General features: G+C 46.5%; 1 protein-coding gene across 2 annotated transcripts; it reads right to left on the bottom strand.

The window, feature by feature from the left end:
* Positions 1-277,779: 277,779 nt before the first annotated feature.
* RIMOC1 (RAB7A interacting MON1-CCZ1 complex subunit 1) lies at positions 277,780-516,292 on the bottom strand. Of its 2 annotated transcripts, XM_069221454.1 has the most exons (6): positions 516,120-516,291; positions 457,081-457,187; positions 367,989-368,132; positions 353,701-353,832; positions 311,206-311,320; positions 277,780-279,752 (listed from the first exon to the last, which is right to left on the bottom strand). In XM_069221454.1, the coding sequence occupies exons 1-6, from the start codon at positions 516,208-516,210 to the stop codon at positions 279,463-279,465; spliced, it is 879 nt and encodes a 292-aa protein (XP_069077555.1). In that variant the 5' UTR covers positions 516,211-516,291; the 3' UTR covers positions 277,780-279,462. The 2 variants fall into 2 exon arrangements, with proteins under 2 accessions (XP_069077555.1, XP_069077558.1); XM_069221457.1 differs by lacking the exon at positions 353,701-353,832 and having other exon boundaries at positions 516,120-516,292.
* Positions 516,293-573,884: the final 57,592 nt, after the last annotated feature.

The raw sequence follows: 573,884 nt of genomic DNA, 5'->3' as shown, positions 1-573,884 counted from the left end.
AATCCCAGGACTGCATTCTCTATAAATGTCACTGACTCTAAAGTACTTCCTCTTTCTTTGCACCAACTTGAAACTTGATCTCCACACACTGGATCTGGCAACTTCTCAATGGAGAACTCAACTGCCAACAGCGGCCAAACGAACATCACGTTCTACGATAACAGCAGCTGTTCAAACGCCCTTATTAATGGAACCTATGAATGAATGAGATGGCTAATAATAGCTTGAAATGAACATGAAAAAACAAGGGAGGGAACAATTAACATAACATATCATCACATGTAAGAATATCCCTTAAACAAATAATTACACAATAAAGTATCATATAAAATCACACAGGTAACCATACCCCTCCGTGTCTTTAATAGAATTGAAAATTGTTGAGTTAGCTAGAATTTTTTTTATTCTATGAGCAGGACCGGAGGCTTTGAATAATGCTAGTTCAAAGCTGATCTACCACAGCAGATGCTACATCAACAATAGGCTTATGATAAAAAACCTTAAACGTATTACCAGAAGACCAATCTGCAGCCGCCATGATATCTTCTAGACGAGAGCCAACTCCAAACAACCTGGATGCCATGGCACCTCAAACTGAATGTGCTCCAAATGTGGTAGTGTCTATGCCAGCTTCCCCTATTAGCCATCTAACCCATATAGCCAAAGTAGCTGATGACACTAGATTGAATGGCTTTTGCAATGAAATTAACAATTGTCCTCCCACATCTTTGTGATTCTCTCAAGTACAGCTTTCATAAGCTTTCAAACATTGTACCACACATAAGTTTTGACTGTGGGGAAAGGACGGATAGGAAATACACCTGGTTGAGGTTTTAGTACGTCTAGAAACCATGAATGAAACTCCAGTCGGAGTAAATAGTCTCTCTGTCGAATCCAGAGCTCCCACATCCTAAACGTGTCTACAAGATATGAGACATAAGAGTACAGTAAGCTTGGCCGATAGTGGTTTACGAGAAAGGTCCTCATTACATGGCCAGGATCTGAGAAAACGCAAAACAATATCTACATCCCATAAAGTGGAATACCTGGGTTTAGGGGGTTTGGTCATCCTAATACCTTGTAAGAGTTTAGATATCAAATGGTACTATCCAACTGGTCTACCCTCAAAATGAGGGTGTCCTTCCAAAATGGCTGATCTGAAGTTATTCAATCAATCAATCAATCATTAAATTTATAAAGCGCGCTATGTACCCGTAAGAGTTTCAAGGCGCTGAGGGGGGGGCAGCTGCTATTGGTCGAAGAGCCAGGTCTTGAGGCGTCTCCTTAAGGTGAGGAGGTCCTGGGTCTGGCGCAGGGGGGTCAGGAGGGAGTTCCAGGTCTTGGCGGCGAGGTAGGAGAAGGATCTGCCGCCGGATGTCTTGCGTTGGAATCGGGGCACAATGGCGAGGAAGAGGTTGGCAGAGCAGAGTTGGCGGGAGGGGACGTAGAAGTTGAGTCTGTTGTTCAGGTAGGAGGGTCCGGCGTTGTGTAGTGCTTTGTGCGCGTGGGTGAGGAGTTTAAAGATGATCCTTTTGTCCACGGGGAGCCAGTGGAGGTCCTTCAGGTGGTGGGAGATGTGGCATCGGCAGGGTATGTCGAGGATCAGGCGGGCGGATGCGTTCTGGATGCGTTGGAGTCGTTGGATGTCTTTTGCTGGGATGCCTGTGTAGAGTGCGTTGCCGTAGTCAAGTCTGCTACTGACGAGGACCTGGGTCACTGTTTTTCTGGTTTCCGTCGGGATCCACTTGTAGATTCTACGGAGCATGCGGAGGGTGTTGAAGCAGGAGGAGGAGACTGCGTTGACCTGTTTGGACATGGTGAGGGCGGAGTTGAGGATGAAGCCGAGGTTGCGTGCTTGGTTGGCTGGAGTAGGGGGGCCACCAGGAGTCGTCCCAGGCCGAGGGGGTGCGTCTGAGGATGAGGACTTCCGTCTTGTTGGAGTTTAATTTCAGGCGGCTGTTTCTCATCCACTCGGCGATGGATTTCAATCCCTCGTGGAGGTTGGCTTTGGCGGTGTGTGGGTCATTGGTGAGGGAGAGGATGAGCTGTGTGTCGTCGGCGTAGGAGAGGATGCTGAGGTTGTGCTGACGGGCCAGTTGTGCGAGGGGGGCCATGTAGACGTTGAACAGTGTTGGGCTTAACGAGAAGCCTTGAGTGATGTCGCAGATGAGGTTGGTGGCTTCGGAGCGGAAGGGTGAGAGTCGGACTCTCTGGGTTCTGCCGGAGAGAAATGAGGAGATCCAGTTGAGGGCTTTGTCTTGTATTCCGGCTTCGTGGAGACGAGTTAGTAGGGTGCGGTGGCAGACCGTATCGAAGGCAGCGGAGAGGTCTAGGAGGATGAGGGCTGAAGTTTCGCCGTTGTCCATTTGCTGTCTGATGTCATCTGTGGCGGCGAGGAGTGCAGTCTCGGTGCTGTGATTGCGTCTGAATCCGGATTGTGAGGGGTCTAGGATGGAGTTGTCTTCGAGGTAGTGGGTGAGCTGGGCATTGACGATCTTCTCGATGACCTTCACTGGGAAGGGGAGGAGGGAGATCGGGCGGAAGTTTTTGAGGTAGTTGAGGTCAGCCTTGGGTTTCTTGAGGAGGGCTTGGATATCGGCGTGCTTCCAGCTGTCCGGGAAGGTCGCAGTATCGAAGGATAGGTTGATGATCTTACGAAGTTGGGGGGCGATGATGGACTCGGCTTTGTTGTAGACGTGGTGTGGGCAGGGGTCTGAGGGGGATCCTGAGTGGATGGAGTTCATGGTCTTTCGGGTTTCGGCGTCATTTACGCGGGTCCAGGCTGTGAGGTGGTCGGCGTAGGAGGAGTTGTCGGGGGTGGGGTCTGGCGGAGGTGTGGTGTTGAGGCTGTCGTGGATGGCGGCGATTTTCTGGTAAAAGAAGGTGGAGAGTGCGTCGCAGAGTTTCTGGGATGGTGGGACGTCGTTGACGTTGGCGCTGGGGTTGGAGAGCTCCTTCACGATGCAGAAGAGCTCCTTGCTGTCGTGTGCGTTGTTGTTTAGGCGTTCTGTGAGGTGGGAGCGTTTGGCGAATCGGATTAGTTGGTGGTGCTTGCGTGTGGTTTCCTTGTGGGTTGCCAGGCCGTCGGGTGTGCGCTCGAGAAGCCATTTTTTCTTGAGTTTCTGGCAGGTGCGTTTGGATGTGATCAGTTCGTCTGTGAACCAGGCTGCTTTTTTATTTTCTTGGTTGACGGTGGGCCTCTTGAGTGGTGCAAGGGTGTTGGCGCAGTTGAGGATCCACTGTTGGAGGTTGATGGCGGCGGAGTCCGTGGCGGTAGGGTCGGTCGGTGGGTTCTTGACGAGGGTGCTGGTTAGTTGGTCCTCAGTGACTTTGCCCCAGCGGCGGTGCGGCGGTAGTGGGGTGCGGTGGTGTCCGGTGTTTTTCTTGAATGTGAAGTGGATGCAGTGGTGGTCGGTCCAGTGGAGTTTGGTGGTGTGGCTGAAGGAGATGTGGTTGCTTGCAGTGAAGAGTGGGTCTAGGGTGTGACCGGCGATGTGGGTGGGTGTGTTGACCAGTTGTCTGAGTCCGAGGTTGGAGAGGTTGGTGGTCAGTGATGCGGTGTTGGCGTCGTCGTTGTTCTCCAGGTGGAAGTTGAGGTCTCCAAGAAGGATGTAGTCCATTGAGGCGAGGGTGTGGGTGCTTGCGAGGTCGGAGATGGTGTCACTGAAGGGGGCTCTTGGTCCTGGAGGTCGGTATATGAGAGTTCCTCTGAGGGTAGTGTTGGGGTCCGTGTGGATCTGGAAGTGAAGGTGTTCAGCTGTCTTGAGGGTGTCGTCCGTGTGGGTGTGGATCTTGAGGGTGGATTTGTGGATGATGGCTATTCCTCCACCGATTCCATTGGTGCGATCTCTTCTGGTGATCTTGTAGCTGTCAGGGATGGCGGTGGCGATGTCTGGGGCCGAGGAGTCGTTCCGCCAGGTTTCGGTCAGGAAGGCTACGTCTGGGGCGGTGGTGTCGAGCAGGTCCCAGAGCTCGATGGCGTGCTTTCGTGCGGAGCGTGTGTTGATGAGGATGTGGTGGAGGTGGTTGGTGTTGGTAGTTGCAGGCTTCCTTGTTCTGTTGCAGGTGAAGTTGTATGTGCGGCAGGAGAAGGGTCCTTTGGTGTGCTTCGGAGTGGCCTGGAAGCAGGCTGTGGGGGAGCCAGGGTTAAGGGCGAGGAGTTCGCTGGCCGAGTAGTTATTAATGGTCCTGTATGCTAGACCTTGAGACGCCAACTCTGACAAAAAATTCGCAATCATGGTAATTTGGGCCCCCATGGGATCAAAATCTCGGTCACTGCACCAACCCACCCATCGCTTCCAGGAAGCCTCAGATTGTTTATGGGTGGAGAGAGCCCACGATTGGGAAAGGATGAACATAGCGTCTTCCGAAACTTTCGGCATTTACCAACGTTTCCGGAAAGTCTCCATGCCATGAGAATTAACTGCCCCTGAACTACCAGGTGATGAGGAAGACCCGACAGGTCCAGGAGTAATGAAGGAAACCATGGAATTTGAACCGGGGGGGCACACAACAGTGACAAAGCTACTGGAAACCACGACTGAGCTTTCCAGAGCTCACTGCTAGAGGATCCGGTCTCCAATTGAAAAACCCTGGAAGTTGGGAGTTGAGGCGTGATGCAAACAGATCTATCAAGCATGAGCCCCTCTGATTGATCCGACTGTGAAAAACTGACTGATGCAGCTTCCAATTGCTGCCATCCTTCAGAAACCAAGAGTTCCAGTCCGCTACCACATTGGAGCGACCCGGAATATACTCCGCTATCACTCAGATTTGATGATGGAGACAAAAATGCCAAAACTCCTTGGTGCCTCCCCAGAAGGTGAGACCTGGTCCGGCCCAGGCGATTTATATACCTTACTGCTAAAATGTTGTCCATCCGCAAAAGAATACAGCAGCTGTAGCTTGTGGAGGTGCATAATTTTCAGACGTTGGAGGGCTCGGTAATGCAAAGGTCCTGGAAATATTGCCTGGATATAAGAAGCAAGAAGTCCTACCAGGCGAGCTAAAGTCCTTAATGATATAGTCTGAGAGGCAAGGGCGCTCCATAACTCTCTCTTGATCAAGATATGTTTCGTCAGAGGTAACTTCAATTGCGCCTGAATGGAATCCACCTGAAAGCCTAAGAACTCTATACGTTGCGAGGAGAGAATTATAGACTTTTCACTGTTGATCAAGAACCCGAGATCTTGTAGAATCTGGATTGTCCAACCTAGATGATTCAGAACCAGATCCCTGGACTGGGCTATGATTAGAATATTGTTGAGATAAATAATGAGATGGATGCTTTGTTCTCGAAGAAACTGTGCTAAAGGGCGCAGCAATTTGGTGAAAAACCAGGGGACCGAAGACAGACTGAATGGAAGGACATTGAATTCGTACCATTGGTCTCTCCAACAAAACTGAAGAAATCGTCGATGCAGAGAAAAAATCGGCACTGTTAGAAAGGCATCTTTGAGGTCCAGACACACTAATCAATCTCCTTCTTGTAAGAGGTCTCGTAATTGATGGGTACCCTCCATCTTGAAGTGACTGTACAGTATCCATTAATTGAAGTCCTTTAGATTTAGTGGCAGTCGAAAGCCTCCACCTTTTTTCTGAACCAAAATTATTATACTGACAAAGCTTGTCGGATGGGGTTGGGATTCGATTATCGCTTGCTTGCGCAGAAGCGCAACTATTTCCGCCTCTATGAAAGAGCTGTTTGGGAAAAATAGAGAGGAAGGGGGGGCAGACTTTGTTTGGGAGTGGAGTAAAACTCTAGTCTGTAATCCTGCACTGTTTGCAGAATCCAAGGGTCTTGGAATAAGCACACCCAAGCGTGGAAATGATACTTTAACCTCCTCTCAAGAACTATGTCTGCAAAAGGGATCAACCTTACTTGAAGCTGAGGTGTCTGAGGTGTTGTCAGCACCTCGTCCCCCACCTCTGTAGCCACAGCCACAGCCTCTTCTGGATCTGGATGGATAGAATCCTGAGGTGGCTTGATAGGAACCTCTGCCTCTCTGGCGTATGTGGGAGAGGTCTGATAACATCCTCGGCCTGACGCCCCACCTCGATAGCTAAACCACTAAACATTCTCCTCATCGAGGTTTGAGCCTTATTCAATGCTGAAAAAGTGGATACATATTTGCCCAGGTCCTTAACAAACTTGTCCCCAAAAAGCAGACCATTAGCCAAAGATCCCGGTTCTGTAGGGGCAAGTTCAGCCAGTTTAGGGTCTATACACATCAAAAATGACTTCCGTCGTTCTGTGGACATGACACAGCTAGCGTTTCCTAAAAGGTAAATTGCTCTCTGAGCCCATTCCAGAATAGTCTCCAGGTCCAAAGGCGTGCTGGCTTCTTAGGCTTGAACTGCTAGTTCCAAGATTTTCATAACGGGTCCCGACAGGTCAAGAAGTTTGTCCTGGCAACCCTTCCAGGCTCGATCTAGGCCCTTCTTAGGGTCCTTCGCAATTTGTTTCAGATATGTAGCAACACTGTCTAGTTCCTATTTCGGGGGTATCAGCCACTTTACCCAAAAATGAGGGTCGAGGGCATTTAGAACGCAGAGTCCTGCGCACGTCTTTATCAAATCCTTTGCACAATCTTTCTTGGACATAATGTGCTACTTCAATACATGGAACCCACTCAGTAGACCTAGGATGAATAATGTTTTCGGGTTAAAAAATAAATAATCTTTTGTACTACTACCTCCTTTGCGGCGTGATGGGACTTGCGCTTACGTTTGCCCAACGGTTTGGGCTCTGCTAGAGCGTGATCTGACTCAGAAGAATGTGAAGCAGGTGAGTGGGACTCCTCTGAGTGAGGTACTAGCGGAATTGGAAAAGATTCAGCATCCATCGCGGGCCCATGCCCATATTCGTGGTCCTGAAGGACCCCAGTTGCCATTTGGGAAAATAGCTCAACAGAGGAATAAGAATTCAAAGGAGCTCATTGGTTTGAAGAACTCTATTCAATGACTCAGAGGACAGACGTCCCATCTGCCCAAATCTGACCAAAAGGCTGTGTAAAAAGTTTTAAGGCTTTAATCAGGGCCTGATTTACTGAGTCATGTACATGATCGCTAAGGGCCTGTACCAATCTGTCCTCCTTCTGATGTTCGAAGGGCACCCCTGCCTCTTCCTGAAAATAGTCATCCTCTTTTGCAAAATACGCCATATTGCCAGAGGGAAAGAAGGAGTTCAAACAAGGAGGGGGGGGGACAACCCCAGCAGGCAGAAAATGGAGAAAAACTCCTATTTAGTCTCAGAGACACAGTCTCTCAAGGTCCAGATATCAAATGTGGAGGGGGCACCTGCTTCAAATCCTCTACGGCCAAGCCCTAAACCGTTTTTGAACACCATCGGTCATTCTGGGGACACAACTGGCAATTATTAGGCTCACACAGCACAAACGCCGATCTTTGATACATAAATCTCGGAAATTGCCATTCTCGCATGTGCGACCATTGAAATAAAGAGAGGACAGAGTCCTCTGTAGAGCTCTCTTCAGGCTGCCTTCGGTGCCCCCGATAAACACCAAAAATAGGCTTGACGTGTTCACCAGAGATCGGTGCGTAAAGAGAACACGCTCCGATGCTGAGGGAAACGCAAGGAAAAATGCCACCAGACCCACAACGGGAACGGATCAAGCACGAAAGCTCCTGGGCCAGTTATTGGAAATAAAAGGAAATCCCTTTAAAAGAGTGCCACTCAGCCCCCCTCCCGCTCCACAGGCCTAATGAATAAACACACTGAAAACAGCTTAATATCAATCTATGCAGTTGTGAGTACTTATCTTTGGCTGCACAGCAGCAAAGACAGAGGAAGGACTTTAGAGTCAGTGACATTTATAGAGAATGCAGGCCTGGGATTGGGCATGCTAGGACTACTAGTGCTGATGGGATATGTGGTTTTTGTTTTTGCTAAAGTTTATTAGCTGCTGTAGAAAATTCAGTAAAGAAAGAGAAGCATAATGCGAAGCCTCTGGTCCTGACATAGAATCAGAGGAAGTGTTAATAGAAAATGCTAAATAGAACGGTAGGCATAGAGATCTCATAAACTAAATAAAAGGCATCCACTGTACAGATGAGGCAATAAGAAAAGACTGTAACTCCCGCATTCGAATCACTGCTGTCCCCTTCCTGACACTTACTATTGCAATATAATAAATACACCAAAACATATTGAAATTGTGGGAAAAAAGACTGCAATTTTTTATTTACATGCGCGATCACCAGATCAACCATTGATTGTCACAAATCACGGAGGTGTCATAAATCAGTCATAAATCATTGCCAACGGTCATAAATCAATCATGAATGATAGGCAATCATAAATCATGAATTGCTGTTAGGTAATAAATCAGGGGTGACATATCTCAGTCCAGTCCTGTCCTCTGCTTGGCCTGTTTTCTGGCACTTTCATTGATAGGCAATCATACATGCCGATTTTGGGGTCCTCTGAATATTGTTGGTTTACCATGTTTGTGAGGGGGGTAGCCTCTTGTTTTAGCTTAGGCCCAATTTGCCACCATGTATGTTTTTGTGCCCTGCCAACCGTCTGGCGGGTCTGGGCTGCGATTGCTGTAGTCCGCTTACTCCCCTTGTCGGCCCCATTCCCCCTGCCGAAAGGCATCCCCAGGTGAATGGCCTTTCCTTGGCACACCGCCTTACTAGGTGAGTCACCTTACTAACAATTGTCCCCCTTTCCTACCGCCACGCCACCTGTGAGGCTTACGTTTCCAGGCAGCTCCCCCATGTGATATTGCTGGGTGTCCTTTCTCATGTGCATCCTACCTGGACCACGGCCGCCCACAGATTTGCCAAGAACACCTCCATATCGTCCTTGGATAGGTGCACCCCATCGGGGGCATATAACTCTGGGCGTCTTGCAATGTTTGCTGACTGCAGTATTCAGCTTTCTCCTGGAGTTGTCCACTGCACTATTAGACAGTGCCCCACTCCACGTGATCCTGGGGATAATTTGGGGCAAAATTATACTGGTGTTGTCAAATGCTCTCGCCGTTTCTGTTAAACCCAGCCAGATGTCGTTAAGTAGATCCCTCCTGCCCAATTGAGGCAGATCGTTGCCCCCCATGTGTATGATCAACAAGCGCTTCTGGGTGTTTGCTGGCCATTGCACACAGCCTGTGGAGAGCTACCCACATCTCATGCCACAATAGACCTACCATTTGATGTCTATAGCCTTCAGGCCCCCTTTTCGTCTGATTTAAAGGTGGTGCCTTGGGGTCCCTTGAAGTGTTGAGGTCGCAAGTGGTGATGGACCTTTGGGGCACTGCTGGTTCTTTGTTGCAGGGTACAGGGCGACCAGATGCAGAGCGAATCGGTGAGCCAGATGCTGTGGGCAAAGGACCCCTTTGGATCTGGAGGTAAGTCTCTTTGAAGGTCTGGTGAGAAAGTAAAATTTTACAGGACAACGGGGGCACTCTGGCTGGAGCTCCGGGTTGTTCCTGGAGTCCCTCAACTAGGGCTTCCTCCTGGTCCTTTTTCTAGGTGAGCTGGTATTCCTGGTGTCCACAGCTGACCAGTACCCAGGGCATTGGCACAATTTGGCCACTGGGGGGGTGCAGGGCCACTGAACTTGCATACTTGTGGGGTTTGTCCATTTGGTCGTAGGTGTCTCGTCGGGTCCAGTTGCGATTTCTGGTTCAGGAGATATCGGCCGGTCAGTGAAGTGGCTTTCACTAAGTTGCTATTCTCTTTGTTGTTGCAGAGTGGTACCTCCACTCTGGAGGGAGTTCTTGGGCGACTGGTGAAGCTTGGAGGTCCTCTGGGTTTCTTCAGGTCCAGTGTCCAGCTTCTCCGCAGCAGCAATTGTTGGGTCCTCGGTGCAGCAGTCAGGGCTTGGTGCCTTTTCTTTGTGCAGCAGGTCCACAGTTCTCTTGCCTTGGATCTTGTTTTTGCTGATCTTCTTTATGTCCTTTGAATCTGATTTGTTGGTCCAGGGATATCCGCTAAATACTTAATTTAGTGAGCATTTTAGGGTGAACCTGGTAGTGTCCAATGGAACACTTACCTTTGGGTGGCTATACCCACTATAGTGACCACTTCCTGTGGGAAGGGTCACTTCCTTAAACCTAACTGGCTATTTTCCTTACATCAAAGATGGAGGAAAATGAAGTGGAGTGTCCACCTCGCAGGCAACACCTTAGGGGTGGTGCATGCCAGGTGGGGCCACTCCAACCCTTTGTGTGGTTTCCCGCCAAAAGTAGGGGTTTGCAAAAGGGGAGGCTGTCTGCTGCTAGCAGCAGGCCAGGGGGTCGAGTTTCAGGAGTGGTAAACCCTTTAAGTTCACCGCCAGGGCAGTGCACATTCCGGGGGAGGGGGTGTTAGCTCCTCCACCCAGGAAGGGCATTGTTTTATAAAGCAGAGAGACAGGGCATTCCCCAAGATTTGTATATTGGCTGTCTGGAGGTGTTAGGCAGGATACAACCATTCAGCAACCATGCCAGGATAGTTCGCTTTTGTAGGGGGCACCTCTAAGGTGACCTCTGGGTACATTTAGGGAGAAGTCCAATAGTAGTACCAGTTTGGATTTTTCATTCTGAGTTGTTTGATACCAAACAACCCAGGATTCAGAGTGGCCATCATAAAATGACTGCTCTGTTCACTCACTATGTCCCAGGTTTGGTAAGGACACAGTGGAGGCATAATGCTCATGCAGCTATTCCCTCACATATAATGTGGAGCACCCTGCCTTAGGGGTGCCTTAACCATAGTAAATGCAGTGTATGGTGAACAGGGCACACAGTCAGTGTGCCATGCCCAGTGTGTGTTTTAGGTGTGCACCAGGACACTCAGCCAGCAATGACAGTGTTGGGTGCATCTGGGTGCATGGCCCTAGAGGGTGGCACAATCAATGCTGCTGCCCTCAGGGGCCTAGCCATAGTACCCTATGCCCTGGGTACCTAGGTACCTATTTACTGGGGACTTATGGGGGTAGGTAAGGGTGTATCCAAAAGTGCCAATCCGTCACAATAGTTGTAGGGAAATAGCTTTGGCCCAGGGAACCTAGTTAGCAGGGGCCCGGGGCACTACAACATCTAGGCTACATCAAATATCAGGCAAAAAAGTAGGGGGTAACCATGTCAAAAAGAGGCATTTTCTCACAGGAAGCCCCACCAGGGAAGAGTTCTGTGCAGCGCAGAAAGCATGCCCCACCCTTGAGGGTCTCCGGAAACAGGCCGAGGCCCAAGCACCTGGTAACACCTCTGGAACGCACCTGATTTACTGGGAGAATGATCTCCTGTATAGTGAGCCTGAGGTTACTGAGCCTGGGGCAGCCTGTGTGCTGCTGGTACCCCAGTGTTTCAGAGCCTTCCAAATGGGCCTGGCTCATGATGTGCCACTGGCAGGTCATTTGGGGCACGGCAAAACATTTGACAGGCTTGTCACCCACTTTTATTGGCACCAAATGAGGAAGAACTCAGATGCATTCTGTAGAACTGTCAGACCTGCCAGGCAAGTGGCAAATCTGGGAAGACGTGCAAGGATCCTCTTCAACCCTTGTTTGTTGTGAGCACCCCTTTTGAGTGGGAGGGCATTAACATTGTGGGGCATCTGGATCCCAAAACAGCCATGGGCAACAGGTTTATCCTGGTCTTGGTGGACCATGACACCAGGTACCCAAAAGTTATCCCCATGAGGACAGTAACTGCCGCCACATTGGAAAAGCACTGATGGGGATCTTTACCCGTAGGGGTTTTCCCAACGGTGTGGTATTTGACCGGGATACTAATTTCATGTCGCTGTATATGAGGGCCATGTGGAAGGCGTGTAGGTTAACATACAAGCTCACCATGCCTTACCACCCCCAAAGCAATGGGTTGGTTGAGAGATTCAACTGTACCCTGGAGGGCATGATTATGGGTCTCTCTGAACCCATGAAGCGTACATTGGACATCTTGTTACCATGCCAGTTGTTTGGTTACAGGGAGGTACCACAGAAGGGTTTGCTTCAGCCCTTTTGAATGTCTGTATGGCACTCTGTGAGAGGGCCTGCCAGTTTGGTGAAGGAGGGCTAGCAAGCTCCCCAGAAGCCCCCCTCTGGATGTATTCAGTTACATAATGGCCTTCAGGAACCAGACAGCCCACTTCCTGAAACCCGACCAAGAGAATCTGGAGGCTAGCCAGGAAGATATGAAACGCTGGTTTGACCAGAATACTACTCTCGTTGAGTTTCATCCTGGCCAGAGAGTGAGGGTGATGGCGCCAGTAGAGCCCCGTGCACTCCAAGATATGGTTTGGGCCATTTGGGGTTGAAGGAGCACAAAAGTAACCTAGGGGGTCATTACAACCCTGGCAGACGGTGTTAAAGGTGCGGTAATACCGCAAACAGGCCGGCGGACAAAAAAAAGGGAATTATGACGTGGCGGAAACCGCCAAAATAGACAGCCACTTTAACACTCCGACCGCCACGGCGGTACAGACAAGCAGCGCAGCTGTCACCGCCAACAGACAGGCAGAAGACAATTTACCCCCCACAAGTATTACAACACACCAATCCACCACCTTTTCCGGGGCGGATTCACCGTGGATAAAAACACGGCGGAAACAGTTTCTGCAATGGGAAAACGCTCACCTTAACACATCCCACGAGGAAGGAGGACACCATGGAGCAGGAATTACAAATCCTACCTGCCCTTCTCTTCCTACTCACCTATGAAGACCAGCGCCGCCGGCGGCGAAGACAACGGTGAGCACTGCACCTATGACATAGGGGAGGGGGGAGGCAAAAGTCAGGGGGACACACATGCAACACCCCCACCCCCACCCTTGCATATTACAACACACACACCAATGAATTTACAAACATCACAGTAACAACCCACAACCACCCCGGAAGAATGCAAGGACAAAACAAAATCAGTTCAAACATTGTAATGTATCAAAATACAGTTACCAAATATATATAGATATATATAAACTCATACAAAGGTATATACAGTACGAGAAGTAGTGCAGATATGCACATCTCAATGTCCGTGCACCACTAGGCCAAAAATGCATGGGCGAGGCCCACACAAGATACCTGTCCACAAACGAAGAGAACACTGCCGGGGCATCAGAGAGAAAAACAACAGGCACCTCAGGGGGAAGGGAAGGGAGGGGCACCTCAGCCGGATTACAGCACCACGCCACATCCACGACGGGGCTCCATGCCCATTTATGTATCCTGGGGAGTGCAAAGCCACAGTCTCTCAAGTCTCTACAGTGGGTGGTTTGCCCACTGTTCCATCCTGGGGAGTGCAAAGCCACAGTCTCACAAGTCTCTACAGTGGGTGGGTTGCCCACTGTTCCATCCTGGGGAGTGCAAAGCCAGAGTCTCACAAGTCTCTACAGTGGGTGGGTTGCCCACTGTTCCATCCTGGGGAGTGCAAAGCCACAGTCTCACAAGTACATAACAGCCTCCACTGGTTCTGGAGGAGGACTGGTGCCCAGAGTGTTTTATCCTGTGAAGGACAGAGGTAGTGGATGGATCTCTCCACTGGTTCTGGAGAGGGAATGGTGCCCCGACTTGATTAGTCTCCCCGTGACAGTTCCTGTCCCGTCACAGTCCCAGCTGCACATGGGATAACGATGCCTGATGTGGCGGTCTTTTTCCTTCTTCTGCGGTGCTTGCCCTGTTCAGCGGTGCATGCCCTGTTCAGCGGTGCTTTGCCATGGCGGTCTCTGGACTTTTCAGCGGTGCTTTGCCATGGCGGTCTCTGGACTGTTCAGCGGTGCTTTGCCATGGCGGTCTCTGGACTGTTCAGCAGTGCTCTGCCATGGCGGGCTCTGGACTGTTCAAAGGTGCTTTGCCATGGCGGGCTCTGGACTGTTCAGCAGTGCTTTGCCATGGCTGGCTCTGGACTGTTCAGTGGTGCTTTGCCATGGCGGGCTCTGGACTGTTCAGTGGTCCTTTGCCATGGCGGGCTCTGGACTTTTCAGCTGTGCTTTGCCATGGCGGTCTCTGGACTGTTCAGCAGTGCTTTGCCATGGCGGTCTCTGGACTGTTCAGCGGTGCTCTGCCATGGCGGTCTCTGGACTGTTCAGCGGTGCTTTGCCATGGCGGGCTCTAGACTGTTCAGCAGTGCTTTGCCATGGCGGGCTCTGGACTGTTCAGCGGTGCTTTGCCATGGCGGTCTCTGGACTGTTCAGCGGTGCTTTGCCATGGCAGGCTCTGGACTTTTCAGCGGTGCTTTGCCATGGCGGGCTCTGGACTGTTTAGAGGTGCTTTGCCATGGCGGTCTCTGGACTGGCCATTGGTGTGTGGCATGATGGTCCCTCATTGCTCAGCGGGGCTGTGGCTGCCGGGGCCCTCCTGGGCAATGACTCTGGCGGTGGTCTCCTGACCAGTGACGATACTTGGGCCCTCCTGGGCAATGACTGTGGCGGTAGTCTCCTGACCAGTGACGATACTTGGGCCCTCCTGGGCAATGACTCTGGCGGTGGTCTCCTGACCAGTGATGATACTTGGGCTCTCCTGGGCAATGACTCTGGCTGTGGTCTCCTGACCAATGACGATACTTGGGCCCTCCTGGGCAAGGACTCTGGCGGTGGTCTCCAGACCAGTGACGATACTTGAGCCCTCCTGGGCAATGACTCTGGCGGTGGTTTCCTGACCAGTGACAATACTTGTGCCCTCCTGGGCAATGACTCTGGCAGTGGTCTCCTGACCAGTGACGACGGTGCTGGCGGTGGCGTCCCGGCCGCCGGTAAGGATGCCGCCCTTCTCCGCCGTGATGCTCACACCAGGCTGTGCAGACTTCTTCTGGCCCTTCCACACCTTTGGAGGAGTCACATCTGACTCTGAAATCCCCCTGGGACCCCTGTGAGTTGTTTTACCTCCAGGAGTCTTCAGCCGGTCCCGTCGGCCACTTTCCAACTTCAGAGCCTTTACAGGGGGGGGACTGGCAGTGCCTTGGCTCCGTGTCACACTGCCTGCCCTGGTGGCCGGTGCACTCCACACACCTTGAACATGCACCACTGGTACTGGAGGCTTTTTGGCTGAGGCGCTACGACAGGACTGATGAATTGGAGGGGGGGGGCAAAAAGGTCAACTTTGCAGAGGGACAGTTTCTGACGGACACTGGGATGGGTAGCTGGAGGGGGTTTGGGAGTGGAGGAAGAGGAGGTGGTTGTAGGAGGTGTCACTTTAGGTGTTTTGGGTGCAGGTGCAGGTACTGGAGGCTGTCGTGAGGTGGATGGATGTTGGCTGTGTGGGTGCCCGCGTTTGTGTACTTTGGGAGGGGGCGTCACAGACACACTGGGAGAGGACACAGGGACACAGGGAGGGGACATGTAAATGGGAGTGGGGGTGGTGAGTGCAGGTGAGCGGGGTGTGGTGCTGGGTGTTCTGGTGCAAGTCCTAGTGCCTGTAGATGTAGTGCATGCAGGTGAGAGTGTAGACGACACTGGGAGGGAGGAGGGAGACGATGAGGAGGGGGACACAGTGGAGGCAGTGGATGTTGCTGTGTCTGTATGTGGGTGATGCTTGTGTGAGTGCCTGTGGGATGTGTGGTGCCTATGTTTGCCAGAGCCACTTTTGTGTGTTGAGGTGTGTGCATGCTGGTCTGATGGTGTGCTTGGGATGGGCTGGGGTACAGGGGATTGGGTCTGGGTGGAGGAAGTTGGAGGGGGAGGCTAGACACAGGGACAATGGCTGCCATCAGTGCTGAGGCCAGAGATTGCAGGGTTCGCTGAAGGGCAGCATGACCAGAATGAATGCCCTCCAGGAATGCATTACCGTGTTGCAACTGCCTTTCTACACCCTGGATGGCATTCACAATGGTAGACTGCCCAACAGTGAGTGACCTGAGGAGGTCAATGGCCTCCTCACTGAGGGCAGCAGGGGTGACTGGGGCAGGGCCTGTGGTGCCTGGGGCGAAGGTGATGCCCACCCTCCTGGGTGAGCGGGCACAGGGCGAAGGCTGAGGGGCTGCTGGGAGGGCGGTGCTGGTAGGGGAGGTGGCGGCTGTACCTGTAGAAGTGGGGGGCACAGATGGTGCCACCACCACAAGGGAGCTCCCATCGGCAGACGAGTCCGTGTCGCTGGTTGGTGATCCGGTGGCCGACGTGAAGCTCCCCTCGCCCTCCGTCCCACTGGTGCATTCTGAGTCCGTGGTGTGGCCCTCCATGGCCATGCGGGATGCAGCTCCCTCGTGCTCCGGTGCCACTGTACCTCCGCCTGATGATGCTGATGCACAAAAGAACAGGGAGAGCACAAAAAGGGGGGGGACGACAGAAGAAAGACAGGTTGAGTGCATGGCATACCGCTACCGTTGGCGGACAATACAGACACAGCAGCCCCCTGCACTACGCCGTGCTCCTGCCCTCTACAGATGCAATTCCTGGGATCTGGACTACATGGCTATGGTGGACATCTGCACACATGGATGCCACAGGGGCATCTATACCTGTACTTGGCACTCTACTGTGGTGGGGTGGAGTGCCACATGGCCTGTATTACGGAGGGGCCTAGCCTATGGAAGTCGCCCTGGCCTAGGGAAACCCACAGCCCTCCTCCCACACCTAGACCCCTCAACTGCGCGCAAAGTCCCCAGAATGAGAGTGTACTCACCCCCTTGTGTCTGCTGTGATGCCCTCAAGCGCCCATCCAACTCAGGGTAGGCCACCTCCAGCATCCTTAACATCAGGGGGGTCATGGTGCGACGGGCACCCCTCCCACGTTGGGAGGCCATCCCCAGCTGAGCCTCTGCCGTCTTCTTGCTACAGCGGCGAATGTCCTCCCATCTTTTCCGGCAGTGGGTGCCCCGTCTCTGGTGGGCCCCCAGGGTCCGGACTTCCTTGGCGATGGCACCCAAATGTCCTTCTTCTGGTGGGCGCTGACCTACATGACATGCACAAGGGAAGAAGAGAAGTAATTACCAACTGCACCGTCGATATAAGTGTCCCCCCTCCCTACCCTTGCCATGTGGCACATGCATTCACATGCATTCATGTTCCCTGAACTCTGCCCCCTTCCCTCTTACAGCCAGCCCTCTCCACCCAGGCCTAGCCCATACAACGTGCTCCCTGTGTACTTGCCTGTTGGTCTGGAGGACCGTAGAGTAGCGTGTACTGGGGAGGACCCCGTCTACTAGTTTCTCCAACTCCTGAGCAGTGAAGGCAGGGGCCCTATCCCCAGACGCAGCAGCCATCGTCGCTTCCAGACCGAGGTCACAGCAGTACTTGCAGTGTAGGTCCTCTCCTGTCGAAGGTCAGGTATCGAGTGATTGAATAGTTAGAAAATGGTGGTGACGTCCGCGGCAGTGACGTCCGCGGCGGTGCATATCATCAATGCCGGCGCACTAGTTCATTGGCTCCTGGGACCCATAGGGTCCAATGTTAACCAATGCTGCATTGCGCCGCGGTCTACCACCGCCTACCTCGACGGTGTGCAACGCCAGCGCAGTTACCTCACAATACCTTTGTCCCAGTTTAGAGGTCAGGCAGCTGCCATTTCAGGGGCCCACATGGCTTCATTTACTTCTGCGTCACACATAGCTAGGCCTACACTCAACACACATACAGAAATGGTTTTGTGTTTGGTGTCGTGTTCTGTGTATCTGTGGGTACATACCTGGAAATTTGTTGCCTCTGTGGTCGCTGTTGTCCTTCCTAGGCACCGTCAGCTGGGACAATTGAGAAGATGGCGGAATCCTCCGGTGTACCGACCGCTGGTGGACCTGTTGACAATGGAGGAGCGACATTTAATCATCACCTACAGGTTTGACCGTACCACTATCCAGGAACTATGTACCCAGTTGGAGCCAGACCTGATGTCACCAATCCGCCATCCCACTGGTATCCCCCCTGACGTTCAGGTGCTGTCAGTGCTCCATTTCCTTGCAAGTGGGTCTTTTCAGACAACAGTGGCCATGGCATCAGGGATGTCCCAGCCTATGTTTTCCAACATGTTGTACAGAGTGTTGGCTGTCCTGCTGAAACACGTAAGGAGATACATCATTTTCCCTTAGGTGGAGGATTTGGCTACAGTGAAAGGTGACTTCTATGCCCTTGGACATATGCCCAACATCATAGGTGCCATTGATGGGACCCATGTGGCTCTGGTCCCCCCCCCCCCACAGGAGTGAACAGGTGTACAGGAACCGGAAGAGTTATCATTCGATGAATGTACAGATGGTATGTTTGGCAGACCAGTACATCTCCCAGGTAAATGCTATGTTCCTTGGCTCAGTGCATGACGTCTACATCCTGCGGAATAGCAGCGTCCCTTATATGATGGGTCAACTCCAGAGGCACCGTGTGTGGCTATTAGGGGACTCTGGTTGCCCCAACCTGTCCTGGCTACTGACCCCAGTGAGGAATCCCAGGACCAGGGCAGAGGAATGCTACAATGAGGCCCATGGGCGGACTAGGAGGGTGATCGAACGCACCTTCGCCCTCCTGAAGGCCAGGTTCAGGTGCCTCCATATGACAGGTGGTTCCCTATTCTACTCACCGAAGAAGGTGTGCCAGATCATCATCGCCTGCTCGATGCTTCACAATCTTGCTTTGCGACGCCAGGTGCCTTTTCTGCAGGAGGATGGACCAGATGACGGTGTTGTGGCAGCTGTGGAGCCTGTGCAGCCTGTGGACAGTGACGAGGTGGAAGCTGAGGAAGAAGACAACGACAACAGGAAGTCAGTCATACAGCAATATTTCCAGTGACACACAGGTGAGAACATTTTAATTTTTACCATTACATTCACTGTCACACGTCTTCCTCTAGCCTGTGTGTAATTTAATTGCATTATTTGGTAATTGAGTTCTACCTTTCCATTACGGTTTCACAGGTGTGGTTTCCAACGTGTGTTATCTGCTTGCATCCTTCAAGGACTTGTGATATGTGACATAGGTATGTTGGCTTTACAACTAGAAACACATTTTGACACTGTCATTGATAATACATTTTAACAAATCACAGGCTGACTCCAGATTGTTTTTGTGGTTCAAGGGTGTTTATTGAAGGGCTCAAAAATGATGGGGTGTTGTACTATGGTGATGGGGGACGGTGGAGGAATGTCCATGGCAAAGTCCAGTCCATTGGTCACACAGGTGCACTGGCCATATGGGCAAAGGAAGTGGAGCTGGGCCAGTTAAAGTATGGACAGGGTAACAAAGTGGGACAGTGGGAGGACAGTCAGGGTGGTCTCATTTCCTGGGGGGGGTCTTGCCATCTTGCTCTGTCCTGTTCCTGGATCTCAGGGACCGCTTGCGTGGTGGTTGTCCGTCTGCAGGGGGTGGGGTGCTGGTGTGGTGGTCCTGTGGCGGGGCTTCCTGTCTACTAACGCCGGCAGAGGTGGTGGGCAGTTCATCGTCCATGCTAGTGTCAGGGGCCCCTTGGAGTGCCACGGTGTCCCTCAAGGTCTGCTGTATGTCCTTCAGCACCCCTACCATGGTGCCCAGGGCGGAGCTGATGGTCCTGAGCTCCTCCCTGAACCCCAAATACTGTTCGTCCTGCAGGCGCTGGGTCTCCTGAAACTTGGCCAGGACCGTCACCATCGTCTCCTGGGAGTGGTGTTATGCTCCCATGATGGAGGATAGGGCCTCGTGGAGAGTGGGTTCCCTTGGCCTGTCCGCCCCCTGTCGCACAGCAGCCCTCCCAGTTCCCCTGTGTTCCTGGGCCTCCGTCCCCTGGACCGTGTGCCCACTACCACTGCCCCCAGGTCCCTGTTGTTGTTGGGGTGGTGGGTTATCCTGGGTTCCATGTAGTGGTGGACACACAGCTGATTGACGTATCCTGGGTAGGGAGGTATGGGCCCGCTGGGTGGGTGCTGTGCTGGTGTTACCAGAAGGTGGAAGGTCAGTGTTGGGCTGTGCCTGTGCGAGGGGAACCGACTGTCTGTGGGTGGAGTGGAGTTGTCTGGACCCTCCGGTGTGGTGACGGTCCTTCGTGATCCTCCAGGGGCATAAGTGCATGATTATTGCATGTGTGTGTGTCATCGTGTGCAATGGGTGGCTCACCGTGTACACCAGTGCAAGCATTCCTGTGGGGGGGCTTGTGTGATGATGGTTGGGGGGGTGTACTGGGTATGTGCAGTGAGCATGCTTTGGTGATGGGTGTCCATGCTTTGTTATGTCATGCAGGGCTTGGTGTAGGGATGTGTGGTTTGTGTTATTAGTACATTAGTGAAGAGTTGGAGTGATAGGGGAGGGGGTGAGGGTGGGGGTGTGTGATGCCATGCAGGTAGGGTGGGGGATATGATAGTTAAGATTTGACTTACCAGTGTCCATTCCTCCACCGACTCCTCTGAGGCCCTCTGGATGCATGATGGAGACTTGCTCCTCCCATGTTGTTAGTTGTGGGGGAGGAGGTGGGGGTCCGCCGCCAGTCCGCTGTACCGCGATGTTGTGCCTGGAGACTGCTGAACGCACCTTCCCCCGTAGGTCGTTCCACCTCTTCCTGATGTCCTCCCGATTTCTTGGATGCTGTCCCACAGCGTTGACCCTGTCGACGATTCTGCGCCATAGCTCCATCTTCCTGGCTATGGATGTGTGCTGCACCTGTGAGCCAAATAGCTGTGGCTCTACCCGTAGGATTTCCTCCACCATGACCCTGAGCTCCTCCTCGGAAAACCGGGGGTGTCTTTGGCGTGACATGGGGTGGTGTAGGTGATGTGTGGGGTGGTGTATGTGTTGATGAGTGTGGTGATGTGTAGTGGTGTGTGGTGTTTTGTGCGTGGATGTTGTGTGGGTGAGGGTGTTGTGTGCCTCTGTGTGGTGGGGTTGTCTATTCTGTGCTCTCTCTCTTCGTCTCTATTTTTTGGTCGTAGGGGTTTGTGGGTGATGTAGGTGTGTGTTTTATATTGTGTTGGGTGTGTGGGAGTGGTGTTTGTATGTGTGTCAGGTGTGTGTATTTTGAATTGTCCAATGTGGCGGTGTTTTGGAGATGTGTGTGTATTTTGAGCGCAGCGGTGTGTACCGCCAATGGAATACCACGGCTGAAAGACCGCCGCGTGGATTCGTGGGTCGTACTAGTATGGGTGTGTTTCTGTTGGCGTGGAGGTGGAGGTTTTGTTTTCGCCAGTTTAACACTGACCTTTGTTGTGGCGGACTTGTGTGGGTGTCTGAATTTCGGCGGATTCCGAGATGTGGGTCATAATAGCTGTGGCGGGATTCCGCCGTCGCCGCGGTGTGTTGGCGGTCTTCTGCACGGCGGTAAGCGCCTTTTACCGCCAATGTTGTAATGACCACCCTAGTGTCTTAGTGGACATGAAGACTCCTAGAAACCCTTTAAGGGTGTTACACGTGAACTGCCTCAAACCCCACTTTGAAAGGTGTGAGTTGACCATGCTCTTGGTTACAGATGATGGGGTTGAAGAGGAGGGCGAACCTTTCCCCGACCTCCTGTCTGCCAAAGAGCAGGATGGGTCAGCTGAGGGTATAAACCTCTCCCCTACTCTGACCCTAGAGCAGCAAAGGGACTGTCTCTAGTTGCTGGGAAAATTTCCCTCCCTCTTCTCACTTACCCTTGGGGCCACCCACTGGTGCACCCATGACATTGATACTGAGGACAGTCTGCTTGTTAAGCACAAGACTTACAGGTTGTAGGAGGCTGGCCTGGCTTGTAGTGGGTACCAAGGGGTACTTACACTCTGTACCAGGTCCAGTTATCCCTTATTAGTGTAGAAGAGGTGTTTCTAGCAGCTTAGGCTGATAGAAGGTAGCTATAGCAGAGCAGCTTAGGCTGAACTAGGAGACATGCAAAGCTCCTACTATACCACTGGTGTCATATGCACAATATCATAAGAAAACACAATACACAGATATACTAAAAATAAAAGTACTTTATTTTTATGACAATATGCCAAAAGTATCTCAGGGAGTACCCTCAGTATGAGGATGCCAAATATACACAAGATATATGTACACAATACCAAAAATATGCAGTAGTAGCAAAAGGAAGTAATGCAAGCAGTGTAAAGTTACAATAGATTGCAATAGGAGCACATAGGTATAGGGGCAACACAAACCATTTACTCCAAAAGTGGAATGCGAACCACGAATGGACCCCAAACCTATGTGAGCTTGTAGAGGGTCGCTGGGACTGTAAGAAAACAGTGAGGGCTAGAAAAATAGCCCACCCCAAGACCCTGAAAAGTAGATGTAAAGTGCACCTATAAACCCCAGAAAGCACAGAAGTCGTGATAGGGGGTTTCTGCAAGAAAGACCAACACCAGCAAAGCAACAACAGTGGATTTACGGACCTGAGTACCTGTAAAACAAGGGGACCAAGTCCAAGAGTCGCGACAATGTAGAGAGTGGGCAGATGCCCAGGAAATGCCAGCTGAGGGTGCAAAGAAGCTGCCACCGGCTGGAAGAAGCTTTGGTTTCTGCAAGAACGAAGAGGACTAGGAACTTCTCCTTTGGAGGATGGATGTCCCACGTCGTGAAGAAGCTTGCAGAGGTGTTCCCACGCAGAAAGACCGCAAACAAGCCTTGCTAGCTGCAAGGGTCGCGGTTAGGGTTTTTGGGTGCTGCTGTGGCCCAGGAGGGACCAGGATGTCGCCACTTGGATGAGGAGACAGAGGGGGGCCCAGCAAGTCAGGGAGCCCTCACAGAAGCAGGCAGCACCCGCAGAAGTACCGGATCAGGCACTTAGAAGAGGAGTGAACCGGAGTCCACCTGAAGTCACAAAAGGGAGTCCCACGACGCCGGAGGACAACTCAGAAGGTTGTGCACTGCAGGTTAGAGTGTCAGGGACCCAGGCTTGGCTGTGCACAAAGGAAATCCTGGAAGAGTGCACAGGAGCCGGAGCAGCTGCAAATCACACGGTACCCAGCAATGCAGTCTAGCGTGGGGAGGCAAGGACTTACCTCCACCAAACTTGGACTGAAGAGTCACTGGACTGTGGGAGTCACTGAGTTCCAGGGACCACGCTCGTCGTGCTGAGAGGGGACCCAGAGGACCGGTGATGCAGTCTTTTGTTGCCTGCGGTTGCAGGGGGAAGATTCCGTCGACCCACAGGAGATTTCTTCAGAGCTCCTGGTGCAGAAAGGAGGCAGGCTACCCCCAGAGCATGCACCACCAGGAAACAGTCGGGAAGGCGGCAGGATGAGGGATACAAGGTTGCAGTAGTCGTCTTTGCTACTTTGTTGCAGTTTTGCAGGCGTCCTGAGCAGTCAGCGGTCGATCATTTGGCAGAAGGTGAAGAGAGAGATGCAGAGGAACTCTGGTGAGCTCTTGCATTCGGTATCTGAAGAATTCCCCAAAGCAGAGACCCTAAATAGCCAGAAAAGAAGTTTTGGCTACCTAGGAAGGAGGATAGGTTAGTAACACAGGTAAGAGCCTATCAGAAGGAGTCTCTGACGTCACCTGCTGGCCCTGGCCACTCAGAGCAGTCCAGTGTGCCAGCACACCTCTGAATCAAAGATGGCAGAGGTCTGGGGCACGCTGGAGGAGCTCTGGGCACCTCCCCTGGGAGATGCAGGCTAGGGGAGTTGTCACTCCCCTTTCCTTTGTCCAGTTTCGCGCCAGAGCAGGGCTGGGGGATTCCCTGAACCGGTGTAGACTGGCTTATGCAGAGATGGGCACCATCTGTGCCCATCAAAGCATTTCCAGAGGCTGGGGGAGGCTACTCCTCCCCAGCCCTGACACCTTATTCCAAAGAGAGAGGGTGTAACACCCTCTCTCTGAGGAAGTCCTTTGTTCTGCCTTCCTGGGCCAAGCCTGGCTGGACCCCAGGAGGGCAGAAACCTGTCTGAGGGGTTGGCAGCAGCAGCAGCTGCAGTGAAACCCCGGGAAAGGCAGTTTGGCAGTACCCGGGTCTGTGCTAGAGACTCGGGGGATCATGGAATTGTCACCCCAATGCCATTCTGGCATTGGGGTGACAATTCCATGATCTTAGACATGTTAAATGTCCATGTTCGGAGTTACCATTGTGACGCTATACATAGGTAGTGACCTATGTATAGTGCACGCGTGAAATGGTGTCCCCGCACTCACAAAGTCCGGGGAATTTGTCCTGAACAATGTGGGGGCACCTTGGCTAGTGCCAGGGTGCCCACACACTAATTAACTTAGCACCCAACCTTCACCAGCTGATGGTTAGACATATAGGTGACTTATAAGTTACTTACGTGCAGTGGTAAATGGCTGTGAAATAACGTGGACGTTATTTCACTCAGGCTGCAGTGGCAGGCCTGTGTAAGAATTGTCAGAGTTCGCTATGGGTGTCAAAAGAAATGCTGCAGCCCATAGGGATCTCCTAGAACCCCAATACCCTGGGTACCTCAGTACCATATACTAGGGAATTATAAGGGTGTTCCAGTATGCCAATGTGAATTGGTGAAATTGGTCACTAGCCTGTTAGTGACAATTTAGAAAGCAGAGAGAGCATAACCACTGAGGTTCTGGTTAGCAGAGCCTCAGTGAGACAGTTAGTCATCACACAGGGAACACATACAGGGCACACTTATGAGCAGTGGGGCCCTGGCTGGCAGGGTCCCAGTGACACATACACTAAAACAACATATATACAGTGAAATATGGGGGTAACATGCCAGGCAAGATGGTACTTTCCTACACAGGTTAACTGACAAAGTGAGAAACAAACAGCATCAAGGAGGAAGTCTACAAGATGCTGGAGTTAGGCAACAGCACTTGGTCCAGGTCTGTGGTTTGGTCCCCAAGGCTGCTCCACCTGGTGTCAACCTTGAGCTTAGGTTCTCTGTAGACTACCGGGGGCTCAATGCCGTCACCAGGACTGACGCCCACAACATCACCCGAGCTGATGAGTTCATTGACCAGTTGGGAACTGGCAAGTTCCTCAGCACGTTTGATCTGATCTCTGGGTATTGGCAGATTGCCTTAATCGAGGTGGCAAAAGAGAGGCCTGCGTTCTCAACACCAGTGGGGCATCCACAGTTTTGTGTCATGCTCATTGGTTGATGAACGCCCCTGCCACATTCCAGAAGCTGGTCAACCAGGTCCTGGCTGGGTTGGAGAACTTCACTGCCACCTACCTAGATGACATTGCTGTCTTCAGCGCCAGCTGGGAGGACCACTTGCACCACCTCCAGGAAGTGTTGAAGGCCCTGCAGAAAGGAGGCCTCACTATTAAGGCCAGCAAGTACCAAATAAGGCACTTGCTGGCCTTAGGGCACCAGGTAGGGAGCGGGCAGGCGGCACCCCTATAGGCAAAAATGTATACCATTCTGGCTTGTGCACCCCCCAAGACCCAGACTGAGGTGAGGGCCTTCTTAGGATTCACTAGATATTACAGGAGATTTGTCAAGGGGTATGGCACCATTATTGCTCTCTTGACAGAGCTGACTTCCAAGAAGCAGCTGCGTCAGGTGATCTGGACAGAGGTGTACCAGACTTCTTTTGACACCCTGAAGAAGGCCATGTACAACGCGCTTGTGCTCAAGGCTCCTGACTTTTCCAAATAATTTGTGGTGCGCTTGTGCTCAAGGCTCCTGACTTTTCCAAATAATTTGTGGTACAGACAGATGCTTCAGAGTATGGTGTGGGAGCTTTGCTCTCACAGCTGAACAAAGAGGGCCTAGATTAACCTGTAGCCTTCATCTGTAGAAGGTTACTTCCCAGGGAACAGAAGTGGAGCGCAGTAGAAAGGGAAGCTTTTGCTGTGGTCTGGGTGCTGAAGAAGCAAAGACCCTACTTGTTTGGGACTCACTTCTGAGTCCAGTCAGATCACAGGCCCCTCAGATGGCTAATGCAGTGAGGGGTGAGAATCCTAAACTGTTGAGGTGCTCCATCTTCCTACAGGGAATGGACTTTACGGCGGAGCACCGCCCTGGATCAGAGCACACCAATGCTGATGGTCTTTCCAGTTTTTTCGCCTTAGTGATGAGAATTCCTAAGGGGTTGGGTAGTTCTTCCCATTTTCGGCTGGAAGGGAAATGTGTTAGACCTGGCAGCTTTTGGCGTGGTTTCCATGTACCTTGCTTCTAACCCACTGTTTTTGGACCCTGTGCTGTAATTCGTTTTTACTGGTTTTGATACTCTGGCCCTTTACCACTGCTAACCAGTGCTAAAGTGCAAGTGCTCTCTGTCTAAAAGATATTGGTAACTGGTTTTCCATGATTGGCACATTTTATTTACTGGTAAGTCCCTAGTAAAGTGAACTATGGGTATCCAGGGTCTGTAAATCAAATGCTACTAGTGGGCCTGCAGCACTGAATGTGCCACCCACATGAGTAGCACTGTAAGCATGTCTCAGACCTGCCACTGCGGTGTCTGTGTGTGCAGTTTTGCACTGCCAATTTGGCCTGGCAAGTGTACCCACTTGCCAGGCCCAAACCTTTCCTTTTACTTCATGTAAGTCACCCCTAAGGTAGGCCCTAGGTAGCCCCATGGGCAAGATGCAGTGTGTTTAAAAGGTAGGACATGTACTGGTGCGTTTTACATGTTCTAATAGTAAAAAAATGCCATATTTGTTTTTCACTATTGAAAGGACTATCTGCCTTTAAATATCTTTTAAGTGCAGTTTCTATTGGAAGCAGATGGATATATGGAGTTTTGGGTCTCTGAACTCACAACTTAAAAATACATCTTTTGGTAGAATTGGTTTTAAGATTGTTTGAAAATGCCACTTTCAGGCAGTGGGCATTTTCTTGCTTACCCATTCTGTGCCTCTGCCTGCCAGTGGAATCCACATCTGGGTCAGACTGACATTTGTGCTGTTTGCGAATTCCCTCTTGACAGTGGCACAAAGGGGATCTGGAGAATGTCCTTCATATCCTGAAGAGTTTCTTGGGCTAGAGTTGGGAGAGAGGAGCTGACACACCTGAAAGGATTGTGCCTGCCCTCACACAATGCAGACACTGACTCCCTTAAGTGTGTCTGGGGCTAGGCCTGGGCAAGGCAGGATCTTGTGAACAACAGAGACTTTCCTTTGAAGTGTGCCTACTTCAAAGACAGAAATGAGTATAAGTAGTGGACTCAAAACCCCAGACTTTCAGATTACTTCTGGATAAAGAGGAACCTCTGCCAAGGAGAAGATCTCAATGCCTGAAGAGGACCTGCCACTCTGCCTGTTGCTTTGCTGCGCTGTCCTGCTGCTTCTGCCTTAATAGGGAAAAGACTGGCCTTTGCTTTATGAAATCGTGATTATGAAGTTTCTCCAAGGGATTGGACTGAGCTTGCCTCTGTTAAGAAGTTTCAGGGACATCAAAGGCTTCACCTGCCAGCACCTGGCTACTCCTGCTGAGGACCCTTACTTGCCAAGTGGTAGCATTCCAGTTCCTGGGCCCTTGGAAGTGAGTTCTGGTGAGAAAAGAAGAAGATCCAGGCACACTGACTCCGAACAACCACAGTACAGGCGCTGCCTGCAACACGGAGCCCTGATCCCCGCTCGAGTGCAACGACCCCGAGTGACATCGTAGGCACGATGCTGCTGCAGCCCCACTGATTTCCCGTGACTTTGTGAGTCCTGAGTGCTGTGTAACCGTTGTCTGTGAAACCAGACTCCGCCGCAGCACCTGTAGCCCTCTGGTGTGACCGCTACCCTGTGAGGTCACCCAACACATTTTGGCCCGCTGGATTAATCGACCCCGACAGGTCATCAGGAACCAACTCCTCACACCGACGCCGCATCACCTCGCCTGCTCTGCAATAGGGAAACACCATCGCACCAGCTCCAACGACGACTCACCTCCCTGACTCCATGGACCGGTTTGTTTCCTCATTTACCAAAGGTACTATACCTGGGGCTCAGTGTGACTCCTTGACTGGCGCCGCCCACCTTGCAAGTGGCATCGGATTGTTGGGAACAACCCCATCAACGACGTTGCAATAGCCCAAGTTGGAGCTATTGTATTTCTAAGTGCTATATTGAAGTTTCATCTTTGAAAATTCGTATCTTTGCTTGTGTATATTGGATTTTTGTTGTTTTGGTCTTGTTTTACTCAGATAAATATTGGCTATGTTTCTAAACTGGCTTTGAGTGCTTTTGTGGTGTTTTCACTGTGTTAATGTGTGTGTTTGTACAAGTACTATATACATTAGCTCTGAGATAAGCCTGACTGCTTGTGCCAAGCTACCAAGGGGGCAAGCAGGGGCTATCTGAGCTGCGTATCTTCCTTACCCTGACTAGAGTGAGGGTCCCTACTTGGACAGGGTGTAAACTGACTGCCAACTAGGGACCCAGTTTCTAACAATCTGTCTGGAACCACAGAAGTCACACCATCCTGGACACTCCTGGGTGTCTAGATTTCAGAAATGACTGGTTATGGTAGGTTTTCTTGGGTAGTGGCAGAGTTAGGTCCCAAAATCTACAGCTACCTACCTTGTAAAAAGACATGGATTCTGCTGCATAAAAAAATGATTCTTCAAGGTTGTGTTTTAGGGTGTATCATGTTAGAGACGCTAGGCCCAGGCACACAAATGGAATACCATTTTTATTGGGATATGGATGGGACTGGAATAGTATCACATTTGTTATTACCAATAGAATTCCTTTGAATTTGTGCCTTCCAAGTGTAAGCCAGTGTGTAGGAAAGAAGACATTTTGCAAAATGCCCTCTGAATCACATGCTAGTATCGGTACCCACACATTCAGAGATGTACAGTAACCACTTCTCAACTTAGCATTTTGTGTATAGTTTAGAAATACATAGCTTTCCTTCATTCCCATTTCTCACACTTTATATTTTACCATTTCAATTGCTCTATACTTGGTACACAATGAAAAACCATTGTAAGATGAAGCTCTGTTGTTGTGTACCTCAGGTTGTGGGGACCTACAAACTATGGCCCTCATTACAATCCTGGCGATCAGTGTTAAAGCAGCGGTAATACCGCCAACAGCCTGGCGGAAAAAAAATTTGAATTAAGATCATGGTGGAAACTGCCAACACAGACAGCCATTTTAACACTCTGACCGCCATGGCGGTAGAAAAAAACACCGCAGCGGTAACCGCCAACAGACAGGCGGAGGACAATGTACCGCCCACTGTATTACAAGGCACCAATCCGCCACCTTTACCGGGGGGTACCAACGCCATCAAAAGCACTGTGAAAACAATACAAAGAAGGGAAACCACTCAACTCTCAACACCCTACAAGGAACCAGGAAGCAATGGAGCCCGAGTTACAGGTCCTGCCCATGCTGGTTTACATCCTCTTCTACCAGGACCAGCAAAGACCGCGACGACGACCACAGTGAGTACTGCACCTAGCACCCAGGGTAGGGGGGGGAAAGAGAGTGACACACACACGCAACACCCCCACCCCTACCCTCACCCACAACACCATACACACAAATACATGCAGCAACATTACATTTACACCCCATAACCCTCTGGAAGAATGCAAGGACAAAAGGAAATGATTGTAACGAGTGTAATCATCGAAAATTCAGATATGGAAAAAGGTCCGTAACAGATCATTATATACAAATATGTACAGCAACTACACAAGTCCGGATAGTGTTTCAATCATTCTCCGTGGACCAGTGGTCCCAAAATGCGTGGGCGAGCCCCACACATGATGCCTGCCTCTAAACGGAGAGAACACTGCTTGGGCATCAGTTTGAAAATAAACAGGCACCTCAGGGGGAAGGGGAGGAGGGGCACCTTAGCCGGATGATGGGACGACGCCACTGCTCCACGAGGGGGCTCCATGCCCACAGATTGCTCCTGGGGAGTGCAAAGCCACAGTCTCACAAGCCCCTCAAGTGGGTGGTTTGCCCACTGAATTATCCTGGGGAGTGCAAAGCCACAGTCTCTCAAGTGGGTGGTTTGCCCACTGAATTATCCTGGGGTAGTCTCTCGAGTGGATGCCGTTCTCCACTGGTTCTGGAGGGGGCTTGGTGTCCAGAGTGCTTCATCCTGCCAAGGACTGGGGTGGTGGATGCTGTTCTCCACCGGTTCTGGAGGGGGCTGAGTGTCCAGAGTGCTTCATCCTGTCAAGGACTGGGGTAGTGGATGCTGTTCTCCACTGGTTCTGGAGGGGGCTTAGTGCCCAGAGTGCTTCATCCTGCCAAGGACTGGGGTAGTGGTTGCTGTACTCCACTGGTTCTGGAGGGGGCTTAGTGCCAAGAGTGCTTCATCCTGCCAAGGACTGGGGTAGTGGATGTATCTCTCTACTGGTTCTAAAGGGGGCTTGGTGCCCAGAGTGCTTCATCCTGCCAAGGACTTGGGTAGTGGATGTATCTCTCCACTGGTTCTGGAGGGAGCTTGGTGCCCAGAGTGCTTCACATGGTGTGTGGCAGTTCCAGTTCACGCACATGGGTGTCGGAGTCACAAGATTTCCTGGGATCAGGTAGCATGATACTCCATGGAGTCAGAGACACACTCCACCCTGCTGCGACTTTGCCTGCCAACTGCTGATAGTAACAGTGCTGGTTATGGTGCCTCATGTACTCTGTGCAGGGTCCAGGACGTCTCGCCCACTGGGAATGTTGTCCATGTCGGCTGTGGTGGCACTGTCTGTGCACGTCGCGGGGCAGTGGTTGCGGAGGTGTCTGTGGCGGAGATGCTGCCGGTGGTGCATGTGCCAGCACCTGTGGAGGGAGACAGCAGGACATCTCCTGCAGCCTCGGACGGCTGCCCACTGGGGATGATGCTGGGGACTGTTGCTGAGGCTGCAGACGTGCAGGTGGCGGTGCAGGTGGCGGTGCATGTGACGGTGTTTGCGGCGGTGTCCACCGCCGTACAGGTTGCTGTCCTGTTTGGCAGAAGGGGTGACACCAGTCCCTCAGCCGGAGGCTCCGTGCCCTGAGCTAACTTCCCTTTAGCCTTATGTCCCTTCCCCACCTTGGAAGTTGCTGCAGGGAATTTGACACTGTCCCCTTTTGTCTTGGAGGAGGCCTTGCTGGGTGATTGGTGTGGCTTTTTCCTACAGCATGTGGGCCCCCTCTTCACCTTGGCAGGTGGTGGAATAGGGTGATCCTTGGCCTCGCTCGGTGGCACACTGGCAGCCCTGATGGGTGCTGTGCGCGATGTTAGCGGACTTGCAGGGACCACAGTGCTGGAGAATTTGGTGGCTGAGGTGCTGGGCAGGGATCTGGACATCCTGGCCCTAGGGGAAGGACGGGGGGAGGTGTAGGGAAGAGGTCAATGTTAGCCAGGAAACTTTTTTAGACACACTCGGATGGGAAGATAGAGGGGGTTTGGGAGTGGAGGAAGAGATAGTGGTTGTAGGAGGTGTACGCCTGCTGAGTTTGGGTGAAGTTGCATGGGCTGGAGGCTGTTGTGAGGTGGATGGCTGTTGAGTGGGTGTGTGCCTGCGTTTGTGTACTTTGGGAGGAGGGCTCACAGACACACTGGGAGAGGACACAGGGGACGTGTGCATGGTAGTGGGGGTGGTGATAGCACGTGCGCGGTGTGGTGATGGGAGTGCTGGTGATGGAGGTAGTGGCTGAGGATGTAGTACATGCAGGTGTGAGTTGAGACTGGGAGGGAGGAGGAGAACATGGAGGAGGGGGACACAGTGGAGGCAGTGGATGTTGGCGTGTCTGCATGGGCATGGTGCTTGTGTGAGTGTCTGTGGGATGTGTGGTGCTTATGTTTGCCATGTCCACTCTTGTGTGGTGATGAGTGTGCATGTTGGTCTGATGGTGTGCTTGGGATAGGCTGAGGTAGAGGGGATTGGGTCTGGGTAGTGGATGTTGGAGGGGGAGGCTGGATACAGGGACAATGGCTGCCATCAATGCTGAGGCCAGAACCTGAAATGCTCTCTGTTGGTCTGCCGCACCAGAATGAATCCCCCCCAGGAATGCATTTGTTTGTGGCAAATGCCTCTCGACACCCTGGATGGCATTCAAAATGTTTGATTGCCCAACAGTGAGGGATCTCAGGAGACCAATAGCCTCCTCACTGAGGGCAGCAGGGCTGACTGGGGCAGGGCCTGAGGTGACTTGGGCAAAGGAGATGCCCACCCTCCTGGGTGAGCGGGCACAGGAAACACGCTGACGGGCTGCTGGGAGGGAGGTGCTAGTAGGGGGGGTGGTGGCTGTACCTGTTGATGCGGTGGGCAGGGAGCTCCCATCAGAGGAGGAGTCGCTGTCGCTGGTGTTTCCTCCTGTCCCCCTCGTGGAGCTCCCCTCGGCCTCCGTCCCACTGATGCCTTCAGACTCCGTACATTCACTCTCCTGGGCCATGTGGTTTGCGGCTCCCTCCTGCTCTAGTGCCAATGCTCCTCCACCAGATGATGCTAATGCACACAAGGACAGGGTGACAAAACAAAAACGGGAGGAAAGGCCTAAGAGACACCTGGTCAATGCCTGCAACAACACTACTATTGGCCAACACAGCACACAGGGAGCAGCCCTGTGCACTAGCCTATGCACTAACAGTTCAGGGCAAAAGCACATGCCCATGGGGGACTCTGTCTAGACCCATTTGATGCACAGCTGGAACCCACAGGGGCCTGACTAGGTGTAGATGGCCACTACCACTTTTGGGTTTGGAGTGCCACTGAGCCTGCCAAACAATGGATCTACCTTGGCGCGTTTGCCTTGGCCTAGGGGAACCCACAGCCCACGTCCCACACCCAGAAACCTCATAATGCACGCAGAGTCAGCTGAATGTGACTGTACTCACCTCCTTGCGGCTGCTGTGATGCCCTCAAGCACCCATCCAACTCAGGATATGCCACCACCAGGATCCAGTACATCAGGGGGGTCATGGTTCAACGGGCATCCCTTCCACGTTGGGAGGCCATCCCCAGCTGGGCCTCCACCGTCTTCTTTCTCCAGCGGTGCAGGTCCTCCCATCTTTTGCAGCAGTGGGTGCTCCGTCTATGGTAGACCCCCACAGTCCGCACTTCCTTGGTGTTAGTACGCCAAATACCCTTCTTCTGGTGGGCGCTGACCTGGAGGAAAAGTGAAGTAACAATGGATGTTGCTCCCCCATCCGGTTCTTCTTACTCATTGGCCCAAACTTCCCACCCTGGCCCTGGAAAACATACACTGACCATCCTCACATGCTGGCCTCTGCCCTCCCTGTATCTTCCATCCACACCACTCCATTCATTCATGTGCCATGCATCATGCTCACAGTGTACTCACCTGTTTGTCTGGAGAACCGTAGAATAGCGTGTACTGGGGGAGGACCCCATCCACCAGCTTGTGCAACTCCTCCGTGGTGAAGGCAGGGGCCCTTTCCCCAGACACTGTAGCCATTGTCGCTTCCAGACTCAGGTCACAGCAGCATTGCAGTGTAGGTCCTCTCCTGTTGAAGGTCAGGTATCAAGTGAGTGAACAGATAGAAAATGGTGGTCACATCCGCGACGGTGGGTACTGTCACCGCCGGCGCACATCGTCATTGGCTCCTGGAACCCATAGGGCCCAATGATAACCAATGCTGATTTGCACCGCGGTCTTCAACTGCCTACCGCGACGCTGCACATCATCAGCGCAGTTACCTCATTCCCCCTTGTCCCTCCTTACAAGTCAGGCAGCTGCCATTTCAGGGGGGCACATGGCAGGGCAACTAACCAGCACCAGCACTTTTGGGCAGGAATACGGACAGACAACGCAACACAACTATGACATCACATTTGTTCTAAAAACCCTTGTGAAACCTATGTGGTGTATGACCCTCTGCTCACCCTTCTCCTCCAAGGGGCACTTCCGCTGGGGCAGGTGATGAGATAGCGTCATCCTCCGGTATACAGACCCCTGTGGACCTGTCGACAATGGAAGACAGACACATCATTATCACCTACAGACGTGATGGTGCCACAATCCAAGAACTGTGTGCCCAATTGGAGCCTGACCTGATGTCAGCTACAGGAATCCCACCTCTAGTGCAGGTCCTGTTGGGTACTCGATTTCCTGGCTAGTGGGTCCTTTCAAACAACAGTGGCATCAGGAATGTCACAGCCAATGTTCTCTAACATGTTGTCCAGAGTGTTGTCTGCCCTGCTGAAACACATGCGCAGCTATATCGTTTTCCCTCAGGAGGATGATTTGCCCACAGTGAAAGGTGACTTCTACGCCCTGGGACATATCCCTGACATCTTTGGTGCCATTGATGGTACACATGTGGCATTTGTCCCCCCCCGTAGGAATGAACAGGTGTACAGAAACCGAAAAGGCTACCATTCTATAAATGTGCAGATGGTGTGTTTGGCAGACCAGTACATCTCCCATGTGAATGCCACGTATTCTGGCTCAGTGCATGATGCTTACATTTTGAGGAATAGCAGCATCCCTTATGTGATGGGGCAACTCCAGAGGCACCATGTGTGGCTAATAGGTGAGCCCAAGGTCCCAACACAGTTGACATAGGTGTCTGGGAATGGGAGAGTCCCTAAGGGTTGGAGTATGTCTAACAGTTGTCCCTCGATATTTGCAGGTGACTCTGGTTACCCCAACCTGTCATGGCTACTGACCCCAGTGAGGAATCCCAGGACAAGGGCAGAGGAACTGCTCCTCTTATATCATACTACTGTTGGACATTGTCTGAATCTGCCTTTTGAGCTCTGTGTATGGACCCTGACATGTCACTTTGGCTTTCCATTTCACAGATCTGGGTACTACTTTCTGACTTCTGCTATGTTTACTGATGCCCAACAACTGTCGAACATTGGTATGTGGACATGAACATTGACATTGCTATATTTCTGAGAGGTTGCAATTACACATTTGTGAAAGTACAGACTGACTCCAGATTGTTTTGTGATTCAAAGGTGTTTTTTTCTGTGCTAATAAGTGGAGGGGGCTGTGCAATGGGCTGGGGTGATGGTGGAGGAATTTCCATGGTAGAGTCCAGCCTCTTGGTATCACAGGTGCATTGTCCAAGGGGGCATGGGAAGTGGAGTAATGGCAGTTCAAAGTTGTCAGGGTGACAAAGTGGGACAAAAGGGTGACAATTAGGAGAGTGTAATTTTCTGGCGGGGTCTTGGCAATGTTCTCTGTCTTGTTCCTGGATCTCAGGGACAGTTTGCGGGGTGGTTCTCCTTCTGCAGGGGGTGGGGTGCTGGTGGCCTGTTGGTCCTCTGGCGGGACCTCCTGTCCACTAGCGCCGGCGGAGGTGGAGGGCTGTTCATCGTTCAGGCTAGTGTCAGGGGCCCGTTTGTCTGCCACTGTGTCCCTCATGGTGTTGGCCCTGTCCACCAGCACCCCTGCAATGGTGACCAGGGTGTTGTTAATGGACTTCAAGTCCTCCCTGATTCCCAGGTAGTGTTCCTCCTGCAGCCGCTGGGTCTCCTGAAACTTGGCCAGTACCGTGCCCATGGTCTCCTGGGAATGATGCTATGCTCCCATGATGTTGGAGAGTGCCTTGTGGGGAGTGGGTTCCCTGGGCCTGTCCTTTCCCTGTCGCACAGCAGTCCTCCCAGTTTCACTGTTGTCCTGTGCCTCTGTCCCCTGAACCGTGTGCCCACTGCCACTGACCCCAGGTCCCTGATTGTCTTGGGTTGGTGGGTTTGCCTGGGGTCCCTGTAGTGGTGGACACACTGCTGATTGACATGTCCTGTGGACAGAGGGATGGGCCCACAGGGTGGGTGCTGTGGTGGTGTTTCTTGAGGGGGGAGGTTCAGTGGTGGTTTGTGACATTGGCAGGGGAACCGACTGTCCCGAGGTCCTTGATAGGCCGGGCTAGTCATCTTGATCCAGGCGTGCAGACCTGCTGTCATCACTGTGGGGCTCTTCTGTGGGGGGACTGGATGTCTGGCACCTCCTGTCCGGTGAAGTTGGGTAGGGATCCTGTTGGGGTGTAAATGCATAGTTATTGTATCTGTGTGTGCCATCTTGTGCAATGGGTGAGTTACCCTCTACTCCTGTGCTTGCATTATTGTGTTTGTCCTTGTGTGATTAGTGGTTTTGGGGTCTGGGTGAGTGTCTGTACTAGACATGCTTTGGTGATGGAGGGCCATACATAGGTGTTGAATGCAGGGCTTGGTATTGGGATGGGTGGGGGTAAGTAATGGGGGTGAGGATGGGGGTATATGATGACATGCAGGTAGGGTAGGGGACAAGGTAGTAAAGATTGGCCTTACCAGAGTCCAGTCCTCCTGCTACTCCTGCGAGGCCCTCGGGATGCATTATTGCCAAGACTTGCTCCTCCCATGTTTTTAGTTGTGGGGGAGGACGTGGGGGTCCACCGCCAGTCCTCTGTACTGCTACCTGGTGTCTGGATACCACGGAACGCACCTTACCCCGTGATGTCATCCGTGTTCTTGGGTGCTGTCCCACTGCGTTTAGCCTGTTGACAATTCTCCGCCATAGCTCCATCTTCCTTGCAATGGAGGTCTGCTGCACCTGTGATCCGAAAAGCTGTGGCTCTACCCGGATGAGTTCCTCCAACATGAACCTGAGCTCCTTCTCCGAAAACCTGGGGTGTCTTTGGGGTGCCATAATGTGGTGTGGGTGATGTGTGAGGTGCTGTTTGTTGTGCTGTGTGATGTGTTGTGTTGGTTGGTGTGTATTCTTTGAGGTGCGTGGATGTTGTATGAGTGATAGTGTTGTGTGCCAATGGATGCTGGTGGTGTGTTTGCTATTCTCTCTCACTGTGCGTCTTCAAAAAACTGTTGTTGTAAGGAGTTGTGGGTAATGTGGGTGTGTGTTTTATAGTGGTGTGAGTGTGTGGGTGTGGTGTGTGTATGTGTATCAGGTGTGTGTATTTGGAATTGTCCATTGTGGTTGTGTTTTGTAAATGTGTGTGTATTTTGAGCGCAGTGGTGTGTACCGCCAATGGATTACCGCGGTTGGAAGACCGCCGCGTTGATTCATGGGTCGTGATAATGTCGGTGTAGTTTTGTTGGTGTGACGGTGTAGGTTTTGGCATCGCCTGTTTATCACTGACCTTTGGTGTGGCGGACTTGTGTGGGTGTCTGTATTGTGGCAGATTACGAGATGTGGGTCGTAATACCTGTAGCGGATTTCCGCCGTGGCCACGGTATGTTGGCGGCCTTCAGCACGGCGGTAAGCGTGATTTACCGCCAGGGTTGTAATGAGGGCCTATGTATCAGAGGCGGCTGGTGAATTTTTAAATGCAAGCACATTAGTCCCAAAGAAGGGATATACCTGCACGGCCTACTTAAGTTAAAAACATTCTAGCATTGTCAGTGCTTTTCCTTACTTTCCACTTCTCAATACACTATCTCCAAAAACATTTCCTCTAAGAGTGCATCTGGAGACAGCTAGTACCTCAAACAAACCGTTAAGGTTTGCAATCTAAACACAGCATGTTACATATCTGACCCCCGGCCTGTGGTTCAATTTGTGTTAGTGACGAACTGGGATTTGTTGGCTTCCATAAAATAAATAAAGTACAACAACCTGCACTTCCTTGTGGTCCTGCTCCACAGCTTGCTTCTCTCTTGATTCAGTGGCTATAGCAAAGATTTTAATGTACACCACATGCATGCAGAGTGTATTAAAACCTCATGGAGATCAACTGCTGCACAGGCTTGATACAACATAACTAGCCTGTTGCAGTCCCTATCCAACCCTTTCAAAGCTCATCATGGTGGTGGGGTCAGTGAGACTTTCTCACCCCACCAAACCCTGTTACGAGCTGTGAAAGGGTAGGGTGCCATTGAGAGTGTTTGATTGACACTTATACATCGGTGCTACAGGGATGCAGACTAGAGCGACTGGGGTTTAGTTTACTTCTTTGTTAGGAACAAGAGGTTCCTAACGTTATACACTATGGGCATTATGAATTTGGCAGTCTTTTTGGAAGACAGCCGCGGTGGCAGCTGCCAAGAGACCACCATGCTGGTGCTAATCTGACTGCCGCATTACGACTCACACCGTGAAGGCTCGCCCAAAAAACAGCCCCAAATATGACACTGCCAGGAGACAGGAGGGTGGTAAAGAGGCAGTTCCACAACCAGCACCGCCACACCAACACATTTTCACCAACCAGATCACGAGCCACAAATCAGCACAACGGTTCCTTTACGGCAGAAAACCATTGGTGGTGAGAAATGCGCACGCTCAGAATCCACTACAGTAAGAGCACAAGACCACATTGGATAGTTTGAACATCCCACACCTGACATACATACACATGCCAGACACACCTACTCACAGCACTATATAACACCCCCCACACAACCCACAATCCTTTGCTACAAAATGTAATTACACATACACAGAGTGTAGGCAAATACACCCACAGAGCACTGTTACACCACAGGCGCAGATACACATCCCAACCAGCACACACAACACAACTGCACTACCAACACAAAACACCCATAATGACCACACACACACACCACATGTCCATCACCTATTAGGCACCACCCACACCCCATCAGTCACCCTACACTGCACCCTTTCACACACAACAACCCCCTCCCACCTACAACACAACCACTACCATGTTCTCACAAAAGCACCCACGGTCCACAGACAAGGTGTTCATGGTTATGGTGGATGAAATCATCAGGGTAGAGCCACAACTGTTTGCAGCACTGGTCCAGCAAGCCTCGATTGCTAGGAAAATTGAGTTGTGGCAGAGAATAGTCGACAGAGTCAACTCAGTAGGCAACCATTCACGCACATGGGAGGACATCAGGAAGAGGTAGAATGACCTACGGGGGAAAATATGTTCCATGGCATCACCGTGCACAAGACTGCCGGTGGGCCACCATCCCCTCCCCCACAGTTCACATCTTGAGAGGAGAAAGTCATGAACATCCTGCATCCTGAGGGTCTGACTGGAATACTAGGCGCACTGGAATCTGGTAAGTTCACACAAGCTCCATGTCACACAATTGTCTTGTAATGCATGCTTCCTCACCACCCAAATATTCCCCAAAGTACTGCATTTCTCAATACACATCCCACCTATCCACCTAGTGCTCCACTCCTGCATGCCACACCTCCACCCAGCCCAACTGCCCACACAGCCCTTGGCAAAGGCATGCCTAGCATGGGCTAATACTAACACTATGGCTCCCACAATGCCCAAGCCCAGATACCTGAATACCTAGAATGCGCACATTACATCACATCCGTTGCATGTATGACTATTGGGCTACCTATACCAACTAGATGTTATGAGTGAGGACCACAACATAGCAGCAATGCAATGGTATAGCACAATGCCAAAGAACCCTAAACACAGTTGCAGCACTGTGAGTAATCCAATTGGCCACCAATCAGGATCTACAACACTGAAAGTCACCCACCATGGTATGGTATGTCATATGGCAGACCCCATGCACAGCATGCACAGACAGTAAAATTAACCTTGCATACTTCTATACCCTCCACCCACTGGGACACCATGCTGCTATGCCCTGACTTATATGACTCACAACTATCAAGCCTGAATAGTCACTAGCTAACAGTGCAGAACAGTAATGTGAACTATCAGTCTGTACTAGGATCCATCCACACATCCAGATGAACTAAACCTGAATGACACCAACCTAAATGGAGTATGGTACACATGTCACAGACCACTACCTAACACCAATGATATGCTGTGCAGCATCTGTCACTGTCATTGGTGGGAATCCTGTCAAGCCACTGTATGCATATGATAAAGAGTTAAACCAAACACATCTTCAATATCTAAATCCATCTCTCATTAAATCCACAGGTACCCCTGCCAGGGCCATTATGGAGAGGATACCAGAAACTGCCAGCTCACCACAGTATGAAGGCCCCAGTGAGGACAACACGCCTGGATGTCTGGACACTGACGACCTACCTGGCCCATCTGGGATACCTGGTTAGTCTACCACTCCCTGCCTCACCCTTCCCACATCAATCCCCCCCAAATTCTGTGGCCTCAACATCACAGCCTACCCTTCGTTCCCAAACCTATGTCCCAAGGACAGATCAAACTATTGTGTGCCTCACAGTACAGGGACCTGAGTCGACCCCTCACACCCAGACAATGAAGGTCCTGCGAACACACTGTGCCAGGGGCACAGACACTTGGGGGAAGGGGGCGTGGAAGGGAAGCTGTGGGCCAGAGGATGGGCCCCCAAGGGACTCTACTGATCAGGCTATCTTCTCCTAAATCCTGGGAGCATACCAACAATCACAGGACAGGATGGGCCAGATCATAACCATGTTGGGGGGAACCAAAGGCTGTAGAGGGAATACCACCAGAAGGCTACACAGCAGTGGCTGGCCCACAATGCCATCATGGCCTCTATTGCAGGGGTTATGATGGATATCAACACCACCCTGCATGCTTCCTCCATTCACCAGCAGGCCCCTCATGCTAGCACATAACATCAGACCCATCCACATCAGCGGTAACCAGCATAATGGAGGCCCTACCAGGGGAGCCACAGCCTTCAGACATCCCTCCCTCTGTAGGTGAAGAACCCCCCGCCAACGTGGATATCCATCCAGACATCCAGCAGGAGCAGATGCTAAGACCACACCTACTGCCAGGAAATGACCTTCACCTGATTTATCTCCCTTGTGTGCCACTGAGACACCCTGTTGACTGTTCAATGACATAACTCCATCTCCCATAGGCAATTGGACACTGGACCTGAGCAACCAACATCTGTACCACCTACTCTGATGATTCCATCTACCATTATCCCACTCATCAAATCTTGGACAATGTTTACACCATATGTTTGTTACACTATCAATATGTGCACAATAAACCCCAATGGAACACAACTAATGTATATGCCTCTTCATTACAACATCAACAAAAGTCATGATTGCTATATGTGAGATGACTATGTACACCTACATCCAACAGGCTGCATAATGGACAGGAGAGGGAGGGAGACATCCTCAGCAGGGGATACAGTACAACAGATATGTTCTAGGTCAGACAGTCTAAAATCCTGACCCACACAAGTTTATAGTCAGCATGCAAACCTGCAAAAAGACAATGACAGAGAATACTATCAGGATGGAAGGCATAGAGGCATACAAAGCACATATGCAGCACACAGAGTTCGACCCAAGTGTAGATTACCCCCTAACCAGGGCCCCCCAGTGATTACCTATACAACACCAGTCACAGGAAAATCATCATTAAGCACTGTAGCTGCTGTCTGTCATTTACAACTCTCAGTTCCCAAATTATACTGCAATGGCTTGTGACTATAAACACCTCAAGCCAATAGGTAGCAGAGCCACATGTTTTCTTACCACAGGCAGTAGATGGAATGACATGATTACAGGAGAGTGCAGCACACATTGCCCATTACCGGTCTGTACATTGGAGATTTGATTCAAGGAAACTTCAGTGTGTACACTTGTTAGATATGAGACGTTTTCACTGTGCACATGACATACAAGCAGTCTGCTTCCCCAACATACACATAAGGATAGGACCAAACCACACCACCACTGATAAGTCAAATCCGGAGGACATTTGTCAGCAAATTATGTAGATATACAACACTTGCCAACCCACAATCATCATACCTGTACATCACTGGAAGTACTGACTGATGAGCTCAATCCTAAAGTCAGCTGCAGCTTCCTCCTCTGCCTCCTCATCACTTGCCATGTCAGCATTACCAGCCACTGGTCCAGCTACCTCACCCTCATCAGCTAGCAATAATATCTTACGTCTCAGGGCTAGACTGTGGATCATGCAGCAGGCTACTACTATCTGGCACAGCTTTTGGGTTGAGTAGAGGAGGGCACCTCAGATAGATCCAGGCACCTGAATCTGGTTTTCAGGAGGCCAAATATCCTTTTGATTATATGCCGCATCCTCCCATGGGCCTCATTGAAACAGACTTCCTCATCCATGACTGGGCACCTTACTGGTTTCAACAGCCAGGGAAGGTCAGGATATCCAGAGTCACTAGTGTGAATAAATGTAGGACCAGTGACATAACAGGTAGAGCAACAGGGAAGATTATGATGACAGATGCAACAACAGTGAGCCACATTCAAATGTATACATACCAAGGAGCCAGTACCTCTCTGTGTGTAGTCATGCCTTTATGTGTGGGACATTGCTGTTCCTCAAAATGAAGGAGTTCTGGGCAGATCCAGGAAACGTGGCTGTGACCTGTGAGATGTACTGGTCTGCCAGACACACCAGCTGAACATTAATGGAGTGGTAGTTCTTCCTGTTCCTATACACCTGTTCATTTGCACTGGGAGGCACCAGGGCTATATCGGTGCCATCATTGGCCCCTATTACATGAGGGATATGTCCCATATCATAAAAGTCTGCCTTCATATAGGCAAAATCTGTACGGTGGGGAAAACTGAAGTAGGTGTCCAGGTGTTTCACCAATGCACACAGTACATCCTTCAACACTAGAGTGAACATTGGCTGTGACATCCCTGTGCCAAGCTCAGTGTATTTTGAAAGAAGCCTGTGGCAAGGAAGTGTATTACTGACAGGACTGTGGGAGGGATGGAATAGGGATTGGGTATGACTGGTAACAGATCTGGCTTCAATTGTGTACATAGATCAATGATGGTCTGGCGATTCAGACCATAGGTTTGTATGATATGCCTGTCCTCCAGTGTTGCAAGGTCAGCAGCACAATGCCGCAGCACAATGCTGAAACTATAAGTCGTTTAGGACACGTCACATATGTCAGCACTACTATGATGGCACAACACGGGGTTACTCCCCAATTCGTCCAAATATGTAGATGGCACACTTAAATTGGCGCATCAATGCATGTAATGTGCAGAAAATGGCAGATGCCTGTCCTGCAGCACTGGACAGATGGAAGTGATCGCCAGCGTTTGTGGTCATAGCGGTAGGCGGTCACTACCGCTGTGCCACTTGTCATTGGTTAACATTGCTGCCTATGGGGGATTGGGGCCAATGGCAATGACGTGGCAGCCATGACCGCAAATTTCTGCAGCCTTGCTCACTTGACTCCTGACACTGTTGCAAGCAAGACCTCCACAACCTGGGCTTCTGTGTACTGTCTCTCGGAGCCACCATGCCACATCCTGCAGGTGATAGGGCCCAAGCCTTCATACCAGAAGAGCTGGAGAAGCTTGTGGACGGGGTCCTACCCATGTATGGACAGCAATATGGGGCACCAGAGGAACAAGTGAGCACAATCCCATGGTCATGTGTGATATGGGTGAGTGTGATGGTGAATGGGGTAAGCGTACCAGTGAGCGATGCATGAAGAGGGCATGAAGTGAAGCTGTGTGGGCAGAGAGGATGAGTATATGTGGGCACTTAGTGAGTCTGATGTGTATAGGCCTCTCCTGTTCCAGTGTACATGACTTTCTCCTTTTGTTTATTGTCATCCATGCAGTTGAACTCCCATCAGAAGAAACGGATCTGGGGTGCCATCACCAAGGAAGTGCGGTGATCCATAGCTGGCAGAGCACCCATTGTCACAATCAATGGAAGAACCTGAAACGCTGGGCCCGGAAGACTGCGGAGGCCCAGCTATGGATGTCCTCCCAATGAGGGAGGGGTGCCCATCGGACCCTGACCCCCCAATGGCCTGCATTTTGGCAGTGGCCTACCCTGAGGTGGATGGGTGTTTGAGGGCAGCACAGCAGCCAGAAGGGGGTGAGTACTGACTGTATCCTGGGATTTGGCTTGGGTTGCGTGGGATTAGCTGCCTCACTGTAGCTTATGTGAAAATGTAGTCAATGCAACATGCATGTAATGTAGACTTAGGGGGAATGTGTATTAACCACACGGTCTGAGAATTAGCTGTAGATGTGTCTTGATGGTGTAGTGTAGGCATTTTTAGTGCCATTTTAGTGTAGCGTTATGCACGTTAGGTTTTCATATTATGCCTCTGTGCACTTTATCCTAGACATGTTTTTATTTCGTCTCGCACTGTTATTTTATAATCATAACCAATTTTACAGTCTTGTTTTATTCTTTCTATCACACTGTTTAGCCTAGTTCAGCTCTGTGTTCGCTAACATTGCATTCTTTCTCACTCTGTGCTTCAGTCAAGGCTACAGTCTGGTACATTGCCGGTACACGTGGTAGAAGTTTAGTCTCTGGTGTTCGTAGATGATACACATCCTTACGTAGGGACCTCTTCTTAGAACATCTGCATGTTAGTTATAAAACCACTTTCTGGTCCTAGTAGAGGCAGAGGGAGATTCCGACCAGGAACCTACAACTAGATGCTGACTGCCCCGTTGCAGATGCTGATGCAGCTTACAGGCCTTTGCTCAGGTATGAGGGTTGATGTCCTCCCGGGGAAACCTGAAATGCATGCTTAGAGCTTCCCATGCTGTGCTCATAATATAACGTAGAGAGAGCTTAATATAGTTGCACTATGATAGCCTTATTCTTGTGCTTCACTCTCACCATTACTATTTTAATCCTACTGTGTTGTTTTGTTCTGGTTATCGCAGCTCATGCCATACTATATAAACTGCAGTCGTTTTATTAAACCAATCTTTAAAACTTAAACTGCCTTTGTAATTTTTATATGAGACCGTACTATGTATGAGAGCACCGGTTGAGACCTGAGTGACCACGACTTCCCTGGGAAGTAATAAGATGTCATGCGCTCTGCTGCCCAATTGTCCCTTCCCTTCAGGAGAGATAAGGCACTGCTAGTTAGCCAGAGCATAACCAGGATTTGGGGTGACAAGGGTCCTTCACTGTGGGTCAGACTTAGTTCCTCACACTGTGAAAGGATCTTGCCGCCCAAAAATCCAGTAGTCTCATTAGGATAATGAGAGCCTACGCGACATGGCGGCGCCAACGATTGGTCAGGGTCTAATTTTCAGGTCCACCGGTATATCTCGGTCTCATATAATATAATGATCCCTCAGTTCCGTATACGGAGACGTCCGTGGTACTGACGAATTCCACCACCGTTGCATAGGTAACCCTATTTTCAGCAGATTGTTGTTCAAGCTTGAACGTTAGAAAGGAAATAAACGATTCCCCTTTTGGTGTGCCTTCTTTGAGTTCATGGTGCTTTGCTGATGGCGAATCCCCAGGTAATACAAATTGCTCTTAACATGAGACAACCGCTCACGGCACATTTGCTAGCACACGGCCTTACGGCCCAGGGTGGTCCAGTCACGTTTGTGGTGGATACCCACGCAGCCTATAGAACAGAACTTTTGTACTCTTGGGTCACATTTCCAGCAGTTGATGGGAACACACATGCATTCCATACATATACAGTAGCGAACGCGCCTGGACAATACAGGGCGTACGCATATTTAGAGATACCTCTATCTTATCAAGACCATAATAATTGGCTTGATGGCGCCCTACCCCATACATTGTTACCAGTAAGGTTAGGTCCCCTGAGCAATGACGGTCCGACCTGGCCTTTATTGGCCACATATACACCGCATCCTGCGGCTGCAAATATGGCGGTGGTTGAGGTTCGACGCTTATATACTGACTTAACAGCAATATATAGACGTTTAGTACAGTTTGTGATGCAGACACTAAATACAAACCCAGCGCATGCTGCTCCAGCGCAACCACATGCAGTGGTGGCGGGTATTAATCCGGTGACTGTACATTCCATTATGGGTAAGGCCCCAGCCAAACTAGAGGAGACTCCGTTTTGGCTGGCACAGAAAATTAATACACTGGAGGCAGTATTTCCCCATACGGGACCTCAGGACAAACATAGGATATTAACTATGTGTTTACCCTTTGGGATGGTTCCCACAGTGGAACTTTGTAATACATGGGGCACGGTGTCTGCCGCGCTGTATACCACGGCACACGTTACGCCTACATTGGCTAACTTGCCTGAAGTGTTTAAACATATTCAAGATGAATACAGGGCCTGCCCCGGCCTTAGATTTAGGTATGCAACTGATGGGCAATGTTGCCACGGTTTCTTCAATGATCCTAAGCAATCTTAAAGGGGAAGCAGTTGCGCTTGCAGTTCGCATGCGTCTTCGTGCCGTTCCGCAACAAGATCAGGAGCGGGAACTGTCCAAAATAATAGCGGAAACATATTCCAGTATTGGTCGAGATAGCCTGGAGGCTAGACCACAAAAACCTCAGTTTCAGGGGAAACTTACTAAAGATAGTACGAAACAGCAACCTGAGGGTACTAAGAAGCACTGGGAGAAAAAACAACAAACACCTAAAAAGGAAAGGGGAGAATCTCCGCATACGGAGACCCCACAGAATAGATATCATCTCAGAAATAGAGATAATATTAAGACGCCTGAGAGATATCAGTATACTGATACGCGCCAATCTCGTTCCTTTCAGGACTCATCGGGAAAAAAAAATGAGAGAGGTGGGCGGTCAGAGCGGAGACAAGAGTACGTGAAACCGAGACAGGACTCACAACACTCTTCTGAGGTTTCTGTCAAGAAGGAAGAGAAACTGGTACAACAAAAACAACAGTTTAAAAAGAAAAAGGTGGCAGCTGTCGCAGTTAGACATGCCCCTCAGGAAGAGGGTTCTCTTGAAGAACAAGACGTGGGCTCTAGCTCTGCTAGACAGCGCGGCAGAGGTCACAATAGTTCGCTGGAGTCTTCTAGAGCATCTGGAGGCAAAAGCAATTGATGACTTCATCCAGGTAGAAACAGCGGACATGCGGGTCTCCGAACCCAATAGGGTGTATACTGTGACTTTACAGTTGGAGGGAGACATTGAACGCACTATTCACGCAATCTTTTGGGATCGTGTAGTTAAGATATATGACATTTTGTTGACAGAACAGGATTGGTTGCCAGATTTGTCCGCACCTGCCCTGCTGGGGAGGGTGTTATTAGACCTTCCTTCTCGCCCCTTGTTCCGGAGGAACTCGCTGAGTACTATTCTATGAAATTGGCTCTTGCACAGGCACCTGCGTTATATAGAAATCACGTTGGGTGGGATAGGGATTCTCCATGTCATGAAATTCCTATTAAAGGTGAGCCTCAACCACAACCGCAGTATCCCATAAAACATGAAGCAAGGGCACCGGTGAGAGAAATACTTACACAATTAGAATACCAGGGGGTAATTGAACCCTGTGTCTCACCGATGAATAATCCCTTATTCCCTGTAGCTAAACCGGACCATTCATATAGAATAGTCTTAGACTACAGACATCTGAATGGACATACACGTACATATGCTATACAAAATTCACATAGCACTGCACTAATGAGCAACATTGTGCGGAAGAAATATAAAACAACCTTGGATATCTCAAATGGATTCTTCTGCCAGAATATAGCCCCTGAAAGCAGGGATTTAACCAGCTTTAGCGCACTAGGGGCCACATGTAGCAAACTCCTATATTGCGACTCGGAAATTGCGAGTCTGTCCGACTCGCAATTTCCGAGTCAAAATATCGGATGTAGAATGGTGTCTCAGACGCCGTCTGCGACTCGCTATGGGGTCGCAAAGACCCACCTCGAGGTGGGTCGCATTTTGCGACCCCATAGCGAGTCCCTGCACTCACAGGGATGGTGGCCTGCTGAAGTCAGCAGACCTCCATGTCTGTGACTGCTTTTTAAATAATGCAGTTTTTTTTTTCATTTTGCAGCCCGTTTTCCTTAAAGGAAAACAAGTTGCAAAATGAAAAAACTTCCGAAACCATTTGGTTTCGTTTTTTCAGAGTAGGCAGTGGTCCATAGGACCACTGCTTGCTCTGAAAAAATATTTTTGGCGACATTCACAAAGGGGAAGGGGTCCCCTGGGGACCCCTTCCCTTTTGCGAATGAGTTACCACCAGTGTGACACTGGTGGTAACTGCGAGTTGCTTTGCGACCGCATTCGCGGTCTCAAAGCAATTCTGAATTGCGATGCGAGTCGCAAATAGGAAGGGAATACCCCTTCCTATTTGCGAGTCGCATTCACAAATTGTGAGTCGGTAGCGACTCGCAATTTGTGAATGAGCATCGCGTTAGGCCGTTTGCATGGCGCAAGCTGCGATTTTCTTCCTACATCTGGCCCTAGGCTCCCAGAAAAAAATTCTGTTGTTTGCCTCAGGGGTATAAAAACAGCCCAGGACTGTTTACAGCTCATGTGACTGAAATTTTGCATGAGCTCGACTCTGAAGCATTGTCATATGTGGATGATATATATCTCACGAATGACTTAAGACGGGTAGCCCGCATTGTTGTAGGATTTGCCGAAATCGGTTACAAATTTAACTTCAAAAAATCCGAAATTGACTTCCTCAGCGTCATATTCCTGGGATATGAGCTGTCGAGTGAGGGTAAGTCACAGGCGCGGCTAAAGGCAGGTTTTCCGCTGGACTGGGGAGACTAAATAATAATACCTCCTTGGTTGAGGCTAGCGCGTTCCTAGGAAGCTCAGTCTCGAATATGGGATGGGCGACTAATTGACCAACTGACATTGACAACTTGTCTTCAGTTTGTAAGTGACATTCCAGCACTTCATTTTTTTAATAGGAGAAGTAGTTTTCTGGGTCCTGACGAAACATCACGGGATCAGTTATTGACCATAAAAAGACGCGAAACATGTTGACCACAAATTGACAGGATTAGGCATACTACCTTTTCTTCTTTATAGAGTATAGCAGGACATTATTCCCGCTAACACTCTGGATGATTTTTAATCTTGGCCTGAACCTTTCCCCTGATTCATTAAAGTGATGTTTTAGGCTCAGAGCTCATTTTAATCTACTTATACTCTCCTTCACTCTTACACCCTTTTCTATCCTCTCAGTCAGTATTCGTTTCAGACCTCTACCTGGCAAATTGCCTTCGGTTTAGCACCATCCCAATTGCTGGGGTGGTCCGCCAGACATTGGAGCACCGGTTTGACGAGGAGATAGCCCAATGATGAAACTTGTCACCCTATTGGGTGTTTGAGGGCTCTCCTGATATCAATGATATCCCTGACACTCTTCGTCCCTGTATTCCATATATAAAAAAAAAATTGTCTTTGGAACAGTGTACCTTTCTATATAACGAGTGAGGGTAAGAGCCTAGCGCCACAATTTTTTGAAACATTTGCACAATTGCAACCACCAAATACGATTAAGAAACTCCAATCATTGTTGGGCTTTCTAAATTTGGCAGAACATACATTCCTGATTATGCTACACGCATAAAACCTTTATATGAATTAATACGTCCTGATTTTTCAAGTAAATTCTGGACAATTTAACATACACATACTCTTCAAGAGTTACAAACAGATATGCTAGCAGAAAAACATCTACACACACGGGACAATAGGACACATTTGGTCATCAGGGTAATAGCTGGGGCCATTGGGTTTACTTATGTCACATTTAATGAAGGAGAGACAGTCCTCATATCATACAAGTCACACTTGTATTCAGCTGCCTTGCAACGATTTGCACCCACAGAAAAAATTCTCACTGCGGTACAGATGGCTGTTCTAAAAGAAAGACCTCTGGTCCAGGGAAAACGCATTATTGTTGTTTCTCCTATTCCGGCCCTTGAGGCTGTTACAAAAGCTAGCGTCCCAAATGCAAAAGCACTCCACCCACGATGGATACAATGGGCCATGTCCTTGACAGCCACTGATGTAGACTATGTTTTTGACCCAAAGTTACAGACTCAGGAGTTTCTACAATATGAAGTTGAATAACCAGTTCCAGCTGACACATTGCCTATTGCCCAATATCAGGTAGTCATGTACACTGATGGCTCGGCGCAACCAGCGATAGGAACAAAACATCAATATTCTGCTGCTTGTGCAGTAGTGAGCGGCTATATGGAGGGGAAGAAATTCTGCCCCAACATACTTATACCCAGACCTTAGGGGATTGTACTGCGCAATTGGCTGAGCTAAAGCTCTACTGATGGCACAGGAACATACAGATCCGACTCAGTACACACTGATTGTTCATGATTCGTATTATTGTGTCCAGTCTTTTAACGAATACTTACATAACTGGCGTTTGAATGGGTTCAGAGACTCGAAAGGCAACACCATTAAACACAGGCAACTGTGGGGGAAGGCAGCAGACCTGAAAGAGACGCTACCCAAAGTCCATGTTGTGCATACACTTGGATACCAGCACGTTGGAATACACGTTGCTGGTAATACTTTGGCTGATGAAGCCGCAAAGTCAGCAGTGGCAGTTGCCACTGTAGCTGCAGTGACTCATTCTAGTACCAAACCAGACACAGAGATCATGGCTGCCATAAGAGCTACGTTTGATGGTAAGCCTTACCTGAAAGGATTTCCGAATAAATATCAATATTTTATGTGAAGTATGCTGAACGCTGAAGTTAAAATTCCTGGCGTGGGCGTTCGTGACATCCCCAATAAAGATGTAAGACCACGATTGTTTAAAGCAGCGCATAAGGGGGTAGCATCTGCACATGCAGGCGTGGCAGCTACAATTTCACTATTGCAGGCCCGCTACTGGTGGCCTGGTCTCTATAGAGAGGCCAAACAGTATGTCCTTTGTTGTGACATCTGTCAACTAATTAAAGTTTCAATGGCTAAGCGCCCGCCGCAGACACCCCTCTTAATCTCAAAAAGACCATTACAATGTGTGTACTTGGATCATTGTGGTCTGTTAAAACCGGATAGTGTATACAAATATATCCTAGTCGCTGTTGATTCTTGCTCCAGATTTGTGTGGGTGTGGCCACAACGCTCGGCTGACGCTTGGACTGTTATTAAAGATTTGCGAGTCTTTGTCTGTATATATGCAGTTGCGGCATTCCATTCGGACCAGGGCCCTGCTTTCGCCTCAAGGGCATTCAGGGACACCATGGCTTCGTTGGGGGTCCAGCTCCAGTACACGTCTTCATTTCATCCCAAGGGAAATTCTGTTGTGGATCGATTAAACCGCAATTTAAAGCAATCCTTAACAGCCAGAGTCTTAAGTATGGGTCGTAGTTGGCTAGCCCACCTGTATGGAGTTCAGAGAGCACTAAATAACTTGCCTAGAAGGTCCCTGGGAGGTCGTACTTCATATGAGTGCCTGTTCGGAACACAAATGTTTGTTCCGGATCTTGATGGTTCTGGTGTGGAGGCGGCGGAGACACCTTTTGACAAAAATGATCATGTCACTGTTTTACAGGAATTACAGCAGTTCCGTGATGACAACTCTTCTGAAAGTGCTGCCTCCACGGGAATTAAGGATGTGCCAGTAACACCTACTGGCTGGATTCCCAGGGTTGGGGATCTTGTGCGTGAAAAGGTCGCAGTAAAAAAAGAATTTGGCCCTTCTTATTGTGCACCAGTCCCTGTGTTGGGGATACAGGGTACGAGAACTGTGATTCTGTCACCGTTGCCAGGTGCCAAAGAAAATCGATTTTTTCCATTGACAATGTCAAGTTACAACATGTGGCCAGATCTACACAGCCGACCAAGAGGAACTTCCAGTAGTTCCCGAATCCCTCTCACTACTGGAGAAGACGTTCCCCTTCAAGATCAGCTGTTGAGCAGGTGGAAGAGGTGTTGAAACCACATTTCTCATCACATAAGGTTCGAAGAGACTTGTCCTTTGTGAACATTTCTGCAGTGCCAATTCCAGATGGGATTGTGTGGGATAAAGTAATGTTATGTATATATACGGTCCCACTGAATTAATTCAAATACCATATGTGCTAAAGTTATCTATGAATTATATAGTCATACCAGGCATTGTATCTGATGATTGGGATGTGAAAACAGTTGACTCAATGATGACAGAATTGCAATATTACACTGTCTATGAAAACGAAGATGTTTACCAGTTTAGAGACAATTATGGTGACATGTTTTGCTATAATTATTATGGGCACCATTTCATACATAGAGCAAGTATTCCCAAGACGATATTTGACTATACGCAATGGGAACATTGCCCAACTCCCCCGTATGGGAGTTCCAAAACGTACTTTGATAAATTTACGTATTTTTCTGGGCACCATCAAAAGAATGCTGAGTCGTAATACTTCAAATTGACTCCAAATAAAGATAAACAAATGTTATTGACCGACACAAAATTTATATATTCGGATTCCTTTGTTTCCCAGTTGTCAATTGAAAGTTATGAATATTGGTCAGAAAATGTTGAGTGGAAAAGTGTTTGGGGAAAAAAGAATTGGCAAACTAAGGGTAGAGAAACACTGTTTAGAGCATGTCTCGTTCCCGTTCAAATTATTTTTTTTAAATGAAACTGTACAGCAGACCAGCTGCTTGGGTTTAGCTGCAATCAGAGAATTAAACATGCCCAGTATACCTGTTCCTGCAAAATTTAGTAACTAGCAAAAATATACTAATGCAACTTTTAGTGAGCTTAGTGAATGGGTCTGAAATGGTACATTTAACACTTCACTGACACGTCCAGGCGGGTGGGTATTGTGGTCAATAGATACCAACGGGTGTCATCAACGTTTTGTCACTACCTCAGGAGGTTTCCGAACGAGTAGGTCAGACCCTCGCTATATATCACCAGAACATGCTGAAATAGTTCCGACATATAGTGTGGGAAAATTATGCCAGCAATAGCTGAAATCATACACGCTAGATGCAGTTAAGACACATCTCACTCTCCTATCTAATGACACTGACTTACAAGATTTTTTGTCAGGCCCGAAGGTGCTACGTAGGAAGCGTTTCTTGTATGAAGTATACCATGAAATTTGGAAACTTTCACAACAAGAAGCTGCAGCCCGGTTACAGCAGATAGATCAGGATAATCTGGAAAAAAGCATTAGCTGTTGTGGATAATGGTATGCACACCTTGTCCAACCAGATTTATACAATTAACAACATTGTTTCTTCTGCTATAGACATTATACAATCTGATATGTCTTCTTTATATCATGGACAGAGTCAGACCAGGTCCATTATGCAGTTGGGTTGGACGCTTCAGACATTGAAGGCGGGTCGTGTTCCGTGGCAGCACATCAGTGCCAGGGAAATATTTTCTAATGGCTAAGAAAGAGGCGACTTATGTCATGCTTCACATTGAAAAGTTAGAAAGATTGCTTTTTACCGTGGCCGAGATTCCCTCTGCAGAATGGTTGATACACGGGGTTATTAACCTGCCTATTTCTACATTACAATTCACTTCTTGTTTGAAACATGTTCCGGTAGGCAGATATTAGAAGCTAGGAGATAGTCACATCCATGAGGTGTGGGAGCTTCCCTTCTTGTACAAATGCCTCAATGACATGAAAGAGGTCTTTCTTAGCGGTAGTGAATGTGAGACTTCAGTCAGCCATTCGATGATTTGTGAGCAGCTGTCCTTGCATGGGGCGTTTAATGCCTCAGTTGCGAATTTGGCTTGGTATCTGAAGGGAGTTACTGTCCCCTTGATTAAACGCACGTTCCAGGCGCTTTCAAACGGCAGCTACGTCCTCCTCAATAGTGAAGCCTGTTGTGGTATGCGAGCCGGAATAGTTTACGTTGTTTCGGTCTCTAAGGTCGCTACCTGCTGCGGGAACGTGTTGTTTCCCCCCCACTAGAATTAGGGAGGTAGCGGATATTTGGCCTCACATTGCTACTTCCAAGGTGAATTTTGCCAAGTTAAGCAGACTGAAAGCTTTGTTGTTTCAGAAGCATGTGGCCCTTACATCTGCACGCGAGACCTACGCACTTCAAGTGGCAAGGTCATCGGCGGAAATACAGTCCCTGTTAAATACCAACTTTCCGAGCCACTTTGGTGAACTCGTGGGACGTATCTGTAATGCGTCCAGCACAGCTGGACTAGCACATTTTTTCAAAGCCGTTGGTGTTGGTTTAGTTCATACCTTCTCTTCCATATTCGGTTTGATACCTTCGGCTATTCAGTCAATTTTCAGGAGCATTTTTGGAGGATTTCCGATAACTTTGGCTATATTGGCTATATCAGAGGATGTACATCTCCCATATCCAGTATTTTACATGTCTGCACTGTGGAGATGGTCAAATTATATTGGGACATGCGTTCCTCCATCCTGTCTTTACTATGGATGTGAGCTTGTGTACCACCCTACCCATTTATTATGACCTGCTTCATCCCCCTGCATTTGTGGCTCTAAGGTGTCAGTCCACTCACATCTGTATGGCACACCTGTATATGCAACTGTGTAACTCTGCTTTTATCATTAGGACAATAGAAATCAGGTACTGGTAATGGTGTTGACTCCATGTGAGTCAGCCATTACATTTCCACCACAGATATGGCTTGTGTATGACTGGACTAATGGCTTGATAGTTGTACCCCCATATATTGGTAATCTGCTATCTATTGAATTTGTGAAGGTTGGTCAAGTAGGGTCCTTTGAAATGTAGCTTTAAAATGGTCTGACTGCAAACATCATGCAATGTTAAGTGCTAGACTTGTGGGGATGAAAGTTTGAACTCAGTGGGCTAGTATTAGAGGTGGTAAGTGCCTAGACAGACCACGTCATTCACAATGTGTAATGTTAATGCCATGCATGCCAATGCCCTAGCAATTACAGGGCTACATAGCTTATTGGCTGCCTACATCATGTCCCAATTGTTACCTGGGGGCACATCTGATGAAGTGTGAACATGTCAGCTACCCTTAGCCTAGCTGAATTGGGTGATTAGGACAGGACTGGGTATTGGATGCCTAATGATATGTTGATGTGAAATTAATGTTGTATTTCCTCTACTGAGGCAGCCCTATGTAGTAGTGTGATGTGTTGTCAGTGCCAAGGCGGTGGTGTTGGGCCATGTATGCATATTGCATACATGTATTGACTGTCAGAGATGTGTGTTGTCAGGACTCAGGTACAGGTATTATCAAATCTGGAATGGTGTTATCGAGGGTGGTGTCATGATGTTGGGAAGTCCTACTGGTGAAAATTAATGTGTGGTGGTTTTGATGTAGACCATGATGTCATATGTGTATTCCTGATGTTCATCAGTTGTGACACTGCACTCAGTGATTGCGTATGGATGTGTAAAATGTGCAATATGGGCCATTGTAGATGCACTCAGATGTATGATTGCTTGTGATACATATGTGTTTGATGTCTGCAGATCTTCCTCTGTGATTGGGTTAGACTGATTACATGCTTGTACCCATTACTTGTATTGTGCACATCAGATGTCACCTGTATGGCTGTCTAACTTGTAGTGGCTTAATCTGTATTGTATTTGGCGCCTTTGGTTTGTTTGTGTATGACTTGTGTGTGTATTGTGTGTAGGATATGTTTGTGTTTGGTACATGCATGTATGTGGATTAATTGTGTTTTTTTTTTGTTGAGATGTGTAATGGTGGGGTGGTGTGCCCTTGTGTGGTTGTTGTGTGTGCGTACGTGTGTGTGGTGATGGATATGTCAGATCCGTTGTGTGTTGTGTTAGCGTGGTATGACATATGTTTCTTTGTATGGCTGTGTGATTGTGTATCTTGGTTGTCAGGTGTTGTTACGTGTTGTACTATGTATGTGGTGTCATTTGAAGGTGTGTACTGAAATTGCTTGACAAAGCATTTGTGTAGTTACGGTGTTGTTGTGCACTGTTGTGTTCAACTGTGCTGGTGCTGTGTATCTGCGAGTTGCTGTGTGTATTGCACATGTTTGTTGGCTGTGGCATGTGAGGTATGGGTGTGGGGGTGCGTGTTTGTATGAAGGTGTGTATATATGTGCATATGGGTGTGTGGTTACGTGTGTGTGTTGCTGTGTCACCTGCCACCCTGGAAATGTATGTTGTGTGTGCATGTGTACTTTGGGTTTTCCCTACAGTGATAGGTAGGTGTGCGTACTCATTGCTGTTGTCTTCGTAGCTGGTTCCGGAGACTTTGTGCAAACCAGAGCAGTGGAAGAACTTCCAGTTTGGGTTCCATGGTGCTTCCAGACTGGTATGTGCTCCAGAAGGTGAGTGTTTCCTTTTATAGTGTTGGTTTCTGTCAGGGTTTTTTTGTGGTGGCGCGACCACGGCAGAAACCTTGGCGGAGTGCAGCCTCGTAATGTGTCCGGCTGGAACATGGTCTCCCCCAGCCTGAAGGTAGCTACCACCGTCTGTGGCAGCATGTTCACACTTGCAGTACTGGCGGTTGTTTGGATGTCTTCTTTTGGGAAGACCGTCATGGCCATAATTTGGCAGTCTTCTCCGCTGGCCTGTTGGCGGTACGACCGTCGACATGGCAGTCCTGGTACCACCAAACTCGTAGTGACCCCCTATGTCTTTGCTAGGCTCATGACATTACAGGCCTCAGGGCTGTGAGTTCAGCAGCCCAGTAAATGTAAATTGAAAGTAAACTGCAATGTCTTTTCACATGCATTAAAGCATTTAAAAAGGCGGGAATGTGAATTGCAGTGAGTGCCTTTGCACGGCCTGCCTAGAGACTTTTTTAATTTTTAATATAAACAAATCAACATTTTCCAATTTAAAAAAAGGAAAAAAGCTATTTGGCTGAAAAATTAAAGGGGGCCAAGCCCTGGTGCTCTTATCAACGAGCCACAGCTGCTATATATTATCTCAACCAGGTGGATCTAGTTGAATTACTGGTGCACTGCTTTGGTAAATCAGCCATCAAGAATTTACAAATGAAAAGACTGTCACAAATGGCTGTTTTTTCTTGTGTATTTTTCATATTTGGGTTAACAGTTTTGTCTATTTTCCAGAAATGTATTGCTTTCCAGCAGCATCCATGGGTATTTTCACCTGTTTAGACCACAAAACTGGAAACAGAGTTATGGCACAAAAACTAGGAAAAGGGGCCATCTCTTAGAAATGTGCCAAAACTGTGGTAAAAAGAAAAATGTTTTTAATACAGCTGTACTTGCCTCTGAAAGCTGGGAAGAAGGTGATTTAAGCAGAAAAAAACCTTTGTTGATGATGTTTTTAGGACAAAAAACAGACACTTTCTTGTGCAGAACTCATTTCACCATTTTTCCCAAGAAAATAATAAATGTTGCAACATTTTGACTATTTTCTCGGTCTCCTCCAGGGGAATATATAAACCCAGGGTAGCTTTAGAATCCCCATGATGATGGGAAGAAAAACACAAATTTGGAGTAGGTACCTAATGTGGAAAACAATGTATGGAGTCCTGCAAATAGCAAAATGAAAAAATGGGCTCAGCAATGAAGGTGGGAAAGCATCAGCAGCTAAGGGGTTAATAGGATACATTTTCTCATCTGACATCCAAACGTGTGTTTATAAATAATGTTGGGGCAACAGACACAGTTACCACACTTATAAAAAACATATACATAAACAATAGTTGTGTCTTTGGTCGCATTTTAACAAATATTTGATAGTATGACTAGGGCACAAGATATGTTTTAAGGTTATACCTCTTATAAAAGATGAAAGGTAGTTCTAAATGTAATGTACTAAACATTGACTAATATCCTCCTGCATAGGTATATTGGACTTCTACTTGTCTTTAAGAATTGAGGGCCGGATTTAGAACTCTACAGACAGGTTATTCCGTCACAATGGTGACAGAAATCCCGTCGATCGAAATCTCATTCTATGGGGTTTGTCAACTGCCCGACACCTAATCAGTGACCTGCATTAAGTAGTCCTCTAGATCCAAAACAGATCAGTTTATGGGGCAAGGGATGGCATACATAACATTTGCTGTGTTACAGTTGATAAATGTAGCTTATTTGACAGTATGATAATTGTTTGTGAATTAATTAAGAAGTGTGTTTTGTAAACTCACATAGTGAACAATCTTCACAATTCTAATATCCATTGAGGGATGGTAGGCCTCCCATGTGAATGGACATAATATTTTTCTGTTTGGCATATAGACTCTGATTATCTTATGTTGTAAATCATTACCTTGGTTAACAAAAAAAATTACAGCTATCCAATCCAAGTACACGTTTTACATTATTCACAATTTTCCACCTTTGTTTAATGTTTTTTTTTTACATGGTTTGATTTTGGTTTAACACTACTTACAGATAAGCAGGTTGGTTTTCTCATTTGTTTTTCTTTGTTGAGGCAGTAAGGGCCAGATGTAGGTAGAAATTTTCTGCTCGCAAACGGCCCAATTCGCAGAATCAGCAGTTTGCGACCAGAAAATAGCAATTTGTACCAATGCTATTTTGCGATTCATAGGCTATTTTGTGCCTATTTACAGAATCGCAAAACAGGTCTGCAAGTCACTATTTAGAAGGGGCGTGCCAAGGGCATCCCTTCCAAATAGCGACTTGCAATGTCATGTGTGACTGTTTGGCGACCGGGAATGCTGTTGCAAAACAATCGCACTTACGACCAACTTTAAGTTGGTGGTAACCCATTCGCAAATGCGAAGGAGTCACCAAGGGACCCCTTACCCTTTGTTAATGGGGGCTCCAACATTTTTTTTTAGAGCAGGCAGTGGTCCCACGGATCACTGCTGACTGAAAAAAATGAAAAGGAAACTTTTCATTTTTAGGGTCGAGCCTGCGTTGCATGCGCTTGTGCATGCGTATCGCAGCAAGACTCTTTTGTATTTACAAAAGGGCTCGGAGCCCTGTCAACTTCACGTCAGTGTTTTTTATTGGTTCGTGGGCTTCCCTAATAAAATCTGCTTGCTTTCATTAGTCGAAGGCAGGCATAACTAGTTCCTTTTCCGGTGGATAGCCCTCCTCGAGCGCAGCAACCAAGTACAGAAAACATGCGAGGCTCGCTGTTTTCCATCGGGCTCGTGGACTTCTTTTTCTTTAATTTACGAGCGCGATCTCGCTCGGCAGAAGTCGAGCGCTTTACATAGTTAATTTCACTTTTTCGGGTTATGTACATAAATGCACTTTAGCCCGATAGGTGAAAAGTCGGGTTAGGAGTTTACAACGCGATCAGCTCTAACATGAGCAAACGCGAGACCCTTTGCATTGTAAATGTACTACATGATTCAGTATTACCAGGACCCCGTTTTAACTGGTCTGCTTTAGTGTTGATGCTTTAATGCTGATGGCCTGTTAAGATAATGTGTGCCTGATTTTATAATTGCGCAGACAGTACCCAGTTAATTTTACAACTTGCGCCGGATGAGCAATATCACCCGGTCTCATGTGTAAGAGGTGATTTATTATAGAAGGGCATCCTGGCAGGAACTGCCTAAGAAATAGGATTTCTTAATTTGGAGTCAACAGGCAATTAGAGAACAACAGCTGACGCCCTGCGGCCTTTGCTTGAGACTCTACCGGCATTTGGTGAACGTACAGGTCTGTCTCTTTCTAGAGATGTCTCTTCGGAACAGGGGACAGACACCTCTTGATGCTCATAGATTCCTGTTAGCACTTTCAGTAAATCACCCATGGAGGTGTCATTCAGGCCTCGTGCCCATTCATTCCATGGCTTCTCCGCAGGGAGCTCCGAGAAATGAGCGGAGATTGAGAGTTCATTTCCCGTACTTGTTTTGCCTTAATCTCTCCTCCCCTTGGTAAGGGACCTTTCTTCTTGCTCATGATCCCCCAGAGCTGACCAACAGCTACCACGCAGTCCCACGTCTCCCACCTTCAAGCAGTCATGGCCTTTTAGGGAACAACATTTTTCATGCTGGGATTTGTAGGTCAATATCTAATGATATGTTTAAGGAACAGTATAGGAGCACAAAGACATTGAGGCCATATTGCGCATTCATCCCTTTTTCAATATGGACGCTGGGCTCCACTTCCTTTGAGGGGTCAGGACAGTAGGCAAGACTTGGCAAAGGGCTATCTTGGGCACTCAAATGTGGGTACACCATGGCACCAGAAGCAGACAACAAACCTATAGTGGGGGTTTACCGGATACAGTTTCTGTTAGTAAGCTATGTCCCCTTCATTACCACACTCATAAAACACTTCGTCTAAAATGAAACTACAGTTTAAGATACAAATTACTGCTGGATAAAAAGCAAGGTCCGTCTGAAAATGTCCACCTAACATGGGACCTCTGTTTTGAAGAACCTGCCAGCACTTTGTAGGCCTGGCATCAGCCAAGACATTTTGATTTTACTAAAACTGTATATATAATATATTCACTTACAGGGGCTTCTAGCCAGCCCTCCTCATCCATTAGTCTCTTGTTGTGTCATCCACACTTCCTTCTGCCCCTTACGGTGTACAGCATGGGGCAGTGAGGCTGCCCACTCCAGCCATTGTCCAGCTTCCCTGTGAGTGCTAGCATTTCTGCTCTTTTGCTAGCAGCTCATCTGCTTGCAAAATAGTTTGCTTCAGTGCCGAGGACTACTAGGGCAATAGGTGCTTTTTCAAGACCAACAAATATCTTTGCTCCTATCCATTTTTAATATATTAAAGGGAGCCAGACAGTTGCTACCAGTGCTTAATTTGTAAATAAAAACGCGTCAGTGCTCAAAGTCCTCCTCTTAAACATGCAGCTGCTGCAATTAAATTTGTGAGCAGGGTATAGTGAGGCAGCGTAATCCTGAAACCATCGCTGGCCTCTTTAATCCACTTACAGCCACTCCCTGCCCCTTCAGCTCACTCTGGCAGCTTTCTGCTTTCCGCCCATTGCAACGCTTTTTCATTTTCCCTTCCTCCGTCTTTCTTATGTGTGTCTTTTGCTCGCAGTAAATGGTTGAGGCAGAAAAATAAGTGCCGGCCCTCAAAAATAAGTGCCGGTTCTCCGCACCGGAAACAACAATCACACATTAAGCACTGGTTGCCACACCAATAAGGTTTTACAAAAACGAAGTCAAAGCAAAACAAAAAAAAGCCTTTGGCAATGCCAATAAGTTAGCTGACAACGTTCAAGCAATTGACTTTGCCAGTGCTTGTTTCTGGTTGTTCGATCCCTATCTTGCTTAGAGCCGCATGATACTCTATCGTCCACCTTTTTAGGGTCAAACCTGCGTTGCATGCACTCGCGCATGCGTATCGCAGCAAGACGCTTTTTGTATTTAGAAAAGGGCTCGGAGCCCTGTCAACTTCACGTCAGTGTTTTTTATTGGTTTGTGGGCTTGCCTAATAAAATCTGCTTGCTTTCATTAGTCGAAGGCAAGCATACGTCATGCCTTTTCTGGTGGCTAGCCCTCCTTGAGCACATCGACCAAGTACAGAAAACATGCGAGGCTCGCTGTTTTCCATCGGGCTCGTGGACTTCTTTTTCTCTAATTTACGAGGGCGATCTCGCTTGGCAGAAGTCGAGCGCTTTACATAGTTAATTTCACTTTTTCAGGTTGGGTGCACAAATGCACTTTTGCCCGATAGGTGAAAAGTCGGGTTAGGAGTTTACAACGCGATCAGCTCTAACATGAGCAAACGCGAGACCCGTTGCATTGTAAATGCTTGTTTTGTTTGTAATGCATCGGACTGAATTACCAAAAAAAACAGCTTGATTTAAAAACCAGTAACAGACATGGTGATCTGCTGTCCCCAGCAGGCCACCATCCCTGTTATTGCGGCCATTCTCAATGGGGTCGCAAATCGCGACCTACCTCATCAATATTAATGAGGTAGGTCATTTGCAACCCCATTAGGAATCGCTAAATGTGTCTGAGATACATTTGTATATTTAATTAAGCAAGTCTCTAAATGCGATTAACAATGAATGGCAATTAGAGACTCACAAAATGAACGAGTTGTACATCTGGCCCTAAATCTCTTGGTATGTACAACACTGTTTTTTTATTGGCACTCCAGTTTTCTTGGATATCACTGTTGAGATAACATCGAGCAAAGAGTTTCAGAATTCTTGAAATAATCCTTTCCCTTGGTACAGTTCATGTGTATTTGAAAGAACAATCCAAATGGGAAGTTTCAATGGAGGTTGGGAGGATGATTACTACTGAAATGTTGAGGGGTAATGTTTAATTTATAAATCAGTACGTCTGAAAAGGAAATCATATGACCATCAAAGTTCAGTGTAAACTTTAAATAAAGGGAAAATTTATTACATCATAAGTGGAGCTTCTCTAAAGAGTCAGTGGGTCCATTCTGGACACAAAAAATCTCATCTACATTATGGACCCAATTTAAACAAGCATTTGCAATGCGATAGGTCTCACATTTGTGAGAGTTAGAGCTATTGGCATTGTAAATGACAAAGGTCCTCATTATGACGTTTGCAGTAAAAACTGAATACCACCGTGCTGCCTGCCGCCAACATTCCGCAGCGGAGGCGGACCTCCATCTGCCACATTATGACATATACATCCAAAACTGACAGAAAACAGCCACAACCACAAATCCGTCAGACCCACTGAACGTGATAAACTGTTGGTACTACCACCCATGCTATTACATCACCAAAACTACGCCTTCCAAATAATGACCCACCAGTCAGCACAGCGGACATTCAATGGCGGTAAACCATTGGCGGTGAACACCGCCGAAGCGGATAAGGCCACCCAAAGACAAAACAAGACAACATTGGCCAGAGCTAAAAACCCACACCTGACACAAATACACACACACCACACACACCCACCAACAGCACTATAAAACACACACCCACATTGCCCGCAATCCTTTGCCAACACGACAAGACTACAATAGCTAGCCACTCAAATCACAGAGACAACTTTATACACACACACCACAACCACTCATTCATCCGTCACGCACCACACACCCCACCACACTACTCTAAACCCTCTGCACAACACACACCACACAACACCCATGTCCCCACAAAGACACCCCCGTTTCACTGATGAGGAGTTGCGGGTCATGGTTGAGGAAGTAGTCAGGGTACAGCCACAGCTGTTTGGAGCACAGATCCAGCAGATCTCCATTGCTAGGAAGATGGAGCTATGGCGGAGTATCGTGGACCAGATGAACGCTGTGGGACAGCATCCACGAACAAGGGATGACATCAGGAAGAGGTGGAACGACCTACGGGGGAAGGTATGTTCCATAGCAGCAAGGCACCAGCACGCCATCCAGAGGACTGGCGGTTGATCCCCACCTCCTCCCCCACAGCTGGCAGCAAGTCTTGACAATCCTGCACCCTGAGGGATTCACTGGAGTAGCCGCAGGACTAGACACAGTTGAGTAAATCTGACTACCTATCACTTCCCCATACCTGCATGCCATCACCACCCCTCACACTGAAATACATCACTCCGCTCCATCTTGCACAGTTCACTACCACAATTAACTAACCCAAATGCTAAGCCCTGCATGCCATACCCACTGCATGCACATTCCTTCAAGCCCTGCATGTACACCCACCACCAGTGCTTGCACATCATGGAGACAATCCCACAATACATCAACATACACAAACAAAGGTGGCAAGGCTAGAGCAATGATATAGGGGAAGCTAGGGATGCAGAATGTAGAATGTGTCACAGACATATAACATAATACACCACTTACATCCCCACACGTGCCAGCAGCGAGGAGGTGCCATGGCTACCCAGGCCCCCATCAGAAGATGCCCCCAGTGATGACAGCAACTCTGGACTTCTGGATCCGGATGAACTCCCTGGCCCATCAGGGACCACTGGTCAGTCGGATACCCCAGCTCACACCCATTCCACTACAGAGCCCCCCCCCCTCAGTATCCAACACCACAGCAGCCACCCAGCGTCCCCAGACCTCTGTCCCCAGGACACGTCAATCAGCAGTGTGCCCACCTTTACAGGGACCCCAGTCCACACCTCACAGGCAAGACAATGAGGGTCCTGGGGTCAGTGGCTGTGGGCACACCATTCAGGGGACACAGGCACAGGGGGCCAGGGACACTTGGAGGACAGCTGTGCACCAGGGGGAGGACAGACCTAGGGAACTGGAGGCACTCACCAATGTCTTGGGGGCTTACCAACAATCCCAGGACAAGATGGGTCAGGTGATAGACATCATGCAGGAGAACCAGCGGCTGCCGGAGGAACACCACCAGGGGATCAGGAAAGAACTGCAGACCCTTATTACCACCATGGTCTTCATAGCAGGGGTGCCGGGTGATATGGTCAACATCATGAGGGAGTACATCTCACACCAACAGGCCCCTTCCACTAGCCAGTCAACTGACCTGCCCTCCATATCTGCTGCAGCTAGTGGACAGGAGGCCTTGCCACAGGACCCACAGGCCACCAGCACCCCTCCCCTCTGCAGAAGGTGAACCACTCCGCAAATGCTCCCTGTGATCCAGACAGTCACCAGAGACACTTGCCAAGACAAAGACCACCACCAGGAAATGAGACCCTCCTGCATGTCCCCCTTGTGTTCCACTGTGAATTTCCATTGCTCCCCTTCCTATGGCCCCTTGGACACTGGACCTGTGCTACAAAACAGACTAGACCAATACCCTGGACTATTCCCAACCATCACCCCACTCGATTGCAATTCTCATTGTAGAACTATTTTCAATAAACATCCTTGGACACAAATTGTGTAATAGTGCTTTATCTACAGGTCATGTACAATGTAACGAACTGTAATGAACTGCATGACCTTGTGTCAATGTCCAGTAACATGCTATCCCATCCAACAAATGTGTCTCACAGGTCTGTACACATCACAGCAGTACACTGTTGTAACAACACCAACATCTACAATAAGGGAAGATATAGGTGACAGCCAGGTGAGATGCAAAGGGAATGACTGGCATCATGCTGCAGTCACTCATTACAACACTAAAATGTACTCTTGCTTAGTTCAACAGTCTTACCTGAGTGTCATTGTAAGTACTGCTGGATCAAATGTGACCTGTTGTCCACATCCTCCTCCTCTTCCTCCTCCTCACTGTCCCCAGTGTCCACTGCTGCCACAGCTGCATTGTCACGCCCCTCCTCCTGCAGATAGGGTACATGCCGTCTGAGGGCCAAATTGTGCAACATGCAGCACACAACAACAATTCTGCAGACCTTCTCAGGGGAGTAGCATAGGGCTCCACCTGACAGATGGAGGCACCTGAACCTAGCCTAGAGGAGACCGAAGGTCCTTTCGACAATCCTGCTGGTACTCCCATGGGCATCATTATACCTATTTTTAGCCCCTGTTTTTGGATTCCTCACAAGGGTCATGAGCCAGGACAGGTTTGGGTAGCTGCAATCACCTGCAAGAAGTGAGAGACACACATTAGCCTTGCACATTGGAAGGGGTGATTACTCCTGGGGCATACACTGACATACATTGGGTGGGGACTCGGGGTCACCTATAAGCCACACTCTGTGGGGCTCTGTAGGTGTGCCATCAGCTGTGGGACACTGCTATTCCTTAGGACAAAGGCATCATGCACCGACCCTGGATACTTGGCAGTGACGTGGGAGATGTACTAGTCAGCCAGGCATACCATCTGGACATTGAGTGGGTGGAAACTCTTCCTATTCCTATATACCTGTTCATTGGCCCGGTGGGGGACTAAGGCAATATGGGTCCCGTTGATGGCCCCAATAACATGAGGTATATGTCCCATTGCATAGAATCCAGCCTTCACAGTGGGAAAGTCATCTACCTGGGGGAATGCGCTGTAGCTGCACATGTGTTTGAGCAAGGCAGACAAAACCCTTGCAAGCGCAATGGAGAACATTGGCTGTGACATCTCTGCAGCCAAACCCACTGTCACCTGGAAGGAGCCTGTTGCCAGGAAATGGAGCACTAAGAGTACCTGCACTAGAGGGAGGACTGCTGTGGCTCTACGGATAGCAGGTAGCAGTTCAGGCTCCAATTGTGCACACAGCTCTGTGATTGTGGCCCTGTAAAGATGATAGGTGAGTATGATGTGCTGGTCCTCCAGTGTAGCCATGTCCACAAGGGGTCTGTACACCAGTGTTTGCCTCCTTCTATTCCTCCATAGTGGTCGTACCTAAGGCACCCAAATGTAGAAAAGGAGTGTCAGCAGGAACCGTGACCACACTACAGCAGTGTACACAGACCATGTTTGTATTTTGGACACTGGAACAATGTAGGTGAGTACATTCAACTACAATTACGCACTTATTAATCTGTAGCCTCAAAACCTGGCTTTTCGAGCTGCAGTAACCCCCTCTTCCCCCTAACGCCTTGAGACCCACACGGGTGAGTAGCGCGCTTTATAAATGTTAATGATTTGATTTGATTTGATTTGTAGAGGTGTACCAGCATTAGAAAATGGCACCCACCATTCCTGTATTCAGGGACAGGTGGAGGTGACCTCACACCGCTGGTGTTGGAGTCATGGCGGAAGGCGGTCCGCACCGCCATGGAATTCCTCATTGATTAACATGGCCCTTCAAGGAGTATGGGAACCAATGATGATCAACACTGCCGATGACGGTGTTCACTGCCGTGGACGTGACTGCTATTTCCTTTCTACCACTTCACTTGAATCCTGACTTTCCACAGAATGACATTTCCACTGCGTGTGCTGCTGTGACCTGTGTCTAGAACCTGCCATGGCTTGTGCTACAGGGGAAAGGGCCCAAATGTTCACATCGGAGGAGTTGGAGTGCCTCATGGACACGGTCCTACCCCAGTAAGGCCAGTTGTATGGGCCTACAGATCAACAGGTGAGTACACCATGGGTATGTTGCATGCGACATGACTGCATGGAGATGTGTGCATGTGCTGGCAGTTTGCCAGGTTGGGAGGAATGGCTGGTGGCAGCGTCTATGCAGTGGAATGGGTCATGTGTGTGCCTGATGAGGGGAAGTGCTTTTTGTGGGCCATATGTGTGACAGGCTGCATTGTCAAGTTCATGGTGTCCTGCCTTTTGTGTTTCCTCTGCAGGTCAGCGCCCATCTGAAGTAGGGATTGTTGCGTGCCATCGCCAAGGACGTGCAGACCCTGCGGGTCTATAGCAGGCGGAGCATCCACTGCAGGAAACGGTGGGAGGACCTGAGACGCTGGGCACGGAAGACTGCGGCGACACAGCTGGGGATGGCCTCCCAACGCGGGAGGGGTGCCCATCGGAACCTGACCCCCCCTGATGGACCACATACTGAAGGTGGCCTACCCTCCAGAACCAGTGGGCAGCCAACCCCCTCCTCATCCTGTGGGCAGCCAGACCCCTCCTCCTCCTGTGGGCAGCCAGCCCCCTCCAGAACCAGTGGCCAGCCAGCCTCCTCCTCATCCTGTAGGCAACCAGCCCTCCCGAGAACCAGTGGGCAGCCAGCCCCCTCCTCATCCTGTGGGCAGCCGGTCCCCTCCAGAACCAGTGGGCTAGGAGCCCCCTCGCAATGAGTTACAATCCCCACCAACCCCACCCGTGCCCCCTAAGGTGCCCATTTCCAACAAGATGCCCCTGAACAGTGGAGTCTTGATGTTGTCAGTAGTCAAGTTGGGGCTTGGACTTTGACCAATAGGAATTAGTGACTTTGGGCTGGCCTTTCGGCCTGCTTTATTTATTTCTGCAGTTGTGCATGTTTTTGAATTTTCCAAATTCATACTAAAGGAATACAGTGGGTGGAACTGTGTATGTGCCCTGCTTTTATTTAATCCAGGGTTCTGCTGCTGTTTATTTCTGTGCATGTGTTACTGGGTGTGTGATGTGTGTATGGTATGTGTTGGGTGTGTGTGTGTCACTCTCCCCCCTCTCTCCCACCCTTATGTGCTAGGCGGCTGTACTCATGTTGTCATCTTCGTTGGCGTTGGTGCTCCAGGACGGCCATGGCGTGTTACAGCATTGTGAATACTTACAGTTCAGGTTCCATGGCGGACGCGGACTCCTGTATGTCCCTGGAGGTGAGTGTCTCCTTTCAGATGATCTGTTTTGTGGCGGTGTGCTATGTCATAATATGGTGGGAGGATTCTTGTCTTCCGCTTGCCTGTAGGTGGCTATCGCCGTGTTTGGTGTTCGTACCGCTCTGGCTGGCTGTCTATGGGAGGGATCACCCCCATCGTCACAACTTTGCATTCATTACCGCCAGCCTGTTGGCAGTGATACCGCCAAATTAACCCTGGCAGTCAGAAGACCGCCAGGGTCATAATGACCACCAATGTCTTTTATCTATGTGTTTTGGTTTGGAGTGTAGTTGATATATGCCAGATGCACAGCAACCCTCCCAGGCCTATTGCTGCAGGATAGAGGACACAACAAGGCTGCCATCTTGGAAGTGTTTTTGCCTCATTCCTACGGATTGACTGTGATACTCTAGAGATGCAACCCTTTCTAGTGTGTTTACCTAACCTTTTGTAGCACCAAACAAGCCACAACGAGGCACCTCTGTGGCATTTAACCTGGAGAATGAAGGGTCAAAAGAGTTAGCAGCAAAGAAAAAGGGGCACCCACATATTTCTGTGTGTTAAACTTTTAAAGGAATTATTCCTCTACAATGGCAATACCATCCTAACTTTTAAAAACATTGACTGTGTACAAAGAGAATAATAGAAGATGCAGCTTAACTGAACAGGAGGCTTCAAATGTGTACAGATTGATGAAACAGAGCTTCAGTGGTAGGTGGGTCGACAGGATAGGTTCCAGAGGTGCGACATCTGTGACCTTGGGTCAGTGTTTTAAATGGAAATACAGAAGGGATGGTACTCTGTATTCATTTAAAGCACTGCCTTGGGTTCATAATCTTATGACAGCCCTCGACTGTAGAACAGATACGTTTACCTGAATCTCCTGGGCCTTAACTGTGCCTTTTTTGTACATACATTTGTGCACAGGCAGATGGCTTTGAAGTCAGAATTATCTCTGTTGGGGTGGCTACTCAAAATTCAAAGTCTTAGCCTTGCCATCTGGACCTCTCAGAGTAAAGCAGGAAGCCCATGTTTGGACGATAAGAGTATTTTTTCGCCTACACCAGTGGTGCTCAGTGAGGCTTCTACAGGACTGCTTCATTGGCAAGGTAGGTCCAGACCCATGTGAGAGTTTCTTGATACCCACATAAGATATATTATGTAAAAAATATTTATATGGAACTTATTAACATACGGGTTACCCTGCAAGCCTGGCATGAATCCTGCCTGTTTGTTGTCTTACACAAAAAAAGACTTCAGTCACAACAACACATTTGGGTTAGATAAGTACAAGCAGTGGCTGGTCCTGGTGGCCACTGTCTGTGAAACAACAGTTCTCCGGTTTAAAACATCTCCTGCCAATGGAGTCTTTACTGTCCAGGATTGACTTTGAGATGTAGTCCTTGGGGTGTGTACCCATATAAACAAACACACATATATTCCTAAAGACACTGGGAAGCGTGGTGAAGCACTGAGAGGCACACCTGGAGAAGCAGGAGTGAGAAAAGGGTCAGAAAGATATTTTACTGGTATTGATTTTCCATGTACTTGATAACCATGGCAATCAGAAATAACGCACAAAGTTAACATCAAATGAAGCTTCGGAATGTAATGGAGTGGTGACAGGAAGCCTGGGATTGGAAGAGAGGAGAGCAGGTTAAACATTACTGGATTGTGACAGGCGATGCATGGATCATTATACACAGTAGTCCAGAGGGTGATGGGAAAGGGCTTTGCGTCTGTGATAGCGACTGTGTGGAGTATTCAAATTGTTGTCTCTTCAAACAGGAAGCAGTGCTATTCTAGCGCTGTTTTAGGTAGCGCTTCTGAAAGTGGCATCTGCAAGATCACAGTATTCAATTCAATTCATACTTACAATGCACAGTACAGTAATCACTTCAATAAATACATAATGATATAAAACATGCTATCACCAGACATAGTCAAGTATCATTATCAATAAAAACATTAAAAAATGTAAAGTTCGATAAAAAGACCTATGAGTCAGACAATGCTAAAAACGTTTGTCGTTTAAACCAGACACTTAATAAAAATCTAATTGCAAATACAATAAATGAAGAGGTGTCAGTTTTCAGAATCCTGAAGGCTGGTATATATCTTGATACCCCTAAATTCAAGCAAATTAGGCAGATCCATTTTCTGTGTATGCCCAGATACTCTGGGTAGAAGAACAGTACATGAGCCTCAGACTCAACATCCACTCCACATACAGGGCACTTGCATACTTCACCCATTTCCGTTGGAATGAGCCAAGCCTGCAACATATATATAAACTTTTAGCTATATGGGGGGGTTTACATCAAAATATTTCTCAAAACGTGAATGGAGTTTGTTAAGTGTCCATTATCCTTGCTGATCTCACTGTAGCTCTAAGGGGACTGTCATCAAAGCCATGACACCAGTGAATTCTGAGAGGAGAAAGTGATGGTGATTGCTCCAATTTTGTGCCTTGTGATATGCTGCTCCTCTCGCTGTGGCACCCTTGTGTTAGCTTCTTTGCGCTACAGAGTTAGGAAAATGGCTGACTATGCTAACTGAACTCTATTTGAAGAGGCCCAATTTACATCCGAAGGCTAGATATCTTTTGCTATCAAGCTTGAGGCCGTGGAGTGCTTCGGTCTGGAGATACAACTCCTTTTCTACCATTTTGGAGACAACATCTTTCGCCATCTTCTTGCCTAGAATAAACCTATGTGCTTGGTTGGTGATCCTCTGGAGGTTATCAAGAGCATGTGCTACCACCTTGTGCTAAGCTCTACTCAAGTCAGTTGGTTAATGCACCCACTGCATTAGATGTTTCTTTTGCTAAGTGTGTTATTCTCTTTGCTTAAGTGTATTTCACCAACAAACTGTTTTAACATATAAAGGGTCTTCCAATCAACACTCTTTCACCATTGGTCTGTGAACATGTCACTCAAATTATACTTCCTCCCACACTAGAAGAAAATATAAATCAACAGATCAGCCCACTCCAGTCATTGGATGCCTTCACCAGGAGTGACTGCATTTTTCCCTTGCACATGTGCACATACAACTAAAAAATAGTTCCCCAAAAATATAAATTGTTAGACACTTGCACTTCCCAATGAGTCTTTATGTATAGTAGGGTTACATCAACTATTTTCCTAACAAGACATGGATTGTAAATTACAATGTTACCACTGAAAACTAGGGTTTGTATATTCATTTATACTGCTGAATTGAGCATGTAATTCGAGTAGCTAAAGAGTTTATGCAGATTTTTAGGTTGAAACCGCACCCCCACAGGTTTTCACATTTCAGCCACTTGAGAGAGCCCTCTGTAGTACCTACTTGTAGAACTACATCACCACTATTGTTTTACCAAGACTGTCAGTATACAGCATCCACTTCTCTCAGCTCATGTACAAAGCTTGCATCCATCGAAACTTATATAGCCAAAATAGTCTATCTAAATGTACTAGTGTTTACCAGTGATTAAAACTTCTCATAAATAGTAGCGTGTCATCACAAACGTTTTAGAAATGTATTAGAACATTGGAATGCTGGGGGCTCCATTGAAAACAATGGAGTGCTGCGGGCTTTTACTGGCCGGTAAAAGCCCGCAGCGCCAACATTCCAATGTTCGCTTTGTTCACAGCAGCAGCTGTGAACAAAGCCTCACGGAGCCCGAGGGGATTTAAATCCCCTCGGGCTCCGTGAACATTTTTTTTTTTAATAGAACATTCTGCCCTGTGTGGCAGAATGTTCTAATAGCCTTAGAACCCGCCGTAGCAGGCTCTACCGGCTATTAAAGTCCCTCTCCCTTGTTAAATGCCCTCGCCTTCGGCTCGGGCATTTAACACGGGGAGCGGGCCTTTAATAGCCGGTAGAGCCCGCTACGGCGGGTTCTAAGGCTATATTGAAATCAGTAATTTTGACTCATTCATAAGAACCAGCTTTGGCAAATAATTAATCCTATGGAAAACAAGCACAAATTATTAAAACAGCAAAAGTGTATAAGCAAAACTTCATATGGTAGCCACACCCCCTCAGCTTGGTGCAGGTCATTTGAAACAGTTTCTTCTGATTTGAGGTGGACCTCTATTAATAACAAATAGAAGTGCAACCTCAGGTAAGTATTTCAACGTGTTTGCATTTGATTTATGAGGGACGCCTACTAACAAATTGTAGAACTGCACCTTCATGAAAGAAGTGTAATTCTTTTGCATTCAACTTTTGACGGACAACTAGTGATGACAAGTGGGGACTGCGGCTTGATATAAGAATTGTAATGCTTTTGCTTTTGACTAACAGTGACAAGTGGAACTGTGACTTGATGCAAGAATTTCAATGCTTTTGCATTTGACTTGGGAGGGACACCTACTAATTACCTGAGGAACTGAACCTTCACAAAAAAATATTTATGCATTTGACTTGTGATGGTGTGATGCTATTGTGTTTGACCAATGACTTTGTGTTTCACCACTGCGCATATTAGTTGCTCAATGTTCATTAGTAGCACATTACATGTTGTGTTCAGTTTAGCTGCCTATTGGCTTTGACATGGCATTAGCCATTACATTCTGTATTCAGTTTAGCTGCCTATTGGCTTTGACATGGCTTTAGCCATTACATTCTGTATTCAGTTTAGCTGCCTATTGGCTTTGACATGGCATTATCCATTACATTCTGTATTCATTTTAGCTGCCTATTGGCTATGACATGACATTAGACATTACATTTGCTATTTAGGTTAGCTGCCTATTGGCTTTAACGTGGTGTTAGACATTGCAGTTGAGACATTGCAGATGAGCTGTGTTTTTCCAAGCTGTGTTTTTCCACAAGATGGACCAAGCTGCTTTCTTCACACCAGACCTTAGCTGATAAGAGCACGTAGATTTTGTGTGTACCTCGCAATCCAGTCTGAGAGCGAGGAGCTCAGGGGAATTGGCCACTCTCCAGGTTTCTTCGGTTCTGACACTGAGTTTGCTTTTAAGGATGACTCTGGGCTACAGGAGGGGTAGATGGAATCTGCTTTGACTTCAGACAGGAGCTAGACATCAGTTGCCTGTCTCCCGTTTGGGTAGAAAATTTCTTTCTCGCAGTTGACCGGATTCATCAACTTGCAGACCCCAGAAAGATGAAGCTGAATATAGGCCCTACAGCCTTGCCCATACTGTGATGAATTTGGACTTTTATGCTTTGCTTTGAAGTTTTGCTATAATATAATCACATATATTTCCTGTGTACATTGCAACTGAGAAGTACTTTGATATACTTTGCTTTCATTGCTGCAAATACTTTTGAACGTGTGATTCCAATCCACTAATTTCGTCTCTCAGGAACCTCGTGGTGGAGAATTGATAACAATAAATGTCTTCTTTACACTCAGAAGTGCATTCCAGAGAGGTTCTGTAAGCTTGGTTATGAGATAAGAGGGAAAGCAGAACAGATGGACACCTAGTAATGACTTGTGGAACTGCACCTTCAATAAATAATATAAATGCGTTTGAAGCTCTGGGTATGAATTTCGAAGACTTAGCATTTCAATTGAGAGCGTAACAGCTTCAGAAATTGCAATACCAGCACTAGTGGATAATTTGTACACTTCATCCATCCCAAAGCCAACCTTATCTTGGATTATTAATTCATTATATGCAGTATCTGGACAGTTTAATGACTGTAGTGGCTGATTGGTCTCAAACCCAGACACCTTTCTACCTAATCGTTTTTTGTATTTAAAATCAGATCATCTTTAAACTGTCCATAGTTATTCATTACACTGTTTCCTAATATTTTGTCCAGGTTACCTATTCAAAAGATTGTATTAGGATTTCCCTAAATCCTCATCCCTAGAGAAAAAAGAAAATACTATTATCAAGTCTTTTATGTCCTAATGCATCAATGCACTGCAAGTGAACTGTAAAGGATAAGACAAAGGGTGGCTAGGGGTCATACAAAGTGTACAAATTAGCTATTAGCGCTGTTATAATATCATTATAACAATACATTGTTTTATCCATTCTAACTTCGATTCACAAGATTTGCGTGTATTCTCCTCCTCTTTGGTGACGGTGAGTAACGTGCAGTTTTAATTACCATTTACATTGTTATGTAAATTGTAACCAGGATGCAAGGAAATGTATATGATATAATAATTCTCTGTCATTATGTTTGTATTTTGGTTTATTTGCATGCTCTACACTTTGAGTCTGTCTTCACTTTTGTTTGCTTTTTTGTATATATGACACTTATTGGTGTAAGTTGGACCATGTGAATGATGAGATTGAAACGTGCCATGACCATCTGAATGAGGTGTTTTTGAAATAAATGAACTTGCAACCTAAGAAGTGGCCTTCTTCTGTTCTGATTAAGATGGGAACTTTGGTGGTGGAGATATAGCGGGTTACCGTCAATCCCGCATGTGGGTTGCTGCCTTTAGCTGGGATTTCATCAGGAAATGGTGTTTCGCCATGGTGACTTTTTATATTTCGAAACGGGATAGTCCGTCCCCGTTGCGAAGCTGCCCTGCAGGGTTGGAGGCCCCTGAGATGGAGAAAGTGTGTGGATATATATATATTCACTGAACACTGAAAAACAAAGCCAAATGTTAAAGTGACGTCAAGGGATGAATATGTCAGTGACAACATTAATATTTGGAACTGAGAAAAACACAGGAATTCACCAGTTATAGTGACCAGAGCTAACTATAACTTACACCTTGTCATGCACTGCTTATGACCTTACATATTACATCATTCATGACGTGTTCTATGGCATCATTTATGACATCACCAAAGACATCTCAAATGACATCACCGATGACATCACTCAATGAGTGTGTTAGTTTGATTTATAGTTTACATAGTGGCGGGTAGCTACCATATTACATTTCTACCTAAATTTGTATGTGTGTCCAGCTAATGGGTGTAAGTGTTTAGAAAATGCATGTGCTTCTAATGCATCATAGGTGTGTAGAAGTATTGAACATGTTATAAATCTATGTTCCAGATAGGTTTTTTGGTTCTGCAGAAAACATTTTCAACAGTGCAAAGATTCTACGTAGTAGATATTAAGTATTGTAAGCTCCTTAAGTTATTAGACCAAATGATCTCAGCATGACAATTTCTACATAACGTAAAAGTCTGTGTGCACCAGGTACTAATTTATGTGCATATGCTATGCCCAGAAGCTGGGCTATCTGTAAAGTTTTCACCAAAGTATAATGTTTAGCACCTTCAGACCTTGGTTATTTTAAGCGAACAGCATCTTTTTTGACAAGTGTTGCATAGAGTGTACACTATTCTTACTATTTTTAATATTCTGTAGTGTATTTCTCATCAGAGTTTCACTGGCCCCAAACAGTGCAGTCCACTGTAAAGTCTCTCAATAGAATAAACACTATTTACAGTACCCATTTTTCTACGCATATCAACTTTATTGCTCAATTTAGGTTTGGTAACTGTGAGGGGTTTGATACAGATAAAAGCTGCCCATAGTAGGGCATTCATTTTGAAACATACGTTAAATACCTTGAGGAACTTGGCTTTCTCTGAACAGTTGTATACAGATTGAAAACTGTGTGCCATGAGGGTTTCGCATATAACCGTGGTTGAGTGTTAATGTGAACTAGACTACTTGTGAAGTGTATGGTATAGGGTCAAGGTTGCACATAATACATGCTTACTAAACCTGCAACAGTTGTACCTGTATTGGCATTAAATGATACTTCATATTATTCTGAGCAATTTGGTACTTACTTTCAGGCCTCTAATGCCAAAGAAGGATATAGAGCAATGTGTGCTAAAGAAGCTTGGATGATGTCATCAATGATGTCTTTTGAGATGTCATCAGTGATTTATAAATGTTGCCATAGAACATACCATGAGTGATGTAATATGTGAGGTCAAAGGCAGTGCATGGTGGGGGCACAAGTTATAGTTAAGTTTGCTAACTTTAATTAGTGAATTTATGTATTTTTTTCAGTTCAAAACATAATTGTTGTCACTGACATATTCATCTAACTTACTTTAACTTTTGTTTTTTTAGTGAATGTTAGAAATGTGGTCTTCGGTTGGCAGTCAGGTTACCCCCTGTCCAAGCGAGGACCCTCGCTCTAGTCAGGGTAAAGGAGAATCACCCTCAGCTCACCCCTGCTCACCCCCTTGGTAGCTTGGCACGAGCAGGCAAGCTTAACTTCAGAGTCTAGGTGCAAAGTATTTGTACCAACACACACAGTACCTCAGTGAAAACACTACAAAATTACACAGTTTTAGAAAAATAGAAAATATTTATTTAAACGAAACAAGACCAAACCGACAAAAATCCAACATACCCAAGTCAAGTTATTAACAAGCAAATATAAGCAAAAGAGTCTTAAATCCTTGAGAAAACATTAAAAACACCGTTAGTGATGAAAAGTACCTGGGTCGCGTCAAAATAACCCGCACAAGCAAGTGTGCGTCGAAAAAGGTAAGCAGTGGGTCAATTTCTCACCCGCAAGCAAGACCGTGCGACATTTGTCCTTCTCCGGTCGGGTCGGCGTGCGCTGTTTTTCCTCCCCGTAGGGGAACGATGTGGCAATCCGGGCAGCACTCGGGTCCTGACAGGCATTGTGTTGTTTTTACGCGCCCAGCAAGGTTTGCGTCAAAAATCCTGCCACACGGTATCAACAAACCTGCGCAATGTGAGTTGTGACTTTATCAGCCTCCGCCAGCGGGTGTTGTGCAACGTATCCTCCAGCTACATGTGTCGATTTTCTAGCCGCAATGCTGGTGGAGCGTCGATTTCTGCCACGAAGCCAGTGGCGAGTCGTTTTTCAGCCGCGTCTTGGAAGGTGCGTCGATATTTCCCCCGCACGGCAGTCTGTGCGTGGATTTTCAGTCTTGGTCTGCCAGCTTCACTGTCCAAGGCCCCAGGAACTGGATAGGGCACCACTTGGCAGGGCCGGAGTCTCAGCAGAGAGTCCAGGTGCTGGCAGGAAAAGTCTTTGATGGCCCTGAAACTTCAACAACAGGAGGCAAGCTCAGGACAAGCCTTTGGAGATTTCTTCACAAGCAGGAATGCACACAAAGTCCAGTCTTTGTCCTCTTCCACAGGCAGAAGCAGCAACTGCAGGATAGCTCCACAAAGCACAGTCTCAGGCAGGGCAGCACTTCTCCTCAGCTCTTCTCCAGGCAGAGGTTGCCCTTGATGTCCAGAAGTGATCTAAAGTCTGATGCTTTGGGTGCCCTTCTTATATCTATTTTGGACTTTGAAGTAGGCTTACTTCAAAGGAAAGTCCTTCTTGTTTGTGAAATCGTGCCTCGCCCAGGCCAGGCCCCAGACACACATCAGGGGGTTGGAGTCTGCATTGTGTGAGGGCAGGCACAGCCCTTTCAGGTGTAAGTGACCACTCCTCCTCTCCCTCCTAGCACAGATGGCTCATCAGGATATGCAAGCTACACCCAGCTCCCTTTGTGTCACTGTCTAGCAAGAGGTGCAAACACCCCAACTGTCAAACTGACCCAGACGGGGAACCCACAAGCAGGCAGAGTCACAGAATGGTTTAAGCAAGAAAATGCTCACTTTCTAAAAGTGGCATTTTCAAACACTCAGGGGGTCATTACGACCCTGGCGGACGGTGTAAAAGGTGCGGTAATACCGCAAAGAGGCCGACGGACAAAAAAAGGGAATTATGACCCTGGTGGAAACCGCCAACAAAGACAGCCACTTTAACACACCGCCCGCCACGGCGGTACAGACAAGCAGCGCGGCGGTCACCGCCAACAGACAGACGCCCACACTATTACAACCCGCCAATCCGCCACCTTTTCCGGGGCGGATTCACCGTGGATAAAAACACGGCAGAAACAGCTTTTGCTATGGGAAAACGCTCACCTTAACATATCCCACGAGGAACGACGACTCCATGGACCCCAAACTCCAAATACTACCAGCCCTTGTCTTTCTGCTCCTTTACGACCAACAGCAAAGTAGGCGCAGAAGATACCGGTGAGTACTACACCTATGACACGGGGGAGGGGGGAGGCAAAAGTTAGGGGGACACCCACCAAACACCCCCACCCTTGCATATTACAACATACACACCAATGCAGTCAAAAATATCACATTAACAACCCACAATCCCCCCGGAAGAATCCAAAGACAAAGCGAATTTCGGTCAAACACTGTAATGTGCCAATATACATGTCATACAAAAATATACAGATATATATGTCTAAATCACTCATAATTATATATACAATACAAGAAGTAGTGCAGATATGTACACAACAATGTCCGTGCACCAACAGTCCAAAAATGCATGGGCGAGGCCCACAATAGATACCTGACCAAAATCGGAGAGAACACTGCCAGGGCATCAGATAGAAATAAAACAGGCACCTCAGGGGGAAGGGAAGGGGGGGCACCTCAGCCAGATGAATGCGAAGCCAGATCCACGACGGGGCTCCATGCCCATTGATGTATCCTGGGGAGTGCAAAGCCACAGTCTCTCAAGTCTCTACAGTGGGTGGCTTGCCCACTGTGCCATGCTGGGGAGTGCAAAGCCACAGTCTCTCAAGTCTCTACAGTGGGTGGGTTGCCCACTCTGCCATCCTGGGGAGTGCAAAGCCACAGTCTCTCAAGTCTCTACAGTGGGTGGGTTGCCCACTCGGCCATCCTGGGGAGTGCAAAGCCACAGTCTCTCAAGTCTCTACAGTGGGTGGGTTGCCCACTCGGCCATTCTGGGGAGTGCAAAGCCACAGTCTCTCAAGTCTCTACAGTGGGTGGGTTGCCCACTCGGCCATCCTGGGGAGTGTAAAGCCACAGTCTCTCAAGTAGATGCAGGTCTCCACTTGTTCTGGAGGGGGACTGGTGCCCAGACTGGATGCGTCTCCCCGTGAAAGTTCCTGTCCTGTCACTGTCCCAGCTGCACATGGGATAAGGATGCCTAATGTGGCGGTCCATTCATTCCTACACGGTCCATGCCCTGTTCAGCGGTGCTTTGCCATTGAGGTTCATGACTGTTCAGCGGTGCTTTACCATGGCGGTCTTTGCCCTGTTCAGCGGTGCTTTGCCATTGAGGTTCATGACTGTTCAGCGGTGCCTTGCCATGGCGGTCTTTGCCCTGTTCAGCGGTGCTTTACCATGGCGGTCTTTGCCCTGTTCAGTGGTGCTTTGCCATTGAGGTTCATGACTGTTCAGCGGTGCCTTGCCATGGTGGTCTTTGCCCTGTTCAGTGGTGCTTTACCATGGCGGTCTTTGCCCTGTTCAGCGGTGCTTTGCCATTGAGGTTCATGACTGTTCAGCGGTGCCTTGCCATGTCGGTCTTTGCCCTGTTCAGCGGTGCTTTACCATGGCAGTCTTTGCCCTGTTCAGCAGTGCTTTACCATGGCGGTCTTTGCCCTGTTCAGCGGTGCTTTGCCATTGAGGTTCATGACTGTTCAGCGGTGCTTTGCCATGGCGGTCCTGATACTGACATTGGTGTGTGGCATGACGATCTCTACACTGGGCATTGGTGTGTGTCATGACGATCTTCACACTGGACATTGGTGTGTGGCATGACGTTCCATCATTGGCCAGCGGGGCTGTGACATCCTGTCCCCTCCTGTGCTGTGACTCTGGCGGTGGTCTCTGGACCAGTGACGATAGTGGTGCCCTCCTGTGCTGTGACTCTGGCGGTGGCCTCTGGACCAGTGACGATAGTGGTGCCCTCCTGGGCTGTGACTCTGGCGGTGGTCTCTGGACCAGTGACGATACTTGGGCCCTCCTGGGCTGTGACTCTGGCGGTGGTCTCTGGACCAGTGACGATAGTGGTGCCCTCCTGGGCTGTGACTCTGGCGGTGGTCTCTGGACCAGTGACGATACTTGGGCCCTCCTGGGCTGTGACTCTGGCGGTGGTCTCTGGACCAGTGACAATACTTGGGCCCTCCTGGGCTGTGACTCTGGCGGTGGTCTCTGGACCAGTGACGACGGTGCTGGCGGTTGTGTCTGGACCGCCGGAAAAGATGGCGCACTTCTCCGCCGTGACAATCACAACAGGCTGGGCATACTTCCTCTGGACCTTCCCCACCTTTTTTGGAGTTACAGCTGACTCACCAATCGCCTTCGATCCCATTTCACTTGTTGTCCCACCAGGAGTCTTGACACGGTCCCATCGTCCACTCTCCAATTTTGGAGCCTTTACAGGGGGTGGGCTGCCTTGGCTCCGGGTCCTACTGCCTGCCCTGGTGGACGGTGCACTCCAAAAACCTGGAACACGCACCACTGGTACTGGAGGCTTTTTGGCTGAGGCGCTACAATGGGACTGATGAATTGGAGAGGGTGGTGGGGGCAAAAAGGTCAATTTGACAGAGGGACAGTTTCTGACGAACACTGGGATGGGTAGCTGGAGGGGGTCTGGGAGTGGAGGAAGAGGAAGTGGTTGTAGGAGGTATCACTTTAGCTGTTTTGGGTGCAGGTGCAGGTACTGGAGGCTGTCGTGAGGTGGATGGATCTTGGGTGAGTGATTGCCGGCGTTTGGGTACTTTGGGAGGGGGCGTTACAGACACACTGGGAGAGGACACAGGGGACGTGTAAATGGCAGTGGAGGTGATGAGTGCAGAAGAGCGGCTTGTGGTGCTGGGTGTCCTGGTGCGAGTCCTTGTGCCTGTAGATGTGGTGCATGCAGGTGTGTGTGTAGACGAGACTGAGAGGGAGGAGGGAGAAGAAGAGGAGGGGGACACAGTGGAGACAGTGGATGTTGCTGTATCCGTATGTGTGTGATGCTTGTGTGAGTGCCTGTGGTGTGTGTGGTGCCTATGTTTGCTTGAGCTACTTGTGTGTGTTGACTTGTGTGCATGCTGGTCTGTAGGTGTGCTTGGGATGGGCTGGGGTACAGGGGATTGGGTCTGGGTGGAGGAAGTTGGAGGGGGGAGGCTAGACACAGGGACAATGGCTGCCATCAGTGCTGAGGCCAGAGATTGCAGGGTTCGCTGAAGGACAGCCTGACCAGAATGAATGCCCTCCAGGAATGCATTACCGTGTTGCAACTCTCGTTCTACACCCTGGATGGCATTCACAATGGTAGACTGCCCAACAGTGAGTGACCTGAGGAGGTCAATGGCCTCCTCACTGAGGGCAGCAGGGGTGACTGGGGCAGGGCCTGAGGTGCCTGGGGCGAAGGTGATGCCCACTCTCCTGGGTGAGCGGGCACGGGGTGAACGCTGAGGGGCTGCTGGGAGGGCGGTGCTGGTAGGGGAGGTGGCGGCTATACCTGTAGAAGTGGGGGGCACAGATGGTGCCGCCACCACAAGGGAGCTCCCATCGTCGGACGAGTCCATGTCGCTGGTTGCTGATCCGGTGGCCGACGTGAAGCTCCCCTCGCCCTCCGTCCCACTGGTGCATTCAGAGTCTGTGGTGTGGCCCTCCATGGCCATGTGGGATGCAGCTCCCTCGTGCTCCGGTGCCACTGTACCTCCGCCTGATGATGCTGATGTACAAAAGGACAGGGAGAGCAGAAAAAGGGGGGGAGACAGAAGTAAGAGAGTTTTAGTGCATGGCATACCGCTACCGTTGGCAGACTAGACAGACGCAGCAGCCCCATGCATTACGCCGTGCTCCTGGCCTCTGCACATGCAATTTCTGGGATATGGCCTACATGGCAATGGTGGACATCTGCGCACATGGATGCCACAGGGGCAACTATACCTCAACTTGGCACTCTTCTGAGGTGGGGTAGAGTGCCACATGGCCTACATTACGGAGGGGCCTTGCCTACCGATTTTGCCCTGGCCTAGGGACACCCACAGCCCACCTCCCCCACCCAGACACCTCCACTGCACGCAAAGTCCACAGAATGAGGTTGTACTCACCCCCTTGTTTCTGCTGTGATGTCCTCAAGCGCCCATCCAACTCCGGGTAGGCCACCGCCAGGATCCGGAACATCAGGGGGGTCATGTTGCGACGGGCACCGCTCCCACATTGGGAGGCCATCCCCAGCTGAGCCTCCGCCGTCTTCTTGCTGCAGCGGCGAATGTCCTCCCATCTCTTCCGGCAGTGGGTGCCCCTTCTCTGGTGGGCCCCCAGGGTCCGGACCTCCTTGGCGATGGCACGCCAAATGTCCCTCTTCTGGTGGGCGCTGACCTACATGACATGCACAAGGGAAGAGGAACAGTCATTACCAACTGCACCATCAATGTGAGTGGCCCCCTCCCTACTCTGATCATGTGGCCCATTTATTCCCATTCTTTACTGTAGTATGAACTATGCCCCCTTCACTCTTCCCCCCCAGCCCTGTCCACCCAGGCCTAGCCCATACAACGTGCTCCCTGTGTACTAACCTGTTGGTCTGGAGGACCGTAGAGTAGCGTGTACTGGGGGAGGACCCCATCCACAAGTTTCTCCAACTCCTGTGCAGTGAAGGCAGGGGCCCTTTCCCCAGACGCAGCAGCCATCGTCGCTTCCAGACCGAGGTCACAGCAGCACTAGCAGTGTAGGTCCTCTCCTGTCGAAGGTCAGGTATCTAGTGATTTAACAGATAGAAAATGGCGGTGACGTCCGCGGCGGTGTGCATCATCACCGCTGGCGCACCTGTCCATTGGCTCCTGGGACCCATAGGGTCCTATGTTAACCAATGCAGCATTGCGCCGCGGTCTACGACCGCCTACCGCAACGGTGTGCAACGCCAGCGCTGTTACCCCACAATCCCATTGCCCCAGTTTAGAGGTCAGGCATCCGCCATTTCAGGGGCCTACATGGATTCATTTTCAACTGCGTCACACATACCGAGGCCTACACTCAACACACATACAGGAAGGGTTCATCGTCTGGTGTAGTCTTGTGTGTGACTGTGGGTACATACCTGGAGGAATATCGACTGGTTATTCGCTGTTGTCCTTCGTAGGCACCGTCAGCTGGGACATGTGAGAAGATGGCGGAATCCTCCAGTGTACTTACCGCTGGTCGACCTGTTGACATTGGAAGAGAGACATTTAATCGTCACCTACAGGTTTGACTGTGCCACAATCCAGGAACTATGTACCCAGTTGGAGCCAGACCTGATGTCACCAATCCGCCATCCGACTGGAATCCCCCCTGACGTGCAGGTGCTGTCAGTGCTCCATTTCCTTGCAAGTGGGTCTTTTCAGACTACAGTGGCCATGGCATCAGGGATGTCCCAGCCTATGTTTTCAAACGTGTGGTCCAGAGTGTTGTCTGCCCTGCTGAAACACGTAAGGAGATACATCATTTTTCCTGAAGTGGAGGATTTGCCTACAGTGAAAGGTGACTTCTATGCCATTGGACATATCCCGAACGTCATAGGTGCCATTGATGGGACCCATGTAGCTCTGGTCCCCCCCGCAGGAGTGAACAGGTGTACAGGAACCGGAAGAGTTATCATTCGATGAATGTCCAGATGGTCTGTTTGGCAGACCAGTACATATCGCAGGTAAATGCTATGTTCCCTGGCTCTGTGCATGACACCTATATCCTGCTCAATAGCAGCATCCCTGATATGATGGGTCAACTCCAGAGGCACTGTGTATGGCTATTGGGGGACTCTGGTTACCCCAACCTTTCGTGGCTATTGACCCCAGTGAGGAATCCCAGGACCAGGGCAGAGGAACGCTACAATGATGCCCATGGGCGGACTAGGAGGGTTATCGAACGCACCTTCGGCCTTCTTAAGGCCAGGTTCAGGTGCCTCCATATGACAGGTGGGTCCCTATTCTACTCACCGAAGAAGGTGTGCGACATCATTATCGCCTGCTCCATACTCCATAATTTAGCATTGTGACGCCAGGTGCCTTTTCTGCAGGAGGATGATCCAGATGACGGTGTTGTTGCAGCTGTGGAGTATGTGGAGCATGTGGACAGTGATGAGGATGAAGCCGAGGAAGAAGAAAACGACAACAGGGAGTCAGTCATACAGCAATATTTCCAGTGAAACTCAGGTGAGTACATTTTCCGGTGTAACATTACATTAACTTTCACACGTCTACCTCTATCCTGTACCTACATTTCACTCACTATTTGTTAACTGAGTTGTCCCCTTCCATTTCAGTTTCACAAATGTGGTAACCTATGTGTCAACTGCTTGCATCCTTGAAGGGCTTGTGATGTGTGACATTGGTATGTTAGCCCTCCAACGGGTAACCCATTATGACACTGTCATTGATAATAGAAAAATACAAATCATAGACTGACTCCAGTTTTGTTAGTGTTTCAAGGGTGTTTATTTAGGTGCTAAAAATGAAGGGGGGTTGTAAAATGGTGACGGGTGATGGTGGAGGAATGTCAATGGCAGAGTCCAGTCTATTAGTCTCACAGGTACATTGCACATCTGCCCATTGGAAGTGGAGCTGGGGCAGTTCCGAATTGGACAGGGTAACAAAGTGGGACAGTGGGTGGACAATCAGGGTGGTCTTATTTCCTGGCGGGGTCTTGCCATCTTGCTCTGTCCTGTTCCTGGATCTCAGGGACCGCTTGCGTGGTGGTTGTCTGTCTGTAGGGGGTGGGGTGCTGGTGTGGTGGTCCTGTGGCGGGGCGTACTGTCCACTAGCGCCAGCGGAGGTGGTAGGCAGTTCATCGTCGTGGCTAGTGTCAGGGGCCCCTTGGAGTGCCACGGTGTCCCTCAAGGTCTTTTGAATGGTCGTCAGCACCCCTATGATGGTGCCCAGGGTCGGAGCCGATGGTCCTGAGCTCCTCCCTGAATCCCAAATACTGCTCCTCCTGCAGACGCAGGGTCTCCTGCAACTTGTCCAGGACCGTGGCCATCGTCTCCTGGGAGTGGTGGTATGCTCCCATGATGGAGGATAGGGCCTCGTGGAGAGTTGGTTCCCTTGGCCTGTCCTCCCTCTGTCGCACAGCAGCCCTGCCAGTTCCACTGTGTTCCTGTGCCTCCGTCCCCTGGACCGTGTGCCCACTACCACTGCCCCCAGGTCCCTGTTGTTGTTGGGGTGGTGGGTTACCCTGGGTGCCCTGTAGTGGTGGACACACCGCTGATTGACCTGTCCTGGGTAGGGAGGTTTGGGCCCGCTGGGTGGGTGCTGTGCTGGTGTTACCAGAGGGTGGAAGGTCAGTGTTGGGCTGTGCCTGTGCGAGGGGAACCAACTGTCCTGAGGCCCACGATGGTCCGGGCTGGTAATCAAGATACAGTAGGGCAGAGCTGCTGTCGTCACTGTGTGCCTCTTCTGGGGGTGGAGTGGTGTTGTCTGGACCCTCTGGTGTGGTGACGTTCCTTCGGGTTACTGCGGGGGTATAAGTACATGATTATTGCTTGTGTGTGTGTAATGGTGTACAATGGTTGGGTGTGTGTGAACCCCAGTGCAGGCATTCCTGTGTGTGGGGTTGTGTGCTGATGGTTGGTGGGCATGCTTTAGTGATGAGTTTCCATGGTTAGTTGTGTCATGCAGGTCTTGGGGTTGGGATGTGTTCTTAGTACATTAGTGAGGAGTTTGGGTGATAGGGGAGGGTGTGAGGGTGGGGGTGTGTGATAGCATGCAGGTAGGGTGGGGGATGTGATAGTTAAGATTTGACTTACCAGTGTCCGTTCCTCCGACGACTCCTCCGAGGCCCTCAGGATGCAAGATGGTCAAGACTTGCTCCTCCCATGTTGTTAGTTGAGGGGAGGAGGTGGGGGTCCGCCGCCAGTCCGCTGTAACGCGATGTGGTGCCTGGATACCGTTGAACGCACCTTCCCCCGTAGGTCGTTCCACCTCTTCCTGATGTCCTTCCTATTTCTTGGTAGCTGTCCCACTGCGTTGACCCTGTCCACTATTCTTTGCCATAGCTCCATCTTCCTTGCAATTGATGTGTGCTGTACCTGTGAGCCAAATAGCAGTGGCTCTACCCATAGGATTTCCTCCACCATGACCCTGAGCTCCTCCTCGGAGAAGCGGGGGTGTCTTTGGCGTGACATGGGGTGTTGTGTGTGATGTGTGGGGTGGTGTATGTGTTGATGAGTGTGGTGAGTGTAGTGGTATGTGGTGTTTTTGCTTGGATGTTGTGTGGGTGATGGTGTTGTGTGCCTCTGTGTGATGGGGTTGTCTATTCTGTGCTCTCTCTCTCGCCTTCTCTCAGAATTTCTGGTTGTAGGGGTTTGCGGGTGATGTGGGTGTGTGTTTTATATTGTATTGGGTGTGTGGGAGTGGTGTGTGTATGTGTCTCAAGTGTGTGTATTTCGAAATGTCCAATGTGGCGGTGTTTTGGAGATGTGTGTGTATTTTAAGCGCGGCGGTGTGTACCGCCAATGGAATACCACGGTTGAAAGACCGCCGCGTGGATTCGTGGGTCGTAATAGCATGGGCGTGGAGGTGGAGGATGTGTTTCCGCCAGTTTATCGCTGACCTTTGGTGTGGCGGTATTGTGTGGGTGTCTGAATTTCGGCGAATTCCGTGATGTGTGTCATAATAGCTGTGGCGGTCTACCGCCGCCGCCGCGGTGTATTGGCGGTCTTCTGCACGGCGGTAAGCTCCTTATACCGCCAGGGTCGTAATGACCCCCTCAATTTTAAAATCAACTTTACTAAAAGATGTATTTTTAAATTGTGAGCTCAGAGACCCCAAACTCCACATGTCTATCTGCTCCCAAAGGGAATCTGCGCTTTAATAATTTTTAAAGGAAGCCCCCATGTTAACCTATGAGAGAGATAGGCCTTGCAACAATGAAAAACGAATTTGGCAGTACTTCACTGTCAGGACATATAAATCACATTAGTATATGTTCTACCTTAAAAATACACTGCACCCTGCCCATGGGGCTACTGAGGGCCTACCTTAGGGGTGTCTTACATGTAAGAAAAGGAAAGGTTTAGGCCTGGCATGTGGGTACACTTTCCAAGTCGAATTGACAGTTTAAAACTGCGCACACAGACACCGCAGTGGCAGGTCTGAGACAAGTTTACAGGGCTACTAATGTGGGTGGCACAACCAGTGCTGCAGGCCCACTAGTAGCATTTGATTTACAGGCCCTGAGCACCTCTAGTGCACTGTACTAGGGACTTACCAGTAAATCAAATATGCCAATCATGGAAAGCCAATTACATACACATTTTATACAGGAGCACTTGCACTTTAGCACTGGATAGCAGTGGTAAAGTGCCCAGAGTAACAAAAACAGAGTCCAGCACGCATCAACAACCTGGGAAACAGAGGCAAAAGGTTAGGGGAGACCACACCAAGGATGAAAAGTCTAACAGTGAATTTCTAAGATGTTTTTTAAACAAAAAACTGATCTTTTTATCACAGCTTTTTAAACACACTTAACTTTAACCTTTGATTTTTTAGTGAATTTCTAGTTTTTTTTTACATAAAGTAACATTTTATTACCATATGTAAAGCCAACCCTTTGGTCCTGCATGGTGGGGGGCTGCCTGTGGCTAACCCACCCAGAGGCAGCCAACCTCCCCGCTGGTAGCCAACCCCACGCTATGCATGGCCTTTCCTTACATGTGGTGTGGGGTTGGCAGCAGGACCTGGCTTACAGCCAGTCCCTGCATTCAACTCCCTGCAGGCAGCCACCCAAAGGCAGCTAATCCCACACGTCGCACAGCCTTTGGTCATTTGTGGTGTGGGATTAGTCTTGCAGCGATGCCCTGCTTCCAACTCCTCATAGGTAGCCGATCCCGTGCTGATTACACAGACTCTGGCCATGCGCAGTGTAGGGTTGGCTACGGGGCTTGGCCTGCCACCAGGTCCTGTGGCCAAAGCCCTAGCAGGCTGCCAACCACACGCCACGCAGTCTTTGGCATGCTCAGAGTAGAGTTGGCCTTCAGGTCCCAGAAACCCAATACCCTGGGGCCAAAAGAAATATATTAAGGTGAGGGGTTGCAGGCCTCTCCCCAACTATGTTTGGTTCCGGGGACCCCATCCTCCAGTCGCAGGGCCCAGGCCCAGTTGCAATTAAAAGGGAGGGGGGGCATGTGCCCCCACCCCTGCCAAGCCTTAAATGGCCCCAGGAACCTTATCCCCCGGGCCATAGACATTTAAACAGGAGAGGAAGGTGTGAAGTCCCCCTCCTTAAGCCTTAGCAGGCCCCTGACACCACAACCCCCGGGGCCCAATACAGTAAAAAAGGGAAGGGGGCTGCACAGCTCCACTGCCCAGCTTTTCTTGGCCCCAGAGACCCCATCCCCACTGCCAAAATCTTAGGGGAGGCCCCCATCCCCAAGCCTTCACAGGCCCTTTGGACACCATTCCCCGGGTGTCCATTTTCTTTAAAGGGAGGGGGATGCACGCCCCCATGTCTTATCAGGCTCCAATGACCCCATCCCCTGGGGCCAAAGCCAATTAAAAATGGACAGAGACATACACCTCTTCCCCCCAAGCCTTCTTGGGCCACATCCCCCATGGTCAAGTAGATAATTAATGGAGTGGGGCACGTAGGTCCTCTCCGTAAGTCTAATTGGGCCAGAGGACCCCAGGAAAAAAATGTAAATAAAAGGGGAAGCGGTGAGTGGCCCTCCTCCACGAGCCTTTTTTGGCTACGAGGATCCCATGCCCTGGGCCCAAAATTAATTTAAAAAGGGGAGGAGTGGGCCCTCCTTCTGAGATCTATTAGGCCCAGTTAGTCCATCACCCAGGACCAAAATTGAAATAAAAAGGGTACCCAACTGGAGTACTTACTACTGGTTAATTAGGGAGTGCTATCTCATTGGGGAATGTATACCACATACTCTACCTTACACCTGCATACAGGACTATAAGGTAATGTCTTCAGTAACCTTGTGTACATGTAGTTTGGCAATGTGATTGTTCCTCGAGCATCTTCATACAGAAATCAGGGACAAAATGAATCCTCGTGTAGAGAAGAAAAAACTACCAACAAAGGGCCTGATTTAGATCTCGGAGGAGGGAATATTCCATCACAAACGTGACAGATATCCCATCTGCTGTATTACAATCTCAATAGGATATATTGGGATCGTAATACAATTGATGAGATATCCATCACATTGTGACAGAGTATTCCCTTCTGCTAAGATTTAAATCGGGCCCTTAGACTTGAATCTCCAACAAACAAGAGTACTTCCTCTTCATTATATGGAATAAGTTCTTCTTTGTTTGGTGGAGATGTCCTCATAGTCCTTTGCATCAAGAATTTTCTATCAAAATCGGTGGGAAACTTGCTACGATCACTTTGGTAAATTGGGCTGTCCATCAGCCTGGAAAATGGCAGGAACAGCATTGCATACTACTAACATAAAAAGGACAGGGCCAAACACAGAGCTAGTAGGTGATTTTGCCCATTTGCATGCTCAGCAGTAATTAAAAGGGAGAACCATGGACGCTTTTCTCAGACCAGGAGATGATAAGAAAGAACTCACTTGTTTTGAACAGTCACTACAGAAGAGATTGTGCTCCAATAAATAAATGATGCATTCACTTCCATCAAGGACTTCAAATCCTTTTTCAACAAGGAATTATAGAGAAAACACACCTGCTAGCCTTTTTTAAAAGGTGAAAAGAACCGGGGGACACCATCGCCTCGGCCTGAATCATTTAATCGTGGGTGCCCACCAAGCAAATGTTGGGGAGGAGCCCCAGGGTCCCTGCAGCCCCTGCAGGATTCCTGCATGCTGCAGGAGATGGCCTTGCTCCCACCTGGGAGGAGCAGCTATTTATGCTACTCCCTTCGGGCGGAAGCAATCTATTGTTCTGTTCCCTGCCTCCATCATTGCATGCAGAGGAACAGCATACAATCTGCTCCCAGCCGGTGAGACCATTTTTAAGGCTCCTGCCCACTGGGGGCAGATTTTATGTTTGTTCCCGTTTGGCAGCAGATTTGAAAATGCTCTTGCCAGATGGGAACAGACACGCTTCCCTGCCTGTGCTGGTGCAGGCAGGGAAACCACTGTGTCCCAGGTGTGAGCTCCCCAGATACAGTAAGTGAGCTACCCTGAGGGATGGGATCCCTGGGGTCATTAAAGGCTCAGGGAGAGGGCACCGGTGGCCACTTCCCCTTACAAAAATACTTTGGGTTCCGGGAGATGAGATCCTAGGTGCCGAATACAGCTCTGGAGGGGGGGCATGCGCTCCTTCCTCATAATATTTAAATGAGGCCTCGGAGGACTGGGTCCCCAGGGTCGAAAATGGCTCGGGGAGGGGAAGCTGTGGGAACAAGATGGTCCAAGTGGAAAAAGGATCCCCGGGACAATCAAATGCTCTATTTTTAAATTGGTGCTCCCACAAGAATTTTGCGATCCTCTTACTGACCCAACCACCTACATATGCAACTATTTTCGATACACAAAGCCATAGAAATTCAGCAGTTATAGATATAGTTGTCTCAAGTAACTATAACTCATGCCCTGAGGTAATTATAACTCGCGCCCCTGCCATGCACAGTGTTCTCACTAATAATTTCACTGTGAATGTTGCAACGATATTATCAATGATGTCATAGAAGATTTCATGAGTGATGTAATATGTGGGGTAATTAGCAGTCCAAGGCGAGGGCGCAAGTTATATTTTATCTTAGGGTACAAGTTATAGTTACTTGGGATAACTATTACTGCTGAACGTCCTTGGTTTTGTGTGTGTAAAATCTGAACCTAACTATAATGTACCTGTAACCTTTGTGTTTTTTCAGTGAATTTCAACTTTTTTTTAATGCTATTTCCTAACAAAAAGGTCACTGTAACTTGGGTATATAAATGGGTGTGTGAGTGGTTGTGTAGGTGTGAAAGTGGGGGGTGTAGGGAGTACGTGAGTGTGTGTGTGACTGGCTTTGTGAGTCTGTGACTGGGGTGGGCACAGTTTTGTTGGTCTGTGAGTGGGTATGTGAGTGGCTGTATGGGTGTGAGAGGTTGTGTAAGTGGATGCGTGAGTGAGTGTGTGAGAGGCTGCGTGGGTCTCTGAGTGGGTGTGTGAGTGACCGTATGCATATGTGAGTGGGTTTGTGATTGGTTGTCTGAGTGCTGTGTAGGTCTGTGAATGGTTTTGTGGGAGTGCGAGTGTGTGTGTGAGTGGCAGTATGGGTGTGTGAGTGGTTGTGTGTGTGTGTAAGTGTGTGTGTGTGTGTGTTTGAGTAAGTAGGTGTGTGAGTATGTGTGTGTGTGTATGTGCGTTTTTTTTTATTGGAGGCTGGATCCACCTGAATCCGGGAGGGTCAGCGGATCTGTGCCCACTCTAATAAAAAACAAAAATGTTTTTGGACAATTTCTTGCCCACAAGGGTTCCCTCGCAGACCCATCCATCAGTCCCATGGGGTCACAGTACCTCTATTCTGGCCTGTCTATTACTTTTAAGCTTTATTTTTCCCACTGCTGTTGCTCATGGATCTATAAATCCACCCAGATCCATGAAGGATCTGCGTCTCTAGATATTCATAAATATTTTTACTTAAATAACTCCAAAACTACTGAAAAGATTCATACCAAATTACAAACAGCTCTCCTTGTGGACCAAGATCTAGCTTTCTGCCAAATTTGGAGTAATTCCATTCAGTGGTTCGGGGTGTAGTCGTGTGTAAAATCCCTATAGGAAACTGCATGGGGAAACCGCATTTTGCCCCCCCCCCCCTTTTACTCAGCCCCACTTGACAGATCACCCCGAAAGTTTACAGACAGCAGTTGAAGTGACTGGCACCCACCCTCTTCCTTTTATATATAAATAACTGTATTAAATATTTAACCAAATGTAATAATTATTCGCCCAAGTTGGCAGGCAAGAAAATTCCAGGTCTGCTCTATGCGGATGACACCATCCTACTCGTCAAAACTCCCATGGGATTGCAAAGTCTTCCTAACCAATTCTGTTTGTTCTGTAAAGATATCGGTTTGGAAGTTAACGTTAACAAAACCAATCTTACGATATGTTGCTCCAGGAGAAGAAAAGCTAAAGCAACCATTATAATGAATTCCACCTTTGTAAAGGGTCACTGAGTATGATTACTTTGGGATCAGATTAATGGATTCGGGCAGTTGGGTCGCAGCTATCAGAAAAGGGGCTCATATAATATGCCGAAGAGGGGGGGCCCTAGGATGTAAAGCTAGGACTGTAGCCAGTCCGTCCTTGAAGCCTATCCTTGAAATATATAAAGTTCAAATCCGAGGTGCTGCACTGTATTGGGAAGAGCTATGGGGTTCTCAAAGGCAGTTGGATGTTCTCCAAATTAAGGAGAACTATTTTCTCAGGTATATAACCAGGTTGGGGAAAGGTACACCGATGATCCCTCTCAGACTTGATATCGGAGCAAATAGCATTAAAGATGTAGCGGGTCTGAGACCTCTCTTATATTGGATCCGCATATGGTAAATCGAAGAACTGGAATCTTTTCGAGAGGCAATAAAAGATCTCATAAAGACCCAGATTAGCTGGAAAAAGGTCAGCTGGCTGAGGGAGATGAAACTGGCCTGGGACGAATTGGCCTTCCTCCATTTTTGGGAGAAACCCGAGTCGATCCCCACTAATGCTATTACATTAGTTAAACAGAGATACTGGGAAAGGGCCAATGCGGAGATCCTTCATAGTAATGGGGTGGGCTGATTAACTTTTGAGTTCCTGCTTGTAAAACAAGAACCATGGCCGGAACAATTTCTTGACCTTCCAATACCTGCTTATGCTTGTGCTCTATTCCTCCAGTTTATATATGGAACTTTACCAATCAACAGTTTCACTGCTCGATGGTCGAAGAACAGTTCCGGGGCAAATAAATGCTCAAAATGTAATACATTGGAGGAATCAATCGAACATGTCCTGTTTTGTTGTCCCCTATATAAGAGTCCTAGGGAGAAATGGATCATTCCATTGTGTAAAGCTTTGCTATTATATGACCAAGCTAGTGCCTATAGAATTTGTAAATATGACTCATCGTCATTAGTTGTAAGCACGGTCACTAAATTCTTGACAGCAGCTTGGTCTATGCGTTATAGGGCCACTTTCAGAGTTTGACTTCCAATGTTGAGCTTTATAGCAGGTATAGTGGGGAACAACAGATGGTTATGATTTTTGGATGGTTTATCCCCTTTTTCCTGTTTCTATTTAATGGTTTTAGAGATTACATTTTCTCATCAAATTTTATTTTAACTTATAGTGACAATATTATGATAACAACAGCATTTGTTTTTACTATTTTTAGTTTTCATGGTCATTGGCTGAGGTAAAGCACTTATCTGTCAATCTATTTACTGTATTATAGCACACTGCACTTTAGATTGTCATGATCAAAACAGTTTTTATGACTTACGGCTGAGATATCACATCTATTTATAAATCTATTTACCGTATGATAGTACATTGCATTTTAGACTGTACTGAACCTTATATTAGTAGTCTTGAAATTAATTTTATACTGAAGTCTTGATTCTATGTATTTACACATGTATTAATGGTTAAAAGCACATTTCATTTCAAATAGCTGTGAATAGGAATCTAATATCCTCTAGCAGGAGCTTGCTAAAATGTGCTGACAATCGTTTTTTAAGTAGGCAAGGAGGTTTCCTGTTATTTATTCCTCTTAGATTATGAATAATCTAAAAGGTAGTTCCTGTTTTTAGTATTTATTAAGAGCTTTTTTATTATTTTTTTTCTTGTTTTTCTCTTTTTTTATGTATTGATGTATGGTTGATTGTACTCTAATGGTCTAAATTTTAACCGAATAAAGAGAATTGAATTGAATTGACTGGCACATTCGTTTTGAAATATTTGTGAAGATTTTTCAAACGGCGCCAAAGTTGTTTGCAAAACAAAAAAAACTTTTCCTATGGAAACCCGGTCCTAACTATGATAGATAGATAGATAGATAGATAAATAGATAGATAGATATTTATTCACTGAAAAACCAAATGTTATGGGAACGTTATAGTTAGGTTCATAGTAAACACACAAAACCATAGAAATTCAACTGTTAGACGTATGCTTATCTCAGGAAACTATAACTCGTGTCCTAAGGTAACTATAACTCGCGGCACCCGCCATGCACAGTTCGTCATCTCTAATTTTATTGGAAATGTTGCAGTTATATTAATAATAATGTCATACAAGATGTCATTACTGATGTACTATGTGGGGGGTAAGTAGCAGTGTATGGCAAGGGAGTGAGTTGTAGTTACCTTAGAGCACAAGTGATTCCTGAGATAACTATAACTGTTAAAATTTTAACCTAACTTTTAGTGAATTTCTAAGGCTTTAATAATTCTGTTTCCTAACTACAAGGCCCCTATAACCCTTGTGTTTTTTCATTGTGTGTGTTTGCCCCAAGCTTTTGCTGTGAGCAAAAGACACATATGGGAAAGACGGAGAAAAAGGAAAAAGTGTCACAATGGGAGAAAGAAGAAAGCTGCAAAAGTGATGGATTGAAGAGGCCCGAGATGGCTTTAGGATTACGCTGCCTCAGTATTCCGTGTTCCCACACTTAATTTCAGCAGCCGTGTGTTTAAGAGGAGGGCTATGAGCACCGGCACGTTTTTAGTTACAAATTAAGCACTGCCTCAGCATACCTCACTGAAAGCACCTGCGCCCAACTATTTATCACAAATACACCCCTCACTTTCCCACCGAAACAGAACCCGTGACAGTGAATTGTATGCAAACACTGCACTCTGGAGGAGGGGCTGTGCTGAAGACTCATTAAATTACACAGGTTTTATCTCCTGCAAACAGCTTAGGCTGCTAATGGGAAATTCAGGGAAAGTTACTGCTAACAGCTCTCTGATGTCGAACGGTTTAGGAACAGAGAACAATCGTGAGGGTGCTAAAGTAACCCAGGATACTGCTCACGCCTCTTCCTTCTTTTATGGGTTCTAGCTTTAAAGGTTGCATAACTTTTAAAGTGCATGTTAGTGTTACTGAAGCAGATACTTAGGCTCCCATTGCATTTACCAGGTAGATCATGCTGTATTTTACAGGGTCTGAGATCACAAGCTACCAGCTAATATATTTAGGGTGTTTTGTCTCTTGCTCTGCTGGAAGAGTTCTTTTATTTATTTAGAGGGTAATCCAGTTGCCTCTACTTCCTTAAGCCCTGCGGTAAGTAGCATCCTAAGAGGTGCTCTATCAACACCTGCACGATCCAGCCACAGGCTGGCAACCTCCATATTGAAACGTAGTGCCCTGATGACACTGAACTTTAGGAACTCCTATAGGGACAAGTGCAACCATCAGAATCAAGCACAGATCAGATCTCCAAAAGAACTTGGAGTCCGATCCGAGTGCTGAGAATAGACCCCAAGGTCACCGCTGCTGCTCCCTGGTAGAGTACATCATAGGTAAGGTCAAATTTGTTACACAAATGACCAGAAATTAGTCCCACTAGTCTTTCACAAGCCTACTGGAGCCCGGGTCTTCCTGCTGTCAAGTATCCATTCAGGTGATAGACTGGACTGTTCCCCATAGGCATCCAATACTCTGATGTGTGCAAAGGCAGTAGCCACTCCCCGATGCCCTTCCTCATTCTTCATCATTGGACAATGCCCAGACCAATAAATACAAGAAAACATAAACTGCAGTTTATCAGGCAATCAACCCTCCTGTCCAGATTCAACAGCCACAAGCATTTCTGGAAAAATTCCGTAAATGAATGAACAGTTGAATGACTGTAGTTATATGGAAGCACCATTACATTAGGGCAGTACTCCAGCTTACTTTCACATGCAGAGGTGATGGTTTGCTGATGTAGCGCCCATTCACTGCCACAACGGTGCAGTGCTTCACAAACACAGCTTACAACATCACCCACTCATGATCAGTGGTGAAAATTGTGTCTTCTTCTGATTTTTGAGTACTAGTCCGTCCTCTGGCCTCCCAACTTATCAAGGGTACATACAGCCTATGAAACAATTCACCACCCTCAGTGCCCAGCACCCTCCACACTGCTTCCTACCTGAGCAGGCCGTGTGACACCGGCTTTTGGAGCCCAGCACCCTGGAGTGTGAAGGCAACTCTCCATATTGCATGTCCCCGGGACTTGGCCCACCCAGGGGCTGAGTTTTAAACAAGCACGGGAGAGCATGCTTTTTTAAAACTTTTTGCTGAGATTTGTGGATCCTCCATGATTTTCACTATAACAAAATAAAAATAAAAATACTTTTTGGCCCCGGAAGGGTGCCTGAAGAACCCCACCACCAGGCCTAAGGTTCAAGGTAGTACTACCCTACCCGCTTCTCTTTTATTTTTATCTTTCTTTTGGGGCTCTGCTGAGTCCAAGTCCCACATTGGCGGCCAACACTTCCTGGTTGAAGTGTTGGCAGGCAATCAGATATCAGCATGGGTCTGTTGGATCCGTGGCGGTTTAGTGTACCTAGATATCTATATTTTTTCTTAAAATATCTCAAAAACTACTGAACAGATTTACACCAAATAACAAAAAGATATCTTTCTGGACCAAGATCTACCTTTCTGCCAAATATATATATATATATATATATATTTTTGTAAGCAAGAGATAAATGCCACGCACTCCGTTCAGCTCCTCAAAAAAACCAGGAAGAAGACTGTAAAGTCGAAACGCATTGGGTTTCTCTTTTTGCATCGAATAAACTTGATTTATTTTTTGAGGAGCTGAACGGAGTGCGTGGCATTTATCTCTTGCTTACTAAATTAATTGAGGGTTCAGCCACCCTCTTTGCCTCGCACCAGCTGAGTGCGCGTCGTTTTTTCTCTTGGCGTGCTTTGTTTTGAAAATATATATATATATCGGAAAGAGAGTCCCGAAATACTGAGGCTCAAAACACGCGGCGGTCCGACCATGGGTTCGGGAATAACCATCAAATAAATGAAAACATATTCCTGTAGCCACAAGAAAGGTCAGGACACTTCCAGATAAATGTAGAAAAGTTTACTAACACACAGATTCTTCCTCCCAACACGTTTCAGCCGTAGCCTTCTGTTTCAGCCATAGCCTTGTTCACAGATGGGGGAAGTGAGCACATTAGCGTACAAATACCAAAATCTAACAAAACTAATGACAGACAAATAAAGCAAAGCAAAACAACTAGCTCTGCAAAGGCAGTGGCCATATTGGACTGGTATATGATATACAAGGTATCATGGATTTGATCTTCATCGTTGATGATCCCATCAAGCCCATTAGATCTTTAGTTCATATACTCAATACTTATATTAAAACATGAATCTATATAATTAATAAACAAAATCAATATCAAAATCCTACTGTACCTATTAGTCTACATTATGACATACTTACTAACAAAATAGGTATATGTTACTTTCATATCGATTGTTTCAAATCACTTTTTCACATATCACTACAATACTCCAACCTCTTATTGTTAACATATGCCACAAAAATGCTCAAGCCCATCTCCACTGCATTATAGTCTATAGTTCTATGTGCCCATGAAAACCGCACAATCCATAATCAAAAACCCTGTGCAGAATTATAATAATAATATTGTTAAATACACAAACCTATAAACAAAAGTACTCAAATATTACTCAAACGTTATACCCAGAAATGTCTATCCAAGATGACTACTCATCTACTCTCTGGAATTCAAACCCCCAGGGGAGAGAGTAATGAATCTGATAATGTATTTGGATTCCAAAGTACGTAAGGCTTTTTGTCTGTCACCACCCCGAATATTAGACTTAACATGATCACACACCAAGTAACTTAATAATTTCTCGTCACCACAGTGTTCCTCTTGAAAATGTCTCGCTACCAGGTAGTTACGGTCATTATTTTCCGGATTGCTCTTATATGTTCAAGGATTCTCTTCTTGGCCTTGTGAATAGTACTTCCCACATATAATTTGTTACATGGGCATCTCAAACAATACATGCAAAATTCGGTATTGCAATTGTGGTGGCCTGTGATCCTGTACTTGTTCTGTCCATTACCCCAGATGACATCCGAGCAATTGACACTATGGGGGTCATTCTGACCTCGGCAGTAAAAGCCGTTTACCGCCGGTCAGAAGGCCGCCACAATACCGCCGCAGCCGCGGTTAGCCGCTACGGACATTCTGACCCACAACTGCAAAACCTCCAAAAATCCGACCTCCACTGCAGTCCGCCACATCAGCGGGCAGTGGTAAACTGGAGATGACCAAACCTCCACCGCCACGCCAACAGAAATACGCCCATGCCATTACGACCCGCAAATCCATGCGGCGGTCTTTCAAACGCGGTAGCCCATTGGCGGTACACACCGCTGCGGTCAAAATACACACACCTTTACAAAACTCTACCACATTGGACAATGTGAAAGGCACACACCTGAAACACATACACACACCGCACCCACACACCCAATACAATATAAAACACACACCCACATCACCCACAAACCCCTACTAACAAAAATCAGAGACGAAGGAGAGAGAGAAACATCACAGAATAGAGAGCTACATCACACAGAGGCACACTACACCATCACACACACCACATAGAAGCACAAAGCACCACACACCAACACACACATCACCACATACAACACCCCACACCTCATACACACCACCCCATGGCACCCCAAAGGCACCCACGCTTTTCGGACCAAGAACTCCGGGTCATGGTGGAGGAAATTATAAGAGTTGAACCGCAGCTCTTCGGCTCACAGGTGCAGCACACCACCGTAGCCAGGAAGGCGGAGCTATGGCAGCGGATCGTGGACAGGGTCAACGCGGTGGGACAGCATCCCAGAAATAGGGACGACATCCGCCAACGCTGGAACGACCTACGGGGGAAGGTGCGCTCGATGGTCTCGCGACACAACATCGCAGTGCAGAAGACTGGCGGAGGACCACCACCCACACCACCCGAATTCACAGCATGGGAGCAAGAGGTACTAAACATCCTGCATCCTGATGGCCTCGCTGGAGTATCCGGAGGAATGGACTCTGGTAAGTACAAGCTCAACTACTTCACCCCCCCCAGCATGCTAACCACCACCCCCACCCTCACCCCCAACCCCCCATCACACATCCTCCCTGAGAATGTCTCTCCAGCACAACCCACCCAACACCAACCCCTGCATGCCACCACAAACTATGGACACCCATCACCTAAGCATGACCACTGCACATACCTATCCCCCCCCCACAAAACACCCTCACAACACCTCCCCCAAGGGAATGCCAGCACTGGGGGACAAGGGCACCCATAAATCGCACGCAATTGCACACACAGAAACAATAACCATACTCTCTTACCCCATGCAGGACCCGAACGACAACACACCGGTCAGGAGGGACCAGAAATGTCCATCCCACCCCCGGAAGAGGCCCCTAGTGATGACAGCAGCTCTGTCGACCTGGACCCTGATGACCAGCCCGGACCATCGGGGACCTCTGGACAGTCGGTTCCCCTCAGGCAGCCACAGGCCACTGCAGACCCAACCCCCTCTGGGAACAACAGCACAGCTCCCACCCAGCGGGCCCATGCCTCTGTCTCTAGGACAGGTCAATCAGCGGTGTGTCTGCCACTACACGGCACCCAGGGTAACCCACCACCCACCACCCCAACAACAACAGGGACCTGGGGGCAGTGGTAGTGGGCACACCGTCCAGGGGACAGAGGCCGGGGGAAACCGGGCAACTCGGAGGGCTGCTGTGCAACAGGGGGGGGAGGAGAGGCCCAGGGAACCCACTCTCCAAGAGGCCCTCACCACCATCATGGCAGCCTACCACCACTCACAAGAGACGATGGCGACGGTACTGGCCAGGTTCCAGGAGATCCAGGCACAGCAGGAGGAACGCTACATGGGGTTCAGCGACCAACTAACCAACATCTCTACCGCTATGGGGAGCATAGTACAGGCCCTCAACCGTATAGAGGACACGTTTCGGGACCATGTGGCATCACACAGGGCCCCTGTCACTAGCCCGGAACAGGAACAGCCTACCACCTCCGCCGGCGCTAGTGGACAGGAGGCCCCACCACAACGACAGGCCACCAGAACCCCACCTCCTGCTGAACAACAACCACCCCGCAAGAGGAGCCTGAGTTCCAAAAAATCGACAGAGTAGGATGTCAAGACCCCCGCCAGCATCAGATACCCCCTGAAGTCCCCCCACTGTCCCACATTGCCACCCTGTCAAACCTTGAACTGCCCCTGCTCCATCCTTCCACAGGCATATGGACAATGCACCTGTGAGATTGAGAACTGGACTCTGCAATGGACATTACTCCACCCCACCCATCACCGTTTGACTAGAATGTACCATCATCTTGCACTAAAAATAAATCACTCATTGCACTGAAATCAATCAGGACTCAGCCTGTATTATTTACAAATGTATAACACATTACATATCAATTACGTTCTGTTAACTTTGTGCTGAACACATACCGAGGTCACTTAGCATTAGTCCATGGGCTAACCAAGCAGAAGTCACGCAGTGGGTCATACAGCACTGAAAAGGGAACGGAAAATCAAACATCAGTTTTAAAGTTCTGGGGGGAAATAGACAAAGTTGAGATGCAGGAGGCTTTCAGGAAATGTAAAATGGCATGGGTGATTCTTACCTGTGTGCTACTGAAAATACTGTTCTATTACTCTGTCCCTGTTGTCTGTGTCGTCTTCTGAGTCTTCCTCCTCTTCACTCTCCGCAGGCTCCACAGCTGCTTCAACACCACCATCTGCACCATCCTCCTGCAGGAAAGGAACCTGACGTCGCAATGCCAGATTGTGAAGCATACAGCAGGCCACGATGATATGGCACACCTTCTTTGGTGAGTACATCAGGGATCCCCCTGTCATATGCAGGCACCTAAACCTGGCCTTCAGGAGGCCAAAGGTCCTTTCTATGATCCTCCTAGTTCGCCCATGGGCCTCATTGTACCCTTCCTCTGCCCTTGTCCGGGGATTCCTCACTGGGGTCAGTAGCCAAGGCAGGTTGGGGTAACCAGAGTCACCTATTAGCCACACACGTTGTCTCTGTAGCTGCTCCATCACATAGGGGATGCTGCTATTTCGCATAACATACGCGTCATGGACTGACCCAGGGAACTTGGCATTTATATGGGATATGTACTGGTCAGCCAAACAGACCACCTGGACATTCATCGAATGGTAATTTTTCCTGTTTCTGTACACCTGCTCATCGTCTTTTGGGGGCACCAAAGCCACATGGGTCCCATCAATGGCACCAATGATGTTGGGGATATGTCCAAGGGCATAGAAATCACCCTTCACTGTAGGCAAATCACCCTCCTCTGGGAAAATGATGTAGCTCCGCATGAGTTTCATCAGGGCAGACAACACTCTGGACAAAATCTTGGAAAACATAGGCTGAGACATTCCAGATGACATGGCCACTGTTGTCTGGAATGACCCACTTGCCAAAAAATGGAGGACTGACAGAACCTGCACCAGAGGGGGAATGCCTGTGGGTTGGAGGATGGGGGACATCAGGGCTGGCTCCAGCTGGGCACACAGTTCATGTATAGTGGCACGGTCAAGTCTGTAGCGTAGTATTATATGGCGTTCTTCCATTGTCGACAGGTCCACCAGCGGACGGTACACGCGAGGATTCATCCTTCTCCTCGGAAGTCCCAGCGGACTGTGCCTAGGAAGGACAACATGGAGCACCGAGTCAGGCAAACCACAGGTACGTTCACACAGCTTGCACAGTTAAAGAATCGCAATGCATTGAAAGGCGTGTATGTGTGGCAATGCAAGGCCTAGGCCTGTGTGACGCAGTCAAATTTAAGCCATGTGGGCCCTTGAAATGGCGGCTGCCTGACCTGTGAAGTGGGACAATGGGATGTGAGGTCAATGCGCTGGCGTGGCACACCGTGGCGGTAGGCGGTCGAAGACCGCTGTACGAAGTCGTATTGGTTAACATTGAACCCTATGGGATTCAGGAGCCAATGACGATGTGCGCCGGCGGTCGCGGTACGCACCGCCGCGGTACGCACCACCGCGGGCGTGACCGCCATTTTCTATCTGATTAATCACTCGAGACCTGATCATCCACAGGAGAGGACCTATACTGCAAGTGCTGCTGTGAACTCGGTCTGGAAGTGACAATGGCTGCTGCGACTGGGGAAAGGGCCCCTGCCTTCACGTCTGAAGAGTTGGAGAAACTTGTGGATGGGGTCCTCCCCCAGTATGCGCTATTCTACGGTCCTCCAGACCAACAGGTGAGTACACTGAGTGCTCCTTGAATGGTCTATGCCTGTTTGGAGTGGGGTGGCTGTCAGTTGGTGGGGTGGGGAGAAAATGAGGAGTGCAACGCACGACAGATGTGAGAATGGGCCACATGGCAAGGTTGGGGAGGGGGGGGCATTTACTCCATACATGCAGAAATGTGACGTTTTCTCTTTCCCACCCTGTACATGTCAAACAGGTGAGCGCCCATCAGAAAATCGATATTTGGCGTGCCATCGCCAAGGAAGTCCGGGCCCTGGGGGTCTACACCAGACGGGGCACCCACTGTCGGAAGAGGTGGGAGGACATCCGCCGCGGAACCCGTAAGACCGCAGAGACACTGCTGGGGATGGCCTCCCGACCTAGGAGGGGTGCCAGTCGTACCCTGACCCCCCTGATGTCCCGGATCCTGGCGGTGGCCTACCCTGAGTTGGATGGGCGCTTGAGGACAGCACAGCAGACACAAGGGGGTGAGTATCAGCACATTCTGCTATCCTTACGCGCGGTTGAGGCGTCTGGGTGGGGGAGGAGGCCTGTGTGTGACAGTAGGCCAGGGCGCTTTCCGTAGTGTAGTCCCCTCCCTTAGACATGGCCCTGTGCCCCCGCCCCCCACCTCTGTAGGGTGCCAAGTGCAGCTATCCATGGTCCTCCATCACCCATGTGCGCGTCTGTTGTCCCTAGACCTGTTGGCCTAGTTAGAAGTACTGAGTAGTATACCCCAAGTTCGCGGCTTAGTGCACGAGGCACCTGTGTCTGTCCTCTCCGCCAAGGGTATCGACAAGGCATACACTCAACGTTGTTTTATTTCTCCCCCCACCCTTATTCTTTGTTTTCTTGTGCATTAGCATCATCAGGCGGAGGAGAATTGGCGTCGGAGCACGAGGGAGCTGCAGGTCACCAGGCCCCGGTGGGCACTGACAGAGACACCGAGGGCACCAGTGATCCGGAGGGCGAGGGGAGCACCACAACGGGGGCCGGTGGAGACACCAGCGACACGGACACGTCCTCGTTTGGGAGCTCCCTAGCGGGGGCGGCAACATCTGTGCCCCCCGCAACAACAGGTACAGCCGCCACCCAGCGCACCAGCACCGCCCTCCCAGCATCCCCTCAGTCTTCGCTCCGTGCCCGTTCGCCCAGGAAGGCGCGCGTCTCCTTCACCCCAGGCACCTCAGCCCCTGCCTCTGTTACCCCTGCTGCCCTCAGTGCGGAGCTCATTGACCTGGTGAGGACGCTCATTGTTGGGCAGACTACCCTTTTGAATGCCATCCAGGGGGTGCAAAGGGAAGTGCAACAGAGCAATGCCTACCTGGAGGGCATTCATTCGGGTCAGGCTGCCCATCAACGAGCGTTCACTTCTCTGGCCTCAGCACTGACGGCAGCCCTGTCTCCAGTCTCCCTCTTCTAACTGCCTCCACCCTTTCTCTGTCTCCTGTTCCTCAGCCTATCCCATCCACACCATCAGACCAGCCTGCACACACCTCAACACCCAAGGCCAGCTCATCCAAACATAAGCACCACAGAACACACAAGCATTCACCCAAGCAACACCCAGATGCAGACATACCAACATTCACTACCACCTCTGTGTCCCCCACCTCCTCGTCTCCCTCCTCCCTCCCTGTGACGTCTACACTCACACCTGCGTGCACACTAACATCAGCCAGTTCTTCCATCACCAGCACACCCTCCACTACAGTCCTCACACGTGCAGTCACCACCCCCACTGCCATCTACACGTCCCCTGTGTCCTCTCCCACTGTGTCTGTCACCCCCTCTTCCAAGACACATAAACGCAGGCAGCCACCCAAGCAACAGCCAACCACCTCACGACAGCCTACGTCCCAGTCACCTGCACCCAAGGACAGCACACCTGACTCTCCTACAACCACATCCTCTTCCTCCACTTCTATCACCACTACTCCTACCCTTTACCTTGGTCCAAAGAAATATTACCTCTCCAATCTTAACCTCTTTCCCTCCCCTGACCCACCCCCTCCATCTGGGAAAAGTCCCAAAGGCACCTCAGCCAGCACCAGCCCAGCTGCTAAGGTACAAGTGGTGAATGGATTATGGAGCCCACCCTTTGGCGGCAGTGACACTTCACTGAGCAGCAAGGGGACTGCCAGCCCCCCCCCCAGGCAAGAGGACCCGGAAAGTGAAGGGCCGCCGTGAGCGGACTGAGACGGCTGCCCCCAAGGAGGTAACTCCGGCCACTTCACCTGCCACAACAGCCAGGGGAGGCAAGGGCCCGAGAGCCCCATCTAAGGAGCGGAAGGGCAGCAGGGCGGAGAGGCCAGCTAGCAGGAGCACGGAGCAGGAGGGCCCCACACGCCCCATCCCGCCTGCAAGGGACGACACCAAAGGGCCCAGGACTCCGTCTCCGAAGGGGCCTGACACTGCACGTTCGGAGGGCGAGTGAGCAGGTTGTCAAGGCCAGGTCTGACTCCCTACACTGACTGGAAGAGCACCGCTGAACAGGGCCCCGCCATGAAGACAAGCACCGCTGAACAGGGCCCCGCCGTGCAGAAGAGCACCGCTGAACAGGGCCCCGCCGTGCAGAAGAGCACCGCTGAACAGGGCCCCGCCGTGCAGAAGAGCACCGCTGAACAGGGCCCCGCCATGCAGAAGAGCACCGCTGAACAGGGCCCCGCCGTGCAGAAGAGCACCGCTGAACAGGGCCCCGCCGTGCAGAAGAGCACCGCTGAACAGGGCCCCGCCATGAAGACAAGCACCGCTGAACAGGGCCCCGCCGTGCAGAAGAGCACCGCTGAACAGGGCCCCGCCGTCTCAAGCACCGCTCCGCTGGGCCCTTCCTGTCAAGCACTGCTCCGCTGGGCCCCGCCGCCTCACGCACCGCTCCGCTGGGCCCTTCCTGTCAAGCACCGCTCCGCTGGGCCCTTCCTGTCAAGCACCGCTCCGCTGGGCCCCGCCGTCTCAAGCACTGCTCCGCTGGGCCCTTCCTGTCAAGCACCGCTCCGCTGGGCCCCGCCGTCTCAAACACTGCTCCGCTGGGCCCTTCCTGTCAAGCACCGCTCCGCTGGGCCCCGCCGTCTCAAGCACCGCTCCGCTGGGCCCTTCCTGTCAAGCACCGCTCCGCTGGGCCCCGCCGTCTCACGCACCGCTCCGCTGGGCCCTTCCTGTCAAGCACCGCTCCGCTGGGCCCCGCCGTCTCAAGCACCGCTCCGCTGGGCCCTTCCTGTCAAGCACCACTCCGCTGGGCCCCGCCGTCTCACGCACCGCTCCGCTGGGCCCTTCCTGTCAAGCACCGCTCCGCTGGGCCCTTCCTGTCAAGCACTGTTCACGGTTCACTGTGCCCACCATGCATCCTCCATGACCAGTGGACTCTGTTATCCACCTGATGGACTGTGGCTTTGCACTCCCCAGGATGGCACAGTGGGCAAGCCACCCACTGTAGAGACTTTGAGAGACTGTGGCTTTGCACTCCCCAGGATATGTCAGTGGGCATGGTGGGCCCTTCGTGGATCTGGCGTCGTGGACTCATGTGGCTGTGGTGCCCCCCCCTTCCCTTCCCCCTGAGGTGCCTGTAGTTTTGTCACCAGATGCCCCTGCAGTGTTCTCTCCAAAGGACTCAGGTCTCCTGTGTGGGCTTTGCCCTTGTTTCGCTACACTTTGGCCCACGGACATGATGAATTCGTAAGATGTGCAGGACTACTTGCTTCAGTTATCCACTGCTGTGCAAATACTTTTTTTTAATGAAATATTTTTTGATGGTTGAATAAGACTTTTCTGAAGCTATTTTGTACATAAATATTTATTCTCAATTTGGTTATGTCATTGTATTTTTTACGGGTGTTTGGGTGGTGTCACTGTGAGTTGTTGCTCTGCATTGGTGTGTACATCTTGGGGGGGGTGAGGGTCGCATATGTGTGTGCCCGTAACCTTTCCTCCTCCCCCCTCCCGTGTGTCGTAGGTGCAGTACTCACCGTTGTCGTCTGCGCCGGACTTCGTACTCGTGGTAGATGAGAAGGTAGACGAGAGCAGGTAGGATGTTTAATTCGGGTTCCATGCTGTCCTCCGTACTCGTGGAGTGCGTAGAGGTGAGCGTTTTCCCGTTCGTAGTCTGTTTCCACCGTGTTTTTATCGGCGGTGCTCCCGCCCCGGAAAAGGTGGCAGATTGGTGAGTTGTGATAGTGTGGGCGGTACATTGTCTGCCGCCTGGCTGTTGGCGGTGACCGCCGCGCTGTTTGTCGGTCCCGCCGTGGCGGTCGGAGTGTTAAAGTGGCGGGCTGTGTTGGCGGTTCCCGCCAGGGTCAGAATTCCATTTTTTGGACCGCCGGCCTGTTGGCGGTTTGGCCGCCGCTTTATCACCGACCGCCAGGGTTAGAATCACCCCCTATATCTACAAGCCTTACACTGTTGGCAACAATAGAATCCTGTAATAGAAGAACCAGTCTGCTTGTCATTATTAGAACTAATCACCATATTGTGTCTCAAATCATCGCGTATAGTTCTCCCTCTACGGAAAGTAATAGATGGCAAATCCTGAACAAATGATCAGATGAGGATCTGTTTGCAAGATATGCCAACTCTTTCTCAAGATTTGTCTCAACTTAAATGCTTGGTTTGAGAAGGTCGTGATGAATCTTATTTTTTGTTTACTATCATTCATTTTAGATGAAGGGTAGAGAAGATCCAATCTGGTTCTACAATCCACCTTCTCCAAAGCTGTCCTGATAATTTTATCACTATTCCCTCTTTCTGCAAGTCGTTGGCACATTACATTGCATTCTTGTTGGTAACTGTCATTGGTACTGCAAATTCTTTTGGCGCGTAATAACTCACCATACGGAATACTTCTAATGAGATTAAGAGGATGAGCACTGCTGGCATTTAACAGGCTGTTGCCAGCTGTTGCTTTTCTATATAGTTTAGTTTGCACCCGATCCTTGTCAATACTCACTTCAACATCCAGGAACTGGATTGATGTCTTGCTATGTTGCTCACTTAGTTGCAAATTGTACTCATTTGTATTTAGAATAGTTACAAATTCCATAGCTGACTTCTCATCACTCTTCCATATTACAAAGATGTCGTCAATATACCGACACCACAGTACCACTTTGTCCTCATAATCCATACTATCAAGGGATACTTGCTCCTCCCACCAGCCCCTGAACAGATTCGCATAGCTGGGAGCGAAGCAAGTACCCATTGCTGTCCCTTGTAGTTGTTTATATATTTCATTATCAAAAAGAAAGAAATTATTCGTAAGACAGTACCAGATCATATCACAGATCATCATCAAATGTGAAATAGATCTTGCTCTCATGTAATGCCTGACAGCCTTAAGACCCAACTCATGTTGAATACATGTATACAAACTAGTGACATCCATGATTAGTAGCAAAAAGTAATCTTCCCAATGTAAACCATCCATCAATTTAAGAAACTGTGTACAGAAATAATCAATATATCTAGATGTATTCTCTAATAATGAGCCCATCGCTGACACAATAGGTCTACCTGGGGGATTGAGGCTGTCCTTGTGAAGCTTTGGTAATAAATACAGAACTGGTGTATTGGGATGATCACACTTAAGGAACTAATATTCCTCCCATTCAATCAGACCTGTCTCTCTCCATTCTGTCAACATATCATGATATTTCACAATGGACAACTTCAAATCTGATTGCTCAGCTTTAACATAGCAATCTGTCACACTCAATTGTCTAACTCCTTCTTGTAAGTAGCGATTCTTATCAAGCACCACTACAATACCACCTTTGTCTGATTCGCATATAACAATATTAGAGTCCTTTGCTAATGTAACCAGTGCTGTTCGTGGATCTAATTTGGGGCCACATGCCCAGCATAGTATCACTGCGCGCCCCGACTCGGTTTTATTCAAACTGGTCGTAAAGTTAACCTTTGGCGCACTTTTCCCTCAAATATTATCACCTTTTTTAACCGTTCGAGCATTCGCTTTGTACTTTTTATACATGCCGACTTCACAAGGGCTTCACTCCATATTCGATTCACATTCACGTTAGCATTCCGTTTTCCCCATTACCTTCTCTTTTATAGTTATCTCCATTTCTAGTCTTCTGGTGCCATACATCCTGCCCTTTTATTTTACTCTACTTTTTCTTCCCTGCTAATATTTTAGGTCATTTTTCAGGCTTATCAGGGCCTTTCCAATCTTCATTACCAAACAAGCCTTTTACCTACGCACCTGTAGCTGCTTGGCGCAGCCATTCTAACTACAGCTCTGTACCATCCAACTCAGGTATGTTCTCACTAACCATTTCAATTTCATATCTATTTATATAGTTTTTTCTTTTCTCTCCAATCTAACCTTTCTCATCATTTTCGTCCTCCGGACTTGCTTAGTTTTACTTTCCATTTTTTCTTTTTTCTACGCTTTTGTCCAACTGTCCTGTTACACACTATTACGTATCCCCTCCGTCTATTCCATTACTTTTTCTCTCTTTGTCTTATCACTTTTACTTTTTTACAGTCCAATTTAGTGATTACAGAGATACTTCGCCACTATACGCCACCACTTACTCACTGAAACCAGCAGCCCCAGGTAATTACTTTACCCTTCAATTATGCCCTTCGAGACACACCTACCTCATTACTCCTTCCAGCTTTTTCATGCACCTAGCCGTATCTCCCCCTTTTTGTTGTTTCTACTTACTTTATCTCCCTGCTTTCTCTTATTCCTTGCAATATTCTCCCATTGTGCATACCTATTGCGTGCTGTTATCACTACAGAGTGCTTACAATTTTAATTTTCCAAAACATATGTCTTTTAGACAATTTTCACTTGACCACTGGGTTTTACCTAGTAATTTCATGTTGCCTAATTGGGTTCCCACCACTACTCACCTTTATAGCCATGTTTATCTATTGCTCACCTACACAAACTCGCACCTAATAGTTACGTTCTCTGGTCTTTACACCAGAGTACAATACACAGATATGCATCCAATATTTGTTGTCATTACTGTATTACAGCCTTGATGAAGTCACCTGCGTGACGAAACACGTGTTGTCTGTATCTCCATGATGATCTAATGCTTTCTAAGCATCTACAAATAAAGACACCATCTACAAACCGGATTTGAGACTCATTTCAACCCAATTCTTCTCCCAACCTACGGAACCACACCAGCATTATCTTTGCTTGTTTCATTGTTGGACATTACTCTCTGTGTGCTGTGGCCATTTTGTCCCATTTTGTTCTAGGGTACTCCTAGTACCCACTTGGTGCCTACCGGGCAGTAAGGCACCTGGCCGATTTGCACCGGACTATACTCATATTCAATTTATTTAACTATCTGTTTACTGCCTAGAAGTGCGGCGCCTCTCACCCTTACTGCCCTTATTTCTCTTCTCCTTGTTATGTTCTTTCTGAACAGGGTGAGCCGCACTCTAGCCACACGCACTTTCTAAACTATATTATCTGTGTTTCTTTGGATCGAAAGGGACACCCTTTCTCTAGGTTACTCCACATGGCTTCCTTTGACGATAACCGGGACACCCTGGCTGCAGAGCTTTTTTCCAAAAAAAACCTAGCTCCCCGCGCCACAGATCCCACACCTTCCACAGAAGGACTCAGACAGAAATTAATTAGACTAGAGAGGCTAAGAAAACAGGAACTAGCCCGTTGGTGGGACATTACCACCCTTAAACGTTATCTGGAAATAAAACAAGTACCCAGAGGCCTACGAGTGATTATATTCCCAACATTTGAAGATCTTGACGCTGACTTACTTGGGGAATGGGAACACCTTATCTCCTCCACCTCTTTCAGTATGATTAACATACTAATCAAACATTCGGACAGGAAGCGTACCAAACTACTTCTAGACATCACATCCCTGGAGGATGAGATTAAAAATCTCAACCTCCCAGAAGCAACTGACAAGAACTACACTATTATGAGGGAGATACTCACTGGTTACCAGCTATACATAAAAGATAAGAAAATGCAAAAACTTATCAGAGTTGACAATGATTACAACAATGGCAGGATCTACACTTTTGCACGAAAATTCGATCAGGTTAACAAGGATGCCAGCACTAGACCCACCAATACCTATAAGCCTGCTGTGTCTACTACGGGCAGTCTATCAGACATTTCTAATATATCCAGTGACTGCTCAGACCCACCTAGGGAAGGGTCCTCTACCAATTTGACCCCACAGAACACAACCCAACAGTCTAATTCTTTTTTAGAGGAGCTTGGCCGATACAGGAAGGGACTTCGACAGAATTACATCAGATCAGGCACAAACACAGATCCACCCGCAGGGGGGGCAGGAAACACCACAACAAACACCAGGGAGGGTATGACAACACGTTCCACCACGAAAACTCTGAGACCATGAGTGATCCCACCTCGCAACTTACCCCCAATATTTTGGAAGAAACAGTTCAGGTTATGAATCTTTCCAGTCTAGAACTTTCTATGCATGAAATAAATGTCTTAAAGAAGGGTCTGGGCTTCTGTCCTTCTTCTAAACCTGACTACACTAACATACACGTAGATCTCTTCAAATTCATACGTAACCTCAAACTGAAAAAATTCTTCCACAACAAACCTGACACCCACAAAACTACTCACACGACACTACCCACTTGCAATCAAACCATTGGGGACCTTCAGGATATCCACATGGTTCTCTCTCTAGATAACACATCTTTACCACCACCCAGTTTTGATGAGCTATTGGTTGAACTCAATATTATACCCAACTTAGATGTCAACAGTGGGCTCAGACCTAACTCCATGTTTGTCCCTACGTTACCTCCAGACAATCACATTGACGTCTTCTACCAAGCCGTCAGTACGGAACTCTACAACTTAGAGGACAAAAAGCGCATGAGTACCCACAGACCTTCCAATAATCTCAACTCTGATGAACTCCGTGAGCTACATAAACTCTCCATGTGTCCGGATATAGTTATCAGGGAAGCTGACAAAGGGGGCAATGTTGTTGTCATGAACAGGAGTGACTATGTTGCAGAGATAGACAGACAACTCAATGACACCCAGGCCTACTCTCTACTACCGAGTAATCCTCTTCCCAACATTACCAACATGATCAGAAAGAAATTGGCATTTTGGAAAAATCATTGTCTCCTGACTGATTTAGAACACAGATTTTTGTACATCGAGGCGCCCCGGGCTCCGTGTATATACATCTTACCAAAAGTTCACAAACCAGGGGGTTTTCCTCCTGGCAGACCCATTATCTCAGGAATTGGCTTACCTACAGAACACATCTCTGAGTACATTGATTCCTTTCTCCAACCCTTGGTACACAACCTTCCGTCTTACATACAAGACACCCGTGATCTGTTGTGCCAATTGGAAGACATCGATTGGTCAGAAGCCTTTATGTTTGTATGCCTCGACGTCAGTTCCCTCTACACATCCATCCCCCTGGAAAGGGGACTAGAAATGCTCCAACGTACACTTAGCACCCGAGATGCCACATTACATGATCACACACGCATGCTACTTGACCTCACACGGTTAGTACTTGAGAACAATGTATTCTTACATGACGGCAGATGGTTTCGACAGTGTCAGGGTGTAGCCATGGGAGCTAAGTTCTCCCCCTCTTATGCCAATCTCTACATGGGCCAATTCGAAAAAATACACTTATGGTCCAACTGCCTGTCACACCTCACTGAACACATCCTGTACTGGGGTAGATATATCGATGATATTCTGGCTATCTGGACTGGCAACGCTTCGGACCTCAATATACTCTTTGAGCACCTTAACACTAACGATTTCAACTTAGTTTTCACTCACAAAGTAGACACTATTAAAATTGAGTTCCTAGATTTACTTCTGTACATCACCAACAACAAGATCATGTCAAGACTGTACAGGAAACCTACTGCCTGTAACTCTGTCTTACATGCTCATAGCGCCCATCCCCTCTCACAGATTAGAGCCATCCCATACGGTGAAATGGTCAGAATTCGACGCAACTGCACTGACAATGATGTTTTCAAACAGGAGCTCAAAAACCTGACTTATCGCTTTCAAGCTAGAGGGTATACCAACAGACTCATCTCGGTTGCCAGTAAACGCATACTAAACAAAAACCAACACGATTTACTGATCAAGAGGCGCAGAGAACCAGTGACCAAGGGTATTTCTAATATCAGACCGGTCTCCTTCATTACTCAATACGGCCCTGCAAGTAAGGATGTGCTACGTATTCTCAAGAAACACTGGCATCTGTTAATGTTGGACACATGCCTCAAAGACTCAATAGGCGTGTCTCCAACCATCGTACATAGCAGGGGGCGGACCCTTAGGAACATTCTGTGCCCTAGCTTTCTCTGTCCCTCACCTCTGACATCATCTACAGGGTGGATGCCTGCAAAACCAAATGGTTTTTACAAATGTGGCTGTTGCATTTCCTGCCAACTAGCTCTTAATAAAACCATTTCCTTTTCCTACAACACCGTTACCACGCACCACATCAAGACTTTCATGAATTGCAACACTAAGTTTACTGTCTACTGCCTGATATGTGTATGTGGTCTGATCTATGTTGGCAGCTCGATACGCCCACTTAAGGAACGCATTCAGGAACATGTCAGGGCCATCAGGAACGCTAACACCAACTATCCTATGGCTGTCCATTTCAACACCTCACATGGGGAACAGGATCTCCTGAGCCTTAAGTTCCATGGCATCACTCAGGTCCCTAATTCACCGAGATGGGGAGACAGAACCAGAGATCTACGTAGATGTGAATCCAAATGGATCATTAAACTGCGCGCAGTAGAACTAGGCCTGAACACGGACCGTGAACTGCACTTCTTTCTCGCATGAGTCGCCATTCCCCCTGTCTGCAACATTGTACATACTATTATTTTCTAACCTCAATAAGACTGTGAACCATTGTTTATCCCAGTAATGCACGTTTACCTGTATACTAATGTATTAATGTTTGCACCTAACCCAATGTTGCCTAATTCTATTAATACTGTGAACTACTGTATATCCCACTCATGCGCTTATGTTCATTTACAAATGTGTTAACTGTCGCTCTTTTTACTGTACTTCACGGTCTTCACCTGTATATGTTTTACTTGCCATCACTATGGTATAGTGCACCCATACATATTGCGTTGTTTGTTGTATCCTCTCAATGTAACACATGCTAATGGCTCATACATATCTCTTCTTACGACTCCTGCTTTCCCTGTTCTGCAATATCTGTGGACACCCTTACGCTTTCACGTTCCATAGTCTTGATTCTACCCTTCCTACTGGCTATCTAGGCACCCTCTCGGTACCTAGCACCAACCGAGCCTTTGTGGCATCATTACTCATTACTCTACTGCATTTGCTTTTTCCCATTAACATCATTGCATGTCATCTCGGAGCCACACTCAAGATGGCCGCTGTTTTAACCTTCATAGCCCTGCTACACCCATGTTGGTCGCCGTCTTAGCCTTTTTAGACTAGTCCCTTTTTCATATCCATTACACGACCACCCTCTACTTAACCAGGTAGCTACTCTTCTCGCAGAACAATACACGTTTGTGCGAGTACCGGACTGCTCACCGCTACGCTTCTTACTGGTAAGTTTTCAACTCGCCCCACTTCCTATCTCGCTGCGTTGGCTTCACCGCCAACATTCCATCTATTATGCATTATGACTGTTCTGAATCAATACTCGCCTCTTTAAGTGTTTACATAGCGGTTTTCACACCGCAATTACCATCTCGTACGGTCTTTTTCTTTACCATTATTCAATTTTTGATCCCTTAACTGCCGTCCACCACGATTCGGACTATCTTTATCCCTCTCAACTTGATGGATCTAATTTGGGGCCACATGCCCAGCATAGTATCACCGCGCTCCCCGACTCGGTTTTATTCAAACTGGTCGTAAAGTTAACCTTTGGCGCACTTTTCCCTCAAATATTATCACCTTTTTTAACCGTTCGAGCATTCGCTTTGTACTTTTTATACATGCCGACTTCACAAGGGCTTCACTCCATATTCGATTCACATTCACGTTAGCATTCCGTTTTCCCCATTACCTTCTCTTTTATAGTTATCTCCATTTCTAGTCTTCCGGTGCCATACATCCTGCCCTTTTATTTTACTCTACTTTTTCTTCCCTGCTAATATTTTAGGTCATTTTTCAGGCTTATCAGGGCCTTTCCAATCTTCATTACCAAACAAGCCTTTTACCTACGCACGTGTAGCTGCTTGGCGCAGCCATTCTAACTACAGCTCTGTACCATCCAACTCAGGTATGTTCTCACTAACCATTTCAATTTCATATCTATTTATATAGTTTTTTCTTTTCTCTCCAATCTAACCTTTCTCATCATTTTCGTCCTCCGGACTTGCTTAGTTTTACTTTCCATTTTTTCTTTTTTCTACGCTTTTGTCCAACTGTCCTGTTACACACTATTACGTATCCCCTCCGTCTATTCCATTACTTTTTCTCTCTTTGTCTTATCACTTTTACTTTTTTACAGTCCAATTTAGTGATTACAGAGATACTTCGCCACTATACGCCACCACTTACTCACTGAAACCAGCGGCCCCAGGTAATTACTTTACCCTTCAATTATGCCCTTCGAGACACACCTACCTCATTACTCCTTCCAGCTTTTTCATGCACCTAGCCGTATCTCCCCCTTTTTGTTGTTTCTACTTACTTTATCTCCCTGCTTTCTCTTATTCCTTGCAATATTCTCCCATTGTGCATACCTATTGCGTGCTGTTATCACTACAGAGTGCTTACAATTTTAATTTTCCAAAACATATGTCTTTTAGACAATTTTCACTTGACCACGGGGTTTTACCTAGTAATTTCATGTTGCCTAATTGGGTTCCCACCACTACTCACCTTTATAGCCATGTTTATCTATTGCTCACCTACACAAACTCGCACCTAATAGTTACGTTCTCTGGTCTTTACACCAGAGTACAATACACAGATATGCATCCAATATTTGTTGTCATTACTGTATTACAGCCTTGATGAAGTCACCTGCGTGACGAAACACGTGTTGGCTGTATCTCCATGATGATCTAATGCTTTCTAAGCATCTACAAATAAAGACACCATCTACAAACCGGATTTGAGACTCATTTCAACACAATTCTTCTCCCAACCTACGGAACCACACCAGCATTATCTTTGCTTGTTTCATTGTTGGACATTACTCTCTGTGTGCTGTGGCCATTTTGTCCCATTTTGTTCTAGGGTACTCCTAGTACCCACTTGGTGCCTACCGGGCAGTAAGGCACCTGGCCGATTTGCACCGGACTATACTCATATTCAATTTATTTAACTATCTGTTTACTGCCTAGAAGTGCGGCGCCTCTCACCCTTACTGCCCTTATTTCTCTTCTCCTTGTTATGTTCTTTCTGAACAGGGTGAGCCGCACTCTAGCCACACGCACTTTCTAAACTATATTATCTGTGTTTCTTTGGATCGAAAGGGACACCCTTTCTCTAGGTTACTCCACATGGCTTCCTTTGACGATAACCGGGACACCCTGGCTGCAGAGCTTTTTTCCAAAAAAACCCTAGCTCCCCGCGCCACAGATCCCACACCTTCCACAGAAGGACTCAGACAGAAATTCATTAGACTAGAGAGGCTAAGAAAACAGGAACTAGCCCGTTGGTGGGACATTACCACCCTTAAACGTTATCTGGAAATAAAACAAGTACCCAGAGGCCTACGAGTGATTATATTCCTAACATTTGAAGATCTTGACCCTGACTTACTTGGGGAATGGGAACACCTTATCTCCTCCACCTCTTTCAGTATGATTAACATACTAATCAAACATTCGGACAGGAAGCGTACCAAACTACTTCTAGACATCACATCCCTGGAGGATGAGATTAAAAATCTCAACCTCCCAGAAGCAACTGACAAGAAATACACTATTATGAGGGAGATACTCACTGGTTACCAGCTATACATAAAAGATAAGAAAATGCGAAAACTTATCAGAGATGACAATGATTACAACAATGGCAGGATCTACACTTTTGCACGAAAATTCGATCAGGTTAACAAGGATGCCCCTCACAGCCCTGACGAGGAAGCCATAACTGTGTGATTATAATTCTTCAATCAACAAAAACACTGGAAATGGGCATATCCAAGCGCATATACTTTACAGCTATTGTAGCCCACTCCACACTGCAAGTAGCTGGTGTTAACGTATTGTAGGATAATTGCTATAATGGTTCAGTTTATATCAAAGTGTAATTTAAATATCTTACTCACACTGGCAATAAGGGAAACATCATTGTCCTCAAACCCTTATATACTTGTAACTCGAGAGTCACTTGTCATTGGAATAGGAGATCCCACCCATCAGACAAAGCAGCCAGCCTATTTTGTCATATGTGTAAACTCCCACATTCAATGTTACATTAGGAAGTGATGAATGCCGAAGACCATATATATCAAAAAGAGCGGTCCACAAAATACCAGAACCTTACACACTGTCACATAATTGGCTCGGCACATTCCAATCAACATGAAGCAAAATTCCGACACCATTCAACTACAAAACCGCGCTTTGTCCAAACATTACGGCGAGTATCTGCTTGCTGGTATCGAGCTTACATTCACAATGGCAGTCGGATTACAGACTGCGATAGCGTATTGTTTTAATCATCCGCGTACCGCTTACTTCATTGATCCGTGGGTTGCCTCAAATTAATCTGTAGACGTTCCTTATGCACACAAAACCGAGCAGCGAAATAGTCTGTATTTTTCTCTGTTGCTCTTGTGTTCGTGCTAAGCGTGCTCCGTATCCTTTTCCTCCCATATGGCGGGCGCCATATTATGCGCATGATTTCTTACTTCCCCAACCATCTTAGAGGAATCAAAATCACTCAACGGTAGCGGGTTAATTTAAAACACCAAAATGCCGCTTACCGTAGTCCATGAAGTGCCTGAGATCACACCGAAGGTGTTCCTTCCGTGTTTCCTGGGGTCAGCAATACCTCGCTCTCTGTTGCTCCGGCGTTTGTGTTGACGCTCACCGCACTACGCATCCGTTGCTTACAGAATGGCAGGCGTCATGTTACAGATAATTTCTTGCTTCCCCATCCACATTTTACGAATCATATAGATTTATCCAACAAAATAATATCCACCAGCAAAATCACCTCACAGGAGCCTCAAGTATACATAAAATTGATCCGAAAGAGAGTCCAGAAATGGGGTTTTCATGGGCACATAGAACTATAGACTGTAATGCAGTGGAGATGGGCTTGAGTATTTTTGTGGCATATGTTAACAATAAGAGGTTGAAGTATTGTAATGATATGTGAAAAAGTGATTTGAAACAATATATATGAAAGTAACATATACCTATTTTGTTAGTAAGTATGTCATACATGTAGACTAATAGGTACAGTAGGATTTTGATATTGATTTTGTTTATTAATTATATAGATTCATGTTTTAATATAATTATTGAGTATATGAACTAAAGATCTAATGGACTTGATGGGATCATCAATGATGAAGATCAAATCCATGATACCTTGTATATCATATACCAGTCCAATATGGCCACTGCCTTTGCAGAGCTAGTTGTTTTGCTTTGCTTTATTTGTCTGTCATTAGTTTTGTTAGATTTTGGTATTTGTACGCTAGTGTGCTCACTTCCCCCAACTGTGAACAAGGCTACGGCTGAAACGCGTTGGAAGGAAGAATCTGTGTGATAGTAAACTTTTCTACATTTATCTGGAAGTGTCCTGACCTTTCTTGTGGCTACAAGAATATGTTTTGATATATATATTTATATATATATATATATATATATATATATATATATATATATATATATATATATATATATATATATATATGGAGAGAGAGAGCGAGAGAGAGAGAGATAAATATACAGGTAAAATACAAGCAAATAGAAAAATATATTTGGTGAAGGGAGATATATATACATATCTCCCTTCACCAAATATCTTTAGCTATTTGATTGTATTTTGCTTGTTCCTACCACAGCCCATAGCATAAGGCAGTGGGCATTCCACTGGGACATAAATATAGGGCCACTCAAATAAACAGTTTTCCAACAATACAGTAGAAGGCACTTGATTCAACCAGTGATTGCCAGTACCGATATATACTAGGTTGTCCTTACAAGTGTTCCATAGTAATCAAGCCATTTCTTGAAAGTTGTGATCTTGATTCATCAGCATATACCAGCATTAGCATATTTACTTATCCTACTGAAACCAAGAACAATCTATTAGAATAGCAAAAGTGGATATACACATTTTTATGTTTAGGCCACACCCCTCAAAGTTGTGGAGGTCATTTGAAGCATTCGCATCTTACTCAAAGTATATTTCTTTGTGACAGACCTGTTAGGCAGTTGCTTCTGACTTGAGAGGAACATCTAGTAAAGTTCTGAAGGGCGTATTTCTTATTAGAGACTTCATAATGTTTCTTCTGACTCGAAAAGGACTTCTAATAATTACTTGAGTTACTGTAGCAAAAAGAAAGGCCAGACCGAATGGCTTTGCCAATGCTTGTTTTGTGCATGTCAGGGCGCTCTCTTTAAGACCTCTAAATCACCCACAGGGACCTGTTATGCTCCAGGGGGAAATAGGGAGGGGAAGCAGCCGAGACTAACCAAAGTTCCATGGGTTCGCTGTGTAACAGCTCTGTGTCACACGGATGACCGATGACCGTAGAGGCTTCACGCCCATCAGTAGAGAAAAAAAACCTCTTGGATCCTCTTCCTGATGGCGTTATGGAAGCAGGTCAGTGTCGAGATTTATTTTTGTTTATGTGGCACAATTTAATGCTGCTTCTTTGAGGCGAATATTCAGGTAATGAGTTAGGTTCCAGGCAAACAAGCATTCTTAGCAAAGGGGCAAATGCTCAGCATTGAAAAATAAACAGCTATTTACTGCCACGCGTAATTAAATCGAATCAAAATATGAATTGCAAGACCGAGAGAAAGCGCACTCCCATTGTCATAAACAAAGTTTTGTTCTTAATCATCCATTAACATTACCTGTTTGAGAAATGTATTCATATTTTGGTTACTCAAAATTGTTTCGCTCTTGGCAATGGTGATGGGGCTTTTCAGAGAAAAACTATGTTTTATTCATTTTGAATTTGACTCAGGTTGCAAGAAAACTTCCCACTCTGCAAGTCATCCCACTATAGCTGCCATGTAATTCTAAGGGTAAAGACATATTGTAAACCTTCTAGAGGCAAACAGCTCATGGCTCCTGCTTCCCACCCACCCCATGTCCCAATATTAAAAGTAGAGCATTATACCTATGATGTCAAGTGGGAGGGAGAATGAAATAATCTAGTGGCTGGAGTGTGACACCTGAAAAAACTGTTAACAATCCTGGCCTGAGCTCTGACCAAATTGTGTGGTCCTATACAATTATTTTATTTTGCCATGCCTCCTTATTGTGCATCATCACATATGAGAGCATCTTCAAATGCATGAATTTTGGGTGTGTGCTGTAGAAGAAGCTATCTTTTCTTTCAAAGACCTTAATGTTGCACCATGTATAATGAAAATGTATGCCACATTTAGGGCTCGCATGACAAATGACTTGCCTTTTAGTTGACTACTGGCTTGATCACTGGTGAAGAGGGGTTGTATGAACATTTCTAAGTGCATTTTTAAACATTATCACTTCTACTAAATGACTCTTAATGTACCGATATAATCGTATCTACTAAGGTGTTAGTACTTTTACTAAATGCCTCCCAATGTACTGTTATAATCTAATGTAATAAGATTAAACAATTCAGTGTGTTAAAGAAATACACCTTTTTGTACTTTGGAGAGACTACCATATTTTACATGTTGTTTCTTCCACAATTTAAATGTCAAACGGTTTCATGGCTCATGCACACGTTATTGCATTGGCTCAGCTCTATCACAGCTCTCACTTTTAATTTGTTGACTCACCCATCTTTACCTAATAGTTCTGAAAAGTAAGTGTTCTCATTTGATGACTTTTGCCGCAATGCAATGCAATGTAAGTCATGTGCAAAGATGGTAGTGGTACATGGATAATCTTTAAAAAATCTAACACATAGGAAAACTGCTGAAAACACATTCTTATGCCACCGCTGTTTGGAAGGCCCCTCAAGGATGCTGTACTACAAACAGTCCTAAGGAAGCTAGGGCTTTCCTGTCACACCATAAAAGTACTGTAGTATTTCACTAGTGTCTCTTCAGAAACTCTGTTTTTTAAAACAGTTTGTCTGGAAATTATCCCTTTTACAGCCATATTATCTAAAAAGTATAGTCTGGAGAGAAAGTTGTGTTTGCTTGCTTTGCTCAATCTGTTCAACTTGAGGGAGGCACTTAATGCCCCACAACTTTTGAAGTTCACCACCCACCACTGGCACATGCATTCAACTAAGACCCTTAAACTGTACTTTTTGTGGCTAGATAACAAGTGCAAGGCTTGTAGCACATAAAAGAATTACAGTTAGGACACAAGACTGTTCTTAAAGATGGTGCCACATTTTCAATGCATGTCATCCTTGATACTGGACATGTGAGTAGGCCAACCTAAACAGGATTAGTCCTAGGGTCATTTAAATTTAATAAGGCTACTCAAGACTTGGAAATAATCTAAAAGATATAGGGTAAAAATATCCTGTTTTCATGTCCTGAGAGATTTGTTCCATTACTTCAGGCACAGTTCAGCTTCTAAGAACACTTCAAGGATTTTACTGACGTAAAGTCCTAAGGTCTGACTACATTTTTAAGTAGACCCCAGAATCCATTTTGGGGAATGGACGTTGCCATCTTCTCAATTTAAGTAACAGGAGACACCATTTTCCTCAATTAATGCAGAATCACCGTCATGTGCACCATTGATGCAGATATCCTCTGACCTTATCATGCTACGAATTGTGAAAGTGTCAAATCCTTTGGCTAATGCCATGGATGTAACACCTAATGCGACATCTGTCTGGAACAAGTGAATTCTTAGCACCATGTCAAGGTCAAATAAGACAAATACAGAAATATAACCAAAACAGTATAGTCTGAATTGAAGTACTTTCACCTTAAATGTTTTATAAGGAAATGCCTGGAACACACATCTTGATGCACATAATCCATATCAGACATTCCTAAATGTATGATAATAAAAAAAGGTACACTGTTCCAAAAGACATAACAAACAATCCCAGAGACAACTAGAATGGGATTGCTACAGAAGCGGAGGCCCTCTCAGAAGCAGGGGCCCTGAGGTTTCATCATTAGGCTTGCTCCACGCCAGACTGGCACTGCAATGTCTGACGGGACCCTCAAGGGGGTCACTAAGCCAACTTCTGAGTTAACTTGAACAAACCATGGGAGAGAAATGGAAAAATTTACAAAAAATGCGTGGAATTAAAAATGACTCAACTCTCCTCAAAAAGTTATTTTACTTGGTGATGGGGGATGTTGGTCAACATTAAAAACAACACACAGAGTTTAAGGGGAATAATGGCCCTTTACTCTTTCAAAAGTATGTGGTTGGGAGTGCTGATTCTGTCACTACCAAAAAAGTCCTCAGTTGTTATGAGTAGGGAGGTCGTACACTGGACCAATCAACCTCCCAGCCCCCCCCCCCCTTTTTTTGTGAATTCCTAAATGTATGTCAGAAATCCCAATCTCCGATAAGATTTAATAAATAAGGGCTGGCACTTGCCAGGAAGGTTGTTTGCCCAGCTTATCGCATGAGATTCTCACATACTTCAAAGATGCTACATGTCACCTGCTGCTGATTAAGCTGAGTCCCAGAGAAAGGCCACTACCACAGCACGTTTGCAGTTCACAGGGAATACTGCTTTAATGCCTCTGCTGATACCAACAGCTCCTTCTCCTAAAGAAACTTTAGATTGCAAGTTGCTCTACTTTCCATGCTCTCAATGTAGCACACAGAAGTAGGTTTTAGGGAGTTAATTTTTACATGACATTTTAACCATGTTAGAAATGTTCATTCTTTTCTAGTTACTTCCAACATGCCTTCTTGCAGTTTTTATGATATCCTGTGTATTTATTTTACAAGTACTGAGAAACAGATTCATCCGGGTGTAATAAATGCTTTTAAGTTAAAAGTGTCTATTCTTCTTAGTGCAGTGTTTGATATTGTGAATAACAAATTTGGTTGGTTTCTGGGATTTATACGAACCCAAAAGCATTAACTGCACTTCAACAGTGCATTGGGTGGGGTTCTGCAGGGCTACAACAACCTGTATTTTACATTCAGCGCTGATGCACTGAAGTAAGTTCACCTGTGTCATCTGTAGGTGCAAAAGCAAACCCTGTAGAATTATGCCAAAGTCGCAACATTACCACTTTGCAAGGTGCAACACAGGGGGCTTGCTGTATGTCCAATGGTAGGAGTTTGGTCAAATGATTCATGGGTTGTATGTTAAATAGCCATCAAAGATAAAAAGATATGTACCAAAGCATTTTCCCATTGACACAGAATGGGTAAATCCCTTTGTTGCATCTGGCCCTTTGTGTTTAGAAGGTTTAACTTTAGGAAGTTAGGACCTAATTTACAGCCTGCTGGACAATGCACTAGAGTAGCGCAGGCCGTGGCCATTGTCACAGTGTTAGAGGGCTGTCCACACTGTTTAGACATCCCCCATCTGCCTGCCAGGGATCTTATTCTGTGAAAGGAGCCACACCGGTGCCTTGGTGGCTCCTTTAATAACAGTCAAACTTTACCAAGCAAGGCAATGTTTAAAATACCCACACCAAAAACATTTTTTGTTTAGAGAAAAACTCCCATACAGTGTCTGTTTTCCTCACCCCCCCCCCCCACAAAAAAACAAAACATACAAAGAATGTGTTACTTATCTGTTACTCCAGTTCTCCATTATTGGTATCTTTCATAGATTCACATGCTTGAATCATTCCCCATCTTCAAAGTGGAAGTCCTGCGTTATCATAGTAAGGAGTATATTTCAGTATGTTAGGCTGCAAAGGGAATACAAAGTTCAGCTTAATAGCCTATCTATGTCCAAAGGGCAAAAGTTGAACAATGACCAGTCAGTTGTCACAACCCTTTAGAACCCTCCCAACAGAGGCATCTCCCCTCTGATTTTCAGAGCACTAGTGGGATAAACTTCACTGGTCAAGAAGAGGAGTCTCTAAGGGGAGGAAGAAAGATACCAATACTGGAGAATGGGAGTTACAGGTAAGGAACACATTCTTCTCCAGTACTGGGGGATCTTTCATAGACTCACATGCTTGAATCAGAATAGTGAGCTGTGCAATATATTAGCAATCAAATACACATGCATATGATAGTGGATGGTGGGTACAGCATTATACATTATATTGTAAAAGGCTCACCTTATTGGAAAAGATGCTGAAGTACTGCTTGACCAGCAGCTGTATCAGTGGTCCGTGCTGAATCCAGGCAGTAGTGCTGGGTGGAAGTGTGCCTGCTCTTCCATGTTGCAGCATGGCATATATTTTCAATGGAAACTCCAGCAAACAAGGCCTCTGTTGTAGAAACTGCTCTCGTAGAGTGTGCTGTAGTCTTTTGTCTTAAAGGCGTGCCTGCCTTAAAGTAGCAGAACTGGTTGGACAATTAACTCCATCTTGCTATGGTGGATTTGGAGACTGGTCCACATTTATTGCTGTTACAATAGACCACAAGAGTTGATCAGTAGTATGAATATGCCTTGTTCGATGTAAGTAGAATTTTAAACATCTCTTGCGATAAAGAGTATGAAGACTTTGTTCCGTTAGTTTTTGAGGATTGGGAAAGAAAGTCTTAAGCATAACCGGTTGATTTAGATGAAAACCAGATGGAATCTTTGATAGGAACTTGGGATTAGTTCATAAGATTACCATGGTATCTTTGAATTTCAAGAAAGGTGCTTTCATAGTAAACACTTCTAGTTTGCTTACTCATCTGGCCGAGGTGAGGGCAAGTAACAAAGCCACCTTCCAGGTAAGGAACTTTAATTCAGCCCTGTGAACCAGTTCAAATGGACTATTCATCAATTGAGATAATACAGTGTTAAGTTGGCAAGCAGGAGGCAGTGACTTTATTGGAGGATAGCCTCTGAAAAACCCTTTAAGGAACTGGATGATTAATCTGTGTGACCACAGGAGAGGAGATCCCAAAGTTTGCATGTACCTTGAAAATAGCAGCCAAATGCACTTTGGTCAAATCTGGTCTGGTACATTCTTCTGTCAGAGATAGCAGATATGGTAACACCTGTTCGGGAGGAAATGTAATAGGATGCACAATGGATTTCTCACACTAAAGACAACATTGTTTCCATTTGAAGCAATGTGTTTTGTTGGTGGAATCAGGTCTAGCCTTTGCAAGAATATATCACTAGTCTTTCGGAATATCTAAGTGCTGTAGCTCATTGTGCTCAGGAGCCAGGCTGATAAATGTAGAGAAATTGGCTCTGGGTGAAGGACCTGCTGATTGTTCATCGACAATAAGTCTACTTGGGGCTTGAGTTGAATGTGTTTGCCCCATTTGTGAAATATGGTATCCAGGACCAGCTGTTTCAACTCCCTTTCGTGACAATTTTTTGTTGTTCTGCTTAAGGTGTCTGCTAGAGATTTGTGTACTCCTGGGAGATGTTCTGCCCTTATGGTCACTTAATTAGTTACTTCCCACTGCCAGATAGTTTGAGCTTCCTGAGACAGAATGTTGGATCTTGTACCTCCCTGTTTGTTGAGGTAATGCATGCTCATTGTATTGTCTGTTCTTATCAACATGGAGGAATCTTGAATTCTAGGTAGGAAAGCTTGAAGAGCTAGGAAGAGTGCTCTGAGCTTGAGAAAACTGATATGCAGTTTCGACTGGTCTGGGGTCCACTTGCCTTGAAACTGCAGATTTTGCAAATTAGCTTCCCATCCTTCTAGAGAAGTGTCTGTGGTAATGACGTATTCTGAAATGGGAGGTAGGAATGTTAGACCAGCAGAGAGATTGTTGGACGGTTATCCACCAGAGAAAGGCTGCTTGAATGACAGGTGTAATCTTTTCAATGTCGTCAAATTGTCCTTCCGACTGGAGCCATTGTGCGTCCAGTTGTTCCTGGAAGGGTCGTATTTTGAGACGATCATGAGGTATTAAGAGAATGGCTGAGGACATCATGTCGAATAGAGATTAGATCAGGCAAACTGAAGTGCACTTTATTTTTTAAAGTAAGCGGGCCAGGGAAGAACATTTCTGTTGCCTTCTTTGGACAAGAATGCCTTGTCAAATACAGTGTCTAGAGTTGCTTCCAGAAAAGTTATCCTTGTTGAAGGAAAAAGAAGAGACTTTTGGAAATTGACTGTGAGCCCCAGGTTCTGAAAGAGGTGAAGACACCTGATAGTATCCCTCAATGCCTGTTGGGAACATGGAACCTTAATCAATCAGTCATTGAGGTAATGGAAAACTAGAATGCCTTGTTGTCACAAGTACGCTGACATTGGAGCAAGACATATCGTAAATATTGGGGGAGCAGATCAGAGACTGAAAGTCAGAACTTTGAACTGGTAATGTGTACCGGCTATTGTGTATCTCAGGAATCTGTGATGGTTGGCATGGATGGGAATGTTAAAATATGTATCCGGGAGATCGAGGATGTAAGAACAATCCCCATGGTTGAGAATTTCCTGGAAGGAAACCATAAGAAATTATTACTTCTTTAGGTACTTGTTGAGTTTCATGAGGTCACGAATGGAATGCCACTCACCTGACCTTTTCCGCACAAGGAAAGAACTGGAGTAAATCCCTTTCATTTTTGGGGAAATTGAGCCAGTTCTATGGCCCGATTGGACAACATGGTAAAAACTTCCTCCTGAAGTAGATGAAGGTGAGAAGGGAGGAATTTTATTGGTAGAGTCCGAGGTGGAACTTGAGTAAACTCCAAGATGTGGCCATGCTTGATGAGATCCAGGACCCATTTGCCCGTAGTTAGCTTGGTCCAGTGAATAAAGTACTGGGAAATTCTGGCACCCACTGGAGAAAAAGTAGGGGTTGTTGCAAGCACATTTGGTTGTCATTGTTTTCTAGCGAGGTCTCTGGCAGAAGAAGCCTGTCTCCTTCTTGGCTGTTGTTCAGAATAGGCTGCTGTATATGGCTGATGTTGTTGGTAAGCGGGCCAAAAGGGCTGCTAGTAGGACTGTGGTTGGTATCTCTAATTTCCTCCTTGGTATATTCAATAAATATTGGTATTCATCTTTATCCAGTAATTTCGATTCGTACCAATCCTTCAATTTCTTCTGTATACAGTTGATCAATCCCGGAATTGGGTTATATGTAAGTTTCTCATAACAACATTTATCCTGTAATTGAGAAGCAATTTCCGTCTCATAGTCATTTATATTCATTATCACTACATTGCCCCCTTTATCCGCTGGTCTGATGATAATTTCTTTATTCTGTCGTAAATCATTCAGGGCCATTTTTTCACCATGACTCAGGTTCGAACCTGAGAAATGTGGCTTAGCTTTATCCAAATCTCTACACACTAAATCAAAGAACATGTCTAACTTATTATTACCAATAAGCTTAGGAACCCATTTGGACTTACTTTTATGACCACTACTTATACTGATATTATGTGTGATGTCAAGATCATTTACCACCTGAGAGAAAATAATTGGAAATTCCTCATGTTCAGAGATAGACAGTAATGTTGCTGTGTCTTGAATATCTTTAATTGAAAATTCATTTAAATCTAAACTCTGAATTACATTGTCTTGATTCTGTATATCAGATTGATAAAGCAAGAAATGTTTCTTCAGTTTAAGTTTGCGAACAAATTTAAATAAATCTATTTTCAACTTATTTACATCTCCTCGATCAGTGGGGCAAAAATTAAGGCCCTTTTCCAACAATGTCCTCATATCAGATGTGAGAGTCAAACTGGATAGGTTAACAACATTTATAGAGTCAGTTGTGCTTTGGTTTATACCCTCTTGTCCCAGGATCTTGTTTTCATGCCATTTTTTTCCCTTATGTTTCCCCCCTCGTCTACCCCTTCTGGTCCTCCTGAATATTGTTTCTTCATGTTCAGATCGCGATCGCTTTGCTTTATTCTCATAAGTTCTCGTAAAAAAACACCACTACCAGGCTGTTTACTTTGTGGTACACTTCCCCCACCACCTTCAATGTCGCTGTCACTGGAAATCTGAGCACTAATGGATGTGGAACCTGAGTTAATAGAAGACTGTGATACTTGCCTAGTTAGATTCGATTGTACCAAATGATCATATTTTCGAGCAAAAGTAAATACTCTTCCTGATTCGTAATCCCTTTCATCCCTTCTTAATTTTCTTGCCTTTTGCTGAGTAATTTCTTGTTGAAATGAGGAGAGAATCTCCTCTAGGATTTTGTAATTTTTCTCTGTAGCCTCGGGAAGGTTAAGCTCCTTAATTTCTATCTCGAGTGTGGCAATTTCTTTTTGTAATTTAGAAAACTTCCTTTCGGAATTAGTAATAAGAATATCCATAAATTTTAATGAACTAGAGGTTATTTCTTTGTCCCAGAGAGTCAGTAAATCTGGGTCCAAGTCATCATATGTAGGAAAAATTTGGAGCGTAATCCCCTTGGGATACGATTGAGCTTGACATATTGTTTTAATGTTGCCCCATCCCATCATTTTGAGAGTTCGTTCTTTCTTAATTTTTCCAATTTAATAAATTTACTCCTTAAGCCCTCCTTACGCGAGTGATTAGAACTTATATTCAGATTAAATAATGTATTCCCTTGTGCAACATTATTAAATAGTTCTTCTGCTAGTTTCACTCTATCCATCTTGTTTAACCTCACCCTGGCGGCCATTACCCAATTGTCTCATACTCTAATTACGTGTGGGTGTATTGTACTGGGAGAAAACTAGGCGCTCTGGGTAGCGAGGTGAATATCAACGAAGAATGACGAATCTCGAAATGGTGCACTCTTGAAAGACCACACCCAAAAGTTCTTGATAGATGCTAAAAGCACTATTGCAAATATAAAGTACAAGAGGCACTTATTATAACATGAAAAATAATAGTACTCATGAGTCAGTATACATAGGCAATGTTTTGTCATATATTTCTGAAAATTAATAGGATTATTTCCAACATAATCCCCAATTACAGTATCACTGTCCAAATCCAAATAGTAGAATTAATTGATCTGTTGTTCCAAGATTGCTATGATCCAAAGTCCAAGTCCAGATTTCTCTAATCAAAGTTCAATCATATTCTTCAAAAGATGATATAGCTTATTATTTAAACTTTAGCAGCCACATCCAAATTGATAGCCAGTCCAGATTTTCTCAAATCAAGGTTCAATCATATTCTTCAAAGGATGATATAGCTTATTATTTAAATTTTAGCAGCTGCATCCAAATTGATAGCCAACACGTGTTTCGTCCGGGAGTTTCCCAATGACTTCATCAGGGCTGTAAATTATATAGGTACCTATTATTATATGTGTATCCATATTTCCTAATTAAAAAGGAGAGACCTCCACCAGTGTATGGACATGAAAAAATATATTAGAAAATGTAAAAAAAGGGGTGAAGAAAATATATGAAAGGAATATAAAAATTAATGGAAAAGTTGTGGAATAAAATGTGAACACAATGGTGGGATGCAGACATATGTTAGTTCTCAGTGCACCTTAATTCCCAAAATGTGAGAATATCATACCCTTAGGTATCAAACATCATATATTATTATTAGATACTATGTCACCCATTCTTGAGTGAAAGGTGAACATGGTGTTAGGATATAAGAATTAGTGAATAAGTATCAAAAAAATTAAACTTACTTAAATCGCTCTTATTTACTGAATATGAGCTGACCCCGTACCCTAGTGATGTCCCTTGCTACTAAAAAACACGTGCAAATGAGCCATGCTCTTACCTAAACATATATGTAGATGCGTCCTATATCATAAGTATTCCTTACAAGGGAATCCCAGAATAATTCTGTTAAGCAACTTATCTGCTATGTAAAAAAAATTAAATATAACTATCAAACATGTCCAACCAAACCAATATCAAGAAACAAATCAGAACCATAGTGAACCCTAAAATCCCATCTTTATCTAATCAGAGTTCTTATCAAAATTAACATGCCCTATTAAATACATTCCTCCAATATAAATAAAATAGGCCAAGTATATAAGTATATCGTAATCATATCTCTCTCCTAAGTCCCTTTTTAAAAAAAAAAAAAAAACATTACTACTATGTCCTATCCTGAAATCTTGAATAAACTTATACCTAAAGCATGTAGCTTACCTGATATCAGTTATATCAATCCACCTTCCAATGAGTCAAAATGTGAAGCGCGAGTACGCGTGTGTATCAATGAAGTATCAAAACTCGAGTGTTCATGTCTGGGTTCCTTATATGAGACCACAGACGAAATAAAAATAAAAGAAGGACCAAGAGTTATGGCGGCCATCTTTAGAGTGAATCACATCTTCCAAACAGAAATGTAAAAAGTAACCATAAAGAAAGGACTACAATATTGGCGGCCATCTTGGAGGGATAAAGTATCAAAACTGAAATAAAAATAAAAGAAGGACCAAGAGTTATGGCGGTCATCTTTAGAGTGAATCACATCTTCCAGACAGGAATGTAAAAAGTAACCATGAAGAAAGGACTACAATACTGTTGGCCATCTTGGAGGGAGTCTCACAAAGACCTATAACAATGGTAAAAATAAAAGAAGGACCAAGAGTTATGGCGGCCATCTTTAGAGTGAATCACATCTTCCAGACAGGAATGTAAAAAGTAACCTTAAAGAAAGGACTACAATACTGGCGGCCATCTTGGAGGGAGTCTCACAAAGACCTATAACAATGGTCAAAAAAAGAGAGGAACTATCTTATATACCGACTATCTTCAAATGATTATATCTTCAATAGTAAACTATTAAATAAAGAGCTGGAGAGAGCACTGTAATATATACCCTAATAGGAATGCTCATATTAAAATGAGATGTCGTTAATAAAATTCAGATACCAACCGAAATTAGAATTTTATGTGTTATTAGCAATGAGTGTAAAACAACAAACCATCTACAGTGAAGATTAGTAAATAGTTTTAAAGAAAATCAGTAATATATAAGGAAAGTGCAGTCAATATATTAGTAATATTTGAATAATATATCCCCAGAGATTATATATCTAAACTTCATAATGTAATTGGTTGCAAAGGTTGTTACATTGCATCATTTCGTTAATAATCCTACCAAATACAAAGCATGGATCACAAAATTGGATGTACACTACTTTGACAGAAAATCAAATTTCATCACCAGTACGTGCTATCATTGAGCAGTAGATACATTAGTTAAGGTGAATTACATTTCACATTAGACCAGAATCTCAATATACCCAAATGATGTCAGTTTACAAGATTTATATGAACTTATATTAATGACAACATTTAGTCAAATATCATATTGACAATATTGAGATAAGTTACCACTGCTGAATACTGTTAAGATGTAAAATATGTTTTCCCTAGTCACCAAGAAAGTATTCAAGTTCCCTATCCGTATTTAAACCTGTCTCAACTGCCTTCAATCGTAATATCCACATGGCCTCTTTCCTCCTTAGTATCAACTCTCTATTACCTCCTCTAGGATCAATTCCTACATGCTAAATACCAAAAAACTCAGATATGGACAGATACCTGACCACCAGAGCATTAAACAGGCCAATTCCAAACTTAACAACAAAACCGCCATACTCTTCAATGGAGGGCTCCTGATGCTGAAGATACAGAAGATGAAGATGCTAAGGATGCCGTAGGTGTTGTGCAATCGACAAGAGTGCCTTTGCTGTGACAGTCTCCTGTCTAGCTTGCCCGCAGCCACTGTATGCCTCCTTTGTTTGTGTCACACTTCTGCTCTTTTTTCCCCTCTCTTCTGCTCATTTTTCTGCTCCTTTTTCCCATCTCTTCTGCTAACTTTTCTGCTCCTTCTTCTCTCTTCTGTTAATTATTCCCCTTTTTATGCTCATCTTCCTGCTCCTTTCTCTCTTCTGCTTGTTTTCCTGATCCCTCTCCTCTTTTCCTGCCATTTCCCTCCTCCTGCCATTTCCCACCTCCTACCACCCAGTACCCCGCCCTCCCCATAGGACCTACTTAATGGAGGGTGCTGCACGACCCCATTGAGCAGGTTCCCATGCTAGCTCCCCCATTTACAGTCACCCTCTACTGCCTGGGTTTGTGCTGCTCTTCTGAACCTTTTTAGCTCTCTTCTGCACGTTTTTTTGCCCCTTTTTCCGTGTCTTCTGCTAATTTTTCTGCTCCTTTTTCTTTCTGTTTTCTGCTCATGTTTCTGCTTTTTCTCTCTCTTCTGCTCATTCTTCTCCTCCTTTTTCTCTCTTCTGCTAGTTTTCCTGCTCCTTCCTCCACTCTCTGCTTGTTTTTCTGCTCTTTTCTTTCTTCCTTCTGCTCCTTTTATTCTCTCTTATGCTCGTTCTTCTCCTTTTTCTCTTTTCTGCTCATTTTTCTACTCTTTCTCTCTCGTCTACTCATTTTAGTGATCCTTCTTCTCTCTTAATGCCATTTCCCTCCTTCCGCCGTTTCCTCCTCCCGCCACCCAGCACCTCCCTTTCCCCCAAGGGCCTACTAAATGGAGGCCACAGCGCGACCCCATTGAGCAGGTCCTTGTGCGAGCTTCCCCTGTGACAGTCTCCTGTGCAGTTTGCCCAAAGCCACCCAAAGCTGCTTTGAGGTGTGTCAATCTTCTGCTCTTTTCCCCTTTCTTCTGCTGGTTTCTTTTCTTCTTTGCCCCTTACTTCTGCTTGTTTTTGTACTCTTTTTACTCTCTTCAGCTCTTTTTTCTGCTCCCATTTCTCTCTTCTCTGTTCATTTTTCTGCTCCTTTTTCTCTCTCTTCTGCTTGTTTTTCTGCTCCTGTTTCTCAGTCAGTTGCTCATTTTTCCTGTTCCTTCTCCTGTCTTCCCAACGTTTCCCTCCTCTCGCCATTTCTCACCTCCCACCACCCAGCATCCTGTCCTGCCCCCAGGACATACTTAATGGAGAACGTAGTGCTTCCCCATTGAGTAGGTCCTTGTGCTATCTCCCCCGTGACAGTCTCCTGTCCAGCTTGCCCACAGCCACCCTCTACTTCTTAGGTTGGTACTGCTCTTATGCTCCTTTTTCCCTCTCTTCCGCTAGTTTTTCTGCAATTGTTTTCCTCTCTTATGCTCATTTTCTGCTCCTTTCTCCCTCGCTTCTGCTCATTATTCTCTCTCTCTTCTGCTCCTTTTTCTCCCTCTTCTGCTCTGTCTTTTTATCCTTTTTCTCCCTTCTGCTTGTTTTTCTGTTCCCTTTTCTCTCTCTTATGCTCGTTTCTCTGCTTCTTTTTCTCTCTCTTCTGATTGTTTTTCTGCTCCTATTTCTCTCTCTTCTGCTCCTTTTTCAGCTGCTTTTCTTTTCCTCCCACCATTCCCCTCCTCCCACTATTCCCCACCTCATGCCACCCAGTTCACCACCCTCCTCCCAGGGCCTACTTAAAGTAGGCCGTAGTGCAACACCATTGTGGAGGTCCTTCTGCCCGTTCTCCTGTGAAAGTCTCCTATGCAGTTTGCCCGCAGCCACCCTCTGCTGCCTTGGGTTGTGCCAATGTTGTGCCCCTTTTTCCCCCTCTTCTGCTCGTTTTTCTGCTCCTTTGTCCCTCTCTTCTGCTCGTTTTTCTGCTCCTTTTTTCACACTTCTGCTTGTTTTTCTGTTCCTTTCTCTCTCTCCTGCTTGTTTGCTGCTCCTTATCCTCCTTCCTGCCATTTCCCTCCTCCCACCGTTTCCAGCCTCCCACTACACAGTGCCTCGCCCTCCCCAAGGAACTATGTAATGGAAACCATAGTACAACCCCACTGAGCAGGTCCACGTGCCAGCTCTCCCCGTGACAGTCTCTGTCCAGATTGCCTGCAGCCACCCTCTACTACGTAGGTTTGTGCTGCTCTTTTTTCCCTCTCTGCTGATAGCTTTTCTGCTTGTTTTGCCCTCTCCCCTGCTTGTTTTTCTGCTTGTTTTTTCTCACTTCTCCTTTTTCTGCTCCTTTTCCCTCGCTTTGGCTCATATTCCTGATCCCTTTTCTCTCTCTCATCCTCCTTTTTTTCTCTTCTGCTTGTTTTTCTGCTCCTCTTTCTCTCTCTTCTGCTCGTTTTACTTATCCTTCTATTTTTTCCTCGTCACTTCCCTCCTTCTGCTGTTTCCCGCCTCCCAGCTCGTCACCCTGCCCCAGGTTCTACGTAATGGAGACCGCAGCGTGACCCCATTGAGCAGGTCCTCATGCCAGCTCCCCGTGACAGTCTCCTGTCCAATTTGCCCGCAGACACCCTCTGCTGCCTTGACTCTTCTGCCCCTTTTTCCCTCTCTTCTGCTCCTTTGTCTGCTCCTTGTATTCTCTTCTGCTCTTCTTTCTGCTCCCTTTTCTCTCTCTTCCATTTGTTTTTCCACTCCTTTTTGTCTCTTCTGCTTGTTTTTCTGCTCCTTCTCCTTTCTTCCCGCCGTTTCCCTCCGCCTGCAATTTCCAGTCTCCATCCACCCAGTGCCACGCTCTCCCCCAAAATCTACCTAATGGAGGCTATAGTGCTAACTTCTTGTGCCAGCTCACCCTGTGACAGTCTCCCACCCTCTAATACCTAGGTTTGTGCTGCTCTTCTACTCCTTCTTCCATCTCTTCAGCTAGTTTTTCTGCTCCTATTCCCTCTCTTCCGCTTGTTTTTCTGCTTATTTTTCTCACTTCTCCATTTTTTTGCTCCCTTTTCCTCTCTTATGCTCCTTTTTCTCTCTACTGCTTGCTTTTCTGCTCCTTTCTCTCCCTCTCTTTTGCTTGTTTTCCTGCTTTTTCTCTCTTGTGCTCATTCTTCTCCTTTTTCTCTCTTATGCTCATTTTCCTGCTCCTCTACTTGTTTTACTGAACCTTCTCCTCTCTTCCCGTCATTTCCCTCCTCTTGCCGTTTGTTGCCTCCCGCCACTCAGTGCCTCCACCTCCCTCTAGGGCCTACTTAATGGAGGCCACAGCTCAACACCATTGAGCAGGTCCTCAAGCCAGCTCCCCCTGTGACATTCTCCTGTCCAGCTTGCCGCAGCCACCCTCTGCTGCTTTGGTTTGTGCCACTTTTTTGCTGTTTTTTTCTCCCTTCTGCTTGTTTTTTTGCTCATTTTTCTCTCTCTTCTGTTCATTTTTCTGCTTGTTTTTCTCTCTATTCTGCTTGTTTTTCTGCTCCTCTTTGTCTCTCTTCTGCTCATTGTTCTGCTCCTTTTCCTCTTTTCCTGCTATTTCCCTCCTCCTGCCATTTTTAGCCTCCCGCCACCCAGTGCCCCGCCCTCCCCCTAGGGCCTACTTAGTGTAGGCTGTAGTGTGACACCATTGAGCAGATCCTTGTGCCAGCTTCACCTGTGCCAGTCTCCTGTGCAGCTTTCCAGCAGCCACCCTCTGCTGCCTTGGGTTGTACTAAACCTTGCTTGTTTTTCTGCTCTTTTGTCCCTCTCTTCTGCTCGTTTTTGTCTTCCTTATACTCTCTTCTGCTCCTTTTTGTGCTCCTTTTTCCCTCTCTTCTGCTCGTTGTTCTGCTCCTTTTTTTCCTCATCCTTCTGCTCCTCTTTCTCTCTCATCTGCTCGTTTTTCTGCTCCTTCACCTCTCTTCCTGCTGTTTACCTCCTCCCACAGTTTCCAGCATCCAGCCAACCAGCCCCCCCCCCACCCTCTCCCCAGGACCTACTTAATGGAGGCCGTAGTGTGACCCCATTGAGCAGGTATTCGTGCCAGCTCCCTCTGTGACAGTCTCCTTTTCAGCTTGCCCGCAGCTACCCTCTACTGCCTTGGTTTGTGCTGCGCTCCTGCTCCTTTTTACCTCTCTATTGATAGCTTTTCTGCTCCTTTTTCTGTCTCTCTTCTGCTTGTTTTTCTGTTTCTTTTTCTCTCTCTTCTGCTCATTTTTCTGCTACTTTTTCTCACTTCTCTTTAGTGCCTCTTTTCTGCCTGTTTTTCTGCTCCTTTTTCTCTCTCTTCTGCTCGTTTTTCTGCTCCTTATCCTCTCTTCCTGCCATTTCCTGCCTCCTGACACCCAGCGTCCCCCAGGGAACTACATAATGGAGGCCCTAGTGCAACCCTGTTGAGCAGGTCCTCGTGTCAGCTCCCCGGTGGCTGTCTCCTGTCCAGGTTGCCCACAGCCACCCACTGCTACCTTGGTTAGTGCCTCTCTTCTGCTTCTTTTTCTGCTCCTTTTCTCTCTCTTCTGTTCGTTTTTCTGCTTTCTCTCTCTCTCTTCTTCTCATGTTTCTGCTCCTCTTTCTGTCTCTTCTGCTCATTATTCTGCTCCTTCTCCTTTCTTTCCAACATTTCCCTCCTCACACCGTTTCCTGCCTCCTGCAACCCAGTGCCCCAGCCAGGACTTACTTAATAGAAGCTGCAGCACCAAAGACAAGCCCATCTGCACTTGTCCACACCTGTACTGTGGCCAGCGCCAGGACCTTGGGCCCTCCCGCCATCTGCCAAGGAGCTCCTGGCCCTGGACCTCGGTCACCCAAAGAACTGCTGCCACATGTCCTCCCTGCAGTCAACAAAAGGACTGTTTACCTGCCACTACTTCCACTTCTCATGCAACACAGGTCCACCAGCCAGCACAGGACCCAGCGCCCCTTCCGCCCACAAGACTACAAACAACCGCGAACCACTCCAATGCATCCTGCTCAAAGCTCAATCCCTCTGCAAGCACACCACAGAAATCTGGGACACCATCACCACCCTCTCCCCTGACATTGCCTTTACCACCAAAACCTGGCTCAACCCCTCCTCGGATCCTGACGTCGCCACTGCAACTCTCGACCGCTACAAGATGACACACAGAGACCACCCCAACAAACTTGGTGGGGCATTGCCATCATCTTCAAATAAATCATCCAATGCACTGTCAACTTCCACCTACAGACTGACACCAAGACCACAATAAGAGGCACCCTCACATACATACCTCAGGGACCCTGACCAGCTTTCTGTGACATCATCTCTAACCTCATCGCACCTCTAGGCATCAGCTCCAACCACTGATTCCTACACAGCGACCTTGGTTTCCACAACAATGCCAACTCCACCACCGTCCTCAAGAACCTGAACAACACTAGCCTCACTCAATTAGTAACTGAACCTACACACAAAGCCTTTCACAGTCTCAACGCAATCTTTACGCCAGTGACAGAATCAAAATCAGCCAGGTCATAGAACTCACCTAGTTCAACCACATCATTGTCCACTTCACGATCTCCGATGCTCAGCGTGCCATCTTTAAGCATCACAGTTCTCTTACCACAGCTGGAGCAGGGTAACTGAGACACACTGAACACAGACCCCAGCATCATGAGACCTTGACCACGCCATCCAGAACTTCTCCACGAGTCAACAACTGCGCCAACAGAGTCGCCCCATTGACATCAGCAAAAAACAGCAAAACCTCAAAACACTGCAGTTGGTACACCCCAGAGCTCAGAACTATCATGTGCAACTGTTACTGTAGTGAATCCTGGTTGTTTTAGCGGGATAACAGGAGTTAGCTTAGCCGTAGGCTTGTAAAACTCGTGCCCCCGTCACCCAGTGACTTTTAACCTACTTAGCTTGCTCTGTCTTAGTCCATTTAATTATTTATTTCCTTTAAAATGGCGGGCTTGTTAATAGTTAGGCCACTTGTTATGGGTTCTATTATCAGTGTCACTGCGCCAAGGCGTCAAGATCAAGCACGAAAGACAAACATACAGTAGGCATTCACACTTAGGGATTTTCCCTCTCTATACTTTCGAGGGATTGTTGATATTAATTGCCGTCCCAAGCATGCCTGTTATCTATTGTTATGAATAACACTTATGTCAGGGGACCTTGTAAATCTGTATAAATACAACACACTTTTAGACAGATAATCAGAGGGATTCCGACCAGAGGGCATCGCCACCATCGCTGATACCGATGCTGCAGTCATCTTGACGCTGACCCAGTCTTCGTGTCCCTGCGGAGTCTGAGATAGAGACCTCATTCCAAGGTAACGAGGGTTGGGGGCTCCTCTCATGGACACAGCTTTGGCAGATTAGGTTTAACGAACCCAGCTCTCCTTTTATAGGTAGGAGGTTAGACTTACTCTCCTTAGGGTATTAGGGCTTATTCCATTTTTTACATATACATATATTTCTTTTATATATTGCATAATGGTGGGGGTCTTTATAACAATGACTCTCCTCTTCACAATACTGTTGCTTGGTATATTCATTATCCTAATCATTGCAGTTCATGCAACTTATCGCAAATTGCAGTTATGTTGAATAAAAACTATTATAACTTCACTGCATCTGTGTTATTGCCTTTGTTTGTATGAGACATAATAAGTCTGTGAGAAAAGGGTAATTTCCGTTTAACCACGACAACCCTGAGAGATCTTACTTTGAGTCCATGCGTAAGCGACTGCTACAAATCACCTTTTATTATTATGTTTCGGGTGAGGTACTGCTGGTAAGCCGGTAAGGTTTAGACAACAGTTACAACTAGTTGTAGGAAGGAACTTAGTCACCTACAAATGAAAGTACTGTCATCCTGAGACCAGCAGTCTTACTCAGAGCAAGAGTCCAAACTACGACATGGCGCCACCAACGATGGTGTTTAGGCACTAATTTACGGATACCCTGACTATCACTGTCTCACAGACAACAGGTACCCTCAGTACCATTATACGGAGACGTCCGTGGTCTTTGGGAGAATCCTCCTCAGCCGAACAGGTAACCCCTAATTAGGCTGTAGGTTGTTCGAGCTCGAACTCACAAGTTCCGTTTCTCTAAAACAACTATGGCTAATACCATAGACATTCCTGCAAATGCTAGACATGCACTTACACAACATTTATTAGCGCATGGCCTTACAGAAGAGGGCGGGGAGGTTACTTTGATTATAGAAGCAACTGAAGCATACCAAACTGAAACATTTTACTGTTGGGTTGCCTTTCCTGGGGCTGACCAACGAACGCACACATTTCACACATATGACATTGCGGACTTACCAGTGCGATACGAAGCATACCAGTATCATGAAATATCGCTCACATATCAAGAGCATCAGAATTGGTTTGAAGGCGCCCTACCACATGTACTACGATGAGTGAGGCTAGGTCCTTTAAGTAATGAAGGGCCTACATGGCCCATGTTTGCCACATATACACCTCACCCGGGCATACAGAATATGCCGGTTGTAGATTTAAGAATATTATATAATGAATTAGTGGCATTGTATAGACGACTAGTTCAGTTCGTAATGTGAACATTGAACACTACACCAGCGCGTCCAGCACCGACAGTGGCTGGTGGATATCAATTGGCTACTGGGATTAATCCACAAACAGTACATACCATTATGGGTAAAGTGCCCGCGGAACGAGAAAAAATACCGTTCTAGATTGCTCAGAAAACAAATCAGCTGGAAGCTGTGTTCCCCCATACGGGGCCACAGGAAAAACATAGATTGCTCACCATGTGCTTGCCATTTGGGATGGTTCCCTCGGTGGATGATAGTGCCACTTGGGGTACAGTCTTCGCTGCAGTTTATACTACCACACATGGTACCCCTACACTTGCCAATTTACCGGAAGTGTTAAAACAAATACAAAATGAGCATGGGGCTGCACCGGCCCTAGATCTGGGGATGAAATTGATGCGTAACTTTGACGCCGTCTCCTCGATAATATTAAGTAATATTAAAGGGGAGGCAGTGGCACTGGCGATACGCCAACGTCTCCGAGAAACTCCACATCTGGAACAGGAGAGACAGCTACCGAAAATAATATCAGATACCTATACTAGCATAGGACGGGATGGGCTGGGAGCCAAACCTAAAAAATTGGACGTACAAAATACCACCCATAAGGAAGGTACAAAGCAGGCACAAGAGGGCTCTAAGAAGCGCTGGGACAAACAAAAAGATTTAAAAGACAGAAGAAATAAAAGAGCTGATTCTCCACATCCGGAGTACTCCGAAAGGAGATATAATCTCAGGAATAGGGATAACATTAGAACTCCAGACAGATATACTGATTCACGTCCTTCTCGTTCCTTTCAGGACGCACCGGATAGACGTAGCGAGAGAGGGGGCCGTCAAGATCGACGTCCGGAATACGTGAAAGAAAAGAAAGACTCGCCGCAGTCTACCATTAAAAAAGAAGAAAAGACTGCTCAGCAAAAGCCACAGTTTAAAAAGAAGAAAGCACTGACTATTAAAAATGCCAGTAGTATTGAGAACGCTGTTGAGGAACAAGAGGTGGGCAGTGACTCTGTTGGACAGCGCGGCAGAGGTCACGATATGTCGCCAGAGTCTGAAAGATCATCTGGATGCGACAGCAACTAGCGATTACATCGCAGTTGAAACAGCGGATGGCCGCGTTCTCCCACCTGATCTGGTTTATGAATTAACGATTCAGATAGAGGGAGACGTGGAACGCATTATTAGTGTAATATTCTGGGATGAACTTACTAGTGATATCCTGTTGGCCGAGAGAGATTGGCCACCGGAACATATCCACAAGCTCCCGCATGGGGAAGATGTCATTTTGCCTTCTTTCTCAGATCTTGTTCCAGAGGCAGACAAAAAAGCTTATGCTGCTGAGTGGGCTTTAGCGCAGGCACCTGCATTATACCGTAATCATGTAGGTTGGGACAAGGACTCTCCTTGTCATGTTATTCCCGTTCGGTCTACACCACGCCCGCAGCCACAATACCCTGTTAAACATGAAGCGAAAGCTCCAGTGACGGAGATACTTTCACAACTTGAATACCAGGGAGTGATTGAGCCATGTGCGTCGGCAATGAATAATCCGCTATTTCCCGTTGCGAAACCTGATCATTCATATAGAATAGTGGTTGATTATAGACACTTGAATAGTCATACACGAACATATGCTATACAAAATTCTCACAGCACAGCGCTGATTAATAATATAGTGCGTAAAAAATACAAAACTACATTGGATATCTCGAATGGATTTTTCTGCCAGAATTTAGCACATGAAAGTAGGGACCTAAGTGCATTTTCCTTTGGCTCTCAGAAACGCTTTTGTCGTTTACCACAAGGCTATAAAAACAGCCCAGGGCTGTTTTCGGCCCGTGTAACATCAATATTGCATGAGCTAGATCCCGAAGCATTATCATATGTGGATGATATCTATCTCACTGATGACACCCTTGACATTCATCTTGCAAGGGTCGATCGGATAATTGTGGGATTTGCTGCCTTCGGATATAAATTTAATTTTAAGAAAAGCAAGATAGCTTATCTTAGTGTATTGTTCCTGGGATATGAGCTATCAAATGAGGGGAAGAGCCTGGCCCCGCACTTCCTAGAAAAATGTGCTCAGCTACAGCCTCCGAACACGCTTAAGAAATTACAGTCATTACTGGGTTTCTTTAATTTTGGCAGAACCTACATTCCAGATTATGCTGAACGCATCAAAACACTATGGCCCTCATTCTGACCCTGGTGGTCGGTGATAAAGCGGCGGCCAACCCGCCAACAGGCCGGCGGTCCAAAATATGCAATTCTGACCCTGGCGGGAACCGCCAACACAGCCCGCCGCATTAACACTCCGACCGCCACGGCGGAACAAACAAACAGCACGGCGGTCACCGCCAACAGCCAGGCGGCAGACAATGTACCGCCCACCCTATCACGACCCACCAATCCGCCACCTTTTCCGGGGCGGGAGCACCGCAGATAAAAACACGGCGGAAACAGACTACGAACGGGAAAACGCTCACCTCCACATACTCCACGCGAGATTCCGGCAGTATGGAACCCGAGTTACAGGTCATCCCCGCACTCCTATACCTGCTCCTGTACCAGGAGCACGCCCGGCGGCGCGGAAGACATCGGTGAGTACTGCACCTACGACACAGGGGAGGGAAAAGATTACCGGCACACACCCACCCACCCACACCCACTACAACACACACATCAATGCATTCCCACAGATCACTGTCACAACCCACAAACCCCCCCCTCCGAAATAATGCAAAGACCAAAAGAAGAGATCTTAAACGGGCAGATATATTGAAAAATGGACAGCAGTAATCCAAATAAATAAATAAACTATGTACAAAATATATACATCTACTATATGTAGTCCAACCACTGTCCGTGGACCACAGGGGTCCTGAGCAAAGGGGCAAGGCCCAGTCCCACGACAAGAACTCCACGGAGAGAACACTGCAGGGGCATCAGAAAGAAAAAAGGACAGGCACCTCAGGGGGAAGGGAAGGGGGGGCACCTCAGCCACTTGAGTACACGACGCCAGATCCACGAGGGGACTCCATGACCACTGGCCCATCCTGGGGAGTGCAAAGCCACAGTCCATACAGTCCATACAGTGGGTGGCCTGCCCACTGGGCCATCCTGGGGAGAGCAAAGCCACAGTCCATACAGTCCATACAGTGGGTGGCCTGCCCACTGGGCCATCCTGGGGAGTGCAAAGCCACAGTCCATACAGTCCATACAGTGGGTGGCCTGCCCACTGGGCCATCCTGGGGAGAGCAAAGCCACAGTCCATACAGTCCATACAGTGGGTGGCCTGCCCACTGGGCCATCCTGGGGAGAGCAAAGCCACAGTCCATACAGTCCATACAGTGGGTGGCCTGCCCACTGGGCCATCCTGGGGAGAGCAAAGCCACAGTCCATACAGTCCATACAGTGGGTGGCCTGCCCACTGGGCCATCCTGGGGAGAGCAAAGCCACAGTCCATACAGTCCATACAGTGGGTGGCCTGCCCACTGGGCCATCCTGGGGAGTGCAAAGCCACAGTCCATACAGTCCATACCGTGGGTGGCCTGCCCACTGGGCCATCCTGGGGAGTGCAAAGCCACAGTCCATACAGTCCATACAGTGGGTGGCCTGCCCACTGGCCCATCCTGGGGAGTGCAAAGCCACAGTCCATACAGTCCATAACAGACTCCACTGCCACTGGAGGAGGCATGTTGGCCAGAGGACATCCTGCAGCCCTGCCCGAGACAGATCCTGCCCTGCCACGTCTGCCAAAGGGCCAGCGGTTCTTGCCTGGAAGGGCCCAGTTCAGCGGTTCTTGAGACGGCGGTCCCCAGCGGAGCGGTGCTGGAGACGGCGGGGCCCAGTTCAGCGGTTCTTGCCTTGAAGGGCCCAGTTCAGCGGTTCTTGAGACGCGGTCCCCAGCGGAGCGGTGCTGGAGACGGCGGGGCCCAGTTCAGCGGTTCTTGCCTTGAAGGGCCCAGTTCAGCGGTTCTTGAGACGGCGGTCCCCAGCGGAGCGGTGCTGGAGACAGCGGGGCCCAGTTCAGCGGTTCTTGCCTTGAAGGGCCCAGTTCAGCGGTTCTTGAGACGGCGGTCCCCAGCGGAGCGGTACTGAAGACGGCGGGGCCCAGTTCAGCGGTTCTTGCCTTGAAGGGCCCAGTTCAGCGGTTCTTGCCTGGAAGAGCCCAGTTCAGCGGTTCTTGCCTTGAAGGGCCCAGTTCAGCGGTTCTTGCCTTGAAGGGCCCAGTTCAGCGGTTCTTGCCTTGAAGGGCCCAGTTCAGCGGTTCTTGCCTTGAAGGGCCCAGTTCAGCGGTTCTTGCCTTGAAGGGCCCAGTTCAGCGGTTCTTACCTTGAAGGGCCCAGTTCAGCGGTTCTTGCCTTGAAGGGCCCAGTTCAGCGGTTCCTGCCTTGAAGGGCCCAGTTCAGCGGTTCTTGCCTTGAAGGGCCCAGTTCAGCGGTTCCTGCCTTGAAGGGCCCAGTTCAGCGGTTCTTGCCTTGAAGGGCCCAGTTCAGCGGTTCCTGCCTTGAAGGGCCCAGTTCAGCGGTTCTTGCCTTGAAGGGCCCAGTTCAGCGGTTCTTGCCTTGAAGGGCCCAGTTCAGCGGTTCTTGAGACGGAGGTCCCCAGCGGAGCGGTGCTGGAGACGGCGGGGCCCAGTTCAGCGGTTCTTGCCTTGAAGGGCCCAGTTCAGCGGATCTTGAGACGGCGGTCCCCAGCGGAGCGGTGCTGGAGACGGCGGCCATTCTATGGCCAACTGCTCATTGCCTGGTGGTGCCCTCCTGGGCAGCGGGGATGGTGCTCCTTCAATGCCCACCTGGGCTGTGGGTGGTGGGGCCCTCCTGGCCAGCTGGGCTGGGTCCTCCCTGGGCAGCGGCTATGGGGGTGGTGGGCTCCTCCTGGGCAGCTGTGACGGGTCCTCCATGGGCAGCGGCTATGGGGGTTGCGGGCTCCTCCTGGGCAGCTGTGACGGGTCCTCCATGGGCAGCAGGCCTGCTGCCTGACTTCTCCGCCTTGCTGCCCTTGCCCTCCTTAGTCGGGAGTCTGTGGCCCTTTCCTCCCTTTGGAGCTGTGGCTGTTGACGGTGGCTGGCTAGTGTCCTGGGGGGATATAGAACCCAGGCTCCTGCGGCGGCCCTTCCGCCTTCTGCTCCTCTTCCCAGGGGGTGGGCTGGCTGTCCCCTTGCTGCTGGGCGAAGATCCAGACCTGCGGGCTGGTGGGCTCCAATACCCCTGCACCCTTGTCAAGGGGGCTGCAGGGCTGGTGGTGGCTGAGGTGCTCTTCTTACCCCGACGAGAAGGAGGGGGGGGGCTCAGGGTCAGGAAAGAAGGTAGCAGTAGAGAGATAGATTTTCTTGGGACAATGGATAGTGGTAGGTACAGTGGGTATGGGAGTGGAGGGAGAGGATGTGGTTGTAGGCGAGACAAGTTTGCTGTCTTTGGGTGCAGGTGCAGGAGCGGGAGGCTGTCGTGAAGTGGATGGCTGTTGGGTGGGTGGGTGGCTGCGTTTGTGTGGTGTGGAAGAGGGGGTGACAGACACAGTGGGAGAGGACACAGGGGACGTGTAAATGGCAGTGGGGGTGGTGACTGCACGTGTGCGGACTGTACTGGAGGGTGTGCTGGTGATGGAAACACTGGCTGATGGTGAGGTGAATGAAGGTGTGAGTGTAGACGTCACAGGGAGGGAGGAGGGAGACGAGGAGGTGGGGGTCACAGAGGTGGTAGTGACTGTTGGCATGTCTGCATCGGAATGTTGCTTGTGTGAATGTCTGCGTGATCTGTGGTGCTTATGTTTGGATGAGCTGCTCTTGGGTGTTGAGGTGTGTGCAGGCTGGTCTGATGGTGTGGGTGGGACAGGCAGAGGAACAGGAGACTGGGAGGAGGGAGTTAGTAGAGGGAGGCAGGAGACAGGGACAATGGCTGCCGTCAGTGCTGAGGCCAGAGCCTGGAACGATCGCTGATGGGCAGCCTGACCCGAATGAATGCCCTCCAGGTACGCATTGCTGCGATGAACCTCCCTCTCCACCCCCTGGATGGCATTCAAAAGGGTAGTCTGCCCAACAATGAGCGTTCGGAGGAGGTCAATGACCTCCTCACTGAGGGCAGCGGGGTAACAGGGGCAGGGCCTGAGGTGCCTGGGGCGAAGGAGATGCCCGGCTTCCTGGCAGAGCGGGCACGGGGCGAACGCTGAGGGGCTGCTGGGAGGGCGGAGATGGTGCGCTGGGTGGCGGCTGTACCTGTAATGGCGGGGGGCACGGATGGTGCCACCCCCGCAAGGGAGCTCCCTTCCGAGGACGTGTCCGTGTCGCTGCAGGGTCCAGTCATCCCCGTTGTGGAGCTCCCCTCGCCCTCCGTCTCACTGGTCCAGTCAGACTCTGTGGCATGGCCCTCCTGGGCCATGTGAGATGCAGCTCCCTCCTGCCCCGATGCCACTTCTCCTCCGCCTGATGATGCTGATGCACACAAGCACAGAAAGACAAACAAAAAGGGGGGGGGAGAGAGAAATAAAGAGATTTTGAGTACATGGATCACCGGTACAGTTAGCGGACATGACAGACACAGATGCCCCCTGCACTAAGTTGCGCACTTGGGGTCCGCTACGCATTCCGTGGAACATGCCCTACACGCCTAGAGTTGACAACTGCACCCATGGATGACACTGCCCAGGGATGGCTGTACTGGCACACTACTGAGGGTGGTGGCTGGGGACACAGGGGCTTACGGGGGTACCCAGCCTACAGATATCGCCCTGGCCTAGGGGAACCCACAGCCCTCCTCCCCCACCCAGACACCTCCACTGCGCGACAACAGAGTAGATTATGCTTGTACTCACCCCCTTGTGTCTGCTGTGCTGCCCTCACGCGCCCATCCAAATCAGGGTAGGCCACCGCCAGGATCCGGAACATCAGGGGGGTCAGTTGACGGCAGGCACCCCGCCTACGTTGGGAGGCCATCCCCAGCAGAGACTCGGCGGTCTTCTTGGTCCCGCGGCGGATGTCCTCCCACCTCTTGCGGCAGTGGGTGCCCCGTCGATGGTGGACCCCCAGGGTCCGGACTTCCTTGGCGATGGCACGCCAAATCCCGATCTTCTCATGGGCGCGGACCTATGTGACACGTACAGGGAGGGAGAAATACCACGTTCAAGTTTGTCTGCATTTTCGTTGCCAGTGGCCCAACGCCCCCCATCCCCGCCAGGCCCCCCGCCATGCCCCCCGCCAGGCCCAACATGCCCCCCATCCCCGCCAGGCCCCCCGCCAGGCCCAACATGCCCCCCATCCCCGCCAGGCCCCCCGCCAGGCCCCCTGCCAGGCCCAACATGCCCCCCATCCCCGCCAGGCCCCCCGCCAGGCCCCCCGCCAGGCCCCCCGCCAGGCCCAACATGCCCCCCATCCCCGCCAGGCCCCCCGCCAGGCCCCCCGCCAGGCCCAACATGCCACCCATCCCCGCCAGGCCCCCCGCCAGGCCCCCCGCCAGGCCCAACATGCCCCCCATCCCCGCCAGGCCCCCCGCCAGGCCCCCAAGCCAGCCAGTGGCCCCAAATCCATATTGAATTAAACTCACTTGTTGGTCTGGAGGACCGTAGAGTAGCGCATACTGGGGGAGGACCCCATCCACAAGTTTCTCCAACTCTTCTCCAGTGAAGGCAGGGGCCCTTTCCCCAGGCGCAGCAGCCATTGTCCCTTCCAGACCGAGGTCACAGCAACACTTGCAGTATAGGTCCTCTCCTGTGAAAGTTCAAGTCGCGAGTGAATAAGTAGATAGAAAATGGCGGTCACGCCCGCGGCGGTGCGTACCGCGGCGGTGCGTACCGCCACCGCCGGCGCCCTTCGCCATTGGCTCCTGAAACCCATAGGCTTCAATGTTAACCAATGCGGCTTCGCGCCGCGGTCTTCGACCGCCGACCGCCGCGGTGTGCCACGCCAGCGCATTGACCTCACATCCCATTGTCACACTTCACAGGTCAGGCAGCCGCCATTTCGAGGGTCCACATGGCTCAATTTCAACTGCGTCACACAGGCCTAGGCCTTGCATAGCCACTCAGACACGCTATTCACTGCATAGAGAATCGTTTACTGTGCAAGCTGTGAGTACGTACCTGTGGGTTGCTTGACTGTGTGCTCCATGTTGTCCTTCCTAGGCACCGTCCGCTGGGTTTGGCGAGGAGACGGATGAATCCTCCCGTGTACAGGCCGCTGGTGGACCTGTCGACAATGGAAGCACGCCACATTATCCTGACCTACCGGCTTGACCGTGCCACTATACATGAACTGTGTGCCCAGCTGGAGCCCGACCTGATGTCCCCCATCCGCCAACCCACAGGGATTCCCCCTCTGGTGCAGGTCCTGTCAGTACTCCATTTCTTGGCAAGTGGGTCATTTCAGACAACAGTGGGAATTGCTTCTGGGATGTCTCAGCCCATGTTTTCGAAGGTGTTATCCAGAGTGTTGTCTGCCCTGATGAAATACATGAGGAGCTACATCCTTTTCCCTGAGGTGGGCGAATTGGCTACAGTGAAGGGTGATTTCTATGCCCTTGGACATATTCCCAACGTCATTGGTGCCATTGATGGGACCCATGTGGCTTTGGTTCCCCCAAGAGACAGGGAGCAGGTGTACAGGAACAGAAAAAGTTACCATTCCATGAACATCCAGGTGGTGTGTTTGGCTGACCAGTACATCTCGCATGTAAATGCCAAATTCCCTGGGTCAGTGCATGACGCCTACATCCTAAGGAATAGCAGCATCCCTTACGTGATGGAACAGCTAGAGAGACACCGTGTATGGCTATTGGGGGACTCTGGATACCCCAACCTGTCGTGGCTACTGACCCCAGTAAGGAATCCCCGGACCAGGGCAGAGGAACGGTACAATGAGGCCCATGGGCGTACTAGGAGGGTGATCGAACGCACCTTCGGCCTCCTAAAGGCCAGGTTTTGGTGCCTGCATATGACAGGTGGATCCCTAATGTACTCACCTAAGAAGGTGTGTCACATCATCGTGGCCTGCTGCATGCTTCACAACCTTGCTTTGCGCCGCCAGGTGCCTTTCCTGCAGGAGGATGGTCCAGATGGTGGTGTTGTAGCAGCTGTGGAACCTGTGGAGAGTGAAGAGGAGGAAGACGACGGGGATGAAACAGACAACAGGGACAGAATCATTGCACAGTACTTCCAATAGGACACAGGTAACAATTCAAACATAATTTAGTAAATGTAAAATACTCTCCTGCATCTCTGCTGCCTGTCTATTTGCCCCAGTGTATGATGACTGAGTTGTGGCTTTTCCCTCCCTATTTCAGATCTGGGGTCCCCACTACGAGTCCTGTGCTTCGTTTCCCCATGGACTACAGCTTTGGGGCAGCTGTTTGTTGACTTCACTATGTACAAGGACATATTTGCACTGTCATGTCAATTACAATATTTTGAAATCACAGCCAGACTCCAGATAGTTTTGTGCAAAATAGGTGTTTATTTCAGTGCTCAAAATGGGATGGGTGGTTTCAAGTGGGTGAGGGCTATGGTGAAGGAATGTCCATGGCAGAGTCCAGAGTAACAGTCACACAGGTGCATTGTCCATAGGCCTGTGGAGAGATGGAGCATGGGCAGTTAAAGGATGGACAGGGTGACAATGTGGGACAGTGGGATGACATCAGGTGGTATCCTTTGCTGGCGGGGGTCTTGACATCCTACTCTGTCTTCTTGCGAGATCTCAGGGCCCTCTTGCGGGGTGGTTCTTCTCCTGCAGGAGGTGGGGGTTTGGTGGGCTGCTGTTGTGCGGGGGCCTCCTGTCCACTAGCGCCGGCGGAGGTGGTTGGCTGTTCTTGGTCCAGGCTAGTGGCAGGGGCCCTTTGTTGTTGTTGAGTGTCCGTACTGGTGTTGATGAGTTCCTGCAGCAGCCCTACCATGGTAACCAGGGTGGAGGTGAGGGCTCTGATGTCCTCCCTGTACCCCCGATAGTGTTCCTCCTGCAGTACCTGGATCTCCTGGAACCTGGCCAGTACCGTCGCCATCGTCTCCTGGGAGCGGTTGTATGCTCCCATGATGGTGGTGAGGGCCTCGTGGAGAGTGGGTTCCCTGGGCCCGTCCCCCCCCTGTCGCACAGCTGCCCTCCGAGTTGCCCTATTTCCCTGGGCCTCTGCCCCCTGGCCGGTGTGCCCACTACCACTGCCCCCAGGTCCCTGTTGTTGTTGGGGTGGTGGGTTATCCTGGGTGCCCTGTAGTGGTAGACACACCGCAGATTGACGCGCCCTGGAGACAGAGGCATGGACCCGCTGGGTGGGAGCTGTGCTGGTGTTCCCAGAGGGGTTTGGGTCTGTAGTGGCCTGTGCCTGTGTGAGGGGAACCGACTGTCCAGAGGTCCCCGATGGTCCGGGCTGGTCATCAGTGTCCAGGTCGACAGAGCTGCTGTCATCGCTGACGGCCTCTTGGGTGGGGGGTGTGGAGAATTCTGGGCCCTCCGTGGCGGTGTGTTGGCGGTCGGGTCCTGCAGGGGTATAGAGGTATGGTTATAGTTTCAATGTGTGCCATATGGGTGTATCTGTGGGTTCCCGTGTCCCCAAGTGCTGGCATTCGTGTGTGGGGGCTTTGGTGAGGGTGGCTTGTGGGGGGGATGTGTATATGCATTGGGCATGCTTTGGTGATGGGTGTCCATGCTTAGTGGACGCATGCAGGCCTAGGTTTTGGGATGTGTGGGTTGTGATGGTGAGACATTGGCAGGGAATAGGTGTGCTGGGGGTGGGGGTGAGGATGGTGGTGGGGGTGAGGATGGTTGTGGGGGTGAGGATGGTGGTGGGGGTGAGGGTGGGGTTCGAGGATGGGGGTGAGGGTTGGGGTATGATTTGGCATGCAGGTGGGGGGGAAGCAGTATTGAAGCTTCAACTTACCAGAATCCATTCCTCCGCCGACTCCTGCGAGGCCGTCAGGATGCAGGATGTTCAAGACTTCCTCCTCCCATGTTGTAAATTGTGGGGGTTGAGGTGGGGGTCCTCCGCCAGTCTTCTGCACGGCGATGTTGTGCCTGGATACCATGGAACGCACCTTCCCCCGTAGGTCGTTCCATCGCTTCATGATGTCTTCCCGATTTCTGGGGTGCTGTCCCACAGCGTTGACCCTGTCGACAATCCTCTGCCATAGCTCCGTCCTCCGGGCAATGCTGGTGTATTGGACCTGTGTGCCGAAGAGCTGGGGCTCTACCCGAACGATTTCCTCCACCATGACCCTGAGTTCTTCGTCTGAGAAGCGGGGGTGTCTTTGGGGTGCCATGGAGTGGTTTGTATGATGTGTGGGGTGGAGTATGTGTAGTTAAGTGTGTTGAGTGTGGTGGTGTGTGTTGTTTTGTGTGTGGATTTTGTGTGGGTGATGGTGTAGTGTGCCTCTGTGTGATGGTGTTCTGTGATCGCTGCTGTGTCTCTCAGTGCTTCTTTTTGGATTTTGGTCGAAGGGGTTTGTGGGTGATGTGGGTGTGTGTTTTATATTGTATTGTGTGTGTGGGAGTGGTGTGTGTATGTGTATCAGGTGTGTGGAATTCAAATCGTCCAATGTGGCTGAGTTTTGTTCGTTTGTGTGTATTCTGACAGCGGCGGTGTGTACCGCCAATGGAAAACCGCGTTTGAAAGACCGCCGCGTGGATTCGTGGGTCGTAATGGCATGGGCGTATTTCTGTTGACGTGACGGTGGAGGTTTGGTCACCTCCACTTTTCCGCCGACCGCTGGTCTGGCGGTCTGTGTCGGATTTTCGGAGGTTTGGCTGCTGCGGGTCAGAATGACCATGGCGGATTACCACGACGGCGGCGGAATTATGGAGGATTTCTGACCGGCGGTAGGCGCCTTTTACCGCCGAGGTCAGAATGACCACCTATATGACTTAATACAGTCCAATTTTTCTAGCAGGCGATGGACAATTGAACACACACACATCCTTAGGGATATACAGCGTGACATGCTGGAAGCTAGACACTTGTACACACGTGATAACAAAACGAACTTGGTCATCAGAATAATAGCTGGTGCCCTTGGGTTTACATATGTCACCTTTAATGAGGGTGACACAGTGCCTATAGCATACAAATCACATTTGTACTCCAATGCAGAGAAACGTTTTGCTCCTACTGAAAAAATTCTGACAGCAGTTCAGATGGCCGTCATAAAGGAGAGACCACTTGCCCAGGGGAAGCGCATAATTGTTGTCTCCCCGAAAGCGGAGTGGTCCTGGGTGGTCCTGAGGCTGGTGGGGAGGGAGTTCCAGGTCCTGGCCACCAGGAAGGAGAAAGATCTCCCACCCGCCGTGGAGCGGCGGATGCTAGGGACGGAAGCGAGTGCGAGGCCAGAGGAACGGAGGAGGCGGTGGGGACGTAGAAGCGGAGGCGTCGGTTGAGGTATTCCGGTCCCTTGTCGTGGAGGGCTTTGTGTGCGTGGGTGAGAATTCGAAAGGTGATCCTTTTGCTGACTGGGAGCCAATGCAGGTGTCTCAGGTGTGCGGAGATGTGGCTGTTGCGGGGTACGTCGAGGATGAGGCGGGCCGAGGCGTTTTGAATGCGTTGCAGGCGATTTTGGAGTTTGGCTGTGGTCCCAGCTTAGAGGGTGTTGCCGTAGTCCAGGCGGCTCGTGACGAGGGCGTGGGTCACGGTTTTTCTAGTGTCGGCGGGGATCCAGAGGAAGATCTTGCGGAGCATGCGGAGGGTGAGGAAGCAGGCGGAGGACACGGCGTTGAGTTGCTTGGTCATGGTGAGAAGAGGGTCCAAGATGAAGCCGAGGTTGCAGGCGTGGTCTGCGGGGGCCGGTGCGGTGCCGAGGGCCGTGGGCCACCAGGAGTCGTCCCAGGCGGACGGGGTGTTGCCGAGGATGAGGACTTCCGTTTTTTCAGAGTTCAGCTTTAGGCGGCTGAGCCTCATCCAATCTGCGACGTCCTTCATACCCTCTTGTAGGTTGGTCTTGGCGCTGGCGGGGTCCTTAGTGAGGGAGAGTATAAGTTGGGTGTTGTCGGCGTAGGAGGTGATGATGATGTCGTGCTTGCGTACGATGTTGGCGAGGGGGCTCATGTAGACATTGAAGAGTGTCGGGCTGAGTGATGAGCCTTGAGGTACGCCGCAGATGATCTCGGTGGGTACTGAGCGAAACGGTGGGAGGTAAACTCTTTGGGAACGGTTTGAGAGGAAGGAGGCGATCCAGTCCAGGGCCTGGCCTTGGATCCCGGTGGAGCGGAGGCGGGTGATTAGGGTGCGGTGACAGACAGTGTCGAAGGCAGCCGAAAGGTCGAGGAGAATGAGGGCGACTGTTTCACCGTTGTCCATCAGGGTTCTGATGTCGTCTGTGACTGAGATGAGGGCGGTTTCCGTGCTGTGGTTGGTTCGGAATCCGGTTTGTGAAGGGTCGAGCAGGTTGTTGTTTTCCAGGAAGGTGGTCAGCTGTTTGTTGACGGTCTTCTCTATTACCTTGGCTGGGAAAGGCAGGAGAGAGATGGGGCGGAAGTTTTTCAGGTCGCTCGGGTCAGCCGTAGGTTTCTTTAGTAGGGCGTTGACTTCGGCGTGTTTCCAGCATTCGGGGAAGGTAGCAGAAGAGAAAGAAGAGTTGATGACGGCCTGGAGGTGCGGGGCGATGATGTCGTCGGCTTTGTTAAAGATGAAGTGAGGGCAGGGGTCCGAAGGGGCGCCGGAGTGGATAGAGTTCATGGTGGATTTGGTTTCTTCAGTGTTGATGTGGGTCCAGTTGTTGAGGGTGATGGTCGGGGGTGCGGGTTCGGTGGTGTTTGGTTGGGTCTGGTGTCCGAAGCTGTCGTGGAGGTAGCTGATCTTGCGGTGGAAGAAGGTGGCGAGGGATTCGCACAAATCCTGTGAGGGCGTGACGGCGTTGGCATTGGGGTTGGAGAACTCCTTGACGATGCTGAAGAGTTCTCTGCTGTTGTGGCTGTTTTTGTCCAGTCTGTCGGTGAAAAAGTTCCTTTTAGCAGCGCGGATCAGGTGGTGGTGTTCGCGGGTAGCGTTCTTGAGGGCGGTCATGTTGTCAGCGGTGTGGTCCTTGCGCCAGGCCTTCTCGAGAGCACGACAAGTTTTCTTTGATTCTTTGAGGGTGTCAGAGAACCAGAGAGGTTTTTTGGTGTTGGTCTGTCGATGTGTGCGTTTGAGGGGAGCAAGGTTGTCTGCGCAGTTGGAGATCCAGTTTGTGAGGCTGAGGGCTGCGTCGTTGGGGTCGGTGGTGAGGGTGGGTTGGTTGGCGGCGAGTGCGGAGAAGAGTTGCTCTTCGGGGATCTTGTTCCACTGTCGACGAGGGATGGGTTGAGTGCGGAGGTGGCGGGTCTCGCGTCGGAATGTGAAGTGGACACAGCTGTGGTCGGTCCAGTGTAGAGCGGAGGTGTGGTTGAAGAAGATGTGTTTGCTGGCGGAGAAGATAGGGTCGAGCATGTGTCCGGCGATGTGGGTGGCGGTGTTCACCAGTTGTTTGAGGCCGAGGTTGGCGAGGTTGTCGAGCAGGGTGGTGGTGTTGGGGTTGTTTTTTTGTTCCAGATGAAAGTTGAGGTCGCCTAGGAGGATGTAGTCCGGTGAGGCGAGGGCGTGCGGGGAGATGAAGTTGGCGATGGCGTCGCTGAATGGGGCGCGCGGTCCGGGAGGACGGTAGACGAGGGATCTTCTGAGGGTGGTCCTCGGGTCGGTGCGAATCTGAAAATGCAGGTGTTCAGCGGCGAGAGGGGTGTCTTCGGTGGAGGTGGTGACGCTGATGGAGTCTTTGAAGACTATGGCGATACCTCCTCCTACTTGGTTGGTGCGGTCTTTTCTGGAGATCTTGTAGCCTTCGGGGATGGCGGTGGCGATGCCTGGAGCAGAGGAGGCGTTCATCCAGGTCTCCGTGATGAAGGCGACGTCCGGGGCTCTGGAGTCCAGGAGGTCCCAGAGTTCAACGGCGTGCTTGTGGACGGAACGAGCGTTGACCAGGATGCACTTGAGGTGGTTGATGGCGCGTGGGCTTGTGGTCGTGGTAGTTGCGTGGTGGAAGATGCGTTTGCAGGAGTTGCAGGCGAAGGGTCCATGGGTGCGTTTGGGGTGAGCTTGGAAGCAGGTGTTGGAGCGTCCTGGGTTGAGGGCGTGGAGGGTGGTGGGGTCGTAGCGGATCAGCGGGGCTTGGGAGAGGTGGGGACCAGGGGTCGTGGCGCTGGGCGCGGGCCAGGCGCGGACGGGCGCAGCCGGGTTTGCCTCTGGCGCGCCCGCTGCGCGCGCCTGCTGCACAGTCGCGCATCGGCCGCCATATGAGGTAGGAGGGGGGGAGGGGTCAGCTGGGGGCGAATGGGAGCTGGGGGGTGGGGGCGTGCAGGAGGTCGTGGTGGCAAAGCGCGAGGGAGAGGGTGACAGGTAGAGTGAGAAGAGCTGGGGAAGGGGGGTTTAAGGGTGGAGGGGGGTGAGTGTTAGGAGGTTTAGGAGAATAGGGAGAAAGATAGGAGTAGGGTTGTGAAGATGGGGGGATGTAGAGGTGGGTGAGGGTGAGAGGTAGAGGGAGAGGATAGGAAGATAGGTGATAGAGGGGGTGGCAAGAAGGGGGGGAGAGATAGAGAAATAGATAGAGAAAATAGATAGATAGAGAAATCGATAGATAGAGAAATAGATAGAGAGATAGGTAGATAGGAGGGGGTGGAGAGTGAGGGAGTTAGATAGTGGGATAGAGAGATAGAGAGATAGGTAGATAGGAGGAGTGAGGGAGGTAGACAGCGAAGGGGTTAGATAGGGGTGATAGAGAGGAGGGAGGCGAGTGAGGGAGGGGGATGAGGCAGGAGCAGGAGGGCAGGCGCAGGGAGAAGAAGACGGAGGAGGCAGAAGAGCCGAAGGCAGAAGATAGAAGACAGAAGAGCAGAAGACCGGAAGAACAGAAGAGCAGGAGACCAGAAGAACAGAAGAACAGAAGAACACAGAAGAACACAGAAGAAAACAGAAGAAGATACAGAAAACGAAGAACAGAAGGCAGAAGACCACAGAAGAAGATGAGGAAGAAGAGAAGAAGAGAGAAGACGGGGAAAAGAAGAGTACAGCAGAAGATTACAGACGAGGAGCGAGGAGGAAGAACAGAGAAGAAGAAAAGAAGAAAAGAAGCAGGAGCAGGAGAGAGGGTGAGTAGCGCGAGGCACAGCGAGGGGCTGGGAGGTGGGGGGTACTTACTGTGAGGTGGGTCTTGGGAACTCAGGAACCTGGAGGAGCTGCAGCGGCAGGGGGAGCGACCTACCCTTGGGTCAAGGGTTGCTACCACTGTCATGCAGCGGCCGCCATATGAGGTAGGAGGGGAGGGAGGGGTCAGCTGGGGGCGAATGGGAGCTGGGGGGCGGGGGCGTGCAGGAGGTCGCGGCGGGAAAGCGCGAGGGACGGGGGGACAGGTAGAGTGAGAAGAGCTGGGGGAGGGGGGTTTAAGGGTGGAGAGGGGTGAGTGTTAGGAGGTTTAGGAGATTAGGGAGAAAGATAGGAGTAGGGTTGTGAAGATAGGGGGGGTGTAGAGGTGGGTGAGGGTGAGAGGTAGAGTGAGAGGATAGGAAGATAGGTGATAGGAGGAGTGAGGGAGGTAGATAGCGAACGGGTTATATAGGGGTGATAGAGAGGGGGAGGTGAGTGAGGGAGGGGGATGAGGCAGGCGCAGGGAAAAGAAGACGGAGGAGGCAGAAGAGCCGAAGGCAGAAGATAGAAGACAGAAGAGCAGAAGACCCGAAGAACAGAAGACCGGAAGAACAGAAGAACAGAAGACCGGAAGAACAGAAGAAAGGAAGACCGGAAGAACAGAAGAGCAGGAGACCAGAAGAACAGAAGAACACAGAAGAACACAGAAGAACACAGAAGAAGATACAGAAAACGAAGAACAGAAGGCAGAAGCCCACAGAAGAAGATGAGGAAGAAGAGAAGAAGAGAGATGTTTGATCCAAGACTTCAGACACAAGAATTTCTCCAGTATGAACAGGAGTACCCCGCTCCCTTACACATATTGCCAATAGACAGTTATGATACCATCATTTATACTGACGGCTCGGCACAACCGGCTGTGGGTACTAAACATCAATACTCGCCGGCTTGCGCAGCCGTGTGCGGGATAATGGAAGACAGCGTTTTCCATCCTCATAATACCTACACTCAGACCTTAGGGGACTGCACAGCCCAGTTGGCCGAGCTTAAGGCTCTTCTTCTAGCGCTCGAACATTCAGAGCCAGGAACACTGACTTTGATTGTCTGTGATTCATATTACTGCGTCCAGTCATACAATGAATACCTCAATCATTGGAAACTGAACAGGTTTAGAGATTCTAAAGGGAACACCATTAAACACAAAATGTTGTGGGGAAGGGTGGCTGATCTTAAGGATAAGCTGCCATGTGTCCATGTAGTTCATACATTGGGGCACCAACGTGTAGGAATACATGTTGCCGGTAATACATTGGCTGATGAGGCGGCCAAAGCATCAGTAGCTACGGCTTCTGTAGCTGCAGTGACTCGTTCTCGGACGAGGTTGGATAATGAAATACTGCTTGCCGTTAAAGCCTCGGCTGCAGGCAAGACCCTTCCAAAAGGATACCCTACGAACTATACCTATCATATCAGTGCACAGAATGTTGCTTTTGCAACAATTCCTGATGTTGGTGATCGAGTGATCCCAAATGAAGACCAAAGATTGGAGCTGATTACAGCTGCATATGAGGGTGTCGCTTCTGCACATGCTGGTATACAGGCCACTATCACCATTTTACAACAACGATACTGGTAGCCTGGTCTATGCAGACGGACTAAACAGTATGTCCTTTGCTGTGACATTTGTCAGCAAATTAAGGGCTCCAATATCAAACGCCCTCCGCTGACATCTCTCTTAGTGTCAGACAAGCCACTACATTGTGTGTACCTGGATCATTGTGGTCCCTTACAACCTGATGGTGCATACAAATACATTTTAGTGGCTGTAGATTCCTGTTCTTGATTCCTGTGGGTATGGCCACAGCGGTCGGCTGACGCCCGGACTGTTATAAAAGATTTGCTGATCTTTATCGGTACATATGCGGTTGCAGCATTCCATTCGGACCAGGGCCCTGCATTTGCCTCTAAGGCTTTCAGGGGCACCATGAGGACGATGGGTGTTGAACTCCATTACTCCTCACCATACCATCTGTTCTGCTTTCCTTCTTAACTCGTATCAGAGCTTACAGAACATATCAAGAATGCACTTCTGAGTTCAAAGAAGACTTTTATTGTTGTTAATTCTTCCCCACCCACAAGTTCGTGAGAGACGAATTAATAGATTTCAAGCACACGTCAATGAAAACAAAATATATTTGCAATGTACACAGCAGGTTATATATATAAGATATTGATAAGATATTGAATGCAAAGCAAAACAAATACTTCACCGTGTGAGAAACTGTTTACAGCTTCATCTTTCTGGGGTCTGCAAGTTGATGACTCCAGTCAATTGCGAGAAAGAGATTATCTACCCACACGGGAGACTGGCAACTGGTGCCAAGTTCCAGTCTGAAGTCAGGCAGAAAAGAATCTAATTCTCTGAAGCCCTGAGCCACCCTTAGAAAAGCGTTCCCCCTCCTCTCAGACCCGGGAAAACTACACAAGCCTTTGGAGACTGGCCAGATCTCCTAGACTGCTCCTCTTCCCAAGCTTGAGCAGGAAGGAAAAACACCCAATGTACCCTCTCTTATAGGCAGCAGAGCTGAATACAAAATGCAATGTCTAATATCATGTCAAAGCCAATAGGTAGCTAAACTGAATACAAAATGCAATGTCTAATATCATGTCAAAGCCAATAGGCAGCTAAACTGAATACAGCATGTCAAAGCCAATAGGCAGAATACAGAATGTAATGGCTAATGCAATGTCAAAGCCAATAGGCAGCTAAATTGAATACCGAAAGTAATGGCTAATGCCATGTCAAAGCCAATAGGCGGCTCAACTGAACATACAATGTGCTACTGGTGAACATTGAGCAACTAATATGCGCAGTGGTGAAACACAAAGTCATTGGTCAAACAAAATTAATCGCATCACACCATCCAGAGGGAAATTCGGTTGTGGAGAGGCGGAATCGTGATCTAAAGCAGTCCTTAACAGCTCGAGTATTAGGTTCAGGCCGCAGTTGGTTACATCACCTATATTGGGTCCAGAGAGCACTGAATAATCTGCCAAGACGGTCCTTGGGGGAAGGTCTCCATATGAGGTTCTCTTTGGGACACCTATGTATGTCCCCGATCTTGATGCCCCTGGTATGGTGGCAGCAGAAACACCATTTGACATAAAAGAACGTCTCGCTGTTTTACAGGAGCTTCAACAATTCCGTGATGATAAATCACCTGCGAGTGCTGCCACCTTGGGAATAAGGGACTTGGCGAAAACTTCGACTGGCTGGATTCCTAACGTTGGGGATCTGGTTCGTGAGAAGATCGCTGTGAAAAAAGAGTTTGGTCCATCATACAGAGCACCTGTACCAGTCTTAGGAATAAAAGGCACCAGGACTGTCATCCTTCCACCTTTGTCTGATTCCAAATCAAACAGGTTCATCTCCATTGATGACATCAAATTACACCATGTGGCCGATTCTTCCCAGTAGACCAGGAGGTCCCTTGGGTAGTTCCCGATCCCCTCTCACTACCCAACAGGACATCCCTCTACATAGTAGGATGACTATCGCTACTACTGACTATGCAACTATGTCAGCTGCTGTTCCAGACACTTCCTCAACCATGGGGAGGGTGGAAAATGAACTTTTGTTGGTTCCAGTAACATCTTCGGAGAGCGCCCCGCTACAGGATTTAGCTGTATTTTACACGAACACTTCCACGACTGGTAACGTGGTCTATCAAGAACTTCCACGACCAGTGGATGAGAATTCGATAGGTCCTGTGTTTGTGGAAAATTCCTCTGGCTATTTTGTAGACATTGATGATTTTTCTTCAGATTCATCCTCAACTGAGACTGACAAACTTTCCAGAGGTAGCAACTTCTATCGATGGCTTAAGAAGAACTATTTGATATATCCATGGAACTATCTCTGGTTCTGTTTGACATTTATTGCATTGTTTTTATGGATTGGTTTTGTGACTGTCTTCTTTTTACTAATTAATGGTCACTATATCGCTGATCGCTCCTCAGTGGAGCCTGTTGATGTAATTTTAACACCACATCGTTCGTCACATAAGGTCCGACGTGATTTGTCCCCCGTCAATATTACAGCTATTCCAATTCCTGGTGGGATTGTATGGGACAAAGTTCCGTTCGATATATACGGGCCTACAGAGATAATTGAAATACCATGCGTGTTCAAAATTTCAATGTCTGATGTTATTACACCTAATGTTGTCTCTGATGATTGGGATGTCCAAACAGTTGATTCAATGCTGACTGAAATGAAGGACTACTCCGCTTTTGGAAGTGATGATGTATATGATTATACAATGAATTATGGGGAAATGTTCTGCTATAACAATTGGGGACATCACTACCTGCACCGTGCAACTAGATATAGGTCTCTCTTTAACTACACACAATGGGAACACTGTTCAACACCGCAGGTGGGGAGTCCAAAGTTTTACAGTGACAAATTCACATACTTTTCTGGGCATGATACAAAGAAAGCTGAATCTTATTATTTTAAATTACCTCCAGCGCAATTTAGAAAACTTTTGCTAACAGATACAAAACTGATTTATTCAGATCCCTTTGTTTCCCGACTATCGATTGAGGGTTACGAATATTGGAAGAACACTATCGATTTGAAGAGTGTATGGGGAACACAAGATTGGCAAATACAGGGTAGGGAGGCTTTGTTTCGCGCTTGCTTAATTCCTGTGCAAATGATTTTTTTAAATGATTCTGTTGAGCAGACATCATGTCTGGGGTTAGCGAAAATTAAAGATCTAAACACGCCCAGTATCCCTACTCCGACAAAATTTAGAGATTGGCAACACTTTCTTAATATTTCAGAGGATAGGCTAGATACATTGGTTAAGGCTGGTGCTTATAATTCTTCACTTTCCCGTCCCGGGGGATGGTTGGTATGGCCCACCGACACTGATGAGTGTCAGAAGTGTTTTTTGAACTCGTCAGGGGGTTTTTCCATTCATAGGCCAGACCCTCGCTTTCTAACGGGTCAACATGGTGGTATAATAACAACATACAGTGTGGGTAAGCTGTGCCAGCAATGGGTGCAGACAAACACTTTAACAGCGGTGAAACAACACTTGAACACTCTTTCAGACAGCATAGATCTACAAGATTTCCTATTAGGTCCTAAGAAACAACGTTCGAAACGGTTTTTATATGCTATGTATAATGAAATTTGGAAACTTTCTCAAATTGAGACTGCTGCACGTTTAAGGCAACTTGATAAAGAGAATTTGGAGAAAACATTGGCTGTTGTCGACAATGGCATGAACACGCTATCCAACCGGATTTATTCACTGTCGAATATAGTGTCATCTGCTATTGATATCACTCAGACTGATTTGTCCCGGTTATATCATGGGCAAACACAGCTACGTTCCATCATGCAGCTGGGTTGGGCATTGCAGACGCTGAGAAGTGGCCACATCCCATGGAATTATATTAATGGAAGTGAACTGTTCGCTGCTTTTAATTTTTCCAGGGAACAAGAGACAATGGCTAAAAGGGAGGCTCGTTTCACCTTGCTTCACGTAGAGAAATTAGATAAGTTGCCCTTCACGGTAGCAGAAAGTCCTTCAACTATTTGGCTCTTACACGGCATAATTAATTTACCGTTTTCTACCTTTCGTTTCTCGAGCTGCCTGAAACATCTTGCAGTGGGACGATATGAGCGGCTAGGAGATAGCTTTATTAAGGAAGAGTGGGAGTTGCCCTTTGAGTATCGATGTCTGAACGGCGAGCAGGAGGTCTTTCTTAGCGGAAGTGAATGTGAGACTACTGTTCGTCATTCCATGATATGCAAACAGGTGTCTCTTCACAGTCTTTGCAATGTGGGGGTCGCGAATTTGGCCTGTTTTCTGAAGGGTACTCCTGTCCCTTTGATTCGTTCAGTGTTTCATGTACTCTCTAATGGGAGTTATGTTCTACTGAGAGATGACAGCTGTTGTGGCTTGCGACCTGGAATTGCCTATGCGATCTCAGTCACGAAGGTCGTTACGTGTTGTGGCCATGTTTTGTTTCCCCCCACACGAGAGATACAAGTATCAGAAATGTGGCTCTACATTGATACTATTAATGTGAACTATGACAAGTTGAGCAGACTGAAGGCGCTATTGTTTCAAAAACAGGTCGCCTTGACATCCGCAAAAGAGACGTATGCTCTCCAGATTGCAAGATCATCAGCCGAGATACAATCCCTTTTAAATACCGATTTCCCCAAACACTTTGGAGAGTTGGTATCCAGAATATTCAATGCTTCGAGCACTACTGGGATTGTTCATTTCTTTAAGGCTGTCGGGTCTGGTTTTGTGTCCATCTTCCAGACTGTCTTCGGAGTCATCCCATCAGCCATCCATTCTCTCTTTTCCAGTGTGTTTGGTGGCTTTCCAATTATTTTGGCTTTAATTGGCAGACTACTACTGATATTTTTTCTGATTCGCGGTGGTTGTTTTTTTCCAGCGACACAGAGCAATGGAGCCACTCCCGTCAACACCGCAGTGCCGTGAACGCATGGTTCGGATCTTCGGTACACCTTTGCTGGTGGAACTGGAATTTGACTGGTCATTGTCAATTCGGCCTCTGCTATGGTGTGTACAACCGGTGTTCCGCTGCATATGGTGTATCTTTGAACATCTGCCTATGGTCTGTCTTGCTGTTGCACCTACATCTCCTGTGGACCACGAATTGCTGATGTCCCCGATGAGGGTTCATACACGGTCATGCCCCTTGAGACTACGGTTGCTCCGCAAGGCCACCTATGAGCCTTCTGTTATACAATCTAACATGGATGAGGACGCTGCAGCGAGTGTCGATACACCGATGAATGTGGCTCACTTCTGCTCTGTGGATCCATTTGTCCGTCCAGCTCTCAATTTCACATCAGACGATGTTGACTCTTTTTTAAGATCCTTGAATGGTGACTTCGATGACATTCTTCAAGATCCTGCGTATAGCACATAATTTGATCAAATTTGCTTACCAGTTCCCGGTTCCAAAATATGCAATTATATTAAACGTTTGATTTACTTGTCATGGTTGATATTAAAATATCTGTTTGTTTTTTGGACAATTTTTTTTTGGCTTTTTAGTTCAGTAGCAGCTTTTTTAGCATTTTGGGTTTCTTTCCCTTCATCATACCTGTTACGGCAATGGGGAGGGTGTAGTGAATCCTGGTTGTTTTAGCGGGATAACAGGAGGTAGCTTAGCCGTAGGCTTGTAAAACTCGTGCCCCCGTCACCCAGTGACTTTTAACCTACTTAGCTTGCTCTGTCTTAGTTCATTTAATTATTTATTTCCTTTAAAATGGCGGGCTTGTTTATAGTTAGGCCACTTGTTATGGGTTCTATTATCAGTGTCACTGCGCCAAGGCGTCAAGATCAAGCACGAAAGACAAACATACAGTAGGCATTCACACTTAGGGATTTTCCCTCTCTATACTTTCGAGGGATTGTTGATATTAATTGCCGTCCCAAGCATGCCTGTTATCTATTGTTATGAATAACACTTATGTCAGGGGACCTTGTAAATCTGTATAAATACAACACACTTTTAGACAGATAATCAGAGGGATTCCGACCAGAGGGCATCGCCACCATTGCTGATACCGATGCTGCAGTCATCTTGACGCTGACCCAGTCTTCGTATCCCTGCGGAGTCTGAGATAGAGACCTCATTCCAAGGTAACGAGGGTTGGGGGCTCCTCTCATGGACACAGCTTTGGCAGATTAGGTTTAACTAACCCAGCTCTCCTTTTATAGGTAGGAGGTTAGACTTACTCTCCTTAGGGTATTAGGGCTTATTCCATTTTTTACATATACATATATTTCTTTTATATATTGCATAATGGTGGGGGTCTTTATACCAATGACTCTCCTCTTCACAATACTGTTGCTTGGTATATTCATTATCCTAATCATTGCAGTTCATGCAACTTATCGCAAATTGCAGTTATGTTGAATAAAAACTATTATAACTTCACTGCATCTGTGTTATTGCCTTTGTTTGTATGAGACATAATAAATCTGTGAGAAAAGGGTAATGTCCGTTTAACCACAACAACCCTGAGAGATCTTACTTTGAGTCCATGCGTAAGCGACTGCTACAAATCACCTTTTACTATTATGTTTCGGGTGAGGTACTGCTAGTAAGCCAGTAAGATTTGGACAACAGTTACAACTAGTTGTAGGAAGGAACTTAGTCACCTGAGACCAGCAGTCTTGCTCAGAGCAAGAGTCCAAACTACGACACTACCATCTTGAGAAATGAAGGCGCCGCCCATAACTACAACCTGGGCATCAAGGAAGCCAAGAAAGCAGCCATCATACTCCGCATCGACATGGCGGCCAGCCACATGAAGGAGTGCTTCAAAATAGTCAAGGAATTCTCCAACCCGACAGCCACAGAGAACACTATCCATCCCTCCCAAGAATTCTGTGACTCCCTCTCAGAATCATCTCACACCAAATTTACCTCCATCTACAGCAATTTTGCCTCCCAACCCATGTCTCTTAACCTCAACCAACCAACACACACCAGCTGAATTATCACCACCATGGCCATCATGTCTTTCGTCCACCCCAGCGCGCCCACCCACCGCTGCCCCCACTTATTCTTCAACCTCAGGACCATTTCAATCAGCACCAAACTCACCAGCATCATCAACACCACCATCTCCATGGCAGCTTTCCCGGACAGATGGAAACAGGTAGAGGTCAGACACATCCTAAAGAAACCCTCCTCCGACCCCATCGATCTCCAAAAACAACCTATTTCCCAGCTCACCACACCCAAGTACTTGAGAAAGCCATCAACCAACAACTCACCAAACACCTGCAACTAAAACACGTGCCTGATCTCTCTTTGACCGCAGAAAAGCTGTGGCCCTGATCCTCCTCAACCTCTCTGCTGCATTCAACACCGTCCCCCACCACACCCTCATTGACAGACTCTACAACATCGGCACACAGCAAAACGCCCTCAAGTGGATTGTATCCTCCCCTCTGAATGTAAGGGCTCCATATGCAGCATACCCCAAGGATCTTCTATCAGCCCCAGCCTGTTCAAAATCTACATGACCCCCCTTGCAGATGTCGTCCGATCTTTTAGACTCAACATAATCTGCTACATTGTCATCACTCAACTAATCCTATCACTCACAGAGGACCCCTCCAACGCCAAAGACCAAAGTAGCCAACTAGATGAGAGACAATTGCTTCAAATTCAACTTTGACAAGACAGAAGTACTGATCTTCAGGAAGAGCACCTCCACTTGGGACCACAGCTGAAGGCCAGCAGAACTCGAAAGAACACCCACACCCATAAACCATGCCTGCAAACTAGGCCTCACCCTTGACAACTGACCATGAAACAACAAGTCAAGGCAGTTGCCTCCTCGTGCATCCACACCCTTTGCATGCTCCACAGAATCTACAGATGGATCTACAAATGGATCCCAGTCAACACCAGCAGGCCCTCGTCACCAGCTGCCTCGACTATGGCATCGCTCTCTATGCAGGCATCTCCTCCCTGCTCCTCAAAATAATCCAGACCATACAGAATGCAGCAGTCAGACTTATCCTAGACCTCCCGAAATGGATCCACATCATCCTCCACTGGCTCCCCATCCAGAAGAGATGCCAGTTCAAGATCTTCATGCAAGCCTACAAAGCTCTACACGATCAAGGACCGGCCTACATCAATCATCAACTGAACTTCCATCTACCCTCAAGACACCTGCGCTCCATCTATCTTGCCCTTCTGAACCCCACCCCTCACATTCGTATTAGCCACAGCGGGCTGCATCTTCTTTTACATCGCTGCCAAGACCTGAAACGACCAGCCCCCCCAACGCCGAACAGCACCCTCTTTGGCAGACTTCAGAAAGAAACTCAAGACCAGGCTGTTGGATGAAGACTTGGCACCCTCAGAGCCCAGATACCCCTAAGGGTGACAGTGCTGCCCTTTACAAATGCTGATTGATTGATTCCTTGGTCCACGGGTCAGGTAGAGCAAGTTTGTGATCCCTCAAAGTCCTCTTTGAGCCAGCACACAGCAGTCCCAGTGGTATCCTTTGGTGGAGGCTAGTGTCCCTCCTGGGCGACCAATCTAGACTCAGACAACACTCCCGGGTCTGGCTGGCTTGGGTGCAACTTTTGGTCATCAACGATCGGTCTCTTGGGGTGTCCAAAGGCAGTCAGTGGAAATTCTTCCAAAGTGGTTACTGACTTGCTGATTTGGCTACTTCAGCTTTGGTGACCCTAGTGTTGGTTCCAGGGGGGTCAGCCGACTGACCCTTGGAGTCACTTTTCTGGCCTGGGGCTGGAGCATGACTTTTTCCATGAGCCAGGAGCCACAGGCACAGTCCTTTCTTCGCTAGCCCAAGGTGCAGTCCAGCAGACGGTGCAAACCCTTTTGCGCAGTACAGGAGTCACGAGGGCAGTCCTTCTTCGGTCCTTGTTCCAGTTCTGACATGACCTGAGGTTCAGGGTGCCATATTTATTCCAAGAACGTGCTGTGGGGGGATGGTACAGTCACTACCCAATGGGCCACCAGATCCCCTCCCTCTTGGTGATGACTTTCCGGCTATGTGTGGCATCTGACAATCCCAAAGTGACTATGCTGCCCACTCCGAAGGTGAAGAGCCTCCTACTGTAGCCACAAAATGTCTAAATTGCTGGTGGAATTGCTTTGTAGGAACAGACAGGTCAAATGAAAATGCTGTGGCTCTGCTCTCTTTAAAGCATTTCATGGCAGAGTCCACTTTAGCCCCAGAAAGGCCAGATCTATATGAGGGCATATATGAGGGCTTGTCCATTAAAGACGCCTGGACATCCCCAGAGAAACTTGTGGACCTCATCCATGCCTGCCGGTGGAGAGACACATTGGTGCCATGACAAGTTCTAGACAATCAGTCACTCCAAGTCCTCAGCATATCACAAACTTTACTGCATCATGGTCATCCTCAGTACTGTGCATTAGTGATGCTAAAGGTCGTACAGAACCAGTAAATCCTTAGCAACCATATCCTAAAGGGCATAGGAATAGTGGCCAAGGGGCCAGCAGGCATTGATCTATCTTAGAGCAAGGCTTGTGGAGGAGAAAAAATATTTTGCCAAAAGACTCTGTTTATGTGGACTTGTGATCAAGAGGAGTGGTATGGAAAGCATTCGTATTGACCGTGCTGGTGCTTATCCACCTCTAAAAAGAGCATGGAAACTGGAGTTTGGCAGAGTGGGAACACTACCAATTTATGGCAGGCAGGGCAGGAGCACTGCACATTTACACCACCAAACTCTAAAGAAAGACTTAAATGTCAATCTACTCATTAATGGCTATTACACAATTGGTACTTTTCAGGTTTATGATAATTTGTGTTATCATCTGCAAATGTATAAAAGAAAACAATAGATCAAATTAGGCCCGTCTGAGGACTAAGATAAGAATTGCCAAACAAGGGCAACATTACAGAAGCATACAGCACTTCTACCTGCAGCTTCCTCATCTTCTAAACAGATTACCAAGCAATACACAATTCAGCGGAAAATCTTGAATGAAGTAAGTATTCTTCTTTTTGGAGGGAGATGGTGTGCTGGTGACCTTCATGGTGATCTGTTTATTTCCGATAGAGATAAGGTCGCACAGCAGGATGTTTTGCTCAGCAGTGTGAAAGACTGCAGACAGATCAATTAAGGTCAACATTGTAAGATTATCATCATCTTCAAAATGCCTTAAATCTTCAAAAATCATGCCTTCTCTAGAGCCTGCCTTCTGTATGTCGAGATGGTTGTGTTACTCAGCATAGCCCTGCGGCTGGTATAGGGTGCCACTCATCCTATAGACAAATGAACATTGTCATCCTGTGATATTTTTCTAAAAGCAATGCATCTATGTTAAAGTGCTCTTGGTTCATGCAGACAGTGCAGAATCCTTCAACCATTTATGACTATCAATGAGCTCCTACAAATCAGAACTACCACCTATTCCAAATTCTTCTTATGATAACTTGATAGTCTTTTTTTATAGAATGAAGACTGCTTTAGAAGAGGGTAAGTCCTGAGGATTTTTTTATCAATTATGGTTTGATCTATTAGAACTATTCTTTGTTCAAGGGCGAGAGGAAACAGGCATTTGAGTTCAACAGTTTCGGGTGTGGGGTGGCCTAAATATGTCAAAAACATCCTTATACTGCAGAAGCTTTTCTCTGACATCTTAATACTTTACAATTGCATGTATTTATTTTTAAATGTCTGCTGAAGGTTTCCCTTTATTTTTATTCCCAATGTCATGCCCAAGTAGCTTTTGGTACTGGTCGTGGCTCCCATTAAAAATGAGGTCAATTCAGCAAGTATTTTGCGCTGGTGGTTGCCGTTGGGCACTACTCGCACATGTTTGGTCTGGGTCTCTTTTCAGTTCTTCTAACACTGTTCTTGTCCAGTACTTAGCAAAGGGGTTTGTGGGTTGTGCCAGGTGCTTTCCTCTGTGCCTGACAAGGACCAAGCACTGTGTGCTAATAAAGTCATTATGCCAGTGAGATGGGACAGCTCAGATGGGTAGGACAGTCCATGCATTTGAGCACTACCCCACTAACTTTTCACTTCAGCCTACATGTGGCTTCTTATTTGCTTGGTCACGGTGCTGGTGCTTCTGTGCAGCTAAGAAGCAGGCATGTCCGCTCTGCTTTGTTTCTTAGCTTGCAGCATAGCTAGGAGTCCGGCCCCACGCCTTCACAACCTCAAGTGAGATCTGAAGCCCTCTTGGTGCTATTTTGAACAGCAAGGCAGAGTCATTGGCGAGCGATGTTGGGACTTTGGGAACCAGCACTTATGTTTTTTTACGAGTTAGGCACTGAATAGACTGAGACAAAACGTTATGAAGGGATGGCGTTACCAGCCTTATTGGCCTCGGCCTTCACACTGTATGGAACAAAAACTAGACTCATAGTATAGACATAAGAGTGTGACTCATCGTCACTTTTAAGTAATGTAGATGATAAATTGCAGGAAGTATTCTTGGTTAGTGGCCGCAGTAGCCGTTAATAAAGGACAGCGCCAGGATACTCTCACGGGTGATAGTGCGCTTGTCAAGTGTGCTTGTCAAATACACATACATAACAGGGTTCATATATCTAGAATCAGGGGTGGTGATATCATTGACATTCCCGGCTTTAATGTTAACACACAATGGTAGGACATCATGCTATGGTAAAATCAAGCATTGTATTATTTTGCAAACGTGTAACAGGCGTTAATTTTTTAAAAGTAATACAAAGTAAAAATAGGTGGCATATATATGTTTTAATAAAGTAAAAACTGACGCACTGGAAAAATAAATAAAAGAAAACATGAAATGATGGCATAAATTGGCTGCTCTGCCTTTTATACAGATGTGCACCTGTGATTTTTTGCGCAAGCAGAATGCAGTCATTCATGTTGAAGAGAGAAAAGGTCTTGGGCTAACCCACTCCCCCTTGCTTTGTATTGTATGCTGTGTAGGGTGGAAAGAACACATGAAAGGCACTTGAAAAGACCATTGAGGAAGAGCGGTGTCTGAAAGCCCTTATGTATTTATTTATGTTTTTTTTTCTCATGATTTCTTTTAAGGACACTCGTGAAACAGCTAGAGGTGTCTCTAAGCCAGATCTAAAATGAGTAAAATCAGGCATTTGTCAGAGGGTAACTTGCTTGTCCTCTCATTGCTTGCCAGTCCTACATCAATTGCTCCCATTTTCAATACATTTGTGATAAATGTATTGAGTATATTTAGGGCCAACCTAGGTAAACCTAGGGATTACAGAGACTATCAATCTGGATAGTTGGAGGAAGCTGGCCTGGTGTGTGGTGGGCACCTAAGGTACTTACACCTTATACCAGGTCCAGGTACCCCCTCATAGTGAAGTGTAGGCAGTGTCTAGAAGTCAGACCTTCTAGAGGTAGCTGTGGATGAGCAGCCAGGGCTTATCTAGGAGACATGCAAAGCTCATGCAATATCACTGTAGTCACACAGCACTTAGGAACATGAAAGAAAACACTCAGTTGCACAAAACTAAAGGTATTTTGTTTTGGCTCAAATCATCACAAATTTCTAGACAGGTAACCCACACTTGAGAGGTAAGTAATACACTAAATATATACACTAGTAATGAGAAACAGGCATAGAAAATGTTAGAAAACAGTGCAAACAGTGTCCTTAGGGGAGCACAACACATATACTAAAAAAAATGGAATGTGAATAAGGTACCCCCGCCTAGGTAAGTAAGATGTGTAGAGGGAAGCTGGGAAACACAGTGCAAGAGATGCAGTGCACAGGGTACTGTCCTGCGTGGGAAGGAAGGGTTTACCTTCACCAAAGTTGGACAGCTGGCAGAGACGACCAAGAGGACTACTCCAGACCACCACCCGTGATGCAGGATTCACACAGCTCAAGATGAGAGGGGTTCCACGCAGCCTGTATCACTTGTTGTAGGTGCCTGCAGTTGCATGGAAGTTACTCCTTCACTCCAAGGGAGATTCCTTCTTCTTCTTGTGCAGGCTGAAAAGTTGCAGTCTTCTGAGGATGCACAGGTGGGGAAATGTTGCAAAGCTGGCAGGAGACGTGGAAACAAAGTTGCAGACAAGTCTTCTTTATTATAGCAGCATCTGTCAGTTCCTGGAGGGTCCAGTCGCGGTTACAGTGGCCATAAGTCACAGTGGAGGATGCAGAGGAGTCCTTCTGGAATCTTGCAAGCCGAATCTGAGGACCCACCCAAGAGAGAGACCCTAAATGGCCCTGATAGGAGGATTGCTCACCTAACCAGGTAAGAACCTATTAGGAGGGGGCTCTGACATCACCTGCCTGGCATGGCCACTCAGATGCTCTCAGAGTTCCCTGCCAACCTTGGAAACAAGATGGCAGAACACAGGGACCCTCTGGAGGAGCTCTGGGCACCACCCCTGGGGTGGTAATGGACAGGGAAATGGTCACTCCACTTTCCAATGTCCAGTTTCACGCCAGAGCAGGGACTGGAGGTCCCGGTGTGAACTGGTTTATGCATGGAGGGCACCGAATGTGCCCTGCAAAGCAAACCAGTGGCTTCTGGAGGCTACCCCTCCCAAGCCAGTCACACCTATTTCCAAAGGTAGAGGGTGTTACTTCCCTCTCCCAAAGGAAATCCTTTGTTCTGTCTTCCTGGGCTTGGTCAGATCAAGCAGCAGAAGGGCAGAAACCTGTCTGAGGGATGGCAGCATCTGGGCTGCCCGGAAAACCCTGTAAGACTGGTGGTAGCAATGTGGGGGTCCTCTAAAGAGTCCCCAGAGTGCATGGAATCATACTTCCAATACTTGCAACAGTATTGGGGTATGATTCCGACATGTTTGATACCAAACATGCCCAGGTGAGGAGTTACTATTATGTAGCTGGACATAGGTAGTGACCTATGTCCAGTACACGCGTAAAATGGCATCCCTGCACTCACAAAGTCCAGGAAAATTGATCTGGAGTTTGTGGGGGCACCTCTGCTAGTGCAGGGGTGCCCTCACACACACAGGTACCTGCACCCTGCCCTCTGGGCTGAGAGGGCCTACCATAGGGGTGACTTATAGTGACCTGGTGCAGTGACCTGTAGTGAAAACGGGTGCATGCACTCGTTACACGCAGGCTGCAGTGGCAGGCCTGCAGAACCCTTTGCATGGGCTCCCCATGGGTGGCAGAATAACCCCTGTACCTAGGTCCCAAATACTAGGAACTTACTGGGAGGGACCAGTATACCAATTGTGGGAAGAAAAAGTTACCAGCAACCAAATTTAGAGGAGAGAGCACAGTCACTGGGGTCCTGGTTAGCAGGATCCCAGTGAACACAGTCAAACAAACTTGCCAAACAGGCAAAAAGTGGGGGTAACCAATCTAGAAAGAGGCTACTTTCCTACAATAGTGACTTCTTTGATGCACCCAGACCTGTTCACAAGGCACCACAGTTCATAAATAATTGGTTAGATTTATTTATATCCTTTGTTTTACCGAAATATAATGCACATACTCTCCTGACATCTTATGTGTTGAGAGATCTCTCTGCTGGAGAAGAGGGATAATTAATGAATGTCAGCAATGTAGTACTGTGATTTACAAGGAAATCCAAAATCAACTTAGAAAGAAGCTTCGGATAGATCAGCAGTACCATTTTGTCTTTATAAAATACTGTGTATACTTCATGGGAGTACAATGCCAGAATCTCGCTAACCTTGAATGCAGATGTTCTAGCTACAAGGAAAGCCATTTTTCATGAAAGGTGATGTAGGCAAGTTTGTGAATATGTCTAAATCGTTAACACTTGAGTCTTGAAAGGACAATATTCCATTCCCACGCAAGAGAAGGCCTTCTTACCACAGGAAATACTTTTTCCCCCCAAAGGAAGTCCTTAACCACTAAGATCAATATCTGTCAAGGAAATTTTTTTGTAGCCAGTGATAGAAGGGAACTGCAAGGTTGACCTGGCCAAATGAAGTAGGTATGGTAACAGTGCTTCTTCTGGACAGGTAGCAAGGTTCAAGTAGTGTTGCAAACACCGGGTGCAGAATCTCTTCCACATGAAAGAGTGTGATGTTCTTGTGGATAGCCACTTAAGTTATTCAGGTATGTCTATGCCCTCCTTCAGTAGGTTTAAATGTCCATATTTTAAGAGTTCAGGAGCCAGGCTGCCAAACTCAAAGAAAATAGGTTGAGGAGTTATATCAAGCCCCGAAACCTGTAAAGGTAATACAAACTGCAAGGCAGCACCCTTGTGGTTGCTCCAGCTGATGAAGACCACCACAGTCCGAGCCACTCCAGAGCGCTCAAAATCTTTATGGCCAATGATCATGTTAGTTTGATGATGACTGCTGGTACAAGGGGAACTGATGGAAAAGCCTAAAGAATTTTCCTGCTCATTTAATTCCAAGGCATTCACCTTCATTCGTGGTTGTTAAAATCTTAAGCCAAAGTCTGGGCCCTTTTTGTTCTCTGTGCTTGCAAAGAGATCAAACGTAAATCAAACCTCCAGTGCCAGAAAATGTTCTAAAGGACAGAATCGTTTAGAACCCATTTGTGATTCTCCTGAAATGTCCTGGTCAGAGTCTGCTTGAGCACTATGGATGCCTGGAAGGTGAACTGCAGCGATTCACATGTTCCAGGCTATTAATCACTTACATTTAATTTGATTTTCTGAATCTCATTTCTTTTACTTCCTCCGGTAATGACTATTGTCCAGCTGAACAAGTAGAGAATCAGCCTTGAAAGTGGGAAGAAAAGCTTTAATTACAGGGTTACAGTCCTCAATTCTAGCAGACTGATATGGTATGGCACTTCCTTCGAAGGCCAGGCCCCTTGAAACTGCAGACAAGCCATGTAAGTACCCCAAATGGAAAACAAATCCCATGGAATTATATTAATGGAAGTGAACTGTTCGCTGCTTTTAATTTTTCCAGGGAACAAGAGACAATGGCTAAAAGGGAGGCTCGTTTCACCTTGCTTCAAGTAGAGAAATTAGATAAGTTGCCCTTCACGGTAGCAGAAAGTCCTTCAACTATTTGGCTCTTACACAGCATAATTAATTTACCGTTTTCGACCTTTTGTTTCTCGAGCTGCCTGAAACATCTTGCAGTGGGACGATATGAGCGGCTAGGAGATAGCTTTATTAAGGAAGAGTGGGAGTTGCCCTTTGAGTATCAATGTCTGAACGGCGAGCAGGAGGTCTTTCTTAGCGGAAGTGAATGTGAGACTACTGTTCGTCATTCCATGATATGCAAACAGGTGTCTCTTCACAGTCTTTGCAATGCGGGGGTCGCGAATTTGGCCTGTTTTCTGAAGGGTACTCCTGTCCCTTTGATTCGTTCAGTGTTTCATGTACTCTCTAATGGGAGTTATGTTCTACTGAGTGATGACAGCTGTTGCGGCTAGCGACCTGGAATTGCCTACGCGATCTCAGTCACGAAGGTCGTTACGTGTTGTGGCCATGTTTTGTTTCCCCCCACACAAGAGATACAAGTATCAGAAATGTGGCTCCACATTGATACTATTAATGTGAACTATGACAAGTTGAGCAGACTGAAGGCGCTATTGTTTCAAAAACAGGTCGCCTTGACATCCGCAAAAGAGACGTATGCTCTCCAGATTGCGAGATCATCAGCCGAGATACAATCCCTTTTAAATACCGATTTCCCCAAACACTTTGGAGAGTTGGTATCCAGAATATTCAATGCTTCGAGCACTACTGGGATTGTTCATTTCTTTAAGGCTGTCGGGTCTGGTTTTGTGTCCATCTTCCAGACTGTCTTCGGAGTCATCCCATCAGCCATCCATTCTCTCTTTTCCAGTGTGTTTGGTGGCTTTCCAATTATTTTGGCTTTAATTGGCGGACTACTACTGCTATTTTTTCTGATTCGCGGTGGTTGTTTTTTTCCAGCGACACAGAGCAATGGAGCCACTCCCGTCAACACCGCTGTGCCGTGAACGCATGGTTCGGATCTTCGGTACACCTTTGCTGGTCGAACTGGAATTTGACTGGTCATTGTCAATTCGGCCTCTGCTATGGTGTGTACAACCGGTGTTCCGCTGCATATGGTGTATCTTTGAACATCTGCCTATGGTCTGTCTTGCTGTTGCACCTACATCTCCTGTTGACCACGAACTGCTGATGTCCCCGATGAGGGTTCATACACGGTCATGCCCCTTGAGACAACGGTTGCTCCGCGAGGCCACCTATGAGCCTTCTGTTATACAATCTAACATGGATGAGGACGCTGCAGCGAGTGTCGATACACCGATGAATGTGGCTCACTTCTGCTCTGTGGATCCATTTGTCCGTCCAGCTCTCAATTTCACATCAGACGATGTTGACTCTTTTTTAAGATCCTTGAATGGTGACTTCGATGACATTCTTCAAGATCCTGCGTATAGCACATAATTTGATCAAATTTGCTTACCAGTTCCCGGTTCCAAAATATGCAATTATATTAAACGTTTGATTTACTTGTCATGGTTGATATTAAAATATCTGTTTGTTTTATGGACATTTTTTTTTTGGCTTTTTAGTTCAGTAGCAGCTTTTTTAGCATTTTGGGTTTCTTTCCCTTCATCATACCTGTTACGGCAATGGGGAGGGTGTAGTGAATCCTGGTTGTTTTAGCGGGATAACAGGAGTTAGCTTAGCCGTAGGCTTGTAAAACTCGTGCCCCCGTCACCCAGTGACTTTTAACCTACTTAGCTTGCTCTGTCTTAGTCCATTTAATTATTTATTTCCTTTAAAATGGCGGGCTTGTTTATAGTTAGGCCACTTGTTATGGGTTCTATTATCAGTGTCACTGTGCCAAGGCGTCAAGATCAAGCACGAAAGACAAACATACAGTAGGCATTCACACTTAGGGATTTTCCCTCTCTATACTTTCGAGGGATTGTTGATATTAATTGCCGTCCCAAGCATGCCTGTTATCTATTGTTATGAATAACACTTATGTCAGGGGACCTTGTAAATCTGTATAAATACAACACACTTTTAGACAGATAATCAGAGGGATTCCGACCAGAGGGCATCGCCACCATCGCTGATACCGATGCTGCAGTCATCTTGACGCTGACCCAGTCTTCGTGTCCCTGCGGAGTCTGAGATAGAGACCTCATTCCAAGGTAACGAGGGTTGGGGGCTCCTCTCATGGACACAGCTTTGGCAGATTAGGTTTAACTAACCCAGCTCTCCTTTTATAGGTAGGAGGTTAGACTTACTCTCCTTAGGGTATTAGGGCTTATTCCATTTTTTACATATACATATATTTCTTTTATATATTGCATAATGGTGGGGGTCTTTATAACAATGACTCTCCTCTTCACAATACTGTTGCTTGGTATATTCATTATCCTAATCATTGCAGTTCATGCAACTTATCGCAAATTGCAGTTATGTTGAATAAAAACTATTATAACTTCACTGCATCTGTGTTATTGCCTTTGTTTGTATGAGACATAATAAATCTGTGAGAAAAGGGTAATGTCCGTTTAACCACAACAACCCTGAGAGATCTTACTTTGAGTCCATGCGTAAGCGACTGCTACAAATCACCTTTTACTATTATGTTTCGGGTGAGGTACTGCTAGTAAGCCGGTAAGATTTGGACAACAGTTACAACTAGTTGTAGGAAGGAACTTAGTCACCTGAGACCAGCAGTCTTGCTCAGAGCAAGAGTCCAAACTACGACACTACCATCTTGAGAAATGAAGGCGCCGCCCATAACTACAACCTGGGCATCAAGGAAGCCAAGAAAGCAGCCATCATACTCCGCATCGACATGGCGGCCAGCCACATGAAGGAGTGCTTCAAAATAGTCAAGGAATTCTCCAACCCGACAGCCACAGAGAACACTATCCATCCCTCCCAAGAATTCTGTGACTCCCTCTCAGAATCATCTCACACCAAATTTACCTCCATCTACAGCAATTTTGCCTCCCAACCCATGTCTCTTAACCTCAACCAACCAACACACACCAGCTGAATTCTCACCACCATGGCCATCATGTCTTTCGTCCACCCCAGCGCGCCCACCCACCGCTGCCCCCACTGATTCTTCAACCTCAGGACCATTTCAATCAGCACCAAACTCACCAGCATCATCAACACCACCATCTCCATGGCAGCTTTCCCGGACAGATGGAAACAGGTAGAGGTCAGACACATCCTAAAGAAACCCTCCTCCGACCCCATCGATCTCCAAAAACAACCTATTTCCCTGCTCACCACACCCAAGTACTTGAGAAAGCCATCAACCAACAACTCACCAAACACCTGCAACTAAAACACGTGCCTGATCTCTCTTTGACCGCAGAAAAGCTGTGGCCCTGATCCTCCTCAACCTCTCTGCTGCATTCAACACCGTCCCCCACCACACCCTCATTGACAGACTCTACAACATCGGCACACAGCAAAACGCCCTCAAGTGGATTGTATCCTCCCCTCTGAATGTAAGGGCTCCATATGCAGCATACCCCAAGGATCTTCTATCAGCCCCAGCCTGTTCAAAATCTACATGACCCCCCTTGCAGATGTCGTCCGATCTTTTGGACTCAACATAATCTGCTACATTGTCATCACTCAACTAATCCTATCACTCACAGAGGACCCCTCCAACGCCAAAGACCAACATAGCCAACTAGATGAGAGACAATTGCTTCAAATTCAACTTTGACAAGACAGAAGTACTGATCTTCAGGAAGAGCACCTCCACTTGGGACCACAGCTGAAGGCCAGCAGAACTCGAAAGAACACCCACACCCATAAACCATGCCTGCAAACTAGGCCTCACCCTTGACAACTGACCATGAAACAAGAAGTCAAGGCAGTTGCCTCCTCGTGCATCCACACCCTTTGCATGCTCCACAGAATCTACAGATGGATCTACAAATGGATCCCAGTCAACACCAGCAGGCCCTCGTCACCAGCTGCCTCGACTATGGCATCGCTCTCTATGCAGGCATCTCCTCCCTGCTCCTCAAAATAATCCAGACCATACAGAATGCAGCAGTCAGACTTATCCTAGACCTCCCGAAATGGATCCACATCATCCTCCACTGGCTCCCCATCCAGAAGAGATGCCAGTTCAAGATCTTCATGCAAGCCTACAAAGCTCTACACGATCAAGGACCGGCCTACATCAATCATCAACGGAACTTCCATCTACCCTCAAGACACCTGCGCTCCATCTATCTTGCCCTTCTGAACCCCACCCCTCACATTCGTATTAGCCACAGCGGGCTGCATCTTCTTTTACATCGCTGCCAAGACCTGAAACGACCTGCCCCCCCAACGCCGAACAGCACCCTCTTTGGCAGACTTCAGAAAGAAACTCAAGACCAGGCTGTTGGATGAAGACTTGGCACCCTCAGAGCCCAGATATCCCTAAGGGTGACAGTGCTGCCCTTTACAAATGCTGATTGATTGATTCCTTGGTCCACGGGTCAGGTAGAGCAAGTTTGTGATCCCTCAAAGTCCTCTTTGAGCCAGCACACAGCAGTCCCAGTGGTATCCTTTGGTGGAGGCTAGTGTCCCTCCTCAGCGACCAATCTAGACTCAGACAACACTCCCGGGTCTGGCTGGCTTGGGTGCAACTTTTGGTCATCAACGATCGGTCTCTTGGGGTGTCCAAAGGCAGTCAGTGGAAATTCTTCCAAAGTGGTTACTGACTTGCTGATTTGGCTACTTCAGCTTTGGTGACCCTAGTGTTGGTTCCAGGGGGGTCAGCCGACTGACCCTTGGAGTCACTTTTCTGGCCTGGGGCTGGAGCATGACTTTTTCCATGAGCCAGGAGCCACAGGCACAGTCCTTTCTTCGCTAGCCCAAGGTGCAGTCCAGCAGACGGTGCAGCCCCTTTTGCGCAGTACAGGAGTCACGAGGGCAGTCCTTCTTCGGTCCTTGTTCCAGTTCTGACATGACCTGAGGTTCAGGGTGCCATATTTATTCCAAGAACGTGCTGTGGGGGGATGGTACAGTCACTACCCAATGGGCCACCAGATCCCCTCCCTCTTGGTGATGACTTTCCGGCTATGTGTGGCATCTGACAATCCCAAAGTGACTATGCTGCCCACTCCGAAGATGAAGAGCCTCCTACTGTAGCCACAAAATGTCTAAATTGCTGGTGGAATTGCTTTGTAGGAACAGACAGGTCAAATGAACATGCTGTGGCTCTGCTCTCTTTAAAGCATTTCATGGCAGAGTCCACTTTAGCCCCAGAAAGGCCAGATCTATATGAGGGCATATATGAGGGCTTGTCCATTAAAGACGCCTGGACATCCCCAGAGAAACTTGTGGACCTCATCCATGCCTGTTGGTGGAGAGACACATTGGTGCCCATGACAAGTTCTAGACAATCAGTCACTCCAAGTCCTCAGCATATCACAAACTTTACTGCATCATGGTCATCCTCAGTACTGTGCATTAGTGATGCTAAAGGTCGTACAGAACCAGTAAATCCTTAGCAACCATATCCTAAAGGGCATAGGAATAGTGGCCAAGGGGCCAGCAGGCATTGATCTATCTTAGAGCAAGGCTTGTGGAGGAGAAAAAATATTTTGCCAAAAGACTCTGTTTATGTGGACTTGTGATCAAGAGGAGTGGTATGGAAAGCATTCGTATTGACCGTGCTGGTGCTTATCCACCTCTAAAAAGAGCATGGAAACTGGAGTTTGGCAGAGTGGGAACACTACCAATTTATGGCAGGCAGGGCAGGAGCACTGCACATTTACACCACCAAACTCTAAAGAAAGACTTAAATATCAATCTACTCATTAATGGCTATTACACAATTGGTACTTTTCAGGTTTATGATAATTTGTGTTATCATCTGCAAATGTATAAAAGAAAACAATAGATCAAATTAGGCCCGTCTGAGGACTAAGATAAGAATTACCAAACAAGGGCAACATTACAGAGCCGTACAGCACTTCTACCTTCTACCTGCAGGTTCCTCATCTTCTAAACAGATTACCAAGCGATACCCAATTCAGCGGAAAATCTTGAATGAAGTAAGTATTCATCTTTTTGGAGGGAGATGGTGTGCTGGTGACCTTCATGGTGATCTGTTTATTTCCGATAGAGATAAGGTCGCACAGCAGGATGTTTTGCTCAGCAGTGTGAAAGACTGCAGACAGATCAATTAAGGTCAACATTGTAAGATTATCATCATCTTCAAAATGCCTTAAATCTTCAAAAATCATGCCTTCTCTAGAGCCTGCCTTCTGTATGTCGAGATGGTTGTGTTACTCAGCATAGCCCTGCGGCTGGTATAGGGTGCCACTCATCCTATAGACAAATGAACATTGTCATCCTGTGATATTTTTCTAAAAGCAATGCATCTATGTTAAAGTGCTCTTGGTTCATGCAGACAGTGCAGAATCCTTCAACCATTTATGACTATCAATGAGCTCCTACAATGCAGAACTACCACCTATTCCAAATTATTCTTATGATAACTTGATAGTCTTTTTTTATAGAATGAAGACTGCTTTAGAAGAGGGTAAGTCCTGAGGATTTTTTTTATCAATTATGGTTTGATCTATTAGAACTATTCTTTGTTCAAGGGCGAGAGGAAACAGGCATTTGAGTTCAACAGTTTCGGGTGTGGGGTGGCCTAAATATGTCAAAAACATCCTTATACTGCAGAAGCTTTTCTCTGACATCTTAATACTTTCCAATTGCATGTATTTATTTTTAAATGTCTGCTGAAGGTTTCCCTTTATTTTTATTCCCAATGTCATGCCCAAGTAGCTTTTGGTACTGGTCGTGGCTCCCATTAAAAATGAGGTCAATTCAGCAAGTATTTTGCGCTGGTGGTTGCCGTTGGGCACTACTCGCACATGTTTGGTCTGGGTCTCTTTTCAGTTCTTCTAACACTGTTCTTGTCCAGTACTTAGCAAAAGGGTTTGTGGGTTGTGCCAGGTGCTTTCCTCTGTGCCTGACAAGGACCAAGCACTGTGTGCTAATAAAGTCATTATGCCAGTGAGATGGGACAGCTCAGATGGGTAGGACAGACCATGCATTTGAGCACTACCCCACTAACTTTTCACATCAGCCTACATGTGGCTTCTTATTTGCTTGGTCACGGTGCTGGTGCTTCTGTGCAGCTAAGAAGCAGGCATGTCCGCTCTGCTTTGTTTCTTAGCTTGCAGCATAGCTAGGAGTCCGGCCCCACGCCTTCACAACCTCAAGTGAGATCTGAAGCCCTCTTGGTGCTATTTTGAACAGCAAGGCAGAGTCATTGGCGAGCGATGTTGGGACTTTGGGAACCAGCACTTATGTTTTTTTACGAGTTAGGCACTGAGTAGACTGAGACAAAACGTTATGAAGGGATGTCGTTACCAGCCTTATTTGCCTCGGCCTTCACACTGTATGGAACAAAAACTAGACTCATAGTATAGACATAAGAGTGTGACTCGTCGTCACTTTTAAGTAATGTAGATGATAAATTGCAGGAAGTATTCTTGGTTAGTGGCCGCAGTAGCCGTTAATAAAGGACAGCGCCAGGATACTCTCACGGGTGATAGTGCGCTTGTCAAGTGTGCTTGTCAAATACACATACATAACAGGGTTCATATATCTAGAATCAGGGGTGGTGATATCATTGACATTCCCGGCTTTAATGTTAACACACAATGGTAGGACATCATGCTATGGTAAAATCAAGCATTGTATTATTTTGCAAACGTGTAACAGGCGTTAATTTTTTAAAAGTAATACAAAGTAAAAATAGGTGGCATATATATGTTTTAATAAAGTAAAAACTGACGCACTGGAAAAATAAATAAAAGAAAACATGAAATGATGGCATAAATTGGCTGCTCTGCCTTTTATGCAGATGTGCACCTGTGATTTTTTGCGCAAGCAGAATGCAGTCATTCATGTTGAAGAGAGAAAAGGTCTTGGGCTAACCCACTCCCCCTTGCTTTGTATTGTATGCTGTGTAGGGTGGAAAGAACACATGAAAGGCACTTAAAAAGACCATTGAGGAAGAGCGGTGTCTGAAAGCCCTTATGTATTTATTTATGTTTTTTTTTCTCATGATTTCTTTTAAGGACACTCGTGAAACAGCTAGAGGTGTCTCTAAGCCAGATCTAAAATGAGTAAAATCAGGCATTTGTCAGAGGGTAACTTGCTTGTCCTCTCATTGCTTGCCAGTCCTACATCAATTGCTCCCATTTTCAATACATTTGTGATAAATGTATTGAGTATATTTAGGGCCAACCTAGGTAAACCTAGGGATTACAGAGACTATCAATCTGGATAGTTGGAGGAAGCTGGCCTGGTGTGTGGTGGGCACCTAAGGTACTTACACCTTATACCAGGTCCAGGTACCCCCTCATAGTGAAGTGTAGGCAGTGTCTAGAAGTCAGACCTTCTAGAGGTAGCTGTGGATGAGCAGCCAGGGCTTATCTAGGAGACATGCAAAGCTCATGCAATATCACTGTAGTCACACAGCACTTAGGAACATGAAAGAAAACACTCATTTGCACAAAACTAAAGGTATTTTGTTTTGGCTCAAATCATCACAAATTTCTAGACAGGTAACCCACACTTGAGAGGTAAGTAATACACTAAATATATACACTAGTAATGAGAAACAGGCATAGAAAATGTTAGAAAACAGTGCAAACAGTGTCCCTAGGGGAGCACAACAAATATACTAAAAAAATGGAATGTGAATAAGGTACCCCCGCCTAGGTAAGTAAGATGTGTAGAGGGAAGCTGGGAAACACAGTGCAAGAGATGCAGTGCACAGGGTACTGTCCTGCGTGGGAAGGAAGGGTTTACCTTCACCAAAGTTGGACAGCTGGCAGAGACGACCAAGAGGACTACTCCAGACCACCACCCGTGATGCAGGATTCACACAGCTCAAGATGAGAGGGGTTCCACGCAGCCTGTATCACTTGTTGTAGGTGCCTGCAGTTGCATGGAAGTGACTCCTTCACTCCAAGGGAGATTCCTTCTTCTTCTTGTGCAGGCTGAAAAATTGCAGTCTTCTGAGGATGCACAGGTGGGGAAATGTTGCAAAGCTGGCAGGAGACGTGGAAACAAAGTTGCAGACAAGTCTTCTTTGTTATAGCAGCATCTGTCAGTTCCTGGAGGGTCCAGTCGCGGTTACAGTGGCCATAAGTCACAGTGGAGGATGCAGAGGAGTCCTTCTGGAATCTTGCAAGCCGAATCTGAGGACCCACCCAAGAGAGAGACCCTAAATCGCCCTGATAGGAGGATTGCTCACCTAACCAGGTAAGAACCTATTAGGAGGGGGCTCTGACATCACCTGCCTGGCATGGCCACTCAGATGCTCTCAGAGTTCCCTGCCAACCTTGGAAACAAGATGGCAGAACACAGGGACCCTCTGGAGGAGCTCTGGGCACCACCCCTGGGGTGGTAATGGACAGGGAAATGGTCACTCCACTTTCCAATGTCCAGTTTCACGCCAGAGCAGGGACTGGAGGTCCCGGTGTGAACTGGTTTATGCATGGAAGGCACCGAATGTGCCCTGCAAAGCAAACCAGTGGCTTCTGGAGGCTACCCCTCCCAAGCCAGTCACACCTATTTCCAAAGGTAGAGGGTGTTACTTCCCTCTCCCAAAGGAAATCCTTTGTTCTGTCTTCCTGGGCTTGGTCAGATCAAGCAGCAGAAGGGCAGAAACCTGTCTGAGGGATGGCAGCATCTGGGCTGCCCGGAAAACCCTGAAAGACTGGTGGTAGCAATGTGGGGGTCCTCTAAAGAGTACTATTATGTAGCTGGACATAGGTAGTGACCTATGTCCAGTACACACGTAAAATGGCATCCCTGCACTCACAAAGTCCAGGAAAATTGATCTGGAGTTTGTGGGGGCACCTCTGCTAGTGCAGGGGGGCCCTCACACACACAGGTACCTGCACCCTGCCCTCTGGGCTGAGAGGGCCTACCATAGGGGTGACTTATAGTGACCTGGTGCAGTGACCTGTAGTGAAAACGGGTGCATGCACTCGTTACACGCAGGCTGCAGTGGCAGGCCTGCAGAACCCTTTGCATGGGCTCCCCATGGGTGGCAGAATAACTGCTGCAGCCCATAGGGGTCCCCTGGAACCCCAATGCCCTGGGTACCTAGGTCCCAAATACTAGGAACTTACTGGGAGGGACCAGTATACCAATTGTGGGAAGAAAAAGTTACCAGCAACCAAATTTAGAGGAGAGAGCACAGTCACTGGGGTCCTGGTTAGCAGGATCCCAGTGAACACAGTCAAACAAACTTGCCAAACAGGCAAAAAGTGGGGGTAACCAATCTAGAAAGAGGCTACTTTCCTACAATAGAGACTTCTTTGATGCACCCAGACCTGTTCACAAGGCACCACAGTTCATAAATAATTGGTTAGATTTATTTATATCCTTTGTTTTACCTAAATATAATGCACATACTCTCCTGACATCTTATGTGTTGAGAGATCTCTCTGCTGGAGAAGAGGGATAATTAATGAATGTCAGCAATGTAGTACTGTGATTTACAAGGAAATCCAAAATCAACTTAGAAAGAAGCTTCGGATAGATCAGCAGTACCATTTTGTCTTTATAAAATACTGTGTATACTTCATGGGAGTACAATGCCAGAATCTCCCTAACCTTGAATGCAGATGTTCTAGCTACAAGGAAAGCCATTTTTCATGAAAGGTGATGTAGGCAAGTTTGTGAATATGTCTAAATCGTTAACACTTGAGTCTTGAAAGGACAATATTCCATTCCCACGCAAGAGAAGGCCTTCTTACCACAGGAAATACTTTTCCCCCCAAAGGAAGTCCTTAACCACTAAGATCAATATCTGTCAAGGACATTTTTTTGTAGCCAGTGATAGAAGGGAACTGCAAGGTTGACCTGGCCAAATGAAGTAGGTATGGTAACAGTGCTTCTTCTGGACAGGTAGCAAGGTTCAAGTAGTGTTGCAAACACCGGGTGCAGAATCTCTTCCACATGAAAGAGTGTGATGTTCTTGTGGATAGCCACTTAAGTTATTCAGGTATGTCTATGCCCTCCTTCAGTAGGTTTAAATGTCCATATTTTAAGAGTTCAGGAGCCAGGCTGCCAAACTCAAAGAAAATAGGTTGAGGAGTCATATCAAGCCCCCAAACCTGTAAAGGTAATACAAACTGCAAGGCAGCACCCTTGTGGTTGCTCCAGCTGATGAAGACCACCACAGTCCGAGCCACTCCAGAGCGCTCAAAATCTTTATGGCCAATGATCATGTTAGTTTGATGATGACTGCTGGTACAAGGGGAACTGATGGAAAAGCCTAAAGAATTTTCCTGCTCATTTAATTCCAAGGCATTCACCTTCATTCGTGGTTGTTAAAATCTTAAGCCAAAGTCTGGGCCCTTTTTGTTCTCTGTGCTTGCAAAGAGATCAAACGTAAATCAAACCTCCAGTGCCAGAAAATGTTCTAAAGGACAGAATCGTTTAGAACCCATTTGTGATTCTCCTGAAATGTCCTGGTCAGAGTCTGCTTGAGCACTATGGATGCCTGGAAGGTGAACTGCAGTGATTCACATGTTCCAGGCTATTAATCACTTACATTTAATTTGATTTTCTGAATCTCATTTCTTTTACTTCCTCCGGTAATGACTATTGTCCAGCTGAACAAGTAGAGAATCAGCCTTGAAAGTGGGAAGAAAAGCTTTAATTACAGGGTTACAGTCCTCAATTCTAGCAGACTGATATGGTATGGCACTTCCTTCGAAGGCCAGGCCCCTTGAAACTGCAGACGAGCCATGTAAGTACCCCAAATGGAAAACAAAGCATTAGTCACCAGAGACTGGATGATTCAGTGGAAATTCATCCCTTGAACCACCACAACAAATTATTGGGAGATAGCAGAAAAAGTTACTTACCTTTGGAAACACTCCTTTTGGTGGATATTCTATCTCAATGCAGGTTCCTAACCTTATGAATAGCTTAGGTGCGGACCAAAATAGGAAACTTTTTCAATAGGTCTTCCACACTGGTACAGAGCACTGGCTCCGTGTCAGAGTCGGAAACACCAGTGTAATGTAACGGAAGTTGTAAAGTTCCTGCATCTTTAAGCCAGTTTCCCATCCAATCATTTTATGCCTTGAGGACAATTTGAATGAGAATGACGTTATTGTCAAGGTGTAATGCAACAACTAACTTGGAACCTTATTAGGAGGATTAACCCATGATCAGTGCTCATGATGCGGGAAGTGGAAGGAACCGGTGAGGAATCTGCAGGTAGAGTATCCACCAGAAATAGTTACTGAAGGTACGTAACTTCTGATGGATGCCTCTACCTTTAGTATCCTCATCTTCTAAATAAGAATCCCAAGCAACACCCAATTCAGTGAAAAGTCTTGAATGCTGGTATACAAGGAAATCCTGGAGGACAGAATGGACAAAATGTCCATTTCCTTTCACCCCTCAATCTAAGCAAATGCTTTGCCAAGGTGTGAAGAAATGTCCATGTTGCCGCTTTGTAGATCTCAGCTATAGGAACTCCCCTAACCAGGGTTGAATTTGAGGAGTTGCCCAGGGGCTACTCCTGTATACAGGCACAAGTGCTGCAACCCACCTCTTTTTATGGCTTCCTAATATAAACACTTTCCTAATCCAAAATTAAAGTGAAGTTCACAAAGCTAGGCATGTTTGCAAGGCCTGCCCCTTTGTGAGCACATGCCTGATTCAGCGCTGGTAGGGCTTACCCCTGCACAGCCCTGGACTTTCCTCAAAGCTACTTGACATCACTTTCATTTCTCCGTCTTCATCTAGCAGAGCAATTAAAGACAGCCTAGGATGTTTTGCTTTCAAGTTTGGGATGTACACGTTTGCATGCCACTCAGCAACAGTTACCCCACTCTTCAACTTCTCACTGGGTGAGGTGGGGTCAGCATCTTCACTGACCACATCCCAGCCTGTGAGAGGTGGAAAAGGGTGTGCAGTGTGAGGTCACATTTTATTGAGTGCATTCAGTCAGGAAGAGCCCACTCATACTCAGCAGAGAACATATATGAAGCTTAGATCCAATCCTGATGAGTGTGACCTAACATGACATTTCCCATCAAGATGGCCAGATAAGGGGACCTAAAACAAAATAATAGCTGTAATAGTAACTTGAGAGAAAAAAAAGTAAAAATCTTTTCACCCTCCTCTTCTTTTCTTTCACTTTCTATCTGTACTGTTGTCTCCTCTACAGCACCAATGGGGTCAGTTCAAAACTCTTCACTGTAATTTTTGTATCTCGCTTTTAGATTATGTATGATTATTGTTGTGACACCTAGATGTAATCTGCAGGGAGAATAAAACAAGCACTAAGAAAGCCACAAAGTGTAGCGTTTTATTAATGCAACTGCTGGTTACTCAATGAGTAATGTTTGGTGTGTTTGAGTTAATGAGCGAGTCATTGAATGTGGGGGTTGAATGACTAGATAAGTAAATATGATGACTGTTTATATGAATAAGGTGAAGCATGATGTGGATGGGTGAATATGAGTGGGTAGTTGAAGAATGTTAGCTGGATGAAAGTGAATGAATTGTTAAATGTGGGCAGGGAGATAGGTGAATGACCTTAAATGAGTGGCTGAGTGAGGAACTGAGTAGGTGACTTTGGGAATGATGAACAAGATACTTACCTTTGGTAATGCCTTATCTCATAGAGACTATGGGGGTCATTCTTACTTTGGCGGGCGGCGGAGGCCGCCCGCCAAAGTAACCCCGTCAGAACACCGCACCGCGGTCGAAAGACCGCTGCGGTGATTCTGAGATTTGCCCTGGGCTGGCGGGCGGCCGCCAAAAGGCCGCCCGCCAGCCCAGGGCAAATCAACCTTCCCACGAGGACGCCGGCTCAGAATTGAGCCGGCGTAGTGGGAAGGTGCGACGGGTGCAGTGGCACCCGTCGCGTATTTCAGTGTCTGCATAGCAGACACTGAAATACTTTGCGGGGCCCTCTTACGGGGGCCCCTGCAGTGCCCATGCCTTTGGCATGGGCACTGCAGGGGCCCCCAGGGGCCCCGCGGCACCCCCTACCGCCATCCTGTTCATGGCGGGTTTCCCGCCATGAACAGGATGGCGGTAGGGGGTGTCTGAATCCCCATGGCGGCAGAGCGCGCTCCGCCGCCATGGAGGATTCAGAAGGGCAGCGGTAAACCGGCGGGTGACCGCCGGTTTACCCTTTCTGACCGCGGCTGAACCGCCGCGGTCAGAATGCCCTTCGGAGCACCGCCAGCCTGTCGGCGGTGCTCCCGTGGCCGGTGACCCTGGCGGTCACCGGCCGCCAGGGTCGGAATGAGGCCCTATGGCCCTCATTACGACCCTGGCGGTCGGTGATAAAGTGCCGGTAATTCCGCCAAGAAGCTGGCGGTAAGTACTTCCAAATTATGACCCTGGATGTTAGATCTCCAAAAGACAGCCAATGTACCACACCGACTGCCAGGGCGGAAACAACAGTCACCACGGCGGTAGCTGTCTACAGCCAGACGGAAGACAAAGTTCCGCCCACCATATTATGACAACAGAATCTGCCACCTTTTCCGGGGCAGTACCTAAGCCACCAAAAGTCTGTCAGAAGCACATTACAGAAGTGAAAGGACTCACCATTGGAGACACAGGGAAGAACAACGTCACCATGGAACCAGAACTGCAAGTATTTCCGATGATCTTCTACGTTATGCTCCACCACAAACACCAACGCCGGCCAAGTGAGTACAGCCGCCTAGCACACAAGGGAGGGGGGGGGGAAAACAAGAGTGACACACATACATGCACAACACACACCCCATACACACAACCAGCTGCACAAGAAAACAATTTATCCCCTTAAATCGGCGGAATAATGCAAGGACAACAGGAATTGACTAAAGTGATTGTAATAAGATCAACACAAAATTAATAATACGATTTGCCAATGCAACAGATATGTACAAATGTACAAAAATAGAGACACTGCCCAGTCCTCAGTTCACAAGATCCACATGGACACAGGGCAAAGTCCAAGGCCCCACTCGTTACCTGCACCAATACTGAGAGAACAATGCGGGGGCATCAGTTGGCAAATAGGCAGGCACCTCAGGGGGAGGTGGGGCACCTCAGCCGGATGTGGAAACAAGACCACTGGTTCTGGAGGGGGCAACATGCCCTGTGCTTAGTCCTGGGGAGTGCAAGGCCACATTTTCTCAAGTGGGTGTCTCCCACACTGGTTCTGGTGGGGGCAACATGCCATGTGCTAGGTCCTGGGGAGTTCAAGACCACAGTCTCTCAGGTGGGTGACTTGCCCACTGGTTATGGAGGAGGCAACATGCCCTGTGCTTGGTCCTGGGGGGTACACGGCTACAGTCTCTGGAGTGGGTGACTTGCCCACTGGTTCTGGAGGAGGAAACATGCCCTGTGCTTGGTCCTGGGGCGTGCAAGGCCACAGTCTCTCAAGTGGGTGAATACCCCACTGGTTCTGGAGGGGACAGCAGCCATGGAGGCTTGATCACGTGGTGTCTGCCGGCTGTGACGGCTGCACTGTAATGGTGGTGGTAGTGGAAGGCTCCTGCTCAGCCCCTGAACCCTGTGATTGCTGCACTGTGGTGGTGGTGGTAGTGGGATGCTCCTGCTCAGCTCCTGCACCCCGCGATTGCTGCATTGTGGTGGTGGTGGTAGTTTGAGGCTCCTGCTCAGCCCCTGCACCCTGCGATGGCTGCACTGTGGTGGTTGTGGTAGTGGGAGGCTCCTGCTCAGCCCCTGCACTCACTGATGGCTGCACAACCACAGCTGGCGCAAGCTCCTTGCCCTTTGTGCTTGCTGGTGCAGGCACCTTCCCCTTTCTGCTGGGTGGTGCAGGCTCCTTCCCCTTCTTGCTGGCTGGTGTAGGCTCCTTCCCCTTTTTGCTGGCTGGTGCACCACGAGTATGTGCTGATGGAACTGGGCCCATGGACCGTTTGACTGAGGTGCTTGGCTGGGTTCTTGATACCCTGGCCATACATGCAGGACCGGGGGGAGAGGTAGGGAAGAGGTCAATGGTGGAAAGGAAAAGCTTTTTAGGGACATTGTGGCGGGAAGAGGGAGGAGTAATGGGAGTGGAGGATGAGGGAGTGATTGTTGGAGGTGTTTGTCTGCTGGATTTGGGTGCAGGTGCATGGGTTGTATGCGGTTGTGAGGTGGATGGCTGTTCGGTGTCTGAGTGCTTGAGTTTGTGTACCTTTGGGGGGGGGGGATAGACACGGTGGAAGAGGACACGGGGGACGTGTGCATGGATGTTGTGGAGGTGTCTGCCAGTGAGGTGTGTGTTCTGCTTGATGTGGTGATGGTGCAGGTAGTGGATGATGATTTAGTGCATGCAGGTGTGAGTGTGGACGTAACTGGGTGGGAGGTAGGGGAGGAGGGGGAGACAGTGGAAATAGTGGATGTTGTCGTGTGTGCAACTGGATGGTGTTTGTGTGAGTGCCTGTGGGATGAAGTGTGGTGCTTGTGTTTGCCTGTGACACTCTTGGGTGATGTCCTGTGTGCATGCTCTTCTGGCTTTGTGCTTGGGATGGGTTGGGGTTGAGGAGAATGGGAGTAGGAAGTGGAAGATGGAGAGGGGGACGGTAGAAACAGGGAGAATGGCTGTCATTAGAGAGGAGGCCAGAGCCTGAATCTATCTCTGTTTGGCCGCCAGTCCAGTGTGAATGCCCTCCAGGAGTGCATTAGATTGTTGCATCTGGGCTGCCAGCCCCTGGATGGCATTCGCAATGGTTGATTGCCCTACAGAGTTGGATCTCAGGAGGTCAATAGCCTCCTCACTCAGGGCAGCAGGGCTCACAGGGCCTGTGGTGCCTGGGCCAAAGGAGATGCCTACCCTCCTGGCTGAGCGGGCACAAGCAACTCGCTAAGGGGCTCCTGGGGGGGGCGGTGCTGGTACGGGGGCTGTACCTGTAGCTAGGGTGGTCACAAGGGTGTCCGCCACCACCAGGGAGCTCCCATCCGAGGAGGTATCAGAGGCTGTATTGTCTCCGCTGTGGTGCTCCCCTCGCCCTCCGCCCCACTGGTGCCCTCAGTGTCGGTGAACTCTGCCTCCAGGGTCCTGTGGGATGCAGCTCCCTCCGTCGCCGGTGCCTCTGCTCCTCTGCCAGATGATGCTAATGCACATAAGGACAGGATGACAAAACAAGAAAGGGGGAGTGAGAGAGACAAAGGATACACTAGGTCAATGACTGCACCAACACCACCATTGGTGTACACAGCACCTTCACACATGGGGTGCAGGCCTACGCACTAAGCATTGCACTACCAGTGATATTGCTAGCCACCAAGGCATGAGGAGGAGCACACACTGACAACTGCAGCACACCTGGGACCCACGCAGCCTTGGCCAGTGGTGGATGCTAACAAGCAAGGTAGGCAGTATTTACCCTTCAGACCCTTAGCCACCAGAGGACCTATGATGCTATGTCTGGCCTGGCCTATGGGCAACCACTGATACACACCCACCACCCGGATACCAGCCCACCAGGCATAAGTTGTAATGATAGCCACTGTACTCACCCCCTTGTGGCTGCTGTGTTGCCCTCAAGGGCCCATCCAACTCTGGATAGGCCACCGCCAGTATGGGGCCATCAGGGGGGGTCAGGGTTCAACGGGCACCCCCTTCCTCGTTGGGAGGCCATCCCCAGCTGGGCCTCTGTGGTCTTCCGTGCCCAGCGTCTCAGGTCCTCCCACCGTTTGTGACAATGAGTGCCCCGCCTGCCATAGACCCCCAGGGTACGCACCTCCTTGGCAATGGCACACCATATACCCTTCTTTTGATGGGCGCTGACCGGCAGAGGCAATACAGACAGGAGAACACCATTAGACAAACAGTCCAGCCAGTTACAAAAATGGCCCACCATACCTGTTTACAGCACTATGGCCACACACATAGCCCAGCACTCAATATGTACCCAGCCAGGAGGACATCCCTCCCCCCTTACACGATGCCTTCACACACCTCCATGCATGCATACCACATGCATCGTGCCCACAGTGTACTCACCTGTTGGTCTGGAGGCCCATACAACAGTCTGTACTGGGGTAGGACCCCATCCACCAGTCTCTCCAACTCCTCTGAAGTGAAGGGAGGGGACCTTTCCCTGGTCACACGGGCCATGGTAGGTTCCAGACACAGGTCGTCACACCAGCACATGCTGTGTAGGTCCTCTCCTATGGTAGGTCAGGAAACAAGTGAGGAATATGATAGAAAATGACGGTCACGCCCGCAGCGGTAAATACCGTCACCGCCAGTGAAGCTCACCATTGGCCACTGTACCCCGTAGGGCCCAATATTAACCAATGAGGAATTGCATGCCAGTTCTCGACTGCCTCCCGCCATGGTGCACGTCAGTGGCATTACCTCACTTCCACCTGTCTCTCCACACAGGACAGGCGAACGCCATTTCAAGGGGGGGGGGGGAACAGGCCCATGGAATAATGCTGCGTCACAGGAGAAATAGGCACATACTGGCATCACACTGACCCATTTCATGTATACAGATTGCAAACTACTGTTGTGGCTCCATTGTTCAGTTTGTGACAGGCTCCTCACTCTTTTGTCCCTTAGATTCCTACCACTGAGGATGAATAGGAGATGTACAGACCCCTGGTGGACTTGGCTACACTGGACGACAGGCACATAATACTTACCTATAGACTGGACAGGGCCACACTCACAGAGCTGTGTGTCCAATTGGAGCTTAACCTGATATCTGCTATCCATCACCCCACTGGGCTCCCCCTTCTTGTGCAAGTTCTGTCTATGCTCCATTTCCTGGCAACTGGTTCTTTCCAAGTGACAGTGGGTTTGGCAGCAGGAATGTCACAGCCAATGTTCTCAATAGTGCTAACAAGAGTATTCTCTGCCCTGATAAAACACATGTGCAGCTACATTGCATTACCCCAGGTTGAGGATTTGGTCACTGTGATACCCGAGTTTTATGCAATGGGAGACATCCCCGATATAACTGGGGTGATTGACGGAGCACATATTGCATTTGTACCCCCGCCGCCAGAATGAACAGGTGTTCAGGAATCGTAAGAGTTTCCACTCCATGAATGTGCAGATGGTGTGCTTGGCGGACCAGTACATCTCCCACGTCAATGTTAAGTATCCTGGGTCAGTGCATGATGCCTTTGTCCTGAGGAATAGCAGCATCCCAAATGTGATGGCCCAACTACAGAGGCACAGCGTGTGGCTAATAGGTGAGCCCTGGTTCCCACCCAGTTTATGTTGGTGTATGGGTTGGCCATATAGGATAGTGTGCAGCTAAATGTTGTCCCTCAATATTTGCAGGTGACTCTGGTTACCCCAACTTATCATGGCTGCTCACCCCTGTGAGGAATGCCAAGACAAGAGCAGAAGAACATTATAATGAGGCACATGGGCGAACCAGAAGGATAATTGAGAGAACCTTTGGCCTCCTGAAGGCCAGGTTCCGGTGCCTGCATCTAACAGGTGGATCCCTGTGCTACTCACCCAAGAAGGTAGGCCAGATAGTAGTGGCATGCTGCATGTTGCACAACCTGGCCCTCAGAAGTCATGTCCCTTTTCTACAGGAGGAAGAGACTGGAGATGCCCGTGTGGCAGCAGTTGACCCTGTGGACAGTGAGGATGAGGAGGCAGAGGATGAGGACAGCAGAGCAACTGTAATCCATCAGTACTTCCAATGACACACAGGTGAGACAGTGTAACTTTACATTTCAATGCCTTTGGTTGTATTCTCTGTGGCATTGGCATGCTGGTATTTCCCAATTCTATGCCCACTTTCTGTTCCCTCTGGCTATTCATTTTGCAGATGTTGGTGATATGACAAATACTCCTGGCGTGATCACAACAGCCAGCTACAGGTCAGTAATTCTATGCTCATTCTATGTACAGTTCATTTGCACTGGTTGTACCTGTTTCAATCAATACATATTTGAAATACATGACATAATTGAAATACATTTTTTATCAAAGGGTGTTTATTGAAGTACTAACATATGGGGGAAAGTGCAATGGGATGGGTTGATGATGGAGGAAAATCCAGGGTATTGTACCAGTCTGTTTGTAGCACAGGTGCATTGTCCAAGGGGACATAGGAAGGGGAGCAATGGCAGTTCAAGGTGGACAGGGTGTCTGTGTGGGACACAAGGGGGACAATCAGAAGAGTCAAATTTCCTGGCAGGGGTCTTGGCAAGTGTCTCTGGCTTCTGTCTGGATGACAGGGAACGTTTGCGGGGTGGTTCACCTTCTGCAGGAGGAGGGGTGCTGGTGGCCTGTGAGTCCTGTGGCGGGGCCTCCTGGCCACTAGCGCAGCAGAAGTGGAAGGCTGTTCAGATGACTGGCTAGTGACAGGGGCCCTCTGGTGTGAGACTGCCTCCCTCATAATGTTGGCCATGTCAGCTAGCACCGCTGCTATAGAGATCACAGTGTTGTTGATGGCATGCAAGTCCTCCCTGGTCCCCTGGTACTGTCCCTCCTGCAGCCGCCTGTTCTCCTGCACGTTGTCCAGGATCTGGCCCATTGTGTCTTGGGAATGTTGTTAGGCTCCCAGGATCTCGGAGAGTGCCTCCTGGAGAGTCGGTTCCCTGGGCCTGTCCTTCCCCTGGTGCACAGCAGTCCTCCCAGTGCCCTGGTGGCCTGTGCCTCTGTCCCCTGAACCGTGTGCCCACTGCCACTGACCACATTGTCTTGGGGGCAAAGTGTAGCCTGGGGTCCCTGTACAGTTGGGCACACTGCTGATTGACGTGTCCTGGAGACGGAGGTTTGGGGACGCTGGGTGGGTGCTGTGGTGTTGTTTCCCGATGGGGGAGGCTCTGCGCTGGTCTGTGACTGGGCTTGGGTAAGCACTGTTCAGTGGTCCCTGATAGGCCAGGTAGATCGTCCAGACCCTGAAGACCAAAGTTACTGTCATCACTGTGGTCCTCTTCTGTTGGAGGACAGAATAGTGCTGGCACCTCTTCTCCGATGACATTGGCTGGGGTACCTGTGGGGGTGTAAATGATGTGTTATGGTTAATGTGTATGACATATTGTACATCCCTGGTTTCTCCTCTTTTACTTGTGTATGTTGGTGTATGGTGGGATTGTTAGTTCTCTCTGCCATGCATGCTTTAGTGATGAGTTTCCATGCAGGGCTGTAAGGGGTGTCCATGCATTGGTACAGCATGCAGGGCTTGGCATTGGGATTGAAGAGATGTGACGGTGGAGTGTGTGTGTGATGGTGGAGGGTGTGGGATAGAGTGGAGGGATGGGAGTGAGGGTGAGGGTATGTGTTGGCATGCAGGTATGGGGGGAATATTGTTAAAAGTTGACTTACCAGTGTCCAGTCCTCCTCCGACTCCAGCCAGTCCCTCAGGATGCAGTATTGCCAAGACTTGTTCCTCCCATGCTGTGAGTTGCGGGGGAGGAGGTGGGGATCCACAGCCAGTCCTCTATGCAGAGATAGCAGAAAGATAACCTTAAAGAGTGCCCAGAGCACAGCCCTGCTGGCCAGGAGAGAGAATGAGTAGAAGAACCTGAGAAAGAGGAGCAGAAAGGGGATCAACATTTCTGTAGCAACACCAAGTCACAAATTTCTTCCAATGGCAGGCATGTATCGTCTTGGTGAATGCCATGATAACATCACAGACTTCAGGAGGAAAGTCAAAGGCTGTCAACTGCTCATTCTCCATGCAAGAAGGCAGACACTGGACACGTTTGGGTGCAGAACCCTCCCCTGCTGCTGCGACAGAAGATCCTGCTGAAGGCGCAGCCTGATCAGAAGATTGTTGCCATGCTCAATAGCTCGAGATACCAGACTCTCCATGCCCAATCTGGTGCCACAAGGATGACTTGGGCCTAGTTATTCTTGATCTTCTTGAGAACTCTGGGCAGGTGTGGTATGGGTGGAAAGGATTACAGGAGGCCTGAGCTCCACTCTAGACTAAAAGCGTAGCTGAGCGAGATCTGCCTTGGAAACTCCAGCGCACCCATTGGAACCTCAGGCCCCCCTGCAGAGCCTGCATATGCCAGAGTGCATTTGTCACCAGCAGGATGAGGAGGCCATAAGTCCCAGCACCTTCACAGTCTGTTTCCCGGAAATCCAGGATAGAGACTGAAACATCAGTATCATAGCTTGAATATCCTGGACTCACCGCTCTGGAGGAGAAGCCCGAAACTACACTGTGTCCAGAACAGCTCTGATAAAAGGAAGCATCTGAGAGGAAGTGGGGTGTGACTTTGCCATGTTTATAGTGAACCCAGCGATTGCAGGAGGTTCACCGTAGTCTTGAGGTGGAAGACGACAGCCTGGGGCAAGCCCTTTAACAGCCAGTCACCATGATAGAAGAAGACTGACATCCGTGATCCCCGCAGATAAGCTGCAACCACTGCCATCACCTTGGTCAACACCTGAGGGGCGCTGGTCAGGCCAAAAGGGAGGCAAACTGAAAATGCTTGTGGCCGACCGCGAACCGCAGGTAACGTCTGTGGGCAGGCAGGACGGGGATATGAAAAAATGCGTCCTGCAAGTCCAATGTTATCATCCAGTCTCCTGGGTTTAGGTCAGACAGAACCTGAGCCAAGGTGAGTATTTTGAATTTTCCTTCTTGAGGAAGTAGTTGAGGGGCTGTAGGTCTAGGATAGGCCGAAGGCCTTTGTCCTTCTTTTGCACCAGAAAGTAGCAGGAGTAGCAACCACGACCTGCTTCTGGTATTGAGGCCCTCTCTGGCTCCTTTGGCCAAGAGAGCTGCAGATTTCTTGCAGAGAAGGGAAAGATGATCCTTCATCAGCCTTGAGATAGTGGGATGGGGAGTAAGGAAGGGAGGGAGTAGCCTCTCGTACCACCTGTAACTGATGCTGTGGACTGCCAGTGGGGCAGGTAATGGCGAATTCTGCCACCAACTGGGTGCCTGCGATGGTGTAAGGGCAGATTAGGAGGGTTTGGAGGCTGCAGCTGCAGGAGGTGTGGTGCACTGACCTGACCTCTGGCTGCCTGATCCACATGTCTTGTGGATATTGCACCCTTGGCCGCTGGGGTGAATGCATGGCACGGAGGATGGGTGGGGACTGGTGTGGCTGGTAGCCCCTTCCATAGCCACGAAAGGGGAGAAAAGGAGACTGGGGATAGTGCAGGCACAAGATAACCTCAAGGACGAGCCATAGCCTGACTGTCCTTTATCTGCTCAAGCGCCAAGTCCGTTTTGTCTCCCAAGAGATGGAAGCCAGCAAAGGCCAAGTTCATCAAAGAAGATGTGACAACCGCAAAAAGCTGGTAGGACACATGTAGGCATAGCGCCTAAAGGCCACCATCAGCAAAAACACTTTGACTAATGAGTCGGTTGTGCTGTTTGGGAACCTTACTGCATTTCTCCTGTCTGCTACTGCGTGTGAGGGCACGGCCCGGGCTTCCTCCGGGACTATTAGTAGCACTTGTGCCCCACAGAGTGTGGCAGTAGCGGCCCAAAAGGCATGCGGTGTTCACAGACTGCAATGGTAGGCTGGTGGAAGAAAACATCTTCTTCCAAAGTGTTTCCAGCCTCTTGGATTCCCCATCTGGAGAAGTGATATGAAACACGCCAGGATTGACATAAGAGGTGGAAGCCTGGACCACCAACCTCTCAGGGGTGGGGTGTTGGGTGAGGAAGCTCGGGTCTCCCGGGGTGGGGTGGTGGTGACCGGCAATTGTCCTGCTCACAGGAGCCTGTGTTGTTTGGATGAGGTATTCGAAAGCACATCTTTGAGGACTTCATTAAATGGGAGGAGTGGTTCTGATCGGGAGACTCTCGTCTGAAGCACTTCTGTTAAGACATTAGTCTTGACTGCCACCAAGAGCAACTGAAGGTGGAGGAACTCAGCAGCCCTCCGCACCACCATCGCGAAAGATGCTCCCTCCTGTGTAGCTATGATAGGGGGAGAAAGCATGCCAACATCTGATGAAGTATACAGGCCACTGGCTTCATCCAGTCCCTCACACCAGTCGATAGCCTTTTCATAAGGCTAGATTTCAGGGTCCAGTGACCCCCCATTTCTGCCTGAGGCCAAGCACATGGGAATAGTGCTCAGGATCTGATCTGGAAGGCAAAGCTCCAGGTGGCGTCTGATAGGGTGTCAGGCTCCATATCAGGGTCTGGGATTAAAATGGGGATGGCACCACCAGTGGGCGCCAGCATCTGGACTGGCGCAGGAAAAAGTAGAGACAGGCAAGGGAAGTGGATTCTTGGGGCCCCACTGATGCTGAAGCCAGAGCCACCGCTGAATCTGGTGGGGCCTCTGCCTACCCCGCAGAGCCTGAAAGGGTGCCAGAGGGGCCAGGCCGCTCAAATAAGGCACACATGGTGCAATACAACTCCTTGAGTTGGGTGGGGGGGGGTCAGTCAGCTCTTGGAAACTCTGGGAAATGTTGAGTTTGTCCAGGCTAAACCACTGAGCTAGGTCTTGAATGCAGACGTTACGACATCTCTTCGGATGATGGACGCTTCGACTTGTTCTTTCTGTGTTTTGACTTACCCGAATGTCCTGAAGATTTAGAATAGGACGATGACCTTGGACTCTGTGACCGACATCTCTCTCTCTCTCTCTCTCTTGACTGGGACCTCGACTGGCATGGAGTTTCCCAACTGGCCGCTGTGAACTTTAGGGAGCGCTCCCTCAAGGCCTTCAGGTTCATCGCACAGCAGTCAGAGCATGACTTCTGGTCATGGTCTTGCATGAGGCACCACAGGCAAACAAGATGCAGGCCCATTACTGACATCATCCAATGACAGGTGCCGCAGGTCTTGAAGCTGGCCTTCCTAGCCAGACCTCAAAAAGTCCCGACAATATGTTGAAAAAGGCACCATAAAAAAAGACTAAAGGGGTAGCTCTTCCCAGATCGGCGCTGGCTGGTGTGGAATGAAAAGAACTGATGTCAGCACACCTGGGTGGCACCTATATAGGTGCAGCAGACTTCACTTCTAGTGCGGACGACGTACAACGCTACCTACCAGCGTGCAGGGGCATTGCTCACGAAAAATCATCTGGATCCAGTCTGATGCCTGAGATAATGCTGAGGCAAGGAAGCTGCAACTAGAAGTCTCTATCAGATAAGGTGGGTAGCTGAAAGCTCCTTAATACATGTTAAAACACCATGGGGGTCATTACAACCCTGGTGGTACAGGACCGCCAGGGCTGAAATGACTGAAGCACTGCCAACAGGCTGGCGGTGCTCCCCTGGTCATTACGACCGTGGCGGAGGCGCCACAGTCGCACCGCGGGGGCCGGCGGTTTCCCGCCACAATGGCCCCGGCGGTAGTAATCTGCCAGGGCAGCGCTGCTAGCAGCGTTGCCCAGGGGATTACGAGTCCCCTACCGCCAGCCTTTTCCTGGCGGTTTGAAACACCAGGAAAAGGCTGGCGGTACGGGTGTCACGGGGCCCCTGGGGGCCCCTGCACTGCCCATGCCACTGGCATGGGCAGTGCAGTGGCCCCCTGACAGGGCCCCATGTGGCTTTTCACTGTCTGCTCTGCAGACAGTGATAGCGTGACGGGTGCAACTGCACCCGTCGCACGGCCGCAACACCGCCGGCTCCATTTGGATTGCGGCCCACATCCTCGCTGGGCCGGCGGGCGGAAACTCAATTTCCGCCCGCCGGCCCAGCGGGGATGTCATAATGGGCACCGCGGGAGTGCGGCTGCATTGGCGGCCGCACGGCGGTTACAACCGCCGCCCGCCAATGTTGAAATGACCCCCCATGTATTGACTGAAATGCAACATGGTGCCTTCAATAACATTTTAATAAATTAAAATTCAACATTGAGGGGGTGAGGCAATGTGAATTAGGTGAGTGACTGGGAGGGTAGTTAGATGAGAATGTATGACTGAAAGTGTGAATGAGTGCGTGTGAGTTGGTGAATAACATAATGGATGAGTGTGTAGATGGAAGTCAGGGAATGAGACTATGGGTGGATGGATGAATGTGAGTTGATGAGAAATTGTTCTAAACCTATGCTGGTAACACTGGTGAAGCTTTGAAAGGAATCAGGTCAGTCACAGACTTCTTGCCTCTTTTTTGGGACTATTGCTGATTGGTCTAATGCATCCACTAAGCCTTCCAACCAAGCTGATCTGCAATTGACCTCATGATTTGAACTGCAGCGCTCTACTCAACATTTAATTCTCTCGCTCAATAAAAAGAAAACTACTGAGTTGGGTTAAAAGTAAAATCGGCGTTCATCCCCTCTCCACAGCCAATCCCTCCTTGAGAAGATCAGGCATCAGGTTTGCCTGCTATGCTCACTTTCAAATGTAATTCTGTGTATGGAATTCTGCTCCACCAGTTTTTGCAATCACAAGCTACCGGTTGAGTTTACCCTGGTGGAATAAGATTTTATGCTCTCTTGAGGCATTTGGAGTGCAAGGGCAGAATACATCTTGGCAGACAAGATGGCCCACCGTGAAAGTGCCCTCTGTTGTACCCGTATGCCCTTCCTGTTGCCTGTATATCCTAGAAAGAGCTGGTCATCACTTCAGATGTCCTTGGTTTGGTCAATATAAAAACTGACCACCATCCTGGGATTCTGCCAGTGGAGCCTTTCCTCCCTAATAATGGGATGTGGTATGAAAGATAGACTGACCTAAATGAAAAGAGTTAACAACCATGGGCATAAAAGCTTTTCTGGTTCGAAGAATCAACTAGTCAAAACAGAAACAAGAAAAATGGGGTGGACACTCAATGCTTGCAACTCACTGACACGCCTCACCAGTGTTACTGCAATCAGAAAAACTTTAAAAGTGAGTAACTTTAACTGACATCTGTGCAGAGGTTCGAAAGAGAACCCTATCAAAAAAGATCCAACTGGGGCCTAACAAACAGGGTGAGAGGACACATGCACATTAGTCCCTTCAGAAACCTTATAATATAAATATCAGACGGGCAACCTTTTAAGAGATCCACATTGCTCCTGGCACAGCATGTGGCAAACCTATTCCACCTTCCAGAATATGACATATTCATACTCTCTTCTTACTGATAGAAAAACATCTACCATTTCTGGAGGAAACTGGAATGCATTCAGGTGTCCCCACTCAATCTCCAGGCATGTAGAGGGGAAGCTCTGGAGTTTGGGTTGAAGAGTTTGTCCCACTGACTGGGAGAGGTCTACCCTGAGAGGTAGACGAAGCAAAAAGTAGCATGATGTCAGAAATACTTCACACTGATCGGCCCAGTTCAGGTCCAGTCTTGGCAAATCTTCCAGAGAACCTAAGGAATCAATGGTATGAGAGGAAGCGCATAATAAAGAGGAACATCACACTTAAACCAAAACACTTACTCAAAAGCTCCGTGCAACAAACAAAGGCATGGAACTGTGGGAAATAAGAGTGTCTGTCGAACAGGTCCACCTGAGGTGTACATTAGAGGGAAAGGATTTACTATACTACCTTCTGGTGGAGACTCCCCTTGTGGTCAGCAAGATAACACTGACTCAGACTGTCAGCTCTGGTGTTCAGAGAGCCCATCAGATGTTTGGTGTACATCTGAACACCATGTTAGTGCTCCCAAGAATCTCATTGATTGTTGACAGAGAAAATGAGAACCCACTCGTCCCTGCATATTAACTTACAATATTTCAATCATGTTGTCTGTCAAGAACTGGACTAGCCACAATGGGAAGGAGAAAAAGTCTACGTCGCCATATGAATCCCCTCAGTTTCAGCAGGGTGATGATCAGAACCTGCTTCTCTGGAAACCAGAGGCCTCTGATCTCCAGATGTGATACCCATCCCCAGGGTGGAGGCACCCGTAACAACCGTGACCACAGCTAGTGGAGAGCGGAAGGAACATTCCGAGTGCTGGACTCTCCTCGCCAGCCACCTGAAGTACTGTTAACAATCCCCATGGGTTCAAATGTGGAAGGACACCACTTTTTAAAGGTTCTCCTCCACTACCCACCACATTAAATCTGTTGCAGCATTCTGGGAGATCAGAACAGTGCCCAATAAATCTCCCCCATAAAGGTGTCATTGGAGAGCCCTCATTTGCCAGCAAACATGTGTGACCAGAAGAGTGGAGGAAACCAACAGACTTGGCAGGCACAAGAGCATCAGGCCTCGAAAGTTGTGCTCCACTCAGTAACATAACTATAACCTAAATGTCCCAAATCCTCTGTGGTGGAGATAGGGCTCCAAGCAATGCTGTATCCATTACTGCCCCTATGAAAAGGAAGCACTGTGAAGGCACGTTGGGAGGTAAGATTAAAAAGCCAGCATCAAACAGCAAGGATACTGCTGCCTGCAGATGGATTGACGCCACCTCTGCAGACATTAAACTGGGCAAGCAGTCTTCCAGGTACAGGAGCACCGGGCACACAAATGCCTGAGATGAACCTCTACCACTGCCGTCACCTTTGTGAAGACTCGAGGTGCTGATCTCAAACCGAATGAGAGGACCGGAAATGGTAAAGAGTGGACTCTAACATGAAATGCAGGTGAGACTGCAGAATCTGAAAGTGAAAGTATGTTCTGCAAGTTGAAGGACACTATCCAGTCTTCCACTTCCAGCACCAACAAAACCGGAGTCACGGAAGGCATCTTGACCTTTTCCTTACGCAGGAATACATTCAAGACTCTTGGGTATAAGATCAGACAAAAAACACCATTCCTTGGTTAGGCCAGGAAACAAACTTCCTAATTTAATACTGTGGCATTAACTCCATTGGTCCTTTTTGTAGCATCTACCTTCTCTACCAGGGTGCAAAGCTGGCTTTCTGGAGGGAGGGACCTGGGAGGAGCGATGGGGATGGATCTTTTGGAAGAGTAGGGTGTACTTACTATCTGTAATTAGAAGGAGTCACTAGTCTGAAATGATGGCCTTCTAGGCCTGTAGAAAGAAGGACACGTGGCCTCCCGCCATTTCCCCCTGACTAGGCAAACAGAGATTAGAGTGGGATTGTGGCGACAGTAGCTATCTAAACTTGAAGCACCTAGCAATGCCTTGACACTAAAAAACGCTGAATGCCAAGCAAGCTAACTGTAGCTCTACTTTCCTTGAAACATTTGAGTTCAGAGGCAGACATCCTTAAATAGCTTGGAATCATCAAAAAGAATGTCCATCAAGGTATATTGGACAGAGAAACCTAATGAAATAACCAATCAAGTCTTTTGACAAGACATGAGCTCATGGCTCTTGCCACCTAATTTACTGTATCTAAGCCAGACTGACTTGGTGAGCCGCTGCTTGTCCATCTTTGACCAGGTCTGCAGATGAGCAGGCAAATCAGGGGTTACTAATCAGTCCATGTCCCATAGTGCATGTGTTTAATGACCCAAAGGTCAAGCCGTGTTCACAGATTACAGGGTTAGAGTGCCAGAATTTATTGTTTTTCCCAAAAGGTTTAACTTTGTTAATTCTCTGCCTACAGGATTAGATGGAAATTCCCCAAGATTACGATGGATGAGCATCAAGCCTGGACTACCAAGCTCTCTGATGATTGATGAGCCAATAGTAAGGATGGGTCACCGGGAGCAGGTCTATAGTGACTACCCACATTTCTGTTCACTTTAGGGGAAGTAGTCAACTTCTCTCAGGCAGCTAATGCCAAGTCTAGCATCACTGAAGGGTCAAAGAAGCAGTGGTGGCTGGTGAATTTTAAAGGTGGTGGGGGGTAAGACCAACCCTGCAAGCTGCACCCAATCTTAGATGGATCAAAATAGCAATAAGTGAAATTTATCACATACTTTAAATTCTCTACCGAGGCGTATCAGTTTTCAAGTGCCTTAATTAGTCCCTCCTCCAGGCACTCCTAATCGAGGCATAAGGTAGCCTCACTAGTATATAAACATGTGACAGGCAGGTGGATGCAGCACACTAAGCAACACTTAATTTTGTATTCAGCCCTTGTGTTCAGGCTCTAATTTGTTTGAAATCTGAGTGAGTGTGCTCTGGAACATCCTAGGCTGTTTTTTAAACAACTTTTCTTTATTTACTATTTTGAAAATAAGTGTGACTCTGGATTATATGGTTGATTGAAATGTTTGCACAATTACAACAGTCTCATCAAAACATTTATCACAAAACTGTGCATTAAGCATGTTGTGTCTATAAATAAATCTTCCCTGGGAGGGTGAGCAGTTGGACTGGGACTGCGCTCTTTCACATTAACACTTGTCGACACGCTCGCCTCACCCATGCCACTGAGGGAAAAAGGACTGCCATTCTGTTGCTCCAATACTGTGTGCAAGTACTGGAAGAGCAATTAGTCTGAACCCCTTTATGATAGCGACTGGCATTGTGATACATTCCCATGCATTTCAGCTCTAACTATAGCACTCTCAATTGTACCCTGCAGTATGCAGAATAAAAGACTTGTGTGTTGGATGCAAGTCAAGGCCAGAGAAACAAATCTGATGAAATTAAATACTTGGAGTATACAGGGACATATATACACCATATCACATGAAGTGTAAAGTGTGATATGAAAAAGAATGCACAACACATCATCCTCCAGATGACAGTCCTAGTCTAATTGTTCAGCACAATGGAAATTAAAAAAAAGCTTTATATTCATTGAGGCACATAACAGCAGGCTCCATAAGAAGGTATGAGATTGTCAGAAGGGAAGCAATTGGAGTTGGAGAAGGGTGAGCAACTGAAAGCTGGAGCCAGGTGCGAGCCAGGGGGCTAGCTTTGGCTCAGTTAGAAGTCATTTTAGAACTTCCAACCTAAAACCAGATGAGCCTTTCACGGGAGGTGCTTGAACCTAATGGTTACAGTTGTTGACCATATAACATGGGAACCCAGGTTCAAATCCTTGTCTCACTTTAGCATTATAGCATTATGTGAATCATGACAAGTCTCTGTGCCAGAAAAATAACATGCAACATAGCCTGCATCTGTTGTGGAGCATTCTTATTGCCTCAAGGAAGGTCTGTGCTGCTATTTAACATTGCCAACAATAAAATGTCTGCTTGTCACCCCACGCTCCAATCACATCCTTTAACCCCTTCGCTGCCAGGCCTTTTCCCCCTCCTGTGCCGAGCCTTTTTTTGGCTATTTGGAGCAGTTCGCGCTTAGGCCCTCATAACTTTTTGTTCACATAAGCTACCCACGCCAAATTTGCGTCCTTTTTTTCCAACATCCTAGGGATTCTAGAGGTACCCAGACCTTGTGGGTTCCCCAGAAGGAGGCCAAGAAATTAGCCAAAAAACAGTGAAAATTTCGTTTTTTTAAAAAAAAATGGGAAAAATCGGCTGCAGAAGAAGGCTTGTGGTTTTTCCCCTGAAAAGGGCATCAACAAAGGGTTTGCGGTGCTAAAATCACCAGCTTCCCAGCTTTCAGGAACAGGCAGACTTGAATCAGAAAACCCAATTTTTCAACACAATTTTGGCATTTTACTGGGACATACCCCATTTTTACGATTTTTTGTGCTTTCAGCCTCCTTCCAGTCAGTGACAGAAATGGGCATGAAACCAACGCTGGATCCCAGAAACCGCAACATTTCTGAAAAGTAGACAAAATTCTGAATTCAGCAAGGGGTAATTTGTGTAGATCCTACAAGGGTTTCCTACAGAAAATAACAACTGAAAAAGAAAAATATTGAAATTGAGGTGAAAAAAACATCACTTTTTCTCTATGTTTTACTCTGTAACTTTTACCTGCAATGTCAGATTTTTGAAAGCAATATACCGTTACGTCTGCTGGACTCTTCTGGTTGCGGGGACATATAGGGCTTGTAGGTTCATCAAGAACTCTAGGTACCCAGAGCCAATAAATGACCTGCACCCTGCAGTTGGTTTTCATTCTATGCCGGGTATACAGCAATTCATTTGCTGAAATACAAAGAGTAAAAAATAGCTATCAAGAAAACCTTTGTATTTCCAAAATGGGCACAAGATAAGGTGTTGAGAAGCAGTGGTTATTTGCACATCTCTGAATTCCAGGTTGCCCATACTAGCATGTGAATTACAGGGCATTTCTCAAATAGACGTCTTTTTTACACACTGTCTTACATTTGGAAGGGAAAAATGTAGAGAAAGACAAGGGGCAATAACACTTGTTTTGCTATTCTATGTTCCCCCAAGTCTCCCGATAAAAATGATACCTCACTTGTGTGGGTAGGCCTAGCGCCCGCGACAGGATATGCCCCAAAATACAACGTGGACACATCACAGAAAACAGAGCTGTTTTTAGCAAAGTGACTACCTGTAGATTTTGGCCTCTAGCTCAGCCGCCACCTAGGGAAACCTACCAAACCTGTGCATTTCTGAAAACTAGAGACCTAGGGGAATCCAAGATGGGGTGACTTGTGTGGCTCGGACCAGGTTCTGTTACCCAGAATCCTTTGCAAACCTCAAAATTTGGCAAAAAAAACTCATGTTCCTCACATTTCTGTGGTAGAACGTTCTGGAATCTGAGAGGAGCCACGAATTTCCTTCCACCCAGCGTTCCCCCACGTCTCACGATAAAAATGATACCTCACATGTGTGGGTAGGCCTAGCGCCCGTGACAGGAAACGCCCCAAAGCGCAACGTGGACACAGCCAAATTGGTGAAGGAAAACAGAGGTGTTTTATGCAAAGTGCCTACCTGTAGCTTTTGGCCTGTAGCTCAGCCGCCACCTAGGGAAACCTACCAAACCTGTGCATTTCTGAAAACTAGAGACCTAGGGGAATCCAAGGAGGGGTGACTTGTGTGGCTCGGACCAGGTTCTGTTACCCAGAATCCTTTGCAAACCTCAAAATCTGGCTAAAAAAACACATGTTCCTCACATTTCTGTGGCAGAAAGTTCTGGAATCTGAGAGGAGCCACGAATTTCCTTCCACCCAGCGTTCCCCCTCGTCTCCCGATAAAAATGATACCTCACTTGTGTGGGTAGGCCTAGCGCTCGCGACAGGAAATGGCCCAAAACACAACGTGGACACATCACATTTTTTCATAGAAAACAGTGCCTACCTGTGGAAACAAAAAACAAAAACACAAAAAAAAAAATTGCCCTGGCGCCTAATACCAATAGGCCGATCTGCCCCCCGGGGGGGCAGAGATGGCCTAAAATAATTTTGCCCCCCCTACCTCCTCCCCCCCCCCCCAGGGAGCGACCCTTGCCTACAAGGTCGCTCCCCTTGCATGACGGCGCAAAAAAAAGATCCCTGGTGCCTAGTGGTTTCTGCCCCCCTTTGGGGCAGATTGACCTAAAATTGGCCGATCTGCCCCCAAAGCAGACAGAAATGACCTAAATACATTTTGCCCCTCCAGGGGAGCGACCCTTGTCCAAGGGGTCGCTCCCCATCTGTAAAACAAAAAAACAAAAAAATCCCAGGGGGGAAAGAAAAGGCCTTCCCAAAAAAATGCCCCCCCTGGGAGCGACCCTTGCCCAAGGGGTCGCTCCCGTTGCGTGAAATTCGCGCGCAAAAAAAAACTCCCTGGTGTCTAATGGTTTCTGCCCCCCTTGGGGGCAGATTGGCCTCATCAAAATAGGCCAATCTGCCCCCAAGGGGGGCAGAAATGGCCTAAATATAATTTGCCCCCCAGGGGAGCGACCCTTGCCTAAGGGGTCGCTCCCCACCTACAAAAAAAGAAAACATCACCAAAAAAAAAAAAAAAAAAAAAAGTCCCTGGTGCCTAGAGGTTTCTGCCCCCCCTGGGGGCAGATCGGCCTAATAATAGGCCAATCTGCCCCCAGGGGGGGCAGAAAAGGCCTTCCTAAAAAAATGCCCCCCTGGGAGCGACCCTTGCCCAAGGGGTCGCTCCCGTTTGCCAATTTCATTGAGAAAAAAAAAAATCCCTGGTGTCTAGTGGGGTTTCAAAAGCCGGATTGCAAGCAATCCGGCTTTTGAAACCTGTGAGAGACTTCAAAGGGAAGGAAATACATTTCCTTCCCTTTTGAAGCCTCTCGGGGCCTCCCCCAGTGAGTGAAAGAGAAATGCAAAAGCATTTCTTTTTCAATCGCGCTGGAAGCTCTGCTTCCAGCGCGATGGGGGAGACCCTGTGACTAATCAGCGCGCGCTCGCACGCTGACGTCACAGTGGGGGTTGGGGGGGGTCGGGGGTGGAAGGGGAAGGGCTTCCCCTTCCATCCCCGACTTTGGGGGGTGGGAGGGAAGCACACAGAGGGAGCGAGAGCGCTCCCTCTGGGCTGTGTGCCGAGGACGTAGTGGTTACGTCCTCGGCACAGCAGCACTGTGCCGCGGGACGTAACCACTACGTCGGCGGCACAGAAGGGGTTAAAAGTTGAGGAAAATAATCTTAAATGTCAGAGAGAGATGCACTCAAGTGGGTGTACTGCACAGAATGAAACTGGAAAATCTGGGATCAATCCTGGTTACCCTGCTAGATGAAAGTGTGTGATCCAAAGCAAACACATTCTTTCACCGAGCCCGTGTTCAATGTCACATAGTAGTGCACTTTGAAATACTTGTGTTCATGATGTGGACTCCTAGTTCGCTAACAGCTTGATCAACTGGGCCAGGGTGGAATATTTCTCCCTTCACATCTAAAATCTCTCACTTTTAAATAACATTTCTCAATAGAGCTATAATCTTTTATACTAGGGTGAAAAGCTTTCAGTTTTAAAGAAATACACGTTTTGAGTTTTGAAGGCATCTCATCAGCCTCATTAAAACATTGACCACCGAGCAGATCATTAAGCATGTTGCTAGACTAGAGTTCATTGTTAGTTGGCAAGTTTAGTGCATGATATACATGCCAAATATTGCCAAAGCTCAGCTTGTGCACGGACTGTAAGCGCCAAAGAAGTACCTTCGCTTTCCCTGTTGATTTTTAGGCTTGCCCACTTCTAATTGGATCCTTTGGATTGGCAAGGCAGAAGAGAGGTCGTGAAGAGAAGGAATTAAAACAAAAAAAAATGATAACCATTTCCTTACCTAGAGAAAAACACACAGAAGTTGCACCGGCCCTGAGAGAGCCACCGGGAGCTGCTGAAAAAGTAATTGGACATTGCCAAACCACCCTGCCTAAGGGCCGAAAAGTATTCATCTTATCTTTAGCACCTCTCTTGATAGTCCTGCGCGATGTCTGGTGAGGTGTGAACAGCAACACTTCATGGGGATGGTCTGCAGAAAGGAGAGTGACTGCTCTGTGCTGACATTAGTGAGGCAATCTCACAGACAGTACTTTATGAAATAACCCAATATGGCAGCATCCACAGCATGCATGTTTCTATAAAACTGAAAAGTGCGTACTGTGTCTCTTTACTGCATGTGACCTGGTGTCTCTGATGATGCCTGTCACGTGCATCTCCTCCAGTCCTGTAATCCCATTCCCACATTGTCACAGAGTGGGGGGGGATCAGTCAGGTTTGCTGATCCTCCCTTGTTGGGACGAGTTAGAAAAGGTGGAACCCTCGCTGACTGACACACTGTCGTGGGAAGCACAGGCTGCCGTCTAATGTGCCCACGTACAATCAGTCAGAGAGGGTGGTGTTCGTCAGTGAGGAGGAGGGGGCCTAAGCTCCTTCAGGTCACAGAATCAAGGGCTTAAATCAAGCAAGCCCTGAAAAACCTGCGACATTGCACGTGCGCAGTAAGTGCATGTGCCTGTCAGTGCTGTGACTGCCTGACCCTCGCGCAGTGAGAGAGTCAGAAGCTATGCTGAGCAATCAACACTTACTGCAGATAGCATTTATGAATAATTTAAAAAACTGAAAGAGACAAGAAATATAGGGGGTGTAGCCCCCACGCTCTTTTAAAGAAACTGCCACTGCAAAGAAGCTCAGAAGTTTGAGTCGGTGGGTGAAGGAATTGAGTGGTGAGTATGGTGGTGTTATGTCTACTGAAGGTACAGATAATTCTAAAATCTCTGTGGCCTTTCTAATGACACAATGGGAAGAAGTGACTTCTGGTAGAGGAGGACCAAAGGAGACTTCAAGCTCTAACTGGACATGCTGGTTTCATCTGAACCCCTTAGTCTTTGAACGTCTGGGTCTCAAGGGCTGTCTTGCACTTCACCACTGTTAGTGTCTTGCCACAAGTACTAATGAATCCGAATCATTGCCAAAAACATTATAGATTCTTTCTCTATTCTGCTATTCCTACAGACTGTGTGTATCCATACGTGACTTGTATACCGGAACCACTGAATTCAATAAATTATAAGGGATCGTCATTGGCATGGTAAGTAAAGCAAAGCCAGGGTTGAGGAGTAATGGTACTGTCTGTAGCATTAAGAATGGGGCAAACAGCACTCAGAGAAGTCCTACAGATAAGTGACAGTAAGGCAGTCCCTAGATTTCCTGTAGGGTCTGATGACTCAGAAAAAGAAGGACCAACATATATTCGTATATCACGTAACCAAAATCGTATAATGTAGTGTGATTTTAGTAAAGAAAATAATGTACGTGGGAAATTGTGCCCGCGGAGTAGTTCGCCATTATTATAAACAAGCTTAATTAATCATGAAGAATTGAAAAATGTAGTAATCCGTCATAATTGCAAATGTGTTTTATGATTTTCTTGTTGAAACTGTTTGATGCTTAGCTTAAATTTAGTAGAGGCTTTGGCCTAGTCGCCTGGTCTCAAATTTAACTGCGTGGTTTTCACTTTGATTAACAAAAATACATTATTCTGTATTTTTCCAGTAGAGATGACTAATACACTTATCTCCAAGGTTTCGTGCTAGGCCGGTTTCATCCCCTTTGATACAAGGTCAGCTCCTGCAGGTGCGGACAATAAACGCTTTAAGATCAAATTAATTGGCAAACTTTGTTGCAACTTGTGTTCCAAGGCTCCAAGGACAATGTATGCAAAAATGAGTACTAGGAGAAAGACACTATTCATAGGTCAAATTGAAGCCACCCTATGAATCCTCCAATGGAAGACCCTGAAGTATTTGGAATGTTTCTTACTTAAACCCACTGGACAAAGAGAAGTCAGCCATTTTCCTTGATTCCATCTTTGAAGCCAAATGCCAGACGCCATCTTGGACGACATCTTGATGCCCTTTTCTCTATTCCAGAGAAAGAGACTTTAAGAATTCTCACCCTAGAGACTTCAACTATAAATTGTCCTGTCTTGCCCATGTAGTAACTTTGCCCCATTCTCCTTGCTGCCGCAAGGAAACTTGCCCTTAACTCTGCCCCTTTGAAAGCTGCCCCATGCTGATCGAACCGGTACCTGAAGGACGAACATTTTCCTTGTATGCTGATTGTATTTGGTAATTATGAAAGGATAATTGTATTATGCATTGTGTTTTTTTCCTTTTAGGTACCAACTTCTATTTTGATAGGGCCCAAGCTAGAGGTTTTCCAAATTTGTGTTGACTAAATCGTTTTGCATGAAGCCCCACATGCCAATGCTAATTAGAGGTTAGTCGAGGTATTCACTTGACGCACCATGTTGAATTGAAATCTTGTTATGCTGACCGATGTATGTAATTAGTCAAATTCAGTTACTCATATTAGTGATTTGCATTGCTATAACCGAGTGTATTATAATTCAGATTTTGCGTAGATTGCGTTTCTTCCGCCGTTATGGACAGCTAGTAATGTTCGTATACATATATCATTTGATTTTGAGACTCATATATATTGTTTTAGCTTTGTTAATATAGGGAAATAAACTCATGAACTTTTAATAAACTGGTGTGGTTATTCATGACTGAAAGGTCATGTTGCGTTGAAATACCAACTGTTATTTGATTCCTAACGTGTTATTTTGATCTAGTAATAGAGTACTGGGTCTCGATTACAATAGTTATTGATTATAGATTTAAGTGATCCGACTATTCTAGGATGAGGAGAGCCCAACTCGGCTAAAAGGTTCACCGACCTCCAACGTGTCCAGCTACAAGTAATTTATAAGGACTGGACGCGTTATCAGTAGATGGTAGCAGAGGATGGTTTCGCCCTTTGGGACACCATCCGAACAATAGACGGAGTCAAGTTAGAATTTTCTTTGATAAAACAAGTTGGAGAGACGATGATGCCCTAAATCCCCAATGACTTTCCCGGAATCTCAGAGCTTGCGAATGGAGGAAATGGAGGTGTGCGAATGTTTCTGGCGTTTCTAGTGACGGTATGAGTGAAGTTAGGGTTATGCGCTTGCATAGCTTATGCCGCAGATGAATTGTGAAGTTTGTGAGGATTATAGGGGGTTGCAAACTCCAAGGAAAATTTTAGAGGAGTGATACTCCAAAGTGTGAGAGTAGGGAAGTCGTTGAACTTCATATATGTGTAGCGCTTTGTGCAGGAAAAATTGTCCACGTGGTTGTTGATGTTGAGACGGGCCCTGCGAGGTCAAAAGACTCCAGAGTATGTTGAAAAGTGTATGAGACACTTGATTGATGTTGTAATCTGTTCGGTTTAATAGGTTGATCGGGCGTGGTCAACGAGTCAGTATGAATATTGAGGAATGAAAGAACATTTTCGACTTTGAGATTTGACGAATTCTAAGGTGCACTAGAATAGTTCATTGATCAGTTGAGAGTAAAGTTTGCGGGTCAAATTTTGCTTGCGAAAGTGGGAAACCGAGAAAGATGGAATAACTGCTGAGGCTAGTGAAAAATCCCTAAGGTTTCTGAAGCGATCGTATTACCCTTCCTGTAGTAAACCAACAGATTTGTTTTTCTTCTTTTGGTTAGTGCTCGCAATATATTGCGGAAATAAGTTTTGAGTGAAGTTGAATGAAAGAGGACAAGCCGCGGGACTTTGTCAGCCGCAGTGTGTGGGTGTGACGTCACTAGGAGCCGCGCTGGGATAGGTTGGTTGGCGAGAAGGGTCGCGCACGGATTGGACACAGTGCGTGAAGCGCAATTGGTGGGGAAAGGCAAGCGAAGAGTATTCCGGGAATTAAAGTCATTTATTGATTACATATTTTAGAAAAATAAAAGACGGAAAAGATGAAATTTTTCAAAGCATTAAAGAGTGCCTTGAGGGGAGACATATATATTAAAGCAAATGTAGGAGAAGAAACACCGCCTGAGGGTACACCAGCTTATATTGTGATTGAAGAAAAGGGTGTCACACCATGTCTTTGGTTAAAGCAATGGTGTAAATTAACAGAAAAGCATGGAAGTGTAGCGTTCCCTATCCATGGGTCGTTTAATCTAAGGGTTTTGAAGAATCTAAGATTCACGCTATACGACATGAAAGTACCTCCAAGACCAGCACAGTTTGAGGCATTAGCAATTTGGGAGCTAATAGCTAGAAACCAACAACAAAATAAATTTGAGACAAGAGTGAGAAAAGTAGAAAAGACACTAGCGGATGCTAGATGGGATAGCACACAAAAGGTTTGGAGATCAGATGTATTGAAGGGAATCTAATTGTTTCCAGCAATTACTGATGAAGCTACCTATAAAACAAACAGGAGTCAGTCCAGAGAAAACAACAGAAATTCGAAAAGATCAGACGAGTCAGACGATTAGGAGTTCATTATACAATTGCTAAATGATCGCCCGCCACCATATGTGGAAAACGAAAAAGGCTCAAGCACTAATACTAGTAGTATTCAAGCTGAATCAACACAAATTTTGATGCCTCAAAAGCAGGTACAAGAAGTGCCTAGGTACACTCGAGTAACAGAGAGCCAGTTAGGTATGCCAGCAATGATGAACCATAATGTGGGGATTAACATGCCACAGAATTCGGGGAACAGACAGAATCCAGATGCAATATCTCTGCCTATCACTGTAGGTCCACCAGTGCCATTGTATATACAGGCAAACCCAAACGTATGCGATGAAGGGGTAGTGACACAAAGTGAGACAGGGAGAAGATGCATAGAAAACACTCCAGAAACGACTCCGGAAGGAACACTGCCAAATGGATCTGGGTCTTTGTCAGAATTTAGTCCAATTCCAATTTGTGCTCCGTCAACTGTGGTAAGGTCAAATCCACCACTAATAGTACCGCTAACTTCAAAAACTGAAGTGTTACAGCAACCATCGGTAGCAGTTGATGTAAGTGCTACATTGATGGGACTGAATGCACAACAGTTAACACAATGGTTCAACAGTCTGAACTCCCCACAGAGTACACCCAGCGGAAAGGAAGAAGAATACCTGAATAAAATAAGATTGGGCATGGAAGCAGATGAACTAGTAGAGGGAACGATAGGTCTGAACAGGTTAGAATCATACACAAAAGAAGAGCTGAGATCATGTGCCCTAGGATTACAAGAGAAGTAAGCAGGGTACCTAAGAAGTTACAAGAAATTGCAGATAGAAACGAGATTGATATAGGTAAGACTAAACACTTGAGCAGAAGTTACAGGCTAGACTTTGAGACAAAAGACTTTGAACACATAAGATCTGCAGGGATGAAAACACACCTTAAGGAGATACTGCAGAGCGCGCAGGTCTGGAGATGTTTAGACAAGTGGGAAAGTAGATTGGTTAAGAAAAAGGACAAAAAGAAAGAAAGTACCCCAGATCGGAATGAGAAAGCACAACAGAATGACGACCTGATAACCATGTTGCCAATGAGAGAAACAGCAGGGGGAAAACTTGTACATGTACCATGGCACGGGTGCGATATTCAATCCTTTACGGATGATTTCCCTAAGTTAAGAGAGAAACCGATTGAATGGTATCAACAAACAGATAGATTTGTGAAACTTGCAAAATGTCTTTGGGAAGACCTGAACACCTTATTCGAAATTGTGGTTCCGGCAGATTTGTGGGAAGATTGTAAGAGGGCTGTAGGTTGGCCGACAAGTGAACCAGAAAGAGATAGGGACACAGGTGCACCATCGCCTACGGTAATGAGTTTATACCATAAGGTGATTGAGCACTTGAAAACAAAGATTGCGTCGAAAAATGTGGATTGGCAGAGGATTGACAGAACAGCACAAAAGGTTAAAGAGTCGATACATGCATACTATGAGAGATTGTTGAAAGTGTTTAAAAATTACAGTGGTACGGAAACGATTGAGGCAAAGGACATGCTCCATTTTGTGTTCAGATTTGTGGAAGGGGTGAGACCCGAGATCAGTCAGATGATTAAAATGCATTTGATTTGTTGGCAGTCAAAATCGATCGACGAAATGTTGAACTATGCAAAGTACTGCAGTGATGAGATTGAGACAAAGCAGAAAAGGTTAAAAGAAAAAGTGATGGTGATGCAGCTTAGAGCAGCTCAGACAGGTTTGCAAGGTTTACAAGGTTTTCAACAACAGTTGCCGCAGCAGCAACAGCAGGGAAGTGCTATGTTTCAGCCACAAATGAGAGGCAGAGGCCGAGGAGGTTTTGTGAATAATGGTCCTGATTTAAATACTGTTATGATTCCAAATGGTATACAGGCAATGAAGAAGGTGATGCCATGTCACACGTGCGGAATCGTAGGGCATTGGAAACGGGAGTGCCCAATGATGGTGCAGGAAGGTGTAGGTCAGCAAAACAATGATGTCAATGCATTTCAGAATATGAGAGGACCGAAATTGAGAGCTCCAAATCCAAATTTTCAAAATAATGTAAATCAGATGCAGGGTTTACAACACATACAACCGCAGCAGGTGCAAATGCCCGTGCACAAATGGCACAGTTGCAGCCAATGCAACAGCAGTTTCCTATGGTACCTAATCAGCAAATGCAAATACCCTTAGCACCAATGAATCAGCAACTAGTAATGCTTCCTCAACAGATCGCGGGTCAAGGGATGAACCAAAATGACACAGTACACCAATTCCCGTTACACAGTGAGAATGGAATAAACGATGTGTTGGAGAGTGAAAGTTCAGATGAGGAGGGAAATTGTATGCTTGTAGCATCCTTGGAAGTTGATCAAAAGGGTCCGTATGTGGAAGGAAGACTTATGGGTCACCGAGTTTCGTTCTTGGTTGACATCGGAGCTACACGTTCTACAGTTAGAAGCATCGAAGTACCAAATGTGCCACTTTCAGGGAGAACAGTTCAAGTAGTGGGAGTAGCAAATAGGTACCTGACAAACCCAATCACAGATCCAGTGCAAGTCAGAAATGGTAACTATCAAGGGTCACATAAATTTGTGGTGTGTGACTCAAGCCCGATATCACTATTAGGGAGAGATTTATTGTGTAAATTGGGATGCTCGATTATGTGTTCAAATGATAGAATTAAAATTCAGACAAACAGTGATGGGGAAGAAGAGGACAGTTTAGGAGGAGACGAAGTGGAAATTGTCGATGAAGAGTATCCCCTGATTACTCTTTATCCAATGCTCACTGAAGCAGATATTCCTGCTAAGTTACAGGAAACAGTTGAAAAGGAAGTGTGGGATATGACAGGGAAAGAAGTAGGATTGGTCAAAGGAGTAGAACCAGTGAAAGTGACCGTAAAACCCAATGTAAATTTTCCCCAGACACCACAACACCATATGCCGCAAGACACCCTCATGAAAGTCGCCCAACTCATTGACAAGTTTGTGAAACAGGGAGTACTGAAAGAAGTGTTAAATAGTCCATGTAATTCACCAATCATGGGACTAATAAAACCGAGTGGAAAGGTTCGGATTGTTCAGGATTTGAGGAAAATAAATGACATAATAGTCAAATGTTGTCCCGTAGTACCAAATCCAGCTGTGATAATGTTTCAAATTCCCTGTGATGCTGAGTGGTTCTCAGTCATCGACTTGTCACAAGCATTCTTGTCTGTGCCTCTTCATGAGGACAGCCAATTTCTCTTTTGTTTCAAATTTTTGGACAGAGTCTACAGTTGGTGTCGAATTCCTCAAGGATTTTCGGAGTCACCATCAATTTTCAATCAGATTCTAAAGAAAGATTTGGAATCATTGGAATTACCATTTGAATCAACCTTGGTACAGTATATTGACGATTTGCTGATCGCGTCCAAGACAGAAAATGACTGCACAGCTGACACCATTGCCCTATTGATCCATTTGGGAAGGAACGGACACAAAGGGGGTGATTCCAACCCTGGCGGTCGGTGATAAAGCGGCGGCCAACCCGCCAACAGGCAGGCGGTCAAAAAATTGGAATTCTGACCCTGGCGGGAACCGCCAACACAGACCACCACTTTAACACTCCGACCGCCACGGCGGGACAAACAAACAGCGCGGCGGTCACCGCCAACAGGCAGGCGGCAGACAATGTACCGCCCACCCTATCACAACTCACCAATCCGCCACCTTTTCCGGGGCGGGAGCCCCGCCGATAAAAACACGGCGGAAACAGACTACGAACGGGAAAACGCTCACCTCTATACACTCCACGAGGACGGTGGACAGCATGGAACCCGAATTGAACATCCTACCTGCTCATCTACCACGAGTACGAACTCCGGCGCAGACGACAACGGTGAGTACTGCACCTACGACACAGGGGAGGGGGGAGGAGAAAGGGTTACGGGCACACACATACGCAACACACCCACCCCCCAACTATCTACACACCAATGCAGAGCACCAAGTCACAGTGACACCACCCAAACCCCCCGGAATAATGAAAAGACATAATTAAATTGAGAAACAAAATTTATGTATAAAATAGGTTCATTGAAGTCATGGTAAAATAGCAAAATCAAGTAAAAACATTGCGTAACCGATAAACAGAGGCAATAAGTCCTGCACAGTCACTGAACTTTCAACTGTCCGTGGGCCAAAGTGTATCAACACATGGGCAAAGCCCACACAGGAGATCTGAGTCCGTTGGAGAGAACACTGCAGGGGCATCAGATGATAAAACTACAGGCACCTCAGGGGGAAGGGAAGGGGGGGCACCACAGCCACATGAGTCCACGACGCCAGATCCACGAAGGGGCCACCATGCCCGCTGTGCCATCCTGGGGAGTGCAAAGCCACAGTCTCTCAAGTCTCTACAGTGGGTGGGTTGCCCACTGTTACATCCTGGGGAGTGCAAAGCCACAGTCTCTCAACTCTCTACAGTGGGTGGGTTGCCCACTGTTACATCCTGGGGAGTGCAAAGCCACAGTCTCTCAAGTCTCTACAGTGGGTGGGTTGCCCACTGTACCATCCTGAGGAGTGCAAAGCCACAGTCTCACAAGTAGATAACAGTCTCCACAGGTAATGGAGGAGGCAGGGTGGCCCGAGTGAAGCGTGAACAGTAGCTCGACACAGAACCGGCACTGTCATTGGGTCAGCGGTGCTTGAGACGGCGGGGCCCAGCGGAGCGGTGCTTGAGACGGCGGGCCCAGCGGAGCGGTGCTTGACAGGAAGGGCCCAGCGGAGCTGTGCTTGACAGGAAGGGCCCAGCGGAGCGGTGCTTGAGACGGCGGGGCCCAGCGGAGCGGTGCTTGACAGGAAGGGCCCAGCGGAGCGGTGCTTGACAGGAAGGGCCCAGCGGAGCGGTGGCTGTCTTGGCGGGGCCCTCGTCAGCGGTGCCTTCCTGGACGGCGGGGCCCTGTTCAGCGGTGCCTTTCTGCACGGCGGGGCCCTGTTCAGCGGTGCCTTTCTGCACGGCGGGGCCCTGTTCAGCGGTGCCTTCCTGGACGGCGGGGCCCTGTTCAGCGGTGCCTTTCTGCACGGCGGGGCCTTGTTCAGCGGTGCCTTCCTGGACGGCGGGGCCCTGTTCAGCGGTGCCTTTCTGCACGGCGGGGCCCTGTGCAGCGGTGCCTTCCTGGACGGCGGGGCCCTGTTCAGCGGTGCCTTTCTGCACGGCGGGGCCCTGTTCAGCGGTGCCTTCCTGGACGGCGGGGCCCTATTCAGCGGTGCCTTCCTGGACGGCGGGGCCCTGTTCAGCGGTGCCTTTCTGCACGGCGGGGCCCTGTTCAGCGGTGCCTTCCTGGACGGCGGGGCCCTGTTCAGCGGTGCCTTCGTGGACGGCGGGGCCCTGTGCAGCGGTGCCTTCCTGGACGGCGGGGCCCTGTTCAGCGGTGCCTTTCTGCACGGCGGGGCCCTGTTCAGCGGTGCCTTCCTGGATGGCGGGGCCCTGTTCAGCAGTGCCTTTCTGCACGGCGTGGCCCTGTTCAGCTGTGCCTTTCTGCACGGCGGGGCCCTGTTCAGCGGTGCCTTTCTGCACGGCGTGGCCCTGTTCAGCGGTGCCTTTCTGGACGGCGGGGCCCTGTTCAGCGGTGCCTTTCTGCACGGCGGGGCCCTGTTCAGCGGTGCCTTTCTGCACGGCGGGGCCCTGTTCAGCGGTGCCTTTCTGCACGGCGGGGCCCTGTTCAGCGGTGCCTTCCTGGACGGCGGGGCCCTGTTCAGCGGTGCCTTCCTGGACGGCGGGGCCCTGTTCAGCGGTGCCTTCCTGCACGGTGGGGCCCTGTTCAGCGGTGCTTGTCCAGTCATTCAAGGGAGTCAGACCTGGCCAGGACTCCCTGCTCAGTCGCCCTCCGACCGTGCAGTTGCTGGACCCTTCGGTGACGGTGTCCTGGGCCCTTGGGTGTCCTCCCTCACACCCGGGATGGGGCTTGTGGGGCCTTCCTGGTCCGCGCTCCTGCTGGCTGACTTCTCCGCCCTGCTGCCCTTGCCCTCCTTAGATGTGGCTCTCTGGGCCTTGCCTCCCCTGGATGTTGTCGCAGGTGAAGTGGCCGAACTTTGGTCCTTGGGGGCAGCCGTGTCAGTCCTCTCGCGGCGGCCCCTTACTTTACGGGTCCTCTTTCCAGGGGGGGGGGCTGGCTGTCCCCTTGCTGCTGACCGATGTATCACTGCTGGCAAAGGGTGGACTCCAAAATCCATGCACTACGGTGACATTTGAAGCCGGGCTGGTGGTGGCTGAGGTGCTCTTGGGACTCTTAGCAGATGGAGGGGGTGGGTCAGGTGAGGCAAAGAGGTTAAGATTGGAGAGGTAAACTTTTTTAGGACCAAGGTAAAGGGTAGGTGTAGTGGTTATGGGAGTGGAGGAAGAGGATGTGGTTGTAGGAGAGTCAGGTGTGCTGTCCTTGGGTGAAGGTGCATGGGCTGGAGGCTGTCGTGAGGTGGTTGGCTGTTGGGTGGGTGGCTGCCTGCGTTTGTGTGTCTTGGAAGAGGGGGTGACGGACACAGTGGGAGAGGACACGGGGGACGTGTGAATGGCAGTGGGGGTGGTGACTGCACGTGTGCGGACTGTACTGGAGGGTGTGCTGGTGATGGAAGAACTGGCTGATGGTGGTGTGCATGCAGGTGTGAGTGGAGACGTCACAGGGAGGGAGGAGGGAAACGAGGAGGAGGGGGACACAGAGGTGGTAGTGGCTGTTGGCATGTCTGCATCTGGGTGTTGCTTGGGTGAATGCTTGTGGGATCTGTGGTGCTTATGTCTGGATGAGCTGCCCTTGGGTGTTGAGGTGTGTGCAGGCTGGTCTGATGGTGTGGATGGGATAGGCTGAGGAACAGGAGACAGAGACAGGGTGGAGGCAGTTAGAAGAGGGAGGCTGGAAACAGGGACAATGGCTGCCGTCAGTGCTGAGGCCAGAGAATTGAACGATTGTTGATGGGCAGCCTGACCCGAATGAATGCCCTCCAGGTATGCATTGCTACGATGCACCTCCCTCTCTACCCCCTGGATGGCATTCAAAAGGGTAGACTGCCCAACAATGATGGTCTGTAGGAGGTCAATGACCTCCTCACTGAGGGCAGCAGGGGTAACAGGGGCAGGGCCTGAGGTGCCTGGGGCGAAGGAGATGCCCGCCTTCTTGGGCGAGCGGGCACGGAGCGAAGGCTGAGGGGCTGCTGGGAGGGCGGAGCTGGTGCGCTGTACCTGTAGAGGCGGGGGGCCCGGATGTTGCCGCCACCGCTAGGGAGCTCCCATCCGAGGACGTGTCGGTGTTGCTGGTGTCACCACGGGTCCCCGTTGCGGTGCTCCCCTCGCCCTCCGTATCACTGGTGCCCTCGGTGTCTGTGCCATGGCCCACCGGGGCCTTGTGAGTTGCAGCTCCCTCGTGCTCCGGTGCCAATTCTCCTCCGCCTGATGATGCTAATGCACACATGCAAAAGTAGATAAAGAAAAAGGGTGGGGGGAAAAATAAAAACAGGTTGAGTGCATGCATTGTCAACACCGTTGGCGGAGAGGACAGATACAGGAGCCTCATACACTAAGCCGCGCAATCGGGGTACACTACTCAGTACTTGGGACTAGGCCAACAGGTCTAGGGACAACAAATGCGCACATGGGTGATGCAGGCCATGGATAGCTGTACTTGTCACCCTACAGAGGTGGGGGGCGGGGGCACAGGGCCATGGCTAAAGGAGAGGACTACACTACAGAAAGCGCCCTGGCCTAATGTCACCCACAGCCCTCCTCCCCCACCCAGGCACCTCCACTGCGCGTAAAGATAGCTGAATGTGCTGGTACTCACCCCCTTGTGTCTGCTGTGATGTCCTCAAGCGCCCATCCAAATCGGGGTAGGCCACCACCAGGATCCGGGACATCAGGGGGGTCAGGGTACGACTGGCACCCCTCCTAGGTTGGGAGGCCATCCCCAGCAGTGACTCGGCGGTCTTCCTGGTCCCGCGGCGGATGTCCTCCCACCTCTTTCGGCAGTGGGTGCCCCGTCTGTTGTGGACCCCCAGGGCCCGGACTTCCTTGGCGATGGCACGCCAAATGTCGACTTTCTGATGGGCGCTGACCTATTTGACACGTACAGGGTGGAATAGGAAATATCATCATTTTTCCGCATGTTAGATGTGATTGGCCCCCCTCCCCAACCTTGCCATGTGGCACATGCTCTCATCTGTCGTGCCTTGCACTCGTCATTCTATCCCCACCCCACCATCTTATATCCACCCCACACAACACAGGCATAGCCCATTCAACGTGCACCCTGTGTACTAACCTGTTGGTCTGGAGGACTGTAGAGTAGCGCATACTGGGGGAGGACCCCATCCACTAGTTTCTCCAACTCTTCAGAAGTGAAGGCAGGGGCCCTTTCCCCAGTCGCAGCAGCCATTGTCTCTTCCAGACCGAGGTCACAGCAGCACTTGCAGTATAGGTCCTCTCCTGTGGATGATCAGGTCTCGAGTGATTAAGCAGTTAGAAAATGGCGGTCACGCCCGCGGCGGTGCGTACCGCGGCGGTGCGTACCGCGACCGCCGGCGCACCTCGTCATTGGCTCCTGAAACCAATAGGGTTCAATGTTAACCAATGCGGCTTCGCACAGCGGTCTTCGACCGCCTACTGCCACGGTGTGCCACGCCAGCGCATTGACCTCACATCCCATTGTCACACTTCACAGGTCAGGCAGCCGCCATTTCAAGGGCCAACATGGCTTAATTTCTACTGCGTCACACAGGCCTAGGCCTTGCATTGCCAATCATACAAGCCTTTCAATGTCTAGCGATTCTTGTACTGTGCAAGCTGTGGTTACGTACCTGTGGGTTTCTTGACTCTATACTCCATGTTGTCCTTCCTAGGCACCGTCCGCTGGGACTTGCGAGGAGAAGGATGAATCCTCCCGTGTATCGCCCGCTGGTGGACCTGTCGACAATGGAAGAACGACATATTATACTCCGATACCGACTTGACCGAGCCACTATACATGAACTGTGTGCCCAGCTGGAGCCAGCCCTGATGTCCCCCATCCGCCAACCCACAGGAATTCCCCCTCTAGTGCAGGTTCTGTCAGTACTCCATTTTTTAGCAAGTGGGTCTTTTCAGACAACAGTGGCCATGTCATCAGGGATGTCTCAGTCTATGTTTTCTAAGGTTTTGTCCAGACTGTTGTCTGCCCTGATGAAATACATGCGGAGCTACATTGTTTTCCCTGAGGAGGGTGATTTGGCCACTGTGAAGGGTGATTTCTATGCCCTTGGACATATCCCCAACATCATTGGTGCCATTAATGGGACCCATGTGGCTTTAGTACCCCCAAAAGACAATGAGCAGGTGTACAGAAATCGGAAAAATTACCATTCGATGAATGTCCAGGTGGTCTGTTTGGCTGACCAGTACATCTCCCATGTAAATGCCAAGTTCCCTGGGTCAGTGCATGACGCGTATGTCATGCGAAATAGCAGCATCCCCTATGTGATGGAACAGCTACAGAGACAACGTGTGTGGCTAATAGGTGACTCTGGTTACCCCAACTTGCCTTGGCTATTGACCCCAGTGAGGAATCCCCGGACCAGGGCAGAGGAACGGTACAATGAGGCCCATGGGCGAACTAGGAGGATCATAGAAAGGACCTTCGGGGTCCTGAAGGCCAGGTTTAGGTGCCTGCATATGACAGGTGGATCCCTCATGTACTCACCAAAGAAGGTATGCCAGATCATCGTGGCCTGCTGTATGCTTCACAATCTGGCATTGCGACGCCAGGTGCCTTTCCTGCAGGAGGATGGTCCAGATGGTGGTGTTGTAGCAGCTGTGGAGCCTGTGGAGAGTGAAGAGGAGGAAGACGACGGGGACGACACAGACAACAGGGACACAGTTATACAACAGTATTTTCAGTAGCACACAGGTAAGAATCACCCACGCTATTTTACATTTACTTAAGGCCTCCTGCATCTCTACTTTCTGTGTTTCCCACCAGTTCCTTTTCAGTGATTTGTGACTTTCCCTTCCCTTTTCAGAGCTGTATGACCCACTGCGTGACTTCTGCTTTGTTTGCCCATGGACTGAAGCTTATTGACATTGGTATGTTGTCATCACAATTTACCAGAACATAATTGAACCGTTGTGTGTAATACATTTGTTAAGAATACAAGCTGACTCCAGAATATTTTCAGTGCAAATAGTGATTTATTGTTAGTGCTACATATAGGTCCATGATAGTAAAACGGTGATGGGAGGGGGTGGAGTAATGTCCATGGCAGAGTCCAGTTCTCAGTTTCACAGGTGCATTGTCCATATGCCTGTGGAAGGATGGAGCAGGGGCAGTTTAAGGTTGGACAGGGTGACAATGTGGGACAGTGGGATGACATCAGGGGGTATCTTATGCTGGCGGGGGTCTTGGCATCCTACTCTGTCTTCTTTTGTGATCTCAGGTTCCGCTTGCGGGGTGGTTGTTCTTCAGCAGGAGGTGGGGTTCTGGTGGCCTGTCGTTGTGTGGGGGCCTCCTGTCCACTAGCGCCGGCGGAGGTGGTAGGCTGTTCCTGGTCCTGGCTAGTGACAGGGGCCCTGTGTGGTGCCACATGGTCCCGCAATGTGGTTTCTATCCGGTTGAGGGCCACGACGATGGTCCCCATTGCGGACCCGATGTTCCTGAGTTCGTCTCTGAACCCCATGTACCGTTCCTCCTGCTGTGCCTGGATCTCCTGGAACCTGGCCAGTACCGTCGCCATCGTCTCTTGGGAGTGGTGGTATGCTCCCATGATGGTGGTGAGGGCCTCTTGGAGGGTGGGTTACCTGGGCCTGTCCTCCCCCCCCTGTCGCACAGAAGCCCTCCCAGTTCCCCTGTTTCCCCGGGCCTCTGTCCCCTGGACGGTGTGCCCACTACCACTGCCCCCAGGTCCCTGTTGTTGTTGGGGTGGTGGGTCAGCCTGGGTGCCCTGTTGTGGCGGACACACCGCTGATTGATGCGTCCTGGAGACAGAGGCATGGGCCCGCTGGGTGGGAGCTGTGCTGGTATTCCCAGAGGGGGTTGGGTCTGCTGTGGCCTGTGTCTGTGTGTGGGGAACCGACTGTCCAGAGGTCCCCGATGGTCCGGGCTGGTCATCAGGTTCTAGGTCGACAGAGCTGCTGTCATCACTGGGGGCCTGTTGTGGGGGTGGGATGGACAAATCTGAACCCTCCTGGCCGGTGTGTTGGCGTTCGGGCCCTGCAGGGGTAAAAGAGTATGGTTATTGCTTTTGTGTGTGCCATGTCGTGCGATTTGTGGGTGCCCTTGTCCCCCAGTGCTGGCATTCCCTTGTGGGAGGAGATGTGAGGGTGGTTTGGGGGGGTGGATGGGTATGTGCAGTGGTCATGCATAGGTGATGGGTGTCTATGGTTTGTGTTGGCATTCAGGGATTGGTGTTGGGTTGGGTGGGTTGTGCTGGTGAGACATTGGCAGGGAGGATGTGTGCTGGGGGGTTGGGGGTGAGGGTGGGGGTGTGGGTTGGCATGCTGGTGGTTGGGGGGCGGGGTGAAGTAGTTGAGATTCGACTTACCAGAGTCCATTCCTCCGGCTACTCCAGCGAGGCCGTCAGGATGCAGGGTGTTAAAGACCTCTTGCTCCCATGCTGTGAAATCGGGTGGAGTGGGTGGGGGTCCGCCGCCAGTCTTCTGCACAGCGATGTTGTGTCTTGACACCATCGAGCTCACCTTCCCCCGTAGGTCGTTCCAGCGCTTTCGGATGTCTTCCCGATTTCTGGGATGCTGTCCCACAGCGTTGACCCTGTCGACGATCCTTTGCCATAGCTCCGCCTTCCTGGCTATTGTGGTGTGCTGCACCTGTGTGCCGAAGAGCTGGGGCTCTACCCTTATTATTTCCTCCACCATGACCCTGAGTTCTTGGTCTGAGAACCTGGGGTGTCTTTGGGGTGCCATGGGGTGGTGTGGATGAGGTGTGGGGTGGTGTTTGTGGTGATGTGAGTGGTGGTGTGTGGTGATGTGTGCGTAGATGTATTGTGGGTGATGGAGTTGGGTTCCTGTGTGTGTTGTGGTTTGCGTTCCCTGTGCTCTCTCTCTGTGTATTGGGCCTTGTCTCTGATTTTCGATTTATGGGGGTTTGTGAGTGATGTGGGTGTGTGTTTTATATTGTATTGAGTGTGTGGGAGTGGTGTGTGTATGTGTATCAGGTGTGTGTATTTCAAATTGTCCAATGTGGCTGTGTTTTGTAAGGGTATGTGTATTTTGACCGCGGCGGTGTGTACCGCCAATGGAATACCGCGGTTGAAAGACCGCCGCGTGGATTTGTGGGTCGTAATGGCATGGGCGTGTTTGTGTTGGCGTGACGGTGGAGGTTTAGTCATCTCCAGTTTATCGCTGCCCGCTGATGAGGCGGCCTTCTGTGGATGTCGGGTTTTTGGCGGTTTGCCAGTTGGAGGTCAGAATGACCGTGGCGGTTTACCGCGGCGGTATAATGGCGGACTTCTGACCGGCGGTAAGGGCCTTTTACCGCCCAGGTTAGAATCACCCCCAAAGTGTCCCCTTCAAGATTACAGTTCTGCCAGAAGAAAGTGAAATATTTCGGTCACCAAATAGAGAAAGGGTCAAGAAGAATTACGAAAGAGAGAATAACAAGTGTACAAATGAGTCCACCAAAGACGAGAAGAGAGGTGAGAAAGTTTTTGGGAATGGTGAGCTACTGTCGCCAATGGATTCCCAATTTCTCAACTCTAGCAAAACCTTTACTGAAACTGACCCAGAAAGATGCGCTGGATGAAATAGTGCTGAAAAGAGATGAGATGGATGCTTTTATTGAATTAAAGGAATGCATGTGCAGGGCTCCAGCTTTAGGTATGCCTGATTACACAAAGCCTTTTACATTGTTTTGTCATGAACGTGATGCATGTTCCTTGTCTGTCTTGACTCAACCCCATGGTGGCGTAAACAGACCAGTAGCATATTTTTCAGCTACTTTGGATCCGGTCGCTGCAGCACTGCCAGGGTGCTTGCGTGCCGTAGCAGCAGTTGGTATCAGCCTAAATCAGAGTGAAGGAATATTAATGGGACATCCTTTAACAGTCATGGTCCCTCACTCAGTCGAGATACTTTTGACACGTTCCCGAACACATCATATGACTGGTGCTAGGCTTACAAGGTACGAGACAATAATTTTGGGTTCACCTAATGTGCAGCTGAAAAGGTGCACTACGTTGAATCCAGCAACCTTGTTTCCCAGTGAAAATGTCGAAATTGAGGACGCTGAAGACATCGAGCACGACTGTCTTCAGGTGACTGAATTTTGTACAAAACCAAGACCTGACATCAAAGGCACCCGATTGGAAGAAAACGATCAAGTTATTTCTGTTGATGGTTCATGTTTAAGAGATGCACTAGGAATATTGAAAGCAGGATATGCTGTATGTACAATAACAGGTGTTCTGGAAGCATCTTGGCTTCAAGGAGTTTACTCTGCACAAGTAGCGGAACTGGAAGCACTTACTAGAGCGTGCCAACTTTCCGCATTAATGAAAGTCACCATTTACACTGACAGTCAGTACGAATTTGGAATAGTGCATGACTTTGGACAGTTGTGGTCACAAAGAGGCTTCATGACCTCTTCAGGATCACCAGTGAAAAATGGCAAAAGAATAAGGGAATTGTTACATGCCATCCAGTTACCAGGAGAAGTAGCAGTGGTAAAATGCAGTGCACACTCAAAATCACAAGACTATGAGGGTCATTTTGACCTTGGCGGGCGGATTCTGCCGCCCGCCAGGCGGAAACCGCCATGCGGCCGCCAATGCAGCCGCACTCCGCGGCCCCCATTCCAACATTCCCGCTGGGCCGGCGGGCGCTAACCAAGTTAGCGCCCGCCGGCCCAGTGGGAATGAGGCCGCAACACAGAAGCCGGCTCTGAATGGAGCCGGCGGTGTTGCGGCCGTGCGACGGGTGCAGTTGCACCAGCCGCGCTTTTCAGTGTCTGCTAGGCAGACAGTGAAAAGCTGGCCGGGGCCCTGTTAGGGGGCCCCTGCACTGCCCATGCCAGTGGCATGGGCAGTGCAGGGGCCCCCAGGGGTCCCAAGACACCCCTTACCGCCAGCCTCTTCCTGGCGGTGAAAACCGCCAGAAACAGGCTGGTGGTAAGGGGGTCATAATCCCCAGGGCAGCGCTGCCCTGGCGGATTATAGCTGCCGGGGCAGAAATGGCGGAAAACCGCCGGCCCCGGCGGTCCGACCGCGGGTTTACCGCCGCGGTCGGAATGGGGAACAAAAGCACCGCCAGCCTGTTAGCGGTGCTTTGGTCTTTTTCACCCTGGCGGTCAGAATGACCCCCTATGTCTCTTTGGGAAATGGGTATGCAGATCAAGTCGCAAGGTTTTGCGCATTAAACTGTATATTTCTCAGAGACAAAGGGAACTTGATAAATGAGCCAGAACTTGAACCAAGTTAAGCTTTTGCTCTAAAGGTTGTAGATACAATCGATGAATTGAAATCCCTACAGAACGATGTTAGTGAAGATGAGAAACTCTCATGGAGCAAATTACAATGCGTAAAGAAACCAGATGATTTGTGGGTTTCAAGTGAAGGGAGATTGGTTCTACCAAACAGTCTTTTGACGCAGTTGGCCAGACTGTATCATGGACAAGCCCATCTTGGAAGGGATGCCATGGTTAGGCTATTCAAAATTTATTGGTTTAATCCCAAATTCCGTCAAGTTGCTGAAGCAGTTTACCATTTTTGCGTCATTTGCCAACAAATGAACGCAGGGAAGGGAACAGTAGTAAATTTGAGCCACATTGGAAGAGCAGGTGGTGCATTCAGCAGGATGCAAATGGATTTTATTGAGATGCCTGTGCATGGAGGCTTGAAATATGTGTTGGTGATTGTGTGCATTTTTAGTCACTGGATTGAAGCATACCCCACACGTAGAAATGACAGCCTTACAGTTGCAAAACTACTCTTGAGAGAACTAATACCACATTTCGGATTCTCGATCTCCTTAGAATCAGATAGGGGAAGTCACTTCAATAACGAAGTAAAAAAATTACTGTGTGCAGCGCTGAACATTGAGCAAAAATTGCATTGTAGCTACCGCCCTGAAGCATCAGGACTAGTGGAGCAAATGAATGGCACTTTGAAATCGAGGATGGCGAAAATATGTGCATCAACAAACTTGAAATGGCCTGACGCATTGCCCTTGGTGTTAATGTCAATGAGAAACACCCCTGATAGAAAGACTGGACTGTCCCCGCATGAGATCCTCATGGGCAGAGCCATGAGGCTTCCAGCAGTTCCTGTAAATGCTCTTTTGAATATTACAGATGATATGGTGTTGGACTACTGCAAAGGTCTAGCTGATGTGGTGCGCTCTTTTTCTCACCAGGTGGAGGCAACCACCTTGCCACCGATCCAAGGTCCAGGACACGCCCTGAAAGCAGGTGACTGGGTCATGATAAAGAAGCACGTGAGGAAGTCATGTTTGGAACCCCGTTGGAAAGGACCTTTCCAAGTGATTCTGACAACTACCACCACTGTGAAGTGTGCGGGAGTTCCCAACTGGATTCACGCCAGTCACACGAAAAGGGTGACGTGCCCCACAGAAGAGGAAGTTGAAGTGCTGAAATCGCCAGTGACTGACAAGAAAGCACCAGGCACCGAGACAGGTCAAAGAGAACCAGGAGGCGAACAAGCAGAAATAGAGGAAGGAGAGATATTTTCTGAGGAAGAAACAACTGATTCATTTGAGGAGGACCAAGGAGAAGCCTCAGGAAGTGACGAAGGTCCTGAAGGTGACAAAGAGCCTGAGACAGGTGAAGGAGCAGGAGAGTCTGATCAGAGGAGGGCTTTCCCAGAAGCAGACGATACAGGAAAAGAAAAGGAGAACCTAATTGACCTCCTAGAGGGGGAAGACAAGACAGGACAAGGTGAAACTGTTCAAACTCTTCCAGGACTGGTTGCAGGTCCATCAAGTGAAAACAGTGTGAAACGGAGGCAAAGCATATCACCAGTGAAATTAAGGACTAGAGAAATATTAAACGAAAGTGAAGGGCCAAAGTTGAAAGAGAAAAGAAAAGAAGTGTCTGTCGCAATAACAATACCAAGTGAAGAGAAAGACCCAGCCAAGGAAGAAAGTACTAGCGAGAGAGAATCAAAAGGAGAGGCAAAATTGAAAAGGAAAAGAATACCGAGCAGAAGATATTCTGGTCCGGAGTGGGCGTACATAGCCACTAACTATTGGTCAGACGAATTCCTATCTCTCAGTCTTGAGAACGAAGAAGCAGAACAACACTTTGGTACCTGACAAGTGAAATTACATGAACATTACCGAATAAGACATTGATAACCTGATTGACTTTTGAACCGGATAAGACATTGCTAACTTGATTGACTTCGAAACCGATCTTGAGACAAAGCTGCTAATCCGATAAGAGACTAATGCTGCTAAAAAGAATCGTGTGAACATTGAACTTGTTCAGCTTTACATATATCTGCAAATCTGATTTGATAAAGTGTCTTCAACTTTCTGATTCTATATAGATCATAACAGGCTACACTACACAGTGTTGTAAATACATGTGTATAGGTCTAATAACTGCATGTGTACTAACGGTTATAGCAATAGTTTTTGGAATGCATGGAAAGAATGAGAGAGACGCGAATGATGCTTCTACTTCTAAACCTATTACTGAACTAACTCCTGTGAAGAAACTCGAACAAGACGAAAGACATTTGCATGATAAGAAGGAACTTTCGTCCAACGTTTTCTATCGCTTGTTGAGTGAGTATGTTGAGACAATGGATGCGAAAGATTGTTATGTATGCACACAAATACCTACCTCAGTAATGGAAGGGGTGACATATCATAGCATGCCTCTTACGTATGGAATTTCATGTAGTTTAATAATGACCAGATTTTATGGTTAGAAGTATATTCATTACTTTTATTCCAATCAGGATGTTGTATTTGCATATATCCCCATAATAGAGCACCTGAGTAAAATAGCAAGAGATTATTATATAAAGATAATGAGGGGTTTCTTTGAGCCATTGTCACCTTTTCACACAGCTTACGCACACAGAGAGAACCTTACATGCTTGCTCTTACCGATGGAGAAAAGCTTTTTAGATCACACTGACGATAGGAGGAAAGCGGGGAAGGAGAAATTAGAAAGGGAATTACACAAAAGGACATCTGTAGATAATTATGCTTTTGCCGCGATAAAGACACAAGGGAAAATAGCTTTAGATGCATTACACGTAGGGAGGTTCTGTGTACATAGACATAAATCATATTATGACACAGTCTTTGTGGGAACGAGTGAATGTAAACATACGTTTTTGTTTCAAGCTAAGTGGACGTTCATGCTGAATGGACAAGACCCAGTTATTCCAGGGGTATATTATATTTGTGGACTTAACGTCTATTATCGTCTTCCTAAAGGATGGTATGGGAGATGTTATTTGGGAATAGTGTTCCCAAAGGTTTATCAATTGGACGACTTAAAGAAATTCCCAAGGCTGTCTGAATCACATCATGTTCAGAAAAGGGAGACAGCTTCTGGTGTGGTAGGAGATATATTTGGAGCAATGATTCCTTCAGTGGGAGTCATACTGAATTCAATTAAAATACGAAAGTTGTCTACTATTGTGGATAACATGCTGACAAAATTCTCAGGAGCTATAATCCTGATGGATGCTGAACTTCCTGCAGAAAGAGCTATGACTCTTCAAAATCATCTTGCTTTAGACATTCTTTTAGCAAAGGATGGCGGCGTTTGCAAAATGCTTGGTACACGTCACTGTTGTTCTTATATTCCAGACAACAGCGGCCAAATTATAAAAATGCCTACAAATTTAACTAACGAAAGTACAGATTTGAAAAAATTGAATGAACCAGGAATATGGGAAAAGGTTGGAAAATGATTTGCTTCTGTGGGAAATTGGCTCAGCAACATTTGGAATGGATTATTACTGAAAATAGTAAAAGGAATATTAATAGTATTCATTTGTTTATTAGGTATTTGGGGAATATGGAAAGCTATTAAAATATTGAAAACAAGAAACAAAAGGAAAACAGAAGAGAAAGAACAAAATAAAATGATAGAAATATACAGAGAAAAATCAAAGGGAACCAAAAGAAAGAGGGAATAGACTGAAGTGCCAAATTACTAAAACATAATTTTAATGGAATAAAATTTGTGGGAAAATTTGATGTGATGTCATAATTAGTAATAAGAGGAGGGATTGATGACGCAGAAAAAGAAGGACCAACATATATTCATATATCACGTAACCAAAATCGTATAATGTAGTGTGATTTTAGTAAAGAAAATAATGTACGTGGGAAATTGTGCCCATGGAGTAGTTCGCCATTATTATAAACGAGCTTAATTAATCATGAAGAATTGAAAAATGTAGTAATCCGTCATAATTGCAAATGTGTTTTATGATTTTCTTGTTGAAACTCTTTGACGCTTAGCTTAAATTTAGTAGAGGCTTTGGCCTAGTCGCCTGGTCTCAAATTTAACTGCGTGGTTTTCACTTTGATTAACAAAAAGACATTATTCTGTATTTTTCCAGTAGAGATGACTAATACACTTATCTCAAAAGTTTTCATGCTAGGCCGGTTTCATCCCCTTTGATGCAAGGTCAGCTCCTGCAGGTGCGGACAATAAAGGCTTTAAGATAAAAATTAATTGGCAAACTTTGTTGCAACTTGTGTTCCAAGGCTCCAAGGACAATGTATGCAAAAATTAGTACTAGGAGAAAGACACTATTCATTGGTCAAATTAAAGCCACCCTATGAATCCTCCAATGGAAGACCCTGAAGTATTTGGAATGTTTCTTACTTAAACCCACCGGACAAAGAGAAGTCAGCCATTTTCCTTGATGCCATCTTTGAAGCCAAATGCCAGACACCATCTTGGACGACATCTTGATGCCCTTTTCTCTATTCCAGAGAAAGAGACTTTAAGAATTCTCACCCTAGAGACTTCAACTATAAATTGCCCCGTCTTGCCCATGTAGTAACTTTGCCCCATTCTCCTTGCTGCCGCAAGGAAACTTGCCCTAAACTCTGCCCCTTTGAAAGCTGCCCCATGCTGATCGAACCGGTACCTGAAGGACGATGTCTTTCCTTGTATGCTGATTGTATTTGGTAATTATGAAAGGATAATTGTATTATGCATTGTGTTTTTTTCCTTTTAGGTACCAACTGCTATTTTGATAGGGCTCAAGCTAGAAGTTTTCCAAATTTGTGTTGACTAAATTTGTTTTGCATGAAGCCCCACATGCCAATGCTAATTAGAGGTTAGTCGAGGTATTCACTTGACACACCATGTTGAATTGAAATCTTGTTATGCTGACCGATGTAAGTAATTAGTCAAATTCAGTTACTCATATTAGTGATTTGCATTGCTATAACCGAGTGTATTATAATTCAGATTTTGCGTAGATAGCGTTTCTTCCACCGTTATGGACAGCTAGTAATGTTCGTATACATATATCATTTGATTGTGAGACTCATATATATTATTTTAGCTTTGTTAATATAGGGAAATAAACTCATTAACTTTTAATAAACTGGTGTGGTTATTCATGACTGAAAGGTCATGTTGCGTCGAAATACCAACTGTTATTTGATTCCTATCGTGTTATTTTGATTTAGTAATAGAGTATTGGGTCTCGATTACAATAGTTATTAATTATAGATTTAAGTGATCTGACTATTCTAGGATGAGGAAAGCCCAACTCGGCTAAAAGGTTCACCGACCTCCAACGTGCCCAGGTACAAGTAATTTATAAGGACTGGAGGCGTTATCAGTTCCAGAGGCCCTCCATGGGGGACCGTGGCCCTCTGAAAAACACTAACCATCATGTTAATTAGGCTTGCTCCCGGAGCCAGCAAGGCCTGGGGCCTCTGAGGTGGTTGCTGAGGCATCAGAGTCAGAGCTGGGTTTGTCAGAGTCACAGGTAACGGGTCTTCATCAGAATAATGACTAATCCAGGTTCTGAAGATGTATGTATTGGAGGGTAAGATTGCATAGAAGGCACCCTTAAAAAAGTGGCGTTTTGAGGATTTGACATGCTTTATTTTCTTTCTGTGATTTTTGCTTTTTCTTTGACTTGATGATAACTCTGGCTACTTTGACCCTGGTTTAGATATGTTTCTGGCTCAACAGTTCTCAGAGACTTTGGTCATAAAGGGCTTAACTTCCTGTCTTCGATTGCCTTAGGGTGCATGCTTACACATAACTCGTATAACTGTGCTCAGACTCGAAACACATTAGTCCATCACAATCCCTGTAGGGTTTAAAACCTGATCTCTTGTGAGTTGAGATTCTGTCACTGCACATAGGAAAATGTAATTAAAGATTTATCTCAGAGAATTTCTGTGAGAGCGAGCTCCGGATTCAGATCGTAAGTGCGAAAAAAGAGAACTAACTTAAGGTTGCTGGTTCGGGTGCTTTATGGTTCCTGTGACGTAGCACAGTTTTCAGCTTTGAAATTGAGCTAGTGCCCTCTACTGGCAATGAAGAGCTGTTAGGAAAGTCTCTGAATCTAGTCTGTGCCTGGACTATTTAGAAGGTGAGGAATCTGCAGGTAGCAGCATCCATCAAAATGAGTTGTTCTTCCCATTTGTCTGAAAGATGACACCACTAGTTTTCCAAATTATGCTGTAATGGCCTTAGGTGGAGACAAGGGTTCAGTACCAGCAAAATGTATGATGCTACCCAACCCTGAAGAAATGCCATCTGTTTTGCATTCGGATGTATTATTTTCAGAACATTGTGAGGCTTCAGATGGATACATAGTCTCTCCTCGGAAGGGTACTCTTTTGCCTCTAAGATATCTAGAACTGTTACCAGATAGTGTAGTTAATGTCTGGGTTGATGTTGAATTTTCTTCTTGGCATGAAGTCCTAGTCAATTGAGAGTAGTGACTGATAAGCCTGTTGTGGTTTTGAGGCGTTGATCAGCTAGTCACCTAGATACAGTCAGATGAAGATGTAAAACTTACACACCTGTACTCCTAGTTCTCTTTCAGGACAATCCTCCTTAAAGTCAAAAGCACTAAATCATCCTGCCCATGCGTGGGGAAACCCAGTGCAAGTTAAAAAAATAAATAAATATATCCTTACATACATGTCTACGGCTTAAAGAAAGTACTGGGTTGATGTTAATTTTTCTCTGTTGACATGGAGCCCTAGTCAATGGAGAGTAGAGACTGATAGACCTGTTGAGAGTTTGAGGCCTTGATCAGCTAGTCACCTAGATACAGACAGTCGAACATGTAGAGGTAATTCACCTGTAATCCTAGTTCTCTTTCAGGACAATCTTTATTGAAGTCATAAGCACTCAATGCTCTTGCTCATGCGTGGAGATCCCAGCGCATTTAAAAAAAATACTATCTATGTATAACAAATTTTGTACACAGTACCTTACATATGTGTCTGCAGCCTAAAGAAGGATAACAAAGTCCAGATTACATTAAATTCTCATTTAAAAAAGAGAAAACTATTTCATAGATTAAAAAAATTTCCATAGAAAAACAGACTGTTTTTAAAAAGGAAATAAGACGCATTGTTAGCCAAAAAAGCTGTAATTTTAATGATACTAGAGAAAAATAGCACTGTGCCTCTAAGAACCTCTAACAGTACATTATGCCACCCAGGTGACAATTAGGACAGGTGATTTTTACAGAAATTAGGATTTCTGGGTGAGGGAATTGTTGAAAGCTGTAGTAGTTCCTGTCTGGGAAGGTGGGACGGTAGAAAGGTATGGTTTTGATGAGGATTCCCATAAAGTACAGGGGATTACAGGTGAGTAACCTATTCTTCTCTTCCAGGGGATCCTGGTCCTGATCAATAGTCATAAGCACTGAATAGAAGAGAAAGCTCATCCCACAAGAAGTAGACATGAAATAAAACAGCTCCAACAATCACCCGAAAACGTTCTTCAAAGACGCCTGTCTTACTTGAGTATCTGCTGTGGTGTCTGAATCTAGACAATAGTGTCCAGTAAAGGTATGTACAGCTCTCCAAGTAGCAGCTATAAATATTTCTGAAATGGGAACATTTCTAAGAAGAGCTGTAGTTGCAGCCTTTCCCCTTGTGGAACGTTCTTTAGGTCTACCAGGTTGGGGCTTCTTGGCGAGTTGGTATCAAAGATGTACACGGGAAGCTATTCATACAGAAATGGTTTGTTTTGATGATGGAAAGCCTGTTCCTACTGGGCCATAATCACTAAAGAGACAATCTGATTTTCTTATATCTTTGGTTCTGTGTGGATAAAATTTAGGAACTCTTAATCTCAAGAGAGTATAAAGACCTTTCGGCTGGAGTCAATGGATTGGGAAAAAAGGTAGGTAATGAGATGGTTTGATTAATATGAAATTCTGAAACAACCTGAGTTCTCATCACAACTCTATTACCATGAAATAATGTGTATAGTTCTAAAGGACATAATGACTGAACATCATTCACTCTATGTGCTGATGTAATGGATACTAGGGAAGCCACTTTCTATGTAAGATGTTGTAAAGAGGCTTTATGAATGGGCTCAAATGAAGGTCCCAGTAAGTTCCCAAGGACGATACAGTGTCTTAACTGGAGGAAATACCTTCTTAAGCACTTGTTAGAAGTTTTTGATTACGGGTATTCTAGAGAAAGATGTTTGTGACTGAGCTTTTCTATGCACTGTTATAGCCACAAAATGTACTTTAATATAAGAAAATATAAACCAGAACTTGGCAAACAACAACAATGGATTGTAGCTGTTTTGGATGCATAAGCACAAGCAAAATCTCTTACACTTAAAGGCATACAATTCTATATGTGAGGTCCTTTAGTCTCTCGTAATATGTCCATGCAGTGTTGTGGAAGGCTTAAATGACCATATTGGAGAATTTCAGCAGCCAAGCCATGAAATTCAGTGATGGAAGGTTGGGGTGCAGTATCTGTCCCCTGAACTTGTACAAGAGATCCTTTCTGCACAACAATCTCATGTGTGGTCTCTTTGACAGATGAAGAAGATCTGACCACATATGATGCCATTCCGGTGCTATCATTGTCATTCTGGTGTTGAACTTGTAGAATGTGATGACAAGTGTCAGTATGACAAGGTTTGGGGGAAAATGCGTACAGAAATTTCTCAGACCAGTCTATCAAAAGGGCATTCCCTTTAGACCCTGGCTGGAAGAATCAGATTGCGTAGTCTTTGCATTTTTTGCTGTCTACGTCCGCAAACAAATCCATTTGCACAGAGCCCCATTCTTGGAAAAAGTCTTTTAAGACCTCATCCTTTATCTCAGCCATGATATTCCTGAACCACTTGGCTGAGTGAATCTTCCTGTATGTTCTAAACCCCTGAGAGATGACTAGCCATTATTGTTAAACTCCTGGCTATTAACCATTTCCATCTGGCTTGAGCTTTGAGAGAAAGGGGCTGAGAGCGAATTCCTCATACTTGTTCAGGTAATGCACTGTTGTTGTATTGTCGGTCTACACAAGAAGGGATTTCTTTGTTATTGATGGTAGACACAATTTCATGGCCAGATGCACAGCTCTCGATTTCAGACTGATATGTCTTTTCTGTCCGACCAAATCCCTTGGGTTTGTAAGTGTACCATATAAGCACCCCATCCCTAGAGAGAGGCCACTGTGATCTTTGAGATCCTGATGTAATGGTATTTCTACTAACAGGTTGTTCAGTTGTTTCCACCATAGAAGAGACTGAATTGCAACCTGTAAGAGGGTCAGTTTATTGTCCCAATAGTCCAAGATCTGATTTCACCAATCTTCTAGATATTGTTGCGAGGGCCTCAGGTGAAGTCTGCAAGTGGAACTAGAATGATGCAAGAGGCCATCAAAGCCAATAGGGATGCAATCTGTCTTGCCTTTGGATGACGAGTATGTAAGAGAAATTGATTGATAATAAACTCTCCTCCGAATGACACACTTTTGCAGACTGGGTATCCAGTAATGCCTCAAGGTATTGTATATTTTGGACTGGGTAGGTTGTAGAGTTTGTGAGGTTCACTTGCAGACCCAGAATGGTTAGTATCGTGAGACACGACTGGTAATGTTTCTTTCTCTCCATTGGTGATATGCCTTTTATTAACTAGTCATCCAGGTAAGGATAGACTAAGATCTTTTGTTGCCTTAGATATGCTTCAACGACGGCCATCCATTTTGCAAAGGTTTGTGGTGCTGATTTTACTTTCAAATGTGAGATTTTTGTACTGGAAATGTTGAGATCCTACGATGTTTTGCTGATATGGGAATGTGAAAGTAGGCACCTTAGAGGTCTACTGAAGTCATCCAGTCTACTTGGTGTATGTAGTTGAGGATAGATCTGGTGTAATACCAACATTCTGAATTTTTCTTTCTTTATGTATTCGTTTATTACTCGAAGATAGAGAATGGGTCTGAATTCTATTTTTGGTCCTTTTTCCCACACAAAAAATATTGGGAATACATTCCCAGTCCTCTCTGATGACGAGGAACCTCCTCCACAGCATGCTTCTGCAACTTACTGTTGACTTCTTTTTGCAGTAGGTATTTTGATATGCCAATGTTTTGGATGGTGGAATTGAAGGAGGAAGGGACCTGAATTGAAGAGGATATCTATTCCAAACATATTCAAGACTCATTTGTCTGTTGTTATTAAACACCACTCTTCTAGATGTTTTACAATAACCCCCCCCACCCAAAAGAGTGACAAATGGAGAAGGGGAAAATAATGGCTCCTTGTTTAGCCGGAGGTTTTCCTGTGTATGCTAACTGCTGCTGGGAGGTAATAGGATAATCTTGGCTGGTGCTGTTGGCGAGACCAGTGAGGGCTTTAAACCCTCTGAGGGAAATATCTCATCATACGGTCTGGTACCTCCTACAGTATTCTTTCCACTTCTAGAGACCAACAGCCTTCAAGCTGTTCATCGCTGTTTTCATTCAGTACATTTCATCATTCACATGAGGCCCTAAGAGAGTGTTTACTGAAAATGGTAAATTCAGAATCTGATTTTGTGCTTCTGGTTTGAGCCCAGTTAGTCTGAAACAAGATGATCTACATGCACAGATACCATGGCAATATATTCATGAGCCACTGGATCCGAAGTGTCAGCTGTTGCTCTAATTATCTGGTTTGCCACAAGGCCACATTCCTTTAAGATCTCTTGAAAGTCTTGCCTGTCTTCTTTTGGAATTTTCCCTGTAAACCTGTTTAACAAATCCCACAGAGATCTATCACACCTTCCCAACAAGGTGGAAACACTGACATCCTTCATTGTAGCTGTGGATGCTCCACACATCTTTTTCCCAAGAGCATCTATTTATTTCATTCATTTCCTTTATTTCGGTTCATATGAGCCATAAAAGGTGCATACATATATTCATATTAAACAATAAAAAAGCATAAAATACATAAGTAAAAATTACATACAATTTAATGGGACATAAAATCATTAAAAATATAACTTTCTAAAAACATTATGCAATCATAGACTTGCAATATTAGCAAATCTAGCCCCATATTGAACAAACAATCCTCTTCTCTTAACCAAGAATCTTCTTGGACCTAACATACCATATAGCTGATAGAAATGTAGCTATTGAAAATGCAACTGGACCACTGGTACTCGTTCTGCAAATCCTAAGCATAGTTTGGTAATCTCTGAAACCCATCAATTTGAAAACTATTTATTTACTTTCTTTGTTTGGTGGTATGGAAGAAGAAGGAGCAACAGTATAGGATTTTTTTCTGCTGCAACATTGACCGAATCTGGAGGAGGGTCTGATCGAAGGAACAGTGGGTCCTGGTCATGTGGTTTATATTTTTTAAGAAATCGAGATGGAGCAGATTTGACAGATGCAGGCGTAAGGAATAATTGCACTGAAGGTTCTAATAGGTCAGGAGCCAGGGGAAGAAATGGCCTTGCTGCTGTTCTCTGATGTAACGTCTCAAAAATAACAGAAGATGACATAGTAGCGTTGGGATATGAATATTCAGTTTTGTAAAACTCTTATTAAAACGTTGTTAAAGGTAAGAAGGTCATCTACTGGAGACACTCTTGTCGGCAGTGTCTCTGTCGGAGTAGGTGAGAAACCTCTGACTGATGAGCAAGTAGTGGTAGTCCAAGATGGAAATCATTTTCTTCTGTGTCTAGATCTGGATCATCTGCTTGATCTTCTAGACTGTCTGGATGTAGATCTGGTCTTAGATGTTATTTTTGATCTGAAACAGCAATGTTGTGGACTCCTAGATCTTTGTGGAAAGTTATGTGTTAAAGTTGTAATATGTGGGTTTCTTTTGGGGCCTGCGGGAGTTGTAGGAGCACAGCTGTTAATCCTGGATAAAAATGAGGCAATGCAGACCCTCTAGTTGATGGAATACATGAGATCTGGTTCTCAAGTGTAACCTTTAATGAAGAATAAGTATGAGAAGTCCAATGTAGGTGTCACAGGTCTATGTTGTAAACTTTGAGGCCAGTGTGGAACACAATTCAGAGTCGATTGTGATCTGGCCCCTGATGTGGAACAAAGCCTAGATTTAGTAGTGGGTGGAGAATTTGTTGAAAAAGACTGTGTCTTGTGCTTCGATGCTGAATGCTTTTTCTTTCGGCGTCAATGGTGGCTTGTTGCTGGTTTCAATGTAGATACCTGCTTCGAAGCCGATGGGCAATTGACTGCCGATGTCGACAGCTTCAGCAGCAAATAACGAGGAGGCTTTGACAGAGTGGTGGCTGAATGGATTCTTCAATGACGTTTTTAACAGCCTACATGTCGATGGTGAACGGACCTGGTAGATGTTCTGTCCTCAACGTAATTCTTCTTGACATCGATCAGGAACGTATTTTCTTGTGATGATGATGTCTCCCCATCGATCTCCCTCTGTAAAAGTCCTTGGAGTGGGAAGAGGGTGCTTTGGAAGAAGACCGACCTTCCCAAAGTCCTCTTGATGAGCAAGCTGCTGTGGATTGCCTTCTTTATTGGATGCCATGTAGACTGATCTTTTTTCTGTCCTTTAGAGTTCACTTGGAAAACTTCAGACAGTGACCACAAGTCTCAGGATGATGAGTGAAAATCTTTCAAAGTCTTCTTTTCACAGGAAGGACACGTCCCAAAATGTGAAGGCATTTTTAACAGGAAAATGAGTTATTTTCTGAAAAAAAAAAAAATCTCTCTGCACTTTAGGCTCTAAAAATCTCGAATGACTGTCCAAAATAAAAGGTTTTGAAAAGATTTTTGAGTGCTTTTGCCAAAAAGGCAGAGCTCAGTGCCCAGGATCCAGTCTCCCACAGCTGAATAAATGAACTGACCCAAATGTCACCTGTGAGACATGAAGGTAAACAAGGGCTATGCCAGGAGCGTACTCACCTTACTCCCTTGTTATAGAGGCGGTGCCGTGTAGGTAGCATTCGGTTCTCCACCCCGCAAACTTGCTAAGACTCAGAGGATCTGACAGCACCCCAGAGACACCCTCCATATGCATCAACGACGCTCTCTATCCTCAGTCTCCCTAGTTTCTCTCTTTTCTATGTGCAATTATATTCTGCACTCAATCTCAGAGCACCGTCTTGTAGGCCACCCAGAGTACTATAGAGGAATCAACAGACTCCTTGTTTTCAGCAGAGTTCAGTATCTAAATGCAGCTTCTGTGAGACAGCCTCATTCCATAGCTCTCATGCATTCAAATTCCATCCCGTTTGGTGGTGGTTCATCTGCCCAGGGAAAGCCATAGCGGGGAGTGATCAGACAGACCTCTTAGATAGGTATTCATCTTTTTCAGTCCTGCCTATCTCACCCACAGGGGAAAAAATATAATCCAGTCTAGAGAACACTTTCAGTCCCGAAGAAATGAGTATGCTTTATCCTCCGGGCGGTGACGGCACCAAAGATCGAAGAGTCCCAACATGTTCGAAGATCAGGCTAGTGGCATCTCCCTGTGCATGTCCAGGCTGAAGCCCAACTGGTCCATCGTGGGGGCCATGACATCATTAAAGCCATCCCACTATGTAAGGGGAGGATTCCCTTCTAGCAGTATGGTCATTATTTTGTCAAGGGTGGGTTGCTGCAGACACAGAGGCGCAAAAACACTGATTGAAGTGACATTTGTCCTCCCCCCAGAGAGCCTGTACAGCAGCATATGTCCCATTGGGATCTATCCAGGTCTTCTGTACCTGGAAGGGAGGCATCTTCCAGATCAAAACTGCTACGTCCGAGAGCCTGAGGTAAATCCTGCATGAGCCAGTGTGGTGTATGCTCCTCGACTTAGGAAGCAGCCTTAGGTCCCCATTAAGTGGATCTCCTGTAGGAGGATCACATCAGGTTTTAAGCGCCTAATAAAAGAAGCAATCAGACCTCGCTTGACTTTATTGCCCAATCCATTAACATTCTAGGTTATAATGGAACGACCAGCAGACTTCAACATATTAGCCTGTGCTGTGACATATCAATCCGCTCCCAGGTGTACGTGTAGCCAATGCACCCCATTTGCGACCCACTAAGAAACAATACCAACAAAACTCCCTATATCCCCATCCCCTGCAAGTGTTAACCCTCATTTAAAAAAAAGATAACTGCTTCACAGGTCAGGCCTGAGAGGTCAGTAGCACAACCCACACCACACACCTCAACAACTAACACAAAATTTAAACACAAATAAACATCACACCATGCACTCCTTCACTCAAACTAGTGTCTCGGGGCAGAAGACAAAGAGGGGAAAATTCTACCAGCCAGTCATGCGTTCCAAAATCTCTCCTCTTACACACCCGATACTCCCTGCATACACCCCACGCAAACCTCACTCTAAAACAGAAGGGGAGGAAGAAGGGAAAGGTCTGCTCTCACTGGCCACATCCACACCCCAAATGTAACAAGCCCGAAGGGCCAAAAACTCCCACTCCCAAAGCCTTCTCCGGCACCATCACACTCAATCAGGTTTCAGAGGAACCAGGCTCATCAGGGTTAATGTGCATCAGTTCAGGACTTGATGTGGATCTGTCCAAGCCACAGCTCAGGTCATCCTACGTCGTCAGTCGATGTGCCTCATCATCTCCAATAGCCTTGGATTGTTGGCTCCCCTGCCACAGTAATCCTCCGACTGAGTACAAGGATCCATCTCGAGCCACTCTGTCCCCAGCCATCCTTTCCAGGAATTTGTCTCCACCTCTCCCGGCTGGGCCCTTTACTTGCATTTTGAGGACCAGAGTTTGGGCCTGGCCCCCAGTCCACCTCACCCAACTGACTCAGTCGATGGCCCCTGTAAAGATCGAAGCCGGGGCCGAACCTCAAGCCAACTCCAAGCCTCTTCCAATGATGTGAAAAAGGGTGTTTTGTCCTTAAATATCACCTTTCACTTGGTGTGGAAGAGCAACATATTTTGATGTTGCATGGATCGGAGCTTCTCTATTTCAGATTTGTATTTGAGCTCACCTAATTGCCTTGCCTCCCTAAGTATCTCGAAAGTTTAAAAAGCGTGCAGTTTTCCATCCCTCATGAGGCTCCCAGAAACGGCTGAGCAGCAAGCGTCCTGTGAGCTTGTTTAATAATGAAACAGGTGGAAAGGATTTCAACATGAAGGTAGAGTGGAGCCACTGTCCCAAAAAGTCTGCCATGTTAGATCCCTTGACTCCCTCACGGAAGCCCACCAGTCTCAGGTTATTGCACCTCATTTGGTTCTATGCATCATGAACTCTCAACAGCAAGTTTTAGTGATTGCCTTCACCTCTGTCAGATCCTTACCCAGGGAGTGCGTGGTGTCCTCCACCTTGGACACCCTGTTTTCTGCGGCTGTTAACTTTCCGGAAGTCCTGCCTCAATAGCGACACATCCAAGCAAACTTCACCAATCCTGGATCCAGGGCTGTTCTAGACTGTTGGATAGCAGTCAAGAAGGCCACCTTATCCGGCAGTGGGGGCGCCATGTCCACATGTAGTGGGATCTCCACTGTCTTAGTGTATTTTTTAATTTTCCCCAGGTAGGGTGGTTTCAAATTTTGTCTTTCGTCATCTTGGGGAGGTGGCTCAGACTCAGCAAATACAGTGCCAAGCTCACATTAGCTGCACAGGGCACGGTGATTCCAAGCAATCAAGCAACAGGATTGGGGGAAGTAAATGATTGCCCTTTACCCTGCACAGATCCTAGGTATAGGATACATAACTATGTCAGAGTCCAGAAGGTCCAGAATGGGTTTGGGACTCCTCAAACATGTCAACGGAAGGGTACGTAAAGCTGTTCACACTCTGCCGGACATCCAAGCCACTCTGCAATCTCTGAGGCAATGTCTGTCAAAATAAAGAAGGGGAGGGGCAGGTCAGGCAGGCCTCCCTCACTCCCATCTATCTCACTGCTCCGGAAGAGGGACTTTGGGGCCGACAACTGTCACCATAGTCCAATTTTCAAGGGGGCCCTTCTCAGCCCATTCATAGAGCTCTCTATCTGCCCCTATAGCATCCTCAGGCCCAGCACTACTCTGTCTCTCAATTTGGCTGATCGACTCACCACATCGGAAGGGTGCCAGCCAGCGTGCAGCTCTCGCAGACTTTCTGTATCCCCAAGGACTCTGCTTCAGTCATGCTTACCGGAGCACTCCCCACTTCGCTTGTCGGTACCAGGCAGCATCAGCTCCTTTAATATCAACAATAGGGTTGCAAAACTCCCTCCAGCGTTGGTCATCAAGCTCACCACGGGCACCCCAGCCAGGTGGCAGTCATTGTGGTCGGGCCAACCCCTCCCTGCTACTCCTTTTCTGTGAGCCCGCCTGCGACTGTCGGGCCCAAAGCCCCTCCCGCACCTTACCCACCGGGAGCTCCCTGGCACCGCTTAGACACCTATGTGCGTCTCAATCAGCAGTCAGGGCAGAGGCACAATAGGCACAGAAAAAGTCTGCCGGGATCAGGCACCCCTACCCCTTGCCCTCCGGGAGCCTGGGGATGGCCTGAAGACGCTGCACATTCTTCTCCCTCAGCGGCGACAAGAGGCAGCCACCATTTTGCCAGGCAGAGCTCGTTATTGCAATGGTGTCTCCACTTAGTCTGGGAACGTTGGGGCCAACAAAAGAACACTGTAATGATGATGAAATTCACAAAGACAGCAAATTCCTTTTCTAATAGAAGTTTACTAGCAAGTGCAAGAGACCACACAGTTGTCTCCACACCCTGTGATTTCCAGCCACAGCTGATTAGCAGCAGTATTTGGAACCCATAGTACAAGTAAGGACCCACAGACTATAAAGCAAAGGAGGAAAACAATTCTGCAACTCGCAGTACTTCTGCAGTTGGACCAGCACAAGTCATTATATTCAATAACAACAATTCCATTACTTTTAATATAATAATAAAAAAAAGGATGCAAACAGCATTACCCTCTTGTTCCCCTTAACGAAAGAACAAGAAAATGTGTACACATACCTAATGAAGGAAAAAGTCTTTGTACTTTGCAAGCATAGAGATACTGCATGAGGAACAAGTTACTTACCTTTGGTAACGATTTATCTGGTGGAGACATATTCTAGTTGCAGATTCCATACCTTAGAATAGATACCCAAGCAATGCCGTCCTCGGAGGTGGAAACCAAAATCATACTAAAATGTCCTGCAGGACCGAAAAACCAAAGTTGCCGTCTCTGTGAACCTGACTGTCCAGGCAGTAATGTTTAGTAAATGTGTGCAATGATGCCTACGTTGCTAGCTGGCAGGACAGGAAAACCGCGTGCTAAAGCTGTGGTAGTAGCAGTTGCTCTGATTGAATGAGCACACAAACCCTCTTGAGGTTGCTTCTTCGCCAAAGCGTAGCATTTTGATGCAGAGAAGCACCCATCGAGAGATAGTACGCTTCTGTGCCACCTTCCCTTTCTTTGCACCCACATACCCAACAAAGAGTTGATCGTCCACCCAGAAATCTTTAGTGCGGTTAAGAAACGTTCTTTTTGGATCCAGATGGTGAAGTCTCTCCTCTTCATGAGAAGCATGTGGGGGTGCGTAAAAAGTAGGTAAAGGGATGGATTGGCCTACATGAAAAGGTCTGACAACCTTGGGAAGAAAGAAGGCCCTTGTGTGTAGCACTACCTTGTCAGGGTGTACAGACAAGAATGGTGGCTTGGAAGAAAGAGCCTGAAGCTCACTCACTCTGCCAGCAGAAGTGATAGCCACCAGGAAGACAGTCTTGAGGGTAAGGAGCTGCAAGGGGCAATTGTGTAACGGCTTAAAGGGAGCACACATCAAGTAGGTGAGGACAAGATTGAGATACCACTGAGGCATGATAAATGGAGTGGGAGGATACAAGCAGGTTAGACCTTTAAGAAATCTACCTACAATGTGGGATTTGAAAAGAGAAGGTTGATCTGGCAACCTAAGAAAAGCCAAGATAGCTGATAAGTAGCCTTTAAGAATGCCCAAAGCACAAACCTAAGGGGTTAGTGAAACAATGAACAAGAGAACCTCAGAAAGAGGAGCAGAGAGAGGATCAACTGATTTGTCTGTGCACCATGCCACAAATGTGTGGCAATAACAGGTGTATATCGTTTTGGTGGAGGGACGCCTGGCTGCCAAGATAACATTGCAGACTTCAGGCAGAAGGTCAAAAGCTGTCAACTGCCACCGCTCAATCTCCACGGAAAAAGGCAGAGACTGGACAACTTCAGGAACCGTCCCCTGCTGCTGTGACAGAAGATTGTCCCAAAGAGGCAGTCTGATTTGAGGATACGTGGCCAAGCTCAGTAGCTCTGGGTACCAAACTCTTTGTGCCCAGTCCGGAGCCACAAGAATGAGTTTTGCCCAGTCATTCTTGAACTTCTTGAGAACTTTGGGCAGAAGTGGTATCGGCGGACAGGCGTACAGGAGGCCTGATCTCCATTCAAGACGAAAGGTGTCGACGAGCAAGAAACATCTTGGAAACTCCAACGCACAAAACTGAAGACATTGCACATTGTCTGAGGAGGCGAACAGATCCAACCAAGGCTCTCCCCACTGTTGAGAGACCTTGCACCACCTCTGGATGGAGATGCCATTTGTGATCCACAATGCATCGACGACTGAGTTTGTCTGCTCTGGCATGTGGAGAGCCCGCCTAATGTTAAACCATCAGGGAAATGCCCTGATGCTGCAGCCATATCCAGAACAGAGGCCTCTGATCTCCACCTCTCCCATGTGGCTGCCCCATCCCAGAAGTGACGCATCTGTCATGACTGTGCAATCTGGTTGGGGAAGGGAGAGGGATCTGCCTTGACCATATCCAGATTCGAAAGCCACCACTGCAGATCTTTTGCAGTCCCCTCCGAGGTCTGGACCATGTCGGAGAGATTGCCTGATGCTGCGCCCACTGGAATTTCAGGTCTCACTGCAGATCCTGCATATGCCATCTGACATGAGTTGCCAGCAGGATGAAGGGGGCCATGAGGCCCAGCAGCCTCAGAGTCATTCTCACCGAAACCCAGGACAGAGGCTGAACATCTGTATCATAGTCTGAATATCCTGGACTCCACTGCTTGGGAGGATAGACCCAAAACTGCTCTGTGTCCAGAACAACTCCGATGAAAGGGAGCATCTGAGAGGCAGACAGGTGTGACTTTGGTATGTTTATAGTGAACCCCACCGAATGTGGGAGATTTGCCGTAGTCTGGAGGTGGGAGATGACAACCTGGGGCAAGCCTGCCTTCAACAGCCAGTTGTAGTGGTAGGCGAAGACTGAAATTCTTGCGCAGCGCAGATGAGCTGCAACCACTGCCATCACTTTTGTGAACACCTGAGGGACGCTGGTAAGGCCAAAGGGAAGTACGGTGAACTGAAAGTGCTCATGACCTACCACGAACCGCATTTAACGTCTGTGGGCAGGCAGGACAGGAATGTGAAAGTAGGCATCCTGCAAGCCCAACCCTACCATTCAGTCTCCAGGGCAGGTAGGACCTGAGCCAGAGTCAGCATTTTGAACTTATTTTTCCTAAGGAAGAGATTGAGGGCCTGGAGGTCTAGGATAGGGCAGAGGCCCTTGTCCTTTTTGGGCACCAGAAATTAGTGGGAATAACAACCACAAACTACTTCTGGCACAGGGACCTTCTCTATGGCTCCCTTGGCCAACAGAGACGGAACTTCCTCGAGGAGAAGTGCAAGTGATCCTCCATCATTCGATTGTAGAATGGTGGCATGGCTGGAGGGGTAGTCTCCAAGGGGAGGGAGTACTCCCTTTGGACAATTTGCAAAGCCCACCTGTCCATCGTGATGGATTCCCAGTGGGGCAGGTGATGGCGAAATCTGCCTCCAACGGGTCCGTGATGGAGCCACAAACTAGGAAGGTTTGGAAGCTGCAGTTTGGGGGGGTGCTCAGGGCAGGAGGGCAGGGCCAACCGCCGGCTCCCTGATTCACGGGAATGTTGGATCCCACGTTCTTGTCCACACAGAGGCTTGGTAGCATGCACGGCACGTTGGCTGGAGGGAAATAGATGCGGTTAGATACCCCTTCTGTACCCACAAAATGGGCAAAAAGCAGACTCAGGGGGGTGAGGAGCAGCTGCGAGGCCAACGGAGTCTACTTTGCCTCTGAAGAGAGACAAGTGCCATCAAAGGGCATGCCCATAAGAGATTGCTGGACATCCCCCGAAAATCCAGATGTCCTCAACCAAGCGTGGCGTCATAGGGCCACTGTTGATGCAACCGATCTGCCCAGTGAGTCGGCTGTGTCCAGCCCATGACAAATTATTAACTTGGCTGCATCCCCCCTGTCAGCAACAGCTTGGGAAAGAATGGCCTGGGCCTCCTCCGGGACCTGTGGCAGCACCTGCGTAACCGAATCCCATAAAGTATGGGAGTAGCTTCCCAAAAGAATGCGGTGTTCACAGACCGCAATGCCAGACTGGAGTCAAATAAAATTTCTTCCCAAGTTGGTCCAGTCATTTTGATTCCCTATCCGCAGGTGTGGAAGGGAATGCGCCGGAAGAAGCCCGGATGACCAAGCTCTCAGGCATAGGATGTTGGTTCAGGAATTTAGGGTTGTTAGGTGCAGGTATATGGCTGGGTGTGGGTGGGGGGGGGGATTGTCCTGTTGATGGGAGCCCCTGTAATGGGTTTAGACCACATCCCCAGCAGGACATCAGTGAGGGCTTCATTGAAGGACAAAAGGGGTTCAGACGTGGAAGCCCCGGGCTGAAGCACCTCTGACAGGAAGTTAGTCCTGACAGGCACGGAAGGCAACTCGAGGCCCAGAGCTTCAACCACACTTCTCACCACCATTGATTATGAGGCTCCCTCCTCTGTAGCCACAGTAGGGGGACAACGCATGCCAGTGTCAAGGGAGGTGTCAAGACAGCTGGGGTGTCACCCAATTCCTGAGCCAAGTCTACATCAGTGTCATCTAGATGGTATTCCAAAGGGTCCAGAAACCCCTCCATACTGCCACTGGACCCGTACCCATAGGCATAAGGGTTAGGATCCAACCTGGGGAAGGAGATGCCTGAAGTCGGAACCAGATCGGTGTCTGGCGACGTTGTTCCGGCTCCTGGTTGGAGTCGGGAATCAGTATGGGGATGTCTGGAGCGTTGACTTCTGTACCGGTGTCCGTGAAGGTTGCAATGGCATGACAGGCGTTGGCTCGGATCTGTTAACAGACCCTGGGGTGCCCTTCAGAGTTGAAGCGCCAGCAAGGAACCCGAGGGGGTCCCTGCTGACCTAACTGGGCCCAAAGGCACCACAGGAGGGTCGGACTGCCTAAGAATGAGGAACATGGCCTCATAAAACTCCCTGTATTGGGCTGGGGTAGCTCCGGCTCCTGGAAACTCAGGGAGTCGCAGAGTTGACCCAAAAGCAGGCTTCGAGGACAGAGGCCTAGAATGATGTTGCTCCTCCTGCATTGCACTGTCTGAGTGATGGAGTGAAGTCAAAGACCGTTTGTGCTTCTTCAACCTCTTCTTCCAGCTACCCGAATGTCCTGATGATTTGTAGTGGACGCGGATGAGTGGTGATGGCTCCACGAGCGGTCTTGTGACCTTCCTCTCTAGCAAGACCGGGACTAATGCAGAGGCAAGCGCCGCACTGCCATGAGCTTTAGGGGCCACTCCCTCACAGCCTTTGGGTTCATGGCCTGGAACTCAGAGCACGAATTTGGGTCATAGTCGCGCTCCAGACACCACAAGTTCATAAGGTGCGGATCTGTCACCGACATCCTGCGGTGACGAGAGTCACACAGCTTGAATCTGGTCTTCCGGGATCACATGTTGACGCATCAGGTGGTCAAAATAGTTTGACAAAACATTGAAAAGTCAGTCAAAACCGACTGAAGGTAGCTCTTCTCCAGATCTGTGTGCAGGTTGACGCAGAAAGAAAAGAAATGACGTCAGTGCACCGGGGTGGCACCTATAAACACCTATAACCTCATCACGGCAGCCATGACGGACTCGGAGTCAACCGATGCTACCTAAAGGCTGCTCAAAGAAAAATATCCAGATCCAGTCTGACGCCGGGGGGGGAATTCTAAAGTAAGGTATCTGCAACTAGAAGTCTCTTTCAGATATACATTTTTTTAGTGAATGTTGTTGGGAGATGGTGTGTACCATCTTCCTTTTCTCACAACTGGACTTGGAATTCAATGTTTTCATCGCATCCAGCCACGCATTGGAGCTGGGATCCTTTTTGTAAAACAAACGAAATGGAGAGATTCCTGTGGATGAATGTGGAGTTATCGAACAAGACTTTAATTTCCTTCTAAAAAAATCTTTCACAGGATTATTCATGGCCAAAGGTGTTTGTATGCCCTGCTTCAAAAACCTTTTCATCCATTCCACAAGACTATTGAAAGATGGAGAATAAAATTATTTTCTGAGATGTTTGATGTGATGGGACAAAAAAAATTATTCATATGTCCAATTCTTTGGGAGTGCATTCAATGCTTAAGATTCTGTTCAGAAATGGTATGTCTGCCAATGTGATGGGTGCTGAAGTGAATTCAAAATAAACCCATTTTAAATATAAATCAGTTACTACAATGAGATATTTTTTTGCTATAAGAGATCAAAGAGCCCAGCAAGCTCTAATGCAAATTTACACCAAGCATCATTTGATGTGGGCACAACATGCAACACTGAGTGAATGGTTTTCCAGTGTTTGTCAGAAATTAGGCAGGTATTACACCTGTCTAACCAGTATGTAACCGAATTATCCATCGAAGGTCACCAACGGTGTTGTTTTAAATTTCTGAAAGTTCCACCTACTCTTGAGTGGCCTTCATGAGCAGCTTCAATTGCTTGTCAGGAAAACTCAGTGGTGGAATGCTAACATCAGCAAGCATGAGGATTCCTTTCATAATGGATAGTTCAATAGCCACCTGTGAGTATGGCTTAAGTGGTGATGGTAAAGACTTCTCCTTGGGCCAACCTTTCCTTGCCAACTTCATGGCTGTAAGTAAAATGTCAATCTTTTGTGTAACATCCAACCAATCCTTATATTGCACAACACCATATGACCCCATGTCTTCTATTGTGGCTACCACACATTCTATATCATCTTGACCTTCATCCTGTGAATCAAGTAGTAGTGGAATTCTAGAAGACAGTTCACTCGGACATTGCATCCACCAAAAATGTATTTAATAACAACATTAAATTCTTGCAACTGTGATAACCAATCTCGCAGAGGTCTTGCCTGTTCAAATGATGTTAAGCACATGTAAAAGTGGTTTGTGATCTGTAAAGAAATGCCCCCTTGGCATGGTTACCCCCTGACTTTTTGCCTTTGCTGATGCCAAGTTATGACTTGAAAGTGTGCTGGGACCCTGCTAACTAGGCCCCAGCACCAGTGTTCTTTCCCTAAACTGTACCTTTGTCTCCACAATTGGCACAGCCCTGGCACTCAGATAAGTCCCTTGTAACTGGTACCCCTGGTATCAAGGGCCCTGATGCCAGGGAAGGTCTCTAAGGGCTGCTTATGCCACCTTAGGGACCCCTCACTCAGCCCTTGCACACTGTCTCACAGCTTGTGTGTGCTGATGGGGAGAAAAGAACAAGTTACTTACCTTCGGTAACGAAGTATCTGGTAGAGACTCTATCTAGCTGCAGATTCCTTACGTTAGAAATCCCTGGCGTCAGCTACGAATCCGGAGTTTTTTGTGAGCAGTACCCTGCGCGCGCGCCGACGGACGGAGTCGTTCGGATCCGAGTGCGTCAACCAGCTCCGCGTGCGTCGTCAGCGTCGTTGGAGTCGTCTATGACGTCGCAGTTGTCTATAGCACAGATGTGCCAGAAGCACAGAGTCATGGAAGAACCGATTAATACACTGTTAACCTCTTTGACTGTTTGGAGAAAAACACTTTCATGCCTTTAAGAAAGGCAAAAGGTTGCCAAAATGAAACATATATATATATATATATATATATATATATATAAATATACATATATACATATATATACACATATGTACATGAGAAAAATTTTCCCCAGAGCGGGGAGGCTTGGGCAAGTGTAAGGAATCTGCAGCTAGATAGAGTCTCTACCAGATACTTCGTTACCAAAGGTAAGTAACTTGTTCATCTGATAGAGACTTCTAGCTGCAGCTTCCTTACCTTAGAATAGATACCCAAGCTATAACCCATGGCGGTGGGTCTAAAGGAGATTTTTTTTTAATACAAGGAAGTCCTGCAAGACAGAACGGGCAAAATGCCCCTCTCTCCTCACCTGGCTATCCAGGCAGTAGTGCTTCGCAAACGTGTGTAAAGAAGCCCACGTTGCGGCCTGACATATATCCACCACCGGTACGCCACGTGCCAACGCAGTGGTAGCAGCTTTACCCCTAGTGGAATGAGCTCTCAAGCCCTCAGGAGGCTGCTTCTTCGCCAAAGCGTAGTATATTTTTATACAGAGAACGACCCAGCGTGAAATGCATCGCTTCTGTACTGCCCGACCCTTCTTTGCACCAACGTACCCCACAAAGAGTTGGTCATCCACCTGGAACTCTTTAGTGCGGTCAAGGTAGAACGATAACGCTCTTTTTGGGTCCAGTCGATGGAGACGCTCCTCTTCCTTAGAGGGATGCGGTGGTGCAAAGAAGGTGGGCAGGGTGATATTTTGACCCAGATGGAAAGGGGGTCACCACCTTGGGGAGGAAAGAGGCACGAGTTCTTAACACCACCTTGTCAGGATATATCATGAGATAAGGAGGTTTAGAAGATAAAGCCTGCAGCTCACTCACTCTCCTGGCAGATGTAATTGACACCAAAAAGGCTGTCTCAATAGTGAGCAGCCGGAGAGGACAGTTATGCAAGGGCTCGAAAGGAGCACACATAAGGAAGGTAAGAACCAAATTAAGATTCCACTGGGGCATAACGAAAGGCACAGGTGGGAACAGATGTACAAGCCCTTTCAAAAACCTCTGTACTATAGGTGATTTAAACAGAGGTGGTTGATCAGGCAACTGAAGAAAAGCCAATAAGGCTGCAAGATAGCCCTTAAGAGTCCCCAAGAAGGAACTCTGCTGGGCGAGAGACAAAATAAACGAAAGGATGTTAGACAGAGAAGAAGAAAGAGGATCAATAGACCTCTCTGAACAATAAGAAACAAAACGTTTCCAACGGCAGGCGTAGATCGACTTAGTAGAGGGACGTCTGGCTGCCAAAATGACATCACAGACCTCGGGAGGGAGGTCATAAACCATCAACTGCCGCAGCTCAATCTCCACGCATGAAGGCGCAGAGTTGGCAGGTTCGGGTGGAGAACCTTCCCCTGCTGCTGCGACAGAAGATCCTCCCGAAGAGGCAGCCTGATTGGAGGACCAATGCTCATTTTGAGAAGCTCTGGATACCAAACTCTCCGTGCCCAATCCAGATCCACAAGGATTACTTGGGCCCGGTCGTTCTTGATTTTCTTGAGAACTCTGGGCAGAAGTGGTATAGGCAGAAAGGCGTACAGGAGGCCTGAACTCCACTCACGACGAAAAGCGTCGCCTAGCGATAGCCCCCTTGGAAACTCCAACGCACAAAACTGCTGACATTGCGCATTCTCTGCGGAGGTGAACAGATCTAACCAAGGCTCTCCCCACTGCTGAAAGAGTCCTTGCGCCACTTCCGGATGGAGACACCATTCGTGATCCTCTAAGCATTTTCGGCTGAGTTCGTCTGCTCTGGTGTTCAGAGAACCTGCCAGGTGTTGAACCACCAGGTTCATGCCCTGCTGTTCTAGCCATGTCCAGAGGCGTAAAGCCTCTTGACAAAGGGTACACGACCCCACACCGCCCTGCTTGTTGCAGTACCACATTGCGGTAGTGTTGTCCGTGAACACCTGCACCACCTTCCCTTTCACAACAGGAAGAAATGCTTTTAATGCTAGCCGGATCGGCCGAAGCTCCAACAAGTTGATGTGGAGCTCGTATTCCGCCGGAGACCAGTGACCTCTGATCTCCACCTCCCCCAAATGGCCGCCCCATCCCAGAAGTGACGCATCTGTCACTACCGTTAGATCTGGTTGGGGAAGGGAGAGGGGTCTGCCCCTGACCCACTCGCAGTTCACTAGCCACCACTGCAGATATTCCGCAGTCCTCTCTGAGATCTGAACTACGTCAGTAAGATTTCCCTGATGATGTGCCCATTGGAACTTCAAGTCCCAATGCAGAGCCCTCATGCGCCATCTGGCATGCTTGACCAACAGGATGCAGGAAGCCATGAGTCCCAGCAGCCTCAGAGTCTGTCTCACCAAGATCCAGGATAGAGGCCGAAACATCGGAATCATAACCTGAATATCCTGAACCCGCTGATCGGGAGGATAAGCCCGATACTGCACTGTGTCCAGAACAGCTCCAATGAAAGAGAGCTTCTGAGAGGGAGTCAGGTGTGACCTCGGCACATTGATAGTGAACCCCAGCGAATGCAGGAGGTCCGCCGTCGTCTGGAGATGGGTGACGAGAGCCTGGGGCGTAGGAGCCTTCAACAGCCAATCGTCCAGGTAGGGGAAGACTGAAATCCCTGACCTGCGCAAATGAGCAGCCACCACCGCCATCACCTTTGTGAACACCCGAGGGGCACTGGTGAGACCGAAAGGAAGCACGGTAAACTGAAAGTGCTCGTGGCCCACCTTGAACCGCAGGTAACGTCTGTGGCTTGGCAGGATAGGAATATGGAAATACACATCCTGCAAATCCAACGCTACCATCCAGTCTCCTTGGTCTAGGGCAGACAAAACCTGAGCAAGAGTGAGCATCTTGAATTTCTCCTTCTTGAGGAAGAGATTGACGTCCCTTAAATCCAAAATAGGGCGAAGGCCTTTTTTCTTTTTGGGAATCAGAAAGTAGTGGGAATCACAACCACTGTCTACTTCTGATATCGGGACTCTTTCTATGGCTCCCTTGTCCAGAAGAGCCGAAACTTCCTCGCAGAGCAAAGCTAAATGGTCCTCCATCAGCCATTCCTTTGTCGGAGGGATAGAAGGAGGGAAAGACTGGAAGGGAAGGGAAGGGAAGGGAGTAGCCCTACCGTATGATCTGCAGGTCCCACTTGTCCGTGGTGAGCCAGTGAGGGAGATGAAAACAAATCCTCCCTCCAACTGGACGGACGTGATCCGCAGAACAACACTAGGAGGGCTTGGGCGCAGTGGAGGGGGGCTTTGTGGCGGTCGACCTCTGGCCAGACCCTCTGGGTCTGATGGTACCACGACCACGTCCTCTTCCGGGTTGCTGTGAAGCCTGAGGACGGTGGCTAAATTGTGGCTGGCGTGGCACCACACCCCTCCGAAGCCTCGGAAGGGGCGAAAAACAGACTGCTGTTGTGCCGGCGTTGAAAGGCCCAAGGATCTGGCCGTGGCTCGAGAATCCTTGAACCTCTCAAGCGCAGAGTCTGCCTTTTCGCCAAAAAGGCGAGAGCCATCAAACGGCATGTCCATCAAGTTGGACTGGATATCCCCTGAAAAACCAGTGGAACGTAGCCAGGCGTGGCGACGAAGGGCCACGGACGATGAAATCACACTGCCCAGCGAGTAGGTCGTATCCAAGCCACACCGGATTGTAAACTTGGCTGCATCTCTCCCATCCTTTACAGCCTGGGTGAGAGTGTCCCGCACGCCCTCCGAGACCTGGGTCAGCACTTGCGCCACCGTATCCCATAAAGTATGGGAATAACGGCCCAGTAGGCAAGAGGTGTTTACAGACCTCAATGCCAGGCTGGAGGAAGAAAACATCTTCTTCCCAAGCTGATCCAGCCTCTTGGATTCCCTATCCGGGGGAGCAGAAGGGAAGGCACCACGTGAAGTAGAGGCTTGGACAACCAAGCTCTCAGGAGTAGGGTGTTGTGTTAGGAAACTAGGGTCGCTGGGAGCGGGTCTATGGCGGCGGCCGACCGTCCTATTCACAGGAGCCCCTGTGCTGGGTTTGGCCCACGTACCCAGAAGGACGTCTGTAAGAGCCTCATTGAAGGGCAACAACGGTTCCGATGTTGACACCCCTGGCTGAAGCACTTCTGTCAGGATATTTGTCCTGACTGGCACCGTAGGCAAATCTAGGTCCAAGACCTCAGCTACCCTAAGCACCACCATAGCGAAAGAAGCCCCCTCCTCCGTAGCTACATTAGGAGGAGAGAGCATACCAGTATCTGGAGATGTGTCCAGTCCACTGGCCTCCTCTAGATCCACATACCAGTCCTGTTGCAGTCCTGATTCTAAAGGTCCTCAGACCCCTCCCATTCCTCTCCTGCGTCTGGCTGTTCTAAATAATGCTCAGACAAAGATCTGGGCCGAATCGGCTCCTTCGGAGTCGACGTCGTACGACGTCGCTCCGGATCATCCGGAATAAAGATGGGGCTGCCACCGGTGGGCGCCGGTGGCGCAATCGTCGACGTCAGACCCGGCGCCGAAGGAGGTCGACTGTGTGAAACCAGCGCTGGTCCAGATCCGTTATCGGATCCTGAGGTCCCCAACGGCGCAGTGCCGAAGCTGCCGGCGTCAAATCCGAAGGGACCCCTGCTGACCTCACGGGCCCGAAGACCTACCCGAGGGTACAGCCCGCTCAAAAACGAGACGCGTGGCCTCGTAAAATTCTTTAATTTGAGTGGGGGTCGATCCGGTCCCCGGAAAGGGGGGAAGACGCGGAGTCGACCCTGGTGACGGCTCAGCAGAACCGCGCTCGTTGGTCGACGGGCATGGTGAAGACGAAGTCCACTTGGACTTCTTCTTCTTCTTGTGCCTCTTACCTTCTGATGACCTCGAGTGCGAGGAAGAGGACTTGGGGCTCCGGGAGCGGTGCCGCGACCTCCTCCTACTGCCGGACCGTGACCTCCGCAGAGTCGCGCCGACCGAAGACGAATGTCGGGCAGCAAGAAGCTTAAGGGATCTCTCCCTCAAGGCCTTCGGCGCCATGGCCCGACAATCGGAGCACGAGGTGGAATCGTGGTCCTTGTCCAAGCACCAAAGACAAACTCGGTGCGGATCCGTCACCGACATGGTGCGATGACATGCACCACATGGCTTGAATCCGGTCTTTCTCGAAGACATGACTCCAAACAGTCAAAAAAGCATCGACAAACCGTCGAAGCAGGGTAGCTCTTTCTAAAAACTGCGCTTAACCGTCGCGGAAGGAAAAGAACTGACGTACGTGCACCGAAACGGCGTCTATATAGACAACCGTGACGTCATAGACAACTCCAACGACGCTGACGACGCACGCGAAGCTGGTCGACGCACGCGGATCCGAACGACGCCGTCTGACCGCGCGCGCGCGCAGGGTAGTGCTCACAAAAAACTCCGGATTCGAAGCTGACGCCAGGGAATTCTAAGGTAAGGAAGCTGCAGCTAGAAGTCTCTATCAGATTAACTAAGTCGACATGGCACTCTCCTCAGAGTGCCATGCCAACCTCACACTGCCTGTGGCATAGGTAAGTCACCCATCTAGCAGGCCTTACAGCCCTAAGGCAGGGTGCACTATACCACAGGTGAGGGCATATGTGCATGAGCACTATGCCCCTTCAGTGCCTAAGCAAAACCTTAGACATCGTAAGTGTAGGGTAGCCATAAGAGTATATGGTCTGGGAGTTTGTCAAACACGAACTCCACAGTTCCATAATGGCTACACTGAAAACTGGGAAGTTTGGTATCAGACTTCTCAGCACAATAAATGCACACTGATGCCAGTGTGCAATTTATTGTAAAATACACCCAGAGGGCATCTTAGAGATGCCCCCTGAAAACACACCCGACTTCCAGTGTAGGCTGACTAGTTTCTGCCAGCCTGCCACACACCAGACATGTTGCTGGCCACATGGGGAGAGTGCCTTTGTCACTCTGTGGCCAGGAACAAAGCCTGTACTGGGTGGAGGTGCTTCTCACCTCCCCCTGCAGGAACTGTAACACCTGGCGGTGAGGCTCAAAGGCAAACCCCCTTTGTTACAGCGCCACAGGGCATCCCAACTAGTGGAGATGCCCACCCCTCCGGCCACTGCCCCCACTTTTGGCGGCAAGGCTGGAGGAGGTCATTAGAAAAACAAGGAGGAGTCACCCACCAGTCAGGACAGCCCCTAAGGTGTCCTGAGCTGAGGTGACCCTTACTTTTAGAAATCCTCCATCTGGTGAGTGAAGGATTCCCCCAATAGAATTAGGGATGTGCCCCCCTCCCCACAGGGAGGGGGCACAAAGAGGGTGTAGCCACTCTCCAGGACAGTAGCCATTGGCTACTGCCCTCTCAGACCTAAACACACCCCTAAATTCAGTATTTAGGGGCACCCCAGAACCTAGGAAACTAGATTCCTGCACCCTTAACCAGAAGGACTGCTGACCTGAAGCCCTGCAGTGAAGACGGAGACGACAACTGCTTTGGCCCCAGCCCTACCAGCCTGTCTCCCAACTTCAACAGCGACGCATCCAACAGTGACCAGCGACCTCTGAAGCCCCAGAGGACTGCCCTGCAACCAAGTACCAAGAAACTCCTGTGAGCAGCGGTCCTGTTCAACAACCTGCAACTTTCTTGCAACAAAGAAACAACTTTAAAGACTTCACGTTTCCCTCCGGAAGCATGAGACTTTCCACTCTGTACATAACGCACCCGGCTCAACCTGTGGAAAACCAACACTACAGGGAGGACTCCCTGGCGACTGCGAGCCTGTGAGTAGCCAGAGACAGCCCCCTGAGCCCCAACAGCGACGCCTTCAGAGGAAATCCAGAGGCTCCCCCTGACCGCGACTGCCAGTAACAAGGGACCCGACGCCTGGAACCAACACTGCACCTGCTGCCCCCAGGACCTGAATGAACCAAACTTCAGTGCAGGAGTGACCCCCAGATGCCCCTCTGCCTAGCCCAGGTGGTGGCTACCCCGAGGAGCCCCCCCTGTGCCTGCCTGCATCGTTGAAGTGACCCCCGGGTCCCTCCATTACTTTCTATCTAAAACCCGACACGTGTTTGCACACTGCACCTGGCCGCCCCTGTGAATCTGAGGGTGTACTTTCTGTGCCTGCTTGTGTCCCCCTGGCGCCCTACAAAACCCCCCTGGTCTGCCCCCGAGGACGCAGGTACTTGCCTGCTGGCAGTCTGGAACCGGGGCACCCCTGTTCTCCATTGAAGCCTAGGTGTTTTGGGCACCTCTTTGACCTCTGCACCTGACCGGCCCTGAGCTGCTGGTGTGGTAACTTTGGGGTTGCCTTGAACCCCCAATGGTGAGCTACCTTGGCCCCAATTTTGAGACTTGTAAGTGTTTTACTTACCTGCAAAACTAATCTTTACTTACCCCCCCCCCCCCCAGGAACTGTTGATTTTTGCACTGTGCCCACTTTTAAAATAGCTTATTGCCATTTTCACAAAGACTGTACATGATATTGTGTTCATTCAATGTTCCTAGAGTATCTAAGTGAAATACCTTTCATTTGAAGTATTACTTGTAAATCTTGAACCTGTGGTTCTTAAAATAAACTAAGACAATATATTTGTCTATATAAAAACCTATTGGCCTGGAGAAAGTCTTTGAGTTTGTGTTCCTCATTTATTGCCTGTGTGTGTACAACAAATGCTTAACACTACCCTCTGATAAGCCTACTGGTTGACCACACTACCACAAAATAGAGCATTAGAATTATCTACTTTTGCCACTATCTTACCTCTAAGGGGAACCCTTGGACTCTGTGCACACTATTTCTTACTTTGAGATAGTATATACAGAGCCAACTTCCTACATTGGTGGATCAGCGGTGGGGTCTAAGACTTTCCATTTGCTGGACTACTCAGCCAATACCTGATCACAAGACTAAATTCTAAAAATTGTCATTAGAAACTGATTTTTGAAATTTGAGCTATTTTTCTAATTTTTTAAAAGTCCTGCTAGGGCCTTGTGTTAGTCCCTGTTAGCATTTCTTTTAGAGTTTAAATTTTTTGTAAAAGTTTGGATTAAGTTCTAGAGATAGTTTTAAATTCTTAAAAAGTATCCCAACTTTTAGAGAAATAATGTCTAGTACATATGAGATGGTGGTAGAGCTCAACCTCACCCCTTACTTGCATCTTAGGATGTCAGAGTTAAGGACTCTCTGTAATTTAAAACACATAAAAACTGGATCAAACCCTACCAAAGTACAGCTCCAGGAGCTTTTGGCAGAGTTTGCTAGAGACCACCCCTCTGAAGACAACCTTACAGAGGGGGAAACTAGTGACCTGGAGGATAACTCCCCCCCTCCTGTCCTACTTAGGGAGCCCAAGGTTTCTCAAACCCTGACTCCACAAGTGATAGTCAGAGATGCTGCTTCTCCCACAGGGGAGTCCAGCAACTCTGGAAGCATTGAGGGCAGCCTCAATGAAGATGACCCCCTGTTAGTCAGGATGGCCAAAAGATTGGCTTTGGAGAGACAGCTCCTAGCCATAGAGAGGGAAAGACAGGAGATGGGGTTAGCTCCCATCAATGGCGGCAGCAACTTAAATAGGGTCAGAGAGAATACTGACATGCTAAAAATCCCCAAAGGGATTGTAACAAAATATGAAGATGGTGATGATATCACAAATGGTTCACAGCTTTTGAGAGGGCTTGTGCAACCAGAAAAGTAAACAAATCTCACTGGGGTGCTCTCCTTTGGGAAATCACTACAAAGTGTAGGGATAGACTCCTCACACTCAATGGAAAAGATGCAGAATCATATGACCTCATGAAGGCTACCCTGATTGAGGGCTTTGGATTCTCAACTGAGGAGTACAGGATTAGGTTCAGGGGGGCTCAAAAATCCTCAAGCTAGACCTGGGTTGATTTTGTTGACTTCTCAGTCAAAACACTGGATGGTTGGATTAATGGCAGTGGTGTAAATAATTATGAAGGGCTGTATAATTTGTTTATGAAGGAACACCTTTTAAGTAATTGTTTCAATGATAAACTGCATCAGCATCTGGTAGACCTAGGTCCAATTTCTTCCCAAGAATTGGGAAAGAAGAAAGACCATTGGGTCAAGACTAGGGTGACCAAGACTTCCACATGGGGTGACCAAAAGAAAGGGGTCACGGAGACTCCCCAGGAGAAGAGTGTTGAGACATCCAAGGGAAAAAGTAAAGAGTCTTCTACAGGGCCCCAAAAACCTGCACAGTAGGGTGGGTCCAAAGCCTCTTCACAATCCTCACTTGGGTACAAGGGTAAAAACTTTGATCCCAAAAAGGCCTGGTGTAGTAGCTGTAATCAGCAGGGACACCAAAATGGAGACAAGGCCTGTCCCAAGAAAGGTTTCACTTCTATTACTACTCCAGTTAGCACTGGAATAGCCAGTCTCCAGATGGGATCAACAGTGTGCCCAGAGCAAATCAGGGTCCACACTGAAGCTACATTAGTCTCTGAGGGTGGGGGTGGACCTAACCACACTAGCTGCCTGGCCCCCTAACATGCAAAAATACAGGCAGCAGCTCTTTATTAATGGGACTACAGTAGAAGGCCTGAGGGATACAGGTGCCAGTGTCACAATGGTGGCAGACAAACTAGTTTCTCCAGGACAATACCTGACTGGACAAACTTATCCAGTCACCAACGCTGACAATCAGACTAAAGTACATCCCATGGCTATGGTAACTTTAGAATGGGGAGGGGTCAATGGCCTGAAACAGGTGGTAGTCTCCTCTGCTATACCAGTAGACTGTCTGCTTGGAAATGATCTGTAGTCCTCAGCATGGGCTGAGGTAGAACTCAAAACCCATGCAGCCATGCTGGGTATCCCTGAACTGGTGTGTGTCAAGACAAGGGCACAGTGCAAGGCTCAGGGTGAAAAAGAGGTTTTGGAGTCTGGAATAATGGCCCAACCACCCAAAAGAAAAGGAAAGAAGACTGGGGAACCAGCTTCAGCACAGACAAAGAAAAATAACCTCTCTTCTCAGGAAGAAGTACTATCCCCTGAGGGAACTGAGCCTATAGAGTTGGAACCTTATCAGGTTGAGCTCTTGGGCCCAGGGTGACCCACAAGGGATCAACTGTGCAAGGGGCAAGAAACATGTCCCTCTCTTGAAGGCCTTAGGCAGCAAGCTGCTGATGAAACAAAAGGAAATGTCAGTGGAACCCACAGGGTCTATGGGGAAGATGGGCTTCTTTACACTGAGTCAAGAGATCCAAAACCTGGTGCCACTAGGAGAGTGGTAGTGCCTCAGGAGTTTAGGGAGTTCATTCTGACCTTAACCCATGACATTCAATTTGCTGGGCATTTGGGACAAACCAAGACATGGGAGAGGTTAGTCAACCATTTCTATTGGCCCAATATGTCCCAGAAAGTAAAGGAGTTTTGTGCCTCCAGCGCCACCTGTCAAGCCAGTGGTAAGACAGGTGGCCATCCATAGGCCCCCCTCATTCCACTTCCAGTGGTGGGGGTCCCCTTTGAAATAGTGGGAGTGGATATAGTGGGTCCACTTGAACCTCCCACAGCCTCAGGGAATCAGTATGTCCTAGTAGTAGTGGATCATGCTACTAGGTACCGTGAAGCAATTCCCCTTAGGTCCACTACTGCCCAGGCAGTAGCCAAAGCACTCATTGGTATTTTTACCAGCGTGGGATTTCCTAAGGAGGTGGTTTCTGACAGAGGTACCAACTTCATGTCAGCTTACCTAAAACACATGTGGAATGAGTGTGGGGTGACTTACAAATTCACCACACCATACCATCCACAAACCAATGGTCTTGTTGAAAGGTTTAACAAGACATTGAAGGGCATGATCATGGGGCTCCCTGAAAAGCTCAAAAGGAGATGGGATGTCCTCTTGCCATGCCTGCTTTTCGCCTACAGAGAGGTGCCTCAGAAGGGAGTAGGGTTTTCCCCCTTTGAACTTCTGTTTGGCCATCCTGTCAGGAGACCACTAGCTCTTGTGAAAGAAGGCTGGGAGAGACCTCTTCATGAACCTAAGCAAGATATAGTGGACTATGTACTAGGCCTACGTTCCAGGATGGCAGAGTACATGGAAAAGGCAAGCAAAAACCTTGAGGCCAGCCAACAACTCCAGAAGATGTGGTATGACCAAAAGGCTGCTATGGTTGAGTTTCAGCCAGGGCAGAAAGTCTGGGTTCTGGAGCCTGTGGCTCCCAAGGCACTTCAGGACAGATGGAGTGGCCCTTCCCCAGTGCTAGAGAAAAAGAGTCAGGTCACCTACCTGGTAGACCTAGGCACTAGCAGGACCCCAAAAAGGGTGATCCGTGTGAACTGCCTCAAACTCTTTCATGACAGGGCAGATGTAAACATGTTAATGTTTACAGATGAGGACCAGGAAGCTGAGAGTGAACCTCTCCCTGATCTCCTCTCCTCTGATCCTAAAGATGGCTCAGTAGATGGAGTGGTCTACTCAGACACCCTCTCTGGCCAACAGCAAGCTGACTGCAGGCAAGTCCTCCAACAGTTTGCTGAGCTCTTTTCCCCTAACCCCTGGTCAGACACACCTGTGTACCCATGATTTGGACACAGGGGACAGCATGCCTGTCAAAAACAACATTTTTAGACAGTCTGTTCAAGTTAAGGAAAGCATCAAAGTGGAAGTCCACAAGATGCTGGAATTAGGAGTAATTGAGCACTCTGACAGCCCCTGGGCTAGCCCAGTGGTCTTAGTCCCCGAACCTCACACAAACGATGGCAAGAGAGAGATGAGGTTCTGTGTGGACTACAGAGGGCTTAATTCTGTCACCAAGACAGATGCTCATCCCATCCCAAGAGCAGATAAGTTAATTGACAAATTGGGTGCTGCCAAATACTTGAGTACCTTTGACTTAACAGCAGGGTACTGGCAAATAAGAATGGCACCAGGAGCAAAAGAGAAAACAGCATTCTCTACACCTGATGGGCACTACCAGTTTACTGTGATGCCCTTTGGCTTAAAGAATGCCCCTGTCACCTTCCAAAGGTTGGTGAATCAAGTCCTTGCTGGCTTGGAGTCCTTTAGTGCAGCTTATCTTGATGATATTGCTGTCTTTAGCTCCAACTGGCAGGATCACCTGGTCCACCTGAAGAAGGTTTTGCAGGCCCTGCAAGCAGCAGGCCCCTCTATCAAGGCATCTAAATGTCAGATAGGGCAGGGTACTGTGGTTTACTTGGGACACCTTGTAGGTGGAGGCCAAGTTCAGCCACTCCAACCCAAGTTCCAGACTATTCTGGACTGGGTAGCTCCAAAAACCCAGTCTCAAGTCAGGGCATTCCTTGGATTGACTGGTTCTCATAGGAGGTTTGTGAAGGGATATAGGTCAATAGTGACACCCCTCACAGAACTTACCTCCAAGAAAATAACCAAAAAGGTTAACTGGACAGTGGAATGTTACCCTGAAACAAGCTATGTGCACAGCACCAGTTCTAAAAGCTCCAGATTACTCTAAGCAGTTAATTGTGCAGACAGATGCCTCGGAACATGGGATAGGAGCAGTCCTGTCTCAGACAAATGATGATGGCCTTGACCAGCCTGTTGCTTTCATTAGCAGGAGGTTAATCCCCAGGGAGCAGCGTTGGAGTGCCATTGAGAGGAAGGCCTTTGCTGTGGTATGGTCCCTGAAGAAGTTGAGACCATACCTTTTTGGTACTCACTTCATAGTTCAAACTGACCACAGACCTCTCAGATGGCTCATGCAAATGAAAGGAGAAAACCCTAAACTGTTGAGGTGGTCCATATCCCTACAGGGAATGGACTTTATAGTGGAACACAGACCTGGGACTGCCCATGCCAATGCAGATGACCTTTCCAGGTTCTTCCACTTAGAACATGAAGACTCTCTTGGGAAAGGTTAGTCTCATCCTCTTTCGTTTGGGGGGGGGGGGGGTTGTGTAAGGAAATGCCTCCTTGGCATGGTTATCCCCTGACTTTTTGCCTTTGCTGATGCTAAGTTATGACTTGAAAGTGTGCTGGGACCCTGCTAACCAGGCCCCAGCACCAGTGTTCTTTCCCTAAACTGTACCTTTGTCTCCAAAATTGGCATAACCCTGGCACTCAGGTAAGTCCCTTGTAACTGGTACCCCTGATAGCAAGGGCCCTGATGCCAGGGAAGGTCTCTAAGGGCTGCAGCATGTCTTATGTCACCCTAGGGACCCCTCACTCAGCCCATGCACACTGCCTCACAGCTTGTGTGTGCTGATGGGGAGAAAATGACTAAGTCGACATGGCACTCTCCTCAGAGTGCCATGCCAACCTCACACTGCCTGTGGCACAGGTAAGGCACCCCTCTAGCCGGCCTTACAGCCCTAAGGCATGGTGCACCATACCACAGGTGAGGGCATATGTGCATGAGAACTATGCCCCTACAGTGCCTAAGCAAAACCTTAGACATTGTAAGTGCAGGGTAGCCATAAGAGTATATGGTCTGGGAGTTTGTCAAACACAAACTCCACAGTTCCATAATGGCTACACTGAAAACTGGGAAGTTTGGTATCAAACTTCTCAGCACAATAAATGCACACTGATGCCAGTGTGCAATTTATTGTAAAATACACCCAGAGGGCATCTTAGAGATGCCCCCTGAAAACATACCCGACTTCCAATGTAGGCTGACTAGTTTCTGCCAGCCTGCCACACACCAAACATGTTGTTGGCCACATGGGGAGAGTGCCTTTGTCACTCTGTGGCCAGGAACAAAGCCTGTACTGGGTGGAGGTGCTTCTCACCTCCCCCTGCAGGAACTGTAACACCTGGCGGTGAGCCTCAAAGGCTCACCCCCTTTGTTACAGAGCCACAGGGCATCCCAGCTAGTGGAGATGCCCGCCCCTCCAGCCACTGCCCCCACTTTTGGCGGCAAGGCTGGAGGAGAGAAATAGAAAAACAAGGAGGAGACACCCAACAGTCAGCACAGCCACTAAGGTATCCTGAGGTGTGGTGACCCTTACTTTTAGAAATCCTCCATCTTGTGAGTGAAGGATTCCCCCAATAGAATTAGGGATGTGCCCCCCCTCCCCACAGGGAGGAGGAACAAAGAGGGTGTAGCCACCCTCCAGGACAGTAACCATTGGTTACTGCCCTCCCAGACCTAAACACACCCCTAAATTCAGTATTTAGGGGCACCCCAGAACCTAGGATACTAGATTCTTGCAACCTTAACCAGAAGAAGAACTGCTGACCTGAAGCCCTGCAGTGAAGACGGAGACGACAACTGCTTTGGCCCAGCCCTACCGGCCTGTCTCCCAACTTCGAAGAAAACTGCAACAGCGACGCATCCAACAGTGACCATCGACCTCTGAAGCCCCAGAGGACTGCCCTGCAACCAAGGACCAAGAAACTCCCATGAACAGCGGCCCTGTTCAACAACCTGCAACTTTCTTGCAACAAAGAAACAACTTTAAAGACTTCACTTTTCCCGCCGGAACAGTGAGACTTTCCACTCTGCACCCGACGCCCCCGGCTCGATCTGCGGAAAACCAACACTACAGGGAGGACTCCCCGGCGACTGCGAGCCCGTGAGTAGCCAGAGACGACCCCCCTAAGCCCCACAGTGACATCTGCAGAGGAAATCCAGAGGCTCCTCCTGACCGCGACTGCCTGTAACAAGGGGCCCGATGCCTGGAACCAACACTGCGCCCGCAGCCCCCAGGACCTGAAGGAACCGAACTCCAGTGCAGGAGCGACCCCCAGGCAACCCTCTGCCTAGTCCAGGTGGTGGCTACCCCGAGGAGCCCTCCCTGTGCCTGCCTACATAGTTGAAGTGACCCCCGGGTCCCTCCATTAGTTTCTATCTAAAACCTGACGCCTATTTGCACACCGCACCCGTCCGCCTCTGTGCCGCTGAGGGTTTACTTTCTGTGCCTGCTTGTGTCCCCCCCAGTTCCCAACAAAACCCCCCTGGTCTGCCCCCCAAGGATGCGGGTACTTACCTGCTGGCAGACTGGAACCGGGGCACCCCTGTTCTCCATTGAAGCCTAGGTATTTTGGACACCTCTTTGACCTCTGCACCCGACCAGCCCTGAGCTGCTGGTGTGGTAACTTTGGGGTTGCCTTGAACCCCAAACGGTGGGCTACCTTGGCCCCAACTTTGAGAGTTGTAAGTGGTTTACTTACCTGCAAAACTAATCTTTACTCACCTCCTCCAGGAACTGTTGATTTTTGCACTGTGTCCACTTTTAAAATAGCTTATTGCCATTTTCACAAAGACTGTACATGATATTGTGTTCATTCAAAGTTCCTGGAGTATCTAAGTGAAATACCCTTCATTTGAAGTATTACTTGTAAATCTTGAACCTGTGGTTCTTAAAATAAACTAAGAAAATATATTTTTCTATATAAAAACCTATTGCCCTGGAGTAAGACTTTAAGTGTGTGTTCCTCGTTTATTGCCTGTGTGTATACAACAAATGCTTAACACTACCCTCTGATAAGCCTACTGCTCGACCACACTACCACAAAATAGAGCATTAGAATTATCTACTTTTGCCACTATCTTACCTCCAAGGGGAACCCTTGGACTCTGTGCACACTATTTCTTACTTTGAAATAGTATATACAGAGCCAACTTCCTACATGATCTGTGAAGATCTCAAAGTTGGTCCCCCACAGAAATGTTTTACATTTTCCTATGAACCATGAACAGGCAAGAGTCCCTCTCAATTGTGCTGTAGTGAACCTCCGGTTGTTTTAGACTCCTTGATGCAAATGTAATGAAATGCTCCCTGCCTGATACCTATTGGGACAAAACAGCACAAAGATCATACTGACTGGATTCTACGGTTACAAAACACTTTTGACCAGATGTGTAAGGTGATAGAACACTAGCATCAAGAATTAACTTTTTAATCTTCTGAATGGTCTCACCAGTGATGACATCCATTTTGAAGGTTACTTTTTTTAAGAGGTTGTGCAGAGAAAGAACTACTTGTACATATCCTGAAACAAACCTGAAGTACTATTCACTAATTCCCAGAAGTGAGCGTAAAGCATCTTTGTTTTTAGCAACCTCCAAAATGACCTGTGTGAGTGAAAATTCGGGTTTAATTCCTGAACTTGTGATGGTATGTCCCAAGGAGTCCAACGTATCCATCACAAACTGGCATTTATCACGTGATTCCCACACCTTCAAAATGTTCAACGCCCTCCTCAAAATCTGTTTGTGGTCTGTCACAGTATCAGAAAATATCAAGATGTAGTCTTGGTAAGCTTGGACACCACTAATCCCTGCTAAGATGTTATCCATAAGTGCTGAAATACGTTTGCCACTGAGGCTAAGCCCAAACGTAATCTCAGAAATGTATATGCCGAGAATGATGTCACAAAGTTGGTGAGATCACCTGATTCTGGTGCTAAGGGGATCTGGTGGTATGCTGACCTTGAGTCTAGAAGACTGAAAACTTTAGCATCTCCAATTTTAAGTAGTAGATCTTGAATGTTTGGAAGGGGTGGCAATTTACCACTATATTTTTGTTAAGGATGTGTAAATCTGCATGCAAATGAATATCTACTGTTTTTTTTACCCACCACAATGGGGCTGACTCATTCTGTTGATTTGGGGAGATTATTACACCTTCTTCCACAAATTTTTCAAACAATTTCTTGAGATCATCCTTTACACTGGAAAACTAGCCTGTCCTTATGGACCACATGAATAGCATTCTGTTTAAGTTTTATTAAGTGCTCAAATTTGGTAATGTTACCTATTTTAGTATTGCACACCTCTGGGTAACTTCCTAAAAGTTTATTCAAATCGTCATCATCATGTAATACATTTATAAGAGTGTTAGACCTGGCATCCTTGGTGTGGTTTTCCCTCACTTTTTGCCTTCTGACCTCCTTCTCTTCTGACTTCATTTTTGCTGGCTTTAAGATTCTGTGTACTTTACCAGTGCTAAAGTGCAGGAGCTCTGTACTCTAAAACATGGTAACACTGGTGTATCCACAATTGGCATATTTAATGTACTTATAAGTCCCTACTACAGTGCACTATAAGCGTCCAGGGCCTACAAATTAAATACTACTAGTGGGCCTGCAGCACTGCCTGTACCACCCATATGTAGCCCTTTAAACATATGTCAGGCCTGCTGCTGCAGAGCCTGTATGTGCAGTTTCTCTGCCATGTTGACTTGGCATTTAACATCCCTTGCCAAGTCTTAAACTCCCCTTTTATTACACATAGGACACCCCTAAGGTAGGACCTAAGTAGTCCAAAAGGCAGGGTGCTGTGTAAATAAAATACATATACTTTTTAGTTTTACATGTCCTGGTAGTGAAAAACTCCAAAATAAATTTTTCACTACTGTAAGACCTACCCATCTCATACGATAACATCGGGATTCCATAATACATGTATTATTAAGTGTAATTTCTGATTGGAAGGAGGCAGAGCCATCATGTTTAGTACCTATGGAATTGTAATGATAAATCCTCTTTAATAAGGGTAAAGTTGGAAATGTCATTATCATTTTAAAAATGCCACTTTTAGAAAGTTGGCATTTTTCTACTCTTAGCTCTGTGTTCCTGCTGCCTGTCTCCAATAAAACGTCTTGGGTGGGTGACAGTTGGGCAATGTGCATTCCTTCTAGGCAGCCACACACAATAGGAGATTAGGTATGACTTGATGGGCCTTATTGGACCATTAACTGGCTTGAAGGAGGCGGAGTTTATCACTGCCTCAATTACATCTGAATAGGCTTGTCCTGTCTACACATGATAGGGCTTAATGACCCTGCAATGTCACTCCAACCAGCTTGGAACCAGGACATGGGAGGTAGAGCATCTGTGCACTTCAAAGGCATGCCTCTAGGAGTTTCTCCCATCTTCAAGAACCAGGGCACCAAAGTATAAATACTGACACCTTAGACACCACCACTTTAGTACACTTCTGGACCTGTGGATACTCTGCCAGGAAGGACTGTTGTGCTGCTGAAAGGACCGCCACTCCGTTGGACCGCTACTTTGCTGGACTCCTGCATTGCTGTGCTGACCTGTACATGCTGCCCACTTGCCTGGGAGAGAGAAGAACTGGACCTGCATCTCTACAACCCAGAGTGACTCCATGTGCCAGCTGACTGAAGTCTCAGGGACATAAAAGATTTCCAATCAACCTGCTCCCACGGACCAGGATTTAAGGCAATGTGTTCAGAGAGACTAAGTGGGTCCCTGTATCTGGCCCACACTCTATCGCAGTTGGCCTCAACTCTTGACTTTGTCCCAGTTCTGCGTGACCAGATAACCACAGTTGGCGCTTTGCACTTTTATGCTCTATTGTCACCTAAATCTTTCAAATTTCATATCACAAGATTTACTTATTGGATTTTTGTTGTTTTTGGTCTTGTTTTATTTATAAAAATATTCCCTATTTCTCTAAATCAGCGTGGTGTCTTTTTGTGGTGTTTTCACTGTGATACTGTCGTAAGTGTTGCACAAATACTTTACACATTGCCTCCTAAGTTAAGCCTGTGTGCCAAGCTACCACAGGGTGAGCACAGGTTAATTTATGGTGTGTAACTGACTTACCCTGACTAAGATTGTGGTCCCTACTTGGATCTCTGCCAACTTAAGACCCAGTTTCTAACAAAGTGCAACACGTCATTACAGTGTTCTGGATTCTCAGATCCAGGCATCTTCAAACCCTGCCAACCGTCTATGCTTTTGCCTTTCGCTGCTACATAAACTTTAGTTTTGATATGTCTGCCAGGACATGGCATGTTTTCTAAGAAATAGCCCAGCATGTTAACGTCTTGGCCACAATACGCTTTTCTTGAGCTATCAATATGAACTAAGGTTACGCCATTAGACCAATATTGAGTTTATAGCACGTCCAAAATTATGGTGACAAAGGCATCCACATCAGCCATCATGCGCAATGTTAAATTACCAATCTTCAACTCGCAAAATAGGCCTCTGACTCTTTGACCCATTGGAGGATTTGTATCAACAGTAAGTACTATTTTGTGAACATCATATGTATAATCTTGCACACCATCTCCATCTACTTGTATAAAGGGACGGGGTTGCCTCCACATCCTGTGGTTTCCAGTTGCAAGTGACTAGCAGTAGCATTTGGAAACCACAGAACGAGTGAGCAGCCAAGAGCCATAAAACAAAAGATAATAATTCTACAACTTGCAGTGCCTGTGCAGGTGCACAAGCACAAGTCATCAAATTAAATAACAACAATTCCATTACTTTTTATACAATAATAAAAGAAGGATGTAAACACCATTACTACCACTCAGGTTGCTTCACCAGTTGCGGGGATCAAGGTGAGGGCATTATAGTGGGTTGATGGGGTTCAGGGTCACAGGATTGCATCAGGATGGTTAGGCCCAGCTGGAGCTCCGCTGGCCAAGCTCCCTAATCTTTCCATCTTTAGCCTTTCTTTAGGCTTCAGAAATACTTGTACGTTTGTTATACATATATATTTTTTTTCAATGCTCCAGGATCCCCATGCAGGGCAGGGACTATTCACTGCTTATGCCTATTGATGAGGATTCCCTGGAAGAGAAGAAAATACGTTATTTACCTGTAACTGTGGTTCTCCAGTATTGGTATCTTTCATAGATTCACATGCTTGAATCATTCCCCGTCATCGAAGTGGGAGTCCCACAGTACATAGAAAGCAGTAAAAAAAAAAAAAAATATTTTTTCTCTTTTTTTTTTCTTCATTGTAGTCAATGGCAAAAATACATCCACTTTCCTAGCTTATAAGCTTAATTAGGAAAGGCCCAAAGTTCAGCCAATCAGGCGAGACCACCCCTTTAGAACCCTCAGCACAGAGGCTCAGTCTCTCAGATTTTGCCGCACTAGTGACTTCAAGAGACAAAAGTGGTGAGCCCCCATGGGGAGGAGGGTGGGTCGCATGTGAATCTATGAAAGATACCAATACTGGAGAACCACAGTTACAGGTAAGTGACTTATTTTCTTCTCCAGTATTGGGGTATCTTTCACAGATTCACATGCTTGAATCAGAATAGGCAGCAGTACAAGAAGATGTTTAAGTTCAGCAATTATCAGAAAAACATCTTTCTTTACATTTCTTTATATATTAACTTATATAGGTAGTTAGATAACCTTATCAATATCTAAAAACATACACATACATCTACTTTATATATAAGATAAATATCAGTGTGGAAATAACATTCGAGGATGGTGGGTAAAGAAGTTTATTGGCTCACCTTATGCAAATAAATTACGCAACACTTCTTGTCCTACCGCGGCATCCATCCTGTCAGTAGCATCCAGGCAGTAGTGTTGACTAAAGGTGTGGGCACGCGGCCACGTTGCCGCTTTGCAGATCTGGTTCAGAGGCACTCCTGCGAGGAGAGCTGCTGACGTAGACATTGTTCTAGTGGAATGTGCCTTGACACTGGATGATAGCGGTCTTCCCGCTAGCTGGTGGCAGAATTGAATGGCAGAAGAGATCCAGCGTGCTATGGTTTGTTTGGAAACAGCATTGCCGCTAGTGACTTAGCCATAGCTAATAAACAGCTGTTCAGCTTTACGAAAGTTGCTAGTCCTCTGTATGTAGAATTTCAGACATTGTTTAATGCCTAGGGAATGTAATGCTCGCTCTGCTGGAGTTCGAGGATCCGGATTTTTTTTTTTCAAAATCACCAGCTCATTCAAATGAAAGTTCGAAGGAACCTTGGGAATGAATTTTGGGTTAGTTCTCAGAATGACCATATCTATGAATGCTTGAATGTCGCTAACCCGCTTTGCGGAAGTGAGGGCCAGAAGGAGAGCCGTTTTCCAAGAGATGTATTTCAGGTCTGCTTTGTGAATAGGCTTAAATGGATGCTTCATCAATTGGGACAGCACAATATTCAGATGCCAGGAAGGTGGAGTACGCTGAATCGGCGCCTGAACAAGCCTTTTAGAAATTGTTTTATTATCCTGGATGACCATAAAGATGGCAATACTGTCGTCCGGCGGAAACAAGATATGGCAGCTAGGTGGACCTTGATAGACGAATGGGAGAGACCTGAGTTCGCTAAGTGTAACAGGTAGGGAAGGATCTGTTCTGGAGAAGTTTAGAGGATGAACATTAGAAGTTTTGCTCCATATGCAGAACCTTTTCCACTTGAGTTTGTACATCTTATTTGTAGACTGGGCTCTGGCACAGGCAAGCACTTCTCGACAGTCTGAAGGGATATCTAAGCCGTAAAACTCATAGAATTCAGGAGCCAAGCCGATAATCGAAGAGAAGTCGGGTTGGGGTGACGGCCCTGCCCCTGATTCATCGTTAGCAAGTCGGTTGGTTGGTTTCAGCCGCATGCAAGGCTGTTCCTAGAGTCGTAGAAGCTCCATGAACCAAAACTGGCGTGGCCATTTGGGAACGATCAATAGAAGCCGGCATGGTTCCCTCTTCATCTTCTGCAGAAGTGTTGGGATAAGCGGGAGTGGGGGGAAAGCGTAGGCATAAATCCCTGACCATTTGATCAAAAATGCAATCCCCTTTGACCCTCTCTGCGGTTGCCAGCTTGCGAAGTGTTGGCATTTTTTGTTCTCTCTTGTTGCAAACAGATCCAGACTGGGTTTGCCCCAACGCCGAAAGAGGTGGTCGAGAATTGTCTGATTGAGTTCCCATTTGTGACAGGTGGTTTGAGTTCTGCTTAAGGCATCCGCCCAAGTATTGGAAACGCCCGGAAGATGTTCCGCTCTGATTGATATCTGATGCCAAAGCACCCAATGCCATAGTTCCTGTGCCTGCAGAGACAGCGCCTGTGATCTTGTACCCCCTTGCTTGTTGAGGTAATGCATGACTGTGGTGTTGTCGATTTTTATCAACACCGAGGAACCTTTGATGTTGGTGAGGAAGGCTTTGAGCGCCAAGGAATCTGCTTTTAATTCCAATATGTCTATGTGGAGAGTCGATTCCTGTGTGGATCATCTTCCTCTCACTGATAGGTCGTGTAAATGTGCGCCCCATCCCTCCAAAGACGCATCCGTTGTTATAATGTGCACTGGTTTGTCTTTCAGGAAGGAGAGACCCTCCGAGATGAGAGGGGTGTCCTTCCACCATGGAGTTATTTGAACTACATCGTCGAAAAATCCTTCTATTTTCCTCCATTGAATGTCCAATTGCTGCTGAAGTGTTCTCATGTGGAGACGACAGTTTGCTATCAACGGAATGCATGAAGAAAGCATCCTCAGAAAAGACTTGTAGGTCAGAACAGAAGCGGACTTTCTTCTGCTGAGACGGGTTGCTAGATCTTGAAGTCTTTTCTGTCTGTTGTGCAAAGCAAAGTCTCTTGCTTTCTCCGTGTCCAAGACGGCTCCTAGAAAGGCGATGTTCTGCGAAGGGTCTAGGTGAGACTTTGGGTAATTGACTGTTAAGCCTAATGCCTTGAAGAGAGATAAGCATGTTCTTGTGTCCCTGGCCGCTTTTAACGCTGTTCGCGCTTTTATTAGCCAGCCGAACACCTGAATCCCTAACTGCCTGAGGTAGGCTGCAACTGGTGCCAAGATCTTGGTGAAAACTCTTGGGGCCGATATGAGGCCAAAAGGTAACACTCTGAACTGATAATGGGTACCTGCAACCCTGAACCATAAGAATTTCCTGTGACTGGGGTGAATGGGGATGTGGAGATCCAAGGACGCCATGAAATCTCCTTGATTTAGTAAGCGTAGGACATCTTGAAGGGAGATCATGCAAAATGATTGCTTTTTGAGGAATTTGTTCAGAGAACGAAGGTCTAAAATAGGTCTCCAGTCTCCTGTCTTTTTCCGTATAAGGAAGAAGCGAGAGTAGAAGCCTGCTCCCCTCTGATTCCTTGGTACAATCTCTATTGCCTCCTTGTCTATCAAGATGGCAATTTGCACTAGGAGTTCCTTTAGATAGGCAGGTGGCGGTCCCTTTGGTGGTACGTGAGGGGGAGGCTGATTGAATTCTAGTGTGTGTCCCTTGCTGACAATATCGAGGACCCATTTGTCTGATGTAATCTGGGACCACTGGTGAAGGAAACTGGAAATTCTGCCCCCTATCAGAGTGTTGGAATAGGGGTTGCGTGCAGGCAACTGATGAAGGTCAGTGTTTTCTTGCTGCTTCTTTGGTCTTGTAAGCAGATTTTCCTCTTGAGGTTTGCCGGAAGTGTGTAGATGGTGATTGTCAATAAGTATGTGGCTGCTGTTGACCAATGGTGGAACGAAATTGGCCTTGGTAGGATGAATATTGGCAGTACTGGTGTGAGCTGCCTCTGTAAGAATAGAGCCCTCTTCCTCTCGTTCCTCAAAAGGGCTGTCTACTGAACTGTAATGTACCCAGGGATCTGGCTGTTTCAGTGTCTGTTTTAATGGATTGCAAAGCATCATCAACATGCTTACCGAATAACAGTTCACCATCATAGGACATGTCTAAGATCTTTAACTGCACCTCTGGGCGAAACGATGTAGCCTTCAGCCACTCCTGACGTCTGAGTACAGCAGCCCCGGCTAACTGGCAGAAACCCGTAGATGAGTAATTGATGGCACAATCTATAATCTCAGCCAAGATCTTCTCACCCTCCTGTAATATCTTGCGCGCCTCCGCTCTACTATCCTCAGGCAGTAGGTCTATAAACTGTGATATGTCTGACCACATTTGATGGTCGTATCTTCTCAGGATTGCCAGGGAATTCGCTGCTCTGACCGTGGTGGCCGCCATAGTCGAAACTTTCTTGCCAATCGAATATAACCACCGCCCCTCCCTATCTGGGGGCGCAGTCAAAGGTGAAGACGGATTCCTGGACCTTCGCTGAGCTGCCTGGGATATCACAGAGTCCGGCTTGGGGTGACTAACCAAGCAGGCCGGTGAGTTATCTGGTGCCTTGTACTTCTTTTCGAGCCTTGGTAGCACCGCTGGTATTGAAGATGGGGTCTGCATGACCTTAAGCCCTTCTTCCCAAATAAAGTCAACAATAGGTATTGCTCTTACTGATTTTCTAGTGTCCTCCTTGAAATCATAGAGGAAACAGTCTGACTGCTTGGATGTTATTGGCAGTTGAAATCTTTTTGCTGCTCTCTCCATTAGACTGTGGAAACCACCAATGTCTTGCGGTGGAGAGTCGACCGGAGGTGGTGTAGAAGGGGATGGCATCTGAATCTGATATTCATCCCATTCCTGGATTAGCGAGTCAGAGTCTTGTATTTCGCCTTCCTCTTGTTCGTCATCTGACGAAGGTGGATCAATAGCCTGGCCAGATGATGGGACTGGGATGGGTACCCTAGAATCCGATGGCTGAATGGGAGTGCTCAGCGGTGTGGGTGGAGGTTGTACCGGAGTAGTGGAGCCAGGTGGAGGAAATCTAGTGTAATAGTCTTGCATCATCTGCTGAAGGTTGGCAATCAAGGAGACAGGCATCTGGATAGTTTGTACCTGTTGCAACTCCTGAGGTTCTGTGTGACTCTGCGCCTGTTGTCCTAGAGATGATCACTCTCCTCTTCATCATCTTCCTCCTGACATTTAATGCACAGTTCTGAAGGGCTATGTGCCACCGGGAAAAGGCTGTCTTCTGAATATATATCGTCCTCTTCCCCATCAACAGCAAACAGATGTTGTGGGGGTGCTGGCGACACCTTATTAGGTGATGTATGAGAAGGCAACAGGTGAGTAGTTTTACTTCTTATTGGCAGAATCCTTAGCAAGAAAGGAGATCCTCCATATTGTTTGGTTCAAGACTCAGAAAATTGAGCCGTCGACAGGACTGCCGTCGATGGTGTTGTTGTCGACGGTGCGGGCGTCAACGGAGCTGTCGTCAATGGTGTTGCCGTTGACAGAGCTGTCGTCGACGGAGCTGGCGTTGACAGAGCTGGTGTCATTGGCGATGCCGTCGATGGCAAAGTAGTTCTTTGTGCCGTTGTCGATGGGGCCGTCAGTGGGATCATCGACAATGAGCTTTGCCCCTTACTCGTTGATGTCGACAGTGTGTGCGTCGACAATAGAGACCTCACCTTCTTCCCTGTCGACGGTCTCTTTGAAATTTTGATGGTCTGAGCAGGTGAGAGACCATATTTTAAACTCACCGACGTTATGGTAGAAGCTAACAACGGGGAAGAACTCATAACCATTGGCGACGACGGAGCTGTAAATGTGGTCGTCGATGAAGCAAAGCCTGTCATTGACGATGCGGTCGTCGACGGCGTGGAAATCTTGGATGTCGACGGTGGTAGGGAACTTGAAGATGTCTTGAACTTCTTTGATGTGGTAGCTGGAGTAGATGGCTCAGAACGAACCTTACCACTATGTTCCCTGGAAGTTGATGGATGTTCCTCAGCTCTCTCCTTAAACACATGCAACTTTTTTGCTGACTTACTGGCTTTGGGGAAGGAGCTCTCCACAGACCTCTTCCTTTTCCTTGAGGTCTCGGAAGCATCAGTGTTCTCCTCCTCAGACAAAGTCTCTCTGGACTTCTGCTTTTGTAGCCAAAGCAGGAGCCTGTCTTCTCTGTCTCTGAGAGTCTTACTGGGAAATGTTCTGCAGATCTTGCAATCCTTGACTTTATGTTCAGGATGGAGACAGTAGGTACAGTCCTTGTTAGGGTCTTCACAATGAAGTCTTAATTTCCCACAGGTACCGCAAGGTCTAAATAAACCTTTTCTAGCTGTAGACATGATGGAGAAAGAGCTACAGCCAAGCTAAGAATGAAAAGCTGAATAATATCTCCTGAAGAGAAAGTAAACTGAGCAGAGGTCAGGGAGACTCCCTTACACACGACGTGCGGTAGAAAATCTGAGAGACTGAGCCTCTGTGCTGAGTGTTCTAAAGGGGTGGTCTCGCCTGATTGGCTGAACTTTGGGCCTTTCCTAATGAAGCTAATAAGCTAGGAAAGTAGATGTATTTTTGACTACAATGAAAAAAGAAAAAGAGAAAAAAGACAATTTCTTTTTTTACTGCTTTCTATGTACCGTAGAACTGTCACTTCAACGGCGGGGAATGATTCAAGCATGGGAATCTATTAAAGATACCCCAATACTGGCGAACTTCTGTTTCCTCTGATGGGCTGCTATCACAGCCAGGCATTTTGAGAAGGTCATCCATGCAGACTTGATGCTAGATGGAAGGCCCTTGTATTGGTGAATACCACTTCCTACCACAAACCTCAGGAGATTTAGATTGTTCTTGGTATGGGTACCTGGAAGTATGTATCCTGAATATATATGGAACATGGCCAATCCCCTTGATGGAGCTGTAAGTAGATGTGATGTTGTACCAGCATCCTGAATGTTTCGTTCCGTATCCAGTTGTTTGGGAGTTTTAGATCATGAATGGGTGAATTTGTTTTTGGGGCCATTCATTGTTACCAGGAGGTGGCTGGAAAGATTTCCCAATTATTTCTTGGAATAGAACTTTCTCCATCCATGACTTGTTCCTGGAAGAGGATATTAACCTTTTGCTGAGGCTCCCCAACTGTTGTGGGGATGACATTTTTTGGTGGCATCACTAGAGGAGGATATCTGAATCTGAGACAACAGACACTTTGAAACATCCAGAAGCCATCTGTTGTTTTTGATGAATCTCCAATCTTCCATGAAATTTGAGATGTCTCCCCTCCAAAAGGAATGGGTAAGCGAGAAATAAGAAGCAAATGTTTCCTGTCAGGCTCAGTGGGAGGCTTACCTGCTATTGCTCTCAGCTGATGGCCCTTCTCTGTCTCTGGACTGGTGCCTTTGATGGTGGTAAGGATACATCAGTTGATATGTTATGTTGATTTGTAAATTGCACTATCTCCCATGAGTGTAGCTTGGCGCTGAACAAGTGTGTGTCTAACCCACCCAGTGGAAGGTTAGTTAATTGTAAGCCAGGTCTCTAGCTTTTCGAGGAATTCAAGAAGAAAGGAGGAAGAGCCTCCGATGCGGAGTAGGAGGCCATTTGTAAAACAACTTCTGTCCTAATCTGGTTCTGTGTATGCATGGGATGTGTAGTATGAATTCTGCAGAGCAGAGGTGGCTGGTGGAAGAAGATGCAACTGTTCTCCCTCCAGGTAGGTGGGGACTGATTTGTGTAGTGCCCTGAATGCGTGTGGGAGGAATCTGAATTGAGTGCATTTGTGTATAGGGAGCGAGTGGAGCTCCCTGGGCGTGTTATGGTGTGGGAGGTTGAAGATCAGTCTGACTGCTGAGATGTGGATGGGCTTGTAGTCTACTAGTGAGTTGCTAGAACCTGTTGTAGAGGGTGTTCCCATAGCCCAACTTGATGGCTAGAGTGTGAGTGACAGTTTTTCTACTGTTACCTGATGTTGTGTATTCTCACACTGCGGCATTTGAAGGCTTAGAACCCTCTTGGATCATGAGACATGTAAGAACATTTTTTTCTGCTTTTACTTTTCCAGGAGTACAGCCTGTGAGTCTTCATCTCTGCTTCCATTCTTCATCATCAGAGTGAGTGTCAAATAAGGTGCTTTCTGAGAATGGCAAGTTAAGGATTCTTAGTTGTGCCTCAGCCTTGAGGACTATACGCCTCATGCTTGGAAGACCGCCTTAAGGCCAGGTTATGACAGAAGCCATCAGCAGCAAAGTTGGAAGCGTCTGCAGTAGCACTGATTCTATTTTGACACCATCAATGCCTTTGGGGATTTGAGCCATCTAATTGAGGTAGTTGCCAGCCTGGCCATGGTCAGCAGCAGCGACCCATGGCGGGCGACACCACACCTGCCAGCTGCAGCAGCGCTGGTTACCTGAATTAATACTATCATGAGCTTGTTAAGTACTTTCATGAAGTTTCACAGTGATCCATAGGTAAGTCATTGGCAAACTGTGGGAGGGAGTCTCAGAGAGGCCTGTCATATCTGCTTAAAAGGCTGTGGCACTTGCAGTTTTCATTGTGGTAGTGAATGTTTTGTACATTTTCCTCTCACTGACTCAAGCTTCTTATTCTCCTTCTCCAGAGGGACAGTGGATGAAGGAGCAGAAGCATGGTATTGCTTCACTGAAGAGATGATTACTGTGCCAGTGGGAGGATCCACCCAGAGGAATAGTGGCTACTGCTCAGGTGGACTGTATTGTTTTTGAAGTTTTGTGGGAGCTGCTTTCACAGTGGCAGCCATGACAAAGAATTCTATTGCTGGCTCAAAAAAGCAGGAAGCTACCTGGAGGCCTCCAATATGTTTTCTGGAGGAGGATAGCAAAGATCACTGAAGATGATGTTGAGGCAGCAGGCAGGGAATAATTAGTTTGTTTGCAGCTCTGAAGAGAATATCCTAGAAAGTACCGATGTCATGAGTAGGAGAGAATCTTGCAAGAGACGAATATGTCAGATAGACGTCTGCATCTTGAAAAACGTCTGGAGGAGGAAATATGTTTAGAATGCCTTGAATGCAAAGAGAGATGGCCGGACCTTGATCATCTTCTCAACCTGTAGCAAGTTCTACGACCAGGTGGAGGAGTTCTGGATTTCCTTGGCGGAACAGTGACAAGTGCTAAGGGTAGTAAGGGCTGGGCCGCCCTGGGCAGTGGCGGAGGAGACCTAGGCAATTGAGGAGGTGGCAGCAGAGAGATGTCTGTGGCATCAGACATAGTGAATCAGGTATTTTCAAAGATGGTGATAAAGGCAAGGATTGGGAATAGGCTTTTGAATATTCTGTCTGAGGTACAAAGTACCCTCTACACTTTCATCTTTCTGAGTCACTCCACCGACTTCTGTATAGAAACAGAGGATTCCTCAGACTCCCTTGATGTTGAAATTCTTCGCCTGTTCAATGGAGAATACTTTCTTGACGGTGAACCTGCTCTTGACAGCGAACATGTAGGCACAGTACTTTGCATTGATGTCAAAGTCCTCCAAGTTGCCTGGGGATCACATAGTTTTAACTTGTGGTGTCTCTTCTTGGATCTTGTTTTGGAGGAGTCCTCAGAGATGGCAAAAGGGGTCTTGGCAGAGGGAATACCCTATCCTTGCTCCTCTGATCTCCCAGTTAGTACTGAGAGGCTCCCGACATGCCTTCACTGTTAATTGTGTTCATGAAAAAAAAATCCTGGCCCTTTAGTGTGTATCGGCAAAATGTTCTGCAGGGTATATACTTGTCTGCAGTATAGGTGTCTAGCAGGCAAAGTCCACAGAGCTCTTGGGCATCTGTTTTCACCTTTTTCCCTGGTAGGAAGCTGGACACTTCACTAAAAGAGATGGCATTTTTGTGAAGAACAAACATGTCAGGAAAATAAAATCTTAAAAGACGTCGAGTGAATATTATTTAAAGAAGTTTATTAAGAATCAAAAGTTAAAAAAACAATACTCGTCCACCCTCAGTACTCCAGAGTCATTTCCCCAGGATCCAGAAAAAAATGGAACAACTGCCACCGAGAGACGATGATGGGATACTGCAGCATTGGAAACCATTAAAGCCGCACTTTAAATGGATGCAGTATACCTGGCTAGCTGCCCTAGTTTATCCCTTCATTTTCTTTAAAAAACCTTTGTGAAAGAGACCTAGGGCCAGATGTAGCAACCCGTTTGCGAGTCGCAAACGGCGAAAATCGCCGTTTGCGAGTCGCAAACGTGGGTTTGCCATGCAGAAATGCATATTGCGAGTCGTTACCGACTCGCAATATGCATTTCCGACTCGCAAATAGGAAGGGGTGTTCCCTTCCTATTTGCGAGTAGCTGTGGGATGCAATACCATTTGCGACCGCGTATGCGGTCGCAAATGGCATCGCAGTTACCATCCACTTCAAGTGTATGGTAACCCACTCGCAAATTGGAAGGGGTCCCCATGGGACCCCTTCCAGTTTGTGACTGGACCCCAAATTATTTTTTCAAGGCAGGGAGTGGTCCAAGGGACCACTCCCTGCCCTGAAAAAAACCCGAAACTAAAGGTTTCGGTTTTTTTGAAGTGCAGCTTGTTTTCCTGTTAGGAAAACGGGCTACACTTAAAAAAAAAAAAACTGCTTTATTGAAAAGCAGGTCGCGAACATGGAGGTCTGCTGACGACAGCAGGCCTCCATGTTAGCGAGTGCCTATACTCGCAATGGGGCCGCAATTTGCGACCCACCTCATGAATATTCATGAGGTGGGTCATTGCGACCCCATTGCGAGTCGCAGTCGGTGTCTGAGACACCGTACTGCATAGCAATTTGCGACTTGCAAATTGCGAGTCGCAGGGACTCGCAATTTGCAAGTCGCAAATTGCCAACTTGCTACATCTGGCCCTTATTCTTTGTCACTTAGTTTTCTAGTGGCAAATATGTATTTTTTTTAATTGAGAGTATTTTTTTCAAGAGTAAATAAATGCAAATGGCCAATACAGCATATTTCATAGGATGCTAAATTATTTATCTTCAAAGAAGATATTTTTTGCCTTTCTGAGAAAGGCAAATGTTCAACGTGTATTTGGCTGGACTATTCAGTGATTATGATTATGAATAGAGATCTCCATTGGAGAAATAAATTCTTTACTGAAAGAAAATTAAACTGAAGAAATTCTAATACCATAGGAGGACTGCATCAGCCCAACAGACTCAATCTGATATAAGATTATGAAATTCAGGTTTGATGAATGATATACCTTGGAAACACCACACTCAATGCGAATAGTGCAATTTTCCTTACAACTATGCTAGTAAGTTAATAATTATTACAGAGAGAATTTTATTTTCAATCAGTTTCTTTTTTCATATGTAAGCAAATCAAGTGGATGTGGAAATTAAAATTACAGGTAAATGCGTACAAGGTTGTGAAATGGTTAAGGATACAAAGTCAGTAGTTAGGTTGAGAGCCTAGTTAGGAAAACATACCACAAAGCAATACAATAACATTCTGTAAAAACACAATGTATCATTGGGAACATCAAATTAAGTCATGAATCGAAAATAGAGTGGCAAAAAGATGCAAGTTCCAAAACTTCTAAGTTACTTTATATAAAAAAGAATACTCAGTTCCCAATTTTTTTCAAAAAGTCCAGTATTTCTATTGCATTTTCTGTGCTCCAGCCTTGTCCTTTTAGTGGCCCCTCACAAACAGAAACATATTTCAGCAACATCTTCTCTCCTATGTCCTGGAAATCCAATGTATCTTTTTGAAAACTGTCACCCTTATCCTTGCTGGTTTCTGCATCGGAGACATTGCATTGAGGTGTTTCTTTTCCTTCACAATGCTTCAAAATCCAGTAGCACATTTCTCCAGCATACATCATGGCTAATAAATGTGTATCACTAAAAACACCTTCAAAACAATTGCATGCAATTAGCATTAGATACATTGTTGTAACATTTGCCAAACTAAATTCCAACAGACATTATGCTAATAAGGCTAAGGAGTAAGTCACTAACTTTTTTTGTATTCTACTAATATTTACAAGAATAAAGGAGCTGCATACTTGCAACAATGGATCTATAATGTAGTTATCCCATAATGACACCTTCTGATGAATATCTCCCAGCGCCAAGAAGCTTATCACAGAATACTACTCTTGTTTAAGAGGACATTTTATTACAAGGAATATGATCATAATCAGGAAACACACATGAATGTACCACAAGGTGCATTTTATACTAGTAGTAACAGAAAATACAAATCTTTTGAGAGTTCGAAGATAAAGTTACTTACCTGTAACACTGGTTCTCTATCAAGGGTATCTTCATTGGGTTTATAAAGAATGAATAAATCCACTCATGTGCGGGGTCTCAGAACATCTTTAAAACGGAGACAACAAAACTCCAATCGTAAAATAATAAAAAACACTCCTGTGCCTTTACACAGTTTTTTCCTTTCGAAAAGAAAACATGTTGGGAAAACATGCAAGGCTATTTCAGAATCAGGAGTAGAGTAAAAGTAGGAAATAGCTTCAATAAAGCAAAAGGGTTTATTCCTCCCACAGTCGCAGCTATATTAACCGTCAACCTTTCCATTCTTTTTTCGTGGACTGTTGGGAGGGCACACAATCTTAAATGGAGATCTCTAATTCCGTTTCTCTGGTGCGGCTTGGAGGGAAGCGCTTTATGAATGTAATGAAAAGACTCTTGATAGAGAACCAGTGTTATAGATAAATATCAAAGGTTCTTCAACAATGGGACCATCTGTTAAGTGGAGTCCCAAACGCAAGCGACTTCATCAAAAGATCATGTTAGGTTGTCTATTGTGGGTGTTGGTTATGGATGCAGGACTAACAAAAAAGCTTCCATTTAAAGCAGTATAAAATGGCAGAAAATCTAGTAAGCTGCCACAAAGGATCTTTACTTGGCAAATCTTTAAAAGTGATAGCAGCGTTTGTGCCTACAGCATGATTGTTGCTCTTCCCCTCCATTCCTGTGAGAGTACTAAATTTGTGCTGGAGAACATATATTGAAGCAAACCACCTACTGTCATCCAACGAGAAAAGATGGCCTTTGGTTGCCAGGATTTACAAAAACATATGATTCAAACAATTTGAAGACTAAAGTAACATGTAAAAAAGAGCCTCTAGTCTTAATTGTAAGCAGTCTTGTGTGGTCTTCCCCCAATCATTTTGCCTTCCTCCTCTATTTTTCCTGATCTCATTTTTACTGGCCTTAGTACCCTGCACTGCTAACCAGTGATAAAGTGTGTGTGCTCTCCTCTCTAAACACAGTAATATTGGCTTATCCTCAATTGGCATATTTAATTTACTTATAAGTTCCTAGTAAAGAAGTACTACGTGTACTCGGGCCTGTAAATTAAATGCTGCTAATGGGCCTGCAGCACCCACTTAAGAAGCCCATTAAGCATGTCTTAGGCCTGCCACTGCACAGCCTATGTGTGCAGTTTAAACTCCCTTTTCGACCCAGCAAAATTAACCTTTTGCCAAGCCCAACCCTTTCTTTTTGATACATATGTCACCCCTAGCTTAAGCCCTGGAAACCCCAGAGGGCAGGGTGCAAAGTATTTACAAAGTAGGACATGTGCTAGTTTTACCTGCCCTGGTAGTGAAAAACTCTGAAATTCATTTTTCACTAATGGAAGGCCTATCTCTCCCATAGGATGATATTGTGGTTGCCTCTTTAAAATTAGAAGTGTAAATTCCAAATGCATTTTTCTTTTTTGTTTTTTCCCAATTCTCCCTCACTGCCTCTTTGAATTCTGCTAAATTGTGTCTCGCTCTGGAGAAGTCGTACCTGCACCTACAGCAGTTGATTTTGAGCTGTCCAGGTTACAATCTTACACTACGCAACAGCTGAAGGATTTCTGCAAGGACTTTCAAGGGGTTTCACAAAAAAGGTGGAACTACAGAAGGCTTTGAAAGCCTAGGCAGAGGCCTAGATCGATGGAGAAGATATAACAGAGGAGACACTGGACAGAGGATCCCAGGAAGTAGGGTGCAGCAATGGAAATGGTGGCAGCATACCTGCAGTGTCTTAAAGTGAGTGGCTCTCTTTTCCCCCCAACCAAGGGTGGGGGTGGTTCACAGTAACTCAGATAGGTCTCATTGTAGCGGGGTGGGTGTAGGGTCCCATGTCACTTCTCAGAAGAGGAGGAGGGATGGGGATGGGAAACATCCCAGAGTGCCCTATGCCCAGCCCCACACCTGGAGACAACCCCACGGGGGCCCCACGGAGGGAATCTAGATTGTACTGGGAGACTACCCACTGAGGCGGGCGCCATAGCGTCAGGAGAGCTTCCGCAGGTAGATACTGTATCCACCAGAAAAAGCATTACCAAAGTTAAGTAACTTGTTCTTCTGATGGATACATCTACCTGTGAACTCCTCCCCTTTTGAATAGAATCCCGAAGCAGTCCAGCACTCAAAGGTGGGTGCCTGTCTGGCTATACCAAGAAATCCTGCAGCACTGAACGGTTAAAATGACCATCACTCCTCACTTCAGAGTCTTAGCAGTAATGCTTTGCAAAAGTGTGGAGGCAAGCCCAAGTTGGTACCTTGCAAATGTCAACAACAGGTACACCTCTAGCCAATGCAGAAGTTGCAGACATAGCTCTAGTTGAATGAGCTCTTCTAATGCCCTTAGGAGGATCCTTCTTTGCTTGCGGATAACATATTTTTATGCAAACGATGACCCACCTTGAGAGAGTTCTCTTGCGGATGGCTTTGCCGTTCATCTTGCCCACGGCTTTGCCGTTCATCTTGCCCACGTAGCCAATGAAGAGCTGATCATCTATCCTGAAGTCTTTCGTCCTGTCCACATAGAAGCTTAGTGCGCTCTTCAGATCCAGACGATGCAGCCTTTCCTCCTCCTTAAAGGGATGGGGAGGAGGATAAAAGGATGGAAGGGTAATCGATTGTCCTAAATGAAAAAGTGTCACTAGCTTAGCTAGGAAAGCCACCCTGGTTCTCAAAACATCCTTATTTGCATGGAAGGTAGTAAAAGGGGGTGTTATGCTTAGAGCCTGAAGCTCACTTACACGTTTAGCCAACGTGACAGCTATTAGAAAAACAGCCTTAAACGTAAGAAGTTTCAAAGGGCAACTATGTAATGGTTCAAATGGTGAACCCATTAGATATGTTAAGGCTACATTTAAATCGTACTGAGGAATTACAAATGGAGTGGAAGGACTGATTAATCAAATCCTTAAGAAACCTTAATACTATAGGGGACTTAAACAAAGAGAGTTGATCAGGTAATCAAATCAAAGCTGACAGCGCAGATAGGTAAACTTTCACTGCTGCAATTGTGCAACCTTGTTGCGCTAAGGAAAGAGCAAATTACAAAACATTAGATAGGTGGGCCTTTAAAGGATCAATGTGTCTCTTCTCACACCACTTAACACATTTTGCCCCTCTGCCAGCATAGACAGTCTTGGTGTTGTGTCGTCTGGCAGATAAAATAACATCCACCACTTCTGGGAGGAAAGAAAAAGAACTCAGATCCTCCTGTTCAATCTCCAGGCATGTAGGTGCAGACTCTGGAGGTGGAGGTGTAGAACCTGCCCCTGCAACTGCTAGAGGAGGCCCACCCTGTGAGGGAGATGGAGTGGAGGGCGCAGAGAGAACTGAAGTGTGTCTGTGTACCACACCCTTCTTGGTCAATCGAGAGCTATTAATATGACTTGGGCCCGGTCTTGGTGAATCTTCCTTAGATCCCCGCGAATCAAGGGCCTGGGAGGAAACGCGTAAGGCAGCTGGTCACTCCAGCTCAACTGAAACATGTCCCCCAATGCTCCCTGCATCAGATACTGGAGGCTGCAGAAGAACGGGCAGTGCGCGTTCTCGTGAGTGGCAAACAGGTCTATCTGAGTGGGTCCCCAACAAATGGAAGACATGAAGAACCACCTCCAAATGGAGATGCACTCGTGATCGGCTGAAAAGTTCCAGCTGAGACAGTCCGCACGTATGTTGAGAACTCCGGTCAAATGGTTTGCTACTATGCAAATCTGATGGTCCTGAGCCCGGCACCAGAGTCACAGAGCCTCTACACAGAGAAGAAACAACCCTACCATTCCCTGTTTGCTGATGTCCCACATCACAGTAGTGTTGTCTGTCAAGACTTGTAACGACTGACCGCAAAGGGACGGGAGGACGGCCTTGAGAGCCAGACATATCACCCGTAACTCCAACAGATTGATGTGAAACATCTGTTTTACTGGAGACTAAAGACCTAGCATGAAACTGAGATACTTCCTGTGCGACTTCAGAATGGGGATGTGAAAATACGCATCCTGCAAGTCGATAGAAACCATCTTGTCTTCCTTGTCCAGTACAAGAAGCACCTGTGCCAGGGTCAGCATTTTGAATTTTTTCTGTTTGAGGAACTACTTCAAAATCCTCAGGTCCAGAAAGGCCTCAAACGACCATTTTTCTTGGGGATCAGGAAATATCTTGAGTAACATCACTGACCCCTTTCCTCCTCCGGAACCAACTCCACTGCACCCTTTAACAGCAGATTTTGATCCTCCTGCTGAAGCAACAGCAGGTGCTCTTGATTGTTGGGGAGAGTAGGAAGGGAGGAAATGCCGGAAAAAGAAGGGCATATCCATTTTCTACAATGATCAGCACCCACAAGTCTGATGTTATCAACTCCCACTCTTGAAGAAAATGAATCAACCTTCCCCCTATGGGAAACACATGATGCTGAAAGGAGTGAGAATTAGTACTGCTTCCCCGTGGAAGAGGAAAAGGAGGAGGAGGAAGGCTGCTGGGTGGCACCATGTGATCTAAGTCTTCCACAACCTCTGTAGGATCTTAGAGAGGTTTGATAGGTTGTTGACCTTGGAAATACTGCCTCCCTCGAAAAGAGGGCCAAACCACCTGAACCTATGAAATGGTCTGTAGGTTGTCTGAAGACCCAATTATTTAGCAATGGCCTTACTGTCCTTAAATCTGTCTAGGACAGAGTCAGTCTTGGCACCAAAAAGTCTGAATCCATCAAATGGAAGATCCATTAAAGTGGACTGAACATCAAAGGAAAACCCTGCTCCCTGAGCCATGCAGGCCTTCTGGTTGCAATTGAAGTCCCCATGGCTCCGCAGTGTCCGTGTCTGATTGTATCACCTGTTTCGCTGTCTATTGGCTATCTTGTAAAATTTCAGAAAAATGGCCCTGTACATCCTGCAGCAATTTAGGGATGTCATCTTTTGCTGAATCCATCAACGCATAAATGTACATGCCAAGCAAACAAGTTGCACTGACCTACTTTAGTGCCATGCTTCCTAAAGATCTTTTTTGACGATTGCGCCATACGCTTAGGTTCTATCGGCAGGAGTAATAGGAAATGATCTAGGCGCTGATTTAGATGAACAAGAAGCTTGCAACACCAAGCTTTCAGGAGTTGGTTGCTGACTCAAGAACTGAGGGTCATCTAGTGGAACTCTGTACCTCCTGGCAATAGATTTTAAAACTGCAGGAGTAGTAACCATGGCTTCTTCCATATATCTAATACTGGCTCCGACAATGCGTCATTAAATGGAAGAAGAAGTTCAGATGATGAGGTTGAAGAATGGAAAGCCTCAGTCAAAATATTAGATTTTAACTCTGTAGTAGGCAGAGGCAAGTCTAAACGTTCTGCTGCCTTTCTAATTACTCCATTGTATAAGTAACCTCTGGAGGAAGTATAACCCCAGTAGATAACAATTCCCACTCAGGGGATGTTCAAGCCCACTCACTACTTCAATCCCTTGAAAGTAAAGAGGCAATAATATCTCTCCTTCTTCCAACTCATGTTGTTCTTCCAAATACTGCTGTTCCCATAACAGCCTCAAAGCCTTCCTCCTTGATCTCAGCCTGGCGCATTGCGAATAATCAAAGTGTGAGGAATCCACAGGTAGATGTATCCATCAGAAAACTGTGTTTGTAGAGTTCAAGGTAATTTCCCAATGTCTGAGTGATCATAATCCATGGCTTTTGGTAATGACTTTTTGTTTAAGGCACATGACTCCTCGTTGAACAGACCCATACACTTTTCTGTGCGCCAGCTAGGAACACGTAGACCCAGATTGCTTTTTGAGTAAATTGATTGCAGCTAATGCCCCGGCTATTGGAGTCTGTTGGTCGCCCAATGAGGAGGAGAGTACTATGTTGGACGTTATTTCCTTATTATGACAGAGCATCTAAGGCATGCTGGTACTCAGTAAGCGACCAGGAGCTTCTTATTGGTTCTATGTCAGAACCACGCATGCCTTTACCATGCATGCTGTTACTCTGCAGTCTTTACAGTGCATGCGGCTTTACCACACATTCCTTATAGCATGCAAATTATTACAACAACATGCCTTAGGGAGATCGCTGGACTTTGGAGTCCTATAATTTACTATTCCATCCCCAGTCTGCACAAAAGTAGGGAATGCGTTGGACTTTAAAGTCCAACAAGGCTTTCCCTAAGGCATGTCATTGTAACGGCATGCGTGGTAAAGACACATTCATTGTAAGGAATGCGCTGTAACTGCAGCACATGGTTCTGCCGTTTTGGAAAAGGCTGTTTCCCCTTTTTATCATTGCAGATGGTTTGACAAGTCATGCTCAGCAACCAGTAAAGCCCTGATAAAAGCGATGAAAGTGTCCCCAAGGTGTGCCGACAAGAGCTCAAACAGCCTACAAAATAACAAATCTAGAAGCTAGGAAGGAGCAAATCCGATCTAAAGCATGGGATGATCTGGTATCGTGGGGACTGCGAGGGATACTAAGAGTTTCTGGGCAGTTGTGAAGAGGCCTTTTTTCTCATACAATGAAGAACCTAAACCTGTGTGCCATATTAGTGCGGAGTTGGGAGGAACATTTCAGAAACGTTTTTTATGGTGCTGCTGAAAACTCAACATTAGATGAGAGTGGGGCTTATGATGTGGATATGGCATGTGCTTATACTGCAAGTCTGACAGTCAACCTCAGTGAGGTAATTGATGCCAATTACAAGTGCTCTGTCGGAAAAGCTCCTGGTCCCGAAGGTTTTCCTGCTGGTATTCTTAAAAGTTACACTGGATTTATGGAGGCCTTTATTGACATATTTTTTATGTGCAATAATAATTTACCTGATTCCAGAGTCTTTGAAAAAGGCGAATTATTGTCCCTATATTCAAGGGAAGAAAATAAGTTACTTACCTGTAACTGTAGTTCTCCATTATTGGAATCTTTCATTGATTCACATGCTTGAATCCTTCCCCGTCGTCGAGATGGGAGCCCCCGGTACATCAAAACAGCTATACCTACAGGATACTGCAATGTAAAAAGGCCTAAAGGCTTTCACTTTAGTAGCCTGTCCTTATCACTATGAGCAAAAAGGACCAAAGCCAGGCCCAGCCAATCAGGCTTCCCCTCCCCCTAGAACCCTCCTGAGAGGAGCTCCCTTCCCTCAGATTTTCTACTGCATGTCGTGCTAGGGATTCACCATTGAGCTCTGCTCAGTCAACAGTTCAGAGAAGTTCATTTTTGCTATTTGTTTCAGAAAAAGGATTTCCTACAGCAAGTAAGGTGTCTTCTTCTTGCTTTACTTAAGGGAACTCTATTTTGAGGAGAATGCACCATCTCTGATAAAGAGAAGAAAAGTATTTTCAGAGCCTGTAAGACCTGTGGGAAGAAAAGGCTTGACTTTGAGGACCCACACAAGGACTGTATTTATTGCCTCTACCCTGACCATGTAGCCAAAGACTGCAAAGTTTGCAGGACCTTTTCTAACAAAACCCTCAAAGACAGGGATGGTAGGCTACAGAAGTTGAAGTCCAGATCTAATCCAGTGTCTGGTTCTGATAGTGAGGAATCTACAATTTCTTCCAGAAAACTACAGAAAAGAGGCAGATCGCCCCAACCCCACTAAGAAGATCTTTCAAAAAAGGCTCACAAAAAGACCAAATGGGTGTCCCCTTAAGCTGGAAGTCCTTCCAGTTCTCCTCACAGGAGTTCAGTTTCTTCTAAAAGACACTCTAAAAAAAGATCTTTCTCCTCAGAGCACAGCAAAAGAGCCTTTTCTGAGCCTCCAACGCCACCTCCTATGGTGAAACATGTCTTCAGAGGCCATCTGAAAAATCTACGACGACACCGTCAACTAGAGCACCGTCGACGGCGGTGTCTAAAGGTGTCTGTACAGTTTCGTCATTGACTGCTACAACTTCTGCATTCTCTACGGCGTTGTATTCCTCATCGACGATCATGTCGACTTCATCGATGTTACCGGCCGTGAGACTGTCGACGTTGACTCTGCCGTCGTCGTTTTCCTTGTCGATGAGAATTTCTCCAGCGATGTCTCCGTTGATGATGCCGTCTACGCTCCCGTCGACAATGCCGTCGGTGATGCCGACGAGTGTGCCAGCTACGTCCCTGTCGACGATGCCATCCGTGTTGCCGTCAACGATGCCGTCGACGAGGGTTAAAGCACATAAGAAGTCTGGTTTCCTTTCACCATTGGTGACATCTCTAAGTAGGGTTTTAGCCTTGGTACCTACGCATTTACTGGAACAAGAGGACTCAGATGATGAGGGACCTTTCATGTGATCTCTAAACTAGCTATGTATTTCATCTTGGGTAGCCTGTAAGGCCCTAACACACATAAAGCTGTACAACTCAGCTCAGTCTCATTTCTGGCTAATACATTTTCCTTCTATTAACTGTCAAATTCCCACAGCTCGGGAAAACAATTCCAGAATTATTGGAGACAATTATTTTTATACAGTTGTGGCCAATCTGTGAAACCCTATCCCTTTGGGTTTGTGAGCAGAATCAAATTTTACTTTTTTTTGTTTTAGAGTGGAGCTGAAAACCAGACTTTCTAATAACCATGCCAGCCTTTATCCAGGGTACCTGTCAGATTTTAGGGTTGCACCTTACTAAAGCACTAAGAAGCACTTGCAAATGAGCACCCTACAAATATTTTTTATAGCATTTAAATTCAGTACTAATTCATAAATATATATATATATGCAGTCACCACCCTCCCCACTACCATCCACACGTCCCCTGTGTCCTCTCCCAGTCTGTGACGCCACCTCCCAAGATACACAAACGCAGGCACACACCTACCCAACAGCCATCCACCCCACGACAGCCTCCAGCGCATGACCCTTCACCCAAAGTCACCAAACGAACACCTCCTAAAACCACAACCTCTTCCTCCACTCCCAAACCCCCTCCAGCTACCCGTCCCAGTGTCTCCAAAAAACTTTTCCTGTCCAACTTTGACCTCTTTCCCACACCTCCCCCACCCCGTCTGTCTCCTAGGGCCCGACTCTCCAGGTCCCAACCTAGCACTTCAGCCACAACATCTCGGCGACCAGTGGTGCCTGTAGTCACCGGACTCTGGAGTGCACCGGCCACCAGGGCAGCCAGTGTGGCACGGAGCCACAGCACGGACAGTCCCCCACCTGTCAAGCATCAGAAGTTGGCCAGTGCCCGGCGGGAGAGGGGGAAGACTCCAGCCACCAAAGCTGCTCCCAGGGGTCCCGGTGGGAGTGTGGAGTCAGCTGCGACACCTTCCAAGGTGGGGAAGGGCCACAAGAAACCCGTCAAGTCTGTGAAGAGCAGCACAGCGGAGGAGACGCCCATCGTCCCCGCTGCCCAGGAGGCCTCCGACATCATACCCGCTGCCCAGGAGGCCACTGCCATCATCCCCGCTGGGACAGAGAGGACCGCTGGGACAGAGAGACCGCCAGCACAAGCCCCGCTGGGACAGAGAGGACTGCCAGCACAGAGAGGACTGCCAGCACAAGCCCCACTGGGACAGAGAGGACTGCCAGCAGCTGAGTCACTGCAAAGGAGCCCGCCGCCTCAAGCACCGCTGAACAGGGCACCGCCGCCTCAAGAACCACTGAACAGGGCCCCACCGCCTCAAGCACCGCTGAACAGGGCACCGCCGCCTCAAGCACCGCTGAACAGGGCCCCGCTGCTTCAAGCACCGCTGAACAGGGCACCGCCGCCTCAAGCACCGCTGAACAGGGCACCGCCGCCTCAAGCACCGCTGGCCCATGAGCGTCAAGGGCACTGACGCTACTGAGTCAGTTTCGAGCAGGATGAAGCACTCTGGGCACCAGCCCCCTCCAGAACCAGTGGAGAGATACATCCACTACCTCTGTCCTTAGCAGGATGAAGCACTCTGGGCACCAGGCCCCCTCCAGAACCAGTGGAGAGATACATCCACTACCTCTGTCCTTAGCAGGATGAAGCACTCTGGGCACAAGGTCCCCTCCAGAACCAGTGGAGACTGTTATCCACTTGAGAGACTGTGGCTTTGCACTCCCCAGGATGCAGCAGTGGGCAACCCACCCACTGTAGAGACTTGAGAGACTGTGGCTTTGAACTCCCCAGGATGGAACAGAGGGCAACCCACCCACTGTAGAGACTTGAGACTGTGGCTTTGCACTCCCCAGGATGGAGCAGTGGGCAACCCACCCACTGTAGAGACTTGAGAGACTGTGGCTTTGCACTCCCCAGGATGGAACAGTCGGCAACCCACCCACTGTAGAGACTTGAGAGACTGTGGCTTTGCACTCCCCAGGATGTAACAGTGGGCAATCCACCGACTGTACAGACTTGAGAGACTGTGGCTTTGCACTCCCCAGGATGGAACAGTGGGCAACCCACCCACTGTAGAGACTTGAGAGACTGTGGCTTTGCACTCCCCAGGATTGAACAGTGGTCATGTGGCCCCCTCGTGGATTTGGCATCGTGCACTCAACAGGCTGAGGTGCCCCCCCTTTCCCTCCCCCTGAGGTGCCTGTTTTCTTGCTCTCTGATGCCCCTGCAATGTTCTCTCTGTCATGGTCGGGGATCTTGTGTGGGCCTCGCCCATACCGTGTGGGCCCAGTGTTCCACAGACTTCATTGGAGCACTACCTGGACTACTAAGATTGGTGTATATTTAGTTTATGGTGTATATATATATTTTTGCGTAGTTGATTTTAATAGATTACAATGGTTACACTCATTTCCGTTTGTCTTTGCATTCCTCCGGGGGGTTTTGGGGTGTAACTATAATGTATAAATATGTATTTGTGTGTGTGTTGTAGTGGGTGAGGGTGGGGGTGGGGGTGTTGCGTGTGTGCGTCCCTGTTTTTTCCCTCCCACCTCCCCTGTGTCGTCGGTGCAGTACTCACGTTGTCTTCGCCACCAGCGTTCGTGCTCCTGGTAGAGAAGCAAGAAGATGAGGGCTGGAAAAATGTGCAGCTCTGGTTCCATGGCGTCCGGATTCCTCGTGTGGTGTGTAGAGATGAGCGTTTTCCCTTCGAAGTCCTGTTTCTGCCGTGTTTTTGTCCGCTGTGAATCCGCCCCGGAAAAGGTGGTGGATTGGTAGGTTGTGATACTGTGGGTGGTACTTTGACTTCCGCCTGTCTTTTGCTGGGAACCGCCAAGCTGTTTGTCTGTACCACCGTGGCGGTCGGAGTGTTAAAGTGGCTGTCTTTGTTGGCGGTTTCCGCCACGGTCGTAATTCCAATTTTTTTACCGCCGGCCTGTTGGCGGTCTTACCGCCGCTTTAACACCGTCCGCCAGGGCTGTAATGACCCCCTATAAGTTTTATTCAGTTTAGCTGCCTATTGGCTTTGACATGACATTAGACATTACATTTGATATTTAGGTTAGCTGCCTATTTACTTTAACGTGGAGTTAGACATTGCAGTTGAGACATTGTAGATGAGCTGTGTTTTTCCAAGCTATGTTTTTACACATGATAGACCAAGCTGTGTTTTTCACACCAGACTATAGCTGAAAAGAAAGAGTACATTTGGTGTTTTCCTTTCTGCTCAGCCTTGGGAAGAGAAGGGGTCTAGGAGATCTGGCCAGTCTCCAAAGGCTTGCGTAGTTTTCCCGAGTCTGAGAGGAGGGGGCACGTTTTTGGAATGATGGCTCTGGGCAACGGCAGAGTTAGTTAGATGGAATCTGCTTTGACTTCAGACAGGAACTAGATGTCAGTTGCCTGTCTCCCGTTTGGGTAGAAAATCTCTTTCTTGCAGTTGAATGGAGTCATCAACTTGAAGCCCCAGAAAGATGAGCTGAGATATAGGCCCTACAGCCTTGCCCTACGGTGATGAATTTTTACTTTTATGCTTTGCTTTGAAGTTATGCTATAATATAATCACATGTATTTGCTGTGTGCGTTGCAACTGAGAAGTACTTTGATATATTTTGCATTCATTGCTGCGACTACTTTTGAACGTGTGCTTCCAATCCACTAATTTCGTCTCTCAGGAACCTTGTGGTGAAGTAATAATAACAATAAATGTCTTCTTTAAACTTAGAAGTGCATTCCAGAGAGGTTCTGTAAGCTCGGTTATGAGCTAAGAGCAGGAAAGCAGAACATATTCCCTTGAGGAAAAGAGTCACAATAGGTGACTAGAATACAGAAGGTTAGTCCAGAAACCACAAGAAAGCATGTATGACAATTAACCCTTAACAGTGCCCAGAGCAGGGTCCTGTTGGGCCAGAGAAAGAAAAAACAATAAAATGTGGGATAAGGGTGCAGAAAGAGGATCAGTGTTTTTAGATTCACCCCATGTCACAAACGTGCCCCAACAGCAGGCGTATACCATCTTGGTAGAGGGACATCTGGCTGCCAGAATAATAATATCATAGACTTTGGAAGGACGGTCAAAGGCTGTCAAACTGCTTCCACTCAATCCTCACGGATGAAGGAAGAGGGTGAGCCGGTTCAGGAGCAAGACAGAACCCTGCTGCAACAGAAGATCATCACAAAGGGGCAGCCTGATCAAAGGACTGAAGCTTCTGCTCAGGAGCTCGAGTCACCAAACTCTCTGTGCCCAATCCAGAGTCGGAAGAATGACTTGGGTCTCGCCATTCTTAACCTTCTTGAGAAAAAAGGGCAGGAGTGGTATTGGAGGAAAGACATCCAGGAAGCTTGAGCTCCACTGAAGACGAAAAGTGACTTCAGCGCGCAGAATTGAAAATGGTCATGGCCCACCATGGCCGGTAACGCCTGTGGCAGGCAGGATGGGGCTTTGGAATCATTCTTCCTGCAAGTCCAATGCTACCATCAAGGTCAGACGACAGAACCTACTTCTGATACTGGCACCCTCTTGATGATCCAATGGCCAAAATGGCCAACACTTCATGATAGAGCACAGAGAGATGGTCCTCCGTCAGCCAACTGTGAGAAGGTGGCATGGGCGGGGTAGGGAGGGGCTCCAGCAAGGGACGGAGTAGCCCCTCTGGACAATTTGTAAAACTCACTTGCCTGATGTTATGAACTTCCATTGGGGCAGGTGATGGTGAATTTGACGGTGTCCCCCAGTAGGTGCTCATGCTGGTATGAGGGGAAACTAAAGGGGTTTGGAGGTTGCTGCTGCCAGTGGCAGAAAGGTAGCGCACTGGCCTGACCTCTGGCTGGTGGTCCCACGTGGTCTCTGGGAACTATGTCCACAACCACGAAAAGACTGAGAAGCCTGCTAGCCTTGGTGGCTGAGCAGGAAAGGATGCGGTTGGTAGCTCCTACCATAGCCAAGGAAGGGGCAAAAGACAGACCAGGGTTGGGTGGGGCCATGGAGAGGCCCAAAGACCTGGCTGTAGCTCTTCTGTCTTTAAAGTGCTCCAACGCTAAGTCTGCCTTTTCACCAAAGAGGCAAAAGCCATCAAAAGGAATGTCCATGAGAGAAGGCCGGACATCTCCTGAAAAGCCAGTGGTTCTCTACCAAGCCTGGTGTCTGCGTACCATTGATGACGGAATCGCTCTGCCTAGTGAGTCGGTCGTGTCCAGTCTACATCAAATGGTGAACTTTGCTGTATCTAGCCTGTCAGAGGCACCTTGGGTGAGACCACGGGCAGCACTTCTGCAACAGAATCCCACGCAGTGTTGGTGTACCCACCCAAAAGGCATGGAGTGTTCACCAACTGCAGTGCTAAACAGGTGTAAGAGAACATCCTCTTACGAAAGTGTTCAGCCTTTTGGATTCCCTATCCGTTGAAGTGGCAGGGAATGCGCCAGAGTTAACCCGGAAGGTGCAGGCTTGGATCACCAAACTCTCCTAGGTGGGATGCTGGGTGAGGAAACTGGGGTCCCCAGGAGCCGGGCAATGGTGGCGGCAATAGTCCTGTGCAGCCCCAAGCACGACATCTGTAAGGACTTTACTGAACAGGAGGAGAGGTTCCATGGGGGCCAAGGCCAGCTGAAGCACCACTGGCAGGACATTCATCTTGACTGCCACCAAGAGGAGCGCAAGGTGCAGGACCTCAGCAGCCCTCCACACATTGCAAAAGAGGCTCCCTCCTCTGTAGGCATGTTAGGAGGAGAGACCAAGCAACTGTCTGGTGAGGTGTCTAACCGACTGGCATCCACCAGTTCCTTATACCAGTTGTCTTCTGGTTTATCAGGATGGTGGAATGCATGCTCTCAATCATCGCCCTTTACAAGCATTTTAAAGGAAAAAGGTACTGGCTATTAGTCAGAGGGCATAGTACTTTGCAGGAGCTAGTTTCGGCATCTGGCGGTGCCGATGCAGCTCCAGGTCAGAGTCCGGAATTACAATGGGGTTGGCACCGCAGGATGTTGATAGCACTAGGAACGATGACACTGGAGCATTTTCCATGGAAGGTTGTAGTCCCGCAGGTGGTGTTGCTCCAGATCCAGCACCAGATCCATGGAGCATGACAGGCGTCAAGGGAAGACCTGCCAATGGAAATCCAGTAGGAACCCCTCCTGAACCGATGGGGCCTGAATGCACTCCAGAGGAGTCGGGCCAGTCATATATGAGGTGCAAGGCCTTATAAAAATCCTTGAGTAGGTTAAGGTTACTCTAGCTCCATGAAACTCTAGAAGATGCTGAGCAGACCCAGATACAGCCGACACAGAGGAGAAGGGCCTTGAGTGGTGTTGTTGTACCTGTGCCTTGTGTGAGGACTTGGAGCGGCACAGTGAAAATTGAAGAATGCTTCAACTTAGTGGACTTTTCTCATTTGTGGGGCTTACGTGACTACTTGGACTGGGACGACGATCATCAGGAGTGGCTTCGTGAGGGGCACCGGGACCTTCTGCGCCACGAGGTCTAACAGTATCATGGTGCAACAACATCAGGCTGTGATGAGGTTCAGGGAATAGTCCCTTAGCACCTTCAAATTTATGGCGCAGCAGTCCTTGCTGGCCTTCGAGTTGAGGTCCTGCTCAAAGCATCACAAACAAACTGGATGTGAATCTGTCACAGATACCTGCCTGTGACAGGCACCACAGGGTTTTAAACCCTCTGGGTTATCAGGGGACAACCCTAGCACACAAGGAGAAACTTTTTTCTCAAAAACGGCTATACAAACATTCCAAAAAAGGTCAGTCAAAAATTGACTAGTGGTATCTCTCCCATGATCTGCACAGAATGATTTGAAAACAAAAGAGCTGATGTCAGTGTGCAGGGTTGGCACCTACATAGGCACTGGGTACAATTTCAATAGAGACACCACAGACACAGTCAAATGATGCCACCTTCTTACACGAAGGGGCACATCCCAAGAATTTCCAGATCCACTCTGTTGCCTGGGGATAATTCAAAGGTAAAGAATCTGCGGCTAGAAGTCTCTATCAGATATGCAGTGAATGATGCAGAAATCCAATCATACTTTTAGAATGGGTGTATCCTCATGCCTACTTTATGCTTATGGACTACTATGAAGCTTTCGAAGGAGCTTAAGGCTTGAACCGTACTAACCAGGGTTCCCGAAATGATTGGGAGAGGAATAACAGTCTTCCAGGCCAGAGGCTGTAAAGAAAGTTTGAGGACAGGCTCAAAGTGAGGGTACATACACTTGTTTCTTGGAAGGAAGCCCCTGATCACAGTAACTTTGAAAAGGTATGCTTGTGAAAGACATTTTCTGAAAGCAGTAATGGCTGCAAGGTGTATCATATTGAAAGAAATTAAAGAACTGTGGCCTTCATTTGACAAAGTGGAGAAGATATGGGGGTAACTCTTCTTGACACCTAAAGAATCCGAAATATGTGTGAATACACCACATGTAAAACCTATACAACATGATGGCAAATAAACCCCTGATGAATAGCTGTTTGGCTGCCTTTGGAAGGGTAATGCAGTCTAAAGGGAAACTCGGATGTCCTAATTAGATGACTTGCAAAGCCAAGCCATCTAAGTAAATGAAGGAAAGGTTGTTGATGCAGTCTCTGGCCTCCAACTATATGAAGGAGATACAGTCCATACAGTATTTCGAGTGTGGACATTTGCTGACCTGATCTCTTCTTCTGGTGATCTTCTCTGTAGATAATGAGTCCCTCACAATGTCGCTGTTTTGGTGGGAATGGTCGGGTGAAAGAGAACATCCGGCAACATGCTGCTTGATGGGCACTGCCACAGGAAGACTTTGACTGCATGCTGGAGTGAGAGCAGATGCTTCTAATCATTTGGTATTAGTGCCATAGGTCATCAAGACACTACTGAAGAGGTCTCATATGGTGTTGAGCATTTGGGACCAGTAAAAGGCAGGATGTCATGCACTCCAATAGAAACAATACCTGTATGACTCACAGGTCTATTTTCAGCAGAGGTTTGTGATATTTGAGGGAGACAGACTACAGTGTCTCCTCTGTAGGATGCCCCCTTGCATTTAAAGTGTCTAACACATTCACAAGATAGTGAATACAAGGAGCTGGTGTTGAAATATACTTGACTTGGTTAATTGGAAGCAAAAGCCAGTCAAGTGTGTTGACTGTCATTTGTAAATAATGCAGCACGTGGGTGATCAAAGCCCCAACTCCTCAACAACAGTCAAGGTATGTATAGACAAACATCTTTTTTCTTCTCAAGTGCGAAGCCACTACTGGGATGCAGTTTTAGAATGGCCATGGGACAGATTACAATATAAATGTTAAGAATGTGTATTAGCAGTAGACTCTTCCCACCAGAAAACTCCGAAATGTTCAATTACTTATTGCAATTAGAATGTGAAAATATGCCTATTCCAGGTCTATAGTACACATCCATTCTACTCAACGGAAATGAGGATATGTCTGGTAGAAGGTAACTCCACCATTTTTCATTTTGATCCAGTTTATTTATGTTTTGTATGTATACTGGTTTCCTTTTTAGAGCCTTTGCTTTGTAGGTATTGGGTAAAAGGTTCCTCTGCTTTGTACATATTGGGGGCCATCAACATAGCATGGTGTTGCATCAAGATGTTAACCTACTACTAAAGTTTGTCCTGAAGGTTTTGGATTGACGTTGTGGGAAAACTGTTGGTGAAGGAGTTGTACACTTGAGACAGTATCAGTTTTGCACAAGATTCTGCACACATCTTTTGTCACCTTTTACTACTCCTCTAGATGTTGTGGTGGACAGAGAAATGGGGAAGAAATAAGTTACTGTTTCCAGCAGAAGGCTTCCCTGTGGTTGCAGAGTTGCTGACCTGATCTCTTCTTCTGGTGATCTTCTCTGTAGATACTGATTCCCTCACAATGTCGCTGAGGCTACTGCAGGGTTTGAACTATCTGATGATGATAGTGGCACTAGTCTCATTTGAAGTGGTGCTTTCTGCACTCCGTTTTCTCCAGCCCAACAGCCCCTAGAGTTTTCATTTCTAAATTTCATCCTGGGCATCTCTTCATTTGCATGCAAAATGAAGAGTTCACTGCCTGAAATGGGTAAATTTAGGATTCTTCACTAGGCTTCTGGTTTCAAATAAGGGAGACACAAGCAGGATTATTGTCCCATTGCCAGACCACGGCAGTAACAATACGCTGCCAAATTGGAAGAATCTGGTGATGCACTTATTGTTTGGTTTGCCACTATCATTCCTCTAAGATGTCTTCTCTGAAATCTTTTCAACACTCACAGGAACATAGCGCCCTAGTATATAGCACTTGTGCCTTTCATTTATGTTGTAACTAAGCCACATACTTTTGTACCTACAGAGTTCAAAATGTTCACTGTCCTTGCTTGCAGGAACTACAGAGTAGGGTCTTGTAACACACCTCTTCAATGCCAATATAACAATACCAGAATAAGGAAACAGATCCAATCGCAGAAAAAGGGGTCAACACAGAACAAGAAGAACTCTTTGAAGAACAATTATAAACATGACCAAAGTATTTCCTGGCAGCCTTGGCATCAGTATGTTCAATTTTGCCACCTCTCTGGACGCACATGATGAAAAGTGGTAATGGATAGAAGTCAGCTGGGAAGAACTTTCCAAGGGATAGCTGTAAAGGAAGGAGAAAGCACAGAAGATGAAAAGGACAAGAAGTTGTCAGTCAATGTTGTAGATGTGTCAGCCACTAGCGAAGTATGAATAGCATGAGATGTGCCAACTCTCTGAGGAGTGTAATCTCCAAGAGGAGTATAGGCATGAGGCGGAGTACCTGATCTCCTATGGACAATCAAACCTGTGCCTGTGAGGAGTAAGAGAGCCTCTTGGAAAAGAGCTATATCTTCAAGGTGGAGGGGTTCTTCTCAGTATCCACTGGAGCCACTAGAGAAGGCAATATTGAAACAGTTGGCACCAGTGGAAATGAAGTAAAAGGAGGCACAGACCTAAGAGATGCTGCAGGGACCACTATGTGAAAAGATGTGGTCTATGAAGAAGTAGAATGCAGTTTTGGAAGAAAATGCTATGCAGAAAGTCAAGGGTTGAGAAGGCAAAAAGAGCCCCACCACTGTGAACTGATAGTAACCTCTCTTGCTGAAGAGTATGTTCTTGAATGTTCAAAGTTCAAAGTCTGAAGCCGCTTGGCCTCTTCACCTCAAGCTTGATGAGCCACGATGTCCAAAAGTGCATTATTTGGTCAACTTCAAATGCCTTCAAAAGTCTCAAGTTGATGTAATATCCTTGATATCCTGTCAAGGGCTTGACACTGGAAGTTCTTATCTCTTCAAAGTAGAATGGGTTGGCTTCATGGAGATTCAGCTTTCAACAACAAATAGATACCACTGCTGAGGATCCTAAAGTCAACAGGGAACAGCAGCATTTGTGATGTTTTGCCATGTTTTTGGACCTTCCCCTGGGAGAGTCCTTGTAAGCAGTAGCTACAACCAAATTAGAAGGAGACACTTTCTTAATACTTATCAGGCATTCAGGACACATATTTCTGATGTCTGTTTGCACCGGAATGTGATTCTTAATGAACATTCTTCTGGGCATCTTCAGACAGTATTCACATTCCTCATGTAGGTGTGAGGAAGACATACAATGCAGCAGCCATTAGGATTTTTGTAGCATTCCTTTACCACATTTTAACATCTGATAAAAAGGGAAGGCGTGTTGAATGAAGAGAAAATTTGTTTTTTGTCAGAAACAAGTCAAAAACACTTGGTGCTCAAAGACATTTAAGGAAATCAACATTCAAAGGAGTATAAAGGTTTTGGTGATGTAAAAAGCCAAAAAGGCAAGCTCAGTGCTTCAACAGTTTGTTAACAGGACCCATATAAAGATAACTGAGTTAACTGCTACTGACAAGGCATGATGGAAAAAGAAAAGTCGCACCTGTAATTACAATTTTCCACCACCGGCATCTTTCACATATTCACATGCTTGAATTTCTCACCAACATCGGGCTGGGTAGCTTCAGCAAACAATGTTCATGTACTAGTGTACCTATTGTCATTAACCATGGCAGTTATTCAAATAAGCCCCAGAAGATCAAATTGGGGCCTAATTAAAAGATACCTGCAATTAATTCACTGCTTACCTTGCCCAAAAGAACTAGGAAAGAAATCCTAGCTGATTGCCATAAAAGACTATAATGCTCTCTTTTAATATGGTAACCGCAGTATTTGGAACATTAGTGTTAGCGCTCTGGTCTTATGTTTCTCATAAGTGCTCAGAGTTCTCAATGCGCTTGCGCTAAGATGTGCACTTCAATTGAACTCTTGACGAGAGCAGTGTCTCTTTAGTGCAGCCTCCAGTATCCGGTGCAAAGAGCGGTGGGGGACGCGTTTCAGATGTCCTGGTACGGCCAGCTGCTTTACGCGTTTCCCCCCAGACCTTTGATTCCTCGGGTTCTGAGGAAGATTCGCCAAGACCGGGCCCAAGTCATCTTAATAGCTCCGGATTGGCCAAGAAGGGTGGGGTATTCAGACCTTCTCCAACTCTCTCTGTGCCCTCCGCTCCGTCTCCCTCACAGGGCAGACCTCCTCTCGCAGTCGCAGGTTCTACACCCCCACCTCCAGAGCCTGCACCTACATGCCTGGAGATTGAACGGGGCAATCTGAGTACTTTTTCTCTCATACCAGAAGTGGTGGACGTTATATTATTGGCCAGGCGACACTCCACCAAATCTATCTATGCAAGCAGGTGGGCTAAATTTGTGACTTGGTGTGGAGAGAATCAAATTGATTCCTTACTTGCCCACTTATCGGACATTTTGTCATTTGCACTGTCCTTAGCGCAGAGGGTTTGTGTTGTTACGACTGTTAAGGGTTACTTGTCCGCGCTGTCAGCCTTTCTGTGTCTACCAGACCAACCCTCCTTGTTTAAGTCCCCAATAGATTTGAGGTTCATTAAGGGTCTCACTAACAAGTTTCCACCCACTCCTTTCGTTGTGGCGCAGTGGGATTTGAACTTAGTGTTAGCATTTCTGATGGGTTCACCGTTTGAACCAATGCATTCATGTTCCTTAAGGTTTTTAGTTTTAAAAGCTGTTTTCCTGGTTGCCATTACGTCAGCTAGGAGGGTGAGTGAGCTCCAGGCTCTTAGTGTAGAACTCCCATACACTTCCTTTTATAGGACCAAGGCAGCTTTTTTAACGAAGGTTGTTACACCCTTTCATTTAGGACAGTCCATCACACTTTCCTCCTTTTATCCTCCACCTCATCCATCAAAGGAGGAAGAGAGGCTACACCGACTAGATCCAAGAAGAGCATTGAGCTTCTTCGTCGACAAGACGAGAAAGTTCAGACAGGAGGATCAGCACTTCGTCGGTTACGTGGGGAAGAGGAAAGGCAAGGCTGTCCACAAGAGAACGCTTTCCAGGTGGGTCATTCTTTGCATCAAATTGTGTTATTCTTTAGCAAAGAGGAACCTCTTGTTGGATTAAGAGCCCATTCCACCAGGGCTAAGGCGGCCTCTTCGGCCTTAGCTAGAGGTGTTCCTGTGGTTGACATCTGCAAGGCCTCAACTTGGGCATCCCTCCACACGTTTGCTAAACATTATTGTTTGGATTCTGAAGTTCGGAGGGATGGCCATTTTGCACGGTCCGTGCTGCAGGATTTCTTGGTTTGACCATTCAGGCACCCACCACCGAGTGCGGTACTGATTTGGGACTCTATTCATTGGGTGAGGAATCCACATGTAGTTGTATCCATCTGAAGAACAAGTTACTTACCTTCGGTAACGCCTTTTCTGGTGGATACACTAGCTACCTGTGGATTCCTCACGGTGCCACCCGCCTCCCCGTTGCCTGGCTGGTCTTACCAAGATTTCCTTGGGTGAGCATCTGTATGTTGTTGATATGCATATACTGATGCAATTATTTATATATGTTATATATTTGTATATATATATTTATATGTGTGTATATATATATATATATATATATATATATATATATATATATATATATATATATATATATGGAAAATGTCACTTACCCAGTGTACATCTGTTCGTGGCATGAGACGCTGCAGATTCACATGCTTTGCACATCCCGCCATCTAGTGTTGGGCTCGGAGTGTTACAAGTTGTTTTTCTTCGAAGAAGACTTTTCGAGTCACGAGATCGAGGGACCTCTCCCCTTTCGGCTCCATTGCGCATGGGCGTCGACTCCATCTTAGATTGTTTTCCCCGCAGAGGGTGAGGTAGGAGTTGTGTATTATAGTAATAGTGCCCATACAATGGAGTAAATATGTATGTACATAATATAGTTTAAGGTGATATATTTACAAATTTACAAATGATCAAGATCAACTTCGAAACGGCTACAGGCTCCCGGGGAGGCGGGTGGGCGCATGTGAATCTGCAGTGTCTCATGCCACGAACAGATGTACACTGGGTAAGTGACATTTTCCGTTCGATGGCATGTGTAGCTGCAGATACACATGCTTTGCATAGACTAGTAAGCAGTTATGGCCCTAAAAGCGGTGGTTTAGCCTGTAGGAGTTGAAGTTGTTTGAAACAAAGTTCGTAGTACCGCTTGGCCTACTGTGGCTTGTTGTGCTGTTAACACATCCAAGCAGTAGTGCTTGGTAAACGTATGAGGCGTAGACCATGTGGCTGCCTTACATATTTCAGTCATTGGAATGTTTCCTAGAAAGGCCATTCTAGCACCTTTCTTTCTAGTTGAGTGTGCCTTTGGTGTAATAGGCAGTTGTCTTTTTGCTTTGAGATAACAGGTTTGAATGCATTTAACTATCCATCTAGCAATGCCTTGTTTGGAAATTGGATTTCCTGCATGAGGTTTTTGGAAAGCAACAAATAATTGTTTTGTTTTCCGAATCTGTTTTGTTCTGTCAATGTAGTACATTAACGCTCTTTTGATGTCTAATGTATGTAGTGCTCTTTCAGCTACAGAATCTGGCTCTGGGAAGAACACTGGTAGTTCCACAGTTTGATTCAAGTGGAACGGTGATATGACTTTTGGTAAGAATTTGGGATTTGTTCGTAAAACTACTTTATGCTTGTGTATCTGAATAAATGGTTCTTGTATGGTAAATGCTTGAATCTCACTTACTCTTCTTAGAGATGTGATGGCAATTAGAAATGCAACTTTCCATGTTAAGTATTGCATTTCACATGAGTGCATGGGTTCAAAAGGTGGACCCATGAGTCGTGTTAAGACAATGTTGAGGTTCCACGAAGGAACTGGTGGTTGTCTTGGTGGTATAATTCTCTTTAAGCCTTCCATAAACGCTTTTATGACTGGTATCCTAAATAGTGAAGTTGAGTGCGTAATTTGCAGATAAGCTAAAATTGCGGTAAGATGTATCTTAATGGATGAAAAATCTAGCTTTGACTTTTGCAAATGTAGTAAGTAGCTTACGATGTCTTTGGCAGATGCGTGTAAGGGTTGAATTTGATTAATATGGCAATAATAAACAAATATTTTCCACTTATTTGCATAGCAATGTCTAGTGGTTGGTTTCCTAGCTTGTTTTATGACTTCCATACATTCCTGTGTAAGGTCTAAGTGTCCGAATTCTAAGACTTCAGGAGCCAAATTGCTAGATTCAGTGATGCTGGATTTGGGTGTCTGATCTGTTGTTTGTGTTGAGGTAACAGATCTGGTCTGTTTGGTAGTCTGACATGAGGCACTACTGAGAGGTCTAGTAGTGTTGTGTACCAAGGTTGTCTTGCACAAGTTGGTGCTATTAGTATGAGTTTGAGTTTGTTTTGACTCAATTTGTTTACCAGATATGGAAGGAGTGGGAGAGGGGGAAAAGCGTATGCAAATATCCCTGACCAACTCATCCATAACGCATTGCCCTGAGACTGATCTTGTGGGTACATGGATGCGAAGTTTTGGCATTTTGTGTTTTCTTTTGTTGCAAATAGGTCTATTTGTGGTATTCCCCAACTTTGGAAGTAAGTGTTTAGTATTTGGGGGTGAATCTCCCATTTGTGGATTTGTTGGTGATCCCGAGAGAGATTGTCTGCTAACTGGTTCTGAATTCCTGGAATGAACTGCGCTATTAGGCGAATGTGGTTGTGAATCGCCCAATGCCATATTCTCTGTGCCATGAGACACAACTGTGTTGAGTGTGTTCCTCCCTGTTTGTTTAGGTAATACATCGTTGTCATGTTGTCTGTTTTGACAAGAATGTGTTTGTGGCTTATTATGGGTTGAAATGCCTTTAACGCTAGAAATACTGCCAGTAGTACTAAGTGATTTATGTGAAACTGTGTTTGCTGAGTGTCCCATTGTCCCTGGATGCTGTGTTGATTGAGGTGTGCTCCCCACCCTATCATGGAGGCATCTGTAGTTATTACGTATTGAGGCACTGGGTCTTGGAAAGGCCGCCCTTGGTTTAAATTTATTTATTCCACCATTGAAGCGAAGTGTATGTTTGGCGGTCTATCAACACTAGATCTAGAAGTTGACCCTGTGCCTGTGACCATTGTGATGCTAGGCACTGTTGTAAGGGCCGCATGTGCAATCTTGCGTTTGGGACAATGGATTTGCATGAGGACATCATGCCTAGTAGTTTCATTACCATTTTGACTTGTATCTTTTGTTTTGGATACATGGCTTGTATTACATTGTGAAATGCTTGTACCCTTTGTGGACTTGGAGTGGCAATCCCTTTTGCTGTATTGATTGTCGCCCCTAAGTATTGCTGTGTTTGACACGGCTGAAGGTGTGACTTTGTGTAGTTGATTGAGAAACCTAGTTTGTGGAGGGTTTCTATAACGTAACTTGTGTGTTGTGAACACCGTTCTAGCGTGTTGGTTTTAATTAACCAATCGTCTAGGTACGGGAACACATGTATTTGTTGCCTTCTGATATGTGCGGCCACTACTGCCAGGCATTTTGTAAAAACTCTTGGCGCAGTTGTTATTCCGAATGGCAACACCTTGAATTGGTAATGTACCCCTTGGAATACAAACCTTAAGTACTTTCTGTGTGAAGGATGTATCGGTATATGGAAATATGCATCCTTTAGGTCTAGAGTTGTAATGTAGTCTTGTTGTTTGAGCAGTGGGATTACGTCCTGTAATGTCACCATGTGAAAGTGATCTGATTTGATGTAGGTATTTAACGTTCTGAGATCTAATATAGGTCTTAGAGTCTTGTCCTTTTTGGGTATGAGAAAGTACATAGAGTAAGCTCCTGTTTTTTTCTGATGAATTGGTACTAATTCTATTGCTTCTTTTTGTAGCAACGCTTGGACCTCTAGTCCTAGAAGGTCCATGTGTTGTTTTGACATATTGTGTGTTTTCGGTGGGACGTTTGGAGGGAATTTGAGAAATTCTATGCAATAACCATGCTGGATAACTGCTAGGACCCAAGTGTCTGTTGTTATTTCCTCCCAATGTTTGTAAAACGTGGTTAGTCTCCCCCCACCGGTGTTATGTGCTGGGGATTTGTGACATGGAAGTCACTGCTTGTTTTGAGGAGTTTTGGGACTTTGGAACTTCCCTCTACTCTTTTGGAATTGTCCCCCTCTATATTGTCCCCGAAAACTTCCCCGCTGATATTGGCTCTGATAAGTGGGCCTTGTTTATGAGGTTGTGGGTTCTGTAGTTTGTCCTCGAAACCCCCCTCTAAACTGCGTTTTGCGAAATGTGCCTCTGCTCTGTGGGGAGTAGAGTGCGCCCATGGCTTTGGCCGTATCAGTGTCCTTTTTAAGTTTTTCGATAGCAGTGTCCACCTCCGGCCCAAACAACTGCTGTCCGTTAAAAGGCATATTCAGCACGGCTTGTTGTATTTCCGGCTTGAATCCTGACGTACGCAGCCATGCGTGTCTCCTTATGGTTACTGCAGTATTTACTGTCCTAGCAGCTGTATCTGCTGCATCCATTGCTGAATGTATCTGATTGTTCGAGATACTCTGTCCTTCCTCCACCACCTGTTGTGCCCTTTTCTGGAACTCTTTGGGTAAGTGTTCAATGAAATGTTGCATTTCGTCCCAATGAGCCCTATCATATCTTGCCAGCAGTGCCTGTGAGTTGGCAATGCGCCATTGGTTGGCCGCTTGTGCTGCAACCCTTTTCCCCGCAGCGCCGAACTTACGACTCTCATTGTCTGGAGGTGGTGCGTCTCCCGAGGTGTGAGAGTTTGCTCTCTTGCGAGCTGTCCCTACTACCACAGAGTCTGGTGTTAATTGCTGCGTGATATTTACTGGGTCTGTTGGCGGTGGCTTGTATTTTTTCTCCACTCTTGGAGTTATGGCCCTGCCCTTCACAGGCTCCTGAAACACCTGTTTGGAGTGTTTTAGCATTCCCGGTAGCATAGGGAGGCTTTGGTATTGGCTATGAGTGGGGGATAGTGTGTTAAATAAAAAGTCATCTTCAATAGGCTCTGCATGCAGGGTGACATTATGAAATGCCGCTGCTCTTGACACCACCTGTGTGTAGGCTGTACTGTCCTCAGGTGGTGACGGTCTCACTGGTTAATAATCTGGGCTGTTATCTGACACTGGCGCATCATAAAGATCCCATGCGTCGGGATCATCCCGACTCATTCCAGTATGAGTTGTGGACTGCATCAGTGGTAGAGTGGCTACCGGTGATGTGTGCGTTGTGCGTGGTGGAGATGGTGGCGGTGTTACTTGTCTTGCCACCTTTGCCTGTGGCTGCTTGTCTTTTTCTTGAAAGGCAGCTCTTCTTTTCATCCTAATTGGGGGACGAGTACTTATCTTCCCTGTGTCCTTTTGGATGTGGAGCCTTCTCTGACTGTAGTCTGGCTCCATTGACTCTAGTTCTTGTCCGAACTTATGTCCTTGCATTTGTGAGGACAGTCCTTGTTCCTCTGTGTAGGAACCTGTTTTTGGTTCTGAGGCCGGATGTTTCGGAATGGAAACCTTTTCGGCTGTCTTTTTCGGCTCCGACAACACTTTTTTTATTTTCGGCATCCCGGTCTCTTGGGGCCGAATCGTTTCGGTGCCGAACTTGCTCGGACCCGCTGTCTCGGGGTCGAGTCTGCTGTGTGCCGGTATCTCGACCGGAGTCGGATGTCTTCGACACATGCCTGCCCTTTTTCGGTGCCGATGATCGGTCACCTAATTTTCGGGTTAAGCCATGGCTGCTGGCGGTGGCGTCCCCTGGGCTTTTGCGATCTTCTCGTGAGTTTTGTGTGTCGACGTCTTACTCACGGTTTTAGGTGTCTGTTCGGGATCGACCTCGCCCGAGTCTGAATCCTCGATGGAGAAGGTTTCTTCTTCCTCCTCCAAGTCTCTTTGTCCTGTCGGCGCCGACGCCATCTGCAGTCTTCTCGCTCTTCGGTCTCTTAATGTCTTCCTCGACCGAAACGCTTGACAGGCTTCACAAGTATCTTCATTGTGTTCTGGAGACAAACACAAGTTGCAGACCAGGTGCTGATCTGTATAAGGATACTTGTTGTGACATTTGGGGCAGAAGCGGAATGGGGTCCGTTCCATTAGCCTTGAAGAGACACGTGGTCGGGCCGACCAGGCCCCGACGGGGGATCGAAAAACCCCGAATGGCCACCGGAGCTCTTCAAAAATCGGTGTCGATCTGTTGTAACTAACCCGATACCGGACGCAAACAATACCGTCGAATTTTCCGAGATTCTAACTATCTTTCCGAACACGTCCGAACCCATTGGCGGAAAGAAAACAATCTAAGATGGAGTCAACGCCCATGCGCAATGGAGCCGAAAGGGGAGGAGTCCCTCAATCTCGTGACTCGAAAAGACTTCTTCGATGAAAATCAACTTGTAACACTCCGAGCCCAACACTAGATGGCGGGATGTGCAAAGCATGTGTATCTGCAGCTACACATGCCATTGAACATATATATATATATATATATATATATATATATATATATATATATTTGATATTGTGGAGCTGTATACAGTAGGATGTACACTTCTTCTCGTTATTTTTTTCTATTGGTTGAATTAAATGATGGGATATAAGTTTTGATTGATGTGTTCATGTCAAATAGGTAGTATCAATGTTCACTTGTTCGCCTCAAAGGCACGTAAAAATTGGTGGTAACTGACGTCTGCACGCCGACGAGGACCGCTTACTGCTTGGGTGACGTCATACGGCATGGGGAAAATTCATTAGGTGAGGAATCCACAGGTAGTTGTAGTGTTGCGAGGTTCAAAACATCGAGAAAGAGCATAAATCTTGAATTGTAGTTGCCAAATTCTGAAAGATTATGCAATATAGCTGGTGAGCACGGCCATGATAAGCCTGGATAGAGAGGATACCGCAATCAAGACAAAGGCAAGTATCGTTATGAGAGTAAAATAACATCACTTGTTCTCAGGAAAAATGAGATAGAAAGGTTGTGCAATACAATAAGTATAAGTATACTACATTATGGGTGTCCGGATTAAACAGTCATCGTAAATAAGGAAAGGGCGCCTGTTCACAAATCCTGCAATAGGCAATGTCAGAGATAAAAGGTGCTACTGTATGGGTATTTATATGGTACACATGTAGCAAAAACCCTGCGTCTAGAAGAGACATGTCAAGTACGAAAATACCATAGTTTGGATAAAGGAGAAATAAAGAGATGGACCCAATATGTGCACGAACAAGGACATTGTGCAATTCAGAAAAATAATATGGACGAGGATGATAGGTATGATAAGGGACAGGAGGGTAAAAATCATCCAGTAGTATCATAGTTATCGATAAAGCAAAGGAGAAGGTCTAAGAATGAAACACTTGCATAACTATGGTGGTAAATAGTGAGAGGCCAAAAGTAAAGTTCTGCTGGACCAGCGGGATGGACACATAAAAGACGCCTTACCATATCAAAATCGTACCGCGTACTGGAATGAAGTAAGTATACAGGCTGTACGGGTGCCACCATTTTGTCCTATTTAACAGCAAATATCATGGCGGAAGAAAGAGGACTAGACACAGCGGTCAATGTGGGGGAACGTGCGAAAAGGCACTATATTAGAGTGGTGTCAAAAAACATGCAGAATTATAGAAAAGTATAGAGTGCTGTCAAAAAAACGCAAGTATAAGGAGCATGCACACTATAAATCTCATGAGATACAGCGAATGTAATACCATGTTGGAACGAAAAATTACATCAAAAAGAGAAAAGAGACTACATAAATTATAATTATTCAATTTTGAAAACCCCAAATCAGAAAGTATACTAAAGGCAACAGATAAGGCATATGATAAAATCAATTAACTAAATCTTTGCAAATAAATTGCGATGAGCCTTCCATGTCAAACAAAACATTCCATGCTTGTACATGGGAAATATGTTATGTCACAGAAAAAATATAAAAGTAACGTGACCATAGCCATAGTCCTGGTGAACCCGCATAATCAAACACGTCAAAAGAGAAATGGAGGCACATTATAAAAAACATTGCTGGGGTAATATTGCTGTTAAAAAATAACATCAAATCCATACATGACAAATTATCTGTAGGTACTTAAGCTCTATTGCCAGACATAAGTGAATGCAAAGGGCTAGCATGTTAACATAGTGCATACATTGTTATGTACAGTACCAGAATAATTCAAAACTGAAAAGAGTAATAAAACATCTGCATAACTACAGTACACAGTATAAATGCTTTACAGGAAGACAACTAAATCCTTCTTAATATTGAGCCCCTCCTCAACTGCTCTGAGTTTAACAATCCACTTGCTCTCCATACGTCTTAACATAAGGGTCCTGTTTCCACCTCGTGGACAGGCACCTAAAGTATCAATGCCATGGACAGTAATCCTCAGAACTTCTTTTTGCCCATGTGTGGAGTTATAATGGGTTGCAAAAGGATAATCTGTATTGTTTTCCTAATAACCCTGATATGCTCTTGAATTCTTTCTTTGAAAGGCCTGATGGTGCTACCCACATAAACAGGTTTACAAATACATATTATACAATATACTACATGTCTGGTATTACAGTTCATAAATTTAGAGATCCTGTAGGATGTCTTAGTGTTATATTTAATGGGAGCTATTTTATCTTTAACATAACACCAAATATTTAAATGCCAACATTTGTGGAAGCCACTGGGTGGTTTGGGTAACCACGTTTCGTTTGTTGCAGATGGCATGAAGCTGTGGCATAGCCGGCTGCATAGTGTACGCCCCCTGCTATGTGTGATACTTGGTCTATTGGTAATCCCTTTTTTCATGGTATTGTCAGCTAGTAGACAGGACCAATGTTTTTGAAGAATCTTATAGATCTAAGGTCTGAGGGTGCTGTAGGGGATGATAAGAGACAAGTTGTTACGTTCCTTGCGTTTACCTTTAATGAGGGCAGTGAGAAGAGCTTGCCGGTTTATCTTTCTGATTCTCTTGCTTGTGTCTTTTAAGAGGTTTTTCGGATAGCCTTGTGTTAGGAAGCGCTGTACCATTCTTTGTAGTTCACGTGCATATACATCATCTTGACTGCAATTGCATCTGATTCTAATGGCTTCTCCTTAGGAGATAGCCTTAATTTGTGATTGGGGATGAGAACTTGTGCATGTAGTATCGAGTTACAGGCTGTAGGTTTTCTGTACATCTTAGAACATATTTTGTCATCTTCAATATATAGGGTGACATCTAGGAAATCAACTCTAGTGTCGCTGTGAAAACTCGAAAATTTGATGTTGAAAACATTGATGTTAAGATGTTGAATAAACAGACCTCAGGGACTGGCATCACCAGACCAAAACATTAGTACGTCGTCTATTTATCTGCCCAAGTATATAACATGTTGAATTAATTCCAGGGGACAGTTCTGCCAGAATTGCTCCTTTTCAAAGAAACCCATATACAAATTCACAAAAGGTAGAGTCTGTAAACTTGTCTGTCTGTAAACTTCCTCCTTTCTGCAGTCACAAGCAAAATATAACCATGACAAAATTTACTTTTTATACCCAAGATAGGTTAGTTTGCAAATGGCTATCTTGGCAATCGTTTTCTGATATCTCCCATGACAATAAGTTTTGCAGCTCACAGCTATCTACTTTTTCCAGTTTGAAGGACGAACCACAAGATCTTTGCTAATTACGCAAAGTTGCATTTTAGAACAAGAAGGTGCTCCTAGGAACTACACTCCCCTAGCTCTGTGCACAATCATGATAATGTTGTAATGACCATTAGAAGAATGCAGTTATTTTTGTATGCTATAAACACTTAAGCTCTCATATGATGTGCCCATATTTAGGTGATGATATAGCAGTTGTCTGGAATCTCTGATTACAGATGGTATCCACACACATAAAACCAAGCAGAATGAGTGATAAAATAGCACACTCAATAGCATGGGATGAAAATCAATCTGCATGTTTTCCTGGATTCCAGGTATACCGCTGATAATTGTGGACTGCTCTAAACAGGCATTATGTAAGAGTGGGGTGGTTGGTGCAGGTTTTCCAACTGGGGAAGGGAGAGCCTGGGGGGCAAGGGGCTGTTGAGGCCTCAGTGGGGGAGTGTTGTCTGCTCTCATCATGGTGTAGCGGCTTGGATGGGCGGGGCTGCACCTCTGGCCATAGCCCCTGTCCCTCTCCAACTATGGTTTTACAGGCTGTGGCTCCACAACCAGTAAAACAGGGTCAGGTGTTTTTAGAGCTGGTACTTTTGGAATTGCAAATATTGCACCACTTGTGGTATAGAGGAGTAGAATCCCCTGCGGGCAGATGGCTATGCTATACTTGTAATAAAGTATGTAGAAGGAGAATAATTAATAAAATACACTTCCCTTAAAATACATTTATGTACTTTATGGCGTCAATACAATTACAAACAGTATTTACCTTGACTGAGAAGTGTAGCAGTATTTAGGTCCTGGAATGACACCCCACCTTCTAGCTTAACAGGGCATTTCACGTTAAGCATAGTCAACAAGTAACTGATTCCCTCTTTTAGAAACTAAATTAGAATTGAGAAGTTTACACATTTATTGTTTTAATAATTTACCAGCAGACAAACCATACATTCAAACAAGAAGCTAAACTGAAGAAAAAGTAAAACATGAAATACAGTTTGCTATGCAGTTTAAAATATTATGGTAAAAAATAGAACAAAGAAATAGCAGGAGAGATAAAAGAAAAGGCTACTTACCTCCAATAATAGTTCTTCAGCACAGATTTATCATCTACCGGGCAGACTTCAAAACACCCAGGTTTAAATTTTGGTTCCAGTTTTCCTGGAACAATTTGAACTATTAATACTGTTAATATTGTCAAGAGAATAGTTCCCAATGGTAAAGCTGTTGAAATTACCCAGGAGAATTTGCAAAGCACATGAAAAGCAATCCTAATGCTCTCAGTTCTTTCCATTTATGAGAAGACTGTCTTTCAAGGAGATAAGTAGCTTTATACAGAAAAATGTTTCAGTAAACCCGTCTAATTTTGAGGGAGATTCCAGTCTTCACTAAAGCCCAGACAAGAAAAACATACTTATATCCAACTACACTACCTGTATGTGGTATGTTTTATAGATTCATATGAGAGATGATTCCCCATTATATGGTTAATCCCCGGTTGGCCATTTTAATGAGGCCATGTTTAGAAACACAAATAACATTGAGAACAGCCATAGATTTTCACAGCCTATCGACCTCATTATCTGACCCAAAGTCTGGCAAAGAGGTTAAGAGACACAAATATATAACACCCCAAAGAGACTGAACTGCTCAGATTTTCAAAGCTATTCAAAGTCTTAGGTATCACTGAAAGTGATGTATGTCAGTTTGTAGGGGGACTAATTCACTGTTTTTAAAAACAAAAGTACTCTCCCCATTCAATTTATATTTAACTTTCTTCACATACTTCTGAGAACCATGATCGCTCTTACAGATCTACAGCTGTGCTAGTAAGAAATGTCCATATGCTAGGAGGCTTCAACTCCAGCTAAGCCACATGTCTTAAGTTTTCTCTGCTGTCTGTTTCCCTGCTCAGATGCAATATTGGGAGGTGTGAATTTCGTGCAATAGTTACTCTTAGGCCAACTGTTGTTGCACACTACTATATTTAAGCAGATATTTAGAACGCCCCAAAAGAACGAGTTACTTACCTTCGGTAACGACTTTTCTGGTGGATACATTAGCTACCTGTGGATTCCTCACCTCATGAATACTCCCATGGCGCCAGCATTCTACGGAAATCTTCTTACTAGTCTCTGCACGTCGACGAGGACGTCACTGTCTCGCACGCGACGCCGTCTGACGTCATACAGGCAATAAGAGGTCCTCGACGACGTGCGGACGTCAGTACCAATCATTTTTTACGTGCATGAGAACAACCAGGCAATGCAATGAAAGAACAAAGCAACATCCATTATAATGTAAAAATACACCACATTGTATGAATAACTGTAAATCTTTTTATGTACATATATATATATATATATATATAAAACTCTCTCTTTTAAAATATATACACACACCAAGTATATACATAAAGATATATAGACATATACCTACATATATATAAATATATTATATATATACATCTATTGCACCCTCAAAGACCAAGAGGAGCACACTCAAGGATTACTTGGCAAGACCATAAAGGCAACGGGGAGGCGGGTGGGACCGTGAGGAATCCACAGGTAGCTAATGTATCCACCAGAAAAGTCGTTACCGAAGGTAAGTAACTCGTTCTTCTGATGGATACAACTACCTGTGGATTCCTCACCTCATGAATAGAGTCCCAAAGCAGTACCACGCCCGGCGGTGGGTGCCTAAATGGTCAAACCAAGAAATCCTGCAGCACTGACCGTGCAAAATGGCCGTCCCTTCTAACCTCAGAATCTAAACAGTAATGTTTTGCAAAAGTGTGAAGGGACGACCAAGTTGCGGCCTTGCAGATGTCGACCACAGGAACACCTCTGGCTAAGGCCGAAGTGGCCGACTTAGCTCTGGTGGAATGAGCTCTAATGCCCTCAGGAGGATCCTTCTTTGCCAAAGAGTAACATATTTTAATGCAAAGAACAACCCACCTGGATAGTGTTCTCTTGTGGACTGCCTTTCCTCTCCTCTTGCCCACGTATCCAATAAACAGCTGATCCTCCAGCCTGAAATCCTTTGTTCTATCGATAAAGAAGCTCAACGCTCTCTTTGGGTCCAGACGGTGCAGTCTTTCTTCCTCTTTGGAAGGATGAGGCGGAGGATAGAACGTGGACAAAGTAATTGCCTGAGCCAAATGGAAGGGTGAAACAACCTTCGGGAGGAAAGCAGCCTTGGTCCTCAACACCACCTTATCCCCATAAAAAGTTGTATAAGGGGGTTTTACTGATAAGGCCTGCAACTCACTCACTCTCCTTGCTGATGTTATAGCTATCAGGAAGACTGTTTTTAAAACCAAATACCTCAAGGGGCAAGAATGCATAGGTTCAAAAGGGGACCCCATAAGGAAAGTCAGGACTAAGGACAAATCCCATTGCGGCATAACGAATGGCTTTGGAGGATATTGATTTAGAAGACCTTTCAAGAATCTGATAACAATAGGGGATTTAAATAAAGATGGTTGGTCTGGAAGACATATGAAGGCTGACAAGGCCGATAAATAACCTTTAATGGTAGCCACTGCACAGCCTTTCTGCGCCAGAGATAGAGCAAAAGACAAAACGTCCGATAGATGAGCATGTAAAGGATCAATCTGCCTCTCTCCACACCACGCAACAAATTTAGACCACCTATTAGCGTAGATAGATTTAGTGGAGTGTCGCCTGGCCGCTAATATAACATCCACTACCTCAGGCGGGAGAGAGAAGGAACTCAGGTTGCCCCGTTCAATCTCCAGGCATGTAGGTGCAGACTCTGGAGGTTGGGGTGTAGAACCTGCCCCTGCGACTGTGAGAGGAGGTCTGCCCTGAAAGGGAGACGGAGCGGCGGGCACGTTGAGAGTTGGAGAAGGTCGGAGTACCACACCCTCCTTGGCCAATCCGGAGCTATTAAGATTACTAGAGCCCGGTCTTGGCGAATCTTCCTCAATACTCGAGGAATCAAGGGTATGGGAGGAAACGCGTAAAGCAACTGGCCGCACCAGGTCATTTGAAACGCGTCCCCCAACGCTTCCTGCATCGGATACTGAAGGCTGCAGAACAACGGACAATGCGCGTTCTCTCGAGTGGCGAACAGATCTACCCGAGGAAACCCCCACTTGTGGAAGATTAAACGGACTTGATCTGGATGGAGACGCCACTCGTGGTCTGCCGAGAAGTGGCGACTGAGACTGTCCGCACGCACGTTCAAGACTCCGGCCAGATGGTTTGCTATCAAGCAAATCCGATGGTCCTTTGCCCAGGACCATAGTCGAAGAGCTTCTCTGCAGAGAAGGTACGACCCCACTCCTCCCTGCTTGTTTATGTACCACATCGTGGTAGTATTGTCCGTTAGGACCTGTACCGACTGACCACGAAGGGAAGGGAGGAAGGCCTTGAGAGCCAGACGTACAGCCCGTAACTCTAACAGATTGATGTGAAAAATCTGTTCCTCTGGAGACCAAAGACCTTTGATCTCCAGATCCCCCAGATGAGCTCCCCACCCTAGAGTGGAAGCATCCGTTATGACTGTGGCCACTGGTGGCGACTGCTGGAACGGCTTTCCTTGTGAAAGATTGTTGCTTGCAATCCACCACTTCAAATCCACAGCAGCATCTCTGGAGATCTTGACAGTACCCTCTAGATCCCCTCTGTGTTGAGACCACTGCCTTCGGAGGCACCACTGAAGAGCCCTCATGTGCCAGCGAGCATGCATGACCAACAGAATGCAGGAGGCAAAAAGACCGAGCAGACGAAGGACCTTGAGGACTGGAACTACCGCTCCATTTCGAAACATTGGAACCAAATCCTGAATATCTTGAATCCGCTGAGGCGGAGGAAAGGCCCGACCCAATGTTGTATCCAGTACTGCCCCTATGAACAGGAGGCGCTGAGAGGGCTCCAGGTGAGATTTGGGCTCGTTCACCGAAAAGCCCAGGTCGAACAACAACTGGGTTGTTGACTGCAGATGACGCAACACAAACTCCGGGGACTTGGCTTTGATCAACCAATCGTCCAAGTAAGGGAATACTGCTATCCCCTTCCTTCTGAGCTCTGCCGCAACCACCGACATCACCTTCGTGAAGACTCGAGGTGCTGAAGTAAGACCAAACGGAAGGACCGCAAACTGGTAGTGTTGCGATCCCACCACAAACCGGAGATACTTCCTGTGTGACTTGAGTATCGGGATATGAAAGTAAGCATCCTGCAAGTCGACAGACACCATCCAGTCTTCCATGTTCAACGCCAAAAGCACCTGTGCTAGGGTCAGCATCTTGAACTTTTCCTGCTTGAGGAACCAATTCAAGATCCTCAGGTCCAGAATTGGTCTCAAACGACCATCCTTCTTGGGAATCAGGAAATACCTTGAGTAAACTCCTTGACCCCTTTCCTGCTCCGGGACCAACTCCACCGCGCCCTTTAAAAGGAGGACTTCTACCTCCTGTTCTAGCAACAGGAGGTGTTCTTGTGAACAATACGAAGGGCGGGGCGGGATGAGGGGCGGAAACTCCCGAAAGGGAAGGGTGTAGCCTTTTCCCACAACACTGAGAACCCAAGTGTCCGACGTAACAGTCTCCCATTTGGTGAGAAAATGCTGTAATCTTCCCCCTACAGGAGAGGAGTGAGTGGGAAATGGTGGAAGCCTAAGGCTGCTTCCCCTGCTGCACCCCGCCAGAGGATGAGGAAGAGGCAGAGTGCTGCTGAGAGGCTCCCCTGGTGCGGACCCTACCCCTCCCCCTAAAAGATCTATAGGGGTGGGAAGAGGCAGGTTGCTGATATCTTCCCCGAAAGGAAGAGGAGGAAGAGCCACGCCCAAATCCACGAAACCTCCTGAAGAATCTGGAAGAGGCCGTGGAAGAAGGAGCTTGGAGTCCCAACGACTTAGCCGTGGCCCTGCTCTCCTTAAACCGTTCCAAGGCCGAATCAGCCTTAGCCCCAAACAGTTTGTCCCCATCAAACGGGAGATCCAACAATGTGGACTGTACATCTGGCGAAAAGCCCGAGTTACGGAGCCAGGCCTGTCTCCTTTCCACCACAGTTGTGCCCATTGCTCTGGCTACCGAGTCGGTGGTATCCAGTCCCGTCTGGATAATTTGGGTCGCAGCAGCCTGGGCATCAGAGACAAGATCCAAAAGACCCTGGGGAAGCTCTGTAAACGAAGAGGAGATGTCATCCATCAGAGCATGAATATACCTCCCCAGGATACAGGTCGCATTAGTGGCCTTTAACGCCAGACTGCAGGACGAAAAAATCTTCTTCGACTGCGCCTCTAGCTTTTTTGAGTCTCTGTCCCCAGGCACCGTCGGGAAAGAACCAGGCGCTGACTTGGACGAACAGGAGGCCTGCACTACCAAGCTCTCCGGCGTAGGGTGCCTAGATAGGAAACCAGGATCAGTTGGAGCCGTCCGATACCTCCTGGCCACGGCTCTGTGAACTGCTGGGGAAGATGCCGGCCTCTTCCACACCTCTAAAACCGGATCCAGCAGAGCGTCATTAAAAGGTAACAGAGGCTCCGCCGCGGCTGAGGCCGGATGCAACACCTCCGTCAAAAGGTTTTGTTTTGCCTCCACCACCGGCAAAGGCAGGTCCAAAAAACTAGCTGCCTTCCGTACCACTGTATGAAAGGAAGCAGCTTCCTCAGTATATTCCCCCGGGGACGAAAGGTCCCACTCAGGGGAAGTGTCCAGCCCACTGGCCGACTCCAGTCCACGCAGCCCATCACCCGAGTCCTCTAGCTCTCCTTCCTCTAGGGCTCGTTGGTACTCCTGCTCTTCTAGTACCCGGAGAGCACGTCTCCTCGAATGAAGTCGTTGTTCAATACGCGGAGTCGACAATGCCTCCGCCGAAGTCGAAGATCGGCGCCGATCTTCGGAAGCCACCGACGCCGCGTCCGGCGCCACATGTAACTTCGGCGCCGACGAAAGAGCAGCTGAAGCAGATGGACCCACCGGAGTCACAGGCCGAAATCCCGACGTCGACGGGATGGAAATCCCCGGGGCCAATCCTTCTGAAGCCACCGGAGCGGCCACCGGCGCCGACACTGGCGCCGAGCCCACGTTCCCAAACGGGAGAAAGGGCATAAAGGGTGCCGGCCGAAGAGGCGCAGGATCACCCAAAGAAAAGGCCAAAGGCCCAGCCGGAGCACCCCCTGGAGCCATCTGTTGGAAGATGGCATACATCGCATTCAAGAATGCGGAACTATCGGCTCCAGGGGTGGGAAAAGCCGGATACTGGGGTGCCTGTCTCGGAGGCGACCCCGACTCCGGCCTCGGCGTCTGCGCCGGAGAAAACACTTGAGGCTCCAATACCTCAATCACCGACGCCTGTCCAGGCGAAGTTGGTGACGCCGGAGAGGGCAACGGCGTCGAAGGATGCGGCGTCACCGTGGGGCTGACCTCCCATGTCTTTCGGCGCCGATCCGGAGACCTGGAACGAGCCTCCCTTGAATGACGCCGAGATTCTCTACGGCGCCGGGAGTCTCGATGACGCCGATGTTTTGGAGAAGACTTCTTGTGATGCTTCTCCTTTGACTTGGCCATAAACAGCTTCGCCTCACGTTCTTTAAGGGCCTTCGGATTCATGTGCTGACATGAATCACAAGTCGAGACGTCGTGGTCGGAGCTCAAACACCAAAGGCAATCGGAATGAGGATCCGTCACCGACATCTTGCCTCCACACTCACGACAAGGCTTAAATCCAGACTTTCTCTGCGACATTATTTCCACGGAGAAAGAGTACGCAGCAAGATATACACTGTAACCGCAAGAGTAACAGTTGCTCCCTCGAAGATAACCGTTTCGAATGCACGGAAAAAAGGGAACTGACGTCCGCACGTCGTCGAGGACCTCTTATTGCCTGTATGACGTCAGACGGCGTCGCGTGCGAGACAGTGACGTCCTCGTCGACGTGCAGAGACTAGTAAGAAGATTTCCGTAGAATGCTGGCGCCATGGGAGTATTCATGAGGTGAGGAATCCACAGGTAGTTGTATCCATCAGAAAAATCCATTTGGCTTCACCAGGGCCGGAACTAGATTGGAGAACAGAAACTATGCAGGTTTGCTCCCCCACACAAACAATGTTATAATCCTCTGCCTCCCACATGTTACTCTTTAGTAAAGCTTAGTTCCTGTTACCACCTGCACTTTCTGACAAAACTGTAAATGATACTTAGAATTATTTGCACCAGATCCTAAAACCAATATCATATTGAAGACAACCCCTCCCTCTTTGTCTGCCACAAACCTCACTGATTACCAGGGTGATTTCAAATGGGGCCCATTAAATGCACATTCCTGGCCAAAAGTTGCTACAGAAGAACAAGTTACTTACCTTCGGTAACGACTTTTCTGGTGGATACATTAGCTACCTGTGGATTCCTCACCTAATGAATACTCCCATTGCGCCAGCACTTGACGGAAATCTTCTTCCCAGCTTCTGCACGTCGACGAGGACGTCACAGTTGCCCACGCGACGCCGTCTGACGTCATACAGGCAATAAGAGGTCCTCGCCGACGTGCCGACGTCAGTACCAACATTTTTACGTGCCTGAGAATAACAGGCCATTGAGATGAAAGAACAATATAAATATTTAATGATATTCCAAGCAAACACATCATTCCGAGATTTCAACCTACCATTTTTTTTTTTAAACAAGTAAATAAATATATGAACTATATATATACATATAAACATATATACATAATATATACCAATCCTCAAAACCAGCACACTCAAGAATTACTTGGTTAGACCAAACATGCAACGGGGAGGCGGGTGGGACCGTGAGGAATCCACAGGTAGCTAATGTATCCACCAGAAAAGTCGTTACCGAAGATAAGTAACTCGTTCTTCTGATGGATACAACTACCTGTGGATTCCTCACCTAATGAATAGAGTCCCAAAGCAGTACCGCACTCAGTGGTGGGTGCCTGAATGGTCAAACCAAGAAATCCTGCAGCACTGACCGAGCAAAATGGCCGTCCCTTCTGACCTCAGAGTCCAAGCAGTAATGCTTCGCAAAAGTGTGAAGGGACGACCAAGTTGCGGCCTTGCAGATGTCGACCACAGGAACACCCCTAGCCAAGGCCGAGGAGGCCGAGTTAGCTCTGGTGGAATGAGCTCTTATACCATCAGGGGGATCCTTCTTTGCTAAAGAGTAACACATTTTAATGCAAAGAACAACCCACCTGGAGAGTGTTCTCTTGTGGACTGCTTTTCCTCTCCTCTTTCCCACGTATCCAATGAAAAGCTGATCCTCCAGCCTGAAATCCTTTGTCCTGTCTATATAAAAGCTTAACGCCCTCTTTGGGTCCAAGCGGTGTAGTCTCTCTTCTTCCTTTGACGGATGAGGCAGAGGAAAAAACGTGGATAGAGTAATTGTTTGGGCCAAATGAAAGGGTGAAACAACCTTCTAAAGGAAAGCAGCCTGGGTCCTCAACACCACCTTATCCCAATAAAAAGGTGTATAGGGGGGTTTTACCGATAGAGCCTGCAACTCACTCACTCTCCTTGCAGATGTAATAGCAACCAGGAAAACTGTTTTAAGAACTAACAATCTTATGGGGCAAGAATGCATAGGCTCAAAAGGGGACCCCATAAGGAAAGTTAGAACCAAGGACAAATCCCATTGAGGCATAACAAAAGGATTTGGAGGAAATTTATTCATAAGGCCCTTCAAGAATCTAAGTACTATTGGAGATTTAAATAAAGAAGGCTGGTCTGGAAGACAAATAAAGGCTGACAAGGCAGACAAGTAACCCTTAACAGTAGCCACTGCACAACCCCTCTGTGCTAAAGACAAAGCAAAAGATAAAACATCCGACAAATGAGCACGTAAGGGATCAATCTGTCTCTCTCCACACCATACCACAAATTTAGACCACCTATTAGCGTAGATAGATTTAGTGGAGTGTCGCCTGGCCAATAAGATAACATCCACTACCTCAGGCAGGAGAGAAAAGGAACTCAGGTTGCCCCGTTCAATCTCCAGGCATGAAGGTGCAGGCTCTGAAGGTTGGGGTGTAAAACCTGCCCCTGCGACTGCGAGAGGAGGTCTGCCCTGAGAGGGAGACGGAGCGGAGGGCACAGTGAGAGTTGGAGAAGATCGGAATACCACACCCTCCTTGGCCAATCCGGAGCAATTAAGATGACTTGGGCTCGGTCTTGGCGTATTTTCCTCAATACTCGAGGAATCAAGGGTATGGGGGGAAATGCGTAAAGCAACTGACCGCACCAGGTCATCTGAAACGCGTCCCCCAACGCTCCTTGTACCGGATACTGGAGGCTGCAGAATAACAGGCAGTGCGAGTTCTCCCGGGTGGCAAACAGATCTATCCGAGGAAACCCCCACATCTGGAAGATTAGAAGAACTTGATCTGGATGGAGACCCGACTCGTGGTCAGCCGAGAAATGGCGACTGAGACTGTCCGCACGTACGTTCAAGACTCCGGCCAGATGACTTGCTACCAAGCAAATCTGATGGTCCTTTGCCCAGGACCATAGCCGAAGAGCTTCCCTGCAGAGAAGGTACGACCCTACCCCTCCCTGTTTGTTTATATACCACATTGCGGTAGTATTGTCCGTCAGGACCTGAACCGACTGACCGCAAAGGGATGGGAGGAAGGCCTTGAGAGCCAGACGTACAGCCCGTAACTCCAACAGATTGATGTGAAACATCTGTTCCACTGGAGACCAAAACCCTTTGATCTCCAGGTCCCCCAGATGAGCTCCCCACCCTAGAGTTGAAGCATCCGTTATTACCGTGGTCACTGGTGGAGGTTGCGTGAACGGCCTTCCTCGGGAAAGATTGTCGCCCGCAATCCACCACTTCAAATCCGTGGCAGCATCTCTGGAGATCTTTACCGAACCTGCGAGATCCCCTTTGTCTTGAGACCACTGCCTCCAGAGACACCAATGAATAGCCCTCATGTGCCAGCGAGCATGCGTGACCAACAGTATGCAGGAGGCAAACAGACCGAGCAGACGTAGGACCTTGAGGACTGGAATGACCGCTCCACTTTGAAACATTGGAACCAACCCCTGAATGTCCTGAATCCGCTGAGGCGGAGGAAAGGCTCGATTCAATGTTGTATCCAGTACTGCCCCTATGAACAGGAGGCGCTGAGAGGGCTCTAGGTGAGATTTGGGTACGTTCACCGAAAAGCCCAGGTCGAACAACAACTGGGTTGTCGACTGCAGATGATGCAACACGAGCTCCGGGGACTTGGCTTTGATCAACCAGTCGTCCAGGCAAGGGAATACTGCTATCCCCTTCCTTTTGAGCTCCGCCGCAACCACCGACATCACCTTCGTGAAGACTCGAGGTGCTGAAGTAAGACCAAACGGAAGGACAGCAAACTGATAGTGCTGCGACCCCACCACAAACCGGAGATACTTCCTGTGCGACTTGAGTATCGGGATATGAAAGTAAGCATCCTGCAAGTCGACAGACACCATCCAATCTCCATTGTTCAACGCCAAAAGCACCTGATCTAGGGTCAGCATCTTGAACTTTTCCTGTTTGAGGAACCAATTCAAGATCCTCAGGTCCAGGAGTCTGATGTGATGACCTCCCACTTGTGGAGAAAATTCAGTAACCTCCCCCCTATAGGAGAGGAGTGAGTGGGGATTGGTGGAAGCCTAAGGCTGCTTCCCCTGCTGCACCCCTCCAGAGGAAGAGGTAGAGGCAGAGTGCTGCTGAGAGGCTCCCCTGGTACGGACCCTACCCCTCCCTCTAAAAGATCTATAGGAGAGAGCAGAGGTAGGCTGCTGGAATTTCCCTCGAAAGGAGGAGGAGGAGGAGCCACGACCAAATCCTCGAAACCTCCTAAAAAATCTGGAGGAGGCAGAAGAAGTGGCTTGCAAGCCCAGCGACTTGGCTGTGGCCCTACTCTCCTTGAACCTCTCTAAGGCCGAATCCGCCTTGGCACCAAAGAGCTTGTCCCCATCAAAAGGAAGGTCCAGTAGGGTCGACTGTACATCCGAGGAAAATCCTGAGTTACAAAGCCAAGCCTGCCTCCTCGTAACTACAGCAGTGCCCATTGCTCTAGCCACAGAGTCAGTTGTATCCAACCCAGATTGGATAACCTGAGTTGCAGCTGCCTGAACGTCCGATACCAGATGCAATAACCCCTGAGGGACTTCCGTATGCGTAGATGCAATTTCATCCATCAGAGCATAAATGTACCTTCCTAAAATACATGTAGCACTGGTGGACTTTAATGCCATGCTACATGACGAGAACACCTTTTTGGATGCCATGTCCATCTTCTTGGAATCTCTATCCGAGGGCACAGTTGGAAAAGAGCCAGGAGCAGACCTTGCCGAGCAGGAAGCCTGGACCACCAAGCTTTCAGGTGTTGGATGTCTGGTAAGAAAACCAGGGTCAGCCGGTGCAGCCCGATACCTCCTAGCCACAGATCTATTGACAGCTGAAGAAGACACCGGCTTCTTCCAGACTTCCAAAACAGGTTCCAGCAGCGCCTCATTGAACGGCAAAAGTGGTTCTGCTGATGTAGAGGCCGGGTGCAACACCTCTGTCAACAAATTCTGATTGGCTTCAGTCACCGGCAAAGGAAGATCCAAGAAGTTAGCTGCCTTCCTGATAACAGCATGAAAAGTGGCCGCCTCTTCTGTATACTCCCCAGGAGATGACAAGTCCCACTCGGGGGAAGTATCTAGGCCACTAGCAGTATCCAGCCCATGGAGACCCTCATGAGAGTCCTCAATCTCTCCTTCCTCCAGGTTCTGTCTCTGGTACTCCTGTTCTTCAGGGAGGCGGAGAGCAAGCCTCCTCGAGTGCAGCCTCTCCACAATCCTCAGCGTCGACATGGCGTCAGCAGATGTCGAAGAACGACGCCGATCTCCGGATCCGTCCGACGCCGGGTCTACAGGAGCCACCGGAACCTTCGGCGCCGAACAAGGAGTCGGATGGAGAGGACTGCTTCGGAGTCGTAGGAGGTCTAGACGGCGCCACTGGTTGAAACATCGAAGCTGCTGGAGCCGAAGTTGTCGGAGTCGAAGCCTCAGGAGCCATCGGAGACGTTTCCGACGCCGAACCCATGTTCCCCAGGGGGAGAAAGGGCATAAAGGGTGCCGGTCGAAGGGGAGCCGGAGCACCCATGTTGAAAGCCAAAGGGCCCGAAGGGCCAGCCGGTCCACCACCTGGAGCCATCTGCTAGAAGATGGAGAACATTGCATTTAAAAATGCGGTATTATCAGCTCCAGGGGCCAGGAAAGCCGGGTACTGGGGTGCCTGGTTCGAAGGTGACACCGACGCCGGCCTCGACGTCTGCAACGTTGGAGAAAACATTTGAGGCTGCGGAACCTCAAACACTGAAGGTGGTTGGCCCGATGACCCGGGCGAAGTCGGTGAGGCTGGAGAAGGCAACGGCGTCGACGGATGGGGAGTGACAGTGAGACTTCCCAAGTCTTCTGACGCCGAGTCGATGGTGACCTCGACCGAGACCTCTCTTTACTCGACCGGCCCCATGAATCTCGACGACGCTGGGAGTCCCGATGACGCCGATGAGACTTCGGTGACGAGGTTTTTCGATGGAGTCTCTTCTTCTTTTTCGACTTCGCCAGAAAAAGCTTGGCCTCGCGCTCTTTCAGGGCTTTAGGATTCATATGCTGACAAGAATCACACTTGTCAACATCATGATCGGAACTAAGACACCACAAACAGTCAGAATGTGGGTCCGTTACCGACATTTTGCCTCCACACTCACGACAGGGCTTGAATCCTGACTTTCTCTGCGACATTGTAATCTCAGAGAAAAAACAGATCCAAAAAACACACTGTAACTAGGGATGTGCTATATTAAACACCAGAGTTAAAGTAAGGGCTGCATTAGCAGTGGAGCCAGAGGACTCTAACAAGTCTTGAAAAAGGTGATGGCAATCTTGAATGTGTAGTTCTTAACGGTTAACAACATACTTGCTGGGCAACCATGATACACATTTGCTGCAGCTGTGACTGAATTCTTGAAAGTTAGAATCATCAGAACCTGTTTTGTCGCCAAAAAACTTCTTTGGAATCAGAAAATTATTTCTGTACTACACTTGTATAAGGATAAGGATTTGTATGTATTTATTTCCCCAAGGAGTCACATGTAAGATTATAAATTCATATTTTGCACTTTGCTACTTTTCACAAAACGTCTTCCATTAGGAATACAAACTCACATTTTGCACTTTGCTAGTTTCACAAGGAGTCTTTGTTATGCTATTAATTGTGTTTGACCAATGACTTTGTGTTTCACCACTGCGCATATTAGTTGCTCAATGTTCACCAGTAGCACATTACATTCTGTATTCAGTTTAGCTGCCTATTGGCTTTAACATGGCATTAGACATTACATTTGGAATGTAGGTCAGCTGCCTATTGGCTTTAACGTGGCATTAGACATTTCATTTGGTATTTAGGTCAGCTGCCTATTGGCTTTAACATGGCATTAGACATTACATTTGGTATTTAGGTTAGCTGCCTATTGGCTTTAACGTGGAGTTAGAAATTGCAGTTGAGACATTGCAGATGAGCTGTGTTTTTCCAAGCTGTGTTTTTCCACATGATAGACCAAGCTGTGTTTTTCAAATTGAATTCACACCAAACCCTAGCTGATAAGAGAGCGTACATTTGGTGTTTTCCTTTCTGCTCAGCCTTGGGAAGAGGAGGGGCCGAGGAGATCTGGCCAGTCTCCGAAGGCTTGTTTTCATTTCCTGAGTCTGAGAGGAGGGGGCACGTTTTTGTAACGGTGGCCTTGGGCAGCAGCGAGAGGAAGATCTTGACTTCCGGGAGGAGCGGACATCAGCTGCCTGTCTCCCGTTTGGGTGGAAGAACTCTTTCTCACAGTTGAGCCGGAGTCATCAACTTGAAGGCATTAGAAAGATGAAGCGGAGTGATAGGCCCTACGGTGACGCAATTTTGACTTTTATGCTTTGCTCTGAAGTTATGCTATAATATAATCACATGTATTTGCTGTGTACATTGCAACTGAGAAGTACTTGATATATTTTGCTTTCATTGCTGCGACTACTTTTAAACGTGTGCTTCCAACCTACTAATCTTGTCTTTCAGGAACCTCGTGGTGAAGTAATAATAAGAATAAATGTCTTCTTTAAACTAAGAAGTGCATTCCAGAGTTGTTTTGTAAGCTCTGTCATAAGATAAGAGAAGGAAAGCAAAACATTTTGGCGTTAATTGGCAGTCTGGGAGTCGGAGTTAGAGATTGGAAGTGCACTATTTAAAAGTCTAATTGTTTTTTTGTTGTTTAGAGAATTAAAGAAGCACGGCAGACCATGTTTAAAAATGCATGTGAAGTCAAACTGCCTTATGGTGCTGTGGGAAACATGTTTTCTTGTTTATCAGGACTTTGTGAGTCTTGGGATGAGTGCTTTGATGCATATTTAGAAAATGTGCCTTTTGAAAGAAATGTTGTTCCTTTTGTTCTTGACAGAAGGGTTTGGATACTTTTGTCTGCTTACAGAAAAATGCAGGAGAGATGTAGGTAGTTAGAACATGAAAATAAGAATTTACGAGAGCAAATTAGCTAGAACACATTATTGCACGATAATGCTGAAATCTATAAAACTATTGTAGTAGAATCTGGCTTTTCCCATTCCAGTAATGAGAAGGTTAAAAAAGGTGAGCCTCAGTATGAGCAGAGCGTAGATCTGCAGAGCAGCCCACGGTTGTTGGCAGTTGAAGTACATTCCTTAACAGATTACACTGTGAACACAGTTGAGAATGTTATTTTCAGACCGCTTTTGCAAAGTAGGATGTTTAAAATTAATTCAGACAAGGCAGCAGTACTGTCACAAAATGTGCAGTTTCTGGGAATTCAGTGGAATCCAGAAAAGAGACAGATGTTGTCACATGTAAAACAAAAGATTTGAGAGTTTCTTACTATTTGCACTAAGCAAGAGACACAGAGTTTCATGAGCTTGTTTGATTTTTGGAAACAGTATAGCCCTCATCTGAGTGAAATCTTAACACTTTTGGTACAAAGTAACTAGGAAAAAACATGAGCAGCTGTGCCCTTTTGATTTGGCAAATGAAATAATTCAGACTTTAGATTTGTGCGCAGTGCAAGAGGGAAACACTGATTTACATGTAAACCAGGAGCAGGGGAGGACAAGAGTGCCCCTGGAACTTTGGATTAAGATTTAGACTTGTTATTGGGCTCTAGTGAATACTGAGCAAATGACATTAATATAATGTAATTCTGAAACCTGAAATATCAAGCATGCAGTGGGTGATGAGTTCACCTAAATCTCACAGTATAGGACAGGCAAAGGAGGCTAGTATCATACACTGGATCTGGTACATGCAAGACAGGGCTAGAATCACTGCAGCCCTACATGAACAGGTGTCACAAGCCCCTTTTCAGGATGAGGAGAGGGTGCAGGGAGTACCACAGGTAGAAGAGTCACCATTGAAATTGAGTGCACCATTTGAATTCTTGTCCCCTGAGGATAAGAAGCGTGTGTGTTTGACTAATGATTACAATCCGGTTACTAAAAAGTTGTTGTCTACCACAGGAGAAGGAACAGAGTTGTACAATGTGTGTCAGACTTTAAAGCAAGAGCTGCTTGAGATGTGTCATTTTTACACTGATTCTTGGTTCACTGCCAATGGTTTAGCCATTTGGTTTTCCACATGGCTTGTACATAACTGGTTCAATTTCCTTGCAGATGTTAAAGAGAAAAATTCAGAGACGGAAGTGTCCACCCAGAATTCTGACTTAGTGGGGATGGCTAAGTAGGTGTACCAGAAATGTGGACATCTGGGAGAAAATGCCACTTGCAGGTGGACAGTGATTAGAGAGATGCACATTCCCCTAGATTTGATAAAAACTGTGATTTTGCAATGTCCTATTTGTCAGCACGCACAACAGAGATCTGCCCCACTAACAGTCAAAGATCAGTTGGGGAGAGGAAAGTTACCAGGACAGATATGGCAAACTGATCAGGTTTTAGGGGGAGTGGTTGCTGCAGATTACCAAGTCAAAATCAAAATGATGCTGATAACTAGAAGAGAATCTGATTCATCCATACAGATTGAAGAAAGAATTGCCCAACTTGTCACAAGTGCAGTGAATGGAGGTTTGGTAAAGAAGGAGTCTGCCCCAGCCCTTCTGACAGTGCAAGGAAAGGGAAGCTGTGGTGCAGCAGATAAAAACCTTAGTGCTAAGGTTTGGGTAGAATCCCCAAATGACCCTCCAGAACCTGCAGAAATCATAACAAAGGGCCCAAAAAACATCCTGCTGATTATAAAACAAAGAAAAGAGAAAGGAGGGCACATTTCAGATGACAAATGTTATTTGTAAGAAAAGTCATACTTTTTTCTTTTGCAGATCCTACCAGACTCGCCACTGACCATGAGTGTGCTGTGTGGTCTCCCTTCGGGTGTGTGCGTGCGGGGTCGGGGGAGGGACCGAACCCCCAACCTGAACCTGACTGATTAAAGTACAAACCCCATGGATCCATTTTGCGCAACTGGCGCCTTCAGTTCAAGTTCTACATGGGATCAATATAAAGTTTGTCAACTTGTCTGATTACATTCTTCAACTGGAACTAAGCAACCTTACCAGTTAACTGTCTGTGTTTTTTTTTGTGTGTGGAACTCTGACTTTCGCTTACATTCCAGCAAACCTTTCAGGTGGACCGTGTACCTTTACATGAGTAGAACTCATGCTACGTCAACTTGCTGTTTTAGAGACACTATTATTCCAATCAGAGTATATAAGTTTCAGTCTTTTCATTGTAGATGTATCTGATGTGAAAGGTTATGAGATCAATATGTTAATCCACTTCCATTGCTTTACCGTGATTGCTTTTATCATTCAAATCTGATTGGCTTATAATGTTTTTTGTTGTTGCTGTTTTAGTTTTCTGTTTTTGTTTGAAATAAGAGGTATGTAAACAAAAATGCATTGGTCATTCGGGTGGAGTGTTATGCTATTAATTGTGTTTGACCAATGACTTTGTGTTTCACCACTGCGCATATTACTTGCTCAATGCTTACCAGTAGCACATTACATTCTGTATTCAGTTTAGCTGCCTATTGGCTTTAACATGGCATTAGACATTACATTCTGTATTTAGGTTAGCTGCCTATTGGCTTTAACATGGCATTAGACATTACATTTGGTATGTAGGTCAGCTGCCTATTGGCTTTAAGATGGCATTAGACATTACATTTGGTATGTAGGTCAGCTGCCTATTGGCTTTAACATGGCATTAGACATTACATTTGGTATTTAGGTTAGCTGCCTATTGGCTTTAACGTGGAGTTAGACATTGCAGTTGAGACATTGCAGATAAGCTGTGTTTTTCCAAGCTGTGTTTTTCCACATGATAGACCAAGCTGTGTTTTTCAAATTGAATTCACACCAAACCCTAGCTGATAAGAGAGCATACATTTGGTGTTTTCCTTTCTGCTCAGCCTTGAGAAGAGGAGGGGTCTAGGAGATCTGGCCAGTCTCTGAAGGCTTGTTTTCATTTCCCGAGTCTGAGAGGAGGGGGCACATTTTTGTAACGGTGGCCCTGGGCAGCAGCAAAAGGAAGATCTTGACTTCGGGCAGGAGCGGACGTCAGCTGCCTGTCTCCCGTTTGGGTGGAAGATCTCTTTCTCGCAGTTGAACCGGAGTAATCAACTTGCAGGCATTAGAAAGATGAAGCGGAGTGATAGGCCCTACGGTGATGCAATTTTGACTTTATACTTTACTTTTAAGTTATGCTATAATATAATCACATGTATTTGCTGTGTACATTGCAACTGAGAAGTACTTTGATATATTTTGCTTTCATTGCTGCGACTACTTTTAAACGTGTGCTTCCAACCTACTAATCTCGTCTTTCAGGAACCTCGTGGTGAAGTAAAAATAACAATAAATGTCTCCTTTAAACTAAGAAGTGCATTCCAGAGTTGTTTTGTAAGCTTGGTCATAAGATAAGAGAAGGAAAGCAAAACAGTCTTCTATAATGATTATGAAACCTAAGTACACTTTTGGATTTTCATAAGGAGTTGCCTATTTGGATAAGAACTCAAAAGTAATTGCATTGTTTCTACAAGAGGATTTAGTGGAATTTGCACATAATATCAATCATAGAGCAAATGTGATATTAGGGTATCCATTAGAACAAGTATATGAATGCTGAGTACACAGGTGAACCATAGGATATTAATGAATGATTTTTATATTACACTTATCAATCAATTACATTGGATATATCAAAAGCCACAGGGTGTTATCATGTGAAGATAGTTATCTTAAGCAAACATAGTGCAGTGTTTCATCTTTCTTTTTTGCCAGTTATCATATTGACTTTCATTACATTTCAGCTCATGAATTTTCAGTGACTATATCATATATATTTGTGTGTGTGTATATATATATATATATATATATATGTATCTCAAAAAACACCGACTTATTGGGGCTCAATTGCGACGGTCTTGATATGGGATCGGGAATCCCATAATATATTACCAAACTTTCTCACCCATCAGGATAAAAAAATCAAGACAGGGTGGTAATTTTATAGTATTGGACATTTAAAGCCAACCAGTGCAGTTTAAGATATTAATGCTGCATACACTTATCGGAATTGGGATAATAATTTTTCTAATTTTTCCAACGAAGTATTTGAAATTAGATAGCGAGAGCTGATCATAATATTTCGACTCAGGAAACATTTAATGAATATGTATCAGATAGTGTGCGGTGCGGAGTGGGCCTTGCAAATATTTGACTGTATTCATTTTGATTAGTGCCCACATACAGACGTTTACAAATAGGTGTGTAAAATTGGTCAACACTATTAGCAACAATGGCCTCCTCATTGGAAGCTCAGAGAAAAGAGAAATCCAGCAAGTTGTTTTTCACTCAGCAGATTCGTGACAGAGATGGCGTACAAGGAGGATACAATGCAGGTTCGGGTCTACAAATACAACTTATGTATGATAAATTGGAGAAACATATGAGGAAAGAACTTTCTAAATGGTGGGAGATTGAGTCCCTTCAACAATATATTGAGGTGGAACGTGTTCCAAGATGTTTACGCATTTACACGATTCCCTCATATGAAGACCCTGACCCGGAACTTTTGGAGGAATGGGCTGAAAACTCTAAAACCAGCTCCCTCAATATGATGAGGATTTTGATTAAATATGCGTCGAAAGATCGGGAAAGAATTATGGAGGAGATTGATAAAACTATTAAATCTATTCTTACTGTGGTATCACAAAGTAGTTTTGAGGAGATGAAGAATAATTTGGATAAAAAACTCTCTAAATTCGAGGAAGAAATCACTATGAAGAAACAGAGAAAATTCATACGTGACTTCAAAGACTACCAATCAGGGAGGATCCTTACTTTTCATCACAAATATGACCATATGTATTCTGAAGACTATAAGGATCCATCACCTGTGGATGATACTGCTAGTTCGGGTATTAATTTGGGTCTAACAGAGGAGAGTGATGTATCTGATGAGAATCTCTCAGATGCACCAGATACTACAGTTGAGAAGAATCGGGATGTAGATACCAGTACTAATAGATCTAATTTTTTAAAACAGTTCCGCCTCTTAAATCAAGGAAGGACAGAGCAAAGGAAGAATTTTCAACCCAGGGGCAGGGGAAGAGGACAGAGAGGCAGAGCAAGAGGAACCGTGCAGCGAAGGCACGAAGAAAGAAAAGAAGTTCCCGTAGCAACAGCAATGACAACGAGAGCACGCAAAGAGTTCCACAATGATAGATGTCAACCTGTCTAATAGAATGTTAACTAATGAGGAGGAAAGTCTCCTAGCCCTGGGTTTATCATTCTGCCCCACTAACAATTTCGATTATGTACAGACCCGGATAGATCTTTTTCATTTTACAAGAAAACAAAAATTGAAAAAATGGTACAAACATAAAATAAGGGTCGAAACTTGTCCGGACAAAACGGAAAAAACTGATACTATTAAGTAAATTATGTATTTCGGATGTCGACCTGTTGCATACATTATCTGTGTTAGACGATGATACCAATGCTCATGATGATCCATTTGTAAATTTATCTAATTTGGGCATAGAGACGGAACTATCATGTCCTAGTCCTTTTAGACCAAAATCAACTTTCTTGCCTGCTGTTCAGAATGAAGCCATCCAAGTATTTGAGAAAGATATGATAAATCAATTTAAGAAAATGAGATATGGTTCTAAAAATGTCAAATATGACAATCTTTCTAAAAAACAAAAAATGGCTCTAGACAGTTTAAGGAAGGACCCTAATATTGTTATTCGGGAATCTGACAAGGGGGGCAACGTAGTTGTTCTCAATAAGATGCAATATTTGGGGGAATGAATGCGCCAATTGAGTGATTGCAATTGTTATGTCCATGCTAATCAAGCGGAGTTGAAAATGTCTATTCTCCAATTTCATGGAAAACTAGTTGATTGGAGAGAGAGGGGTTTATTGGAATGGGATGAATATCTCTTTCTAAAATGTGATCATCCAAAAATCCCAGTATTATATCTTTTGCCCAAATTGCACAAAGACAAACATAATCCTCCTGGTAGACCGATTGTATCATCTATTGATTCATTACTTGAAAACACCTCACGATATATAGACTTCTTTTTGAGACCCTTTGTGGAATGTTTACCTTCCTATGGGAAGGATACCACACAATTTATTAGGATGATGGATGGTTTGGGTTGGGAGAAGAGATTTTCTATTCCTGACCTTGGATGTAACCAGCCTATATACATGTATCCAACATGAACGAGGCCTTAAAGCTGTCAGACATTATTTAAGAGCAAGGTCTCTATTGTATCTTATGCATACTGAGATGATCTGTGACATGATATGGTACTGTCTTACTAATAATTTCTTTCTATTCGATGACCAAATATACAAGCAGACCCAGGGAACTGCGATGGGTACATGTTTTGCCCCCAGCTATGCTAATTTGTTTATGGGCTGGTGGGAGGAACAGGTATCCTCCAATATAGCCAACTATGATGACAATGTGGTATTATGGTGCCGGTATATTGATGATATTTTCATCATCTGGAAAGGTGATGTGGACTCGGTACTCAATTTCGTGACAACCTTGAACAACAATCAATATAACCTTAAATTGAGTGACCAGCACAGCAGTACATCGATTCCGTTCCTAGATGTTGAAGTGAATGTTGAAAACGATCTGGTACAGACAAGACTATACAGAAAAATAACAGCAGGCAACGGTCTACTAAATGCTAACAGTGCTCATCCTCCGAATTTGATTAGGAGTATACCATATGGTGAACTCCTAAGAGCGAGCCGAATATGTAGCACCGACGACAAGTATCAGCAGGAATGTAAGATCATGTGCACTAGATTCAGGGAACGAGGTTATAGTGATTATATCATTCGGCAGGCTGTAAAGAAAGTTGAGGGAATAGTAAGATCAGAAGTACTTTATCGTACACAACAATATAACATAGCTGATGAGAGGATCAGATTTATCACAACCTACTCCAATCAAACATTCAATCTAAGGCGAGCACTTACCAGAAGTTGGCATATCCTCCAGACAGACCCAGATTTACAGGAGTTTGTGTTGAACAGTCCTGCATTAACTTTTCGCAGGGGCAGGTCTCTGAGGGACAATCTTAGTCCCAATATGGTACTGGGTAACACTAACTCTGGGAGTGAGAGATCTGATATCTCAGGGTTTTACTGCTGTCACCAATGCAAAGCATATAGATATAGTAAAGACAGCAAAAAGATAAGATGGGGCATAGGACAAGAGGAATATGCTATTAAGGGATTTTTCACATGTAACACAGATTGCTGTGTATACTGCTTACGATGCCCATGTGATAAGATATATGTGGGCAGTACGATCCATAAGGCGAAAAAGAGAATGTTGGAGCATGTGAGAGCTATTCGTAATTTTGATCGGAGTTACCCTGTGGCGCAACACTTCCATGAGGTACATCAGGGTGATGAGAAGCAGCTTACATATTTGGTATGTGACCAGATGAACGAGTTACTTACCTTCGGTAACGACTTTTCTGGTGGATACATTAGCTACCTGTGGATTCCTCACCTCATGAATACTCCCATGGCGCCAGCATTAGACGGAAATCTTCTTACTAGTCTCTGCACGTCGACGAGGACGTCACTGTCTCGCACGCGACGCCGTCTGACGTCATACAGGCAATAAGAGGTCCTCGACGACGTGCAGACGTCAGTACCAATCATTTTTTACGTGCATGAGAACAACCAGGCAATGCAATGAAAGAGCAAGGCAACATCCATTATATTGTAAAAATACACCACATTGTATGAATAACTGTAAATCTTTTTATGTACATATATATATATATATATATATAAAACTCTCTCTTTTAAAATATATACACACACCAAGTATATACATAAAGATATATACACATATACATATATATATATATATAAATATATTATATATACATCTATTGCACCCTCAAAGACCAAGAGGAGTGCACTCAAGGATTACTTGGTAAGACCATAAAGGCAACGGGGAGGCGGGTGGGACCGTGAGGAATCCACAGGTAGCTAATGTATCCACCAGAAAAGTCGTTACCGAAGGTAAGTAACTCGTTCTTCTGATGGATACAACTACCTGTGGATTCCTCACCTCATGAATAGAGTCCCAAAGCAGTACCACGCCCGGCGGTGGGTGCCTAAATGGTCAAACCAAGAAATCCTGCAGCACTGACCGTGCAAAATGGCCGTCCCTTCTAACCTCAGAATCTAAACAGTAATGTTTTGCAAAAGTGTGAAGGGACGACCAAGTTGCGGCCTTGCAGATGTCGACCACAGGAACACCTCTGGCTAAGGCCGAAGTGGCCGACTTAGCTCTGGTGGAATGAGCTCTAATGCCCTCAGGAGGATCCTTCTTTGCCAAAGAGTAACATATTTTAATGCAAAGAACAACCCACCTGGATAGTGTTCTCTTGTGGACTGCCTTTCCTCTCCTCTTGCCCACGTATCCAATAAACAGCTGATCCTCCAGCCTGAAATCCCTTGTTCTATCGATAAAGAAGCTCAACGCTCTCTTTGGGTCCAGACAGTGCAGTCTTTCTTCCTCTTTGGAAGGATGAGGCGGAGGATAGAACGTGGACAAAGTAATTGCCTGAGCCAAATGGAAGGGTGAAACAACCTTCGGGAGGAAAGCAGCCTTGGTCCTCAACACCACCTTATCCCCATAAAAAGTTGTATAAGGGGGTTTTACTGATAAGGCCTGCAACTCACTCACTCTCCTTGCTGATGTTATAGCTATCAGGAAGACTGTTTTTAAAACCAAATACCTCAAGGGGCAAGAATGCATAGGTTCAAAAGGGGACCCCATAAGGAAAGTCAGGACTAAGGACAAATCCCATTGCGGCATAACGAATGGCTTTGGAGGATATTGATTTAGAAGACCTTTCAAGAATCTGATAACAATAGGGGATTTAAATAAAGATGGTTGGTCTGGAAGACATATGAAGGCTGACAAGGCCGATAAATAACCTTTAATGGTAGCCACTGCACAACCTTTCTGCGCCAGAGATAGAGCAAAAGACAAAACGTCCGATAGATGAGCATGTAAAGGATCAATCTGCCTCTCTCCACACCACGCAACAAATTTAGACCACCTATTAGCGTAGATAGATTTAGTGGAGTGTCGCCTGGCTGCTAATATAACATCCACTACCTCAGGCGGGAGAGAGAAGGAACTCAGGTTGCCCCGTTCAATCTCCAGGCATGTAGGTGCAGACTCTGGAGGTTGGGGTGTAGAACCTGCCCCTGCGACTGTGAGAGGAGGTCTGCCCTGAAAGGGAGACGGAGCGGCGGGCACGTTGAGAGTTGGAGAAGGTCGAGTACCACACCCTCCTTGGCCAATCCGGAGCTATAAAGATTACTAGAGCCCGGTCTTGGCGAATCTTCCTCAATACTCGACGAATCAAGGGTATGGAAGGAAACGCGTAAAGCAACTGGCCGCACCAGGTCATTTGAAACGCGTCCCCCAACGCTTCCTGCATCGGATACTGAAGGCTGCAGAACAACGGACAATGCGCGTTCTCTCGAGTGGCGAACAGATCTACCCGAGGAAACCCCCACTTCTGGAAGATTAAACGGACTTGATCTGGATGGAGACGCCACTCGTGGTCTGCCGAGAAGTGGCGACTGAGACTGTCCGCACGCACGTTCAAAACTCCGGCCAGATGGTTTGCTATCAAGCAAATCCGATGGTCCTTTGCCCAGGACCATAGTCGAAGAGCTTCTCTGCAGAGAAGGTACGACCCCACTCCTCCCTGCTTGTTTATGTACCACATCGTGGTAGTATTGTCCGTTAGGACCTGTACCGACTGACCACGAAGGGAAGGGAGGAAGGCCTTGAGAGCCAGACGTACAGCCCGTAACTCTAACAGATTGATGTGAAAAATCTGTTCCTCTGGAGACCAAAGACCTTTGATCTCCAGAGCCCCCAGATGAGCTCCCCACCCTAGAGTGGAAGCATCCGTTATGACTGTGGCCACTGGTGGCGACTGCTGGAACGGCTTTCCTTGTGAAAGATTGTTGCTTGCAATCCACCACTTCAAATCCACAGCAGCATCTCTGGAGATCTTGACAGTACCCTCTAGATCCCCTCTGTGTTGAGACCACTGCCTTCGGAGGCACCACTGAAGAGCCCTCATGTGCCAGCGAGCATGCGTGACCAACAGAATGCAGGAGGCAAAAAGACCGAGCAGACGAAGGACCTTGAGGACTGGAACTACCGCTCCATTTCGAAACATTGGAACCAAATCCTGAATATCTTGAATCCGCTGAGGCGGAGGAAAGGCCCGACCCAATGTTGTATCCAGTACTGCCCCTATGAACAGGAGGCGCTGAGAGGGCTCTAGGTGAGATTTGGGCTCGTTCACCGAAAAGCCCAGGTCGAACAACAACTGGGTTGTTGACTGCAGATGACGCAACACAAGCTCCGGGGACTTGGCTTTGATCAACCAATCGTCCAAGTAAGGGAATACTGCTATCCCCTTCCTTCTGAGCTCTGCCGCAACCACCGACATCACCTTCGTGAAGACTCGAGGTGCTGAAGTAAGACCAAACGGAAGGACCGCAAACTGGTAGTGTTGCGATCCCACCACAAACCGGAGATACTTCCTGTGTGACTTGAGTATCGGGATATGAAAGTAAGCATCCTGCAAGTCGACAGACACCATCCAGTCTTCCATGTTCAACGCCAAAAGCACCTGTGCTAGGGTCAGCATCTTGAACTTTTCCTGCTTGAGGAACCAATTCAAGATCCTCAGGTCCAGAATTGGTCTCAAACGACCATCCTTCTTAGGAATCAGGAAATACCTTGAGTAAACTCCTTGACCCCTTTCCTGCTCCGGGACCAACTCCACCGCGCCCTTTAAAAGGAGGACTTCTACCTCCTGTTCTAGCAACAGGAGGTGTTCTTCTGAACAATACGAAGGGCGGGGCGGGATGAGGGGCGGAAACTCCCGAAAGGGAAGGGTGTAGCCTTTTCCCACAACACTGAGAACCCAAGTGTCCGACGTAACAGTCTCCCATTTGGTGAGAAAATGCTGTAATCTTCCCCCTACAGGAGAGGAGTGAGTGGGAAATGGTGGAAGCCTAAGGCTGCTTCCCCTGCTGCACCCCGCCAGAGGATGAGGAAGAGGCAGAGTGCTGCTGAGAAGCTCCCCTGGTGCGGACCCTACCCCTCCCCCTAAAAGATCTATAGGGATGGGAAGAGGCAGGTTGCTGATATCTTCCCCGAAAGGAAGAGGAGGAAGAGCCACGCCCAAATCCACGAAACCTCCTGAAGAATCTGGAAGAGGCCGTGGAAGAAGGAGCTTGGAGTCCCAACGACTTAGCCGTGGCCCTGCTCTCCTTAAACCGTTCCAAGGCCGAATCAGCCTTAGCCCCAAACAGTTTGTCCCCATCAAACGGGAGATCCAACAATGTGGACTGTACATCTGCCGAAAAGCCCGAGTTACGGAGCCAGGCCTGTCTCCTTTCCACCACAGTTGTGCCCATTGCTCTGGCTACCGAGTCGGTGGTATCCAGTCCCGTCTGGATAATTTGGGTCGCAGCAGCCTGGGCATCAGAGACAAGATCCAAAAGACCCTGGGGAAGCTCTGTAAACGAAGAGGAGATGTCATCCATCAGAGCATGAATATACCTCCCCAGGATACAGGTTGCATTGGTGGCTTTTAATGCCAGACTGCAGGACGAAAAAATCTTCTTCGACTGCGCCTCCAGCTTTTTTGAATCTCTGTCCCCAGGCACCGTCGGAAAAGAACCAGGCGCTGACTTGGACGAACAGGAGGCCTGCACAACCAAGCTCTCCGGCGTAGGGTGCCTAGATAGGAAACCAGGATCAGATGGAGCCGTCCGATACCTCCTGGCCACGGCTCTGTGAACTGCTGGGGAAGATGCCGGCTTCTTCCACACCTCTAAAACCGGATCCAGCAGAGCGTCATTAAAAGGTAATAGAGGCTCCGCCGCGGCTGAGGCCGGATGCAACACCTCTGTCAAAAGGTTTTGTTTCGCCTCCACCACCGGCAAAGGCAGGTCCAAAAAACTAGCTGCCTTCCGTACCACTGTATGAAAGGAAGCAGCTTCCTCGGTATATTCCCCCGGGGACGAAAGGTCCCACTCAGGGGAAGTGTCCAGCCCACTGGCCGACTCCAGTCCACGCAGCCCATCACCCGAGTCCTCTAGCTCTCCTTCCTCTAGGGCTCGTTGGTACTCCTGCTCTTCTAGTACCCGGAGAGCACGCCTCCTTGAATGCAGTCGTTGCTCAATCCGCGGAGTCGACAATACCTCCGCCGAAGTCGGAGATCGGCGCCGATCTTCCGAAGCCACCGACGCCGCATCCGGCGCCACAGGTAACTTCGGCGCCGACTGAAGAGCAGTTGAAACGGATGGACCCACCGGAGTCACAGGCCGAAATCTCGACGTCGACGGGATGGAAATCCCTGGGGCCAATCCCTCCGAAGCCACCGGATCGGCCACCGGCGGCGACACTGGCGCCGAGCCCACGTTCCCAAACGGGAGAAAGGGCATAAAGGGTGCCGGCCGAAGAGGCGCAGGATCACCCAAAGAAAAGGCCAAAGGCCCAGCCGGAGCACCCCCTGGAGCCATCTGTTGGAAGATGGCATACATCGCATTCAAGAATGCGGAACTATCGGCTCCAGGGGTGGGAAAAGCCGGATACTGGGGTGCCTGACTCGGAGGCGACCCCGACGCCGGCCTCGGCGTCTGCGCCGGAGAAAACACTTGAGGCTCCAATACCTCAATCACCGACGCCTGTCCAGGCGAAGTTGGAGACGCCGGAGAGGGCAACGGCGTCGAAGGATGCGGCGTCACCGTGGGGCTGACCTCCCATGTCCTTCGGCGCCGATCCGGAGACCTGGAACGAGCCTCCCTTGAATGACGCCGAGATTCTCTACGGCGCCGGGAGTCTCGATGACGCCGATGTCTTGGAGAAGACTTTTTCTTGTGATGCTTCTCCTTTGACTTGGCCATAAACAGCTTCGCCTCGCGTTCTTTAAGGGCCTTCGGATTCATGTGCTGACATGAATCACAAGTCGAGACGTCGTGGTCGGAGCTCAAACACCAAAGGCAATCGGAATGAGGATCCGTCACCGACATCTTGCCTCCACACTCACGACAAGGCTTAAATCCAGACTTTCTCTGCGACATTATTTCCACAGAGAAAGAGTACGTAGCAAGATATACACTGTAACCGCAAGAGTAACAGTTGCTCCCTCGAAGATAACCGTTTCGAATGCACGGAAAAAAGGGAACTGACGTCTGCACGTCGTCGAGGACCTCTTATTGCCTGTATGACGTCAGACGGCGTCGCGTGCGAGACAGTGACGTCCTCGTCGACGTGCAGAGACTAGTAAGAAGATTTCCGTCGAATGCTGGCGCCATGGGAGTATTCATGAGGTGAGGAATCCACAGGTAGTTGTATCCATCAGAATAAATTAAATTCACGAGGTAGTGACAGACAGAAAATGTTACGGGTTCTTGAATCGAAATACATTATTAAATTTATGACTTTGTCACCTAATAAGGCTGAATCTGAGTGAAGAAATGAATACCCATCTTGGCAGATAAATGATATTTTAGATTTTTCATTGAATTTTTTACTGGTTTTTCTGAGCTTTCTCTGTAGCTTCGTTTTAGAGATATATATATATAAACTTGATTTAAATAGTAGTGGTTGTATCACATATTTTGGTATATGGTTTGTCTAGTTCATAATATTGGTTTATTTTCTAATAATTGAGCAATTCAACATGTAATTCTGAGTACTTGTATATATTTAAAGATATTTGAATCAGGATTTAATATAGAAAGAAACTTTGAATTAGGTATATATACTTTTTCCTTTTGAAATATTATGCTCTAGATAACCCTTTCAAGATGGTGCTCATGGTTGCACTTTCACATATGTTGATATTGTGGTTAAGTCCTTTTTTCATGTCTATATGTTTGTATATATTTGCAGAATATGTGGTACTCCCCCATCCGTGAATAAGGCTACGGCCGAAATGCGTTGGGAGGAGGACCAGTTTGTTTCTCTCAATATATTTTTGAATCGTCCGTTTTGTGTCTTGATTTTTTATCCTGATGGGTGAGACAGTTTGGTAATATATATATATATATATATATATATATATATATATATATATATATATATATATATATATATATATATACCTATACCTACACATATATATGGAAAATGTCACTTACCCAGTGTACATCTGTTTGTGGCATGTAGCGCTGCAGATTCACATGCTATGCATATCCATTCCGACATCTAGTATTGGGCTTGGAGTGGTACAAGTTGTTTTTCTTCGAAGAAGTCTTTTCGGAGTCACGGATCGAGTAACTCCTCCTCTCTGTTCCATTGCGCATGGGCGTCGACTCCACTGTTAGATTGTTTTCCCGCAGAGGGTGAAGAAAGGAGTGATATTATAAGAGGAAAGAGATGTCCATGCAAATGTAAATGTATATACATATGTACAAATGTTAGTAACTTAAAAGACCACAGGCTTCCGGGGAGGGTGAACAGATGTACACTGGGTAAGTGACATTTTTCGTTCGATGGGATATGTAGCTGCAGATACACATGCTATGCATAGACTACAAAGCAGATAGTCCTCCCAAAAAGCAGTGGCTAGCCTGTAGGAGTTGAAGTTGTTTGAAATAATATTCTTAAGACAGCTTGTCCTACAGTGGCTTGTTGTTGTGAGAAAACATCAACATAGTAGTGTTTAGTAAATGTATGAGGGGTTGACCATGTAGCTGCTTTACACATATCAACCATTGGAATGTTTCCTAAAAAAGCCATTGTTGCACCCTTCTTTCTTGTAGAATGTGCTTTAGGAGGGATTAAAAGTTGTCTTTTTGCTTTGATATAACATGTTTGTATATATCTAACAATCCATCTTGCTAAACCTTGCTTTGATATAGGATTGCCTGTATGTGGTTGCTGGAAAGCAACAAAAAGTTGCTTTGTTTTCCTAAACTGTTTTGTTCTGTCTATATAGTACATAAGAGCTCTTTCTGCCACAGAATCTGTCTGTGGAAAGAAGACTGGCAATTCCACTGTTTGATTGATTTGGAAAGGAGATACTACTTTTGGTATAAATTTTGGATTTGTTGTAAGGACAACATTATGTTTGTGTTCTTGGAAAAAAGGTTCTTCAAGAGTGAATGCTTGTGTTTCACTAACTCTTCTTAAATACGTAATAGCTACAAAGGAAGGCAACCTTCCATGTTAAAAATTGAATTTGGCAAGAATGCATGGGTTCAAAGGGTGGTCCCATGAGTCTTGTAGGAACAATATGCAAATTCCATGATGGAACTGGTGGTGTTCTGGGTGGAATGATGCGTTTTAATCCCTCCATGAAGGCTTTGATAACAGAAACTCTGAAAAAAGAAGTATGTTTAATAGTTTTTAAGTATGCAGGTATTGCAGTAAGGTGTATTTTTAATGGAGGAAAAAGCCAAATTTGATTTCTGTAAATGAAGTAAATAACATACAATATCTTGTATTGGTGCTGTAAGTGGATATATGGTCTTAAATTGACAATAGTAGACAACTCTTTTTCACTTGTTTGCGTAGCATTGTCTAGTAGTGGGTTTTCATGCTTGTTTAATGACTTCCATACATTCAGATGGAAGATTTAAGTAACCAAATTCTATGACTTCAGGAGCCAAATCGCTAAATTGGGAGCACTGGGGTTTGGATGCCTGATTTGACCTTTGTTTTGTGTTAACAAATCTGGTCTGTTTGGGAGTTTGGAGTGAGGTACTACAGATAGGTCTAGTAGTGTTGTGTACCAAGGCTGACGTGCCCATGTTGATGCTATGAGTATCATGTTGAGTGGCGTTTGACGCAACTTGTTGACCAGCAATGGAAGGAGTGGGAGAGGGGGAAAAGCGTAAGCAAATATACCTGACCAATTGATCCATAGAGCATTGCCCCTGGATAGGGGATGTCGGTGGCTGGATGTGAAGTTTTGGCATTTTGTGTTTTCGCTTGATGCAAATAGATCTATATCTGGTGTTCCCCACCTTTGAAAGTACTTTGGAAGTACCTGGGGGTGAATCCATTTGTGTGTTTGTTGGTGACTTCTGCTGAGGACATCTGCCAACTGATTGTCTATTCCTGGAATGTATTGTGTTATTAGGTGAATTTGATTGTGAATTGCCCATTTCAAAATTGTTTGGGCTAGAAGGGACAGTTGAGATGAATGTGTCCCTCCTTGTTTGTTGAGATAATACGTGGTTGTTATGTTGTCTGTCTTTATGAGAACATTCTTCCGTTTGAGAAGAGGTTGATATGCTTTTAGGGCAAGGAACACAGCTAATAATTCTAAGTGGTTTATGTGTAGCTATTTCTGTTTGACATCCCATTGCCCTTGAATGGAGTGATTGTTTAGGTGTGCTCCCCAACCAATCATTGATGCATCTGTTGTAATCATGGTCTGAGGCACAGGGTCTTGAAACTATTGTCCCTTCATTAAATTGCTGCGATTCCACCATTGAAGGGACATATGTGTTTCGCGGTCCATCAACTCTAGATCTTGAAGTTGACAGTGTGCCTGTGACCATTGCTGTGCAAGGAACTGTTGTAAAGGCCTCATGTTTAATCTTGCATCTGGGTCTATTGCTATGCAAGATGCCATCATTCCTAAAATCTTCATGATAAATCTTACAGTGTATTGTTGATTTGGCTGTATGAGTGGAATTAGATTTTGGAAAGCTTGTATCCTTTGGATATTTGTATACGCTAGAGCTAATTGAGTATTTAGGATAGCACCTAGATACGGTTGTACTTGGGCTGGTTGAAGGTGTGACTTTTGGTAGTTTATAGAAAATCTTAGTGTGTACATAGTTTCTATCACATAACGTGTATGTTTTTGCCATTGTGTACGACTGTTTTATTTTATTAGCCAATCGTCTAAATATGGAAAGACATGGATGTGTTGTCTTCTTATGTATGCTGCTACTACTGCTAGACACTTTGTGAACACCCTTGGAGCTGTTGTTATGCCAAAAGGTAACACTTTGAATTGGCAATGTTTTCCTTGTATGACAAACCTGAGGTATTTTCTGTAAGCTGGGTGGAAGGGTATGTGGAAATACGCATCTTTGAGATCTAGAGCAGTCATAAAATCTTGGTTTTGTAGTAGTGGAATAACATCTTGCAGAGTTCCCATGTGAAAATGATCTGACAAGATGTAGAAATTGAGGGGCCTGAGGTCTAATATTGGTCTGAGGGGGCTATCTTTTTGGGGAATTAGGAAGTATAGTGAGTATACCCCTGTTCCTTGTTGGGACTGTTGAACTAATTCTATTGCTTGTTTGAGTAGTAGAGATTGAACCTTTTGTTGTAACAGAATTGTATGTTCTGGGGATAACTTGTGATATTTGGTGGAATATTTGGAGGGGTGTTTATCAATTCTAGGTGATAGACATTGCGGATAATTGATAATACCCAGTTGTCTGTGGTGATATTTTGCCAATGAGAGTGGAATTGCTTTAGTCGTACACCCACAGGAGATGTGTGGAGTGGAAGGGAGGGAAGGAAGTCACTGCTTTGGTTGTGTTGTTGGTTGTTTAGAGGTTTGGGATTTACCTCTATTTCTAGAGTATTGACCTCTATATGTTCCTGGGTTTGATATGGTTGCTTTGTTTGTGAGGTAGAAAACTCGGAGGATTGTGCTTTAAAACCTCCTCGAAACTGAGGCCTGCGAAATGACCCCCCATATGGTGTGGTGTACAAAGCAGCCATTGCCTTTGCAGTATCCATGTCTTTTTTAGTTTCTCAATTGTAGTGTCCACTTCTCAATTGTAGTGTCCACTCCTGGGCCAAAGAGGTGCTTTTTATCAAAAGGCATGTTAAGCACAGCCTGTTGAATTTCTGGTTTAAAACCAGAGGAGCGTAGACAAGCATGTCTTCTGATTGCGATGGCTGTGTTAACGCTCCCTGCAGCTGTATCAGCAGCATCAAGGGCAGATCTTATTTGATTGTTAATATTCGCTTGCCCTTCCTCTACCACTTGTTGTGCCCGCTTTTGGTGTTCTTTTGGGAGATGCTGTATAATATCCTGCATCTCAGCCCAATGGGCTCTACCATAGCGGGCTAGCAGTGCTTGAGAATGAGCAATTCTCCATTGATTTGCTGCCTGGGAGGCAACTCTTTTCTCTGCAGCGTCACATTTTCTGCTCTCTTTATCACGAGGAAGTGCATCTCGTGAGGACTGGCTATTTGCCCTCTTATGTGCTGCACTAACCACCACTGAATATGGAGGCACCAGATGAATAATATAATCAGGGTGCAGGCTTATATTTCTTTTCTATTCTAGGTGTGATGATTCTAGATTTCACAGGCTCCCTAAAAATTTGGTCTGTGTGTTTTACCATGTCTGGTAACATTGGGAGGCACTGGTACCTAGAATGTGTTGAAGATATTGTATTAAATAAAAACTCTTCTTCCAGTGGCTCTGAATGCATTGTTACCCCCATGATAAGCTGCAGCCGTGGTTATATACTGTGGTATCCTCAGGTGGAGATGGTTTGGATGGGTAAGTATTTGGGTCATTATCTGGGATGGGATCCGGGTCATAAAGATCTCATGGGTCTACTATGTCTTCTTGTGAATAAAAAGAGTGTGTTGGAGAAGGCATTGGTGGAGGGATGGTGTGGGGGGAGACAGACAGTTGTGGAGAATGAGGAGGAGAAGTATGAGGAGGTATTGGTTTCTCCTTTTGCTTTTGCACCTTTGCTCATGGCTGTACAGTGTCCAGTTCCTCTTGGAAAGCCAGCTTCCTTTTTGTTTTTAAAGAAGGTGCAGTAGCAATCCTTCCTGTCACTTTATGGATGTGTATCCTGGAATGTCTCTCATCCATAATTTGTAGAATGGGCTCAATGACCGACTCTTCCCCAGAGGTTTTATGGCTTTCTCTTAATTTCTTGGAAAGTCCTTGCTCCTTTGTATATGATCTCTTCTTCGGTTCCGAAGTTTGTTATTTTTTTGGTACCGAAAATGTTGTGGAAGGTCTCAGCTCCGAAGCCGACTTTCGAATTTTCAACTCCGAAAATTGGGGTTTCCTGCTGGAGTCTGGAATGCAGCCCTTTATAGTTTTACTTGACTCCAAAGTGGACGGAGGAGTGGTCTTTTTCGGCGCCGATTCCGAAGGTCGGTCGCCGACAGTCTTTTTCCGGGCTGAACCATGGCCTTCCGGCAGTGGTGTACCCAAGGCCTTAGAATGTTTTTTGCGTAGGGGTGTAGGGACAGACGTACTCACATGCTGGCCAGCTGTGATGGGTCTGTCGTCCTCGGATTCCTGTTCGGAGTATATGTCTCGGAATGAAACTGCTGTCTGCACCTGCTCTTCTTCAGTGACGTCGGGATGTTCACTGCTTTTCGGCGCCATTTCAAGTCTTCGGGCTCTGCGATCTCGGAGAGTCTTTTTGGAACAAAATGATCGACAGTCCTCACAGTTTTCCTCCCGATGGTCTGGAGAAAGGCACAAGTTACAAACCAAGTGCTGGTCAGTATAGGGGTACTTTGCGTGGTACCGAGGGCAGAATCGGAATGGAGTCCGATCCATCAGGCTTTCCACCTGGTAGGCCCGAATAGGCCCGAGTTGGGCACACGCGCACAAGGGGCGAGCAAAAGTACGTTTCCGACTGTACTACCGGTTCAATGCTAGATGGCGAACGCGTTCAAAACAATACAGACGAAAAGGAAGGTTTTCTACGTTTTTCCGAATCAAAATCTCGGAACGAGAGGAAACACGTCTGAACCCGATGGCGGAAAGATACCAATCTAACAATGAGTCGATGCTCATGCGCAATGGAACCGAGAGGAGGAGTCACTCGATCCTGTGACTCCGAAAAGACTTCTTCAAAGAAAAACAACTTGTAACACTCCAAGCCCAACACTAGATGTCGGAACGGATATGCATTGCATGTGTATCTGCAGCTACCCATGCCATCGAACATGTATATACATATACACTCACATGTATGCATCTACATGCATGCATACATACACACACATACATATTTAAATATGCTCCGCGTTCCCCACGAATAGACGGGACTATTCATTGCTTATGACTTTAATGAGAATTACCCTGGAAGAGAAACAGAATTATAGGGAGGCAACTTTTACATTTTGTTGGTCAGAGCCTCCTCCTCAGGGACTTTCAAGTTTTACCCTAATACTCTCTGTGCCAGCCTCCAAGGTTCAGACGTTTGCTGCCGGTAATCATCCCTATGGTAAAGTCATGATAACTGAGACATATGACCAGTTGTTGACCTTCCGTGAGCCCACAACAGCAAAAAACATTTTCAGCCACTTCATACCCTTCCAATGTAGGGTGACAAATGCAAAAAGAACAGAAGATGGACAAAATGCTGAACAATGCAAACATTCACCGTGGTGGTAAACAAAACAGACCCCTGAGTGGGCCATGACCCGGGGGTACTTATATTTTGGAAGGTGGGGGGGCACTTGGATCCCTCGGCAGCCCTGGAGACTGCCACCTCCCTGGGGCAATTTCCAAAATGGATACGGGGGTGTCCCTCCCCCTGCGGGGACCGCCACCTCCCTGGTGCGATTTATCAAATGGATGCTGAGGTGAGGGCACTTGGACCCCCCGCAGCCCAAGGGATCCCCACCTCCCCAGAATAATAATAAAATAATGAGGGGTGTCCATTTCAGACCCCCCACAGCCCCGGGAGGGGGGCAATACACGTTGGAGGGGGACCGTGCAGCCACCCAGAGGAGCCATAGATGTCCCTGCAGACCACCAGCCCCCAGGGCCGGTGCCTGCCATCTTCCGGGGTGCCTGCCCAAGAGAAATAGCTGTTTGCTCTGATTTGGCGGGAGCTTTGACAGCTCCCACCAAGTCAGAGCAAACACTTCACTTTCTGCAAGTGAGAGCTATCAAACAAATATGCGTGCAGGGAAACAGATGAAAGCTTTCTTCCCACAAGCAGAGAGCTGCTATCAGTATAAGAGCAATGGCAGCTCCCACAGGACGCGAGGAGCCGTCTAGGATCGCGGGCCCATTTGTTTTTTTTAATTCCACAAATTTGCAACGTTGTGAAATCGCTGGAATTGTTTTTTAACCCTCAGGGTCCTCTGGCATCTGGGACACCAGCACCAGAGCTGAGGGGTCAGGGTGACTGTACTTTTTTTGTAAGCCTTTCATAATACTGCATGAGCATTCTAAGAGAAACTAAACACCTGGATGTCTTATTCTGTTAAATGAAAGAGATTCTGCATTTCGTGCTTTCAGAACAACATCGACTTAACAAAATGCCAGGAAGAAGTGACACTGTCTGAGCTGGTCTAGTCGTGGTAACAGTTTTATTTCCATGAAGGTTCAACATCTATACTGACATTTTTCAAGAAACTCATTGTCAAGGAATGGCCAAGTCAATTGTGGTAAACAGACCTTTACCTATCAGAATGTTCACATAGAGAGCTGCTGTGCAGATCACTTTTCCTTCACAACCTCAAGGGTGAGATTCTAGTTCCCAGCCTATCATCTCACAGCTTGGCTCTTGAACTTATGCAACAAGGTCGCGTAAGCCTTTCATAATATTGCATGAGCATTCTAAGAGAAACTAAAAACCCGGATGTCTTATTCTGTTAAATAGAAGAGATTCTGCATTTCGTGCTTTCAGAAAAACATCGACTTAATGAAATGCCAGGAAGAAGTGGCACTGTCCTAACTGGTCTAGTTGTGTTAACAGTTTTATTTCCATGAAGGTACAACATGCAGCCTTTAAAGCTTATAGAAAATGTCTTTTTCAAAACTCTTTTTTCAGAATCCCAGTGATTCATTACTTATTAGAATGAGTTAGGAATGTTTTCCCTTAATTAAAAGACCTCCACACTAGCACCTGATTCACAAACTGCATTTTGTAATAAATAAAGCAACTACCGTAGTACTAATAGTACAATATGCAATTCATAAACCTACAGGTGTAAATCTCCACTTAGGGTAACTTTTCTATTGAGAGATCCTCACATAGTAAGTTTAGTACTTAGTTGTAAATGTGGGAGGGACCTGGGAAGTGACTTGAAAAAGGGGCATACATATTACTAAATGGCAAGATTGCAAGAAGGAGTAAGGAGGGTTTTAAGGGGGTATAAGAAGGAGCATGTACCCACCAACAGAAGAGTACACCAATTGCTCTCACAATTCTCACTCTCTTCATGAGAAGTTTCATGAGAGGAAGGAGCTGTGTCTCTACCACACCAAAGAACTAAATACTATTTGGATTTGTTTAACTAGCTTATGAAAACATTGAAAGAGTGTTTTGCTCCTTACTAGGGCACACACAAAAACATTCAGAGTCTAGCTCCGTGCAGGGGCACATACAAATATCTCCTTACTTTCACACTGCAAAGTGGAAGAAGCGTTGTGCCTGTGCAAGGAGTCCAAGACTGTTTGTATTTGTTCTTAGCCTACGAAAACACAGAACATTGTCTAGTTGTGTGCCTGATAGCTACTCGAACTTATTTAGTGGGCAAAGCAATTTAAGCCCTATGGAAGACCCAAGAAAGCTTTGGATTGCTGAAAAGTAACAACATTGTTCATTCAGTAAGAGGCTGTTTGGGTAGACTGCTAAAGATTTTCTCGAAGAATGAAATCAAAAATAGTAAATATAAATGTGACAAAAAGAGAAATGGATTATATGTTTTCACTTGTGACTTTTTGTGCAGAAGCCGGATCCACAAGAACAATATACTGTTATATGCGTTAGACGCTTCTGGTCACAGGTATCCACGGTGCTTGTCATTTTCAAAAGCCCACAAAATCCATACAATGTTTTTAACTGTGTGATTATAATGCATCAACTCAAAATCAGACTTTGAATTAAAAAAAAAAGATACTGGAGGTGAATGAAAATGATGTATTTTTAAAATGCCCAAGAATCAGAGTTTAGGAACGAAGGTGGGAGTCATTTGAAATACCCTTAATGCCAGGTAATTCTGAGTAGACACCGACATAAAACAGGACACAAACTATATTATCTAATATCAATTCTTTTTCACCCTTCTCTTGATTAAAACGGTATCCATGAAGTAGAATACCGGGAAATTTGTGCCCATCCAAACTAGCATGTTTGAGATGAGAAGGAGATCTTTTTACTTCTGTGTCAATTAGAATAGTATTCTTGAAGATCTTCAGCAGATGGAGTAGCAGGAAGTTGAATATCTGTAAAGTATGTGGGAGCCTGGTCATGAATTCCTTTTTATTAAGTTGCCAAACCTAGGGGAATAGCCAGCTTCCTAATGGGAGACATGGAAGTGAGTTTTAGAGCATCTCTGGTCTTAGAAAAAGAAAGACCGAAGCAAAGACTAAAGCAGGAGTGTACTGGGTTTTCACATGATATTTTCAGCTTTCATGGATTCACTTGCATGAAACGTAGTATAATGTCACGGTGAAATACAGGAATATTTTTTAAGTAGCAGTAAACAGAGTTAAAATAACCATAGACCAAACCATAATGTTTCTTAAGTAGCACATCCACTGCATTTGAAACAATCCAAAGTTTACGCACTGAGTTGTAAGGGCTGAGCTCCCTAACCCCTTAGAGACTGACACAGCTCAGATTTCATAGCACAAGCATTAAGTAATAAAGACAAAACTCAGAAGGATGAAGATTCACACATGTTAAGCCAAAAAAAACATTCCAATGCTAGAGAACTGTCTCAAATTACTAGTAGTTAAGTGTATCTTCTCCGGTACTGAACAAATCATAAATTCACATGACTGAAAGAGAATAGCAGGCAGTAACCAAACCATGCAATAAACAGTAAGCAGGTTCACCTTTATTGAAAAAGGCTGACTGGCTTACTGACAGGTCTGCTGCCGTAGTCAGGTCCAGGTATTAATGATTCGGGAGTGTGCCCAGTTTCCCCGTGTGGCTGCGAGGCAGATACCCACTAGAGGCACTCCACTATATACTGCAGTTGTCAGTGGAAGAATGCACCATCACCATAGCGTTCCTGTGGCACAAAGTAATGCACAGTGAAAGTCAAAAGGCCCCTGTCCTGACAACCAAAAGAATCTAAGAGATAGACAACAGCTCTCAAGTTATGTCTAGTCAACATCAACTAACGCTAAAGGATTCTGGAAAAAAGAATGAAGTATAAGAGGCTTGTTCAAATGAAAGTTTGGTGGCACCTTGAGAATAAATCTGAAATTAGTCCACAGGGTGACATTTTGTTAGTAAAATGAAGATTAAGCTCCTTTAACTTACAAAATACCATTTATGAACTGTTCGATGATGCTTCAGGAGAATGCCAGAGTCAGATAATCTTCTTAACTTTGATACCACCATCAGATGGACCCTGACTGAAGAATACATGTGTGCTTTCTGGGCCAGGTAAAGTAGATAAGGTAGAATTTGAGGCAGTTGTAATGACAGGAGATTCAGGACATCGTCCCCATACTCAATGGTAAAATGTTTCCATCTGGCACTGTAGGGGTTGGTTGTAAAAGGGGCATGAGCGCGTTCCAGAATCACTCTGCAGTCCTGGGGTGTATCCGAATGGCTAATTTCTAGGTAATTAAGAACGAAGCAGCGAGATTCGGAGACATCAAATCATGATGTTATACCTGTCCCTTCTGCATGAAGAGAAGATCGGGATGACTTTCAACAGAATCTGTGGATGTTGGGACAAGTGGACCAGGTCAGTGTACTTGAACTCACATGTCCCTATGGCACTATTCAAATCCAGGGAACATTACTCTGCCTTGGACTTCTGCAGAGCTTTGGGAATGAACGGTGACACAAGCAAAGACATTTTTCCACATCATTAAGAAGTTATCGCTTATCGATCCCGAACCAACAGGCAATGAACTGGCATTTATTGTTCTGATGAACACAATAGGTCGGGGTGTCCCCATTCCTGAAGATTTGCTGAAGATGATTTTGATGAAGTATCTATTAGGGAAAATCCAACAGAGTAATTTAGGACATCCGCCTGCTCATTTTGGACCCCAGTAAGATACTCCACTGAGATATCTCTTCTGGTTGAAATGGCCCAGTGCCATAAGAGCTGTACCTTCACCGAAATGGTGTAGGCCCTTGTGCTTACCTGCTTTACAATGTGATATATGTAGGTCTGTCTTGTTGGTACTTCTCAAGATAACGCGATGTGTCAGTTGTGGCTGGAGTGCCTCTTCATACAATCTGTTGACAGGGAAGAGATCTACTAGAGGCAAAACTTAAGATAATCATACTGTTGGTTATTCATTGCATTAATTGAGGTCGTTGCCACAGAACTAACTTTGTGCCTCAGATTTTCAATGCCCCAATCGACCCTACTGGTGGAGCAAAGCTAGGCGTTATAGGGTTCTTGGACCGTCTCTGGGTTGTTGCCTTGATAATGAATTCTAAATTAGCAAGCCAATGAGACACAGTGATGTGGACTCTGGTGCTCTAGATTTCTTTTTGCAGCACAGTACTAGCAGCTGCACCACTGATGAAGCTTTCATCAGTTCTGGTCCTTTTGATACATAGTCTAAAATGTGAGATGACATCACACTTTGCTGCTCTTCTGCCACCATCTGCAAGCCAAATATTTTAGCTGCCCTTTTCAACAAGAAAAGGAAATGAGGAATATCGTCCAGAAAGAATTATGGTTGTGGAGGTGTTTTGTCTTCCATTTGGGACAGAATTAAATCCCTCCATTTCTCATGCTTTTGGTGCTCGTCTTCCTCATCAGGGTTGCCTTTTGAGACCTCCCCTTCATCCTCTTTTGGTTCAGTTTCATTATCGCTATTCCTCAGTTCCTTCTTGACCATGTCTAGGGATGAGGGAAGGACTGGGTGCACTGGAGGAGCGGAGGTCCGAAAGGTTTAGAGAGTGATTCTTGATGAGACAGCAAAAGAGGGTAGGGAGGCAGCTCAGTTACCTGCTACTGAGATGGTGATAATGGGGGGTGGGGTTGATTGGGAGCCACAACCGGTACTGGCACCTGTGGATCAAAGTAGTTTTAAGGTTGTGGAACCAACTAATGAACGTTTTCCTTTACTTGGTGCAAAGTGGCTAGAAAATTCAGGAAACTGCACCCCTGAAGGATGTCAAAAGTGGTGTCTGGGTTCAAAGGAATGTTCATACCCTTTACATGTGACCTTGACCTTCCAGAGGATGATTCTGTGGGGCATAGTACTCATACTTTGTTTGGGTTTTGGAATGATTCAATGATAAAAACTTTTATTTTAAGACAGTCCAACATTTTTTCTTTCATATAAATTCTTTCATACATATATTTTTCAAACTTTCTCACAGCACTTATTCTATTTCTTGAAATAGCCTAATGCCTACATATTTAAAACTGATCAATCCCAAGGATGCAAACACAGAACATGCCTTATGGGTGAAACAATTATCAGGGGCCCTATTACACATAGGGCTCACTTTCTCAGTTTGTGCCCAGCACACCTTAAAACCGTAATGATGAGCAGTGTGCCTCCTGACAGCTTCTTTGCCTGTGCACCTGCGTCTATAATACAGCATGGACCCAGAGGCAAAATGATTACCTTACTTGCATGGGGTCATGCCCCCATGCAAATGAGGGAACACCCTCTGGTAATGGCGATGGTGCGATATGTGTGCCAGCACTATCTGTATTACAGAAAGGGGCGCACAAGTGTCTGCGGCCCTTTCTGTAATACTGAAGTGCCACGGGGGCACGCAAAGCAGGCGCACATGCCTGTTGCACCCCCAGAGCACTTTCCATAATATGGCCCTTGGAGTGCAATTACCATCACAGACTACTCTCTGCATCCATGTTTGTAAATCAGAAGTGCCATGTAATTATAATGCATTTAAAGGCCCATTATAGCATAAAGGCCGTTGACAGTATCCTTCATGGGACATTTATTCATACCATCACCATCCTGCATGAAGTACAAGTGCAAGTACACAAAAGAGATCCATTATGATGTATTACAGTTTCCAAAACTCACACCAAAGATTTACTACGATAACCAACTGATTTGTATTTTTTGTTATTTTGAAAGGAATGTTTTCATCACCCCTCATAACTTGCTGGGTGAAACATTCTAATGAACAACATTCAAAGGCTAATTGCTAGTAACGAAGCATTATTTGGTCACAGGAATACTGAGCTATCAGAAAAATGAAATAAGCGCCTCAAAATTGATGTTCTTTATTAAAACTATATTTACAAATGAATTGCAAATGAAATAAATAATTTCGTATTGCTTCAAAAAAATAAAACTATGTTTGAGGTTGTAGGGGTTCTTTTTGAAAATAATTTGTATTATGAAATACGTTTATGTCTAAAAAATACCTGTATGAGAAGTGATAGAAACAACGTATGATAAGTAAATAGAGTGGGTCTTTACATATGTTAGATAGTTCTACTAACTTGTTGCAGTGAGATACACAAAGAACCCCAAAGCTTAGAATTGGTCGTGCAACGGTCCTCCAGAACCTTTTCACCCCAGGGAGTTCAAAAAGTGGGCGTACGCACCCACAGTACTATCGTGAGCACTCAATGTAAAATGACCCTAGAAGAATAAATGCTATGTTTGTAAATGGTACTTTCAAGCTGGCATCTCGGCAAGTCGAGTGTAAATATGTCTAACTCTGGTTTAATATAAAAAATAAAATCCAAAACAGAACTGTTATGAACAAACGTATACCTTGCTTAGAATATCACTACTTTTGTCGATCTTCTGTTCATTATGCCTGATGGTATGGCAATACATATACAGCAAGGCTCCTCTGCGCCAATATAGGCATTCCAACAACTCTAGAGTCAGGTTGGCATGTTCCTGCAATGAAACAAATCATGCAAGAATATATGATCTAAATCAGTGCTTCTCAAACTTTTTAGAACCATAACCCACTTTTTAGTGCGGCAAAAATTTGCGACTCACCAAGCCTTCATGAACACGAGGCAAGCGTTTTTTTAATGAAAGGAAAGCATTGTGCTGTTGCGCAGTCACTTACAGACAGCACATTTTCCATTGAAATGGCCACGACATACAGTTTTACTGATCTGTATTGCACACAAATTATAATGTGAGGAAATAAGGTTTCAGTGAATATTTATAGTTCATGCTTCACCAAGTAAAATGTCTTGATTTGTTCTGATCCTATTAAAATTTCTGTTTCCATCACATTTTAGAATTACAAAAAATGTGCTTAATTTTTGCTTTCCTAATGGATAAATATGTGTCGAAGATTTACAGGTTTTAACCTTTTGCTGTGCATTACGAATAAATGACATCCTACAGCCTTTTCATTCACACTTCATGTACCCTATAAAGACTGACACATAATTCACTTTACTCTTCTTTGACTGCAAAGTAACTGGAGTTTGTAAACACCTTTTCCATTGTTATAAAAATAAGCAACATAAGACATTGCCTTGCATTTGACTTGTCTCTGACGCGCAGCAAATGTGACATGATAAATTCAGAACTTAAAAACATCTTTATTTATTACTTGGACACACCAAACACCGGCTCGAAAAATCACAGTTTTGGAAACACCGATCTAAATTATACCTAGAATAATGCGTTGGTTTGTATATAAAGGACTGCAGAAACATTTTAAGGTAGGGTTTATGGAAGGAATGTCAAAAAGAGAAATAAGAACTAGATTACATCATCCAGTCAAATTATCAAGCTTTAGCGTAAAAATCGTAGGAGTATTCACTGATACTTCGTATGATTAGTTTAATTTGAGGAGACTACATTAATCTTGTTCAAGCACCGTTGGCTAAGAAACCATACCTGTAAGAAATGTTTTAGAGGGAAAGATGACAATCACGCAGTGGGACATTGTCTGCTTATAGTAAACATCACTGACATCATGAGTCATACATACTCTGTCTGCCATCCAATAAAATCTTTATTTCTTCAGCATGTTTTCCACATCCAATACATAGATTGAAGAATAACGCAGCGTGTGAATGTCAAACAGTATCTTACTTCCACTCATTGAAAGTTTCTCAGCAAACCTTCAGCACTAAAATGCTGTTTCTACTAAACCGGTGCACACTGGCAAGGCACATTTGAAGAAATCATTAGACTGCAATAATGTTACTAACTAAATGATCACAATGTCCAAAATCATTCAAATTGCAATTGTAAGGTTTACTGGAAAACCAAAGATTTTTGCAGACTTGATTGTTACTGAATGTCTTGGAAGTACCTATGTGTGCACTAGGCACCTATTCCGCCAAGATGTATACAGGAATACAGTAAAACGTTACATAGGGAATTAATATGGACTATTGGGACAATTAAAAGGCTGGGAGCATCCTCACCTCATTGGCTGAAGTTTGGACCTTTTACAACGAACTGTATGTGCCAATGAAGAGGCACTGTTTGGGCCATACTGTCCTGCTATGTTAATTTTATTGAGAGGCTCCCAATTTAACAACGGGGAATTATTCAAGCATGTGACTCTACAGTTACAGGCAAATAATTATTTCTACAGCTCCACAAATGACTTCTTATTATAGGTGTACACCTCCAACACATAAGGCAGGAATCAGAATATTTGAGATTTAATTTAGTTATCAGAATTTAATTCAAGACATTGTTTAAAAGGGGCCTGATAGAGCCAGCTTAATTAAGAATATTTTTGTAGCATTAATGGCATTAATGTATGTTTGCTCGAATGACTGCAAGTTTTGCTCTGTCCTGGAGTAAATGCCATCGTTGTACCCTTGGCTGCACCACGTCACAGCTGAACTTTGCCAGCCCATTCAATGATCTCAGGAAATCTAGTCTAATAGCACACCTTGTCTGGTCTCTACCCGGGAACAAACATCACTGTCAAAATGGAACAGTGCAATTGAAATTGTTGCTAGTACCCTACAGAAATCCATGAAAGATCCGATGCCAGAGAAAGCTAAAATCCACACTTAAACATTCAACATACTGAATTAATTTGGATTTAGACAACCAAACTATGGGTTAAATTACAATTGATCTACTGTGAGTCCAAAGTCACTCTAAAACAAAGCGTTGGCTCAAACAGTGACTGTTGCTGTGCTTCCTGAATGCTCGTGTGCTACTAGTTAGCATACCTATTTGATTGAAAATTGGGGGGGTGATTTAGAGTTGGTTGGACAAGGTACTCAGTCACAACAGTGACAGGCTACCCATTCAACCAAACTGATGGTTTGCCTCCTTTATTTAGGGTCTGAAGAACCGCCAACTTTCTGTACACTGAGCTCCTGTTGGCTTCCCTCCGAAGCCCTGACAGAGTAGGTGCCTTTGGCAGGAAGGCATTACACCACCCACCCTTTCTCCTGTACACCACTGTTGGGTAAAAAGTAGTGTTGAGAGATAGATAAAAACAAATAATGTCCTGCACACCCAAGGTAAAGAATCCCTTGGTATGGAAGTCATTAATTATTTGTTTTTCAACACCTACTTTGGGAATTTGTTTGTGAAAAACAAAAACATCTGTAAAGTGTGGTGAACTGGCATCAAAACAAACAGCAGCCGTCCACCCAACTTTTTTGTACCTTTACTGGAAGAGTGGTCCCTACAAAGGTACGATCGCTGTTGGGCTGGCAGTGGTCTCTAAATTTGGCAAATGGGAATATTACACCTCCCAGACTTCATAGGGGTAACACAGCACGCAGCCCGACCTGCTGCTACTACAATGGACAGACAGGGACTCTCCTACACATCTTATGGGATTGCCATAAGATAACCTCATTTCGAGAAGCAGTTCTGAACCACAGACACCTCACTAGAAACAACTCTGCTCTGGTTTCCTGTCTATATTCTTCTGGCCTGACCTAACCCTCTCACTTACCCACTTAAATCAAGAAGAGGCTGCCAGATAGTATAGCTTTGGGGGCAGCGCACCATACGATCCTCGCACTATGGGGGCTGATAAACTCCCACCACACCACTCAAGGATCCACTGCATATGTCACGTATTAGGCATGGAACAGTGACATTGACACTAGATTCACAGGCAGAACCATACAGAGAGACATGGGCCCCATTCACGGACCTGCTACCGAAGACGTTTCATACCCTGTCCTGCCCAAAATACTTACAGCTCCTTCTCCTCACAGAACTCCCTCTGGATGCTCTTTATTCCTATTAACATTTAACACAAATCTGATTACCTAGTGGAAGTTAATCACTTATCATGCTAGACTGGGTACCTTTGGGGAAGGTTGGGAGGGATGGGGTGGTGGGGTTGAGGTTTACAATAACTATTTGTATTCCTATTGGCATAATGTCCTCTGTCACCCTGACAAAGTACCTGCTGGGATGGAAAAGTTCCCTGTATGGTGATGGTGGTGTACCCCTTCCATGATTGCCTGAGCAGCAGCGATATCTGGATCCTTGGTACAGATTTTTGGCCATGGGTGAACACAATCATGCTTAAGTAGCACCAGCACAGTGGTGGCAGCATACAATGTCTAAAGTAATAATGATCAGAAGAGTAAACAGGTCCCTTTGGCCCACTTGTGTAGAGTTCCCCTACTGATCGGTGTCTGCTGTGCCCAACCCCTGTATGTCAGGAGGGAGGCCTTGGCAAGAAGAAAGCTGTTACCCTTGTAGCGGCGTGCAGCTGTGAAAAGTTGTGGGTTGCAACCTGTGGAGAAGGACCATTGATTTAACGATTCTAACCCAGAGTACCCGGAGATCTGTCACCAGATTCAGGGAGACTTATAGTCGCAGCACTGTGGACGTCTACAACATTCTGCTTATCGACGGGTTGACAAAGTGTGCCCGGCCTTGTCGAACCACTACTCCAGTGGGAGTGGGTAAAAGTGAAGACCGGAAACTTTTGACTTTTTAAAAAACCAATGTTGAACTTCTAAGACTGGGACTCACTACAGGGGCCTAGCCTGTGTGTTGCCTTAAGTCAATGGGGAATAATCATGATCCTTAGAGGTGGAGGTGGAACTCAAAAGTTGGCCCAGGTAATACCTGTTTTAAGAAGACTGTATATATTAGTTGTGGTGAGTGTTCATATATATAAGTACTACTTTTAACAAAATTAAGTATCTGGCACGACTATGATCTATTGGGGTCACTGGATGTATTTTGAGGCTTGCGCCTGTGTTCACTGGACCTCTATCTCCATCCCCCCAACCCTTCGACTGATCAACCCATGCCACCAATGAGAGTAAAGTGCTGAAGGGGTATGTGGCCCAGTTTGCCAGAGCCAAGTAGTTCGGGCCCCAGGACATAAGGAGTAAAAGACATTCAATCACCACTGTTGAGCACCAAAGCTCCTGCTTGGCCCGTGGCCCTCTGAAAAGGGTTTGGCAGTACTGGGCAGCAAACTGTGGATAGCGATGGGAGGTAGGGGCGGGAGGGGGGTGTAGGGGAGTGTGTTTTAAATATTTCCTCACATTGTATTGCTTTCATTGTGTTACTATTTGATTGGCAGCTGTTTCTATAGCCAAATAAAGGAAACTATGTTTCATGGTTAGATCTCACCAGAGTAAAGATTCAGGTTTACATTGCTTTTGAATTAATTAAACATTGTTCTAACTGTGGCCTAATCTGAATCACATACTCCTAGAAAAATTAGACACTTTTTTGTTTAAATTAAAGATTGTTCGACAATCCATTTCATTTGAAAATGTTTCCTCAGCCGCATTTTGTTCATGTTGGTTTCAGAGAACCGTGAAAATTACTTTTTTGCTTTAGTGAAAAGCCAGGTAGATATGTGTACTAAATCTAATTAGGTTCTCTTCGCCCAATGACAAGAGCAGACCTTATTTCTCCAAACGACTGTGCCACGAAATGTGTCTGCTCCCACAGTGACCTATGTTCCTGATCCTGCAACTTGACAGACCTACATACAAGCTTGAAGGGTATGAGAAGCTGAAAGAAATCCCATAAAGGTTCACGATAAACAGAAGAAAAAAGTTACTTACACTAACTCGAATGTTGATACCTTTCAAAGCTTCACATGCTTGAATCATCTCCGTGATCGAGCTAATAGCTCATATTCATAGAGAGAAGTGTAATGTTAAACACAGCCTGGACAGCTTTAACATGGCTACATTAGAAGCATAGTAACATAATTTAAAAAGACCCAAACTTTAACCAATTAGGAGAAAGCACAGTGGAAACAGCTCCCCAACAAAGGCCACCATACGCCACATATCATATCCCAAATATGGAAGTAAAAGACCTTGATAGGTGAGCCTGAGTTAGGGAGAAAAATGGGTCACATGTGAATTCATGACTAACACTGGACAACTCCAGTTACAGTTAGATAACTATTTTCTTTCTAGCACTATATCTTTAATTGATTCACATGCTTGAAGTGGATTAATAAGGAACAGACATTTCGGTAACACAAAAAAGGATTTGCTGTGCCAGAATACTACAGCTAGAGACACACAATGAGCTATTCCTTTCTTTGAAGGAGATTGTCCTGTTTTTGGAGGAGCATAAGCCACTAAAAGCTGATCAGAGGGTTGGAAATGCATGGTCCTGTTCATTTCAATTTTTGGATAGCTTCTGACATCTAGTGTATGACATGTTCTCTCTTCTGCATCACTTGGAAATTGGAAAAATATTTAAAACTACTGGCTTGTTCAAATGAAAGTCAGACAGTACTTTTGGAATAGTGAGGATGTGCTCTTAGTATGATGGAATTGCATATAAGGTTCTTGATAGAACATGCTTGAATTTCTGTTACTCTTCTGGCAGAATTTAGTGTCAAGAGAGAAGACATTTTTCAAAAGAGGTATTTCAGCTCTGTTTTGTGAATTGCCTCAAAAGCATTTCTCATTGGTTGAGATTATTCTGTAAAATTGCCATAGAATTGCTGGACACCTTACTGTGTCCTTTAGATCTAAGGATGACATGCAATCTCCTCCTGTTGAAGGTGAACGACCTCATGTAACGTTGCCATGCTAATTATTTGTTTTTTGAGAAACTTGCTTAATTACCATAGATCTAATATTTATCTGATTTATTTCCTAAAGAGATTAAAACAAGAGTTAAAACCTACATTTTTCTGAGACCTGAAGACCAGCTATATCTCTCCTTTCTTTCAAGCAAAGAGGATGTTTGCATGTAAGAGACACATATGTTGATGGGACCTCTTGTTTGGAGGTGTAGCTGGAGAATTTAGTATGATATCCAGTATGTAGACATATTGTACTAAATTCAGTACCCAAAAGTCTGATGTTAGATTGGCCCATTCCTTATAACAAGAGCAAATCCTGATAGGAACAAAAGAGTAGTTATTGAGACCATCACTTGAAAGTCGTCACTGTCACCTTGAACCTTCATGCACTCTTGAAAGATTGACATTTTTCCTATGAGGGGCCTGTTTCTGAAAGAACGCTGGTAGTGGTGGCCGGTATTGTACATACTTTTAGTGGTAGGGCTGCTGAGGCATCTGGTATGGTTGGTACCTACAGATTTGATAACTACGTCTGTAGGAGTTTTGACTCTATCCTCCATGTCCTTGAAAGGGCTGTGACTGCCTCTATTGAAGAACTCTCAGTGATACTGAAGTGCTCGTATCAGACTCCATGGACATGAGCTCTTCCTTCATGTGCCATCCAAACAAAGATTCTCCAATGTATGGTATATCAAGTATTCTATTTTGAAGCTTTGGGAAACACCACATCCACCATTTTTTCAGTAAAATAGCTTACCCCACAAGTTAACCCTCCTCTCACCCGTGGGGGATATTCTATACTTCTGCCTTTTTGTCTTCTGGCAATAGGCCTGGCAGTTGTTTCACATATCAGACAAAACTGACAGTGGGTTAGATGACCTGATAGATCTTGCAGCTGTACCAGAAAACCTTTGGCCAACGTTATCCAGACTTCTCTTGTTTGTCAGGTGATGCAGTGCATGGTGATGTGGGATTCATGGGTTGCTATCACTGAGTCAGCACAAAGGTGTCCAATCAAGCAAGCAGGGTTATCCGTAGGTCCTTTGTATTATGTCCAGCCTAGGAGTAACTGTTGCTACAGTGGCTGGAGTTTTTATTACCTTCACACTGTATGACCAAATATGTTCAATTATTGGTATTGCTCAGACCACTTTGTATTTACTTTTTTTGAAGTGTTAGATGAAGCAGTAAATTTTCTTCGTCAGAACAGGTAACTCAAATATTTTTGATGACCTTTCTATTAGTGAATGGAAACCTCCCATACCATCTGGAAAAGAGTCTGCAGCAGGGACAGTAGTATCTCTCAACATTGGTGGTAAGTAGCCTTTCCATCCTGGGACCATACATTGAGAGGTATCATTCTGTACTTTCCCTTCTTGCCCATCATCCAAATACACATCATCGCAAGCTGTTGTTATCTGTAGTGCCTTAACCAATGACTGCAAAGGCAGTGAAGAACTTTGTCCTGGTCGAAGATGCACAGGAATGTGTGGTGTCATAGGTCGCATATGAAGTCTTGATTTAAGAGGAAGTGATGGTCTGAAAGGCTTTCTTTGCAGTTCTGCTGTTGTGTATTGAGGAAAACAAGCATAGTAATAGGCAAACATTAGGCATAGGTATTTAACCAATGTAACTGGGACTTTAATCATGGGCTGAATTATTGAATGCTTGTTTTGCTTATGCACATCGCAGTGTGATCCTCAAAGGGTGATATGCAACCCTGGGATTAGGAACTTCAACCTGTCTCTAAAGATCAATAGGAAAAATATAAATTCCTACCCTATACTCTTCTTTATCTAGGCCTTTGTACTAGTATCATAGGTTGTATTGGGCTATAGGCTGGCCCAAAGATATTTTTATCCTCACATTCTTCTATGTTCAGAAACAACTGAGGAGGAGATGGAGAAACCTTGGTTGTAGAGATATGCTCAGGCATTATTGTAATGGGAATGTCTTTCCCAAATATCATTGTGATCCTTGAAGATTTTGTTGTCCTTGCCAATGGGGTTTTCTTAGATGATGTTGCTTTTGCCAAATGTGTAGTTGTTGAAATAAATGGGCATCAACTGTAAGATTTCAGCTTTTTCCATCAACATTGGTCTCAGCGACAGTGGGGTGCTTATTAATGTTGTTGTCGGCACTGGCCCTATTGAATGTACAGAAGTCGACAAATTGGTTTTTGGAATTATTTCCAAAGGCACTTTTTTCTTTGGTGAAAAGGTTTCAGAGGTAGGTTTGTCAGCAGAGGACTTTGAAAATATTCTCTTGTTCAAAACCTCTTCCTTAGAAGCCAAACTTTTGTCTATGGCTGATTTTATGTGTACTGTCTTTGGAAGTTCCTAATAAGTGGAGTGCATCTTCCTAGATGCTAACCAAGGAGACGTTCTGGATCAGAATGAACCCTTTATAAGGCTTTCATTGATGTTCTCAAATACATTTCAGATTAATGAAGAAATATCTCTGGACTTTGATCTCTGAAGCCATAGTAAGAAACCACTCCCCCTCTCTTTGAGGGTTTTGGTAGAAAACGTACAACAGATCTTGCAGTCCTGGTGATCAGAATGTATGAAATAAAAGCAATTCTTGTGACTGAAGTCCCTTTTCTTCATAGCTGCTACATGATCTGAAAATACCTTTTTTATGTCATGCCTCTGCGTCTGTTTAGACGGCCTTGAGAGCAGGGAACAATTACTACTATTCATCCACAAGCCCCATTAAAGCAACTGTGCTTGGGACACATTTTTTAGTTGATTTTTAGTGATTTACATGAGCACTCGCTTCTAGCGCCGTTTCTCTGTGCATTTAAAAAATGAAGTAAATGGTGTTTACTGAGGGGCATTTAATTTTCTTTCTCTAAAGGAAGGGCTAGTCCGATTTCTACTTTCCAGCTCTGGTGTTTCCCCATTATTTCAGATATTCTACACAGAAGTGGAAAATTACGACAAAACAGCTAGAGATGAATGTGCACTTTTCGGTAGCCATCTTTAAAAGGGTTTTCTCTCGCCACAGATTTCATGTGTAAAGGAAGAAGAGCCCTCCATAAGACAAAGCATGCTTTTTAAAGACACTCAAGGGCGAGCCGAGCAGCAAAGAACTGCACAATTAAAATACTCTTCTAGGTTAATTATTGCCAATTATTTGTTATTGATCCACAAGTTTTCCCTTGTTCGGGATTGCTGTATGTATCTGTTCTGCATCTGCAATGCCTCTTTAAATCAGGGTTCCTCCTGGTCACCCACCCATCACTTCTGATTCGCTGATGTGCTCCCTTTCCCAGGATGCCTGGTGCGCCCCTTTCCCCCTGTTTGTGATGACATTCTGCTACACATTAAAGCCCGCCTCCACCATGAACAACTTCCATGACCAGTCAGAGACAGCAGCAGGGGCAGCAACAGCAGCATGGCGGGGTGAAGCCCAAGGACTTTCCACAGGAGATATGTGAGTGACCTATTTGTTAAACGAAAAAGAGGTAGTCAGGCAAGTAATTACAACTCATTGACAGAGTTCTGGTTTCCCAAGATATTTTTCAAAGTTTACCAATCATTATACAGTGGCCTTGCTCAACACCAACTTTTTTGGTAAACTTTTATTCATCCTTGGCAGGATGATGGCAGGCTGAATTGGCCGACCTAGATTTGAATCTGCGGCTGAGTGGTTCTACAGAAAATGAAGAACTCTCCAAGTTGTTTAAACAGATAGTGGACACTCTTTCCTATTTCCAGTACTGTCATACTTTTTAATAAAAATAAAAAACAGAAGTGTGTATTAACAGTTAAAGAGTTCATTAAAAACACACACAGAGTACTCGCCCCTTAGCCATTGTTAGATTTAGAGGGTGCTGACCAGCAGGAATTGGATTCTGGGGAGGGAGAAGTGAACCCCCAAGCAGGTAAATTCAAATACGGGGGACTCTTCTTTAAATAGACCCTCTTTCCTAGTGGCGTTTTAGGGAAAGAGTCATTAGTTGCAACCGAAGCCTGTTTGGAAAGAGCCTCTTCCCTCACGTGCACCCTCCTACTACCCACACTGGCACACTCACAACATGCGTGTTCTTTGTGTCAATTAAAACAGTCTGAACACAGCAGCAGCTTGTCTCTCTGTGCAGCGAGGCGCCCCATAAATTGTCCCCACTTTATGGCCTTGTTGCACCTGGCTCTTTTTGCAGGGTCATCCCCAGTCTTTTTGCCTCCTTCCTCCTAATTTTTCTGACCAGTTTTGTTGGCTTTAGGATTCTGGACACTTTACCACTGCTAAAACAGTGCTAAAGTGCATATGCTCTCAGTGTAATTTGTACTGTTGATTGGTTTATCCATGATTGGCATATTTGATTTACTGGTAAGTCTGTAGTAAAGTACACTAAAAATGCCCAGGGTCTGTAAATCAAATGCTACTAGTGGGCCTGCAGCACTGGCTGTGCCATCTACAATAGTAGCCCTGTAAACACGGCTCAGACCTGCCACTGCAGTGTCTGTGTGTGCAGTGTTAACCTGCCAACTGCACCCACTTGCCAGTCCTAAACCTTCCCTTTTAATACATGTCAGGCACCCCTAAGGTAGGCCCTATGTAGCTCCAGGGGCAGGGTGCAGTGTATGTTTCAGGTAGGACATATACTAGTGTGTTTTATATGTTCTAACAGTGAAATACTGCCAAATTCGGTTTTCACTGTGCAAGGCCTATCTCCCTCATAGGTTAACATGGGGGCTGCCTTTAAATATCCTTAAAGTGCGGATTCTCTTGAGAGCAGATAAAATGTGGAGTTTAGGGTCTCTGAACTCACAATTTATAAATACATCTCTTAGTGAATTTATTTTTTAATTTGTCAGTTTGAAAATGCCACTTTTAAAAGATAGGCATTTTCTTGTTTAAGCCATTCTGTGACTCTGACTGTTTGTGGATTGTCTGTCTGGGTCAGTTTGACAGTTGGGCTGTTTTGCACCTCTCTAGACAGTGACACAAAAGGGGACGGGGTGTAGCCTGCATACCCTAATGAGCCATCTGAACTAGAGGGAAGGGAGGAGTGGTCGTTCACACCTAAAAGGACTGTGCCTGCCCTCACACAATGCAGTCTTCGACCCTCTGGTGTGCGTCTGGGGCCTGGCCTGGAAAAGGAAGGATCTGTCACTTGAGACTTTGCTTTGAAGTTTGCCCACTACAAAGGCAGTACAGGGTATAAGAAGAAGACCCAAAACCCCAGACTTTTAAAATCTTTCTGCAATCAAAAGGAACCTCTGCCAAAGAGAAGAGTTGGAGGAGGAGTACTGTCCCTTTGCTGTGCTGCTTTGTTGGGCCAGCCTGCAGTTGCTGCTTCTGCCTGTAAAGAGTGCAAAGGGTGAATTTTGCTGTGTGTCCTGTTTGAGAAAGTTATCCAAGGGTTAGGATTAGAGCTTGCCTCCTGTTGAAAGTCTCAACAACACCAAAGACTTCAGTTTCCTTGACCTGCAGCACTGGGAACTGTGTGTTTTGTGCTGTTCAAGAGAATAAACCACTGCTACGCCGCCAACGATGCTGCTGGCCTGCACCGTGACCTGCCGACGCCGCCCGGAGTCGCATTGCCCCACTTTGCACCCGTCATCAGATGACTTCACGAGACCTGTGGACCCTGCATTCCAGCATTGTCTGCTCACACCGCAGCCTGGGCCTCCCTGTCGACAACGCTCCTGCTGCCCCCGGCGCCGCTGCCTGCACTGTGGCCTGTGGGCTCCACTCATGAGAAGCACAAAGCACTGTCCCGTCCTGCACCGCAGCCCTGGTCCACCGACGCCAGCACCATCGACTTTAGTGTCATCACTAGGCATCCCTGCCTGCACCGTGGCCAATGGACACCGCTCGTGAGGGTCACGAACCACTGTCCCACACCACTGGCTTGTGCCTACCGACGACAGAGCTTCGCAACGACCACCACGCTGCCTGCAGTGTGATCTGTGGACACTGCACGTGGCACCGCCCTGCCTCATAACGCTGTCCTGGTCTCACAGACGACGCTGGAAGCCGCCACCAAACCGCTGCCTGCACCGTGACCTGTGCGCACCGCAAGTCACATCAGACCGCTTCGCACCGCAGCCCCTTCAGCCCGTAGTTCGATCTGCAACGCGTGTGACTTCAAGGCCCCACGACTCCTGCACCGACTCTGGAACCGACACCGCAATGCCGCTCTCCGGAGCTCACCGCGAGGATCGCGATGCCCTACAAATCCAAGGTACTGTTTGCGGGTCTTCCCGACAACGTAGCTGGGCTGCGACGCCACGCCCGGACTGAACTGTTGGTTTTGTTCATCATGACGCCGTGATAGCTCCAGGTGGAGCTATTGACTTCAACCAACTGTATTTTTGAGGAAATCTTGCAGAATTCATATTTCTATTACTGTATGTTGGATTTTTATTGTATTTGGTCTTGTTTTAAATAGATAAATAGTGGCTATTTTTTAAAAACTGGTGTGGTGTCCTTTTGTAGTGTTTTCACTGTGTTACTGTGTGTTATGTGCAAATGCTTTACACATTGCTTCTGAAATAAGCCTGACTTATCATGCCAAGCTACCAAAGGGGTGAGCAGGGGTTAAACGAGCGGGTATCTCCTTTATCCTGACTGGGTGCAAACCGACTTGAGACCCCATTTCTAACAGGCCTATACTGCCCTCTGTGAGGATACTTCGCTATCACACCCTTTAAATCTCTGATCAAACTCTCTCACACCACCCTCCACCTCCACCTCATTGCCAAAGGCAATAGGTCACCCACTGCTGAGACCTGTTGGCTTTGCAAATGCTTGTTTCTAGAGGATTCCCTCAAACCATGTTGTCTCCATTTTCCCATTCCAACAACTGCCAACCCCAACCCAGAACATTCCCAATTTGGGCACAGCCATATAGTATGGAAAATGTCACTGGTTTGGCCACAGACTCAACTTAGAGACAGTTGATCATCAGGACTCGCCTCGGACCCAAAGGTATGGTTCTTAGTTTGTTTAGCTGTTAAAAAGGTAAATGCCTCCTTCTACCCTGTAACAGTCACATGAGGAGTCCAGCATGGTTCTATACTATTTCAGCATTGTTCAGTTTGTATTTGGAGCCAGTGGGGTTCATGGTGGAGGAGTCTGTGTTTCCTGTCAGGATTGATAATTCCTCAAAGTGATGAATTTCCCTCGCTTTGGCTGTGCCTGGTCATGGCCAAGTGAGACACAGCGAAAGCATTTAAGGATATCCAGGCCCCCTCTCTAGAGGTCTGGAAGTGGGGCCTGGATTGCAGTATGGGGTTCGAGCTCCCGATTTATATTGCCTGGGGATACCTCAAGAAAAATTACAGAATATGGACGGGTGAGCCGCCTTTTGCGAGATTCAAGTGGAGCCATGCTCCAAGTAAGGGTGGTCCCTGGAGGCCAAAACCAGAGTGTTTGATACATGATCATGTCATGGACGGATGGCAGGTGAGACAGATGGCATAGCGCAAGCTGTATTTTGAACATTGCGGGTTGCGGAGCTGCTTGAAGATGTGTTGCTTTGCTTTCATTTTCTTGTACTGTGTACTCTCATTGGGGTTTGTACTGCAGTGTTTGGGTTCTCATTGGTCCAAGGGTCAGCCAGCCTGTGTGGAGATGAACCCTACCTGATGACTACTTTTACTTATTTGTAGTGCTGTCAAAAATACAATACAAATGTTTCAGACATAAAAAAATGTCAAATTCCCTTTCAGAAGCATGAAAAAACTTTTAGTAGAAAAGTAAAAATATTTTAGGGCAAAGAATTCCCTTCACTCACACAGTGCAGTAGGAATCTGAGGTACGAAGAATGCGGAAAATGCCTCTTCCCATATCATCTTAAAAAACATAACTGCAGCAGTGAGTGTTAATTTAGTTATTTAATGCACATAACATTGAGTAGGCACCAATGATTTTGTTGTAACTATGACTTTAGTACTCAGAAATTAATTTTCAAAAGTGTCATACCTGAAATATCACAAATAGCTTGAAAACACTAGTCCATTAGTATTGTTGCATTTTTTATATAAAGTACAGCTCTCTGCAAGAAAACATTGAAGCCGATAAAATATTGCCAAAATGTCATTATACTCACTTCTCGGTCTTTCAATAATTTAATTAAGTTCTCTGGTTCTGAAAGTATATTAATAATGTCAGTTACTTGCTCCAGGGAAGAGTCTTCAGGAAAATTTCCATCAACAAGCGTGTTCTCCTCAAAATATGTGATGTCCAAAACAGTCTAAGAATTGAGAATAGAGCAAGGGCTGTAACTTTCAATGGTGTACTTAATGTAAACACAGTAGCCTAGATACTGTATATGCTTTCTCTGTGAGGATAACATTTACCTATAACACTAATCCACCACCACAGCAACGTTTTATAGATTCTATAGGCTGTAAAATGAGACCTTATTATGTTTGCATTCAACAGATTAACAAATAAGATTTGTGGACAGAGACATTTTTGATGCGGTTTTCATGAAATTAACTATATAGAAATGTGTTTAGGGGACTGCACATGCAGCGGGGAATTTTTCAAGCATTTAGGACTGACAATGAAGATCATTAGATGCAGAAAAAAAGTTAATTACCTGCAAGTATAATTTTACAGCTTTAGCAACTTTCACAGATTTGCATGTTTAAATTGTCCCCGGTCATCATATCGGGAATCCTCTGTAGTCATGTTTAATTGCATTGATAGTAAAAACTCTTCTTAACCTACTATGTCATAGTTGCCTACTCACCTCTCTGTGCGAAACAACCTCTGGCCAATAAGGTGAAGCTGTTTTAAAACTCACTCTCCACAGAAGCTTCCACTGCTTTAGATTTTCTAATCACAAGTGACAGGAAGAACTAGTGAGAACAGCCTCATTAACAAGCAAAGAAGGGTGGATCACATGCAACTGTATGAAAGATCCCAACGCAAGGTATCAGTGTGTATAGGTAAGTCATATTTTCTTCGCCAATGCTTGAAAATTCATATTCACTACCAGTGATGTAACTGTAACAGTGGAAGGTGCAACTTACCTGAAAATGTTCCAATGTTATGTATGGTGGATTTGTAGATAGCTCCTTGCCACCCGTGAAGGTATCAAGGCTGAGTAGGTGAGAGTAGGCATGCGATGAAGCTACGCCTGAGTACGGGCAGGCGCAATGGTCCCGTATGAAGACTAATTGAAAAGCCACGTCTTCAGCTTTTTCCAGAATCCAAGAGGTGAGGAGGAGGCCCTGATGTATTGGGGGAGGTCATTATAGGACAGCCTGCTCCACTGCTGACTCTTAGCCTATAAGTCCAGGCAGTAATGTTTAGTAAAATAATACACTGTAACCCAGGATGGAGCTTTGCAGCCTTCCATCGTGTAAGTGGCTGCAAAGAGAGCCACTCTTGCCTCCAACTCTCTCTGTTTGAGTGAGCTCCCACCTTTCCTCACAGAGATCTTCTAGATTTGGCATAACATAATTGAATGGTTAATGCTATCCAACGAGCAAACCACTGTTTGGGCAGTGCCTGAGCTTTGTATGGTTCAGCAAAAGAAATAGCTGGTTAGGTTTATGAATGTCATAAGTCTTTGGCACGTAAACCTTGTAAAAGCTCTTTACATATCAAGAGTGCAGTAACTTCTCTGCAACTGTTGAAGGATTATAAAAGAAAGTAAGTTGTACTATTTGCTGATCAACTTTGAAAAAAATTGGGAAAGACTTGACAGCATGACTATGGTTACTGAATTGTAAATGCTTACATTTCTCAAGCTCTCGAGGACAATAGTAAGTATCAATGCGATTTGCCATGCAAAATGCTGAATGGATGTTTTATCAATTGGTTCAAATCTACTTTTCATCAAAGCTCACAGTCTCTTCACTTCCCACACCGGATGAGGTTCAGTACCAGAGATTATGTGTGAAAGAACTCTTCATGAACTCTTCAATAAAACTTTATGTTTTATGTTTTTTGGATGGGCTGTCGTCTGGAGATAGCTGTGATGAAAACAAAGGGGACTTGCCCGAGATGCGGAGGAGGAGGGGTGGATTTTGACCACATGGTTTGGACTTGCCCGGCGATCCAGACTGGCTGGAGGGAAATATTGCCCGCCCTAACTGAATTGATTGAGTTTGAGTTGAGACGCACCCCTGAGCTGTGCCTGCTGGGCCTTAGACCAGCTGCACTTTGTGGAAAAGTGAAGGGGTGCTTTCTGGACCTTTCCCTGGCCCTTTATAAGAGACTAATCTCGAGGGGCTGGAAGGCCGCAGATCACCCTCTGCTGACCGACTGGAAAAGGGATATATCAACATGGTCTAGAGCTGAACTACAGGTCCTAAAAGCAGAAGAAGCCAGGAATATCCGCCAGGTTCCTATAGCTCCGGGGTGGGAGAATTTAATGGCGAGCTGGGAGAGTATAAATAAGAGGCTGGCAAGCCCAGTAGGAGAAACCAGTGAAATCCAATCCACACCGAGGATGGAACCAAATGGTGGAAGCACATAGGCAAGCACCCAAAACAGAACCAAACCACACATAGATCACATCGAGAGTAAGGGTGCGAAGACAGTTGGACCTCTGATCCCCACTCCACTGACAGAAATAGCAAGCAGTGTGAGTGACCCGCCGCCCCCACGGTGTGCCGGTGCGCCCTGGGTTGACATCTTCCCCTGCTCAAAAATGGATATATTATAGTACCTTCAAGCCAACAATTACAAAATCCATTTGCACAAAGCCGTAAAGTTGACCTCCTGGGGTCTGTTTTTTCTTTTTTCTCCCCTTCCTCCTTTCCCTACCTCCAATTAGTCCAATATGACTGTCACCAGAAATTGTATACCACATACCTCGTGTTCTCCCTCCCCCCAACCTTCCTCTTCCCCTCTCACCACCCTTGTCTTCCTGCACCTAACCCCGTACACCATCCTCCCAAGTTACAAGGAAGAAGGGGTTCAAGTTTGTTGTTTGATTGTTGATTATACAGAACAGTGAAATGAAGAAAGGAAATGCGCTTTAACAAGTAAATGAGCACATTTTGTTGAATAAAGAACAATAAAACTAACGATAATAAAAAGAGCAAACAATGAACAAAAACTAGAATATAGCATTATAAACAAAAAATGCATGTGAAATGAACAAGTATGTAACTGTGTAACAGCAAAATGTTAATAAAAATATATTTAAAAAAAAAATGAAAACAAAGTTCGCTGAGTACTTAAGTACTCGTCCAAGCTTTTATATCTAACCACATATGGTGAGATGTAAAAGATACTGTAGTAGTCCAAGAGGAATCACTGACAATGTTTAGCTCATGAAATCATTCTCAAAACAAAATTGTCTCCATTTCAGAAAGTCTGTCTTGAATGTGGATTGTGCTCTGGCTGCCTTAGTATCACAATTTCTGCATTGCTAAGAAGTGTGCCATCATCAGCGATGCCGCTCGGTTGTGATGCAGATAGCTAACACTCTGGTTTGAAGGTTATCAGTATGTCTACATCGAGATTCTATAAGTCTGTGGACTACTACTGTCTGATCCAGACTGGTGCTATCTCAATTACCATGCAGAGACACTGTTATTAGGGGCGCTAGTGGAAAACATGTGCATATGTTTTGCACAAAAAACAAACAAACAAAAAAACCAGAAAAGGTGCGCCCTTCACTTGCAGACTGCCATCCCAAGCGAATGAAAACTCTGATTTCGCATTTTTGAGGCACTGTAAATAAGCAACTCACTAGAATACTGGCCTCATTTGTACATTGTTAAATTCGTACTGATGCAATCCTTTCTGATTCTGCTGAAATTCTAAACATTCTCCGCTGTCCTGTGGAATAGGATTTGGGTTTTCTGGGATAATTGGGAGAGGTCTTCCAAGCTTCAGAATGTAAACTGCATGACATGGTTAAACTTCGCTAGGAAGCATACTTTTGAGTGGGCCTGAGACAAGTGGTGGTCATTGAAATGTTTAATTTACCTATCAGAGGTTGCAACGGAAAAGAACATTAAAAATCTGAGATAGGCTGGCACATGAGTAGATTATGGAAAGCAATTCTGCAAAAGCAAGCAGGAGCTTTCAATTCATGAAAAGCTGATGATGACCTCACAGAAAGACAGAGGAGAGCAGATGCCGTTATCACTTGGAGGCTCTCCTGAAACAAACATTGAACATCTGTGGGTAAAGTTTGCTGCCCAAGTCCACAAGAAAGCTTCCTGATCAATTTGGATTTGAATCCATTTTCAATAACCTTGGCCTCTGAATACAAGAACTGCTTTGGGAGACAACCGAGCTGCATGCAGGAGCAGACAAGTGGAGTGAACAGCTGATGAGAGAACACAGCAGAAGATACCAATGTTGGTAAAATGTTGCCTTCACAGGAATAGAATGCAGAACTAAAAGAAAAACGAGAAGTTGGTGGAATGTGACACAATAAGATATGCATTTTTGGAGTTCCTCATGGAGCAGAAGGAGACAACCACCTACATGATTTTGTCCAGAATGCCTTCCCTCTGTTGGAAACCTGTCTGAGGCCCCACAGGTAGGACTCAATTGTACAAGTATGGTGACAATTAGAGAAGCACCTCCACCTTTTTAACTAAAGTTCACTTTTGGGATGAAAAAAAGTCCAGGACGGATGAAAGATGTCATTTACAGAAACAACAAAATACAACTGTGAAAAGACTTATCAGCCGTAACTCTTCAGAGATGTAGTTGAGGCAAAAGACGATGTACTGCAACATTTGAAAATAATTTGCTGGCTCATGGAGGAGGAGATGTCACAAGGACAAAAAGAGACTAGCAATTGACCTGGAACATATCTTGACAATCTATCATGGTGAGGTATTGTGGTTGATTGGGCCTCATCTAGCAGAATTGCTTCAACAGTGTAACAGGATGAGCATGGAGCAATGGTTGAGAACTAGCAGAGTCAACGGTGTTCTCCAATTTGGAAAAGCATACACATTGAGGAAATCAGGGTGCAAAAGTAAGTGACACTGACCAAGAAAAAAAATCAGGATATTAAAAGCACAAAGGATTAGCCTACTACAGTCAGGTCTGGGATTCCATGTATCAATCGGTGTCAGTATTTATTCATGATTGATTACTTAAAATCATTACATATAAACACCAAAACTCAACAAATTCATGTATACATTAATAGTCGAGGCTTAAAATTAGATAAAAATATATAATTAGTAATAAAAAGTTACTTAAAAAGAGCGACATCATTACAAAATAGTGTTAAAAGTCCAACGGGGAAGGGAGTGGGGGATCAAGGGGCAGAAGTCTTGTGTTCCAATGCACTGTGTCTGCAGTGCCAGGCTGAGTTTACTCATGTCCCATATTAGTGTTTGCCAAAAGCTGACTGTTGGCCCCAGGAAAGAAGGGAGGGAGATACTTTTGTCTCACACTGCAGGCATTTGCTCCCAGTTGAGGCGTTTGGGGGAGTGGGTCAGATATCGTCTAGCGATTTCCCTGGCCCGGTAGAAATCAGAGGTGTGTTGGGTGTTAACTACCGGAACTGGGCTAAGCTCAAGTGTCTTGGCAGGTCTCACCCTGCATATGCGCTAAGAAGTGCGAATCGTAGTGTATCTGCGAAGTTTCCCCTGGTGAATGGGTGGTGAAGCACAGATCCGAAACTTCTTTGCAGTGTCTGATGCCATTGGCCCACCATAAAGGGACTAGCAGTCAGTATAAATCACTGGTGAGTTTGGGACAGCAGCACAACAAGTGTAGCCAGGATTCTCTGCTGTAATTGCATAATCAGAAAAATGTTTTTTCATCACGCCGTGCCCAGGCTCCATTAAAGTCCACAATTGGCAGGGCAACAAGCCTCATGTAAATACTTTTCCTTCGTGCAGGGGCTGAGAGGGGTTGCTGAAAATAATGCTGAGCTTTCCCCAGGGTGTAGGAGGTATACATCGGTGAGCCAGACCCCTAGGTAACAGTAGTGCGAGGTTGTAGTTATTTTTATACCTCTTAACTAGTTTCATGCGTGGGTAATTGCCAAAAATGACGACCTGGGTCTTTCTCTGAATCACCATGCGTTTGTCCCTTGGTTGTAACTGTGAAGGGCTCTCTGTAGGCCCACTCTGTAGTGATCCATTATTACTATGTCATTTGTGTACTACAGAATTAAGAGATGCACCTTGACAAGGCTTGGAGGTAATAAGCAAGCGCTTTCCAGTGTTTCACGCAGGTCAGCTGTGGAAAGATTAAAAAGTAGCAGGACCAACACACAGCCTTGTTTAAGCCCATTGTTGGTGGGCACTTTAACAGTGACTGTGGTGGGGCTTGTTTTTTACTGGACCCAGGTCCACGGTATAGGAGCTTGAGGAGCTGGGGGTGAATTCTCCATGCAGTTAGCTTCTTCCATAGCTTTCCCCGATCCACCCTGTCAAAAGTTGCACTGTAATCCACAAAGCAAAAGAATAATGGAAGTTGCTTGTGCTGTGTAGCTCAACAGATGAGATACAACACTGGTTCCCAAGCTTTTTTGACCCGCGGCTTCCTTGACCTTCTGGCTGTTGGCCACGGATCCTCATTATGTTACTTTTTTGGGCTGGTTCAAGGATGTAAGCCTGGCATCTGGAATACTTCCATTTTTCTCCCTGAAAATAATTGGGATGAAGTTGATGAAGGTATTTTAATCATAGATGTAATCCTAGAGTCAAGACCTCAAGGCTAGCCCAGTCTGACAACATAATGATAAGCAACCATTAATCCAAGATCACAAAATATTGTAATACTTCATGTTGGTAGCTTGGTAGCTTTTAATTCTGTTACTAACAGCATGAGTTTGGCTCCCGTAAACCATGTGGTCTCCATCTTCCAATTCAAACAATTGCCAACCCCAACCCAGAACATGCCCAATTTGGGCACAGCCATATAGTATGGAAAACGTCACTGGTTTGGCCACAGACTCAACTTAGGAACAGTTGATCATCTGAGCCTTATAGAAATCCTTAGGACTCGCTTGGACCCAAAGGTATGATTCTCAGTTTGTTTAGCTGGTTAAATGGGAAATGCCTCCTCCTACCCTGTAACGTCACATGAGGAGTCCAGCGTGGTTCTCTACTATTTCAGCATTGTTTAGTTTGTATTTGGAGCCAGTGGGGTTCATGGTGGAGGAGTCTGTTTCCAGTCACCTTTATGTAGATGACAATTATATATGAAAACAGCCTCCTTTGCTGAGGTCCTTACTGCCACGCACTACCTAATATTAAAAAATGGATTACAATTATTAAATTTATCCTTATAGCCTGAGATTACCAGCAAAGATTCAATAAAAAAAAGCATCAAAGAATTACAAATCTAAGTTTTTGCTACCATTTTTGTCCCAGAAGAAATCACTAGCCTTTTTGATGGACTTTCCTCTCTATGAAAGTACATATCAAGTCCATTGTGAAGTCTGTACTGTTGCCCTAAAAATCTCACTCCCCTGCTAATTGCAACAGATTTCCTTGCTAGAGGATGATTAAAGTCACTTCTAATAATTACATGTCTTAAACTAACTCCAGCAAGAAAGTTAAAAAACTATCAGAAGCAAAGAAGTTCTTCGGCAAAAAGTGATAATATTAAAAGCCACTTCACCCTGAACAGAACATGATGTTGCCATTGTGGAGCTTTCAGACCTGAAGTCGGATTGGAAGAAAGGGAGGATACTGTTCTCTTCTGCCCAGGCTTCTAGCTCTTCCATAAAAGTGCAGGTTTGAAGACCACGGCATGGATCCCGTTTATTGTTCCTCATTTTATTGATGGTGTTTGTACTGAGGCCTCTGAGAAGAAAGTGACTTGTTTAGTGGGGAAATTTGGGGCGGGTGGTGGGTATAAATAGGTGGTTGCTGCACCTCAGGTGTTGGTGTGTAACCGCTTATCATAACTGACCCACACCCGTTCCTCCACAACATTCTCCTTAGTCTGTGCAAAGTTGCTGAGGTTGTTTATGTTCGTCCAGAGGCGGGTGTGGCTCTTTCAAGAGTGTAAAGATCTTCAGTCATTCCACATCAATTCTCTTAATTCTTTGTTGCCAGACAGTCTGTCAGTGGGCTGCTCTAAGAGCTGTGATCCAGTTCCTTTGTTGTAGTGATTGAGGAAGATGTTAGAAGGAGGGGGACCCTTCTCAGGGGTATCCCAGAGTCTCTCCTGAGTACCTGTTGGAGTTTGTTGACAAGTTTCTCACAATGCTCCTATGGATTGGTTGTAATAGTTGTTTTCAGGGCTAACTAATTGCGATCCAAGCAGATAGTTTTGCAGGGAGATTTGTTGACCATTTGATTCTGAGAAGGAACTTAGGGCGTTCTTCCTCAGTTGGCTCCCCAAGGGACAGTAGCTGCTGAGAGACTTTGACAGCAAACTGGAGAACTGCCCACAGGGGCTTAAGATCACTCTTGCCCCTGTCATCTACCTCTAAATTGCATAATTTGGGGGACAACGAATAGCTGATGAAATTGTAATTAATGAAGGAAATATTCCTGTAAGATGGTAGAGGTTGCCACAGTGGATCGGGTATTTCTTTTAGAGACTGCGCAGAGGATAGTCTATGAATATCAAAAAGACTCTTTAGAGGTGCAATTTCTGTAGGAGGGCAGGAGTTTCTGTGAAGCTTGCCCAGAGTCCTGATGTTAAAGTCTCTAACAATTGTGTAGGAGTAGGAGCTCGGTAATTCAGTAATTCTTCAATTTTGAATGCAAGGGAGGTTAAGGCATGTTTTTCAGATGCAGGGCAGGCTTAACATAGCAGCTGGTCAACAGCAGTCAGACGGACTGAAGTTTGCTCTGTATCCCTTTAATGAGCAACACTTTGATTGCATGCAGGTTGGTATTTATTTTGGTGGCCTCTGTTTTCGGGCTTACTTAATAAAGGTCGCAAGACCGCCAGGTGGCGGGACGAAGATGCCTACACTTTGTTCCTGGAGTGTGAATTTCATAGTGCCCTGTTAGCAAGGTGGATTCAGTGGTCCAAGTCTCCTGAAGGCATAGCATGTCTCCGTTGTGGAGGTAGTCGAGAGCTGGGTCAGCGTGAGTGAGTTTCTTGAGGCCAGCCACATTTCAGGAACTAATTGTTAGGTGTGAGCTTAAGCCGGCGTCCCTGATGCATTTGCCTTGAGTTCTCCTGTTAGCTATTTTAGGAATGCCACCTTAGAGAGCTGCTGGGTGGAGCCAAGTAACTGAATCGGTGATGGCCAAGGGATGGCAAGGGCGCACAGCATGTTTGAGGTTGCGTGTGCATGTTATTCTGAAGGCATTGAGAGGCTTGAGCTTGGTTTGATTTATCCAGCCCAGAGAATTACTGTGTGTGCCACGTAGAACTAAACAAACTCCCTTCTTCTGGGAGGGCGCAGTGAGCACAAATGGGGGGGGGTTGACAACAGCCAACAGAATTGTTTCCTTAAGCACAGCCGTCTGGTTAGATTGCTGGTGAAATTCTATCATTGTCGACTCACCATGAGTCACCGAGGAAGCTCAAGAACCTGACCCAGGAAATGTTTTTCGATGGGATGTGGGCAAGAGAAGGTATGTGCTTAAAAAAAACAAAGGACATTACCCTTATTTAGTATGTCATGTTGCCCTTTGATTTGATATCTGGGGATTAGCACTATCTCTAGGACACTCAACCTCATCTTTGTAGTGCTTGATTCTGTAACTTAAGCGCTACTAGCCCAGGAGATGTTGGATAAGGTGGATCCTGAGGCCCCTATTGCTGAGAGCCCATTATGAGTAGTCAGTAGCTGGCAGAGCAGTAGGCTGTAACGGAGTCAATATATGCGTTTATAGGGCCTCTGGCAGTGAATGCACTGGTGTTTTTGCTGAGTTCACAGGTGAACTCGGCCTGAGCACTAGCCTCCTCCCTCTCCTTCCTTGTTGGTGGAAGTGGTCTGTGTCTTCGAGTGAGTGCAGACTGGATGCTGGTGTCCTTCCTCTTCGTTATTGTTGGAGAGAGTGGTATGTTTACGGGGGCCGAACTTGCTGAGCCATTGCCTTGCCCTTCTTTTGAGGGCTTCAGTAATGAAGAATTTCTGGCATTGGGACCCCCAGCCACAGACGCTGTTTGAGTGTTGTGGCCTCCCTTGCATCAAAGATTGGATACAGGTGGGCGAAGCCATTTGTTACAGAAGGAGGCTGGATCTGAGTGATTAGCAGAGACGCCGCTCCTTTAGCTGTTATGGTTCTTTTGTTCTGTTTTCTTAGCTTTTTCTTCACCCTCTTGGAAAGTAGTACATCTGGCTGCATCGGGCCAGGCAGCCCCTCCATGATGTCTGTGTTATCCTTGCCTGTTGGCTGAATACTGTTGCAGGTACTTGATTTCATAGAGATAGAGAGTGCGTTATCCTGTGGATGTTGGCCCTGAGCACCTGAAGCTGGCAAATGACTCTGTTACATTTATTATTGGGTTGAGGAGCAAACCTTATGAGTTTTCAACCACCAAGTTTTATATGCCATTGGCCGGTAATCTGCTGACTGCGGAGAAACCTACTTTGCCCCTGACTGAGGGAGCAAATTCATCAGGAAGTGTTATCAATTTTTCAATGGTGGCTGCTCATGAGCAGGAACAAAAACCACTCTTCTTGACTACAGCAAATTTTGTTCTCAATATGATCCAACTTAGAGCTCAAGTCCACAAGGCGCTGTGCAATCGATTGGAGAAGGTCTCGTTGCAACTCCACTTTGGTGGATTGTCATAACAGTGCGCGGGCCATTAATTTTATGCTGCACTGATGGAGGTTAGATGAAGCTCTTCCATCCTGTTGAAATCTTGAGTACCAGGGGACGAATGTCTGGTTCCTTCTGAGGTTCCAAATAGCTTTGGAGTGAGTGCCAATGTTCTTTTAATTTCAGACTTCAGGTTATGGACAAAGGAAGCTGGAAGGGCTGCCACATCTTGGGACACATGGGGCATCCCGGGCCTGAGTGAACAGGCTGTAGGTAACTCTGGAGATGTTGCAAAGTGAAGGCCTGGGGGCTAAGCTGTTGATGTTGGTGGATTTATGCAGTAATTACCTGAGCAATTCTAGGAGCCCTTGTAGCGCCGTGTACAGCTTCTGTGGTTGATTGTACCTCCCTCAGGGGATCTATTGCCAGGGTGTTGATGGCTGTGTTATGAGACTGCCAGGGGTCCGTGAGGTCACTCCTTGAAGTGCTGCACAGCACTGGGCGGAAGTGGGACCTTTGATTACCTTTCAGGACACGCTGGTTGTGCCGGGCCTTTGACTTGCCTAAATTGAGGCTGCCCGAGGAGAGTCCACCCTCTTTGCCGGTGGAGTAGCTAGTGAGGGGTGCAGGCAGAGCAGGTGGGGTGGCCGGGTGGAGGGGGATACTGGAAAGAACTGTGTGATGGGGCCTGCTGTTGGTACCTTTTGGGGTGTCTTCGGGGCTAAGCGTGTCTGAGCGGCAGTCCAAGTGTTCCAGGTATTCCAGGAGCTTCAGATGGCTGTAGAGGTCAGGTAAGCCTTCCCCTCAGAGGCAAATTTGGACCAGCAGGTAGGCTTCCTTCTATGCATACTGTATTCAAGGATGACTGCCTTGGTGCGAGTTGAGCCCTTCTTTTGCTCCTCTTATGATTGCAGTTGTTGATGTAGTTATTCCCTGGGAAGTGATTGCAAGACTTTTGTGTGACGGGGCTTCTCCTCATGCTGTATGCTCCCTGCATACCTGCATACCATGCCCTGCCTGCCGCACTAGTAAAGAAATAAGCAATTAAGATGGGCAGACTTTGGCTTAGCTTGTGGACTGCTGGGGGGGCAGGCCCAAGGGGCTGGCAGCAGGCGTGCAGTATGATGCGCTGGTACGAGAAGCCAGGCAGGCCGAAGCCTGCTCCTGACTGAAGGGTGGGAGGTGGGAAGCGGGGATTGGGGGGGCATGAGGACGGGGGTAAGGGAGCTCTTCCATTATGCAAGCCGCACCTTAACCTAGTCAGGCTGCTTCCGCAGAACTGGGCTCAACTGGTGTGCAGTGGAAGCTAACCGCTGACATCTCCCCCTGACCCCCAATAGCTCTTACTGGGGCTCCTCGTTAAGTCTTCAGTGGGGGGGACTGCCTTTCTTTGCCTCAGCGGGCTTCTATGAGTCTTGGAGCAGCAGGTGACTGGTGGCTGCTGGTGACTGCTGGGCTGGCCGGGTATCTGGAGTACAGCTCAGACCTGCTCTTCTCTCTCCCATGCATACTATGGCCGGCAAAATGAGATGGTGATGTGCGGCTGGTGATGTGCAGCCCAAGCACCTGACATCACCGATGAGGATGGCGGCAGACAGGAAGGCTTGGGTTTCAGCGGGTCTGCAGCTGTGGTGCCCATCCAGGTGATCCAACAGCCAGCAGGAACCCACATCTTGCTCCAAATGCTTTATCAGCTGCAGCACCCAGGTGCTCTAGCAGCAGACAAGAATCCACGTCTCACAGCAGGTGCTCCGGCAGGAGTCCGCTGGGGTCTTGCACACATCCACTGCGCTCACTCTCCTCTGATCCGGAACAACCAGGGATTTCCTGTAACAAGAGTACCTTTCTACAATCTTTAAATCATCGTAATGACAGCCTACATTTGAATGCTTATTGGCTTGAACGTGTTCATTTCACAAAATAATATGTCGGGCTAAATTATAAGTAGTACATTACTGTTGAAATACCTAACAAGGATTATCAAAATACAAATCTTCTACCCTAAAATCAGCTAACCTCCAGCTTTCTGAATTATTCTGTGAGATTCCCTGCAACAAAATACCAGTCTACAATCTTTAAAACATAGTGATAACAATCCACTTTTAAGTGCTTATTGACTTTAATAAATAACTTTTCATACTAAGCAGATCAGACCTTTAGCAAATAAACTTTTCCCAGTGAACTGCTCAAGCCCACAGCCTTCATCACTGGCTTGTGTCGTATCCAACTGAGGTACCCTGTAGTGCACATAAACTGGAAACCATCAGGCACACAGTAACGAAATAACAAATGTAACCACAATTGCAGTTAGCAAAAAAATCTACAAACCCTCCGAAAAGAGCTTAACAAGCCTTATCATGAATCTTCCACTCCAAAGTGTTTATCAGGGGAGTGACGAACACCAAAACCCTTGCCTACTACTATAACTTTGGAGATCCATAGTAACAAAACACCTGTCTACAGCCTTTAACAAATAGTAACGGAAATGCAACCTTAAAGGCCTACTGGCTTGAAAACTATGCCTAATACAGTAATTTCGGCCATTCTTTGTAACAAAACATCTGTCTACAGTCTTTAACAAAGAGTAATGACAATGCAACCTTAAATGCCTATTGGCTTAAAACAATTATTTTACACAATAAATTGGTCAGGTTTAATAAGCACATCGGATCTACGGCACAAATTGTCCAAAACAGTCTAAAACCTTTTTCAAGAGCTTGTCACAATATCCAACTCAGGCCTACTAAATTATGCATAAGATTTCTCACAAGGCAACCCTTAGGCATACAGTCCGAAAATTACGAAATTGCAGTTGACAGAACAGCATACATCACATCCTCAGAGGGTTACCTAAGTGCAAATCTTCTACCTGCAGTATTTGTCAGATGACGCCAAAAAACGAAACCTTGCCTGCTACAGTAATCCGGGACGATTCATGTAACACAATACCTTTCTACAGGCTTTAATACAGTACAATTATCATCCACCATTAAAAACCTATTGGTTTTAACATACAATTTGACATCTAGTGATGTTGTTGTAACCTAATAAACAGATCAGGCCGATAACCTTGCTCAATGGCTTGTACCCGTAATCAACTCGCCTTTTCTGTATTGAGAAGAATGTTTTTGACAAGGGAAAAATTGCAATGCATGCTCTTGAGCAGAATCACAAATCTGCCTAAACAAAATCTGTACTTAAAGAAATAAAGATTTGGGCTGAGCAAATGCTCCTGTATCAGGAGTCCTAAATTTACAAATATGTACACATTTACAGTTGACAATGCAGTGTATGACCCTTCTGAAAATAGAGCAAGGAAGATTCTCTAAGTGCCAATCTTTTACACTTGAAGGTTTGTCACATGGGCAAGCTTTAAAACATGGCATTGACAATACATACACTTTTCACAATACATAAGTCAGGCCTACAGACTATTATGTAGATTTTCACAATCGAAAACAGATGAGGCCTTTAGCGTCGATCAATGGTTTGCCATCATAACCAACGCAGTCCTGCTCTGTTGAGCATACGTTTCTCACAAGGCAAAACAAATAAAACAAGTCTTCTTTTTCAGAAGAAGCATTCAACTTCTCCCTATTTATAAGTCTGTACTCAAAGGCAACACTTGGGTGGAAGCAAAGTCCCACACTTAGTAGTGTTTGTTAAAGTTATTTTTCTGTTGATCATATAAAGTCAGAAGACAGCTGACCTGTCAAGCCAGATTAAAAAATGTATTAGGGACCAGCCTATCCAGGCATCGGATCATTCCCTCCCCACCTCAAAAGCCCCAACTGTCTTTTTCTGCCTTCCAACCCTACGCACACACTCTGGGGGCCTGGAGTAACAATATGGCAACCATCCCCATGGTAAGTGGGATGAATTTTAGTGTCCATGGGCCATAGCAAGCAGAAAGGGGTATCTGGTGTCCAGGACTGGGACACAATCTTGAGACGGACTACACCACTTCTTTTGACACCAACCCTACTTTCTAGTGGGATTTAAGCATGGACCAGGTGGGTAGGAAACAAACACTCTAGTCTAAACCCTAAGGAGGCTGAAAGATTGTTTGATTTCTGGGGTAGGGCTGAAGTCCAATGCCAGGAGGGAAAAGTTTCACACCCCATTCTGTTTCTCATTTTTTCCATGATGACCTGGTGAGCTCTCTGACTCATCAGGATGTACACACAGGCATAAACAAACTAATCTGGCCACCGGACTACCACGGAAAACTAATTGTAAGACAACGGGTTACTAGTTGAGGAGGGTGAAACTCTAATCAAGCAACAACCACAATCCTTGCCAGTGTGAACTCAAAAGTAAAGCCCTACATTAATGTGTTCAACTCATTGGTACCTTGGAAAGAGCAGTTAGGCCTAACATAGAGACACTAGGTAAAGTTATTTATGCAGCACTTCGGGCTGTAATAAAGTTAAACACCACAAGAAAAATCCCACACCAATTTAGAAAAATCGAAGTTTTTAATAAATAATTTAAGACAAAAATGAAACAAATACAATCAGTAGATCTGGAAATATGCAACTTTAAAGGTTTAAGTGAAATTAGCTGCAAAAAGTACAAAGCTCCAAATGTGGTAGTGCTAGAACAGGACCAAGTCAAAAGTTCAGGCCAACTGCGATGTGTGGACTGGCTACAGGGTCTCAATTAGTCCCATTGAACTAAGTGCCCTAAATCCTGGTTGCGGAGCGATTCAGAGTGCCACGTTGAGGATGAGTCACACAGCAGAGGGAATGCAAGTTCCTGATCGGAGATGCATTGCGCAGCAGTGATTCCGGGAAGCTGCATGGTTGCAATGCAAGGTTCTGCGTCATTGTGCATGCCATTGATGAGGTGCTTGCGATGCTAAGTCTTGTGTTGAAGATACGTTGAGCACTGGCTGGTTCCAAAGAAGTTGCGAGGATTGTGATACAAAGTCCTGCATAATCATCAAGAATAATGTCGACAAGGGGTTTGCGACGTGAGGGCTTGAATCGAGGATGCGTAGCGCAGTAGCAGGTCCGATGAGGTGCAGGGCTGCAATGCAAAGTCCTGCATCAGGAACACATTGCACAGCTGTTCTAATGTGGAGTTTTGCAAAGCAGTGCTTTGCGTGGGTTTCACTGGTAATACAAATGGGCTGACAGAGCACCTTCAGGCCCACTTCATAAGTCTAGGACTGGGGTGGCACCACTTGTAGGGCAGGACCCTCAGCTGGCAGAGTCCAAGTGATGAGTTCAAGGTTGTTGGAACCGGTTCTGTCCTTGTGGCTCTGATGAGGAGGCCAGCCAACTAGCCCTTGGAGTCACTCTGGTGGTCCTGGGTTCAAGATGCAGGTCCAGTCCTTCTCACCTCACTCAGGTAGTGGGCAGCACAGCAGGGAAGAAGAGTGGCAGTCTTACTTGAAGCAAGTAGCAAAACTGTACAGCATGCCTTCTTCTGAATCTTTCACAGGTCCAGAAGCGTGCTGAAGCGTTAGGTCTGATAGTCTATTTTTTATACCTGGTGCCCACTTTGAAGTAGAACAAGGTTTTGGAGGTTTCCATCTCTCTGCAGTGTCAGGCATCCCATTCCTCTGTGCTCCAGGCCCAGCTTGTCTGAGGACACAAAACCCGTGACACACCCTTTGCAAGTGTGTTCAGGCAGGGCCTTTGAGATGTGCAAGTTTGGTAGGTGACAGCTCCTTCCCTTCATTAAGTCAGAGTGGGCCATACTGCCAACACCTATCATCCCTTTGTCTCACTGTCTGGGAGCAATACACAAGGACCAACTGCCAGCTACCCTAGTCATGTAACCTAGGGAAAGGATGCAGGCACCAAATGGTTAGGACCAGAACACCCCAACTTTCTAAAGGTGGAATTTTCAGAATTGTAACTCAAATTCAAACGTTACCATTAAAGCGGGCTTTTAATTGCAATTCTTTAGAAGCTAAAATCAACCTGTCTCCTTCCTTCCAATTGAAAGTTGTCACTTACTAAATGTAATAAGGAAACCCAATGTTATCCTACGGAAGAGGTAGGTCTTGTAGTAGTGAAAATAAATGTAAAGGTTTTTTACTACCAGAACATGTAAAACTTAAAAATACATGCCCAACTTTTTAACGTGGCCCTGAGAAAGATTTTCGACTACATCTTGTTATGTAAAATATACAAAGACAGCTTATTGGCACTCCCAAGGAGTCCCATCCCTAGTTGAGGATGGCCTTCTTCTACTTTATCTATTAGAGATATAATTTGTTTGAGTAAGTGAATTCATATCTGTTTGTGTTTAAGTTGTTTTTTTTATACAAAGTTCTATACTTAATATGGTTTTTATTTCTTGTTCAGGAGAAGTTTTTTTCAATTTGGTCCTGAAGAAGCGCCACCTGATCTGTTAGGACATTTTTGAGGTGCGAAACATGTTGACCTTTTCTTAGTAGTTGAAGCAATTGTCTTCCACTACTGTCAAGGTGGAGTGCCGGAACATTATTTCCTTTCTACTCCACAGTGCTTTTAACCTTGACCGGGACCCCGCTACGACCAATAAAGCAGGTTTTGGAGGTTCCCGAGCCAATTTTAACTCTTTCTCTCTCCTGTTTTTTGCTTCTTGATCTTTGGCAGTGGGTTTAAATTTACTCCTACGGACTCTCTACCATGGCACTTATTATCAATTAAGATCTACGGCAAAGAGCCCCGTTGTGGGGCCCGTCAGACATTGCAGCGCCAGTCTGATGAGGAGCGAGCCCTATGATGAAGCATGACATCTAATGTCATGATGTGTGAGGGCTCTTGCTTCTATTTATAGACGTACCAGATGGTACCCCCTTTTTTGGAACAGTGTACTCTTGTTTGTTTCAAAAATACTATTAGGGATATTGTACACTGGACCATTTAATTTCCCTGTCCCCCTTATGATTATAGAAGTTTTTAAATACACTTCACCCTGCCCTTCTCCTGCTAGGTGCGGAGGCCGGGGACGGCATGTGAAAGGATGGCAGCTAGGCTTGGAGGAAAGGCACGACCAAGGCGGGCGCCCAAAAGCAGAATTCAGAGTGGCAGCCCCAGGCCCACTAGACAGCAGATCCTCCTTCCACCAGGACCAGACTGAGCCGCGTCTCCCAGAGAGCACCAAGATATGGAACAGACTGGCAGAACCTAACAGGTGAGGCAAAGGGGACAAGCATCAAGCACTGGACATTGGGTACCCAGGGGAGCAGCGCTGTATTGAGGGGTGTGGCACCGCGGCATTGGTTTTGCCCCCCTCGTAAAGCTATCTTGGACTGCCAAAGCAGAGCGGGAGCCCTTACTGTCCACAAAGAGCTTGCCAGTGCACATTCTAACACACTTCTTTTAGTGGAGTACATAAGAAGTGTGCTCTACCATTTGTTTGGGCCCTCCCCGGGTGCAGCACTTGGAACGGGTTCGGGTTCCCCCCAGAGGATGCTGGTCCCCGGCACCTGATAATAGATACCCGAGTAGGATCTTGTGGAGAATGCTTGCTATCTGTAGTGAAACCTCCTGATGACAGTGTATGCCTGGAAAGACCCACTGTGTGGCCCTTCTAAAAATTGCAACCTCTCACTCAAGATGACCACAATTGCTTGCTGTGCTGCCCGGCTGGCCCCCTAAGAAAAGCTGGGTCCGGAGGATCCACTTGCAGTGCTCCATAAGCATGCACCCACGTTTCCCATATAGGTAAATACTGCAGAAAGAAGGACCAGGATGCTGGACACTCCTCAAGGACAGGTCCTGAGGCACAATATTATCCTGCTGCACCGGAATCAAGAAGGCCAGATAGCCCCACCCTACAAGACATACTACAAGCCATTACTACGGCAAGGGAAGCACTAGAAAGAGAAATAGACACCTTGGGGAGACAAATTTGGGCTGCTGAACGTGTCACCATGACAGAGCAAACATTTGTTGAAATCCCCACTGAGCTTCGAGATGCACTAGAACGGCTGAAAACAATGGAAAATAAGGTACAAATCCTTGAGCAGAGGACGGAGGATTCTGCAAAGTGGTCTAGGAATAACATGCCAATCATTGGGCTTCCCGAAAAAGTGCAGGTTAATAATATGGCTGCCTTTCTGGAGACGTGGATCTAGAAGGTGTTCGCCCCACCAGACTTATCAGCACAGGGCCCCCTTAGGAAGGGCACACTGACCCCACCCCCTCCAAAAGGGAGATCTTGTGGTGGATAATAGGAGTGACCTGTGTCATGCTCTTCCCAACCCAACTCCGCGTGGTCACTCCAGAAGGGACACAATTCTTCAGCACCCCACAAAGAGGTGTGGGATTGGATCGAACACCATCTGCAAGCAGGATCTTTATGAGGTGCAGTGGGTCAACCATCAAAAGCAAAACAACAACGCAGAGGAGCTAAGGGACCACAGAGGGGGGCCCTGACCGCACCGGAGTTTCAGTGGGTACACCCTCGATGGTTATGCATACATGCCAGGTTTAGACGGGGGCACAATCCTACTTGTACTGGGGTTAAGGAGTTATTTACTTACAAGTTGGGGTACACTGTGTTTATCGCACATCAGGGAACTGCATACACTTTGATTTTGTTGGGACTTGTGTACAGTAAGTCATGCATGCTTACTGGGAAGATTCGGTACCTCACTCACACTAAAACAATGGTAGCCATACAACATACAAAATCCTCTCTTGAATTGTGAGAGGAATACATTCTGTGACTAAATCATATAAGGTATTGTTCTACCTAGCGAGACGTGGAGAACAAATTGCTGTTCTTCAGGAGACCCATATCATGGAGAAGAAGAGGGCAGCAATACATCGCCAATTGTGGAGGCAGACCTCTTACACAAGTTCCTCGGTATTTGCTCGAGTGACACTGATATGGATCCGGTCATGGGTACCATTTCAGCATACAGCACACAATACTGATCCTGATGGCCGGTGTGTGGCAGTGACAGGCCGGCTTAATGGACAGGATATTTAGATAATTAATGTCTATGCCCCCAACTCAGACCAAATAGGGTTTCTGATGGGATTGTCTAAACAACCTGGCACCATACCTAGTTGGAGATGTGTAGCAACCCCTACGGCAGACCACTTCCACCCACATTTGGACCACTCCCTGGTCCTGAGAACTACCTGTTTCTTCTCCACATGGCAAACAGATTGGGGATTGGTGGATTCCTGAAGGACACTCCACCCACAGTGGAAGGACTATTCCTTCTTTTCATCACTACATCAGCTTTATGTCCGATAAGATACCTTTCTCTGCACACCAGACCTACAGTCAGGTACATAGCACAGAATATTTATCAACAACCCTATTTGACCACAGTCCGGTCCTACTACACTTGACACCCAGCCTTTAATACCTACCTGGAAACTAAAACCTGAAGCCCTTGAAGACCCTATGGTTTTAGGAACTGGTTGATCAGTGTATCACACACTACTTTGAGGATAATACAGGAACGCCATCCACAAATGTGGGGGGGGGGGTGGGGGGGTGGGGGGGGGGACAAGGTGGTTTCAAGGTTGTTCTATTTGGGAGGGAAAGGTGTAGGGGGTGAGGAAGGTTGGGTACACCTCCCTGGGTCTCATTGGTTAAACTCCTCCTTCACCTCTGAGAGCCCAGAACCCAGCAGGCATTAGATGCACCCTGTTACATGACATCTCAACAGCTGAAAGCGGATTGGTGGTATTAGAGATGGCTAGATCGGAGGACCCGGACCTCCAGCTCACCTTACTGGAGGCGTGGGAAAAGGTAGCAGAACAAGTAGATTATAGGCACTACATGCTCAAGGCCCATGCTGCATGAGATAAGACTGGTCAGCTCTTAGAGTGGTTAGCAAATCCCAACAGCAGAGGCTTTTCTCTAGTGGAACTGGAGATGGACAGAGGCACAAAGTTATGTAGGCAATCTGATATCAACCGAGGATTTCACACATACTACTCTGCCCCCTATATGAGCCAAGCTAGAATTAAAGAGGAGGAGGTCCGAGACTACCTAACCCCATTGGCGCTCCAAGCAGTGACACCCAAAGAGGCCATACAGCTGGGAAATTATATTACCCAGCAGGAAGAGAAGACCGCGATTAAACATCTAGTGAAAGGGAAGACCCCGGGAATGGATGGTTTTGCAGTTAAGTTTTACTCTACCTATGCAAACCTACTGGCTCTGAAATTAGTGGACATTTACAAAGAGGCTAGGACCTTGGGTAGGCTCCCAGATACTAGCCGGGAAGCTCTTATTCTCCCACTTTTGAAAACAGGGAAATCGACCCATGGCATGAGAGCATATTGCCTTCTGTCCATGTTAAATGTCGACTTTAAAATACTCAGCAGGATTTTGGCATACAGACTCTTTCCTCACATAACCAAACTTATCCACCAAGATCAGGCACAAGTTATCCTATGGCATAATACGGCCCTTAATGTCCCAAGGTTGTTGTTGATATTATAAACAATTACTGATATAGATTTGCAATCTGCAATTTTTGCGGTAGACGTTGAGAAAGCGTTCAACATGGACCTATTTGCATGGGGTCATGGATGGCTTTCGCCTAGGCATGGGGTTGGACCAAATTGCTCAGTTCTACTCCTATGGCCAGGGTCAAAACGGGTAAACACATTTTAGAGAACTATCACCATTCTTACTTGCCATATCGATTGAGCCCATAACCTGCTGGGCCAGGAAGAGACATGCATATCAGGAACTGATAGTGGACAACAGGGCACAATAAATAGAGCTATATGCAGACTACCTACTTCTGTTTTAAAAGACAGCAACATTGATCTAGTGGGGAATTATTGAACCATTTTTGGACCATCTCAGGTTTGAGGGTTAACTGGCAAACGTCAAGCTTGTTTCCCGCACGGCCTACAGCAGAAACCCCTCAGATGTTGGGATTCCTACACTGGGAGCTCACCTGCATATCTTACCCAAGAGTTAGAATCTTCCATAATGCAAAAGATCTCCTGGAAGGGAATGTCAGGCTGGCAATCTGATCATTACAACAAAATATGGACTTTTGGAGCACTCTCCCCCTCTCAGTGATCGGGAGAGTGGCATTACTAAAAATGTTAGCCCTGCCCCGATTACTTTATTATTTTGCAGTGTTACCAGTGAAGATATCTTGAGCGTTTTTTCAAGAGCTCGAAACAATGATGCTTGCTTCATATGGGGCTCCAGCCACAGACTTACGGTACTCTCCACTTTACAGAGACCAACTGCTGGGGAAGACTGGCAGTCCCTCATTTGGAGGCCTATTATACTGCAGCCCAGCTATAGTGGCTGACACAATGGATCGCAAGACTACATCAACCTGGAGGCGAGGGAAGGTTGGGTACACCTCCCCGGGTCTCATTGGTTAAACTCCTCCTTCACCTCCGAGGGCCCAGAACCCAGGCCACGAATTAATTTTAAGTGATCTGGTATAGGTGGCGTAGATGCTTACAAAAGACACAGATGACCATTCCCTACTCCCCTGACCTATCATTGGACCTGCTGGAAGTCCTCCTGCATAGGGGCAATTTGATGGACTGAAGAGAGGAGGGGGTTACTACTATTGAGAACCTCTATAGAGATGGAGTACTTCTCCCCTTTGATGAGTTTAGAGCAGACTACGAATTGCATCCCACACACTTCCTCTTGCACAGAGCTCTAACCAACGCAATACGCAAACACCGGGGACTAGGCAACCACATCATAAGATCTGTTCTTTTAGAACATTCAAAGCCGTCACCTGTTTGTAAAGAGTGATATGAGAAGGCCTCATACCATCACTGACCACACAACGGGCCAGGTGGGAGGAAGACATAGGCACCCCCACGGATGACAAGAGTTGGGTGACAATATCTTAAAGAGCCCCCAAAATATCCCAGAACGCCAGATTTAAATGAATTTTTGCACAGTGCACATAGCTTTCCTCACACCTGGACATCTTAATAGGTCTTCCATCAGCCAGATGTGAAATGCCCACACTGTGGAACAGTTGGTGCTGAATTCTTTCATATGATGTAGGCCTACCTGGACCTGCATGCTTTCTGGGCGGGTGCCTTAAAGACTCTGACAGATGTAGGTGATAAAGATATCCCTCATGACCCTGGATACTGTTTACTTAGCAATTTCCTCACACACACCTAAGATCAAGGTCACTAGTAAATTTCAGCATTTGGGGCTCATCCTGGCCAAGAGGGAAATCACTTGGAATTGGAAATCGACAAGATGACCTAGACTGACCACCTGGAGATGTGAATTGGCAAGATGGGCGGACTATGAAGGCAGATTGTTGCTCTGTGAGGGCCACCGTGGCCAGGGGTTCTAGAGCATGAGAAGCACTAGTAGATGACCAGAGATGCCCTGATAACCGCTGCCCAGGGTCCCCAACAGATACTTCATTGGGGGGCGAACAATGGAAGAGGAGTTCCCTTGCTCACATAGTACGGCATCTCCTCGAGGGACAGAAAATACATGATGAAGGAATACTGGTCATCCATACTGAGACATTAACATTAATATCAAATGCGGCATGGGGGAATGGGAACACAGGGGAGAAGAAAATCACTTGAGTTGGCATTGCTACGATGATATGTTTTATGACAAATGTAATGTTTTTGATTCAAAGTCAGTAATGTATAGCAGAGTTTGCTGACCTCGGTAATATTCATAAAATTTGTTTACAAAAAAATGGGGAATGCTAGCACTATTCAGGATCTGGGTCTGCCAGAAACCAAGAAACCCTACCAGCTCTGGACATTTCTGAAACTTAGAGTCCCAGTGAAATTCAGGGTGGTGTGGCTTGCATGACATCATGCTCTTACATGGAATTCCGTGCAGAGCTAAAGTATGGGTCAAAAAATACTTTTTCCTATATTTATGTGACAGAATACTCTGGCACTTCTGGACATTTGTCAGTCTTGCCACCCGATTTTCCCACATTTCTCCTGATTGAAATTCTGCCTAACATGTGCAGGTGGACAGAATTCAAATCATGGAAATGTCCCAAAAATGTAACCAAGTGCAGACTTCATGGCACCACATTCACTTAATGTAATCAATCTTGACTGGTTTCTGTTGTGGGTCTGTGGGGTACAGTTTCCATTGGGAGAAGTGTGGGAACAAGGGGTAGTAGGAAGATTGTGGAACTTTCCGGCAGACAAATGTGAAATAATCTGTGATTTTAGCTAAACTTTAAAGTTTTCATGGCATTCTGGCTAAGATAATGCAGTGAGTTCCTCTGGCATCACATCACCATGACTCCCCTGGTTGTCCAGTTTTTAAAAAACGGCTACATTTGGTCTCAATTACAGCAACAATCCACTCAGACATGAGGAAAATCTGTGGTTTTAGCCACGGTTTGATGTTTGCAAAGCATTCTGCAGGAGAAAACGTGGAAGAATCCACACAAGTCACACCATACTGGCCTGCCTAGGGTGGCTTGTTTTCAGAAACACCCAGGTTTGATAGGGTTCCATGCATGTTGGTCATGCTCAGGGATGAATACTGCAGACATCCACATAGTCTAGGAGGGTACATTTCAAAGGAAAAATCTTCATATTTCTTTGTTGAGTTTTCAGCCTTTCTTGTCATAGATGATAGGCCCATCCACACAATGGGGAACTGCTTTCAATTTGGAGGAGTGGTGAAACACAGAATAGTAAAGCAATTGTCCACATCAATTGATTTTCTCCCCATTTTCGGCTTCTAAATGCAAGTCAGTGTGCAAGAAAGAATACAATGTGCAAAAACGCCCTCTTAATCATATGATATTATGGAAAACACTAAGGCCCTCATTTCAACCCTGGCCGTCGGTGGTAATACCGCCAACAGGCCGGCAGAAAAAAAAATTGAATCACGACCATGGCGGAAACCGCCCACACAGCAGATACTTTAACACTCAGACTGCCACGGCGATAGAAACAAACACCGCGGCGGTAACCTCCAACAGACAGGCGGAGGACAAAGTACCGCTCACTGTATTTCAACACGTCTATCCGCCACCTTTTCTGGGGCGGAACCAATGCTATCAAAAGCACGGCGGAAACAGTATACAGAAAGGAAAACATTCACCTCTCGACAACCAACGAGGAACCAGGCCGCCATGGAGCCCGAACTACAGGTGTTATCAATTCTGCCCTTCCTCCTGCTCTATCAGGAGCAGGACAGACTCCATCGACGACCATGGTGAGTACTGCACCTACAACACAGGGGACGGGGGGGAAAGAGAGTGACACACACATGCAACATGCAATACCCCCACCCTCACCCACAACACACACACAAATACGTGCAGCAACATTACATATACACCCCATCACCCCCTGGAAGAACGCAAGGACAAAAGGAAATGATTGTAACCAGTGTAATCATGAACAATCTGATAGTCAAAAATCAAAATTCAGTATATACGAATATGTACACCAACTACACAAGTCCGGATAGTGTACCAATCATTGTCCGTGGACCACTGGGCCCAAAATGCAGGGGCGAAGCCCACACAAAATACCTGACTGGAAACGGAGAGAACACTGCTGGGGCATCAGACCGAAAATATACAGGCACCTCAGGGGGAGGGGGTACCTCAGCCAGATGAACGCACGACGCCACTGCTGCACGAGGGGGCTCCATGCCCACTGCTTTATCCTGGAGAGTGCAAAGCCACAGTCTCTCAAGTCTCTCCAGTGGGTGGTTTGCCCACTGCTTAATCCTGGGGAGTGCAAAGCCACAGTCTCTCAAGTCTCTCCTGTGGGTGGTTTGCCCACTGCTTTATCCTGGGGAGTGCAAAGCCACAGTCTTTCAAATCTCTCCAGTGGGTGGTTTGGCCACTGCTTTATCCTGGGGAGTGCAAAGCCACAGTCTCTCGAGTCTCTCAAGTGGGTGGTTTGCCCACTGCTTTATCCTGGGGAGTGCAAAGCCACAGTCTCTCAAGTCTCTCCAGTGGGTGGTTTGGCCACTGCTTTACCCTGGGGAGTGCAAAGCCACAGTCTCTCGAGTCTCTCAAGTGGGTGGTTTGCCCACTGCTTTATCCTGGGGAGTGCAAAGCCACAGTCTTTCAAATCTCTCAAGTGGGTGGTTTGCCCACTGCTTTATCCTGGGGAGTGCAAAGCCACAGTCTCTCAAGTCTCTCCAGTGGGTGGTTTGGCCACTGCTTCATCCTGGGGAGTGCAAAGCCAGAGTCTCTCAAGTGGATGTCATTCTCCACTGGCTCTGGAGGGGGCGTGGTGCCCAGAGTACTTCATCCTGCCAAGGACTGGGGTAGTGGATGTATCTCTCCACTGGTTCTGGAGGGGGCCTGGTGCCCAGAGTGCTTCATCCTGCCAAGGACTGAGGTAGTGGATGTATCGCTCCACTGGTTTTGGAGGTGACGTTGTGCCCAGAGTACTTCATCCTGCCAAGGACTGAGGTAGTGGATGTTCTTTCCACTGGTTCTAGAGGGGGCCTGGTGCCCAGAGTGCTTCATCCTGCCAAGGACTTAGGTAGTGGCTGTATCTCTCCACTGGTTCTGGAGGGGGCCTGGTGCCCAGAGTGCTTCATTCTGCCAAGGACTGAGGTACTGGATGTATCTCTCCACTGGTTCTGGAGGGGGCATGGTGCCCAGAGTGCTCCACGTGCAGTGTGACCGGTAAAATTCCCTCACCTGGATGTGTGTGCCACGAGATTGCCGAGGTACAGGTAGCATGATACGCCATGGAGGCAGCGACATACCCCACACTGCTGTGGCTTCGCCTTCCACCTGCAGGTGCAAACAGTGATGGAAGTCATGCATCATGGAAGCTGGCCAGGGTCCAGGACCACTGGGGATGGTAGCCATGTCAGCGGTGGTGCCACTGTCCGAGCACGTTGCGGGGCTGGTGGCGGTGCTTGCAGCGGTGTCTGTGGCGGCGGTGCTGGTGCATGGGTAAGCACCTGCTGAGGGACACACCAGGACGTCTCCTTCAGCCTTGGATGGCTGCCCACTGGGGAAGAGGCTGGGGACTGTCGCTGAGGCTGTAGATGTGCCGGTGGCTGTTCAGATGGCGGTGCAGGTGGTGGGGCAGGTGGCGGTTGTGGTGGTGGGGCAGCTTGCGGTGTTCGCCGCCGTACAGGTTGGTGTGGTCATGGACAGAAAGTGTGACACTGGTCCCTCAGTCTGTGCCACTGTGCCCTGTCCTGACCTGCTCCTCTGCTTTTGCCCCTTCCCCACCTTTGATGGTGCCGCAGGAGTCTTGCCACTATCCACTTTAGTATTTGCAGAGCCCTTGGTGGCTGGTACTTTTGGCTTCTCCCTCCGGGATGTGGGCACCTTTTTCACCTTGGCAGGTGGCGGAATGTCCTTGCCCTCGCTACGTGGCACACTGGCAGCCCTGATGGGTGGCGCACTCGATGACCCTGCAGTTGCTGGCACCACTGTGCCTGGGGATTTGGTGGCTGAGGTGCTGGGCTGGGACCTGGAAAGCCTGGCCCTAGGGGAAGGACGGAGGGGGAGGTGAAGGGAAGAGGTCAAGGGTTGCCAGGAAAAGTTTTTTTAGACACACTGGGACGGAAAGATGGAGGGGGTTTGGGAGTGGAGGAAGAGGTAGTGGTTGTAGGAGGTTACGTCTGCTGAATTTGGGTGAAGGTGCATGGGCTGGAGACTGTTGTGAGGTGGATGGCTGTTGGGTGAGTGTGTGCCTGCGTTTGTGTACTCTGGGAGGAGGGCTTACAGACACACTGGGAGAGGACACAGGGGATGTGTGAATGGTAGTGGGGGTGGTAACTGCACGTGAGCGGTGTGTGGTGATGGGCGTGCTGGTGATGGAGGCAGTGGTTGAGGATATACTGCATGCAGGTGTGAGTGGAGACGAGACAGGGAGGGAGGAGGAGGACGTGGAGGAGGGGGACACAGTGGAGGCAGTGGATGTTGCTGTGATTGCATGGGAATGGTGCTTGTGTGAGTGCCTGTGGGATGTGTGGTGCTTATGTTTTCCGGAGCCACTTTTGTGTGTTGATGTGTGTGCATGCTGGTCTGATGGTGTGCTTGGGATAGGCTGAGGTACAGGGGATTGGGTCTGGGTAGTGGAAGTTAAAGGGGGGAGGCTGGACACAGGGACAATGGCTGCCATCAGTGCTGAGGCCAGAGCATGAAATGCTCTCTGCTGGGCTGCCTGCCCAGAATGAATGCCCTCCAGGTATGCATTTGTTTGTTGCAAATGCCTCTCAACACTATGGATGGCATTCAAAGTGGTAGATTGCCCAACAGTGAGGGATCTCAGGAGGTCAATAGCCTCCTCACTGAGGGTAGCAGGGCTGACTGGGGCAGGGCCTGAGGTGCCTGGGGTGAAGGAGATACCCACCCTTCTGGGTGAGCGGACACGGGACACACGCTGAGGGGCTGCTGGGAGGGTGGTGCTGGTAGCAGGGGTGGCGGTTGTACCTGTTGATGCGGTGGGCACAGAGGTGCCTGCCACCACAAGGGAGCTCCCGTCAGAGGAGGAGTCGCTGTCACTGGTGTCTGCTCCTGTCACCGCCGTGGAGCTCCCATCACCCTCAGTCCCACTGGTGGCTTCAGACTCCGTTGCTTCACCCTCCAGGGCCAAGTGGGTTGCAGCTCCCTCCTGTTCTGGTGCCACTGCTCCTCCGCCTGATGATACTATTGCACACAAGAACAGGGAGACCACAAAAAAGGGGGGGGAGACAGAAGAAAAATATGTTCAGTGCATGCAACACCACTACCGTTGGTGGACACAACACACAGGGAGCAGCCCTCAGCACTACGCCATGCACTAACAGTTCCTAGAAAATTCACCTGACCATGGGTTACGAGGCCTAAGCCCAATTACTGCACACCTGGAAGTCACATGAGCCTGACTAGGTGTAGATGGCTCTTACCACTAGTGGGGTTGGGGTGCCACATGGCCTGCCTCACAAGGGACCTTGCCTACCAAGTTTGCCCTGGCCTAGGGGAACCCACTGCCCACCTCCCCCACCCAGACACCTCGTAATGCGTGCAGAGTCAGCTGAATGAGAGTGTACTCATCCCCTTGTGGCTGCTGTGATGCCCTCAAGCGCCCATCCAACTCTGGATAGGTCACCGCCAAGATCCGGGACATCAGGGGGATCATGGTGCGATGGGCACCCCTTCCACGTTGGGAGGCCATCCCCAGCTGGGCCTCCGCCGTCTTCTTGCTCCAGCGGTGCAGGTCCTCCCATCTTTTACGGCAGTAGGTGATCCGTCTGTGGTAGACCCTAAGAGTCCGGACGTCCTTGGCGATGGCACGCCACCCTTCTTCTGGTGGGCGCTGACCTAGAGGAATGGTACAGGTGGAAAGGAAATTACTCACCTGTCTGGACCGTCATACTCATAGTCCACCAGTTCCCACCCATGCCCTGACACACATACACTCACCATCCGCACATGCAGGCCTCAGCCCCCACCATGCATCTTCCATCCACACCACTCAAAGCAGACATTGCCCATGCAGCACGCTCACAGTGTACTCACCTGTATGTCTGGAGGAGTGTACGGTTGCGTGTACTGGGGGAGGACCCCATCCAGTAGTGAAGGCAGGGGCCCTTTCACGAGACACTGTAGCCATTGTCGCTTCCGGACACAGGTCACAGCAGCACTTGCAGTGTAGGTCCTCTCCTGTTGAAGGTCAGGTATCAAGTGAGTGAACAGACAGAAAATGACAGTCATGTCCGCGGCGGTGAGCACCGTCACCGCCGGCGTACATCGTCATTGGCTCCTGGGACCCATTAGGCCCAATGTTAACCAATGCAGAATTGTGCCGCTGTCTTCGACCGCCCACCGCGACAGTGTACAACGCCAGCGCAGTTACCTCATATCTCATACCCCCTTGTCCCACCTTACAGGTCAGGCAGCCGCCATTTCAGGAGGCCACAGGGGATGGATGAAAACTGCGTCACACCTATCTAGGCCGGGAATACAGACAGATACCGGCACATTGCGGATTACTAACTTTTCTGCAAATAACACATTGTGATACCTCAGTGTTGGATGACCCTCTGCTCGCTGTTCTTCTCCATAGGGCACGTCTGCTGGGGCAGGTGATGAGATGACTGCATCCTCTGGTGTACAGACCCCTGGTGGACCTGTTGACAATGGAAGAGAGACAGATCATAATCACATACAGACTTGATCATGCAACAATCCTGGAACTGTGTGCCCAGTTGGAGCCAGACCTGATGTTTGCTATCCGCCATCCCACAGGAATACCCCCTCTACTGCAGGTCCTGTCTGTACTCCATTTGCTGGCCAGTGGGTCTTTTCAAACGACAGTGGCCATGGCATCAGGGATGTCCCAGCCAATGTTCTCTAATGTGTTGTCCAGAGTGTTATCTCATTGATGGTACACATGTGTCATTTGTACCCCCCCGCAGGAATGAACAGGTGTACAGAAACCGGAAAAGCTACCATTCGATGAATGTGCAGGTGGTGTGTTTGGCAGACCAGTACATCTCCCATGTGAATGCTAAGTATCCTGGCTCTGTGCATGACGCTTACATTTTGAAGAATAGCAGCATCCCTTATGTGATGGGGCAACTCCTGAGGCACCGTGTGTGGCTAATAGGTGAGGCCAAGGTCCCAATACAGTTGACATAGGTGTCTGGGGTTGTCCCTAAGGGTTAGTGTTTGTCTAACAGTTGTCCCTCGACATTTGCAGGTGACTCTGGTTACCCCAACCTGTCATGGCTACTGACCCCAGTGAGGAATCCCTGGACAAGGGCAGAGGAACGCTACAATGAGGCACATGGGCGAACTAGGAGGATAATAGAACACACCTTCGGACTCCTGAAGGCCGGATTCCGGTGCCTCCATCTGACAGGTGGTTCCCTATACTACTCACCGAAGAAGGTGTGCCACATAATCGTGGCCTGCTGTATACTGCACAAACTGGCTTTGCGACGCCAGGTGCCTTTTCTGCAGAAGGATGGGCCAGATGGTGGTCTTGTGGCAGCTGTGGAGCCTGTGGACAGTGAAGAAGAGGAGGCAGGAGAAGAGGATATCGACAACCGAAACAACATCATCATGCAATACTTCCAGTGAGACACAGGTAAGAAGATTTCACTGCTTCCCACATCTCATACTGTTGTTGGAGCTAGCATATGTCTGTAATTTTCACTCAGTGTATGGACATTGACTTGTCACTTTGACTTTCAATTTCACAGATCTGGGTCCCACTTTGTGCCCTCTGCTATGTTTACTCCTGGCCTACAGCTGTGTTACATTGGTATGTGAACAAGTAAATTGACATTGCTATATTCCATAGATATTGCAATTACACATTTGTGAAAGCACAGACTGACTCCAGATTGTTTTGTGATTGAAGTGTGTTTCTTCCTGTGCAAATAAGTGGAGGGGGTTGTAAAATGGGCTGCTGTGATGGTGGAGGTATGTCCATGGCAGAGTTCTGTCTATTTGTTTCACAGGTGCATTGTCCAAAGGGGCATAGGAAGTGGAGCAATGGCAGTTTAAGGATGTACAGGGTGACATAGTGGGACAGAAGGGTGACATTCAGGGGGGTCTTATTTCCTGGCAGGGGTCTTGGCAATGTTCTCTGTCTTGTTCCTGGATCTCAGGGACCGTTTGCGGGGTGGTTCTCCATCTGCATGGGGTGGGGTGCTGGTGGTCTGTTGTTCCTGTGGCGGTGCCTCCTGTCCACTAGCGCCGGCGGAAGGCTGTTCATCGTCCAGGCTAATGTCAGGGGCCCGTTGGTGTGCCACTGTGTCCCTTCTAGTGTTGAGAAGGTCTGCAGCACCCCTGCAATGGTGACCAGGGTGGTGTTGATGGACTTCACGTCCTCCCTGATCCCCAGGTAGTGTTCCTCCTGCAGCCGCTGGGTCTCCTGAAACTTGGCCAGTACCGTGCCCATGGTCTCCTGGGAATGGTGGTAAGCTCCCAAGATGTTGGAGAGTGCCTCGTGGAGAGTGGGTTTGCTGGGCCTGTCCTCCCCCTGTTGCACAGTAGTCCTCCCAGCTTCCCTGTTATCCTGTGCCTCTGTCCCCTGAACTGTGTGCCCACTGCCACTGCCCCCAGGTCCCTGACCGTCCTGTTAGTGGGGTAGCCTGGGTTCCCTGTAGTGGTGGACACACTGCTGATTGACGTTTCCTGGGGACAGAGGGATGGGCCCGCTGGGTGGGTGCTGTGGTGGTGTTTCCTGAGAGGGGAGTTTCAGTGGTGGTTTGTGACTGTGTCAGGGGAACCGACTGTCCAGAGGTCCCTGATGGGCTGGGCTGGTCATCTTGATCCAGGCGTGCAGAGCTGCTGTCATCACTGTGGGTCTCTTCTGTGGGAGGACTGGATATGTCTGGCACCTCCTGTCCGGTGAAGCTGGGTATGGGTCCTGTTGGGGTGTAAATGCATAGGTATTGTATCTGTGTGTGCCATCTTGTGCAATGGGTGAGTGACCCTCTACTCCTGTGCTTGCATTATTGGCTTGGTCCTTGTGTGATTGGTGATTTTGGGGCATGAGTGAGTCTCTGTACTGGACATGCTTTGTGATGGGTGTCCATGCATTGGTGTTACATACAGGGCTTGGTTTTGGGATGTGTAGATTGTGTTAGTGGGGTATCTGTGGGTTGTTGGGGTGATGGGTGTGAGGGTAAGGGTGGCGGTATGTGATGGCATGCAGGTGGGGGATAAAGTAGTAAAGATATGTCTTACCAGAGTCCAGTCCTCCTGCTACTCCTGCGAGGCCCTCAGGATGCATTATTGCCAAGACCTGCTCCTCCCATGTTGTTAGTTGTGGGGGAGGAGGTGTGGGTCCACCGCCAGTCCTCTGTACAGCAATCTGGTGTCTGGATACCACAGTACGCACCTTCCCTCGTAGGTCATTCCACCTCTTCCTGTCATCCCGTGTTCTTGGATGCTGACCTACTGCGTTAACCCTGTTGACAATTCTGAGCCATAGCTCCATCTTCCTTGCAATGGATGTCTGCTGAACCTGTGATCCGAATAGTTGTGGCTCTACCCGGACGATTTCCTCCACCATGACCCCGAGCTCCTCCTCAGAGAACCTGGGGTGTCATGATGTGGTGTGGGTGAGGTGGTGTCTGTTGTGGTGTCTGTTGTGATGTGTGAGGGGATGTGTTGGTGTGTGTTGTTTGAGGTGTGTGGATGTTGTGTAAGTGATGGTGTTGTGTGTCTGTGGATGCTGGTGTTGTTTTAGGTAGTCTCTCTCTCTGGCCTTGTTTCAAATTGTTGGTTGTAAGGGTTTGTGGGTGAAGTGGGTGTGTGCTTTATATTGGATTGGGTGTGTGGGTGTGGTGTGTGTATGTGTATCAGGTGTGTGTATTTCGAATTGTCCAATGTGGTTGTGTTTTGTAAGTGTGTGTGTATTTTGAGCACGGCAATGTGTACCGCCAATGGATTTCCGCGGTTGAATGGCCGCGGCGTTGATTCGTGGGTCGTGATAGTGTGGGCGTATTCCTGTTGGCATGATGGTGTCGGTTTTGATATCGCCAGTTTATCACTGACCTTTGGTGTGGCGGACTTGTGTGGGTGTCTGTATTGTGGCGGATTCCGAGCTGTGGGTCGTAATGCCTGTAGTGGAATTCCGTGGCCGCAGCGGTATGTTGGCGGTCTTCTGCACGGCGGAAATCGGGATTTACCGCCAGGGTTGTAATGAGGGCCTAAGTACCCAGTATTCTTAACTTGTTTGCTTGGCATATTAAAAAAAATACACACCCATTTTTCATTCATTAGATTTTAACATCTGAATTTTGGTACACAAAGAAAAATCATAATTGATGAGTGTGGCAGTGCAAGTTTTTGATCAACCAACAAACACTGTATACCGTGGAGATCAAGCAAAACGACATAACAGTATATATATTATTTGTAAATCAGCCAGCAAGACAAATAATTAGAGATAAAAAAACTGGCAACTATTTCTATTTTTCCTACTTATTTTCATTGGTGTTTAATTTCAACACTTAGTTCTTTGGGAAAACCTTAAAAGATCTATACCAATGACCCTCTCTGGGATTTAGAATTTTATCTATTTTCAGAAATGTATAGATTTCCAAATTCACCCAAATGCTTCATATGCATGTTCACCAGCACCTACACATAGGTAAACACCCCCAAAACAATAAAAACTGACTCAGAAAATTTGGAAAAAAAAACAGTGGTAAAACACAATTTTTTTTTTGTGTTTTTTGTTTGGAACTCTGTCCTGAATGCTTTGAAGAGACTGATCAAAGTACAGTAAACCTCTTGTGGAAGGCATTCGTAGGAAAAAACGAACTTTCTTTCAAATCACATTTTTCCAAATTGAATAAATAATGCTGCCATATTTTCTCGGTTCCTTCAAGGGAATTCACAGCACGTGTCCATTCCCTCTAGGGAAACCTATAAACGCTCGGTAACTTTATGCTTTACCTTTTTTTTATTTTTTTATTGTTCCTTGTTATCAACAGTAAAATGTCAGTGGCGTACAACCAAAAACTGAGGTACAGAACAAACAAGGTTACTGAACTCCGGTCACCTTTATAATTTTAACACGTGGGCAGAAAGGATGCAAATTTGACCAAGATACCTTTTGGGAGAGAAGTTATGAAGGCTTCAAGACAAAAAGTCCCAAGTGCCCAAGTGCCCAAAAGCGCTCGGCATGGCTGGTGCGGTGGCATATAAAAGATTAAAAGGGCTAGGTTCTCTCCCTTTTGTGTCCTTATTTTTGGGTCTCCTTTGAAATGAGACTCCAAATTCACCTCACATTCCTGCTGACATCAGCAAGCAAAGTCCACGTGGAGGAATAAGCAAAATCAGAAACTGCCCAAAACAGATCTCAAGCCTGACTGCTAGAACACACAAACATCATCTGCAACTCTGGAGTAAAGATAGGCAGAAACTGCAGTCACTATGCCAAGACTTCTCTACCAGAATCTGGTGATCCACACTGGTGTTTTGAAACTGTTTTGTGCTATATGGTTAAGACTTGCCAGCTTCGCAATGCTAGGTTCAGGCCCAGAAAACTAAGGGCTTGGGGCCCACCGTTGTGGAGTCAACCATTAATTAAAATGTGCCTTGAAAGAATGATATGAGGGGCTGCTTCAATGGAAGTGCCCTTGCATAAGGAAGACACTGGCTAGATGTTAGACATGTGAGCCTTAAGATTGGTCTTCACCCAAACAGTTTGCCTGCTTGCCTCACATTTTTGCTGTATCGTTTTGATTGCCTTATTACTCTGCACACTTTACCACTGCTGACCAGTGATAAAGTGCGTGTGCTTCTCCCCTAAATATGGTAACATTGGTGTAGTCACAATTGGCATATTTAATTTACTTGTTTAAGTCCCTTGTAAAGTGGTATAGCACAAACCCAGGGCCTGTAAATTAAATGCTACTAGTGGGACTGCAGCACTGGATGTGCCACCCATTTAAGTAACCCTTTAAACATGCCTCAGGCCTGCCACTGCAGAGCCTGTGTGTGCAGTTTCACTACCACTTTGACTTGGCATTTAAAAGCTCTTGCCAAGCCTTAAAACCCCTTTTTATTACATACAAGTCACTCCTAAGACAGTCCCTAGGTAGCCCATAGGTCAGGATGCTATAAAAGTAAAAGGCAGGACATACACTTTTAAGTTTTACATTTACTGGTAATGAAAAACTCACAAAGTTGTTTTTCACTACTGTGAGGCCTACTCCAGCATTGGGAATTCCTTAATATACGTTTAAGCTGTTATTTCTGATCAGAAAGGAGTAACTAGCTCATGGTTCATACCATTGTAATGGTAATGATAAATCCTGTTTACTGGTAAAGTCAGATTTAACATTAGTATTTAAAAAATGCCACTTTTAGAAAGTGGGCAATTCTCTATTCTTACTGCTCTGTGGGTCTTGCAGCCTGTCTGCAATACACATCTGGGGTAGGTGACAGCTACAAACACAGGAAGGTTAGGTGTGTCTGAGCACTCATCTGCATTCTGATCCTGGGTAGGGAAGCTGGAGGGAAGTGTCTGTCCCCAAACAAAGGGTTGATGATACCCTACTGAGACTCTGGAGTCTAGAGTACGGGCTAGGAAGAAAGGATCTCTGTACACTTCAAAGACCTTTCTTGGAAGCCACCGCACTTCAAAGCCACACTTGGATATAAGAACTGGTGCTCTGACCCTACTAAATCAGTGCACTACTGGACCTAGGAAGAACTCTGCGTGGACTCTGGACTGCTGTGCTGCAAGGTATGCTACACAGTTGGACTGCTTTCCAAGCAGGTCTCCTCTCTGCCATAATGAGTTACACTGCTGCCTGCTGATCTCTGCCTAGCTGAGAAAGGACTGGATGCTCTCATCGAACCCAGAGTGACTCTAAGGGCTTGTTGGCTTGCCCCTTGATCTCCTGCATTCTCAGGGACATCAAAGACCATCTGCAACACTGCTTTTGCTGCTGGGCTCTGCCATCTGTGAGCGTGATGTGCTAATCTATCCTGGGCAGACTTGGAAGTGGTTTTGCAGCTGCTTTTCTGCACAGAATTGAGGCATTCGAGCTTGTGCGCTGATCTGAGTCAACACAGTGTCCTCCGATGCCAACAGATTGCTGAGCCAATGATGACGCAGGAACCAACTGCGAGGTTCCACGACCACGCAGTACCTATCCAAGGATATCGATGAGCAGCTGCACACGATGCATTGCATTAATATCTATGGAGTTCGATGACAACGAGGGACCCGACTCCGAGGCCCGACACCAACACACCAACTCGACCGGATGGTTCAAAAGGAACAGTTTCTTACCTGTAAATCCAGTTCTCTCGTAGGGAAATCTGCATTATAGTCATAAGCACTGAATGGTCCCTCCCACGTTCAGGGACTCTGGAGCACTTTTTCACTTCTTAAGTGCAGATGTTTGCCTTTCTTCTGGAAGGTCTGCAGAGTTACTCAAGAGATAACATTATCATGCAGCCTATAGGAACAGGCTTCAATGGCCCAATTCAATTCTTCATCTTGAATTTGAATATATAAATATATATATATATATATATATATATATATATATATATATATATATATATATATATATATATATGGAAAATTTCACTTACCCAGTGTATATCTGTTCGTGGCATGTAGTGCTGCAGATTCACATGCTATGCCTTATTCGGCCATCTAGTGTTGGGCTCGGAGTGTTACAAGTTGTTTTTCTTCGAAGAAGTCTTTTCGAAGTCACAGGACCGAGTGAGTCCTCCTCTCGGTCATAATGCGCATGGGCATCGAGTCCATTGTTAGATTGTTTTCCCGCAAAAGGGTGTAGGAAGGAGTGATAGAGTGTAAGAATAAAAATGTTCTATAAAAATAGAAAGTAAGAGTAGATGTCTATGCAAATGTATATACATATGTACAAATAATAAAACTGCGACGACTACAGGCTTCTGGGGAGGAGGGAGGGTGCATGTGAATCTGCAGCACTACATGCCCGAACAAACGTGCACTCGGTAAGTGACATTTTCCAAAGCAGTTACTCTCCCCAAAATTGCGGTGGCTAGCGCCTGTAGGAGTTGAAGTTGTTTGAAATAATGTTCTACAGCTTGACCAGCATTGGCATGTTTCTTTGAAAATACATCTACACAATAATGTTTTGTAAATGTATGAGGAGTAAACCATGTGGAACCTTTACATATCTCTGCCATTGGTATGTTTCCTAAGAATGCCATAGATGCACCTTTCTTTCTAGTGGAATGTGCTCTAGGTGTGATCAAGAGTTGTCTTTTTGCCTTAATGTAACATGTTTGTATGCATTTAACAATCCATCTTGCTAATCCTTGCTTAGAGATAGGATTGCCTTTATGTGGTTGTTGAAAGGCAAGTTGTTTTGTTTTTCTAAAATCTTTGGTTCTATCTACATAGTACATTAGATCTATTTTGAGGTCAAGAGTATGTAGGGATCTTTCGGCAATTGAGTCTGGCTGTGGAAAGAAGACCTGCAATTCCACTGTCTGGTTTATGTGAAAAGGTGATACCACTTTTGGCAGAAATTTGGGATTTGTTCTAAGTACAACTTTATGTTTGTGTACTCGGAAAAAAGGTTCTTCAAGAGTGAATGCTTGTATTTCACTAACTCTTCACAATGAAGTAATGGCTACTAGGAAGGCAACCTTCCATGTTAAAAATTGAATCTCACAAGAATGCATGGGTTCAAAAGGTGGGCCCATGAGTCTGGTGAGTACAATATTTAGATTCCAAGTAGGAACAGGTGGTGTTCTAGGGGGAATAATATGTTTTAATCCTCCCATGAGGGCTTTTATAACTGGAACTCTGAAGAGAAAGGTGTGTGGAATAGTCTGCAAGTATGCTGATATTGCAGTGAGATGGATTTTAATGAATGCGAAAGCTAGATTTGATTTCTACAAATGAAGTAGATAGCATACAATATCTTGTATTGATGCTGTAAGTGCATCAGTATTTTTAGATTGACAGTAATAAACAAATCCTTTCCATTTGTTAGCATAGCATTGCCTAGTTGTAGGTTTATGTGCTTGCTTGAGCACTTCCATGCATTCTAATGGAAGTTTTAAGTATCCAAATTCTATGGCTTAAGGAGCCAAATCGCTATTGAGAGCACTGGGGTGTGGGTGCCTGATTTGTCCTTTGTTTTGTGTTAAGAAATCCAGTCTGTTTGGAAGTTTGGAGTGAGGTACTACTGACAGGTCTAGGAGTGTTGTGTACCAATGTTGTCGTGCCCACATTGGGGCTATGAGTATCATAGTGAGAGAGGTCTGACGTAGTTTGTTGGCCAGAAAGGGAAGTAGTGGGAGAGGGGGAAAAGTGTAAGCAAATATCCCTGAGCTGTGTTCTGGGACAGCTTGTGGTAACATGGAGGAATGTTTAGGGGTAGAAATCAATTCTAGGCAATAGCCATTGAGGGTAATTGACAATACCCAATGGTCTGTGGTGATGTTTTGCCAATGGGAGTGGAATTACTGCAGTCTTCCCCCCACAGGAGATGTGTGGGATTGAGGGATGGCAAATAAGTCACTGTTTAGGTGGGGTAGTGGCTTGTTTTGAAGTTTGGAACTTGCCTCTGTTTCTAAAGTACTGGCCTCTGTAAGACCCTCTAAATCCCCCTCTCTGGTATTCCTGCTGCTGTCACCCTTGCTTTGCCTGGGAGGTAGAAGCCTCAGTGGATTGTGGTCTGAATCCTCCTCTGAACTGTTGTCTGCGAAAGGAACCTCTATAGGGTTTTGTGTATAATGTTCCCATTGCTTTGGCAGTGTCTGAGTCTTTCCGCAGTTTTTCTATGGCCGTATCGACTTCAAGGCCAAAAAATGCTTCTTATTAAAAGGCAAGTTGAGCACTGCCTGCTGAATTTCTGAAGGCATGTCTTCGTATAGCAATGGCAGTATTGACACTTCTAGCTGCTGTATCTACAGTATCCAGGGCAGACAATAACTGACTATTGCTTATGGCCTGACCTTCCTCTACAATTTGCTGTGCCCTCTTTTGGTGTTCCTTTGGAAGGTACTGTAGGAGTTCCTGCATCTCGACCCAGTGGGCTCTATCGTATCTCGCTAGCAAGGCTTGCAAATTGGCAATTCGCCATTGGTTGGCGGCCTGTGAGGCCACTCTCGTCAGCAGCATAAAATTTCCTACTCTCCATATCAGGGGGTGGAGCATCTCCTGATGACTAGCTATTAGCCCTCTTTCTAGTCGCACTCACTACCACTGAGTCTGGAGGAACTTGGTGTGTACTATAATCAGGGTCTGAAGGAGCAGGTTTATACTTTTTATCAATGCGTGGAGTAATTACTCTAGCTTTGACTGGCTCACTAAATATTTGATCTGCATGTTTAACCATGCCAGGTAGCATAGGAAGGCATTGATATCTTGAGTGGGTGGAGGATAGAGTGTTAAACAGAAAATCCTCTTCTAGGGGCTCAGTGTGCATAAGCACCCCATGGTATGCTGCTGCCCTGGAAACAACCTGCGTGTATGCAGTGCTGTCCTTTGGTGGAGAAGGCTTGGAAGGGTATAAATCAGGGTCATTGTCAGGAATAGGATCTGGGTCATATAGATCCAAACGATCCACTGTATCACCATGTGAATACTGCAAATGAGGTGGTGAAGGTAAAGGTGGTGGGCTAGTGGGTGGAGGTGAAAAAGAAAGCTGTGGTGAATGAGGGGGAGAAGTATGGGCAAGTGTTGGCTTCTCCTTTTGTTTATACATTTTTGCTGGTGGTTGAGCAGTGTCTAATTGTTCCTGAAAGGCCAGCTAACTTTTGGTTTGCAGAGGAGGTGCAGTAACTATTCTGCCTGCCTCTTTGTGGATGTGAATCCTAGATTGTCTTTCATCCATAACCAAAATCTCGGAGCGAGAGGAAACACGTCCCGAAACTGACAGCAGAAAGAAAACTATCTAACAATGGAGTCGATGCCCATGCGCAGTATGACCGAGAGGAGTCGTCACTGGATCCCGTGACTCCGAAAAGACTTCTTTGAAGGAAAACAACTTGTAACATTCCGAGCCCAACACTAGATGGCGGAATAATGCATAGCATGTGTATCTGCAGCTACACATGCCATTGAACACATATATGTGTGTGTGTGTGTGTGTGTGTGTCTGTGTGTGTGTGTGTGTGTAACAGCATAAATGTCATTAACAAACCCCTTTTTTTGGTAAAGCAGAGAGGTGAAGTAACCAGGGCAGTGAAGCCCTATAGGCTGCCAATGTAAGAGTGAAAATAGAGGTTGTGCCTTTAAGAGGCCAGAGATCACCAGTATCCCATCATGCTAAACAGGTGACAGCTGCTTCAGTTCTTTTTGATGTGACGTGCATGTGTTGACACATCAGTGTACTGGTGACCTCTGTCCAATCTACCAGGGAGGAGGGAGGATTGCTTATGACCACAATGGAACTTCCTGTATGAGAGAACTGGAGTTACAGATAAGAAACTATTCATCCTTTAGTAGGGGATTTCCATTTTTTGTCATAACCACTGAATAGAGTAGCAAGTCCATCCCTACCTAAAGTGGTGTAGAGGACAGAGACGGTAATTTCAAACAAACAGATTCCTATGGGAAGCTTGTCCTACGTGAGCATCTTCTCTTGCATCAGAATCTAGGCAATAATGTTTGGTGAATATATGGACAGATCTCAAAGTGGCTGCTTTGCAAATATCTGGAGTAGCGATATTTCTCTATAACACAGATGTAGCCGCTTTATCTCTAGTGGAGTGTTCTTTTGGCTTAGCTGATAGTGTCTTGTTAGCCTATTGATAACACAACAGGATACAAGAAACTATCCATCAGTAAATTGACTGTTTAGAAGTGGCCAAGCCCATAGCACGGACAGTTACTGCAGTTAGGCTTTGTGAATAGGTATAAATGGATCAGACAAGAGAGTATAATGTTAAGATCCCATGGAGCTGAAGGCCGCCTAATGGGAGGGAAATCCTTTTGCAAACCTTCTAGAAAATCCTTGATGCCTGGGATTTCGAACAAAGAGGTATGTGAAGGACATTTTCTGTAGGCAGTAAAGGCTGGCAGGAGAACCTTTATAGAAGAGAATTGCAAGCCAGATTTTGCCAGATGGAGTAAGTATGGCATGACGTGGGTTCCACCGTCTAGGAGAAACACAGAAAGAGGAAATTCCCATCATGCAGTGGGTGATGAGTTCCCCTAAGACTCATAGAATTGGACATGCACAGGAAGCCAGCATTATAAAATGGAAATGGTATGTCCAGGACAGGGCACTAGCGGGTCCAAAAGGAACCGGCGTTTTGCATGAGCAGGTAGCGCAGGCTCCAGTGGAGAATTCCGAAATGTTCCACAATGTACCTTCAGTGTGTGAATCCCCAGTAGGGTGGGACCAGCCGTTCGCAGACCTGTCTGCAGATGACAAAAAACATGTGTGGTTCACAGATGGCTCAGCAAAATACGTTGGAGCGAAAAGGCACTGGAAAGCAGTGTCCTATAATCCTGTTACAAAGAAGCTTTTAACAACTACAGGACAGGGAAGAAGTAGCCAGTTTGCAGAGCTTTATGCCGTGTATCAAGCTTTGAAACAAGCTACCCAGAAAATGTCACATTTATACAGATTCCTGGTCTACCACCAATGGGTTAGCTACTTGGCTTCCCACGTGGCATGCACATCAGTACAAAATCCATAACAAAGAGGTATGGGGGAAGGAGTTATGGCAGGAGATCTGGGAGATGTTACCTCAAAGCAACGTGACTGTCTATCATGTGGACGCTCACTGTCCAACTGATTCATTAGACCGATGGTTCAATTGTCTTGCAGACGATCGAGCCAAGATTCAAGAGGCTGAAGTGGAGGCGCAGAATTCTGATTTGGTGGGAATGGCTAAATGGGCACACCAGAAATGCGGACATCTTGGAGAAAAGGCTACTCACAGGTGGGCCGAGATTAGAGGGATGCATCTTCCCCTAGATTTGATTAAAACAGCAATCATTGAATGTCCCATTTGTCAGCATACACAGCACAGACTGGTCCCACAGGTGGTGAGAGGCCAGCTAGGCAGAGGTAAATTGCCAGGACAGATATGGCAGATTGATTACATTGGACCAATGCCAGTGAGCAGAGGGTGTCAGTATGCCTGCACAGTGGTAGACACTTACTCTGGTTATCTCATAGCATTTCCCTGCAAGCGCGCAACTCAGCAGAGCACCCTGAAAACATTAGATCTGTTGATTCTGTACTATGGGGTGCCACTCCAGATTCAAAGTGATAACGCCAGCCACTTCAAGGGCAGACTAGTGCAGGACTATTGTGCACAACACAACATTGAGTGGATTTTCATATACCTTACTACCCACAAGCAGCGGGACTGATTGAGAGAATGAATGGGTTGTTAAAAGAACAATTACGCAAACTGTCTCATGGGACACTGAAGGGGTGGAGGGATAATTTGTACGATGCTTTGCAAATTTTAAACAACCGACCCCTTACGAATGCCGAGACACCTCTCATGAGAATGCTCACACCTGCTCTACAGATTAATCCGTTTACAGCAAGCAATACCATTGTGTACTGGGAAACAGCTCCAGGAGCTCTGGCCCCATATCGAGCTACACCAGAATCTGCAGGACTTGACCTGTATGCTTTACACATGCATCGATTGAAGCCTAGAGACATCACTCTGATTGAAACAGGGGTGGTAATTCAGATTACCCCTGAGCATTACGGTCTGATCGCCCCTCGATCTGGGCTTGCCCTGAGAGGCATCCAAGTTTTAGGAGGCGTGATAGATGCAGACTACCAAGGCGAGTTAAAAGTCATTCTCCTGAACAGTGGTGACACAGACCTCGTGGTGCAACCTGGTGATCGCGTTGCCCAAATTGTCATCATGCCGGTTTATGGAGGTGTTGTTAAGAAGGGGAGCGCCCCAGCTCTTCTCACTGTAAGAGGCACAGGAGGGTTCGGATCTACTGACAAGAACCCAGGGGCCAAAGTGTGGATTGAATCCCCAAATAACCCTCCTCAACCCGCTGATGTCATCGCCACTGGACCAGATAATGTCCTGGTAGTTATGCGACCTGGTCGAGACAAATGCGAACATGTTCCTGCTGACAAATGCTATTTGAGAGAATGATAATACGTGTTTTGTCCTTTGTTCTTTTCAGATCATCCTGTGGAGTGCCTATGCCATGAGTGTGGTGTATGGAGCCCGTTCGGGAGACTCCACCGGGGAGCGGGAGGGGCTCATAACCCAAAAATTCAACCGTCAGCCGCAGATGCCGACGCTACTGCATCAACCGAACAATGTTTGGATTCATCTAGCGCAGGAAGTGCTGAATATATCTCACTTCTGTATGAGTAATATGCGAAGCGTTCAAGATCTGATTATCACTTGTCTAGTGGCAGTGCCCACTCCTGCTGCAGTATTATTGCACATCTTTAACAATACAAACCAGGATGGAATGGTGGATGTGAGTGACGTTCGCTCCCATCTGTCACTCTATGAGTACTGCCGTCATTGCCCGGAGGTGGGCAGGCGGTTGTGGAGGAACATGACATCCATACTAATGTTCAACATCTCAAATGGGGATGTGTGCTATTCATTGACCTGTGATCCTATGAAAATAGGTAAATGTGCTAAGCTCAAATTGGAGAAAAGAGACAAAAACTTAACTACTGCACAACGGACATTGTGCCACTCACGGAATGACCTGACCTGTTTGAATGTAAATAATTCAATGTTCTGCCAGAATGTGGTGCCTGCTGCCAGCCACATTCAAAATGTTAAGTTGCCTAAAGGTTGGCTCTTTTCATGTGGTAACCTTTCTTTTACTTATATTCCTGCCAATCTAACCGGAGGGCCTTGTGCCTGGTCACGCTTAGGCTTTCTCATGTTTCCTATGGATACTGCTCTACACCCTCGCTATACCAGAGACACTATTCAATTACCTACAGACTGATTCTGAAATTTCATTGCTTTCCAAAACAGAATATGTCAGTTTAGCTGGTTCTATCGTAGGGGTGCCAGGACTCGCAGTATATAATACCAGAGTTATTAATAAACTTGCATGTTTAGTAGTCAAGAATATTAATTATACATCAGCTGCTTTAGCTGAGCTGTTATTAGATGTACAGGGAACTAGGAAAGCTGCTTTGCAGAATCGCGCTGCTATTGATTATTTACTGCTTAAACACAACCATGGCTGTAGTGATTTTGAAGGGTTGTGTTGTTTCAATTTATCCGACCACTCCATATCAATCAACTCCCACATAGAGGCCCTGCATAAGTTAGTGAAGGGGGTGCAGCAGGATGTTGACAAGGGGTGGTGGGATTGGGCTTTTGGATGGCTGCCTAATTTAGGCCAACTGCGTTATATCCTTGGTATAATCATTATCATAAAAGATATTTTAATTTCGTTATGTTGTTGTATTCAGTGTGTGCCTAACCTTCTATCTGAGTGTCGCCCAAGAGCATTGCCATTTCAGCTTATAGGATATACTTAGTTGTAAGTTGGCCAAATGGTCCAAGGGTGGAATGTATTGCTACATGCACTACGTGCAAGGTAAACAGTGGTGCAGGGTGTGGACCATTGGCCTCTGCTTCCATTGGCCTTCGCTTCCATTTTGGTTCACAACTCCATTTTGTCGAGTCTGGTTCTGTGCGTAAGGCACTGTTCTGTGTTTTTCCACAAGCTTCGGCAAGCTGCAGGGTGGGGTGTTTTTCTGCTCAACTTCGCTCCATCTGCCTGATATGAAGGGCGCTATTTACATTCCACGAGCTATCAGTTAGAGCAACAGGGGGATGCGCCTGTACTCAAGGAGGAATGCAAGCTTCACCTTTGAGCCCTCTTCTGGGAACTTGGCCCGTTCCAAGGAGACGTCTCGAAAGGTGAACAAGGTACCGCCGATTGCACAATATGTAAAGGAGGGGGTCTTTTTCTAGAAAAGATTCCTGGGCGTTAGTAAATACTATAAAGGTCGGGGGCCTGGATGGACTGGTTTAGGAACTCTCTTCTGGGTTGGACACAATGCCAGGAGGACTGATTGTCCCAAAGGAGGCTCCCTGTGTCAGCCGATTTGGGTTCCCCGGCTTTGTGTACGGCGGAGGGATGCAGACGCTCTTTTCGGTAAAGATTTTCAATTTATGAGCACTGAAGTATATTGTGTGTGTGCGTGCGTAATATGCACTTATCCTTGCAGCCATTTTCGTGTTATGCTTCATGATATCACAGAGTGTTTATTCTCATGTCATTTTTTCATGATATATTAGCGTGGTCAGTTTTGCTATATGAGAGCTTGCCCCATAAATAAACCTAATTGTTTTACCTACTAAGGTGTGTGAGCGTGATTGTTTCACCTTGGGCTCCAAATTATCCTGAAGTGCATGGTTCTGTTATTTTGAAGGGTGAAGCAACACAGCATGGAGGCGGCAGATACACCTTTTGACATACATGAACGTGTCACTGTCTTGCAGGACTTACAACAGTTCCGTGATGACAATGCATCTGCCAGTGCTCCCTCCTTGGGAATAAGGGGTTTACCAGTAACATCTACCAGCTGGATGCAAAAACTAAAGGATCTAGTGCGTGAAAAGGTTGCTGTGAAAAAGGGGTTTGGTCCTTCTTATCGTGCACTGGTTCCAGTCCTGAGAATACACTGTACCAGAACTGTCATTCTACTACCGCTGCCTGGTTCTAAAGAAAATTGCTTTGTCTCCATTGACAATGTGAAGCTACACCATTTGGCCGAACCTGCACAGCAGACCTAGGGGACTCCTGGGTAGTACCCTTATCCCTCTCACTACAGACAAGGATGTTTCTCTACAAGTTTTCAGCAGCAACGCTGACATCTCATACATGGTCATCACCTTCCTGAACACTCTACAGTTGAATTGGTGGATGAAGTCCTAAAGAACAAGTTACTTACCTTCAGTAACATCTTTTCTGGTGGATACATTAGCTACCTGTGGATTCCTCACCTAAAATATTTTCCCCACGCGCCAGCCCTCGACGGAAATTTTCTTCTAGCTCTGCACGTCGACGATGACGTCACATTTGCCCGACTCCACGCGATGCTGTATGACATCATCCAGGCAATAAGAAGCCCTCGTCGACGTGCAGACGTCAGTTATCACCATTTTTTACGTTCCTTTGAGGCGAACAGGTGAACATTGACATTACAGAGTGATATAAGAACATCAATTAAACTTATGTACCAACGTTTATTGCAATAATATGAAACGAAACTAATGGAAACAACACACTAAATATGAAAATAAATATATACACATATCCAAACATGTTTCCTTTGAAATATACACATATATAAAGAAATATATATACATCGCATTATCATATACAATATACAGGTGCTCACCCAAGGAATTCGTGGTAAGACCAGTCAGGCAACAGGGAGGTGGGTGGTACCGTGAGGAATCCACAGGTAGCTAATGTATCCACCAGAAAAGACGTTACCGAAGGTAAGTTACTTGTTCTTCTGATGGATACAACTACCTGTGGATTCCTCACCTAAAGAATAGAGTCCCAAAGCAGTACCGCCTCCGGAGGTGGGTGCCTGAATGGTCAAACCAAGAAATCCTGCAGCACTGAACGGGCAAAATGGCCATCCCTCCTGACCTCAGAGTCCAAACAATAATGTTTGACAAAAGTATGGAGGGATGCCCAAGTTGCCGCTTTGCAGATGTCAACCACAGGAAAACCCCTAGCCAAGGCAGATGAAGCAGCCTTAGCCCTGGTGGAATGGGCTCGGAGCCCTACAGGGGGTTCTTTCTTTGCTAAAGAATAACAAAGCTTGATGCAGAGAATGACCCACCTGGACAGCGTTCTCTTGTGGACAACTCTGCCTTTCCTGTTCCCCACATATTCAACAAAGAGCTGATCGTCTTGCCTGAACTCCCTTGTCCTGTCGACAAAGAAGCTCAACGCTCTTCGTGGATCCAACCGGTGAAGCCTCTCTTCCTCCTTGGATGGATGAGGTGGAGGGTAAAAGGAAGATAAAGTAATAGACTGTCCCAAATGAAAGGGTGTAACAACCTTCGGGAGGAAAGCCGCCTTGGTCGTTAACACCATTTTGTCCCTGAAAAAGGAAAGATATGGGGACTCTACACTAACAGCCTGGAGCTCACTCACTCTTCTAGCGATGTTATGGCCACTAGAAAAACAGTCTTTAAAACTAAAAATCTTAAGGAACAAGAGTGCATCGGCTCAAATGGCGATCCCATAAGAGAGGTCAATACTAAATTAAGATCCCACTGTGGCATAACAAACGGGGTGGGCGGAAACTTATTAGTGAGACCCTTAATGAACCTCAATACAAGAGGTGACTTAAACAAAGAGGGTTGGTCTGGAAGGCACAGAAAAGCCAACAGCGCTGATAAATAGCCCTTAACTGTGGCAACTGCACAACCCTTCTGTGCCAAGGATAAAGCAAATAACAATACATCAGCCAAATGGGCCATCAAGGGATCAGTTTGGTTCTCTCTACACCAACTGCCAAATCTGGCCCACCTGCTTGCATAGATCGATTTGGTGGAGTGTCGCCTGGCCGATAAAATAACTTCCACCACCTCCGGCGGGAGAGAAAAGGAACTCAGATTGCCTCGTTCAATCTTCAGGCAGGAAGGTGCAGGCTCTGGAGGTGGGGGTGTAGAACCTGCCGCTGCGACTGCGAGAGGAGGTCTGCCCTGTACGAGAGACGGAGCGGAGGGCAGAGAGAGAGTTGGAGAAGATCCAAGTACCATACCCGTCTTGGCCAATCCGGAGCTATTAATATGACTTGAGCCCGATCTTGGCGGATCTTCCTCAAAACCAGAGGAATCAAGGGTATGTGGGGAAACGGGTAAAGCAACTGCCCGTTCCAGGACATCTGAAATGCGACCCCCAAAGCTCCTTGCACCGGATACTGGAGGCTGCAAAACAACGGGCAGTGTGCATTCTCTCGAGTGGCAAACAGATCTATTTGTGGATATCCCCACCTCTGGAAGATGTAAAGGGCCAGATCTGGATGAAGACGCCACTCGTGATCGATCGAAATAAGCCGACTGAGACTGTCGGCACACACGTTCAGAACACTGGCCAAATGATATGCTACCAAGCAAATCCTGTGATCCTGAAGCCAGGACCAGAGCCAAAGAGCTTCTCTGCAGAGAAGATACAACCCCACTCCTCCCTGCTTGTTTATATACCACATCACTGTAGTATTGTCCGTCAGGACCTTAACCGACTGACCGTGAAGGGAAGGGAGGAAGGCCTTGAGAGCCAGACGTATCGCCCGCAATTCCAACAGATTGATGTGAAACTTGTGTTCCACTGGAGACCAACATCCTTTGATCTCCAGGTCCCCCAGATGAGCTCCCCTCCCTAGAGTGGAAGCATCCGTTATAACTGTGGCCACTGGTGGAGGTAGCGAGAACGGACTTCCTTGCGACAGGTTGCTGACCGCAGCCCACCATCGAAGATCCGCTGCAGCGTCACTGGAGATCCTTATTCAGTCCTCGAGATCTCCTTTGTATTGAAACCACTGCCTGCCGACGCACCACTGAAGAGCCCTCATGTGCCAGCGTGCATGTGTGACCAGCAGAATGCAAGAAGCAAACAAACCGAGCAGACGAAGGACCTTGAGGACCGGAACGACCGCTCCATTCTGAAACATTGGAATCAACGCCTGAATGTCCTAAATCCGCTGCTGCGGAGGAAAGGCCCGATTCAATGTTGCGTCCAGTACTGCCCCTATGAACAGGAGGCGTTGAGAGGGCTCCAGGTGAGATATGGGCACATTCACTGAGAAACCCAGGACGAACAACAACTGAGTTGTCGACTGCAGGTGATGCCGCAAGAGCTCCGGAGACTTGGCTTTGATCAACCAATCATCCAGATAAGGAAATACTGCTATTCCCTTTCTTCTGAGCTCCGCTGCCACCACCGCCATCACCTTCGTGAAGACTCGAGGTGCCGAAGTAAGACCAAACGGAAGGAGCGCAAACTGATAGTGCTGCGACCCCACCACAAACCAGAGATACTTCCTGTGCGACTTGAGGATCGGAATATGGAAGTACGCATCCTGCAAGTCGACAGACACCATCCAATCTCCTTCGTTCAGCGCCAAAAGAACCTGTGACAGGGTCAGCATTTTGAACTTTTCCTGCTTGAGGAACCAATTCAAAATCCTCAGGTCCAGGATTGGCCTCAACCGACCATCCTTTTTGGGGATCAGTAAATTTCTTGAATAGCAGCCCTGACCCTTCTCCTGCTCTGGAACCAACTCCACTGCACCCTTTGACAAAAGGGACATCACCTCCTGTTGTAGTAACAGAAGATGGTCATCCGAACAGAAGGATGGGCGGGGAGGGAAGGGAGGAGGAAACTCCTAAAAGGGAAGAGCATACCCTTTCCCCACAATGTCGGTGACCCAGGAGTCTGACATTATTGACTCCCACATGTGAAGAAAGTAAGTCTCCCCCCTACAGTAGACGTGTGAGCAGGGAGTGATGGAGGACTAAGGCTGCTTTCCCTGCTGCACCCCTCCAGATGAGGAGGAAGAGGCAGAGTGCTTCTGGGTGGCACCTCTAGTGCGTACTCTACCCCTGCCCCTGAAGGATCTGAAAGGAAGAGTTCCTGCAGATTGCTGTCCTGCCGCATGGAGCCTGCCATGAAAGGAAGCGCCACGACCAAATCCTCTAAACCTCCTAAAAGACTTCAAAGCAGAGGATGTGGCTGCTTGTAGACCCAAGGATCTCACCGTGGCTCTACTCTCTTTAAATCGTTCTAAAGCAGAGTCGGCTTTTAATCCAAAAAGTTTGTCTCCATCAAATGGCAGGTCCAGGAGAGTAGTCTGAACATCAGGGGAGAACCATGACGATCGCAGCTAGGTCTGCCGTCTCATCGCTATGGATGTGCCAATAGCCCTGGCCACCGAGTCCGAGGTGTCCAGCCCAGATTGAATTCCCTGGGTCGCCAACGCCTGAGCGTCCGACAAAAGATTCAGCACCTCCTGTGATAAACCCGGGTGGCCCTTAGCCTCATCCATAAGGGCATAAATGTAACAATCTAAAATGCAAGTAGCATTGGTAGATTTTAAAGCCATGCTGCAGCAACAAAAGGCCTTTTTAGCTGCCTGGTCCATCTTCTTAGTCTCCCTGTCCGCTGGAGCCCCGGGAAACGAACCAAGAGCAGAATGGGAGGAGCACAACGCTTGGACAACCAAACTCTCTGGAGTTGGGTGCTTGGTCAGAAAGTCCAGATCACCTGGGGCAACACAATAGCGTCTCCCACCGCCCTGTTCACTGCCGCCGAAGTCACTGGCTTCCTCCAAATTTCTTTAATAGGGTCTAAAACAGACTCATTGAAAGGAAGAAGAGGTTCCGCCACAGCTGACGCTGGATGCAGCACTTCGGTCAGGAGGTTTGTCTTCACCTCCGCAGCAGGAAGTGGAAGGTCCAAAAAGTCTGCTGCTTTCCTCACTACAGCATGAAAAGAAGCAGCCTCCTCCGTATACTCCCCTGGAGAAGCCAAGTCCCGTCCCGGGGAAGTGTCTAGGCCGCCTGCAGTATCCAAGCCTTGCAGGTCCCCTGAAGGCTCCATGATTTCACCTTCCTCCATATGCTGCCTCTCATATTCCTGTTCTTCCAGCAGCCTTAGAGCTAACCTCCTGGAGCGGAGCCTGGGCTCGGGCCCCGGCGTCGATAGGGTGTCGGCCGACGCCGAAGATCTTTGACGACACTGACCCTTGGAGCCATCCGACGCAGGATCCCCTCGCGCCACAGGCAATTTCAAAGTCGACTGGATCCATGGTAAATCCATTGGTGCCAGAACGGTGGATGTCGTCGGCGTAACCGGTCTTCTGGGCGGCGCCAAGGCGGTACTTCCAGAAGGAAGAAAGGGCATAAAGGGTGTCGGCTTGTAAGGAGCCGGAGCACCCAAGTCAAAGGCCAAACGACCTGACGGACAGGCATGCCCACCACCAGGCACCCTGGTGGCAAAAATATTAAACATAGCATTCAGAAATACTGTGGGGTCCGTGCCCGGCGCCAGGAAAGCCAGATAACCTTGAGGAACCGGATAACAGCCCAGGCATCTCCTGTGGAGTCGGGCAAATGTGAAGTCATCATCGACATGCAGAGCTAGAAGAAAATTTCGGTCGAGGGCTGGCGCATGGGGAAAATTCCTCAGGTGAGGAATCCACAGGTAGCTGTATCCATCAGAAACCACATTTTTCATCAAAAGACGTGCAGAGACTTGTCCCTAGTGAACAATTCTGCCATACCAATTCCTGATGGGATTGTTTGGGATAATGTATTATTTGATATAAATGGCCCGATGGAGGTCATTCAAATTCCATATGTATTCAAACTTTATATGAACAATGTAATTATACCCCAAATAGTTTTGGGATGAGAAAACTGTTGATTCTATGATGTGATTTCTAGTACTGTACAGTATTTGAAAATGAAGATGTGTATCAATACAAAGACAATTATGGAGATATGTTCTATTATCATTATTATGGGCATCACTTCATTCACAGAGCTATTTTTAAATATACAGAGTGGGAACACTGGCCGACTCCACCAGTGGGGAGTTCCAAAACGTACACTGAAAAGTTTGCATATTTTTCCGGGCACAATGTTAAAAATGCTGAGTCGTATTATTTCAAATTGCCACTGATTCTTTTTTTTCCCCCAGTTGGATATAGAAGGCTATGAGTACGTATTGAAGTCGATAGACTTGAAAAATGCGTGGGGAACTAAAAATTAGCAAAGAAGGGGAAAGGAAGCTTTATTTAGAGCATGGCTGATACCTGTTCAAATGATATTTCTAAACGAAACTGTACAAAAACTAGTTGATTAGGCTTAGCAAACATTAAGGAATTTACTACACCTAGTATTCCTGCCCCTGCAAAATTTTACAAATGGCAAGAATATATAAATGTATCTGAAGAGCATCTCGATGAATGGGTCCAGAATGGAACATTTAACACATCACTTTCACGTCCTGGTGGGTGGCTATTATGGCCTTTAGATACCAATGGGTGCCACACATGTTTGGAAACTCCACAGTTTGTTATTTTTAGAACAAATAGGCCAAACCCTCGCTATGTGTGCTCTGAACACCTGAGTACAGTGACAACATATAGCGTAGGAAATTATGCAAGCAATGGTTGAAGAGGACCTCACTAGATGCTGTTGAAGAACACCTTAATCTCCTGTCCAATGAAACACATTTACAGGATTTCCTGTTAGGCCCCAGAAGACAACACAGAAAACGCTTCTTATATGCAGTATTTAAAGGGATTTGAAAGCTTTCCCAACAAGAAGCGGATGCCCAGTTAAGGCAAATTGATCAGGAAAATTTAAAGAAAGCATTAGCCATTGTAGATAATGGGATTAACACCTTGTCCTTCCGGATATGCACTTTAAATATCACTGTATCCTCTGCAATCGATATAGTACAGAGTGACATGTCATCCTTACACCATCAAAAAAGTCAGCTAAGGTCCATTATGCAGTTAGGTTGGACACTACAAACTCTGAAAGTTGGTCACGTTCCCTGGAAACACGTTAGCACAAGGGATATTTTTTCAACATTTCATTTAGCATGACAACAACAAATAATGGCTAAGAAGGAAGCAACATAGGTCATGCTAAACATTCAGAAATTACAACAGTTGCCTTCCACTATGGCTGAAATACCATCTGCTGAATGGCTAATACATGGGGTAATAAATATGCCTATTTCAACACTTCAATTCACGTCTTGTTTGAAACACATTCCAGTAGGCAGATATGAAAGGCTGGGAGATAGTTATATACACGAGGTGTGGAAACTTCCCTTTTCGTACAAGTGTTTCAATGGCATGAAAGAGGTCTTCCTTAGTGGCAGTGAATGCAAAACTTCTGTAAGCCATTTGATGGTTTGTAAACAGCTGTCCTCGGTGGCAAATTTGGCTTGTTATCTGAATGGAGTTCCAGTCCCTTTGATTAGACCTGTGTTCCAGGTGCTCTAAAATGGCAGCTGCGTGCTCCTTAAAAGTGAGAGCTGGTGTGGAATGCGAGCCGGAATAGCTAATGTCGTTTTGGTCTCCCAAATTTTTACGTGTTGCTGGAATGTCTTTTTCCCCCCTATGCAACTAAAAGGAGTAGCAGATATCTGGCCTCATATTGCTACTTCTGATGTGAATTTTGACAATTTGAATAGATTCAAGGCTTTATTGTTTCAAAAACATATGGCGCTAACATCTGCACAGGAGACCTCTGCACTTCAGGTTGCAAAGTCATTGGCAGAGATTCAGCCCCTTTTAAACAACACTTTTCCAAGACACTTTGGTGAACTTGTGGGACGAATATTCAACACGTCCAGTACTACTGGAATCACACATTTCCTTAAGGCTGTTGGTTCTGGTTTCGTTCACACCTTCTCTTCTATATTTGGCTTAATATCTTCAGCCATACCCTCAATATTTTCGAGTATTTTCAGGGGATTTCCGATTACTTTGGCCATAAGAGGTGGCATTTTGCAGTTGCTACTTTTTTTGCGCAATGGCTGTCCCTTCACAGCAAGGAGGTCTTAAAGTGCTTCCGCCAGTGCAACTGTGTTGTGAGCGTTTGATGCAGTATTTCAGAGCACCACTCCTGGAACAATTGGAGTGCGACTGGTCCTTGTCATTCCGACTGGTTTTGGATTGTGTGCAGACCGTGTTTCGATGCCTTTGGTGCCTCTTTGAATGTGCACTGGAAGTCTGTCTTTCTACGCAGCGCTTACTTTCATTAGAAATTGATCTGTTGATGTTCTCGATGAGGGCTCATTATCAGACATGCACGTTGAGGGTGCGTTTGCTATGGGAAGCCATTTATGAGTTGCCCTTTGTGGATACTGCGACTCTTAACTCAACAATGGGCACAACACAGAATGCTGCTGCCTCAGCTGGAGCCCAGGCTTTGGAACACAAGTGCTCTATGGTTTTCCTTGGAAACAATCTGGATATTTTACCACCTGCCGAAGTAGAACATTTCTTGGCTTCTATTGTCCCGGATATAATTGGCGATTTTCAAAATTACATTGAACATTGGATTTGGCTTTCTTTGCCACCACTATCGACTTTTTAAATTGCCCTTTTTATTCCTGCTCAAATGTCTTTTAACTTGTCACTATTGACATTCATGTTTACATGCTTTTATTGATAGGATTTTATTAGACTTTATTTTATTTTGAGCTTTTTAAACCACCTTTAAACCGGCAAGGGGAAGGTGTTGTATAGCTATTTCAGACACCTTATTTTAGCAAACTAGGCCTGCCGTTGTGCACTTTAGTCTAGTTACATGTTATTCAGCATCACTTTATTTTTCTAGCAATAGCCACACTTACGGAGTTGTTTTATTTCTCTCTAATCATTCTTTTGCCTAGGAAAGCATTACGTTATAAATAGAACATTCATCTCACTTTGTGCTTTCTTCAAGGCTACAGTCAGATAGGGTTGCCGACAAAAGTGGTACGCTGTATCACCAACGTTCGCAGAAAAACACACACTCATACGTGGGGACCATTTTTTAGAATGTTAACTGTTTTATTATAAAAACACTCCTTTGTCCCAAACACGTCAGAGGGAGATTCCAGTCAGATAACCACATCTGTATGCTGATTGTCTCACTACAGCTGCATGCTTTGACGGCTGAACCCCTGACCTACATGGGGACGGTGTCTTTGCCTGTGTGAGACCAATGTAGCGGACAGAAAGGGATGAGATCTGACCGACCACGATTCCCCTGAGGAGTCTTCTTTGTCATGTGCCCAGTTGCCACAATCATCCCTGCTCTTGGGTAGAGATGAGGAGCTGCTATTTAGCCCAAAAAAACAGATAAGGAAGACAGGCGTCACATGGTGTGGAATGGTACTTAGTACCCCACAATCTATGTGATTCTACCGCCCAAATCCAGTAGATGCATTAGCATAATTAAAGACTATGCGACACCGCTGTGCTGCAGACTTTTTGACTGAGTCAAACCTCCGGCTTTCTTTGTCAGGAGGAACTGTAGAAGTAGGAGTGGTGGGATGATTTTTTGTGGCTGCCATTACAATGACAGAGTTCGGTGATGGATCCGTTTGAAGGAATGCAAGATCCTGTTCTGGAGGATGGTACTTCTTTTGGAGTCCAGAGGGAGCTGGCTTAACAAAGGCTGGTGTTAAATACAAGCCCATGGCAGGTTCTAACAGGCCAGGCACTAATGGCAATAAAGGCCTTGATGCTGATCTGTGTGGTAGGGTCTCAAATATTACTGAAGTTGGCGTTGTCGGCGTCAACACTGGTATACTAAGCTTTGCAGCTCCGCTCACCAAGACTTCTTGAAAAGTGGTGAAGTCATCCATATGTGATATAGGTGGTGGTGGGGAGTCTGGCAATGTTGGGTAGAGGAGGATGAGACGTCAAGGGTATGCCTTGAACGAGATCTCCTGGAATGGTGATGTCAGTGCCTAGTCAAAGGAGATGAGCGTCTCTGGCTATGGTGATGACGTGATCGAGAATGCGTAGTAGACCTCGGTTGTACTGCTGGTGCTGGAGGAAGAGGAATTGGCGAAGGCAGAGGTTGAGATGGCGGAGAAGGCGGAGTAGGTTGAGGAGATGGACGGCCAGGTACAACTCTTGTAGTAGAGTATTTTCGAGAATACTCCGAAGCTAGTGAAATATATATACACCTTCTCTTTCTTCTTTCCTCTTGAAGTCATGAGGAGGTATTGAAGCTTCTCAAAGTCGACTGTTCCCTATGTTTCAACATTGGTATAGATTTTGACGTCAAACTCCTATGGGACCTTGACTATGACCTCAACGGAGAACGTCATGGTGGCTTCTGAGTCCTTGACGGCGAGGGAGGCCTTGTTGCTCTGAGGTCCCCACACGTGAACAGGACTATTCAGTGCATATGACTATAAATTCAAGAGAACCTATGCATCGCCTTTGCATCGCTCCTCAATGCTTGGTCCATCCTAGGTAGTCTTTCAGCGGACTCTGGTTGGGTCCTGTAGCCGGCTTGCCCTCCATGGTGGTCGGCCTAAACTTTGGATGGGCCCTGGTCTAGCATGACCTCAAGTAGCCTTTTAGCGCTATTGACTTTAAAATATTATATTTCGGTTTCTACTGACTGGATTTTTGCAGTTTTGGTTGTTTTACTCAGATAAATATTCTTTATTTTTCTAAAGATGTGTGGAGCCTTTTTGTGGTGTTTTCAGTGTGTTACTCTGTGTGTGTGTTGTACAAATACTTTACACATTACCTCTTAAGGTAAGCCTGACTTCTCTGAGCCAACCTATCAGAGGGTGAGCAACAGTTATCTCTAAGTGTGTATCAAGCTTAGCCTGATTAGAAGTGGTGGTTGCTTCTTGTACATGGTGCATACTTGTGACAAATAGAAACCCCAATTCTAACACTAGAAGAGAGAAATAGTGAAGGAGCTGAGGCGGTGATAAACTCAGCCTACCGCTGCAATTGGGGGAGCACCTGTCAAACTGACACAGTTTGAGCTAAATCATAGAAGTGCATATGACAGTGGGGTTTTCCTCAAAATTAAAAGCCTGCCTGATGGATTATCCTGTGGAAGACGCTAATGCATGTAAGTGTTTGGTGCTGCTCGAACTACAACTGCATTCAGATGTGTCATCAGACTGACCTGTGTCAAGGAAAAAGGTATCCTCTGTCATACAAGAGAACATCAATCGATGCCTGCGGGTCATCACTGCCACCTGAAATGGGCCCTCAGGCGGTCTGGGTTAGTGGATTGTGCTTGCTCCTAAGCAAGATCCATTAAAGCAAGACCTACCAGACCTCAAGCAGTGCAACCTGAGCACAGCGTGTTCGTTGCTGTTACTGCCAACACTCACCGGACTGAAAGTTCACATACCCATAGTTTGTGAACTGAAGTAACATCTGCTCAGCTTGGACAGGGAGCAGCTGATCCTCACTCAGTTAACCAGGCAAAAGGAGCACACCGCTGGTGAGCGGCACTGCCCCCATCAAGGGCAGACAAGACCATGTCCACTTTTGCCTCATAAACACCTCCATCTCGTAAGCTGAGGGCATCCGCATTTCACTGAGTACCACTGACTTTAGGACAAAGGGATTATCCAGATCATAGGAAGGAAAGATGCCACAGGATTAATTCCCCCTGGGATTTCCTAATGAGGTACATAGGTTCATTTGCACATCTATTGACTAAATTCTGTTTTACAGGAACAGCTGAGACAGTTCCCCAAACTACACCAAGATTCACATAAAGATATTGGTGTTATCTGTACTTTGATGTTTATGTACAGTGTTGTACCATGTACACAACTTTTTATAAGCAAAAGCACTGGCTGGACATTGCAATATTGATTGTTGTTAGTCTGTTGGGTTCTGAACCTCTAACCCCACACCACCTCACTGAGTAAGCCTTGGACTGCTGGACATACCTACCCTGAGGGTGCCAGAAATTCTGTGCTCTTTCCCAATTCTCTCATACATGGCAGAACTGTAACACAAAGAAATACCGAAGCAATGGTGCTGAGTGGCCAATAGACACATTTTGACAGCATCTTGGCTAGAAAGGCAGGGCAGGCCTATGGGTAAGGTTTTTCACCTGGGATCACGTTGCCAATTTGGGATAAAGTTAGTATTTGCATTATGTTCCCTTCACTAACATCTTGTTCACCCTGGCAAGTTCAAATCCAGATTTATCACTTTGATTGGTAAGTTGTTATACCTGTGGAAGGAAGGAGGCTGTCTCAAAATTTGAGACTGGTAAATCAATGACAGAATCAAATTCTATGCAGCACTGGAGGAAGAGTCTGGACTTTTGAGAACATTGTTGACTGTTCTTAACCGTTCAGTCAATTCTTTTACTGTGGCAAACAATATCTGTTAACATCTTGCAACTTTTATCACAACTCAAGTGTTGTGTGCTTTGGTTCAGCATTGTAATAGTTGTGTTACAGAAGGAAAAGCTATCAGGGAGAATCCATGTGATGTGGCGTTCGAGCAGTTTTAGCTTTAGCTGCTTGGTAATCTGCCTCTATTACATATCATAAAGTAATTTTTGATAAAGCTGTCAGTCTAAAAAAGGCACTTTCAGCTGTAAATAAACCTTGAGAATTATTTCAAATTGTACTGACCTTTTTCTTACCACTGGCATGATCAAATCTTGTTGTCGCCACACAAGACAGGGCTGAATCCTTCAATTTGTTCTTTATTAGGAAAATAAGTGATTTTCAAAGGCAAATGACTGTGGCAGACTGCAGGATTCTTCATTATTACCCATTCTATTTAACATTTATAATCTACAGCCATCTTTCAATCTGGTGCATTGTAAGGAACTATAATTTTGCATATATGTCAATGATATCTAGATCCATATACAGATAGCTGGAACTTTGGACACATTTAAGACCTTAAACCAGACATTATCAAAATTGCAGATTGGCTGAGATTCAATGGTCCCATGGTTAAATCCTCTAAAACAGAAGTAGTACTTTTGGGTTCAATTCACCTATGGACCACTCTTCGTTCAGTCCTCCACCTCCCAATTTAATGAGCATCCCATGCAATTTGCTAATCAGGTCAAAAATCTTGGCATGTTTGTAACTCTAGCACGAGAATCTTGTCTCATTTCACACACTGGATGAGGACTGTTGGTTTTATTCAGATCCATCTGTATATAGTCACAAAATCATTACTGGAGCTTTTGTTAACTCCAAGTCTGAAAATTGCAATGTTCTTTTTTGAGGATTTACAAATTGCCAAAGCCGATGATTAAAGTGGATACAAAATGTGGCTGTGTGTGTTTCGTTTATGAGCTATGTAAAAATTACCCAGTCTCACATCTGAAGGAATCAATCCAGTTACTGCTCATAAAATCTAACAGTAGCGTTAAGATTCTGTCCTGGACAATAAATATGTCCATGGAACAAACCAATGCATTTGGATAACAAACCCCTTTGATCAACCGTATGCTTCTGATGAATCCAGGTGGTATGAGATTTCTGTTACCATGCCATACTCAGGAACAACCTTTCTCTTCAAATGCGCCTACATCTGCAGTGAAAAATCTGGGCATATGGCTGGACAGTGATATTAGCCTTTAAAAAACAAGTGACTTCTCTGGCAGGTACTTGTTTTGGTCTTCTGAGAAGGCTGAAACCCATTATTAGTCTCTTTGAACCACATATTTGCACGTTGATTATCCAATCTCTTATTCTACCCCACTTGGACTACTGTAACATTCTGTATTTGGATATCAAGAAATCTGTCCTAAAGAGGTTACAGTTGGTTCAAAATATGACAGCCAGATTGCTGTTTTCCCTTCCAAAGTTCTGCCACACAGTGGGTCTCATTCGCAAACTTCACTGGCATCCATTGGAAAGAATTCAATTCAAAGCCCTCAGCTTGGCACACAGAATTATGAACATCCAAGGTGCTCCCATCCTGTTTATCTATTGCAACCTTATCTTCCAAACAGAGCATTTCAATAGGCTGAAATTAATCAGGCTGTTATTTCTTGGTTCCATAGGAAACGGGCTGGTGTAGGCCCTCTGGAACAGTTGGCCTCTCGCGCTAGGAAATATTCAGAATCACTTTAGAGCTTAGGAAAAAGCTCAATGTGACTCTTGAGCAATTAGGAGGTCCTTTCCCTTAGCTGTTTGATGTAGTATTTTAGTCCGGTGGCTAGCGCTGAGGAGCCCAGTTGTTGGGGCAGCCATGCGCTCTATAAGTCTATTTAACATAGCATTACATTCACAATGAACAATCATGTTTGGCCTTTGGCAAAGCTGTGAAAACATTGCTCCTTGGCTAAGTTTCTCTCCATGATATCTGCTTGCTTCTTCCACTACTGCTTGTACTAACGTGCACCCAGATATGGTGCAGTTTGAACGTGCTTCACAAATAAATAGTGAACAAGTGACTTCAGCCTTTCATAATCTGAGCACTTTAGGGACTACCTGGAGGAGCACTGTATTATCACATTCTTCAATTAAACCTTGGGCGATGAGAAAACCTACAGCAATTGGAAAACGGCAAAAACGGAAAGACTGGTCACACCCCTGATCTCAGATATCTACAAATTCCTGAAACAAACTACGAGAAAGATGGAACCAATATGTTAAGTGGCCAGCAAGCTTTATTTGGGAAATTACTCAAGTTGAGACAAACAGGAAGATATTTTCATCAGAACACAAAATACTTGACTGTAGGAAAGGTTAGAAATCCCAGGATAAGCTGTTATACTGGAACTATGCAGCAGCAAGTCTACATGTTTGGGACAAGGGGAAGTGGGAACAGGGCTAGTGGTTGTGAGACTAGGGGGTTTTATGTTAATCCATGTTCTAGAAATGTGTGAAGCTGATTCAGTTTTGGAATGTGGTGTGGCCTGAACTAGATAATTTTATGGATCAAATCTGTTTATTTATATTTTGGTTTAAGGAAAGAAAAGGAACACATCTATATGCCTACAACCGTACAGGCCAGCAGCGTTAATAGCACTCCCAACACATGTAATCTAATGAAGGTTTCCCTAAGAGGGTTACATTGTAATCATTGTTGCATGTGCGTTATAAATACAAAAACAGTCAACAAGAACAAGTGGCGAAAAATGTATCAACTGTTCCCTATAATTATGTCAAGGATCTCCCCAAATCCTACTCCCACAAATGTGTTAGCTAATTTGTCCAGTCCCCGTCCAGCCCAGTGGGCAGGCGAGTAGCGCTAGATACAATTGATGATATCAGTTATACCTCAGCAGGTGTAGGGTTCTTAGATATGCAGGGCATGTGATTTCGTTGAATTCTGTAGCTAAGATTTGTATAAAGGGTGCCCATAATGAGGAAACTTCTGCTGCTCGTTGTTCCGCTGCGAGAGAATGTTTCTCCATCCCCAGAATAAACCATTGTTTGTGCAGCCACGAGGTGTAACTTGGAATTCTGTCTGTGCCCCACTGAGCTAATATCATCTAGTGAGCAGCACTGAGGGCAAGGGTAATTTGACATCCTCGTAAGGATCGTAGAGGGAAAGTGTGGGGGTTGGCTAAGCCAAGGATGGTGTATGCTGGGAGTCTGGGAATCTCTGTATTGAATACTCTGTTGATATCATCTAGGATGCTACTCTAGTAGCTTTTCAGCTTGGGACAGTGCCATAACAGGTGTATCAGTGTGCCCGTGCTTCCGCACCCTCTCTAGCAAAGTTCAGATTTAGTGGGGTTCCATGTATGGATTCTCGCAGGGGTGTAGTACCAGTATGTTCCTATTTTATAGGTTGTTTCAGCGCCTGACATGTTGTGGGCTGTGTGATGTGCCCTGTATTGTATTTCTTCCCATTCCTCTTCTGTTAGATCCCTCCCCATTTCGGCCTCCCACCTTTTTGTCCCTTGGTTATGAGTATTGATGTGGCAGCTATAAGGTGTTTATAAAGCTCGGAAATCAGCCACTTATCTTTTTTAAGCATTAGCCATTTCTCGAATGCTGTGAGTGGTCTCAGCACTAGGGGCTTGACTGTTGGTTGGAGCACCTAGTGTCTAACCTGGTAGTATGTCATTCTATCTGCCTCCATGAGCCCGTAATCGTCTTTTAGGCGGTCAAAGGGTATGATGCCCTCTGGGTCGAATAGGCTCCCCACCCTTTTACATCCCCCGTCATGCCATAGTTAAAAGCCCTCCGCCTTCAGGCCAGGGGCAAAGTCTGGGTTAGCGCAAATCGGTGTCATGGGGGAGGGAAAGGATGTCAGACCGTTCTTGACCGCTACTGAGTCCCAGACCCGGAGTGTTGTGCTAGTGACAGGAGAGGAGTACAGTCCTACAGCCCTGTGTCTACGTTGCAGACAGGGCACCTTCTAAATATGTGACCATAAAACCCCAGTGTTTTTCAGTGAGCGGGTGGCTCCTTTCTAGCAGGAACCGCAGTTGGGCTGCTTGGTAGTATTTCAGAAGGCAGGGGACCACCAAACCCCTTTTTGTCTTGGGAAGATACAGGGTTCGGAACCGAATGTGTGCAAGTTTCCGGTCCCAGATGAATGTGAGTATCGCCGATTGTAGTGTAGCCAGGGTTTTAGGTGGCGGGGGAAGAGGGATTGTTTGAAATAGGTAGAGAATGCGTGGTAGGATTGTCATTTTTATTGCTGCTATTCTGTCTAACCATGAGAGTTTGTGTTTGCTCCAGACCTCCAAGTCCTTCAGTACGGCTTTAGAGAGGGCAGCATAGTTCTTGTGAGCTGTTTTTGTAGTCGTATTTGCCAATTCAATGCCAAGGTATAGGACATGCAATGACATCCAAATGTAGGGGAGTTTTGAGCGTAGCTCCGCTTCGTGGGTGGGGGGACTGAAAGATTCAGAATTTGCATTTTTTGTACATTCACCTTGAAGCCAGATGTGGTTCCGACTTCGTGTAGAGCGTCAGAGCCAGTAGTGAGACCATAGGTTCTGACAGCGTGAAGATAATGAGGTGGTAATCGCCCCCAACTTTAATGCCAGTTAGAAGGGGATTGGCCCATTATTTCTGCGCCAGGGGCTCCATGTAAAGGGCAAATAGAAGTGGGGAAAGTGGACAGCCTTGTCTCATTCCTCGCTGAATCGGGAAGGGCGAGGAGAGTATGCCATTGACCCGGACAGCTGCTTTCAGCTCTTTATATAGGCACCTTATCCATTTCAGGAGTGTCGGTCCAACACCAAAGCGTTCCAACACCCGAAAGAGGTAGGGCCAGTGCACTCTGTCGAATGACTTCTCCGTGTCTTTAGTGAGTAGTAGAGCCTCTCTGTGCGACCTATGTGTTTTGTCTATAAGATGTATGAGTCGCTTTTTGTTATCCCCGCATTGTCGGTGTGGTATGAAACCCGCTTGGTCAGGGTCAACTAACGCGGGCATGTAGGGATTGAGGCGCTGCACCAAGATGCCAGTGAACAGCTTGGCATCTATGTTTATGAGTGAGATAGGCCGGTAGGGGGCCACATTCCTCTGGATTCTTGCCTGATTCAGGAATTACAGTGCTGATTGCATCTAGCATACCAGTGACTTCCCTACCTTGAGGCGGGAAGTGGGTGATGTCATTTCCTCTATGTGGATCGGTTTGTCAAGAAAAGTTGCATCTCTCTGTGAGAGTGGAGTGAGTGTGCAACTATTGAGATATATGGAGGGATCTGTATTGATGGAGTTGTCAGCTGCATATACCGCTCGGTAAAATTCAGAGAACACTGTCGCGATTTGTGGATCTGTGCACGCTTCTCCCAGAGAGGAGGAGTGTACCAGCTTGATGGTGTTGGTCTGGAGTTGTACTCCTAATTTCTGGGCTAGAAGCTTCCCACAGCGGTTGTCCCCTACATAATATTTTATGTTTGAGCCGTGCCATGGCATATTCGGCTTGATCGCAATCTAATTGTTTCAGTTGGAGACAGACTTTCTCTAGTTCCCTCCAGACTCTTGGGGCTCCAGGGCATTTGTGGGAGCGTTCCAATTCAGCTACCTTCTGCTCAAGCAGCGTCATCTGTTCTTTCTGGGCTTTGTTTTCAATTGCAGAGAGAGAGATCACCTCTCCGCGCACTACTGCTTTGAGAGCTTCCCATATTGTCCCTAAGGAGGTGTGCTTGTCATCGTTTCTGCTAAGATAGTCTGTGATCGTGCGTCTCTAAGAGTCCACCATACCCTGTGCCTGTATGATAGCATCCCAGAACCTCCAACTGGGGACGATTCATATCCATTTAGGCTGCTAAAGTAATGAGTGCGTGATCTGACAAAGCGCATGGCTCTATGGTAGTCGCCTGGATGCGAGCTCAGAATGCTGAAGAGGCCAGGAAGTAGTCTATGTGCCTATAGGTTTTTGTGGCTGCCGAACAAGAGGTATAGTCTCGGGATTTGCATTCCTCCACATGTCCACTAAGTCACAGTCTGCGAGCCAGTGAAGTCCCGCCGGGGAGACAGCGCCCATCTGCCCTTGATGGTGCCCTGACCGGTCTAGGTCATTATCCATGACTAAGTATTGCTGTGTCTGGGGTAGTCAACATTGGAGAGAGAGCCTGTGTCATGAATGCCTCTTGATGTGTGTTAGGCGCATAGATATTAGCTATTGTGAAATGGAATGATTCTATCCGCACCCTGTAGGCTAAATATCTACCTTTTATATCATGACTTTAGTGAGGAATTCCCCTGGGAATGCTTTAGAAACCAAAATCGCTACCAGCCCAATGTTTCGTGGAAGCTGAGGACCAGTATTGTTGAAGGAACCATTTAGAGCGCATTCGGAAGGTATCTTTGGATTTCAAATGTGTCTCTTGTAGTAAGCATATGTGTCTCTCTGACCGCTTGAGGAGGGAGAGGATCACTAGCTGCTTCGTGGGATTGTTGAGGCCTCGAACATTGGGGCTCAGGCCCTTAAGTGTCAGGTGTGTGAGTGTAAAGAGGAAGGCTATGACATCTGTGAGTTGTGGGTAGCCAGGATCCTGGGATAATACTGTGTTGTGTGCCTATGTAGGAGTCTGCAGACAGTTGTGTCTTATGGCATCGCATGCGGGAGGAGAATACTATTATTAACAGAGTGACACAACAGGTGCTCATCTAACAATAACCAATTCCTCTATATGACGTCCACTTTAGATGGGGCTTCGAGCAAAGCTCAGGGGTGTCTTGTGAGGTCCGGGTAAGCTGTCCATAGGCTCCGCCGCCCAGGCCCTATGTCAGTGCTTGTCGGCAAGGGCCCCCAGGCAGCATGTGGATCCTTTTCGGCTATGTGTTGGCAGCGTCGGCAATGCTGTTCAGGACAGACTGTCTCTCATGTGCTCTCTCCGCTGACAATGGTCTTGGTGTTGTCCGTGGCCGTTCCTTTCATCTCCATCAGGTGCGGTTCTCAGGGGGCTCCCCCCCGGGGCCCTTGCCCCGGGAGCGTCTTCCCCCATGCTTAGTATTTGCCGGGGCCTCATGAAGTGATTTCACTTGTCGTGTCAGGTCGTTCCATCGGAATATGAGCCTGAAGGGGTGTCCCCAACTGTAAGAGATGGAGTGAGAACGGAGGTAGTAGGTGATGAGTTTAAACTCCCTGCGCCACTGTTATGTAAGCAGAGAGAGGTCCTGGTATGAAAGCAAAGTGTGATCCCTAAATTGGATCTGAGGTTGATTCTGCGCATTTTGGAGAATGTCTTCTTTGGTCAGGAAGTTATGGATGCAGGCTAGAATGTCTGAAGGGTGAGAACCAGTCCACCTCGGTCAGCCTGTTCTATGAACCCGGTCCAGTAAGATCTCCTGTTTACTCTCTGGACCCAGGAGTGAGCGGAACAGGGCTGTAGTGTACTCTTTGATATCGTCACCCTCAGCCCCATTAGGAGCTCCTCTAATTCGTATCTTGTGGCGGCGGGAGCCGTTTTCCAAGTCCTCAGTCATGTTCTGCAGTTGCTCCTGCTGTTCCCACAAACAGAGAATCTCTTGTTGTTTTGTTTGACTTCTTCTCCTTTGGTTACCGCATTGTCTTCTATGCCTGACACCCGTTCCCCCAATGAGGTAAGATCGGTGCGAAGCTCGCGTACATTTTGTGTAAGATATTTTCGCAGATCGTGGAGATCCATCTTCAGGGAGTTGAACAGAGAAGTAAGTAATCCCCTTGTAACTGGCACCATTTCATTTTCCCCCGCATCTCCTTTGTCTGTGATCACCTGTGGTTGTGAGGGAGCATTGATGTGTTTGCTCTGCGCTGGTGTGGATCTGGTCAGCATGTCTTGGACCAATGCTTTTTAGGTTTGGAGGAGGCCATTGTCTACTTCTGCCTGCAGCTTAGGTCGTCAGGCAGGCAAGGCCGGACACAGCCCCGGTAGGCGTCCACTCCCCGTGCTCCCCCAAGCGCAGGGGGCCTCTGTGAAAACACCCTGGGGGAGGTAGTCCCCTTACGCCACGTCCCACGGGTTGAGCACCACCGCGGCCCGGTCACTGCCGCCGCTCAACTGCCCTCTGTTGTGCCACTCTTACCACCGGTGACAGTGCTGTGCTCCTCTATTCCATTCTCTGGGCGATCTCGCTCGTGACTGTTATGTATGCTTTGGAGTGCCACTCCAGGCCTCAGGCTGCCCCGCACCCCTCCGCCTATGGCACCTGGCTACTGCGGGGGACCCCTGCTGCCTCGTGCTCAAGGTCTCCTTTCTGGCTGGTATGGCTCAGGGGCCCGGGGCCAGAGCCCCGCGTTGAAATTGCTAGGCCCAGACCAGGCCCCCACGTCCCGCTCCCCCTGCGACCCGATCTGTGCCGTCGTTCAGGTGTCCCGGTTCGGGGCCCACTCACCTCTCACTGTCAGTGCATGGTCCGTGACTCCTCGCTTCTCTGTCTGGGCACTCCGACGCCATCTCTGGCCTTCGGCACTCCTCCCTGCCACTCTTAGGCCCAGGACCAGGCCTACGCCGCCCCTGTGGCCTGCACATCCCAGACCTCCTCACCGGCTCAGCAGATACCAGCTCCTCTGCGGGCTCCGCTCCAGGTCTGTGCTGCTCCCTTCCGGCACCTCCTCTTTGGTAGTGTCTGATGCGCCTGGGGGTGGCCGGCGGGGGTCGGGTCCCCAGGCCGCTATGCTGTGTTTTCGGGCCAGGACGGCGGAGAACCCAGTGACACGTCCGTTCACGCTGCCATCTTGGCCATGCCCCCCTAGATAATTTTAATAGCACGCAGATACATTTCACTGGGAGCCCTGGTTTCAGGAATGTTTCTGCTGCTTTCACTGCCATATGCTTCCAAAGGTTAAGGAATAAATCACTTAATGTCAGGAACTTGATGATGAGGCTTGTTGGGTTATTTTGCAGGTGTTCTGGAAACATATCTTCTTACCGATAAGATTGAGAACAATGTCACATGAGATAACTTAGATCTCTGCACTAGTAAATGGCTGTGAGTGGGTCAATCATGGTATAAATATGGTGAGGGAAGAGGATTTGGGGTTATGAGCATATGTTTTGCTGCCTCCTGTCTTCCTGTTTGGAACAACCAGCAAGTTAATTGTGTGAAAACCTCACTAAAAAGGGCTACATTATAAACAACGTCACAATACACAATCTATAATCAGTAATGCAGGAATACAGTCCTATTTGCATTTGGCCTGAAACTGGTGTTTGAAGCATCCACTGGGGCATCAATAAGGCCATAGATGTTATCCTATCATCTTTCAGAATTACTTTGGCCTGAATCTTCTGAGTGTTTTGGAACTTGTCAAGGAAAGGGAAATGTATTTCTATAGATTAAATGTTTTACATTACTTTGCAAATTGCATCCATATTCTATTTGGGGGATGGAAGATGGGGTCTTGATAGGTGAGGCCAGGCATCTAAATCTTTGCTTGGTAGTCACAGAGTTAACAGTCAGATTTTACTTGGTTCTACAAATGGGTGCCTTTTTTTTCTTCTCACGTCTTGTAACATTTGAAAATTATTGGGTATATTAGCTTTGAAAGCAGCCTCTACTGTAAGTTTTGGTGACACAACTTTAATTTTTACTGTAGGTGTCTCCTGTATTATAACAGTCTACATGTCAATGATTTTCAGCACCCGTATACCAATGTGTTTTGCATGCTATGGGTGAGGTATGCCCATCATTGTATACTATGTATGTGAAACCTAATTGACTCAGAACCAATCTGATTACCTAGTTGCGTTTCTGCGAGTTTGCAAGTGTGCAAAAGCAAGTGCGTTCTTTTTTTAATCTTTCTCAGCATGTGAATCTGATTATCTGACCAGTCCTTTCCTGTAAAGGCAGTTGTGAATAACTGATACAATGGTGTTGCACCTTTAGCATAGAATGATAAATAGGTGCAACTAGAGGTCAAAAACCTTGTAACTTACAACTTGTGTTAAAGTCGATCACTCCTTTCTCATTATTCCGGAGCTAGGCCCTTTCCTTCACTAAACAATGCATGGCCTAAACACATCACATTTAGAAAACCATTTTTAGACTCCCTGAAATTTATTTTGTTTCCTGCAGCAGCAAGGATAGGGGATACTTTATATCTATCTCAAGTAGCTCAATGGTACAAGCTAAAAAGACCTCATAACTATTCTTATAACCCTATGTTAAGTTTGTAACCACATACTGGGGTTTCCCCAAATGTGAAGTCTTTCAGGTATTGTGACGCTATATCTAACTATAACTCATTTAAGAAATGCACTGACTACATCTATTGTACTTGAGTGCTTTACGGGTAAACAGGTTAATAATACTTCTACCATGAGAAGTGTATTACAGTGTATGACGTTTCAATAATCAAAAAACCTAATGTAAGGAAATGCCTCCTTGGCATGGTTACCCCCTGACTTTTTGCCTTTGCTGATGCCAAGTTATGATTTCAAAGTGTGCTGAGGTCTGCTAATCAGGCCCCAGCACCAGTGTTCTTTACCTAACCTGTACTTTTGTTTCCACAATTGGCACACCCTGGCATCCAGGTAAGTCCGTTGTAACTGGTACCCCTGGTACCAAGGGCCCTGATGCCAAGGAAGGTCTCTAAGGGCTGCAGCATATCTTATGCCACCCTGGGGACTCCTCACTCAGCACAGACACACTGCTTGCCAGCTTGTGTGTGCTAGTGGGGATAAAAAGACTAAGTCGACATGGCACTCCCCTCAGGGTGCCATGCCAACCTCACACTGCCTACAGGTATAGATAAGTCACCCCTCTAGCAGGCCCTACAGCCCTAAGGCAGGGTGCACTATACCATAGGTGAGGGCAAACGTGCATGAGCACTATGCCCCTACCGTGTCTAAGCAAAACCTTAGACATTGTAAGTGCAGGGTAGCCATAAGAATATATGATCTGGGAGTCTGTCATGCACGAACTCCACAGCACCATAATGGCTACACTGAAAACTGTGAAGTTCGGTATCAAACATCTCAGCACAATAAATGTACATTGATGCCAGTGTACATTTTATTGTAACATACACCCCAGAGGGCACCTTAGAGGTGCCCCCTGAAACCTTAACCGACTGCCTGTGTAGGCTGACTCGTTTTAGCAGCCTGCCACACACCAGACATGTTGCTGGCCACATGGGGAGAGTGCCTTTGTCACTCTGTGGCTAATAACAAAGCCTGTACTGGGTGGAGATGCTTATCACCTCCCCCTGCAGGAACTGTAACACCTGGCGGTGAGCCTCAAAGGCTCACCCCCTTTGTTACAGCACCCCAGGGCACTCCAGCTAGTGGAGTTGCCCGCCCCCTCCGGCCACGGCCCCACTTTTGGCGGCAAGGCCGGAGGAGATAATGAGAAAAACAAGGAGGAGTCACTGGCCAGTCAGGACAGCCCCTAAGGTGCCCTGAGCTGAAGTGATTCTGACTTTTAGAAATCCTCAATCTTGCAGATGGAGGATTCCCCCAATAGGGATAGGAATGTGCCCCCCTCCCCTCAGGGAGGAGGCACAAAGAGGGTGTAGCCACCCTCAAGGACAGTAGCCATTGGCTACTGCCTTCCCAGACCTAAACACACCCTATAATTTAGTATTTAAGGGCTCCCCAGAACCTAGGAAAATAGATTCCTGCAACCTAAGATGAAGAAGGACTGCTGAGCTGAAAAACCTGCAGAGAAGACGCAGACACCAACTGCTTTGGCCCCAGCTCTACCGGCCTGTCTCCCCACTTCTAAAGACACTGCTCCAGCGACACGTTCCACAGGGACCAGCGACCTCTGAAGCCTCAGAGGACTGCCCTGCATCTAGAAGGACCAAGAACTCCAGAGGACAGCGGCTCTGTTCCACAAAGACTGCAACTTTGCAACAAAGAAGCAACTTTGAACCAACACACGTTTCCCGCCGGAAGCGTGAGACTTTGCACTCTGAACCCGACGCCCCCGGCTCGACTTGTGGAGAACAAACACCCCAGGGAGGACTCCCCGGCGACTACGAGACCGTGAATAGCCAAAGTTGGCCCTACTAAGCCCCCACAGTGACGCCTGCAGAGGGAATCCCGAGGCTCCCCCTGACCGCGACTGCCTGCTTCAAAGACCCGACACCTGGTAAAGGCACTGCATCCGCAGCCCCCAGGACCTGAAGGATCCAACCTCCAGTGCAGGAGCGACCCCCAGGTGGCCCTCTCCCTTGCCCAGGTGGTGGCTACCCTGAGGAGCCCCCCCCTTGCCTGCCTGCATCGCTGAAGAGACCCCTTGGTCTCCCTTTGAATCCTATTGCGAACCCAACCCTTGTTTGCACATTGCACCCGGCCGCCCCCATGCCGCTGAGGGTGTACTTTTTGTGTGGACTTGTGTGTCCCCCAGTGCCCTACAAAACTCCCCTGGTCTGCCCTCCGAAGCCGCGGGTACTTACCCACTGGCAGACTGGAACCGGGGCATCCCCTTCTCCATTGAAGCCTATGCGTTTTGGGCACCACTTTGACCTCTGAACCTGACCGGCCCTGAGCTGCTGGTGTGGTAACTTTGGGGTTGCCCTGAACCCCCAACGGTGGGCTACCTTAGACCCAATTTTGAACCCCGTAGGTGGTTTACTTACCTGCAAAAACTAACAAACACTTACCTCCCCCAGGAACTGTTGAAAATTGCAGTGTCTTGTTTTAAAATAGCTATATGTCATTTATGTGAAAACTGTATATGCTATTTTGCTAATTCAAAGTTCCTAAAGTTCTTAAGTGAAGTACCTTTCATTTAAAGCATTACTTGTAAATCTTGAACCTGTGGTTCTTAAAATAAACTAAGAAAATATATTTTTCTATACAAAAAACTATTGGCCTGGAATTGTCTCTGAGTGTGTGTTCCTCATTTATTGCCTGTGTGTGTACAACAAATGCTTAACACTACCCTGTGATAAGCCTACTGCTCGACCACCCTACCACAAAATAGAGCATTAGAATTATCTCTTTTTGCCACTATCTTACCTCTAAGGGGAACCCTTGGGCTCTGTGCATATTATTCCTTACTTTGAAATAGTGCATACAGAGCCAACTTCCTACACCTAATCTCCAGGATACAGCTGGCTTCAAAAGCAGAAATATTAGGGTGCTTATAATAGATGGACTTGCAGCGATTAAACCTTGGTACAATGACTCAACAGTCTCTTTTTAGCCTTAATAGAATAATGATTCTAGATCTATGGTTTATCATGTAAATAATAATATGTGGAATTGCTACTCTATCCAAACTAGCTAGATGTTTGTACAGAGATGGAGCTAGTGACTGGGGCATGATAAAAGTAAAGGCACCCATTGTACCTTCCTCTATGGTGAAAGCGGCAATCACAACCTGGACAATCATTCTCTACCAAAATAATGCCATAACAGTCTATTCAATGGACCCAAAATATTACTGGAACAAAAACATCTGAGTTTTGTATATTAGGTCTGGTTGACCTAAGTGCCCACATAGTATTTCTACCTGAATATATCTATTTGAACACCTTTGTTCTCAGAGGGTGCTTGTGGTCCATTTGCAACTGTTCATTATAGGCTTATTATACACAGGAGCGTTGTCAATGCCACCCGGAGTGGAGTTTTTTGAAGTGCCTCTTCTGTCTGCAACTCGGATGACAAAGGCTCATAATTGAAGAGGCAGATCAGATTTCTTCTTCCTTGCCCCTGTGGAAAGTGACAGTAGCACTCGTATTTGGATTTGTCAGGGGGTTCAATATATTTTGTGTCCCTCATAATTCCCCTGATATTCCTCTTTGAAACAGTATTGACTTTTCTTTTTGTGGAATCCACCATGGGTTTTGGAGTTATCCCAAGGCAATTTATGTTAATCTGTTTTTTTGCTCTCTGAGTTTTTCTATTTTCAGTTTACTGTTTTAGCAGAGGTTCAAGAAGTTCATTTTCCAGAGTACCCCTCACTACTGAAACATAAACTTAGGAAATGATCTCTGTTAACTCTGCTTCTTCTGTTTAGAGAGAGTAGCCACATATGTGTGACTGGTGGCCAAAAGTGCTGCATGACTCCTTACATTGCCTAGACAGATGTCTGCAACGCCACAGTCCACTGCTTAAGAGGCACCATGCTTCACCTGTATTTGTTGGGGATCCTCTGAGAAAGTTGTTATTGAAGGGGTACGGTAAACTTTCATAAGCCTTATCGTGTTGAGTGTTAGGTACTAACTTAAGCTGGCACTTATTTTGAGCAATTTCAAAACAGAATTTGAATTTGAAATGGCAAAAGCCCATTGATGCTACTGCAAGAGCAGAGGAAACAATCTCTGTACCCAGTAAATATGAGGAGTTAAGTGTAAGTCACTAACACGGGACATGTATCTCATACTAGTGTCTGTGGAATTAGATGAATAGCATATGTGCTTTATCAAACACTACCATGAACAATGTCATGTGCTCAGTGTATGATAAGGGTACCTCAATCAACCTGTATCATATTGAACTGGAGCATCTATACTCAAAGTATGTGGGTAGAATATTATCTCAAGCTTACAAAAAACAACAATCAGACAAGGGTATACCTTTCCTCTTTCTGAAGAGGATTTTAAAATACTTGTGGATGCGTAGCAACCCCTTGTGTTAGGGGTGATAACCAATTGGATAGCCTAAGCCCATAGAAGCATGCACATACACTTGATCTCTTGAGATAAAGGCCAAAACTGTAAAGCACTACAATATACTACACATAGCCTATAATGGCTAGAAAACAATCAGTTTAACTTATCCATATCTTTTTTAAGGAACTAAACTTCAGGAAATCAGACTACAACACCCTCAACAACACTCCCACAGAGGCATCATTCCCTCAAATTTTCAAACACTAGTGGGAACGGTAATCCCTTAATAACAAGGGAAGACACTACGAGGATGAGGGTGGGTTGCACGGGAATCTATGAAAGATGTAAATACTGGACAACTACAGTTATAGGTAAGTAACTTATTTTCTTCTCCAATATTGGATCTTTCACAGATTCACATGCTTGAATAAGAATAGGTAGCATCAGTGCAATCGCTATTGGGATAATAGAATAGGAAAAAGGCTCACCTTGTTGGAACAAATGGCATTACACTGCTTGTCCCACAGCCGCATCACTGTGCTCTGACAATTCCAGGGAGTAATGTTGCGTGAACATAGGGCTGTTTTTCCATGTTGCATATTTCTTCGAGAGGCACACCAGTGGATAAGAGCAATGGTAGTAGAAAACACTCTAATGGAGTGCACTTTAACTTTACCCTACACAGGCTTCCCAGTCGTGGAATGGCAATGCTGGTTAGCTGCTGAGCTATGCTCAGATTGGAAACTGGAAGGCCCTTCAATGAATCCCCATATGCTATCAGCAGTTGGTCTGTTTTCCCGAACTGTTCACTGTGAAGCAAAAAGAACTTTAGACATCTTTTAACGTCCAATGTACAAAATTATCTTTCAGCTGCTGTTTGCAGATTCAGAAATAATGTCCTCAGGACAAATAGGGATACATTTGGAATTGGTTGTGAGAACCACACTATTATTCTTGAATTGCAGTAAAGGCTCTTTAGTTGTGAAGGCTTGTATCTCGCTAACTCTTCAAGCTGATGTAACAGCCAATAACACTGCCATTTTACATGTTAAAAACGTCATGTCTGTTTTGTGAATAGGTTCAAGTGGCGCCTTCATCCGTTGTCCAAGCACTGTATTGAGCTGTGAAGATGGAGAAGATGTCTTTATTGGAGGAGAGGCTCTGGGAAGGCCTTCAAAAAACAGTTCAAATACAACTAGACTACAAGGACAGTGAACCAGTGGACTTCTATGTCTTAAAATGCTGCTAAATGTACCCCAATAGAAGCATGGAACAAATCTTACTTTGCTAATAGGTAGAATACGCTCTGGTGGTGCTCTTGTAGGATGAATATATGATATTTGTCACCATAAACAGAGTCACTTCCATTTCACTTAACACTACTTAACGTCTTATTGGCGGTATGAGCTCTGGCTTTCACAAGAATTTCTCTACATTCTTGAGAAAGCTTATGCTTGCAAACTCATTGTATTCAGGAGCCAGGCTGATAAGTGCAATGAGGTCGGGTCGTGTCCAGACGAAGCACTTGGTTGTGGTTCTTTGTCAGTAATGCAGGGAAGGGTTTCAGCTGGATGTGACTCTTTTCCGACAGGAGTAACCGTCCTAGGACGAGCCGCATAGGAGCTCCCGTCATGCTCCACGGCTAAGCCATCGACACTGAGGGAGGACGCATGCTGGGAGCCAGATGTGCTATGGCTGCGCCATGGCTCGATCAATCAGGAAAGCTTCAGAAACTGCTGAGGGGAGTGCCTGGTCTCATTAGCTTTGCCGCAACGCACATCTTTCTGGCTGGAATCTGACCCTCGTCGTCCAGAACAGAACTCAGCGGCAGTAATGACTCGTGGGCTGCTCGGTCGTGCCCCAGGGGAAGACGCTCAACCATTTTCACTATAAAGGAAAAGGGAGGTGAAGCAGGGGTTTTAGGTGCAGTAAGCTCCTTCCATGACAACTTTATCTTGAAAGGTTACAAACGGGGCGGGGCAGGAAGGAGTAGGGGAGGAAAAAAAAAAGGAAATAAATACTAGAAGCTTCGCTTTTGGCAGAAATTTGGTAGAACTTTAAAAAAAAAAAAAAAACTTTTATTGCTGGACATTAAGCCATTGTCAGTACTCAGTACTTAGTCATTGCTTAAGAATCTCAATTTCCTCTCAAAGGGGCACTAACCAGCACTAGACCCTCTGGTAACACAACTTAAACTATTGTGGTTGCGGACTGTTCAGCTACAAGCGCACTCCAGTTCAGAGCATAGCAAGGTAGAAAGAGGCTCACAGAGCTCTATGCTGGGCCAGGGAGAAGCATTCATTAACAATGCGCTGATGTCCGACACTTACAGGGCAAAGGACGTATTGCTCCAAGGGCTGCCAAAACAGCATGGAACTTCAAGGCTAAGCGCCTAACTCCCACCGATAACCCTACAAACATGGATTTAACCACAAGCACTGCCCATCAGCCAGCTACTGACTCAACCCTTAGCCTCAACCTGCCTCATAGTACATCACCTTCCATGATCAACGTGGCAGATCTTCGCCCAGGCTCTGGCTCTATGTTTGAGGAGGCCACATCGGGGGCCAACAGAAAGCTGGACCCAGTTAATAAATCTAGCTCATTTTTTAATCAGTCGGCATCAAGCTCTAACTGTGAAGTTAACTGTGAAGTTAACCAGGATATGGGTTTGGCATTTAAGCAGCTATATCCCCTATTTAGTAATGGGGCTGGTAGGGGGGCAAAAGATGGTTTCCCTGGGCTGATGAATGACTTTATCCCGCCTCACTGGCAGACGGCTCCCTCTCAGCCACGCAACGTGATTCAACCCGTATCTCTTGGGGAGACACTACAACAGGGTCCCTTGCAAATGTCATCTTAAATGGACCCCACCCGGTACAAGACCAGCTGAGTCTACAACTAGACCCTCCGCCTCAGAAGCACAGAGACAAGGTGTGCACTTGGCACCCCCTCAGAAACTTTGCTCCTCCAGCTTCTAAGTGAACTGAAAACTCTGAAAATCTTGCAAGAAGCAAATCAGATAACGGAATCACCGTTAAACTTAATTTGAAGCAACATACAGTAACTCAACTCTCGCATTAAGGAGGTAAAGCAGCGAGTTTCTGATCTGGAGGATGTTTGTTCTTCCCTAGAGCCATCAGTTGTAAAATGTCAAGCAGATCTTTTGGACTTGCAGATCCGGTTAGATGAGGCTGAGAACCGTTCACGCAGATCTAATCTGAGATTTACGGGGGTCCCTGAAGGACGTAAAAATGGGCAGACTGTCACAGACTTAATCACCGATCTTTTCACATGACATGTTCTCTCAGATCCAACGGATAAACATTTAGATCTCTCCATTATGCAGGCTGTAAGGATATGCCTTCCTTGGCATGGTTAACCCCTGACGTTTTGCCTTGTGTTGATGCCAGTTATGACTGAAAGTGTGCTGGGACCCTGCTAACCAGGCCCCAGCACCCAGTGTTCTTTCTCTAAACTGCACCGTTGTTCACACAATTGGCACAGCCCGGGCACACAGATAAGTCCCTTGTAAATGGTACCTCTGGTACCAAGGGCCCTGTTGCCAGGGAAGGTCTCTAAGGGCTGCGGCATGTCTTATGCCACCCTGGGACCCCTCTCTCAGTATATGCACACTGCTTCACAGCTTGTGTGTGCTGGTGAGGAGAAAATGACTAAGTCGACATGGCACTCCCCTTAGAGTGCCATGCCCACCTCTCACTGCCTGTGGCATAGGTAAGTCACCCCTCTAGCAGGCCTTAGAGCCCTAAGGCAGGGTGCACTATACCACAGGTGAGAGCATAGGTGCATGAGCACTATGCCCCTACGCTGTCTAAGCAAAACCTTAGACATTATAAGTGCAGGGTAGCCATAACGAGTATATGGTCTGGGTGTTTGTCACACACGAACTCCACAGTTCCATAATGGCTACACTGAAATCTGGGAAGTTTGGTATCAAGCTTCTCAGCACAATAAACAATGCCAGTGTGGGATATATTGTAAAATAACCCAGAGGGCATCTTAGAGATGCCCCCTGAATACAAGTGCCACTCCTAGTGCTAGGCTGTCTAGTTTCTGCCAGCCTGCCACAACCAGACGAGTTTCTGGCCACATGGGGTGAGGGACTTTGTCACTCTGTGGGCAGTAACAAAGCCTGTACTGGGTGGAGGTGCTTCTCGCCTCCCCGTGCAGGAACTGTAACACCTGGCAGTGAGCCTCAAAGTCTCATGCCTTTTGTTACAGCACCCCAAGGCATCCCAGCTAGTGGAGATGCCCGCCCCTTCGGCCACTGCCCCCACTTTTGTCAGTAAGGCTGGAGGAGGTAATGAGGAAAACAAGGAGGAGCCACCCACCAGTCAGGACAGCCCCTAAGGTGCCCTGAGCTGAGGTGACTCCTGCCTTTCGAAATCCTCCATCTTGAGATTGAAGGATTCCCCCAATAGGAATAGGGATGTGCCCCCATCCCCTCATGGAGGTGGCACAAAGAGGGTGTAGCCACCCTCCAGGACAGTAGCTATTGGCTACTGCCCCCTGACCTAAACACACCCCTAAATTCAGTATTTAGGGGCAACCCTGAACCCAGGAAATCAGATTCCTGCAACCTACAACAACAAGAAGGACTGCTGACTTGAAAGCCCCGCAGACACGACAGAGACGACAACTGACTTGGCCCCAGCCCTATCGGCCTGTCTCCAGACTCAAAGAACCTGCACAGTGACGCATCCGACAGGGACCAGTGACCTCTGAGGACTCCGAGGACTGCCCTGAACCCGAAGGACCAAGAAACTACAGAGAACAGCGGCACTGTTCAAAAACAGCAACAACTTTGCAACTTTCTAGCAACTTTGAAAGAACTCTTCCGACGAGAGTAACCTGAGTTGACCCCCCTGCACCCCCACAGCGACGCCTGCAGAGAGGATCCAGAGGCTCCCCCTGACCGCGACTGCCTGGTAACAAGCAACCCGATGCCTGGACCAAGCACTTCACCTGCAGCTCGCAGGACCGAGAGGAACCACCCTCCAGTGCAGGAGTGACCAGCAGGCGACCCTCTTCCTAGCCCAGTCGGTGGCTGGCCCGAGAAGCCCCCCTGTGCCCTGCCTGCATCACCTAAGTGACCCCCAGGTCTCTCCATTGCTTCCTATAGCAAATCAGACGCCTACTTTGCACACTGCACTCGGCCGCCCCTGTGCTGCTGAGGGTGTGTTTTGTGTGCCTGTTTGTGTCCCCCCGAGTGCTCTACAAAACCCCCCCCCTGGTCTGATCCCCAAGGATGCAGGTATTTACCTGCCAGCAGACCGGAGTACCCCTGATCTTCATAGGATACTATGTGTTTTGGGCCCTCCTTTGACCTCTGCACCTGACCGGCCCTGAGCTGCTGGTGTGGTGACTTTGGGGTTGCCTTGAACCCCCAACAGTGGGCTGCCTGTGCCCAGCAGACTAAGTGCTTTACTTACCTGAGAAACCAAACCAAACGTCTTACCTCCCCCAAGAACTGTTGATTTTCGCACTCTGTCCACTTTTAAAATAGCTTATTGCCATTTTAACTAAAACTGTGTGTACTACTGCTTTGAATCAAAGTTCTATGCTTATCTATGTGAAGTACCTTGCATTTTATGTACTTACCTCAAATCTTGACTCTTGTGGTTCCAAAATAAATTAAGAAAATATATTTTTCTATATAAAAAGTATTGGCCTGGAGTTAAGTCTTTGAGTGTGTGTCCTCATTTATTGCCTGTGTGTGTACAACAAATGCTTAACACTACCCTCTGATAAGCCTACTGCTCGACCACACTACCACAAAATAAAGCATTCGAATTATCTAATTTTGCCACTATCAACCTCTAGGGGGAACCCGTGGACTCTGTGCACAATATATCTCACTTTGAGATAGTATATACAGAGCCAATTTCCTACACAGGCCCATTGGGTCCCTGCAGTTCAGTCTCCGAATACAAAATACCCTTGAACTATTCTGGTTAACTTTGGTGACTTTTGCATCAAGGAACGCATCCTGCAGCAGGCAATCAAGAGTAAAATACATCAGATCCCTGGTGACTTCTTTTTTAAAAATTTCTCAGATATGTTTGCTGCTGCTCCTTGTCGGAGGAGAGAATTGAAGGCAATGATCCCTACATTTCAAAAAGCCAGCACTCCGGCAGGACTTGTGCAACAATCTAAACTCAAAGTTTTTTTTCATGGACACTCAAATATAGTTCATACAGTTGATGCTGCTAAGACTCTTCTGCGTTCAATTCAAAATGCAGATTGCTGAGGGTGAAAAGAAAAAAAAGGGAGGAGGCAAACAGTGTATCCAGATGTGTGACTTCTAAAGGAATGGTTGTTTGTGCTAGGTTAAAAATAACGCACCACTTTGGCACTTACATCCCAATCCCTTAGCAGTCTATGGTGATTAGGGGGCCATGTCAAGGCGCCCGATTAGGGAGGAGGGAGGTGGGGGGGTGGATGATGGGGCCCTGTGGCCCTCCCAGATGGGAGGGCCCCAGGTGTCAGCCACCAAAGGGGGGGTGGGCTGCTTAGGGGGCAGGGTGGTGGGGTAGTAAGGGTACAAGATTCATTTATACCACACAAGAATTTAGTTATTTACATTCAGGAGTGACTAAGCTTATAATGCAGATGATAGCACCTAATGCAGGCCAAGGCCAAAGCTCTCTGACTGGTCTAGTTTTCAGGCAATCGATAACAAGAATTCAATGGCAGGGTTGAACCCTTCACTAAGAATCGTCTCTTGGAATGTCAATGGGTTAAATAACAGGAGGAAGAAGGGTGCAATCGAAGAGAGGATAAATCCATTAAACCCCTCAGTAATTCTATTACAAGAAACCCATATTCCAGCTAAAAAAAACACAGGCTTTATTATGTTCAAAAGCTCCACAGATTTTAAGGTGGTTGCCGCAGCCCCAACCGCTCACAGAGGTGCAGCGGTTTTTCTAGCCTGAGATCTCGGGTTCTTGATTTTCTCAGTGACCCTGATGAATGGGGGTGCTGGGCTCACTGTCAAGTTTCTAAGGAAAGATTTACTTTTATGAGCATTTAGCCCCTTTGACAGATGATCCTGGTCCGTACGTGGACCTATTCCAATCCCTTTTACAGCTTCCAGGCAAAATTATCATTGGTGGGGATTTTAACTTTCTTCAGGATCCACGCATGGAGACTTCTGTTAAGGGTAAACAACAGCATAAACCTAAAGTTGCCAAAATCTTTAAAGATTACGTCAAAGTTCTGTTCCTTTGTGACCCTTGGAGAGTAAATGACCCAAATAAGAGAGAGTATAAGTGTGTCTCTAGCCGATTTAAAAGCACCTCCCGAATTGATTTTATTTTTATATCTAAAACAATGCGCTTTAAGAACCAATCTGTATTGCATTCAGGTCTCTCCGACCATGCTACCCTCATTTTGGAAACGTTCCTCTCACCGGAACGTTGCACGTTTCAAGCTAGGAGGTGGGTGTTCAATCAGCAACTTCTCCAAGAGGAGGGGTGGGTGCAGGCCCCTAGAGTTGAAATTAGGGGATTTTTCAAATGTAACCGGGGTTCTTCAGCTCCATCTATAGTTTGGAACGCATTTAAGGCCTTTTTTAGGGGCATGGTAATCGCCAAGGGGGCGGCAGATAAACTCTGTAAGAAGCAACAAGGTCGGGTTCTGGAAGAAGCAGTTCAAGAGGAGTTTAGATATTTATCCCCGGGCTCCTACGGAGAATAACAGAAAACCCTTCGAGCTCGCTAAAGGGGCATTGTCCAACAGTTTTTTGAAGAAAGTTGATATAAGATTCCGGACCCACAGACAGAAGGTATATGAGGAGAGCAACTTTACGGGCAGATTCCTGGTCTGGCAAATTCGAGACTAAGTTGCAAGTAACATGATACATGCACTGACGTGTCCTATCACGGGGGAAAGAAATACTGAGCCTAGCGCAGTGGGTGAAGCCATGTTAGAAGATTACAGGCAAATCTACTGCCAAACCCAGGATATTGATCTTAAAACCATTAGGGATTTTTTGGGGAAGTTAGATATCCCTAATCTCTCAGAAGAAGATGGTGAGGCTCTTTTGCAGCCTTTTACGAAGTCAGAACTTCTCGAGGTTGTTAAAAACCTCCCTATAGGGAAAGTGTGCGGCCCTGACAATTTCCCAGCTGAATTTTATAAAACCTTTATTAATGATTTTGAAGACGATTTTTCTCTAATTAATGGCTTGTTAAAGGGTGGACCAATCCCTAATTCTTGGCATTTTGGGAATGTTGGTCAGTGTAAGGAAATGGCTCCCTGTTGCAATTACCCCCTACTTTTTGCCTGATATTGATGCTGACTTGACTGAGAAGTGTACTGGGACCCTGCTAACCAGGCCCCAGCACCAGTCTAAAATGTACCATTGTCTCCACAATTGGCACAACCATGGCACCCAGGTAAGTCCCTTGTAACTGGTACCCCTGGTACCAAGGGCCCTGATGCCAGGGAAGGTCTCTAAGGGCTGCAGCATGTCTTATGCCACCCTAGGGACCCCTCACTCAGCACAGACACACTGCTTGCCAGCTTGTGTGTGCTGGTGGGGAGAAAATGACTAAGTCGACATGGCACACCCTTATGGTGCCATGCCAATCTCACACTGCCTATGGCATAGGTAAGTCACCCCTCTAACAGGCCTTACAGCCCTAAGGCAGGGTGCACTATACCACATGTGAGGGCATAGGTGAATGAGCACTATGGCCCTACAGTGTCTAAGCAAAACCTTAGACGTTGTAAGTGCAGGGTAGCCATAAGAGTATATGGTCTGGGAGTCTGTCAAAAACGAACTCCACAGCTCCAGAATGGCTACACTGAATACTGGGAAGTTTGGTATCAAACTTCTCAGAATAATAAACCCACACTGATGCCATTGTTGGATTTATAAAAAAATGCACACAGAGGGCATCTTAGAGATGCCCCCTGTATTTTACCCAATTGTTCAGTGCAGGACTGACTGGTCTGTGCCAGCCTGCTTCTGAGAGACGGGTTTCTGACCCCATGTGGTGTCCTTTGTGCTCTCTGAGGACAGAAACAAAAGCCTGTTCTGGGTGGAGGTGCTTCACACCTCCCCTCTGCAGGAACTGTAACACCTAGCAGTGAGCCTCAAAGGCTCAGGCTTCGTGTTTCAATGCCCCAGGGCACTCCAGCTAGTGGAGATGCCCGCCCCCTGGACCCAGCCCCCACTTTTGGCGGCAAGTCCAAGGGAGATAATCAGAAAAACAAGGAGGAGTCACCCACCAGTCAGGACAGCCCCTAAGGTGTCCTGAGCTGAGGTGACCCCTGCCTTTAGAAATCCTCCATCTTGATTTTGGAGGAGTCCCCCAATAGGGATGTGCCCCCCTCCCCTCAGGGAGGAGGCACAAAGAGGGTGTAGCCACCCTCAGGGACAGTAGCCATTGGCTACTGCCCTCCCAGACCTAAAAACACCCCTAAATTCAGTATTTAGGGGCTCCCCAGGACCTAGGAAACTAGATTCCTGCAACCTAAGACGAAGAAGGACTGCTGAGCTGAAAACCCTGCAGAGAAGACAGAGACACCAACTGTTTTGGCCCCAGCTCTACCAGCCTGTCTCCCCACTTCAAAAGAACTGCTCCAACGACGCGTACCACAGGGTCCAGTGACCTCTGAAGCCTCAGAGGACTACCCTGCATCTAAAAGGACCAAGAGCTCCCGAGGACAGCGGCTCTGCTCCAAGAAAGAAGCATCTTTGCAACAAAGAAGCAACTTTGAAAGAACATACGTTTCCCGCCGGAAGCGTGAGACTTTGCACTCTGCACCCGACGCCCCCGGCTCGACTTGTGGAGAACAAACACTACAGGGAGGTCTCCCCGGCGACTGCGAGCCCGTGAGTAGCCAGAGTTGACCCCCCTGAACCCCCACAGCGACGCCTGCAGAGGGAATCCAGAGGCTCCACCTGATCGCGACTGCCTGCTTCAAAGACCCGACGCCTGGTAAGGACACTGCACCTGCAGCCCCCAGGACCTGAAGGATCCGACCTCCAGTGCAGGAGCGACCCCCAGGTGGCCCTCTCCCTTGCCCAGGTGGTGGCTACCCCGAGGAGCCCCCCCCCCCCTTGCCTGTCTGCATCACTGAAGAGACCCCTAGGTCTCCTATTGGATTACATTGCAAACCCGACACCTGTTTGCACACTGCACCCGGCCGCCCCCGTGCCGCTGAGGGTGTACTTTTTGTGCTGACTTGTGTCCCTCCCGGTGCCCTACAAAACCCCCCTGGTCTGCCCTCCGAAGACGCGGGTACTTACCTGCTGGCAGACTGGAATCGGGGCACCCCCCCTTCTCCATTGAAGCCTATGAGTTTTGGGCACAACTTTGACCTCTGCACCTGACCGGCCCTGAGCTGCTGGTGTGGTAACTTTGGGGTTGCCCTGAACCCCCAACGGTGGGCTACCTTGGACCCAACTTTGAACCCTGTAGGTGGTTTACTTACCTGCAAAACTAACAAACACTTACCTCCCCCAGGAACTGTTGAAAATTGCAGTGTCCAGTTTTAAAATAGCTTATTGCCATTTGTGTGAAAACTGTATATGCTATTTTGCTCATTCAAAGTCCCTAAAGTTCCTAAGTGAAGTACCTTTCATTTAAAGTATTGTTTGTAAATCTTGAAGCTGTGGTTCTTAAAAATAAACTAAGAAAATATATTTTTCTATATAAAAACTTATTGGCCTGGAATTGTCTTTGAGTGTGTGTTCCCCATTTATTACCTGTGTGTGTACAACAAATGCTTAACACTACCCTCTGATAAGCCTACTGCTCGACCACACTACCACAAAATAGAGCATTAGAATTATCTCTTTTTGCCACTATCTCACCTCTAAGGGGAACCCTTGGACTCTGTGCATGCTATTTCTCACTTTGAAATAGTACATACAGAGCCAACTTCCTACAGTCAGCTTTACAAAAAAACAAATAAGGATAAAGAAGACCCTAATGCATATCGCCCAATTTCATTTCTGAATACAGACTATAAAATCATTATGAAACTCCTCGCCAATAGGCTTCGTGAGGTTGTCGCCAAATTGGTGCACCCCGATCAAAATGGGTTTACTGCCGGTCGACAACTCACAACTAACACATATTATTTAGCCGAGGCTTTGAATTATTTTGCTTCTAATAAAATCTCTGCCATCATCCTCTTATTAGATGTGGAAAAAGTTTTTGATCTAGTTGTTTGGGATACACTGTTTGAAATATTACCTAGATTGAGGGTGCCACCCTAGGTTTCTGCATTAATTCAAAGGTTTATCAAAACTCTGAATCTAATATTATAATTAATTCTGTTAGCGTCGGTCAGCTCCAAGTTCAGCACGGAACCCGTCAAGGGTGCCCCTTCTCCCCTATTATCTTTGCTCTCTTTATTGAACCGTTAGCTATTACAATTAGACAGAACAATCAGATTCATCCCCCTTTGAAGTCAATGGGGAAGATTAAACTCCACGCAGATGATATTATCATGTTTTTGGATGAGGAGCGGGGCTCCCAGGAGGATGTTTTTAAGGTTTTTTCCCAACACAGGCGAATCAGCGGCTATAAGGTTAACAGGAGTAAAAACCGATATCTTTGCTCTCTTTATTGAACCGTTGGCTATTACAATTAGACAGAACTATCAGATTCATCCCCCTTTGAAGTCAGTGGGGAAGAGTAAACTCTACGCAGATATTATCATGCTTTTGGATGAGGAGCGGGGATGCCAGGAGGATGTTTTTATGTTTATTTCCAAATTTGAGAAAATCGGCGGCTATAAGGAGTAAAAACCGATATCATTCTCTGTGGCACTACTCCCAATAGATTACTTTTCATTCGATGTAGGAGATCTGTATGATCGCAACTATGCTCCTTTGCTCTCGAAAACCCAGGCGCTGCTTGCGCGCTGGGGATCATTCCCCCTCGCTATTCTTGGTAGAATCGCACTGATTAAAATGTCTATATTACCATTATTTCATTTTTTGTTCTCTGCCACCCCTTGTATATTAACGTCTGTATTTTTTAAGAAGCTAGATTCTATGTGTGGCTCATTTATTTGGCACAACAAGAAGGCGCGTACTGCATTTGGTAGTGCCAACCCACCCTTTTCTCTATCAACCTATAGCATACCTAACTTCAACGATTATTACTTTGCTTTTTTTGAGTATTACTTGCCCAATTTCAAATCTATTCAGCCCGTAGACTGCCTATTTTCTCAGGACTTTTGTGAATTAATTTGCAGGGAGCATGATATAAAGAATCTGCACTGTTGGTGAAATCTTCAAGAAAGGTTTGATATAAGATCCTTAAATGGCTTTTCAGAAAGAAGTCTGATCTCTATAGAAGATATTCAATCCCATACTTGAATTTTCTAAGCCCTCTTACACAACTGAGGCTGCGGTCTGGCTCCCAGCTTGACTCAGAGATAGCAATGAAATGGGCATATGTAGAATTCAGGAAAATGGGTGACTTTGGTGTCAATGATAGCTGGAAAACGCTCTCAACCGTTTGGACTATGGTCCAAAATGACTTTTTGTTGATGGGATCATACAGGATCATGATCCATAGTCTCAGTGACCTGGACACAGATCTAATCTATGATACACAGACATTAGTTACAGAACTGGCAGGCCCGGCTGGGGTAAGGCGAGTTGGTGCGTGGAGAAGGTCACTCATGGAGTACAAAAAAACCTGACCTCTGGGTAAAAAGGTGAGAAAATGGGATCGGCAAGAGGGAATGGAATTGACAAGGGAGTGCTGTGAGAAAGTTAATCAATAAAATTTTAGAGTACTCCGAGGCGCGAATTGGCATCGTATGATATTTTTCAAGTAAATAGTTATTATATCGCACCCTGCAAGCCTTATCCCGGATTATTTCCAGTTGCCCCAATGTCTGTTTTTGCTGTCAGGCCGCAGGCACTGCAAAATGGACACATGTGATTGGCACATGCCGCCTTATCCATGATTTCTGGGACAGGGTATTTAAGTTATTGACAATCATCGTCTAGACTTCCATAACTCCCAGTGTTTGGCTTCTGGTCTTGGGCTATGATCCCTCGGCAAGGCTTTCACCTAGGCGGGAAATATATTTTTTATTGCCCCTCAATCGCTAGATCTCTTTTGCTGAAAAACTGGCGCTCCGCTCAAATTCCCACCTTTGTAGAATGGTTGAATAAAATGGTATTGGTCAGAAATCTGGAGATTAGGTTAGCAAGGAGAGTGGGTGGTGTTTAGAAGTTTTCCCAAATCTGGGGTGAATTTTTTCAAGACAACCACGTGTAACTATATTAAGGTCTAATAATAAAATTCGGGTTGTTACCTAGATTGACTGCATGAAAAGGGTGGTATCTCACTGGAAATGTTCTATAAGATAAACTATGTACTTGAAATTGGCTTTGTTATTCTGTTGGATCTTGGAAAAACTAATAAAAAAGATTTTTTTTTTAAAAAGGAGTAACAGTCTTTTGAACCAGGGCTGTCTGGGTCATCTTGGGGCAATCAGAATTATTCGGCATAGTTTCCTTTCTATGTTGCTGAGAAGTCATGGAATTAGGGGGATCAGAGGAAAAGCATAGGCAAATACCCCTGCCCACATGATCAAAATCATATTCCCTGTTGTGGGTGCAAACTTGCATAAAACCAGCCTTTTTGATTCTCATGTGTCACAAGAAGATCTAGGGTTGGTCTGCCCACTGATCTTAAATTCTCTGGTTGAGTTCCTATTCGTGACAGCTGTTTCTGGTTCTGCTCAATATATCTACCATAACACTGTTTGTGCCTGGGATGCGTTCTGCTTCTATTCTTATCTGATGATTCAGCCCCGATATCAAGATTTATGGAGCTTCCCAGAATAGAGCCAGAGATCTTGTGCCCCATTGCTTGTTTATATAATGCATGCTGGTGGTATTGTCTGTGCAAAAAACATTGACAAACCTTTTATCCTGGATAAGCTCTCTTGGAGACTCAATGAAATGGCTTTCAATTCCAACGAATTTCTATACATTTTAATTTGATGCAGAGACCATTTCCCACTTATATTTAAACCTGTAGGAGAGGGCCCTATCCCTCTAAGGAAGCATTTGTGGTACAAATTTGGGTAGCTAAAGTAGGAAAGTTAATCCTGTTGACAAACTGCCATCCTTCGTCCACTAAGGTAAAGCCGCTGTCATGTTCAGGGTAATCTGGATTATGCCATCAAATGATCCCTGCATTTGAATCCATTGCTTGTCTAACTATTCCGATAGAGGCCGCATTATGGGTGGGCAAAACGACAGTAGGGATACGGCAGAGGACAACATCCCTAGGATTTGAACAGTGAACTGAAGCTGAGTTTCTTTTCAGTAGCTTCTGTGCCAACAGTTTGAGTCTTTTTCGCCTTTCTCCTGATAGAATACTTTGGGCCTCATTTCAACCTCAGCGATCTTTTACCAAGACCGCTGAGGTACCTCCGTGCTGAAGACCGCCAGTGCAGGTAGTTTTCCGCACAGCGTATCATGAGTGCTGGCAGCCCTCTGCCCCTTTCCGGACGGAGAGCCGCCAGCAGCCACAGGCTGCTCTACCTCCACCGCCACGTCATCAGAACACCACCCACCGAATCACAACCCATGATTCGGTGTGGCGGTGTTCTGGTGACGGGGAGCTGGTGGCGGAGCAGCCCCCATGGATCCCGTTCCCTCCCGGAGGATCACCGGACCAGGTAAGGCTATCATCCGTTAGGGGAGGGGGGTGGGGCGGGTGTTGTGTGCGTGCATCGGGGTGTGTAGAGGGGGTGTGTGAGTGAGTGTATGCATGCGGGGTGTTGTTTGTATGGAAAATGTCTGTGTATGTCTGCGAGTATGTGTGCGTGTATGTGTGCATGTATTTGTAGTGTGAGTGTGCGTGTAGGGGGGTGTGTGTGTCAATGTTGGGGGGGGTGTGGGGAGGAGGGTCCTACCACCTTTGGGGGGTGGTAGGGAGGTCATGGGTGTTGGGGGAGGACTATGGGGAGGGGGAGGTGGGCAGGTGAGACCGCTATCAGTGCCAGAGAACGTATTCCCTGGCACTGATAGTGCCTACTGCCATGGATTTTGTGGCGGTACAGAACCCCACGAAATCCATGGCGGTATGCGGGTTCGTGATACCGCCAGCGGTGTAGTGACGGCCGCCAGGCTGTAGACCGAAGTCTCCAGCCCAGCGGTCTTTACCACCTTGGCGGTCGGAGTGGAGAAGTGGGAGTTTTGCATGGCGGTCACCGCCATGCTTGTAATTCTGATTTTTTTACCGCCGCCCTGTTTGCGGTATTACCGCCACTACTCCAACGACCGCCAGGGTTGTAATGAGGGCGTATGTCTTGAACTGTATCCAGAACTGCTCACTGGAACATTATCTACGTTGAAGGATTTGTCAACGATTTCTGGTAAGACCTAAGGTGTTGAACCGTTCTAGAAAGGCTCTTGTTGCCTTTGACGCCTGCTGAGAAGTTGGTGTCTTTATCCTTCAATCCTCGAGGTGTGGAAATACCTGGAAACTCATCTTTCTTAAATGAGCTGCAGTGCGGGCTAAACATTTTTTTATAATACGGGGAGCTTATTTCAGCACAAAGGGGATAACTTTGAATTGGTAATGAGTGCCGGCCACTCTGAATCTCAAGAACTTTCAATGTCTTGGGTAAATGGAGATATTAAAGTATGCATACTGTAGATCTAAAGTTAACATGTAATCTCTGTGATTGAGGAGATGGATGATGTTCTTGGTTAGATTCAAAATAGGTTGTCATTCTCCTGTTTTCTTTCTTATTAAGAAGAATCGGGAACAGTACCCAATTCCTACCTGGGAGTAAGGCACTTTTTGTATCTACCCCTTTTTTTTAGCATGTTCGGTTCTTCTTGTTGGAGCAGACGTAGATGAGGTGTGGGTGCTTCTTTGGGTGGAGTGTTTGGTGGCTTCTGGGTGGATTCTAAGATATGACAATAGGTGATTAAGTCCAAAACCCACCTATTCGATGTTATCTGTTTTCACAGGTGTAAATAATTTGAGATTTTGTTGGTGGGATGGAGAGGGCGTAGCCGGCATCCTCAGTTTGTCACTGTTTGAAACCAGTGTCTCTGCCTTGAGAAGTTTGTTTTCTTCTCGGAGCTTGCTTGGTCTAAGCTGCTGTTGGCGGGTTTCTGAATTGCTGTTGTGGATAGGAGGGCAGATACAGTTGTTAGAAGGGCTGATATTGCTGATGTCTCTATGGTTGATAATCTCCTCTGTATGTGAACAACCCTCTTCCACCTGGAACAAATTCTCATCTGCAGGGTACCTCAAGATCTTGCGGTATCCCTGTCTGCCTTTATTGCCTGTAAGGCCTCATTAATGTGAGGAGGACACAATAAGCATCAATAGGTGAAGCCACACAAAAATATAATTTGCCTCCCTGTCAACATGGTCTCAGCACTAAACACAACAGCACAACAAAACCTTCTTCCAGCTGAACACATAGTCATTCCCAAATTACATCTTACATGAGTGCCAGAGAAGTGAGTATATTTGAGTGTAAGTTATGGTTGCATCGTTGACTGTGTCAGGTTTCAGGTTTGGTTTTATTCTTTAGAGCTCAACTATAACATCCCTTTCAGTTACGTTTTTTAAGCTGAATTTCTATGTTTTATATATTACATGGCTTTCTCCTCTCCGTAAAGAATACTCACACACAAAAAACACATGAAAAGTTAAAATTTCAACTATCTTGTAATTTTTCTACCTCAACACATCAGCAGTGATTTTAATGATGTCATGTTAATACATTTACCTGTGCATAAAGTTGTAAAAACATGCATATATCCAAATTCTCGTCACCTTCTCTGCAAAATGTTTTCAGCCTCTCTAATGTTGCCGAAGCCTTCTCAAAGAAGCAATCTGAGGAAAAAATACATGTTTTAAGAATTATTCTTTTTAAAATCATATGTCTTTGACTAATGTAATCGATTTTCCCATTTACAGAGGTGATCTGATTCATATAGATTTCTCACACATAACTGGACCTAATAATAGAACAATTATCTTTGAGTTAAATCTGATGCTCCTAGTCATATTCTACCTGCTTCACAATAAGTTGAAAAACGCTGGTGCTGGCAGGCAGGTTTGGAAAAATTGTTGTCACAGAAGGTGGATCAGTTTGGATTAAAAGTAACATCATTACCATGAAGCTGCATTTCTTAACATGGTTTTACGCTCTTCCTTCTTTTCAACTAGCTGCCAATCTGATTTCTTAATATTTGTATTTGTGACAATAGCACCGCCCTGACCAAGTTTCAAACAGATCTTGCAGAAATGCCCGAACCCACCAGTGAATATCTCGACTGCAGCCAATTCTTTAACAGATGTAGCTACCTAACTATTAGTTACTTCGCAGGCAACACAATAGTAGTTACTGTGTAAATAATACATTACCCGGTTGGCCAAATAGTGAAACAAAGTGGGTGTCAAAATAACTTCATCACAAACAGACAGTACAGTTTAGCCACATAGAAGCACTGGTGAACACCAAACATGCAGCTCCCTCACCCCACATGGAGTCGAGGGCACCACAGGGGATTTAACAGTGTTGCCTCGGTTAGCTTCAAGGTCAGAAACCCAGTGACCCGGTGCTTTATCTGTTGTTGAATCACCAGGTCACATTGTAGCTACGCCGCACCCTGCCTGGGTTGGGCACAGATGGTATGGCGGACCAAGGGAAGAAAAACTTGCAAAAGCCCCAAGCGTCACAACTATTGACTTATTTGTTGCACATAAACTTTTGCTCGGAGTTTGCGTGTGTAAAACAAAAAAGAAAACCAAGTGGGCGAATAAAACAAGGTTGCATACCTCACAGAAAGGCTGAGTTTGTGTGTGTGCACATATGTGTTTGTGATTTGCAGCACGTAGCAGATAAGATTAGAACTACTACAAATAGATTTGGAAATAGTAATACAGGTTATTTGCAGTAGCATGATAAGGCAAAATTGCGCTAGGAAAAGCTATGTAGCAAGAGAGATGTTGAGGTCATATACACATATATACACCTCAATGGAGCACATGGATCTGCATTGGTTCAGCAGTATTTGTTAACTTATGTAATGCGCTTGAAGGCCGATATTCAAATATATTAGTGTAACTTCTTTCGTTTGTGTGTGTGCCTGAAATGTGGACATTAAGAAAGTTTAGCCAAATCAAAACGCTAGAGGGAGAAAGGTTAATCGTATTTGTAGTAGTTTGTGCTGTGCTCCAGCCTTCATAACCCGTTTTCCTACAAAAGATAAACACATCAAATGTGTCATGTTTCCCATATGTTTGGGATTTTAGTGGTTTCAAGGGTTTGAGGGTTACCCTAGAGGAAATTGACAAAATAGCAAAAATGTAGCAAAAGTTTGTTTTTTTGGAGAACTATTCAGTGCAAGAAAGTGTGTTTTTTATGCCAGCAACAAAAGGTTTGCTTTCACTGACCTCTTTTAGGTACAGGCAGAGTTGTTAACCCATTCACTGCTAAGCCTCCTTAACCCCCAGCGCTAAGCCTTTCTTTTGGCTATTTGGGGTACTTTGCGCTTAGGACTCTAAAACGTTTTGTCCATATAAGCCATCCAAGGCAAATTTGCATCATTTCTTTTAAACATCCTAGGAATTCTACAGGTAACCAGAGTTTGTGGATTCCACCAGAGGGGACTGAGAAATTAGCCAAAATATAGCTACATTTTGCAATTCTTTGGGGGAAATGCGAAAAAAGTGCAGCAGATGAAAGTGTATTTTTCCCTCCAAATGGCATCAACAAAAGCTTTGAGGTGCTAAAATCACCTTCTTCCCAGCTTTCAGGGTAGGGTGACTTGTGTGGTGGCTCTCACCAGGGTGTTTTACCCAGAACCCCTTGCAAACCTCAAATTTTGAGTAAAAAATACATTTTGCTCATATTTCTGTTATGGAAAGTTCAGGAATCTGCACAGAGCCACACACTTCCTTACACCCAGCATTCTTCCAAGTCTCCTGAAAAAAATGGTACCACACTTGTGTGGGTAAGCCCAGTCTTCGCTACAGGAAGCAACCCAAAACGTAACATGGATACATCAAATGTTTTTACACAAAATTGACCCATGCAAAGTGGGTAGATGTGGGCTTTGGCACCTAGCTCAGCTGGTACCTAGGGTAAGCTAGCAAACCTGTATTTTTTTAAACTAGACACATAAGGGAATTCAGGATGGGGTGACCTCGATGGCTCTCACAATGTTACTTTATCCAGAATCACTTACAAACCTCAAACTTTGACTACAAAAAACATATTTTCCTCACATTTCTGTGATGGGAAGTTCTGGAATCTGCACAGAGCCAAAAATGTCCTTCCACCCAGCATTCTCCTACATCTTCTGATAAAAATGGTACCTCACTTGTGTGGCTGGTCCTCGGGCCAGTGACAGGATATTATCAAACTAAGGGCAATGAGAGCCCTTTAGTGGGGACCCCTATTAAAATCGGGTGGATACATTCCTGTTGCTGGCACTTGGCCCAACCACACAAGTGGTGTTGCATTTCTGTCAGCAGAAGTGGGGCAATGTTAGGTGGTAGGAATTTTGTGGGTTCCTGCAAATTCAGAAAGTTCACATCTCAGAAATGTGAGGGAACATGTTTTTAGTCAACATTTGAGGTTTGCAGGGCATTGTGGGCAAGAAAATGGTGTAGGATGGATATGAAGCACACCACCCTGGACTCCCCCAGATGTCTAGTTTTCGGGACTGTCTAGGTCTGATAGGTTTTCCAGGAAGAAGCACACCCAAGCCCAAAAAGTGGAGCTGTTCACCATTACAAGTGGGATGATACTGGGAGTTAGACAAACTCATCGGGCCCATTTGTAAAATCAACTCCCAAAAGAAGCAAATATACTCTTGCTTGCCATTGGAATGAGATGCTTTAGTCCGCAGGGGAGCAGAAACACTGTTTCCCCATTTTTGAGGGGGTGGGGACATGGCCATGTCCCTGCTGAGTAGCCCTCATCCCTACAAAAAAAGTAATCTCTAGTATCCAGTGGTCTTTCTACCCTCCCCCCCCACCCATGGGGGCGGATGTGGGTAATTGCCCTAACTTGCACCTGGAGGAGGGTGGGGCAGAAAGACTGTTTCCATTGTTTTTTTGGTTGTTGAGGGGAAGATGTGGGGGGTCCATGTCCATTACCCATGCTGGGCAGCCCCTACTGAGACAAATAAAACAAGTATTAGCAAAGCCAAGAGGTCTTGCCTATGCAAGAGCAATTGGCTTTGCCAATATGGTTTAGCTATGTTGTAACCCAGTGTGGCTGTTTTAGTGGGGTAAAGGAGTAGAGTGAAGAGGTGCATGGTAGAGTGAATTGGTGCAGGAAGAGTGGAGTGATGTAGGGTAGAGTGCTGTGGTGTAAAGTAGAGTGGCGTAGAGTGCAGTGGTGCAGGATAGATTAGAGGATTGATATAGAGAAGATTGGCATAGAGTGCACTAGCGCAGAGTAGAGTGCTACAGAGTGGAGTGCATTGGTATAAAGTGCAGGCATAATGTGCAGTGTTGCAGAGTAGAGTGGCATAGAGTGCTGTAGCGTGGAGTGGAGAGCTGTAGAGTAGAGAGGCATAGAGTGAAGTGGCGTAGAATGGAGTGCTGCACAGTAAAGTGCAATAACAGTGTGGAGTGACGTAGAGGAGAGTGTCATAGTGTGAAGAGATGCAATGTCGTGGAGTGGTGCAGAGCAGAATGGCATAGAGCGGAGTATGCATGGTGTATGCATGCCGTTTCAGACAACACCTGTTCAATTGCAATGACCATTACATCTACACAGACTTACAGTTTTACTGATAATAGTATACAGCTCACAAACAATAATGTAAGGAAATAGCATATACTACTGTGTTTTGAATTTATTAAATTATTTGTTTCCAGCACACTTCAAAATTACTAAAATCTGTGCTTCATTTGTGCTTGCTAATTCTGATATATTCTGAAATATTTGCAGTTCATTTACAGACATTTAAATTTTGTTGTGCACCAGAAAAAAATAACATTGTACAGACTTCCCCTACCACACCCTCAGTAGTCAGCAAGATTGTCTCATAAATCCTCTCACGTTGAAGTCAGACAAAGAAAAGTAAAGAACAATCTCCCTCCCTTGGAAGACACAGTGTCACATTTGACCTCTGTTTTTGAATGCACAGCACGGAAAACAAGCACTCTTAGCAGACAGTAAATAAGGTACGGGCCATGGAAGGGGCAAACTCAAGCTGGACAGCCTGAAACAAATAAAGGCAGCAAATATAAAGCAAGCAAATGTGAGTTACAAACCACAAAGCTTAGTCAGGAATGGGTGGAATGTCTTTCCGAATGTCCCCAAGATGCCATTAACAAACCAGACAGTTAAGCTTTCTGGTAGGCTTCGATCTGAAAATGGATAAAGAGTGGTGCTTTAACAGCATCAATAGCACTTGTAAATCAGCAACTTTTGAGCCAGAAGCTAGCTGTTCTTCAAAAAGTGCTACTGATTTTTTTCAGCCTGTCACATAGTCCATCATGTAATGATTCTGTTGTTGCCATAGTTCTATTGTATGCAAACGTTCTGCTGCGCATGAAACAGGAATGTTTTTAGTATGGCACAGATGGCAGGGAAAGAATGAAAGGGTTTATTTTCTTACTGTGTCCATTATTTAAGTAATTTATTACCCTTTTGCCCAGGGCATTGCCTTCCTGCCTAGACTGGATTATCTGCAACCTTGGCTCAGCCCTGATGCATGAGTAAGCTTCATAATGGATGCTGAGACCAATAAAACTTAGTCTCTTTCCATCCCTTTTTGCAAAATGAATAATGACTTTCCCTCAGTGACTTTAATGCGGACTGTCCACTTCTTGTCTCAAATTATAACTGGTTATTAGTGTTTTTGAGAGCCTTCTACATTTTGCAATACATAGTGATTTTATTTTTATTAATCTAATTTTGAATATGCAGAAAATGTAACCCGCTTGCCACGCTCACCTTCGTGCTGTGGAAAAAGATTGCCTAAAAATCTGGAAATTTATGCAGTGACTGTGCAAGATAGTTTTTCGGAAATTGATTTTTTACTCAAAATATACATGTTAAACTTGAAACACATTAAAACCCTTTTTCTGACGGGGTCCTCATTTTGTGTTTTTGTTAATTACAGAGATTCGTCTGTAACTCTAATTTCGCCCTGTCGCCAACCCCTCTAACCTGGTTAGGGCAGTCTATTTGGTAATAAAACGTGTTGTTGTCCTCTTAACTCCCCTGGTGTGATAACACGTCTTTTCTGTGTAGGGTAGACATTGTACTCTTTGGAACAGCAATACTCATGTACAGCTTTTGTTCAGCCTCGGCCTGAGCACAAGATGAAATGTTGAGCAAAAGAACTAATAATTTCTGCATGGGAGACCAGCGGATAAAAATAATAAAATAGCACCTCTAAAATGAAGCTTTTGCTAAAATAATAAAAGGAACATAATGAAATGCAACTAGGTAAGAGGGCACAGGCCTCAAACTCAGAGCTAAAATAAATGTGCTCATGCAAAGTGCTAAAATAACCTCACAACACCCTCCCCATTGTCACTATATCTAAACTACAATTTAAAAGCAGGCTAAAAGAGATAAAATGTCCATGTGGACAAGCAGGACAGACCAAAGTCAGGCCGAACTAAAATGGGCAATTTAGAATTTTTAACAAGGAAATTATGCAAGTTAAAGCCAAATGTCAATGTTCAGCAATAGTTGTGATGCCGCAAAAATAAATAATAACGAATATCTTCAATGGTGATAAAATCTAGGGAAGAACCCAATCTGGCAGGTGATAAGTAAGCCAGCTCGTTGGCAAGGAGAGAGAAGGAGCACTCACGACCTGGTGCCTCACACTTAGGTCCGACCGAGGAGGCAGCGTTCTGTGCAATGCCCCAGATGTTATAAAATCAGGATCCACAGGATCCACAGAGGGCAGCTCATAGGAAGCATCCCACAGCAAAGGCATTATCAATGGGCATGACTGGCAATGAACCCTCACTGAGAACAGCAGACTCACATCCAAAGAGGATACGCACAGCAGAGCAAGACACACTTCCGGTGCATGTTCTAATGGCCACCACAAGAATCGAAAGACGGGCTGCACGTAATTCAGAACCGGTCTGAATGACACTTACTAGGATGACTCGAGTTCTTCCAGAAGTGGTAATCCAAAGTACTGCATCATGCGTTCATAACACAGTTGGGCTGATGGAACAGCCATCATTAATCTTTGTTGTGATGGGGCAGCCATTGTGAATGAAAAATAGCAACAGCAGAATACCTCCAATTAAACCCAAAATTATTAGGAATTCTACAAAGACACTAGAAAATAGCGAAGGTATGGGCAAAGGTACTACAACAGAGTCAAGGTGCTGACAAAACCAGAGCCAACAGCCTTAAAAAAAGTGTACAATCCACCAGTTTTAGACGTATTAAAAATGCAACAAATCAATTCACTGAAATATTTTGGAAAATTTATATTTAAAAAGGGATTGTATCTCTGCGGACAAGCTTGCCACTTCGAGATCATAGGTCTTGCACACAGATTTAAGCGACACATGTTTTTGAAACAAAAGGGCCTTCAGTCTGCTCAGATTGTCAACATTTACGTTAGAGGTAGCAAGATAAAGCCATATGTCTGCTACTTTTATCTCTCGTGTGGAGGGAAAAAGTACATTCCTGCAACAAGTCACAATTTGGAGACTGAAACCATGTAGGCGATTCCAGCCTGCATACCACAACAGTTTTCATCATTCAGCATCACATAACTCCTATTCAAAAGCACTTGGAAGACTGAGCGAATCAAAGGGACAGGAACACCATTCAGATAACAAACTAAGTTCGCTCCTGAAGCATTACATGCTCTGTGCAAGGACAGCTGTTTACAAATCATTGAATGGCTCACAGAAGTCACGCATTCGCTGCTGCTAAGAAAGACCTGAAACATTAATACGTAAAGGGTAGCTCCCACACATCATGTATGTAACTACCTCCTATCCACTCAAATCTGCCTTCTGGAATGTGTTCTAAGCACAGGGTAAATTGAAATGTCGAAATGGGCAAATTAATAACCCTGTGTATTACTCAGACTGCAGATGGTTTTTCCATCACAGTAAAAGGCAATGTCTCTTACTTTCAATGTTAAGCATGATGTAAGTTGCTTCTTTCTTAGCCATTATCTGTTGTTTCTGTGTCAAATTAAATGCAGCAAACAAGTCCATGGAGTTGACGTGTTGCCAGGGCACGTAGTCACTTTTAAGAACTTTATAATTAAATGGTAAGCTCCCACAGATAAAGTATCTTCTAGTTAGAAGCACTAATTGCGCAATACATGACAAGAGTCCAATTCAGCAGTCCTTAATTGTAAAGTTGGGGGAATTAGAAAGACTCTCAATTGGTACGTTGTTTTGAAAAGTTGGAAGGAGATTAAGTTCCAATGTACAACAATTGTGCTTCTAACTAGAAGATACTTTATCTGTGGGAGCTTACCATTTAATTATATAGTACTTAGACTAGCAGGAGCACTGGGGTCCAGGCCCTCTGGTTTTTAGTTCCCACACCCCTCATAATACGGCATTCTTCCCAGGAAGTCATCCGTCAGGACCCTCCTTTCTTACTGAAGACTTTTAAGAACTTGTAACATCCAACCTAACTGAATAATAGACTTAAGATAACTTTGTCCATGATGTAAAAATGGCATGTCATTTTGAATAGTGTCAATTGTAGATCATGCAATGCTGATTTAGAGTGTAAATGCTGTTGGAAAATGTATTCTTACCATTATAGACAACAGCTAGAGCTTTCTGTAAGTTTTCCTGATCTATTTGCTGCAGCCGGGCGGCGGCTTCCTTTTGGGAAAGCTTCCATATTTCATTGTATATTGCATATAAGAAGCGATTGAGCGCTGCTTTCTGGGACCTAACAAGAAATCTTGCAAGTCTGTTTCTTCAGACAGGAGACTAAGGTGTTATTTAACTGCTGTTAGTGTGAATGTTTTTAACCATAGTTGCCATAGCTTGCCCACGCTGTATGGCAATACCAGAATTTTGTGTGGTGATGTTACAAGGATTAGGCCTGTTTGCTCTAAAACACTGTGTGGAGTTTACAAAACATGCATAACAACCATTTGTGTCCACTGGCCACAATAACCACCCATTTGGAGGTCAAAGTGCTGAATTATACATTCTGTTCTGGACACACCCATTCAGCTGTTCTTCTGTGGCATTTAGAATATGTTGTCATTTTTTTTAATTTACCTGGTGTACTGGGCACATTTAATTATTTACTTTTTACTAACCCTACGCAACTTGTTTGTTGCACAGATTCATTAAGAAATATAATTTGTAACAGAATAAGGCATGCTCTAAATAAAGCGTCCCTTCCCTGTATTTGGCAATCTTTAGTTCCCCACACACTTTTTAAGGTCAATCAGCTTCAACCAATATTTATAGCCTTCTATAGCAAACTGGGAAACAAAGGAATCAGAATAAATCAATTTGGTATCGGTTAACAAAATGTTCTGCAATCTTGAAGGTAGCAATTTAAAATAATAAGACTCAGCATGTTTAACATCATGCCCATTAATATATGATAACTTTTCTGTATGTGTTTCTGAACTCCCCACTGGTGGGTTTGGACAATATTCCCATTGCGTATAATTATAAACAGTTCTCGGGGTGCTGGCGTAGTGCAGAAAATAATGACCGTAATTATGGTAACAGGACATTTCTCCATAATTCGCAGGTGTTTGATAAACATCTTCACCTCCAAACACAGTACAAATATTCAAGTTCCTGATGTTATAATATCATTCATAGAAACAGGGAATACATATAGAATGTGAATCATTTTGGTAGGTGTTAGACTTTTCATCCTTGGCGTGGTCTCCATTAACTTTTTGCCTCTGTTCCCCAGGTTGTTGATGGGTGCTGGACTCTGATTTTATTGTTTTTGTTACTCTGGGCACTTTACCACTGCTAACCAGTGCTAAAGTGCAAGTGCTCCTGTTTAAAATGTGTACGTAATTGATTCTCCATGATTGGCATATTTGTTTTACTGTTAAGTCCCTAGTAAAGTGCACTAGAGGTGCCCAGGGCCTGTAAATCAAATGTTACTAGTGGGCCTGCAGCACTGGTTGTGCTACCCACACAAGTAACCCTGTAATCATGTCTCACACCTGCCACTGCAGTGTCTGTGTGTGTATTTTTACTCTGTAAATTCGACTTGGCAAGTGTACCCACTTGCCAGGCCTAAACCTTCCCTTTTCTTACATGTAAGGCACCCCTAAGGTAGGCCCTAGGTAGCCCCAAGTGCAGGGTGCAGTGTATGGATAAGGTAGGACATATAGTAATGTGGTTTATATGTCCTGACAGTGAAATACTGCCAACTTCGTTTTTCACTGTTGCAAGGCCTGTCTCTCTCATAGGATAACATGGGGGCTACCTTTAAATATGATTAAAGTGTAGATTCCCCTAGAGAGTAGATGGACATGTGGAGTTTATGGTCCCTGAACTCACAATTTAAAAATACATCTTTTAGTAAAGTTGATTTTAAGATTGTGCGTTTGAAAATGCCACTTTTAGAAAGTGAGCATTTTCTTGCTTAAACCATTCTGTGACTCTGCCGTGTTTGTGGATTCCCTGTCTGGGTCAGTTTGACAGTTGGGTTGTTTTTCACCTCACACCAGACAGTGACACAAAGGGGGCTGGGGTGTAACCTGCATTTCCTGATTAGCCATCTCTGCTAGGAGGGAGGGGTGGAGTGGTCACTCTCATCTGAAAGGACTGTGCCTGCCTCTGACAATGCCGGCTCCAACCCCCTGCTGTGTGTCTGATGACTTGCCTGGGCAAGGCAGGATTTCACAAGTAGGTGTGAGTCCCCTTTGAAGAAAGGTGACTTCAAAGACTAAAATGGGTATAAGAAGGGCACCCAAATCTACAGACTTTAGAAACACTTCTGGAACCAAGAGGAACCTCTGCCTGAAGAAGAGCTGATAGCTGAGGAAGAAGTGCTGCCCTGCCTGTGACTGTGCTTTGTGGAGCTTTCCTGCAGTGCTGCTTCTGCCAGAGTAAGAGGGCAAGGACTGGACTTTGTATGCCTTCCATCTTGTGAAGAAATCTCCAAGGGCTTGAGTTAGAGCTTGCCTCCTGTTGTTTGAAGTCTCAGGGACAGCAAAGACTTCTCTCTGCCAGCACCTGGAGTCTCTGGAGAGACTCCTGCTCTGACAAGTGGTGCCCTATCCAGTCCCTGGGCCCTTGAAAGAAAAGCTGGTGGAAATCCAAGGAAATCGACTTCGGACGACTCCGGACCGACGCCGCTGCTGAATCCGGTAACGCCGCCTGCACCTGACGCCGTGACCTTCGCTGGAACGCGACGCTCTTCGCAGGCCCGACTCCGCTGCAGCCCCACTGAAGTCCGTGACTCCGTGGAAGTCACCGCACCACGTCGTGACAGACGCCGCTCGAAGTGCACCGATTCAATGTTTCGCACAGACGCCGCGATCCCCGACTTCGCGCATTGGCTTGTTTTCACTCTTCACCAAAGGTACTGTACTTGGGGGTCTACACGACTCCGTGTCCGGCGCCGCTGGTGTCGGCTTGTTGGGAACGACTCCGTCACGACGCCGTGTTAACATCTCATTGAAGCATTTTTTGTTTCTAAGCGCTATTTTTTAGTTTAATCTTTAAAAATTCATAACTTGACTTGTGTATGTTGGATTTTTGTCGTTTTGGTCTTGTTTTGTTTAGATAAATATTTCCTATTTTTCTAAACCGGTGTTGTGTCATTTTGTAGTGTTTTCATTAAGTTACTGTGTGTGTTGGTACAAATACTTTACACCTAGCACTCTGAAGTTAAGCCTACTGCTCTGCCAAGCTACCAAGGGGGTAAGCAGGGGTTAGCTGAGGGTGATTCTCTTTTACCCTGACTAGAGTGAGGGTCCTTGCTTGAACAGGGGGTAACCTGACTGTCAACCAAAGTCCCCATTTCTAACATTGGTGATCAGCGGTTGGGATTTGGACTTGTATTTGTGCTTGACATACAGTAATTAAGTGTACACTACTGTTTGAGTTCAGACCACTACGTGACCACATACTACTAGTCTTGTGATTTTTGTTTTTTTCTATTTGGACTGTTTTTGCTCTGCATTCAGTTTCTTTTTTCGCTGATCCGGTGATTGACTTTTCTGGAACTTCATTTGAGAACTTGCTTTTCTGCATTTGGAACTTTGCACTCTTTTAACCTTTTATCATGTCTCTACTTGGAGATGCATCAGTTGAAGCTGTTTTTGACCTGAAGCAATTGGATAGTTATAACAAGGCTCAGCTAAAGCAGTTTTGTAAAAATGTTGGTTGTCCCATTAAGAGCTCTTCCAAGAAGGATGAGCTGAAAAAGGCGCTGAGGGCCTGGGTGACAACCAGAAGCACTGGAGGGCACACTGAGGATGAGGAGGAGGATGAGGATCAGGAGGGAGAGCAATCAATACATAATGGTATATTGGGGGGACCTGTTATTCCCAGGGAAAGAGTCTCTAGGGAAAGTAGCAGTGTATCCTCCAAGGGTCTGACACCTGGAGAGTTACAGGACAGACAGGCAGAGAGGGAGTACCAATTGGAGCTGAAAAAGCTCAGTCTAGAGATGGAACAGAGAAGGCTGGCCATTGAGGAAAGGAAGTTAGCAATGGCTCATGAGCTCAGTTTAAAAGAGATAGATCAGAGGAGTCAGCCCAGTAGGGATGGTGGCAGCAATCCTACAGTGCAGCCTGAGAGAAGGGTACACATCCCAAAAGACCTTGTGAGGGATTATAAGAGGGAGGATGATATCTACTTGTGGTTCAAGGGTTATGAGTCAGCTCTCCACATGAACCTGGTCCCTGAAGCTCATTGGGGGGCAGCCCTGTGGAAGCATTTTGAGGCAGAGGGGAGGGACACACTGACAGCCTTAGGGGATGCTCAGGATCTCACCTACCATGTCATGAAGGAGGCCTTACTCACCAGGTATGGTCTCACCCCTGAGCAGTACAAGGAGAAGTTTAGATCCTACAAGAGAAAGGAATCCCAAACATGGTTGGAATGTGTTGATTCTTTTTGCAGGTCACTGGATGGTTGGGTGAAGGGCAGTAAGGTAAACACGTATGAGGGGCTTTACAATTTAATTGCTTGGGAGCACTTGTACAGTTTATGTTTTCCAGAGCTGCGCCAGCACCTCATTGACAGCAAGCTGGCTGACCCCAGAGCACCAGGGTCCAAAAGAGGTATGGGGGAGACCACGCCAAGGGTGGGCAGGGTCCCTCTCAGAAGAAAGGGGGGGGGTAAGGGCAAACAGGGGGAGTTCTCTAAAGTGCCCCAAACTGATTCCCAGGGTAAGGATTCCCAACCCCCCAGTGAAAAGAAGCCATGGTTGTCCAAAGGGAAGCCAGTGGCAGGTGGTCCCCCATGTAAGTGCTATGCATGTGACCAGGTGGGTCATGTGAGGGGGGACCCCAAATGCCCCAAAAGTACACCGGCAACCACTGGTGCACCGTCCCAGGGTTTGGCCAGTGTAGCGCTTGGGGAGGAGTTGGTTTCAGGTGGGTGGGAACCAGCAGAAATGACCCTTGTCTCACTAGGGGACAGTGAGATGGTCCAGAGAAACCTAGTGCCTGATAATACTAAGAAATACAGGCAATGGGTGACCATCAATGGACAGAGGGTGGAGGCTCTGAGAGACACAGGAGCCAGTGTGACTACAGTGAGGAGTCACCTGGTGTCTGAAGAGCAGATTGATCCCCGGGTACTTCACCAAGTAGTTGCGGTAGACAACTCTGAGCGCCTCTGCAGAGTGGCGCAGGTTCCCTTTGAATGGGGGGGGGGTCTCAGGTTCCTGGAAAGTAGCTGTGAGTCCAACCATGCCTGTTGATTGTTTGCTAGGTAACGACCTGGAGGATTCCCCTTGGAAGGAGGTGGAACACAGGTCTCACTTGGAGATGTTGGGTCTGCCTGGGTGGGTATGCGTATCCACCCGGTCTATGTCAGCCAATCAGGGTAGTCAAGAGCCCCTGAAGCCTGAAACATTGGCCAAGGGGACCGCCAAGAAGAGGAAGGGCAGGGGGCACGGGAAACCAGCCCCAGAAGTTCCCACGGTCCGGGACGAGGCAGAGCCTGAGGGTGATGCCCTGGAGCCTACAGGGGAACAGGTGGCTGAACTGGGGGAGATCCCTGAGCTGTCGCAGTGGCAGCAGGAAGGGGACCCACCAGGGAAGCATTCTGCACAGCGCAGAAGGAGTGCCCTACTCTTGAGGGGCTGCGGCAGCAGGCGAGGCGCCAGGTACTCACCTGATTTATTGGGAGGATGGCCTCCTGTACAGTGAGCCTAAGGTTCCTGAGCCTGGGTCAGCTCGTATGCTGGTGGTACCCCAGTGCTTCAGGGCCTTCCTACTGGGTTTGGCTCATGATGTGCCTTTGGCAGGACACCTAGGGCAGGACAAGACCTATAAGAGGCTTGTCTCCCACTTTTACTGGCCCTTGATGCACAAGCAGTCAGCTGCTTATTGTAGGTCTTGTCAGACTTGTCAGGCAAGTGGCAAGAGTGGGGGAAAATGCAAAGCTCCCCTCCAACCTTTACCTGTAGTCAGCACTCCCTTTGAAAGGGTAGGAATTGACATTGTGGGGCCTCTGGATCCCAAGACAGCCATGGGCAACAGGTTCATCCTGGTCTTGGTGGACCATGCCACACGGAACCAGAAGCCATTCCTCTAAGGACGGTCACTGCCCCCGTGGTGGGACGTGCCTTGATGGGGGTTTTTACCCTCATGGGGTTCCCCAAGGAGGTGGTATCTGATAGAGGTACAAACTTCATATCCACTTATATGAAGTCTCTGTGGAAGGTGTGTGGGGTAACCTACAAGTTCACCAACCCTTACCACCCCCAAAGTAATGGTCTGGTTGAGAGATTCAACCTCACCTTGAAAGGCATGATTCAGGGCCTGTCAGAGCCCTTGAGGCGTAAGTGGGACGTTCTCTTGCCATGCCTTCTGTTTGCTTACAGGGAGGTGCCTCAAAAGGGACTTGGCTTTAGCCCCTTTGAGCTCATCTATGGCCACCCTGTGAGGGGACCGCTCAGTCTGGTGAAGGAGGCTCTGGAGAAAGCTCCTAGTAAACCACCCCAGGATGTATTTAGCTACATGCTGGCACTAAGAAACCAGACTGCCCGCTTCAGGAGTCTCGTTCAGGAGAACCTGGAAGCAAGCCAGGAGGATATAAAACGGTGTTACGACCAGAATGCCACTCTGGTTGAGTTTCAGCCTGGACAAAAAGTGTGGGTCATGGCACCAGTGGAGCCTAGGGCTCTCCAAGATAAGTGGACTGGGCCTTTTGAGGTGGTGGAAAGAAAGAGTGAGGTCACCTATCTGGTACACTTGCAATCCCCCAGAAACCCTTTGAGGGTCCTACATGTCAACTGCCTCAAACCACACTTTGAGGGAACTGAGCTATCCATGCTCCTAGCGACAGATGACGGGGTGGAGGAAGAGAGTGAGCCTCTTCCTGACCTCCTGCCTGCAGGAGAGAAAGATGGGTCTGTGGAGGGAGTGATCCTCTCCCCCTCCCTGACTGAGGAACAGCAGAGGGACTGTCGCCTCGTGCTGGGACAGTTCGCCTCGCTGTTTTCCCTGATCCCAGGAGTCACACACCTGTGCACACATGATCTGGACACTGGGGACAGTACACCTGTTAAACATAAGGTTTACAGGGTGACTGACAGGGTCAGGACTTGCATTAAGGAGGAAGTCTCCAAAATGTTAACCCTAGGGGTTATTGAGCACTCCAGCAGTCCTTGGGCCAGCCCAGTGGTCTTGGTCCCAAAGGCTGCTGCTCCTGGTGCCACTCCAGAACTTAGGTTCTGTGTGGACTACCGGGGTCTCAATGCGGTCAGCAAGACTGACGCACACCCCATCCCCTGAGCTGATGAGCTCATTGATCGGTTAGGAGCTGCCAAGTACCTCAGTACGTTTGATTTAACATCTGGGTACTGGCAGATTGCCTTAACTGAGGGGGCAAAGGAGAGGTCAGCATTCTCTACCCCAGATGGGCACTTCCACTTCAATGTGATGCCCTTTGGGATGAAGAATGCCCCTGCCACCTTTCAGAGGTTAGTCAACCAGGTGTTGGCAGGACTGGATGAGTTCAGTGCCGCCTACCTGGATGACATTGCTGTGTTTAGTTCCACATGGGAGGAACACCTGCAACACCTCTGGAGAGTGTTAGAGGCCCTGCAGAAGGCAGGTCTCACTATTAAGGCGAGCAAGTGCCAAATAGGGCAGGGTTCTGTGGTGTACTTAGGACACCAGGTGGGGAGTGGCCAGGTAGCACCCCTACAGCCTAAGATTGACACGATTCTGGCTCGGGAGCCTCCCAAGACCCAGACTGAAGTGAGAGCCTTTTTAGGTCTCACAGGATATTACAGGAGGTTTGTTAAGGGATATGGTACCATTGTTACCCCCTTAACGGAGTTGACTTCTAAGAAGCAACCCAAGAAAGTGATCTGGACAGAGGCTTGCCAGAACGCTTTTGATGCCCTGAAGGCTGCCAAGTGCACAGCACCTGTGCTGCAGGCACCTGACTACTCCAAGGAGTTTGTTGTGCAAACAGACGCCTCGGAGCATGGTATTGGAGCAGTACTCTCACAGCTTAATGAAGAGGGCCTAGATCAACCCGTAGCCTTCATTAGCAGGAGGTTACTACCCAGGGAACGTAGGTGGAGTGCCATAGAACGCGAAGCGTTTGCTGTGGTCTGGGCACTGAAGAAGCTAAGACCCTACTTGTTTGGGGCTCACTTCCGAGTTCAAACCGACCACAGGCCCCTCAGATGGTTAATGCAGATGAGGGGTGAGGATCCAAAACTGTTGAGGTGGTCCATTTCCCTACAGGGGATGGACTTTACGGTGGAACATCGTCCTGGTACAGAGCACGCCAATGCTGATGGTCTGTCCAGGTTCTTCCGCCTTAGTGATGAGAACTCCCATGAGGTTGGGTAGTTGCTCCCCACTTTTAGCTGGGGGGGACACGTGTTAGACTTTTCATCCTTGGCGTGGTCTCCCTTAACTTTTTGCCTCTGTTCCCCGGGTTGTTGATGGGTGCTGGACTCTGATTTTATTGTTTGTGTTACTCTGGGCACTTTACCACTGCTAACCAGTGCTAAAGTGCAAGTGCTCCTGTTTAAAATGTGTACGTAATTGATTCTCCATGATTGGCATATTTGTTTTACTGTTAAGTCCCTAGTAAAGTGCACTAGAGGTGCCCAGGGCCTGTAAATCAAATGTTACTAGTGGGCCTGCAGCACTGGTTGTGCCACCCACACAAGTAACCCTGTAATCATGTCTCACACCTGCCACTGCAGTGTCTGTGTGTGTATTTTTACTCTGTAAATTCGACTTGGCAAGTGTACCCACTTGCCAGGCCTAAACCTTCCCTTTTCTTACATGTAAGGCACCCCTAAGGTAGGCCCTAGGTAGCTCCAAGGGCAGGGTGCAGTGTATGGATAAGGTAGGACATATAGTAATGTGGTTTATATGTCCTGACAGTGAAATACTGCCAACTTTGTTTTTCACTGTTGCAAGGCCTGTCTCTCTCATAGGATAACATGGGGGCTACCTTTAAATATGATTAAAGTGTAGATTCCCCTAGAGAGCAGATGGACATGTGGAGTTTGGGGTCCCTGAACTCACAATTAAAAAATACATCTTTTAGTAAAGTTGATTTTAAGATTGTGCGTTTGAAAATGCCACTTTTAGAAAGTGAGCATTTTCTTGCTTAAACCATTCTGTGACTCTGCCGTGTTTGTGGATTCCCTGTCTGGGTCAGTTTGACAGTTGGGTTGTTTTTCACCTCACACCAGACAGTGACACAAAGGGGGCTGGGGTGTAACCTGCATTTCCTGATTAGCCATCTCTGCTAGGAGGGAGGGGTGGAGTGGTCACTCTCATCTGAAAGGACTGTGCCTGCCTCTGACAATGCCGGCTCCAACCCCCTGCTGTGTGTCTGATGACTTGCCTGGGCAAGGCAGGATTTCACAAGTAGGTGTGAGTCCCCTTTGAAGAAAGGTGACTTCAAAGACTAAAATGGGTATAAGAAGGGCACCCAAATCTACAAACTTTAGAAACACTTCTGGAACCAAGAGGAACCTCTGCCTGGAGAAGAGCTGATAGCTGAGGAAGAAGTGCTGCCCTGCCTGTGACTGTGCTTTGTGGAGCTTTCCTGCAGAGCTGCTTCTGCCAGAGTAAAAGGGCAAAGACTGGACTTTGTATGCCTTCCATCTTGTGAGGAAATCTCCAAGGGCTTGAGTTAGAGCTTGCCTCCTGTTGTTTGAAGTCTCAGGGACAGCAAAGACTTCTCTCTGCCAGCACCTGGAGTCTCTGGAGAGACTCCTGCTCTGACAAGTGGTGCCCTATCCAGTCCCTGGGCCCTTGAAAGAAAAGCTGAACATGAATTAACAGCGACTAAGATGTATTTGTATGCACCACCAGCTTGTAAGGGACCACAGTGGTCCAAGTACACACATTGAAGTGGTTTGTTAGAAACTAAGAGAGGTCTCTGTGGTGGACGCTTGATGGTGGATTATCTTCTCTAACTTGTTGACAGATGTCACAACAAAGGACAGACCTTTACCCCACTCACAGCTGTGCAAGCGGCGGAGTATTGATGTTTAGTACCTACTTCTGGTTGGGCTGACCTATCAGTGTAAAGGATGATCCGGTATTGTTCAAGAAGCAAACTATTTCTAGGCACTGGGTATTCAAGTTCATATTGGGGGAATTTTTGTGTCTATAGTTTTGGATCAAAAACATAATCAACATCAGTGTTCATCAAAGACGTTGCCCAGTGGATCCAATGTGGATGTAATGATTTTGCATTTGGAATGCTAGCTTTGGTGAGCCTCAAGGGCTAGTATTGAGGTAACAACAATAATGCGTTTCCTCTAGGCTAGAGGTCTCTCTTTTATGACAGCCATCTGAACAGCAGTCAGAATTTCTTCAGTGGGAGCAAAACGCTATTCAGCGTTAGAAAATAAATGTGATTTGTATGCTTTAGGAACGGTGTCACCTTCAATGAATGTAACCTAGGTGAACCGAATGGCGCCAGCAAATATTCTGATGACCGAATCCGTTTTATCACACGTGTATAAGTGTTTAGCTTCAAGCATGACCTGTTGCAATGCTTTAAGTTTGCGTGTGTGTTCAGGTGTTCAATGTTTGCCTAAAAAATCTGGAAGTATTACGTCATTAAGTGGTTTTATACATTGTGCATAATCTGAAATATAAGTTATACCAAAATTAAAAAAGCACTGTGTTGAACCTGGCCCTTTTTTCCATGGTTATCCCCAATGTTTTTCCTTCTTCCTCCTAGTGTTTCTGATCTGTTTTTGTTGGCTTTAGGTCTCTGGGCACATTACCGCTGCTGACCAGTGCTAACGTGCAAGTGCTCTGTGTCTAAATTGCGCTAGTGATTGGTTTCGCCATGATTGGCATATTTGATTGACTATTAAGTCCCTAGTACAGTGCAGCAGGTGTGCCCAGGGCCTGTAAATCAAATGCTTCTAGTGGACCTGCAGAACTGCTTGTGCCACCCACATGAGCAGCCCTGCAAACAAGTCTCAGGCCTGCCACTGCACTGTCTGAGTGTGCAGTTTTAAACTGCCATGTTGACCTGGCACGTACACTCACTTGCTAGGCCCAAACTTTCCCTTTTATTACCTGTAAGTCTCCTCTAAAATAGGCCCAAGGCAGCTGCATGGGGTATCTGAACTCACAATTTAAAAACACATTTTTGAGTGAAGTAGGTTTTTGAATTTTAAGTTTGAAAATGCCACTTTTAGAAAGATGGCCATTTTCTTCCTTAACCATTCTGTGCCTGTCTGCTGAATACACGTCTGGGTCAGGATGACAGTTGGGCTGTTTGTGTATTCACTCTAGACAGCCACACAAAGGAAGCTGAGGTGAGTCCTGCATATTCTGTTGGCCCATCACCAGGCTGATAAGTCTTCCTGAGCTTGAGTGGTGGGAGAAGCAGACACTTGCACCTGAATAGGGATGTCCTCACAGAAAAGCAGTCTACAAGCCCCCTGGAGTGTGTCTCTGGCCAGGGAAGGGAAGGGCAGGATCTTGTGCTCTACAAACGCTTCTCTTTGAGGTTTGCCTACTTCAAAGACAGACACAAATGGCTATAAGTACAGGACCTCTGACACTGCAAAGTTAGAACACTTCTGGACTGAGGACATTCTGCCAGGAAGAAGAGCTGGATGCGTGTTGTGCTGGCCTTCTGCTTGCTACTTCTGTCCTGGAATGAAAGGACTGGACTTTGCTTTCTGCATCTTGCTTCCAAAGGTTCTTCAAGGGCTTGGACTGAGCTTGCCTCTTTTTTAGAAGTCTCAAGGAGTTCAATTACTTCATCTGCCAGCACCTGGGCTCTCTTGCTGAGAGTCCTGACTCACCAAATGGGGCTAAATCCAGTTCCTGGGTCCTTGGGAGTGAGTACTGGTGCAACCAATAAGAAACCAAGAACCTCGACTCTAGAGAGACTTTGGAACAGGTGCCGCTGTCTGACTTTGTGCCACTGCCTGCACTGGAGCCATGATCCCTATTGAGTGCAACAACCATGACCAATGCCACAGACTTGACCCCACAAGATTCCTGAGTGTTGTGTCCCAAACATCCGGGACACCCGACTCCCCAATAGAACCTGTGGCCCTGTTGTGTCATTGCAACACCACAAAGTCAACACCTTGCATCTAGACCTTCGGGAATCATTGAGCCCCTCTGGACTGTAAGGAACCGATGCCTTGCCATCGACGTCCAACCACCTCCCCTGCAACTGTAAGTAACTGACGCCTCACCTCCCCTGCCTAGTTGTAAGGAACCAATGCCACACCTCCCTGGTAGCAGGAAGGAATCGTCACCGCACTGGTCTCAGTAACGTCTCACCTCCCTGGCTCTGTGTAACATCTTTGTTTCCTCATCGTTTTCAAAGGTACTGTGCCTGGGGTCCGTGCGACTCTATATATGGCCTACACTCCCTCACAAGTGGCATTGATTTGCAGGGAATGACACTCATGAGTCAAGACGTTGTGATTGCCTCAGATTGGAGCTATTGTGTTTCTAAGCGCTTTCCTGAGATTTAATCGTTAAAATTTTTTATCTTTGTTTATGTTGGATTTTTGTCATTTTGGTCTTGTTTTCCTCAGATAAATATCGGCTATTTTTCTAAACTGGTGTGGGGTACTTTTTTGTTTCACTGTGTTACTGCGTGTGTGTGCAAATACTTTACACATTGTCTCTGATATAAGCCTGACAGCTCGTGCCAAGCTACGAAGGGGGTGAGCAGGGGTTACCGTGACTGTATGGCTCCCTTTCCCTGAATACAGTAAGGGTCCCTACTTGGACAGGGTGCAAACCACTGCCAACTAGAGACCCCATTTCTAACACCCAGCAATGACTTTTGATGGTGTTAGGTGGTTGTAACTGTGGGCACTTTTCTAGAAAGTGGGGTGTGAGACTCTTTCCTTCATCTGATAACTCGTTTCCCAAAAATAGGACACTGAGAAAAACTATTTTAGTTTTAAAAAAATTACATTTGTTACCTAATTCTGCAAATCCCACAAAAGTGCTGTTCACCTGTTATAGGTGTGTTCTGAGGCTATCAACTATGAGGTAGATATCATCTATGTATGACAATGCCTTGGGGTCAATATCATGTAATATTCATTTTACACGGGCAGAGAACAATCCTGGATGTTCTTATACCCTTGTGGGATTCAGCAAAATTTTGTTTGAGAACCAAGCACACTGAAGGTACTCAAATCCAGACTTTCAAGAGCTAGATTTTGGCTGAAAAAAACATTGGAAATATCAATGGTTGTTTTGTAGTTTTTGCACACCAAATTGTTAATAAGTGCTGTGCTAAGTGCACTGTGTATTGTCAATGTGCGTGTATGACTGTTTAGGTGTCTAATCTAAGATTATTCTGTATGAATGGTCTGGCTTAGCTATGGGAAACAAAGGGTTATTCATTGTTTAGTTCCTGATACTCAAGTTTTAATAATATTTCTCGCACTTGTTTTTTTTTGCCTCAAGTTTAATGGGGTTTTGTGGTGGAACCTGTAGTGTACACATAATTAGTATTACATGGTAAGGGTAATCTTTATCCCACCCTACGTGTTTGTGGTAAAGTGACAGAACTTGTGCTAGAAACCAATCTTCTGCATAAGGTTCTTTAAATGTATTTGGAACAAGGACCGAGAAAGAAGGCAAAAGTACATCTTCCCCTCAGAGGAGATTACAGACAAATTCAGGTGGTCAATCTTTTTCTGCCTGGAGAATGTCATAAGTAAGTGTTAATATTCAGCAAAATATAACTTTAATTGTCCACTCTATGATTCTCTCTACTTGTTTTTTCATTTTGTAAACCCTGTCTGCAGTTTTGATTTCAAGAAAGTCATTAGTTGCGGTCACATGCAGAAGCTCCTAAAGATTCTAGTGAACTTTTGCGACCTCTGCCACGCAGTCCAGCAGAGTCACTGCCCATATACTATTATTCATTGAAGTTCTCAACCTTTTCTTTTCGAATTGGGGTTTCGGTTGTTTAAGTTCTTCTTCCTTTTTTACTGGAACTTCAGATGAGTGGTGTGAATCTTATCTTGGTTTCACATACTTGTTTCGGTGGTCTGACCGTCCGCCTCTCTCACTGTGGTTTCCTCGTGAGTCCGGAAAGGAACAAGATTGGCGCGTGCCACTAGATTGGTATCTATCTGAAGTTTTTAAAGTTTCCCTATTTCTAAGAATTTCTAAGATTACATCATTTCTCTGAAGTCTCCGAAAGCGGAGATTGTCCTCTTTCTTTTTTATGATCTTTATTTTGCTCTTGTGTATCCCACCATTTTTTAGAACCTTCCTGTGCTTGTTTGGTAGAATCCTTGTTGGATTTACCTTGTGATTGTGGTTTACCAGGTCTGGTTCCCAGACTATTCCTACATTAACTAATATAGGTTTCGGCGATATTTGGCAGCTCATGTTCTTGGTCCTGTGCAAGAACGTCCTGGAGCCACTGGTGTATTGCCAATGCAACAACTTCCCCTTTTTTATTTCTTAATTTAATTGAGGACAGTATGGCAAAATTGCCTATTAATTGCATCCTCAAGTCCAGGGCTGGGGCTGCAACATATGCATCTTTAATCAGTTTTAACACTCCAGAAGATTTGCCAGTGTTGGTGTACCATGTCTGGTAGTAGAGAGTGCGGCAAAAACTGCACCCCAGGTAGTACAATTGTACACTCAGCGAACCGTCGCAAAGGGTAAGCAGATTGTAAGAATTCTATGATTATCATGGGGTCCCAAACACTGCTTCGAAAGCGCTTATTTTTTTGTGCTAACCAAAACAGAATTTTTTCACATCTGGTGGGTACCTTACACATTACTGAATGCACAGTTGCAGGATGTACTCCTACTGTAGCCAAATGTGGTTTCACTGCAGCAGCCCTCGCTGGGACGGTGTTTAAATTCCACATTATAAATTGTATTAAGCATCTATATGTTTCTACTAAATTATTATATAAGCGGCGTACCACCACTACTGCCATGGTTCCCACATTAGCGTGAGGTGTGTATGTAGTAACTTCTGGCCATGTAGTACCTTAATTACTTAAAGGACCTAGTCTAACATGATGTGCAGCATGTGGTAGGGTGCCATAAAGCCAATTATCGTGTTCTTGATAAGACAGTGGTATTTCTACATATGTGTATGGTCTGTATTGTACAGGTGACTCTGCTTTTGTGTACTGATGAACTGTGTTTGTGTTCCTATCTGGAGCCAGAAAAGAGAACATTTTAGATCTGTAAGCTGTGTTAGCTTCTACTACAAATGCGGCCTTGCCACCCTCAGCGGTGTGCCCATGATTTAATAAATGATTTGTGAGAAGTTGTCTCATATTTTCTGCAATTGCTACCCGTTAAGGGTCCGCAATAATTAAGGTTCAAGCTTGAACAACCTACAGCTTGAAATACATACTAGCTGAAGAAGATATTCACTAATACCATGGAAATCTCTGTATAAGGTGCTTAGGGTGCCTTTAGCATGTAATTAGACAGAGATCCGTAAAGTTAGTGCCGAACGTTGGTGGCGCCATGTCGTAGGACTCTTGTCACGAGGACAAGACTGCTGGATTTGGGTGGCAGCACCAGTGTATGTGGGACACTGAGTTTTATCCCACACCGTCTGGCAGCTGTCCGCTCAGCCCTTTCAGCTACCAAGCAGCACCTTATCAAAACCTTGAAGTAAAGGTGGTTTGTCGCAGCCTGATGCATGACACTCTGTGACTTCCCAGGGAAGTCAGGGTGGAACAGAGCTTATCCTTTGCAGTTACATAAATCTCATACATGTAGAAGAGAGCAGGATTTGGTTCAATATATTTTATTGAAGCAACTGCATTCTACGTAATGAGGCACAAATTGTAATTAGTAGGATGATAAAACACAACACTAGTTTCACTGTGACAAAAATGAGAAACCTATCCCAACATTAGGTCACACTAGTGAATTTAAAATCCCTACATGCACTACTAAAATCTACATGAAAGCAACAGCAGTGCTAGCCCTAATCTGCCTGTACTTGGTTTCTGCAAGGAAGACCCACCCCCATATCTGGATAATGAGCGGGGGCTGCCTGTAGGTCCGCTGGCAGTCCTCCCAGGTTTTTGGAGAGCCAAGGTTGAGCCTAGCAGCAATGGAAAAACATGGTACAGCATAGGGTGGGTGGCTGGCTGGAATGTTCACCTATAACCTAGTTAAGGGCAGTCTGTTGTTTTATAGTAAGATGGGTTGTTGTTCTGAGAACTGCCCTGACATGATAAAACATATTTTCTGTGTAGGGCAGGCATCGTGCTCTTTGGATCGGCAATATTTGGTAAATTATCATATACAGCTTCATTCAGCCATGTGGTTTTCTGCCCCCGGGGGCAGGTTGGCCTAAAAATAGGGCCAATCTGCCCCCCGGGTGAGGGGGTGGCAGAACACTGCCAAAATATTTCCCGATATTGGGGAGCAACCCTTGCCAAAGGGTTTGCTTCCTAACACATATTATTTCAAATATGCCTGGTGTCTAGTGGTATTTTGCTCCCCTCCAGGGGAGTGGGAGGGGCAGATTAACCTAAAAATAAGGCTAATCTTTTCACCGGGGCAGAAAACAGTTCCAACTATTTTTAAAAAATGTGAGGAGCAGGCTATGCCTAGGGGGCAGGGCCACTTGTTCTGCTTTGCTTCAAACTAAGAGGAAAACAATACCAAGGAATGCAGCATTCCTAGTTTGAGTAATTAAGGCCCTTCCTAGATGTCAAATAAAAGCACATGAAAACATGAACATGAGTATTTAACTTGAATGCAGTAAAACAGATGTAAATGCCAAAATACTCACAGCAATTAAACAATGACAGGCATAAAAAGACGCAATACCACAACAATGAATATATATACAGTCAATATGTATATATAACTATAGATATATATAACTATATATGTATATATATGTGTGTGTACAGCAAAGCTAGATAGTTAAGAATAAAAATGCATCACCATGGGGATCAAATCCAACATCATCCGTGCCAACGTCAACCTAAGGAACTCTGAACAGATAGCATTAAACTGCTCCCTGCCAAAAAATAAATTCCTAGTGTCTAGTGGAGTGGATCCCTGCTTGGGGAATTGCCCTTCTTGGGTATACATATAATAATCCAACCAAGCAAAAGCTTCTATCGTAGTAGCCTGGGCTGCACACGAGAGCTGATCAGAGGATGATGGAGAGCTACTGGTAGTTCACAAGCTACTCGTTGGAGACACCTGCCCTATATCATACACCATGTATTCACAAGCCAAGATTTCCTTTGGCCTATGCTCAATCGTGCATGAAGGAGCTGTATCAATGTTTAGAGCAACCCCTCTTTGCCTCCTAATCGGATTTGACAGTGACCACTGTCTTCAAGCATCATCCAGGAAGAGGAATCAACCTACAGCCTGCAGGTTTATAACAATTTCTCTACAGGATAGGCCAGATCTAAGCACAGCCATTCTAGGGAACATTCAAGGCCCATACTCTAGCCCACCAAAGAGCATTCTGCTCATAAAGTCCCTCTCTTCTCATCTAAAGGTGAGCTCTGTGGGCTCATTTGTAGTTACTCCCAAGCCCCTTGCTGCCCAGAGCCGGCCCATCATACAGCATCATACAGTCGTCCTCCCCTGGCAGCAATGACACAGGTCATTCTTTCAAACTTTTCAGGTGCTGGCGACCTGTCCTCTTGGACCATCTGGGTCTGGCAGGCGGCAAGGTGCTCCCTCGGCAGGGATTGCATACTGCACAGGCCTTCAGCCACTGCACCCTTCTGTTGGTGGTCGACGCCACTCCTTCCGCACTTGAGTTGCGTGGGCACCCTCTCAGGCCCAGAAAACTTACGACCGATCGGCAGTTATCTCCTCAGCAACGCCAACATAGGACGCTATTCACCTCCACTTTAGTGCTTAAAGTACATCTCTCCAGCTTAGCTAAACATGGCAGACACCATCTTTTACTGCACTGCTCCATCTACACTCACATGTGGAACTGCACCACTCACCTTCTTGCTTATACCATTCTGAATTTGGAGGGTATTACAGTCTCATGGCGCCCCATGTGGTCCTAAGGGTTTGTTGTTACACCCATGGGGAACACAGAAGGCTGCAGGATTATTATGAGACCTCTGGAGGATCAAATTGGTGCTTGTGATCAGCCACCTTGCCAGGCCGCCTGGGCTACACATAGTTAACGTTTTAGTCCATTCTATGATGTGTGTTATTTGGGCCCATATTTTGCAAGGCATTCGGGGAAAGAAAATGTGCTTGGATCCTTGCAGGTTATACCACCCTTGATTCTGCAGGTTCTCTCTATTTCAGAAATGCACACAATTGCTAGGGTAACCTAGGTAGTAGCTCACCCTGGACTAGAATGCTACAGCCATGACTTTGGAAAGAGAGGAAATTGGGTATTTTACACACATTTTTGACACATGCAGGGAATTAAGGGTCGTAAAATGTCCTGATATCCAGGCAAGCCACATCTTTCTGAATTCCCCAGTGTCTCTAGGTTACAGAAATGCCTCTGGTTGACAGGGTTCCCGGGGTGCTGGACTGACTCAGAGCCCAAATACTGCAGCCATTTATTGCTCTCCAGCTGAAACCATTTTCAAGATGTCCCTGCCTTGTTGACCTCTTTAAACACGGCTTCTAGAAGCCTCAGTTTGGTAATTAGATAAGGGGAGTTGGGTTTGTTTATTTGTACTGCAAAACTATTGCTATATTCTGGAACTACCCCTTGCACCCAGGCACTGGAAATTTACCTCCCTTTTTAAGTTGTGCTGTAACAACTATCTCTTTGGTCTTTGCAGAGCTGTTTGCAAATCCAGGGTAAATCTTTGTTTCTATTTATTACTTCCAGCTGTAAGGCTTAATAACTGTGTATAGAGTATTAGAATAGGACCACTCTTACAATGATTCTCTTGGCTCTAGCAAGGTAAAGGTATTGTCTCATTAAAGCATCAAATGTTTACTATAATGCACTTGTTGCTAAAGTGAGGTGGGCATTTTTCCGTTTTTGCGGAATGTTACCATTCATGTGAAATATGTGTATAAGAAGAAGATGCATTCAATTGATATTGATGTAATGGCAGGAACTGACAGCAGTGTCTTGTTTAGTACAAAAGAGCTCTCATTCTCATTGTGCCTTCTCTCATATAATTAGCCCCCTTTCACCTCTTCGCCATCATTATAGAGCATAGTCTTGGATGTGCTCGACTCTGTTAACAGGAAAGAAGACTGGTGGGTGCCATGTCATTCAGGCAGCAATATTTGGACCTAGAGGTTAATGGTAACTTGATTCTGACACTGGATAGATCTCACTATGCTGGGACTCATTGGCTGTTGTTTCAGTATCCTCTCCACACTTAGTGAATGGAATCATGACCCCTTACTACAAGTGTTTTATATCCTCATGAATTTGTAATAAGGTGGGCAAGATATCCAAATATTGCACAGGAGTGTCTGTCTGCCAAACTCTAAATCTAGCAATAAATAACAATAACATCATCGGATCCCTGTACTAAAGCCCATACAGTTTAAAACAAGCACTCAGATGTAAACTTCGCACCTTTAACACCGCGAGTGCCCTGGAAGTAACAGTTACGTCCTGGGCAGCACCGACTGTTACGTCCAGCTAGGGGCCCACGGGGCAAGTGCTAGAGCTCTCCTGGGAGAAACCACTAGACACCAGGGATTTTGTTTTGCAGTTTCACATGAGGGGAGCGACCCATTAGGCAAGGGTCGCTCCCCTGGGGGTGGCAAATCGGCCTATTGTAATTAGGCTGATCTGCCCCCAGGGGGCCAGAAAACCCTAGACACCAGGGATTTTTTTATATGTGGGGAGCGACCCCTTAGGCAAGGGTCGCTCGCCCGGGGGGCAAATTGTCTTTAGGCCATTTCTGCCCCCCTTGGGGGCAGATTGGCCTATTTTTGTTAGGCCATACCCCCACCACAAATAAATGGGGCCAAAGTTGTTCTGCCCACCAGTGGGCAGATGGGGCAAATACCCCGGATCCACTCCCAGGGGGTGAGGGGGGGGGGGGGGGGGGGAGGCAGAAAGCATACTAGATGCCAGGGAATTAAAAAAATATAAAAAATAGTGGGGTGGTGGCGCCCAACCAGTATGGGCCTGGTTATGCCCCCACTCTAACTGAAGGGGTAACAGTCTTTCAGCTCCCCCCGTACACTAAAACATCTTATCCCATAGCAAGCAAGAGGACATTTGATTATTTTGGGTTTTGTATTTGGGGCATGAGACCTTGGCTAACTCTAAAAATTGTCCCACTTGGAATGGTGAGAGCTGCAATTTTTGGACTTCAGGACGCTGCCATGTCAAAAAATCCACAAGACTTAGATACATCTGAAAACTGGGTGATTCCAGGGTGGTGTTCTTCACATGCACCCCGCACCATTTTCTTACCCACAATGCCCTGTAAACCTCCAACTTGCTGGAAATCACACATTTTCCCCTTATTTTTGTGATGGAACCTTACGGACTCTGCAGGAATCCACAAAATTCCTACCACCCAGCATTGTCTCATCTATACCGATAAAAATTCTGCTGCACTTTTGGACCCGCTTTTGTCCCCCCTTAATTTTGACATGTTTATGGCTCTTCCCTGTCACAGGCACTTGGCCCAACTACACAAGTGAGGTATCATTTTTACTGGTAGACTGAGTGGAAAGTTGTGTGGTAGGATCTTAGTCCTGGTTGGTGATCCCACACTAAAATGTGGGAAAAACTTGATTTTTTAGCTAAATTTGAGGTTTGCTGAGGATTCTGGGTAAGAAAACATTGGGGGATCCACGCGAGTCACACCTCCCTGGACTCCCTTGAGTGTCTAGTTTTCAGAAATGTCTGGGTTTGGTAGATTTCCCTAGGTGGCTGCTGAGCCCACGACCAAAAACGCAGGTGCCACCTCCGCAAAAAACAGGTTGTTTTGTATTTGATAATTTTGATGTGTCCAGATAGTGTTTTGGAGCATTTCCTTCGCAGGCACAAGGCCTACCCACACAAGTGAACTTTCTGTCACCAAATTGTGAGGAAAAAGTGTTTATTTGGCCATATTTTGAGGTTTGCAAAAGATTCTGGGTAGCTGAACCTGGTGAGAGCCCCACAAGTCACCCCCTCTTGGGTTCCCCTAGGTGTCTAGTTTTCAAATATGCACAGGTTTGGTAGGTTTCCCAAGGTGCCGGCTGAGCTAGAATCCAAAATCCACAGCTAGGCACTTTGCAAAAAACAGCTCTTTTTCCTTTGGGAGAATGTGATGTGTCCACGTTGTGTTGTGGGGCATTTCCTTTCGCGGGTGCTAGGACAAGTGAGGTACCATTTTTAAAGGGAGACTTGGGGGAACGCTGGGTGGAAGGAAATGTGTGGCTCCTCTCAGATTCCAGAACTTTGTGTCACTGAAATGTGAGGAAAAAGTGTTTTTTTAGCCACATGTTGAGGTTTGCAAAGGATACTGGGTAACAGAACCTGGTGAAAGCCCCACAAGTCACCCCACCTTGGATTCCCCTAGGTGTCTAGTTTTCAAATATACACAGGTTTGGTAGGTTTCCCTAGGTGCCGGCTGAGCTAGAGGCCAAAATCCACAGCTAGGCACTTTGCAAAAAATCAGGTCTGTTTTCTTTGGGAGAATGTGATGTGTCTGCGTTGTGTTTTGGGCTATTTCCTGTCGCGGGCGCCAGGCCTACCCACACAAGTGAGGTACCATTTTTATGGGGAGACTTGGGAGAACGCTGGGTGGAAGGAAATCTGTGGCTCCTTTCAGATTCCAGAACTTTGTGTCACCGAAATGTGAGGAAAAAGTGTATTTGTAGCCAAATGTTGAGGTTTGCAAAGGATTCTGGTGAGAGCCCCACAAGTCAATCCATCTTGGATTCCCTGAGGTGTCTAGTTTTAAAAAATGTGCAGGTTTGGTAGGTTTCCCTAGGTCCTGGCTGAGCTAGAGGCCAAAATCACAGCTAGGCACTTTGCAAAAAACACGTCAGATTTCAATGTAAAAATGTGATGTGTCCATGTTGTGTTTCCTGTCACGAGCATTATGTCTACCCACGCAAGTGAGGTACCATTTTTATCGGGAGACTTGGGGGAACACAGAATAGCAAAATAAGTGCTATTGCCCCTTGTCTTTCTCTACATTTTGTTCCTTCCAAATGTAAGACATTGTGTAAAAAAGAAGACTATTTGAGAAATGCCCTGTAATTCACTTGCTAGTATGGGCACCCCGGAATTCAGAGATGTGCAAATAACCACTGCTTCTCAACACCTTATTTTGTGCCCATTTTGGAAATACTAAGGTTTTCTTGATATCTATTTTTCATTATTTATATTTCAGCAAATTAATTGGTGTATACCCGGTATAGAATGAAAACTCATTGCAAGGCGCAGCTCATTTATTGGCTCTGGGTACCTAGGGTTCTTGTTGAACCTACAAGCCCTCCTTATTTCTGCAACCAGAAGAGTCCAGCAGACGTAACGGTATATTGCTTTAAAAAAATCTGACATTGCAGGAAAAAGTTACAGAGTAAAACGTTGAGAAAAATGGCTGTTTTTTTCACCTCACTTTCAATATTTTTATATTTCAGCTGTTATTTTCTGTAAGAAAACCTTGTAGGATCTACACAAATTACCCCTTGCTGAATTCAGAACTTTGTGTACTTTTCAGAAATGTTTAGCATTCTGGGATCCAGCATTGGTTTCACACCCATTTCTGTCACTAACTGAAAGGAGGCTAAAAACACAAAAAATAGTAAAAATGGGGTATATCCCAGTAAAGTGCCAAAATTGTGTTGAAAAATTGGGTTTTCTGAATTCAAGTCTGCCTGCTCCTGAAAAATGTAAAACTGGTGATTTTAGCAACGCAAACCCTTTGTTAATGCCATTTTCAGGGAAACTTTTCATTGTATTTGGCTAATTTCTTGGTCTCCTTCAGGGGAACCCACAAAGTCTGGGTACCTCTAGAATTCCTAGGATGTTGGAAAAAAAGGATGCACATTTGGCGTGAGTAGGTTATGTGGACAAAAAGCTATGAGGGCCTAAGCGCGAACTGCCCCAAATAGCCAAAAAAAGGTCTGCCACCTGAGGTGAAAAGGCCTGGCAGCTAATGCATTAAGTAAACAATACTGCATTTTTGGCACGAAAAGGCATGTGGTTTGCTAACTGCAACTGCCCTACTGCCCAACTGATCTACCACTACCTTTCACTGCTGACAGTAATGGTGTGGCCCAATCTCTATTTCTCTCTACTCTGTAAAATGCTCCCAATACTACAAGCTGACTATCGAGTGCAACTGAGCAGGGTCTTTATGGCCTGCATAAGGTTGCCAAATTTCTTCAACAACAAATAAATAAAATTACCAGCCATTTCTTCAGAATGTTCTATTCTAGTTAGGGCAGGCGCTTGTAGCCAAGTAAGAATTTGTATAAAATTCGTAGTCCTCTTTTTTTAATTACCACACACCTATCTATGTTTACTTTAATAATAATTTAGAAATAATCTTAACTGCTGTAAAATGCTTTTGAAGTGATTCCTTCTTATTTTTCATGTTTCAAGTTCATATTTCGAAGGGGAAAAATAACAGATTCCTCTTTTTTCTCGGTTTATTTTTACCAAAATTGATGTAAAAATACAGGGCAACCCAGGAAAATGCTGGCATGTGGCAAGCTTAGTATTGCTTGCAACCCTGCAACACCAACACCTTGTTAAAATGCCCGTTGTCAGACTACAAACATTACAAAACCGGGAAGTCAAAATGTGCCTTTATCTATATAAGCGCGCTTTAAAGGCCCTCCATTAGCGACCAAGAGCAAATTCAAGGTTATACGCACTGTCCACAAACATGCTGAAAAAATGCCAAAGACTTACCACATCGAGCTGCGTGCTTCATCCCAGCTAGAATCTTAATTAGCAGTTAAATTAATCTTGAAACAGTTCTTGATGAAGCCCAGAAGCAGACCCCTGGAAGCAAAATGCCTACTTTTCTAGAACATCCTCAGCACCTCCCTGAAATCATTAACCAATTACATTTATGTGGCAGGGCCTTGAGTGTTGGTGACTGACTGGTGCAGGTCCCAGAGTGGGAGCCAGAAGCAGACACATACAACACTGCTGGCACTGTCACAATTTGTGCAAGAGTGCACTGTGCCCTTTTATTAACTTCTCGTGGTGCTCCCAGCATTCTGGATGTGAGAATGTGTGGTGAGTTACTGCTTCACTAGCATTTTGCATCTTTCTTCTGTAAATATTGGTGCTTTGAGACATCCAGTTCCTTTGGATTGTTGGGGACCCAGAACTTCTCCCGAAGGCTTGCTTTGATCTTTGCCATTCCCCTGTGAACCTGTTGCATAGGTTGGGCCACCCATGCCTCTAGTGAACGGGGGACCTCAGTTCTACATCCATACAGCACTAGATAAGGTCTCCCAAATGTGACTCTTTGCTGCTGCCATTGCTAATAACAAACATTCATTCTTGGCTGACTCACTGGCTCTTTCTTCAATTGACAGGCGATTGGGAGCAGACAGGTAAAGCGATAAAGTTCACATACTACTCCATACCTTCCTTCTGCTACGCTTGAGGGGACTCGTAATTTGAAGTGTAGACCGATAAATATTTGGCTAGTTTGTTTATCCTGGGGCAGATGTAGGGCAAAATAGCACCAGAAGTTTGTGGTCTGTGACGGCTTTGAAGTGTTGTGGATATGTATGCAGATGAAAATGGGTGCTGCCCCACTTGATAGCAGGGGCTTCACATTCAATCTGTGAGTTCTGTTTCCCCTTTCCGACAAGGCTCTGCTGGCCAAAGCAATTGTGAAAAATGCAGGGGTCTCAATTGCTCCCCCAGTCCCATAAGGCTACCATAAACAACTAATTCTGTATCTCTGCTAGGGGTGAAATATTCCATGGTTGTGTTCTATTGCTTTTATTTGATCAATTGCCTTGTGTTGTGCATCACCCTACCTCAGGGGGCATTTTCTTTGGTCATAAGTCTCAGTGGTTCTGATATTATTGTGAGACTGGGCACAAATCTGTCAGAATAATTTGTCATAGAAAGGTCTGAATTTCTGATGTGTTCTGGGCCACAGCAGTATTCTTTGATTATGACTAACTGATCTATGGACATATACTGTGGCTCTCACTACCTGCGTCTCACTCAAAGTAACTGGACTGAGTATGTTTACCACCAGTGTCCGCCTTTTAAGATAAGGCAGCTGCGGTGCAGCTATGCAAGGGGTGATGGCCTGGTTATACGAGAACACGTGTACACAGGAATTTGCGATTCTGGTTTGAGGCTACCATTGTACACATCCTGGTAATCAGGCACAGGAAGTCAGGCAAAGGACTTTGCAAGGTTATGTGCTCACCTGGGGAAGGCCTCATAATATTAGTGGGCATTTATAGATAGGTCAGTAAGATTTACTGTAAAGTCTGTAGTGGTATCCTTGTATTAGACACTCCACTTGAGCCTAGACAGACCAGCAAGGTGTCAAACTAGGGAAACATAAGCATGCTGTTTTTGATTTTGCAGTTCCAAACATATCAAATAAACAGCCTATGGGACTTCAAGAACTGTCATATTTCTCTGGCTCAGTTTATAATCAGATTCCAGGCCTTTGTCAGCTGTACTAAGCCAGGTTACTCTGCTTCCCAGCAGAGGTAACATAAACATCCCCACACAAAGGAACAATTATCAGTGATTGACTCTTCCTGGGAAAGGAAGGGATGCCAGCTTGTCGCGCTGCACCTGGGCTAGGTCAGCCCTGGTCCACAGAACAAAGAAGAAAGCTCAGACCTGTGAGGTCAATGCAGGAGGGACTCACCTTTAAAGTTTAGGTGGAAAAGGATCAGTCAATAATGTCAACTAGGGGCACAGCTAAGGCCCTCAGCGGAGCTCTTTGAAACGGAACCTTAATGGAGCCATACTGGATTGTTCCAGAATGCTGTGTAGGAGGGTTGGAAGAGGGGTAGAGGAATGATATGGCATTTTAGGATTGGCACTTTCCACCAACCCACCTAAAAACCCCTGCGCAAGGGGGAGAGGGAGAGACAGTTGAGAAGGCCCTAAATGTTACAACACCAAAAGAATGAACAGCTGGAAAGAGAAGCCTCCTCATGCCCTGCCAAGATGGACTAAGGACTTTGCCACAACAGCTGACCCTAAGGATTAGGATGAGTCTGTTAAAGGCAGTAACACCTTTGAGGACCAGGTGCTCTGCAACACAGTTAGGAGGCTCTGGGGCCTAAGACGTACAGGCAGAGGGGCTGCGTAAAATACCCACATCAGTGTGTGAGGAGCACCAGGACTAGACCGAAGAGAAGCCTGGTGCAGAGAACCAGTAAATCCAGCTCCCTGCAAAGTGCACTCCTTTAGAGGCCAGGAAACATGATGAGAAGGGTCCTTGTGACTAGAGATCAATAGCATTAGCCTAGGTTTTGCAAAATCAGCCGAGCGGGGTCAGAGGTATGCCATTTTAAAGATCTGCCCCATTTCTGAGAAGAAGCGAGAGGCCAAGCGTGTGGCGCTCTTCCCAGTTTCCTCAGGCAGGGCCAAGCCTCCAGGAGTCGACATATCTATCTATATCTTCCTCTATATATATTTATATATATATCACTGAAAAAAACTAAGATTACAGGGACGAGATAGGTTCTGAATTTACTTGCACAAAACCAATGAAAGTCAGCAGTTATAGTTATGATTAACTCAAGTTACCACAGAAGGTGTCATCAATGATGTAATATATGCAGCAATTAGATGAGCATGGCGAAGGCGCAAGTCATAGTTACCTTAGGACACAAATTATAGTTACTCGAGTTAACCATATCTATACCTGCTGAATTTCAATGGTTTTGCGTGGCTGGCGTTGGCTGAAGGGCCTGGCCACTGGCAGACCCAGCAGCCACCCCTTCTGCATGCACCCAAACCCAAGCTGCACACAGCCTTCAGCCATGCACAGCATGAGGTTGGATGTAGTGGGTGCTTTTTTTTTTTAATATATATATATATTTCTCTGGATTTGCTGATCCACTGGTGGATCCCTGGGTCCACGCATCCACCCGTGGATCAGACAAAAATTGGCATGTTTTTGCCCACAAGGGTTCCCTAAGGGACCCCTCTATGTGCCCTATGGGGTCAGGATACCCTTTTTGCACTTTTACTCCCCCCCCACCAGCAGATGTGAATTGCGACCGCAACGTTTCCATCAGGATGCAGTCAGCCAATCAGGGCCTTGCTTTTCCCCCACATCAGTAAATCTGCACCCAGATACATGGGTCCAGATTTGCGGAGGATCTGCGTCCCTGTATGTCTATATTTTAAAACTGGAATATCTCAGACACTACTGAATAGATTTACGCCAAATTCGGCAGTTTGGGCTGTAGGCATGTCTAAAGATCCTATGGGAAAATGAATGGTGAAAACGCATTTTTGGGACCCCCATCTTCTTCTCAGCCCCCGCTTGACAGATCGGACGAAACTTTCAAGATAGCAGCTGAACTGAGCATAGTATAAGTTTTGAAAATTTTGTGACGATTTATCAAGCAGCACCAAAGTTATTGGCAAAAAAAAAATATGCTCTTCCTATGGAAACTAGGTCCTAACTAAAAAAATATATATATATATATATATATATTTATATATACACACACACACAAACACACAGAAAAAACGGTACTGGGACATTATAGTTAGGTTGATGTTTTACCCCGACAAAACCATAGATATTCAGCAATTATAGTTATAGTTATACTTATCTGAAGAAACTATAAGTATAACTACTGAATTTCTATGATTTTGTATGGGTGAAATAATAACCTAACTAAAATGTCCCTGTAACCTTCAGGTTTTTCACTGAAAATCTTTGTGTTTTATTAATGTACAGTAATATAGAATTATAATACGTTAAAACAACCACACCCGCACATGGCCTTTGTCCTGCGCAGTGGGGGTTGGTGCCAAGGCCTGGCCTGTAGCCAAAGCCCCCTCCCACACTCATCCAACCCCATGCAGCGCACGGCCTTTGCAGGTGAACAGCGGGGGATCTGTGAGTGAGTGGGTGTATTTTTTTGGCTCATGACCCCTCCATGTGTCCTATCGGGTCAGGATACCTCTAACCTGACACCTTATGTCACTTTTCATTCACCCCCCTCCACCGAGCTGATAAACAAAATGGCAGCCGCAACTGTTAAAAACTCAGGTTGTGGCGAGCCAATCAGGGCCTTGTTTTTTCCCCCGGATTTGGGGATCCTCCGCAGGTAGATCTGCGAAGGATCAGTGTCCCTAGATATACAATTTTTTCTTTCTTTAATAATTCCAAAACTACTGAAAAGATTTGCACCAAATAACAAAAAGAGATATTTGTGGACCAAGATCTAGCTTTCTGCCAAATTTGCTGTAAATCTGTTTAGCGTTTCAGGCTGTAGTTGCAAAATAGCCATTGCAAGGGGAAAACGTGTTTTGGCCTGCACCCTTTTTTCTCAGCACCTGCTTGACGAATCACCCAGAAGCTTTCCACACAGCAGCTAAAGTGAGTGGGAAACTTCTTTTGAAAATGCTCTAACTTTACAAAAAACGCTCCAGCTATGGGAAAAGCTGCCCCTAAATAAAGCTACCAACTAGCTATCGCCAATAGATATAAATATATATATTTTTTGTTTTGGAGAGGATGTGCGTGGGTCCCCGCCACAGCCAGTCTTTGGCCCCAGGGTCAGTATCCCTGGAGCCCAAAGAAAGAATGCCCTGGGGCCCCTATTCCCAAGGACAGCGATACGTAGTGGGCAAGAGTGTTGCCCGCACTCTCCAGGGGTGTTGCGGGCTGTACCCGGGTCTGGAGGGAAGCGTGGTCTGCACTGGCCTTGGAGCTCCTTGACCACACTATTTACAAGCAGGGGGAATGCTGACTGCCACTACCATGAGCTGGGGCCAGAAAGAAAGACCCCTCCCGCCAGCAACAAAAGATGAGACGGGAGCTAGCTCCTGCATGCCACACAAGGAGTGCACCTTGTGCATGGAGCAGATGGGCCGTGAGACCTTGGGTTCCCCCGCACGACTGCAACAACACTTTATGACTCATAGGTGCCACAGGTGGGATCAGGCACCCGACAAAAAAACTGAGAATCCATAGTGTGATGCCATTAAAAGTTCTGAGCAAACCCGCTCATAAAATATTCAAGAGCTCTGGCGAGGAGTGTTAGCAACCAGGAAGAAAGAACATAGAAGTTGGGCGCTCACAGTGAATCCACAAGGTAATAGAAATACATAGCAGATAGGGCACGGTGCTCCTGGCAAGAGGATCTTCCCTAATCCTCTGAGGTTTCCGAAGAGACCTGAACACAGATAAGTTAGAAGTCAGGGCACTCATGAATCAAAAACAATTACATAAGACGTGTTTAGGGTCCATAATGTACTAAACAAGAATTTCGTTGTGAGACCGGAAATCGTGAAAACAGGAATCTTCAGTTTATTCTTGAAAGATAGGTTACATCACAGTGATGGAAGAACAATCCTTAAGGTCAACACATCCGTGACCATAGCATCTGAAAGGTAGTCAAGTAACAAAACGCCAACACGTGTTTCGTCTTATGAGATATAAATCTCCAAGACTTCATCAGGGCTAGAATAAACAAAGATAATGTCTAAGACATGTGATAAGGTAATCTCTGATTCATAACAAACAATGAGTGACAACAATACTTCACCCCCACTGTGATGTTTGTGTGATTCACAGAGGAAAATTGCAATATGTGACATATGTGATAAGAGCAGAGAAGAATTAAACCTTCACCCATACAGGTATTAACAAGCAAAAAATGATACAACGTGAAAAAGAAGGAAAAGGAGGTCACTTCTTGTGAAAATGCAATAAAACAGGACAGACACTGTCGGTACAAAAATTCATTGTAAAAGCTAATACACGCTAAGATTTGTTGTGTCATGATTGGTGCACGTCCTCAATTTTAGATTGAGATATAGGTGAGAACATTCAAAACCAGGTTACTGAATCGCAAAACTGGGTTTGTGCATCGCAATGTGCTTTTTGCACGTCGCAAGCAGCGAAAGTCGCTGTTTGCGACATGCAAAAAGCTACCTACATGTGGGTCTTGGTCCCTAATTAGGTCTGGTGTTAACAAATACATTTTGTTTTTATTAAACTTCTATTTCTCTCTCTTTCGGCTGGCTTTACTGTGAGTGATCGCATTCTGCTCTTCCACAAGGAACATATTGGCACACAAAGTAGTTTTGTTCAGTGTCAGGAACTACAGGTGCAATCAGTGACGTAACGAAACTGGAGGGTGCCCCTTTGCAAAGAACATGGAGGAGCCCCCTCTCCAGACTCACTCAGGGCAGGTGCTGTGCTGAAGGGCCCCCCTGGAGGGCGGCTGCGGGGCCTTTGTTATGCCACAGGTGGCAACGTGTGCTTTTAGAGTTCAAAAACATTTTGGTTTTTTTTTGCCAGTGTTTGTTACAATGTTGAGGGCCTGGTAGCTCCCACAACAATAAAGTGTTACAAAAGCCATGTCACAACAAGACACGCATTGATGAAACTAAAAGACTTATAAAAATATGTCAGACCAGTTGGCTTTGTCAGTGTTTGTTTATTTTCATGCTTCCCATATTTGTGTTGAAAATGGTTACACTGATTTTCCATTAGAAATATTTTTGGGAAATACTAGCATGCATCAACACATTTTACTAAATGACACTTCATTTGCATCTACTCAGAGAGCATTCTGGGAGCATTATTCTTACCCTCATAGCCTAAACTTTACAAACATGTGTATACACGTTTTTTTTGTTTGTACTGGAACCAACGTCAGTAGTGAAGTGTGACCTTAAAACATTTATTTACAGCACTCACCCTAATAATGAAGGCTTTCAAATAATGAACCATAAATACAAGTTCGAACAGCATTATCTTTTGGAAACACATTACCTCAACTGCAGAGAGTTCCACTCTCTGTAAACAGGCAGCCAAAGGGTTTGTGCTGCAGAGGGTTGGGCCTACTTGTCCCAAGGACAAAGTAGACATAAAAACTTGTTGCCCTTGACCCCAAACAAGATGTCCCATAGGAATTCCACATCCCTGATTAATAATGTATGCATTTGAACATAGTTATAGAGGGCATTGGTTTTGATGATGAAATGCAACACACAATTGTTTCATTAATGTGGCACCTTGGCAAAGCCAATAGGCCGTCTTATATATCAATTTATGTGGCACCTAACAAAGTCAGTAGGCCTACCTTACATATATTATTGTGCTGAGCACTTGACAAAGCTATGAGGCCTGCTTTATTCAAAATCACACCCCACACTTACAGCAGTGAAGGGTAAATCTACACTCGGAGATTTTCTGGATGGTATTTTGGATCCTCTTGTGGGGTTCTGTGATGGTGCCTGCATTAATCAAGATATCATCACTGAAATTCAAGAAGCCATCTGTGCAAGAGATGCATTTACAGCATTTTGGAAAACGTCCACTGCCACACAGATTCTTAAGTTTAATCTCTTGTATTGCCTCAGTACTTCATGAGCTGAAAACATGGTGACATAGCAGCTCTTTTCGTCTGGCAGTAATCAGTGTTGAGCTCTAGCTTAGAGAACCATTTGGCTTCACTGAGGCCATCGATTAGGTTATCTGTCACAAGAGATAAATGCTACTCTTGGGATAGATTTGTTTGACAACCGCTTGCCCATGCAGATTCGTACTGCTCTTGGCTGTTAGGGCTTCATTGTAACTATCATGGGAGAGGCCCATGATGTACAGCCTGATACTTTTCAAATTACTCCTTGACTTACCAGTGCTTAAAGTTATGCTTCTACCATAGGTCTGAGATACAAGGTGCTCTTTGATGCCTGAGGGTGACTAGTTGGGCACCTTCACTATGTGCAATTTTACTGGCTGTGATTTCAAACACCCTAAGCCATAGAAGAGGTGATCAAACTATTGTAGAATGCTTCCAATGCAGCTTGTGTTGATGCTCTGCATGAAATGTTCCAGTTCTTCTGCAGTGGTGCACCTAATCAGGGTTTTTGTCCCTGTTTCTGTGTCAAAGATCTTGGTTTATGTATTAATGTTGTTGTGTCCAATTTCTGTTGTGAGTGTGGTGGTGCTCCATCCCCTTACACACAGATTCTTGTTTTTATGGAGACAGCTTCGGCCAAGGTTTTAGTTTTCTGAACTATGTCTTCTCGGTGATGTTCACAAAAGCTTGTTTGTCATTGAGCGTGGAGATATTCAACCTCAGTATAAACACTGTTGGATATCCCTCTTTGCAATTGGTGGAGACATCTGAGAAGCTAATGAGGAAAATGCGTTCTTTGTCATCTATTTACATGTGGATTTGGGTGCTCCAGGTGCTGGTGGAGTGATATTTCATTTTTCTGTTTGCAGGTGACCAATTGCTGTGATCTTGATGTGTGGTTTTGACGCCTCAGATTCCTGCCGCTGCAAATGCCTTTGCAGAGTCCTATGAAACGATTCATATTGCTGCACTTTGAGTACGTCTTGTTTTAAGTAGGGAATTTAGTGCCAGGGTGGTTCTCAGCTTGACACTAAGATTTCATCAGATCAGGTTCACTCTGTGTCCTGGTGTTCCTCAGGGGCTTTGGCATCCACAGAAGCAATGACAGTTTCGGTTTTTAGATATATTTGGAGGTTCAAATGTCTGTCTTTAAATAATAGCTTGGCTTGTGAGGTTCTGGAAAAGCTTGAAAATGTCAAATCCTGTATAGTGGAGGGGTCGGGACAGTTCACTGAGTTATCAGTTTCTCTGGTGGTACTGAAGTTATTATTGAGTTGGCTTATAAATATGTGCCATCGGGTGGCACAGTAGCAGGAAAAGCTGGTTTCCTGAAAGGTGGAAACAGATTTCCTTGTGCACCCATTTGAGGAACTGGTTGACCACGTGGGGCCACCACTGGCTTGAGGTGGCAGGGAAGCAGCTATTACTAGTGGGTCTGCATCACCTTGATCACTTGATCACCTACAGCTCTCTTGTGACTGGGTATGGAATATATACACCTTATTTGCATCTCAATGCCTCACAACAGGCAGGATAGTTTGAAGGGGCACAATGAGAGCAGACGTGCATGTGATAATCTGCAGTGTAATGCTGGTAGTGTTGAGCAATCTTGTCACCTTAGACTGATGGACATCAATTATCATCGGGTCTGTCTGACTTTATTTTTGAGTGTCTCGGTGTGCATGTTATATACAGACACTGGACTTTGTATGGTATTATTATACTGTCCACAGCCTTTCTATACTCATGTGGCTGTAAAGCTTGTCCTGTAGATGAAGGGAGAAGCTCAGTAGATGAGAGTAGAAATAGAGCAAGGTTGCTAGCATTGATGGACCACGAGATCCTCAGAGGCAGATAGAAAACTGCAGAATTCTGGCTGTCCCTTGTCATCAGTGTGGTGGGGCTCAGGAGGCAAAAGCTGATTAGCGTTGGCCCCAGTGCAGCAGCAGACACTTAGGAGACTACGGCCACCATAGGTATCAGGCACACAAGTTTCCTGACCTCTTTTATTTCTCCTTAGCGCCTCAGCTAGTGTCTATGGTGCATAAAAGCATGATGATGTACTCTGTCACTATGCACAACACTACACTACAATGGACTTCAGTAAACTCCTGAAAAGAATTATTCGGACTTGCTATTTAAACATTCTTTCAGTCTTTTTAGGCGATATAGTTGGCAATGAGCAACACTTACCTTACTAGATGCGTTTTCTCCCTACATTGCTTTTCATTATATTAGAGTGTATTACAAACCTACTGTGCTCCATAAAACTGAAACGTTTAACATTGCACATTATAAAACATCTAAATATATTAAAAATAAGACTCTGTTACACGGAGTAACATATCACCAAGAACACAATGTTTCAGTCAGGGACTTTAAGTATTAATCAAACGCATTGTAGCAGTTGTATTCTAGATTTCAATGACCAAAACAAATTATACTGGATTATAATGGTTCACCTGACCTTTGGGTCTCACTTGTGATGAGTTAGACCTAACATGTGACGGACCGGTTAAACTCTCAATCACATCAGACTGACGCCCACAGAAGATGAGAACCAAAACCCCAGGTGTGACTTAATGTGAATCTTAAGCGTTCATTCTTATATGTCTCACCTACAGACAAACATTAGCTGTTTGTTTTTGGAGTTTTTTTGCCTCCAATACATTAAAATATATACACATGCTTTGGATCAGGGACCTTGCTCTTTATTGGACGAATTTATTGTTTAACTCATTTCCCTGATTCCTCCTGAGAACTTCATCTTCACCATGCTCTGAACGTATGATTTCCATGCTTCCTCTACTTACATTTTGGAAACATACTTTTCTCTTTCACTTATTAACCACTGAATTGGAGGGAAGTGGTTTTAATTCCCTGGTCTTTTCTCTCCCCCAAGTGCTGCTTCCCTCTTCACACCCCCACTCCCTGTGGTGTGTCGCTCTCCCATCCACCAGCTCCCTCACTGTGTTCTTCAACCATACCTATTATGATCCACTTTTGTAAACACCTGCCTGTAGCTTCATTTCCAGCCTGGGAGCATGCAATGAACATGGCATTTGGAGCTCTGTAACAGACGTCTTTATTCTTCAACATACTATTGCGCTCCACGTGTATTGCTTCATAACTGTTATAACCACACCTCCCATCAGATCACACACCTTAACACCTCACATCTGATTACATAATTCCTGTATAAAGTCCATTCAGTATCACAAGGGTCCTAGCGTGTATTATATCAAAGACAATACATCTCCCCTTTTGTTAAATAAAAAGGACAAACAACATTAGCATCATATTTCATCAATGAGTCGCCAAGGCACTCGCACTGGTCAGCCAGATTGGGTCATACAAGGTAGCTGAGATGCACTGTCATTACGCATCAATGACAAAGGCTCACATGTGTGATCTGACGTTCAGGCGGGGTCACCTCACTTGTGATCGATGCTGACAAACATGGAAGTAAGTGTTTAAAATGTGAAGAGTCCCATGTGATTGATTTTCCGGGATGATGTGCTGTCACCATGTCTCCTTCGCACGTCACAACCCTCAAAGGGTCAACAGCAAACGGAACGTTTGTTTTCCACTTCCGTTTCCTCAGTACCTAGTCCTCTTTCTCAAAGACTGTTTCCTGGGCATGACGGCACTGATCAGCATATGCTTTCATTTTGCACTTTTGAAAAATATCTGTGACATGGACCTTGTTTGTTTTCATGGACCGGTCCGATGTCCAATGTGGTAGTTTGGTTCTTATGGCAGTCCCAAATAGCAAGGTGGCAGGGCTTTCACCAGCTGTAAAGTGAGGTGTTGATCAACAGGCACAACGGCTGGATACAGGGCCTGGTTTAGATCGATTCAGTCCGTCGACGCTCACTAAATTACTCTTTTAAAAGGTGCCCACAAATTGTTCAACAACACATTTGGCTTGGGGCCAGACAGGTGTACTCTTTTGATGCTTAACATTGGACCAACCAAGAAACTCTGCAAATTCTTTACTATTGAAAGGCAGGCCATTATCTGATTTGAGAATAGCGGGGATGCCCCACACGGCAAAGATGCCATCAAGCAGCTCAATGACTTTTTCATGGGTTATCAATAATAGGAAAAACAGAGTATTCGTCAATGACTACTATGAGATAAAGTCCATTTTCTGGAGGCCCAAAGAATTGAACTGCAACTCTCTCTCAGGCATGCACAGGAAGGTAAAATATTGTCAATCAATACTGTGTCACCTTTGGGGATAACCAGTTGCAAAGATGGCATGCTTTTAGCTCTCTCTCAACTCATTCATCCTTGTTCACCTCACAATACCAGGGGGCATCTTAGAGTTCGGGTTTCCAATGATAGTGAGTAATGCCTGGTGGTCTATGATGATAGTGCAAAGTTTCACATATATAACCACATGAAAATGTTCACAGGCCCACAATATGGCCAGACTCTCCTTTTCTGACTGAGAGAAGACATGTTCTGTTTCAGACAGGCTTACACTGGCATAGGCCACAATGTGTCTCTGGGCAGTTGGGTGGCCATTGTGTTGCCCCTAGCCCCACAGGACTTGTATCTACTGTGACCTCAGTATAATATTTGGGGTCAAAATAGGCTATTTGAGTTGCATTCTAAATTGCATGTTTTATTTCTTTGAAACTGAGATTGCATTCAGGAAACCACTGAAATTGACCATTCTGCTTTGTTAAGTCTCTCAATGGGGCACTCACTGTAGCAAAGTTATGAATGTACCTTGAGCAATAACTGGCCATGCCTAAGGATCGTAGCATGTTTACGTCTTGTGAGGAGGCAGGTAGATGACAGTCCTTGCACCATATCTGGGTCACAAGTCATTCCCCCATCAGAAAATATGTGCCCAAGGAACTTAAGTTTGGTTTTATGAAGCTCACACTTTGCTGTATTCAAGCGAGACTCGCATCAGCAAGTAATCGGCACACTTGCGTAAGAGCCTTGCTGTGCTCCTTTTGTGTTGCCTCAAATACCAGTATGCCATCACTGTAATTGAAAACATGTGTAACAGGTTGAACAATTCAGTGAATAGCATCCTGAAATATCTCTACAATTGGAGATACTCCAAAACTCAGTCTCTTTTATTGGAATAAGCCAACATGTATTGAAAATGTAATAATGTACCTATAAGAGTGTTGTAATGTGCCTGCAGTTCTCTTCCATCTCAAGGTGATGGCATTCTTTGTTCAGGACAAGATGGGAAAAGATTTTGGCTCTGTTTAGCTGCGGGATCATGTTTGCTATGTGAGGACAAGAATGATGAAGTTCCCTGAAGGACATGAACTGGTGCTTACCCTGATGTAGGTTTATGTTGCAAGGTTGCAGTAAATGACCCTTGACTCTGTAACAATTTAGCAGCAGCCCACGCGAATACCTTCATATTTAATGGAATAAAGAAACAGGCTGTTGAACTTTTCCACTGGCATGTTAATTGATGCACCACTGTCCATAATGAAAGTTATGGGGCAAACATTCACCTTTAATGTAATTTAAAAGACAGTGTCCAAATAAATTTTGTCACTTTGTTTGGTGAATATGTTTTGACTTTTGATCTTCTTTGCAAGCAGTTAATCCTACATGTACACGGTGTGCCTTAATCCATAGCATCAATGCACACCCGTCTTCTTCGCTAGTTCTTGACATTGGCATTGAAGAGCATTTATATGATGAATTTGACAATGGTCGACTGTGCTTGGTTTTTATTTGTCATAACCCTGGAGGGTGTGGCGAGAAAGCTTCTGCAACCTTCTGGCATCCATTTTTTGTTCTCGCTGCGATGCATCTGGTTTCGCTTTCACTTTGCAGACCATTATGAAGTGTTTTTTCTTCTGCAGCCTTTGCATGTCTTTCCTATGGCTGGATATTTACCTTTAGTGGGAAATGAAAACCGACATTGGAAGCATAACTTTTTCTTCTTCAGGGACGTCGACTTGTGTGTATTTATTTTGTGCTTTTGCTTGCTTTTCATGGCCAATGCTGATTTATAATGCACTGTTCCTGCTTCCATATCAGTAGCTTGTCGATCTGCTAATTTTTCTGCCCATGCAGCCATTAGCTTCTTCTCTAAACTGAGTGGCTCTGCCAATGTGCATCTTCTAAAGGAATCTGAAAGGCAATCATCAATGACTCTGTGGCACATGGCTTCTTCACATTAATGTCACAGAACTTAAAATGTGCATAAAGCCTCTCAACAAATTCATCCATTTCTCCAGCTTTTTGTGCTTGGTTGAAGATGTACCCCTCACAGTTGACATATGGCATCTGATTGAACTTGGCATCCAACGCTTCTTTTATCACTTGGTATAATGTTGCATCAGCTTCCAGGACTTTCTTTAGCATTTCTTTCAGCCCATCAGTGGCAAAGCTTTTTAAATATTTAATGAGTTTATCATCTTCTTCTCTTTACGCATCTATGAAGCCGAGGTGTGGAACTCCAATTGCCCGACGGCCAGGACATATTGTGTAAATCTCCCAGAATGCTCTGTGGATTGATGCAAAAATATTTGCAGAAGCTTGAAAATAAGAGTGATTCTTTGCTTTCAAAATAAAATGCTCATTAAAAATTCATCTAGGAAAAAAATGCTTTCCTAAACTACTGTGAAATTTTGGGTACCCTTTCTTTGAAGCATCATTTAGTAAAATATGTTGATGTATGATAGTATTTCCAAAAAATATTCTTAACGGAAAAATAGTGTAATCAATTTCAGCAAGATTATGGGAAACATGAAAATAAATAAGTATTGGCAAAGCTAGTAGGACTGACATTGGTTGTCAGCCTTTTGGTTTTGTCAATGTGTTTTGACAGTTTTTTTGTACAAAGTTATAGTTGTGGGAGCTGTCGAGCTCTCACCATCATAACAACCAATGGCAAAAAGCAAAAATACTTTTGGCCTCAAAAAGAAGATATTGTCACAGCAGTTCCAGGTACTGAATAAAACTTCTTTATGTGCCAATATGCTCCTTGGGAAAGAGAAGAATGCTGTCACTCACAGTGAAGCTAGCTGATAAATACAGAGAGCGATAGAATTTAAATAAAAACAAAAGGTGTTGGATAATAATTAGGTGCCCAATTCTTGAAAAACCACAAAAGTGCACCTATGGTATATATCCTTGCATTAATGCAGATTTATAGCTTTCATTAATTCACAATAGATTACAGAAGTTGTTTCCCTCCAGCTACTTTTTCCCAACCCTAGAAGAAGTTTTTATTCTGCCCTTGTCAGGAGTAAATTTCCAACCTTTCTCAGTATGTGTAAAGATTAGAGAAGAGCTGATGAAAAACACTAAAACATACAAGTTAGTGGGTTTGCAGAGACTCAAAAGGGCTTTACAACTCTGAAACTATTCCAGCCCCAGTACTTGGATCTACTGAAAGGTGTCAAACTAAGTGAATTACTAGTTTTCAAATTCTACAATAGCATGAGCCCTTCCATAATCAGAGAGGCTATTATCAGAGCTCTTGTATAATGAGACTGCTGCCAAAATTTGTCGCCACACTACATGGCACCAAAGGGACAAGTAGATTTTTTTTACAGGACAAGTAGATTTAAGACACAATCTGTCCCAGGGGCAAGTATTGTATAAAATTCTACACCCCTGCTGTCCCATGGACAAGTAGATATTTTACAAATTCCACAACCCTGATGAAGTAATTGAATGTTCAATCCATGCGGTCCACCTAGAGCCAATGTTCTGTTTCTTCACTGTATCAAACAAAGATGGTGGCTTCAGAAATGTAGCTGTGTCATACTTTGCGCACCCTTCTACCACCACAGAGATCATATTCTGTTTATGCAGCGTTCTTCTTTCTTCTTGCAAACCAGGACCAGCAACCCCTCCATGCAAGACCCTGTTGCTCGAGTCTGGTCGTCTCATCTGCGTTTCAGATTGAAATGCGATTCACTCACTAGTGCCGGTACGTAGGTTCCTGTCTTTCATACATGGTTGTCACTGCCTTTAGCATTTGCTTCGTATTGAGGATGGCTCTGTGTTATGGCGCAGTGCATTATTTCTTCTCTCACCCTTACCAGCAGATAGTGGCAGGATTTTTAAATGTGCTTGTAGGGCTTTCACTTTCTTTGATGGCTGCGTATGGGCTAGATTAGGGCCTTGACCACACATGCACCAACCGCAGACCACTTTGCATTGATTTGGGGCGCACGTGGCACAAACAAGCAGTGTGCTGCACCTTTGCAAACTCTCAGGGAGAATCTCTGGAGCACAATTCCCCTACTTGTCACCAGTTGTAGCACCCTCTCTAGTCCGGGAGCATGCAATGAACTTGCCAAGGTCTCTAACAGATGACTTTACTCTTCCACATACTATCGCTCTCCACGCGTATTGTCATAACCACACCTCCCATTAGATAATGTAATTACTGTCTAAAGTCCACCAAGGACCACAAGGGTCCTAGCACACATGATGTCAAAGACACTACACTACCCATGTTGCCCCACCATTGTCATTGGTGACAGTTGTTGCCTCGTTTATTTTCTTCTCCCACTCTTCAGTTGCTCTGTTGCCCAACTTTTTTCCCACTTTTTCAGATGGCCTGTGAGCTGTAATTTGATACTGGGCTATCTTGGAATGGTAAATCTAAAAAACACAAAAAATCAAACACCCAAAAAGGCTGCTGCACCATGCCATATGTGAGATGATGCATGCACCTATAACGCATTGTGCTTTTTTGTACTGTTACTTACTAGTATCATAGCATTTGAGATAGTTATAACATATTTTTCTTTTTGCTGAAATTTAATATCAGCAGGAAAAAGCAGGGGCCTCTACCAAAGGAAACCAATAGCACAGCACATGACAGTAGCTTGCCACTCACTTTTAAAAGGTGAGACCAACTGGCTGGCTTTACCAATTATTGTTGCAACTTGTGTCAACTTTTCAAAGCTTTTGTTATTTAAGTAATCTTACCCATATTTTTAATATATGCATAATTTCACTGGCATCAAGTACTCTAATCTAATCAACGCTAAAGTTTGTGTGATATATGTTCCTGTGGCATCAGCCACACTTAAAACACTTCTCACGCTTAACACCTTGGGTGCCCAGGAGGTAACGGTTACGTCCTTGTTTGCACCGCTCGGGTGCCAAGGATGTAACCATTACGTCTTGCTATGCCTCCCCGCTGAGCTTCCAGCGCCATCGGAAGCATTTCTCTTCCGATCATGTGGAGGGGGCGAGAGAAGCATCAAAGGAAAGGCCTTTCCTTTCCTTTGATGTCTCACTGAGCATTTGTGCAGCCCGATCGTGACAGGTTTTTTTTGTAGTAGTATTTATGCATAAGGGCCGCTCCTCAGGGGAGCAAATTATTTAAAGGCCATTTCGGCCTATTCTAATTATGGCGATCTGCCACAAAGGGGGACAGAAATTGCTAGACATCAGTTTTTTTTTTTACGTCAATTTCACACACGGTGAGCGACCCCTTAGGCAAGGGTCGGTCCCATGGGGGGGCAAATTTGTTTTCACGCAATTTCTGCCCCCCTTGGGGCAGATCAGACGATTGTAATTAGGTTGATCTGCCCCCAGGAGGGTAGAAACCCCTAGGCACCTGGGATCGTTTTTTTTTGTTGTTTTTAGATGTGTAGAGTGACCCCTTAGGCAAGGGTCGCTCTCCTGTTGGACAATTTTATTTTAGGCCATTTCTACCCCCCTTGGGGCAGATTGGCCTATTTTTATTAGGCCAATCTGCCCCCAAGTGGGGCAGAAACCCCTAGACACCAGAGATTTGTATTTTTTGTGTAAATTTCACGCAAGGGGAGCAACCCCTTAGGCAAGGGTCTCTCCCCTGGGGGGCAAATTTATTTTAGGCCATTTTGAGCAGATCGGTCTATTTTTATTGGGCCGATCTGCCCCCATGTGGGGCAGAAACCATAAGGCACCAGGGATTTTTTTGCACCAATTCCACGTAAGGGAAGCAAACCCTTAGGCAAGGGTCGCTCCACTTGAGGGGCAAATTTATTTTAGGGCATTTCCGGCCTCCCCTTGCGGGGGCAGATCTGCCTATTTCTATTAGGCTGATCTGCCCCGGGGGGGGGGGGCAGAAACCACTTAGGCACCAGGGATTGGTGTGTGTGTATTTGTGTGTTTTGTTTAGGGGGCAGCCCCTTGGGCAAGGCTCACTCCCCATGGGGGCACATTAATGTTGGCCATATCTGCCCCGGCCTATTTTTGGAAGGCCCATCTGCCCCCCAGGGGGGGCAAAAAACCCACCAGATACCAGGGAAGATGATTTTTTTTCAAAAAGGAGAGTAGTGGTATGGCCATACCCCAACCCCAAATAAATGCGGCCAAAGTTGTTCTGCCCACCGGTGGGCAGATAGGGCAATTGTCCCTGATCCACTCCCCGGGGTGGGGGGGGGGGGGGAGAAGCAGAAAGCCTACTAGATGGCAGGTAATTAAAAATAGTGTGGTGGTGGCTACCAACCAGTATGGGCATGGTTATGCCCCCACCCCAACTGAAGGGGGTAACAGCCTTTCAGCTCTCCCCCCCGTACACTAAAACATCTTATCCCACAGCAAGCAAGACAACGTTTGATTATTTGGGGTTTTGGTTTCACATTTGGGCCATGAGAGCTTGTCTAAATCTCAAAATCGTCGCACTTGGGATGGTGAGGGCTGCACTTTTTGGACTTTAGGATGCTACCATGTAATAAAATCCACAAGACCTAGACACATCTGAAAACTAAACATCTGGGTGAGTCCAGGGTGGTGTGCTTCTCATGCACCCCGCAACATTTTCTTACCCACTATGCCCTGCAAACCTCCAACTTTGCTAGAAATCACACATTTTTTCCACATTTTTATGATGGAACTTTCCAGAAACTGCAGGAATCCACAAAATTCCTACCACCCTGCATTGTCGCATCGATACTGATAACAATTCTGCCCTACTTGTCAGCCTAAATTCTTTTTTTTTTCAAACATTTTGGACCCGCTTTGGTTCCCCCTCAATTTCAACATGTTTTTGGCTCTTCCGGTTCACAGGCACTTGGGCCCACCTACACAAGTGAGGTATCATTTTTACCGGGAGACTGAGGGGAACATTGAGTGGTAGGAAATTTGTCCTGCTGTCATCATCCTACACAGAAATGTGGGAACATTTTGATTTTTTAGCTAAATTTGAGGTTTGCTGGGGATTCTGGGTAAGAAAACACTGGCGATCCATGCAAGTCACACCTCCCTGGACTCTCTCAGGTGTCTAGTTTTCAGACATGTTTGGGTTTGTAGGTTTCCCTATATGGCTGCTGAGTCCAGGACCAAAAATGCAGATGCCCCCTCCGCCGCAAAAACAGGTAGTTTTGTATTCGATTATTTTGATGTGTACAAATAGTATTTTGAGGCATTTCCTTTTGCGGGCACTAGACCTACCCACACAAGTGAGGTACCATTTTTATCAGGAGACTCAGGAGAACGCTGAGTGGAAGGAACTTTGTGGCTCCTCTCAGATTCCAGAACTTTCTGTCACCGAAATGTGAGGCAAAAGTGTTTTTAGCCAAATTTTGAGGTTTGCAAAGGATTCTGGGTAACCGAACCTGATAATAGTCCCACAAGTCACCCCATCTTGGATTACCCTAGGTACCATTTTTATCAGAAGACTTGGGGAAATGCTGGGTCAAAGGAAATGTGAGCTCCTCTTAGGTTCACCGAAATGTGAGGAAAAAATGGGTTTTTATTAGCCAAATATTGAGGTTTGCAAAGGATTCTGGGTAACAGAACCTGGTGAACAAGTCACCCGATCTTGGATTGCCCTAGGTGTCTAGTTTTCAAAAATGTGTAGGTTTGGTAGGTTTCCCTAGGTGCCGGCTGAGCTAGAGGCTGAAAGACACAGCAAGGCACTTTCCAAAAAACAACTTTGTTTTCTTTGGGAGAATGTGATGTGTTCACGTTGTGTTTTGGGGCACCTCCTTTTGCGGGCGCTAGGCCTACCCACACAAGTGAGGTACCATTTTTATCAGGAGACTCGGGAGAACGCTGAGTGGAAGGAACTTTGTGGCTCCTCTCGGATTCCAGAACTTTCTGTCACCGAAATGTGAGGCAAAAGTGTTTTTTAGCCAAATTTTGAGGTTTGCAAAGGATTCTGGGTAACCGAACCTGATAATAGCCCCACAAGTCACCCCATCTTGGATTACCCTAGGTGTCTAGTTTTCAAATATGCACAGGTTTGGTAGGTTTCCCTAGGTGCCGACTGAGCTAGAGGCCAAAATCCACAGCTAGGCACTTTGTAAAAAACAGCTCTGGTTTCTTTGGGAGAATGTGATGTGTCCATATTGTGTTTTGGGGCATTTCCTTTTGTGGGTGCTAGGCCTACCCACACAAGTGAGGTACCATTTTTATCGGGAGACTAGGGGGAACGCTGGGTGAAAGGAAATTAGTGCGTCCTCTCAGATTCCAGAACTTTCTGCCACTGAAATGTGAAGAAAAAGTGTTTTTTTGGCCAAATTTCCCCTAGGTGTCTAGTTTTAAAAAATGCACAGGTTTGGTAGGTTTCCCTGGGTGCCGGCTGAGCTAGTGGCCAAAATCCACAACTAGGCACTTTGCAAAAAACACGTCAGATTTCAATGTAAAAAGGTGATGTGTACATGTTGCATTTCCTGTCGCAGGCACTAGGCCTACCCACACAAGTGAGGTACCATTTGTATCAGAAGATTTGGGGGAACACAGAATAGAAGAACAAGTGTTATTGCCCCTTGTCTTTCTCTACATTTTTTCCTTCCAAATGTAAGACAGTGTGTAAAAAGGACATCTATTTGACAAATGCACTGTAATTCACAGGTTAGTATGGGGACCCCGGAATTCAGAGATGTGCAAGTAACCACTGCTTCTCAACATCTTATCTTGTGCCCATTTTGGAAATAAAAATGTTTCCTTGATACCTATTTTTCACTCTTTATATTTCAGCAAGTGATTTGCTGTATACCAGTATTGAATTAAAACCCAATGCAAGGTTCAGCCCATTCATTGGCTCTGGGTACCTAGGGTTCTTGATAAATCTACAAGCCCTATTTATCCCCACAACCAGAAGAGTCCGGCAGACGTAACGGTATATTGCTTTAAAAAAATCTGACATCGCAGGAAAAAGTTACAGAGTAAAATGTGGAGAAAATGGCTGTTTTTTCACCTCAATTTCACTATTTTTTTATTTCAACTGTTATTTTCTGTAGGAAAACCTTGAAGGGTCTACACAAATGACCCCTTGATGGATTCAGAACTTTGCCTACTTTTCAGAAATGTTATTTTGTTTCCGGAATCCAGCATTGGTTTCACACCCATTTCTGTCACTAACTGGAAGAAGGCTAAACGCACAAATACAGTGAAAATGGGATAAGTCCCAGTAAAATGTCAAAATTGTTTTGAAAAATGTGGTTTTCTGATTCAAATCTGACTGTTCCTGAACGGTGGGAAGATGGTGATTTTAGCACCACAAACCCTTTGTTGATGCCATTTTCAGTGGGGGCGGGGGAACACAAGCCTTCTTCTTCAGTCCTTTTTTCCCTTTTTTTTTTTTTAAAAACAAAATTTTCACTATATTTTGGTTAATTTCTTGGTCTCCTCCAGGGGAACCCACATACTCTGGGTACCTCTAAAATCTCTAGTATGTTGGAAAAACAGACGCAAATTTGGTGTGGGTAGCTTATGTGGACAAAAAGTTATGAGGGCCTAAGCGCGAACTGCCCTAAATAGCCAAAAAAAAAAAAAGGCCTGTCACCTGAGTGGGAAAATGGCTGGCAGCTAAGGGGTTAGAAATATTGAAAACTTGAGCATTCTGGATTTGTAAAGCAAAGAGAAGGATCCTGGCACATGGCATCTTTCATGACACTGGGCCGCAAAACACCAGTTAAAAAAAAAAAAGGTGGAAGATTGAAACTGGGAAGGAGATCCGAAATAACAGTAGAAAATATTCAGTAGGGTAAATAAAAAAATTACTAGCTATTGCTATTTTTTGCTTCTGTTAAGGACACGGAGGCGAGGATTATGCTTACTCTTTACTTTACTGACAAAACAGCAGCCAATAAAAAACTGGATAACTTTAAACTACCATTCCCATGATGCCAAGTCCACCAATCACGGTCACACGATGACCCCATAAATAGACTGTCTGCCATAGTCCGTCCTCTTTGTTTGTGAATCCAACCTTACGCTGAATTAATTTGCCACACTAGAACGAAACTCCTCGTGACGAGAGGGACCGACACTTCACTCCAACTAGAACAGAACTGGAATCTAACTCTTGATCCGAAAAAATGACATTTACGAATTTGTGTTAGCTGATTCGGTGAAAGTAAAAGAATAAACTAATATCCATGTACATTGAAGGGAGGGTTAACATTTTATAACATAGCTGATGCATATACAATAAACTGATTATAAATTCTTACAATATTTATAATAATGATTAATGGGTGGGATAATCCTCGCCTCCGTGTCCTTAATAGAATCTAAAATTATTGACGCAATAGCTAGAAAATTTGTAATTCTATGTCAGGACCAGAGGCTTCGGATTATGCTAGTTTAAAGTCTATTTACCACTTCTGACACCACATCAACAATAGGTTTGTGATAGAATACCTTAAAGGTAGAATCATTTGACCAATCCGCTGCAGCCATAATATCTTCTAATCTAGCTCCAGTAGCAAAAGCTTTTGAAGCCATGGCTCCTCTAACAGAATGAGCTCCAAATATACTTATATTAATACCTGCTTCTGCTAATAACCATTTGACCCAACGAGCCAAAGGTGCTGCAGTGACTGGGCAAAAATGTTTTTATAAGGAAATCAACACATTCTGTCTGAATTCATGTGTGCAATCTTCATACACCTTCAAACATTGAACAATACAAAGCTTCCTATTGTGGAAAGGATGGATAAGAAATACATTTCGACGAGGTTTAGTACGTCTAGTAATGGAAAAGGATACTCCCTCCGGAGTAAATACTCTACCTGATAAATCCAGAGCTTTAACATCTGACACTCTTCTGCATGACAGCAGGGATAGTAGCATTGTCAATTTTGCCGATAATTGCTTACGAGATAATCCTTCATTAACAGGCCAATTTCTGAGGAAACGTAAGACAATATTAACATCCCATAAGGAATTATATTTTGGTTGAGGAGGTTTAACCATACGGATACCTCTAAGTAACTTACAAATCAAAGTGTGTTCACCCACTGGTTTCCCTTGAATATGAGGGTGTCCAGCAGAAAGGGCGGAGCGACAATTATTAATTGTCCTATATGCCAAACCCTGAGATGCCAAATCAGAAAGGAAATTGGCTAGGACATGAATTTCTGACCCCAGAGGATCCACACTCCTTGTACCGCACCAACATAACCACTTCCTCCAGGTCTGTTCATATCTTTTCTGAGTGGAAGGGGCCCAAGATTGGGATAAGAAAAACATTGCAGATTTCGAAACTCCAGGCACTTGCCATCGTCGCCTGAAAGTCTCCACGCCATCAGGGGCAACAAGCCCTGCAGAATTAGTGGGTGAAAATTGTTCAACGGGTCTGTGAGATGGTCCACAGACGATGGAATCTTCACCGGAAAGTCGCAAGACAGAATCATCGCAGAAGGGAACCAAGGCTGAGCACTCCAAAGCGGAGTCACCAGAATGACCTCCGAGCATTGGCGACGAACTTGTGCCAGGACGCGAGGAATCATCACGAAAGGAGGGAAAGCATAAAGAAGCTCCCCCGGCCACAGTTGCAGAAAAGCATCTGTCCCCTTCGACTGAGGGTGCGGTTTCCAACTGAAAAAACAAGGAACCTGATTGTTCAACCGGGAGGCAAATAAATCCATCTGACACGTCCCCAACGTAATTGAAGCGCTTGAAAAATCCATGGATTGAGCTTCCAGTCGCTGCCATCCCGAAGGAAGCGAGAATTCCAGTCCGCTGTCATATTGACACAACCCGGAATGTATTCCGCTATTACTGAAATTTGCTGATTGAGGCAATAATGCCAGAATTCCTTCGCTATCTCCGCTAGGAGACGTGATCTGGTCCCCCCCAGGCGACTGATGTATCTGACCGCGGAGAAATTGTCCATCCGCAGGAGGATACAACAATGAGCCCGGCGAGGGGCAGGAGATCTGATGGCAAAGGCTCCTGCTAGGAGTTCCAGACACTTGATTTGATATGTCAGTTCTCCCGGGGACCACCGTCCCCCCCGTCTCCACAGGGATGCATCGTGCTCCCCAGCCCCATCGGCTGGCATCCGACTCTATTACAACATCTGGACTGGAAGGAAAGATTGCTCTGCCATTCCATGCATCTATGTGAGAGAGCCACCACAACATCTCTGTCTTAGCCTCCTCCAACAGGGGAATCAACTCTGAGTACTGAAGCCCTTTCTGAAGATGGAGAATCTTCAATCTCTGAAGGGCCCTGTAATGCAAAGGACCCAGAAAAATCGCTTGAATGGACGAAGCCAAGAGCCCGCCTAGGCGAGCTAATGTTCTCAATGATGTAGTCGGAGACGCAAGCGCTCTCCTCAACTCCTTCTTGATCAAACTCCGTTTGTTGATCAGAAGAATCAGCAAGGCCTTCATTGAATCTATTTGAAAACCTAAGAATTCTATATTCTGAGTTGGCACTAAACAAGACTTCTCGGAATTGATGACGAATCCGAAATCTTGTAAGAATTGTAATGTCCAGTTTAGATGAAGCAGTACTAGCTGTCTGTCCTGAGCCATAATAAGAATGTCGTCTAGATAAATAATCAGACGCACCCCTTGTTCCCTTAAGAACTGGACCACTGGACGCAGAAGCTTGGTGAAACACCAAGGAGCTGAGGATAGACCGAAGGGAAGGACTTTGAACTCAAACCAATGGGAACCCCATTGGATTTGTAGAAAACGTCGGTGAGGGGCAAAAATCTGAACTGATAGGTAAGCGTCCTTGAGATCCAGATGCACGATCCAGCCCTTGTCCCTTAAAAGATCCCTGAGAAGATGGATACCTTCCATCTTGAAATGGCGATAAACCATCCAAGAATTGATAAGTTTGAGGTTTAGGACCAACCGGGAACCGCTGCCCTTCTTTTGGACTAAGAAGATTGTGCTGGCGAACACCCGAGGATCAGGAGAAGTTTGCACTTTTGCCCCTTTTTGAATGAGAGAAAAAATCTCTTCTATGAATTTGCGATCTGCGAGGGAAAAAGGAGAGGCATAGGAGGAGCTTTTTGAATCGGGGAGGCGTAAAACTCTAGTTGGAAACCCTGAACGGTCTGAAGAACCCAAGGGTCTTGTGTAATTACCTTCCAGGCTGGGAGAAATAACTGTACCCTGCCCCCCAAAACAACCTCCGAAGGAGGAATAATTCTCACCTGAATTTGAGGTGTCTTGGTTGGAACCACCTCCGCGATAACCTCTGGAGGAGCGACCTCGACCTCTGTAACGGTTGGGATAGAAATTCTGCTGGTCTGAAGAACCACTTTGGTTACCCTGAGAGGCGTATCTGGAAGCCTGATATCTTCGGCCTGACGCTCGGCCTCTTAAGCACTCGGCCCGGGCAAAAAGAGCATTATTGAACACTTTCATTATGTTGGATTGGGCCTTATCTAGGGCAGTAAACGTGGCAACATATTTACTCAAGTTGGAAATAAAATTATCCCCAAAGAGCATACCATTGGCCAAAGAGCCAGCTTCATTATTAGCCAATTCCGCCAGCTTTGAATCCAGACGAATGAGGAAGGATCGTCTACGTTCTGTTGACATGGCGCAATTGGCGTTGCCAAGGAGACAGATCGCCCTCCGAGCCCATTGCAACACGACTTCCGTATCCAATGGAATATCAGATTCTTTGGATTGGATGGTCAGATCCAAGATTTTTCTCAAAGGGATCGAAACGTCTAGTAATTTGTCCTGGCAGCCTCTCCAGGCACGATCTAGACCCTTCTTAGGATCTTTGGCGAATTTGCGCAGAAAGGTCGCCATGCTGGGATCTAACTCAGACATCTCCGCCACCTTACCGAGAATAGAGGGACGAGGACATTCTGATCTGAGGGTGTAGCGTACCTCTTTCTCGAAGCTTTTACGCAGTCTGTCTTGGACGTAGTGGGCTACTTCAGGAATAGGAACCCATTCGGTGGAACGTGGATGTATAATATCCTCGGGCGAGAATAAGAGATTCTTACCAGCCGGAAGACTGACTTCGGACATAGTGTTGTGTCTTGCGTTGCTTTTTGCGTGGAAGAGAATCTGATTGTGAGTCATCCTACTCTTATTTGGACATGGAGGGGTCCTGATAACTGGATTAAAAAAAGAGGATTGCTGAAAGGTTGAGGATGCATCTTGAGGGGGGAACCTCTATAAGCATGGCTGCACAGCACAGAAGCTGCCATTTGCGCCAAAATCTCTGCTGAGGAAGAGTCTGCTGAGCGCTGCAGATGGAGACCCAAATTCTCCTTGGGTTCTCCAGGTAGTAAGCGAGGTTGTTGACTGCTCTCGCCCAAAAACTCTCTTTTGGCAAAATTTGTCAAAGGTTGGGTAAAATGTTTCAGGGCCTGGATTAATGCCCAATTCACGGAGTCTTGCACATGATGCCCTAGTGCCTTCACCAGTCTTTCCTCCATCTGATGCTCCAAAGGCATCGCTTGCAGTTCTTGATACTGCTCGTCGTCATTGGCATAGTACGCCATTTTAGAGATATAAAATATTGGAGGAGTTAACAGGGGGGGGGGGCAAAAACCCTGGGCAGGTGTATAATGTAATTTTTTGAAACAGCTAACAAGCTGTATAGCTGGTATAACTTGAGTGGAGGGAGCCACCTGCTTGCAAATATATACAGATTATGCTGAATCAAAATGCCCCCTGAGCAAAGCTCTAAAGGTATTTTTACAGCCCCGTCGGACGAAATGCGGCCGTGCAATTTCTTCAAACAACTGCGTGTGCCGTCCACCACACAAACGCTGAAAGCCGACCGGAAAATCTTCTGATTGGCTCACAGCGCGTGCGCGCCGATCGGCACAGAAAGAGGACTGTGTCCTCTTTACAGTGAGCTCACACTTACTAAACGGCCGGCTCCCGCTCCACACCAGCAAAAAGGGGGAAAAACAAATTAAGCAATTAACGGAGACCAAAGCTCCTAACAGATACACTACTTTTAGAAAACGCGGAAGTGCTGATAATTACGATCGCGCTCGTGTTTTAAACACATTAACATAAAACACATCAAGCACAATTAAGCGCGTCACTTAACTGGCTGCTGGAGCAGCAAAGAAAGAGGACAGGCCATGGCAGACAATTTATGAGGTCATCGTGTGACCGTGATTGGTGGACTTGGCATCATGGGAATGGTAGTTTAAAGTTAGCTCGTTTTTGATTGGCTGCTGTTTTGTCAGTAAAATAAAGAGTAAGCACAATCCGAAGCCTCTGGTCCTGGCATAGAATCGAATGCAAGTAAGGGCTTGTCAGTACAAGCATGAAATAACTCCACATACATTGGTTCCGATCAAAGTGCCACAGCGATACAGAAATAAGTCACACAGGCACAGCAGAGCATGGACGTCAACGCCGCTATCAACACTATTAGATCCCGCCCTGGTTCCACCTGATGAGACCACGCCCACAAATTAGTTCCCTCCCCCTCGCCGACTGAGGATCAGTCCCTCCTTTCCCTGAAAGGTGTCGCCCCATCTCACCCTCTCGACTTGCTGCCCTCTCCAGACTCTCCCATCTCTTCTCAAGACTTTCCGCTCTCTCCTGTAGCAAAGATTCAATCTGGACAGACATAGCGAAAAGCTGCAGCAACCGTCACGTTCACGTGACGAATTTTGACAGCACGTGATGTCTAACCACGCGCACCGGAAGTAGCCAGCATTGACGTGCTGCGCCTAGCAGGAAACGTTGTAGGGTGAAAATACTATAAGGAAACGAAAACAAATAGTAACCAATTAAGCAGAGCAGTTCCGGCACTATTAGCTGGTTATTTTGCCATTTTTAGAGTAATACGGTCTGGATTTTGGGCAGAATTGCATCTCGATACCTCGTAGGGCTAGTGTATAACACCTGAATACATCAATCAGCTGATCAGGTGTTCCAATAAATGCCAGGCAAGTATGTGGTGTGGTATAAAAGCAGGCAAATTGAGCTTGGCTAATATAAGGGGAGCCCCTACTCCACACAGAATTGTTGAAAAAAGATGGGCGAATAGCACATTTTAAAGCTAATTTTGATAAAGTATGTATCGAAATAGCAGTGAAGTTCATAAAGTATTTTCTGAAGTGTAGTCTTGAAATATTTAAAAACACGACAGAGTGACCCATATCCTGCAGCATCGGTTTCAACAGATACTGTAGTGTGCAAATTGTACAATGCCGGATTTTAGTTAACTTACTTGCAAACAAGTAGCGGGGCAGGCGTGAACACACTGCCTGCGTAGAATTACGAGTTACATGTCAAATCTGGGGGATAGTTTTAATGTGATGCAGCTGGTGATCTTTTCAGGTCAGAGACAACAAGAGATAATTAAGTATACATTTTATTGTTACCATGTTAGAGTTTTGTTAAAATTATGCACATAGATTTTAGCATCAGTGTATATGTTTTCGTAGAGTCATCTGTGCTTTGTCTTGTGTATGAAGGATTAACAAAGGTCACTGCTACAAAATGCATTCACTGTCATTTGGTGAAAGCCTCTATTAGACTTTTCTTTTCAGGATTCAACTTCTGCATGCCCTGCAGGATGCATACGCATCTCTGTTAGAAGAGCGCCTATCCACTCAGCTATCCACTTAGCTATGAATGTATAGTTATTTGGTTCAGCGTAGCTCTGCAGCACCACTTTAAAAAACAATGAGTCTTTAACTTTAAATAATGCTTATCTACTGGTACAATTTGTATACCATCTAAGTACCACTTTCCTAGCAACGAGGATGAAAAAGCTCGCACTTTATATTTCAAACCAGCCACCTTGTCATATACCTATATGTGCCTCCGAGGTTCTGTTTTTTCAGCATTTCTTGTTTAGAGACAGTAAATTGTACACTGCAGTGTGATTGTAACAGGGAAATGGAACACAGGTATGGGATTATCACTCTTCCTTGGGGATCCTGGAGGATATGGGCGGCAAGCGGGATGAGAGCATACTGGTCGGCTTGGCCGCACTTCTGGCAAAGAGGGACATGGAGCATTGGTGAAAACTCAAGCTTCCACCCAAACTTATGGACTGGTGGTTAGCTATGGATTGTTGTGCAAAAAAGGAAGAGTTGATATACAGGGCCAGGGCTGCCCCGCAAATATATGAAGATATGGGGAACTTGGTGAGAGTATGCTGGGTTGCTCAAGGCGAACATGGGCTTGTGATGGGCTCTCAGTTGTTTTTTTTAACATTATTAAAATGCATAAAGTTATGTATATGCGGTTGGGAGGTCGCAGGCATGCAGTTTGATTTCGGTGTGCTTTGAAGTGATACAAAACTCAGTAGAGTTTATTATGGAAGGTTAAATAAGTAAAGGATTGAGAATGAAAGCCTCTTTAGATACCTTATAGCGGGTCAAATGGTGCATAACGACCACTATATATTGCATTTCTCTTAGGGAAACAGGACTTTAGTGAGGCTGGCTCCAGCCCTCATTACAGTTCTAGAAAAGGCATTACGTTTGTGTCCATCTGTTCACAGGCAAAGAGAGACTGATTTCTCAACAATGATTGAAAAGCCCTTTAGGTAATCAGTATCAGCAATGAAGTGCCTGTTCACATTTCACATACTTACTTCATCTTTGTTCTGTAATAGTATTTGCTTTTCTAGACATCGTTTTTGTAGGTTTTTTCTTACAACATGTATCTCTGGAAAAGTGCATACTATGAACATAGTCACCTCCATGAGTCTGTCTGGGTGAATCCAGGTTGTTGAGGTTGCTTATGATATGGCCATATTGGGAACTCTGGAGCTGAGGGCCTCCCTATGGGTTCTGAAGGTGTTCACAATATAGCCTTTGTCCACCCCATTCTGTTCCGTTCCTTTACCCCCACTGGGTTTGGTGTCATCCTGACTAGGGAGAAAAAGGGAGGAGGTGTAGGTGTGAGTTGTAGGTGCCAAAGACAAGGTTTGCATCGTTTGAAGGACAAGAAGTGGCTGGGTACAGCCCTCAAGGCCGTCCCGTCAAGGGAGAAGTCCACCTCCCTACTTCCAGGACCCTTTGTCTACTATCTGGGAGCAATACACATCTTACCACAAGGTAGCCATCAGAGGTGAGGGAACAACAGGATATTGGCAGGAAAGCCTTTTGGTTATAGTCAACAAAATGACAGATTTCTAAAATGGTAATTATCAAAATAGTGATTAAAAAAATAGATCGACTTGACCATTAAGTTGGATTTTAAGTAACTGTTAATAGGCCTGGAGCCAATTTTCTAACTATCCTCATACTAAATGTAGCACTTTCCAACATGTTTTTGGGACAAGAACGATTAACTAATGTTAGACCTGTCAGCCATAGGGTGGTCTTCCACCATGCATTTTGCCTTCCTCCTCCCTTTTGTCTGGTCTCGTTTTTAGTCTCGTTTTTGCTGGCTTTATGACTTGTGCACTTTACCACTACCAATCAGTGCTAAAGTGCATGTGCTCACTCCTTAAAACATGGTATCATTAGCTTCTACCCATTTGGCTTATTTAATTTACTTATAAGTCACTAGTAAAGTAGAACTACGTGCTCAGGGCCTGTAAATTGAATGCTACTAATGGTCCTTTATCACAGATTGCGATACCCACTTAAGTAGCCCTTTAAACATGTCTCAGACCTGCCAATGCAACCTGTGTGTGCAGTTTTTAAAACTGTTATTTCAGCCTGGTAAAATAAAGTTTTTGCCATACCAAAACCTTCCTTTTTAATACATATGAGACCCCTGGAAAGCCCATTGGGCATAGTGCAGGGTGTTTAAAAAGTACAACATTTTACATCTCCTGGAAGTGAAAAAACTCTTAAATCGTTTTTTCACTATAGCAAGGCCTACCTCTCCTAAGGGATAACATTGGTCATACCTTATTACATTCATTAAACTAACTTCCAAATGGGAACTGGTGTCTTTACAGTTGTAATGAAAACTCCTGTTTTATGGTGAAGTCAGATTTTTGATTACAGTTTTGTAAAGGCCACTTTTATAAAGTGTGAATTTTCCTGCCTTAGCTATTTAGTGCCTGCAGTCTGTCTCTGGGTGACATGGCTGGTTGTAGTTGGAAGTTGGACTTTGTGTATTTCTACTAGAGCGCCACACATAATAGAGAACTTAGATGTGCCATCTTTGGCAGGATGGGAGAGCAGAGCTAGGCACAGCCCCACTTACATCTGAATAGGCTATGTCCTGCCTTCACACAAAATAATGCATAACCCCTGTAGTTAGTCTGGAGCCAGAGTAGGAGATGCAGCAAACTTATGCACTTCAGAGGAAAACCTCTAGAAGCTTTACCCATTTCAAAAGAAGCACCTGGTATAAAAATTGGACCTCAGACACCAGTTCCTGGACCTGCGGATATTACAGAGGAAGGACTCCTATGCTGCTTTGCTGGCAGAAGGAGTGCCACTTAGCTGCCCACTACTCTGCTGTTTTGTTGCCTGCTGTCCTGCTTACTTAAAAGGAAAATTTTACCTGCACCCTTAATCCCAGGCTGATGTGACTTCAAGGGACAGCCAGCTGATCCCGTGTTCTGCTCTACAGGAACATAACACGCTCTAGAGGTTCCCTGCAACGTCCCAGCTCACCTGCTGCCTGCAATTGCAACTGGACATGTCTAAGCCCTGCTGGCCTCTGCTGGATTGAGTTCCTGACCCCCAAGTGGTGCCCCAAAGGCCCTGGACCTTTGTGTGGCTCAGTTGAGCTCCTGTTGGAAATTGGGTTTCTTTTCTGGTTGGCAGAAGTATGCACCCTGTCCAAGCAAGAACCACAATCCTAGTAAGGGCAAGTCCCAACACACCCTAAATTAACGTGTGCTCACCTCCTGGTAGCTTGCCACAGAGCAGTGAGGCTTAACTTAAGAGGCAATGTGTAAAGTATTTATGCAACACTCAAAACAGTAAATCAGTGTAAACACCACACACAAAGATACCTCACCTGGTTAGAAAAATATATCGTAATGAACAAAACACAACCAAAATGACAAAAATCCATTAAGTAAAAGTCGAGGTATGAATTGTTAAAGAATAAACTTAGTTGTAGTGTTTAAAAGCATGAAGCGCCAAGTGGAGCTATCTGGTCGTGCTAGACCGGGTCAAATCTAAAAAGCCAGGCAGACCACGATGGACTGCAGGTCAGATACAGGGACCAGCCTTGGCCCGCTGAAAACAGAACCTTAGTTCGGGGTTGTGTCAACATTAAGAACAAGATTCAAAGAGCAAAGGAGGTGATGCGTTGGTGTTGATCCTGAAGATGTAGGCAATGCATCAGCTCCGAGGCATACAAAGCCGGAGATGTGTCTGGAATAGAGGGGATGCGTGGCACAGTCAGCAATGTAGTGTTCCCAATTCTTGCAGCAATGTGCTGGTGTCACTGCAATGTGGTGTCCTCGATCCTCGCATCGGTGGCAATGCATTGGCGTTGAAGGAGATGTACCAGTTCCGAGCAGTGCAACAGGTTTGATGTCTGGATTTTGGACTGGAGCAGCACATTATACCTACTGCAGAGGGACCAGGACTGGATGGGCACTACTTGGCAGGGTAAAACTCATAGATGGCAGAGTCCAGGTGCTGTTGGTGATGAGTTGGAAGTCTTTAGTGTCCCTGACACTTCAGAAAATCTTGCGGCAAGCAATCAAGCCCTTGGAGTCACTCTGGTTCTGGGTTCAAGTGTTGTGGGTCCAGTCCTCCTCACCCAGGCAAGGAGTACCACAGGTCAGCACACCAAGAAGGCAGTTCTTCCAGAGCAGCAGTTCTTCTTGGCAGAGTATCCAAAAGTCCAGAAGTGTACTGCGTTGGAAGGGTCAGAAGTCCAGTTGTTAGTGGTACCTTTGAAGTAGGGGAAGACTTCAAAGAAGGGCTTTGACATGCACAGAGGTCCTCTCTTTCTTCCCTGGCCAGACTCATTATAGAGGGTTAAGCAGTCCTTGTGTGGGGACAGGGCACAGCCTATTCAGGTGTAAATGTGAAGCTGTGCCCAGCTCCTCCCTTCCATCCTGCCCAGGATGGTCCATCAGAATGTTGATGGCCCATCAGTCACAACTACACTTCCTTTGTGTGCGGCCGTCAAGAGAGAATGCACAAGCCCAGCTGTCACCCCACCACAGACGTGTTTTGGAGACCGGCTGCAGGAACACAGGGCTAAGAGCAGGAAAGTGCCAACTTTCTAAAGGTGGCATTTTCAAAATTGTAACAATAAATCCAACTTTATCATTAAAGAGGATATATCATTACAATTCCATAGGTACTAAACATGACAGGTCTACCCCTTCCCATTCAGATATTACAGCTTATTAAATGTAATAAGGAATCCACAATGTTATCCTATGGGAGGAGTAGGCCTCACAGTAGTGGAAAACAAATGTGAGAGTTCTTTACTACCAGGACATGTAAAACTTAAACTCATATGTCCTGCCTTTTAATTACATAGTACCTGCCCTATGGGCTAACTAGGGCCTATCGTAAGGGTGACATATATGTAATAAAGGGGGGTTTAAGACTTTGCAAGAAGTTTTGAATGCCACGTCAACATGACAATGTAACTATGCATTCAGGCTGGAATTGCAGGCCTGGGACATGTTTTAAAGTGCTACTTAAGTGGCTGGCACAAGTAGTGCTGCTGACTTACAAGTAGAATTTAATTTACAGGCCGAGGGCACATGTAGTAGTTCACTTTAAAAGGGACTTGTAAGTAAATTAAATATGCCAGTTAGGTATATACAAATCAGACCATGTTTTAGGGGGAGAGTACATGCACTTTAGCACTAGTCAGTAGTGGTAAAGTGCCCAGAGTCCTAAGACCAACAAAATCAAATCAGCATAAAATGTGAGGCAAGCGGGTAAAAGGTTTAGGGGAAAACCACCGCAAGGCTGTCAGGTCTAACAGCTCCCCTAAAATGTGTGGGCTGTTTTTGAGCGTACCTATGCACGCCAAGACTTTGGTGCCCACGCCAGCCGCTAACATGAAGATTTGTCGAACAAACTTTTCACGGTTCAGCATCCACCTCCAAAGTTACTGCCAGTGCAAAGCTCCAGCCCAGACCATCTGCGTCGCCTAGCTTGCTCTTCGCACTACTTCAACGGACATCTATGACACTCTCCCAGCTGCCCGTGTCCTCTTCCACCACAAACGGAGCTCTTGCCGCTGGATTGAGAAGGTAACTCTTTCAGATGGATTAACCTGGTTCTGTATCCGACCTGGGCTCCATCTTAGGTGACCTATACTTGTGACTTTCTGCCGATCTCCTACCACCAGATAGCAAAGCACTAAGTGGCGCTTTGGGCCTTTTGGCACTATGTTCACTTAGACCTATTTTCACTTAAACCTTTAAAAATTCAGAACTCAGGTTCTACGGATTAGGATTTTTGTCATTTTGTGTCAAAATGTTTATTACATTTTCAACTTTTTTTCTAAATTGGTGTGGGATTTTTTTGTGTTGTGTTTTTACTTTATTACTGTCTGAAGTGATATACTTTACACATTGCCACTAAGTTAAGCTTAGTGCTTTTTACAAAGCTACCAGAGGGTTGAGCACAGGTTAGTTTTGGGTTTGTTTGTGAATTCACTCTGAAAATGATAGTGGTTGCTGCTTGAGTACCGTTTCACCTTCTCAACCAGTAACCCAATTTCATACCACTGAGATGATAGATATTCAGAGATCAGCACATTAAGCATTGGAAAGTGCTAGAGACTGTTATAAATTCTATGCTGATCATAAGTCCAACAGCATCATATGCTGTAGGTGAGAGAGTATGGTTACTGACAAAAAATTACATTTGAAAAATCTAAGATGCGACTAAGTTTGTGGGTCTGTTTATTATTGGATAGATTCTGAATTGAGCTCAGCACTGGTCAGATTGTCTCAATCTATGAAAATTAATCTGGGATTTAATGTATTCTTGTTGAAACCTGCTCTGCAAAAACACGTCTTGCTCTAAAACCTGTACAGGTTCATGTGAGAAAGTGAATATGAGTAAGTAAGATTTTAGATACAGGAGTTGCCAGAAAACCGTTATACCTTGTAGAATTGAAGGGATTTTGGTCCTGATGGGCAACCATGGGAACCAACTTCTAATTTCCATTCCTAAGATATGTTACACATATTTTATGTGAGATATCCTGACAAGTAAGGTATCCTGACAAACCAGAAACTACACAAACTAGGTTACAGCCTTTTTTGGGGGTGGGGAGGAGGGATTAAAAAACAATCACAATATATATATATATATATACATATAAGAACGTGACCATTTAACTGTAGATCAGATCTATTTAAGATAGCTAGTATTGCATCTTGGCATTTTCTTATTTTAAATTTTATGACATCGGTCTCAGCCAAGATCTCCGTAAGGGAGATAGTGGTTAACAAGAGCAAACTATATGTACAATAGTTTAATTTGTGATACTACAAAAATGACAAGTGTGATCAACCTCTCCCAATGATTTGCCAAAGTGATGACTCCATAATAAGATTAAACCATACCTAAGTCTTATCAAATCTCTCTTCTGTTTTATGGATAATGGCAGATCCAAGTATTTTTGTTTTGCCATCATTTCATATGTTTTTTCAACCATAAAAATATGACTCCTGGTTTAATGCTCATCCTATCGTCCTAGAAAGATAAATGCTTTTATTACTTTCTTGTTACTTTTCCTGTCTGGAAATTCAGCAGTTCTTTGTTCTGTATCTCGTCAAATTACAGACACTTCAGGGCTTCCCTCAAGTGAATACTTCACTGGCTCTCCTCATTGATCATAGAATTGATCAAAGATTGCCACAGTATTTTTTTCATTGAATTGGGGGGCATTTCTCCAATTCGAACAATAGGTCTAAAACACTGCTTGTAACAAGAATACTTGTGTTCTATTACATTAAATATATTTGCATTTTACCTGAGCTCTACTGTCATGGTGTATATTGTGGACATTGCATTATCTCAAACCATTTTGTTAAAGTCTCTGCAAAAGCTATGCTCCATACAAGATGGTAGGCATTAATTTGCTGGCAACAACTCACAACATTACCTCTATGTTTGACCAGGTTATCTTTTTAAACAGCTGAATAAAAGTATTATTAAGAAGAAAATATGTCATCTTTAATGCTGACAGATTCAACCGGGAAGAATCACATTCTTTCAACCATACACCTATAGCTTTTGACCTTTTGAGGGTTGTTCCCGTCAGCTACCAAGGGCTTTTTTTAATTACCTTACGAACAAAGATTGCAATCTTAGTTTCCATTTTATTAATCCTTTAATTGTTATCCCGGCAGTAACAATTTAATGCCATTAAGGATCTTTGTACCCCAATAGATGACTTATCCGTTATTACAGTTTCATCAGCGTATTGCAGTAGACTTAACTTGTGGCCCCTGAGTTTTGGGGGAAAGTAGCCTGCAGTGTCAAGCGCTAAGGTTAAATAAGAAAGGTATACGTTGAATAACTAAAACTCTAGGACGCAACTTTGCTTTAGACCTTAGTTGGTAAATATATTTTCTACTGCGGCTAAAGATGGATAAAGCCTTATCATTATTCATTGTTGGGCATGGCTTTGCTGAGGGAATTTTCCTGATACTTTTTGCTTTTTTCTCCCAGTGTTTGCTGACTCTCTGTGTGTGACTCTGGGCACTTCCCCACTGTCTAGCAGCGGGAAAGTGGGTGCGCCCGTTCTAATTATGGTAGGAAGGGGAGGGATGGGACATAGTTGAGGTACTGTACCCAGGAGGGCCCTGTAAAACAGGTATACCACATACCCCCGGTGGGTCCCGTCCTGGCACGTGCATTGGGTGTGCCACAGCATAGAGGGCCCTATTAACCATGTCCCAGGCCTTTGGAAGAGGCCTGCAGGGGTGCTAGCATGCCTGTACTCAGGCTGGCATTCTTGATGCGAGGGCCACCTCTGAGCTGCGTTGCTCCTTCCCCGGAGGGCAGGGCTGGGATACAAAGGTGTACTCTGTCCGGCTAGGTGTCTCCACGTTAAGGGGGGGAGGTTGGATGTGTCCATAAGGGTGGGCTGATTCTCTAGTAGGGGCCGTGGTCACTGTCCCTCTGTATGGGCAGGAGGGAAGTGCATGCGTATGTCCTCCCCTGGAGGGGCAGTGGTGCTGACCAATGTGTGCGTTCAGCCATGGTAGTGCACAAGGTGTGCCCAGAGGCCATGGAGCCTTCAGAGGTACTGAGCCTAGTATACCAAGTCAGTAGATGCACACTTACACGATGGGAAATTTCATGTATTTTGTACCCGGCACAGCTTGCCAAAAGGGGCATCCTTGTCAGTGGGTACCAGATCATGTACTGAGCCAGGTCCAGGGGGCCTCTCTGTGCCCATGTGCACACAGGAGCTCATATATATGGGGAGCTTGGCATAGCTGGTCTTGCCGTGCCTACTTGCACCAGGGTGACATACACTTAAATGTGCTGACACAACTTACCAGTATGTTCCTACTTGCACACAGGTGTTGCTCTATGTGAGTGGTGACTAGTGATACTCGCCTGGGTGTGCAACTTGCAGCCTGGTGGTTTTCCTATATATGTACTGGCTCTGGCATTACTTGCCAGGGTGTATACATCTGCGCACAGGTAATTTAGGATAGTAACTGAGCCTGACAGAACAGGCCAGTATTGGTGCACTTGCACCTTGGTGGTGGCTTTAATGAATGTGTCTCACATGACCCGTCAGGCATGGGTGTGGCCCAGGGCATATGTGCTCAGGGAGTGCTGAACACCCATGCATGTTCACACTACCTATGAGCCCTGCTCTACCCATAAGGTAACAAGAGAGAATAAGTCTTATTAAGTCTGGCTGCAATAGTGGATTGCAGGGGGGCAGCCTCATGATGTTTGGTATCGTTGAATTCAGAAAGATGAACCCTTTTGGATGGTAAAGGTGGTTTTGTCATTGATGCAACTAGAAATGCCACTTCTAGGGAGTGGGCATTTCTATGTGCTGAAATGGTACTGGTGCCATGTAAATTAGGCTTCATTCTATGAGTCACAGGGGTAGAGCACATCAATGCATTCCCCAGGTGACCAATATAAGACTTGGCATCCACAACAACAGATCCCTGCCATTTGGGGCCTGGATAGATAGACTGAGGGGGGAGAGATTTTTGACCTTTGGCCTCTCTCAGCCAGGGCATGACCCTACTAAAGATAAAGATCTACATTCCAGAGCTTCAGGGCAGACAGGGAGGAAATTTAGGGGAGACATCTATGGTTCAAAGGAGAACTCTTTGAACCACCCCCAACTTTAAAGGAACCATCTGGTATAATTAGGGATACTGAATGCCTGCAAGGGAGAGTAACCTTTATGGTGATGCAGGACCAGTGCTGTTGGACTGCGTGGGCACACTGCCAGAGGAATTTGTTGTACCAAGGAGGATAACTGTATGAGGAAGGGATCTGCGCTCCCCTTCCTGCTTAGAGATGGGCCTGGGGCTGATTGCCTGCTGCTGTGTAGCGTCCCAAAGAGTAATCCTCCAAGGGCTGATTGGCTCACCCCCTGTTCTCTGAGGAGGTCTCAGGGACATCAAAGACCTCCTGAGAGGGACTTACATCGATGACCCGTAATATCTGGAGAGCTTTGCACTCTGCCTCATCTATATCGTACACTGGAATTTCCTGGCGGCAGCGACGTTAGCGTGGCCTAAGTATTGTGTCTGGAGGCTGAAATTGCCTAGTGCAGAGCTCACCAAGCAGTGCCCGCACTTCAGGTGAGTGGCCTTTCATCGTGGGGACCACTTCACGTTGAAACGTCTTGTTGGTATGAACAGGATCACTCAGTGCAGGAACCTGCGGGGCCTACTATTGTTGAGGGTGTAATATTTGTCTTGTGTGAGCTTCGGCTGCATGCTCATTGTGTGGGTGCCCTGATCCAACCCTCGATGTTGGGGTAGAATCTGAGTTATGCTGTACTTGGCCCTGTATGGCATGACTGAACTTGCTTCGAAGTATGTAACCGGGGACTCTGGTGCGACTACAAGTCATTGTGTCTATAAAGAATGCCTCATTCGAGAGAGATACGGAAACCAAGTTCTGAGTATGACCGGATGGTCTAGTCCGACTCAAGTCATTGTGTGCTAGAGGTTGTGCCTCCCAGGGGGTGTGGGATTTACATCCTTTTGTGGGAGAGTCCGGGAGGGATTTTTGTAGTTAAAGTCAACACCCACCAAACAGGTGCCTCTGTCGGAGGAGGTACCATCTTGGGAATTGGCTTGTGAATAATCATCCTGAGTTGACCCCTGACGTGGTGCCTCCTTTTTGTGGTGGTACAGCACTGAGCAGTTTTCACGTGGATTTGTAACTGTTAGACCTGGCATCCTTAGACTGGTCTTACTCCAGACGTTTATGCCTTTACCTCCTGTTTTGTTGCTTTATCCTTTTGTTGGTCTTAGGACTCTGAGCACTTTAGCACTGCTAACCAGTGCTAAAGTGCATGTGCTTCTCTTCTCAAACGTGGTAACATTGGTGTATTCCCAATTGAGATATTTAATTTACCTGTAAGCCCTTTGTAGAGTGGTATACCATATACCCAGGGCCTTTAGGTTAAATGCTGCTAGTGGGCCTATAGCACTCATTGTGCCAGCCACTTGAGTAGCTCTGTAAATATGCCTCAGGCCTGCCACTGCAGAGCATGTGTGTGCAGTATCACCGCTCCCCAACTTGGCCTCTAAACCCTTTTACCAAGCACAGAATTCCCCTTTCCTTACATATAAGTCACCCCTAAGGTAGTAGTAGTAGTGTTTAACACAGTTGGGCATCATATAGTGGCTTCCTTTGCAAATTGTGGCATAGGCCGAAAGTTACATAATACCTGTACTGTGTCGACAAGGTGTGTGGAATACAATTTCTTTATACATACCCTGTGTGTGAAGTCTTCTTTATGCCACGCATCATCGTTGTGGTGGGGATGTACTGTGTCTTTGCTTTACACATTGCCTCTGTGATAAGCCTGACTGCTCCGTGCCAAGCTACCCAAGGGTGAGCACCGGTTATACAGTAAGTATTATCACCCACCCTTGATGGGAGTGGTGGGTTCGGCCTGGCTGGGGTTCTGCCTCAGCCAATCCAAACGTGTCGCCTCCAACACACATTTTAGAATATAGGCTCATGATTGCACCTAGTAATGATGCAGAGATTCTCTAGCTTTGTCACCCTCCCCCATGATTTTCCCCTGTTATTACAGTCAGAGGTTGTTGCAAAGTCTTTAAAAGAGATGTATAATAGATTATCCTTGGTCTTGACTGCAGAGTGACTTAGAAGTGATAGAGTGATTGAGTAGGTCCCCAAACATCTCTCTTCTGCTTCAGTGCGACCTTGACCTCGGGTTGGTGTCTCACTCATGCTGTTTTTCCTGTTAGCTGCTTCTGACTCAGTAACCCCTCTTTCTTTCTTTGTGCTGTCTGTTCTTTGTGTCCCCATCTCTGTTCAACTGTTGCTTTTTGTTGCCTTGTTCCTTTCTCCTGGCCTTTTTGCCCCTTTTGCTCCTCTTACTACTCTTGGTCTCTTCTATCAGTTTTTGCCCCCATCTTGCTCTGCTGATCATGTTTTTCCACCTTGCTGCTCCTGATGGACTTTCCTGTACTCCCCACCAGACTTTCCGCTCTTGTCGAGCCTGCCCAATGTCATGAGCGCCTCCCATTCTCCATAGCCCTATTTTATGTAGGCAACAGCGCGAGCCCATTGAGTAGGTGCCTAGACATCTTTCTTCTGCTTTATTACAACCTTGACTGCGCCTTGCCCTTCTGACTCGTATTGGTGTGTGTCTCTTTAAAATACTCAAAGAATTGGGGGACAGGGAGTTTTATGAGGTCCAGTGTACCGTCTCCCAATGAGAGATGGTACACTGGACCTCATAAAACTCCCTGTCCCCCAATTTTTTTGATTAACTTGTACAGCGGCCCAGTTGTGGGATATTTAAGCTTTTCCTGTGACTTCACGTTTTTGGTCCAATCCTCTTACCCTAGAATGGAAGATTTCCAGGGATTAAGCTTTAATGACGGTGTGGTGTCTGCCATACTTCAAACCCCATCCATCTTAGGCAATGACCGGACAGGACCGTCAGGTGACCTTAAGGAGGATTGGGACAAACTCTCCTCACTTAAACGCGACCTTATTAAAACTATCCTACATGGGACTATTATGACCGAGTACCTTTGTGCTAACATAGCCCCTAATGGACTCATTGTGACTATTGTCCTGAGGATATTTTTTGCAAGACCTGGCCTTTAGGAGGGACTGGGCACAGATTGCTTGGAAGTGCACCAGGGACTGGCTAGTCCTAATTATCAACATGTCAAAAAGACTAGCTGACTCTATCGCTGTTGAGATTAATCTGACAGAAAACACCTTAAAAACAACTCTATCCCTCTCCGCCTTTAAGACACAGTTGGCGGAGATTAACTCTGAGGTGAACGATAACAAAGAATTCTTGACTAAACAAAAAATTACTAAATTACAGAAAGACATCAACAAGTTCTATAGAGAAAAGGTGTGCCCTTACACCAAAGATGACTATGAGGTCGACACCCAGTCATGTTCTTCTGACGAGTCAGGCCCCACCTATAGAAAACCCCATACCTACAGCAACAGTTCATCATCTGATGGATGGATTACAGATGAGGGTGACCCCAACCTTTTTACAATTCCTCACCCTTTCCTTCTAACCAACCACTATTTTGACAACATCTGCACCTCTTTTACCAACCACGCCCCTATATGCCTTTCGTTCCTTTTTTAGGCCGGGGCAGAGGACGAGGCAGACGAAGAGGAAGAGGATAATATGTACATTGGGCCAGAGAAGAACCACAAATGGTGACCAGGAGTCAGGGCAAGAGTCAGACCCCAAGAATCTAGTAGTCAATCTATCATCAAGACTACTTTCCACTGATGAACTTGGTGTTTTGAATAAAGGACTGGGCTTTGTTCCAACTCCACAGGAAGATTTTTTTCCGTCTTCACTGTGAACTTTCTCACTTTTTCAGAAAGATTTGGTTACATTTCTTTTTCAAGGATAGTGACGCTGAACGTCACCAGGTGGATTCAGGTCTGTGCAATCCATCCACCTTCGTTCCACACATCTCCGCCATGCCCTGTGAAGTACTCGCATTTCAGAAGGCGGTCCTTGCTGATGTGAAGAAACTAAAACCAAAACATACCTTTATAAATATTTCATCACATGAAAGAGTGGCTCTCAAGACCTTGGCATTTGACTCAAACATAGTCATTAAGCCAGCAGATAAAGGTGGGGCTATAGTTATCCTTGATACTCATACATATAGACAAGAATGCCTCAGCCTTCTTAGTGATTCTACTTACTATGCCCCCATTGTAGGACTACAATTGAGGATACGTACAATGATAAACAAACCCTTAACCAATTCTTGGATTTCACGTAAAGAGGCTGAATTTGTTGATACTCCTGATCCACGTACACCTTATTTTCTGATGGATACAACTACCTGTGGATTCCTTAACTTTTGAATTCGTCCTTGCGCCAGCATCCAATGGAAAGTCTTCTTCCTAGCTGTCCACGTCGACGAGGACGTCATAATGGCACGGCTCCACATGACTCTGTCCGACGTCACCGTGCCAATAAGAGGCCCTCGTCGGCGTGCTGACGTCAGTTTTCCTTTTTTCCGTGCCTTCGACGCCAACGGTTTTTCTTCCTGGCTCATTGATTACTGTTGCGTTTTTTGGTGGTTACAATGTCGCCTCCAAAGAAGTCCGGTTTTAAGCCATGTAGAGAATGTGGAGGTCGGATGTCAGTGACCGATCCACATTCGGATTGTATTTGGTGCCTTAGTTCTGAGCATGAGTATGAACCCTAAGGCTCTAAAAGAGCGTGATGCAAAGCTTTTTCTGGTGAAAGCAAAGAAGAAGGGCCATAAGAGGGATTCCTCCCATGCTTCACCAAAGAAGCATAAGAAGCGGCGTCATCATGACTCTCGCCGCCGGTTAGAGCGGAGCCGATCGAGGTTGAGGTCTCCGTCTTCTCGACGCCAAAAGACATGGGAGATGAGCCCTACTGTGACGCCTCAGCCCAGGAGTCCGGAGTTATCGCCGGCGCCGGCGGTCTTTGAGGTTGCTCATCATAGTCCTCCATTTTCTCCGGCGTCGCAGGAGCCTGATGTGCAGCAGTCATCTACTTGGCAATATCCTGCTTTCCCGGCTCCAGGGGCGGATCCGGCTGCATTTTTTAATGCAATGTATGCCGTTTTTCAGTCCATGGCCCCTGCTGGTGCACCGGCAGGTCCCACGGGGCCATTGGCATTTGATTTGGGGTCTCCGGCGCCATATAAAGCAGCTCCATTCATGCCTTTTTGTCCGGCGGGGATTGTCAGATCGGTGACAAGGATATCTCCTCGTGGGAGATCACCACCTGTGACGGTGGCTCCACCATCGCGTCAGCCGACGCCATCGCCGCGCCATTCAACGTCGATGATGTCTCCTTCCAGGCCGGCTCCATTGCCTTCCTGCCAACCGACTCCGCGGAGGTCATCGTTGGAGTCCGTGTCGGCGCCGGGTGATGCTAAGAGTCACCCATCTCTTCCTGTGCCTTTCCGGAATTCGAAGTCTTCGGCGTGGATGGATTCATTATCAACGCCGACTTTGGAGACACACCTTCGGTCTCGTTGAAAGGCTTTCCGACTCTTGGAGGAGGAAGAGTACAGACAGTTGGAAGAGGGTGAAATTGAGCATTCTGATGAATCCCAAGGTCTGGCCACTGCAAGCGGACTGGATACTTCCCCGGAGTGGGACATTGCATCTCCGGGGGAGTTTACAGAGGAGGCTGCATCCTTCCATACTGTGGTCAGGAAGGCAGCAGAGTTTCTGGACTTGCCATTGTCTGTGGCGGAGGTGAAAACTAACCTGCTAACGGAGGTGTTGCATCCTTCTGCGTCCAGCGCTGATCCTTTGCTGCCCTTCAATGAGGCTTTAACTGAGCCTATACTGGATTTGTGGAGGAAGCCAGTTACGACTCCTGCAGTGAACAGGGCAGTAGCGAGGAGGCATAGAGGCGCACCAGGAGATCCGTTTTTCCTATCACGTCATCCGACTCCTGAAAGTTTAGTAGTCCAGGCGTCTTGCTCCGCGAAGTCTGCTCCTGGAACATTCCCTGGAGTTCCAACTGATAGGGAGTCCAAGAGGATGGAGCAGTCTTCGAAGACGATCTTTTCATCCTGTAGCATGGCGCTCAAGGCTACTAATTCTACCTGTGTGCTGGGCAGGTATGTCCACGCCCTTATAGACTCCGCTAAAGAGATGGCCAAAGATCTGCTGCAGGAGCTACAAAGGTCCTTTGGGTCTCTTTACGCATGCGCAGGCGGCTGCGCAACAGATTATACAGTGTGGCCTGGACACGTCTGATTCGGTAGCCAGGGCCATGGGGACATCTGTGGCTACTAGGAGGCACGCATGGTTAAGGTCCTGGATTTTCATCGGACATTCAATCCACCTTATTAGATCTGCCATTCGATGGGGAAAAGCTGTTTGGAGAGAAGGCGGATTCTGCCCTTGAAAGGTTTAAGGACAGTCGGGCAACAGCTAAGTCTTTGGGCTTACAAACTGGTGCATCTTATAGACCTTTTCGCAGGTTCAGGGGATTTACACGTGGTTCTGCCTTTCGGAGGTCCCAATACTTGGCCCAGGATAATCTACCTTATGGTCAATTCCTACTTCTCCGGAGCAACTTTAGTGATAATCTCTCCTTTGTATCACAAGCAAAAGATCTAATTGTGAAGTTACTCCATTGACATTACCCACGCGAGATCATCAATTCGGCCCGCAAACGGGACGGCAATAACAACAGAGAGGCACTCTGACGCCAGCATCTAACAACTCAGACCTTCGGCTGACATGTGTACTTACCTACACGCCCTTGTCTAATACCATTAAAAAACTGATTAATAAACGGTGGTCTATTGTATGCAGTGGTGGTGAGGCCTTTCTAAAACCCCTTTTTGCATTTAAAAGGACGAAGAACATCAGAGACATACTAGCCCATACTCGCCCTAGAATGTCAACACCAGAATCAAAACAGACGACATTATGGCAACTTCCACCAGTACAAGGTCACTTTCCATGTGGGAACTGTAATGTCTGTTCAGTGACTATTCGCACAGAATCCTTTGATCTGCACCTTTCTTTGCAGTTGGCGTCTTTTCAAACATACCAATTGTAACACACGCAACTGCATTTATATGATCACATGTCCTTGCCAGTTGTGTTATGTGGGAATGACCACACGACCTATCAAGATCAGAATCAACGAGCATCATAGTAATATCAGATGTGGTAGATTAACAACTAAATTGAGCGTTCACTTTCTTGAAACCAAACATAGTCCCAATAACTTAAGGTGGGTGATACTTGAGGCCCCGGATCGCTTACTGAATGGCTCAAAAAGTTTATTTGATAAAGAGCAATAATGGGTTTTCAAATTAGAGACCCATATTAAGGGGGTAAAACAACGACATACTATGGAGGAGTTTTTCTATGGCTCTTAATTGTCTAACATCAGTAGTAGTCTTCATGCTATTCCCCCCCCCCCTTGGTTGTCTATTTGTTCTTTTCAAGAATATACTAAGGGGCTATAGTATAATGACACACTTGGGAGTATTCACTACTATTTTTATATCCACCTTTTTGTTTTGTCCTCCCCTCTATTACCTGCCTACTTTGCATTTTTTAATTCATTGGGCCAATATTCTTCTATTGATATCACCTATGATATATTCCTTTTTTTGATTGAGCCGCTACCACACCACATTTTGTACATTCAATCGCTTTCAGTCCTAACCACAATATCAATTGTTATACTTTTGTTTACATGACGTAGGGAACCGTGTTTCAGTCTTTTACGTTTTCTGCATACTTATAACGATTCATCTTTATTGAACCTCATTGGGCGCAAAAGACTTATTCACTGATGTGCCCCCATTTGACGTCTGGATTGGCTGACATCCGTCCTGAGGACCTTTTTCTACCCGCCGTCAGCCTCACTCCCGTCACTTCCGGGAGTGCGACCACCAGGTAAGTCTCCAGAGTTGGACCGCGCTGAGCATGTAAGTACGCTGGCTTTGTTGTTTCCAGACTGTACACCGAGCATTTCTCAGGTTTGGCCATGTCTTTCTTTAAACATAAAAAACCCACACTTAAGCACCACGATGTACGGTGTTTCAAGACACGCTCTCTGGTAAAGTGCCTTGTTTGGTCACCATTATCCGGAACTATATAAACTTTGCAACTTAAAAGTCAAGGATGTTGTTGTTACATTATCTGGATGATTGATTCTGTACTTTCATTGGTACTACTCTGCATTTCTTTTTGACCCTTCATTATAGTGGATGTATAATATCTTGTTACTATTAGTCATACAGCACAACATATATATATATTTTTATTTTGTTTTCTGTCTTTTTGTCTTGCTTCTGTGCCTCATAACCAGTGTTCCTCCACTATTTATGTAGAGCAACGTTAGTCCAATGGCCAGCAATTTCCCAAGAAACCCGTTCCTTAACCTGGGAGGGTAAGGAATTTTAATATGTTTTTGTTACACCCAGCATGGCAGCACATTTACACAAAGTATCACTACACTATTTGGTGTCTAGTTCACTTTTGATCACTTAGCTCATAGAGATATGTTATTTTCATATCTATTGCTTTTGTATCTCTTTTTTTGTTCACAGGTTCTCGCCTATTTAGGCTTTGAGCTGTGTAGCTGTTTGATGTAAGTCACTTTTGCCCTTCTAAAATTTAGTTGAGGGATTGTATATAGAGCTCAGGAGGTATGTGTTTCGGTCCTGCTGAAGTGCCATATGATGCGCCTGGACCCTTGAGGCGTGAAACTTGTTGACTCTATTTTTCAAGAAGGAGAGTGCCCTCGCTACCTTTTTTGGTGAGTAGAGTGGAGGAACATTATTTCCTTACCCACTCTCATTCGGTTTTTAATCTTGACCAAGATCCTCAGAGTTTAAATTAAACAACTGGAGTTGAGGTTCTTGAGCCAATTGTAAGTCATTTTCTTTTTCTTCTGCTTTTTCTTGACAGTAGGCTTACTTCATTCCCATTGTTTTTGTCACAGCACACACTTCACATTTAAGATCTCCGGCAAAGTGCCCCCTAGTGGGGCCCGTCAAGCATTGCAGTGCCAGTCTGACAAGGAGCAAGCCCTATGAGGAAGCACAACATCCATTGGATGTGTGAGGGTTTTTGCTTCTAATTTTAGAAGTGGCTTGAGGACTTGGAGAAGGTCTCCTTCTTTTAGGAACAGTGTACCTTAGAGTTTCTCTTCTTTTCTCTTTAAAATACAACACAATAAACTTACAAAGCACACAGCTGCCTCCAAGGAAGCGTCCAGGTGCTAGCAGCCTTGACACATGTACAGTCTGTATTACCACCCAGATGCCTAATTAGTGTGTGTCATTCTGTGTCTCCTGTTAGCTGCTTGTTCTGCCCCCCAAACTTGATAACCTCCCATTGTTCATGCTGTCTGTTCAATCTGCCCCCTGTTTAACTGCTCCTTTTTGCATCCTTTCTTCTCTCAACTACTCCTTTGTGTATCTTTTACTCCTCTTACTGCTCCATTTTGCATCTTTGTTTCTTCGGTCAGTTTTTGCCCCTTTGACTTGCTCAGCCGACCGCTTTTTCCCACCTTAATGCTCCTAATGTATGTTCCCGCTGTCCCCACCGGACTTTCCTGGTCTTGTTGAGTGCACCCACTGTCCCCCTCATGGTCCCCCCACTCTCCAAGGCCCGACTTAATGGAGGCCACAGCAGACACACCAAGCCGGCACACAAAAGGTATGCTGTCTGCCTAGGACCACGCCCAGTGCCAAGAACCGTGGTGGAAATGCCTCCTATGGCACACAGCTGACAAACTTCATCTGTTCGACCCTGCACACCCCCACAAACGCCACTGCCTAGCAACACCTCGGTCTATAGTGGTCCCCTGTTCCTGCTCACATTGCCAATTCACATGCCTCCACATACCCACTGCCCACACACACACACCTCACCTCCCACCAAGTCAGAACTCAAGACTTGCACTCACACAGTACCACCCACCCCGCACACCACTCGCACGCATGCATGCTCCTCAACACATGCTCACTTGCACTCCACTGAGATTTGGGAGCTCATTGACTTGATCTCACCTGACCTCCTCTTCCTCACCGAAACCAGGCTCAACCCCACATCAGTGCCGCAATCGCCCCAGCCATCTTTACTGGATACAAAATCCTACACCAGGACCGACCGATAAACCAGGAGGACAACTTGCCATTATCCACGGAGACACAATCAAGAGTATCTTTTACACCGACCCAGAAGCTGCTTTTACGGAACATGCACACTTCAAGTTTCAGACAGACAGACAATAAAACCACTGTCTAAGGCACCCTTGCCTACCGACCCTAGGACTTCGCACCCGCTTTAGCAACTTCCTCATCGACCATACTACTAGGACATCTCAACTTTCTTCTTGATGGATCTACAGACTCCAACCCCACAGACTTGCTTGAAAGTTTAGAGAACATTGGCCTCACTCAGCTCGTTCAAGGCCCTACCCACATCGCCAAACACACCCTGGACCCTATCTTCTCCTATAGCGCCAAGGGTAAAGTCATCTACATCACTCCACTCACATGGATGGACCACTCCATCCACATAACAGGGTCACCAACCACCGCTATGGCATCTAGTAGCACTCCAAGCCGCTGCTGAAAGAAAGTTAAAGAAACGGAAGGGCTCAATGCCCCCCAACTACACTACCCAGACCACATCAACGACCTCATCAATGATGCAAACAACTTCAACAACTGGATCACCACTTGCGTCAATACCCTTGCACCCCTGAAAAACACCAAACCCAAAAGATCCAACAAACAAGCTAGCTGTTACAATGCTTACCCCAGAGAGTTTGCAAACAACTTTCAAAGGAAATGGAAAACCACCTGAGGAACCTCCACAAGAAACACCTTTAAGGCCACACTTAGATACCATCAGGTGAAAGAGACCAAGAAACAGACCCTGACCCTGAGAGTGCATTATAGCTCCAACAACTGCAAGGAACCTTTCACCATTGTTTAGGAATTCACCAACCAAACAGCCGCAACCAAACCATCACCCCATTCAAAAACTTTGCAACAACCTCTCAGACTTATTCCATGTAAAAAATCACTGAGATCTACAGCAATTTTGAAACCCAACCACTCCCCATCGAGCTCCCTAGCCTTTTAACATCATCAACCGATGATGCTATATAATTATATATTTTTAAGTATTTCTGGATTAGACGTTTTTGACTGAGATCGACCCTAGGACTTCGCACCCGCTTTAGCAACTTCCTCATCGACCATACTACTAGGACATCTCAACTTTCTTCTTGATGGATCTACAGACTCCAACCCCACAGACTTGCTTGAAAGTTTAGAGAACATTGGCCTCACTCAGCTCGTTCAAGGCCCTACCCACATCGCCAAACACACCCTGGACCCTATCTTCTCCTATAGCGCCAAGGGTAAAGTCATCTACATCACTCCACTCACATGGATGGACCACTCCATCCACATAACAGGGTCACCAACCACCGCTATGGCATCTAGTAGCACTCCAAGCCGCTGCTGAAAGAAAGTTAAAGAAACGGAAGGGCTCAATGCCCCCCAACTACACTACCCAGACCACATCAACGACCTCATCAATGATGCAAACAACTTCAACAACTGGATCACCACTTGCGTCAATACCCTTGCACCCCTGAAAAACACCAAACCCAAAAGATCCAACAAACAAGCTAGCTGTTACAATGCTTACCCCAGAGAGTTTGCAAACAACTTTCAAAGGAAATGGAAAACCACCTGAGGAACCTCCACAAGAAACACCTTTAAGGCCACACTTAGATACCATCAGGTGAAAGAGACCAAGAAACAGACCCTGACCCTGAGAGTGCATTATAGCTCCAACAACTGCAAGGAACCTTTCACCATTGTTTAGGAATTCACCAACCAAACAGCCGCAACCAAACCATCACCCCATTCAAAAACTTTGCAACAACCTCTCAGACTTATTCCATGTAAAAAATCACTGAGATCTACAGCAATTTTGAAACCCAACCACTCCCCATCGAGCTCCCTAGCCTTTTAACATCATCAACCGATGATGCTATATAATTATATATTTTTAAGTATTTCTGGATTAGACGTTTTTGACTGAGATCCCCTTATGCTCCTTGAACAAAATGTTAGCAAGTGGCTGTAGGGAGCTGTACTATCCTAAGCAATGCCAGTTTTAGGACTATAGGAAGCCATGATACACCTCCATCTTCACATTTGCTTTTACAAACTCTCCTACCAAATGGCTTTTTATTGATAACTATAGGTCATATATGTCAGATGTTCTTTCTGAGCCCTTTGTACCATTTAAGAGTGTTGTGCTTCCTTTATGCTAAACCGGTGTTGCTATTTGTGAGGGTAGCTTAATTTGTACGGAATACACTTCCAGCATTGCTCTTTTGTGGTGTTTTTACTCTCATATCCCAGTTCAGCAGTTGTTTAAGTTGCTCCTTCATTAGGTTTCAGCTGTATGCTGTGCTTGCGAATCTTTTGTCAGTAAAAATGAAAGAGACTTAGAACCCGCCCCTCACTTACCTGAACATACCTTTGGCTTATACCAATGTCGCTCTTCTGATTGACCAGCATGTCATCTGCTGTTACTTTCTGCTCTTCTTTGCAGTCTGTGTCGTCCTGTGGAGCCTGGACCAAGTACTCCTGTCAGTCACTGGCCTCTGGCTACTGGCCAGTGTCCTTCTACTGGCTACTTCACTCTGTGGGTAATTTTTGTTTTTCATTTACTGAGCGAGCACCTCATCTGCACTCCTGCTCCCACTCTCGCCTGTGTTTTTACATCAACCAAAGGGTATTGCTTTATTAAACAGATGAACCCCTTCTGGTGGGGCGCTACTGTTTGCCTTCATCACTGTATGCTGTTTAGGTATCGATTTGGGTGCTCATCATACTGATATCACGTGTGATTGTGGTTTTGCTTCATTCTGTATGTGTTGTGAGTATTTCTTACCAGTAACATGTTGTAGCTTTTCCATATATGTGCACTGTCTCACAGGCAATATTGGAGAGAGATAGTGTGCATGTGCTCATTGCTGTGTGTGTGTGTGTGTGGTGTGTGCAGATACATGTTTTATAAGTGGTGCATAGTTTGAAAATAGGTTTGTGTGACTGATAATCGAATTTTAATTAATGTATGCATGATCCCAACATGCTTTTGTTTGGTGGAGGGAAATTTACAAGGCCATGTGGAGCTTTTATAGGTCGATTTTGGTGAATCTTAAAAACTCTCTGTTAACACGTAGCCTCATATGAAAATAATGCTTTTGAAAACAGTACCCCATTTGTTAAATGGTGCATGATGCGATACTGTATGTTTTACTATTTTTAGATGTTATCTTGGTAGTGCAACCTTTACTAAGTACTCCGCCACTCCAAAATTAAGGTTTATGCAGTCATCACATGTACAGTAGAGAATGACTTTTATAGTCTAGGTCACATCAGTGAGATTAGCGGCATCAATTGACTTCAGGAAGAATGCCTATCTCTGATTTCAAACTTGCTGGGCACTCCCACCACCTACCTCCATGCTTTATCCTTTACGCTATCCATCCAAGCCTCTAGTTTAGCCCTCACCTGCCGCTGTGTTCACTGTTGCAAAATGAGGACGTATGTGGTGTAGTGAATGTATTTCTGACTCTGACAGCTGCTATATGCAGTCTATTTTGATCCATTAAAAAATAGATAAATGTCAGTCAGTTCGCATTAAATACCAGAGTGTCTGTTTTACTTTGTTATATCTGTAATTATTGGCACCATTTGGCATGCACTTCTGTTGATTGCATTTGAGTGTATTATCAAGTGAGCCTGGACATATTTGTGTGGTTGTGTGCCTCCTCTGTGAGTCTGTGCAGTATCTGATGACTTCAGGCCACAAAGAGTAAACGTGATGGGCATTACTTATACTGTACAGAGCCCAGTGGAGGTATAAGAAAGTGCTGTTAATGAGTTAGAGGAGCCACCAACGCACCACAGGGAGTTCAGAGTGTTGCTTACTTGCACTTCTGCCAATAAAACTATAATGATGAAGAAAAAAACTGTCTGGGGGTAGGGTTGTCTGATAATTTTATCATTCTGCAAAACTGCACTTATCTGTGGTAAAAAAGAGATAGAATTTGCAGTAAAACCAGGAGAGGACCCGAGAATAGCAAACAACATCAGAGATGTCAGGTAACAGGTGTCATGGTGAGAATTTGGTGTGACATAAATATTGTGTTGTAAATATCCTTCACAAAAATATTGCCCCTTTAGAATGCAATTAATGCCACTATGTTATAATCTTGCAGTAGTACAAGAAGTGTGAAAGGTAAGGCTGTAGAATGTTGTAGGAAAGTGCCTCTTTGTAACATGGTTACCCTCCACCCACACTTTTTGACTGGTACGTGATGTGATTTTGACTGAAAGTGCACCGGGTTCATGCTAACCAGATCCCCAGTGCCAGATCTCTTTCCCCAAACTGCACAGTTGTTTCCCTAATTAGCAAAACCTTAAGCACCCTCTGGAAGTCCCTAGTAAATGCTACCCCTGGTAACTAGCGTCTGGGGTTCTAAAGAGGGTACCTAAGGGCTGCAACACAAATTGTGCCGCCCCAAGGGACCCCTCACCAAGCACATGACAGGCTGTTATTGCAGGCTGCGTGTCTTGGTGCAGACAAAAGTGAAAATATTGCATGCAATATATGTAAGTCACCCTCTAGCAAGCTTTACAGCCCTAAGGCAGGATGTATTGTAATATTATATGTGAGGACATATCTGTCCAAGCAGATATGCCTGTGCTATGCCTTTGTCAGTTCTCAAGCATAGTAAGTGACCAGGGAAGCTATTTTAAATGTATAGGGTGGACACTAGTCATTACAAGTTCCCCATCTACTTGATTGCTTCATTGAAGATAGGATTGTTTGGTATCAAACATCTTGTATTAGTGAACCCACACTGATACCATTGTTGGAATTACCAGTACATACACACAGACGGCAGCTTAGAGTTACTCTACCAGCCTCTGGTGTGCTCGATGACCAGTTTCGGCCAGCCTCCCACAAGACACCGTTCTGAACCCCTAGGGGGAGAGCCTTCTGCTTTCAGGATGCCCAGAACAAAAGCCTGTCCAGGAAGAGGGTGTAATACTCCCTCCCACAGGATGAGCTATAGATTAGCTTTCCTAAGCCAGCAAGAATCAAAGGGCTGCTGCCTTGGAAATGCAAATCTGACTCCCGTCACAAGAGAGGAAGCCACACCCTGATTCAAAACCCATTTGGCACCTGGAAAGGAGGGCTACTGCAAGGTGGACATGATTTTTCAGAGGTAGCCATCTTTGAGTTGCAATACCTAGGAATTCTGGGACACGGTTATGCCCACTTCTGACAGGAAGTGGTCATATATTTGAGCGTAGTGACCCCAAGGGTCAGTAGTCTATTGGCCTCTACCATACACACCCCTAACACTCCTAAAGTCAGTATTTAGGGGAGCCCCTAGAACCAGAGAAGCAGTTCCTGATGACCTAAGAGACCTAAAGACACCTAACAGCCGAGACAACAGAAGAGGAGAAAATAAGCAGCTGACCTGGTACCAACCCACCCAGTCTGTCTGCATCCCTCATTGAAATCTTCCCCAAAGGCACTGCGTCCTGCAGCTCTGACTCCAGGAACCTGGGAGGACTGCTTGCCTTAGAAAAAGACTCAAGATTTCCCGTGAACAGGGAACCTGTTCTCCAACAAACTCCCAAAAAGGGACTCTGAAGCCTCTGTAACCACCGAAACCGAACACCTGAAGTCACCACTGCAACCGCCGTCTCTGACCTGAGTTGAAGTCAACCACCAGTACCAACAAGATTCCCCAGTACTCCAGAGTCCGAATCCATTTTGGTTTCACCCATCCTTGACTCCCAGACGATGCCTGCAGCCTCTGCACACAGCCCCCCTCAACCCTCACTGCCAAGTCAGAAAAACCAAACACCTAAGGACATCTTTGCACCCGTCGCCCCAGAGCCAGGGAGAGGAAGACCAATCATGCCTACCTGTGCCCGAGCATTGTGAGGCCTGAGCCCCACTCTTTCCGCAGTGACCGATCTCCATAGGAATTAATGGAGCACCCACTGCTGTTTTGCTCTCTGCACCCGACTGCTCCTGTGCGGCTGAGGATGTACTGCGAGTGCTGCCTTGGACCTTGACCACTTCTCACCTTAACCTCAGGAGATTGGTCTTGTAAGTCCCTGTACTCTACCTGTTTGCAGAACTTTTTTTTCCTCACATAGCATTAAATTGCAGGACTCAGAAATTGCACTGTGTCCACTTTTTAAAGTGAAAAGAACTCCTATTTAAAAACATACTTACCTGAACGATTTTTCTCTGATGACTAAAGATGTATAAAGGTACCTGCTCTATTTATAAATTGGTGTGGATCGCCTTCTTGAGTCGTGTGTTTTTTATTTATTATATTTTTAACTATTAAGCGTATTTGTAGATGTCTTGCACTCCACTTTAGTTCTAAGCTGCTTGACCACACTACCCTGAAATAGAGCACTTTGGGATTGCATAGCAAGCCCTGTCCATTCACGGGGGAACCCCTGGATCCTTTACACTGTATTCACATACCACATAAAGGGCCAGCTTCCTACGTAGGTGTTGCAGCAGTTGGAATACAAGACTTGACATCTACTGTACTGCTGGTTGATAAGTGATTCCACAAAGGAATCCAAAAATGATCTCTAGTTAAGTATTGTTTCCAATTTTCAACGTTTTTCTAAATTGTTTTCAAATAGCTCTAGGGCCCTGGTTAAGTCCCTTTTGCAAAACTCTTTAGAACTTAAAATATTAAAGTAAGTTAGGTCCTTTAGAAAAGTACTTAGCATTTTTTTTTATAAGTCCTTTTTAAAGTGAAAAGAACTCCTATTTAAAAACATACTTACCTGAACGATTTTTCTCTGATGCCTAAAGATGTATAAAGGTACCTGCTCTATTTATAAATTGGTGTGGATCTCCTTCTTGAGTCGTGTGTTTTTTATTTATTATATTTTTAACTACTAAGCATATTTGTAGATGTCTTGCACTCCACTTTAAGTCTAAGCTGCTTGACCACACTACCCCGAAATAGAGCACTTTGGGATTGCATAGCAAGCACTGTCCATTCACGGGGGAACCCCTGGACCCTTTACACTGTATTCACATACCACATAAAGGGCCAGCTTCCTACGTAGGTGTTGCAGCAGTTGGAATACAAGACTTGACATCTACTGTACTGCTGGTTGATAAGTGATTCCACAAAGGAATCCAAAAATGATCTCTAGTTAAGTATTGTTTCCAATTTTCAACGTTTTTCTAAATTGTTTTAAAATAGCTCTAGGGCCCTGGTTAAGTCCCTTTTGCAAAACTCTTTAGAACTTAAAATATTAAAGTAAGTTAGGTCCTTTAGAAAAGTACTTAGCATTTTTTTTTATAAGTCCTTTTTAAAGTGAAAAGAACTCCTATTTAAAAACATACTTACCTGAACGATTTTTCTCTGATGCCTGAAGATGTATAAAGGTACCTGCTCTATTTATAAATTGGTGTGGATCTCCTTCTTGAGTCGTGTGTTTTTTATTTATTATATTTTTAACTACTAAGCATATTTGTAGATGTCTTGCACTCCACTTTAAGTCTAAGCTGCTTGACCACACTACCCCGAAATTGAGCACTTTGGGATTGCATAGCAAGCACTGTCCATTCACGGGGGAACCCCTGGACCCTTTACACTGTATTCACATACCACATAAAGGGCCAGCTTCCTACGTAGGTGTTGCAGCGGTTGGAATACAAGACTTGACATCTACTGTACTGCTGGTTGATAAGTGATTCCACAAAGGAATCCAAAAATTATCTCTAGTAAAGTATTGTTTCCAATTTTCAACGTTTTTCTAAATTGTTTTAAAATAGCTCTAGGGCCCTGGTTAAGTCCCTTTTGCAAAACTCTTTAGAACTTAAAATATTAAAGTAAGTTAGGTCCTTTAGAAAAGTAGTTAGCATTTTTTTTTATAAGTCCTTTAAAAAGTTCCCAATTACTTTCAACACCATGTTTGAGCAATAGCCTTCACAGGAACTCAACATGGCACCCTATCAACATCTAAGGTACCACAACTTAAGGAGGTCTGTAAAGCATGGAACCTTGCCACAGGGCCTGAACCAACAAAAGCCCATCTGCAGCAGTCGCTGGCAGAGAATGATAAGGCCTTGGCAAGCGGAAATCCTCCCACTGGGGAAGAGGAGGAACATGCAGAGGTGGAGGAAGTCAAAGATGACTCCATCTCTACCCCCTCAGACAATACCTACACAGAGAATACTTCTAGTAGTGTCTCAGATGATTTTGGTACTGAAGATGCAGATCTTCAGAAGCTAGCCAAGAGGATAGACTTAGAGGCTAAAGTCTTAGCTATAGAAAAAGAAAGAGCTGAGATGGGCCTAGGACCCTTCTCTGGTGGCATCAAACTTACAAATAGGGAGGACCCTTGTGCCCCTAAAATCCCCAGAAGCATTGTCCCAAAATACTCAGGAGGTGATAACATCAGCAAATGGTTCACAGCCTTTGAGAGACCCTGTGGAGCCAGGAAGGTCTGCCAGAAGTACTGGGGCTCTTTTCTTTGAGAACAGTTCTCTGGTAAATGCAGGGATTGACTCCTGACATTGAATGAGGCAGATGCTGAGTCCTATAACCTCATGAGGGATCCCTGATTGAGGGCTTTGGACTCACCACTGCGGAGTACGAGATCAGGTTCAGGGAGACTTGAAAAACTCAGAGTCAGACCTGGGTAGATTTTGTACACTTTTCATTGAAAACACTAGGTGGCTGGCTAAAAGGTAACAATGTGCATGATTATGAAGGGCTTTATAATTTAATTATGAAAGAGCATTGTTAGAAATGGGGCCTTTGGTTGACAGTTAGGTTACCCCCTGTTCAAGCAAGGACCCTCACTCTAGTCAGGGTAAAAGAGAATCACCCTCAGTTAACCCCTGCGTACCCTCTTAGTAGCTTGGCAGAGCAGTGGGCTTAACTTCAGAGTGCTAGGTGTAAAGTATTTGTACCAACACACACAGTAACTTAATGAAAACACTACAAAATGACACAACACCAGTTTAGAAAAATAGGAAATATTTATCTAAACAAAACAACACCAAAACGACAAATATCTGACATACACGTGTCAAGTTATGAATTTTTAAAGATTAAACTAAAAAAATAGCGCTTTGAAACCCAAAATGCTTCGATGAGGTGTTAAAACGGCATCGTGACGGAGTCGCTCCCAACAATCAGACACCAGCGGCGCCGGACACGGAGTCGTGTAGACCCCCAAGTACAGTACCTTTGGTGAAGAGTGAAAACAAGCCGATGCTCGAAGTCGGGGAAACATTGAATCCGCGCACTTCGAGCGGCGTCAGTCACGACGTGGTGCGACGACTTCCACTGAGTCGTGGACTTCGGCGGGGCTGCAGCGGCTTCGGGCCTGCGAAGGTCGTCACGTTCCAGCGAAAATCACAGAGTTGGTTGCAGGCTGCATCACCGGATTCGTCAGCGGCATCGGTCCGGAGTCGGACGAAGTTGATTTCCTTGGATTTTCTCCAGCTTTCCTTTGAAGGGCCCAGGGACTCTGATAGGGCACCACTTGTCAGAGTAGGAGTCTCTCCAAAGACTCCAGGTGCTGATAGAGAGAAGTCTTTGCTGTCCCTGAGACTTCAAACAACAGTAGGCAAGCTCTAAATCAAGCCCCTGGAAATTTCTTCACAAGATGGAAGGCACACAAAGTCCAGTCTTTGCTCTCTTACTCTGGCAGAAGCAGCGACTGCAGGATAGCTCCACAAATCACAGTCACAGGCAGGGCAGCTCTTCTTCCTCAGTTCTTCAGCTCTTCTCCAGGCAGAAGTTCCTCTTGTTTCCAGAAGTGTTCTAAAGTCTGTGGTTTTGGGTGCCCTTCTTATACCCAATTTCTCCTTTGAAGCAGGCCTACTTCAAAGTAAAGTCTCTTTTGAATGTGAAATCGTGCCTTGCCCAGGCCAGGCCCCAGACACTCACCAGGGGGTTGGTGACTGCATTGTGTGAGGACAGGCACAGTCCTTTCAGGTGTAAATGACCGCTCCTCTCCTCCTTCCTAGCACAGATGGCTCATAAGGATATGCAGGCTACACCCCAGCTCCCTTTGTGTCACTGTCTAGACACGGAGTCGCGTAGACCCCCAAAGTACAGTACCTTTGGTAAAGAGTGAAAACAAGCCGATGCTCGAAGTCGGGGATCGCGGCGTCTGTGCAAAACATTAAATCTGCGTACTTCGAGTGGCATCGGTCACAACATGGTGCGGCGACTTCCATGGAGTTGCGGACTTAAGGGGGGCTGCTGCGGCGTCGGGCCTGCGAAGGTTGTCGCATTCCAGCGAAGATCACAGAGTCGGTTGCAGGTGACATCACCGGATTCTATGTCAGGACCGGAGGCTCCGATTATGCTTCTCAATTCTTTACTACTTCAAAACAGCAGCCAATGAAAACAGTAAACATTAAAGAGGCTTTGAACCCCGGCTCCCAAGACCACCAATAGCAGACTAACATAATCTATAAACAGGGGAGGCACCAACTGACGTCCTCTTTCTTTGCTGCTTCGCAGTCGGATAAGTGTCTTCCCATTTATGCTTACTTGCATATTGTTAATGTTATGGTGTTTAAGTCAAATTTTCTTTCTTGCGCTTTGTTTTTAACTAGCACGCTAAGGTGCGTGTTGCGCCCGTAATTTCTTTTAATATTTTAGCTTTGCATGCCTGTTACACGTACGTCTGTATTGTCGGCGTATATCCTGTTACTTTGATTAGTTGCGTCTCTCCCGCGCTCAACAGGATTTAGACGGGCGGCCCCTGGGGCTCAGTTTATTGATTTCTTTCTTTCCGCTGTGTGGAGGACTTTCACTTTGCCGCTTCGCGGCTTTGTTTTTTTGTTTTCTTAGCGCGCGTAAGCTCCCTTCCCTAGGCAACAACCGGAAGGTCAGGCACGGCTTGCCTGACTTCCGGGTTGCGGCGATTTCATTCTTCCCCACCAGGAAACGCGTGCGTTTACAGCCCAGTTGGGCTATTTACGCACGTATACACCCCACAAGGGAGGGAAGTGACCTGTGTCAACTTCCCTCTCTCGTTGGATCACGGACGTCAGCCCAGGGCTGATTTCAACAGGGGCAGTTATTTGTCAAGCATCTTTTCTCTACTGTGCCTCGTTTTTTCAGCTTCGCTTCGTAATAGCGTATGCTAGTGTTTGCTTGTGCAGGCACTCGTCTCCTGGTGCACCATAATAATAATATTTATTATTATTATTTTCTCACTTGATTGTGGGACCCTGAGGCCCTTGACCTGTGCTGGCTGGGGTTGTAACAATTTAAAACTTGCTTTTTCAGCAATTTTGAGCACTTCAATCTTGAAGTTTTGTCTGTGACAGAACCATGTCTGATGAAGAATATTATGTGCAGGGCCTGGAGATTTATGACCCTTATGGAGATGAAGATTACTATTTTGACCCCTGTTTTGAACAGGTTATTGACTCTTCCATTCAGTAATCTCTGGATAAAGCAGTTTCAGCAGCCCTGGTTCCCTTATCCAAAAAGATTGATGACCTTGCCGGCCCTTCTCCTTCTCTTCCTTCTGGCGATACCTCATCTCTGTCTGTTCCTTCTTCTGAGCAACTGTGGCCTCATAAGAGTAAATTGGCCAACATTCCCTTTCCCTCTACCTCTGAACACACTTATGCTTCAGATCCTTCCATGCCTCTTACTCTGCCTACTAATGCCTCTGATTCTGAGTCTGCTTCCTTCCAGGATTCCGCTCTGCCTATGAAACGCACAAAGAAGCGTAAACTTTCCTCTTCTTGCTCCCTCTCTTCTTTTTCCTTCAAGCCATCTGATATTATTCATCCCAAGCCATCAGACTGGGCTCCTGCCCCGGCTGTAGCGGATTATATGCATCTGCATATTCGTAAAGGGTTTGAGAAGGAAGTCAGATCCACATTGAGATCGAAGTGTCCGCACCCAGATCTACCTCATAAAACGGCGCTCACTCCTGAGATTGATAACACTATGGTGACATTCCTTAAAAAGTATAACAAGTATCCAAAGAAGGGAATTGACAGGGCCCTCAAGGCTTGTCAAGACAAATTGCTGGACGTATCTGGCCCCCTTGCAAACATTTTTTAATTGTCTCTTCAGGCTCAGGAGACCGGGGGGGCCATCCACCCAGAGGTGCTGGCAGGGTGGATGCAACGTGCAATATGTTTCCTGGGCAATGCAAATTGCGCTTTAGTGTCAGAACTAAGAAAATCCATATTACTTCGTATTGACCCTCAGTTAGCAGATTTGGCTTCGGCGGAAGCAGGCCCTCTAGCCGATGGACAACTTTTTGGGGACAAGTCTGTTAAAGACATTGCAAAATTCGCTAACACTTTTACCTTGTTGGATAAATCACAGTCTTCCCTTATAAGAATGTTCAATCCTCTTTTTGGACGGGCTGGTTGATTCTGAGAACGCTCGACCGGCCGGGGCATCCAACAAGGTCCGGCCAGAGGTTCTTATCCAAGACGCAGGGGTTACACCAAAGCCCCTTCCCAAGCAGGTTTCTACCCCTCCAGATATAGAGGAGCGCACAACCGTAACAATCGAAGGCGCGAACAGAGGTTACAGAGCCATCGATAAAACCCCCACAGGTAATGAATCTTCCTCTTCCTTCTATCCCCTTAGGAGGCAGACCTAAATTTTTCTTTAAAAAATGGGCTTCCATCTCCTCAGACGTATGGGTTCTAGATGCTGTTTGAAGGTATTTCATAGAGCTGATTTCAGTCCCCCAGCAACAGGCATTACCTCATCCTATCCTTTTTTCCCAGCTAGACAAATCCTTTATAGATGGCTAAATTCCAGAATTGTTAACAAAGAAATACATTTCCTTAACCTCCTGGCATCCATAGGGTTTCTGCAGCAACGTTTTTCTGGTGCAAAATAAAGGAGGTGGTCAGAGACTAGTGCTCAATTTAAGGCATTTTAACCCCTTTGTGGTATATCGTCATTTCAAGATGGAGTGCATCCATCTGTTAAGAGATCTTCTTCAGGAAGGAGATTGGATGGTTCGTCTAGGTCTGAAGGATGCTTACTTATCAGTCTCCATAGCACCTTCTCACCGACGGTTTCTTCAATTTCGGTGGAGAGACAGTTGGTACGAATACCTGACTCTCCCTTTCGGGCTGTCTTCAGCTCTGTGGGTGTTCACCAAACTCTTGAAACCAGTAGTGGAAAATCTTCGCGAGCGAGGCATTTGATTGATAATCTATCTAGACGACATGATTATCTTGGCTCAAGAACAATCCCTGTCAATGACACACCTGCTTTGGGTGAGTTCTCTTCTTCAGGATCTGGGGTTTGTGATCAATCACAAGAAATCCTGCATGATTCCATCCCAACGGTTGGAGTTCCTGGGGTTCCAGGTGGATTCTGTACAAGCCCAGTTACTTCTTCCTCCTCAGAAAATGAAATCGATCAAGAGAGAGTTGAAGCTGGCGTTATCGAAACAGATGGTTTCTTTGAGGTCCCAAGCTCGGATTGTGGGCCTTTTGGCCTCTTCAATTCAGGCGTTTTTTCTGGGCCCTCTCCATTACAGAGCCTTACAGAGATTTAAGATCCATTTCCTTCAACAGGGTTTCTCTTACGAACACCTGGTTCCTATATCTCTAGAAGCTCAGGAAGAGCTTCAATGGTGGCTCTCTCACATGGAGGCGTGGAACGTCAGGGCCATTTTTGGGGACATTCCCGAGGTGGTGATAGAATCAGATGCCAGTCGTTGGGGCCGTGGAGCGAGATGCGGTCTTTTCTCAACAGGGGGGAGGTGGTCGTCAGAGGAATTGCATCTTCACATCAATTGTCTGGAACTCCTAGCAGGTTCTTTTGCCATCAGATCTCTGTCCCCCCTCAGGAGTAGTTGTTGTAGTCTTCTGAAAATGGACAATGTGTCCGCAGTCCAGTATATCAACCGTCTGGGGGGAGCAAAGTCGCTCCTCCTGGGGAATATTGCCAGGGAGTTCTGGCATCTTTGTCTGGATCAAAAAATCATGGTGATAGCGGAATTCCTTCCAGACAGAGACAACCTAGTGGCATATTGGAACTCTCGATTCCTGAGGGATGCCAGCGACTGGAAACTTCTACCTTCTGTTTTTCAGGGGGTCATGGAGTTATTGGGTCCTTGTCAGGTGGATCTGTTTGCGCCTCGCCTCAATTTCCAGATCCCAAAATTCTTCAGTTGGAGGCTGGATCCCCTGGGCATGGCGACGGATGCGTTTCTACAGGATTGGTCATCTCAGATGAATTATGCGTTTCCTCCGTTTGCCATGATTCCTTGAGTAGCGACGTACTTGCGACGGCAAGCAGCGTCTGCGGTACTCATTACCCCCTTTTGGAAGAGTCAACCTTGGTTTCCATCCCTTCTGGAACTCTCGATTGCCCTTCCTCTTCTGCTCCCGGTGTTTCCGCAGCTCCTTCTGGATCCGGTGGGTTCCCCGCATCCTCTTCTCCTCTCAGGTCAGCTGCGCCTCGTGGCCTGGAAGATATCGGGAGACATTCACAAGTGCAGGGTCTTCTGGCTTCAGCTTCCTCGTTTATACATCAACTCCTTCCACCCACAAACATTATTCCCTGGCATGGAAGAAGTGGGTGGGTTGGTGCATTCGAGGAGATGTGGATCCCATGGGATCCGAAGTCAAGGACATTATAAATTTCCTGTCTGAGTGTGCAGACTCTGGTTTATGTTACAAGTCAGTAAATAATTTTAGGTCAGCTATTTCAGCCGGACATTGTTGAATCAATAATAAACCAGAGGGGCAACACCCTTTGGTTTGTAATTTGCTGAAAGGTATCAGAGTGGCCAGTCCACCTAGACCGCGCTATTCTCAGCTTTGGTATGTGAATGTTGTTTTATCTTTTTTGTCTAATTGGCCAGAGAATCATTTGTTATCTTTGAAACAATTCTCTGCTAAATTAACTATGTTACTCTGTTTAATTTCTTGTCTCAGGGTTTCAGATGTGAAAGCCCTTGATTTAGGAGGGAGGGTGTTTTCTCCTTCTCGGGTTTCCTTTATCATCTCTGAGTGTACTAAATGTATGTCTTCTTCTGTTGAGTATCCAGCTTTTCCACATAGTGCCAATCTGTGTGTTACCAAATGTTTAAAAGTATATGAAGAACGCACTGCAAGTTACAGAATGGATCCTTTGGGTTCTCTTCTTATCTCCACCCAGAAACCCTTCAAACCTGTTTCAGCGGCTACTTTAGCACGCTGGGTTTGTTGGGTGATGTCCGAAGCAGGTATTGATATGTCTCTATATGGGGCCCTTTCTACCAGGGGGGGCATGGCATCTAAAGCTTTTATTTTGGGTTCCAGATTAGAAGATGTTCTTAGAGCTGCCGATTGGTCTAGTGATTCTATGTTTAAAATGTTTTATTATGAGCCTATAGTACATGTGTCTAATTTGGTGGTGGATCAGCTTTAAACCATCATAATCGGAGCCTCTGGTCCTGACATAGAATACAACATTTTCTAGTGTAGCCTCAATAATTTTAGATTCTATCAAGGACACAGAGGCGAGGATTATCCCACCCGGTATATATTTTGAATTGATTGATATTCTTCAATGATGGTGTTATAGTCTTTTGTTTCCTGCCCTGGAAGTTTTTATTGTATTATTCTCGAGTCTTAACATGGATTTGTCTTTAAGACACAGATGGCAAACAAGGTTGAACCTGTGAGGAACTGTCTGGTCGTTCTTGGCAATCTGGATTTTGGTGGATTGTTCTTCATCCCAGAGACTTTGGTTGGATTTGAGCACTTTATGGTTTCTGATTTTTTCAAAGAAAGAGGACGTCAGTTGGTGCCTCCCCTATTTATAGACTATGTTGGTCTGCTATTGGTGGTCATGGGAGGTGGGGTTCAAAGCCTCTTTAATGTTTACTGTTTTCATTGGTTGCTGTTTTGAAGCAGTAAAGAATTGAGAAGCATAATCCTCGCCTCCGTGTCCTTAATAGAATCTAAAATTCATGTCGCTACACTAGAAAATTTTGTATTCAGCAGTTGCGTCGGTCCAGAGTTGTCTGAAGTCGATTTCCTTGGATTTTCACCAGCTTTCCTTTCAAGGGCCCAGGGACTGGATAGGGCACCACTTGTCAGAGCAGGAGTCTCTCCAGAGACTCCGGGTGCTGGTAGAGAGAAGTCTTTGCTGTCCCTGAGACTTCAAACAACAGGAGACAAGCTCTAAATCAAGCCCTTGGAGATTTCTTCACAAGATGGAAGACACACAAAGTCTAGTCTTTGCCCTCTTACTCTGGCAGTAGGAGCAACTGCAGGATAGCGCCACAAAGCACAGTCACAGGCAGGGCAGCTCTTCAGCTCTTCTCCAGGCAGAGGTTCCTCTTGTTTCCAGAAATGTTCTAAAGTCTGTGGGTTTGGGTGCCCTTCTTATACCCAATTTCTCCTTTGAAGTAGGCCTACTTCAAAGTAAATTTTCCTTTGAATGTGAAATCGTGCCTTGCCCAGGCCAGGACCCAGACACTCACCAGGGGTTGGAGACTGTATTGTGTGAGGACACGCACAGCCCTTTCAGGAGTAAGTGACAACTCCTCTCCTCCCTCCTAGCAAGATAGCTCATCAGGATATGCAGGCTACACCCCAGCTCCCTTTATGTCACTGTCTAGTGTGAGGTGCAACCAGCCCAACTGTCAAACTGACCCAGACAGGGAATCCACAAACAGGCAGAGTCACAGAAATGGTATAAGTAAGAAAATGCTCAGTTTCTAAAAGTGGCACTTTCAAACACACAATCATAAAATCAACTTTACTAAAAGATGTATTTTTGAATTGTGAGCTCACTTGCCATGTCGAATTTACAGTTAAAGCTGCACACACAGACACTGCAGTGGCAGGTCTGAGACATGATTACAGAGAAACGTATGTGGGTGGCACAACCAGTGCTGCAGGCCCACTAGTAGCATTTGATTTACAGGCCCTGGCACCTCTAGTGCACTTTACTAGGGACTTACTAGTAAATCAAATATGCCAATCATGGATAAACCAATTATATACAATTTACACAGAGAGCATATGCACTTTAGCACTGGTTAGCAGTGGTAAAGTGCTCAGAGTTCAAGAGCCAAAAGCAACAGGTCAGAAAAATTTGAGGCAGGAGGCAAAAAGATTGGGGATGACCCTGCATAAGTAAAAAAGTCCAACAAGCACCTATTAAATAATTGTGTTCAAGAGAAGTTACATCAGTACCTGTTAGTCATAGGTCAATTTTCTCCTCAGGAGTTGGGGAAGAAGGCACGCCACTGGGACAAAACAAGGCTAACTAATACTACTACCGGGGAGGGGGTGACCATAAGAAAGATCCCAAAAATCCTCCCAATGGAAAGATGGTGACCAAGCAAAGGATTTTAAAAAAAAGGTCTCGATTCACCAAGGGAAAATTTTGACCAAAAGTCTAAGGGCCAGATGTAACAAAGGTTTTTACCCATTCTGTGTCTATGGGAAAAAGTGTTCGTACATATGGCCCTTAGTTTAGACCAAAATTCTAAACTTTTGCCAAAAGTCTAACTTTAACAGGAGTAACCACTCTTACTACTACGGACCAACCCATCGAACACTTCACCATCACTAGACATGCATGTAGTGTCCCCAACAATCACACCACAGCACACCCTGTCGCAGCTGGTCCAAGGTCACCCAGCAACAATGGACTAATGCCCTCAGCACCACATAGCCCAAATACTCCACCAACCTGGACTGCGCAGTACAGAACTAGTAAAAACTAGTGGCAATGTGTGCTTGTCATAGAATAACAGAAGAGCATACTTGAAAGTACTTGAGTTGGACCCCTACAAACAAGAACTGTTGTCCAGAGATCCCTCTGTGGTAGAAACCAGATTAAGGCAGAAAGAGAACACCCTGTGCGTCGATCAGCACTCCATTCAGTTACAGACTGGGTATAGCCTGGTTGTGACCTTCCGTGTTCTACTCAACCCCTTGACGTGTCACAAGCCATAACTGTCTAGGTCTGCCTCTCTTGGCACTCTCAGGCACTACACTCAAGCCTCACTTTCAGGCACCACAACTTACCCACCCACGTGTGTTCTGCCCCCCACAGTGCTCTACCCCAACACCAGTCAAACCCCCTTTCTTGTCCGATTTGAAGGGGGGTGCAATATCTCTTTCTCTAGATCTTCCTCTGTTTGCTGACAGGGTCCTCAGGTGTCAGTGTCAGGGGTCACAAGAAGTGCCAGCCAGCACAGGTGGTGTGGGGTCCTGGAAGTGGAGCAATTCCACTTATCGCTTACCTGTATGGAGACTAACCAGTTTGGACATAGATGACAGTGTCATCAGAACGGAACTGCCATGCTGATTGGTGAGGAAAAGCAGAGGTAGTGTAGCGTGCGGAATGAGAGGCGTCACCAAATAGTGGCAGCTCCGGACACAAGCATTCTCTGAAGTGGCGACTGGTGACTTTTGAAAGTGGTGGGGCATTATTGGCACAGAAGCTGTAATTTTACTCTTGAGTCTGCTGTGAATTTTGGCAACAAACGCGTAAGCCCTAAAAATGTGAGCAACAATGCTGAGGGCAGAAAACAGACTAGGTCCCCAGGCTCCAAAGTCAGTAGGTTAAACAAAATCTCCTTTGACGCCATTGCCAGACACAAGTGTTTGTAAAAAATAACACTTCCTTTACAAGCCCTGAAACACATACACTGGTTTCTCTGAAAAGCTCCAGACAAGAGCTGGGGTGAACATACACCTGTTGCTTACTATATCTCTAACATGCTTCCCCTCGGGTGCCACCCAACCCTTTCACCAGAATTTGCAATCTCTGACTCATACCGAAGTTTTGATAGTTTAGCCTTTGTGCAACTTGTTTTGCCCAGGGCTTTTTTTTCCCTCTCCCATGTACCTTTTTCCATGTCAGTTTCCTTCCACGTCAATATGTGATCGTTTCAGGTTAAACACTTTCCACAGGACATTCTCGGGGGCTCGTCACACACTTTTGTTCACTAGGCAGGCTTCAATGCCGGAACCGCTGAGGCAGTATCAGCACTATTAATGTATTGAATCGTCTCTAAGGAGCAGTGTAGTGGTGACACGTGGTGTTAGCCAACTCCGAGTGTATTCTTATCACCCTTAACTCATAGCTAGCCTATCTAAGCTGTTACAGATACTGTTAAACAAACAAAAGTGCAGCATTTTACTCTATTACTCATGCCAGCAAGCAAGTGTATTAGTGGTTGGGATTGGGGCAGCTGAGATGGCAAAGTACCTGTGCGTGGCTCACGTAAAGGAAGAACAAGTATTTGATCTGACACAAAGAATAACAAATGAAAGGGAAATGGAAATAACCAGCTGTGATGTTGGGGTGAAGTGAGAAATTTCAATTCAGTCAGACAAGAAAGAGAGTCTACAGAGAGGCTTCTGAATTACATCACTAAAACAGTAAAACTGGGAAGCTCTGGTGGGTACTGAAAAAAATGAACCCTGCTTAAAGCTGAAAATAATTGCAGTCCCAATCGAATGTCCCATTTGTGTGGATTACCTGAACTGGTGCTAGTGGTGACTTACCTAATGGCATAGAGAGACACGTTGAAAGCCTGGTGTGTGTAAATTAACCTTCTCCAAATGAGCAAAGTATGCGCTGGAAGAAGAAAGACGTACCACATTACCTTTTCAGGCCCTGTTCCTGAGAATTTTCTGTTAGTTGAAAGCAGGAGCCATGGTAAGCACACTTGCTTCGTCCCATTTTAATCCATGCTGCCTGCCACAATTATGAGCGCGGCAGTCCCGCAGGGGTTGTATCCATCTGCTCCACAGTTTAGAAGTGCATTGCTAAGGCCTTTTCACTGGCCCCACATAGCCCGTCATCCAAACCAAGCCCCATGCTGCTTTCCTGCTGTTTGTACAAATGAACAGTATGACAAGCAGCACCCGGATAAGTTAGAGCAGGCAGACACAGCGCCCATATGGAGACCTGGAGGCTGCGTCTAGGGTCTTCCTGCCACACCAACAAAGCGCTAGTTCGGAGAGCTTAAGTACGCTTGTTGGGATGGCCGTGGCTAAAGAAATGGCTGGACTTACATGTGCACGTCATCACAGTGACAGGCAGGTTTGCTGCCAATCATCATGCGTCAGGCAGCACTTCTCCACCAACCAACAAGTGCGACCCAGGTAGCGTTGCAAGAGAAAGTTTAAATAACTACCTTTGAGTATGTGACAACTCGCTCGCACTGTGCCCCGGGAAATAATTCAGTGACAGCTGTTTTAGTGTAAAATGTCATTTATTAGGACAGGATTGCATAAGCAACATAACCATAACTTTTAAACGTAAACCGCAACTTTAATAACGCCCTCCCTTTAACATCTCCTCGCTCATCCTTCCCCTCCAAACCCTTATTTCGCTTCCAATCCCCTACGCACTCCCCTTTTCCTTTCATGCCCCATTTGGTTTGTGCGTACCCCCACTCAGAGCCTTCACCTGCTTGTTTATTCCCTGGAAGGGTGGCCAAGCCTGCATCTGACTCACCACCCTCCCCCATCTACTGCCAACCAGCACAAACACATTTGGCGTTTTGCTGCCCCACCCTCCCCAAAAACCATGCTACTGCAACCAGGACTCCTCATTCCTTATTCCTGATCCACAAGTTCTCTCCCCACAACTCCTCAACCAACAGTCTCAGATCCATCAGATAGTATGCATTCCCTAGTGTGGACAGGTGCATGCCATCGTCTCTGAATAATGCTGCATCCTGTTCTGTAATGTCATCATGTTTCAGTATTTTTATCCCCTGTGCCGAGCAAAAAACCCTCATCGCTCTGTTGAGCTTCCTGCGAGCCCGCTCCATGGCTCCATATTTTACTGCCCCTCTCCACACTCTACGGGGAACAAATTCTGTCCACACCAAGCATGTACCATGCAGTTTTTGTTTGATAATCTCCAAGTCTCTCCGCATGTGCTGCAGTAGTGTGAGTCCTGACAATTTCACCAGATCATTCTCCCCCAAGTGGATGATTAACAAGTTCGGACATCCCCAGTTCAATAAGTTAGCTGTGATGAAAGGAAGCAGGTTACCCCACCGCATGCCACTTTTTCCCCACCACAACACCTCGTGCCGCCTGCTGGACAGCCCCAGGACCCGACCATATATCTGTTTCTCCGTGAACTTCGCTGCCCAGTGGATAAATGAATGGCCTGCCAGCCATGTTACCATCTTGCCCTGCGATGGCCCAAACGCATCTCCTGTAATGGAAAAAATAACTGTAACATGTGTTTTTAAACAGTAACCCCCCCACCTTTCAACCCTCCAGCTGTTATTCCTCGCCTCTCAGGGTCTCACGTATCATTCACAACACCTTGATTTCCAGCGGCCTATCGCCCTGATCTTCGCCCAATCCCAACCCAAATGCACCGCGGCCGTAGCTGCCCCGATTCTGAACGAATGTGTGCCAAAATCCATGGCCCGGCGGCCCGTCCATCCCAGCGCCATCCTCAGCACGCATAAAAGCTGAAAACTGGTGAGCTTGGATCCTGACCTGTGCACAAAAACCCTGGCGTCCCTGCTCGACGTACATGAGGATAGAAAATTCCTCCATTCCATCACTGGGCAAGCCAACACGTTGCCCCCTTTATCTAACCACACCCACTTTTCCCAGCCTAGTTGGTCGGTTTTAGATCGTCTCAGCCAGATCCCCAATCGATCGCCATGAATGCACACCTCCTTGTAGCGTATCCCAACTGCTGCCCCAACCCCCAACAACTCTGACACACGAAATGCTCCAAAAAACATCCACTCCATACATAAGCGGAACAGTGCTAACTCGTATTCGTCTGCGCATTACACCGGCAGTACATGCAACAATTCTAATAACAAATCAAAATCGATGGGTTTTCTGGCCGTTCTACCCTCTGCTGCTCTAATCCTACCCCAACCTTTTAACATCAGTTCCCAACAAATCATTTCTAGCTGGGTCGTGATCAAAAAACTATTTCCCGTAAAATGATACCCCTGCCAGTTTCCCCCGATAGTTGCAGCTGATAAACCTTTCCGTATCATATACAGCACGAAGCGCAAAGCACGATGCTCTAGCTGCTTTCCCCTCTGCTCCCAAAAGTTTCCTGCAAACCGCTCAAAGGATTGAAAATCCAACCAGGCCAGCCGGTAACTTCACAGAGTGGATTCCGCTAAAGACATCTCCACCAGCCCCGTGATCATCATGCCCCCCACTCCCAAATGTCTGTCGGGACCGCTGTCTTGGTCTGTTCTGCTCCTGGCGCCAGGTTGCGAAAACGCTGCCACTGTGAACGAGACAGGGAATCCGCAATCTCATTGAAAACTCCTGGTATATGGACAGCTTTAAATATCACATTCAAAGATAAACACTGCAACTTAAAACGGAGCAAACCCTCAGGTCCCTTGCCTTCTGTCTGTTGACCAGCTCAACGACTGTCATATTGTCGATTCTGAACAAAACTGTCCTGTTTGCTAACTCCTGCCCCCATACTGCCATGGCTACCAGAAGGGGAAAAAATTCCAAAAAGGCAAAACTCCTCCCTTGCTGCAACCAAGATGCTGGCCACGCCTCTGCGCACCACCTGCCGTCCCAAAACCATTTGCTCCTGCCGCATCCGAAAATATCTGTACCTGCCATACTGTCTCTTCCTCACAGAGCAACATGGATACCCCATTGAAATGTTTCAGGAATGTTTCCCACACCCTAACGTCTTCTCTAAGGCCCATTGAAAGTCTTATTCTGTGATGTGGCATCACCGCTCCTGACATAGCCAGTCCCAATCTCCTGCAAAAAGTCCTTCCGCCTCTGACTGCCCTACAAGCAAAATTCAGGTACCCCAACAACTTCTGAGCTGTTCGCAAATCGATTTTCCGTGCCTCCTTCACTGTACCCAAGAAATCCAGCATGTCTTTTACTTTTTGTGCCGGTAATCTGGCTGTCAGTGTAATGGAATCTAACTCAATGCCAAGAAAGGTGAGAACCGACGAGGGGCCTTCAGTCTTTTTGGGTGCCAGCGGGACCCCCATCTGGTGTGCCATGCCCTGAAAAATTGCTAAAGCCTTCCCGCAATCCCCGGAGCCCTTATTCCCCACAAACAGGAAATCATCCAAGTAATGGGTAACCGCATAATGCCCACTGATCTTGGCAAAGACCCACTGCATGAAGGTGCTAAAAGCCTCGAACAGAGCGCATGAAATCGCGCAACCCATGGGCAGGACCCTGCCCACATAGATTGACCCTTTAAACTGCATCCCCAGCAGATCAAAATCCCCAGGGTGTATCAGCAATAGTCTAAAGCTGATTGTATGTCGCATTTAGCCAGTTCTGCCCCGTAACCACAAACCCTGACCAATTTTATAGCATCACCACCGATGCATACACTACTCTGGTGTCCTCTGCCGCAATTAAATCATTAACGGATGTGCCCTCCGGCCATGACAGGTGATATATCAGCCTGAACTCACCCGGGACCTTCTTCGGCACGACTCCCAGTGGGGATATTATCAAATTTTAGCTCGGCCACTCATAAAATGGCCCCCAATTCTACCCAAGGACAGCTCCTTATCCAGCTTTTTCCCTACCACCTGTGGTAGCTCTTTTGCAGACCCCAAATTGTCTGCCCAGCCCTCCTCCATGGACCTTGGTAGCGGACCCTGAAACCTTCTCGAAAACCCTCTGCTAACTTAAACGATACTGCCCTGTCCGGGTATTTGAGCAACCATGGTAGAATGAAATCAAGCCTAACTGGCGTAGGCCCCCTTTGGAGCAGGAGCACCTTGAGTCCATCTGCCTTTTGTTGCTCTCCATTGTTTGGCTGCACTGGAAAGAGAAAAACATTGCGTTACCGGGTGACGGCCCCCGCATTAGAAGCAATCGTGTTTAAATTTGCAAGGATGTTGTAGGAAGTTGGCTCTGTATGCACTATTTCAAAGTAAGGAATAGTATGCACAGAGTCCAAGGGTTCCCCTTAGAGGTAAGCTAGTGGCAAAAAGAGATAATTCTAATGCTCTATTTTGTGGTAGTGAGGTCGAGCAGTAGGCTTATCAGAGGGTAGTGTTAAGCATTTGTTGTACACACACAGGCAATACATGAGGAACACACACTCAGAGACAATTCCAGGCCAATAGGTGTTTGTATAGAAAAATATATTTTCTTAGTTTATTTTTAGAACCACAGGTTCAAGATTTACAAGTAATAGTTCAAATGAAAGGTATTTCAGGTAGGTACTTTACGAACTTTGAATTAGCAAAATAGCATATACAGTTTTCACATAAATGACATATAGCTATTTTAAAACTAGACAGTGCAATTTTCAACAGTTCCTGGGGGAGGTAAGTGTTTGTTAGTTTTTGCAGGTAAGTAAACCACCTACGGGGTTCAAGTTTGGGTCCAAGGTAGCCCACCGTTGGGGGTTCAGGGCAACCCCAAAGTTACCACACCAGCAGCTCAGGGCCGGTCAGGTGCAGAGGTCAAAGTGGTGCCCAAAACGCATAGGCTTCAATGGAGAAGGGGGTGCCCCGGTTCCAGTCTGCCAGCAGGTAAGTACCCGCGTCTTCGGAGGGCAGACCAGGGGGGTTTTGCAGGGCACCGGGGGGGACACAAGTCCACACAGAAAGTACACCCTCAGCGGCACGGGGCGGCCGGGTGCAGTGTGTTGGGTTTTCAATAGAAATCAATGGGAGACCAAGGGGTCTCTTCAGCGATGCAGGCAGGCAAGGGGGGGGGGGGGGGGCTCCTCGGGGTAGCCACCACCTTGGCAAGGGAGAGGGCCACCTGGGTGTCGCTCCTGCACTGGAGGTCGGATCCTTCAGGTCCTGGGGGCTGCGGGTGCAGAGTCTTTACCAGGCATCGGGTCTTTGAAACAGGCAGTCGCGGTCAGGGGGAGCCTCGGGATTCCCTCTGCAGGCATCGCTGTGGGGTCTCAGGGGGGTCAACTGGCTACTCACGGTCTCGTAGTCGCCGGGGAGTCCTCCCTGAAGTGATTGTTCTCCAGAAGTCGAGCCGGGGGCGTCAGGTGCAGAGTGCAAAGTCTCACGCTTCCGGCGGGAAACGTGTGTTGTTTCAAAGTTGCTTCTTTGTTGCAAAGTTGCAGTCTTTGGTGAACAGAGGTGCTGTCCTCAGGAGTTCTTGGTCCTTCTAGATGCAGGGTAGTCCTCTGAGGCTTCAGAGGTTGCTGGACCCTGGGAACGTGTCGCTGGAGCAGTGTCTTCAGAAGTGGGGGGACAGGCCGGTAGAGCTGGGGCCAAAGCGGTTGGTGTCTCTGTCTTCTCTGCAGGTTTTTCAGTTCAGCAGTCCTCTTCTTCTTAGGTTGCAGGAATCTGAGTTCCTAGGTTCTGGGGAGCCCCTAAATACTGAATTTAGGGGTGTGTTTAGGTCTGGGGGGTGAGTAGCCAATGGCTACTAGCCCTGAGGGTGGCTACACCCTCTTTGTGCCTCCTCCCTGAGGGGAGGGGGACATCCCTAATCCTATTGGGGGAATCCTCCATCTGCAAGATGGAGGATTTCTAAAAGTTAGAGTCACCTCAGCTCAGGACACCTGACTGGCCAGTGACTCCTCCTTGTTTTTCTCATTATCTCCTCCGGCCTTGCCGCCAAAAGTGGGGCCGTGGCCGGAGGGGGCAGGCAACTCCACTAGCTGGAGTGCCCTGGGGTGCTGTAACAAAGGGGTGAGCCTTTGAGGCTCACCGCCAGGTGTTACAGTTCCTTCAGGGGGAGGTGATAAGCATCTCCACCCAGTACAGTCTTTGTTACTAGCCACAGAGTGACAAAGGCACTCTCCCCATGTGGCCAGCAACATGTCTGGTGTGTGGCATGCTGCTAAAACCAGTCAGCCTACACGGGTAGTCGGTTAAGGTTTCAGGGGGCACCTCTAAGGTGCCCTCTGGGGTGTATGTTACAATAAAATGTACACTGGCATCAGTGTGCATTTATTGTGCTGAGAAGTTTGAAACCAAACTTCACAGTTTTCAGTGTAGCTATTATGGTGCTGTGGAGTTCGTGCATGACAGACTCCCAGACCATATACTCTTATGGCTACCCTGCACTTACAATGTCTAAGGTTTTGCTTAGACACTGTAGGGGCACAGTGCTCATGCACTTATGCCCTCACCTATGGTATAGTGCACCCTGCCTTAGGGCTGTAAGGCCTGCTAGAGGGGTGACTCATCTATACTACATAGGCAGTGTGAGGTTGGCATGGCACCCTGAGGGGAGTGCCATGTCGACTTAGTCTTTTTATCCCCACTAGCACACACAAGCTGGCAAGCAGTGTGTCTGCGCTGAGTGAGGGGTCCCCAGGGCGGCATAAGATATGCTGCAGCCCTTAGAGACCTTCCCTGGCATCAGGGCCCTTGGTACCAGGGGTACCAGTTACAAGGGACTTACCTGGATGCCAGGGTGTGCCAATTGTGGAGACAAAGGTACAGTTTAGGGAAAGAACACTGGTGCTGGGGCCTGGTTTGCAGGCTTCAGCACACTTTCCAGTCCAAACGTAGCATCAGCAAAGGCAAAAAGTCAGGGGGAGAACCATGCCAAGGAGGCATTTCCTTACAGATGTCTGGAACAGAACCCCTTGTTAAAGTTCCAGCAAGCTCCCGTCGTGTTAGGAGTTGTTCTCTGTCCCACGCCCACCCCTCCCAGGGAAACGGCTTATAAACCACCGGCAGACCACTGGCCGTGTGGGTAGATGCCGTGGATTGCGACAACGCCATCCATTGCATCCATAATTCTGGGTCTATGTCTCCCCACGGCTTATCAGGGTTGATACTCACCCGGGCCCTGAACTCCTCATCATAACTCAACCAGGCAAACCCCCCGAAGTGCATTTGCGCTTTCTGAATGATGTCCATATATTTAAATAGCGCTATGGCCCTGTCAGGGTATTTCTCGCAATAAATGCTTGCAAAAATAAAAAATGCAGATGTCCAATTATCCATATTAATTGGCACCCTCGGCCTTCGGGCCAACTCCCACTCTTCTTCCTTGAAACTTCCTTGACTTGTATGTCCCTATGTAAGAGTTTAAAAACATCTACATGCTCATGTCTCCATATTCTGGCCTTTGTCTTTTCTGCTACGTGTGAGCCCAATGGCATAGCCAAACCCATATAGGGAAGCCTCTTTTTGTGATCTCCCCCTTCTTTCTTTTCTGTCCCTGACTTCTCTCCTGTTGTCTTGTCCCCGCTCTCACCTTCGTTTGAAGCTGTACCTTGTGGCTCTTTACCTTTCTCACTGCCCTGTGTGTCCTTTATTGGTAATGGGTCAAGTATCGAACCGTCACCTACCCCAACAGATCTACCAAACTGGAGTGTCCCCCACCCTTGCGTCATCCCCCCAAACTGACCACCATTGCCCTTTACCTCTTGCTTGTGTTCCCACAGGCCGCGAAACCTTCCGGGACCCTCTGCCACGTGCTTGTTCATGCCTTCTTTCATGGAAATCTCCTCTGGTATCATGATCCTGAAAAATAGAAGCGGAAAGAGGGGTTGCGCCGCTCCTGCGTACTCTTCCCCTCTCCCTCATGCTGTGCACCTCTGTCTCCCTAATCTCCCCTTCTTCCCAATCCTCCAGCTCCTCCTCATAGTCAAGTTCTAGAACATCTTCTTCACCTACATCCATCCTTTTATCCACACTCCCACTCATCATCGTGTAGTTGGCTGAGATATCCTCGTGACCCTCATGGCGCCCACCATCTCTGTGTTGTCCCCGATCCTGCAGAGTAGAGAAGGCCGCCGAAGACCCCTCTAGCGCTTCCGACCAACGTGCAGGGGCCGTGTTGTGCCCCGTTGGCATCGCCCTCTTTCTGCCAACCTCGTGTTTTGGCATTGACCTTCCGCGCCCTGCGTGGCCGTGTGCACCACTGACTCCCATCGCGCTACCTAAACCACTGGCCGCACCAGCCTCCTGACCCCTAACGCTCGGAACCCAAACCCAGCTACCCTTGCCGGTTTCTTGTGGCATGTTTCCTACATTCCCTATAGCTTCAGCTGGCCTCTTTAGCTGCCGGCCGTATGGCGCGGCCAACTCCAGCTCCATGCACAATTGGGCCCACCTGTCCTCTGTTTCTGCCACTATGCGGCGTTGCTCCCGGATCCTGGCCTCTAAGTCCCATGCATCGCCTGCGTCTAGCCTACCTGTCCTGGGGCCACTCTGCCCCGAGCCTGTGAAAAACTGCCCCCCCCCCCCTGGTTTCCTTGGTCAGCCCCTTGTTGGCCTTGCCTTTGCCCGGCCCTCCTGTTTGTCTGGGTCCTTTTCCCTTCTTTTTTGCTGCATTGTGGACCCCAGCCGTGTTGGCACCGCCCTTGGGTAGTGACAGATCCATGGGCGTCGTCTCTATAATGGGAGCAGGGAGCTCGTGTACCACTACTCCCTATACAGGGGCCCCTTCCGCCAAATTCTGTACCTGTTGTAACTCAGGGTCCCCTGTCTGCTGGTCTGGCGCTGTCCCATCCTCTAATGTCCCTGGCTCGCCCGAGGGGCCCTCCCCGTCTCCCAACTGACTGGAGGGGGAGGTAACCCCCGCGCACGACCCGCCGCTGATTTTTTGGGCTTTTGGCCCTCTCCGGGGACGTGCATGCGGCTACCACCGCCGCTACCCGCCTGGACGCAATGCGCGTCGGATGCACCATCCCGACCCATGCCTGGTTTAAAACCCCAGGCCTGAGGAGGTCAGCCCGGCCAGCTTCACCGAGAACACGAAGCGCGGCCTGTACCACCTCCGCGTCGTGGCTTGTGGCCATGGCGCCGGGGCGGGAGAAACTTGCTGGCCTTGTCTTTCTGACCCCTCACTGTGACCTATAAAGGCCTGCAAGGGGTTCCTACAGGCCTTGCGGCCTAAGCGGGCTCAAACGCGCAGCCACTTAAAAGTGGTTAGCTGTGTGCCTCTTTCTGGCCCTTGCCCCCCCCCCCCACGAGAAATATGTTAGGTTTTATTTTTTTATTTTTTTTCCATTTCCTTTATTAAACCGAAAAGTTATATGTTTTCACCTTTTTTTAAATTTTATTTTTTTGTATATTAAATTATGTTTCTTGCGGTCAGCGTGTTGCCCCTGCTGCACCGCCATGGTGAAGAACCCTCCACTGAGCCGAAATACCGGCGGGTGGGGCCCAGCGCGCCTCCGCACGCCCGAAATTGCCGAAATCGATGGTTGCCACGGTGCCATAGACGCGGCCTGGCAACTCGCACGTGCTCCTCAGGGACGGCTGCTCCAAGCAAGGGAGCGCTGCCGCCCTCGAAACCGAGGCCCTCCCGCGCATTAACAAACGTGCGCACTGCTGCCCCACATAATTCCTGCCTCCCGGCCTACCTGCCCTGCCTAAACCCACACTTGCCTGGATTTAAAGGAATGCCCCCAGGGACCGGCCAAACTAACCGTGCGATGGGTTGTGCGGAAACATGCCGGTCCCCCCACCCCACACCCCTTTTATCCCCACCCAGTAAACCCACCCCCACTTACCTGTTGCCCAATCCTAGTCCCGCGCCGTCACTTCCTTCCCGAAAGAGCCCGCGGGAAGACTAGAGCGGTGCTCCTGCTTCCCGCGGGCCCCTCCATAGCGGGTCTGCGCTTTGCCGCCCCAGAGAACAAGCCGCCCCTGATTCTCTGGCCGCTTCTGAGAAAATCTGCATGATCGTACCCTAAACGAGTGGGGAAGAAGCTAAGAAGAACATTTGACTTTCAACATTGCTAAAGACATTAGGAATTGTTCCATTTAAAATTTGGTGCTTGAGTCTGTGGCAAAAGAGAAAAAATATTGATGTCAAAATATGATTTTACATCATATGTATATATGATAAAGCATAAGATACTAAGAACTGCAGATTTTTTATGATTTTTAATTCCTTTTTTCCCAGTGGCTCAAGAGCCAAGTAGAAACTAAGCCATCTTCGATAGAGAGAGCGTATTCACGATGGGACGTGCAAGAAAATCAAACGTTTTCAAGGCAGAGAACTAGCACCAGTGTCAAAGAGGCAAGAGGTGGACTTTCCCATAATAATAGCATGCTGAGCATAAAGCCTTTTCTGATCTATAGGCATTAGGGCATGTATGCAGGAATTAACTCTTCATAGACTGTCATAAAATTGCGGGGTTTTGAAGAAGAGGGGAAATTAGCCTGTGTGTGCAGATCATGCGGTCCCTTAGGCTGGGGTGAGCAATTTCTTTTGCCTTGTCCCAACAGGGCACCATTGAAACATGGTGTTCCCTGATGCACAACTTTTCTTGTTCTTGGCCCCCTCCTGGCTCTTCTGTCTCCTTCACATCTCTAGCATTACATGTAACCATTTATTGGAAACTTTGCATTTCAACAGGTATTCATTTTGGTTTGATGGATGTTTAGTTTCCTGGGCAATCAGACAATGAATAGGTACCAAAACCAACTCTGATAAATACTTTGTTTGCCAAACCCATATTCTGCAATTGTTTTGACGACAGCCCTCGAATGAAAGCCACCCCAAGCATTTTAGTAGCATTTACAATACTAGAATGATTATCAAAAGAATCCTTCTACCCATCTTGGTTGTGAGCAACGGACTTGCTCTTGTTGTCCTTACAATTAGTTATTTTTGCCAAACATGTTGATGGAGCACACCTCATTTATTCCATTCAGTAGAGCATCCCTTGCAGAAGATAGTATCTAGGAGACTGCTTTTTCTGTTTGGCAGACAGTTGGCTTAGCCGTCAATCCATCCCTGATTTTTCCAGGCATAGTCACTTTCAGCAACTGATTAACATCAGCCTCGTTGGAATGTAACATGCAAAGATTGTCAGCAGCACTTTTCTAAGCTCTCAGGGCTTTTTGCCAAACTTTAGGGAACTGTCTAGTGATATCAAGGATATCAGACGAGGACCATCCTAGGTGAACTGTAACATTTCCCCCATCTCCCATGCCTGAATAATTGTCCTAAGGGTAGGAGTGCATTTGGTTGATGGTCCAAATCCTTACTGTCATTGCCTGAAGAGGTTGCTCTTCTAGTAGATCAGGGTCTTTGGTCTGAGTACCTAGCCCCATATTGTGCTGTTGGTCTCTGCTCTGACTTTTTCTGGTAAGATTTATCCTATGTACATGCCCACTCTGAGCTGGAATTTCAGTGTTGAGGCACTGGATACAACGCCACAGGAGGCAGTGATCAACCTCCCTCCTTAGTCTCATACTCGCTGCACTTCTGGTTGCCACTGTGCACCATTTCCACCATGTGTGCTTTTACTGCTGGTGACCTGTTTGCCTGTTTACTAGAAGGCATTGTGCCACCTGCTGGCACCCTAGCTGGTGGGCCCTGTAGAACCCCTTTCCTGTCAGCCGAGTTAACGAGACTTAGGGCACCCGAGAGATCCTTCTCTATATCGTGCTTACTCAGTTATTTGAGTAAACAGGTGTGCGCCATGGAGCATTGCTGTTGAGAGCAAACCTTATTTTTATTCATCATCTGACTAATTTGATATCACATTTTGTTGGCTCCTTAACATTCATGACTTAACATCCCTGGAATTGTTTTGAGGTTTCCTTGTACCAACTCAGAAAGGTCTGCCCTTATTCCTCAGAAGTCTTATGTTTGGGTTATTTAAATTTCTCTTTAAGATTACTTATAAACTCACTATTGAAAGAACCTTCCCCTTGATAATGCTTATTCCTGTCTTCCTTATGCACTCAAACCGATTCTTTGTATATTTGCATGAGATTTTGTTATAATGTTTCTACATACAGTGATTGGGACTCCCTCTTGGTGGAGCTTTGGGTATTTTGGATCAAACAGTTCCCATTTTGATCTGCCCTACCTTCACCTTGCCCACAAAAAATGGTTCAGGTTGTCTACCTTCTATTACTAAAGAAAACAAATTGCTATGTAGCACTGCATCTTTGCTATTTAAAGAGGTATTTTTGTTTGCATGCTGCAGTATTGCCATTATTCATCCACCTGCTAGGGGTCTAGCTTGACATCCCATAACATGCGAAAACAGGCCAACTGTATGATATCAGTAATGTGCACGTTGTGCCTGAACAGCATAAAAATAGAGTTCCCGATCTGACACAGCATTCTTCCCTTATAATGACAGTATTAGTGTTTCCCAAGCCAGTTTTGGTTGCTTATTTGCCAAGACCAACGTAATCAATCATGATTTTCATGATTTAAAATACATTTTTGTTTCAGTGGTAGTGGAATATACAGATACATCAATTTGGGTAATCTCATCAGCATTTTTATCAATGTTGTCTGTAGAGCAGGGATCTTCATCCTTTTCTGAAATGAGAGCTACATCTGATTAGTGAAAATCTCTATGAGCTACTGAAGGTTAAGCAGCTCCTGCATTGTTACCAGATGCTTCCACGCCCAGCATCATTGACTTTGTCTAATGTCCATAGAGACTGATCCTACAATACTTTGACTAGGGGGACTACGACAAGGCCCCCATGTGTGTCAGTGAGAGTGTGGTCTCTGGGGATGCATAAACATGTGCTAAGATAAATGTGATATGTGTATGGGTGACTAAGAGCCTGTGTCATATGTACTTATGGCAAAGGACTTAACTTTAAATAGGTGAAATTGTAAGTGCAGAAAAATGTTATGCAAAATGTTCATAATATGGAACATTTTTCTACACTTTCAAATTCTCCCAAAATAATGGCTGAATTTTTCATTTATAAATATGTCACGGTGTCGTCCAGCCACTGAGAGAAAGATACCTGTTGTGTAGGCAACATGTTTGTTAGACTTTTCATCCTTGGCATGGTCTCCCTAAACATTTTGCCTCTGTTTACCAGGTTGTTGATGTGTGCTGGACTCTGTTTTTGCTGTTTTTGTTACTCTAGGCACTTTACCACAGCTAACCAGTGCTAAAGTGCAAGTGCTCCTATACAAAATGTGTATGTAATTGGCTTATCCATGATTGGCATATTTGATATACTGGTAAGTGTAGGAAAGTACCATCTTGCCTGGCATGTTACCCTCATATTTCACTGTATATATGTTGTTTTATTCTATGTGTCACAGGCAGGGCCCCAGTGCTCATAAGTATGTGCCCTGTATGTGTTCCCTGTGTGATGCCTAACTGTCTCACTGAGGCTCTGCTAACCAGAACCTCAGTGGTTATGCTCTCTCTGCTTTCCAAATTTGTCACTAACAGGCTAGTGACTAAATTGACCAATTCACATTGGCATACTGGTTCGCCCATATAATTCCCTAGTATATGGTACTGAGGTACCCAGGGTATTGGGGTTCCAGGAGATCTCTATGGGCTGCAGCATTTATTTTGCCACCCATGGGGAGCTCTGACAATTCTTACACAGGCCTGCCAGTACAGCCTGAGTGAAATAACGTCCACGTTATTTCACAGCCATTTACCACTGCACTTCAGTAACTTAGAAGTCACCTATATGTCTAACCTTCACCTAGTGAAGGTTGGGTGCAAAGTTACTTAGTGTGTGGCCCCCCTGGCACTAGCCAGGGTGCCCCCACATCGTTCAGGGCAAATTCCCCGGACTTTGTGAGTGCGGGGACACCATTACACGCGTGAACTGTACATAGGTCACTACCTATGTACAGCGTCACAATGGTAACTCCGAACATGGCCATGTAACATGTCTAAGATCATGGAATTGTCACCCCAATGCCATTCTTGCATTGGGGGGACAATTCCATGTTCCCCCGGGTCTCTAGCACAGAACCCGGGTCCTGCCAAACTGCCTTTCCGGGGTCTCCACTGCAGCTGCTGCTGCTGCCAACCCCGCAGACAGGTGTCTGCCCTCCTGGGGTCCAGGCAGCCCTGGCCCAGGAAGGCAGAACAAAGGATTTCCTCTGAGAGAGGGTGTAACACCCTCTCCCTTTGGAAATAGGTGTGAGGGCTGGGGAGGAGTAGCCTCCCCCAGCCTCTGGAAATGCTTTGATGGGCACAGATGGTGCCCATCTCTGCATAAGCCAGTCTACAACGGTTTAGGGATCCCCCAGCCCTGCTCTGGCGCGAAACTGGACAAAGGAAAGGGGAGTGACCACTCCCCTGACCTGCACCTCCCAGGGGAGGTGCCCAGCGCTCCTCCAGTGTGTCCCAGACCTCTGCCATCTTGGAAACAGAGGTGTCTGTGGCACACTGGACTGCTCTGAGTGGCCAGTGCCAGCAGGTGACGTCAGAGGCTCCTTCTGATAGGCTCTTACCTCTCTTGGTAGCCAATCCTCCTTCCTTGGTAGCCAAACCTCCTTTTCTGGCTATTTAGGGTCTCTGCTTTGGGGAATTCTTCAGATAACGAATGCAAGAGCTCACCAGAGTTCCTCTGCATCTCCCTCTTCACTTTCCGCCAAAGGATCGACCGCTGACTGCTCAAACTGCAACAAAGTAGCAAGACGACTACTAGCAACCTTGTATCGCTTCATCCTGCCGGCTTTCTCGACTGTTTCCAGGTGATGCATGCTCTGGGGGTAGCTTGCCTCCTTTCTGCACCAGGAGCTCTGAAGAAATCTCCCGTGGGTTGACGGAATCTTCCCCCTGCAACCGCAGGCAACAAAAGACTGCATCACCAGTCCTCTGGGTCCCCTCTCAGCACGACGAGCGTGGTCCCTGGAACTCAGCAACTCTGTCCAAGTGACTCCCACAGTCCAGTGGCTCTTCAGTCCAAGTTTGGTGGAGGTAAGTCCTTGCCTCCCCACGCTAGACTGCATTGCTGGGTACCGCATGATTTGCAGCTGCTTCGGCTCCTGTGCACTCTTCCAGGATTTCCTTCATGCACAGCCAAGCCTGGGTCCCCGACACTCTAACCTCCAGTGCACAACCTTCTGAGTTGTCCTCCGGCGTTGTGGGACTCCCTTTTGTGACTTCGGGTGGACTCCGGTTCAGTTTTCTTCTAAGTGCCTGTTCAGGTACTTCTGCGGGTGCTGCCTGCTTCTGTGAGGGCTCCCTGACTTGCTGGGCACCCCCTCTGTCTCCTCATCCAAGTGGCGACATCCTGGTTCCTCCTGGGCCACAGCAGCATCCAAAAACCCTAACCGCGACCCTTGCAGCTAGCAAGGCTTGTTTGCGGTCTTTCTGTGTGGGAACACCTCTGCAAGCTTCTTCACGAAGTGGGACATCCATCCTCCAAAGGGGAAGTTCCTAGTCCTCTTCGTTCTTGCAGAACACCAAGCTTCTTCCAACAGGTGGCAGCTTCCTTGCACCCTCAGCTGGCATTTCTTGGGCTCCTGCCCACTTTCGACACTGTCGCGACTCTTGGACTTGGTCCCCTTGTCTTACAGGTACTCAGGTCCGGAAATCCACTGTTGTTGCATTGCTGGTGTTTGTTCTCCTTGCAGAATCCCCCTATCACGACTTCTGTGCTCTCTGGGGGTTGTAGGTGCACTCTACCCCTCCCTTCAGGGTCTTGGAGTGGGCTATTTTTCTAACCCTCACTGTTTTCTTACAGTCCCAGCGACCCTCTACAAGCTCACATAGGTTTGGGGTCCATTCGTGGTTTGCATTCCACTTTTGGAGTATAGGGTTTGTTTGCCCCTATACCTATGTGCGCCTATGGCAGTCTATTGTAACTTTACATTGCTTGCATTACCTCCTTTTGCTATTATCTGCATAATTTTGGTTTGTGTACATATATCTTGTGTATATTTCTTATCCTCATACTGAGGGTACTCACTGAGATACTTTTGGGCATATTGTCATAAAAAATAAAGTACCTTTATTTTTAGTATATCTGTGTATTGTGTTTTCTTATGATATTGTGCATATGACACCAGTGGTATAGTAGGAGCTTTACATGTCTCCTAGTTCAGCCTAAGCTGCTTTGCCATAGCTACCTTCTATCAGCCTAAGCTTGTAGAAACACTTCTTCTACACTAATAAGGGATAACTGGACCTGGCACAAGGTGTAAGAACCTCTGGTACCCACTATAAGCCAGGCCAGCCTCCTACAGTAAGTCCCTAGTACAGTGCACTAGAGGTGCCTCTTTCTAGCCTTGTTACCCCCACTTTTGGCCTGTTTGTGAGTGTATGTCAGGGTGTTTTCACTGTCTCACTGGAATCCTGCTAGCCAGGGCCCAGTGCTCATAGTGAAAACCCTATGTTTTCAGTATGTTTGTTATGTGTCACTGGGACCCTGCTAGTCAGGACCCCAGTGCTCATAAGTTTGTGGCCTATATGTATGTGTTCCCTGTGTGGTGCCTAACTGTCTCACTGAGGCTCTGCTAACCAGAACCTGGTTATGATATTGTGCATATGACACTAGGTGGTACTGTAGTAGCTTCACACGTCTCCTAGTTCAGCCTAAGCTGCTCTGCTAAGCTACCATTATCTATCAGCCTAAGCTGCTAGACACCCTATACACTAATAAGGGATAACTGGGCCTGGTGCAAGGTGCAAGTACCCCTTGGTACTCACTACAAGCCAGTCCAGCCTCCTACATTGGTTGTGCAGTGGTGGGATAAGTGCTTTGAGACTACTTACCACTCTTGTCATTGTACTTTTCATAAGAGAAAAATATACAAAACAAGGTCAGTGTATATACACATAGCCAAAAAGTTTTGCATTTCCTCTTTTCACTCTTTTCTAAGTGCTGAAAAGTACTTCTAAACTTTCAAAAAGTTCTTAAAAGTTTAAAAAGTTTTTTTTCTGTCTTTCTAAAAAGTTCTGAAAACTTTTTTCTCTTTTTCTATCACTTTAACTCTCTCTAAAAATGTCTGGCACAGGCCAAAATGTTGATCTGTCCAAACTTGCATATGACCACCTTAGCTGGAAAGGAGTAAGGAGTCTCTGTGTAGAGAGAGGTTTGAGTGTAGGGAAGAATCCTTCCTTGGAACTGTTACTTAACATGCTTAGAGAACAAGATAAGGCTATAAGTGCCCCATCTGTTGAAAAAGTACCTAATAGTTCCCAATCTGATTCAGGAACTCCCCCAGGAAAAGATTCAGGAAATAAACTTCCTAGCCTGCCCATTACTAGACAGTCTAGCATAGTTGGTAATGATGATGAGCCACACCATACAAATAGTGTTGTCTCACATCATAGCAAAAGCATTTATTCTCACCATACTGGTAGTGATGTTTCTGTTAGCCAAGCTGTTAGGGTGGCTTCTGTAAGGGACAGGTCTCCTTCTGTTCATTCCCATCATACCTCTGTATCTAGGAATGTCCCTCCCACCCACCCTGATG

The sequence above is a fragment of the Pleurodeles waltl genome, chromosome 1_1, assembly GCF_031143425.1.
Source record: "Pleurodeles waltl isolate 20211129_DDA chromosome 1_1, aPleWal1.hap1.20221129, whole genome shotgun sequence".
Classification (NCBI taxonomy): Eukaryota; Metazoa; Chordata; class Amphibia; order Caudata; family Salamandridae; genus Pleurodeles; species Pleurodeles waltl.
This window is presented reverse-complemented; position numbering and strand designations above follow the sequence as displayed.

Bases quoted from the DNA above. Each gene is read 5' to 3' on its own strand.
- RIMOC1 (XM_069221454.1), bottom strand. From the start codon at position 516,210: ATGTCTGTCCAGATTGAATCTTTGCTACAGGAGAGAGCGGAAAGTCTT. The intron at 353,833-367,988 runs GTGAGTATAATG...GTTTCATTGCAG, and splicing joins AATTATTGAAAGACCGAGAA to GAACATGCCAACCTGACTCT. The intron at 311,321-353,700 runs GTATACGTTTGT...ATTCTAATTTAG, and splicing joins GTAGTGATATTCTAAGCAAG to TTTCTAAAAGAGGGAATCAG.